Source organism: Streptopelia decaocto (genome assembly GCF_964273445.1).
Source record: "Streptopelia decaocto genome assembly, chromosome: 4".
Taxonomy (NCBI): Eukaryota; Metazoa; Chordata; class Aves; order Columbiformes; family Columbidae; genus Streptopelia; species Streptopelia decaocto.
In genome coordinates this window covers 24,643,871-25,138,156 of record NC_138658.1, presented here as the reverse complement: position 1 = coordinate 25,138,156, position 494,286 = coordinate 24,643,871, and the positions used below count along the sequence as shown (strand labels likewise).

Here is a 494,286-nt window from a genome sequence, read left to right as displayed (position 1 = left end):
TAGACCAAGTATTTTATTTTATACAAGCTACCATGGTTTCTCGCTAGGTTTTAATCTTTTGCCTACAAGATGAACTCTTTTGTGGATTAGTATCAACTCCAACTTTCTGTTTTATGTTTTGATTATTAACTAGCAACTGTATAGATTCTGTATATAGCTTAGTGCACAAGGTTTCTGGCGAAATAGATGTAACCTGAACTTGTCTATGCAGGGCTTCTAGTTAACTGACTGCTCTTTCTTGTGGAGATTTGAGACTCAAAAGAGAAGCTAGAGGCTCTTGGTGGTTCAGTGGAAATATGTGCATCTCTGTGCTCTTTCCCATGTGCAGAGACCCTGGGTTTTTGAGGAGTAAAGCTGTTCAGTCTGGTGAAGCAGTGGGGTGGGTCCCACCTCTAAGCCACTGCCGGGCTGCCTATCTGGAGCCAGCTGGGTGCCTCATAGTTTGGTGATGATGGGTGCACGGAAAAAATTAATTAAATATAACAAGGGAAAGTGTAGAGTATTGCATCTGGGTAGGAACAACCCCAGGTTACAGTATAATTTGGGGAATGACCTATTAGAGACCAGCGTAGGGGAAAAGGACCTGGGGGTCCTGGTAGAGAGCAGGATGACCATGAGCCAGCACTGTGCCCTTGTGGCCAAGAAGGCCAATGGCATCCTGGGGTGTATTAGAAGGGGGGTGGTTAGTAGATCAAGAGAGGTTCTCCTTTCCCTCTACTCTGCCCTGGTGAGACCCCATCTAGAATATTGTGTCCAGTTCTGGGCCTCTCAGTTCAAGAAGGACAGGGAACTGCTGGAGAGGGTCCAGCGCAGGCCAACAAAGATGACTAAGGGAGTGGAGCATCTCCCTTATGAGGAAAGGCTGAGGGAGCTGGGTCTCTTTAGTTTGGAGGAGACTGCCAGTCCCTAACATTCTGTGATTCTGTGTGATTCTGTGATTCTATGGGTCCTGAGCAGTTTGGGCATGGCTGGAGAAAAGCACATGGGATGCAGAAGCAGCCAGGACCAAATGGCACCCAGTTAACTGGAACTTTGAAGACCTCTTGCAACAGCTCTGGTTAGCAGCACGTGACAGGAGATGATATCCCCATGTGTTCACTATAGTCCCCTTGGTACTGATAGCAACACTGATGTCTAATTTTACCAAACAACTGGTGGTCTAGCCAAAACCCAGTGAGATTTAACTGTCTTACTGTGGTCTCATGCTGGAATTTAGTGTTCAAATCAAATGCCAGAAGTTTCTAAAGCTCTCCTATGAACTTTGAGCAAAACATGCATTTCTGTTCAATGGATTGAGGGCTTGTGATCAGTAATGAAAATCCAACATATCAGTTGTCTTGGATATTTTCCTGCATGCTGGTCACGGTTAAGTCCTGTGTTCTAACTGCAGATGGAGACATGCAGCATGTAGGCTTCCAACATCAGAGTAACCTCTCAGCCTCTATAATGGCCGATGGAAATGGTTAGTTTGGGTTAGTAAAGAGCTGAGCAAAGCTAAATGTAAGGACCAGGTGTTAACATCCCAACCAGCACATGATGAATCAAATAGATTTGATAAAATTCATAATGTACTGACTGGAATCCTTGTCTAAAGTACATAGTACATTTACCTGGTGTGAAGTAACCCAACAGCAATGTGAGGCTGTTTTGGTTGCTCTCGTCTTGGAAGATTATTTTGAAGGAAAGGAGATGATTCAAATAAGGGTTGTTATGTGAAAATAAGGATATGATAACCTTTAGTAGAAAGTATTTTAGAGAAAGTGTTACTTCAATAATTTGGCAGCAGGAGTAGAAAAAGGACAATGCAGGCAGGCCAGCTGTCAGAAGTTAGCAAGCACGGATATTGTGCTGCAAGAATGACTACTGGTTTCGTATCTGCTGATGCTCCAGCCTGACCCTCCTTCCTTCTGGGATCTTAAATTCTGGTAGCTTGTTTGATGCCTTAGATAGCTGTAACATACGGGCATTCAGTTTTTGTACTGGAAAGTGATTTTTTTTACATGTGATCAAGTGATGCAAAGCAAGCTGGTATTTGTCAGTGAGCAGTGGAATTTGATTTGTTCACTGAGATTCCTAATGCTAGTTACTTAAGTTACATTTTTGAGTTACTTTTAGGTTATTCCTGTATCAGTACAAAATTGATAAAGATGCAACAAATCTGTCTGAAGAATTATGTAAGTAGAAAGCTAGTTATCCAGTAATAGTAGTCCGTGCTCTCCATAAGCGCTCCCAAAGCATACCGTGCCCATTACTAGTTGTTTGTGATAGAGGATACATACCCACGTGGCACATGCACTCCCCCCCTCCCAGAAAGCAGCAGAAACTTCTAGGCTGATGGGCCACTATAGTCATGCTCACGCCTCTTGCTTGACGGACAGGGACCTTGACCAATGAAATGTCTTGGTTGAGAGAAGTTTCTGGACCACTCCTATAACTGACCACAGCACAGATTCAGTTAGGCTATCCATGAAGCTCACCAGAGGTGCCTGTTGATTTGGTCTTTGTTGGAGCAGTGGGGCTGAAGTGGAAGATTTTCCATCTAAGGGACATTCCCTGGGGACAGAGACACCTTGCTGACCTGGTAAGTGATCTTCTGGGTACCCTGGGAGTCTTCACTTCATGAGAGTGGGAAGATGCTCATTCTGAATAGTCACTCTAGAGTTTGGGGATCTGATTCCGTGAGTTTGAATTGGCTGTGTAGTAACCAAGCTCCTAGCCAGTATCCAAACCTGTGTTTTATAATGATGTCAAAGTGCTGAATAATTTTGGATAGACCCTTTTATTAGTTGGTTTTCTGCTAAACAGTTCTGGTCAGAATAAAGATTTTTTTTTTGGAGCTTATTGCCTGCCTCAAGTGACTTTTGGGGTTCCTCTGTGACAACCCATGACTCTGGTTTCTGTATTAAGTTGGGGAAGAACATTTGGCCCTACTCCCCAAATAGCCTTTTTATTTTATTTTTTTTCCAGACAAATATCACTGTTTTAAAGAAGCTCTATAACCAGCAAAACCGGGTGGAACTCTTAATTCACGAGCTTTAACTAACAGTAAATGCTGCATGTATGGTCTGACCATATTGTAAATATGGCCAGAGCCTTCTCTGGCCAGCCTGGAGGACAGACAGTGCTTGTCTGCTCTACTCCTCGTGTAGTTAGCATGCACTGGCAGCGTTGTGGAGGGCTAGATGAACTGATATATATTGGAAACCAGGCAGTGTCTTCAGTTTTCCTCAGAGTTAGAGCTGCAGTTGATTTTTTATTTTTATTTTTTTAATTTTAAGTTTTAATTACCTTGTCACTTAGATACACTAAACTGGCAAATGTGCTTCAGTGGGTCTGCATATTGCAGCACAGCTGCTGAGTGTAGTACAACATGGATGGTGTGCTTTATCTGGTAGGTCTGTCAAGATGGGTTTTTAATTCTTCGTATTGGTATGAAATTATTCTATCTTTAACCTTAGTAGTGTGCTTCCTATTTTAGTTTTCTGTTACAAAACATCTATTAGGAAAAAGACAAACCTTTAAAGTTCAGAAAGACATTTTAGCACCAAGAAGCAATGGTTTGTTCATTGCCTCTTAGTGTCAGGGTAGTTTCATAATTTTTTTTTGTACTGTTGTGGATGTTTGCAGTCAGAGCCACATGACTAACTGCTGCTCAGGCAAATTAGGGACAGACAGAGAAGGAATGGTTGCACTTCTCAGAAAAGAAGGAAATAGTGGCAGGACAGCTAACTAAAGTGATGATCTTGTCAAGTGGAAGGTGGGGGACAAGGAAAGGCAGTGAAACCTGAAATACAAAAAGGTGGTTGTGGTGAACAGGAGGAGAGAAACAGCTTTGTGCTGTGTTTGCCTTCTGCCTGGTGACTAAAAACGATCTGCAGTTGTCTGTGTAACACTACCCTGGCTGTGGCCTGACAATTACCATTTCTATTTCTTACATGGAATTTGTTCTCCTGAAGTAAATCTGGGGGAATATTTATATAACTATATCTGTCTACAACATGAATTTGTTTTCATGCTGTGAACAAGCATCTAATGCAGACTGTAGAGAGCGTCAAAGCACAAGAGCTGAATGAGAAGTAGAAAGCCATTCTGCAGAAAGAGCCATCGTGTGAAGAAGCAGTTCATTTTCTAGGTTGTAAACACTTCAGCTGTAATTTGCACTTACTTTTTTTGCTTCCTGTGGCTATGCTCACAAGTTTTTCCTGGACATAACTGTGTGCATCAAAAAAAATAGCATAAGGTTTTCACAGCAAATGGCATTACATAACTGAAATTTTTTCAAGTTGTTAAACTTGGAGGCCCATGAAGTTTCTTTGGTTCCCAGCAGAACTAGATCCTCCACAATACACGTCCCAGTTTTGCTCTTCCCTTGAGGCTGGATCTGAGGCAGTAAAGCAGGCAAGAAATGGTTCTGTGCCTCTGGTGACACCTGTGGAGTTGCTGGCATGTGGGAGCTCAGGTGACATGGTCAGATCCAATCCTTCTGGACTTGAAATCAAGGAATCCATACATTGGAGGAGATGGAAATACTTTACCTGCTCATCAAGATCTGTGTTTCAAATGTGCATATTCAAATGTAGCCATTGAAATTCTTAGTTTTGTGGTCATGGTTTTAGAGACGAAAATATTTAACACCCATTAACTCAAGTGCAAATTAAGCATTTGCACTGCACACGTGGGGATCAAGCCACATAAGAAACATGAGTGTAACCTTGAAGAAAAGAAAGCAGATAATCTCCACACTTGGCTGCATGAAAAAAAAATCCAGTTTTCAATACTTGTAGTGTTATGTAGTGCATTTCTAATTAAGTGTTGTTAGGTTGTTGCATGTGTGGCTGTTCCTTGGATCCCTTTATAGATGGATGGATTGTGTGCCACTGAATGCATCTATTAACCTTCATCTGATAGAATAATTAAATAAAGTATTAAAAAAGCCGTATTACAAAGATACCTGTATAGGCTGGTTGCTTCTATTGTTCTGGTTTACGTGAACACTGTTGGATAATATAATAGCGGTGTAGTGTTAGTTGTGGCTTATCTCAATAGGATTATCAGGGTTTGCCAGCAATTGCTTCTGCCTTTTAAAAGATAAGTATGCGAAATTGAGAGTTTTGTAGAGACAAGCTGGCTGCAGGTATGCAAACTCTTCACACCTGTGTGATAAATAATAATGTGCAGGTGTAAACAGTCCTGCTTTGAGGATGTGTAACAAGGATTGTTGGTGCCATGTGGAGAGGTACACTGAGTGTGGACATTGAAAAGATTAATTACTTCATGCAGAAGTAATAACAATATCAGCAAAAATAGTTGTAAGACTTCCTATTAGTGAGATTTCCTGACTACTTGGTAGAGTGACACAGAGCATCCGATTTCTTATCTGCTGTTACATTTCTTGGGGGGGAAAAAAGGTATTAAACTTATTTCTGCAAGTAATGTTTTAATATCTAAATCAACTGTTCGGGCTTAAGAGTCAGCGAGGCCCTGTCGTGAGCCTTGCTGGATGGGAGCCAAGCTATGGATACTACCAGAAGAGAAACTAAGTAGCTCAAAGTGCAGATGAGTACTGCTCATATAGTCAGGCACAATATTTGTTAGGAACTGTTGTGGGGACTCCAAGCACTGGGCAACCTCATTGTTTCTGATGGTCTTTTTTTTATTTAAGAGTCTGAGGCCTGAAGTCCTGTCTCAACTGCTGTTGGGGACCCTGGGGGCAGGAAGGCGTCATCTTGGAGAGCATCTACTGCATAGTTAAAACAGTAAAGGAAAAAGAGCTATCTGTGAATTTGTTGCTTTTTTTATTATTGATTCAGTAGCATCCTGTGCTTTAATACATGCAAAAGGTGACGTGAAACAGGTAAGCACGCGATACCTCCTTTAAAGGCATGCTTTGTTGTCATACCCCCTTTTGCCAGTGGCCAAACTCAGATCGTCCTTGATCCTGTAGCCCCTTCAAAAGCTGGGCAAGTAATTTTCTGGATTTGGTTATGGTCCCAGGAAATTTTCCAGGGCTGTAAGGAATTAAAAGAGCTGAAAGAAGTTAAATCCAAGGATCTGAAGTCTGAGATCAGATGATCTTTAACAGGTGGGTCACAATGATCCCACATTCCATGTGCTTTGTCTTGTATATAATTGTATGTAAACATTCATGTTTTTTTACATTTTACATCTTGGGCATGTAGATTTTTTTTTTTAATTGATAATCAGGGCACCCATTCACCCAGGTTTTTCCAAGGGAGAATCCTAGTTTTGTCTTAATTTTTTTTGCATAAGATTTAAGCCAAATTACTTTGTGTTTTTAATTTCTGGAAAGGGACAGAGAAAAGAACCAAAATGCTTATAGTATGAGTGGCAAACTTCATTTTAAAGGAAATCCATGTTCTACAAAAATGTTTTTCACAATAGGTTTAAAAAAGGTCATAAAAATCAGAATAAATACTTATTATTGATGCCCTAATAGTGAAGTTTGCACCTTCTGTATGCTCATGTGCTAAATTACAAATGTTTTCACAAATAACTCTGCGGTAGAGACCTGGTAAAACACCTCATTCGCAGTCAGTCAAGTTAGTAAAATGCAGTAAGCAGACAAAGTTCTTCCCTAAATTAAAGGAAAAACATTTGGTGTCAGACAGGGGCATGGCTAAGGGTGTGTGCTTCAGATGATTTTTACTGTTTTGTTATGCTTGACTGAGATGTCTGAAGCACAGTTGTGGTTTTCCCACATAGAAAAAGCTTTGAGCAGCCTTTCTAGCAGTGATTTTCTGTGGAATGTTAAGTTATAACAACGAGATGGATGCTGTGGTTCTAATGTACCTTTGGCTGTCAGGCGTATGTTCCCCTGGCTTTAATGACCGTATTCTTGATGAGTCTAGGAAATCCTGATAAGTAGTATTCCATACCCCTTTCCTTACCATAACAAGACACTCAGACAAATACTTACATTTCTCCTCCCTGCCCCCTGAACGCAAGGTTATTTCTAGGAGGTTTAAATGTTGTTTGCATAGGCAGGTGTGAATACATGGATTTTCCATCAGAATGAAGTATCTGCTCCCGTGCAGTCAGCTGTTGTAATCAATTTTCATCTTTACCAAGGGGGAATTGAACGCTGCTGTATCATTGCTTCATTTTAAGCAGCAGCATCAGAACAGCAAATACCACCACAGTGTTTTCATAATGTTTCTTCTAATATGAAGTCCAGAGAATGAAATATAGTTTGGAGTGACAAGTCACAACCCCTGTGGCTAAATCAGTGATTGTTTTCTTTTTTATTTCTGTGCTTTCCTAGGTGGCATTTTCTTTCGGTAACTCCAAGTATGTGTTGAAATAGAATTTAATGTAGTCTAGAAACAATACTTGAAATGGACTTTTTTCAGCTATATAAAGGATCTTATCTCAAAAACTTCTGTATCTGCACTATGAGCGTAGTGTTACTTAAGTTGCATATTTGTTGTGTTTTTGTTGTTAAAAACTATTTCTGAGTAAATGTTGTACTCCTTATTTATGGTTATGTTAAATAATGAAAAATTACTCTGGTTACAATTGTTAAAATATGCTTTTCATTCTAGCTGATCTCTCAAAAGCACATGACATGCACCAGACTAATGTCTAGTGATGTTTAGTGAAGTTAGAATCTTGTAGATAGAGGACCCCCAAGTCACTATTTACCATGTGTTAGTGAGAGATGTTGCAGAGCACAGAAGGTAATATTTTTTCATGATCCCAGGAAGCAAGCTAGAATACATAAAAAATATCAGTCCCATTTCTTTTTAACAATGGTCAAATAGGTAAATGTATGTTTCAACAAATGCAATTGCACCAAAAATTTGCTCTCGGGGGTGGGAATTCAAGAGCAAGGAAACAGTTAAATTTGTGTCAGGTTTCATTCTGTTATTAAGATTTCATTATTGCATATCTTTGAGCTTCACTTCATTAATGCAGGCTTAATGCAGCAAATGTAAGTTAACAAAGGAGTAGCACTTTGATCTATCACTAGCATGTGACAGCAATTGCCCTGTGTTGACAAATGTACAATAATTGACAGAGTGCTCTAGGGTGTCTTTAATATAGCAAGGCTGGAGAAGCTTGAATGGTGGCATTTGTTGTACTCAGATGACACTTCTTCTGCAGAGCTGCATTGCATTCTGTTAAGATGTATGCATTTTATATCCCTTGTCACTGCATGTGACAGAGAAATAATCTATCCAACACATGCATTCTGCTAATTGTGTTGCAAGATGAACTCATTGGCTCATTTTTTTTTCTTGTTATTGGACTTTGCCCTTCAGGCTCTTTAAAGATGGTCTGTATAACTTTGGGCACTGTATTTAAGACCAGGTGCCACAGATGGGCTTGGTGATGGAGGATGTCTGTGGATGGAGGATGTCTTTCCTCTGTCACCTTCCATCTGTGGTGGCACTTGGCAGCTAGGCCATTGCCACCAATGCACAGTCCTAGTGAAGGAAAGCAAGGATTTTGGTAGGTAAGGGTTGGCCAGGACACAGCAGGGTGCAATGCTGTAGATGCCTCTTCAGTGGCTAGACTTGACTGTTCAGGTCCTCAGCCATGGAAGTTGTTCAGTGATTTATGATATTATGTGCAGCATCAGCTTGGGCTTGATTTTGTAGTATGATCATGGGCCAGTGGTTTGTGACAGATGGAAAAGTCTGGATGACTGCTATGGTGAATGAACCTTGCATTCCCTCACTAATTAGCAGTAAGTAATGAATCCCCTCTTCAACCTCTTTGCTCCTGCTTGTGTTTTGGATGCTACATTGGACTTGGGAACAGAGCTCTTCAATAAGGGTATATAGGCAGAGAGAAAAGTGAATCTAAACTGTTCTGTGCTAGATCTAGGAGGAAACCTATAGATACTAAGATCCAAGTAGACTCTTTACCAGCATTGATGGAAATGAATTTGACACATCCTCCTTTATCTGAAGCTGAGGGATTTTAAGCATTTATTAGTTCAGACTAAGCTAGGGTTTTGTTTACTTCTGCTTTATCTGTTTAAAGGTGAGAGTACTTGAACATCAAATGCTGCGTGTTTTTCAGATGTCTCCAAGACTCTGGCTGAGACAAGTACATGACCTGAATCATAGGCCTGGTGAAAGTTGGTGGCTTCCAGGTGGGTTAAAAAAAGTGCTCCTGAACTTCTGAGGAATGCAACAGCTGCTAGGCAGGGTTACCAGCTAGGGCTTTGTGTACTTTTAACTTGTGGGTGTCCCAGTGCATGTGACCTGTTCCAGACATCGTAGCAGGAGAGGGACATGAAGAGTGCAGGACTAAAACTGGACTGAGGCTGACTGGGCAATATGGAAATGTTACGCAGAGCCAGCACAAGGTTTCTGTACTGTTTGAGCAAAGTTTATTGTCTCTGTCCCAAGAATGAGTGTGAAGAGAAAACAGGGAGAGGGAAAGGGTCCTGCCACAGGTACTGCAGTTGCAGTCTCCCAAACCAGAGACCCCCGATCTGAAATGCAAGTTTGAAAAAGCTGTTGGTTTCTGGACAGTAGCAACTGCTTCACAAAAGTTGCACTGACTTTTCTGTAAAATCAGCTTTATTGACCTTACAGGAATTTTCCCAAGAGAAACCACTACATTTGCTTTCAGGTGTGACAGGTAGATGCTTAGATTTCCTTTCCCCACATCTGGCAGTAATGCAGTTTCCCTGCCAAAAAGAAGGTCATGCCAGCACCATACTGCTGAGCACCCTTGTCTGAGCTTTTGTGTAGTAGTGCAGTGAAGTTCATAGGGAGAAGTTGATGGCACTTAAAACTAATGGAGGGAAAAGAAAAACCTAGAAAGAACAGGAGAGGTGAGTTCTTCGGTCAGGTGCACCACTTCAACAAACAGTTGCCTCTGTGCAGAAGAGGTAGGATGAGTGAGAGCTAGAATCTGAAGGTGGGACTGTCTCTTGCTTCAGTACAGGTCTAAAGTGATGATGAAAACACAGCTCAGGTACCGGCCTGTTGTGCCTGGTCTACGCAGATAACTCAAAGGATCTGGATTATGAGAAGTGCCACATGGTTTATTGGCATATGTTTTCCCGTAAGTCTTGCTTTTCACAATGAATAGAATAAGACACATGCTTCTTTTAAAGCTAGGGTTTGAAGCTGCACCTTGAATAGTATTGTAGGTATGGGACATAACAAGGACAGACCTGACACTAACTTGTGTCCATGTGTGGATCAGTGATCTGAGACCCCAAACTTCATCCCTCCGAAACGTATTTGCAAAACTTTGGCAGGTATATCAATTGGCTGACCAGGTCTCATGGCTGTAAGGAATGTCTGACCTGTAGAATCAGATGTTGTGTCCTCATCCTTGTTGTTGCTAGGAAGTGGTGTTGCTCATGCTGAATGCAAGTATGGCGTTCAGGAGAGTAGTGACATTCAGTGATGGATGAAATAAGTGCTAAAGCTGTTCATGTAATGAGGAGTCCCCAAGGATTGCCTGATTTCTCCTGCAGAAGCTGTAGATTCTGTGCTAATGCCTCAGCTGAACGCTGGTCAGAAGCAATTGCAAAATAAGGGGTTATCCAGGGTAATGGCTTGTGTCCTGCTTACTGCTGAAAGGTGGGTCAGATGGTTTTGGCAATTTGAGGTATTTACAAAGAGAACAGGTGAGAAAAGGAGCATATTTGAGAAAGGAACAGTCACACAGTTCATGTTCCTGCTAGGACAAGTTTGTGGTGTTCTGTTAGTGTAAGTAATTTCTTAAAAGGGCTGGGAAAGCAGGCAGACAAAAATGTTGACACCTAAGGATATTTGCCCAGGGTTTTTTCCGAGGAGGTTATATGTTATCATGAGACTGATTGTGATAAAGGAAAATCTTTGTGCATCTTTCCAAGTAGGAAATGGCTTAGCAGTTAAACCCACTTAGACCTTTTTATTTACTCACATCTCTGTTGCAAGGCTTAGTATTTTAGAAAATTGGCTCATCAACTGTGGTATTCATGCAAGGCTTTTTGTCCTGTTTGGCTGTCCTTCTGTTCGGAGAGACTTGTCTTCTCTTGCTAAGTGTTGGCTGGAATACGGTTCAAGGTCTTCGTTCTTCATAAAGGAGTTTACTCAGTTTGGAACAAGACATCTAACAGGAAGAATAGCATAAGGAGCATGTGTCCTGTGCATATTTTCCCAGGAATGCTCTGTGTATGTTAGTTTTGTTGTTGACGTAATTGTGTACAGGATGATAGATCAGGAGGTAAGAGTAAATCTGATACACAGAACTTAGGAGAGGTTACTTTACATGAAAATCAAATGTTTGAAAATGAAGGTTTTTCCTTTTAGCATGATTGGGAAAGAGAGATGCTGTGCTGGGCAATGAATGAAGCAATATGCTGAGATTTTGTGGCTCTTCTGCTGACCAGCTGTGCCACCCAAAACTAATTATGTTCAGGGAGAGTAGCTGCCTGGCTTCTAATGCCTTTGCATCTGTGGGGGGAGAACATGACATAAATACTAGCAAGGGAAATATTTTTCTTTTCAGTCTCACAAATGCTTATAATGCCTAAACACTTGAAAGTTTGCTGTCTGTGGAAATAAGCAGATCTGCACTCAGGTTGTGGTTTCTGGCCTCTGCAGAGCAAAAGTCAGCACTAATCCTGTTTTCTTCTGGGAAGAAACCTTTCCCCTGGAAAATGCACGCTTTTCTGTGCACAAGGTTGTGTTCACTTGTGGAGACAATGAACAAAAATGCCCATGCTATGCTGCCAAAGTGAATATGAAATTTCAAACTATTCCCTTTTGGTGGTATATATTATTTATGAGTGGAGCAATTCTGAAATTGGAGAACTGTTCAGGGAGCACCTGGCTTTGACTTGAGAAACAATAGAGGAGAGGAAGAATAGAAAGAATGGTTTGTACAATATGTGGAGCAATGGCACTTTGAGATGTGTCAGTAGACTTCTGTATCTTGAGGGCAGCCTTTCACATTACCTCTGGCTGCAGTCGCTCAGCTGCAGCCTCTACCTCTTCATATTGTTTGGCTATTCTTCTGGAAGGGATTTATATATATATATATATATACACATCTATATTCTTTATTTATTTATTTTCCCCCTGTATGAATTGGCTGGAATCCAGCTCAGGGGATTATTGATCATGATGGAGTTTACTTGCTTTGGAACAAACCTCAGATGAGGCATGCTTGTAAGGCGCTTCCTCCAGTTTATGGTCTGTAGATCATAACTTCCTTCCTTTCATCTGCTTCCTCTGTAAACTCGCTGTGGCCAGGTTTTCCCCAGCCCCAGCTTGCTCCCACACCTCCAGGGCAGTGTGAGGATGTGGTGACCCCCATCCCTTCTCCAGGGTGACTGGTGAGCCAGGCTTGTTTGGAAAGGAGTTGTGCCAAGTTCCCCAAGGTGTGTGAGTTTTGGAAACTATGCAGAAATGCCTCTTGACTGAATATGTGCCAGTGCTAAGCTCAAATCAGTTCAAGCTTTTTTTTTTTTTTCCCCCTGCTAAAGAACATGAAGAGACAGGTTTATTCTTGTCTTGTTGCCCCTTGCTGAATTTTTGCCATTTCTCTAACTTCACAATGAAGAGAAATATGTTTAATTTATTGAGGATTTAAAGCAACGTGACATGCAGTGGCCGAGCCCAACCTTGGAGTTGTGTAGTTTCTTTGTTCGAAGGACAAAAACTTTTTACAGTGACCAGACCCAAATCTGTGCCTCAGAGCTGCGTTTTGTCACCGGGCCGTGGCGGGGCGACTTCCGGACCGCGTGGGGGCGCTGCTGCTGCCGGGGGGGGCTGAGCTCGCTGGGCGGGCTCGCTGCCCTGAGGGGTACAAGGGCGGTGAGGGTGCCTCGGCGCTTCAGGAGCTGCCGGTGAGGCTGGGAGCGGGGCTCTGCGGGGCCCAGGGGGCTTTTGGGGATCCCTGCTACCGCACAGGCAAGGCAGGGTGAGGTGAGGAGGGTCTCTGACCCATCCATCCTGCACTCGCCCTGCCTGGTGTGAGGCGGCGGTCGAGGCCTGGCGCTGAGGGCCGGGAGAGGTTCCCAGCTGGGTGTCCTGCTCTGGGGGCTCCTGTTGCAAACGAACAGTTGACCTGCAGTAAACATTTGTGTGACCTGTGCTTTTTGGCCCAAAAACTGTGGTCTTGGGTGGAAAAGGTCCACAAAATAGATACAGGTTCCTGGATAACATTTAAACTTAAGCCTTGGTTTTGCATATATTTTTCCCAAGTACTGAGACTAGTGCAGGAGCGAGGAGAGTTGGTGCATATGAATAAACAGCTTAAATTCAGGCAGCCTGTTTGGAAACCTTCTTGGCTGATCTCTTGTACTGAACACTATGTTGTTTTTCCAGTACACATATCAGAGTGTGCTGGTGAGGGCAGTTTTAACTAACCAAATTAATATATCCCTGCCTTCTTAGTGGCTCCTTGATAGGCTCCCTGTCATTCCGGGTGTTTGAAAGTTGCAGGACAATTTCACAGCATCGGTGTGTAGGTGGATGATCCAGAAAGAGTCCTGCGGTTGGTTTGCTTACAATAAGCACACGTTTTATATGTTCAATGTTGTTTGCTATTGAACTTCTAAATGAGGGTATAATTAAAGAATGTAGATGTATGATAAAGGTAGGTGAGTGAGAACTCAATAATAGCATGTCTGTGGCATTGTTACCTCTGGTATTGATAAGCAACTCAGGAAGTCTGCTAAGGTCTGCCCTAATTCCCTTTTTACAATAGAATAAACTGTTACTTGTGGTGGCTTAATTACTCACTGTTTTAGTGACTCAGATAAATGAAATGCTACTGCATGGTAGTGAAAGATGGATGACTGTGGGCATGCTGTCTGATCTTACAACAGTTCTGTCAGTTGAAGGTCCAGCTTAAGCTTTTGTTTTCTGGAAGTAACAAAGTTTGGGTCTCAGAGGTGCAAATAATCAGTTCTTTGATTGTAATTTGCAGCACATGACTCACTGGTGATGAATCAAGAAGGCATGGGTGAATTGTACTCGTATGTTGTGCTGCTGGGACCTTGTCTGACATGCAGAGTGCCTGAGTGACACACTGGATGGAAAATTCTGATGCTATAAAAGATGAGTTCATCCCTTTGTTGCTGTGGCTGTGTTGTTGTGTTGTTGTATTGCTACTGAAATACAATATTCAGTGTTTTGCTCATCACAAATCTACAATTTTCTTTCTTTCAATCACTTTACATATCGAAGAGGACTTAGCTGTTGTCTGAAAAATGGCTTTCAATATTTCTGCTTGTTAAATACTTGAGTTTTTTGCTGTTTATTTTTTTCACTGCTAATAAGCCTGTTCAATGGGACTTTGATACTTTTTGTACCATTCTTGAAATTGATTTTTTGTGGCTAACCAGAACTAAGCTTTGTTGCTGTTCTTAATGTTTGTACATTACCTTGAAGCATCGATACTCTAATGGTTTGGATGAAAGTCACTTCTCCGCCTTGTAGGACCAAAAGGCAGTTGATCTTCATGACCACCACCCAGCAGCTGCTGGTGTTTTATTACTGAGCTTGCTTCTACAGGTTTTTGTTCCCTTGGCTAACAGAATATTTCTTAACTGATTGAACTGTCCCTAAGTTGTGGATTGTCACAGAGGCACCCTCAAGCTAGTTTAGGTGGACAACAGGGTTCAAAACTTTTATTCAGTAAAGAAAGTGCAGCAGATTTACAGGTGGAAAATGGGATTTTAGCTCTCCAAAGTGACTTAAATACAGGTTCAGCTGGCAGTTGAGGTAATTATTGAGGTGTAGCAACTAATAACACTGGAGATCCACAGTGTGCATACACATGGCACATCAAAAACAATGCCAGAGCTGGCCCTGAGATCAGGAAAAGTATACACTTGCCTGAATCTGGCAAGGAGTTATCAAAGAAAATACATGTGCTTATATTGAAGCACAGAGTAAGCACTCGCGAGGCCTACAAGGAATTATTTAAGAAAATACACGTGCTTATATTGAAGCACGGAGGAAGCACTCACCTACACGTGGAGATGAGGCAAATGGCGTCCCTGGCCCGGGAGGGCTCTTGGCAGCATCTGGCTCGTGCTCCAAGAGGTCCACGCAAGGGGCAAAGCCTCAACAAGAATCCCGTTTTATATAGCCTGATCAAATCTGACTGTAGGCATTCCAGAAGCTTCTCTGCACCCCCCACTCCGGCTGTGGGCACCCAGCCACTCCTTGGTGCCTCTGCACCCCCTTCTTCTCTCTCTTAATGACCCTGGCCATGGGCTCTGGAGTCAAACAAAAGAAGCTGTTAACCTCAAGCAGGAGAAGGAGGGAGAGATGTGTCGGCACCTTCCATATTGAAGGAAGGGAGGGGGAGAGAGGGGGGTTGCATCTGCCATTTGGATCTTAGGTTGCAATGCTGGTGCACCCTACTGAGTTATTCATACATTTTCTGGGAGATGATTGAAGACTTATCAGGGTCCCAGAGTAGCTTACAGGTTGCTGACTTCTGAGGGACAAGAAGTGTTCTATGGAGTTCTCATTTGTCTTTTCAAAAAAAGATATTTATGATAATATTGTGAAATAGCATGGTAGCAGTTGCTTGGGAAGCAGGGGTAAGTTCCTTAATGCTCCAGTTTTGGTTCACCACATTTATCTCAAGCTGTACTTGCATGAGTTGGGCCAAATTTATTGCAAAGGTTCTCTGGCCTGGAAGTCTGAAAGCAATTGCTGATTTCAGCGTTGCAGCTCCTGTTATACCTAGTTATCACTGTCTGGGTCTGTAGCTGAAGCAGTCCTATTTCTGATGGTGGATTTGAATTGATCAGCTCTGCTTTTGGTGTCCAGCACTGATTACATTCACCATGCATGCTTCAAGACAGCTCTGGTTTTGCTAACAACGTTTCTGGTGTTTGAGCAAATGGTCTGATGACAGTCCCTGTGTGTTCTCTGAGCTCAGAGGTTGCTGGGGTAATGTACTGCTGCTGCTGTTCAACCAGTGGTTACAGCTGGTGCATAGGAGACCCTCATCTTCCTTGCAGCGTGAATGTACTTGGGGAATCTTACAGAATGACGTACTGTTGCCCTGACTGCTGCTGTTCGTGTGTTTTAACTGTTAGTGCAGCACTAAGGGAGAGCAGAATAATAGAGATGAATAATGTGCACCAGGTATACACAGCATGGCGGAAAAGTAGCAAGAGGGGCTGAAGAACATGAAAAACTCAGGTGAGAAAGGGTGTGTAGCCTGTGGAACTGGGCATATTGTCTTTGGCTTATAGATGTGTTGTAGCTTTCTCTGAATCTAGAAGAAGGAATTTTTTTTAACTTAAAGCACCCTCTCATTCTCAGTATATAGTCCTTGCATGGAAATTTCCTGAAAATGTTGCAGTCATCAGCATTGCACTCTCCCATTACCAACCTGTGAACTTGGAAGTGTCAGTGTACCTCATATACTAAAGAACAAACCTATCAGAAAAGACTCATTAAACTCATATATTTTTGTTACATGCATACTTCACCAATGTCGTAAGTATTGCAAATAGTTGCTCATATTTACCAAGGTAATAGAAGAAGTACTGCAAAGAGTTGCACAGATCTTTGCTTCTTTAATACTGTAATGTTACCTCTGTTCCTGTTATCAGGTTACTTTGAGAGAGGGCAGGCTAGAATGGAGAACTTTCATCTCACGAAGCCCACAACATATTGAGAGTAGAACATACTTATCATGTTTTGGGAATCTATATGGGGCTGTTTATCTTGACTGTAGCTCTGCAGTACTTAACATGCTTTAGGTGGTCTACTTCTGAATATTTTGGGGTTTTTTCCAATATTGTATTAAGAGTTCAAGCTCATTCTTGTAAAAGCTGGACTCCAGTAACTGCTTGAGCCGTAAAGGTATGATAGTCCTGCACAACATTGGGTGTCATTTTTTAGTGGCTGTGTACATTTTCTGGTTGATTTACTCAATTTTTTTTTGGGGAATCTGTAAGATGTGTTGTATTGTTCAGTTGGCTTGGTCACCTAACCAGTATCAAACCCATGTTAGCTTTATCTGTCTGCACTGTGAGTCATATTAGTGTAGTATATTTTAGATATATGTGAAGGACACTTAAGTTAACGTCATAGCCAGCAAAATGTGAGTTATTAATTGTACTTTTTGAGTAAGTACGTGATTGACTTTATAGCTAAATTATAGAAGATTTAATTGGTAAGAAGATGTGGCTATTGTCAGTAGTTCATACAGTGAGGCAACTGTTTAATACCTTTTTTTTTCACACAAAATAATATCAGGTTACAGTGAGAGACTGCAAGTCCCATTGAGCTCTGAAGTGTTTTAGCTGCGCATTTTATGGATGGAGGTGAGAGATCAGGTGTAATCCTACATTACATGTTTCTTGCAGTAGGCACACTGAATGGGGAGGATGGGCTATTTCACTCATAATCAGTTCTTAAGTTCTTACAAATGTATAAAGTATTAGATAAGCATGGATTTAACGTGGTGGTTATTTAGTTACATGTAAGTCTCTTTAATGGCTGTATCAATAGAAGGAAATAGTTCTGCAAAACTCAGTGACATCTAGAACTGTCCTTAAAGCCCCAGCCTGGCTGAAGGTTCTCTGCATATAAAAAGTCTTTCACCTATGTGGAGAATGAGTTACCGAATCACCCATGTAAGGTAAGAGCAGAATCATGACTCTGAACTGTTTTCAGGCAGAATGCAGTTGTGTGTGTCCACTGTAACATTTGTGTGAGAGTTCAGACTTCCCTAATATCAATCCTTAATTTGTCTCTAAAAAACACATCTTCAGGTGAGCATGTGGAATTTAAGGGACCTTTGTGTTAAGGCATCAAAACTGGCCATTTGCTTTGCACATAGTAGCACATGGATTAATGCAGTTTTGAATTCCCACTGTTTTTTGCCTTGTGTTTATATATATTTGGTACTCTTACCAGAAAAGTGGTCAATATGTTTTGTGGGCTGGGACCTTTGTACTTAAACTGGGTCACACAGAATAACAGAGAATGTAGATGGAAAACAAAGTTTTTGTTCTAGAAAATGATACATTAAATAATACCTTAACATTTGTTCTTCATGGAAATGGATTTGTCCTTCAGCTCAAATGTATGGACTGGTGAGAAAAGATTATTACCAAATGAACATTTTTATAGTAGATGAAGAGTCTGAGGTACTTCTAGAATTGCAACAGATCTTCTAAATGGAAATCTCCACATATTAACTGTGACATTTGATTATTTTTGACTGTGAGGTCCACTGAAGTGTAAGAGCCTCATAAAGTTCCAGTGTGGGATGTTCAGTGAAGTCGGAAACCTTTATCTTCATAGTTAGAAAAAGAGCACAAAAAAACCTCCAAAGACTTTAAAGACTAAAATGAAATTTGGAGAATAACTACAGCTGAAAATGCAGCATTTTACATGCCTCACCTTAATATTATTTGTTAGGTGATAGCTTTATTTTCCTTGATGGTTTTGAACATTGTCTTAACATTGTAGTATTATGTGTTTTGCTTGAAGAAACCAGTTTTAATAGGAAAACACCCATCTGTATCCTGCAGATCTTCTCCAAGGTGGAGGATTCACAGCTTGTTCTGTGTGGTGGCAGAGTAATATGTAAAAGTTACTAACCTTTGAGAAATGGAGGTTATGATAATGGACATGATGACAAATTTCATCTTTAGGGCTACAAGGAGTGCTAATTGAATAACACTCTCACTTGTGTGTGAATATTGTGAAAAGAGACCTTCAGATGCTCAGCTCCTTTGAAAGAAACAAATTTATCATGGAAGAAACTTGTGGACTGAGAGCTTTTGAAGTGAAATGTTTGGTTTAATCACAGAAGAGGTATAATGTGGACAGTAGAAGTGTGGGTTTCTTAACACTGTTAACTAGGAGCTGTGAGTTGTTTTTAAGGCTGGTTTGGTCTTCAACTATTATAGAGAATGCTGAAAAAAATTGGGATATCATAAGGACACTGGAAGTTTTGGTAGCCTTGAGGGTGAATGACAGTTCTCCCTTTGGTAAGGAACTTGCAGAACAACTGGGTTAGTGCATGCAAAAGCATCGAGTAAATGAAGAGTTTGTAGAAGTGAGCCTGAATTGGAGTATGTGCCCAAGAGCTAGGCCATGCTTCCAAATTGCTGGGAGTGATACATAAATAAGCTTACAGGGGAGTAGGCAGCGAGGGGCCATGCTGAAGGTGGTGCACCTGTGTTTCTGACTCAGATTTTTACTTTGAGATTGATGTGATGTTAATTATTCACTAACGATGTGATGTATTGGGCAACAAAACCTTGTTTTACCTTGCTTAGTAGCCCATCAGCTTCAGGGACTTGATGTGCAGTAATCCAGCAACTGATGTGTTTGAGTGCTAGGGCTTCCTTTTCTAGCTGTTGGAATATCGTTACTACTTTGAATGAAAGCTTAACAAGATGTTGGAGCGAGCTCTCTTGTTCTTTTGCATGTTCTGTAAAGCACACTATTTTCTGAGGGTGGTGTGATACTGAAAGTTAAAGTGAAAGGTGCTAATTTTCTGAGTGCAGCTGCCTGCAGTTGCGTGGTGTTGGCGATCCCCTGAGAATTCCTAAGTGTTTTGTCTCTCAGGATTTAGTACCTTCCTGAGTACATCTGACATGGTGTTGCTCTTTTGTCTTCCCCTAAAATAATGCTAAACCAGTATGATTCTCTTCTGTTGATGCTAAGAGCATTGTGAGAAAGTACAGTCGAGAAACCCAACCCTTTCTTTTGGATTTTATTGTTTTCCTTATGATTATGAGTGGAACCACTTATCTGAAGTATACTTGTACATTACAAAACCAGTCTGCTGCAGCTAGTGAACAATAAAGAATCATAATCACCTTGACTCTTCCTGATGGTTGACTTGAATTATATACTGTTTTTATAATAATGTTGTAAAATTGTTTAGACAGAATAAAACCATTATTTCTGTAGATTAAATATAACTTTTGTAGTACATACTCAGTTTTATGCCTGAGATTTGACTCAAATACAATTGTTCTTTCACCAGTGCAGCACTGGATTTAATTTATTGTTCTGTGGCTTCCCAGAAGCCTTTTCTCTTTAGTCGTCCAATGCAAGCATGTCTTAAATGATCCTTTGTGTGTGTCTTATAGTAGGAAATTAGAAATGTGAGAACTGCTTTGGATGAAATGACCAAGCTTTAATCCAAAAAATGGGGTTAAACTTCTGTTAGGTTGTGAATCCTGTAACTTCTCTTTGTATGTTGTCTTGTGATGTGCTTTACTTCACCAGTTTTTCTCCTTTTCTACTTGATCTAAAACTGACTGAATGAGTAGTATGACAAAAGGGCTACTTTGGTTATTTTACTGCTCATATATAAATCATGTTTAGGAATTCTGAGAAAAGTGAAGACCAGGATTGGGAACAAGCATCTGGCTGAACAGAATCTCTGAGTCCAAGGATGTGCTCTCAGTGCTCATCCATACAAGTTGGTGGATTCTTCAAAAGTTTGAAAGCTTCAGTAGAACCACAAAATCCTGACCAGAACCTTGCACTGAGAGTTTCCATTTCATGAAGGTGTAGTGTTATGCATCACATTCCAAGAGAGATTTCTGTTAAAATTTCTGCAGAGGTTCCAGCATTCTGCCTGTCAGCTTTCTGAAAAGTCCACATGTGCCATGGTTGTTCAGCAGCATGGAGTTGTATTTGCAGAAACAGTAAAACACATTGAACTCTGTGGTTGCATGACACCATTCGTGAATTTGAGTCCTGTTGCTCCATATTACAAGGGATGTTGCTAGCTTGCATGGAGCCAAACCATGTGGAGGGGTGACATCTGGGCAGCAGAATCTGTGTCCCAGCTCCTGGGTTTCTGGTCTATCCAGTAGCAAGTTTGTCTTGTGCCTGAATTTGGCTGAAAAAGGCAACTGTTTAGAGCCTAAGAATTGGAACATGAAGGGGGATTTCAGATCTTGTGTCATGCCACTGTTAGTGTTGGAGCTGCGATGCCTGTAATCAGGAAGGACGGAAACCCACCAGAACTAACCAGTCTGAGGTGTCGTAAAAACAGTTTGTCCAGCTGATAGCTTGCAGATATTAAATGCTTTCAGAAGTTCTGACTTGTCATCCACGGTATTTGAGTGTACCAGTGGGCTCTCTGGAGTGCAACTTGTGTATTACCCGTATGTTTCCTCTTTGTGAGGAGGAAAAATGTTATTCCGGCTTTACAGATGGGAAGCTGAGAAAGAGTAACTAGTTTCTCAAGAGTCTCATAAGAAGCCAGTGGAGACAACTGATTTCTAAGTGTGCAAAGTGTTAGTTTTACAAGTTGACCATGGGTTGCCTTTCATTTCACAAAGACTAGACATCTAAGTGTCGTGGTTGAGACGGACAAACGACATGGACCAAATTCTTCCAAGATTAAAGTAATAGGTGCCATTTATTGCTACAAGTGCATTTTTATACAATTCTACCAGTTCATGTGCCTTTTCACTATTGGTTACAAGTTACAGCACTAACATCTCATTGGTTAATTTTTCTGTCATCCATGTTATTCTTCTATCCCCTTCTCTCTCACGGGTACATCTCTCCTCTCTCCGGATACTCCTTTACTCCCATCCTTCTCAAGGGTAAATCTTAATATCTCAAGGCTGATCTCTACTCCCATATTTTCTGTCAAGGATTCCACAGACCCGCTGCAGTTTCCCACATCTAAGTCATGCTACAGTACTCATAAAGCTATGTTACCATAGTGTTTGATACACTGCCAAGGGCAGTGGTTTCTAGAAATAGTGTTGGCTGAACTGTCTACCTTTGTCAGACCAGAAGTTTGTGTTTTTTTTTCTTAAAATCCGGTTAGCACTTGAGAAAAAGACACACTCCCCTAAATGAACACGATTTAAAAATGCATTTAAAAAAAAATAACGTGTTACCAAGGATTTAAAAAACAGCACTATTTTCAAGTGGTAAGCTTGACTGTCAGAATCAGTGTTGAGAGCAAGTGTCTTAGGTGTGAAGATGTTGGGTTTTCTAGTAACACCCTTGAGCCTGTCATGTGATCCTTGCACGCAGTGTGACTCCTTGGATTCTTTTAGCAATTTCTGTTACAGGCAACAGTTTTATGTAGAAATTTTTTTTCCCCCTACAGAAACTTGTGAAAAGCGCAGTTAGAGAACAAAGCTGGATCAGTTTCCAAGCTTGAGTTGGGTAACAAACCATCTCTAAGACATTCTTAACTATATTTGAACTGAAGTAGCTATTTGCGTGCTTTCGCAGACGTGTATCTGGTAGCTTGTTCTTACAAACTATTCCTACTTGGAACAATGGACGTGTATATCTTACTGGCAATGTACTACTGTTCAGTTGTATTATTGCCTCTTTTTAAGAACTCTGCTTAAAAAGTTCAGAGGTGATGTGGAGAAAAAGCTTATGATAATTGATTTTTTTTTAATTGAGTCACAGAATAATTACTGTTTTAAAATAAAATCCGTATCTTGGGCTTTTTAACTATTTTTTTTCTTGTTTTTTCCATTTAGCGTGCAGCTTGTCACCAGACATTATGCTTTTGTTGCACTGCTCTAAAATGTAAAGTGAATAGCAAGGAAGATAAATTGGTGCCAAAATAAAATTAGCATAAAGGAAACATAAGTAATAATAGCATAAGGGAGGACTGCAAAAAACAGAGTAGAGCATGATGGTAGAATAAAATGCAGCATAGACAAGTTGAGTTTCACATTTTGCTGACATGGGCACCTTTTTTGAGAACAATGAAGGAATCTTCTTAATTTGTACTTAGCATGAAAATTCTGAGATTGTTTTTAATAACAACATACAAGTTCACATAGATATATAAAACTGTCCGCTGCTAATACCAAGGACACCTTTCCATTTAGTCTAATTTTATTAAGTTACTTTGTCACACAGGTGCAATAAATGCCCTCTATGCCTGAAGAAAGAATTCCTCCTTCCTCCCCTCGCCCCCCCCCCCGAACAAAGGTGGACTGAATGTGTGCTGGCAATACTTTTGAATTTCTCTTTAAAAAAGATGGGATTAGCTGTATACATAAATTTCCCAGGAAATGTGTGTATGTGCTCATGTGAGGAAACCATGTCTTGTGATAGTGCTAGCTGGGATGTCTGTCCATGTTTTAGATGACTAGACTTTCACTGAAATATTCAGTGATGGATGCAGCTTTTCATTGTATCTTGCTTTCCCACCATTGTTTCTGCTTGGTCAAAGGAGATCAAAGTCTGAGGAGAAATAACATGGAAATTTGGGACAGTTGAGCAGGGACCACAAAAAAGAGGCAGAAGTTTCAGGGGAAGTGCCTGGGGGACGATGTCTGGACAGCAAGCTGCAGCAAACGTTTTTGGGCTGGAACTGAATGTGAAGAATGGGAACAATGGTATTTTTGTCTCCCAGCTACTTCAGGGAGCAGTGGGAGAAAAGGCATTTAGGGTGTACATTACAACAACCCCAATTAGCAATCAGACTGGCTCCAGGCAGAAGCAGGACTGGAGAGGAACAAACTGCCTCTCCATGAGCTCTGCTTGTCACTTCAATGGAATCAGGCCTGGGAGATTACTGAGGGGCTTTCGGAGGGAAGGCAGCCTCTCCCCAAACTTGTTTCTGGAGCAGATGCATACTGGTGGGCTGCGTTGTTGGGTCGAGAGCTCTGGGAAGGTGAACCCGCCAACTTCATGGCCCAAAGGATATTTAGCACAGGAAAAGTTGTGTATTCGTGGAACCTGAGACAGCCTGCCCTGTGAACTGTCTGCTAAACTGAGATTTCTGTTGGTGATTAAGTTGGACAAGGAATAGCAAGAGAAGCCAGATTCCTCGAGGGACTGTATGCATGGCAGTCGGTATTTCTCATGAGACAGACCTGAATGGTTGCCCTTGGGGCAAAATGACAGACTACTTCATATGCTCTGTAGCTCATCCTGTGCCATGAATGAGACTCTTAGAAAACTGAGCGCTCTGCTAGACCAGAATAGGAGAGCCTTGCTTATTAAGCTGCTTAAGTCAACTGTACAGTCAAAGCTCTGGCAAATGAGAAGCTTAAAAAGATTTTATGCACCCAAAGGTAGAATATAATTCTCCTAATTGAAGGAGAGAAAAAACAGGCTTGCAAGATTATCAGCAATGAGTTAATTTCTTCAGTTCCCTGCTTTGGGGTACAGGACACTGACAAATGAATGGGAGACATCATCTGTCTGAAGTGCTCAGGCTCTGATTTTGTCTGAAAAACCTTGTCAGTTTAATATTGTATGTGATTGTAATGGATGTCAGACATAAACGTAATGAATTGAGCTGAAAAAAATACCTGCTATTTAAATGTGAGTCCTGGCTTTAGGAAGGTGGCGTTCTGTAAAGTTTAAACATCTTAACATTTGTAACAGAGATGCTAAGGATAAACTGCATTTCAGTCAAGTGCATATAATCATTTTCACCTTTGATCTCTGGTATGCTGTGGACTGAAGGTCCAAAATATGACTCAGTCTGGATTTCATATCCTACATTTCAGGGGCACTGAAGACTGAGATAGCTCTTTAGCAAAGAGTGGACACCAGCTTCTTATTTAATCATTCTTGATGGTACTGAAGTTTCTGTTCAGTTATCTGCACAATTTGATTTGTTGGACCTGATTGCTCTTTCACACTGATGCTTTTGATAGCTCCATTAACTCCAAAAGTCATGTGTGTGCAACCTGAGTTTGAGGACCTAAGGCATTCTGTAAAGAAGTTAGGAGTCTGTTTGGACTGAATAGAGGTTGTAACTTAAAATACATACAGTCTGATTTCAGTCATTCCATGCAACTGTTCACACAGGAAAGCTAGTCTTATTTGCTTCAAAGTAAAGAGGCAGGGTGGGGAAGAGGAAATAAATCTGTTGTCTAAAAAATACCTTGACTTTCCAGTCTTTAAGGTGCTTCAAACTATACTGAGGCAAAGGGAGAATCTCCAGGAATGAATTTCACAAGGACTTGGATTCTCAGTTTCATCAATAGCAATAGAAGTGCTGTTCGTGCATTGCAGTAACGTAAAATTAATGCCTCTTGTCAATTAATCCTTCTCTCTTAGTTACATAATTGGCTTTCATTGCCTTGTTTCCTGAGTACTTGATGGCTTGTTAAAGCTCTGAGATTTATGAAAGTGTTTATTCTTTCCAAGTCAGACACAGGGTAGAAGTTCAGACCAAAGGCAGAACTTTTAAAGAAGATAGGTCATGTAGGCTGAATTTGCTTTGTATTCAAGCAAATGTCCTGTTGATATTCTAGTTTTGACTAAATAAGTATAATAATATTTGGTATTACTGATGTTGCTAATTTAAATGTGAAAAATACTGTATGGTATGACCAGGAGAGCGATTTCTGCCCCCCCCCCATCCTGTCCTGAGTACGTGAAAATAGGTGAAGAAAATAGGCCCCTGCTAATTAGCTGAGAGGGAAGCGGAAACTACTCAGAAGAGCAGAAGAGAAGTAAGTTTGTCAGAACTTGTCAAGAACCTCATGCTTAAGCTTGTTTATCTAGGTAGCTACCTGTCCTACACAATCATGATATCAATGGGAAAAGCCTAACATGATTTGATGGTTAATGGGTTTTGTATCTGATCCTTCCATCCTATCATGTCCTTCCTTCCCAGACCATAAATGAGTATTGCACAATGCTTCCTTTAGCTTACCCAGTCTAGTTTTAAATGCTCAAGTTGTGGGAGTTTGTGGTTATGTTGCAGGTTGCATCTGGCAAGTGCCTGAGAAGACGATGTGGGTGTTTTAGTCTTGCCATTCAACCTGACAGTTTAAAAACAATGCCGCTTATGTTGTCCAGTGCTTTTCTATGTCCCTTATCGTTGCTTATTCATAGTGGTATGGTGGCATTATTTTACTTGCAGAATACAAGCATGTCTTAACCTGTTGGATTATGTCCATTTTATTATTTTTAAAAAACCCTTATTACTCTGTTTTGGGGGAAGGATTTGGGTTTACCAGTAGAGGAGCTGCTCATTGAACACAGTGCATATCAAATTTCCCTGTCTCCAGATGAGAGTGCTGGTTAGTTTCATTAGTGTGTCTAACACCAGGCTATTCAAATGTAAGTCTTTGGTAAATCCTATGGTACTAAACCTAAAGCTTTAGCCACATGATTGAACATTACTAGCAGAGAAATGGGAGCAGGCCTAGTTACCAAAACAAACAAAAAATCTGTCTGGAGTGAGCTTCCAGTGGAAGGAAAGGGCAGAGAAGCAGGTCAAGCCAAAAAAGTGGAAATTACTTTAACTCCAGATACACTTCTGGCAACTTCTTTTTCTCTTATGGCCTTACCTAGGGACAGGACTAAAACATACTATATGAGTATAAAGATATCCTTTGAGGCAGACTGCTCTCCCCTGTGAATTCACTAAGCTCAGGTTTGGTTTAATGCTAAATGGACATTTTAGAGCTTCAAGCTATTCTGTTTTCATGCCTGCAGCTTGGTCTGTGCCTAGCAATTTGTAGATTCCTTTTAGCTTTATATCAAATGAGTCAGTTGTTCTTGAAGCTGGAAGTGCTGCTCACTCACCTGTGCAAAAGTCCCAGCTGAGACTTACAGAGGTTGACTCATTTGCTGCTGACTGATCCTGAATGCCTTGAATACTCTTCACACCTTTGTAGTTTGCTTACAGTTGATCATGGTTAAAAAAGAGCTACACAAACTTTTTCTCAAAGTTAAGGTTCAGGAGTATTTACACTTTTTTTTCATATACCATACACCCAGGTAGGCAGCTGTGCTGTTGGAAAGTGGAAATACTTCCCTCTTTTGTTAACCACTAAGGCAGCGTGGTCTTTAGGAGGGAGCGTTCAGGATCCATTTGCTTGCTGAACTGTAGTCACAGTGCTTCAATACCCTGTGGCACGAGAGCAGCAATGAATCTTCATCAAAGGTGAGGAACAAACGAGCTCATTAGAGATGACTGAAGGTTGGCATCAGCTCTGATTTGCCTTAAGAGGTAAGAGTGTGCTGTGATGCTTTACAGCTGGTTATTCAGCATTGCACTGCTCTGAACATTTTGGGGTACCCTGTCTTCATGTTGCCTTGCAGTGTGGTTCATATTTGTAGGAGCTTGCTATTAGTGTCTGTGGAGGCAGAGTTTGTGTTCATGAGCCTTTTTCGCCTACACAGGAAATGAATGCTTGCTCTTATGGACTCGTTAGCCTTTTAAGAAGGGACTACCTTATAAGAAATAAGTTACATTTCTGTCACTTGGAGCAAAAAGTAAGGTTGCATAAGTAGATCACTATTTTATTCACATGGGTTTTTAATCTACCAGCTTCCTTACTGAGCTTGTGTTCCAATTTCAGAGTTGCTGTTTTTTATTTAGGTAGTTAAACTTAGTTTCTACAGGAACTCTCCTGAGGAAAGAAAACTTGACTATTCACAGGGAGTGAAGATGACAAAGCTAGTTTGCTCTCAGTCTTACACCAGTGAAAGAGCAAAAGGGAATGGCCATAGACAGAAAGACAAGAAAATCTCTTTAACATAAAAAAGGTTTCTCCTGTGAAGGTGGTCAGGTGGGATCAGAGGTTGCTCAGAGAGGCTGTGAAATCTCAGGTTTTTTTTGGATATTCAAAACCCAAATGACCTTGCTTCTGCACGGGCTGTTTTACCTGACCAGTGTGAAATAAGGGCATGGGACCAGATGATCTCCAGAGGTCTTTCCCAACCCAGTACTCTGGTGTTTTGCTCGCAGGCTGCAGTCTTGCCCTCTGTAAGCAGACATGAGGCAGAAAGCCAATCCTTTTACCACAGCAAGATAAAGAAAAACTTTGTTCAGCCATGCAATGAAAAAAAAGACTCAGGAGTGCTGCCCTTTTTGCAGAAACCTGTAATAATGAATTTCCTGTTCTAGCCTATAAAATGTGTTGAAGAATTCTAGGCTTTATGGTATTCCATGTAAAAATAGTCTGACTTGGTTATTTTCTGCACCTGCATAAAAAAGTCATTTAAACACTGTTGTGATCTGCCACAGCCTGACTCACGATGCTTTTATTTGGTCTTCAGTTTTAAACTTGCATGCTTTCAGTAGCTTCACACAGTGACAGTCCTGTTAAAATATGTGGATAAAAGCAGGTGCAACATTTGATTTGATAGACATTTCATATGCATGGCTTTGAAATGGCAGCCTCAGCTAAAACCTGTGGGCTACCATAAGAGAAAGCCAGTACCCTTCAGTATCACATATTTTACCTTTATATAAAGCGTCACATTTATAAAATTCATGTACTTTACAGATGGGAAAGCCAAACTACCTCAGGCCTGCTTTGGGTTACTTGTACAGGCTGTTCATTGTATCCTTTCATGTGTAAAGCCATGTGCCCTATAGTTGGGGAATATAACTGGACACGTTGGAGAGAGAAGGAAGAAAAATATGTAAATAGCTTTCTTGGACATGAAAATCTGACCTTTGCTATTTTGGAACATACTAATGTTTAAAATCAAGTGCTGATTGTCATACCACTGGTAGACTGGGAGACTGCATCACCCCTGAGTCTTTGTGGGAGTGTAAGACCTGTCCTTCAGGCATCCTTCCATGAGAAGATGTGATGAAGTGAACATGGCTTCACCTCCAACATGGAGCAACTTGGAAAAGGGAATGGGGACTTTGCATATGATGCTTTTAAGGGAAAAAAAAGCCCCTACTGCTTGGGAAGTTGTGATAAGTTATAGAAGCTGAGTGGGCAGACTGTAAGCAAGCAGATTACAGTGCATACCGCAGTGTTGTGTTCTGTAAATATAATCTCCTCCTGCAGTGTAATTCACACCTGTGGCAAGAATATAACCAATTCCAGCAAAGCTAGCTGCAGAGTTAATGCCTTTTTACCCGAAAATCCCACTAATGGAGTTAAAATTCCCTCAGTGCTGGTTTGCAACTTGCTTCACTTGATCAATTGCTGGACTTCCGATTCCAAACGTTAAAATTAGCCTCGATAGGTCTTGTGCTTCATTTGCAATGTGTGAAAGTAATAGAGGTACTTAAAATCCATGCTTCTGCATCAGTGCTAGCAGAAGATTGTGTGTTGTCATGGTGGCTTCTTCTGCTGCAGTTGAATTAAGAGGCCTTAGTTCAGAGGTTTACAGAAGCGACAAGTACAGTCTGCATTTCATAGTTTACTCTGGAGTGGAATTTGAAATATATTGGGATACTATTAAGCTCAAAATAGAAAGCCATTTTAATTGTCAGCTGGGATGTACTGCTGTTATTGGACTACTATAACAGTGATATCCCCATATCCTACAGACAGTTTTCCTTCTGTTCTGCGTGGTTTTGAAAACAGTACAGGTAGGGAAGTGGAAGTTTAGAAGAGTTTGCACCTTGTGTGCCTACTACATGAAAGCCTAATACTGCTTGTAATGTCAAGTGCAAGTTAGGGGTCTGTGTATCTTTTAAAGGAAGTGAGAAGAACAAAAGTAATGAAAGGCAATACTTTGATATCTTTAATGCTACTTCAAGTGAGTTGGAATGGAGGTTAAGGTTTGGAGCTGACTATATTTTTAACAAGTTGGGTAAATTAATGCAATAAACAAGTGTAAATAATTAATTTAATATGCTTACTGTTGTGGACTAAGCTGTTCTTAAGAATTTTAGTGTCTGAGGGTTGGAGTTGTTTCTTAGTGTGGATAAAGAAAGCCTTTACCTTTACAGAATGCTGCATGGGGCTGTCCTTTGTATTCATACCTCTTGCTACAAGTTCTGCTTTGGCAGAGAACTTGTAATTAATAAAATGTGCTACAGTACCTGGCAATGGCAAGGTTCCCTTAAGGGTGCTCTGGCAGCACTGGCATACTGGCATCTGCTTCTCTGAGTTGATTTTATAACTTCAAAATGTTACTTTAAGCTTGTTGCCTTTGGGATTAAATTACTATCTTAAATATTTGGGAATATTTTTAGTAGCCAGCTGCAAGATATAGGATGATGTCAAAGCACTCTTAAGCTACTTGGTTTTCAGAAGTCACTAGACAGCTTGTTTGGGAAATGGACAAGCTCTGTTTTTCTTAGGAAAGCAGCAGCAAGATGTCACAAACCTGGCCCTCAGTAGTGGGAGACTTATGTGTGCACAATCAAGTTGTTACGATTTCCAAGGAAAAACCTCATGGAATAGTTTATGAAGTTTTTTCTGAGAGAGAAACTCAGGACACATAGAATCCTGTTTCAAAGCAAGTAGGAGTTAATCTCTTCAGAAAAAATTAAACACCTAATTGTGAATAACTTAGGCAGTGACTTAGAATTATAAATAGAAAGTGTGCTTGCAAGGATGTTGACTTTGACATGAGGCAGGTGGAATAAGATGTGATTTAGGCAGGAGTAAGATGGAGAGAACTGAGATTCTGAGCAGCCAGCTGTGTGCATTACTGGTGTTTCCTTATAGCTAACTCATTCTGTTATGAATTACCTTAAAGGTATCTTGTCCAATGTTTTCAGACCCACAGATACAAGGAGAAAACATGCAGCTCATGAAGACCTAGGCTTGTGCAGAAGTTGCCCACAAAAGCAAGTTGCAGAAAGCAGCATACTGTGTTTCAAAGGGTCTGATCTGGATTTGTGTTCTGAAATTCAACATTAAATATTCATAGTTCTATAAAATAAGAATGAAGGTGAAATTGGATCACAGCTGTTGGAATTATTGTATGTATTCCTAAATCCTGTAGGATACTTTATTTTCAGCTGGATAGCTGTGGCTGTCAAGAATCCTCGCTGCTCTTCCTGCAGAGTAGAAACGTGACTCTGTATGGGGATCATGTTTCACATTTTGGTCTCTACATAAATTGAGTGGTTGTCTTCAGAACTGGGAACACTGAAGCTTCTTTAAATCTGGAGTTCGACACGGTTTCCCTTTAAAATATATTTAGTGTAAGGGTTTTGTACCAGCAAGTGTACAAGCCTCTTCAGTCAGGAATAAGATAATCCACAAGGAAAAAGGTAAAGTGGGGTCTCCTGTATTTTTCCTGAATTTCCATTCAGAAAATGAAGCTGTTGATTTTGAACTGCCTAGCAGTGTACATTTGTAAGCCTGCTGGTACTGGGGAAGTGTTTTTCTGTCAGACGGCTAAAGAGAAAACTTACCGTGTAGGCTGAGTTTTCTAAGTCATTGGGGTTTTTTTAGTGATGGCGTAGATGGTATGTATTAAATCATCTCATTAGGTAAAACATGAAGTGATGCAAAGATGGAAAGAAACCTTGGCAGGCCTTTTTAGATTTGGTGTTACTCGGATCCGTTATAGGTCAGTAATGACTGAGAGGCGTTTTCATCTTGTGTTCTGATGATGTGTTTTACAGCAGCTTGTGCCAGACACAGGTTGAGTCAAAAAAGAGGAGATATCTTTCAGCCTATTATGGGCAAATATATGCAGAGCTTGTCTGAAGGAATAGGTGATGCAAAAAAGAAGGAGAAGGTATTTTGCTCATTCTGTCAAGTAATTCTTCCCAAACTGCTGTCATGGAACTTGTTTGAACTTCCATGCCTTCCTTTGCCTAACAAGACAGGGTTAGTATCTCGCACATAACTTTACCACTCTTCTGGGGTTAAAATGGGACAATTAAGAAAATGGTGAGCTAAGGTTCACTGGTGCAGAGCATGTGGGCAGCTGCCTACTTCCAGAGAAAATAAACACCACTTGCATTTACAAACCAAACACATGCAGGTGCTCCAGAATTCATGTTGTGGCGGATGATGGATTTCAAGGGCATGGAGAAGACTGTTAGCATTAGAAGGAGGCTAAAAATGCTGGAGGAGAGATCAATGTCTGTAAATACACAAGTTGCTCCCTCTGGTATTAAAAATAGTACAATCGTCTCCTTCCTTCCATCCTAAATAAAGATTGGGGCACTTTTTTTTTTTAACGTTACAGCACTTGTGACTTCTTTGAAGTGATCCATCTGACTGATCAGACTGGGATTTTAGACAGATTATTTTTCCAGACTGGGCGCATGATTCACTTGTTTGGTTGCCCTTGGACCACTGTGTTCATGGTTTGGGACTGCTAGCTTTAATCAAGGAGTAAGCTAATGATAAATTATGAAGAGGAGGGCGTGGAAGGGCTGAGAAATGAAATAGAACATTTGCAGTGCTTGACTTCCGTTGCAAAGAGAGTGTTGACGTTTCTGGCTGGAATTTCTTTTTGTGTGTCTTAATAGGCTCTGTTCTCCAGAGGGCTTTCTGTTGGGAAAACTTGTTCATGTTAAGTCACTACCTCTGAGAAAGGAAATTCTATGTTCTTGTTAGTGTTGATGTTTCTCATGTGTGTCTATGTGTTTCTTATGTGTGTCTATGTGTACATAAGAAGCAAGCAAATGTTCCCTTTCTACTGTTGTTTTTTATTGTTGCCCCTTGGTGCTTTTGAATGCTCTAGTTTAGGTAGTTGAATGATGTGATGTTTCTCAAGGTTTGTTAAAGAGCTCTCAAAATATTTCTCCTTCACAACACTTGACCAGTGATCTCGAGATATGTTAAAAAAAAATATTTTGAGATATAAAAAACTGTAATTGAAAAATTAAGCTTTTATACTTAATAATGTGACGTGCTTTCACAAGAACGTATGTCCAGTCTTAGGAAGTTGTACTACACATTTCCAAACTCTTAAATTAGTACTAGAACTATTCTAAGGTTGTAAAATCCAAAAATTCAGGTTAGTCTGGGCCAAGCTCTCTGAGATACTTCAATAATAGGCTGTTATGTCTGCAGATTATTGCTTGCTCACTTGGCTTATATCAAAACTGCTGATTCGCTGACTCAGGTGTTGCAAACTGAACCTGCTCAGAAAATGTTTTGTATGATCTGGCATTACTAGCTCAAATGATGGAGTTGTTAGCAATACAAAAAAGAACTAGTTGTTTGGTTTTTATAGTGGTAGTCCATTTAGTAGTCTTCAGTTTCAAACACTTTGAATTCAATTACAAATAGAAGCTGTTAGGTTTTTGACTGCCTTCATTAGTTAACCACTTTCAGTTATTTTAAGCTTCTTGTGTACTGTACACATCAGGTCTGTCTTAAAGGATGTTTTGACTGTGAACTGAACCAAAATAGTAAAAATCAGGGAAAAGCTTGGTCCAGTAGTTAAAGCACATGACTGTTGTTGGAAGGGCTGCTGAATTCCAGGCTGCAGTGCAGTGGAGTAGTTACCATGGTAACTTTGTAAAATAAAAAAAATCTGCAGGTACACAAATTTCCCCTGTATAGACTCATGAGACAATTAGTTCTGTCCGTGTGACATACAGGCTCGGATACAGGCAACTGGGCTTCTCACTGAAAGCTGGGACAATTAGGGGCTAAATTGTTGATTCATTTATTACTTATTATTTTCAGAGCAGTTACTTCAAATAGGTTGAATAGTATGTATAAAGATGGCATGATCAGTCCTTAACTAAAGTAGCAGTTGGGAAAGAAAGTACTTATGGGCATGATCTGAGGGTTTCCTTGTTCAGTTGCCTCTGTATTCTGAATTATTTCTATTCCAAACATACTTCTTGAGAACTTCCAGCAGTGGTAGCTGTTAAGGGGAGGATGAATACTTCCAAACCTGTACTATGCAAGAGATCCCCATGTTGCTTGGACTGTCTTAGTTACCACTGTGGTCTCAAGCAGGCTTTTGACACAGGATATAACCAGCTGATGGGAAGGGGCAGCACATCTGTCTTCCGCTGACTTTAACCCTTTCAGCTGTTTGTTTTCAATGCAATATGAGACTCCTGGCAGATCAAATCTGTGTTTGCTTTTCCAGTACACGGGAAAGCTGACTCCCTGGCAACTGTTACGGTTTCATTAAGATGTGAGATTTTTATGGGGTAGAACATTTGTACCAGTTTCACTGTTACTTGACACCCTGGTGATGAGACTGATGAAATCCTATTCTGCTTGTATGTGTGTACGTCCTGTCCTAAACTGGGATTGCAAGGATTATTTCCTTCAGTGTGGCAGCTGGCAGTTGAACTCCTTTGAAAGAGACCACTGTTGTGAAGATTCTCACGTGCCTTCTCGTGTTCTCGCCATGCAGCGCTCTCTAAAGCATCTGGTGTTGGAAAAACACCTAGGCTTTTCCCTGGTACTACAAGAGGATTTACTGTGGTCTTCCTCTTAAACAGAGGTCAGAGCAAGTGGCATCCAGAGAGGGATTATTAATGACACTTGCTAGGAGAGAGCAGAAGAGGGGAATAAAGGAGGCAAAACAACACAAAGTCCCCTGACGTGAACTTTGTGTCAGGGCCAATGAATGAAGATGGACAGTGGTGTGTCAGGAGGCTGAGTAACTAATGTTTCTTTTCTGGAGCAGCTGCGTGATATAGCTGCATTAGAGACAACCTCTGAATGCTCAGAGACTGTAAAAAATTACAGTCACAAATCAGAAGTTCCCTGTGCACACCCTGTGGGAGGTGGTTTATAGGCTTTTAGGCTGGTGATCTCATCAGAGCTGGAGGACTGGAGGTGGCTGTCACTCGCTGTGTGCTGGTCTGCTGGTCACCTCTCATATGTACTCTGACTCTTCCCCTTCAAGGCTGCCACATCAAGCATCAAGTGAGGACTTGAAAGCTCAGAGCTTTTGTGTACTGGTCCTGGGATTTGGTTTATTGGCTTGCAAGTCACACAAGCTCTGAAACTAAGAAAATGAAATGATATACAGTGTCCTTCAGGTACTGGTGCCTTTTTGGGGTAGGTGAGAGCAGGTTACAGAAAGCAAGATGGAGATGTAAGGCTAGGGCAGGGTAACTACTGCATTTTTACAGTCATAAAATTACATTGGGCCCTTTGAAGGCAAGGCTGATATGGTTCCTAGTGAATGAGTTTGACACCCTTGGGCTAGGGTATTTCAGGTTAGATATCCAGCTCTAGATTAAGTGTTTTATGCATGTTTTTGTAAATGATTCAAGCATTACTGTTCTTTTATTAATTGGTATCTGAGTTTTCTATACCAGTTATGTGTACTGTATTTCAAGTGCCAGTTCACAGGTAAGATTTGTTTGTTATGTATGTGCTTGAATTGTGAATATTTAGTAACTGGGAAAATTTGGTATTTATTTGTTGGGATGGAAACAATTTTGCCAGGTTAAATTGTTATATGCTAATTTTACTGATGTTAGCACTGTTTTAATGATACCGTAAGTGTGTGTGCTATGACTGTATCTGAATACTTCTAGCATATTATGTTGTTCTCAGTTTGTAAGGTAATACCATTATACTGAAAGGAAAACTGCATTTGGGATCCTGATGTAGTTTTCTTCTCTTTATTTTTGATCTGATGTGTGTAGGAGATTGCTGCAGGTGATGGCTGGGAACGAATGACAGTGTGATAGGACAGAAAACTGCAATGCTGTATCGATCATTTGTTGCTGTAATGCTGAAAGTTTGGCATTCCAGGAGCTGGGATATGGAGTGTTATTTGCTCCTTTCTGCATAATTTCAGAGCCACATAGAGCAGCTGGCAAGGACTGAAGCAGGTTTAACTCTGTAGCAGTTTCCAAGTGGATGCTGCATTTAAAGTTAAATATGCATCAAGAAGCAGTTTTCCCAGCATGATTTCTTTCTCTCTGGTAACTTGTGCTTGACCTGAATACTAAATCCCTTGGTCACCATCTGAATAAGCTACATAGTGTAGGATATGTAAAAACAGAAAATGGTAACCTGCATGGGGATGGGGGGTTGTTTTTGAAACTGAAGTGTTGAGCAGCACTGAGCAAAATATCTGTTTATTGGGAGCTGACATTACAGCATAGCCAGACGTGAACTGCCTTCCGGTGCAAAGAGACATTCTTTTGTCAGTTATCACTGTGCTATCTGACTAGATAACCGAGATTGCCATTTGCCATTCTTCCTACACAAGGTTTACTGCACAACTGGACACTAGCAGCTTTTGATAGCTATTTAGTAGACTGTAGCATTTTCCTTCTTTCATATTTGATCTGAGCTGCTTGGCTGTTTGGTAAAAGAGTTTAGACTCAGTATAGGGAAATAATAGCAGGAGAAAGCATTATTCAAATGTGAAACAAAGCTCCGTTGTAACTTAACATGCCCAGAGAGCATTCAAAACCCACCTGGACACACTCCTGTGTGATCTGCTCTAGTGAACCTGCTTTAGCAGGTGGGTTGGACTAGATGGTCTCCAGAGGTCTCTTCCAACCCCAACCACTCTGTGATTAACACGCTATTACATCTAGCTTGTTCCTCTACAATTCAAATACTGTTGTAGGATTAGGTTTTGAAAACCTACAGTATGAAGTCATGGAGATAAATGAGTAAGTCAAGTGAAATACAAGAAGGAATAGTGAGTGACAGTGTTTTTCTTGGGTTCTTAAGAACTTAAATTTCATAGTATCTTTGAAGCTTGAAATCGAGCACTTCTACAAAATACATTATGGAAATATTAAAGAATACACTCACTGTGTGATCATGCTTTACTGACCTGCATGTAGGCTGAGTTCACCGTCTGCTGGTTCTTGAGCTATCACAAAATAATTTCTTAGTGATGTTAGAAATGTTATTATTGAAGCAGTGAAAAATTGATGGATACCTGTTGATGTGCCTAAGGCTGCTTGCTGTGCTTAACAAGTTGCTTATGGATGTCCTCACTTCGTTGCCCTCTCAGCTGCTGATGTTTAGTGTGCATGCAGTGATCATCAGGCTATAAAAAAAATCTTTACAAGTGAGGAAATAAAGATGTCCAGGTGTGTACTGAGAGTCATGGTATAAAGGAGGTGAGGCACTGTCTTGGGGTGGGTGTTTTTTATCAGTGCTTGTTACACAGCATCTTCTATTGTCTAATTTGGTTTGAGGCACAGTTTCAGTATGGTTTACAAGGAAAAAATGCATGAAAGCCTCTGAGGTAAAGATTATCTTTGATATTTCTCTAAATTTGATGTTAGCTCTTACTTGTGGTCATCTACTAAGTGGGAAGCTGGAAGAAAAACTCTTGCCTCTCCTCCATCTACGCTCTCCATCTCCTCTTTCTGGAAGAGTTCAAGTTTCATCTTTCTTGGCTTTGTTGTGTAATGAAAAACTTTGACTCAACTTTGTGGTGACACAGTATGCTAGTTCAGAACAATTGGAGATAATTACATGAAACAGTTGTAGATATAAACTGAAGCAAAGCATAATCATGCGGAATGCTAATCACATCATATATTCATTCAAGCATTACAGTAGTCAGCCCACAGCTGAATTACCCCTGCCCTTGGCAAGAATGTAGGTAGGAAATACAGGACAAGAAACTGAGTTGCTTTTGTGGAAGAAAGCATATCTGTTACAAAAACTGTGTTGTAGTCTTCAGTTTGTAATAAACTGCTATTTAATTCACTGTACAGAAGTGCTGTTCACACTTTCCATCCTCCAGTCTAATATTCAATACGAACTTAACTTGCAATGTGATTTTTATTTTTAATCCTTAGTTAAGTTTCCTGTCTTCTGATAGTAGCTGCCTGAAATGTTGCTTGAGGGAAGGAATCTTGACTGGTAATTAATCTGTTAGCTGTTGGTCTTGTACATTTTAGACTAATTTCCTCTCTAGATGTTTGATAAACACAGCACTGACCACAGCAGGGCTCAATTCTCCATGACCCGCTTCACTACACTTCTCCTGGAGGCCTTTCAGTATCTGTTGGAAGGGCTTAGATCCTGCTATTCTTCAATTCCCTTGTGTCTCTGAGATTGGTGCTGACCGATAAGCATGAGAATAGCATAGTGTTGCAAATACTTGTACAGCAGCACTCTTGATTTGCACTCCATCTCTAGAAGACTAAGTTCCTCTCAATGCTGTATATGAGTGTCTTATGTTCATTTTATGTTGAGAGTTTATTCTCTCGTAGGTACCTGTGGTTGACTTGCAGGCATGAGGAATCTGAGCCCCCCATGTGAGGAATAAGTTGAAAGTACAAATCAAATCTCCTAGTCCACGCTATGGTTTCTAAAATGAACTGAAGTGTGGTGGTTCTCTGATGGCCTGATGTAAGTTTGTTTGCTGCATGTTTTTGGTTGTTGTTGTTTGTGGTTTGTTTTTTGTGTTTTTTTTTTTTTTTTTTTTTTTTAACTGCTGTATGTTCTGTTTCTCCCTGTTTTCCCTGTTCTGAAACCTTCAAGATTGCTCAATAGTGTCTTTCCATGAAAAAACGAAAGCTTAAGCAGGGGGGGGCGAGGAGAGGGGGAAGATGAAACATAGTTCCTGTTGGTTTTGATCCTGCATCTCCCATAAGGGAAATTTAAGCAAAATATACATTTTCAGGTCACATGGATGTAGAAATTGTCAGCATGTGGTGTCCTGCACTTCCTGTGATGAGCAACTTTGCTGCTTTGGCTTTTCCACAGAGTGTCTCTGATTTCCCTTGCCAGACTGAAACCAATTAGGTACACGTGTGATATGTAAATGTTTTATATTGTTTATATTTCTGTACATTTGGAACTAAAACAAGTGCTGGATTATTGACATGTCTCATAGGAAATTTTGATTTTGATTTAATGCCATGCTTATTGATGCAAGAATTTTTCGAGTGTATCTTCCATGATTTAGAAGTGATACGGAACTCTGTACTTGATTTCTTCCTGTATTAACATGTTATAAAAAGAGACTTTTTGTTGCTAAAGGTCAGATTATGTAAAAAGCTCATAGCATTTTTGGGAGATTCTTCTTGGAGGCGTGCACTTCTTCAGAGTTATATGTGGGTGGCCTACTCTGATGAAATCTAATATCCAGGTAGGCCGCTTGTGGACTGTTCAGTAAACAGCTTAAGTACTGTGTCTAAAAGTGTCTTGAAAGGCAGTCACGTAACATTTTCTGCTTAGTACATTGCCAGAGTTTTGGTAGTTCCTTTTCAGTCATCTGCTTGCACTTACTGTATTGTTACATCTCTGAAGTGTTATTGCAAAAAAGTCTCTCTAGTAACACCTGAAGTATTTATTCTGTTTTGATCAGCTTTTCCTTTCATCAAAAACTTTGATTTTTTTCCTCACCTTAAAGGCTAGCATGAGACAGGTTATGCTGTGTTCCCCTCCACAACAGCCTTTTTATTACTTGCTACACATATTTAATTTTCGGTTCACTGTTCCCTGTGTCCAGACAGAATGTTGCAGGCAGCTGACAGCTGTACTTTGAGACACTGAAAGGCTTTGCTGTTTGCCCATCTTTGGTGATTGACATGATGATAACGTCATGGTTTCAAAATATGTTGAAATACAGGTAAGCTGGTAAGCACCTATTTTAATGAGGGAGGTTCGTACAAAGATGATGTTTTATGAAACTGGATGAGAACACCTGGAATCACTTTTATGTATTGGGTATGTCTCTTTTGTGTTGATACACCTGTGGGCAGGGTTTGTGTAGATGGTGTTTGATTTACCTTTACTAAGGGTTAGCCCAGGTCTCAGGATCTTGGGCACATGGGTTGGGTTTGAACTGTAGATCTCTGAATGTGATGAAGATGAAGAAATTGGGGCCCCTGGCTGATGGGATGCTCTTGGGGAGGGTTGCTAAACCTTTCTCAGATGACTGGGTGTTTGGGGACTCTGCCTTCTGTGGATCTCATAATTTTGTTCATAGGCTGCTTGCTCTCTTTGTGCTTGTGAGGTGATTTGTGTTACATTTTTCTGGCGAAGTTTGCCCTTACCTCCTGTCCTGCATTTCTCTTTTCCAGCCTGATTTTCTTAAGAGGAGCCTTCTAAGAAAGTTATTGTGGAGATGTATGTGATTGTATTTGGTTGGTTTGTTTATTTGTTTTTAAGCTCATAAAACAGGGCTGAAATGTGAGTTTTAGTTTTGTGTATTTGGCAGTTATTCCATAGTGATTTTGACGTGTTGGTGAAGAAAGGAAGCAGAACTTTTCCTCCCTGGTATGTCAGTGCAGTACACTCATAGATGGCTAGAACTTGTTTTTTGTGTGCCACAGTTTGACACCTCACTGGGCTTGAGGGAGAACTTTTGCTTGTTTACTGCATGTTAGCAAGTTAAATATTAAAGGAATTAATGTGATAGATCACCTGTCTTTACTGCACACATACAACTGGGATGTTTGATTATCAAGTATTACCACAAAGCTGAAATAAAATATATAGTCAGCAAAGAAAAATCATTGTGAAATCCCTAGTTGCTGGCACACCTGATGAAGCCTTCCTTGTGTGTGAGAGATACTGTCTTCCAGACTTGGTGTGTGTAGCTTCTGCACCACTCCAGCAATTAAGGTAGGAGGTCTGATGTTTGCAAAGCCATGAGGTGAAAATGATGCTTCTTGCTGGGTCTTTTACTTCATGCTTCCTTGTCATGACTGTTTTTATTTGTACCCTGTCTGTGGCAGGCACATGGAAGACCAAAAGCACGTTTAAAGTTGGATGTGGGGTTTTGAAGCCACTGGCGACAGAGGAAGGGAACTCCCGACCTTTGTTCGGTGCCTCTCCCCTTGGGCCTGATCTCTTTGCTGCCTTGTAGGCACTGCAGTTACTTAACCATGTTCTGGCTGAAGATGAAGTGCTCAATTTTATTTCCTAGTGCAGCTGGAAACAGTGACACAGTGATAGCAGTCAAAAGTTGAGACTGAAAGTTCTGTATTCCAGTAGTGTAAGCCGTGTGACAGCCAGGTGAGAGAAACTGAACACAAAGCAAAAGTTGTCTGGTAACAAAACAAAGTTCTTATCATTTAAATGGTGCTATCTGAAAATTGTTTTAAACCAATGCAGTGTAAGCTGCTTTTAAATGGATTTAAGCATGCTGATTTCAAGTGAGGGTCAAAATGCTCTATGTCACACTGTGGTGAAGTTGGAGCAGTTTACCTAGGTGCTTGTTTGTTTTGTCAGTGTGGTATTTGCAGCTGTTCTTACTTTGCTTTATTTTACAAGAGAACTTGTATCCAGGCAATGGCAAGCTGTGATTGCTTCAGGGTGGTTGCTGTCTTTCACCTTGTCTTCTATTAGCCCCAGTCTCACGATTGCTTCAGAAGCCTGGCTTAACTGGGGCTGTTTTGAAGGAAGGTGCTGTGAGTCGCTAAGCCTGCACAGGTAGGAGGAGCCTCTAAGAAGCAGGGGAAAACCAAAAGTTGACTTTTTTGAATTTAAAAAGCTCATGGGAGGTGAAAGTTTGGGTTGAGCCAGCATGAAGCTCCGTCTGGGTTAGGATCACATCACAAGAGTTGTGGACACATTCAGAACAACTTCTTTCAGAGAGAAAAAGGAAGTTTTGTTAAGTTTTTGTACTAACAAAGTGCAGTGCTTTGGGAGATATACACTGGAGACAGCAGCTACCGTGTATTAAAGATTTAAAACAAAAAAAGCCCAAGACAACTTAAAGGTACCTTTAGAATAAAAGCAATGAAACTAAACCAAACCCATTCTCTTTGAAGTGAAGTTTTCTGAGCCCTAGGTATGGTATGGCTTAGTGTCATCCATGGGAATAAATAGGAAGTACACCTGTTTACATCTTTGGGGAAATAGATACTAAACTCTCTGATTTTTCAGATTTATTACTCATCAAACACTGAGGCAGGAGCCAGGATGAAAATCTAATTTACTGGTTAAAGCAGCAATAAACCTCCCCATAGCTGTAATAACAAAGTTCTTCTCTGATTTAAAAGAACAGCGTGTTGAAACATTAAAGCATATGGAAGGCTTCCAGATGAAGAAAATAAAGGAAACAAACTTAGAAGCCTCTGATTTATAGTACCAGTGGATACAAAGCTTTACAAGATTGTCTCATTCAGAAGCTTATAATTAGAGTATCAGTTTTCTTGTGGGAAACTGTTGCTTTGTATAACTGAAAGGACAAATTCCTTGCTAGTTCTATCATCAATTTTCATTTTTCATGTTATGATTCAGACAAAAGTATTTTTCAAAGGTTAAAAAGTCAACAATTCTTATTTGACAATCTGTAACTCAAATCTATTAAAAGAATCACATTACATAAGTAGCACTCTAGACTGTCTTTATTACATAAAGCTCTTATTTTTTTATGTAGAAGACTTTAACCCTTAAATTAAGTTGTTTGAATATGTCTTAAACTGCTCTAAGTAGTCTAGTGAGGAAAACGAGAGACTGTCGGATAGTTATTTGCCTAATAATATGGTGCTATTTAGTACCTGGATAGGAACCTCTGGCTTCTCCTTTACCCTCTTTGGCATAGTGAATGGGAATAATAACCTAATTAAGAATTACAGGCTCTACAACAATGAATATGTCCACACTCCTTGCTTGAACCTTTTTTAGGTACATCAAGAACAAGTGATTCTTTCTTCACAGCTGAGAGATTACATATCTCCTGTAGCCTTCAGTCATCTCCAGTTTCTAAATGTCTGATTTTCTTTTGCTATTTGTTGAAGGTTTCTTCTTCCTGTGGTCAAAGAAGTTTCCAGCGTGGAAGCTTTCCAAAAAGTAACTGATACTATTAAATACTGCCATACCTCCAAAAATCTAGAGAACCATTCGATAGCCAAAATGAGAAAATGCCAGATAAAGTAGGTAGGTGTTAATAACTTCATGAAAAATAGTTTTATAGGGTGGGTGCCCTCTCTTCCTCCTTGAACTGCAGGATAAGGGAAAAGAGCTTTACATATATAGAGTTGATAGTGTTTTGTGGGTGAGTACGCCATCCTTTCTAAAAGGAATCCTGTTTTCCCTGTCCCTTTATTCATGTGGGTTTGTTACCATAAAAAAAGAGGGCGTGGAGGTTATTTTTGTAACTGGAAAACTTGATACTTGGCAATACAAATTGTAAATGTAGTTGGTGATATCTGAAGTGTCTTTTAGCAGGACTTCTAACAGGATGTTTGAACATTTGGAGTTGCACTAGGTTACTGTAACTCTATTCAGCATTATTTGTATTGTCACTTAGATTTTAGGTCACTTTGAGCGGTAATCAAGTTGACATACCATATTTAGTAATAGTGGTCTGAATCTAGAATTAAATGTAAAGGTATTTGGTATGCTGGATTCACTGGAATGCAAACTTCTGTCTAATGAAAATATGGTTAAATATTTTCTTCAGTAAAGGACAACTGTGTAGTTGCATGTGTTTTACAAACAAATCTGTTCAATTCCATTGGCACAGAGATTACACAACTGTGACATAATTGATTTTCCTGTGTTGAACATTGCTGGAGTTTAGTCTGTTCAACATTGCTGGAGTTCAGAGGTTTAAGTGGGATTTCAGATAGGTTGTGTAACCTTATCAGCATTTTGTGTTCACACTGGAAAGTGTAATTTTGTTTACTTCAAAATAACATGCAATTGTAAGATCTAAAAATGGTAGTTCAGGTGTGAAATACCACTTTCTGATTTTAAAAGGAGTGGCATGTCTGAGCTGTTTTGGTCAGGTCTTATGTACATTTTCTTCAGTTCTATTTGAACACATAAAATTACTGTATTAAAGGTCTAAGGAAAAAAAAGATGGTTTTTTTTGTAAAAGTCTAGTGTCAATTGGAAAAACAGAATATAAATATTCTACCTAGTTTGTGATGAATCAGAATGTACAACTGAAAACAAATATATAGAAGTCAGCATTTTTTGATGACAGGGATGTATACTTGCAAAGTCTGCATACCTATGTGAAATAATGGAGTGTAGAACTCTTGTTGTCCTTTTCAACTTGTTTTAGAAACTGAGAAAGCTCTGGGATCACAGTGTAACTCAGGGTGCAAATTAGTATCTAATTAAGTTACAGTTCAGATATTTCCCTGGATTAAATAGACTGCAAATGTTGTCCCAACTTGGCATACCCAGAGGATGTTCCTGGGAGTTGGGTGCTTCAGTACTTGAGGGTGGATTGGTGAGGAGGTGCAGGAGAAGTTTTTCAGAAGTAGAAATGCCAACTTTGTGCCTCTTGCCAGCTTGACTTGTAACCTTTGTCTTCTGCACTCTCCTCTTTCCCTTCTTACACCTGGAGAGTGCTCTGTTGGTGGTTACCTAGATGTCTGTTTTGGTGCAGGTGCTTCAGGCCTGAAAGTCAGTTTGGTAGAAGAGTTTAACTGAGAAGGGGGTGAAGGAGAAGCTGCTTGCGTTTGTGCCTGAGTTAGGTCAGCTGTCACACATTTGGGGAGTACAAGCACTAGCGAAGGGCAGCCTGCTCTGCATGTAAACAAATTTTTTGCAGCCTTCCAACTCTGATTTAACTGAAGTAGCTCCACTGATCTTAACAGTTAACTCTTGTGTCTTACTTGTATGCCCCCATGAGTTCAGCTAAATCAAGGCTGCTCTTTCTATCATGGCTCATGATCTAAGTTCCTGATACTGCAGTAAAAACAAAAACAACTGAACAAGTGAATGATGGACCCTGAGATGAGATCATTGTGCAAAATAATGAACAGCTCCGTTCAGAGGTGAAATACTACTGTAATTCCAGTGATGTTCTGCTTATCATAATTGAGTTACTATGGCCATGGAGGTTTCGTAATCAGCCAGCTGGAGTGCAGTATCATGTCTGCTAAAACACTCCAGTTAAGTGACCGGACTGATTCAGTTAAACTCATTTATTACATTCTTAGATTGACTGTAGGTGGAGAGATAAGAGTTGGGGCAATCTTCTGTGCAAGGGATAATCACAACAAGACAGGGAAGCTGATACTAATAGAGGAGACCAATAAATAAGGAAGGGCCAAAACTCTTACCAGAGTCTGGCTGAGCAGCTGTGCCGGAGGTGAGATGGAGCTCACTGATGAGGCCTCTGTTTTCTGTGTGCAGAGGCTGTGCCGCCTTATGGTTCTGCACAAACCAAACTCTTTGTAGACCAGACTCTCAAAGCATGCTGTGGTTATTTTGTTTTAATTACTTTTTCTTCTGTGATGACTCATACTTACTACCTGCTGTCAAAAGCAGAGGTTATTCCTGTCAAGTGTATCAAGAAGTTTGGTCAGAAACTAAACTGTGGGCTTCCCAGTTGCTGGGTTCAGCCTTGCTCAGGAGACCACTTTCTGCATTTTGGAAGGAAGAGCAAACAAAGGGCAGAGCTGTTGCAACACTGAAGTTGAAGAGGGTATCGTTTGTACACTTGTGCATGTAGCACAAAGTCTGATTTGTGGGACTGAAGCAACAGCAGCACACTGAGGTGGGTGTAGTTGGCACTGCTCCACGCACTTGTGGGATTGTCAGAGCAGCATCTTGAGAAAAGAAAAAGGTCCTCTGAGGGTAGTGGGTGAATGAAACAGATTGCAGGGCTGAAGTTGACACTGGGACCCCAGTACCATCCCTGATTGCAAAGCTGAGTGGTCTGGCAGATTTGCTCTTGCATGCAGCAGCCAAGGGAATTGTGTTGGTGGGAGCGTGGGTGGTGATGTGTCCCCCTTGGCCTTGCTGGATGGAGCACCTGCCACAATCCCTCTTACTTTCCTAACAGCTGATCTTACGATAGTTCACTTGGATAGGGGCTGTTTCCTAAATACAGCTGTAATTCACACAGATGTCTAAGTTTGGATGCTCACTTCGTGACTGTTTTTCAAGAAATACTGGACACCTCTCTGTTCTGGTGACATCTGATATCACCTTCATACATGTGCCAGCAGCTCAGCTGATGTACCAGGCGTCAGTGGCAGCTCTTAATAGCAGAGCTGTGGAGGTGCTGTGTGACGGTGGTGATGGAGGGAGGCTTTCTTGTTGTAGAAGTAGTGGATCATAATAAAAACACATGTGACAAATAGTATGTAGCTGTCAGCTACTGCAGAGGCTTTGTGCAAGGCTGAGTAATGCCAGATAACATCGGTGAAATATTGCTACTGATAAAAGCAAGAGGCCTGGAGGCTGATCTTGTAGGTACTTGTCTGTATATTCTTTCTAATACAAGAAGCCATTTATCAACAGGAGTAGCTACAAACATAGCTAGAAGAGCTCTGCAGGAAATTACCCAGAATCTCTGTACTGGTGTGAATGTATATGTGTAGTATAATTCAGTTAGCAAACAGATGATGTAGCATGTCCGTGCAGTTATTGCATGTAAAGGAAACCATACCCATTTAAGTTGTTTTTTCATTGGCTGGAAGGTGAGGTCATATCTCAAGGTTTTCTTTGCTAATACCCATGAAAGCTGAGACAAAAAAATATCAGAAGCAAAAAAAGATTTTGTGGGAATCTTCTCAATGATCTCTGGTTTTGGAAAAGGGGAAAGGAGGTGTATATTTACTTTTTTTGGCTAACGGACTTTGGCTGGGAGGAAAATCAGCTGTAATTTTCCATCAAAAATGGCTTGAAATGAAAGAGCAAAGAAAATTGAGAGTCCTCACATCAAGGAATGCTCAGCTCGTGTCCACAAAATGGACAACAAAACTGGACAGTAAAGCCAGAGATGCTTGTATTCTGCATCACCTAGCAATGTTTTGTTCTCATGCAAGCATTTGTTGATGAACTGAAGATGTATCACTCACTTCCACTAAGCTGCTATATTTCTAATGATTTCTGACAAGTGTCAGCATACCTGGTCAGTTAATCAGAAAATGTTTTGCTTGACAAAAGCATCTGAGGAAGAAAAGAAACTTTAGGTATTAATTCTCTTCAGAAGTTTGGAGAGTTATTATAATTACATAAAAATATGTTCTAGGTAAACTCCATGCATCAGCTGTTGGAACAGGCTAATGCTGTTCCCACTGATAGGGTGATTTCCACTTGTAGGCATCCGTATTAATTAAAGCTGAAAGGAGCTCTAACATACTTTGGAGGGGAGCTTAAATGGGATAGATTAGAGATCACTTACAAGAACTCCAAGTAAGATGATACTGATGGATCTGGAAACATGCTGATGAAGAACAGGTGGAAACAAATTTGCAGGGAGTTATTTAATGGATGTCTGAAACCTTAGATTGTAGTTGTACAAAAAATGTACATGTTCAAGAAACCTTTTATGCATCTAACAAAAATTTGTTTGTGTGTACAGAATGTGTAGTGTTAGCTTTTCATCCTAGCTTTAAGTTAGATGAAAGGCTCTTTGTTGCTGTCACACCTATCAGAACTGTGAATTTTTGGCCCATCAGTGGAAGAGTGTATTGAGTGTTCCTGCTGACTAGCACAGAAATACTATGGTGCATGGCAGAGAAGAGTTCACATTTTGCCCCAGTTGCACGTAGCCCTGAGCTCTGGAGAAGGACTAAGATCCAGTTCACATTTTCTTGAAGCAGCATTGCCTGTTCACAGTGAACAAGAGTGATGAACACTTTGTCATTGAGTAAATGGACAACAAAATTATGTCCAAAAATAATCACATTGTTATAAAATATGCTTTTATTTGATGAATGGTGTTTTACCTGTGCTGTTCTTGCCATGATACAAGCAGTAGAGAACCTTATCTGAGAAGTCCAGAAAGTCTGCCTGATGCACTGAATTGTTTAATCCATTTTAGAGTAAGGGCAGAGTTGTTGTGTAGAGTGGTATTTTGGTGTGTTGCACAGAGTTGTATGTATTGTCTTCACAATTTCTGTTGTAAGCATTTTGCTTGTTTGTACATTGTTGTGGGGTGCCATGTGGATAAGAGGGCAATATGTGTGTCTAGGTGATAACTGTTTCCTATTTCCATAAATCCAAAAAGCAGAAAACTGAAGTAGGCTCTACTGAAAAATCATGGTCACATTTGTATTGGGTTTTAAAGCTGACTTTTTTCCGTGCCTCCAGCAAAAAATACATTGCCTGTGTTGATGGAGGTGGCTATAGCATTCAGGAGGAATGCTGAGCCACTGTCTTGGATAAGTGAGTAATGTCTTGTAACAGTTGGCCTTGACAGTCTTACGCTTTCTTAAGCAGATTTATAATCATCTTAGTATTTGCACACCTCCTTTCTACACTTGAAGCGTGAGCTTCTGTTTTGTTGCCATTAGTCTACGGCTGCTCTTTTAGGAAACAGTCTCTATCCAGTATGAGGACAATTTTTGCCCAAATAGTGTCAGTCACCTTGTGAATTCGAAGTGAGATGGATGTAACTTTAATGAGAGGGACAATCTTCAGTTCATTGCTGACTCTGTCATATAAGAGCACATTTGCACTCTTCTTGGCCAACAAGAGGCTCATTATAACAATTTCCAAATAGAAAAGAGCTGAATTTTGCAGCTGAGCTTTAATTAAGAGTGTTATATCTAGCTTAGCTTCTTAAAAAGATTTAGATGATTGAAATATCAAATAATTAAAGGGATAAGGTAGACTAATGACTAGGAGCTCTAACAAATAATCAAGTTGGGTTTCTTTTAATCATAAAATATTTTTTGTGGGCTTGAACATCTCAGTCCTTCTGGCTCGGTTCACCCAGGTGAAGAAATAAATGGTTTTAATGCTTCTGAGCAAGTTGTTAGTGAAAAATAGTAGACAGCACTTTCAGTTATTTTAGATACTGCCACAGAGGAAAACATGGCAGTCTGATGGGTGTGGATAAACTCGCTGGAGAATGAACACTTTGGTTGCTGCAAAAACAATTACAGATACTATGGGTTTGGTCAGACGTAGTAGCTTTGCTTGGTGAGGATGTACTAGTGCTTTTTAAAACAAGCAAAAAACCCCACTAGTACTAGTACAATACCTCAGACAGGTTAGCTGAGTAACCACTGAAGCTTATCTCTTAGGTTGCTACATTGAGGTTATTACTGTGAGCAAAGCATTGCCAGATTTAGAAAATGAGCCTTGATGTTCTGGACGTGTTCTGACGTTATATAAATTTCCTTAGTGATATTTTTGTTCAATTGTGACAAGATTTGAAGGGTATTTTGCCAATATTTTGGGACAGTTACGTTAAGAAGAGTATTCATGATAATTTAAATCCGGAAATTTGTGAAGGTTCTGAGAAAACGCAGAGTTTGGTAATTTGCTATCAGAAGGTGCAGTTAAAATTTAGACATTATAATCTAGAGAGAACTTCTGGAAATGTTTTTCATACTGCAGATTTGGCTCCAATTGAAAGAAACCATCCTATTTGTTATGCTTCATCCAATACCGCATTAGTCACAGTCACTTTTGTCCTTGTTCGTTAACACATATTTGCTCTTCTCTGTATACTCAGGTCCTTAGGTACAGAGTGTAATCACTATTCTCACTTCCCATATTTTTTGCATTTCCAATATACATCTTCCAAACCTAATCAGCTGACAAAAAATATAGCTGTGCATCTTTGAGCAAAAGTTTGAATTTTAAGCAGACCAAGGAGGTGCAAGGGGGAAAAACATTATGATGCGTGTTTTATAATACTAAAACGTGCTCTTTGTGCACACAGATAGCGTTCTATTTGCAGAAAAAGTCAACATGTAAAGTAATAAGATTTTAGAGATGTAGCAGATATAATCAATGGCTTAGGATTATTTTGAGGAGTTCATCAGGTCAAATTATCATGTAGGTGGGTAGGGTTGGAAGAATAGATATTTAATGAAAGGAAGATATTTTAAATAATTTATCTTGTATGATCTCACTGCCATTTCAACATCAGTACGAATGTGACTTAACAGTACTGAATGGTAATGTCCTTATTCTGTCTGATGATGTTCATTGCAGAATAACTCAGTGATTAAGGGTCATTGTTTTACAGAAAAGCCTTGAGTTAAACATCAGGGGTGATGAGCTTCAAATTGATAGTATTTGGAAGCAAGAATTAGGATGTTACCAGGCAAGAAATAATTTAATTGGAATCCAACTTGATGTTCGTGTTGTCAAAGGCCATAGCATAGTAGGTTCCCTTCGTGAGACAATTTCTCCCTTTTTTGTTTTTTTGTTTTTTTTTTTTTTTTTTTAATTGTATGGAATTTTTTCTTCTAACTGGTTGCTAGGAAAACCTCTGAAGGGTGGAAAGACACCTTGCTGATTCTAGAACAGTTTCACAGATGGGTGTTCCTCATCTCCCACAACCACAGCAGATATAATATTCTCCACAAAGATCTTTATGCCTATATTGTCTGCGTTTTTTCACCAATGAAGAAGCTAAAGTCTGTGTTAAGGAAAATGCTGAATGGAAGGTATGGACAGTCCACAGGGGGAAATCTTTCCAGTGTCAGAGCGGGGATGGCTTTTTGGTAGGTAAATAGCCTTTTCCTTTTGTGTCTGAATAGTGAAGTTTCAGGAGACTTTCAGAAGGCAGGGCAGCACCTAAATTTCTGTAAAGGGGAACTTGAGCTTTTTGAAGCCAGCCAAAGCATGCTCAAGGCTTGTTGAAGAGAGCAAGCCTGGAAAACAAAGCCAAGTTTTATTTTGAATGTATATAAAATATGCAGTAAAAATTGTTGTAGCTTGGATGTAACAAATCCCATAGCTGTAGCATGGAAGATGCTCTAGTACTTTTTTCTGTCAAATTCAGTTCTTAAAGGGAACACATCTTCATATTAGTGCTCAGATTGTTACTGTATTCTTAGAAAAAGGTTCCCAAAGGCAAACCACACTTTGAAGAAGCCAGGTGAGGGAAGTGAAATACAGATGCTGTCATTTGACAGGAGTTCATTGGAAAAAGGTGCACGAGCATCAGTAGACGTTCGGTAGTCTGGATTCATCCTTTCTTGCAGTTTTCTGTTCTGGTAGAGAGATAATTGTAGCTATTTAAATCTGTATTTCCCTTGTGCTGAGGAAACTAGAGAGAGGTAGTCCAGAGGAAAATGAACAACAGGATAGGACAGGAGGAAGTCACTGTCTCCTTAATTTCACCCTGCTACAAACTGTTGAGGGCTTTATATTTTGACAGTAATGCCAGAGTTGTCATGAGTCCCCACTGTCAAACTTTAGACTTGTGCTTTAATTATTTCACCTCTGGCAACATGAAGTGGAGGTCGTGGTTGGGTAATGTGTTAAGTCTTGCGGTGAAGCTGAAGTACGCCGATCAGCACTGAAAGAGTGTATGTCTTTCAGAAGAGAGAACAATTCATAATATGTTACAGGCAGAGAATGCTTTGCAAATGTACAAAAAAAATCCTTAAAATATAAAGAAAAGGAACCCAGGTGAAAATGAGGCTGTATGTTTTTATTTGCTTAGAAGCTAATGGCAATCTTGAGTTTTGCATGTGGCTCAATTTAAGTGCCCTTAAACATCAATAATTTTCTCACTTTATGGATCTGTGAAGTTTACCTGTGTGTGGAGTTTGTCACAACCTATTCAGGTTAGGAATAGAAAGGGAAACTCCTGTCTGAGATTTTTCAGTACCTCAGGCTGTGTCTGTCACCAGTATGTATTCTCAGTTAATGAGGCCTTCAGTACTTTATCACAGAAATGGAAAGCTCATGGTTTGCACAATTTAAATAATTCCCTAACATGTTTGTGCTTGACAGCTGAATGTTAACTGGTGGTGAGCTGTCCTGATGAAGTAAACAGCTGGCTTTGCTTGAGATTCTGGAAAAGAATTTGCCTTTTAACAGATTCAGAAGTAAGTGTTAGAAATGTGCTTGAGGCAATGAAATGGTCAGTTCGATTCAGGATTGTTCGGTGTCTGGGCTTGTTCAAATCTTGGAGTTTGGTTTGGCCACTTGTGGGGGTAGCTCAAGTAGAAAGTAACTGTATTTTAGACAAGAATTACTTTTTTCCACAGTGTATCCGATCATCGAAACATAAGGTTTTGCGTAGGTCCATTTTAGTGCTTGTCCTTTTTGCTTGGTCACTGAATTTCTTTCTGGAGGCAGAAATGGTAAAATACTTCTGGAAAGTGATGTTACAAGAAGTTTTGGCAGAAGTGGGAGCATGATTTGTGTGGTAAATATGCAGGTCTGGTTACCGTGAATATTCCAGGTTGGCCTGCGAATGTTTGGCTTGGCAGAGGAAGGGTGATAAGAGTTGGGTAGTCTCAAACCTTGGAAGAAACAGTGTGTGTGTCATTAAGATTTCTGCAGATGGGGGCAAAACTGCATTTTTTTTCCCCTGTGTTTGAAGAATAACATAACCCTACCCTTTGGCTTTTCTTTCTGACTGAAAATACAGGCACAAGCATAGATTGGTAGTGATGCCCCCGCAGGCACTCTTTGTCATCCATTACCACAGGGAGAAATGTTAGTCATGCTTTAATATGTTTATTTTTCAGGGTAGGAACAACACTGTTTCTTTGTTTCTCTAAAAGCACCTATAGCATATGCTGTTCATTCACATGTGGAGTGTGAGTGCGTTCAGTGCCAAAGGAGTTGGCCCCTTTGCATCTGAAGTTAAGGTTTGCTTAAGTTAAGTTTGCTTAAGGTTTGCTGAAATTAAGTTTGGGCCTGAAGGACTTTCATGCAATTAGAGAGATGGTAGGTACATGAGTTCTATCAATGAATTGCATGGTTTTCTGGAATTGCCCCTTCTTTGATGTGGCAAACTTGTAATTTCAGGAGAGAATAATGGTATCTAGAGAGAATGATGAACAGGATCGCAGAGAGCTATGAAGGAAAACAAACAACCAAAACCACAACAACAAAACTAAATAATAATTAAAAAAACAACAACAAACCCAAAACTAAAATGGTTCTGGTGACACTGTAAACCCCAAGAATGTGGTGTAAGTGCTTTATCACGTCACTAAAGACTCCTGCTTTCTGGGTTACTGTTTATATGCTTAATGGAAACAGTGAATTTGTCTTTGAAATCTTTTTGGAAATCTCTCAAATATTTGTCCAATACGTAAGTAATGTTATTTTTCCTGGGCTTGACAAACACCTCCAAAAAACCCCCAAAGCACCAACCCCCAAACCACTGGAGTCTTTCCATCTTGTTCTTGTCCGTGAAATAAAATCCATTTATTTGATGGAAAAGCTGCTAAGTAAAAGCACCCAAGGCATATCAATTATTCCTAAAAATTCTGGAAACAAAATGGGATTGGATATAAAGGCATTGCTTATTATTGAATTGTGGCCATCCTACATGTATTAGAAAATCAATTACAGCTTTTCAGAAACCATTCTATTTAAAAGTGAGTTAAATGGTATACTTTTCTATCCAGGGGATCTCTTTCCTGTCCATTGCATTCCATTGAAGTTATGACTAGTTGTACCTCATTCACCCTGTGCTCATCCCAAAATGTGTTCCATACTTCATCTCATACACAAAATGTTGTTTGGATTTTTGGGTAAAACTGAATAGCCTCTGTGAACTACAGTAAACACTTGCCTTCAGTCTGTAAAGGATATAAACTCTTAACTATTTAACAATAATTTTCACAAAAGCAGCCAGGCAAAATTACTGACTTGTCAGCCTGCATCATCAAGGGGCACCTGCAAAATACCTGTGAAATGAGACTGTGAACAAAAATTCTGTAAAGGTAAAAAGCCTGTAAGCTTATTTTATGGTCTGTTACAGTTTTCCTGTTGACTGGTCTTGGTAACATGAATGCTAATGGCTATTTTTTCACAAAAAAACTTCTTCCCTTCATTATGCTAATGAGATTTTTCTACTCTGTGATGATACTGTGTGGGTGCGTGTTTTGCATGCTTTGTTTTGTGTTGGTGTTTTGTGGTTGGTGTGTGTTCCCCTCCCTCTGCCCCCTTTTTTTCCCCTCCCCAGGAAATGTCCAGTTGATCAATGTAATTACATTTTACTATAACTGACCGTGATGCACTTGTATTAGATTTTGTTTTACTACTTCATATGAAGCCAGTACTTGTCATTCGCCTCCCGAGTTATTCTCTTCGCCAGTCCTGTATTTCTTAGTCCTGGTGATGACACATGTTAATGGTGCAATTCATAGAACATTTCCTGGTACAGAGGAAGTTCTTCATCTGGTGTACAAGAGCATTTAAACTTTGGACTTCATTGAAATTGCATTGATAGATAAAATGATTTTAAATACTTGTAAAACCAGTATTAAAGCAGCAACGGTGAAGTGCAGTTTGGCAGGAGATGCGCAACTCCCGTGAAGCTATGTATTTGTTTACAGTACTGTTCCACGGTAATGGAGTACAGAAATAATGGGCATAATGAGAATAAAGCCCAAGGTGATTAGTATGTGTACTACTATGTGTACTACAGATGGACGAGACTTGAGTGAAATGCCGGAAGAAATCCTCCCCAGTTTCTCATTGACACTCATGGGGACTGTGTAAAAACCCTCCGAGATCTGTCGTAGAGCAGATGTGGTCATCAAGTGTAGCAATGGAGAGGTGAACGGGTAGAAAAGGTGGTATGTGAGGAGGGTGTGTCTGAGCTTTGGGAACAGAAAAGGCACTTCAGTCTGTGTTCTCATTCTCTGTCTTGAAAAATTACCTAAACATCTCAAAGGTACAGATATCAGACAGCAGTCTGTGTAATTAGGCCCATGATCTTCAAAGCTGAGATCCTCTCCGGTATAAAATAGTGGTGTGCATTTCTGCTGTTTTACATGCTAATGTACTTTCATTTCTTCCTTAGGTTATCTTAAAGCTGCTTTTGCCCAACAGATTTATCTTGGGCCCATCCATTTGTGCATTATGAACAATTTGGTACACAGTTAACTTGCATCCTTAACTGCCCCATGTCCTTACTAATTTTATTTAATCTCTTCTTGAGGATGCTTTGGCCACATACAGTGAGTTGGTAGCTGTATGGAAGTCAGCTTACTGAAATGGAAGGTATTCTAGAATTTGTTATGTAGCTAACAATTTCTGGATGTTGCTTGGATTGAGTGACCTAGACTCTGTTATACATGTGTTTTTCCTCTTTGTCTCTCCCAGTGGGGTGTAGTGGGTGGTCAGCTGACCAGAAGAGGTGATGGTTTCGTCAGTGCAGTTTGTAAGTGCAACACAGATGGCTTAGGGGAGGAATTGAGCAGAAGTATTGGAACTTCCATCAAATCATCTGTGAAATTGCATGTTCCTGCCTCTAGCTAAAAGTCTGAAAGGCAGTTAATGCACGTGACTGAGCAGTGGTAAAAAAGGTCCTGTTATCTCCTCTAAACTGTGATCTGTGTTGTCCATACCTGTTTCTCCTTTGGGAGCCCCTTTCCATGTCAGGGGTCAGTATCATTTTAATAAGCAGGATATTGCTGCAAGTAGGTGCCCAGAACAGGTCAGAGAGACAGTGGTGTGTCTGCTTTGCGTTTCCTGCCCTGCTTCAGTCTATAGCTGGCCCTGTGTGTGTCAGCTTTGGAGATGCTGTTACTGAGTCCTATTATTCATATTATTGTGTTATCTCAAAATGAGAGATGTGTTGGAAGGTGGTTTATTTTACTGAAGCAATTTCTAGTCCAGGTTTCATAAGACCAAAATGATGTCCATTTCTTAGTTGCTCTCGTGAGGCTCTACTCCACATAGTGGGACCAATATTGGGCTACTTTTTCCTCCCCCCTTCCAGGACATCTCCATACTACCTAATACGGAAAAAATGATGAGAGCCTGCCCAGAATTTTCTGATGCTGGAAAAAGTCCTCAAATCAGTGAGTTTTCTCTGGTTTTTACGGTCTGTGTAAAAATCGGCAAGGCATTATTTACTTACGATTTATACAGTTTCTTGAAGTGATATTAGATGTGTTTCCTGATCTGTGGAGATGGAATTCACAGCCCAAATTTCTCTATACTTTGCTTCTAGTACTGTTAGTGGGTGACTTCATCCTGTTCCTCTGCAGCAGAAAATACAGAAAAGAAAATCCTGTGCCAGAATCTTTGAGAACTGAGCCTGGTTTTCCAGCAGTTGCCTTAGACATACAAGGTTTTTGTTGCTTCCTAATGGAAGCACAACATGTTGGGCATTGTAGCAACAGAGAGTCATTGTTCTGGAGAGCTTAAGTTGAAACAGATGTGTTAGAATTTGGAGGGGAAGAAGAAAGACACAGCATAGCAGCATGGATTGCCCCGATTCGCTTGGCTGGCAGAAACTTGGACTAGAACTCAAATCTCATGGCTTCTAGCTCATGGCTTTTTTTGGGCTGGATCCTGTTCTCTGTTTATATCACTTGTGACATCTGTCTTATTTCTGAGACTTGCCAGGTAGGTGCAAGAGAAGAAGTTAATGGGACAACAGCCCTGCAGTATGGATATCCAGTAGTTCCCAACAGCATAATTACATTTTTTGGAAGGGGGAAGAAACAGTGATTTTATGTTTTTTTTGTTTGTTTGTTTGTTTTGGTTTGTTTTTTTTAACATCCAGTTTTGCTGAAATATTCCAGTCACAGGAATGACTTGTAGATGACTTCTATGCAAGGATCAGTAGGAATGGCTTTACAGTCTGGGATGTGTTTCCCTACTCTGAATTTGTCAGCTTCATTGTCATGTTGGCAGTATAGCAACTTGCTGCTCTCTGAGGAAGCGCAATGGCTGTGCCAAGCCTTCATGCCATTGTACTTCTGTAGATGGGCCAGGAATGATTGTGGCTTTTTTATTGGGGTTGGGGGGTAAGGGGAGGGGCAGTGGTGGGAAAGCTAATCACAAGAGAATTGCATTTTCTTTTGCATCTGATCCCCAAGGTCTGGCAAGCAGGAAGGCTCAAGTTGCTATAAGGCCCAGGTCTGTGTCTGACAGCTAGGTTCTGGCTGAGAACTCTTGAGGTTTCTGACAGCCTCCCTGAAAGGGATTTTGAGTCCCACTATTGCCTTAATGGTAGATGCAGTGCAGTACGGTTCTACAGAAAGTTTATTTTCCTCATGTAGCTACTTAAGTTATCTTCCTGCTACTGGTCACTTTTGAATGGGTGAGGGGGTCTGGGATGGAGAAGGGGGGCTTGGGTGAAATAGACTTCAGTAAGTATTATCATCAGACAGATACTCTGGTAGTTACAGGAAGAAGGTTGTGTTTTTGCCTGATAGTAAACGCTTTACCTCAAAGGTGATGATAAAATAAATGAATTGGACCATCAAGTTGAGACTCTCTGTATTGCAGTATCAGTTCAAAACCTCTATTTTTCTAGTGTGTTGATAGTGTAAGACTTTCCTTAATTGATGCCTTAGATATCTGTTCAATAGTACATGGATTTGAATAATCTCTTTAATAAGCATATGTTTGGGCACTCTCTTCCAGATAACCTGCTTGGTATTTTAGCTATCCTGGACTAATGAGCTTGGAGGACACACAGGCAAGGGGGAAGGTCCTCTCTAGCCTGTGGCTGGAGCAGGAGAGTCACTTACCAAGAAAAGGAGTTAGAAACAGGAGAAGCTTTTAACCTGTTAGGGCTCGGATCTTGCTGTGAGAGGCTTGGTAGAGATGAGGCAGATGACACTGTTCCTCTGTCGGCTGTTCGCATGGTGAATGCTCCTTGCTGGTTGTCTTATAAGTGAAGAATTTCTGGTTATTTGGTGTTCCCTTGAAGTCCTTCAGGACTGCTTCTCCTTAAATGGAGATAAGCAGTTATCTAGCAGCAAAGATAGAAGATCAGAAAGGACATATCAGATTGTGGAGATGGTCAAGTGCAGAAAGACCTTGAGGGAAACCTGGTATTAAATTCTGGAAAGCCTGTTGAAGCTTTGAAGAGTTCCGATAATGGTGAGTCAAGCACAACTGTTGGAAGGTTATTCTATTGATAGTTACCCGTAAAGGTAAATATGGTTCCTAATTTCAAGTTTGTAGTTTAGTCTCACTTGCTAGCTGTTGAGATTTAGCATATATTTTTATTCACTAGTTTGTTTCCTGGTAGCTGACGCAGTAATGCACAGTTTGAGGCAGATGTGAATCACTGGTAGCTTTTGTCAGATCACTCCCTTGTTTTTCAGCATTTGTTGTAGAACCTGAATGCTGGAATTGTGTGGTGACTTAGAAATGCTCCTGCCTACAGAGAATGAGAGGTGACCCCTTCCCTCATGATGAGGAAAACTGCATGACTGAGGCTTTCCTGGGAGTATCTAGTGAGGTACTTCGTTCCGGGAATAGCAGGTCCAGTCTGAGTTTTTCCTTTTTTGGGTCTGGATGTCTGTCACGGGAGGCCCTGAAGAGGCTGGGGAGCAGAGACTGTTGATTCCTGTGCCTCGTTTGCCTATGAGGAGCAGCAGATAATCTCTCTAAAAATGAGATGAAATTAAAAACCAAGCAAACACCACCACAACCAGTATGCCAAGTCCTTTATACATGCACTTAATACAAATTTCACTAGCTCTAGTTAAATTGCTTGGTTAAATACTGGAGTCAAAGAGTGACAGGTCTCTGTCATCTAGCCTGGACTATGCTGCATAAAGTAGGTAATCCTTACTGTTTTGCCTTGGTGATTTGAAAGCATTGCTCTGAGTACTTGAGGAAGGGAAGCAATTTTTTTATTGAAATAATAGCCTTAATTATCTCATTGGTGCACGAGTGACCCTTTTCATTTCTGTGGCTGCCTGTCTGGAGGAGGAGGTCATTTGCCATGACACCTTGAAAAAAATAGATGGAATTAAAACTTTCTGAGTACACAGGTCACCAGTCATAAATTAGGTTCTGAAATGTAAAACTAAACGAGGCATGTGGAGATGAGTGCAGCAGCCTTTATTTCCATTATTAGACATCCAATTATGTTGCTTCATTTGAATATCTGATCCCATGCAGCCTCTGCTCACAGCATCTCCTCCCCTCACTGCATCTGTTTTGTGTAATGTTGGGGAAACTGCCACAGGGACTTAAGGTAGACCTCTGTGCCAAGCATAATATAGATGCTTTAAAAAATTCAGATGTAAAAATTCTCTTCTTATGGCAAGGGTTCTTCTTGGGTAAAGGGTCTTGATGGAGTGGTATCCATAGAGACCTGTAGAGGGAGGAAGAACAGATGACGGTGTTTCAAGAGAGAAAACTGAGAGCTAGTTGATGTTTTTTCTGTTGAAAGACTTCTGTTAAGCACCTGGAAGGCATAAAATACACAGTGGAAGGACTCTAATTTAACTGAATGGCCTTGCAAACAGCCTGTATGTGGGAGAAGAATGGACAGATGCTGGAGTGGCATTCATTTATGGGATAGCAGGAAGAGGTCCTTATTTATGTTTGATCCAAGGGAAGTAGGCAGATTGGCAAGTGGGGCATTTGCACTATGAAGATAAGAGCCTGATTTTGCCATATGGTTAAAATTAAATGGTTCAAGAGCTCTCTATAGTATTTTGGACTAAGTGTCACTGTTTGAGATGGAGGATTGTCAGTCATGCCTCAGGATGCACCCAAAAGAATGGAAGAGAAAGAACCTTGGACTGCTGTGTTTTCTTTTAATATTGAATCTGCTGTTAGAGCTATCTGTCACTTGAATCCCCTATTGGAATTTGAAGAGCTTAATTGGGAGATCGTGAAAGCTTCCAAAGCAAACAGTGGAGCAGAGTAAATGTTAAGCAGCTGTCAGTTAGTGCTTAAAAACTCAACTGGCTCTCCAGCCAAAGCAGGGAGCTGTAGCTGTATTTGTTGTAGCTCTCAGCTCTGTGCTATTGTACAGGAAGTAGTTTGTGCTCATTTCCAAAATCTCTGGTCATGCTTTGAGAGCTCATAGCTGACTTGCTGCAGAGTGACAGTGAGGGCTGTGTGCTGTCATCTTTACATCCATGTGATTTCACTAGTTGTTCTTGATGCCTTTCTGAATGCTGTTTTCAGAGAAAACAGCGACAAACACAGGGAACATAACTGTAGAAAGTCTTGTGGAAAAATGCCATACTAAAGAGTTTGGGAAGTGATGGATAAACATATTAACTGGCTGCTTTTTAGTGTCCAAAGGCAAGAATGTTTTCTCTCAGAGTTAGGCATAGCTTTACAGTGAGACATCAGCAGCTGGACTGTGCCACTGTTGGGCTGAAGTACAACTCCGGTTTTCCTTATCTTCAGTTGATAAGAAATGTGTAATGGAGAATGGCAAACATTGCTGCAGCTTTGAGTGCTCAGCTTCTTGGTGCTAAAGGTGTAACCAAGGAATATGTGATCAAAGTGGCTGGGACAAGCAATCTGTAAATTTGTGTGGTATTACCTCATCTTTCTTGATTTATTTTTTAGGTTCACTTTGCTAGTTTAAATCTGCGGTAAAGCTGAAGTGCAGCAAGAACTGTTAGTGAGACCTGACAGAAAGCGAACGGTCCACTAGCAAAAGCTGTCTGAGCTTTAAGGGTTTGAACTTTTTATTTCAATTTCATCTAGCCAGGACCAGAGGTGAAGGGAAGCAGAAGATAACCAAGTCCAAGTGAGCCATAATGTTGGTGAGGCACTGAATGTTGCTTAACGATTTTTGACTTGGGTGTCTAAGTAGACTAACTGTGCAGATATATGCCTAAATAAGTTTTTTAAAGAAGCTGAGGCATTTGGTGATACCACCACTAAAATAAAAAGCAAGTGAAATGAAAGAAAGCAACAGCAGCCTTAATAAAAGCATTTTCAGTGCTAGGGTAATAGGAATGCATTCATGACATAAATAAAAATCAGATGAGTCTCCTAGAAGGATTTTGAGGAAATAAACAAATACCGTCTGCTGTGATATAAATCAGTAGTATTAATACACCTTGATATATTGGTCAATGGCACACCAACAGGGTAAGCTTTTCAGACCAGTAGAAAATTGAAATGTATCTGGAAAGACGTTTAAGTAGTAATATGGTGGATGTTATCAGCCCCTGATAATAGCCTGTGGGCATCTCTCCTTGAAAGCAGTAGTGATGAATGTTTTAGGAACACAAATTATTGCCGTATAAATTTCACTGGCAACAGCCAGCAAGCAGATCTTCTGTGGCTTTACTACAGCTCTTTGAAAATGACCAAGGTTCGACCAGCATGAAATGTGTTGGTGATGGTAGGTCCAGATACCTATTTCATGCAAGCATTACATACTCACAGAACCTAATGTGTGACAATTACTATAATGAAGATGTAATGAGAAGGACTAGAAAGGATACTTGCACCTGGAAGAACGTCTGTGAAAAGATGAAATATGCACAACCTGGGAAATAATATGCTCAGTTTGTAAGGCACTGTGCAAGTCTTGATAGTAGCGGTCTTGGCACAGTAACTTGATTGCGTGAATTGAAGGCATTTTAGCCGTCCTCTTTGGTGGTGCATTCCTTAAAATAGTCCTGCGGTAACATGGAACAGAGTTGTTTGTTTCCATAACCCTTGCTTAATTTGCTTACTAATCACACTTGTTCACTAATGACAGCTGACCAAGAAACACTATATGTGGAGTTTTTTACTGCCTTACACAAGTCTTCAAAACTAAAATGTTGAATTCTTTCCTGTTGACTGAGCCTGTTGCTTTGTGCAGGAGACAATTGTGGTAATTTAATTGCTGAGGGTTTTCTCTATGTTTTACCTGTGTTAAATACATAATGTCTGATGTATTTATTCCTGTGTTCAGGTTCACTGTGGGGTGCTGGTTTTTTCCCCTTGTAAGTGTACTACTGCTTTACAGGGTGGATGTTTCTGGTTTTCCATGCACCCTGTTGAAAGGCAGTGTAAACTGGAGCTCCTGTTTACTTTTGATGAATAACATTCGCTTCCAAGTGACTTGAGAGGATGCAAGATTGGCCAGTGGTGAGATACTCTGAGATCTTGTTTTTTTTCTACTGCTTAAGCTGGTACGTTGCTTGTGGAAGTGGATTTGTTCAGAGTCCGCATCTGTAACAAGAAGGTGAGACTATGCATTCAAACACCAGTTAGCAGAAACATAACTATCCTATTAAGTTTTGCTTGCATTCTTGTGTATGTATGTTTCGGGTATATCACAAAAGTAAATCCTGACCTAATATTTTGGAGTTTTACTAGGGGTTATTTTCTGTCTTGTATTCTTGTAGTGCATTTTTTTTTGTATCAGAGTATAGTAACATAATATTTTTGGTGCAACACACATAGTCTGTATTTATGTCTTCCCACAGAAGTTTTGTACAGCAATCTTAATATTTGCAGTGATTCTGTGGGAAGGTTGTTATCCTTTTTTGTACAGGCTCTTCAAAGTTAGAGGCAATATTAAGTCCTCATCTAAAAGGAAAAAGTTACCCTGAGCTTGGACTAAACAGAAATGGTAATTAAAATGTTAAAACAATTTTAATTAATCTTCTGATTTGGTGACGTATAATTTAAATTTCCATTTTTTTTTTTTCAGATTCTAGGTACTGTGTGTGTATTTTACTGAAGGGCATAACTCATGGTACATGTATCTCAGGACTCCAAATGACCAGTTATTTTTGAGTCTGTAATGGAATTGTTGATATTGATGATATGGCTTTTCTGATAAACAAGCTAAACTAACTAAGGAAACTAGATGCAGTGTTATTAAAACTTTTTTCACAATTTCTTGATAAAATCCAACACTAGGTCTAAATTTTAAGCTGTTTGACTAATTTTAACTGTTTCTATTCAAGGCATGTAGTATCTGGACTTGTATAAGGCTGAGAGAGAATATGGGCTGGAGACTTCCGTAATAAACTTGAGCAAAGTGAAAAGTTCAAAGTCAAGTTCATTCGCTGCGCAAACCACCGCATTCTGGTATCTGGAAGTAGTTCTTGGTCTTTTGGCCATTTGCGGAAAAAGTGACTGTCTTTGTTAACGAACCCTTTTCAAGGGTTCACAAAAAAGGCAAAACATGGTAACAGCACTGAGGAAGTAGGCTGAGTTTGGAAAGGCTGAAGCTTTGCTGGTTGAGTTTGAAGTGGAGTGTGGTTTATGGCTTGAAACGTGGATCAGTCACAGGGCAGCTGCTCCTGCCTCCTGACATCTTGGGCCTGCTTGACATGGGGTTTATTTAAACCAAAGCACTTCTTAGGTTTAATTTGCGTGATACCAGTCCCTATAAAAAGAACTGTACAGAGATGATGTACCAAGCTTTTATTGTAGCAGAGGCCATTTTAATACTAATTTCAGCTAGGCTGCTGCAGCTGCTAAATGGACAAGTAAGAGCTTTTTGTAATATATGGCAGAACGTAAGTGCTATGGTGTCAATGTTCATTTTTAAGGGGAAGAATTTTTTTTTTTTTTTTTTTTTTTTTTTTTTTTTTTTTTTTTTTTTTTTTTTTTGCGACATCACTGTTCCCAAGAGGAACAGGCTAAAAAAATATAGGCTTTTTACCACGTGAATTTCAGCTGCTAGGAAGATTCATTTCTTTATTGTGTGGTGGTGTTCTTATTGTTTCTTAGTGTATTTAAAAAACCCCTCATTATTTTTGCATGGCACCAAGGACTCTGCTAAATGTCTATTGTCAAACTGGGAAGAAAACCCATGCTATCCTTAGATTTGAAGGTTTTACTGTATATAGGAAGGAACAGAAGTAACCGTTCTGTTTGAAAGTGTCCTGTGCAAATAGGATCCAGATTTTGCTGGTACGAGCTTTGACTTGGCTACATTAGAAAGGGGATTTCTGTTTTTATTCTTTCCTGCCTGCTGCTGTCCCTTGTAGGGATGCAAACGCTTGTATTTTGTTTTTCTGGCCAAAGACACAAGGTCAGTTACCTTCTGCCTGTCCTGCGTGTCCAAATGAAATTTGCTTTATTGCCTGAAAAGAATATTGTGTTTATGCTACTAAGGACTAATTCCAAAGTGATCTTGGAGAAATATTGGAAGATGTTTAGGAAATCAGAGCCAAATGGTGTAAAATCAGATCTAATCCAATATCCTGGCAACAGCCTTGTGAGAGAGTCAAATGTTGTTACCAAGTGCTTAAACAAAATCATTAGTTTTAAAACTTTCTGTTGGTGTACCTGATCTTGGTCATCTTGTTTCTACGTTTCTGTATTGATTTGTCACCATAAATCATCACCATACATATTGAAGCTCTCTTCTGTGTCTTCTAACACATTTTTAGTTCTAAGGAATGCATTAGTATAATTTGAAACACATATTACGTGGGTGACCATCTTTTTCTCAGTCAGAACTTAGTTGAGTCAGCTTCCAGGATAACCCATTTTGTTATTCATAATGTTTTTAGTACAAGTCTAGACTCAACAATTAGACTTGAAGGAACTAGACCAGATAAGATAGTTTGGGCTTTTATAAGAGGAGGAGAAATTCTCTGCTGAATACCGACATCCACCCTAAACACTCAGTTATTCTGAGCACTTGCACAGAAACAAAGAGGGAAGTGAGGTAATTCACAGAATCACAGAATGTTGGGGATTGTAAGCAACCTCAGAAGATCATCTAGTTCAATCCCCCTGCCGGAGCAGGAACACCTAGATGAGGCTACACAGGAAGGTGTCAAGGCGGGTTTTGAATGTCTCCAGAGGAGGAGATTCCACAGCCTCCCTGGGCAGCCTGTTCCAGTGTTCTGTCACCCTCACTGAGAAGCAGTTTCTTCTCAAATTTAAGTGGAACCTCCTGTGTTCCAGTTTGTATCCATTGACCCTTGTCCTATAATTGGTTGTCACTGAGAAGAGCCTGGCTTCATCCTCATGACACTCACCCTTTACATATTTATAAACATTATGAGGTCACTCCTCAGTCTCCTTTTCTCCAAGCTAAAGAGACCCAGCTCCCTCAGTCTTTCCTCATAAGGAAGGTGCTCCACTCTCTTAATCACCTTTGTTGCCCTGTGCTGGACTCTCTCCAGCAGTTCTCTGTCCTTCTTGAACTGAGGGGCCCAGAACTGGACACAATATTCCAGATGTGGTCTCACCAGGGCAGAGTAGAGGGGGAGGAATTGAAGGTTAAAATTCTCCCATGTGAATTGATGCACATCTTCTGAGTCCTACATTAGACCTAGTTTTCTGGACTGGAAAACAGAATGTGTAGTTAGGAATTAGTATGCTGCATAGTGCAACTAACAATTGCATGTGAGGTTCAGTTGCCAACTGCAGGGCTGGAAGAAGTTGTAAGGCAGAGAAAACAGAAAATCTACAAACTGGTGAGATCTTACTGCTGTTGAGGGAGGCAGATGTGAAAGTGGCTGTGTGCCTGTGGGTTTTTGGGATAAAATAATTCCCAGGTATGCAGCTAGAATTTTGATAGATTTGAAGACGCACAAGTTACCCAAACATTCCTGATGACTATGAGTAGAAGTTCCCTGCATGTGTAAGGAAGATCTTAGCAATTTCCAGTCTGTTTTCAGATATTTTGAGTTTTGGCCCTGTCTCTTGTGCACTTGCATGTCTGTGCTGTAGGTCTGTTAGTATAAGTAGCTTTACTCATTTGTGAAACAACTTGCAGAATCTGCCCCTATGGAAACAGTAAACATATAAGCCTCTTTTCAGTGTGGTGTTGATTAATACTGAGTGTGACTTGTCCTTTTATTGTTGGGGACTAATGATTTCTACAGAAGAATATTTATTCAGCGATGTGTCTTTTTTTTTTTACCCTGGTAGCTTTACATTTCTTTTTTTTCTGAAATGTGTTGTATTAAATTCCAGTTCTTACTGATGGCTGTGATATTGGATAAATAAAATAGTGATGATCCAGCACTCAAAAAGATCCAACAAAAGTTAAAACAGTGGTGTTTAAAAATTCTACATCTTCCAAAATATTCTGGGCACTGGGAAGACAGAGTGCATCTGTGAGTTAAGGATAAGATGAACTGATTTCTATGAAACTGAAAATGGAAAACGACTGCCCAGGCTTTACTATTGTGCAACATAACCAGTGAGAATAGGATGAGAAAGTATTTCCTGAAATGTGTAGTGAATTTAGTACCACCTTCTATATTGGTAGTAGCCAACAGAAACTGCAGGGGCAGCAGGTGCCTTCTAGGTTTAGTTACACAGGATAGAAGTGGTGGGTTTTCCTCCTTGCTTATACACTTCCCCACATTGTTCCCCAGGCTGCAGTGGTACCTGCAGAGAGCCCTGTTGGAATGACCATGTGTGTATATATACGATCACAGAGAAAGAGCGCGTCTCCTATTTGTAATCCATTAAGTTAAGTTGTGCAAACCCACTTTTGCTAGATCAGCAAGCACCTGCAAAGTTTAACTTAATGAATTAAATTATTTTTTTTTTTTTTTCTCTTTGCGTTCCTGTGGGTGAGAACTCTTAAGTGTGTATCTCTGGGTGTTACCAGTTGTGAAGTGACTTTTAGCAGTAGATTTAAAACAAATAACTTGTTATGCCTTCTGCAGTGATCAAGTGAGGTGAGGCTCTGTACAGAGCAACAACGTGAATTTGCTGCTTCCGGAGGTATAAAAGGCTTTAAGGGCAAGAAGCTTAGTAGCGCATTGTAAGCAGTTTGGTGGTGGTAGTAATTACAGATCCATTTTTACATAAGATGAGCATGTAAAAGGGGAGTGGAGTAAGGTATGCTGCCCCCCAACTAAGTGACCTCACTTGCCAAAGGAGCCCATTTGTCTAGAGGGGCAGAATTACCTTTTGAGCTGCCTGTGCTTGGCTATCAGTGTGCCATGGGCTGAGCAAACCCCAGCTGTCCTGTGCAAATATAGATTTCATCCTTCCCATTTGTTTGATTGCTTCGTAAAGTGCTTCTGGTTTGCCCCATTAGACATTTTGGAAAAAAAAAAAAAAAAAGCATTTTTCTTCCTTAGACTCAAAATCTTAGTTCCCTGCCATGCAAAGGTCAAGTCTTTGAAGCATCTCAGTCTGCTCAGGCTTGGTATCCAAGGAGTTGATTGGATAGGAGCAGTCTTGGCATGGAAAACTGCCTGGGTTCCTCCCAGCAGCGAAACAGGCTTCTCTTACCCTTCGTTCTATACTGCTTGGACTGAGATAACATGCTTCCAGTGATAGACCTGTTCCTGCTGGCCTCCTGTAGTTAATGAATGGTTATCGATGATGTACACAGAAAAGATATATCTTAGGCTGAAGGATTTCAGTACATATTAAAAATGAGCTCATAAGGCTGAAAATTTGAATTGCTTTATGGTCTGAAACTCAACTTCAGAAGAGTATCAGCTAGCAAACCATAACTGCTGCAGAAAGAACAGTAGACAAAGCCACCAGTAAGTGGAGCAAGGAACGAAATCTTACTACAAAAGGCCTTCTCATTGTTTTTGTTGTAATAATGTATTAATAGCCAGACTTCAAGCATGCAGTTCTTCAAGGATGAGCAGCTTTGCAGCTCAGAATTTGGCAGCACACGTGTCGTAGGCACAGGGCTGTGTGTGAGCTTTCTTCTGTGTGCGAGCCGGTCTGGCACGGGAGCATGGTCTCTGCGGGTCCTCGCTGCCACAGCCTGTGGTTCCAGTCTGCCCCGCAGCTTCTTTCCTCTCTGTCTCTGGAAGCACGTTGTGCCTCTCTCCTTTCTCTCTGGTAGCTGGAAATTCCCCTGGGGTTACTTCTCTTTTAAGAGAACAGTACAGTAAGAGAACAGTAATTTCCTATAATTTAAACAAGAGGTCTTGTATGTTAATATGGCTGTTGTTCAAATACAGGAAAGGCGCAGAGCGGCAGAGAAGAATGTTACAGAAGTGCCTGAGTTAAGTTTCTATATAACGTCAATTACTGTGATGCATAAAGTGAGGCTCCCATGTGTACAGGCACCTCATCAGAGCAGGCATGGTCCTTGGTAGTGGAAGGCTTCCCAGCCCATTAAAAAATGTTTTTTCTAGTGTGTCATTCTGGCTCTTCTCGCTGTGAGCCTGCATTTGGCAGCAAACCAAACCAAAGGCCAGCACAGGTATCCTGCTGTGTGTGTGTTGAACTCTGTCCTCCTCCTTGCCATCTAAAGTTTGGCATGTTTACTTTCTCTTCCTAAGCAGCCCCGTATCTGTACACCCTGTTTGCTCTTTGAAAAAAAATTATACCGGCTTAGTGTCAGCAAGATTCAGTGGTTTCTTCAAACCGGTGTGGTTGTTGGGACAAGCTGTATTTTGGGGTGCAGCATGCAGTCCCTGATGCTGAGGACTTCTGCTGGCTTCATCTCCGCATTTGGCAGAGAGTTGATGGGAATGGCTTTGCTCTGTCTCCTTGTTGATTTATTTGCGTGGGCTTCTTTCCCAGGGACAGGAGCAGGGGCCAGCCCTTTGTGCTGAGCAGCTTATGTAATTACCTCTTCTGGCTGGCTACCTCATGGCAAGGTGGGAAGGTGAGAAAAGCGTTTTGATTATTCCCTTTCATTCGCACACTGGTGTCTGTGCTGGCTGCTGTGAGGTGTGGTCTCAGTCTTTCTTGCTGCGGTAGTGAGACACAGAATTAAGAGATTTGATTCAGTATGGATAACCAGGCATCCTATTGATTTTGTTTGTTGACAAGTAGAAGCTGCTCCAGTGCAGCAATATCCTATTACCACTGCTGTATGTATCCTATAGTATATTATATGTTAAAAAAAAATGCAAATGCTCTTCAGACCTCATTTATTGAAAACTTCATAATGTGAGGAATTGGCTGGAAAGCTGGTTGCCTTCAAAAGGCTGTAACTGATTCTTGCAGTACACAGGATTTTTTTAGTGCTGTCACATTGTGTGGAGCCAGAATCAGCAAATGTAGAATTGTGAGAAATGGGCTATGGGAGGGAAATCAGGGGGAGTGTGTCTCTCCAGGCTGCACACTCATCAGATGCTGAGCTTCTGGGTCATGCAAAATACTTTTGCAGTTTCTCGTACAGATACTCCAGCTCCATGATAGGACAAGGGGTAATGGGTTTAAACTGGAACGCAAGAGGTTCCACTTAAATTTGAGAAGAAACTTCTAACAGAGCACTGGAACAGGCTGCCAGGCAAGGTTGTGGAGTCTCCTACTCTGGAGACATTCAAAACCTGCCTGGACACCTTCCTATGTAACCTCATCTAGGTGTTCCTGCTCTGGCAGGGGGATTGGACTACATGATCTTTTGAGGTCCCTTCCAATCCCTAACATTCTGTGATTCTGTGATTCCCATCAGCAGAGGAACGCCACATGCCCCGTATGTGTAGCTGAAAATGGGCAGGGTTTTGTCGTTAGCGTGTACAGTACAAAGAGCCCTGCTTGGACTTGCAGGTATAATGTTGTGCTCTTTTCAGGTGTTAGTAATTTTTTCTCATGTTCTTATTGTGGTATAATATTAGAAACTGCTTTTTGTCTTCTGATGGGGATCTGAAAGGAGGGTCTTGTTTAACCTAGACCAGTAACAGAGAGAAATCAGGATTTTCCAAGAGAGGTTGTGTTCCCACCTAAAACCAGTACTGTGGGGACTGGTGTGCTGTTGTGAGATGATGGGGGGGAGGACAGAGGTTAATTGCCCTCTCTGATGATGGGGAAGAGTGTGGCCTCACGGTGACTGAGTCACTGGGGAGCCGAGGGCAGAGTCGTGCCGTTCCGAGGGGGGACGGCAGCTCCTGGAACCCAGTTACAGTTGCTGTTTCCATCATAATTCCCATTATGACTTCTGCTGTGTGACTGAGTCAGCGCCTGGCCTGTGGGGAAGGCACGCAGCCCGCCTGGCACAGACCCCATGGAGACCTCCCTCAGGTACACAGTGGGTAAAGTCCTTTGTCCTTCTTAAAGAGACAGTTGTACTAAATTGCAGACATGCAGGCAAGTGAAAGCAAGTCAAGGTGTGTTTCATTGACTAAAGTGGTATCACAGCCAAAACCAGAGGCGGAGGAGGGAAGGATTTTGCTTAGGGACACAGGGTGTCTCTGTGTCAGCTGGTGATCGTCTACAAGTGCAACAGGAGAGGAGCCCCTTGTCCTGAGGGCACGATGCTGTTGCTGCTGCGTGTGTGTGGGGCAGGGTGTCGGGCAGAGGCACAAGGCAGGGCTGTGAGAAATCCCAGTGTGTACAGCCTGTTATGTCGTACCCCTGAGAGAGTGCAGAGCCCACTCCCCAGCACCGACAGTGGCAAGCGTGGTGAAGTGGTTGACAGAGGGTCTCCCGGTGAGTGCCGTGTTGCTGGGATTTCCAGAGATGTCTGAGAAGGGAGCGGATTCCTCCCCGTCGCAGCAGCAGCGCCGCTGGCGCGCTCCAAAGCTGCCAATGAAATCCGAAACCCAAGGCTGGCCCTGGGAGGCCGTTCCAGCCTCTCGTACTGTGTATTTACACATTCGTACACACAGAGCCACTCTTTCTAACTTCTTGGGCTGCTCTTCGTGTGGCGGCTGGGATTTCTCGAGGACATATGGTGGGAGCGTGGGGCTCCTGCGTGGTGGTGGTCACCCTCTTTGTGCACAGATCATCCGAGCGGTTGAGAGAGGGGGAAGGAAAAGAAACTTCCAAGTGCAGTCAAGCTGAAACAAGCTGTCACTGTTTCTGAATTTGTCTTGAGAAGCCACTGCGTTTATGCGTGAGAGTATCGACCCTGCTTGTGAAAGGTAGGAGTCTTGATCCGGAGCAGTTTTGGAGCTCTCGCTGGACTGAGACAGCACTGCAGCTAACACCAGGGTAGGTTGTGTTGATGTGATTTTTATCTTGGTGACAAAACCGTGTGATGTTTGCAGGACAAGTAATCGCTGCAGACCAGGAAGCAGTGGCAGCAGCTGTCTGTTGTTACGGCTGTTCTTGTCTGCTGTGGGGGGGGAGGGTGGAGGCATCTTCAAGTGTTGTTGTATGCTATTATTTCTTAACAATGTTAAATACTTCATAACAGGATTCCTTTTTGTTGGTTTCAGGGGTACAAACAATGTGTGTCTTCTGGCTACTTGTTGGCTGAAATAAAAGTAAAAGCCCTTTGTGCTTTCTGCAGTCCCCATGGTAGTATTCTTTGGATTTGTGATGGTTCTATTAGTATTTCCTCATTTTGCACAAATGTCTGTAGCAGGCTTTTAGAGATAACACCCTCACTGGGAAAGATTTTACAATAAGCACTTTGATTGTAGTCACAGAAGAGTTGGGGAGTCTTCAGTGGATTTTAGAGCTACTGAGTGCATTTCTTTTTAAGATAAAGAAGTAATTGTCTTCTCTTTTTATTTGGTTGACTTGTACAGAATACTTATCTTTCATCTTTCTTAGCAGTAACATGCGTCTGTGTTGTCAGTTGAGGGATTTTCTTCTTTCAGCAGATTGGAGAGTAGTAAATAATTCATGTTTGATGATGATAGAAACATTTGTACAACAGATGTCTGGAAATAAACAGCAGGGGTTTATTTTAGATAAGTCCTGTCTAGGTAGAAACCAATTTAATTCTCTGTGTAGTGTGGTGACTTCATTACACTACATTTGTCTAATATTAATCTGAACTCTGTTAAGTAGCATGGTTGCTGGGAGAGGGCAATAACTCTTAGTAGATTAGCAGGTAGTAAGATGCTGTTAGGTTAAGTTTTTCTGTTGTGGAGTAGTAAGATGACAGTATCTTCTGTGCACTCACAGGAAAAGGATTTTTTGTGAGGTGAGAATTAAGGGAGGAGGATTTATCAATACAAGGGGCAAAGCATCTTATCCTAGCTAAAAGTCATTTAGGTGGCATCTCATAGTCACAGAAGACGTGCAGAGGTAGACAGAATGAAAGACTGAGAGTCAAGTGCTGGTCCCCAGTCCCATGAAATTCTTGTGTTGTGGGCAGTTTTGTTGTTGCAAAAGGCTTCTTCTAGTACATGATACAGTGATTTGTGTTAAATGTGCTTTGGACTCACATTTCTTTGTGCATGGTGTCTAAGTTATTTGCCACTTCGATTGCTGTGTTGTCTCTTGGCTGCTTTTTTCTTCTCTTTTTCTTTACTTGGCATTCATTCTTCAATAAAATTGGATAGGGTTAGTCTGGAGTAAATAGTGTGCCCACTCAAAAAAAAAAGCCCTGCAGTAAGTAACAAATGTTAAGTCATGTAGAAAGTTCAGCTAACAATATAATTCTGTATGGAAGGCACAACTTCACTGCCCTGTATGGCAACGTGCTTCTGGGTGCAAGTGTGCGGGAGGCTGTCAGTTATTCCTTTGACATCATTCTCCTGTTGTTTGCAGGCTGGGGTGTGAAGATTGCTTTTATTAGTGATCCTAAAGCTAGCTTCAGTTTTCTGAAGATGGAATTTAGAAGCGAGAGATGAAGGTCCCTTAGAGGAAACTGACTCACAAGTATTAGGTTGAACTCTTGATAAAGTTGTGTCTTCAGAAGTAACTAGAACAGAAAACCCCCGTGAGCTCTGTGTGCCGCTATAGCACACAGGCACCTCTCAGGACATTTTAATCTTTTGCTGCTTGATTCAATATCTTATTTTTCCCCCCTTTTTTAAAACACACCAGGTGGAGTTGTAATTCACTGTAGGTAGCTTGAAGTGATTTGCATCCTATTACTTTAAGCTGTCTTCTCTGCAGGCTGTTTGGTGCTTATTGTGACCTGATGGCTTTTGGAAGTATGATTTATTCCTGGAGCTGTTACTTACTGGCTTTATCTATATTGGGCAGAGGGAATGCTTGACATGATTAAAAAAAACCCCAACAACCTCCTAGAGCTAACTGTGGCACTTGAACTATAGTATTGGGGTGGCATTTGTGCTGTAAAGTCTCTTGTTGGTGAATGGCCAGTATGTTAGCTTTCAGCAAGGAAGAAAGGAAAGATTGTCTTCTCTTGACATTCTAAAACAAGAAAAATACTGAAAGGGGAGACTCTCTGGTATAGTTTTATTGGTTCATTGTCTGGAGTTTGGCTTTCTATAATCTTAAGGACTCGAGGTAATGCAAGTGGCTGTTGTTGGACAATAACAAAATGCATCTTTTTATGAAAGTTGCTACTCCATTGCCAGTCTTGAGAGGAATAGAAACTCCAAAAAGAGATGATAGAGGCTAAATTTTTAGCTTAGATTCTCTTCCTACATGTAAGACTGTACAAAGTTCTAGTGGTAAGATTTGGTCTATGTTAGTTTAAATTATGCTGAAAGCAAGGATTTCAAGTTAATTTTTTTTTTTATAGTTGTTGTCTGCTTTCATTTAGAAAAACTTGATTATGTTGCTTTTTCTTTTTTTTTTAATTGGGAAAAAAGGTGACTCAGTTCTTTAGCACTCAAAAGGGTATGAAAACACTAGGCATCTCAAAGATTGATATATTTAGCGTCAGTGGCATAGCAGACATCAACAAACCCCGTGCTGAGACAGATTAAGACTCTTCATCTGCAGAAATGTAATCAAAGGATGCTGAAATGCCAGCCTCAGGGCAGTGGGGCAGGCACACAGCCCTTGGTGGCAGCGGTGCTGTGGGGGCCAGGAGAGGACCTTGTCTGGACACTGGGCCTCAGCTCCCAGGAGCAGCCTGATGGTGTGAGGCAGCAGCTCTCTTTGGTCCCTGTGCTGTCGTGACCCTCAGCAGGACAGCCAGCAGCTGCTGCCTCCCCAAACCTCATGGTTTTGTCATTTTCACCTTCAGTAGTTACCCCCCAGGACGTGCCCTCAAGCCACCTGGGGCACCCAGTCTGTAGGTGAGGAGCTGCAAACTGAGAAACTTGTTCCTGTTCTGCAGCTTCTTGTACCTCTTTTGACTACTTTGCCATTTTGCCAGTTATATTTGGGTGATCCGGGTGTGGCTGGTAAGGACTGAGTGAAGCTGTAAATTTATTTTGTATTGAATTGATTATGAATCCAAGCTGAACCATAAGGGTCCTTAATTAACTCCCATTATGAGCTAAATATTTTTGAAAAATACCCTGTGTTGCTAACACAAAGTCACGTGATAGACTCTCAATGCTCTGCAATATATTCATTTGGTGTAATTATCATTAGTCTAAAATTATGTGCTGTACTACTCAATTTCATGGAATCACAGAAAGGTTTGGTTTGGAAGAGACCTCAAAGACCATCTAGTTCCAGCCCCCCTGCCATGGGGGGCAAGATACCTTCCATGGACCAGGTTGCTCAAAGCCCTGTCCAACCTGTCCTTGAACACTCCCAGGGATGGGGCATCCACAGCTTCTCTGGGCAGCCTGTTCACCACGCTCATGGAGAAGAATTTCTTCCTTATGTCTAATCTGAATCTACCCTCTTTCAGATTAAAGCCACTCCTGCTTGTCCTATCACTACATGCGCTTGTAAAAAGTCCCTGTCTTTGACTATTCCTTGTCCTTTGACTGTCTTTAACGATCAGCTTTGATAGCTCTGGTTCTTAGTAGCTCTTTATGTGTTTAATAGTCTTCTCTATCTAAATTTCTGCTCGCTCTAGAGTTACTGTCTTCCTTTTTATCTTCTATTTGTAAAAGGGGAAATAAGAGTTCCTTCATTATGTTTTCTGGTTCTTTAATTATGCTAACCTTTCTTTAAATGGTTTCCTGTTTCCCAAAATGCTGCTAGATGTTTGAATATAAGTGCTGGAGGTAACGCTTCAGGTACAGTCCTGTGATCTTTATACTGTAATTTTCTTTTTTCTTATTCAATAATCTTGTGATGCGACTAGTGATGGGACTGTTGTGTTGAACAGGGACTTCGGTTTTTCCTTGAGGAGGATGCTCTGTTGGTTCTTCAACTTGTGTGTGTGCTGAGCAAGAACACAGAGGCTGGTGCACAGATGTCTGTCATTCACCTTCCCTCTTTGTAATTAACGGCTTTCTTGCTACTCGTCACCTGCACAGTTCTTCAGTCATTATCTTTTGGTGTTTTTCTTCCAGCTCATTGGCTAAACTACAAAATAAGATGTTCCCCTGGGACTAGAAACCACCTGCACTATGATGCTTTTTTGTTTATAGTCATGGTTTGTGACTTATTTATTAACTGTTTAATTTACTTTTCTCTGCCTGGCTCAGGTCTTGTTTCATTGGGCTTTCCCAAGGAAAATATCATGCTCTACCAAGCCAGAGGGCTTGAAAGAGCATGTGAGCTCAGTGCTTTTAACTTGAACAAACTTGACTTGTTTACTGTAGCACTGGTTAGTTTGGAGGAGTTTTCATGCTCTGTGGCTCAATGAGACAAACTACAGCAACATGTGTTGAATTCCTTTGCAATGTTTATATAGTGTCTGTCATGAAATACTTTTCATTTTCCTACAATTATTTCTGTGCAATTTTGTATAATAGCAATTATGATTAGTAGCTCTGTAGCAAAGAAATGTTTTATGTCTGTTACTTCCAAGAATCAACTGGCCTGTTCCTGTCATCCTTTTCCCACAAATGCCTTGACTTTTAGAGCAGCTTAAACTTTAACTGGACTGGAGTTCTTGGCCTGCCAAATTGAACAATCATGAAGTGTTATAAAAGGTAAAATGCAAAACCCCATCAGTTTTCCTGTATCCGGGAGGCAGTAACATCCCTCTAAATGTCACTGTTTGGGAGAACCAAAGATGCTTTTTTCCTGAGGTAGTGTGGTCTGGGCCAGAATGCTGTGGGCTATTTCCATATTTTGGGCTATTTCTCTGTTTTGCAAGGAGGTGAAGTGCTCCTTCAGTAGGCATAGAAAGCAGCTTTTCAATTAATCATTACCCAGATGACCCAGTCTCAGCTCCAGTGGCAGCATCCTGGGTTTTCTGTAAGCTGCCTTTCGAGCTGTTTCCTTAACCTCCCCCAGCTACCACATCCTCTGCTGGGAGAAGAATAATGTGAAGAAGGGTGGTAGTGACACCAGGGGTGTCCTTTGCTGCCTGGAAGTGCTAGTAGCTTGCAGCTTAGTCAAACTGTACAAGGTTTTAAAAAGGGTGACAAGGATGGTCAAGGACACAGCACAGCTTCTGTCCAAGAAACAGCAAAGCAGGAAAGGGCTTTTCAGCCTGGAGATGAGATGGCTGAGAAATCTGCATTAATGAGTGCCATGGCAAGAGTGAGCAGAGGCCAGTTCTCCCCTCATTTTCCAGTACAGGAATCTTGGGGTGTATCCAAGAGTGATGGTGGCAGGCTCAGAACAAATGAAAGGAGATAGTGTGCAAAAGATGTAAATAAAGTGTGATTAAGATGCACAAGTATTTGCCAGAAAATATTGTGGTTGATAAAGGGAAAATGCTGTTTAAGGTGTAGCTAGTGGAAAGTATCGTTGCATACTTGTCTTAGTTATCCTGCCTGTCCCTGAGTTGGAGATGGATGCTGGGCTGGATGGATTCTTTCAGTCTCATTGTAGTCATCCATTTGTTCAGTTTTGACCCCCATTCTGTTTGGATGTTACTTATGTAGGGGAAAAAACACCACCTGATACCTTGTGGCTAGATGGAAAGGAGCTGAAGGATCCCAGCAGACTGTTGCTCTACACATGAAGGTTTGCATTTCTTCGGCTGGAAATATGTGGGCATAAGGAAGAATATGAGCTTGTGGTGTAAAGCAAGTTGCGATGAATTTTTGTGCTTCTGATTTTTAAAGATCAAAACCTTGTTTCCAGGTATTGCTGTGGGGATGTGTGGGCACAGCCTTACAGGGTGAGTATTTAGGCAGTGAATCAAATGAGTGGGTCACATTAATTCAAGTGGAGCAGACTACCTCAAGCATGTTGGAGCTGCCTCGAGTAGGGAGTCTTGCTCTACACACCCTGCTTGACAGCTGGCACTGCAGAGATGGAAAAAGGTGAAGCTGAAATGCTGCTGTGCTTTGACAATCCCAGCATGCTGAACGACTGCTTAAAAGATGGGAGAGCACTACAGTCAAGAGTGACTTAAAGAGTGCTTAGGACCCCTCTTGAGTTGCTCAAGAAAGAAAAATGATTCAGAGGCTACAGACAATTAGCTTTGTTCCTCATTCTTCACATCCTACTCTGTGGATCAGTTGGATGTGGTGACTGCTCCCCATGGCCAAAATGGTTGATAATTCTTCCAGTGTTTTGGAGGAGTGGAAAAAAAAAGTTTAAATCCCTGAACCTCAAGGAACTTCGCATTCTACAATAACTCTAAGATCTTGTTGCTATCATGCTACATGTGTTTATAAATGGTTACTTTAATTTACTTGATTATTACTGTAATGGAGTGTTAATCGTATTCACCTTACCTACTTGGGCTTGGACTGGGAAATAAGAATTGCATTTATCAATATATAATATAGAGCATGATAGAACTAATTCTTAATGTGTTCTGTTGCCGCATAACAGATTGCTGCAACTGGAAAACAAGTATGTGAATGCAGATGTAAATCAAAGAGATAAAGACAGGCTTGTGGAAATCTAATTTTTTTAATGGTATAATTGCCTTATTATCAAAGTGTATTGTCTTAGAAAGTGTGCTGAGTAGTTTGGGGTGTTAGTATTGTTAAGTGTGAGATAATGGTGACGGAAAAAGCTGTGCTGTACATCTGTTCACAATTGTAAACTACTCTGATATTTTGGTTGTCTACAAGAAATCGGAGCAAGCAGTGTATTTGCTGTATAAGCTTTTAATGGTGCAACCTATGGATACTTCTTGAAGGGTCTGGGTTTCTGGTTGGTTTTTTGTTTTTCTGGGTTTTTTGTGTGTGTGTGTGTGTTTGTGTATGTTTCTATGGTGGGCTTGTGTTTAGCTTTTACCTCTTATCTGTGATGGAGATCAAAATTGCATGTCAGATGCTTGGATAGTCACTGTGGTTATCCACTACTAAGTGGTTTTGCAAAATACAAAACAAGAAATCCTGGATGCTCGAAAGAAATCTTCTCTGTGGCAGTCACAATATTTGTGCAGCTGTTCCCACAGATGTTTCTTTTTTCCTTTTTTTTTTTTTTTTTCCTTTTTTTAAAATTTTTCCTGAGAAGCAAGCAAACCGAGGGAGAAATGTTAAAGGGCCTGCCTGGAGAAAGAGAAAACTTGCAATGCCTTTTAGTTCAGAGATAGTGATGCACCTTGTTTTAAAAGGATGGTGAATTCCTATGTTTGCAAGTACAAAGCCTGCTTAGGCTCTGTTTTCAGTAGAGATAAATGGAAGTGTCCTAAAATGTGAGCTTTGCAAATAGGCTTAGCACACCTTCCCCCCCACCCCCGGTGAATAACTGGTGTCAAAATGGGGGACTAGTTTTGTTAATATGTATTGCAAAATATCATTAGGCATCCATTGTAAGACAGGTTTATTTGTAGTGGTATTCACCATTTTAACAAAGCAAATAACAAGTCTCTTGTATGGCAGTTGGAAGTCTTGAAGGTTCCGTTTAAAAATGGTTCAAGTAAAAATTCTTAAAAGTCAAGAAATTAATTGGAATGTAAAGCATTATTAACATTGGATGCATGATGCCAAAACTACTCCTCTCAGGAGAGAATAACACTCAAACTGGAGTTGGTTAACTTCATCCTCCAGAAATGCATAAGAAATTACATTTAGAAAAACATACACGTGTATAAATAGAGATCTATGTCTCGATGCCAGCAGGCTTTCTTAGGTTGGGTTTTTATCTCATGGGACATAGGTAAGTGTCAAGAAGCTGTAAGAAGGCATGTTGTAAGTAGTGTTTTTGAGTAATGAAAGCTTCTGAAAACCAATATATATCTGTAAGCAAAAGAGACCTGGTTCTTTTTGGTTGTTTAGTTTTCCATGTAACTTGGTACCTGTGGGATGTCTCTTGCCTAGATTTAAGCAGATGTGCTTCAGACCTCTTTCTTGAGAGATCAGACGTGGCTTTGTGTATTCTAGTCAAAATGAGGGAGCAGCCTTCATCTGTGTACATAAATATATCAGGTGGGTAAACACCAGGGAGAGAGCAGAAAAGAACTATTCTAGGTGATGATGCAGGAGTAAATTGGTATAGCATGTCTACAAGTGTGCTGGGATGAAAAAAAGCTTTTAACAGAGCAATGGCTTCCTGGGTAACCTTGGGACTACTGGGCTGGGCGTGAGGGGAAATATTAAAATAACTGTTTTGATGGTGCTTTTTCACTCTTAGAAAGTAACTGCATGGCTGGCTCCTGTGGGGCTTCAGAAGCTGGTCTTAATGAATCGGAGGTCCTTTTCTGTCCTGCCTATCACCTATAGACAGATGCAGGAGAGGAGCCTAGTACCAAAGTGTAGGAATACTTCGCACGTATAATATGATATGCCAGGGCAAAAATAACAATAGACAGCAAATCAGTGTGCTCACGGTAGGACCCTTATTATTTTCACTGTGATGATTCTGTCCTGGGCAAACTCTTAATATGTTTCTGGTAACTTTACTGATGTTGAAGAATTTACCAGGTTTGAGTGTTGATGTTACAAACAATTTTGGTCGCTTGCTGTAACGATTTTTCTCCTGATTTAGTCAGTTGTTACTGGTAGGCTTTACCACATTGAGGGACAGTTATTGAGTCTGCTCTTTGTGGTGGTCTGTGGGTCTCTGAATGGGAGTAGCCACAGAAGTGCCTTCAAACACTGCCTTGTGCTGGGTGTGAGGGGAGCGGGAGGCTTCAGGGAAGGAGCAGGGGAGCAGCTGTGCTGATGACTGTAAATAGGGAAGCTTGACACAGCTTCCAATGTGGTTGCCTGTCTAGTCCTCCCATTTAATATGTGCTGAGTTTCTATGTGTACCTCTAGTACTGCTGTCAGCCTGGGCTCGCAAAGGGCTCTCGGCTGACACCAGGAGAGGACTAAAGCAGCCGGCTGAGTGTGCGCCACGTGGCACGTTCAGTGTCAAGACTATTTATCATGTAACAAGATTAAGCCATTGTGCAGCACTGCTATACAGTGCAGGCTCATGCAGCTCCTGGTACTTTCCCCTGGCAACTGGAAAAGTGCAGAATAGGAGTTTGGCATGGAGGTGATTGTCTGCTAGCATTAGAAATAAAATCCTAAATGCCGAGACTCGCAATGGATATTTGCGTGTTATTTGATGGTATCACTCCTGGGACACTGCTTCGGAGATCTTCCTCTCCCAGCATGAACAAGAAGGCTATGAAACGTGAGTTGTACCATTTCTTACTTCCATAGGGACTATTAGGAAATCATATCTTAGCGAGAAGGACATATTAGTTATTGTTATTCTCTCTATATGACTCTGCAGTAAGTATTTTGTACCTTGCTTAGGCGACCAATAAGTAAGGATAAATTGCTGTACAATACCTAGTGGAAATACCCAGTAAAGGAAATAATTTATAGTCTGTGAGGTATTGCTGTGGACAGGTGTTTATGGCAGGGAATAGATGTGATTTCACCTGCAGACCGTTTGTCTGATAGAACTGTTGGACTGCTAAATTGTAAACAGAGCAATTGGGATGTGTTGATTGATGTGGAAAGGTGGCATGAGGAGCTAATTATTCCTCAAATTACTAGTCAGAAAATATTGGTGGTTTTTGCCTCAGAGTTCATAAAAGCTTTCCCCTGCTGTCTAGCTCTTCCTTAGAAGTATGATTACCTTAAGACAAGGATAACAGAATCACAGAATGTTAGGGATTGGAAGGGACCTCGAAAGATCATCTAGTCCAATCCCACTGCTGGAGCAGGAGCACCTAGATGAGGTTACACAGGAATGTGTCCAGGTGGGTTTTGAATGTCTGCAGAGAAGGAGACTCCACAACCCCCCTGGGCAGCCTGTTCCAGTGCTCTGTCACCCTTACTGAGAAGAAGTTTCTTGTGTTCCTCTTGTGTTCCAGTTTGAACCCATTATCCCTTGTCCTATCATTGGTTGCCACTGAGAAGAGCCTGGCTCCATCCTCCTGACACTCACCCTTTATAAACATTACTGAGGTCACCCCTCAGTCTCCTCCAAACTAAAGAGACCCAGCTCCCTCAGCCTTTCCTCATAAGGCAAATGTTCCACTCCATCATCTTCGTTGCCCTGCGCTGGACTCTCTCCAGCAGTTCCTTGTCCTTCTTGAACTGAAGGGCCAGAACTGGATGCAGTATTCTAGATGTGGTCTCACCAGGGCAGAGTAGAGGGAAAGGAGAACCTCTCTTGACCTACTAACCACCTCCCTTTTAATACACCCCAGGATTCCATTGGCCTTTTTGGCCACAAGGGCACAGTGCTGGCTCATGGTCATCCTGTTGTCCACCAGGACCGCCAGGTCCCTTTCCCCTACACTGCTCTCTAATAAGTCATTCCCCAGCTTATACTGGAACCTGCGGTTACTCCTGTCCAGATGCAAGACTCTACACTTTCCCTTGTTATATTTCATTAATTTTTTCCCTGCCCAACTCTCCAGCCTGTCCAGGTCTCGCTGGATGGCAGCACAGCCTTCTAGTGTGTCTGCCACTCCTCCCAGCTTGGTGTCATCAGCAAACTTGCTGACAGTGCACTCTGTTCCCTCATCCAAGTCATTGATGAATATATTGAATAATAATGGCCCCCGTACTGACCCTTGAGGGACTCCACTAGATACAGGCCTCCAACTAGACTCTGTCCCATTGACCATGACTCTCTGGCTTCTTTCCTTCAGCCAGTTTGCAGTCCACCTCCCTACCCGACCATCCAGACCACACTTCCTCAGTTTATCTGTGAGGATGGGAAACTGTGTCAAATGCTTTACTGAAGTCAAGGTAGACCACATCAAACTGCTCTGCCATCATCTATCCACCTGGTTATGTCCTCATAAAAGGTGATGAAGTTGGTCAAACATGACTTCCCCTTGGTGAAGCCATGTTGACTGCCCCTAACAGCCCTCTTATACTTGAGATGGCACTAAGGATAAGTTGTTCCATCACTTTCCCAGGGATGGAGGTGAGGCTGACTGGTCTATAGTTACCCGAGTCCTCCTTCTTGCCCTTTTTGAAGATTGGAGCGACATTTGCTTTCCTCCAGTTCTCAGGCACCTCTCCTGTTTCCCAAGACTTGACAAAGATTATGGAGAGCAGTCCAGCAATCACCTCAGCCAGCTCTCTCAGCACCCACAGCTGTATCCCATCCAGAACCATGGATTTATGGATGTCCAGATTGCTTAACTGGTCCCTAATCCAGTCTCCATCAACCAAGGCAGACTCCTCCATTGTCCTGACTTCATCTGGGGCCTCAGGGGTACGGGGCTCCTCAGGACAGCCTCCAGCAGTATAGACAGAGACAAAGAAGGCATTCAGTGATTCTGCCTTCTCTATATCTTCTGTCACCAGGGCACACACCTCGTTCATCAGTGGGCCTACATTGCCTCTAGTGTTAGTTTTATCTGCCATGTATTTGAAGAAGCTCTTTCTGTTGTGCTTGACCCCTCTCGCCAGATTTAATTCTAAGGAAGCCTTAGCTTTCCTAGTTGCCTGCCTACAGCCTCTGACAACTGCCTTATATTCTCCCCAAGTGGCCAGCCCCACCTTCCATGATCTGTAAACACTCTCTTCCACTTGAGTTTGCCCAGCAGTTCCCTGTTTAACCCCACAGGTCTCCTGGTTCCTTTACTTGACTTCCTACGTGTCGGGATGCTCTGATCTTGAGCCTGATATAAGCAGTCCCTGAACACTGACCAACTGTCTTGGGACCCTTTACCTTCAAGCAGCCTTGCCCATGGGATTTCCGGTAGCACTTGTTCGAAAAGGCCAAAGTTTGCCCTGCTGAAGTCCAGGGTTGCAATTCTGCATGCTATTCTGTTCCTGAAAGATCCTTCCTTGGGTTTCTGCTTGGAAAATACACAGCTGGTTATGCCTCCTGTGGCCAGGGCAGGTCTGTGTTGTGGGGCTGTGCACAGAGGGGAAAGGATGTTTTGTAGGAGGTGATTCTGCTCAAAATGCACAGCTGGGTTGCACGCCTGTCATGTCCCATGTGCTTAGACTTCGGAGGAAAAGTTACCTTTGGTAAAACTTCGCTCACTATTGTCACACTGTGAGATCCATCGTCAAGGAGCTGAATACCCTCTTTGGCTTTCTAGCTCCAGTGTCTTAGGCTGGTGGGATTGTCTGGGTATAGACAAAACCAAAATGGAGTGTCTGGGGCCTCTGATACCACTCAGTTATGAAGATATGTTAAGTTAGGTCATACTTACTTTCTCATAACTCCATACAGTATGGCTCTTAGGGAAACAGTGTGGTAGCTGTGACAACTTTTTTTCACTCAAGATTTTTGATCTGCAGGAACATTCCTCTCGTTGTACCTCTTTCTTCGATAAAAGGTTTAGCACCTTCTTGTGAGCCTTGGGGGTGACATGTGATGGACTGCTCTGTGAGACAAGTCGGTGGGCTATTCTGTTTCCGCTGTCATGTTCTCTTAAATAGAGAGCTTTAATGTGAGCACAGTGTCACGTACCTTACTGATCCATAGCCTCATTGCTCCTTTCATCTCTAGCTGGGGAACAGAGATCTGTTTTGTGAGAAGTGGTTTGTACACATCTTACTCAAAGTAGTCTTGAAGTAATAAAAAATCACTTGATACTTCCTGTTAATTCGGCACCTTTTTCTCATGGAAGACTTCCCTTTGCATTGCTACTGAGCTTTTTGAAGTCCTGTGCTTTAATATGTGTGGTGTACGACTCCTCTATATCTTTATGTATTGAAAGACAATGTTTTCCAGTTTCAGTTATCTAATGTAAGTCTGGGGTGGAAAAGCAGATGAGAGAAAAAAGAAACCCATTTTACTTGAAATGCTGCCCATTTTTGTTGTTACATTATGCTCACATAAAGGTGGACCATTAGTCAAGTCTTCCACTGAAGGAATATTTAGGCTAGTCAGATGATCAGAAAGGTAAAGCAGTCTGAGATTTCCAGAAAGAACTGCCCTTCTCTTCTACCTGTGTAGAATTTCTGCCATTTTTAAATTGTGACTTGCAGTGGCTACAGCTGAAAGTCTTGCATTTACCTAGCCCCATGCTTTTGAGTATAGATAAATAAGTAAGACAGAGTAGATTTTCATATATATCCCCATGCCTTTGATCCACCCTTTCATGATTGCAAGTAGTAGAGAGGTAATGTTGTCCTCGAGAATAACCAAAGGTATTAGTGAATTGCCTGGAAGGATGGAAACCAAATAGCAAGCATGTCTAAAACCTTTCTGTCTAGATTACTCACGGTTTCAGCCAGTATCTATTGAATGTTGGCTGTGGTATGACAGTACAGCTGAAAGGATGTATGCAGACTTATGGATGCAAACTTGGGAAATATTAAGTTGGAAGTTCTTGGAAGCAAGGTCCTTTTTAGATTAGCATGAAGTTAAAGTCTCTACTTAAAAAACAGCATAAAAGTTTGAGCTCAGAAATGAGCTGAGCGTGCTGCTGGAGGTCTGGAAAAAGTAGGTTTTTGTTTTTGTTTTTTTTTTTTTAAATGTGTGTTTTTAGAAGCATGCAGAAGCACAGCTTTTTGGCATCTGCTGTAGATCATTACTGCTGAAAGGGTTGAAGTCTTATTGCAAAAACAAAAAGATGATTTATTGCAAACGTCAAGAAATAAATCATGAAGCTTAATAGACCTGTTAAACAAGCTTTTTGGTTTGGGTATGTTTAAGAGCAAGGAAGCTTGAATGGTTCTTCTAGTTTATGAACTTGGATGCCTAGACACATTGCTTGGAAACTGATATGAGCAAATAGTTTGTTCAGAGACTCATTGAAAGTGGAACAAAAGGAAACTCTTTTTTTGGCTAGTTCATCGTTTGCAGAATTTTTGAGGCTAAGAAGGTAGGAAAAGTAAAGTACTGTGGAAATCGTGACATGATCCTGCAATTTCTCTGACTTTAACAGGCCTATTAAAATTTTACAGAGCTCTTTAGAGCGTGTCTTTAAGCTGTAACTTGTGATGGTTTTGGTTCTGCTGAAACGCCTCTGCAGAAGGAGTGGGTGTTTTAGCTCAAAGCTTATGTGGAAATATATTAGTTTTGACCAAGTTGTCATCAGAAGGTCACTGAATTCCAAGATGGTGTTGGTGACACAGAAGATACTGATTTGCTGTCCTGGGACAAAAAGTGCACAGGGTAAAACTGCTGTTTGGTTGGAGTGACCTGATTTTTTTTTTTTTTTTTTTTTATTATGGTATTTTTACTGACCCTGTTTAATGTATCTGTGCTACATCATACAGTATAATAAAATTATCAGTTCCATTTTTAAAAATTATGTTTGAATGAAAGACAAATAATGCTTTACTATTAAGTAGCATCTCTCATTAAGGCCTTGGTGCTCCATTGTAATGTGAGAATGGCTGATTGTTTTGGTCATGAATTCTGTGAAGCAGCAAAGGAAGGTGCAGATGTTCAAAAGATTTCACATGGCAGGTGTTTCAGAGATGGGCACAAAATATTCAAGTCTCTGAAGCTGGGACATAGGGAAGAAAGCCTTAGCCTTAACACTTGTGCACTTAGGACAAGATTAAATTGACTTGATAAACTGGTGGTGTTCAGACAAGGAGGCAGTGATTTTCTTGCATGTTTTGCTTTTTTGTGGATATGTCAGAGCTACTTTGCTCCTAGATCCATTGCTGCCAGGTTCTGCTAGTGGCATTTAGGCTTAACTTTGGCCTTGTGAGTGAATTCTAACTTTTTTTTTTTTTGACTTGGCAACATTTCAGCAGCTAACAAATGAAGTTCAGATGTATGTGATTGAGTCAGGATGCTGCATCACTGTATTTTTTTAGCATTAGGTATTATAGACTGTCTGAAAGTGGATAATTTTCTGGTTTTAATGTTTTTCTGTCAGTTTTTATCTTTGTCACTCATTGTTCTGTCATATGTTATACTAGTTTACTTTGAGAAAATCTTGTAGAATTACCCAGATTTCCAGGGAGAAAAGTGAAGGCAGTTCTATGCAAAATGATGTGTAAAGTCAAGTTCTACAAAATTCTCTGCTGAAAATGGGTTGTGGAATCTGGAAAGCATATTACAGGAAAAATAAGGCACTTCAGCCTACCCCCTTGAGAAGTGCTGTTGAATTACTTTAAATGTTAAGTTATTCTCATTGTCCACACAGATGAGAAATTTAAATGGCATTATGCAATTTGCAGAGCTAGGGAAAAAAATAGCTGTGGTAGATAGAAAATCAGTAAGTACCATGGCTCTCCTGCTTCTGCATCCCTTCACTTTACCAAAGCTGACACACACTCAGTGTATCTGCTTCCTCTTAATAATGGTGCTTTGTGTCATTTAGTAGCACAAATGTGCCTTTGCACAGCTCTTAAACTTTCTAAGGCAGTTGTGAAGAGGAAGAGTTAAATGTGAACAGTTTGCAACGAATCATTTGCAAGAAAATAAATTCTTCCTATCAGTCCAAAACCAGATACTATGTTGTGTTATTGATCACAAGCATCAAGCACAACCAAGCAAATTTCTGCATTTTATCTGGCTGTACAATTCAAGAAAACTTTGAATTAAAAGGGCAGAAAAAGTGTTGTTGAGTAAAATGTCACATATAGCAATAAAAGAAGAACCAGGTCAACATAGTATGAGAAACAAATATAAAGCCAGTAGTGAGTTGTAAAATGTGGAACATAGTTTTATGGTTATTCCAGTTGTTAATGTCAATCTAGAAAGGGAAAGAGGAAAGCTTCCTGCAAACTAAGCCATGTAATTCATGGAACAAAAGGTACCTTAATGTGAAGTAAAAATTTTTCATCATTGGTTTTGACCTATATAGGGTAGATGCAGTCTTAGTACGAAACACTAAAAATGATTTTGACTCTGGGATGGTTTCTTCACATATAGTGGAAATAATTAGCAGTGAGGTGTGTTTTCTTGAATGTCGATATTTTCATAAATTCAGAACCACATTTAAAATTTTGAGCTTGATGTGAAATCATGCCAAGCTCAAAACCTGGGAAATCTGAAACAACTGGCTGCAGCAAGACTGTGAAATCTTTGGGCTGAACAGTAAAATAAGCATCTTTTCAGGATATACATTTTGTGTTAGGTAAGTGCTCCTCGTGAACAACTTTGGGTTTCTGGAATTGTAGACATCAGGATGATGATGATGATGTATGAATACTCTTCAGGGCATCTTTTAAATAGGTATTTGGATGAAGGTGTAGAGCGTGGAAAAATTGAACTTGTGCCAAATGCCTTTCATGCATTTCTTGCTCCAAAGAAATAGTTTGATACAGGAATAGTCCTCACTGAACACTTCAGGGCTTCTGCCAAGCAGTGGAAAAGGTGGTGCTCACTTCTGTTTTCTAAACAAGGGATTATTTAGTCACTGAAGCATGCTATGGGAAAGTGCTCTAACTGTGGTTTATATCCAGCCAGTGGATATTGCTGACGTCTTTCCTGAGCCACTGATTTGCTTGCCTTAGTGAACAGATGTTTATCCTCTTCCACTTTAAGTTGTTTTCTCCTTGATGTTTGCACCCTTCAAACGTTTATGGAATGTTTTGTGTTCTTTCCTTGGCTGTCACAGTGTCAGTCCGACAAAATGCTCATCCTCATTCCTCTGCCCTGAATGCCTTCCAAGTTGTCTTTGTTGTTTCCACTTGAGAAAAATCAAGCTCTGTGAACAAGCTGATATGTTGATATGATGTGTTTTCACATTGAATTGGAAAACAAGTTGGCAAATCATGTTTTATATATTACCACTGTTAGGGAACCGTAATGAAGAAAGAGATCTATGTTTACTCTGTATTCCTTTCAGGCTATTTTTATCAGAGAAGGCAAGTTCTACTTTTCAAACGTAATTTTTGCAAGAAATAGGCCAGAGTTACAGTGTCTTCTCTGTTTGTTCTTTGTCCATCAAATGTAATTCTTACAGTTCTCATGAGTATCAAATAACCTTATCTTAAAGGCAAGTTTCTATCCAAGAGAACCACTTCACCATTTTAGGGCAGAAAGGAAAAATCCAGAATAGCTTTAACAAGGCCTGAGTTTTGTAAATTGTTACTTCACTTCCAGATGACCACTGTCCAAGCTTTTTTGGGGGGGGATGTTAGGAAAGCTTGCTGAGGTTTTGCTTTGCAGATTAAAGTTTTAAATACTTCCTTGGGAAAAAGTTTGTTGCAGGGCTGCTTGAATAATTGGTTCCTCTGAAAATCTGGACCATGAGGTGAGTTATACCAGGATGCTCTCCAGGTTCCAGAAGTGAGGTATCTTTTGGGTTACCCCAGATTCCTCAGCAGTGTCTCAGGAGCTGTCACGCTGCTGCCAGAACCGCTTATGTCTTTACTTCCTTAGAGCAAACATGAAGTAAAATTCACCAGCAAACCATGATAAAGCAGCTTTGATCTGGAACAATGTATTGGAATCTGTTCCTCTTAGAACTGGTTTTGATTTTTTCATTGCATTGCGTGCTATGCTGCTTATCAGAGGCATTTTGGTTTTGCCAGCAGACATCTGCCCGTTCTGTGTTTTTTTGTATTTCTAAACTGGAATAGAAATAACCTGGGCTTAGAGTTTAGCACATCTAATGCATATTTGCCAGAGAGAAGAAACTGAAGTCATACTTAAAATATTTTGTTTTCATAATGTCCAGATGTGCCTAGACTTCATTTTGTCTGTCAACTGTGGTGACGACATTTCAGTTTTCTTCTTTACTTCCACTTTGTGTTCTTCACAATTGAGTAATTCAAAGGATAAACTGTGGCTTAGTCCTCCATGTAGGGTGTGACACCAGGACATGACCAGGTTCCCCTCAACATCTGTTCTTAATTGAAGTCACGTTCTATCTGCACAGAAGAGCCATTGGTAAATGTGTGTGTCACCTTTTCACAACGTTGGATTCCCATTTCTAGGAGTTGTGCAACACTCCAGTTGGGTATTACATTGAAGAGGGCTGGGCAACACCTTGCCAAAATGCTTTCCAACCAGAAAGCACTCATGTAATTGTAACCATTGGGAGCGTATCACTTGCATGATTTTTTTTAAATTGAAATACTGCATTGCTTGACTTGAAGAGAGTATTGTAAACTAGTGTCTAATATAGGAAATAATACTGTGTGTTGAATTTAAGGTATTTGGATGTTTCTGAAATTATGAGTTTAAATGAAAAGTAGGACTGGAATTAAAGTTTGAGATGAAAACATATTTGGAAGGGTGTTGGGGGGTTCTTGAGAATGTGAAGTCTAAGCTTCCGTACTGTCTGGTAGGAATGTGGTAATAATTGCACTTTTAACAATCTTAAAATGATGCTATTCATAATCTCAGGAGGTGCTATGTGTACTTGTGTGTGCATAGATCTGGCAGTAAATTACATTGATTACAAAGATTGATTAGTAGGTATCAAAGTGATCATCATGATAAGTGTATTTTCCTTTGCTTATATTGTAGCTCATTTGAAATTGTATCTATATCTTGCCTCTGTAATACCTGTGAAACAGCTGTCAGCTGACAACTGTTTCCCCTACCAGTATCTCTTTACCTTCTAGATCCAAAGAGCTGCTTCCAGTGTTTTCTTCAGACTTTAACTTGTCTCTTGTAATTTGTGTGTGTTGCTACAATAGCTGTGGACCCTGGAAATACAAGGTGAGTGATATATTGGTCGCTAGGTTAATTTGTCCCCCTGACAAAAATAGATTTATCCTTGGTTTATTATGGCTTTGGAATAGAAAAGATCATAATCAGGCCCTAAAGTTACCACTCGTGTTGTGGTTCCCAGTTCTTCCTCTGTCTTCATACTTCGGTTCTGTATTGCAGAATTATTAATCCAGTGCAAATATTGCTAGGAGGTTTAAGTGCTTCTCTTGAATGCCTTATTCAGACTCCCACAAAATAGGTGGTAAAGATTTCAGGGTCAGAAAACCAAATAACATGGAGAGACTGTGGCTGTAGTGTTTTGTGTGATCTCCTCTCCTCCTTCTGTGCATTGTTTTTCAGTGAAAACTCCTTCAGAAAATACTCTGGTATTAGACCTCTGTGCCATCTTATGCCAAGAATTTTGCACCCTTAGCTGTGGCAGATATTGTCGGTCTTGTTACAGGGCCAGCAAATCAAAATGCCTTCTTGGTACAGTAGATAGGTCTTTTTTATTTGCCAGAAGTGTGCATTCTTAGGTCGTTACCCTTTTTGGAAAAAAAAATTATCTAGTGTGGACAGAAACATTTTCTTAGACCACTTTTTCCAGTGTTTAGGTCCTTTAAGGGAGGACAGTGGGAAGAGAGTATTTTCAGCTTCTCAGCTTCCATTTGGGAGGCAAGTGGAGTTGTCCCAGCCTTCTTTTTCTCAACTGTTGAACCAGGTGTAGAGCTGTTAAATGCTCGATGCTGCTGCACAGCTGTGCCCGTGTTGTGCTTGGATCACCTGTATAGGTGTTTGTGCAGGAAAAGCTCTGACTGGGCTGGATCAAAGGAGTAGTAACTAAATCATTGCCTAGTAAATTCCTGGGAAAGTATTTTGCTTGTCCCAAAAATCTACAAAGGGAATGTTCTCTTGCCAATTTTGAGCAGAAGAAAATAAATGGAGGTAAATTTACGAAAGTCACGTTGTGGGAAGGGGTGGGGAGGGCAGGGCAGGACAAGGGGAAAGGAGGTGCTTGTAAAATGCACACTCCTCTTCCATCTACTGTTCTTTGGATCCAGAAGATGAATCCAGGTCTCTTTCCTGTTCATACTAGTTATTCTGAATGAGAAGCTTTATAGGTTGTTCCACAAGCTTTAAAGAACAATGTGAATTGTTAAAAGTGATTTTTTTCAGGGATATGCTTAGTGGGGAACAGTAAAAGACATGTCAGATTTTTTTTGTTCTTTTAAAGTAAAACTGCTTACTTGATCTTGTCCCATTCTGCCAAAAGAAAACATGGATTGGTGTCACCCTTATGGAGAACTTTGGTGCAATCTACAGTGATCCAATAGTAGTGATGAACATTAAGTAGAAGTAGTTCACTTGGAGACGTAGTTTCACGTGTCTTGCACTTAGCTTTAAAACTGGCTGTATTCTCCATCCAGTCACAGTAATTAATAATTTTGAAAAATCTGGGCTCAGCAGAATTTTGGATACTCAGATGCTGAAAAGAATCTTATCTGCTCAGTTCTGGTGAAATATTACCAAGATGCTTCTTAAGTTATTACTGGGAAGGGGGGGATTTCAAAATCAAAGAGGTGGTGTGTCTCAAGAACTGGCTTGTCTTGAAGATTTTGCCAGGAATGGGTCTCAGTATTTCCCTGTCTTGCCTGTTGGTAAAGCAGATTGTACAGTTGGGAGCTAGGTTAACTACAAATACCTCTTTGTAATTCATCGTCTGAGCTATGAATTTGGGAGAGTGGTAAACCTGAGAAAGTGAAATGATTGACCTTGTTTTGCTTAATACTAATTCCTTATGTAAATGAATTTATCTAAAAATGTATGAGTGAAACAAATTGTAGGTTAACTGAGATGTATTTCCTGCATAAACAGTAACGTTATACTGGACCAGTTAAGGAACAGACTGACTTGCTGAATGCATCCTGATGTGCTTAACCTGAAGATGGTACTTGAAAGAAATGCCATATTTAAGGACAGTTTCTGATACCATCTGACACTCCCATCATCCCTGATCAGGGTCTTATTGTTCCTTTTTTATTTTACTTATTGCAAAGTACTTAGGGTCGAGCATTTCTTTATAATGCACCTGTAAGTTGTAGTTTGCACCTTCTTTGTAGGCCAAGGAGTGTTACAAAGTTGTGTCTTTTTAAAACCAGGGTATCCCAGAAACATAGATGGAAAGGATTAACTTTCTGACCGTAAGGGAAAATTTCACCTGTAGTACAACTCATGGTAGTATGAAGCATACTTGTGAAACCCTTCTGTAAAAAAACTCAGAGCAACTTTCTCTCTCAAGCCCAAAAGGCTGAAGCTTACCTGGGTTTAAATTGAATTTAACTTTTCATAGTACCTTGCAGGCTAGTCATCTTATGAGAGTTTGTATTTTTGCTGGTACATGTACAAGCTTGACCATGCGTGAGTTTTCACCGCAGCACTTGTACTGTCATTTGGAGCAGTGACTACTGACATACATACAACCCAAACAGATTCATAGTTGACTTTTTCTGAAGCCAGCCAATGCAGGTTATACTTGCCTTCAGAGCAGATTTATTTCACAACATATTCTTAATAGAAAAGGTTGTAAGAGCCTGCATTACCTGCATAGGCAAAATCTCAAAAAAAAAATCCAGTGGAAATGCTGAGTTCTCATGAAGGTTCCAGCTGAATTTATTCATATCTGTCTTGCAATTGGAATTGCATGAAAAGGAGGAAGAGCTGAGAATGTGAGGGTAAGTTTTCAACAGTATTAGAATTGAAGGATTTCAGAAATAATGCAACTTCTTTAGTAGCTATACAGAATTTCTGTCAATGTGAAGAGGATATCTGTACGGCTAGATCAGTAATACAAGCCATGTGGTGTGTTTTACTCATGTGAAGAATCCTAGTGAAGCACATAGATCTCAGATAAGAAGTATTGGACAGTACTTGAACACCAAAGTGTGTGTGTGCTTGGAAATGCAGTGGTAATGGTTGAACTTGCAGGCTATTAACAAAACTTGTGTGGCAATTAAGCCAGAAATAGCTGCTCTTTCAAAGAAGTTTTGAACATATTCTGTGTAAGGACTAAAGCATCAACTTGTAGCATAGATAGACAATTTTCTGAATAATTTGCAAGTGCTAGGGAAAGATATCACATGAAAAATCCTTCTCCCAAGTATCAGAACTACTTGCTGCTGAGCTTACAGGTCAAACTAATTCCTATCAAACTGGACCAAAGAACGGAGCTTTGGGAGGCGAATTTGTTCACCATTCAGGAACTTCTAGTGTGTAGGAGTATTTTCAGAATGGAAAAAAACAACTTGGGAAGCTGGGATTTAAGTGTATGCTTTTAATATTTTGGATTCATTCAATGTCATGTTAATATCTGAGAACAAACTAAACATTCAGGAAACTAGACATGTACCCTGGTTAAACCTGGGTTTGCTGTCTGCAACACCAATGAAAGGAACCAAGCCACGTACACATGGTGGAGGGAATGGCTTCTTTTCACAGTGATAAGCAGAAGGTCTCTTAGCAATGGGTGTGCAGAAATGGTCTTTCTACACTGTGACTATTCAAATAATGAGCAAGAGTTGTATAGTGGTGGCTGAGAATGAGGACTGCAAGTGCTTGTGCTTTCAGTTTCTGTCTTGGTTAAATATGTTGTAGGCTTTGGTCTGTCTTGAGGGTGTTGGGAAAGTGATGGATTTAGTCCTTTGGCCTTGGGTTTCCTGGGGCTGCCAGTACTCAGAGGTGTACATTCCTTCCCCTTTGGTCTAATTTCCTCTCTTTGAAGTGGAGATCAGGCTTCCATTGAAAGCAGAGGTTGTCCAGACACACAAACATCTGACTTTATTTGAGCATACATGAAAGGCTTTTATTACTTTCTTTTAACATTTCTGTCTAATAATACCATCCTAAATCACACTGTGGAATGATATCACGGTAGTTGCTGCCTGGAGTCCTTGTGTGTTGTAGAAAGCTTAATGCTTCATGTACAGGATCTTTCAAGGCCTAGCTGAGATTTCACTTGTGTTGTCTTCCATATGTTTGTAAAAAAATCCCTTCATCATCTGCATCTAATTTAGCAGAGAGCTGGAATGCCGGAAACATATTTTCATTCCCGATGAAACATAATTGCAAGTACATTGTGAGTGAAAGTATCAAATTGGAGTTGCTCCTCTCTTTGTTTAAAATGGAGAGGATTTCCAAGTTCTGGCTGCATTTATCTTTTTATAGGTTGCGGCCCATCTCTCTTTGGTCTGACCTGAGCCTGCAGGGGTGTGTAATGAGGCAACACCAAAGTCATCAGCTCAGATGTGCTTCACCTGAGCTCTTGGGGGTAGGGTAGAGAAGCCCTGCTGCTGCTAAGCTCTTGCTGCATGTATTTTGTTTGTATGAAGATCTAAAGCCTTTAATGAGCTGTCTGGCCCATAAAGTTTTTGCACGTCCTAACAAAAGACACTTAGGGATGTTTAGTATCTTGATTTCTTGTGCTTTAAGACTCTTTGGCTGGCCTTGGTGCAAAACATCAGTAGACAATACTGCTCTATTACAATACCTAGTCACAAATAGCGACTGAGTTAACAGTTTTTGTTTCATGAAGCACATGGCAAATTTTGTCGTGCTAAGAGGCAAACTTCTCGAAGTACTTTTTAAGATTCAGAAGTGAGTTGGCACCTGTAAGCATCGGTGTGTTTTGTATGTGTTTGGTCCAGATTCCTTTACCAGCTTATTGCCAGGGAATCTGAATGCCTTCTACAAACAAATCTGACATATGTTAGCTGTGCTTGTTTTCTCTGTCAATTCTAAAAATTTTATGTATAAAACTATTTTATATTTCTTTGGAACTTCCAGGGAATTTGACTGTTTTGTTAGGAAATGCGAGGTCAAAGGATAATTTTTGATGAGTTTTGCTGTTCACTTTTAATAGTTTTGAAGCAGTACTAGCAGTCTTATGAAAGATAAAGGCCATAGGTATAATTGAAAACATGTAAGTGAAGAATTAGAAAAGCTTTTCCAGAGCTAATGTAGAAAGAGAACTCAAGTCACAAGACAATAATCAGGGCATATGTTCTGCAAACTCCCTAAGTATGAACTTCTTTGTGTTTTCTTGAAAACCCAATTGTTGCTGCAATGTCATCCATTACTTACACTGGCTAATCCAGTTTTTTAAAAGGTTAATTATATATTTCCATTCCTAAAGGTTGAAATAATTGTCTTGAGAACCATTGTGTCTATTGGAAGATAAGTTGAAAAATCTTAGTCTACATCTGTTCTAATTAAACTTGGTTCTGACATTTAATTAAGTGATGAATCAAGCTCATGTAAAACAGGTAACTTTGAGTAAAAATTACTTTCCTATGAGGTTGATATTTAGAAATTTTACCTTCCAACTTGAAAGAATAGCTGTATGAAAAACTAATATTCAAATATTCACAGGAGCTAAATGATATCTAACAATCTGATATCAGTGTGACTTCTGATCTGTAAAACAGATTTTTTAAAAGGTTTTTTGTTTGTTTGGTTTTTTTTTTTTTTTTGGTTAATGCAGGTTTCTTAATGAAGCACAGAAACATGCAGACCTGGCATTGATTATTTAAATAAAACCACTGCTAGTCTGGAGAGGTTAGAGGACACCCCTCCCACTCAGTGACTTCAAACCTGTTTTTTTATGTGTCCACATGTGTGTAATCAAAACGTGTCATAGTAACTTCCTTCTCTGGAGTTAACTCTCAGATCATTATCAAGAGTACATGAAAGAGTGTAAGAGGTAGGGTTGTAAATGCAGAGAAAAGCGAAGTCAAGTATAAAGATACTAGAAGAGTAGATTAATTGCGTTACACTGGCTTGTCAACACTATCTGTTCTAGAGGTTGGCTGTAAGTATAACTTCTTGGGAAAAATAGTCTATAACTGATAGTTTTAAAATAATAAAAGTTGCGGTTTTAGCTTTTACCCAGCTGTACTGCACCGGCTTGCATACAGAATAAACTGTGGTGCTGATTACTGTATTTCTCTTAGGTGGCTACTGTGTGCAAGTGGCATGAAATGCAAGAAAAGAAATAAGCAGTTCAACTAATAATAAGAGAGTAATAATACGGGTAGGAATTCTTGTAAAAATAACACTTGAGAATCCTGACATCTCTCTTCAAGAGGACAGTAGTGTATAGAAGATATGCTTGATATTTATCAAGTGCAAGAAGCTACAATGCATTATATTTTTGTTACTGTTCTCCCTCCCTTTGTCTATTCAAGTCCTGCATTAGAGTATGAATCAAGTTACTGCAATTCTACTTTCTGACTTTTTAGAATGTGAACCTTGGTTCATACTGTTTGATTTGAGACCAAGCTTTCTTGATTTGTATTGTGTTACGGGCATTGCATTGCAAGTATGTGCCTCCCAGCTTTACAGTGAGTTTATTAGGCAGGAAAAACCTCATTCATTCTGATCTGGAAGTGATGTTCTACATGGAGCAAGGCCTTACTGTTTTATTTCCTCCTCTATTACTCAGTGCTGTTTACTGACTGAACATTGGCTGGCTGTATGTATGACAGAGCTGTTGTGGTTTCTCATTTAATTATGACAATTTTTCAAGGACTGGTGTCAGCCAAGGGCAGGGGTGTGAATCTTAGCCAGAAGAAGAGTCATTGGGAGAGGAATGCCTGTTTGTTGTGTTACATGAAACTGCTTTTCCACTCGAGATGCAAAAAGAAGAGCCATCTGCAGCGAGACCAAGGGTGTATTTTCCTGCAAGTTGAGAAGAAGCCTGGCTTGTGCTACCACAGAGGCAAAGACTTGAGCGAGCAGCATTGCTGGAGCCTTTAGCACAGAAAAATGAGCACATCAGCCTGGGAAGTCTAGTCCTCAGACCGTGCTTACTCACAGGTCAATGACTGGTGTCTGCTTTTAACTTGTATCTGTAATACCCCTTTGAGTGTGGTTACTGTCTCCTACCCTGGAATTTATTACTTCTGATAGTATGCTGCAAATGGGAATGAATTTTAAGCATTAATGAGAGAGGATATGATTTAGAGGGAGTCGGGGTGGGGACAGGGGTGACATAATGTTATTAGGTACCTGAGCAAACTGGTAGGTAATTTACAGAGACTGTCTTAGTGGCACAATATTGTGGAACTCTGTCTCCACACATCTTGATGTGTTAGCGTGGAACTAGTGCCTTGGCAACTCCTGAAGAAAACTAATATCCTTCAGGAGTGTGTACATAATCCTAAGGTGTTTGTTTCCCTGTTGATTTATTACTGTGAGCAAATGTTTGAAACATGAAAAAAAGAGCTGAAATGTGATGAGTAACTTACATTGTCACAAAAACGGAAGTGTATCTTGGAGGTAAGTTGGCTTTATTTTCAGAGATAGTGCTAAAAATGTTTCAGAATTCAGCACCAATTGTTATCAGTATAGGCATGAAGAAAAGGAGGCCTGTGTTTAGTGAGGAAGAAATAGGCTCTGTGTAATTTAGTGCTTTATTTTCATGGTAGTGCTACAGCCATGACCCAGATCCAGGTCCATGCACACTCCTTGTGACTTTATGCTGTAGGGGATGAGCTTAGTAATATGAGTAACACTAAAGTAAATTCTACATGTTCAGGTTTGTACAAAGAGAAGCCCCAACAACAGCCTTTTTTTTCCCTTTCACACACAAACTTAGATCTGTTCATGGGATTTGTGTTGCAAGGTGGACTTGTCCTAGGCAGTAGTTGCAGGCTTGTGAAGTCACAGCCATTTAAATGTAGAAAGAAAATCCAAGAAAAGCAACAGTGCAGAGCAATGGTGTCCAGATAGAGATATGAGCTGTTTTTGGGGGGAGGGCAGGGAGGCTTCCCTGTTGCTTTGACTACAGTAATGTGAAATATAGTAAGTCCCTCTGAATGAAGGTGATAACCTCCTTTACCTTGGGCACACTGCTATTCTGCTCTGCAGATAGTGCTTAAAAAAACCCACAGACTGTTCTTACTGCAAAGGGAGTTGATAAGAAAAGGTAGGTCTTTCTGGTTTATTGTTATCATTACTTTATGCTATTCATGAGCTCTGTTATTTGTAGCAAGAGGAATTTATATTCTCAGGATACCTTGCCTCTCTTGGCTTCTTGGATGCTGAATAATTTGAACTATATGAACTTGAACATCCTTAGGCCACTTTCAAAGTGGCTGCAGATTCAGGACCTGCCATCTTCAAATGGTTTCTCTTCTGCTTTTGTGGCAGTTTCTATGAAGTGTTCGTCCTAGTTACTGCAGCGGTCTCTCTTTTTGTAGCCTACTTAAAACTTGGAGAGTGCCTGATGTTGCTTTGCTGCTAGCTGGTGTTTTTAAGTGAACGAACCAAGAAATGTTTACTTTAAGTTTTATGTAGGTAAGTAACATGTGCCTGTCTCCTCTTTCTGAATCTTTTACTAGGTGAATAACTTAAATAGATTTTACTTCTCTTTCTGTTGGTTTGTTTTTGTTTTTTGGGGTTTTTTTTGTTTTTTTTTTTTTGGTGGAGCAATGCCAGACAAAGATATTTACATGGTTTTAGCTAGCTTTCAGGTCACTGAAGATTACCAGTTACTTGCTAAAGTGCTCTTGACTTTAATTCCGCTTCTCTCTAAATCTGCACACCGGACGTGTGTGAGGAGGAAGCTGCGCTGTACGGCAGCATGCTGCTATGCTCTAGGCTGTGCAGTTCTCAAGTGCATTTTATGTAATGACCAGAAAAGTGGTGAACACAGAATACTTTTAAAGAAGGTGTGATCATCTTTTAACTGTGGGTTATAGTAACAGAACCTGAAGACTGTGGTTGCAATACAGTAGGGAGTGCATCTTTGGCTTTAACGGTTCCTTCAGTATGAGCTGGAAATGTAGGTGTGAGCATCCATGCATAGGTTGACCACATGAATTATTACAGTTCCTAGGTATTAATTTCAGAGTCAAGTGTCTTCATGCTGGCTTAGGAGTTTGGGGAAACTATTAACATACAGCTTTACTGGAAAAAGCAGTGTTACAATGGCTTTATAGTGTAGTACAGTGTAATTTTTCATTTACTTAAACAATTTGGATGGCATAACATTCTACCTACTGCTTTCTAAAATATATAGGAAAGGATTGCAGACTCTTTATGATGCGAACTTGTTTTTAAAAATGTGAAATGTTCATTCCTTAAGTACGAATTAATGCTTTTCCTAGGCAGAAGATGGAAATGTCAACTACAAAGTAACAGTGCTTATTTTGAGTTGGCTCTCTCTGTGGAAAGACACACGTCTGCTTTCAGAAATGTTGACTATATTGTCTCCAGTATTCCAACATAGACATTTATGTCAGTATGGTTAATGTTTTTAAGTGACAGAGCAATTCACAGTTACATTAAACATTTCTGAACAGCATTGAAACTACACTGATTTCTGTTTAAAGTAGGTCTGTTTTAAGTTTAAGTCCTGCTGTGGCTGGCAGGCAGAGAGGACTCAAACCTTGTCTCTGTTGCTGAGTTTACTAGGAATGGAAATGGATACACGCTTGAGTGTGCCACATTTGAGCCTTCGGTTCTGACTTGTCCGTGTTTTATTTGAAATGGTGTCAAGATACTCCCTGCAGCTGGGTGTGTGCTCACTACCTGTGTATAGTGTTCACTATCCATAATCTGGTTTGGATGTGTACAGTATGTGTGTAACATTTACACACATGCCGTTGCAGTTGCCCCCAGGTGCTGCACTGTCTGTGCACCTCCAGAGCGAGTGAGAAATGGTGATTCTGAATTTCAGTGCAGGCAGGTGCAAGTGATTCCATCAGTGGTACAATGCTGTGGTACTTCTGGGGAAGCATGTTTTGGAGCGTGAGATGTCCGCTTCAGAGGAACTTTCAGCAGAATACCAAATACTGCTGTTACTTGAACTTCTTTGAACTGAAAAGGAAACACATTACATTTTATTTAACAACGCAGAAGAAAGTAATTTTGCATTAAATGTTAGTGGTAAATATGTCAAAAATAAGTCCAAAATGTTCTGTTTACCAAATGTGACCTAATGTAAGATTTGAAAGGTCATTTTGGGGTGTATTGAGGTGGGCTGAAGCTCCACTGTGGTGTCTCTGGAGGTACCCAGAAATAAGGTTCTGCCTGCTTTCAACCTCTGTGTATCAGGAGTGATGTTGCTGTGCTGGTGGCCAGAGTTGGGACTTCGCTGGGGCTGTTTGCTCTGAGCAAGAGATGAATTTTGAAGTTCAGTGCAGGCAGCAGATGTTCCTCTTCCTTCCTCCCAGTCTCTAGCAACCACAAACCCTTTCTGCAGAACTTATGTGCTCCTTCAATTTAGAAGAATTGTTTCCTCTGCCCCATCTTCCTTCATGGGTTGTTTCTCCAACTTTGCATTCCATATTTATTTAACCTCTGGCTGTTTGTGGAGGAGCCCTTGGAGTTAAAGGCATTGAGGGAGCGCTGAATTGCATCAGCTGTGGGAGGAGGCTTTTGCTGCTGTTGACAAACTAGAAGGTATTTTCCCCCCTGTCAGCATACTTAGTGAATGTGGCTTGTAACATCTTAGTTCCCTTGGTCAATTTTACAAGGAATGTGGAAGGCCTGAACTGCTGTGAGTACAACATGGAAAGCCTAGTTGTGCTAGATTTCCTAAAAGAACAGGCAGCTGAGTTCCATTCTTAGTGATTCACTGTCAGAGGGCTGCTGACAGCTGTACTCAGATGCCTTTTGCCATCAGTCTTTGAGAACAAAGAGCTGTGCCAGAGATTATTTTTATACTTTGAAAGATCATCTGTTGAGATCATGCTTGGACACAAATCTTAATCAATTCTTTTGTAAGTGGAGTCAGTAAGTGCTGAAGAATTCACCACTCACATGTGAATTAAGTTGTTTTTAAGCTGTCCTTACCATCACTTTCTCCATGTAAAGTATGAAACTGTAAACAGGGTTTGAGGTTTTTCAGTGTCAGATATTCAGAGGCAGTGTAATCCATTGGTTGGAGAGAGACATCTGGGAATTGGACTTTTTTTTTTTTTTGCTTTTCCAGATGCTGCTTTTTGACTTGCTCCTTGACCTTTTCACTGCTCAGTATTTCAGCTTGTGGGACTTGCCAAGTGTTGTGCATTTCTTGGTCCATCTCACATCACTTGACCCTTCAGCTACCAGAGGCTGTTTTCTGTCTTGTCTGTAGTTTTGTATGCTTCTCCAGGTAGTTATAGCTGATTTTCTGCTGTGTGTGATTTCTCTCCAGCATTGCCAGTTTTATGGAATAAGACACCTGAAGTAGCAGTCTGGGCAGAAACCTGGGAGATGAGAGACCGCTCTAGTTTAATCACAACTTCACTTTTCAGTTACATTGGCAGCAGCAACCATGTCTTGCAAGTGTGTGCTACCATGTGAGGAAAAAGCTGAGGACATACATGAGTCACAAGTAACAAGCAAAAGCATAACAGAGATGGTGTTATTTATCATTGTAGGGTGCTCCTTAAGCCTTCAAAACCTTTCTTTGTTTGTGGTGTGACATTTCATAATCACTGCTAAATCAGTGTATATCTGCACTTCAGAAAAGACAGCTGGACAGATGGTATGTAAATGTGTGTCAGTTAAACAAGTATTCTAAAGGTAGAGTCTGTCTCGACTCAGAAATGGCAGTGAGATCAGGAAGTGATGGAGAGAACAGAAAGTGTCATTTGAGGTGTCAGAAGAGTGTGTAATGGGCAAAGTGCTTTTAGCTGTGCCATTTCATGATGCCTCTTGCTGCTACAACGGTAGTGGAAGGACAGGAAGCGGTTTGTCTGAATGTTACTGCTTGGATATATATGGCAGCAAAAGTTAACCTGTGACAATCACCCAAAATACTGACTTGACAGCATGATGCTGTAGTCACAGAACTACAGCACTTGGTTTGCTTTACCTAGCAGCAGCTGACAGATACGGAGGATTCTTTGAATACTGTTACCCAGTGATCTCTACCAAGGAAGCCAATATGATTTTGTTACTTTATGCGGAAGAAATAAGTTCTAGCCCGTAGAGAAATAATGTGTTTAGCACTAACCCTGAGCTCTGTTTATTCCTGAGTGCAGAAAGGACAAAGGAGAGGCAAGAGGTTCTGACTCTGCTGTTCTCCCCATCTGACAGTGTTTTTTTATACCAAAGGCCATGCTAAATACAAAGGTGCTGCTATTGATCATTGCTACTGCAAGAGCAGTTACAGAGCATCTGGCACACTTCAGCTTCCTATCTACAGCCTTGAGCTGAATGCAGCAGGGCAGAAAGTGACAGGAAGAGAACTGGTGTCTAGACCTCATCTATAAGTTTCAGACTGTGCATGTGTGCTAATACTTGTCACAACTGCAGAAGTCAAGTATTCACACACTCTGTGACATTTTCAATGGTACCTAACAGAATTTAACTTGCTTTCATTGTAATTCGCAAGAAGTTGAATACCTTGTAATGTTCTTCATAAATTCCCTAGTGCCGTTTCATTTGGGCTATTTATAGGTGTGCTTGAATTCCTGTAAGCAAACAGTAGGCTTTTAGAAGTCTGACTAGTGTAGGAATATCTGTAGGATGGTTCTGGCATGGAAATGCAAATCATGTACTGAAGCGTCGTATTTGACCAAGACCTAAATGTCTTGGCAAAATTGTTCGGTCTTGGATTTGGGAACTGGTCCCAAAATGAATTTAAAATTAAGAGAAGCCTTTCCGTTAGCTTCACTGGGCTGCGGATCAGACCTTCTAACATCTGACTGCTGATAACACTTTTCACATTTTTTTTTTTCTTGCCTACGTAGTAATTATTTAGGTCTTAAAATTGTAATTCTGTCAAGCAAAATCATTTGAGGCTGTCCCTGATAGGACAAAAAAGGGCATGGGGAATGCAGAACAGCCAGATGTATTTGTGATTAGGAGCGTTAGTGCCAGTGGTACAAAAGGCTTTCAGATGTCTCAGAAAACCTTCTGGATAAAAGTATAATAATATCTGTTCTAAAGGCTGGTGGAGGAAGGCTCCTGGCAAGTGCACTGCTGCAACCTTTGAGAAAGAACAAGACAGGAATGCTTTGAAATAGCTCCTTCCAGTGACATAACTTGAGAGAAACTCCTTGCAATGTACGTCTTGAAAAAATGGTTGCTAAGCACTAGTGGAAAGTTAACTTTCTTCTTAAGTATTTTTTCACCTCTTTGACATGGTCTTTCCTTCCACGTGCAATACACTGGCACAACAGTTGAGTAGCAGCAGATTTGAAGCACTCGGGTGAGAAATAGTCTAGTCTTTACCTCCTGCAATAGTTGCTCACAAATGCATTTCTGCATTGTAGCAGAGATTCAGGTGTTGTGAAACATATTATGAGTAAGATGAAGGCAGACAATGTTTTCAGGTACTAAATGCTTTTATGCAGTTGTTACTCAGCCAGGTTAAAGAAAGAAAAAAAAAAAAAGGAAGCTCACCAGTCAGAGGCAGCACTCCCTACCTGAAAGGTACTGATAACCTTAAACTTAGGCACATAAGCCTATAGTTCATGGGAAATAAGTAGAAAGGAACCCAAAAGTAGACATTACTTGAAAAATGGGTTATATCTCTTCATGTAAGCATTGCAGTATTGAAGTAATCTAATTTTATATAGAACTGTTGAGTCACAGATTTTTATGCATTTTGCACTCAAGCACTTACACACATACATGTGTGTATATATACATGACAGACAGGTTCATCAATGTGCAAATCATTTGTTGCTGCAAAATTGCAGCCTTTTACTAGATCTGTTAATGTGTCTGTTGTGGAAAAGTCATCTCAATGCAGTGCTGCATTGTCTGCTCTTTTGGGATGCTGCGTTGTTTGCTCTTTTGGGAGAACAAGGGGATTAGACGTTGGGACAGGCTGGAGGAGTGCGGGTCTGGGTAGGTGCTTTGGGGGCTTCTCATCTTTATCCTTTCTGTGCCAGGCTGATGTTGGGCTGTAGAGGACCTGATACAGCATCTGAGTGACAGCAAGGATGAGGTAGGGTTGCTGGAAATAAAAGCTGGTGATGGTTTGCATGCTTGAAATGTGCTATCTTGGCCATGGGAAATTCAGTGAGAATAAAAACATACTGCATGCCATCAGGCTGTCTTGCCAAATGGGTCGTCTTGGTGCAGTCCTGTGACTATTCATTGTCGCTAGATTTGCTGTGCTATAATGATTTTTCTGACTGTTTCCTGGCAAAGCACTGGGATCTGAGGGAGCTGCCCAATTGAACAGAAACACTTCCCTGCACAGCACCAGTGTGGCCCTTCCCTGTTGGCGAGGATAACGTTAAGTGTAGTTATTTGCCTTTTAGAGAGACCAGTGAGAGAGGCAGATTCCCTTATGGGAGCAGAAGGAGGTTGGATCTGGGCCAGCGGTGGTAGGTGGTGGTGGGCTCTGTGGACCAGGAGATGTTGGTGCAGAGCTAGTGTGTCAGGGAACGTTTCTCATTCTGTTTACTTTGCACTTCTGATGACCAGACAAGACCAGGAGATTTTGCCCACTGCCAGCCCCAAACACACAGACCATGTGTTCAGTTCTGCTCATTACCTAAACTGGAGGTTGGCCAAGTCAGTAGAGTTGACTCTGGCAGCAAGTACAAGTTGCATTTCCTGTTCAGAAGATGGGTTTGAGTAATATGCTCATTTAGTGCTTGCAAATGCGTGGCTTTCTGCCTTGTCTCATGAGGGTGAGAGGACTTGAAGTATGTTGATACAATTCCACACTTTGTTGTGTGTTATTTACATACTGTTTGCACCTCGCTGTTTTCTGCGTAAGTGCCAGTGCCCTGATATTTCTGCAATTTATTTTTATGACCTTGGTGTTGAAACAGCTGTAAAAATAACTAGTGAAAGAGAACCAGCTGCTGGAATTTGTGATTCCAAGTCTGGTTTGTAGTACGCAGATTCTGAAAGGGAAGGAGAGATGGAAAACAACAAATAAACAGTCTCGTGGCTAAATACAATTCTTCTTAACAAAAACAAGTCAAGTTGCTGAAATTTTAACTGCTGAAAATAATGAAATCACTAATAAGTAAGACAACCTTTTTGTATAGAAAGTGTCCCAGGGTACAATACTGTTTTTATTCAAAGATCTTACACTTGCCTGCGGGAACTTGTGAGCAGTATAATGTCATTTCTCCTATACCTCCTTTATTTAATATTGCAGAAGTAGTTTAAGATAGAAATTTTAGCGAAGAGATGTAGATCAATTAACATTTTGCATGACTAGCTAAAATCACAATACTTAGGCTTTACACTGGTGTCAACACTAGTGAAATGCGACTTTGTGGAACAAAATTTGAAATAGCCTTTCACCCAAGTAGTTAATTGCTTTTGACTTGGGTATTTAGATTCTTGTTTGTGGTCTGAGTGTAACAGGAGTAATACACATAATTACTGTATTTAAACTCCTCCTTTGTTCCTAGCTTGAGGCTGGCCCAAGCAGCAGAGGTAAGCTGGACAGGTTAGCTGGGGAGTTGTTGTGCAGCAAGGAGCTGGGAGTAGCCTATGGGCAGTAACTTTGTTCTTTTTTTTCAGCTGCAATAACTTACCTGTTGTTTACAATGCTTTCCGTAAAATACTTGCTAATACACGTTTTAAGGATGTGAGTTGGGAGCTGCTTCTTGGCATCTACTTGGCCCAGCCAAAAACCAGCAGCATCCAAGGGATTTCTGCTCGGATTCAAAAAATGCCAGTTATGAGTTGGTTGTATTTCCTTTTGGAGAGAATAATCTCATATGGCACAGATAAGTCTGTCCCCGTTCTTGACATGTTTTACCAGACAGGGTGTTAAGCAGAGGTAGGGTACAAGTTTAATAAAGCCTGCTGTGTATGGCTGAAGTTGGTTCTTGGGAGATGATCCTATAGTTTCTTATTGCAAATAATTTCACGTAACGTGTTTTCATCCTCCTAAAAAGCTAAACTAATGAGTAAGAGAGGTTGGGCATCCAGGGATAAAGCTATAGGGGTTTCAGAGGCTGCTTGGCTACTGCTTTTTTTTTTTTTCATTTGTAGTTAGTTATTACAGTGCATAGCGAATGAAAAATTTATTACAAGAGCCCAGACGACCTTGAAGTGTGAGCAGAGATTTATGAACAAGAAACTGAGAAAGACAACTATTAATTTTTCTAGTGGTACTTGAATCCCCCTTTGCAGCACCAGATTGGAAGGAGGCAAGGGCCAGTTCAGGAAGTTGCTGCACATTCTAATACCCTCTGCAGCCCCAGAGCTGGTGTTTTCAGAGCGTGCACTCCGATGGTACATGACCCTCACAGACACCCAGTGTGGTCTGAGGGTTTATCGTCTGGTTGGTTCTTGCTCAGACGTAATTGTAACTCCAGGCCCAAGTTTGCGCTGCTGAGAGCCGGACATCTTTGTATATTTTGCAGGGACACTTTGCTCAAGTAAATGTAACAGTACAAGTGTTCTGGATGAATCTAGGTGAACCCTAAAGGGGCAGGCTAAATATTTTCTTTTCCTTTTTCTGAAAAGAATATCAAGTGATTTAAGTTCTGATCTTGCAATTGGCACTTTGCAATAAAACCTCTGTGCTGGTGTTGAGGCCCATTAACCTCAGTGCCACAGGGCAGTTAAGAGTTTTAGTCACGGAGATCGGATTCCAGGCTACGGCCCAAAGCAGGGATATGACAACAGGCTGTATGTACGTGTTAAAAGCAGAAGGTGTAAGCGCACAGCAGAGGTGGCAGCTGGAGAAGTTGTTCCAAAGAAGGGTAAGTGTGAATGGTAAGAAGAAAGGAGCCGGAGGAAAAACAGGCTGAAAAACGTTCCTTCCTGGAATCTATCGATCTGTTTATTTATTCTTGCTTGATTCTGTTGCAACTTACTTTACAAAAATGTAACGCTATCCAGATAAAGTACTTGGGTTAATTGTCAGAGGGATTGTCTTGTCTATGAAATGAATGTGTATCCATCTTTCTAATCTGCTTTAAAAGCTGAGGACATACCTTTGAAATGCCAATGTCTGTTACTCTGTTCAGGGACAGCGTTGTTGCTGTGTAGGAGGCTGGAGCGGGAGTGCCAGACTGGACTCACCAGTCTACTTTGCCAAAGTCAGAACAGGAAGCTTTGGTCTAGATATTCTCAGTCACAGATGTCTCTTGCTTGCAATGTGTAGAATATTTTGTTCTTTTCCCACCTTGATGTTTCGAAACAATAAATACCCATGAAACAGGCTTTCCCAGGCCCTGACAGCTGGGCAAGTTCCTGATTGGGCAAGAAAGGCTGCCAGTGGTAGTTCAGAAAGAAAAGCAGCATGTCCTTCAAGCGCTTACAGACAGTGAAATTTCATTCACCATTAATTTTGCACAAAGCTGTGTTTGTGGATGTAGTCACATTTTATTCTGCTTAGGTATAAAGGATTTGGCACACAAAGGTCTTGATTTGGTTTGTGTTGTAACTGAAAACATCAGAACTTCTAACTCAGAAAATCCTACATTTGAGCTGTAGACTTGACAGGGGATCAGGAAGAGCTTTTTGACCATGAAGATTAAGCACGTGCCTGCAGGACTGTATATACAAAATCCATCAGGAAGATTCATGACTGTCCAGAGATGGTGAGAAAGTACAGTTTTAACAAGGCTGAAAAAGCCATACGAAGCTGTGACAGTTTAATCGCACACTTCAGCTCTACCTTTGACACACTTCTTGTGCATTGAGCTGATGTACCAGAGTTATGCATGATTTGCAAAATGTCTGTAATAAGTGTAGGACACACACCCACTTCAGTCAAGGGATTGCTTGTATGAGGGGATATGCAGCTATTCTTGTATTTAATGTCAGCATTCCATTAAATTGACTTTATTGAAAAAAAAAAAAAAATATAAGAGGCCTGCTTGTCTGGTGGGGTGTATTAAGCCCCAGGGACGCAAGGGCTTCTTTAATATTGTGTGACAGCACCAAGCCTGTCAGGAAATATGAAATGCAGAGGTCTGTTAGTGTCTGTTAGCATCCCGCCTCCCTTAGTCTGAAGACGTATTATCAGTATATTCCTCATTACTGTCTGTAATCCGGCAGAACTCACCTCAAGAAACAGCTGGTGTCTTCCTCAGTGCTGGTTAGAATATCCCATGCTGTACTTGAACAAATCGTTTGCCTCTTGTTTATATTTTAGCAACTCAGTTCATTATTATTATTATTGTCTTTTACAGGTGAGTAATAGTCCCTCAGCGAATGGGAGTGCTACTATGAGAATAAGCAGGCAGATGAAAAATGCTTTTATAGCACACTTTCATAGTTGGAGCATGTTTTTTTTTTCCCAGCTGTACTGAAAGGAGCAGTTTACTGCCTGGATAATAATCTGATTATTTTACCTTTTCCTCTTATTTTCTCAACAGGAGAGTTGCCTGGTCCCAGTATGGAAGAACACAATGGCTCTGCAGAGACTCCCCTGCCGAGCCACGGGCGGCACAGTGCTGTCAAGTGTGGGTGGCTGCGAAAGCAAGGAGGCTTCGTCAAGACCTGGCACACACGCTGGTTTGTTCTCAAGGGTGATCAGCTTTACTATTTCAAAGATGAAGATGAAACCAAGCCTTTGGTAAGTGAAAGGAGGAAATAGGATGGGAGGTGATGGGGAGAAAGTAAGTAAATACAAGTAGAGTTGTCTGGTGTTGAAAGAACTAAACCTCTCCATCTCTGTCACTGACTTGGTACAGCTTGGGATTTTGTTTACCATGAACACACAACGGAGTCAGGCCTTGGTAATTAATGTGGTTCCCCGTCAGGCTTGTTTCTAAAACTTCTTTTTCCAGGTCAGGTTTTCTCATTTCCGCATTTTAAAGGGTGTGAAGTGTACATGAAGTTCAAGTAGCAAAAGTCAGTGAGATGGACATGATTGATGCAGATGAATAAGCTGTACTTGAAAAGTTACTGCGTATTTTTCTGCTCTTCAAAATGTTGAGTGTCCTCACTTTGTGTTTTCCCAAATAGGAAATCCCTTAAGCCTGGAGCTTGAATGCATTGCCATCTGTAGTGTGGAACAAACTGCTGTCTGCTGCCTACTTCTCTTGTGGTGATTTACTGCTCCTTAATGCTCATCTGTTTTTCGATCTATTTAGCTTTTTCACCAGCATGTTTTAGGGCCGTCAATCTCCAGAGTGCTGTAAGAGTAGAGTAAATAATGCTGCCTCTCAGGTGAGGGCAGGCCTGAACCTCTGTGATAATAAGTTAAGAAGAGAGATCTGGTGCTAGCACTTACAGGAGTATGGTAGTCCTATGTGTTAATAATTTCCTAGATGCTTGTGACTTCAGAAGAAGCTCTGACATCTATGAATTACCCTTTGCAGATATTAAAATATGACTGCACTCATACTTTTTATGCCTACCAAATTTTTGATGGTGTAGCTTTATGTGGAATTTGACAGGGCATTCTCAGAAATATGAAGCCCCTCTAGTCCACCTTCCTGGATGCAACGGCTCATGACACTTTGCCAATCTTTACAGCTTGCATTATGGTGCATGGATTAAGAAAACTGTTCAGTCTTGAGGTAAACGTTCACAAAGAAGGTTCATATGTGAGTTAACTTCTAAGCACCAATTTCACAGCGTTGGTAGCTGTTTGCCCGTAAAATTTTCCCATATAGTTACGGGTTAAATAAATAACACACTGCATATTTACAAACTACATGTTAGTGTGAGTACTTTGAATATGAAATAGCTAATAATTTCTGGGAAACCAAATGTCTTTCACTATATCTATTCTGATATTCAAGAGCAGCCATAAAAATAAAAATGTGTATGAGCCAGAGCCTGGGTTTTGAGAAGTACAACTCTGCTTCCTAGCACTTGACATTTGCTACTATGTTTGCATGGAAGGACTTAATTGGTTTTTGAGAGGTGACACAAAGTTTTATTGCCTGGAGGTTTGTGCAGCACTATAGAGCTCAAATTATCGTCTTGTCTGTCTTCCACTGACCTGTGGGATGGCTTCAGAAGAGACTATTTGCTGTTTCCCTTTTGTGGAGGTAGCGATTCTGATCTTCTGATACCTTTGGTAAGTTAGGTAACAGTTGACTAAATAACTAAAAGTTTGAGTTTTCCACTTGAGCCTCAAGTAACTTCATAAAGACACCTGGAGATATGAGGTGAGGGAGGCAAGTGCCAACAGAAATGTATTTGCCAATGGGTTTGGAAAATGAATGGACCTGTCCAAATTAGGATCAGTCAATATCTCATCTTGGTGTAGCTTTGGAATGTTTCCGAAGTAAACTGCACAAGTGTCCGTTCCTGAAATGTGGCCCAGGTTCAAAGCCACATGCAGAAATGGGTGTTCCCCATTCAACTACACTGAAGGGTTTGATGCATTAACGTTGACAAGAAAATCACTGTGACCTTCTGGGAACCCTGGTATTCTTGCTTTGGAGAGCTAAAGCAAAGAATTACATTGATACCATGGATTTTCAGTGCATAGGGATATCATTAGGAGATGGAGAGCTGTATTTTGTTACGTTAGCAATGTAGTATTGGATCTGTATGTGGGAATAAAAACTTGTTTATTCACTACTGGATTGTACAGTCTGTACGACATACAGTTGTACAGTGATTTGTCTAGACAATAACATAATAGAGTTAATGAATCTTTTTATAGATTGGATTGCAGTTTTATTTTTCTAGTTGGTTATGTTTGGAAGGAAGCAGAGACCTGTGATTACTCATCCTGAGGAATGCTCTAGTTACACACCTTGTGTATATATATTTGTAGGAGGTAGAAGTAGTACAACAGGAGAGGACAAGACAAACCAGTGAGTTGATGTTCATAGCCTTAACGTGAATTAGAGAAAAGCAGAGTCCAGTTTCTGGTGTAAATTCAGCAGGTCTCCTGAGCAGCAATTTTCTTCACATTTTAGGCTTTGGTTCTGTCCAGGCTATACTAGATATTACACACCGAAGTTTGCGTTTTTGAAAGTGATGGAGATGTGACTGGAACTGAACTTCAAAAGCATATTATCTGTTGGACTTTATTCTACAAGTGACTGTGTATAATGGGATTAAAGAAAAAAAAAATATTGTGTCTAGACCATCAGTAAATGCTTAGGAGTTTCTGAAGCATGCTCATTTCCTGCTAGTTGTATAGGTAGCTACCACAAAACGCTTTAGCCAATGTGTGTACATCTCCTTGGTGTCAGGCTATTAAATTTTAAAGTCACTAACTATCAGTGTGAGAGTGGGGAAATGTCCCTGCCAACCTGTGTCAACTGCCTACAGGTGCAGGGAGCAAGTGAAGAACAGCAGAGGGAAAAGCAGTACACATCTGTTTGTCTTAAGCCAAGGTCAGTGAATTGTCATTGATTCTTTATCATCATCAAACACAAGAATATTTCCCTTGTAGGGTTTTATCGGTAAGAATAGCAGCTAGATTTTGCTCTGATATCCTTGAAATGTCTCTGGGGATCTGGCAAAGATGGTGTTGCTGTTTACTGAAGATGCAGGTACAGAAAGCAGTAATATCTGGAAGGCAACCTAGCAAGTAAGTGAGCAAGCCCATATCATGTGAAGAAATAAAATCAGATTTCTGATAATTCTGTGTAATTTTTACCTTGGAAGTGATAGAGCATTCTGCCTTGTTAATTCTTTTTACCTTCTTGGTAAATCACCTTATTCCTGCTAGCCTGTTGTTCTTTAGAAAGCCACTATTACGCCGTATCTGAAGGTCAGCTATCCAAGCTTGAAACGTGGGCAGCTGAAAAATATCAGCATTAGCATTCCTTGTTTCACTGTACAGCTCTTGTTTAGATGCAGCCAATGAAAATCTGTGTCTTGCTTGTTTCTCTGCCAGTGGCTAACTTTTCCAGCTCTGTCTGGGTTGGTATGGCATTAATTGAAGGTAGGAGAAGGAAGTCAGTGTACTCTTGTTGATGAGACAGCTTGCTGCTTCGGTGCTTTTGAGAGCAGCAGGAGGGACCTTCCAAGCATCATCTCCTTGTTGCGGCTTTACTGTCGCATTCTCCTGGTGTTAGTGAGGAAGTGAGTTCATGGGAGCAAAGCCTGTCCTGATGAAGCAGCATTGGTATGAGACTCGAAATGAACACGAATGGCAGGATCCCTCAGTCAGAAGAGTCTTTTAGTATTTATTTGCCACTCAGCTTGGTTTGTGGACTTGAATTCGAGGTATGGATAGTAGAGAGATCTTAAAGAATTGTGAACTAGCCTTCAAGAAATACATGTTGGTGTATACCTGAAATCAGACAATGATATGCTGTTTCAGTTTACATCCCATTGTGAACATTTTGGTGTGTTCAGTTTCTATCCTCTACATCTTGTTAAGCTCATGCATGTTTGGTGTAAATAATGCTACACAGTATTTGATGGCTCACAGGATCTTAGAAAAGCCTTGGGAAGAGACAGCGGATTTCAGTGCTAAGGTGTGAATCTTAAACATTAAATTTGAATGGGTCTTTGACTGAAGCTGAATAAGTGGCAGCTGGAATATTAAGTGCAGGTTACCATTTTTCTGTAAGGGAAAGACTGTCTCTGTACAAACAGAATATTTTATCTACTGCTTTCCACCAAAATACGTGCTTCCCATCTAATTCAATTTGTGTAAAAATTTCACTGGTAGAAAAATCCACTTAATAGCATTAATAGGAAACAGATGACAAATTTCACTTGCATTTTTAAATGAAAATAAAGCTTCTAATGAATGTGTTAAATAGAAATTAATATGATAATTACATAATTTGAAACTTAGCCTTTCAGTATTAGTATTGAATATGATTACAGACTGAGCATTGAGCCTTTTTACAAGTTAAAAGGGAATGGAGGTCAAGGGAGAAAAACCAAATTGTACATGACATGCACTTCAGAACTGTGTCACAAGAAATGGGACTTGATGTGAAAACAGCAAGCAATGTCCAGACCGCTGACAGAGTGTGCTTTGGGTTGTGTGGGTTTGTGGTTTGTGTTTGGTTTGTGGTGGAATTTTTTGTTTGTTTGGTGGTTTGTGGTTTTGTTTTTTATTTTTGTGTTTGTTGTTTTGTATGCGTGTGTGGTGTGTTTTCTGTTTGTTGTTGTTGTTGTTTTCATTTTTAGGCAAAACACTTGCTATTAATCTAGGAAGCAAAAGCAGTCTTGGGATGGACATGTGATGCTGGGTAAAACCCTTACCTGTGTAGGAGCAGTACTCTGAAATACTGAGTTACCCGAGTTACCTACTGCAAACTGTAGGGGAGCAATTAATCAAATACCATTGTGTAGATGTCACAAGAAATGTAGGGGGTTGATAAAGTGTGTTTCTTGGGAATTTCCCTGAAAACTCAATATGCTGGATGAAATTATGTAAGATTTTCTCCATTAGTAGTGATGTTTGCCAGTAATGAAAGGACTTGTTAGGAAGGATTTCTGTTATTGGCTATTTAATACATTTTTTGAGGGTGTGGAATACAGAATTTAGGCACCAAACAAAACAAACTCTCCTACCCTTGAAAATTCCCCCAGAAAACACAGCTTAAACAGTTCACGTGAATGCAGTGGAATGGAAGGATGTCCAGTATGTCTTAAATGAAGATTTTAAAGCAGTCACATGCCACGGTGTTCTGCGAAGGCAGTCAGCCAGCTGAGACACTAACGTGCTCTGGAGCAGTCCTGAGAAAAGGCTTCCAGTTGGTCTTGCTGAACTTCACCTAAAAAAGTACCAAACTGAGAAGAAATAGCAGCTCTGTATTTTGGGTGTCTGAATAGAGCCTGACGCAGTCGTGGCCTGGGTGTCCTTGCTGTCCTGTCAATCCTTTGGCAGTCCCGAGTGTGATGTCGCTCCTGTGTCCTTCCCCTTCATGGCTTTTGACTTTGCACAAGCTCACTGAAGTGAAGTACTGCTTGTTGCAGTTTTGCATACGTTGTGTAAACTAGAAACAGATTTTGGTTTACACGTGTGCTCCTGGAATAACGACATTTCGTGTTTCTTGAAACGCTTAGTTGAAGGAAAAGAAGCCTCTGTGTAACATACCTTTCTATTTATGACAAATGCATTTTTTTCCTTTCTGCTCATTCTTGATCTCCTTCACTGAGCATAAAGTCAAGTTTTAAAATGAAAATGAACTTCTTAACTCTTATCGCTGAGTTTCAGATGAGATGGGAAGAGTTGTATGCTCTGTGACGTAACTAGCAGAATCTCACGCTTGTTGTCTATATGAGAAAGAAACAGATATGACCTGGCATTGCAACAGGCAAAGCCATCCAAAGCCTGATCCCTCTCACAGTGAACTACCCCAATGGTATTACATCTGTTTAGTGCAGAAAGTGAGGTGAAAGCCCCAAAACCACTTCAGGTGTTTCTTATGGGTTTTCAGGGAATGACCCCTCAAATACAGGACTATAAGCAGGCTTTTGCAACTCAAGTGGTGAAATTTCTAGAATACAGAGATGGTTATTAAAGGATAGGTCTTAGCTTCTACAGTTTAGTTCTGCAATTTTTAATACCTGCCTGTCTTTGGTTTTAAGTTGCTTGTTGCTGCAAGTTTTAGCAACTTATTCATAGCAATATGTTTTTTTTAACTGCAATTACTTAAGTCAGTGCTATTAAAGGTATAATATACTTAGGTCAGTAGATACCCATGGGAATTTTGTACAAAACAGGTGAGTGTGATAAGGGTAAGTTTACTTGAAACCAGGGTGTTTCTATTGCCATTATTCTGTTGCTTTGAAAGGATTTCTCAAATTTGCAGGACTGAATTTGCCCTCAATTTGAGACAAATAGCCATAAGGTCAGTCATTGAGGCGCTCAACTTGGAGTGGATCAAATTCCAACTTTAATCTCCTTTTCTGCTTATTTCAGACCAAACAATGTACTCATTTTTTTCAGTAATTGTTGTTTTATTTTATTCCTTTGAAAAACTTTGGAGGCCTTGGGCTTGGCCCAGTAGGAGTCTTAAAAATTTTCCCAGGAAGCAGAAAAGTTTCTCCTTCAGCATTACCTGCCACATTAGTTACAGGAGTGTCACTAAGCACTGTGCAAGATTACAGATTCTGCACCAAAATTAGGCAGTTTTTTTCAGTGCATTGCACCAGCTGATGCTGTTGGAAATTCAGTTCCCCCATGAAGATAGTTTTTAGATTTCGGTGCAGTGCAGGGAGTGTTCAGTGTCACTTTTTGTTGGCTTTGTATGTAGCAGTTGTGTCATTGTCTGTGACTCGACTGGTAACTGTGGGACAGGATTTGGGCGGCAGATAACATCTACAAATCACTATCCTGCTGTTGTACAATTTTCTTTAAATCTGTGCATATTTCATTCCTGAGGGCTTGTAGCTTTTCAGTCACCCTGAACTTGAGTGAATTTTCAAAACAGCTCTCAGGTGCAGTCTTTATCTTTCTTGCATTGCTGCTGTTTTCTCTCTTCAGATCCCGTTCTGAGCCCAACCACTCCCAGGTTTTCCTTTGCCTCTGAATACTTTGTCTGGTGAATTAACTGTCCCCTCCTCTCCCAGTATCTATAGCATTCATAAAGGGCCAGTTGTACAGTTGTTGCTCTCTGACATGGTTCAGTGTCTCCATCCTATTTGATGACTTCAAAAATAGCAGATTATAAATGGTTACCTCTGTGCCTCCAGCAGTTCCCCTATCTGCCTTTCAGTTTAAACTAAAGGTTTGTAAATATTTTCAACAATCAGCTTTTTTGATGCATGTTGACATTCACCTGCCCCCAAACAAAAAAGCTAACAGTGGTCCTAGATGCTGTGCAGATCTGAGAGCATGTCTGTATCCTTTTAGGCTTCATCAAATGAGTCCAGTGACTGAAGTTCAAAATTCCCTGGGTTGAGATGGTTTTGTAGGTAGAAATGCGAACCTTTCATGGTGTTTGGACTTGTGTATTCCTGGGTGACTTACTGCTGTTAAAACTAAATCGGGAAAGTCAGGATGGTAAAGAAGAGATGCCCTGTGAGTCTGCCTGTGTAATGTGGCAGGCAATACAGACCCACCTCCACTTCCAAAGCCATTTGGGAAAAATAGATGCATGCTTCCAGACTTCCGTGTATTTAATCAATCCAAACAGGGAAATTAGCTTTAGTAAATATTTTTGTAATAGAAGAAAGCAAAAGCTCTTATGGCATTGACAGAAAATGCTAACACCGTTGACCCATGTGTTCATTCAGAGCTAAAGCTCTCAAGTGTGCTACCATGTGTTGTGTAAACTATGTGTATAATTGGACTCAGCCAACAGCTGCTGTTAGGTTGGAGAAGATAGGAGATCTAATAAGATGTAAAGCAGCCAACAGCTTAATTTTGGTTCTTGGTGGCCACCGCATCTGCTTAGTCCAAATGTTCAGAGAACTGCCCCCACCTTTTGATATGTGGGACCAGGGAAGTAGCTTGTTGGAGCAGCCTGCTAACTCTGAAGTTAAACCCTTAGTATGCTTCAAAGCATTTTGTGAGAGTGATACTTCCACATGTAGAAAGCCACCACATGGTACAAAACTGCTTTTCCATGGGGAATGGCAGCGGGGGCGGGGGGGGGGGGGGGCTGTCTTCAGTCTTGCATTTGTTCTTATGCTTTTACCATCTTTCCCTCCTGCCTTCCCTCTCCATTTCTGGCTTGTGCCAACTGACGGGAGATTTTAATTTGCTGCCTTGCTTTGTTGCCTGCCAGGTGAAAACTGTGCTTTTGGTGGATGCTAGTGAATGTAGATTTTAATAGGTTAATGAGTTTGTGTGGAGAGGACAAAGGAGGTCATTGGTCTGCTGCTGGTTAAAAAAATACACCTAATATTGTGTTGTGATGGTTATCATTGATTATCTTCTTATACCACCTTATTTTCTGAAAGTCTGTTGAACTAAATTATTAATTGTGCCAGTGGTTTTGTATTGTCAGCTCCTCTGTGCTGCCTTTTGTCATACTCACTAGAACAGCAATGGTCTGCTTTAGATGTTTCTCTCCAGTTTCCCTTGCTGAATTGCTGTTAATACCAGCAGAGTAAAGCAGTTAACATGGATACTGCTACACATCACATGTGAGGGTAAAAGGTGCAATTCTGTGGAAATGCATCTTCAAATTCATCTTTAAGCAAATCTAATGGTTTTTCCTTTCAAGCATATGTGGAGCCTTAACCATTATAAAATTTATGGTTTTTGCACTCCATTAATTTGGACAGGAGAGGCTATGTGCTAGTTTTGTCTTGCCTGAGGTCAAACACTGGAGGTAATGAATAGATAAGGGCGTTGTGTTTTGGAGTCTGACTGATCAAATTCAGTGACATTTGATAACTGGAAGCCGCTGCAGGTAGCTTTTAGCTTAGTGTGTGCTATTCAGGAAATGTTTGACATGTGCGAAAGTTCAATTAGAGCTGCATTACCTTGCATAGGCCATAGGCGAGTGCCTTGGGTATTGCTAAGGGAGTTCTTTAATGTTGCTGTAGTAACTGAGGACAGATTCTAACAATTTTTAGCAGTGTTTATACAAGTCCACTAGTTTTAACTTCATTCAGCTGGGCTGCCTAAACACTCTTCTGTGTGACCTTAGGCTCAGCACATGATAAATGACATGGATTCTATGCAAGTTCAAATACAGCAAAATGGTGAAGATGTGCTACATAACATAAACACTGCGGGGGGGGGGGGTGCGGGAAAACCCAAAACTTGCTCAGTGTCTTGGTTATTAGAGCCTTTGGGTTGCCACGTGTTCCTTAACAAGCTGAGCCAGACCTTGCAAATCCCTTCGTACAGAACAAGTTTATGAGAACGGCCATCACAGATGGTATTTGTATTGGCAGCTTCAGAACAGGGGCCAAGGGTTGAATGGTAACAGAAGCAGCTAAATTAACTTCTAATGCTGGAAGGACATCCTTTTCAGTAGACTTGCAGCACAAAAGTTGAGCTAACAAAAGCTTTCTCTGTTACTGCCTGGTCTGTTGAATAAAACCCATTAAAAGTCTTCATTGTGCAGCTGCCCACAAAGAACTCCTGCTCTGAGCAAGTTATTGCAGCATCTCCAAGAAAAAGCAGACGCTTTTAACTCTTGAATAATGACCACAAGCAATTAAAGAGTACTAAGGACTTTCATAGACACAGGTTTTGGAAGCCTGTTGACGTGAACCAAGCATTAATGCAGGTGATAGGAAACAGGCTGTGATTTAAGTAATGGCCTCATGCTTTAGTAAGCTACTATACGTGCATTTGCTTGAATATGGTGTGGAGCTCACAATAATCTTCTTGTATGATGGCTCAGCAGCATAGACTTTTTCACCTAATCCCCAGGTTTCAGCTGTGTTTTAGGACAACTTTCCTATGCCTTTTCACTCCCTGTTCCCATAATGTCTGTTGCTTCGGACTTAATATTTCATTTCTTCCCATAAGAACAGGTGAAGTGGCAGGTCTCCTTTGCTTTGGATGGATGGCTGCTTTAGCCTTGAAATAGTGCTAGTCACATGAAGCATGGGGAGTGATGAAAAGCCTTCATGCCTTGGGGGCACCCCCAGGCTGCCCACTTGGTTGTTGGTGAGAACCAACTCCTTTTTTGCCTGTTTAATCAGAGCTTTAGTATCTTAAAAATGTATTTTATAACATACAAACACTCTATCAAGGTGCAAGAAAAGTAAACATATTGAAAAAAACATGAGAGTATTTATATGTATTGAAGCCCAGTGAGAAGGAGACACACATGCAGCTTTTTTCTTTTTTCTTTTTTTTTCCCCCTTTTCCTCATTTGAAGAGCAGTAGATAATAAGAAATAAATTATATCTAATAATAGATATAATGCATAATAATAAGTACTGCACCGCATCTGAAGAAAAGGTCTAGTATTTGTGGAGAGAAAGGATATTATTAAAAATGTTGCTCTGTCATTCTTAGAGTTACTATTTGCCACGTACTGCCTAGTGTTAAGGTGCTGGATTTCCGCCCTAGGATAAAAATGGATACCTTTCCTATTGTGTACCAGCAATTACTGACACTGTTTAGCTTTTGTGAGCTGAAAATATATTTAAAAAATTATTTATATGTTGTGTTTCCTCTGGTATGTTTTCTGCAAGTGAGTTGTGCTTAGCGCACTTTATAATAAAACCTTTCGTTTCTAATACGGAATCAGTAACTATGGAGTATCTGGGTGTGAACTTCATGGCTTCGCATGGTATCTTTTCTTAGATGCAGTATTATAGTACCTCTTCACCTACACGCTCTTAAATCCAGTGTGACAATCTAGTTTCATGTAAGTGAGACAGATGCTGTGATATAAACCAACTTTTATGTGTTACAAAAATAATGCCTTTCAAGAGGGGAAAGATTGCATAGAGGAACTTTTGGAAAAAAAAGTTACTAGTTACAACTCCTGTGAGCACTTGGCTGAAAAGGATAAAGAAAAAAGGCAGAGATGGATCTGTTTTCACAATTCCTTACAGAAATATTTAAGAGCAGAGAGGCTGCCTGTGGGCAGAGCTTGGATGAGACATCCAGTGGAAAGCAGAGATGTAGCAATGTGAAGCTTACTGTGCTGTAGCCTTCTGTGTGCCTGTCTTACGAATGCCAGATCCATCTCAAGAGCATCAAACCTGCTTCGTTTCCTTTAAATGAAGGTGTGTTACATTTCATGCAGTACCAAAACTCTTCTGTCCCCAAGTATCTTGCCAAGAGTGAAGAGCTCATGGGGGTTAGGCTTTGCAAAGTAAGTGTAATAGTGGACTCCTGAAGGTATGTTCCTTGGTATGAGAATTCACAGATTAGTCTGGAAGAAGTCCAGTGTTAGATTTCATTCACAGTCTAGCTGGCAACACATTTATGTTGCATTTAACTAGCTTCTGATCAACCACAGATCTTTTTCCTTTGGCTTCCTGGGTTCGATTGTTATTCCAGGTGTTTCTTCATTTTCTTTCTGTGTTTATATAATGTCATTTATATAAGCAATACTATCTGGGAAAAAAAGTATGAGTCACAGCTGAAAAACAGAGTACAAAGTCTCTGTGTCAGCCTTTTCGATGTACTGAAGTGTTTTGGCTTTCAGTCTTCTGGCGTTTGCCTCATTTCTCAATAGTTTAACCTGAGCCGAGGTGGAGGGTTCAGCAAAAAAGAAATCTTCGGAATTTTATAATGTGACAATAAGAACAAATGCATAAAATAAGTTTCTACCCTCTGGCTTGTACCAAGGTGAAGGTAAAATCTACCATTTTATGCGTAATCAAGCTGTTCTCAGCCAGTTGCAGTTGAGGATTCACATATATTGTGTCAAAGAGATGCTAGAGAGGAAATAGTGAGGTGTTTTCCTTAAAATAGTCCCCAGCTTCTAATAAAGCCCTTTTTTCAATAGAAGGAGTAAATTTAGTAGACATCCATGCTATCACTGGCTCTTACTGGTTGTAGAGCAGTATTCACAGGCAAGAAAATGCTGGTCCTTTTCCCTTCTCTTCTGCAAGCAGGAGCTTTTCCTTTACCAAGGCACTTGTGACTCCAGAGTGTGAAAACCCAGCCTTTGTTCAAGTGTAAAATGAGGATTTTAGGGCCAGTGCATGATGACCTTTGGGTTTAGGTGATGTTTCTCACAAGGCATGTGGATGAGTTTCTGATTGCAAGAAACAGATTACATCCACTTTCAAAAACAAGCGTGTGTGATGGCATTTGTTTTAACCTCTTTAGTGTAACAGCTAGTCTAGTAAATAAAGTTATTATTTTGGGGTCCCTTTGCTACACTGGAAAGAATTAACTGTGTGAAGAAACCACACCTAGTGCTCTGAATGCACAAAAGGCTTATTTAATGCATTAGGAAGAGTGTGACCAGCAGTTTGAGGGAGGTTGTCTTTATCTTCTGCTCTGCATCCAGTTCAGGGCTCCCCAGTTTAAGAAGGAAAAGGAATTGCTGGAGGGAGTCCAGTGGAAAGCTACAAAGATGATGAAGGGCCTGAAGCATCTTTCTGATGAGGAGAGCTGGGTCTGTTCAGCCTGGAGAAGGCTGAGAGGAGATCTTATCAATGCTTATAAATATCTCAAGGGTGGGTGTCAAGAGGATGGACCAGACTCCTTCGGTGGTGCCCAACAAGAGGATGAGGGGCAGTGGGCACGGATTGAAGCACTGGAGGATCCATCTAAACATAAGGAGAACATTCTTTCCTTTGAGGGTGTCAGAGCACTGGAACAGGCTGCCCAGAGAGGCTGTGGAGTCTCCTTTTCTGGAGACATTTTAAACCCACCTGGACACATTCCTGTGCCATCTGCTCTGGTGAACCTGCTTTAGCAGGTGGGTTGGACTAGATGATCCCCAGAGGTCCCTTGCAACCTCAGCCACACTCTGATTCTGTGATTAATGTCTAAATGTGAAAACATTTAATGTTGCAAGTAAAACTAATTAAGCTATGAAGCTGAAATGAAGAAAACACAGAGTAAAACCAAGATAACCACTCTTGGCTTGCATTTGCAACACAGCTGTATTCTTGCACTTCTTTGATATCATGAGTCATACTAAGTAGAGTAGTCTAGTATTTCTAAGGAAATGTTTAAACAAAAGGAAGGTCTGCAAGATTAAATTGTTGCTGCTTTTCTTGGTATCCCAGAAGATGACAGCATTGGGACTTCCCATGCTGTGTCCTGCTGAAAATACCAATAGACTGTTCAGAATAGCTGTAGATGTGAGCTGCTGTTCTTTGAATCCAATTGGAACGATTTTGTCCCAACTGGAGCGGTGTTGCGTGTGGAGTCTGTACTGCATACGTGTTTCTCAATGTGATTTCCACTGCTGGGAGCCCTGCTCTATTTGCTGCGTCTCCTTTTTTCTGGGTAACATGGGGTCTCTGTCATAAAACCAGCAGTACTAGTACTGCTGTGAAGACACCAGGTTTCAGAAGTTAGAACGGTTTCATTAGTGGAATAATGCATATTCACTCTATTTAAAAAAGAATAATCCCAAATATTTCTCAAACACTTTCCTTTGTTTAAGTATTAAATGTTTAGTACAGCTTTTAAAAGCAGTGCGTGGTAATTCAGTACTGTGATGTTCTTCATAATAGCAGCCATATGACTTTCATCTAGTGCGGTGATCAACAGTTGTATGTCTCCAGATTGCTGCGGGACCCCAGAAATGAAGGATACTTTCCAGATCCTCTTTTCTTTGAAGGGCTTGAGTTTAATTGTGTACCTAAGCAGGCATTCCTTCACAAGCTTTCGGGTTACCTTATTTGCCAAAAGAAAATATTACCATTAAAGAACAAGCTTGTGTACTTGACTCGGATGGAGTCTGCCAGAAAGTGTCCATTGTTTGCTTTTAAATTATATTGCTTTCTTCACGGTAAATGTCCCCAGTGTGCTCCTGTGCTCTCCCTCCCTGCCCCATTGCACTGTGCTTTGGGAGAGGAGCAGAGCTGGGGAAGGACAAGATGACATGCAGGGGTGAAAGGCCCTCAAGTACCCTTCGCACTTGGCTTCCTCTGGCAACATCTGTGTGCAAGGGCTGAGACCGTCTGCAGGGCATGGATGGTAGATTTCCATCACCCCTGTCCTGCCATCCCTTCCCTGCTGGCATGGGAGTACTGGCAGAAAGAGGGGATGGATGCTGTCCAGTACTGGGATCCCAGTGAGAAACTGCTTTGTGGATTTAGTAGCTCAAACATGCAGTAGTCCCGTCAATGTTGGCAGCTTTCAGAGTGTGATTTGAGCTGGCAGCATTGAGAGGGTGCAAGGAGGGGGCATTTTGGCGAGAGGTGAAATGTGTGCATGCAGAACCGTGCAGTCTTTTTCTCTGTGGGAGTTTGAAGGCGTATTAAGTATTTGACCTTGGGAGGGAGGGTAAAGTGGTCAGAGAGGTCTGGATGAGAAATGTTAGCTGTGTTGTGTAGGCTCAAGGAATGTAACCTGAGATGGAAGGAAGAGCGTGTTGAATGAGTCGCTAGAGAACAGGACCAGCGTTTCACAGCAGGTGTGGGAAGGAAGAGCTGGACTTCCAGGACACAAAGAGCTGGTAAGACTTAAATTAGTCTGTTAACCACATTCTTCACATTCTCTCAGTTTTCTTCAGAGGATAATTATTTGCTTGTGTTGTTCTGCCTGGCTCAGCTTGTGAGACGCAGTGTGCATCTGCAAATGGCATTAGCTCCAGTATTTGGCTTGTAGTGCATTGTCATAAAACACTTGACCCACTATTGTTTTCCAAACCTCCAGCAGCTCACAGTAGTGTTCGGGAAGTTATGCTCTGTAGATGATACAGGGACAAGGGTTTTTTTTTACAGACTGCTCTCGAAGTATTTGTGTAGACACTTTCCAATTAATGTCTGACAATAGAATAACAATGTTAAATGAAGAAGAACATAAAAGGCCAGGGCATTTCTGAGATGTTAGAACAATAAATATGCTTCTCTAAAATTGGTGGTAATGCCAGGAATGGGACAAATGGCTGCTGAAGAAAGAAACCAGCTAAAGGAGAAAAAAAAAAAAGCCTTTTATCCTGTGAATTGTGTCCAGCAGGTCCCCAGTGTGTTGGAAACATTGAGAAAGAGTATAAAGTATTTTTATATAGGGTGGCTGTGATTAATAGTATTTAGAAAAGAATTGCTGAACATTGTGGAGTTTATGAATGTGTGTGTAATCAGTGAGAATGTTGAAGGACAGATTTTTCTATTAACTGCTTACATGGGTGAGAATTTGGCCGCTGAGTGCCCAGCAGGAGTGAGGCAGTAGAGTCCCTCCCAAGAGGAAGGCTGTCATCATCTCCTTTGAGAGATGGGAGGGATGTCAGGTTTGGGTTTTTGGTTTAAGGATGTTTAATTTCGAACAGTGAAGGTAGTGTTATTGAGAAACGCCTTAAGTCCTTTTATAAAAAGTGGATCCTGGCTGTCTACTTTTTATTTTTTTAATAAGAAACCCACTAAGGTTGGTAATAGGCTGGTACACTAAAATGATTACTCTGGATTCCTGACTAGCATAAATTATTTGGAATAGACCTTGATGTTAGCTGCCAAGAAGGAGCACTTGAAGCACTTCCATAGGACTCCTAAATTTAGAAGGTAGCACTGAAATGAGTGCCTGGACAAATTCTCATTGACATGAAAGTAGAGTAAGATCTGAAAATACTCTTCCTTTTGTTTTTGTTATTCTGGGCAATAGTAGTTAAAGTTGGGGGGATGAAAAAACAGATTCTGTAATGGGTGACAGGAGTTCCCCAGCAGCAATGTGTGCCAGGCAGAGTATCAATTATGGCTGCTTTTCTTTGGATTTCTGCAAATGCCTTTCTGAAAAACACAGTCGTAGAAGGGGCATGAGTTCGGTGTAAGTGATGTGGAGATGCAAATCAGGATAGGGGGAATGTCAAAATAGATCACTGCAGCTTCTTTTGTATAGCAGCAGAGGGGCAGGGAGACAATTTGCTGACAACCAGCAGAAGCAGCTTTGGGTGCAGGTGCCAACAATTGCTTGTGGATCAGGAATATCAGGTGTAAGTTGTTATTTGCCTTGCCAGGGATAATTATTTAGACAGCTAATTTTCTTCAGCTTTATGCTGGCAATCTCCTTGCCCCGATGTGGGTGAGTGGTGCAATGCAGCTGCTGTACTATTAAATATTGGGTTGTCTGGTGGCATCTGTGTCACCTAGGACAGCTGAAAAGCATGCTGTGGGCTACACTTCACCCAGCTGCTGGTGGGGCAGGTTTTGCCACAACCTTGATGTGCTCCAGAAGTCTCCAGTGACCAGTGTTCAGGCCTGGGCATTTCTTCTTCCTCTCTTCAGAGCAATTAGGTGTTACACAAGTGTATGGACCTCCTTCTGAACTAGCTTGCTGATCAAGATGGAATAACCACTGGAAAAAGGCTGCTTAGAGTCATTTAGCTTGGAAAAGACCTTGAAGATCAAGTCCAAGAGGTGAGTGTGAGGAGAACTGCGCTCTGGGGCTGCCTGAGCGGCAGCAACTTGAACACTGTTGTCAGTCAGCTGTGGTGGCCAGTCACCTTTTGCATCTTCCACCCTGATGTGAAGTGTGCTCGGGATAAAGTTGTATTTCTACATAGTGTTACTACAGGTAACACTGTCCTTTCACATTCTCCTCAACCTTGTGGTGGTTAAGTGGACTGGAGGGACAAAGTGCCAAAAAAATACTTGGGAAGGGGTGTTAGGAACATTTGGAAAGAACAAAAGCAGGACTGCTGCCTAGGCAGCAGGCCTAAGGGCATAGATCTAGCCACATGTTGATTCCCTTAAATGATTGTCTGCCCTACCTAGTGTGGCAGGTGTCTGAATGAACAGAGAGAATTTCTGAACTGTATTTTCAGAAAGTGTTACATGTTATGTGGCTTGTTAAATATATGAAAGCCTGTGCGATTTTTGGTGGGAAGAACTTCAGTATCCCAAAAGGAAAAGCCTCGGTTTGTGGCTTTTTTTTTTTTTTTTACAATTACTCATAGTTAGTGTATGGATAATGTAATAAACACTTTTTAACTTCAAAATGTTGCAAAATTTGGGTGAAAGCAGGTAAAGATAACAGTTCTAATAGGATTTGAAAATAAGATTCAATTGTAGTTAATATTTTGAAAATACACAGACCTCATTTTATAGGAGGCTTGTAGTGCATTGAAAAAGAATTGGATGGAATTGATCCATTGTTTTGGTTTCGTCTGTGGATTAAGTCCACAATAGGATTCACATTTTTGTGCACTGACTGTAACACAGATTTTTCTCTGAGGCAAAGCCATGGTCTTTTTCAGGGCCGTGGTGTACTAGCACTATCTTGCTTAAGGTAGGACCTCTTCAAAACCTCTAACTGCATACATAGAAAAAAATTAGATAAATTAACAGTCACCAGTGTTACAATAGTTGGGACACTGATTTTTTAACCTATGTTGAGATTCTCAATACAGAAGCAATTGCAAATACTACACACTGCCATCAGCAAGATGGACAAATATGTATCCCCCTTTTTTTCTGCAACATTTTATAAAGAGTTTCAGAAATTAAATTTTTTTGTTGTTGTTTGCCCAAGGCATGCTTGTTAGTGGAACATGGAGAAAACATTCCTTCAGAAGGAGAAATGAAAATTTTGTATTCAGGTCTTGCATGCCCAATCAACCCAACCGATCTTGTGAAAATCAGCAGAGAAATAAGATTTTTCTGCTCACCTGAAAGAACCTGGTGAAACTACGAAGTTGGGTTCCTAAACGGAAAATACCATTTTAAATCCCTGGAGTGTATCTTGTGAGGGACAAAGAGAGCTGAGCTCCCTGTGGCTGCAGAGAAGGGGAGTAGTGTGTCGTGTAAAGACTCCATGAAAATGGCAACTGTTCATTGCAGCCTGTCTCTTATTATGTGGGATCACAGTAGTGGAAAGGGCCTTTTAAAAACTTGCTTAGGAACACACAGCTCTGAATGCGTTTAGATCTTGGATCCACTTTGCTGAATTGCACTGAAGTCTTGATGTTGCCTTCAGCGTGTTCGAAATGCCTGAGCTGGGGAACAGGAATGGGCTGGGGTGGTGCTTTGGGATTATGCTCTTCTCCAGCATGGCCTCTGAAGGCTGTGTTGTGGCTGCTGGTGGTGACATTTGTGTGCCTGTCACCTTTGAGAACAGTTGTAACCATTTTAAGGACAAGTAAAATGCCCTTTGTAGTTCTTCAGTAGGAAAATTTTATTATTGTCGTTTCTTTGGCCCATGTTCCTTATTTCACTTACCTGTGGGTGGGAACCATGAGCTTTGTGTGGGATAAACTGACAAGACTCTTAACTGCACTGTTGTTATTTCTAATTTCTTACAAAAGACAGTAACTACCAGGTCATGAGTAAGGTCTCTCTGCCTTCAGCTGTGAGGAAGTAAACTTTTTCTAATTCCCTGTGGGACTGGAAGTGCATTATTGCTACAGGGTGTAATGATAAAATACACTGAACCTTACACACCCTTTGTGTGTACAGAGTTGGTGGCACAATGCAATAGTATGTGTATCGAGCATTTGCATATGGGCAGTTATGTTAAGTGTTTTCCTAAGAGATCACATCTGTGAGAATTGCATAATAAAACTGGGATTAATGCAGTCACTGAGCATCAGGCAAGGCCTGGGCATCTCTGCTCTGGTTTTGCCTGCTCAGTTTATTGGTGGGTGAGGGACTGACTTGTCTGTATCCATCCTCTTCCAGTGTCTCATAAGCTGAATGGGCAGGGAAAAATCACATATATGTGGTGGAGTGTTGCCAAATCCCTTCCTTTGCCAAATATATCCAGTCATCTCTGGAAATATGCATTCTTCTAGTTTAGGTCATAAATTAAAAATGGGCCTCTTGTCACGTACGTGCTTTTATAGATATTAGCAGTGTGATATTAGAGGCTGGTGGGAATTTAGTTTGTGTAGATATTCCCATCTAGGCAAGTACAGAGAAAAATTAGCACTGTGCAAAGATTTCTTTAGTGTGATCCAAAAGTAAAAGAGCTGTGGCTTTGGGATGTTGAGATGTTTACTGCAGGAGTCTGCTCACTTCTTGTTTTCTTGAGTCTTGTATTGAAATACAAATCCTGTGAAGATACCTCGTATCTTAACTGTGTCATTTTGCTGCTTTCTGCTAATAAGTCTTATTACTTGTTAATTACTTAGTGTAAACACCAGATGTAAAGAAGGACCACTACGCTTTCTTGCTTGATTTGACACCATTTAAAAACAGATAACATGGAAATGCTGGTTTGTACTCTCTTACAGGATGCTAATATCTACCACTTTTTCAAGGAACAGTATTAGTCAGGCACTGTCAAGAGGTTAATTTTATTCTCTGACTGCTGGATTTTGATAGGTTTTTAAGATAACTACAAGGAAGTTTTTAAGCAATACTGTGTTGCACTTAATACTTATAGCCACAGGACTGTTCACTCCTTCTTTGTAGGCAAATATTGCTACTGTGCTGTTCTATCAGGTTATGAAACTGATGGCTGGTTTCTGCTTAGAGGAGTGAACAAGAGGTTAATATTCAAATTTATGAATTGTTTATTCTGACCTTAAAATTCTTCATAACTTCTATGGAAATGTTGTGTATCACTTAAAATGAAAAGGGTGGAACAGAAGTTTCACTGTTGTTTTTTACAGGAGGGTTCTGTGAAATACCGAAATGTTTAATGTCCTCCAACCATTTCTGTAAGGAATTCCACCCCGTTGAATTCTGCAGAATCCTTTTGTTAAACCATAGACCACAATTTTCTAGCTAACTCCTGCATGAGTTTTCCAGAAGTGTCTCTCCTGTCCCATATAATTAAAACACAGGATGTAAGTGAGCAGGGGTGGCAGCTCCCAACAGTTTTGGGTCAGGAGAATAACAATCCCAATGAATCAGAGACAACTGTCACCATTTATCATCTGAAGTATCAAATAGAGCTTGCTGGAGCAGAAGGGATGTCCTTCCATGGGAGTGATGAGGCTGGTGGCAGGACGCTTAAGATCACATAGCAGCAATGGGAAGAAGGTCTGTTAAAATCGAGGGGAGGGTTCTTCTGCACAGATCCAGGGTGGACAGTTCTGCAAGGAGGTCAGACAACTCCTTCGGTGAGGTGGCCTGAGACATGACTGTAGTTTTCAGCTATTGCTCACAGTCTGCAGACCGAGGGGTGACAGCCAGTGTTGTCTTCAGTTGTACGTTTCAGTAGGTAACTGCCATGTTTTGTAAGGCAATTTTGATTTTTGTTTCTATTTCTATTGCACACGAGAAGCTGATGTTCTTTGACCAGCTGTTCTTCATTTCTTACTAGGTTTACAATGACTTGTGAAATCCTTTCTCTCCATAGCTTATGCATTTATAGTGGGAGCTAGATTACCTTTTGCTTACTTAAAATTATGTACCCGAATGTGCAAATCAAACTTGAGATAAAACCAAGGTGTGGAGGCATGATTGATAGGTTTTCAGTGCTCAATTGGTTACACTGACTATATGAAAAATGAGGCTCCTTTTGGGGACAAGTTAAATGCTTAAAACTACAGTTCACTGCTTTATTATCTTAGCCCTGGCACTGCAGTGGATAATTAAACTACATAAATGGAGCATTAATGATGAAAAAAAAAAAGAAAAATGCATTCTTCATTTGAAGAGAGCACTTGACCATATGGAAATTACTCTGTATTTTAGCAAGGTTCTGAGAAACTGAACTAGCAAATTTTCAGTGTCTGTTGAGCTGCCTGCCATGTTGGCTAGCAGACAGCAAAGCTTGAAGTTTCCACGATGGCTTGCATTTGGAGGAGAGCCTTGAATTTGCTGTGTTCCTTTTTCCCAATAAAATACATGTTTCTGAAAATGGTGAAAGTGTTTTAATAGCTTTCAAGTTTGAGGCCTAAGGGCAGGCAATGAATGGAACTTGGTCTCCTTTTCACTCCTCAGTTGCTGTATGGGCAATGGCCTCCTGCAGCATTTCCTGGGGATTTCACTTGTCTTTACTTCCGGCTGTCAACTCCTTCAGCTGGTTGTTAATAAGGCATGAGCCTTATTTATTTAAATATAGGGTTCATTTTGTGGTTAGCTTTTTGTGCTTAAGGTGTTGCTCTTGGATGCTGTTTCTTAGTGAAGCTTCTTTGAGGGTGGTTATTGTGAGTTACACTTGGTTCATAAAGAGTTCACATTTTCTGTTGGATACCTAGCTAAAATATTATAATAGAGTCCTTTATTTTGACTATGTGTTGCAGATTTTAAATAGCAAAGGGGAAATGAGTGGAAAATAGTAGCCATTTCAGACAAAAATGTTTTGTTACAGGTAGCACTAGGAAGTGAACTTTGGATGTTCTCATCTTGGAAAAATTAAACAGCTTTTGAGAAAGATTTTATTAATGTTTGTTTTGCCGGAAAATTAATGGGAGTGGGAATTAAATGAAACAAAATGGGTGGAATAAGGTCTTCAGGAACCTGTAAAGGACTTGAGGTGACATGGAATGGTGGTACATTGCAACCTCTGGCCATCACCTCTTTCCTCATGTCTGTGCAGATGTCCTTATTGGGGATATATGTTGGATGTCAACAGCCATAGGGGAAAACAAAATAGCTGAAGGATTTTGGGTGTTGTGACAGAGATAGCAGAAGACTAAATGAGGAGTAGATGGCCATCTTGCCATGGCAGCAAAGAGGGGGGACCTAAAGAGACACTTTGTGTGGTGTGCTTGGGTAGTGCTGCATGTGAAACAGCCACACGGAACTAGAAGGGCCTAAATCAAATACCAGAGATTGGGGAGATTGTATTTTTGAGGGCAACAGCATGAAGTGAGGCTCTCAATAACAGTGTTTTAGTTTTCTTTTAAATTTTTTACTGTATTTTTGTTTCATGCTTTCAGTGAAGTATTAAGAAACTTTAGCAGGAGCAGAGGCCATATCATCACTACCTAACCTAGCCGAGAAGCATTATATATATTGTTAGGTAGAAGAAATAATACAAATATAGAAGGTGCACTGATGTTGACAAAATAATACGTTTTTTTTTCCCCACACAGTATACAGGCTGTCTTCCACCTTGCTTTCAAACACTCAAAGTAACTTCTTGTCCTTCAGGGGTTAGCAGCCCCCTTACGTGATTTAAGCTTTCATAGGTGTGATGAGAGGCTTGTGACAGTCAGTCTGGGGTGGCCACAGAGGAAGATAGAGTGGATAGTCTCCACAAGGACTCCTTCCTCTAAGTGACAAGCTGGTAACAGTGGTCTGGTTCCTTGTAATCTCAGCTAATCTCTTGATCTTGTCAGGAGGGAGCTCTTGTGCATTAGACTAATCATGATATCAGGTCATCACTTAGAGATGATAAGCAGTTATGTGATAATTGTTTCTGTCTACAGTTTGACCCTTGCATGCTGCTCTGTGTACTGTGGTGGGCTTTTGAATGATCTTTCTCTTTTCCTGTTGAAGGGAATTTCAGCACTGTAGGAGGTCCTTGTCCATTAAAAGGGCCCATCATTATGACTTTTTTTTCTGCTCTTCCTTTTATTTACTTGGATCTGGTACAAGTGCAGCATGGCTCCTGAAGTAACAAAATGAATAGCTCACAAGAGAGCCTCGTTAGTCTTTAAATGAAAATAATTGAGTTCTTTTAGCCTATTAGTGCTTAAGAATAGCCTTCTCTAAGTCCATTACCTCTGGGATAAAAGCCGTATTTGCAGCTGAATAAGCAGCATGTACAACATGACTTGTTGCTAGGGAAAGAGGCTTTCCTAGTTCTTTGCCAAGCGAAGTGGCTTGTGTAGTAGATAAAATCTGAGTGACCTCAAACTGTGTTCTTGAAATCCTCTTTACTCTTCAGTTGGCAGCCTGACTTTGGCTTCCTGGAGCTGCTCTCATTCCCTTTCCAACTCGGACAGTCAGTGATGTGGGAAAAGAAACTTCTACCTATCGACGCTGAATCTGCGAGGGCAACGCTTGCTACTGGTGCTCGTCTCGTCCAAGTGAAATGCCCAGGCCCTGGCAGAATGGTCTGTTAAACTGTCAGCCTCGTCCTTTTCCATCACTGCGGCAAAGGGCCAACTTCTTTACTGTCCAAGTGTGTGGTTAGTCATCAAGAAGTGGCTCTGTGACCAACTGCAGGAGTTGCCAGTGGTGGAGGTGACTGCCAAAACCGCGATATATGTCTTAGGAAGGCAGAATTTAGGTAGCAAGACAAATAATAACAGGCTACAGGGAGTGAAGTAATGTGGAGCACCTTCCTGGCTATTCTAACGTGGGCTTATGTCAGACCTGCAGACCTGGCTCAGTGCTTTCTGGTAAACTGGTGTTTGCTGGAATCCTGAGCTACAGCTGGGAAGTGTGACCATAATTCTGCTTCTGGATTTGTCACCAATGTGGTGGACTAACCCAGGGTCTTGGGTTGTGGTGACATGCTTTTCTTGATTTTAATGGCTGAACCCTGGTTTTGTTGAAGCCATTGATACTGGTTTCCATCAAGAATCATTCCAGGGTTGTTAGAATAGACTGTGGGGTGTAAAAATGTTCTAAGAGAGAAGTTTTGTCAGAGTACATTTAAACAAGGTATGTAACTCTTAATCAGCAATGAGGCATGTCAGAATGCTTTTTTTCTCTTTAACAACTGAAGTTTGTAATAACTGCACAGAACACAGGGCAGTGGAGGACGATCTGAGAGGATGCTGTACTGATTAGCATAAGAAACTTGAATGCTGCAGATCCGTGGCAGTGCCTTTAATCAGACAGGTCCTTCTACCCTGCAGAAATGAGGACCGTTTGATTTTAGAACTCCTTCCTTTTCCTTTAGTGACAGCAAGTTCAAGAGTTGATATTGAGTGGGTGAAAAAGAGTAGTTCTTGATTTTAAAAAGTTTAAATGCCAAAAAGACTTTGTGGTTATTGCTCTGACATCTGCTGTCATATTTGTCACCATCTGTTGGAAAGACATGGCACAGGACAGCATGGACCAGGACAAACTGCAGCTTGCTTGGTGCTGGCATAATGTTAATAATAACAGGTGACCAAAGCCCAGAAATCCTGATGGTGTCTATAATGTGAGGCTGAGTCCTTCTCACCCTTTGGACAGACAGATGCTGTAGTCATCTTAGTTTAATAACAGAAACAAGAATCTGACAAGGCTGCTGATGGTTGTCACTTGTTTGACTGGAACTCATATTTGAAAGGGCTCTTGGCCAGAGATATCTTAAGTTTGGAATATATGTTACAAAACAGCTGTGTATCAGTTAAAATGCTTTTGAAACTCAGTGATGATGACTGTGTACAGAATATCAAACAGAAGTGTTTGCAGGCTTTGGCACTTGCATTAGTTTTTGTATGTGATAAAGCCATTTGTGTTAGAAAATAATTTTCTTTATCTGAAATTCCTCTCAGCACGCAAAGCTTTTTTAAATCTTTACATAAATGGGAACACGGGCCTTTATCTTATTCTTGGGAGGGAGGTCATTAAATTGTAGTACAAATTTGTATTTCAAAATGAAAATCTATCCAGTCCCCTAGAGTGGAGTAATATCTCATCAGCTAATCTTCTCTCTTTTAAGGCAGGGGGAGGGAAGAGCAGGTTTCCTTGGAGGGATTGATACAAGCTCTTGTTATGAGAGGGAAAGGGGGTGCTTTAGAGGTGGGGTTTCTAACTCAGAGCTGTGGAAAATAGCTTTTTGTTCCCTAACACAAACCCTGCTAAAAATAGATACTGTTGCTTCAAATGAACTCGTTGCTGTTTGTGACGATACTGTTTATCATCTTGCAAGTCAAGGGAGATCTCCGGCTGGAGAGCTTTTTTGTTCTGTTTGTGCTAAGTGTATTCCAGGGGGTCCCACTTCTTGACTAGGACTCTCAACAATGGACCGTAGCAGTAGAAAAGATGGTAACTGGTTTCATCCTGTGTAGCTCCAAGCCTCTCTTCAGATATCTTAATGATGCAGGCAGAAAAGGAGTTTGAACCAGAGTCTTCTGATTTAGTGGCTCTCAGTTGGGCTAGTTTTTCATGATATACATACTTAAATGTTTGTCAGGCTAAAGAGCAAGCATGTGTGAATGGCTTCTAGCCAAATGGATGGGACCCGGGTTGTGAGGCCCTGGTGTTCTTCCTCTGCAGTGGGAATGTTTAACCCTTTTGTTCCTAGGGATGTGGTGCACCCAGCCTGCCCTGTCCCACAGGAGGGAACTTTCCTTCGGGTGCTCATTGGGAAAGGTGGGAATTGCTGCTGGCTTTTTTTGTATCCAGGCGTGTACACAAGTAACCAAGTTCCTGAATAAAAATGGGAAATCATAGCAGTATAATCCCTTTTCCTTCGGGTAGATGTTTCCCAGGACAGCTGTTCAGTGAAAAGCCTTGGAATCGCCGAAGTCTTTCTTTGCCTTAAAAGCAGCATTTGTTATCAGCTCCCCCATCCAACATCAAAACATGCCTGTGAGCCTAGGTGTCTCGTCTTGAATTGTCACGAGGCGCGTTCAGAAGTGGCTCACTTGCAAGTGTCTGTTTTGGAAAGGTTACCCGCCTAGGTACATTGAATGAGCTAGCTGGCTTGTTTTCAATATTTCCTTGACAATTGTTGATGAAAAATTATTAGAGTTGGAGTAGGAATCTAATGAAGAGAGCTCCAAACCTATAAATTTGATATGATGATTGTCAAAACTGATGCTAATGTTTTTACAACATCTTTTGATTGATGTAACAGTTAAAACAGCAGCCTTGAACAGGATCCTTTTGTGAACAAGATAATTTATCTCAGCTAATGCATTCACATAAATGTTTGAAAATGAAAGGCGTGATAAATCTGTCTAGAGCCTACACACAGTAGAGCTGCCAAACCTTCCACCTGTTAAAGATTTTAATGAACAGTTCTTTTTTTAGCAGAAGAAATCAAATTAATGCTGCCACTTGGCTTTGCTGAGACTTCCCTTATCTCAGGCACTCTGAGATACCATTTAGCAAATGCTTCAAAGTGGAGCAACTCTGGTGTTTTAATTAGAATTGTAGCAAACTGGCAAAGAAGGCTATTCAGTTTTAAATGTGGCTTTTTTTGCAGCTCAACCATAAAGATAGGATTTTTGTTCAAGCCCACAAGGACAGGGTGTTTTGTCAGGAGCCGAAGGATGCCCAAGCTTATGTTGTGCTATGAGTTTAATGGAAAATTATTTCCTCAGATTTTCTAAATGGAAGATAACGTTTCTCAGAATTAAAAAAAAAAAACAAAAACAAAAACAAAAAACTAGGATGTTTTACTTCCGTGTGCGAGAGAAAGTCTTTGAGTACATTAAGCCTCGTAAGACAGGGCTTAGTGGAGTTTTTTGCAGCAACGCAGGAAGGGTTTACCGAAGTCTCCTCTCTGCAGCCTGTTTTCAGAGGGGAATTAGTAGACGTGGAATATGGCAGACTTGAAACATGTGCATAAGGACAAATGCCATCCTCTGAGAGTCTGCAGAAGACTTACATGCTGGGTTTTACTGCTTGCTTAAGGGCCTGAGATTGGCAAGGGTTTGAAAGGTTACAGCTTGCTAAAATGTGTTTTCCTGTGCTCTGGAGTGAATCATTGCTCTTGTTTTTCATCCAGGAGCATAGCGGATGATCGTTACCTGGTCTCTTGATTCATTTACTGTGGACTGGAAAACATTTCTGACTGAGTGTATGAATACTCAACTTGCGGTTAAGCTATGCCATGACCAGATGGAAGCTCTCTGATGTTGTAGAAGGGATGTAGATGGCAGAAAGGTGCTAGAAAAAGTAGAAGCAGTAGGTAAGGAGGCAGAGCAGTAAGGGAGAAAGCTATTAAGAGATTTGTGAGATATGTAGGCAAAATATTTTTGGAATATACTTAAAGCTTTTTAAAAAATGAAGAGGTGAGCATTAGTTGAGAAGAGGAACTCTTGGAAAGAGGTGGAGCTGTGGGTAGCTGGTGACTACACATATTTAAAGTTGTAAAGGTTTTTGACTGACAGAAGAGAATTGTTCTCTGCTCAGATCAGTGATAGTAGCTAATATAATGGCACTTTGGTGTTTATTTGATGGAACCTGCTTACTTTTCACCTCTCTAACTTAACTTTTCCTTGTGTTTATTTCCTAGGACTCACTTTGCTCAGTGTATGACAATCAGAAGTAGAGCTAACACAGTGAACTTGCTGTTTGTGTGCAATGCCACCAATATGCTACTGCCATTTGTGCAGGTAATGGGCACGATCAATAATAGCCCTTGGTGGCATCACAGGGGTTGTAAAAATCAAACCCTTAAAAAAAAAAAAAAAGAATGAAACCTCATTAATTATCTTCATTATCTATTTTGACTTGAACAGGCTTTGAAGCAGCATTTTCCAATGGCTTAGGTGTAAGATGGGAATTCAGGAGTGTTCCTGTTTTTCTTTTGGCTGAGCTACATTTTGTCTCATGAGACAAAATAATGTGGCAGTTTTCGTGAGCAGCTCTAAATGTGAGACACGCCCTTCCCTTTTCTTGTTGTGTCCTAAGCAATACCTCAGTTACCCATGACCATCCCAGCCTCCAGCTGGAGTCAGGATGCTCAGTAGCTGGTGAGCATGCTGAAAATGGGGTCACTTAGGCTCCAAAGTAAACATTTTTACTTCCAGATTTGGTGCACTAAAAGATCTGACATCTGTGCCCTGTGATATCACTCTGAAGAAAATAAATGTGCAAGAGAAATAAATGCGCATCTAAAAATGCTTCAAACTTCAGGAGCTGTCTCGCTTTCAGAAAAGCAGATCTCAGAGTGCTGGCAGCAGATGACTGCTATGAATTATTTTTTTTCTTGTTAGTTGGAGGTAAGGCCCCTTTTCAACAAGAACTTCAGGCAGGGAACAGTCCGGTGGCCAGAGCACCAGTGTGTTTGCCAGAAAACCTGGAGTTTTGTTTTTGCTTACCTACTGTGTGAACTTTGTCTTGGTTTCTTCTCTCACATAAATTGCAGGTCATCTTCTGTTATTGTAAGGGACACTGCGGTCTTTCCAGCAGACCGTGAAGCCCTTCATGGGCATTTATATTTTGGTAACTTATTAGAATAGCAACATGGAATCTAAACTATTTATATTAATACATAATATGGTGTGGTACAGAGCAGCTGCTACAGTGCAGTTAATAATGTTGGCCTCCAGTCACCCTGAATCCTTTTTTACCCCATACTGTCTGGCACTCTGCAGGATGCACCCCCTGGGGACGTCGGCACAAAACTTGTCACAATGTCTCCTGGAAAAGCATGTGAATGATGGTTTGGTGCTTAAGTGTGAAAACCCACTAGCTGTAACTAGCCCAGGTATACTCAGTTATTCTGGCTTTACCTTTACAGATGATTGCAAGATACCATCAGTGTTACTAGGAGAAATGAGTGAAAGTCCAGATTATGATTGTCTTATTTATTTCTCACAGAAGTAAATGCTATCTTTAAAAACGGCGCTTATTTTTAAAAGACATATTTAATTCAGAAGGTTGTCCCCCCTGCAGTCCCTGGGAAGGCCCAGGAGTGAGTCCTTCTGGGGCCTTTTGGACATGGGAGGAAGGAGCTGTGTAGTTCAGCTTCATCAAGGCTTTGGATATGGCCTCTTATAGTGGCCTTATAACCATACTACTGAGATAAAGGCTGGAAAAATGGACTTCTTTCCATGGTTACTTTTTGAATGTAGCCCCTTCCAGCCTGTGTTAGCTTATGGCTACCTGATTTTCATCATATGCCTTGTGAAGTCCTCCTGGAGTAGCCCTCCTGTCCTGGCTGTCCAAGGAGTTAAATAGAAAAGGGATGTCCAAGGGGGAAACAGTAGGTCAATTAAACTAGTGTGTGACGGTCCTTGAATGGTTTTTGCATTATCCTAGGTTAATTTTGTGATCCAGATCAGTTGAAGGACTTGCTGCAACTTGAAAGAACTCTGAATGCAGGATGCAAGTTGAGGATTGTGAAGAAACTGTGTGTACATAAAAACCCCTTGGCCAAACCTGTGCAAACCAAAGCTGCAGAACTGTGTGTGTGTGTGTGTTCTGCAGAACTGAACTGCTCTGAGGTTTGAGGCTGTTGCGATCCATTAGTACTTAACTTGACACAAACCAGCTCCCATTTAACCCTGCCTTGATTTTGAAATTGTATTAATTCAGGGTTCTCTGGCCTTTTTTCTTTCACAGCTAGTAATTTAAGCATTGTCCTTGAAAAACACATCAAATGATTGTATTCTGAACAGACTAACGTAATTGTAATGGAAAACATTTTTTTGTTTGTGCAGTGAAACCTGCAAGACCTACATATTCTGCAAAGCTCTTCCTTTCTTCCTGGCAAATAGGAATGTGCTAAGGCAAATTCAGTTACAGCACCGTGCAGCAACCTCTGGGTGAAAATGAATTTGATTTATGTTGTCTCTCCAAAATTCCACCTGAAGTTGTAAAAGTATGTTTTAATTCATAGATATATCTATGTAGGTATCTCTTTTGCCCAGGAGTCTAGTTTTTAGAACAATTTGTTGTGTCTTGCCAAAAGCATCAGCTTTCCATGGCAAACTCAGTGTCTTTATAAACCCTGTCAGTGTTTTGTATACTTGCATCCATCAAATATCAAACAGTTCAGCTCCTAAGGCAGATTTTAATCTGCCAAAATTCTCTGCTTAATATTTAGGCTGCCTAATAAAAATATTTACAGAAACTTTTCAACACTTTGCTAATACTTTCAAAAAGAAAGTGTGATTGAGGTGAGTTATAAAGACGAGAAACTAGAGAAGTCCAGCTTTAAATTTGAAGCAGAATAATATGCTGAACTGAAAGTAAAACCTGGAAAAAATACACTGTACATAAGTTGTACTGCTGACGAGTAATTCATAATCGCTGAATCAGAGTTCGCCGGTTGTGTTAATTGTTCAGATAGTGCAGAAGACACGACCCTAGTCTCCCTGAGGTAGGATCACTGCAAATTAATGTCATCCCTTAGACAAGGACCAACAATTTGTCTTGCACTAGATGCCAGAAAGCTAAATGAGATACTTAATTTGTGTCAACGTGGTATTTGTAGTCCAGTAGCACTTATAAGCCATGCTCATAAAACATTTAATACACAGACAAAATATAAACAATGTATAGATGTTAAAACAACAAGCAGTATATGCATTTAAAAAAAACTTGGCAAAGATAACATTTCCCATGAAACTCTAATATTCTTCCATGTGAAACTACATTTGTTTTTCTTTAATGAAAAACTGCAGGATGATGACTTACATAGGACAGGCAAACTCCACTGGAATACCCTTGCTAGCCAAAAGCCAACAAGCAAATTCTTACAGGAAAAGAAGAAACAAGTGGAATCTTATTCCTTTTTTTGTGTCTTTGCCACCTTTCTTATGGTGTAAAAGTTGCATTTTATGTGTAATTTCTGGGGAATCTGCTGCAACTTCAACCTTTACTACATACTGACCTGTAAATGAAATGTTTGCAGGTGGGATGCTTGGCCATATATAGCTTTCCTGGAAAAAAGCTGTGTGTGTTTGGGTTGGAAAGGATTTTACTTCTTAAATTCAACATGAAAGTCATAAAACAAACAAAAAACACATTGGTGAACAAACTGATTTGAATAATCTGTTTTCTCAAGGCAAGAGCAGTTTTATGTTAATAATTCCTGATAAATACTTGTCTTTATCTGTATTTGAAGCACTTCAGGAGCTGAAGACTTCAGCCTCTCAAGCTCTGCAGCTCTTTACTATTTCTTCTCCTGTTCACATTGGACCTAGAGAACCAAAGTAGTTTTTATGTATTTAAAAATAATTTCTCTCATTTGAGAGTAGTATAAGTTGTCACAAGCTAAGCCAAAAAGAAACACTGAAGAAAAGAGCGGGATGGGAGGGAGGGATAGCGATCCTAGATGAGAAACTTTGACAGCAGTAAATTCTATCTCGTGGGCAGAAGCCGTCTGACCTCCCTTGGGATTTACCTGATGGAGGTTTTGGTTCCTACTGTTTTTTTCTGTGTTAGTGTAACTGTATTTCAGGGATAGTGAAAGGAGGTTTCTGGCAGTGGTGGTGTGGCTGCCGGGCTCCTGATGGCAGGTGGAGCAGGGTCCCCTGTCGACCTGCTTGGGACACCCAAGTAAGCTCCCTCCCCTGCAGAGGTGCCTCTGGCAGGATTTCCTTGGATGCAGAAATGGTGAAATCTTAATTATTGATTTCGTTTGCTTATTATTTGTATGGCATGATTTTTTTTTCTTTTAATCCTTGTTTATGATCTTCAGAAAATTAAGCCACTGCACTGAAGCACATAGTTATTTTGTAGCATATTGCTTCAGCTCCCATTGGCCTGTCAACCAGCTTTGAGAGAGAGGTTGTGGGTTTTACTGCTCTGATTGCTTCTGTGCGTTATCTCCACCTTCTATACCTTGGGACTGCACCTACCTTCTAATGCAGGGACCCAGACTGGGCCCAGTGTTCAGGCTGAGGCTGTTCCAGTTTGGAGACGAACAGTCAAGTTATTTGTTGCTCCATCATCTGTGCTCCAGGGTTACATTTGTTCCTTTAAGTGTTGTGATATCAGTCACTTACATTCATCTGTTAACTGTTGCAGTGGGTCAGGTCTTGATGACGAGCTCTGAAAGCAATCACTAATTATCCAACTGTATTTTTTCCAATATGGCTGTAATGTTGTTAGTGTTTCTAGAGACTGTTAAACTGTTTTTCTCCTCAATTAGTCCTCCCGCAATGTGAAAGCATAATTCAGAATGAGACCCAGCAGAGCACTCGATTATCATTAGCAGTTCTGGTAACTGAGTGTTTTCTTTCCACCATGGACTAGACCCTGGTCTTTCCTGTCAACTGTGGAAATTAAGCCAAATAGTGTAATTCTGTCCACTTGTCCCTTGGAGGCAGGGTAACTATCTGCAGTGACACTGGTTGCCCACCTCTTCAAAATTTAAAAAGAAGCTGGGATGGAATAGCAAATTCAATTTTAAGGCCTTTTTTCCCCCCTCTGAATCTTTTATTGAAAAATGTTTAGTTCAGTATTTCATGATTGACTTGATTTAACGTGCTCAATCATGTATGTTACATTCTCTCACAGTGCTGTTTCTGTCAAGGCTGTCTCTGGAGAGCTCTGTATGTAAATGAGAGACTATACTTGAAATTTTCTCCTGTCAAATATTGTCCTTTTGAGGAATAATTGTGTTTGTTTGGCCTAGATATTCTCAGGACTAGAAGTAAGTAAATTCCTTTGCAAAAGAGATCTGTAAAGCAAGACCTTCTGTGTTTTGATGCTTTGTGCTTTATTGGCTTTTTTTCCTTTGGAAAATAGTTTTATCTAATAATAAGCTGAATCTCTGACCAGAGCTACTGGAAGTAAGATTTGCCATAGCTGCCTTTTTCTTCCAAAGTAATTCAGTAATGCCTGCTCCTATTTTTGACTATTGATCAAAATATAATTATCATTATGAAGCAGAATTTTATCAAAACCTACACGTGTGCATCTACTAATGAGCTTAGCTTGTACTCATGAATCCTTAATGCAGTATCTGACTTCATTTGTACATCACCTTTTTCTTTGCCTTCAGGAAATCTCAGGGAGTCCTTTCTGTAGGTGACACAGCGATTGCAGAGCAGGTTCCGCAGGAATGCACCTTGTATGTTAAAGCTCCCACAACACTCCTGACTGCTGGACCCTGTGACCTGTCCTGTTGACTGGGCTCAATCCCTTCACACCTCTCTCCCAATTCACAGTCCTGATGACTTGTGGTAGTGCCTGTGTGGTGCACACCATGTCTTGGGTACCTCCCTCAAGAGTTACTGATGACTTGTCTCGCCCCTGAACTATCTGCCCAGCTCCTTGTAGCCCTGTGTGACAATCTTGGGAAAGAAAAGCAAACTCGTGGCAGGAGGAGCAGTGTTTCTCACAGAAGCTGGTGAGCTGGTGACACATAATTGAATAAGCTCATACATTAGCGAGACACCAGGGGAGGGTGGGTAAACCAGAGGTGTTAAAGCTTTTCTAGATACCACAGAAAATCTGCTTTAGGAAAGCTGTTTCGTACTAATCCAAGTTCTGTCTGAAACTCTTGAAAATAGCAGGCAGAATTTAGAGGTGGGAAGAGAGCATGTAAAGTTTCACTTTCATCAGGAAGGTAGAGGCTGGTGCTGGGCAAGAGATTTAGAAAAAGCTTTTAAACATTTCAGGCATTGTCTCGGATGTGGTCAGGAAATGGTCACTCTTCTGTCTTGCCCTTACTAAAGAAATGAAAACTGTAGGCATGCAGTATGCCTGTATCTAGCCTTTGGTTTTAGGCAAACTTAATTTTCTGTGGTGTTGCAGCTGAGCTTGGTATGAGCTTGCTTTCTTTGGTAGAACAAAAAAGGAGTTTTTTCTTGTGGCTGCTCAAGCCAAGATTGCTTCATTCTTGAGGAAGGAAGTTTCTCTCAAGCAGAAAGAGGCACTCAACCACTTAGTAAAATGTGTGGCAGGAGAGGAAGATGGAAAAATCTTTAAAGCTACTGTAATCACATCCTAGTAAAATTGCAAGCTCTATGTCAGAATAAATATTTTGATGCTCATTGCCCAGTAAACAGTCTATGTGATATTCATCACCATGAGATGAATTTACTTCTTGTTTAGAAAACTAAGCTAATGAGGTAAGTTTGAACCTTTCCTTAGGTAAAGGAAAAGACTCCTTTACACTTCTGTTAGCAGAATTTCTGGGAACTAAACGATAATCCTCCTTCTTCAACAGAAACAGACTGGAGTAGTGTGTTAACATAGTGGGAGGACTAAATGTCAAATGCAATGCATTTCTGCCAGAAAAATGTATGCTGTGTATTGACTGAATTTTACTCAGCCCAACCCTGTTTCTTTTGCAATTTCTTTGTCCTCCTCTGTCTTAATTCCTGGGATGTTGCATACCCTCCAGAACCTGAATAGCCCTCTGGATGCATCAAGTATGACAGTGCTGCTTGTTGTCTCCCTGTGAATACTGCAGAACTGTAAATGGCTGCAATAACTGCAAGACGAAGAATTCATCGTTTCCTGGGGTTATGGTACTATTTCCAGAGCTTTGATGCTTAAGTGCTATAAAAATCCAGCCTTATAATAAAAGTTAAATCTTACTCTCTTATAGAGAGAATCATATGTTTTCTTCATTCTCTTACAGTAATTATACCTTGTATTAACTTTTAAAATTGTTGTCCCACTATTGTCATGTGTGCTAGAAAACCCAACATTACTTGCATATAACAGTGGCAAGTCGGTAAGATTTGTATTTAGTAAAACTGGTTTTCATTATGTAGTGTTTACCAATGAGATTTAAAACGCTTAATGTCTACATGGGGGATAAGGGCTGTCTGGACAAAAATACTAGCTGCTTGTGGTTTTTGTTGTGGTGGGCTTTTTTTGTTTGTTTGTGGGTGGGGTTTTGTTTGTTTTCCAGACTAGGGCTTTAAGGTTGTTTTATAATGCTAGGGGCAGCCAGGCAGTTCTCTGCCTCTGCCACAGCACTGATTGGGGTTTGCAGCCAGCTGGTGAAGTCTCCCAGGTCCCTCTTTGACATACAGACATCTCTGCATGGGTAATTAAATGAAAGGGCTGGCTTTCAGAGCTGCTGTGCCCTTTTGCAGCAAGGAATTTCCAATTCTTGGAAATACGTTGTAATGGTGGAAATCAAGTCAGACTTCTAAGAGGTTACTGTAGTCAAAACTAGGCTTTTAGTGGGGACGGTACAGGTTTTGTTACTGAGCTCAGTATAAGTGGAGTTCTGCCTTTGCTATAAATTTTCCCACTCACCTCATGTGTTGGTTCCTGATAGCGCAAAGGGTTCTCTTAGACTTGAGGTAATCCATTTTTGTGATGGTTTGAAGGCAAAAAAACCCAGTAGCTATGTGAGGAATGAGGGTTTATAGTTAACTGGTATCAGCTTATGCATTTACTTTAACCTTCTTTGCCATGCATTACCTGTTTGTAAATGCACAATACGTATGTGCATGTGTGTCTTTACATGTATAAATATACATATGTATATATACATGTGCATACATACCAGGTGTATTTTTAAGTCTGGGTTTATGAACAGGCATTACTGTGAAATACAGTGGATGGCTTTCAGGCTGCTGCCTTGTGAACACTAGTGATGTTGAGATTATTGTCCAATAAATACAGTATTTTTCAGTGTCAGGTGCCATCCAAGTTGAAGCGCACAGTTGTTCTTATGTGTGACACTCAGGATTTTCTGGAAACAGCAATGCCGACAAACAACACAACAGTGCTGCGTTGTACACAGCTTTGAGTCGTGTGACAGACACACGTAGCCAAAGATCCTTTCTGCCTCTTAATCCTGCCTGTTGCCTGTCTGCTTCCCAGCTGATAGCCCTTCCTGCCTCCATGAAAGCTGATGTTTTTTCTTTACCCCTTGCTTGCTCTCTTGGAAAACCTTTCCCAACCAACCTGTGGAGATGTTTAGTCTGGCACCACCTAGGGAGAGAGCGAGCTTGGCACCTGATTGTGGGCTGCAGACCTTCTTAGCTGGTCTGACGGACACAGTCCAGCTGGAGTAGCAGCCTTCTTGCACAGAGGCATGAGGAGCTGGGCTGTGTTCGTTCAGGAGCTGCACTCTGGCAGTCATAAAACCCTGGAAACCTTTGCCAAACCAAGGCAGCCGCTTCTGTGCCATTGTGGTTAACCAACCTCAGGCAACAGACAAAAAGTGAGAAACTACGTGAAGATTGTCTGAGTTAACCGAAATAATGTAAAGGTGCCAGAAAAAAATTCCTGGGAAGAGTTTCCTGTGAAATAGCAAAAAGAGATACATAAACGTAACACTTGGACTGAAAGCAGAAGTAGGATTCGATGATTTTTGATCTGTTATGAAAGTTGGAAGGGCAGGAGGAGCAGTTGATAGGAATGCTGATGGAGTCAGCTTCACAAGTAGCATTTTTAAGGGGTGTCAGGACAAATTAGAGCATGCAAATAGAGCAGTTAAGCTTTGTAAAACTGCATTAGAATAAATACTGAAGACATTATTTTGGCAAGAAAGCAGTTAATTTCCACATGTCTACATGCTTTCTGAGCATTTTTTAAATGCATCCAGAGGTACCAAAAAAAGTTGTATTTGTTCATAGTTGCCGGTCTGCATCCTAAAGGCATCAGAATTCCTTGTACCATAAGCTTTCCTGGGGAGAATGTGGTATCTCTTGAACACTGGTGATAACTCTGCTTCAGGAAATAAAGCTCAGACAGGGCTGGGGAATCCATACCTAGGGAAGGAGTAGTGGAGGAAAAAAAATAAGGGAGAAGGCGGCAGAGGGTTGCTTTGCTGTTACAGAGTGTTACACAGAGTGTGCAAAACAGAGGCATGCTGCCTGTCAGCTGGTTGTCTTGAAGCCCTTGTGTGGTGAATGTCCTGTTTCCTTTTCCACGCTTCCTTATGTCTTCTGTCTGCTCAATGGTGGTCAAAGTGTTGCAGAGATCCAGGGTGGGATAAAACATCTCTTGACTATGGCTATAATACTATGACTCTAATCCAAAGCCGATTTATCACATTCTTGCTGCGCTGCAGTGTTTCATCAGGTACTTTAACCGAGTAGTAATTTTTATTTAGTTAAAAGCTTTGTATATTCAGATTTTTAACAAAAATGTTGTGCTGCTATTGAGGTGATCTTTGGTTTGAAGCAACAGCGTGGTGTAGGAATATACCATGTGAGTGAGCAGCTCCTTTGAAAGTGTGCTGGGTACTTGGGGAAAAGGCCAGTTGGGCAACCCAGACTTCTCCTGCATCCTGTGAGTCACCCTCGGTGCTCACCTAGAGAAGCACAACTGTCCTGGTAAGGACAGACGTGCTGGAAATTGAAAAAAAGACCCAGTTTTACTGCAGCAGGAGCTCGGCAAAATGCTGCTGACCTGATGGAGGGACAGCCCATGCAGAGAACAGCAATGTGAGTGAGAGATTTAGGTTGGGGCCATATTTTTCTCCCACTCCCCTTTTTTTTGTTTTACTTACTAGAAACTGTATGTCTTGTTCCCCTGTTGGCACCATGTTTCCTTCTTTATTTTTGGGAGCAGAACATAAACCTGATGAAATCTGTAGTCTTAGTCTGAGGTGTTTGTTTTTTTTTTTTTTTTTTTTTTTAAACAGTTTAGAATGATTTGTAGAGTTTGATACAACGCAATGTGAAGTGTTCTAATTATGGAACATTTACATGCACTGATACCCAAGTCAAAAACACGTATTTCCTCTGGAAATCACCTTTATCTTTTATGTGCAAATTACTGTCTTGTTAGGTATCTAAGACTATATAGTTCCTTTTCTCTTCTTTCCCCTTGGAATTAGAGGCTCAGTGGGAAAAACAGAGCTTTTTAAAATGCTGCAACTCGCTGGTAGTCTCTGAATTATCCCAGCTGGAAGGATGGGCCAGGTCTCACACCTTAAGGGCCCAGAAGGACAACTGAGCAAGGGGACAGTGGCACGGGGACTGCAGCTGTGCCATGTGAGGGGACACAGGGATTTCCTTAGGGTGGGGAGGTGTTCCCTGGTTGTCCCTGTGTTCCTGTGAAACACCCTGCCAGCTGCTGTGAAAAGGAGCACAGGGACATCCCAGGTCGCCTGGGTGCAATTCTCTAGGTGGGTGCAATTCTCTAGGTGGCTGCAGCACTTGCTGAAGGGGAAGTGCTGCTGAATGGTGAATGCCCAGCTGGGTGTGAAAGCAGACAGAATGGGAAGTGAAAGAGCTGCTATCAGTCTCTTAGGCTTTTCCTGCTAGTCTGGGCTATCCAGGTGCATGTTGCACAAACAAGGCTATTTTCTCATTAAAAAAAGAATCACACATACATATTTTTAAGTATTTTATGTGTACTCATGTTTCCAATAATACTTCTGAAAGTAGACAGTAAAATAAAATCAGCATTTGTGGACATGTTTTCTTTTTAAACCACAGCAATATTCTGTATGGTTTTCATATCTGGGTTCCCTTCATATTAACTTGGCTGGCCTGTGTGGTTTTAGGCTTCATATTTGAGTAGATGAAATAGATTTAATCTATGAAATGAAGGTGCTAATGTTATAAATACTGTGACAATTTTGTTCTTATGTTCTCAGAAACACATCATTAAGACAACTATCTCTAAGGTGAATAATAAAAGGATTTTACATCAAAGAATCAGTAAGCATCACATTGTAATGAGACTGCAGTGTATGCACTGCTAATGAGTTGACAGCAAAGTTGAATGCAGTTTTCATTTACTGTCTCTTAAATTGATTTTAGTTTACAGTGCTGTAGGCTAGGTTTCCTTAATGTTATATTTTTGTCTAATTGAATAGCAAGACATATAATCAGCTTCAATACACTGCATGCATTCACTGATACAAGCTCCTGAGCCAGTTAAATTTATTCCAAAGTGAAAACTCTAAGACTTTGCTCTGTTTATCCTGTGTGCTGGGTGAAGCTTTTTTTAGGTATTCCTTATATTTGCTGTTTTGTGAACTATCTTTTCCCCCTTTTTTTTGGTAATTGTGTTCTTGCCTAATAACTATCAACAATTGCTGCTTGTAGCAGGAACAAAGGAAAATAACTTCTGGTAAGGCTGTTAGACCAGGGCACTTAATGCATGTGCAGTGAGCAGGAAAGCTGCCCACAACTGCTAATGCCCCCTAGCAGAATCTGTTCTGTTTCATCTGTTTTCAGTAGAAGGTATCATAGTGTTTCATGGAGGTGATTTTGTCTGATCTGATAAAACACCTGTGCACGTTGTCTTTGGCTTCCTGGGGCACGCTGTACCCGCAGGCAGACAACAATACACAGACAAGTCAGTGTAGAGCTCAGTCTTCACCTCAGCTGGTACAAATACTGGTTTTGTGAAACATCTGTTACTTGTTTCTTCAGATGACTTTTTCCTGTTGGTTTCTAAGGTCATCTTTGTGAAAATACTACAGCATTCTGCATGTCTTCCCATCCCAATGATTGTAAATACTTCTTGTAGTGAAGGTTAAAGGCTGTAGAGATAAATGCTGGATTATCAGAATTGACATTTTTCCTGCAAAGGGATATCTTTATTACTGTTTAGATTAGGGGTCTGGCAAATATTTAGAAGCAGAGTTTGGTGAAACTGATGTGGAAAAGGGTGCTTACGTGGCTTAAGCAGCCAGATAAGTTATATAGATTGTTTACTGTGGCGAGAGGGGGACTGTTATGCATTAATTCGGGAATATTGGTAAGTAGGCATTAACTCCCATTAACAGTGACAGAGACCTTGTACCTAACATAATTCCTGGGATGCTTCTCTAAAAACTTGCCCCTGGATAGCCATTCCAAAATAATAAAGGGCTGTCTGCTAACAAAGGAGGAAACAGGAGGAGCTGTAATACTTGAAAATGGAAAAGAGCTCCTGGAGGAAAGGGGTGGTTTAGCCATCCCATGTGGCAGCAGGGCAAAGAGGGAGAAAAAATAAGTAGCTATGTCTTCACTCCACTGCAGCCTCAGAAATGTATTGAGTGTTGCAGTGCCAGATCAGGCATTGTTTTCGGTAACCAGTGTTAACAAATACGCACAGCTAAAATTCCCCATCTGCCTTCTTCAGGTAGTGAAGTTGCAATAAAGGTGTTCAGTGCCTGTCATAGAGGTTACCTGACATCTGGCTGCCTGGGGCAAGTGCAGCTTTGACCAGGGCTCGCTGTGCCCGCTGTGGCTTTGCAGCGTGCCGGGGAGTGCTGTGGGATGTTTCCTCTGTCCTGCTGCTCGGGGAAAGGGCACAGAGCAGGAATGGGGTGCGTGCCCTGCAGATTGAGGCTACTCTGCTGTCCATGTATCCTTTGGCTTTAGCTAAGTAGTCTAGGTGGTAAGTTCATCTGCCTTACGCATGCGACTTCATAGCTTTTTACTGACAGGTTCAAACTGACCCTTTTAGTCTTCAATTTCTCCTGCAGCACAGCAGAATTAGTACGTGTACATTAGTACAAAAATCTGCATGGTATCAAAAACCTGACAGATGAAAAAAAGCTAAAGCCATTACTGAATACCTTGGTTAATGAAGGGGATCTATGATGTTGGCTTTTGGGATAATCTTTCCTCAGTCTTGCTTTGGAAGTCAGCTGCCCAGGCACAACACTACAAATTGATTTATGCTTCAGTCCAAAAAGGAGAAGGGTTAGTCTTTCGAAAGCACGTTAGCAGTTTTGATTCTATGTTGTGTTTTTTTTTTTTTTTTTTTTCTTTAGGGTACCATCTTTCTGCCTGGCAACAGAGTAATTGAGCATCCCTGCAATGAAGAAAGTCCAGGAAAGTTCCTTTTTGAAGTCGTTCCAGGTAGGATATCCTACTCCACAAAATGAGTCTTTGCAGCTTTGTTCTCAGTGACAAATGGACACGTCTGTTCTACCAGAGCAGAAGCTGACGGTGATAAATGATTCAATTTAAGAAAAAAAAAAAAATCAGTTAATTTGTTAATACTTTGATTCATAATTGTTTGTTTGCGTCCAGGCAGTGTGGGAAAATGATGCTTTACATTGACAAATAAAAAATGTCCTTGTTCCACAGCAAGGGGCCACACCACTGAGTGGCATAGTGACAGTGCAAGTGTATTTGATAATTATTTTGGATTATATTGGATGTTATGGAGTAGCGTGACTGGTGGTAATAAAGTAATCTATAATTTAGCATCAACAGCTTATCAGTATAGCACATGGACTTGTTGGTATCACGACCATAAGAATTCTCCCTGGTTGCTGTGGGTGGTTAAACAGCTTGTAACAACAGCAAGTGTTGCTGCTTTGAAAACCTAAACTTGTTTTCAGTGGTGTTTTTTTTGTTTTAGTTTTTTTTGTTGTTGGTGTGGTGTTGGTGTGGTGTTGGTGTGGTGTTGGTGTGGTGTTGGTGTGGTGTTGGTGTGGTGTTGGTGTGGTGTTGGTGTGGTGTTGGTGTGGTGTTGGTGTGGTGTTGGTGTGGTGTTGGTGTGGTGTTGGTGTGGTGTTGGTGTGGTGTTGGTGTGGTGTTGGTGTGTTGTTTTCCTGGGGTAGATTTGTCTAAAGAACATGACATTGTCAACTGAGTGGTACTCCTGACTGTGTTGCCTCAGTCATTTGCTAGACTTGTCAGCATCCAGTTAGCCACTAGGTTTATTGAATATATTCTGTTAATCCCCATATTACCTTTCAATTTACTTTTGCATTATGGCCGTTTAAAAGGGTAAATGTAAGATAATGTTTATTGAAACTATCTCCATGTTCTTGCTCTTAAACCATAATCAGTCTCAAGGCAAAAATGTAGGAGTCTTGAGTGATGCACAGAGATTTTGATATGCTGTAGAAGTGTAAGAAATATGAAGGAGACCACAAAGCGAAGGAGGCCAGTCACTCAGCAGGTAAGGATGAACACAGCAAAGTGGAATTTGCAGACACAGCTCAGCACAGGGAGGCTTTATTTTTCCTTTTATACATAGCATGGAATTTGATTGAAAGCTATGTGCAATAAGAGGTTAGTACGCAAAGAAAGCAAGCATGTTATCTGTTTGTGAGGTTCACTTAACATTCACCTCAGCTTGAATCAGCCACAGTTTAAAAAGTTTCTTACTGAGGTCTGTATCTTTCATCTGTTCAAAATTGGAAGAAACCCATTATTAACATTGCAAGCCTGGGGTTTACTAAAATCTTGTTTCAACTGAAGATTAATGGAGTTTTAAATTAGAAAAAAATGCTTGTTTTTTTTTTTAAATTTTCCTTTTCCACACCAGAGCACACAGATTACTTTCTGACCTAAAATTTCTAGGCAAAGCTGGTATTTATTCTGGATGTTGTAGATGGGAAAGAGAGAAGCCAGCTCCTGCAGTTGTAGCTGTTATTGCAGCAGGGTCTGTGTGCTGTGGAGTGGATGTGCTGAGCAGACAGGAGTAGACTGGCACTGATTTTGGTGATGATGCTTCCTCTCCTGATAAACATGACCCTGGAAGAAGCATCTTTAGTTCCTGCCGCAGGTTAAACTGTGGTCTGTGTGAATTTGGAGTGGAGTGGAGAATAATTATCTATGGCCTGAGATGTGTGTGGTGCAGGCAGGAAAACCTCCCTGTGCAGCCGTGCAGGCAGCTCTGTGGCACCATGGATCCCTGCCTGGGGGGAACCTGCCACCACTGAGCTGCAGAAAGATTCCTCAGATACAGCTTGTGATTCTCCATAACAGGAAGGAATCTGGCTGATAACAGGGTGGTAGAAAATGGTAATGGAATAAGGCTCAAACAGTGAAATGTTTGTTTTGAAGACAGGTCCTTTTGTCCATGTTGAAGCACCTTCCTCAGAGATCACTCATTTTCTATGTATGATGCTGTCCCACAGGCCACTGGTACCTGTGGGAGCTGTACAGCACATTTGGATGTCAGACTGTACCTGATATGCTGCCAAGTTTCAATGTTTATACCACAGTACCTGGCTGTTGCCTAAACTGTAGAGAGATTCCAGCAAATGCCATGTCTCACCTGGTTTTTAAGTTAGCTGTATGCTGTTAAGTCATAACCACCATCTGTTTTGTTTCTGCTCCCATAATGCCATCTACTCTAGGTGACCCTGCTTTAGTAGGTGGGTTGAACTAGATGATCTCCAGAGGTCCCTTCCAACCCTAACCACTCTGTGATTCTGTGATAATTTGGCTGTTTATTGCTGGTTTTCAAGGTGTCAGCTCCCCTCGCTTGATTTCCTTCCAGCCTGAGCCTTTCTGTGCCCAACCTCAGCATCCTTCTTGCCCAAGTTAAACCTGGGGCCGCATAGCTGACAATGGGAGTACTGGCTGCTGCACTGATGGGCAATGCTCTCACGATTTTCTCAAAGTATTTCTTTCTATGCAGTCAAGTCAAAAAGTAATTTGCAGGGACTTCCTACTAGAGCAATTTTCCTGATGAGATACTATGCTAAGAATTCATAACAAAAGTTTTTGGGAGATCAGATGGGACATTTCATGCTGTGGCACTGGTCTCTGGGGGATCAAACTAAAATTGAGACTCAGACTGATTGTGGAGGCATCGCAGTCCCTGTAGAAGTATGGTCAGCTGTGTTTTAAGCAAAGATGAAGTGAGCTTTGGCATCGTTGTGTTACTGCTGCTTTTCAAGGCGAGTATTGTCAGCCTTCTGTAATAGAGCTGATGGTCACCTGTTTCCCCTTAGTGACCCAATATAAAACTCAGTTTTATAGGCTGACAGCTACAAAACTGAGCTCATTGGTTGTAATAGAGAAAAATATCTTGTAGCCAAATTCTGTTTCGCCTTTGTTAGCTTTCACGTGAGAAAAGAGCTACAGAGGAACAGAATCTGTTTGCAGGGTTTTTTGTTTTTTTTAAAATTTTGTCAGCCTAAGTGAACATTGTGTTAAATGTATGGTGGTGAAGCTCACGCTGCTTTTGGCATTTTGCTTTCTCCATAGTAAAAATCGAAGTAATTTCAGCTATGGTCCCAAAGGCAATGGTGACAAGTTCTCTTTTTGTCTGTCACGTCTGTGGGCGGCCTGGAAACTTGTGTGTGTGTTTGTTTATTGGTAATACATGCAAATTATTTTGGGAATGTATGTGGGAGTTGGTTTGTACTATGAAACTAATTCTCTGTGCACACTCATCTCTGAAGATGAATGAAAGAAATGTGTGTGGAGACAAGCATCTTGCAGTTTTCAAACTGTAATTAAAATACAGATGCATTTAATTTGCATTTTCAAAACATTCTGTTCATTCCTTAAGTCATTACATTGTTTAGTAATTTTTTTTTCCCCTTCTATGCTGATGAAGTTACTTTACAGGAATAAAACTGGCTCCTGTATAGCACGAGGCCCACACTGCACTTCTCTGCCAGAGTTTCCTATACCAGAGTCAGGGTGACCACGAGGCGAATAGTGACATTTCTGGTTATTAACAGCCTCTCTTGCACCTGGAGGAATGTTTCGTATCACTTTTGGTGATAGTTCCTGAATAGCAATTAAATAGTGAATGACTGGATGGGACTAAAATGATAAGTGGCTTTTTTTTTTTTTTTTTTTTTTTTTTTTTTTTTTTTTTTTAAATTTGACAGGGGGGAAGAGGTATTTTGTAAGAACCCAAGTCCATCCTGACTCATAAATCATAAGAAACCAGAAGAGACTTTAAATAAATAACTTTTTAAGGGGAAGTTTGCACACATAGGGAAGCTGTGTGATTTGGTTTATCCAAATGATTCTGCTTTATTTGCTGGTTGTTATTAGTTGTGTTTAGAACTTAAAGCCTCATTCTGTGTATTTGCTTCCTTCAAAAGGAGACTTGAGGGTTTTAACTCTATTATGCAGCTGTAGTGGGGGAAGGCATTTGTGTTTGCACAGAAGTGAACCAAGTGACCTGGTGAACTAGATGCTGCCTGTTGGTGGGTGCGTGCAGAGTGTCACTGTGACTTCCATAAAGACATGTGAAAGCACCAGTGTTTGCATGTGCAGTGGTTCGCAGGTGAGGGACTCGATTACTTAGTGGGTCGGAGTTGCTGCACCCCATTTGTTCCAGGAGGAGTTGAATGCAGAGAAGTTGGAACCTGAGTCTCATCCATTGTTTTTCACGCAGGGCTTGAGCCTGAGCATCTCTTTTAGAGTTCCTTGGACTTTGCAAGGATTGATGCCTGAAGGCATTTTGAGCAAGGGCAGTATGGAAAGCCTTGCTATAAGAGCCTGTGGCTTTCCTGAGGATGTTGAGATGCTTGCAGGAGCCCCCAGGATTTGAATCCTGGTCTCCTTGTGCACTTGGGAAGAGCACCACCTTCTCAAAATAATCTGAGACTGGGTAACTGCCAAGTAGAGACGATGGCTATTTAATAGGCAGAGGAATGTGCTTTATGATGGGGCTGTGGTCCTGGAAGTGAAACTGCTCATTCTGCTACATCCCAGTTGCTGTTATCTAAGATCCTTGTGCTGTGCCTAATGTCCTGCTCTGTGAATGTGATAGATCATTTTGTAGCTTGGCCTCAAGTTTAAGAAGCCAGATCACCACTTCATTGGTATTTCACTATTTGAATGTTATCATACCATGTCTTTTTTTGTCCCTGACCTGTATTGTGTTCACATTTCACAAAGAAACAGCACTGAAGACGAGCGTACTTGTAGGGCCATGTTTGCTAGCGTGCGATCTGTTTGCCTGCCGTATTCTAAGGCATGAATTTCCCTACAGATACAAATACCCCAGTGATATCTCTGAGTTGTTCAGTGCAGGAGTGTTAATATTTTATTAGAACTGTTTAAACTGAAACATAAAATTCCAAATGTTGGGTTTGTATATTCCTTGTGGAATGTTTTGCTTTTAAACTTGACATACTTGTGCTGTATCATTCATCATTGCCGAGTTATCATAATCCAGCATTTGTGTCTATGCGAATGAATTGGTACTTCGGCATTACTGAGTTACCGAAGTCTGTTCACCCTTCAAAACTATTCTCAGTACAGCCCCAGTTAGGTGTCTCCAGTTCAAAGCATGGTATCATTATAAGGGGTTATTCAGGCTGTTAGGAAATAGCTGTAATATTTAAGAGAAGTTATTTGTAGTCTTTGCTGTGGCTTTTTTGTGCACTTGTGTGTCTGCTGGTTTCTGGGGTGCCTGGTTCCTGGTCCATCTCCCTTCTCATCAGGGAACACGGGGCCTTTCTTGACGTGCAGATGGTGAAGACTGCCGAAAGCAGGAGTTACCTTCAGCCCTGCACGCTTTTGTTTGCTTAGGGTCAGTTTGTCAGGCCTGAGAGCTGTGGTCAAGAGAACAAGCCCAAACACAGTGCTGAGGAAAATCACACCACTTTGATTCTGGTTTAGATGAGCTCTCTCTGTGCACAGTTTTTCTGTACATACTTCTTTCAGAGAGCAGTTAGTTTCTCTGTGATGTTATGCAGCAGAAGTGTTGGTTCCCTTTTATGGTATGAATTGAAAACAGGCCAAGGGGATTGCTGGAATGAGACAACTCACTATTGCTTTTTCACGTAGAAATATGACATACTTAAAATACTGAAGCTACCTACCCAAATGCTTCAGCTGGACAGTGTGTGAAAGAAAAGCAGTTTCCCTGGTCTGCTGTGTACTTGGTTCTGACACTCAGGCCGTCTGTTCCTCTGCGATACTGTTAAAACATTTGGCTGCTTTTGCATTGCAGCTTCTCTCCTAAGAATTATTTTCAGGTAACTTAGGAGCCTGCAGTAAGTTTTACAAATAGATGTAAGGGAAGTGCTACCAAATGCTGTTGTGGAGAGTGCCCTACAGAGTATTCTTATATTATTTGGAGAACTTGAGTGGCTGCTGTTCACAGCATGCTTCAATTTCTTTTTTTCTGGCATGAAATTCTTATGCTATGCTTTTCAGAACAGTGGGCAGCATTTCATTGGGTTGCTAGACTGACTTTATGGACTTGTGAAGCCTTTGAATACAGAGCAATTCCCAAAAGCCTGTGACTTTATTAGAGAATCTCTGTGAGGGAGTGAAATATTAATTCCCAGAACTTTGAAAATATTAACATGATTTTTTCATCAGTCATGTAAGAAAAGGTGTCCATGGGCCTTTTTCTTTATTTCTTTGTGTCTGTAATTGCATACCATATGGCAAATGAAGTTTCCGGCAGACTAACTCTTCTAGTAGGGAGCATGAAGTAGGTTTGAGTTTCGGGCTTTTTTTCTTTTCTTTTTTTTTTTTTTTTTCTTTTTTAAGCTTCCTTTTACAGAAAAGGTTGGATAATAAAACTGTTTTGCTTCTAGTGCTGCAATAGGCTTTCACTCCTCAAAGCTGAATGCATTTTTTAGTTCCAAAGGATGATGATGTTGAATTGCTGCAGGACAGCTCTCCTGTTCTTTTTAATACCTTCATCACTCCTAAAGGTGAGGCTGCACCTCAAATCCTGTGTGCAGTTTTGGGCCCCTCAGTACAAGAAAGACATTGAGGTACTGGAGTAAGTTCAGAGGAGGGCAACAAAGCTGGTGAGGGGTCTGGAGCACAAGTGTCATGAGGAGCAGTTGAGGGAACTGAGGTGGTTCAGCCTGGAGAAAAGGAGGCTGAGGGGAGACCTTATTGCTCTCTATAAATACCTGAAAGGAGGTTGTAGAATGGAGGGTGTTGGTCTCTTCTCCCAAGTAATAAGTGATAGGATGAGGGGAAATGGCCTCAAGTTGTGCCAGGGGAATTTCACATTGGATATTAGGAAAAACTTCACGGAAAGGGTTGTGAAGCGCTGGAACAGGCTGCCCAGGGAAATGCTTGAGTCACCATTGCCAGAGGTGTTTAAAAGACATGTACTTGTGGCACTTATGGACATGGTTTAGTGGTGGACTTGGCTGTGTTAGGTTAACAGTTAAACTTAGAGGTCTTTTCCAACCTAAATGATTTATTATTCAGATCACCCTAGATTGCTTAGGTCTGTGTACTCATGACTGAGTCAGGAGCAATCTGGTTTTTGTGTGTGTGTGTCTGTGTGTGTCACCCCGGTTTTACTGTCAGTAAATAGGCCCTTTAGCCTCCACAAGTGTGTTGTGAGGTTTAAGATAAATGGCTGCCAGTGTGTTGTAATGTTATTGAAAACTCTCCAGTTCCCTGTTGATATACAGTGCTTAGCAGATGAAGCCGTTCGAGACTTTAGCTGTGAGTTATTAAACATCTGCAATGGAAAGGCCACAGTGGGTGATAATTCGTGCCACATACTGATGGGCAGAATTTTTAATTAAGGGTCCATGAAGGCCTTGAAGATATGGATTTGATAAGTTGACCTGCATTTTTTCCTTAAGGGACACAAGTAACACAAAACAGGAATTACAGATAAATGGGTTTTTTTGCCTAAACGAGCAATTTTATTTGTAGTGCTCCCATGTACCTTAACAGGTTGGATACCAGATAATTACTGTAGCCTCTATTTCAATATTATTGTCTTCTGTTATCAATACTTTGCAGTCCAAGAAGGCATATGACAGCAGGACTTGTGTGGAATGGGGAAGGTTTGACTCTACAGCAAGGCACCAAACAGAGCAGATGACTAGCTGACATGTTTGAGCATGACTGGTATAATTCAATGTGATGTCTCAGGATGGAGATGTTTTAGAAGGTTTTGAACCCTGTTGTTTTGAAGTAGAAGTGTTTTGTTTTCCATAAGGATGTAGCCTTGTGAGAAATAAAGAGCAGGAGTTCCCTGCTTAATCTTCTCAAGGGAAATGGACACATCAAAGGTGAGGATATTCCCACATGTATTGCAAGTAGCTTTCCTGAATGCTTAGCAGAGTGCTTGGAACACAACGCACTAAGCAGATTCCTTTCTCTTGACTTTAGGAGAGAGTTGTTTGTGGTTTCAGAGATTTCCCATCCTGCTGCAAAAAAAGCCTTCCCGCAGTGCGCAGACTCCAGCACTGATGTACTCTCTCTGCCTTTGCTGTTGTGCAGATGCTGTTTATTCCCTTCACCATCAGCATGGCTAGAACAGAATTGATTCCCTTTTCTGCATGATATAAAACCCAAAGACAAACCGTTAAACCAGTCGGCTGCGTTGACTTGTTCCCTGCGCTGAATTCTGATCTCCTCCTAGTGTGACCTCGCTGGATTTAATTGGTGCTGCCACAAAGATGAATGTGTGCCCCTGCCCACGCTGACAGCCAGCAGTGCCTCTTCATTAGCTGTCAGGAGCATGGGACCTCAAGGGCATTGCTGATACTGCTGGCTTGAACTAATTATGCCTCCAATATCTTCTGGAAGGAGCAGGCAGGCTGTTTAATCAAACAGGCACCAGCCTTTCTGCATGTAGATATCTCTGTGTAATGGCATCTCGTGCTAAAGCAGCTTTGAGCGCTGCTCATTTCCTAGTGAAGATCCCCTGAACACATTGCTGCGCTTATTAACAGGGTGATTTCTCAAATATGTAATTGTTAGGGAGCCACTCATTTGCATGTGGACGCATTGGCACGTTCTGTCTTGTTCTTGTCCTTCAAAGGAAGTTGTAACAAATCTGGGTTTTTTTAAGCAACCCCTGGAACTGCAGGAGTCAGTGAGCCAGAGAAATGAAGCCAGCTGAAGCTTTGCTGCTTGTTTCTCACAAGGTTAATGGTGAGGGCTCAGTGGGAATGAACTCCTTCCATCCTGAGCAGCAGTTCTCGTCATGTGCAAATATTTGATGTGCCCATAATAGGGTTGCCTACTTCATTGTGTTTAGGAAAGCAAAACCCAAACCATCCCCAGTCTTATATCCCTGGGAAATGAGATGGTGGGTCATGCCTCCAAGCTGTTTTGCTGGCACGATAAAATCTGCTAATTTCAAACTCTGATCCCTTCAGATCAATTCATGTAACATCCCTTTTAGCCATGTTTTCTGTGCCCTTGTTGTCACAGCTGCTGAACAGCACAGGGGGACGGCACTGAGTTGCAGGTACCTGGAACTTTTTGTTCCAGTTCCAGCAGTGACTCTTCCATAACATTGGACCAAGTACTATCTCTCTGTGTCCGTGTTTTTGTGCACATTTAATGGAGATGATTCCTGCATCCTTGTCAAAATACAAGCCTTGCACATTGATGATGTTAAGGAAATGTAAATCTGAACTAGTGATAGCCAGCAATAAGTTTTTATAACCTTTATACGGGGGGTCTGGGGAAGACCAGGATTGTGACACATAGTTGTGGAGTGATATGAGTAGTTATGCCTCTGCTTCTTCATGCAAAAGATCCCCTTGTGATATCACATCTGTTTAAAGACCAAGACTGGTGGAATTCAGTCTTTGGGCTACTGAAGGACTACCAGAAAAGGTCCTGTTTGTCCTGCAAGGGGAGATGGGGCCCCTTTTCCCCATAAGAAGAAGTGGTCGTCCATTTTCTGGTAGAACTCCGGCACTTGTATCTAGCATAGAACAGCCTGCAATAGCTGATTTAAAACAGCATTTATTTAAATATAGTAATATTCATTCATATTTTTTAGTCAGACAAAACCTAATCTGATAGAAACTATAGCAGTTTAGGCCATCTGCTTTTAAAGCCAAAGGAGTTAAATGTGTTTGCAAGAACAGTTTAAAGAAAAAAATTAAAGAGTCCTTTCTAAATATATTCTCTGAAATTTGCAGTATGCACAGAAAAGACAAATTATCCTCACTCACCTGGCTTAGTTGTGCAACTTTGAAGTTAGTGAAACATGAGCCTTCACAAATTTGCATATATAAACCCTTCTGTCTTGAATCCCTTCTATCTTTGTGAACGAGTACAGATTATAGGTTAAAAGTGTGTATAATAGAAGAATTAGTAATATTGTGTGCTTCTTGAATCCTGTTTCCTAGTTATGGTCTATTTTGAAGATAGATGAAGCACTTCTGAAAACTCCTCAAAACTTGCAGCTTCCATTTGCTTTCCTGTAAAGTAATTCTACTTAACTTTTCAATCATATGTTGTCAGTGGCATTAATTTAATGTAGCAGAAGACTGCACAGACTTAGTAAAAAATTCTGAATGAGGGCGGTTTCTTTGCCATTACTCAACTTCAGCTTTACATACCCTGTTTAGAAGTTATTTTTCACTTGTTTCTTTTCATTTAGAAGCAGACTGCTTTTATTGGCCCTGCTTAACTTGTGATGCATGTGATCTGATATGTGTTTGCTTCATAGATTAAGTTAGCAATATTGTACATTTGGAGGAGCTTCTCTGTGTGACCTGCTGTCACTCTGCAGGTCATCTGCTGCATACGAGAGTCTGGAACATAATGGGGATGGTGTCTTTAAAAACTTACGTGGCGTAAGTGCGACCTTAGAGGTCAAGTTTGTGGTGAATGTTTGCCACTGTCAGTGTCTGTGTACACCAGATTTGCTTTTAAAGAGGATGTAACTCATGTTGTCATGAAAATTACTTTTTGGGGACATGGTTTATTCCCACCCTATTTAAATACCACCAGTTGTAATCACAGCTGTGACGAGTTTTACCGTTTTTTTTCTTCACTTCAGCACTGTAGCTGGCATTTAAGCTTGATTGGCAATACTGAAGTTGGCAGATGGCTCAGGTGGTACCAGATAGGCAGAGGTGGTTTCCATGAAACCTGGTGGCCCATGGAAAGTGAGAAAGGTAACTGGAATGAGAGCTTGTTGCTCTGACAATTTCCGAGAGTGACTTGTTGACCAAATAGGAAAAAAAAAAAGCAATATTGTAATTTTCCATTGTTCTGTTTAGGTGTGTGGAATTTCTTGAACTTCAGTAGTGCACACTCTGTTGGGCTGAAGATAAATGATGACCCAGCTCTATGTCTTGAATGAGTTTGAAGCTTCAGCAGGTCTTCAGCAGTGTCTGTGTTATGTCCATTAACTACGTGCTACAGACCATTTTGTTTGCCAATACGGAATCATGTATGTTGATACTTCTGGGATATTCTGGTGTGTAAATATTATACAAGCCTTGTGTCTCAAAAAAGCCCCAGATGCCTTTTATCTTTCTGGCTATGGTGGCAGTCTGAATACCATATTTAACAGCTACTAGCTTCATTCTTTTTTGTAGCTTCACTTATGTCCCTCTAGTGGTGACATCAAAAAGTCTAGTGAAGTAATAGATTTACTTCTGTGTTGGATACCCTTTTCAGGGCTTCAGTTTCTAACTCATTTCATGACAGCAGTATCCTTGACATATCATGAAGCACAGCTCAAAACTTAGATCACCAAACAAATTCTGTGAAGTGGGAAGACAGTACTGGGAAAAACACAAAGCGGTGGTAAATTGGGCATTTTGAGAAAATATTTTTGTAAAGATCTATATTTTTGTTACTTTGAGGAACTGTGATGGTGATTACTTTGCTGTCTATGTCTGACCACAGAATTGAGGATCCATCAGCTTAAGTGAACAGGCAGAGTTTTAAACCTGTTACAATGGTAATGTTTTCATTGCATTTTCCCTGTGTGCACTTGCTGTATTTCAGCTGTTGAAAGAGGATCTGTACTCGATTACACTAAGTAATGAAAATAGTGGTGTAGGAAGTAGTGAGTAGTGCTTTGGAGGGATGCTCCAAAGTATAGATGTTCAAGATGTGGTTATCTTGTGGGGTGTACTGCTAGTCTTCTGCAATAATACTAATAATAGTGACATTTCTGTGCTTGATGCTGTGTTCAGCAAGAAATTGTGCAGATGCAAAAAGTAAACCAAGAAAATGCGTATACCTTCTCTGGTGGTGTCCCACTTAAAACAGCAGGAAGGGGAGAGCATAGGTGGCTTGCCTGAAGCTGTCCATGAAGCTGGTGATTGGGTCTGAAGGCAGATCTCAGCTCCTTGGGGCATCAAGAGCTGGTGTCCCTGATGTAGGAGGCAAAAGTACTCAGGCAGTGAGCTTGGGAAACCCCCTCATCTCTGAAAGTAGTGGGAAATGCAGACTCCTTTTGAATTAAAGGATGGTTTAGTCAAACATCCTCAAAATCCAGTACTTCCTAGTGCCTAGGTCACCCCAATAGGAATTGAATTATTTTCCTAAAGTTTACAGATCTTAAGGCAAATGTGCTTTGCGTTTTCTCCTGTGCCCGGGTGTTCCTGCCTGATCTAATCATCTGCCCCATGGCTGTGGCAGTGAGAAGCTCACAAATCCTTTTGTCTTCATCTAGTCCTTCTGCAGGCTCTTCTATTTTCCCCCTTTCCCATTACTGGTGCTAGGGGAACACTGATCCACATTGAAAATAACGCATCATCTTTCAGCCTTGTATTAGAGGACTGGTATAAATCTTTTTAAGCCCATGGTGAGTGTGAGGCCCTTGCTTGTCGTTTTTTCTTCAGCACAGGTATCAAATTTAAGGCTGAAAAGCAGAATTTCTACATTGTATGTGCCAGTTTTACAGTTACATATTAGTACATCACATTGATTTGTTATTCGGTGTGGTGAAAGCCAGGTTAGCCTGACCCCTCGGACAGCAAAGGAAAAGCTTTCTGTGGGATGTGAATGTCTTTCTACAGCATGACTTGTATCATCTCTACTCGTGGAGTCATAGCTTGTACTGCTACATCTGGACATAGAAATCTCTGCTAATTAAATTGTATGTCTTTTATAAAGCTAATGGGTGTAGCTGCTTGTGAAATCGTTATCCTCTGTGCTGTATTTCAGATTCCTGCTATATTCATAGCTTCAGTGAATGGTTAGCTTTTATTTTCTGGAAGAAGTAACAAGGAGGAACATGTTGATGTACTTTTGTGAAGATAGCTTAAAACTACAAGCATGAGGTTGACTCGGATCTTAATGAAGCTAGTCTACAACGTAGGTGATGATTAATGAAGGGCTAATGTCAAGGAGCAGAGTTTGATGGTGTTATGGTCACTTCTCCTTCAGACCAAACAGTCTCTCCTGTGGGAGGAGGAGAGGGGCTGCTGCTTCGGGTTGAAACAAGCTGTACCTGGCAGGCGACGTCGGGGCTGTGTGGTGTGTCCGGGGGCAGCCTGCCCTTTCCTCTGTGTGCCACCAAGGCCAGCAGCAGGATCTGCTCTGCAAAGGGCTTCTTTCAGGGGTGACACGGAAAATGTGACAGCCTTGTCAGCTGGTCTGCTGCATGTCTGTGTGGAGGAGGGAGAAGGAAAACACCCGGGGAAGGGTGATCTTTGCAGCTTGCCAAGTGCAGCGATGGCATCTGGGGGGGGAAGACGCCATCTGCTACCATTTGGCACCGCTCGGCAGCCAGAGCACAGAGCGAGTTATTGTCCTTGACCTTGGCTGGAGGAGCTGGCAGTGTGCCCGCCTGGCTGCTGTCTCCAAAAAGAGATAGGATGGGGAGGGTTGTGGTGGTATAACATCAACTGCGTTGATGCCTTGGGTGCTGCAGTGGTGAGAGGGACAGGGGTGCCTCAGACACCGCCAAAGCAAGTGGGTCCTGCTCGCCTGTGGGGCCAGCAAGGGGCTCCCAAAACATGGTGGAATAATGTGTCTGTCAAGAACAGTAACACCATTAAAGCTCTTAGTAATGTTAGAGGGTAATAACAGGAGGTTTACACAGGCTGATGAGAGAATGAGCTGGCTCAGAGGAGACCTTGCTGAACTTGGATAAACATCCCCAAACAAGATTAATTACACTAGGGCCTGGTTTCCTTCAGAAGAACAGGGCGCCTGCCGCCTTGTGCCTCCCAGTTTGTGTTGTGGATTGCTGTCACCTTTAAGGGTGGACCGCGTTTTCTAGGGATGGAGAACAGAGTGTGGGCTTAAGGAAAAACCTCTGATAAACTGCCTAAACCAGGTGTGTCAAACTAATTTTCACCGGGGGCCACATCAGCCTTGTGGTTGCCTTCAGAGGGCTGATTGTAATTTTATAAATACATTTATACAGTCCTAAAATTATACTTGTGAAAATGAGTTTGACACCCCTTGCCTAAACTGTCACGTATATCTTTGCTCAAAGAACAAAACATTAGCACCCCAGCTATGGGAATAAAACGGCACAGAGGTAGGAGAGCAGACTTTTAGCAGCAGGCAATCCAAACAGTAAAGCAAGGTATGAGAAGAAACAGTGATGGTTGGAGATAAGGAGAATGAATAATAGAATTAAATAGTGGGGTACCAAAAAGGTATATAAAGGGAGTGTTCATATTGGGGCAACATGAGGTAATTTGGGCCTTGTTATTTTACCAGTGGAAGGTCAATTTAAGCTAAAGCACAAAAATTATTATAATATAGAACTTGTTCATGCAAGGCATGTGTGCCTCTGTGTGTTGTCTTCACATTTGCAGTCTTGCAGAGGAGCAGTTTGGTAATGGTGAAGGAAGATGCAGGCAGGGAGAGCAGCCTGCAGGCTGTTATGGGCCCGGGATGGATAAAAGCACGTTTACCTTGCATCTGTTCCATTTCAGACAATGCCGATAGAAGAGTCATAGCTTTGACAGTGATGGATATTTGAAACCATTGCCATTTTTAGCTGTTCCAAATTTTTTCCTGATTTGTGTATTGGATGTCTGTTTCTCTGTTTGGGATATATTGACAGATACGCTGCAGGTGGTGATTAGCTGCAAGTGTTGGATAAAGTGATGCTCTCCTTGCTGTCTCTCCCTCTTCCACTGATGCACTTTGTACAGAAATGATGGGGAATATACATAATTAGGGGATATTTCTTTGGCATATTCCAGATAACTCCGATTTTGTTTTTCTGGAACTACAGGGCATAATTTTCTTAGAGTTGATGTTTATTAAGCGTGTGAGTGTAGCTTGAAAATAATAACCTAGATGTTCAAGTGTAGTGCAATATGAGAAATATTGCCAATACTCACCAAATACAGTATTTTCCATGATTATCAAAATGTGACGATCTCATTTTTTTGTACATCTGTGCTGCCTTGTGATTAAAGAAAAAGGCATTGAAGTATGTCATACGTAATTCTACTTAAAAAAAAATATATTGCAAATATGTAAAATGGTGTATGACATAAGATTATAGTACTCAGTAGCTCTTCCTGGAAAGTGGCAAGAGATCAGCAGCACAGGCATGTAGGAGGACCTGAGATGCTACTTCAGAAAATTCTAATTGCTGGTGCTTGGTGGCCTGCGTGACATGTGTGACACCCCCTCAAACTGTGTTAGCCCTTGCTTGAGTCACTTGACTCCACCGAGTCCTTGCATCTGGCAGAGAGGCGGTAGTGCCACATGTTTTTCCTAAGGTGTTTTGTGTTCTTAGTCTGTAAGTGAAATCGAGTCTGGAAGTGAAATCCTTAATGGTTTTTGATTATTGTCTGTTTTCATGTCGATGTCATGTTTATTTTCTGAAGCAGGTAATCCACAGTCCAGAGCTGATTAAAATCTCTCCCAAAAGCTTTTGGACTATTTCAGCCTTGATATAGACGGAGTTCATCCTTGGAGGTCTGCTGGATTTAACCTGTTTCTGAAGAGAACAAGCAAAGATTAAATACTGCACTTAGCTCTTCATCTTGCCCTTTCCTCTTTCAGTGACAAACTTGCTACAAAGAAAAATAGCAAGGTTTTGCACAGCCCTACTGCACAGTAGAGTTCATGTTCCCTTTATCACTAATTTGAAAATCGCTTTTGTGAATTGATGGCAAGATCTGTGCTATGTGGTGTCTGGCAGTTCTTCTAGCAGTCTCTTTGTTGATTTATATACTGAAGTGACTAATCTTGGCCAGCTCTTCAACAAAATGAGGTTTAAATCTAAGATGGATTTTTGAGTGTGTGAGACACCAATGCCTGACCTCTGTCAGGCAATATTTTGATCTCCAGCATGACAGAGAACCCATCTCGATTTTTGCTACTAAACTAGCCTATCTAGTAGTTATGTCTATGCTTAAATTTAATCTAGACACTCAGAGACCAGCTTCTCCAAATGCATTTTATTCCTTCTGCTGAGGTGGGTGACAAAGTAGTATATAAAGACAGATGTAAAGAGCTTGTAAACAGGCTGAACTCTGCCCTGATACAGTGCCAGGCAATTAGCTGAGAGCACCCACTTGTTTGCTGCTGCTTCCAGTTCACTTCAGATTTTGTACCCTGTGGCAGCAAGCACTGGTATAATAGCCAGGCCTTTGGCTGTTCCTGTACTCAGTGTCTTTTTCCAGCTTTCTCTTTGTCCTGCTCAAGGAAAGAATTGCAATCCCCTTTTCATCCCTGACGAGCCTCTGCTTCCCCTCTGCTGCTCTTCCTCCCTCAGAGCTGGCTGTGTTTCTGTCCCTGAGAGCTGGCAGCACCCTGCCCTTGCCACTTCACATCCCAGTTACCCTTTGCAAACCATCCTGCTCTTATTGACCAAACCTTTCACGCAACTTCACAAAAATCTTGCTCCTGAAAGTCTTGTGCCGGCACCACATGGTCAGGACTGAAAAGGATGATGTTGTCCCAGCTTTCATTGTCAAGGGTCAGATAGGGTGATGGCATGTAAAAAGTTTGATATTGTGTAAGAGTCCACTGGTTTTCTGGGAGACCTTGAAATCAAGGGAATTTTATGGTCCGTGCAACCAGGAGGTTAATAAAGTTAATGTTTCATTTTAATTGCTGTGATGTCCTTTGCTGGGTAACACAAGCAGAGTGCTTGGCAGTGCTGCCCTCTGCAGCCTTCTGTTGTGGTGGCCACCATGGTCACTGGGAGTTGGTTTTTAGGGCTGCCCCAGCCACATAAGGCTGGAAAGCTGCTCACCCTCAGCAAAGCCCTCTTAATGCTCACTCCTCCTGTCATCTCCCTGCTCGTGTGCTTTCCGATGGCAGATGCTCTGAGCCCATGTTAATGATGCTCCCAATGTCAGTGTAGACATGTGGCAGAGCTAGTGGGGTGACGTGCCACGCAGTCAGAATGGTGAGGAGGTAGGTACCTCACACACAGTCACAGACGTGTTTTCCTCCATATTAATCTCTGTAACTTTGCGCTTTTGTGCACCTTGTACCAGTTCTGGCATCCCATGGCAAGGAAGACTTACAGATGGTGTTTTTTGTGGAGTACAGTTCTTTGCTCAGGGGGAAAAAAAAAGTTTTGGGAAAAATGGGTATGATGTCCTTAGTGCATTTGGTTTGTTTGTCTGGAATATTCACCAGGGTGATGTTTTGAAGTAGAGGGTTGGATTCGTATGTATTTTTCATGGCAGTAGTTTTGAATGGACTGGATAATTAAAGTGGTTTGATCTGTTGAGATAACTTTGGGGGGAGAAAAAAAAAGGGGAAAATAACATAAAGCAAACAAAATCCTGCTCTCTTTTTGTTTCTGTACTGCATAGTCAAATTTGTTTAATTCATTCAATGTCTCATGTGAGCAAAGAATGTGATATTCTATCGACAGATACACTTGGTTGCCTCACCTGTATTTACTGGTGTATATGGTTACAGTGCAGATTTGTCGTATTTAATCTGCCTCGTTCAATTACAGAGGGTTGTCTTCAAAGTTGGAAGTTTTGTGTTTAGACGTATTTATGGTGTCTAAGCAAACTGAAGTAATCCTGGATTTTCTTCATTGTGAGGAGAGAGTTTGGCCTCAGTCGAATTCATTTTAAACCCCAGCAATGTAGTTACCTTCCTAACAAATTACACCAAGTCCTGTAGTTTTGTGTATGATAACTTGGAAGAATTGAGCCAGGCCTTGACTTTCAATCTGGGGAATTCAGTTTAAATCTATCCAGCGGTTCCTCACTGCATATTTCTCAGCAGAGACCGATTCTTGACTTTATTTTAGTCATTTTTTTTCCTGTGTGACTATTTTATATTCAGAAGTTAAACATGAGCAATAATAATCTTTACGGGAAGCTGGTAGGTAAACTCCAGAGAGATGTTAAATTTAGCAAGTTGAAATGATCCACTTATGAAGCTTGCAGAACCAGCACAGCATGCTGACTACGATTTTGATATTGACTTTGTTGTTCTGCAGTCTGAGTTCGCAGAATCACAGAATGTTGGGGATTGGAAGGGACCTCAAAATATCATCTAGTCCAATCCCCCTGCTGGAGCAGGAGCAGCTAGATGAGGCTACACAGGAATGTGTCCAGGCAGGTTTTGAATGTCTCCAGAGAAGGAGACTCCCCAACCTCCCTGGGCAGCCTGTTCCAGTGCTCTGTCACCCTCACTGAGAATAAGTTACTTCTCAAATTTAAGTGGAATCCCTTGTGTTCCAGTTTGAACCCATTACCCCTTGTCCTATCATTGGTTGTCACCGAGAAGAGCCTGGCTCCATCCTCGTGACACTCACCTTTCATATATTTGTAAACATTAATGAGGTCACCCCTCGGTCTCCTCTTCTCCAAGCTAAAGAGACCCAGCTCCCTCAGCCTTTCCTCCTAAGACAGATGCCCTTGATCATCTTTGTTGCCCTGCACTGGACTCTCTCCAGCAGTTCCCTGTCCTTCTTGAACTGAGGAGCCCAGAACTGGACACAATACTCCAGATGGGGTCTCACCAGGGCAGAGTAGAGGGGAAGGAGAACCTCTCTCTATCTACTAACCATCCCCCTTCTAATACACCCCAGGATGCCATTGGCCTTCCTGGCCACAAGGGCACAGTGCTGGCACATGGTCATCCTGCTGTCCACCAGGACCCCCAGGTCCCTTTCCCCTACACTGCTCTCCAATAGGTCATTCCCCAACTTATAGTGGATCCTGGGGTTTTTCCTACCCAGGTGCAAACTCTACACTTGCCCTTGTTCTATTTCATTAAATTTTTCCCCGCCCAGCTCTCCAGGTCTCACTGGATGGCAGCACAGCCTTCTGGCGTGTCAGCCACTCCTCCCAGCTTGGTGTCACCAGCAAACTTGCTGATAGTGCACTCTATTCCCTCATCCAAGTCATGATGACTATATTGAATAATACAGGCCCCAGTACTGACCCTTGAGGCACTCCACTAGATACAGGCCTCCAACTAGACTCCGCCCCATTGACCACGACTCTCTGGCTTCTTCCCTTCAGCCAGGTCGCAGTCCACCTCACTGCCCGATCATCCAGACCACGCTCCCTCAGTTGAGCTGTGAGGATGCTGTGGGAGACTGTGTCAGATGCTTTACTGAAGTCAAGGCAGACCACGTCAATTACTCTGCCATCATCCATCCACCTCGTTATGTCCTCATAAAAGTCATGAGGTTGGTCAAGCACGACTTCCCCTTGGCAAAGCCATGTTGACTGCCCCTAATGACCCTCTTATCCCTGATACATGCCTTGAGATGGCACCAAGGATAAGTCGTTCCATCAGTTTCCCGGGGATGGAGGTGAGGCTGACCGGTCTGTAGTTACCCAGCTACTCCTTTTTGCCCTTTTTGAAGACTGGAGTGACATTTGCTTTCCTCCAGTCCTCAGGTACCTCTCCCATTTCCCAAGACTTGGCAAAGATGATGGAGAGTGGTCCAGCAATGACCTCAGCCAGCTCCCTCAGCACCTGTTGGTGCATCCCATCTGGACCCATGGATTTATGGAGTTGTCAGTAATGCCCAGCTGACAGAGGCAGAAAAAAAAAAAATCTTTTGGTAGCCAAAATAAAACCATTATACTGTATGCCTGAAAGAAAGAAGGGATTTGATTCTTTGTGTTACCAGCTTTTTAATACTTTGTGTCTCAGCTCTTCCAGCAGTTTACATACAAATAATGGCATTACAAAGTCTCCATTGAGTATGAAGTAGCCTAAAGAGATGGAGGGTTTTTCAGGGGCTTCCTTAGATACTGTGTCAGGTCCTTGAGGGAAAACTGGCAAGAAAGTAAATAAAGGCAATGAATGCTTGACAGAATTTCCCACTGGTATAATCTCAAAGCTGACAAGTTATGACACGCAGCAGGTGAATGTATACTTGAGGCCAGATCATTTTGCCTCTCTTGACAGTCATCTAAAGAATTCTTCAATTTATATATATATATATATATATAAAATATGTTTATAAATGATTTTGAAATTAAAAAAAACCTCACTGATTTGTGCAAGCAAAAAGTTTTCACATATTAATGTGGTATTAAAGTTGTTGCAGGGGACTTCTTACTCTCTGCTCACTTGACTTACATGAAATGCTTTCCAGTTGCTTTCCTGGTAGGCAGTTGTACTCCAGAATGCTCTCTCTGCTATCTTGTAACTAAAAAAACTAGCTTAGTGATACCATGCTAATGGCACTTTAGGCCTCTTGTCGTCCAGGGCTGCGTTAGAACTGGAGAGCATCTGAGGTGGTGTAGGAGCTGCTGTTACCATTTTGTGTGATGAACAGCTAGAATTTTAAAAATAGCTCAGTTCTGGCTACTAGACAGACTTTTCAAGGTGTGTTGGCAGACAACAGATATAAAGACCAATTAATCCCTATGTATAATAAAAAAATCAATGTATTCAGAAAAAGCCTACCTCTGGAAGGTGCCAGTAGTTCAGTCATATAGCAGATTGAAGTAGTTAATGGAATATAAATATAAGAGTTTAAAAAGTACTAAGAAAATGTTATAGAATCATGTGGTATTAAAGTGGATTCTTAAAAAAACGTACATATAAATGTATTAAAGTCTCTAAATTAATTCCTGTTATTTTTCTGTATTTGTATACTTGTATTTATATGCTGAACTAGCCTGTTGAGAGTGTGAACAGTAATCAAATGGATAATTACACATAGTCTTCAAGCTGTGTCTTCAGAAATTGCTGTCATCCCTTGTATCCCCTTGGAAAGTAACTGTTGTTTCTAAAATTGAATAGGCTATATCTCCTCTCTAGGGAACAGTCTTCTCCTGTCCTTGAAGGCTGCCAGAGATTTGAAAATGAGCTTTAAAGCTGTCATATTAGAAGCACTCACCTGAGGTACGCATCAGGTATTGCTTCTGTCTGCCATGTGTCCTGACAAGTCGTCCTTTCTGAAGGGGCTTGTCTTCCGAAATTGCTCTCGGTCTCAACAGGCAGCTCTCCCAGCTCTTCCTCTGCTTTGAGGATGAGTACAGAAGAGTGTGGAGCCTTCCAAACTTTTAACTTAAGTACTACTTTGTAATTGCTATAGAGTTGAGGCTAATGACCAGCAGTGGGAATGAAACCAATGCTGGCTTATGGCACGCAAGCTGGTGTGCCAAAAGAGAATGCCAAAACTGACTTTTCCATTACTTTCTACATCTGTGTCTTGTAGTTTCTACATCTAGGTCTCTCTAGGAGATCTTGGAGATGCCGTTTCTCAGCTCCCAGCCACGTTAGAGCAGCAATTCTGCTAAGTACCTCCAGAAGCGGTGTCTCTGACAAATGCCAGATGGCTGGAGGCTCCTGAGCCCCTGCTCAGCACCAACACATCTTGGTTCTGGAGGTGGCCGTGGCCAGTCGCTCCAGCGAGTCCTGGTGTGCTGCAGGCCAGGAAGCCAAGCTGCAGCCCTGTCTGCAGGCATCACAGTAATCATTCCCAGGCTTTTAAAAAGGTGAAGGGTGAATATGAAATGGTATTTTTGACTGGACTAGAAATACCCATTCTCAGGCCTGAAACACTGCTTATAACCCATTGCCATACTTTCTGTTGGCACTGGGGGAAAAGCTGGGCTTAATGTTTTGTGCAAGTGCAAAGAAATGCTGCAAACTGTGGTTACGGCATTTCTGTGACAGATTGCTCTATGTGAATACATGTTTTTTACCTAGGACATGTTTTGACACACGTGGCTATTCCAGAAAAGCTTTTTTTGCATACTTGGGTGTTGCGTTTTTAATAATGAATAAGAATGAAATGTTCCACCTTGTATTAATACATTTCAAAACTAGCTTATGTTGAAGAGGGATGATTCACTCTTCTTGTCAAAGGGAAGTGCACCCACACGGTTACTGAAGATTGCTGAATGTTACATGTTTGTCATGACATTCGACCTTAATCTCTGTGTAACTCTGGGAATACTTGGAAATCTGGCCCCAAATGGCCTTTGCTCTCCTAGGAAGTTGTTTTGAATTCTTTTCCCATGCCATTATTAAATGTTTAAATATTCAGTAGTTAGGGTAAAATGTTCCAGATAGCATGCCAACTAGTATTTTACCTGTGTGATTTAAGGAAAAGAACCATAATTCTTAAAAAGAGGTTAAAATAATAATCTTTAGCAGATGTTTTACAGGGGACTACTTGTAGTGTTTTTTTTTTTTTTTTTTTTTTCCTTGGTTTAACATTCTGGATAATAAAGGTGTATCAGGAAAATTGGTGAATGCTGTATTCAGGCCTGTTTCTCACTGACCATGGTGCATAGGCAAGCTCAATTTGTAAAAGCTCTGATGAGCAGTCTTGGATCTTGTGTTCAGCAGGGCAGATGGGACTGAGACCTACTGTGAACATATTGCTGAAGGAAAATTAAAAATAAGCAGAGTGGATGGTGTTGCTGGAGGAAGAATGCCAGTTGTCTGGGGCTACCAGACACTGGGGTCAGATTGCAGCCTGTGGTGCCAGGTCCTGCCCCAGCGTCAGCTGGAGCTCTTCTCATTCTCTGATGGATTTGCAACGTAAATAACAGTACCTGTTGTTGTTTTGTTTTTTGATTTTCCTTTTTAAAAAGTGTGCCTTGGTACAGCCTGTGGTAAAGAAATGTACGTGCTCAGGATATAAGGTGAGCTTGACTTGAAATTTCCCAGTTGTCTCCAACTTCAGGCTGTAGAGGAATAGGAAGATGATGTGACTAAAGGAGAGGGGTGCACTGTGACACCTTCCTGGTCTTCAAAGTCTTCAAACCACTTCTCTAGCCTGGAGTTCCATAATATATGGGCAGATTTATAGGGGCTTGTTTTGGAAAGTCAGTATTTCTGATCTGAGAAGCTGCAGCCATGTTGGTCTGTGCTGCTACTCCTTATATTTCAAATATATCAAAATGTTTGGCAAAAATGGCTTTTCAGTGGAGATGAATCTACAATTTTATCAGCACTGCAAAGCTGCTGCATATTATTACTGAAATACATTTGCCCCAGAAAGAAACAGAAATTTGTAACAAATCAGAATCCTGTCACAAAGTAGTTTAGTGCTTTAGCACCCTGTGAGTGTATGGCCTGCTTGTTCTTATTTTTAGCTGACGCTATTGTCATACTTGTGTAAGAGGCAACGTTATAACTAAAACATACATTTCAGTAGTGCAGAAAGGAGAAGACTTGTTTGTTGATCCTGCTTGTGACTGGCTTATTGATTGCAGTGACCATTTGCAAGAAACGGGCTTCTAAATACTTGAAAAATCTTAGGTATTTTCTCTTGTTTTGGATCTGTCAGAAGCATTTAATGACCTCTGCCTTACAAACTATCACTTACTCAGAATTTTGCAGCATTACATCTGACTCCTGATCCCAGTGGCAAAATTCCCAGCAACTTCAGTGTAAACAAGAATGAAGCACTATTGTGACAGGATGTTATGGAAAATACCGTAATACATTGAAATTGCAAAAAGGATTTTAGGTTGAAAACTGGTAAGTTTGGGATCTGAATTTAGCCGCAATAGCTATGTTTAAACATCCTATCTCCCCCGTTCCCTCATGTGGAAGTTCTGGAGGGGGTAAAGTCATCACAAGGACCCAAATAACAGCACGTGGTTAGGAAGTCTGTTCCAGATTGCATCTTTATATATCCAGATTGCATCCTTATATGTAATAAGATATACTGCAGCTTTGAGAGGATGTTCTCAAATGGGAAATCAAGCAACAACATTAAAAGTTAGTAGTTTGTTCTTTGTGGATATTACTGCATTATAGAACTACATGAAAAGAATAAGAAGAAACCCACACAGTCATGCCCTGTCTAAGCTGTTTCTTGCCCATAATTTATTCTAGTAAAAAAAAAAAAAAGAACTGAGGTTGAGTTACTGCTGAAACGCATTGATCTTTAACTAAGAACAGTATCTAAAATTTCACTTTTGCTGGCTAGAACCTGTTTGTCTTAAATTGACTTAGAACAATGTTTGCAAAGATCAGGTCCTATTTCAGTGATAAGGAATGCAATTTAATAATTAAAATGTCTACAGTGTATGTTTACACTCAGCAGAGGAATGTGTGTGTATGAATATAAGTATGTATGTATACTTGGTATTGTTTATTTATATATGTGAGGATATATTTAAAAAACAACTTTATCCTCTGTGAGGTCAGAATTCATGCCTAGTGATGATAAAATCCACCTGCATGTTGACAGTTTTCAGAAACTGGGAAGCTCCTTTTCCTGTAAGGTATCCATACTAACAATGCACAGTTCTGTGCATAGAATAAGATTTTTATCTATACAAGGGAATTTGTTTCCCTAGAAGATGAATTTTTACATACTTAGAAGAGCATGATATTTTGCAATGAGGAAGCAAGTGTAGTTTCATCTTTATAAACCATTTGTCAGTTACAGAAATGCCACTGAAAAGATAACATAAATATATTCCTTGCCTTGCTCATTTGTACCCAGAAATTTGACAACATTCTGACTTCGGGTGTATTTGGATTTTTGGGGGTGCTGGGGAGTGGGGAGATTGCAGGTTTTCCCTTCATGTCTGAGCTGATGAGATTTTTCAAAGAGGGGTTAGTACAGAAATGCCGATATTCTCGTCCTCTATCTAACCAGCTGGTGTGTTTGACAGCGTTCTGCGCATTGCGAAATCGTATCATTAAGTCCCATGAGGCTCAGCCAAAGATGAGCTTAATGGTCCTTTAATGACAGGAAGCAGAAGAAAAAGGAGAACATCCGTGTACAAACACTTCCACTCTGAGCTGACTACTTCTTTTTTTTTCTTTTTAAATGTGATTATTTTATTAATTTCATTTTATTTTTTTCCCAGATGGTTTAGTGATGTAGCTACTTAATGACTTCAAATAGCACTAAAATAAACAGCTGCTCCCAGTATTTCCTAGCTAATATAGCCCATCAGCTCAACAACTCAGGGCAGAGTAATTAGATTCACTTCATTACTGATGGAGTAACTGGGAGACAGTAGGCCAAGATGTTTCCAAGAATAGCAGGCAGATAACATCCGCCTGATGTCTCTGAAATCCTTGACACTTTAAAGCTGATTTGTTTCTGGAGTCAGAGGGAAGAAAACTTAGGAATATTTGTAGGTTCTGAGAAGCACTTGCAATAAATGGTGCGATGCTGCTCTGAGTTTTTACAGTATTCTTTAAATCTTGGTCTTCTTCAGAAGCTTCTTTTCTGGAGGGACCAAGTGAAGAGAATGCTGTTCCAACTGGGAAGGTGCCCTGGTGAATAAGGGCTGGCAACTAAAGGAAAGGAATCAAAATATTTCCTCTCCTGATCTGCGCTGCCTGGGGAAACAAGATTGCCCAAGGTTTGGGAGAAAAATTGTCAAAGAATCTTTAGTAGATGCATGTGCTGCTGTCCTCAGCACTTGTGAATGATGAAGCTGATGCTTAGCTGGTGAAGTATGGATCCTGGAAGCACACATTTTGGCCTTCAAATGATTGCTATCACATACTAAATGAATGAAACATGCAGGTCAATAAACTGGTTGCTCCCTGCAGATGCAAAAGCAGGGAGGCCTTGTTCTGGCTGAGCTTTGGCAGGAGCTGGGGATGCTGATCCTCATGGTGCTGCCTTTTGACTCTTTGTGTCCCCTGCTGCTTGGGATGGTGGCCATGGCCCAGCTGCTCTTGGACTGTCCTTCCCTTGCTCTTAGTTCTTTGCTGGGAAACATCGATGTGGCTGAACCATCACCACTGGTGGTGGTGAGGAGCTCAGCTCTTCTGTGGTGTGTACCATTGCCATGAATCTCATTTAAGTCACCTTCGTGCAGTAGCTGAATCTACTGTCAAGTGTCTACCAACTTGGCAGCCCTTATGAATCTATTAATACCTGCATTTTTCAGGCTTTCTGTGCTAAAGCACCTTTAGGTGCCAAGTAGGGAAAGGGGCAGGTGCCTACAGAGGATGGTTCACCCTGCTGGTGGAGCACTGCTGGAGGCAGCATTAACAACTTCTTACCTTGTGGTGAGGTAACCCTTGCTGATAGCAATAACCAGTTAAAGCTATGGTTTCAGCCACTCACTGTTTTCACTGCTGTGGTGTTAAACAGGAGTAAAAAGCAGAGTTACTGTAGGTGCCTAAGTGCTGATTGCTGTTGACGTGGCTTGCAACCCCAGTGCTCCAGCAGCCGCAGGCAAGGGGGCCTTGGGGCTGCCCAGCTCCCCAGAACCAACTTTTGTTGGCCAAACCCTGCTGTCTTCTGATGCAGAGTGATCTTCCTGCAGCTCTGCTAGGAGCACGTGTCCTGTATCTGGTGACACATACTCATAGGAAACCATTTTTGTCCTTCAGGAGCTGATGTTTGCTGGAGTGAAGTAGTGCTGGCCAGATAAATGTGTGAAAATTCTGTTTCTGCTTCCAGGTTGCTACTGCTAAATGCACTCTCCTATCATCCCTCCGCCCTGCCCCCCCCCTTTTTTTTAATACTCCTCCATGTTGGAATAGTCTTCCAAGTGCTTGGACAATGTCATTGCTTTCTTGATGCTGGTGTTAAGTGTGTGATGGTTGTGGTGAATTCATGGCTTATAAGGGTTATGGTTTGAGTGACACCATTATCTTGGGGTTAGAAAATGCTTGAGGGCTTCGGGAACTTTGTGTTTTAATGTTAAGACTCTAAAATGAAGGGAGAAAATGGTGGATTGAAAGGGAATTCTAAAACCAGAAAGTAAACGTTATTTTAACTCCAGTTATGGTTGTTAGGAAGCCCTTAGCTTTTCTAAACAGAGGGAAAGTGCTGCTTCTGCTTCATATCTATTTTCTGATATGTTTTGTCACCTGAAACTGGATGTAATTCTGCTCAACTTTGGCACTGTAAAGCAGAAAGTGTAACCAAAACATGCTGGAGTCCCTGTGCACTGTGACTGCTTTAAGCATTCCCAGTGTAGCTCGGAGCTATGGGACTCCCAGAAATGTTGCTTCAAACCATCTGCTGGTCGTTTCACGTTGTGGAACTGTTGTGGTCTTAAATCTGGTGGAAGAGGGTAGGCAGAAAGAAACCCTATGTGTGCTTTGTTGACTTGTGACATCTAGGTAGCGCTGCTTGTTTCAGAATTGACATGCAAGCAAAGCACCGGCTCCTGTTTTCCTTGTGGCCACCAAGAACCAATTTGAATGTGGAGCCCCCACTGACAAGCCATGTGAAAGGGGGGTCTCCAGTCTGCGTCTGACCTGGGTGGTTATTCCCTTACTGCAGTGTTGGAAATGGCTTGACCTTTGAAGTAATTATTAGTCCAGTTATTCAGACCTGCAAAAAAATGTATGACAGCAGCTGAAAAACCTCCACCTCCAATAAATTCTTCATATCATATTTGTTCTGGTCCTTATCTGATGTTTAGATCAGTTCAACTGTGTCTGCTTGTTATTTCTGTCGAGGAGACAGATATGAAAGGGTAATTTGTTTCTAGGGGTAAGAATGTAGCCTAAAGATCTAGGAGAGGAGAATTTATTTGTTTCCAGTGCCACGTGAACGGTCTTGATCCCTCCTAAGACAAGTGTTTTTTTGACAAATGAAAGTAGCTATGCTCTAATAGAGGAGATTTTCCTAAGGAAGTTTAGATTTATGAAAAGATACTTCAGTGTCTAGGAGACAAAGTCCGTATCTGCAAACTGTGGTGCTAGACGGACACTTGTATTTCCCCAAAGCTGAAATTTTTGGCGGTCTTTTGAAGGTTTTACATTAACCCAGTAAGTAAATAAAAGAGGAATTCAACTAGCATTGCTAGCTGCAAAGTTAATTACTTTGAAGTTTTATTGTCTGATGACTGAGTCCAGCTGCATTCATGGCATATTTGCACTCAGAACTGTGATACCTGTTTGATATACCTACAGGTAGTAGCTTCATGATACAGTCAGGAACTCGGAGATTTGCATGACTGTTACTGCAGGCACACGAGCAAAACAAGTGTCCTGTGTCTTTCTCCTTCAATTTTTCATGGGTAAAGTAAAAGCACAGTAGTGGAAAGCTTTTATACAGCATAGGTAATCCCAGGTTACGCTGCCTTGAGAACGGGTTTTTATCAGTTAATTTATTAATACTTTTAAGAACTAAATATTCTGATGGATTTTGGCATACCATGTTTATTAATTCTATTCAACAAAAGATTCACATTTGTATTACAAGGAAAACAAGGCACACGGCTCACAGCTGCCTTTCTGTAGTGCTTTGGAATTGTTCCTTTGAGGTCACTGAGGTTTGTATGTGAAGATGCATCCAGTTTTAGAGATTATTTCATAGGGTATTATGCATAGTGTGAGTTTCCTTATCAAAAACACTGAAATACCTGTTAGAGTCATGTGGTATTCATCACACATGAAAAAATAGGTGGACGCAGTGTGTGTGTAATCATGTGTTCCTGATGTAGCCTTGGCAGGGAGGTTGCTACATGCCCACCTCTGCAGAAATGAGCTGTGCCTTCTCCAGTAGCGCTTAAAAACTCAGGTATATTAAACACAAAGATCGTCAGGCCTCGCCAGGCTGAGGCAGGGCTAAAGTGGTAAATAAAAGCACTTTTTTCTGGCTGAGAGTCATACCTATAGCTGTCTCACAGCAGCAGTGTATGCAGTGGCCAGCCACTCGTAGCAGGCATGCAGCACGAGTGCCTTCCTTTCTGGCACAATGCTTTTCCTTCAGCGTAGCTTCAAGCCTGAACTACGCTGTAAGGCCCTAGCACGTGAGCAGTATATGGAAGTCCTTAAGATTTGTGTGTGCCCGTGAGGGCATTAGGTACCCGAACAATAAAGGATTTGCCATAAGGTGTGGAAGAGAGGAAATCACCCTATAAGCTGGGATTTTCCAGTCTGCTGAGCCTTGTACTTCCAGACTTACTCATTAAGAGATTTATTATGAAAGAGCTAAAAAGATTTATTGAAGGTTTATTAAATGAGAGAGAAATACCCTTCAGAGACACATACTTGGGGCCTCTTTTCCCTTCCCTGCGCTGACTTTAGGGCACTGCTGTAAATAGCCAAGTGCATGATTAAGCAGTGGTTTGGAGAAACTCTGTACTGGGCCCAAAACTGTCTAGGTGGGCAACTTTAAGGCTTGGATTATGAAATGTAGGAGGTTTCTGCAAGGAACAAGAAGGTTTGGACTCTGAGTGTGACATTTCCACCCCAGATGGGCCTTGCCCGGCAAAGTATGTGATTGAGCCTAATGTGCATGGCTGGTGGTTGGGCAGGATTATTTACTTCCTAAGCCTTGGGAGGGAGGCATTCTAAATCAGTCATACTCCTCCTGGAAAATAACTTGGATATGCTCACTTTTTTCTTTGGATTGGTGCCAGCATGCAGAGAGAGATTGTTTGTTGAGAAAAATGAATGGTTTTATGTATAAAATATGGGAACCCTCCAAAACATGTTTGCACTGGGAAACTACATAAGTGCGAATCCTAATGTGGTGTTCTAAAGGCAGTTCTTCATGGTATAAACTGTAACGCTTCTCCTTCTTAAATTGCAAGTCTGTGTTGCAGACACTATATACATACTCTTTTTTTTTTTTTTTTTTTTTTTTTTTTTCCATCTGGATAAATTGTAGATGTGGTCTATCTAGACTTCAGCAAAGCCTTTGACACTGTCTCCCATAATATTCCTGCAAAAGCTGGTAGCCCATGACTTGGACAAGTGCACTCTGCTGGGTTAAGAACTGGCTGGAGGGCCAGGCCCAGAGAGTGCTGGTGAATGGGGCTGCATCGAGCTGGCGGCCAGTCACTAGTGGTGTCCCCCAGGGGACAGTATTGGGTCCAGTCCTGTTTAACATCTTTATTGACAATTTAGATGAGGGGATAGAGACCATCATCAGCAAATTTGCTGATGACACCAAGTTGGGAGGGAGTGTCGGACCTGCTGGAAGGCAGGAGGGCTCTGCAGAGGGATCTGGATAGGCTGGAAAAATGGGCTGATTCCAATGGGATGAAGTTCAACAAGGCCAAGTGCCGGGTCCTGCACTTTGGCCACAACAACCCCCTGCAGCGCTCCAGGCTGGGCGCAGAGTGGCTGCAGAGCAGTCAGGCAGAAAGGGACCTGGGGGGACTAATTGACAGGAAGCTCAACATGAGCCAACAGTGTGCCCAGGTGGCCAAGAAGGCCAACGGTATCCTGTCCTGTATCAAAAATAGCGTGGTCAGCAGGACAAGGGAAGTGATCCTTCCCCTGTACTCTGCATTGGTGAGGCCACACCTGGAGTATTGTGTTCAGTTCTGGGCCCCTCAGTTCAGGAAAGATATTGAAGTGCTGGAGCGAGTCCAGAGAAGAGCCACAAGATTGGTGAAGGGACTTGAACACAAGACCTATGGGGAGAGGCTGAGGGAGCTGGGGTTGTTTAGTCTAGAGAAGAGGAGGTGAGCTCATCACTCTCTATAACTACCCAAAGGGAAGTTATAGCCAGGTGGGGATTGGTCTCTTCTCCCAGGCAGTTAGCAATAGGACAAGGGGACATGGCCTTAAACTCTGCCAGGGGAAATTTAGGCTGGATATTAGAAAGAAATTCTTTACAGAGAGAGTGGTCAGGCATTGGAATGGCCTGCCCAGGGAGGTGGTGGACTTGCCGTCCCTGGAGGTTTTTAAACTGAGATTGGACATGGCACTTAGTGCCATGATCTAGTAAACGGACTAGAGTTGGACCAAGGGTTGGACTCGATGATCTCTGGGGTCTTTTCCAACCCAGTCGATTCTGTGATTCTGTGACTGTTTACAGCACAGGAGGCTGAAATTGTCATCCTGACAGCGTGTCACAGGGCCCGGTTTTATGGGTCTGTGTTACAGGATATGTGGATGTCGCGGTTGTGCGCCTACGTCTTTGATGCATTAGAAGCATGCATGCTCTGAAACCAAGTTGCATGCTGGTTACCCCTGCAGAAACCCTCAAATACATGTGCCTGAGAAGAGACACAGTCCAGGCACCAGAAGGAGACTGAAAGACAACTAAAATAGAGTTAATAAATCTGATGGAAAAATCTGTATGAGGAGGGTCAGCACAAAACAGGCACTTGTTCCAAGAAGCAGCTAGGAAATTGTGAAAGCCAGAAAAAAGCTCACTGGAGTAACTGGAGTCCTGGGACCGAAAACCTGGGAGGTAATGTAATGTTTAGCTTGCTGGAGAACTCAAGAGTCAACACAGAGCAAGCCAAGGTGGGAGACTGGATTATCTATAAAGCTGCCTCTGCAAAATTATTTGCTTTCTCCTTCCAAAAATGTCATAAACACATGTTAAAAAATACAATTCTTCTCTTATTCTTGAAGCATCAGTGACTGAAACAAATCACTTAAAAATCCTCAGTAATGAGGAAGACAGTGTGGTCGTGGGTCTGCTATTTCAATTGGTTGAACATGTTCTAGTAGAGAAAACAGTGAAGCCAGCAAGCTTGGGAAAGAAATGCTAAGCCAGAATCCTCTCAGTTCCTGTTTAGAGAAGTGTTTGCTCTTTTATGCTATTAAAAAGGGTCCAGAGCATCAAATGTGTATTTATTGTCTGAGGAGATTGGCAGTTAATAACTTGTGAGATTGAACTTAGAAGAGGTGAAGAGATAAAATTGTCCATCTGTGTTGATAGTGCTATTTCTTCTGATTTCTGTTCAGAGTTTATATTTCCAGTAGTGTATGAGGACAGAAGTAGTTCACATGCATTTCTGAAGACATCAAAATAGTGTGCAATGGAATGCAAAAGATTATTAAAATATTACAGTTTACTACTTACTAAAACTGATCAGTCCTGTCCACGGCAAATTTCTGAATCCTCACTGATATTTATGGATTCCTTCTAATAAAGATTTTAGTGAAAATGCTGAAGTTGAGAGTAAACATTAAATATTTCAGTAATGCACTTGTTTTAAGCAGAAAAAGAATTAAGTACTGCATTTCTTTGAAAGATTGGCAGAGCTTTTTGGTTTTTTAAATACTTCTGTAGTGCCTGATACCCTTGTTCTGCTAGTGCTCTCTGTGGAGCAGGACAAGCAGTTAAACCTGTTCTCTATATATCTGTCCTCTGTTACTTTGCCCACTGAAACCCAAGAAGTGCTGTTGGTCTGCATTTCCTGGGTGAATAATTAAGAAAAATACCATCCATTTGTTGTTTATGAAAAATCCTTGTCGTAGTCATCAGAAGCTGGGTACTCTTTCTGTCTTACATAGTTTTAATTTTCTATCTCCTACTTAAAACATTGGTTTTGCCTACTTGCATTTCTGGAGTGGTGGTAGCAAGCTTGTCTGTACTGATGGTGTGTTTTCTTCACTTGCAGCACTTTGCTTCCCTGCCATTCAATAAAGCGCAGTTATTATTTCTGTTATTTTTAATACTTCCTGTGCTCAGTCCAGGAGTGTGCTACCAAGGACTTTCAAACTCTTACCGTGAAGCTGGAGCTTCATGCCATGACTTGGACAGCAAAAGGTGATTCCCAGTGCCTGTGCTGAGATATTATGAAGTTGTAGGGGAAAGTACTTTGTGTTTTTTAAATTAGAGCCCGCTTTTATTTGTCATTTGTCATTAACTTCTGGAATTTTCTTCCAGTTTTCTGACCACTCTCTCCTTTGCTATTCTGGATGGCCAAGTACTAGAAAACTGGGTCTTCCCAACAGCTGGAAGATGCCAGTGTTCTGAGACTTTATAATCTCCTCTGTATTTGGAATGTTTGTGAAGGCTATGGAGAAGGCTTGGAAGCAGTGCTGATAGTCCAGTTCATGGGCACTAATTTCGAAAACTTAAAATTATTCTGCGCACACAGGCTATTCGTTACGCCTGGCTTGTGCCTGGTGGCATGAGGACGTGGAATTCAATGAGCCCGTTCTGCGAAAAGGTCACAAAATCGGTATGTACCTCCACTGCACACCGAAGAACCAGGAAAACCTGAAGTGCTGCCGAGCTGTTGCCTGCCTGCACCCTCAGTACGTGGTGCTGTTCGTGTTTCCCGTGTTCATTAGATATGGTTCCTACTGGCATTTCTCCAGTGTTTTATCTTAATACATCTGCCTAGGGTTACAGTTGCTCCAGGGCTTCAAGCAAATTTTCTCTGAGCAACTAGAGAACTGAGGTAGCATGGACTTGGCAATCCTTTTGCTCAAGCAGTTTACTTTAAAGGCTCTACCAGTTGTCTCCTTATTTTATGAGGATTGCATTTATGCTTAAAGAAAAAAGGATTTGGATCTATTTGTGGCTTGTTTTGAAGTATTTCAAATGAAATACAGCATCTCCTGTTTTTACATGTACTTGAAGGTGAAAAGCTGAAGTACTCTTCTCAAGAGACAATAGTAATAAATTACAAAAATATATAGCATTTTTAGGTATCAGGAAATAACAGGGCATTATACAGCAAGAAGCAGTGTTATCTGGTTATATGTGTTATCTGGTTTGTCATAACATTGCCCACCTCAGACAAACACTTTGAAATCTTTTACATTAACTCCTCAATGAGCAGCGCACATGAGTGTTTTCCCATTGCTTTCTGAAAGTGGATTGGTATCACTTCAGGCAGTGCTGTTGTCTACTCAACTGAATTTACAGCAAATTTTAGATGGAAATTCTTGCCTTTCCTCTGATGCCAGGGGATTTCAACTGGTCATTTTAGCTTTTAAAATTGTTATTCAATATTACACAACACAAAATCTCTGAAAGATTGGTGCTTCTTAGTGGAACTGTGCAGCCAGCACCTCTTGCTCTGCTGGGCTGCAGCCGGGCTGCTGGGCTTGGGCTGGGTGATGGAGGAGAGACCCTCTGGAAACCATCTCTGGCTCAGACTTGCTGTGGAGCTTTGCATTTCTGATCTGGTGACTGTTGACTGCATAGACAAATCTATGTCTTTTCCCAGACCACATCCCCCTGGCATCCTGACAACTGAAAGTGAACAAAGCAAAATATTACACAGACTACCTGCTTTTCTCCCTGCTCCGAGACTTAGGGATATGTTGCTCTTTATTTTACACAAACTCCCATGCTTATTTCCTGAATTATTATTATTATTATTGCAGTAGAGAAACTTAAGGCTAGGTTTATGTTGGGGAATCCTCACCCCCTGGAAGGAGACCTGGGGGCAGGGTGTGCAAGGAGCTGAGGAGGTGTCAGCCAGAAACTGGGGCTGGGGACGCCAACTGCAGCCTGGCTGCATTAGCAGCAGGGTGAGAGAAGGGTGCCTGCTCCAGTTTGGAATTCCCAGTGCAAGGGAGACCTTGAGGTACTAAGTTGTCAGAGAAAAAAAGGCTCGAGTAGTGACAGAAGAGGAGAAGCTGAGGGAGGTGGCTCTTTTCAGCCTAGCAAAGGTGAAGGGGAGTAAGTGTTGCTGTTGTTCACATCTACATGAGGGAGGAGGGTCAAGAGAAGGGAAGAGATACATTATTCCTCCCTCCCCCCCCCCCCCCCAAGTGACCATTAGCATATTGCTGGCTGGTTTCACAGGGATAAGACGAAGGAGATGCACACACTATTTTTTGCACCAGTATAATTGCTAGAGGTTTCTTTTGCTGTCTTCAAAGCAAGGTGGCCTAAATCCTGCAGCATCACAGCAGCTCAGGACCTTCCTTCTTCTAGTCTGACTCCCCTTGTTGTGTAAAAGAGAAAATTCCCATTTGCATTTGGGGGGACAGCCCCCTTGGCTTCAGTGCTTCCAGGGATCCTTCTGCGTATGTGTTGTGTCTGGGCTGGCTAGCAACAGGCATCCATATGGGAGGAATTTATATTGCCTGAACACTGAAGTACTGTAAATGGTGTTTTCACGCACTGCAGCTAATTCCCACAGTTTCCATTGCTTTAGGCTGTTGCTTCTGATGAAAAACAAACGGAATGGTCTGGGAACTGAGGAATGTCGTCTGAAGCGTAGTCAGTATCCAGCCGCTACTGGAGTGTGTGGTGGGGTCAGAAAGGGAGCTGTGTCCTGCCTGTCCAAAAGAGGGGTGTCCAGGCACAATGCTCAGTGCTCCTCTGTGCCAAGGCTGCACTTTTCAGAAGCTTTTGGAGCTTTAAGGACCCAGTGGGGAAATCCACTTGAGTGGCTGGATGGTTTACCCTATCAGCAAATTGAAGTGATTCCTTAAAGACACACTCTGAGCAAGTTCTAGGACAATCTGTAGATTCAGTAAAGCAGTTTTTCAGTCATGAGTGAGTAAATAGGAATATTCACTACTGGGGAGTGTTTCCCAAACTTCTTTCTGAAGAAGAAGAAAACAGTGGCTTTTTGGAAGTATTTTGAGCAAGTGCAGTGAGTGTATCATGTAGCCATGTGTTCTATTAGTATGAGCATGTACATAAAAATGCTCCAGCTTCTTTATACGGCTGCCTGCCTTTTGCTCAGGCCATTGTGATCCTCTCTACACCAAGTCTTTTCCTCTAGTCTGTTGCTTGACTCCCCCTTGTAATTTGCATGCTGCATTTTCTCGTGAAGTGAAATGTATGCAAAAAAACAAGAATCTGGTTTGGACACTACTTAGTAATTCTTCTAGTGTGCATGATGTGTTTTCCAAATGCTGATATTGATGATTAGCACATGTTTATCACACCCATTCGTAATTCTCTGATTTTCCCACTGGGCAAACTCAGCCCTTCTTGAGGCTGCTCTTGCACAGCAAAATAACTTGCCATGTACAGTATCTAGGAATTTTTCCTTGGCTAATTGTGCCAGACCTGCACAACAAGTGCCTTAGGAATTCTGTATTCTGTCAACCCGACTTAACATGGTTTAGCACAAACACTGGTTGAATGTTGTTTCCATGAGTTGCTGGAGAACAATGACCAAGTCACTCTTTGTGGTATCTGGTCACCTATTGTGAACAAGTAAGTGGAGTTCTTTGTGGTAATCCTTTCATATTTCAAATTAGATGCAAAAATATTGTAGTATACCAATAGCTTATTCACAGTGCTACAAGGACGTTTCCATTCTTCCCTGCTTAAAAATGAAAACAATCAAATGGAACTTTAAAAGAGCAAATTCTAGTGTTGGTGGAAGTTTAAACCATGCACCTCTGCCTTTGGTTGCATGCTGGGAAATACATGTGAACCTGCCTCGTTGCTTAAAATACCACACAAGGACCAGATTTTGTTGGGAAGCTTGTCATCAAATTTCAGCAGTGTTTCCATGATCAAGGTTGAGCAGTACCTGATCATCAGTGGCAACAGCTTTTTGAGTCCCACAGGTGCCCAAAGACCTGCAGAACCTTTACAGTACACATTATTGATGTCCCTACAGAGTCTTGCAGAAGGCTGCTTGTAGGCAAATCTTACAGACTTGTGTGGCTCATGCAGCTCGAGTGGAGGTGCACGAGTCAGTGCTGGCCCTGAGAAGAAAACCAGATTCTGGGTAATAACGTGATGTGTGTTTCTGAGCTCTGGGAATGGCACAGCTGGCGCTCTCCCTTTGCTCCATCTGGGAAATGCTGTAGCTGTGTGCATTTTTGTCTCCCACAGAACAATTTTGAATTATTTTCCGTCCTCTTGACTGCATTTTGGGAAAATGGAATGATATTTTGGCCTTATTATGCAGATGAGACGTCAACAGCTTAGTGTTACCACCAATGCATAGGCTCTGGACTTTGTGAATGCGACATGAGCTCCCAGCAGGACTCCAGGTGTTTATATGACAATGAATCCCTAGGGGCAGAGTATTCTGTGCTCAATATGTTTAGGAGCATTTCCCTTGTGACTTGTAGCACTTCTCATTTTGGTCATGGTATTTGGAAACTTCATTTGAGGTCTCAGAGGTTCCCAAATGTTCTCTCCTTGGGATGGTTGGATTGTTCTGGACCACAGCTGCTACAGCAGTCTCTGTCCTTCTGTAGTGAAAAACAGCAGAACCGAAAACACTCTTAGATGAGGAGAGTTTTGCTTCCTGTTACACTGTGTCTGTATATGCATCTGTTAAATCCTAGTCTAATTAGGATGCGAGTGTAAAAGAGAATTCTGAAGAGGAAGAATGCTTTGATAATAATTATACTAACAAAATTAATTATTTTTTCAGTTGGTAAGTTCCTGAGCTTCCAAGTGTTTGGTCAGTGCTTTCCTTGCCCCTGGCAACAGCTGCTGAGCACTCTGCACATACCTGGCTGCAAGCTTGGGGTTGATACAGGGAAATTGGGGGGGGGGAGTCCACTTTGGAACTCTCTGCTGAGAAGGTAATTGGCTGCACCAGTGCAGCTGCAAATCGCATAAACCTGTGTTTGTGATGGCATCACAAAATATGAGACTGAAAGTCAGTCACCAAAAACCTGAGTATGTCTTCTTGTACATGCAAAAAATAAACTTTGTAGGTTTCCAAAGTTAATGAAGACATTGAACAGATCAGGGATGCTGGCATGGCTGGTCCCAGAACTGCTTCAGCTCAGGAATTGTTGCGATGCTGCAATGGCAGGCCATGCTAAACTGGGCCCAAAAAAAAACCCCCAAAAAACAGGGAAGCTACCCACTCGGAGACACATTTTTCCCATAAGTCCTAGACCTTTAATCCTAATAACTATAAACAAACCCTGACCTGGAAAAAATCTTTTCATTTTTTTTTTTTTTTCCCCTCAAGTGTGGGAATAGAAGTCCTACTCCTTAACCTTTGTGCAACCACACATTAATTTCCTACTCATTGTGACCTAGTGATTTAGAAATTGCAACTGCGCTTAATTCGATTTTTCCTCCTATGTTTTTATATTGGTTTTTGTTGTTTCCCCGATTAGTTTTGGTTCAGTGATGGTTCATTAAACTTCAGTCACAAACACCAGCTGGAGGGCACACAGCTTGCTGTCATTTCAGCTAATCAGGCATTTGTAGATCACAAGGGCTTATTGCATTTGCACATGAAATCTAGGATGCTCTGCTGTTGGCTTCCCTTTCTGGAGAAACTTTGGTCCATCACTGTTTTCTCATTATGCTGCCCCACCAGAATACATACTCCTGAGAGAGCTTAGCGTAATGATATTCTCTTTCCTAGCTGATTCAAAATGCCGCACCGTCCTTTGTTCCCCACTGCTGCTATTGTCCTTGCATGGTATTTTGGAAGTTAGCACGGGCATACGAGTGTGTTAGAGGCACCTTATGTTTTGTTGTGATTTCAGACAGCAGGTAAAATCCAACCACTGCATCCAAGATGTGGGAGAGCTGGTAGAGCTGTGCTTAGTCATATATTTGGTTTTTGTCTTTCCTCACTTAATTGGAAAAAAATAAGATGGAGTTAAAGTGGCATGAGAAGAAAATAGTGTTTTCTCTTTCTGTAAGAAATGCCATAAGTTGCAGTTAAGCTGTCAGGCGAAATGGCGGTAGTTGGAGCGACCAGCAGCTGCTGCTAGCTTTGCTTTAAACCATTGAGAGGAAGCGTTCAGATCTCAAGACATGTTTTAACCTTCCCTTAGCAGAAATGTTCTGGGAAAATCAGCAACTCATGCTACTTTTAAATTAAAAAATAATAATAAAGAAATTGAGTTATGGGTTATGATGAGCAGTTGACACAAATGTGTTTTTAGAAACAAAACCCCCGTGGTGCACACCTCTCCGAAGTGGGGAGGAAGAGGTGACTTTTTTCCTCATGTGTCTTTCAGTTGCTTGAGGCTCAATAAAAAAAAAAAAAAGGTCATTTTAAGCATAATCCTTGCAAGACTTTGATTAGCACAATAGTTTGAACTCCCTGTCACCACATAGCATAACATCTTTTCCCATGCCTGTGTTTAATTGCTGCAAATCCAGCAGTTCCCACGGCTTGTTACAAATTCTTTCCACTAAAATTGCTGAATCTGGGAATTCAAGCTATCAAAAATTGCATCTGTGAAAGTAGTGAATGTCACATCATCATAAATTCTGAGTGATTTGAGATTACCTCCTTAACTCTTTTCCATTTTCTACCTTCCCTTGCAAGTTTTCTGGTTTTATATTTTTTACACCCCACCCCCCCACCCCCTTTTTTTTTTAAAGTAGTAATCTGCTGTCCCATCTGCAAGCAATATTCTTTTTCCGAAGACTTTATCACTTAGTTTGGAAGGACAGTGTCATCACAGACACAGTTGTTTTTTCACTTGGTTTTCAATAGAAGGGTTACACCTTCTTCCAAACTTTGTGTAAGTATTTCTGTAGACCTTTCAAAAGCCACAGTGGAGAAATTCACAGTTAGGAAATTCTCATGACCAGCATTTGCAACCGGAGTGTGCTGACCCTGGCTCTAAGGGGGCAGAGCTGCCTGCACTAAGCTGCTGTGCTTAAGTTTGAAGAAAAGCAAGTGTAAGTGACAATAGAAATTGCGAACAGCTAAATGGATATTTCAGTGTTTTTTGATCATAGTAGACATTATTTTTAATAAAAAAGGTAACTTTGACAGGAGGCTATTTCAGTAATGTGATAGAAGGTAATTTGGATTCTTTCTTCACGTTGACATTGTTGCATATAGATGCATACACTGAAAATTCAGTAGCCTAGTGGCTGCCAAAGGATTTGACTGCATAATTGGATCACTCCACAGCTGAGCAGTCTTTAAAACCCCAAGTTTAATAGATGTATTGCTCTTCCAGAGCACCTGTACAAAAAAGGGAAAAATTTAGGAAAACTGGCCTGCTATCTTTCAGAGAAACGCCATGGTGTGGGGATATGTGTGTTCTTTCTGTGAAGTAAAACAAAACATCCCTGAGAGATTACTGAGTCTTCTATAGATTTTTTTTTTTTTCTTCTGCCTTAAAGTAAACAAGATCAACTTGAGCTTTCTAAAACTGTTATTGGAAATCTTTTTCCCGGAGGTGAAGAAACTGTTTGGATGAGTTTCCAATTAACAAAAAAGCCTCTCACTAATATCAATTAGCTACCCATTAAGTAGTGAAAAAAACAAATGAGTATCAAGCCTGCGAAGGTATTATGTCATTCCCTTGCCCAGCATGAAGCAGCTGGTGATTCAGATGTCTGGATAACCCCAGTCCTGGGTGGGATCTCCAGCAGCGGGTCAGTAACGGTGTCACAGAGGAGAACTGGCTCCGTGGGTCACCCCACAAGTCACAAGTTGCACGAGGTGACAGTGGAGAAGCAGCGTGTGTATTTTGGCTGAGCAGGGACAACACAATGATGATCCAAGTTCACTTCACTTGCAGCTACATGTGAGGAGTACACTGTGATATATGCTTCCCTATACTCACATCCTCCTTTATTACTTTCTGTTGTGTGCTCTATACATTATCCAAATAAATTACTGCTCAGCTATTGCCCAGCAAGCACAGTTCCACTGTTAAGGGATTAATTCTGCTGGTTATCCGTACATCAAAGCTAGGACAACTGGACACATATCTATTTAGAAGAATTATCTTTAACCCCATTATTAAATTAGCAAGCAAATAATAGCTTTAGAATGCTTTTGAAAGGACAGACTATACAGGGAACAAAACTGGGTACCATGCCACTTACTGTAGATGCATAATGTTTCAAGTGATCCATCTGCCCTTAGTGCAAATAGAAATCACATTAAAATGGAGGAAGATTGCATTTGTAATTGTTCAACATTTATCTATTTCTTGGAACATTTATGGTTCATGAAACATTTATACCCATTTATGCTAAGAAGCAAGTAGAAAATAAGTAATTGCATAGGGTTAAAATTTTCTGAGACAGAAGTATACAGTTGCGTTCAGTAAAGCTGAAAATGGAAGAATAATTTGTCAGCAGTCTTAGATGTGGGTATCTCAGCATTACTTCCTATTTTTTCTGCAAAAAGGTACTCTACCTAAGAACTAAGTACAGTTGGATTTTGTCATAAAGTAGCTAAGTATTTAATAAGAAAAGAATTACTGCTGGTGGAATTATGCACAGACAGTAACGCGTCCATAATTCATCAGAGGACTTGGTTCATGTTAATTTCCTGCATACTGGCCTGTAATACATTAGCTTTGAGCAGAAAAAAAACACTGTGCATTTAGGGCACCATGAGGGGATCTACGATGGCAGAGTCACTGGTGGGCTGTGAGTCCCCAGGCCTACGTCTGGAGCCGTGACTTGCTCCCTCACAGCGATGCAGCTGGCCTCCCCCACAGTGATGCAGCTGGCCTTAGGCTGGCCTCTTAGTCCTGCCCTTTTCCATTTTAATCCACCTGCCTGCAAACTGCTCATCTCCAGGTTCACTCAAGATTAAACCCTTACCTGGGCTGAAAAGAAACCTTTCCTAGCTCCTAAAGGCATCCGATATGTGTTTCCTTGTATGAACTGATAGTTCCTTCCCTCTTCTGTTGTGTTGTGGGCATGGCAAACCCTACCTGCTGAAGTTGAAGGGAGGCTGGGGCCAAGCCGAGGCAGCTCTGATGATAAATAATATCTTAAAACCCAAGTGTGAGAGGACCTTCAGGTGGAAGCTGTTTATTTGGCAGTTCTAAGTGCATGCTTAATGTCCAATGACTTGGTATTTGCTGGTCTCCAGCTAAGCCTGAGCAATGGGATGCTCCACAGTGGGCATAAAGGGAAAAAGGGAAGTTGTACAGTGATTACAAATGGGTTTTGCACAATCACTGATGTTAAGTGGTGCTGATGATCCTTGATGTTCTTTAAGGTTTCATTCCTCTGCCTTGTGCACCTTCTCTAGTGCTAAAAAGCATAACTTTACATCTACGGCTTGTGAATCACTTTAGCATGGACCCAGGTTGTTTTTCAGCCTCTTCTTACAATCTAATGTTCACGTGAAATCAAGTGAGCCACTTACTGCCTAATTGCTTTAATTTACATACTGATAAACTGAAGTGGTGGTAACTGAGTTTGAAAAGCTTTCTGAGCAGTTCATATAGAAGACAGGTAGTATCTCCATTAACACTGATTCCACAAAACGGATTTGTTCTCATTGTCTTGGAGCATCTCTGATTCAAACAGCTTTTGCACAGAATCACAAAAATGAGAAAATTTGCCTACTCAGGCTGGAATGGTCTTCGTTCAAAGAGGCAAGTCCTCTAGTAAGGGAGAATTGCGCTTCTATCCGGTGCCTCCTTTGCAACTCAGCACCTCCAACTGTTCCTTTTGAAAGCCTCTTGGCCTTCTTCATCATGCGACTGAACCTGCAGCATTCCTCACGCCTCTGGCCCTTAGAACAGTATTTTGAGATAAAACCATTCACTGTGATGCCTTGCATATTTTAGTCTTTGGAAGTGTAACATCCCTAGCTAGAAAAGAAAATGTTACCCCATCAAAATGTGTAATAGTATTTTCTTACACCAATTCAGATGGCCTGGTCCATAAACAGAGTGTAGGGTCACATTTGCTTTGAACAGGTGTGTCTTCCCTTTGACATTGCTGGCAATTATTTTGCCCTCATTGGTAAATAGGTCATTTTTGAAATGCAGTTGTTTCAAAAGCATTTCATTCGTGTGGTTTAGTCCACGGGGCAGAAGCTTAGTGTCATCCTCTGTCTTCCTTTGCCCAGATCTGCTCTGCAAAGAAGAGGTTGATTGTACATGGGATTCCTTTCTGGTTTGGATGCCAAGGTGCATGGTGAGACTCCCCTGTGTTCCTGCAAATTTCACTTTGCCATGAACACTTTTGTTGCCACTAAATTATGATTTATGAATTACGATACAGACCTCCCTTGTCTTAGCCAAGTCAATCTCCAACTTTTTTCCTCTTGTAACTTATGACTGCCGGTTTTTACAGGAATCCTGAACAGACAGGATGAAAGAAAATGTCGAGAAAGGCCTGTTTAAATTAAGACATGCTTTTCATCATTAAATGTTTTTCTCCTGAAATCTTAAGGCCGCCTATAATCATACGGTGTTTTTTCAAAGCAAACAACTTCTAGCAAGAAACTTGGCTTATTCTCTCCTGTAGAGCAGCCAAAGGAGAGGTAATATTTACCAGGTCTGACATGAGAGATCAGTAGGAATGTAAATAGAGCAGTCCTTCAAAAGACACTGTAGTCAGAGCAATCATCTTACAGCTTTGACGAATTTACTAACATCTGTTCTGGTGCCATTTTTGCTGCACAGATCTGCCATTAATTAACTGTGCAGATTGACATGTGGAACTTTGATAAGATTGTGCCATCTGGGTGGGTTATATTTGCAAGTCTCTGCACAGCTTCTTAGATTTAGACTATACTTAGCGGTGCCCCGGTTAATCTCGGGAAGATACATGGACACTAGAGCACTGAGGTTACTAAACCAAAGTGTCAGGCTCTAAGTATTTGTAACAAGATGTTTGTTGTATCATCCCATTTCTGAACTTCATAATTTTTCTTCTGTGATTCTGGTTTTGCTATTAGGTCTGGGTTTACTAATGCATCGCTACCTAGTGCTAGTCACAACTGCTGTTGGAGCTTGCAGGTAGTACAGGGTATATGAAAATTATTTATTTACCGTAAGCAAACCCTAGTCAATAGACAGTCGGTATGGGCCTCAGATTAAGGAATGTTGAAGATGTGCCTTAACTGAGGCTGCATTGTTGATGTTCCTCAGGGCAGAAGAGTGACTGCTGCATTTTAACTGGTGGTGTCACGGGGGGGGCTGTGCAGGAGCTGCCTCTGCTGCTGTTGGGGCACGGGCAGGAGACCACTGTGCGCTCATTCAGCCACTATTGGTGAGGATTTCAGATAGGCAAGAACAATGATGAAATGGTGATAATAAAAACCCACAAATGTCATCTATTTATTCCTTGCTACAATGTGCCACTGGGTTTGTACAAAATGAGCAGCTCAGGAGAAGATTACTCTTAATTCAGATGGAAATTGAGAAGTAAAATTTTGCAGTGCTATAAATGCATAGTGTGCTGAGTGTATTCAGCTTATGCTTTAGTATTTGTCATCTCTTCAATTTGTAATAGATAAGAGCAGGGTGTTTAATATGGTGAGATGTGCCTACAAATAAAAGACTTTTATAGGTTCAGAGAAAATCTTTATGCAGCTTAATTGTGTAGACAGCTTCAATTTTCAGGAAGGCCAAGAGGGAAATCAATTGATAATTTTAATCCAGAATCAATTTGATTTAAGTTTTCAAAATGTGCTGATCCAACTTTTTCATGCAACAATCTGTGTTTTTGCTGAAGTACCAAGTGCATCATGGCTGGTGTGAATTGGTCTCCCTCTTACACAGAGCTGAAGTAGCTGTTGAAGAGATGAAGCCTTTGGGGAGCTGGTACTGCTATAGTGGTATTGACCTCTTTAAGCTCAGGTAATCAGTCTGCCAACACTTTCATCTGTGACATCTTCTTTCTGCTGTAACATATGAGCAAATACCAAAAAGTGCTGTTGAAAAATGCTGTCTGCAGAATGGCATCTCAAATATGTCAGGATCATGAAGGAAAGTCTTGAAGAGATTTAGGTGTCTGAATGGCTGCATGGGAGGCTGTGGACAAAATAGAGTAGTCTGGATAGAGTGTAGGCAAATGTGTTCAGGCTCGCTCTCTCTTCCCTGATAAAGGCACTTGGTAAAAAAATGTAACTTTTGTTTTTACGTGTCTGGTTTCTTCAAAATAGAAACACTAGGAACTAGGTTGTCTTTAACCAGCTGGGTAGCAAGTCCCTTGTCACAGGCTGTCTTGGCAAATGCCCATGACTCGCACTATTTTTTCTCTCTGTTTTTGTGTAATCGCTGTAATAGAAGAATTTGTTGAGCAGTTTGGGTTTGTTTAAAGAAGGATGTCAACTAAGGTATGTTTGTAAATCCTGATGATGCCGGACGTAGCTCACCTAGTGTATGGAAGGACACTGTGGTTTCCTAAGTGGTGTTGGTCTGGCTGTAACACCATGCCTGTATACACATTTTTTCTAGATAGGCTTTAAAGAGAAAGCAATATGAGAATCAAATGAAGAAGTCATGTGCTACGTGGTGTTGTAGGTATAAAGCCAAGGAAGGGGGTAGAGAAAGATACACAAACCAACAGAAGTATATGCTTCTGATAGTGAATGGACACTTCCACTATGGAACTTGCTGCATTTGTAGTATTAATGAGAAATGAATGTCTACTTTTGAAATACTCTTATTCCCTTGGAAGTTACTGAAGTATTTTTACAGGACACAACATAGCCTGTACATCGTACTGTGTCTGAAGGTTGCCTCTCATTGTACAATGGCACCGGTTGGTTAAGTTTTCATTATTTACCCTTTGGTAAATAGTAATGGCTGTTGCCAAATGTTACTAAACAATTACATCTCCTGGGTGATAGTGTGTAGGGTATAGATACGTATAGAGTACCTGAGCCAAGGCTTTGCGGGTACTTGCACTTGTGGATACTGTGCATGTGTTTATGTGTGTCAGGTGGGGAGAATGAGCCTCCTTAACACAGAGTTGGGTTTGGTTTTGATTATTTCTCAAAGTTGCCAACATGCTTGTAATAAACGCGGATGCACATGGGATATAGCAGACTTCAGGGTGCGCGTCAGGTTTTGGTCACTTCAGACCAGGGATGCGTTTGAACAGGTGACCCAAAATGGAACAGCTTGAAGAGCTGTAGCTGTGGTACTGCAGATTAACTGTGCCATCCCAGGGACACATGTCGATGACCCGATGGAAGAATCGCTGGGAAACAAGTGCTGTGACTTGCAGGATATGCTCTCTGTGTTTCCCAAAGGCAGGGAGTTGGAGAAGTTTTGCTTCCATGTAAGAGAGCAAGTAATTTACTGACTCACCTAAATGGTTATTTTTTCATGGTCAGACCTCATAACCATGTTTGTCTTCAGAACGTCTGCTTATTTTCTGCTTTCCTCTCTGGATTTGAAACAAAGACCGTCCTGTCGCCAGCATTTCCCTGTGATGCAGAGGTAGACACAGGCTGAACAAGCATATGGCTGCTTCTCAGCGTATACATGACTTGATTTTGCTTAATCATATGAGATACCAAAGTCCATACTTGGTTATATCAAACAATAAGTTAATGGAGCATGTAAAGTGCCAAGCTACTTGGAGTATCCACATATACTGAAGTATCCATCTTATTTCATGTGCTCTCTTTGACTCCAAGTTGCTGTGATTGTGTAATTTTAAAATCCACATCTAAGCTTTCTAAATTCCCCATTTCATTAATGAATTTTTGTTTACTTAATTATTTTAAACCAAGCAAATAACAGCTGGTGTTTGTTTATGTCAAGAAGGCAGATGCATCACACAAACACCATACTTTCCCAGCATCAAAACTAAAAGTGAGTTAGTATCCAAAGAGCCATTTGCGTATGAATTTGTATTTATGAACCTCTGTGTTTCAAATGTAACAAACAGATACAAGAGGAAGAATGAAAAGATGTTGTCCTTGTGGATTACAACAGCACTTTAATATTTTTTCTGATGTTTTCTTCCAGACCTGCTATAATATTTCTCATGTCTTCTCTTCCCCTTAGGAGTAAGTTCTTTGAAAAGCAGGATAATTTGGCATTTTTTTCTTGTGACCTAGCTCCTGGGGAGTTTTTTTTTTTTTTTCCTAAGCTGTGAGGCAGAACGGCAGCCAAAAATGTAATTGAGCGAGTTAAATCGTTGTGCAGCTGAGAGCCCTTCATATGGTGCAGCTGAAGGAAGCTTCCATGAGAAGATATTAGTATGTCAAATTCAGAGGTATTTGGGCATCCCTGTGGGCTGCGTGAATATAACCCACTCAAAAACCCAAATGCACAAACATGTGGAGAAAGACTCATTTCTTACACATGGGCTGAATTGGATTTGGACTGCAGCGAAGTTGGAAGGAAATGGAGGAAAGCACTCGGGGAGATCTATTCCTGTGTTAGAATATGCAAAACCAGATGCTGCATCTGTATCTCACAGGAAATAATTTTTGTGCCCGGTTCCCATTTTCTATGATTGCAATCTTGTCTCGTTCTTGGGATGTCCTTTAGTTTGCAGTCACAGCTGTGCGTGTGACTGACTTTTCACCTGCCTGTGGAAGCCTTTAGCACAGTTGTGTCCAGTAGAAGATCAGATCAGCTTCTCATAGGAACATCTAGTGATGCCTGTCATTGTAATGCTGCTTGTAGTAATTTGAGTGCCAAGCTGACAGCTTTGCTTTTAATAGAGATTATTTCATTGACAATGCTGATAATGTAGCAGGTAGACACAATTCTGGACATCTCTGTGTTTTCTAGGAGCTTTTAACAAAGAACCCAAGGTGTTCTTGCCACACTAAATTCCATAAGCATTTGAGGACTGATGGGTATTTACAGATTCTCCTCAGTATTCTTCTAGGAGTACCTAGACTGCTTAGCTGTGTTCATACCTCATTCTTTAATATATATGTGATCATATTATTAAACATATGTCATAAAACACAGGGATATGCTGGACAGCTAAATTTACGTTAGTGTATGATCGTTCCAGTTCACGTTTTTGGGTGTTGCTGTCTTTTCGCATGGGTGTAGCCCAGCTGGCACCTCTGAAAACATTCCTGCCTTAACCTACTTAAACTGAAGGGACAAAAAGGCTTGAGTAACTTTTAAGCACACAATATGAAAAAAAATGCTTTCTGAAGTCATATGAAATATTAAAAATAATCCCACTGTGTTCAGTTATAGTCTCACCAGTAATGACAAAGGATCTTTTCATTGGGATGTTGGAAATGAGAAGCTAATACTTTAAGCAGCAGACTCTGGACCTTAGAGGCAGAGCAGAAATTACTAAGCAGTTTGTTTCATCAGGTGAGAAATGTAATTTATTGCTGGTGAATGGTACTGGGGAAGAAGACAGAATGTCTGGCAAAACAGTCCCCCGCATCTCGGCCAGCTGGCTGGACAGGAAAACCCGTTGGGCAGTCTGGACGCAGGGAGCTGCAGTTGGGATTGTGACATTTGCAGGCAGCAAAGTTGTGAAGTTTCCCATCTCCCTGTCCCTCCCCTTGTTCCCTGCCCACCTACACAAACAGCTGCTCCCTGCCTGGGCGGCCCTGGTGGCAACCAGCGTCCAAAAACGTCAGGAACGCAGCCCTGTGGTGCTGGGGCAGACACAGAAACATGTGCTATTTACAAGAGATTGCTCTAAATATTCTCTGGTGCAACGAAGGGCAGAGGTGTGGAACAACAAAGGGAACAGTGAGAGATCTCTTGCCTTTTCCATTAACTGCAGGAAAGGTGGAAGACTATTTACAGTGTCATCTTTATTGAGGAGATTCAGAAGTTGAGAGCCTGATCTTCAGTGTAGTGCATCTTGTGAGGCTTTTGACTCACTTAGGTGAAATCAATAATTCACCTTTCATATACAGGTATGGTGTTTATCTTCTTGAATTGCTGTGCTTGATCAGGAGCTGTATTTCCTGTGCTTTAGAAACTATGTTTTTAAAAAAAAAAAAAAAAAAAAAGCCCTACCCTCTAAAAAAGCTAAAGTAGCCTACGTGTAGCTCACTCTTTTCTTTTTACACAGTGTGAAGACTGAAGGTTGTGATTTGGACACTGAATAGGTTTTCAGCATTAATTGTACACTTTTTGTTTGTTTGTTTTTTTTTTTTTTTCCTGAGTTACCAGACCAGTCCTTCACAATACAGAATTATGTTCTGTATCACACTTCACACTTTTCACCAGTGATTAATCTTCAGTTTGTGGTGGTGTTATCGTCTGTAAGTCATGCTCCCACAATAACTACCCTGTTCTCTAAGGTGTAAAGACACACACCCAAATAGAAAACTGTTGGGGGACAAAACCTGCATTGCCGAGCTAGCCCCAGCGAATTTCAGACTCCACTTACCTAAGGATTTGAGTAAGATTTTTGCAAAGTTAATGACCCATTCTGTTGCTTTTAATGGTTTTACAGGTGGGCAAATTGAGGCATCATAGCAAATAGAAGTAATAGCTTCTAATTTTGTACTGGGAGCAGTGTTTTATCAAAGGGGTGATCACTTGGATTCAGAGTCTTCACCTTTGAGCCCTGGGCAGAGCCAGTGACTGGGGAGCTCTGCGGGCTCATACACAGCTTTCCTCTGGGATTCTTCCATGCTCTCCCAGACCCAGCTAATTTGCTTTGGTGGGGTAACAGAGAGGATTTCAGGCTAACCCTGACTTGTAATGAGAAATCCTACAGCACGATGCTTTAGAGGTTTTATCTTAAATGGTATCATCTCATTTGAAAAATGACCCCTGTTTTCCAGGGTATTCTTGGGCCCAGGAGATGACAGTCATTCTTGCCTGTATGCTGTTCACCAAACTACGTAGTAGACTTACGGGATGGCTCCCAACCAGATTTATCTCATAGTCTGTCCCATCGCGCTGTGAGACCACTGGACACTGAGGGATTTAGGTGGATGTCCAGAAGGAATTGTCTCAGGGGGACAAGGAGATGTAGCCTTAGCATTTCCAATTACAGATCCCACATAGGTTCTGTGATGTGGTTCAGCTGGCTGCAGGGCAGTGACAGTAGTGATCTCATTGAGAGGTGGTTAGTGAACTTTTCTGAATCTTGGCACACAGGGTCCTGTATTACCACCCTTTCTTCCCTGTGTGGTGTCAGGCGAGGTCAGACCCCTCAGGCAGCGGCTGCCTGTTGAACACTCGCATCACTCCACAGGTGAACGTACTGCAGGAGAAGCAGCTGCAGAAACCCGGGAGACAGATAATGTTTGTAGCTCTCTCATTGCCCTTCTGACTGGGCAGAGAGCTGTGAATTATTAAGAAAAACTACATAGAATGGGATACTTGCTCAAAATGAGTGCAAGAGGCTGTGACCCAGAGCTATGTTGGTATTAATGGCAGCGTTCCCTTTGATTTTGGTAGGGGAAGGAGCTGGTGTTGAGCATCAGGGTATGATGTATAGTGAGGGGAATATTTATCTCTTCTGGTGACTTCACTGGGTGCAGCTGGTCCTGAAATGTGTTTTGAAGTAGTTTCTCATTAGGATCAACTGATGGGAAGTAACAGATGGTGAAGTGAGGCTAAACTGGTGAGAACTTTGTGCTCTGTTAATGTTCTTTCTCTCTATAAATAATAGCTGGGGAGTGCAGCAGGAATGAAGATGCTGTTGTGTTTGTGGCTACCTCTGCTGCTGTGTAGATGTTACACACTGCCTTGCAGCATGTTTTGTCAGCAGCAGAAAGGAGTAGGAGGAATTTGCCAACCCCTTCACAAGACCAAAAACACTGCAGTTCTGCTGGAAAACGAAATAAAACGATGCTCAAAGATTTGTGAGGGGAAACAAACATACAGGAGACAATTTTTACATGTACAACATAGCCACCTTTGTCTTTCTGCTTCAACTTCATATGACAATCAGTGAAACAAAATACAGCGTTTCCTCTTATATTCTCAGTAACTCTCCAACTTTTTAGTCTTTATTTCCATCCTAAAATTTACCTTTAAAATCTGTGTATCTATAGATTTCTCTTTCTGTGTCACATGGATCTACAACCTATGTAAATACACATGTACAGTACTCCTCTAACCTTGAGAACTACTTCTGGAAAGCTTCTCTGGCAGTGGCAGTTTATTTGTTGAGGTGAAGAAATAATTTTCTTGCAAATTGATCCAGACTTACGAAGTCACTAAGCATAGTCATAGGAACTCAGTGTAGCACAGACTGAAGTTGCCACAGATGCCACCTTCTCACTGGTGTATATTAGGTGATAGGGTCTAGATTCCCAGATGCTTTTATGGAGTAATATCCACCAGATAGTAGTAGAACCTAACTCGGCGTGGTTCAGGTGTCCTGGCTTGCTGTCAGATGCACTGCAGTGCCCACTTTGCACCTGAAGCAACTACCAGGAGAATGATTGTGGCTTTACCAGCCTTTTACAATCGCACAAGCAGTTGTTGCCAGCCATCACCTGCACCTTCTTGTTTCTTGTCCTATACGCTACATCCGTGTGCTACGGTGTGAACGCTTATGAGTCTGGTGTGCACTGACTGGCATTTCTGCATCTGAATAGGCATTTGGGATCCCAGCTTGGATATCGGCAGCTGTGTTTTGAATGGCATTTTTTGCAGTCCTTGTCGCCAGTGATTGTTGTCAGGCAACAGTAATGAAAAGCTTTGCAAAAATAATTCCCTCTGAGATTTTTTTTGGTATGTTTTTCCCTTCCCCTGCACTTGTCAACCTGTGCTGTAAACCATCACATGCAGCATCCTTATGGGCTACTTCGTACTCTTTTCCACAGACTTCACTACCAGCCCTGGGGGACAGACACTTGCGTTAGTTGTTCTGTTCCGGTGTTAGCCAGTGTGCAGTCAAGCTGTGTTTCCCATGCCAGCACTAACTCTGCAGTGGAAGCAGGCTTTCAAACTGTTAAAAACAAACAACACAAAACTGAAGGATCCAACAGTGTGAAAGTTTGTTTTTCAGGGAGGCACACAGATCTCTGGACAGCTCGGAGACTACTAAGGAGATACACTTCCTCGAGGGATCTTTTATCATAAAAGCAGCTTAAGTGACTCACTCTTTCCCTGAGGATATTAGTAAAACAACTCCACTCATTTTGTCTTTCAGTGGTCAGAAACAGGATTTGTTTTGTGCTGTCTTTAAAAAAATGAAAAAAATTTGTCTTTTTTAAAAAAGTACCCGTATTTCCAGGAGGTTCTGGGCTATATTTAATATCAAAGGTCTGTACAGCTCACTAAAACGCATGGGCTGACTGGCACTATGTTCACTCAAGCAAGTGCTTCAGTGAAAAATTCAGCACTATTTTTAGTTCTCTTACAACAAACCACTTGATTGTAAGGCCTGGGGAGCTGTGACATTGTGATTGCAAGGGTTCCGCTGGAAAAGGCAGGAGGACGAGACACGGCAGCCTGCTGGCTATGGCAAGGATTCCCAGCTGATGTGGAGAAGCACCCCTGGACAGCAGGTATTTCACAGAAATTATGTTGTAACCCTTCGTCTGCTGACAAAATGAATCAGCTGGTCAGAGACAGGGCATGAAAGTGTTAGCTTGCTGGCTCTATCTGCTCCTGCCGTTAAAGATTTCATTCCATGAATTCCTGTCCTGACCGTCAGCTTTTAAATTGTCTCTTCTCATTTCCTAGCCTTTTCTGGGATTTTACAGGATCTCGGTCAAGTTAGCAAATGACATAGCACAACAGAAATAAGTTTCCCAAAGTGAAGGCAATCTGCTTTTAAAGACATACAGCCTTCGCAGTGCCTGGGTGAGTAGCTTGTAACAAGTACTATGATCCATTCCTCTCTGCTAACTTGTAAAAGAAAACAGCCTGCCTTAGATGGGCCAGCTGGCTGAGGAGGATTTGATCGGGGCAGACTGGGGGGTGGAGTGTCTGCTGGCAGCTCTGCATGTATGTAATTGTGTATGTACATACACGCAGTGCCTGGTGCAATCAGCTCTGCCCCGGTGCTGTGGTCTCCCCACCGGCAGCTCTCCTGACCCCCCTTGTGTCCCCACCGGGCTTCCTGCAGCTTGGACCCAGGCAAAGGACGCTGCTCCCCAGGAGGTTTTGGATCAGCTCCTGGCGTGTCCCCACGTTCCTGGGCCCCCCAGCGGCGCCCGTGCCCTGAGGGGCGAGGTGGTGGTTCCATTCCTGGGCGATGGAGTCACGGGTGATACTGCAGCCAGCCAGCAGATAGCGGAGCGTGGGCAGGGCTGCTGTGGCTCCTGGCAGTCCCGGCGGCACGGGCTGTTGTGACGAAGGTGCCTGCACTGACACTGCTGCCAGCCTGTCCTCGTGCCAGGTGAGAGCTCGAAGCTCCAGGTTTATTTCTGAGCCGGTCACTAGTACGTGTCGTGTCACAACCTGTCGTGATACTGCCAGGGAGATGAGTTGTCAGCTTTCGGCAGCATTCTGCCCGTCTCCTTGTCGATTCACAGGAGTTGATGCTGTGTAACAGGTTCTTAAAGTGTGCTTTGTTTTGAGAGAGAGGATTTCAGGCTGTTGGTCATGCAGGAGCTCCTGGCTTTCACAGGGCACTGGAGCAGAAGCTGGACCTTAGGGAAGGAAGTTTTTGTACATGCAGTATGCCCGGGGCAGCTGGGCAGTGCTTTATTGTCTTGTGTTTTCACCCTTTTGTTTTAACTTGGTTGTACAAGGTTTGTAAATTCCTCGCTTTAGAGTCAGACCTAGACTTCAGGGTGAGCTTTGATGGAGTTTAGCTGTGTTGCTGTGTTTTAAAATAGCTACTTGCATTTTACCCTTAATGACAGCATTATCTTAAAATAGCATGATGTGCTGCCTCTCTTGAGTTGTTTGGTAGAGCACTCAAGGAAGGGGAACTGTTGAGTTCCCAGGAACTCTGTGTTTCAAGATCCTGCTTAGCTCTCAGCACACTGAGCCACTGCGGCCTCTCTGTGTACTAGAAATGTGTGTTACCAAAATGCACTGTTCTTGTACCACTCTGCGCTGCTGTGGTCATGTCCTCTGCCTCAGCTGCACTTTAGGTGCATTTGAAAATACAGGTGAAGTGGCAGTTTCATAATTTTCAGTGTGTTCCTGCTAGATGTGTCCATTTGTACATAAACAGTGCAGATGGCACAAGCAGAGTACAGTTGGCTTACGCCTGTATGAACTGAGTATAGATAATTAGCTAATAATCAGTAAGGTTCATGTCAGATTAGATAATTAATGTTTTTGTGCTTGTTTAAAAAAAAATACTCAAATACTAAAATTTATATACGCTTTTTTGTTCTCCTTCATTCTGGCCAGTCCAGACTTTTATCCTCCAGAAATAGTCATCAATACTGATTTCTGAGTTGCCAGTCTCAACACTGATTACCAAAATGAAGGCAAGTGGAAGCAGTGTTGGTTACTCCATAACCTGTATGCAGTAAACTGAGTCCATGTGGTCTGGAGCTCCTTATACTTCCTGAATAATTGAGATAAATTAGTTGTGTTTTCTTCTGGAAAAAGTAGAAGTGGAAGAGATTTTATTAAAACTTCAATGACGTATGTTTTAGTGCTATGGCAAATAGCGTTCCTCTGGGAGACGCTGTACATGTCTGTGTAGATTGAAACTTTGTCTTCTTACGATGATCAAATACACAAACTTTACCAAACTGCTAGAAAGGCTGACTGAATGTTTCCTAAACAGCGCTGTATTTTCCCCTTTCTCTATTCTTGTTGTCCTGAGTGTTTTGTGAGCAGGTACCAAACAAACCACTTCTGGAAAGTACTCACCAGTTTATCTTCGTACCGTATTTGTGTTTGCACAAGGGATACTTGTGCACAGTACTGTCCTGATGCTTTTTAGGTAAGTGATACAGTTCATGATGTGTGTGTGCTGGAATCAGCCTGGCACAGGAGACAGGCTTTGTGACTAGCTGCATCATCTAATCTTGATATAAAGACAAACTCCATTGCCTCAGAGAAACTAGAGTTATTCTCTGATACCTACAGTTACTTTTAACTACCCTGCTTGAAGACAGTACAGCAGCAGTTGAGTTGGTTTTCGGTTGTGCAATATGAGAGGTAAGAGGAAGGGAGTCATAACACTCCTGAGATTTGTTGCAGAGTGAGCATGTGTTTACACCGTCCTTGGATATAAAATCCTTTTTCTCTTACCCTAGACCCTGAAGCCTTTTCATTAGATTGGTGGGTGAGACACTGTGCCTGCTGGTCACTGGTCGTGCCCTGAGCATACCTGAAGAAGATGCTACAAGATGTGTGTTGGAGCATCTGTGTTCTGGACCTGCTTATGGGTATCACAGAGCTCCCCTCCCCTGCTCTGCAGCTGGCCTGTCTCCTGCCCTCTCTTTCCAAAATGGTGTTATGCCTGTATTTCAACATCTGTGCAGGCTGAGAGATGGGGCCAGAAATTGTAGTTCCAAGGAGATGCAGTTTCCTTCTGGCTTTATTGTTCTGGTTGGGATGGAAAAGTGATGGATTGCACCTAAGCTCTGCACCTAGTATCCAAGTGACGCAACTCAAAAGCAAACTGTGAAGTCCAGACTGAGTTTGTTGTTTAAATGTCAGTTCAAAGAAATAATGTTTTCTTAGCCACGGGTGATGAGCAGTTGTCAAATATATTATCTTTTCATGTCCCATAAATGCAGAGCTCTAAATCACAGTTGTAGTCTGGTTTAAAAACTGTTGTGGTTTTTTTTTTTTCTCTGAATTTCATTATCTAATTTTAACTAGAAGTAGCTTATTAATTAAACTTAATTTTTGAATTAATCCAGCTCATCCTTCTTAAGCCAAGTCTGATACAAACCCAAACTCATTCTAATCCTTTAATCTTTAAATGAAGTCATTGACTTTTCTGTCTCTGAGTGTCAGATGGTAGCAAATTATTGAAGTACTTTACCTGATCATTATCCACAGACCACATCTCCCTCTTATTTGAAGACGTAGTTACGAAGTGCTCTAGTGTAGTGCATGTATGTACAAAGTTGTGGGTTCCCAGTGTTTGTTCTTGTTGGCAGAGAGGCAGTTATAACCTGGTCTTGGGAACAGATCTTGTGAAAAATAAGTTTTTGATTTAAGGGTGGAAGTAAGGGGCAGACTTTCAAAATGATCATGTACATATGGGGTCACTCACGTTGTGACAGGAGCTGCTCTTGTCTCTGATGCTTCTAAGAACCTTCTCCAGGTATGCAGATGGATGTTTAACTCCTGGGGAAAGGGTGAGGGTATGGGGGTGTCTGACTGGGAGAGATTGCTTGGGGAGTTTGTGTGGCATTTCTGAGAATGTAGGTTGGAGAAGACTGCAGGTTGAGGTTATTGGTAGCTTGTAAAGGGAACAGGCCAAACTTGAAGATGTTCATGTTGTAATTTTCTGTTTCCTGCTGCTGCTCTTGGATGACACCATCTTTGCATGGAGCTCATTTCAGTAGTGCATTTGTCAGCCCATTTGGCAGCATGGTAAAGAGGTGGCTTCACTTGTACACAAAAATAAAAAGCACAGCTTTTGTGAATGGGAAAGATGTCAGTGAATACCTGAATTTATATTTTATACTTAACAATGAAGCAAATGAGGCAGCTAGAAGCAGCAAAGAATTATTGTTAAAAACAAGTAGACATATGTTTGGGGATAGGATAGAATAGAATATTTCATTTTAGTAGGAAGGGACATACAATGATTATCTTCCTCCAACCACCCGCCCACTTCAGGGCTGACCAAAAGTTAAAGCCTGTTATTAAGGGCATTGTCCAAATGCCTCTTAGACACTGACAGGCTTGGGGCATTGACAACCTCTCCAGGAAGCCTGTTGCAGTGTTTGACCATCCTCTCGGTAAAGAAATGGTTCCTGATGCCCAGTCTAAACCTCCCCTGACGCAGCTTCGAGCCATTCCTACGTGGGACAATAAAGATAATAGTCATCTGTCTGTCTGTCTGTCTGTCTGTCTATCTATCTATCTATCTATCTATCTATCTATCTATCTATCTATCTATCTATCTATCTATCTATCTACTTTAGAGTGTTTCCTGAAACCGTGTGGAAGAACTAACAACAGTTGTTTCAGCTTCCTTCTGTACATTCTGCTTCAGGCGTCACTTGGTTGGCTTTGTTCTCCCCATGGGATATCTCCATTGCAAGTGAGCTGGATCTGTAATGATCAAGTATTAAGTTCCCAGTATAAGTGGACAAACTCGCCAAATGTTCCCTCTAACAGTAAAAACCCACTGTGCTTGTGTGTGGATTTTGAACATCTGCCGCTTGGGGAGTTGTTAGGTGCTGTGTTACCAGAGGAGAGAGGGAGTCTGTTTTGACACTGTTCATGTCCTCCCGTTGTCTGCCATTGAGATTTTTGTTTCAGTATGGAAGAAAAGGAGGGTTAGTGGCTTTGGAGATCTGTTACTTCACACTCCTAACATGAAAACTTACGAAATGATAGAGCGAAGGTTTAAAACATAGGTCCAGGGTCACTTAAAATGTGGCAGAGATGGCCATGTAGTCAGAGCCTGCAAAAAATAGTCAAAGATAAAATGGAAAAAATCAATCCGTATTGAAAGGGGTGTGTGTGGTAGATTTATTTAGGCACTCAAAATCAGAAGAGCTGTATGGGAAATGTCTCTCCAGAAAATAATTTTTTTCATTTAAACTTAATTTGAGGAGGTTTGAAAATAGAATTCATTCTTGTGGAACTGGATTATGCCTTGATATTTATATTTTCCTTCTGTACATCATCTTTTCTTTCTCAGATCCACAAATAGCTTTTTCATCCTGGTTTCTACTGGCAAAAGCTTGTAAATCGGATTTTTTGACACATACGAGTGCATCAGAAATGCCACAGTTTAAAGTTTTGCAGTCATTAGAAGGAGGCACTGAGCAATGCAAGGTCAATCGGCCAGATTTAAGCAAACTAATTTTTTTTCAGAAACAGCATGGTGATAAGTTAGTGCCAGGAGCCTCGCTGCTGAATCACAGTCTTTGGGACAGAGATGGTGACAGGTTACATAAACCTTAGATAGGTTTAAGGGCACCCAAATGAAATGTCAAGAAGGTTTGCTGGGCCAGCTTTCCAGCAGGAGCAGGTGCTCGCTGTGGTGGCTGTTCACCAAAGGCAGCAGAAGGTTCCCTGGCTCTCCTGAGCAAAAGGGTCCTGAGGCAGCAGTGAGTTCTCGTGGAATGGTGCAGTCACTGCTATGTAATTATTACATCAACGACTGTGAAGTATTTGCCCTGATCCGTGACTTGACTGGCGATGCTCACTGGTCAGGCTGGCAGCTGGCAAGTTTTTATGCAAGTGCGTGGTATCTGGCTTTATTTATAAAGGTATGTATGAAATGCCCTGAGGGCAAAAGCTACCTTGCAGGTTGTTGATGCAGTAGAAGCAGCAGCCTGTCCCCTGCACTTGCACACACCTCCTCCTGTCCCTGTCTGCATGTTCTTTGCTCCCATTACAGCTCAGGAGATCCCATCCTTCAGCCCTGGAAGAGCCCAGTCACTGGTGGCTTTCAGATTCTGAAGTGTTGAAAGGAGCTGATTTCCTCTTTTAACACCAAAACTGTGTTGTAAAACCTCAGTTAAGGTACAGTGGCAAAACACATAGTAATTTAAATTACAACTTTTAAATCCAAACAGGGTATTTATTTGGCACACATCACTTCAGGTCTGACCTTTGTGTCTTTGCTGGGTCATTTTCTTGGTTTATTATATACTTCACATTCCTATAAAGCCCTTCATTGGGTGATCTGAAAGTCATACAAGTGTTAATTAACTGAAGAACTGTGTCTGTCCTGTGAGGTCAGTAAATATTCTTAATTGCTTTTTGTGGAATGAGGAAGACATGACAGACGAATTTTAAAGGAATTCACTAATGCAGGGTGAAAAGCTACTGAGGAGGCAGGAGCAGAGGCAGCAGTTCCTGCACCCCTTTGATGTGCACCATTTCTCTTTATTACATCAGCGTGCACAGGGAAGATGTAACTTCACATAGCGAGGCAAGATGTAGGTCAGGCCTCCTTTGTCCGTATGTCTGCTTTCTGACCTGTAATTGCTGAAAGCAACAAAAGCCTATGGATGAGGGAATCTTTTCAAAACTGTCTAAAAAAGAAACAAACAAACCCTGAAAGCCTCATTGCCCTGGAAAGGGCTATTTTTAGGAAGCTAAAGCAAAGAAGAAAACCCTGGGGGGTATCTGTATGCAAAGTTTCTGTCCGCTGCCTTTGGATAGCTGGAGTTTTAGTGCACTGGTCAGGCTGTCGCTGTCTGTGTGTGTTGAAAAGCTGGGGCCAGAGAGCGTGGACCCTACTGATGGCACAAAGTACCTGCTGTGTGGCAGGTGTGGGACAGTTCCTTCTTTAGGGCTTCTGGTGCAAAGCCTGTTAGAATAACAGGAGGTTTTGTGAAGAGATGGCACACAGTGTTAAGACAGCTCTCATTCCTGTTTTGATCACAGGATATTGTTGACTCTGTCCTGAGCAAAGGGGGAAAAAATATTTCAGCTGTGTTGTTGCTAACTACTTTATTGGAAAAACAGCAGCATGTAGAGCATGAGCAGAAGGTACCGTATTTATCAATAACAATACGTAATACCCAGTCTTAAGGACCACCAAGGAAGGAGGCCTAACAGGGCATCATTGTTGTCTGTCCACAGCTGTGAAAATTGGTTGTGTCTGTCATTTCAACCATGCTCCATCCCATGTGGAAATCCTTTTTTACCCGTAGCTACCTGGTTGTTTACTTTTGCTGAAGGTGGAATGATTCTCATGACAATGTTGTAGGGACTTCAAGGATTTATTCTGTGTATGAATGCCCTAAAAGCAGATGTGGTCCCCTGATTCCAGGAACAAGAGACAACACAAGCTGCTCTGTTGTTTGGGAAAAAAGGGAAAGAAGTGCTCCCGCCGGTGCAGGAGCCGGAGCACAGCAGAAGTGCTGTGGGAAGGCAGTTCCTCGCTGCTGCTGCTCTGAAACACTGCACCGGGAGCTGAGCACCAGCTTTGTACAAACCACGCTCTTGACTGCGAAAGCTGCAAAGAAGCAAAGAGCAGCCTGAACAGAGAATGCAAAACCTTAATTTACTGAAGTCCTTGGTGGTGGTTGTACTATTTTATTTTACCAAGCACATGACAGGTGGATACAATAGTAAGTGTGGTTGCACAACAACAAAATTGGATGACCCGGTGTAGGAGAAATGAGGATCGATGAGTTAAGATTATCATGTCTTTGATGTCTGCAGCTCACATCTTTCCTTCCTTTCTTGTTCTTCAAAAATAAACCCCTTTTCTTTCCTAGAGGGGGACTAGAATGAAAGCTTGGGCACAACTGATTTTTATTTCAGCTCTGACAGATCAGTAGTAAAAGCATGTCCCTCTCATGAGAGTGAAGCTGCTCAACTCCAGTGAGCTGTGTTAACAGTTTCCCCCCAAGAAAGCTTTGTTAAAGTAGGGAAGGCTGGAGACATTACAGCAACAGATTCCTGTAGCCTTGAACTCTGCTGCCACAGGATAGTTGTTCAGATTTGAAACAGCAATTATCATTTTAAAATTGCTTTGAATTTTTGCCCTGAGGCTTTAATCGGGGAGTTGTTAGAGAATTGGGTGACAGAGAGCAACTGTGATATATCATAGGGTGAGTTAAGACAATATAAACTAAACCCAAGAGCAGGTGATAGGCAATACTCATTTAAAACCAGACAAAAATCGTATCAAAATGAAGAGGAGCAGACCTACAATCTGGTGTGTAAACACTGGGAACTGCTTATTAGCAAACAGACCGGCCCAGTCATCCAAAGTGTAGGGCAGCTTGAATGGGGGAGTGTATTACCTAAGTTTGGAAAGATCTTACCTGATGAAGCTTCCATTCCGCCTCCCAACTTGCAGACACCATCACAGGCCATAGGTTTGGCAGGTAATTGTTCTGTATAGCAAACTGGAGGTGTGATTTTGCATTATGGACTATTTGCCTTATCTACTGTGGTTATTACTGTTAAATTTGGAATAGGAGAGTGATTTACTTGGTTAAATGAAACTTAATCCAACACAGCTGAAGTGACTCTCTGTCTGCTGTAAGACTCTGTGTCCTCATTTACCTGATCATAATGTCCATCTAAAAGATGGATTCACAACATGTTTTAGGGACACATTCACATGTGTGTTGGATACTCAGTACTTCTAACTAAAGTCACAGCTGTGGTTGGGTGATCAAACTTCTTAGCAGATTCCTAGTGGTGGAGCACCTATACAGGGAGGAGAAGTCTTTCACTTGTACATTTTCCTCTGACAGGACTAAAGTCACGTAGCAGCCACAGTCTGGACCAGAAGTGCTTCTTTGCCATAAGCAGACAAAATGCAGTACTGCATAGCTGATTAATTACTGCATCTGGAAAGGGAGACGTGAGATGTTGCTGCTGAGAATTTTCTTCGGTGCCCTGTTAGCCTCCAGTTTGGGGAGAACTGACGGGCTTGCGGATAAAAATGTAGCTTTAATCTAGAATATGTAATGCACCAAACACCACCCTGTTGGTGGTAGGTACCTGAGCATTTTCAGTACTGAGATCCGAACACTGCAAAACCAGATGACAGGCATGTGCTTTTTCTGTAATCTGTGGGATCAATGTCACTTGTCATCATTGCAGAATCACTTCTGTGCTGTCCATCACTCTTGTTACTTGCTCCTTTGGGTTTCATAGCTATTGTATCTGCTTCAGCACCTCCCAGCTCAGTATTTTGGCTAATTCTGAGTGAAGTGTATATACATTCAGAGCAGCCAGCATATTTTCCTAGTGCAGCTGAAACTGTGCTTTGATCTGACTTGCATGACTAAACTGAAAGAATCCCTTTAGATTCATTTTGTACACTATCCAATGAGCAAGGTTGTTGTGTTGTACTCATATAGTAGAAAATAAATGAATATATCTGAACCTGTGTAACACTGCGTGTTTAAGTAGCCCACTCTCTTCCCCTTCACTACCTCCTCTTCCCTGCTCCCCCCCCCCTCCCCGCAGGCCATTTCTGCATGGGACAAATCAAAACTGTGTTTTCTGAAGTGAGTTTTTAAAAAGCCTTGAACAGCAGCTTGTTCCCTGGTGCTTGGCAGCAGCTGAGGTTAAGGCAGCCCCATCTCGCTCCTCCTGCTGACTTCAGGTCAGGGGGTTGTGCGGAGCAGCTTCTCACCACTCCAGGCATGACAAGCATTAACCAGAAATGGCTCTTCCATGTAGAAACCGCTGTGGCAGCGTAATCTTTGTCTGGGGCTGCTTAGGCTGAGCTGCCCTGATGGGAACAGCACATTGGAGCAGTGGCGGAGAGCTGCAGCCCGTGAACAGCTGAAGGTAGGACTCTGCCGGGACAGGCTGGAGTGTCTCACCGTCCTGAAAAACTGGGAAAGAGGTTGGGAGTTGAAAGCAGCAGCAGCAGTATGATCAGAGGTACTCTGTGTGCTCTTTGGGTTTGCACTGCATGAGTAAAAGGAGGTTAGAGGGACATGGTGTGTGTGTTAGAGTGGAAAAGTCCCTTTTTCAGAATACTGTACTGGAAGCTGCAGGTTGGTCCTGGGTGAATATCATCAGATGAAGCCTGTGGCATTTCTGGTTGAATGTGTTTGCACTGCAGTCTGTAGTCTTGTAATGACTTCTACATCAATGCAGGATATGCTGGAACCTGTTTGCAAAAGCCTGCATCTGATGAAACTTTCTGTAATGTAGAAATTTCACCTTCTTTCAGTTCCTCAGAGTGAGGGTGTAGGAGCTGTGGCTGTAATGCACCTCCAGCCGGAGGGCAGAGCAGTGCTTCCTCATGAGCATTTCCATTGTGTCCGTACCGGAAAAGCCTGGGTAGATGTCCGTGTGCAAAGACTAATTCCCAGTGCTCCTTACAGAAGAGAAGTCTTGCTTAGGAGTTTCACAATTTTTAGATAGTAGAAATACAATTTTTTTTTTCTTGGAGAGAATAATTTCAGTAAGTCGTACAACAAGGCAGGATTATTTGTGAGTTTATTTTTTTTCCATCAAAAAATGAATCATGAGACTGAGGGGAAAAAAAACCCTGTTCTTCTCAAAATAAGATCAGAATTAGAACAAATCCAGGATGTGTCAAATCTGTGCTGCAGCCATGCCAGCTGTATACTCACAGCTGTTACACGCTGCAGTGGCACAGAATTCTGGTAGTGTGGAAAGTTGTCAGCAAACAGCGACATTAATGTAAGTCTCTCACTGCATTCCCCTGTCACTTCAGCAGCGATTTCCAGTATGAGCAAAGAAATAAGTTTGTCTTGTTGCCTGTGACACAGGTCAGCATTGCAGCATTAATACAGGTCTAGGTGACACTTGCTTTTCCCTTCAGCAGCTCAGCCTTATTCTTGGAGGCTTTTGATTTGAGTTAGGAAGGAAGATGGGTTTATTGGTAGGAGGTAGTACGTAATTGGCCCTGGGGGATGGAGAGGATGAAGTCCAACAGCAAACTCCAATTTCTGATGCTACCATCCAAACTGAGATTAGGGTTGAAGTGAAGGCAGAAGAAATGTTGCAAAAATACCGAGCTTCTTGTGTCAGAGACTTCATAAAAATCGCTACTTCTTTTAATGTAAGCCTGTTATAAGAGATAATGCAGCAGAAATAGAGATGCTCAGATTTAAAATTAATGAAGTGAAAAATAATTATAGGGTAAAGTGTTGTTATTGTAAACATACAGGGGAAATTATGTACTACAATAAATAAGTGCTCAAGGGTATTCTGAAATACAGCTCTGAGGAAAATGCTAGCGATATAATTAAAGAACGAAATTTGGATATATCATGCTTGTCTCTCAGAGCTTGACCTGTGAAGTATTGGAGGGTTTATTTGTGGCACCTCTTCCTTACCGTGGTGTACCTTAGCTGTGAGCCCTTTTATCTGAGTAGAGCAGTTGACGAGCTGGGAGCTCTTAGAGAGGAAGCATGGGAGAAGAACCTGGAAGGAATGGCTGCATCTTTGTCACCTCTTCGCACGGGCTGGACCATTGGCCAGGAGAGCTGAGTTGTGTTGGATGGAGGAGCTGCCCCAAAGCAGAGCTCCTGAGGGGAGCCTGGGCTGAGCTGCGTCAGGTGACTTTGTAGGGATTACAGATGTGGTATTTTGTATCATTTTAGCAAAATTTGCAAGCTGTGGGCAGGATGATATTAAAGGTAATATGCATTCAATGATTGGTGGTAACCGTTTAGATCTGGATAGAAAAAGCCTCTTTACTCTGTATTTAAGTTCCTTCTTTCTCTCCTGATTTTTAGTCTTCCTTCTGCTGACTTTGGTATTGAACTGCATGTAAGCTTTTTTTTCTGTCCTCTTTGCTACTACCAAGCTGGAAGGAACCAGCTTCCTCTGTCTATTCAGCCATCTGTGCTCATAAAGGACTTTGCTTCTAACCCAGATGCTGAGGAAAGCAGTTTTGCTCATGGGTCAGCCCTCTCAACACACTGGGCTCCTGGGACTTGCTGGGGTAACTCCTTTGCTATCTTATGCTTGAGCTGTCTTGTTTTCAGGGGCTGGGCTCCTACCAGCGCATTCGAAGGCAGCAGCATCTTGCACCTGCCCTCTCGTTAGCGCTGTTGCTGTATCTGCATCGAGGTCACACCAAGTATGAGCTCTGCAAGGGGACCTGGATGGGCTGAGGCCAGTTCCTCTGAAGAAAGCAGGATTGAACGGGTGTAAAACAAAACCAAAACAACCCACAAAAACACCAGCTGTGCGAGCACAGCTGACCCAAATGTCTGCCTTGCTGCCAGCGCAGCTTTCTGCTATGTGTTGCAATTGTAATGCAGTTGCAAGGTTTAGCTCACCAGTTCTGTTGGGAGCCAGAGGGATCTCCCTAAGGTAATTCTGTCTTAGGCTACCTAAAGATGTGGCCTAATTAATTTTGTAACTATTGTGAGGTTCAGCTTAAATGTGTGTGGTATGAGGGGCAACGAATGTACTGCTTTGCTCAAGCGTTGCTCACTAAATGTGCTTCCTTTTGCCTTTATTAGGCCTTTAAAGCCTTACCATTATACAAACATGTCCACCAAATCCATTTGTTAATGGCTTAGAAATGTTAATGGCTCATTTTTGTCATAGCTTGATAGCACAATACAGCGAAAACAGAGTCAGGATCATTTAGGTTGGAAAAGACCCGTAGGGGATGCCTGGGACTAGGAAGGTCCTTCATAGCACGTGCATGTTGTATTTTTCTGCTCCTTCTCCAGCACCTGGAGATTTATATTCCTTAGTTCATGTTTGTTTGACTTTGAGCAGAGGTTTGTACTGGTGAACTTGCTGTTCATTGGTGGCTCTCCAGGAGAAACGTGAACTTGATGAGCATCCCTGACCTTTCTGTCCTTGGCCATAAAAGTCTTTGAATTGTATGCGGCCGCATGCACGGCAGCTTGGTGTTTGCCTCTTTGAAACATGTCAGGGATTAACCTTTTGCAAAAGCAAACTGCAGAAAGTGAAGCCTGCCTGCTGGTGCAGGCTGCCTGCAGCCACCTCTCCTTACCGGGGTGGATGTTTGCCTCTGGCCTGGGACTCCATTTGGTTTTCTGCAAATGAAAACATCTGCTTTGCCCCAGTGAAAGAGGCATTTTAATGAGGTTCTTGGAGACCTTCTGTACTTTCCTTTGAAATCTAAATTTACTTGGGGACAGATTATTTTGGAAGAGCAGGAGCAAGAAAATGGTGCCTTTGTTCTGAAGATTGAGAAAGCAGCCTGATGGTTGTGTTACAATGCCTGTGCCTTTAATTAATATTGACTGAGAGTGCTCAGAAGAGAATGGTTATATTATGTGCTGTGGCTTGAGGGGATGTTGAAATATTGGCAGGAGGTACCAGGTAGGTCTCAGTCAGGGCTGTCATCGCTGTTGTGTTTCTCGTTGGCTTTTAAATCCTTTCCCTGTTTGTTAGAAGAGCAATTCACAGCACAGCTTTCCTTGTGGAAGCTTCTTTTATTGTCCTAGGATCTGGCTTTCCGCTTCTAGCTGTAGAGGGAAATACAAGAGATGGATGACTGCAAGAATAACAAAGTGTAAACGAGTTGGAAATAAACATTTTGCAGTATGTTAAATACTGTCTGTGGGCTAGGACACAGGTTCCCTGTGGTGGAGAGTGACAGACCCACTCTTCAGAAAATTAGGGAGCGGATGAGCAAGAGAGAGGAGAAACAAGGCGAGGAGAAGCTGTTACTGCCCAAAGGTGCCTTGGGCAGGCAAGGGAAGAGAACCAAAAAAGGTCTTTGCACTGGGATATTGCTCAGTGGCAGAAGCCAGGTGAAGGACTGGCCCTGCTGACTGGCAATGTGCATGGGAGCGAATGCGGTACAGTATGGGTAACGTTTCAGACCATATATTGCTTGTTTTCTGAATGTTTTTCCTGAATGCAATGATGGAATGTCATGGTTGAAAGGTACATGCAAGTGGGAGAAGCACTACCTCAGAAGTATCCTAGTAGAAGATTTCCAAGTAAAAGTCATCAGTTTGGAATATTAAGCAGTAGTTTGCACTTACTCATTTTCTACCTCTGCTATTCTGCGTTTCTCTTCAGTTTGGCTGTTGAGCATACACTGAGACCAAAGTTGTGAGGGCAGAAACGTTTGTTTGCATTACGAACAAAAGATTTCAAATAATTGTGTGAGAACATTGAGAATTCAGATCAGCTTTCATGCTGACAGTTGGCTCCTTGCCCCAAGTCAAGAAACTGGGCTGTACTTAGGGGTCTCAGCCCAGGCAGGAGCTACTGGCCCGGGGAACCAGCTGCCATCCCCCTTCTTGCTGCTGGGATTTTGTTAAATCCAACAACACCAACACATCTGCCTGGATCTGTGCAGTGACAGACCAAATAAATTGGTCTTTCTCTATATACCTTATATTTAATTCCACATATTATATATTTAATTGCCTAATGGCTTGTTACTCAGAATTACAAAATGCCAGCTTGCTTGCAAAATAAGCAAAATACCGCAGCTGGCAGCCAGATCCCAGGTAACATGTTGCCATGGTATCAAACCGAACTGACAATGATCAGTGTTGCCCACGGACAAGTTATTGGTGTGATAATGAATGTTTGGTGTTGATGCTCATTTACTCCGGTTGGTGAGACGGGTGTATGTGGAGGGGGGCAGTGAGGAGCCGAGCAGATGGCGTCTGGAGATGTTGTTTGGTGCTGTAGGCCATTGTTTGCAACCCCACAGCCGCTGCACGCAGGGTTTTGTTTTTCCAGATTAAATTTCTGAGACTAGAAAGGGAGAAAAGCAGTTACCTGTTAACAAGTGCTTGAGTGCTGTGGTAAAAGAGGGATGGAAAACTTATTTGATATTTTTGGTTGACAGAAACTATGCATGAAGTTGACTTGAATCCACCAAACAGGTCAGGTAAAAAATACAAATAGATTTTGTTTGATGTTTCCAACAAATAATAGGTTTAGACGTTTTGAGGTCTCTTCCAATCCCTATCATTCTGTGATGCTGTGATTCTGTGTGTTTCTTTTTGAAAGAACCTTATTTTTTGCTTTTAAATTTAGCCAAATGGTGATTAAAATAGGGTATGAAATGAACAAAATACTTTCATACCGGATTACCGTATTTTTACATTGATCTGAAATGAGCTTTTTCAGTTTTGTTTTACCAAGGAAGCCAAAAAGCTTGTCATTTTTAGTCAGTGAAATGACTTTTTGGTTTTCTTTGGCCAGCACTCCACAAACTCACTTATTCACATAGCTATAAATAAGGATATCTTAATATTTACATATCTACATGTTTTGATTTATAGCAGCAGCAGCTAAAGAAAATAAATGCTTTCCTGGGCTATGGCAGACTATGAAAAATGTGCTCACATATGTGTCTTTTCCTTTCTTAATTGAGTTAAACCCATGACATAAAAATCCTAATTATATGAAAATGTGTATTGCCTTTGGGCCACAGCCTGAGACAGATATTTAACAAAAAAAAAAAAAAAAAGATGTGGGGATCAAAGGTGTTTGTTGAGAAAGATTTTCATAAGTAACAATAACAAAAGCAGAGGTCTCTCAGACTCCCTGGTGAGACAGAGCAAACTGACTCCCGAGTCGTGGGGTGAGTTAAGGAAATATTGACTTGCCAATCCTCAGTCTCTTCCTCAGGTTCAATTAGAAGCAGACTTGCTTGCTACAGCTGTAGATTTTCCCTGTCTGAACCACTGTTTTCTCGGCCATTCTCTCCTTGCCAGGCAAGTGTGTGTGTGAGACACAGCCTGAGGGACCAGAGACCGTGTCTTCTCCTGAAGGCTTCCTCTTCTGGGAGTTTTTTTCTGTTGCTTTTCTGGGCAGAGTGTTGCAGCAGTCTCTGGCTGTGTTTACCCTTCTGCCTCACAGCCTTGTTGAAGGAACCTGTTGCTTTTTGCTGTCTGGCTGGACTGGGGGGTCATTTTATAAAAATGAAAATGTAATATTCTTGTGCTTCACAGGTCACATCTTTCCTGTGGAGAATTAATTCACAGAGCTTGGGGCAGGAGAGAGGATGGGGGGGGAAGCCACACTTGTGCTGCTAAATGTCAGCAATAGAGCAGGGGGCTTTGCTTGGGATGAAGCCATTTGTTTTCTCTCTGATTCTTTTAGGGAAGCAGAGGTTTGTTTTTGACGGTCTTTCTGAAGCAGCAGCTGATATGATTTGATGAAAATGAAGTGGCAGTGTTTTGAGTACAGCACAGATATGATGTGTTCTTTTAATCTTCACAGCCCTAGGGGGAACGAATTGCAACACGGGTGGGTATAAGTCTGCCTGGGCAGCATCAGGGCTGGGCAAAGGTTTCTGTCGTTCAGAAATGGCTGTAGCTGCTGCTGCTGCTTCTTCCATCCCCTCCTGTTGCTCCAAGAGAGCCAGTGCTGATGGCATCTGCTCCGGTTTCGTCTTTGTGGGGCCATTAGCCACTTGGCATCTGTCAGCAGCTGCAGTCCTCACCTTCTCATAACCGGCTTTTACTGTCCTCCCATAGTTATAATGGCCTTTTGTGAAGGGGAGCACCACGTGGGCATTACAAAATGTTGTAGCTGTGAGCCAGAGCTGTGCTGAGGTACGAGTTATCACCTGGAGTGCTGAGAGTTGAGTCTCGCGTTCCCTTCTCCTCCGCGGTACTTGCAACACCAGCCTCACAGCAAGCGTTACATGAAAAATATCCTGGGCTCAAGGCGCAAAGTGCCGATTCAGATCTTGGTGCCACCAAAGCATTTCTAGGGGAAGGGGCTCAGCTGCCACGTTCTGGTCCAAAGCAATTGCTAATGAAAACGCTTCACTTAGGTAGTTACTGCATTTCTGTTGCTGTGGTTTTTGTCTGCCTTGATGCTTGCTTGTTGTCAGGGTTGCTACAGCTGTGCCAGTGTGAGGCCAGCTCCCCGGCAGCAATCATGAAAAGAAGTGGCTGCTTGTCCGCTCTCTTGTTAAAATATGCCGGGGGTGCCCAGCAACCTGGAAGGCTGGTGTTTTGTAAAAAATCCATAGCTGTAGTAGCCAGTTATTTGGCACCTCTCCATGCCTTTTCACTATAGTAATTGCAGTTGTTAATGTCTTTTGCAGGTGGCAAGAATAGAGCTGCTGTTGTTTAGCAGCTTGTCAGAAGTAATCCCTGCATAAGGCATCCTTGGCTATTGAACCTGCTTTAGGGGTCATTCTTCAGGAAGAAGGTCTCCAGTGAAGGCCCATCAGGCTGCAGGAAAAGGGCACTGCTGATGGCAGCAGCACTCTGCCTGCTCCCCTTGTGACTGGAGGTGTTGCCTTGGGGTGCCACCAAGAACACAAGGTGCCATTACAGCTGCTGGTTTTATGGAGAGATGGGAACAGCTGGTTCCTACAAAAGCTGTTGCCATAGCAGCTCTGTGTTTTAAGAATGGCTTCTTAACAAAATCTAGATATTTAATGTGTGCCATAAGGGTTAAATGCAGTATAAAACAATCGATTTAAGAGCCAGCATAGCTTGGCCTGACCCTAAACCACCAGCATAACTGGAATCAAGCCTTTGGGGCCAACTCTTCTTATCCACGCATCTCCACACACATCAGCAGTATGTAGGTGTGTTGTGTTCAGAATTGCTTGTTGTAAGCTGACTTATCTACCTATGCTAAAACAATGCCACAGGTTACTTTTCCCGCAGCCTAGGAGAGTGTGCGAGTCTGCACAGGTTTTCCATGACTGGGCAGATTTTAGCCATAACAAGAATGACGCAACTAGACCAAGTTAAAGAATGGGCTGCCCGAGTCTGTGGAAATGATGGTACCAGAACTAGGGCTGAGAGAACCAAGGCAGAGGCTGGTTTGCAAGTTTTTGCTTTGCACATGTATGAAAGCACATACACACAAAGGAAGGAGGCTCAAGCTGCAAATGTCAGGCTGCAGCGTGGTTAACTTCTTGACTATTTTTTCTAGTGATATGTCAAGTCTAATATCTAATATCTGCCTAGAGGGAGAAGGAATTTCAGTGTAAACTGTGTTTTCATTCTCTTCTTGCCATATTATCATAGAAAACAGTAAAATGTCATTTGCTTGTATAAATATTTTACATTCTCATTCTCCATGCATACTGTCTAAACAAATAAAATTCCTTAGGATTGTAATAGCCTAATTTTGCAGAGGTCCTTCTGTGAATGTGTAATGAGAGGTTAAATAAGCAGAGAAGAGGGGAAACGAGTTTTGTGACACGCTCACAGCTCTTGACATGAAGCACGAAATATACTCTCAGGACTATAAATCCTGCTGGGACCTGCATTGCATTTGGAGTCCAGGGGCTGACTACAGTGCAGTGTTACATTTATACAGTCCTAAGTTACATTCAGCTCTTTGAAGGCAACTGTGAGGCTGATGTGGCCCTCAGTGATAATGAGTTTGACACCCCTGTCTTTTGAACTGTGTTCTTTCTACCAGAACCTAGTGTGGCAGTCATATAAATTACAACTAAGGTAAAATGTCTATTAGTATAAAGCCTGGAAGACAACTGCACCCAATTTGTGTTGCCATCTCGGTGTGTTTTAACATGTGCTTTAGGTGGACTGAAGAACTGGGACTGGGTCCAAAGGAGTGAGCTCTGAATGAGTGTAAGAGGCAAGCTCCTTTTTAATAAATGATAGCCTGAATTCTGCTTTCTTCCCTTCAGAGCTGTGGATGTTAGTGCTGTCTTCATAGCTGGTTCCCTGCTGCCCTCTAGGAATTTTTGTAATGAAATATTGTCAACAATACCTCTATACCTATATCCCAAGCTGTGGATTCCTTTATTAATGTTCAGTCATAACATTATTGAAAATACTTTGGATTTCTACAGGGACTGCTGAATTATCATATCCTATTTTGTAAGACCTCCAGGAGCTCTGCAAAGCCTGTCTGCTACTGCTGAGTTCTTTAAGGGTATTGGCAAAGAAAGCAGAAAGTTACTTGTAATTTAAATAAAGATAATTAAATCAGCCTTTCATTTGGGCTTACACTTACCTGTCAGCAAAAGAGAAGTTGTAGCATTGAACAACACTCAATTTCAGATTTCCAGTAGAGAAATGGTATGCAGTGAATCTACTAGAAATGTAATTTCTATCATTAGAAAGGTTTTCCACACTAAATAGCCCTTAGTAGGATATTTAGCATACCTGCTCCACATGTTACAATGGGAGGTAGGTTCAAAGCAAATCCCACACTGTGAAGAAAGTTTTACTGAAAACTGGCAATTTGTAACCCTGACAATTGGGATCAATAGTGATGCCTCATTATAATTTCTTTTACATCTCTCCTCATAGCAAAGAATAATACAACATAGTGTGGGATCTGGCCCCTGTTATGAAAATAGTGGATTAAGTGATTGTCTGTGGTTAATGAATGCAGCTTGGTTAGCTAGGCTTAGTTCAGAGATAAAGGCAATGAAAATGTCATACCCTGGACAATGGACTATACTGAAAGGTCCTTTTGAAAGGCTTAAATTTTTTTGTTTGAATGAATAAATGTTTGAGTGTGTTTCAGGATAGATATTCAATTGGTTATTTTTAAAAAAATAAATTCATTAACATTTAGCAACTGGGAGAAATGCCCCCATACACACTTCTGTTGGGTTGACGTGTCATTTAAAAGTGCAGAGCATCCCAGGTAAGAATGACTGCCCTGGCGGATGGAGTTTTTGCAGTGCAGAGCTGAGAGATGGGTCAGTTGCCTGGTTTCCAGTGCACGTTTTCTGGGCTCTTGCACTGGAATAAGCTCAGTGATGGGCAGGTGCTTCATGGGGCTGAGGGTTTCCAGGAGCACCTCCTGAGGCGCTGGGTGCCTGCAGGGTCACTGTGTGCGCTGGCTGCCGGCTTGCTGTGGCTGCCGGCTTTGTCAGTTCTGCAGAGAAATTAAAACAGGATTCTCTGATGGCTGTGGTGAAATGGTGTAACGGAAGAACATCTGTCCTTCTGCACCATCCTTAGCCGTGTCACAGTGTTCAGTGGACTGTTGGGTTTTTTTTTTCAGAATAGTTTCTCTGATAAAGTTTATTTGAAGGCCTAAGTAATTATATAGTAAAATTCATTTTTACAGTTGTGATTAAAAAAAATCGATATTTTATGAAGGCCATATGAGAAAGACTGCAGTGTTTTCTGTAAAACTGAAAGGTTTCTGGAGTAATGTTTCTGACTCAAATATATTCAGTTGTACATTCTTTCATGACGTCATTACCACTGCTATCAACAGGTGTCTGAGAAAAAAAAAAAAGCAGGAGGGAGATTTACATTTTTATTGTTAGTTAAAAGATTAGCTTCCAGAAGCCTGCTGCTAATCTGTCTGGACTAGTTTAACCCTATTGTTCTCAGTGGAAATATTCCCAACTTGCACCGTGTGTTGGGGTTAGAATTGGCTGTTTGCTTTTTTTGTAGTACCATAATACAGCTGTCACAGTATACGATGCAGAAAAATTGTTGATATAGACTCATGTTCTTCGATTTATATGTTATAATCAATGAAACAGTGACGTCTAAGGTGAAAAAGGCAGCTTAAAATCAAGGTTGGTGGAAGCTACTAGAAATCCCTGTGGTGAAATTAGGGATTTAATTTGCTATAGACTGATTTAAACGATGGAAAATATTAGCACCTACCCAGAGTTGGTAAAACACGTGATGGATATATATTTATTGCTGTTAACGGATGTCCCTGGAAGCTGTTATCTTGTATCTGAGTTCTGTCAGCTGCTGCAGTCTGGCACAGAGGTTGTTAGGAGGTCTGTTTGTTTGTTGAGGAGCAGATCAATCCCCAGCACCGTTCTGAGCAGCTGGGCCAAGTTCTGTGCAGGTCTGGGACAGAGGGAGGAGCAGCCTGGGCAGAGTACAGCATGGGGAACTGCTCGGGGCGGGGGGGTCTCTACAGCCACTGACCCCACTGTGCTGCTAAGGTCGGTGCCCCACTGGTTATGGGGATCCTTTCTATAGAATACTTTGGGATTTTCTTTCCTGACTCCCCCCTACTGCAGTCTCTGGTTCCTGCGGCAGTGGATAGGTTTGGATGCATGTCTGCTGTAACTGCAGTTCTGTCTCTTTATTTCCTGAAATAACACCAGCACACAGCATTTCACGCAGCTCAGCAGTTCTCAACACAGAGAGGTTCTCTGGGCCCAGCTTTCTGTTCCACAGGCTCCATGTGCTAACGTTGATTGGCACCCACCCTTTGTGTTTGAGGTGTGTGGATGGTCCTACACGTCTCATACGTGATTGGGGATTTTGCAAACCTCAGGTGCCTGCCCTCTGTGCCCTACCACTGCTGTGTTTGTCATGTTTGTGCTTTCAGGGGGAAGCAAGGACTGTTTTCTAGGTCTGGTTAAGACCAAAGCAGCAAATCTCTGCTCATTGCTGCTAGGCAGGACAGCCTGCCAGAGTCCTCAGGTGTGTCCTTCAGAAAGCACTGGGGTCTAAATGCCATTTATTCCCGGTGCAGAGAAAGGCAAATGCTTATCTTTTTGTGGCTGATACCTGAGGCTTTTGTTCTCACAGAAGCTAATTCTGCTTCCAGTTGTTCTCCTCCTGTGGTGTAGCTGGTGCCAGGGAGGAGATGAGGCAGGAGGCACATAGGGCTTGGGCCCTGGTGATGTGGGAGCATCAGCCTTCCCAGTGAGGCTCGATCCTGAAGCTCAAAGTTAGACAGAAGATCTCAGGGGGTCACTGAGCTTGAAATGCCTCCACTGGCAACAGCAAGCGTTCAGCAGGCTCAGGGAAACACAGAGAACTGCTAAGTCAGTTCTTGGGGTGATTTGCTGTGATTTTTTTTATGACTCTATCTTTACATTTATTTCTATGGTGGAGAAGTTATGCTTTGGGTTTACTTGGGGTTTCTGTTGTTGGTTGGGATTTTTTTTCCAATTTTTATGAATCAAATGCTTAATTTTAATTTCAAGTACTGACTGTGTACTATGTGTTTCCAGTATTTCAAGCAGAGGATTTAGGTTGAGAACAGCTCCATGATGCGTGCAATATACAGTCCATTCAGCGAGCAGATTTTCCAGATCAATAACCATCATATGTGCCTTGAAAACCAGTGTGTCAGTAAATCTCTGTTGTGGTAGGCCAGTGGGAAGTCTGTGCTTACTCAATAGAGCTGAATTCTGCTTGTCCCTGTAACCTCACAGGCAACCGATGGCGCTTACCTCGATCCAGCACTGAGGTAGCCTTTTACTTTCTAAGTCATCACAAGTGCCAAAAAAGTCACAGAAGCCTTTTAATTAAATAGTTCTGATTATCTTTGACCCTTTGCAGACCACATGATAGAAAAAGCTATTGACATTGGGTGCAACAATAGATAAAGGTCTCGCCATCAGCCTGTATTGCAGATCTCCGTGGCAGACTCATTGTTTTTCTAAAACATTGAATTTTTAGTGATGCCAGTGGGGGGAAAGTTGCAGGGTGTGCAGCAGTGTGTTTAGCATGCAGGGTGCAGGAAGGAGAGCGTGTTTCTTGGGTAAATGTACCCAGATGTCATAACCTGGTGTACAGGATGGTGGTATACTTGCTATTCGTTAATTATGGTTTCCAAATAATCTGAAATTTTATTAATATAATTTTCCGTGTTTTGATGAGTCTCATAAATTTCTTGTGAAGTGTAGCTTCCAGGTTCTGGCCTTCACTGATGAACAAATACATTACTGGTTCCCAGAACCTGGCCATGAGACTGAGCAAATTCTCCTGTACCTCTGCCAAAACCAGATTTCTGAATGTTATTTGCTTTGTGGAATCCATGGTTGGGATCAGCAACTCCTTTACCCTTAAATTAACAGCTCAAGGAGTGGATATCAGAGGAAGTGGGTTGGGGTATAGGGAACATGTTTGGCTCATTTGGTTGGTTGTTTATTAAAGAAAGCCTCTCTACATTTGCCCAGGCTGGGAAATGCAAGGTTTTCTTTCAGAACTTGAGCCAGTACACGCATTCTTCCTCCCTTCCTTAAATGCAGCCTGAGAACAGTTTCAGTGTGGTTTGTTCTCAAAGATTTGCTTTTTAAAAATGTTTGGCTACTGCAAATCCCGTGGTCTCCCTCAATATACTCCTTTTTACAATAGGGTTTTCGGCTTCAGAGGAAGTTTGTTACATACCTGATACTGCACACGTTGGGCTACCTTACATGGATAGCATGTCATTCCTTTAAAAAAAGCAAATGCACACACAAACAGAATACCGAGCAAAGGTATTTTAGATTACAGCTGTGTTTCAATTCCCAGACCTGCATCTTAACCCTAAAATGAAGTACCCCATTTCACTCAGCAGAACTACTTCACCTCACCCTCTTAGCACAAAGGAACTGGATTTGACCTGAACAGTTTGTTATACAAATGACATGAACATCCCAGTTTGTTTTCTACCCCTGTATATTAGATAGGATTAGCAGTTTAACACAAGCATAATCTAGCAGTTTATCTCTTTTCTAATGGAGTTACATATTGGTAGCCCAGCACTGGAATCGGTCTCCCCATTTTACCTTCCATTGTGGTTCCTGCACCTCCATGCACACAGGAGAAACCTCATTTCACCCTTGAGAATACTTTCAACCACTCCATCCTTCCTCAGCCTTGTCCAAGTAATAATTAGGTTTTCAGGGTTAATTATAACTTTAGAAATAATCTACACACAAGGACACTGAATTTTAAGGCTGGAATGGCAGGTGACCTAGACCCTAGTGACAGGACGGTGTCCAGGCAGCTGACTCTGAGGACCCAGCCACCTCCTTTCATAAAGACTGTTCTGAATTTATTCTTGTGAATTTACTCCTGTGTTGCTTATTTGTATGCAGGCAGGATTTTCCTCTGCTTAGTGAGGGTACTTCTTTCTCGCCATGTTAAGTGTCCTTTCGGCTAATCAGATACCCGTGCTGGGAATGAGATAAGACGTAATTTTGCTTTGACTGCTTCCAAGGTCAGAGCTGTTGTTTGCACAGCTTTGAGCAGATTTGGTAGGCTGCTGATATCCTTGGCTGTCTTCTTTTGATGGTGAGCCTCCTTCGCCCCTTGCAGGGAGGAGAGGTGGACTATGGAAAAATACATATTTTGCAAGAAACTCCAGGTGAATTCTGTGGATATCAGAGCAAAAAGCTATAGAGCTGACTGGAAGGTTGCTGGTGGCCTGAGCTACAGGCAGCACAGAGTATTAATGCATTTTGAGTGGCATTTCACTGTTGCCACTGCTAAAACAGTCTGGGTCTCTTGTGAGCACCACACAAGTGGATTTGACAAGAGCAAGAGGCAAGGTGTGTACAAAGCTTCTTAAATACTGATAGAGAGCTGTTGCCATCTCTGGGAGAGAATGGACATGCTGTCTGGGAGGCTCAGTTTTGTTTGTTAGTGTCCCAGGGAAATTTAGTTTGTTTTGCAAGCAAACTCTTGTTCTGTAGGTCTTAGTGAGGCAGCTTGAAGCTGCCTCAATAAGCTTGGAGCCTTATTTCAAAGCTTAGCAAAAGAAAATAAATGGATGTGCTCGTCAAACACATCAGTGTCGCAGCTGTCTCACACTAGCAGACACTGAAATGGAAGTTTTCGTGCACTATGCATATGAGTCCAGCCTTTGGATAACTATGTAGGTAGTTGGGGCCCATGCAAGATGGGTAAGGAGTAACGAAACACTGGGACGCCCCGGTTAAAGGGACTGGAGTTGATGCTGTTTGTCCAAAATACAGAGAAAAGAGCAGCTGGAGCAGGGTGTCTTAGATGATGATTATACCCACTGTTTGCTTTCCATCTGTGCCTCATTAGAGTATAACCATTTTCTGCTGCCCTATTTACCAAATTCATCCAACATCTCATTACTTCAGAAAGGGATTACTGTAAAGAGCTCTGCATGGTGCTCCGTCTTAGGACCACTCATAAATGGCATTATACCTTTTGCAGTTAGGGCAGCAGTTACCTGGTGAGTGGATCTCCTCCTGTGCCGGTGTGTTTTATGGAGCCGTACAGGAGGTCTCTGTGCTGCTGCTGAGGAGTGGATTGCCTGAAGGAGACGCCTCTCTCCAGATGCAGCACAGCTGGGCTGTGTGGATCTGTTGTGCAAGGTGTGTGGTTTTTATCATGTGGTGGGAGGATGAGTGAAGCTATTCCATGTGTGCTGCAGTTGGTTGTTAGGTTTCAACATGCCTATTGCAAAAGGTTGGGTTTACAGGGTACATGAATTACAGCAAGTGTTGGGGCAAAGCCAGTTGTTCAGTGTTGGCTGGCTGTTCACGTGAGCACATACATGTAAGCAGAATGCCGATCAGAGTCATCCTGTGGGCCAGGTTTGCTAAATGGGAATCCCGGGTGCTTTAGATGTCTAGAGCCTGAGAAAGAGCCCAGGCACCACTGTCACCCTCCCCTCCCTTGGCTTTTCTGGCATGCGTGTGTCCTTGTCCAGTGGCGACTTCTCAGAGCTGAAACTTGCACCCATTATCCCATCTCCAGAGGTCATTCCTGAGATCCTATCTGAGCACAAACACAGTCCTTTGTGGGCTCTGTCCACAGGTGATAGCCTTGTTGTTTATGGGTTCCTTCTTCAGACTTGTGAGGTCAGGAGCAGTAAACACATTAAAACCAAAAAAGAAGAGTGGCTAGACTTTGTGTGAAGTTACTAAGCACACAGTTGCGTTTACTTAGGGATAAAGCACAAGAGATTAGAAATCCCCTGAAATCAGTAGCATTCCTAAATGTATTGGTTTTGTGTTTGGTCTGTCCTTCCCCTACAAATTCTCTGCACATCAGAGCCTGGGATGACAGGTGGGCAGATGCTCAGGGGGCACCTCTGGCAGAGGTGAGAGCTGCTCGTTGCTGTCTGAGGCCACGTGCCCACAGGCAACACTTTCCCTCTGGCCTGAAGGTTTGTTCCTACATCTCTCTCTGACCACTCCTGAAACCTTCCTTTGTCGCTCCTTTTTGTCATAAGGATGTAGCTTCTCATTCCTCTTTATTTTTGCACGTTCCCTCTTCACAGGGGCGCAAAATACTTTCTTGCTCGAGCAAACATGTAGTCCTAGGAAGTTCCCAAAGAAGCAGCAGCTGCTGAATGTAATGACTCACATAATTAATGTAATGGCTCGTGATCATTTCTGGTCTGATATGGATGGGTTCCAGTCCTGGTAGTCTCAGGTAGATACACAAATAGAGGCATTTGATGAGAAAACAGCTTTCAAACTAGCTATTTGTATTCCCAGACACATTTCAGAAAGTCCACCAACAGATTTCACAGGTCATCACTGTGAGTATATATGGTGTGGAACCTATTCCTGAGAGGTATAACAAGGCAGGAGGATGGATAAAAGAACAGGAATGAAGGATCAGGGCAATGTGGCTTCAGACACTGAAGCACACAGAAAAAGTAGGGATTAAATAAAGAGTTAAAAGGGAGGTGAAATGAGAGCTTGATTACATTTGTCTGCCACTAGATTAACAGTGTTTGATTAGTCGTAGCTGTTTTCTTGGTTCTTTATTGAAGAGTTAATTGGTCAGACTTTTTTTAAACTTCAATTTGCAAATGGAACTGTAGCAAGTTAGTTGGTATTTCATGAACATTTTGTCATCTTTTCTCTCACTGTGTATGTAAATGCTGAATTAAAACAAGTTTGAACACCTGTGCTTTATTTTCTCATGATCCAGCATTCCTTGGCAGCAGCTTAGGACTGATTTTGTGCTGTAAACTGAGTCAGCCGTTTGCTTGCAGCAGAGAATTGCAAACAAGGACAGAGCCATGTGCCAGCCAGTATTAAAACTGAGACTACTGAACTGTGCTGGGGTAGAGGCTTGACAGTTCCAGGGGAGAGCCCCATACTTACTGTTTTTCCGAGCTCTGCATCAGCCCAGCTTGTGTAGCCAGATCACCAAAGGAACCTTCTCATGACTGGTCACTTGATGTCTATGGAAGAAAAAAGTGCCCTTGGTAATATGTATTTTCCATCAGGTTGTTCAGATTCAGAAATAACTATTTTGTGGTTTAGCTGAAAAGCTCTTCTAAACATGGCAATATTGTCCTGCATTTTAGCTCTCTAAGAGTTCAGCTTTTCATGCAGACTTGGGCTTCAAGACCACCATGCAGTAGGAGACGTTTGCTTATCGTCTTTGCTTTGGAAGCCTCAAATTTTGGTGCAGTAGCAGCCTAGATGGGTCTGTTGGAACGTCACCCCACAAACAGGGCTCCATTCCTAACCACCCATTCATGTGTAAATAATACACCTTCTGTTTTATCACCGCCCGGTGGAGCAGAGCTCTTGGACCTCATGCCTGAGTCTCCATGAGAAGTGGTTAATAAAAGAATTAACCTTTTTCAGTGGCCCCACCTCTGTGGCAACAAACCTGTCTCCCAGCCCTAGGGGTTTCATGTATATCTTATTATAGTACAGTCATGGGAGTTGCCCTAGAAGGCTGAGAGCAGAGATCTGTGAGCTTCATTACATGGCTAAGGAAAACGTGTTTTTAGGGAGAAAAGCTAAATCTTTTTAGCAGTCCTGAATGGTAGACTTTGCTGTTAGCTTTTTAAATTGCAATCTTGGTGTGTTTGTGTCCCCAAGAGTTATTTAAGGGAATCTTGTGAGAATTGTGCTTACGTGGTAAGAATGCATAGTGACATTTAGCTTAATAAGTGATTCATTACCTCTAGATTTGTTTACTATTCTAATTGTATCATTATATTTCCACCATTGTTTTGAATTAACCTGTACTCTCCCCTCAGATCCTGCTGCCTTTTTCATTTTCTCTTCCACGGCATGTTTTCTAATTTATAATTATTTTATCAGCATTTAAACAATGTTTCATATCACAGTAATGAGCAGAGTAAGGCACAAGGCATTTGAGTAACTGAAGCTCAGGAAAATGGCACAACTTCTCTGGGATTCCAGGGTAAGTCAGTGGCAAAGAACAGCTCCCGGCTGGCACATGAGCTATGTGGCTTCGGAAAACAAGAGGTCATTCTCCCTCTTCTCCTTGCCCGACTGTCGGAAAACTTATGTGGAGATTCTGGGATATGCAGTATAATTACTGCGGTAACTGGTTAGTAAAGGATCAGCCTAGTGGATGTGTGGGCCTTCAGGACTGTGTTTATCCGTTTATTGATCTGTTAGCGTACTCTCAGCTGGAACAGAAGTTATTTCTGTACTAGTCCAGTCCCTTAAGAAGGAAGGTTTGCATGTTACTGCTTCCAGTTGCCTTTCAAAGCACTAATAGTTAATCCTTCATTAGAGGAGAAATAATCAAGTTCTTTTGTGTAAATGAAGTTCATTGCTGGCTTTGGGTTGGGGAGCACACTTACAGTTTAGTACTATGTGAGCACATCAAACACTGCCAAATTGAATGTTTCTTTTCGGAGAGAAAACTGCAAGGGCAGAAATTGTTTCAAACTGGGGGCTCTTTGGGTTGCATCTCATAGACTGACCACAGTATCCAGTGAAGTCTGAGGCATGTGAGAGAAGCGACTCAGCTTTCATCATGGAGCTTTTCTTTGTCTGGCAGCTGCTGGCTATACCATGAAAGACTGGGAGAAATAATTTTAAAGTGCATTGTTAGCCTTACCTGGTATATCTGCTTAGGTTGCCTTGGGGGTGCAGCTGTGCTCCTAAATTGTTTGTGTCACTTAAAACCAGCCTGCTCTTGAAGGCAGCTTCCCCGTCCCCATGGTGAGTGCTTTGGCACACTGCAGAAGGGCTCAGCACTTTGGTTGGGTGAACATCAGATACTTGATGTCCCTGTGAGAAAACTTAATTTCTAGAAATTATGTGGGAAATCTTACAAGAGCCTGCTCACTCACAAGCCTTCTGATATGTGACAATTCAAGCTGTGCCAATGATGCTGAGAGTCTTTCTGAGATAACCAGAGTCACCTTTCCAAAATATTCCTCAGGTTTTGGCAGCTGTAGTGCACAGCACGGTATGAGATCTTGCAGCTCCCACTATATTTGGATTAAGAGGTTTAGGCGATGAATTCAGTCATCTTACTGGCAAATATTTTTTTTTTTTTTTTTACTGACTTCTACCTTATCATAGAATGTTTATTCCTGTTCTTACAGAAATACCTTCTGCCTTATATGCTGCATGGTTTAGGGACAGTTGCTTGCTGTGTCTGTCCAGAGCACACATCACAAATATTCCATTTCCTCCATATGGAAATAAGATCGTTTGTGAATAGTTACCCTTTTATTGAATTTACAAACTTGGTCTGAGCATATGACAGAATTTTTAAGACTCCATCAAAACATCCATCAGACAGGAAGGGACCTGGGGGTACTAATTGACAGGAAGCTCAACATGAGCCATCAGTGTGCCCAGGTGGCCAAGAAGGCCAATGGTATCCTGTCCTGTATCAAAAATAGCGTGGTCAGGAGGACAAGGGAAGTGATCCTTCCCCTGTACTCTGCATTGGTGAGGCCACACCTGGAGTATTGTGTTCAGTTCTGGGCCCCTCAGTTCAGGAAAGACATTGAAGTGCTGGAGCGAGTCCAGAGAAGAGCAACAAGACTGGTGAAGGGACTTGAGCATAAGACCTATGGGGAGAGGCTGAGGGAGCTGGGGTTGTTTAGTCTAGAGAAGAGGAGGCTTAGAGGTGACCTCATCACTCTCTATAACTACCTGAAGGGAAGTTATAGCCAGGTGGGGATTGGTCTCTTCTCCCAGGCAGTTAGCAATAGGACAAGGGGGCATGGGCTTAAACTCTGCCAGGGGAAATTTAGGCTGGATATTAGAAAGAAATTCTTTACAGAGAGAGTGGTCAGGCATTGGAATGGCCTGCCCAGGGAGGTGGTGGACTCGCCGTCCCTGGAGGTTTTTAAACTGAGATTGGACATGGCACTTAGTGCCATGATCTAATAAACGGACTAGAGTTGGACCAAGGGTTTGACTTGATGATCTCTGAGGTCTTTTCCAACCCAGTCGATTCTGTGATTCTGTGAAAATAACTCATTATTCAATAATTTTGTAGCTTTCAACTTAACTGGAAAATCTTGTAAAACTTCATGGAAATCTTTTTTGCTAACTTCCAACTAACATCAACATACCCTTCTGTTAGTCTTTGAGGGCATCAGAAAGTTGTACCAACTCCTACAGAGAGGATCACAGTGCATGCGGTGTTTATGAAGAATAAATTTTTCAAAGGAATTAATGGCAGTTAAATTCCTGTCACCTATTTTATCAGCAGCAGATATTTGCATGTCATCTTTAGGTCCTTATCTCATGCTTATGACTTTTCTGTGGTTCAGGCTTTGTCATTCTTGAGAGGGTCAGTGACTACCTGAAGGACAGATGCTGTCTCTTCAATATTAGTCAGTGTCTGCTGAGCTGGGTGGCTTTGTTGGTCAATACATTGCTGGTTTGCAGGTTGTCACTGATAGATTTTTGTCACTTTTTCCACTACCAGAGCTTGAATCCTTCCACCAATGTAGAGAAATTTGCCCCAAATCATGTGCTACTGGTTGCCTTGAATGGAAGGACCATTCAGCCAGCCAGCCACAGTCCAGGAGGTTCCTCCAGTGCATTGACGGTAACTTTCTCATGCAAATGGTGGAGGAGCCAACTAGGAGAGGAGTGCTGCTGGATCTCATCCTCACTAACAAGGAGGGTCTGGTAGAAGCAGTAAAGCTTGAGGGCTGCCTGGGTTGCAGTGACCACGAGATGGAGTTCAGCATCTTGTGTGGTAGGACAAGTAGAATTGCAACCCTGGACTTTAGCAGGGCTAACTTTGGCCTTTTCAAGCAATTGCTGGGGGAAATCCCATGGGCAAGGCTGCTTGAAGGTAAAGGACCTGGGGGTCCTGGTGGACAACAGGATGACCATGAGCCATCACTGTGCCCTTGTGGCCAGGAAGGCCAATGGCATCCTGGGGTGTATTAGAAGGGGGGTGGTTAGTAGATAGAGAGAGGTCCTCCTTCCCCTCTACTCCACCCTGGTGAGACCCCATCTGGAGTACTGTGTCCAGTTCTGGGCCCCTCAGTTCAAGAAGGACAGGGAACTGCTGGAGAGGGTCCAGCGTAGGGCAACAAAGATGATGAAGGGAGTGGAGCATCTCCCTTATGAGGAAAGGCTGATGGAGCTGGGTCTCTTTAGTTTGGAGAAGAGGAGGCTAAGGGGGGACCTTACTAATGTCTATAAGTATATAAAAGGTGAGTGCCATGAGGATGGAGCCAGGCTCTTCTTGATGGCAAACAATGATAGGACAAGGGGTAATGGGATCAAGCTGGAACACAAGAGGTTCCACTTAAATTTGAGAAGAAACTTCTTCTCAGTGAGGGTGATGGAGCACTGGAACAGGCTGCCCAGGGGGCTTGTGGAGTCTCCTTCCCTGGAGACATTCAAAACCCACCCGGACATGTTCCTGTGCGACCTCATCTAGGCATTCCTGCGCCTGCAGGGGGATTGGACTAGATGATCTTCTGAGGTCCCTTCCAATCCCAAACATACTGTGATACTGTGAATGTTTGTCATGCACTGTCATGACTTCATATTATAAAGTTCTTCTTTCCTAGTAGGAAAAGCAAGTGTCCTAAATAGCTTTTTCTGCTTAATTACAGGTTATTTACTTTGTACAGTTACTGGTATTTCTTAATAAGTAAATGGCTTGTAGATACTTCAGGGATATGTTTTCAACCACCGTCCATTTAAGAAATGCTGATACTTCTGAGTCCTCACAGTTGTATATACCTGTGCACATCTAGAAGTTGGTATGCAGTTCAGAACAGCCCAGGGAAAGAGGCGCTGACATTGGCATGTATAAATGGACCCTTAAAGCATGTGAGCACACACACAGCAGCATGTCTGTGAACTTGCAAAGAAAGCAATGCAAGCATGTGTGCATGAGCAGCTCAGAAGGGATACAGCCTGATTTGTCTCCCCCTAGAAGAGGCTCCAAAGATAGCTCATATGAATCACCCCCTGGCAGTTCTTCCTTGCCTTAAAAAGAGCGTACGGTGACTAGTTCAGATTTAATGATCTGGCTGCTTTCTTCAAGTGTATCAGAGGAGCACATCCGTGAGTTTTTCTCAGATGGAAGGATTGGGGGACAAAACCACTGGTACTAGGAGCTGAAGCTCCATTGTTCTTTTATGGCCCTGAAAGCACTTAAACCTGTGAGTAGCCAAGCCTAAAATCTTTAAGCTTTCTCTGACTGGCCCAGTGAGGTACTTGTGAGAAGATCTAAGAAACAATAAATTAATCTCCTTTAAGTTAACATTATGTGTAACTGCAAAAATACCTGTTTACAATCCCCTGCCTCCTTGCCATGTCTGCCTGATAGAGGGCATTGATGTCTGCTCTTCCTTCCTTCATACAGCTGGCATCAGTCCTCAAGTGTTGTTTAATTTCTTGGGACTGAAGAATTCCTGGTACTTCTCCTAAGAAGGAGTAGACCTGTGATTATCATTTCCCATGTTGTGCATGTTGCTGCCAGTGTTTGAGTTTGTTACATGTGTCAGGGTTTGTGTGGATTTCCTCTTGTGTGGGAAGTTGAGCAAGTGTTAAGGGGAGGATGTATATTATCCATCTCACATTTTTTCTGTAGTATGAACCAAGTTAGCATTTAGTGCCATATAAATATCCTTTTAAAAGCAGTACTTCAGAACATACTGGGCTTCTCTGTACTTTCTGTTAGCCTGCACTGCCAGAAACGCCAAGTGATCTTAATCTGAAAAAGATGTCCTGTGGCATATAGGCTCCAGCTGTCACAGCAACAGTACAGAGCTACTCAAATTAGAAGTAAATTCACTCTGGGATTGTTCAGTGCTTACAAGTAAGAGGTGGAAATGTGGACCATATTATCAACATGTGGCTGCCTGTGGCATGTGCATAACAGGACAAAGCTGAAATGAGGTTTCTGCTTATTCTTAGCTTAGTGTGCTCTACTGCAAGGTGTGGAGATTTCCAGAACAGTGAGCACTGTTTGTGCTCTGCAGATAACTGGTGTTTGGTGGCTCTTTTTTTCAGGGAAGCTGCACTTGAATGAGCAATCTCAGAGATATTTAAAGGAGTGGAGAGTTGAGCTGATAATTCATTAAGTGACGTGCTTCTGTCTGACTTAATATTGAACTGATATCCCAAAATGGTGCTAAGAGGCACAATGTTCCTGGAGGTGGTTGATTCCAGAAGAGTTTTGTGTAACAAATTCCCAGCACTGATGACTAAAATCCCCTGCTGCTTTACATAAGCAAAATAATCTTATGCTGAGACATAACCATATGAGGTAATTGCCTTCTGCATATGTCAGTTAGCCCATATGTTTTATTGAATAACTTTTTTCATTTATTTTCGAAACTTTTTAAACAAGCGATCTAATCATGTGTATGCATAATATATACTGGCACAGTTAGGTTATTTGCATGCTTTCGGTTTTATATCCATGCCACAAGGAGCTATTATCTGCGATCAAATCTGAAATCGGATATGAGTGGAAATAACTGGTTGCTCTGGAGAAATGAAGTATTTCTATGTTTGGGTGTAATTCAGTGCAGAGTGGAAAGCACCATGCTCCGAAGTTGTGAGAGGGTGGTCAGTTCCTGCTGGAAAAGAGAAACTGCTTTTCTTGGAAGCTCTTGGAAACACAGTATCTTTTCTGCCTGTTATTTACAAAATATTTGTCTTTAAAATTAGAAGAAATACAACATATTCTGTGTTCTTTTGTTACCTGAGAATTAATAACAACAACATTGTCTGCTTGTCTGTGTCCAGCAGTGGCTGTTCATCATTGTATGAGACAGGATTTCAAAAATTGGCTCAAGTTATGGCTTAGCAACAGTTTCACTGTCACGAGATACTGGCTGGTTATCTCTTGATCAAAAAAACCTCTTCATTTTGGCTGGCCTCTTTATAAAGAAATAGCACAACAATTTAGCTGTTTGACTTAGCTTTGTACTGAGTTAAACAAGGTTAGACTGATAAAAGAGTGTCTGGATTTGTACCTGCTGAAGGCTCAGGATATTCCATATTCATGAGGAACACAAAGCTTAATAAGTAGGAGCTGAGAGCTGAAGTGAGAATGTGCTTTGAATGTTGTTAGATTCTGAGGATGACACAGGTCTGGCATCTTGGCGTTCTGGTTTTATAGCTTAAAGTTCACATGCCAACATATATAGGTAAGTCCTCCCAGTCCCTGGGTGAATTTACACTTGAGAACTTCCATTTGGGTATCGATTCTTCCATCCTTAAAATCATCAGAAGTCTTAATTTCCTTCTAGGTCAAGTGTCAGACAAATATGTGCTGAGTACCTTTGAAAATAATCCATTTCAAGTTGGGTCTTTGCAGTTCTGTGCGTTTCGTGATGTGAGGCTGAAAAGCAAAGAAGGCCTTTGCTGGCATAAGGCAGCCATCTCTCCAGGAGCAACAGCTCCAGGATCTTGCTTTTTTGCTAAAACAGAGTCCTTGCAGTCAACTTAGAAAGCATCTTTCTACATTGCTGACTATGTCTAGACCAGCAAATGCAGGGATTTTTTTTCCCCTCTCTCTTAGAAGAGATGAATATGTGTGTGCAGAGGCTTTCTCTGAAATAAAGTTAAACATCAGCCAAATTTCCAGTAACATGGTGGTCATTTTGTGTGTCTAACTTGAGACACTTTAAAGAAGGTTCTTACTGTCAAATGACAGGAGTGCAGTAATTTATATGTGTGTCATGTAGGACAGAAAAAATAAGTTTGCTATAATTATTTGTATTTCTTTTTTTTCTCTTAGAATAAATCCATTATAACAGGTAACTGTGAAATCATCCACTAAGTCTTGCACCACCGCTGATATTTGACATTGTGATCCTTACACCCTGTCCCAAATACACAAATAATTGTTACTGTAAAGTAAAATAGTAAACAGGTTTTTAATAGTAAAACTGCAAGTAAACTAGTAATTTCATGGTGTGAGAACTATTAAATTTGAGAAGTAATCCGTAGACACTGCAGCAATATTCCAACAAATGGCAGCCAGCAGGCAGATGAAGCAGTTAAATGTGGAACCCTTTCTGTAATTCTGCCCTTCCCCATTTCTAACAAATACACATGACAGTGTTTGAAAAAGGTTTCATTTTCATAGTGAAGCCTTTGTATTAAACACAACAGGTCTTCTTGGTGGAACCGTGCCGTGCTGAGGATATTTGATATCTGATTGATTAATGCCTGTTTGCCTGGAGGTGGTCTGCATTCCTCCTTAAAATCACGTACCCTGTGGGTATGGCAGCCAGTGGCTGGGTAAAATGCTGTGCCCCAGAGCTGAGACCTGGCTGCAGCAATCTGCTTCTCTTGGTTATTGCAATTCAGATTTAGAAATGGCATAGCCTGCTATGACAGTAGTAGAAATAAAGCAGTGAAATATATGAGCATCAAAAGTCATTGAAAAAAATCTATGTTGTTTTTTTCTGGGCGTCACAAGTGAGTTCTGCTGTCTCTAACCATCCAAGCTATAGTTCAGAAAGTAAATCTCTCTTGTTTCTATCCTGAGGAAGCTATTAACCGATGTCAGAAAAATGGGAAGAAAACTCAGAAAGATGGACTCAGTCTACTTTCTTTGTCCAAAAAAAATAAGGCCTTGACAGTTGGATGTTCTATGTTCTGTGTGTCCAAGTTTTAACTACAAAAGCCACAGTATGTTTTTAACAGTTTATGTAAGACTGTCTGCTTTATTTTTACTTTATTTATAATTTTTATTTTATTTATAATTTCAGAGGAAAGCTCTTTGCACTTGAAGTTTTGGAAGCAGGGTATTGTGATGGCACTGTACCTCTATGCAGACAAGTATGAGCTGCAATGTTTTTTCTGTAACTGGAGCAGTATTGTGTATGTCTCCAGTTCTGGTAGTAACAAAGGACATGGAGGGAGTAGATTTGTTAAAACCAATCTCTGTTTTTTTGTTTATATTTTCTACATTTTGCTACCAAAAAGACTGTGGGCGATTCCTTGCAAGAGGCAAAGAGTGAGAAGTCTTTCTGAGAAGTGATACTGAGTGTGTCTTTTGTGGATCCACTAAATTGTCTGCTAAGTGTAATAGTTTGTCAAGACCAGGTAACATTATAATACGTGCTTTCTGAGAGTGTTTGCTAAGTTTCATGTTAGTGCCAAAGTGTGTGTTTGGGATATTTGCAATCAACTGCACTGACGCAATTTCTTTTCCATAAAGGTAAGAATTGTGTAGTGTAAATCTGACCTTTTTTCCCCTGATCCATCTGCTTCTGTGAGGTCCTCACCAGCCTTCACTACACAGGCAGAAGTGATTTCATCTCAGTTAGCATGGCTGACAAAATCAAGTTAGAAAAATATTTTTTTTACTATTGTGTGGTTTCACAGAACTTCAACATAAATGAGAAAATGGAATCGTTAATAGATGCAGAAAATGTTACCACCTCTGAAAACAAATGAAAGTCACAACAATAGAACAGCAAATGTGACAGTTCAGACCGCAAGCATGGCTGACAACATAGAGAAATTCTGGAAAGCTGAAGACTATCAAAAGCAATGCAAAACAAGCCTCTGCCTTGCACGTGGCTCTGATAAACTGGGAAGGCAGCAAGGTGTGCTGCTGCTCAGGAGCTAGTGAAATGTAGAGCTGGCATGGGGTCCACTGGGCGTGATGGCCTTTTAATGCAGCCTGGAGACAGTGTGTTCTGGGCAGCATCCCTTGAGCAGGGAGAGAGATGAGATATTTTGAGTGGGAATGGCTCCGGGGAAGGGGAAGATACAAAAATTAACTGTGCTGACACCAGTGTCTTAGTGACTGGGAAGGGTAGGAGGAGGAACAAACTCTGTGAATTAGGTACCACTTGGGATCTGTGTCTGAGCATGAGGAGGGTAACTGTGAAATCTGTTGGAAGTGTAGTGGAAGTTCAAGCTAAGAATAAAGGGCAGCAGAAGTAGGGAAGAGAGGAAGAGTGAGACATGCCTGCAAAGATTAAGTGCTCTGAAAAGATCTGGGCTTTTACATTGTACAGCAGAGGAATTGAATTCACTTCTCTCTCTTCCTCATTAATGACATCATTCTAACATAATTATAACTGCTGATGAGCAAGCATCAGTCTTTTGCTCAGGCATTTAAGCAATAATCACTATGTTAGGAGAAAGACTTGTTAGCTGTGCAATACACAAAATGCTTAAATACATCATGGATTTTACGCTTTCATTGTGCAAGACACTAAACTCTACCAGGCAAATACGCTGCAGTTGTAGCCCTGCAGCACAGCAGTATGCTATCTGTACAGAGTATTCAGAGTGTTACACATGATGAATAAATTTCCTGAGCCTGATTTCAGGTATCCAACAGCATCTGGTTCTGAGCTTCGTGCAAACATCTCTTGCTACTGAAAAAGCCCTGCTGTCTTCCAGGCGTACTGCAGGTGGGAAAATTGTGATTGAGCACAGTTTACACAGGGCATGTACTTGTGCTAGCAATCTTTTGCCATTTAGCACTTAAATTATGCTGCAGCCCTTCAGTTGAAAAACTAATATGCCTAAAAAGCAATTCACCTTTAGTGTAAAAAAATCTGCTGTTCAATGCAAAAGATCAGTTTGGATACTAGCAGCAGAAAATGGTATTTCTACTAAGTATTTTTAAAGCTGTATCTTCATTATTGACTTGTTTGCAGTTACTTTATTCTCCTCTTCAGGAAAACGTGTTAGTTGTTTGTGGAGAGAGAAATTAAATTGTGCAGAGCAGCACTGAGCCAATAAGAATAGAGGAAATAACGGGACAGCCTTGGGTAAAAGAATTGAAATAGTAATTTGTGTATCTTCTTCAACCCAATGTTTACATGTTATCCAAGGCTTTAGAGGTAATGCAACTATATACTGGAACTCCAAATAACAAACTGGATCTCCTACTTGCTCTGGTTTTAACAGAACAGCAGAGGGTATTTGCCAAGTTTTACGTAACACCTTTTGAAAATGTGTAGGAGTTAAATTCTAGTGGTGGCCACTTGTGTTGTAACATCCAGCCATATAGATGGATTTATCTTTCTAAAGATCGGAGGAAAACCAGCCAACATATTGTTTCACCTAATATTGTTAAAACTTGTAAAATACATAAGAGTTTTCTCCTAATAGCTTTTTGATCTTTGAAATGTGGTTTGCCATATATTACATAATAGGGCCAGTGAGAAGTTCCTTGTTTCAATTTTGGTTTGTCTCAATTGGATTTTATTTTCATGTGGAAGTGGAATGTTTCCGCTTCTTTTTCACCATCTCTTCTGGTGGGATACTAAGAAATGCTATAGTAATGGCAATATGTTGATTTATTGCCTTAAGCTTTTTGTCTAGTAACAAGTTCCTGCGCTCAGTTTTATCACAGTCTTAAAAATATGAATCTTAAAATCTCTGGAATCTTCGAATAACACGCTAGGATATATGATTGCCCACATCTCTTTGGTTTTAAGTGGTGGGTGTTTTTTTGTGGATCTGAATGAAATGCTAAGAGTCGATAGGTAGTATGATCAATTGACTATTTGGGGAGCTCAGTGCAAGATGAAACGGGGCATTTTAGGATTTGATTGGTAGTCAGGGAGCCTGTAACTTCACCAGTGTGGCCTGGCTTAGTGCTGGTTTTCTGTTTCCTTTGGTTCTTGGGATTTCCAATATTGATGACTCAGATATCTCTTAAATAGAGACCTTTTCAGGGTGCTCTCTTTTTGTACTTCAAGTTCTTCTCCCCATCTCCACCTTGGTCTTAGCTTCCCTGGTTGGTTTTCAGCTTCACCAAGTCCAACAATCACATCTTCACTCCAAAGACATCTTTCCTCCTTCATGGCATAGATAAGTTTTAGACAAACCGTGCCACGGAAGATAGGCATTTTGTCAGAAAATACAACACTCTTGTGTATTTTCCATGGAGCAGGTCTCTTTTGATGAAAGCATACAGCATACATTCTGTAATAGCCACTTAGGAAGTAATGCTAAAGCTTCTGTAAATACAGAGTATTTGTCACTGATAATTGTACAGCGTAGGTTGTTCTTTTTTATGTGAGCTTTTGCGTGATCATGAAGAACTTTGTCCTCCAGACTACTTCAGTTTTGTGGTGAAGGAAAAAGGTGGCAGTGACTTGAACTTCAGCTGTATATTCCTATTTTCATCCTTGTACTAACAGCATGCTCTAAATTCTTGGTAGAGCTTTACATAGTCAGGAGAAGCAAGAGCCATACCTGGCATATGCAGAATAAAGCTTTTAAGAATTATTTAAAAAAACAACCAAAAAAAAAAGACAACAACAACCACACTACATTTCCACGGCTCTTGTCTGTTGTTTGTTAATTCTGTGTTACACCTGCATCATCAGAACTAGGTCCCCAGCTGATACGCAGAAATTCATTGCCTCTTCTCTCCACCAGCACATCTGTAAGAACATAACGCTTGGCTGCTTAGCAAGCAGAACACACAGTTCAAAAATGTTGCAAATTTCAAGTAGCCTCCTCTCTTTCTGTTGTTTAAATCCATCACCTGAGATGCAGCAGTTGCTAAGCCTTCAACACAGATCCTTACCTGCTGTGAGGAAATGTTTCTCAGCAAATCCCAGAGCCAATAAGACAATAAAATCATGTTAAAATACAATGGCATCCTAGAGCTTTGCTCCTTCACTTTGCTTGTAAAATTTCAGCCTGTGTCCTGACCAAGCTTTTTTTCAGTTAGGTGTTTCCACTAGCCCAGGTGGCATGAAGATAAAATGTTTTAGCGCTCAAACCAGTCTAACAGTTTGAGGGCAGTTTGAAGTGCAAATTGTCCCATATCAGCTCAATGCAGGAACCTGAATCCTTCTTAAAAGACAACTACATGTGATTTCCATCAGCCTCGGGATGCACAGAGTTCATGAGCACAGGCACTGGCCAGTAGAAAAGTTCCTATGTTACATTAAAGTCTGTTTTGACTATAAAATTTAAGAGAAGTTAGTTTTTTGACTCACTTCAGGATAGGTAGATCCTGTATTTGCCAGTGTCAGTATATGGAAGACAAAAATGCATAGATTTGATCTTTCAGTAGCAGCAGCAATTAGTGTCGAGTTAATATCAAGGCTAGGTAATCATAATTTCTGTTTTGTCCTTAGGAAAACAAAGACAATAAGATTGTTCATCTTGGTCTCTGATATTCTACTATCCTCTACAACTTGCAGACATAATTAGGATTAAAATTCTCAATACAAATGCTGTAAAATGAAAGTTGTTAAAGGAAATGCAGATGGGTTTTTCCAGAGAAATAAATTCAATAATAAATAAATTCAATATTTCACTTAAAGTGCAGCTACGTTTGGAAGATTTATGCAAAACACATGTATGCACGTTTCTGAGTTGCAGCCTGGTCATCTGGAATATCAGTTGGATGAGATCAGCTCTTCTGCTGTAGACGCTGGTACAGCCATGAGGCTTTGGCTGCTCCAGGGATGTGTGGGAGGGTGGCCTTGGTCAGTGCATACGTGCAGAAGTGGTGATGGGCAGGAGCGGCTGGAAGAGGATTCCAGCCCATAGCTATGCCAGTGAGAACTATTAAAAAAAACAAGCTACAAAAATGAAGAAAATGAAAGTGAAAGCAGAGTGAAATGGAAAAAAACCAAAGGACTCCTCAGGCAAGTTTTTCAGAAATTGTCTGAATATTGGCTCTTAAATATTTTTGTAAGTTACGTGGCTTGATTTTGTTTTTTTGTTGTTTTTTTTTTTTTTTCCTGAGATGATGAGTAGCCAAAAGTTCCTATTTGAATACGATATGGAGGTGCATTCAGTGTATTCATCCAAAACAGCAGAAGGTTAAATTTTACAATTTAGCGTTTTCCCAAGAAACTAGAAATTTAGAAGACAAGTATGTTGCATCCAAGCAGGAGGGTGTTTCTGAAGAAAACACAGGTTCTGTTACAATGCTGATCTGCCTTTGACTATCTTTTAGTTCCCAAGCCAAGAGCGAAGGGTTCAGAAATTGTGGCAAAGAGAAGTGCACAAGGAAGCAGGGAACTATTTTACTTCAAAATTGGCCCCTAAATTTCTTTTTGTTAGAATGTGAATATCATTCTGAGGTTGGCCATGACATTCTCAGCTCAGAAAAATCAGATTAATCCCTACTTTTTGATGTTCCTCCTGGGAGAAAATTCTCTTTTAAGCAGACGGTATGAATTTAATCCCTTCGCATTCTCAAGAATGCTGCAACTACTGTTCGCAAGAAATTCAAGATGCTTTTAAAAGGACAAGCGAATCTTTCATTCAGAGTTCAGCCTGGGTACGTTCAGGTCAGAGAAAGGTTTTGGGTTAGACAGGAGGAGACTACAAAGGAAAAAAACCCAACTTGCCCAACATGCCTTCCACTTTTGCTCTCCCCCCCCCTCCCCCCACCCCCCTTTAATGCAAAATGTCTGTGTGTTCACATTTAATTGACAGATGATTAAAAGGAGAAGAGCTATAGAGTCTGGTGTTTCAGGAAGCAATCACCCTGAAGAATTCAGTCTCTGCCTCTTTATGCTTTTCTGAGCGTGTGGTGCTGCAAGAGCAAGTGCAGGCTGTTCTCTTCTTTTCCCCTGCGGAGCAGATTCCTGCAGGAATTGGCCTTTCCATATTTTAGTTGATTTTTTTTTTTCCAGTTGCTGGCAGGAGTTCTTAAAGTACCTCGCTTGTACCCAAGCGGCACTGGCGGGGTGCTCAGAACTGCACCCAGCATGGGGCTGAGCGCTCACCGGCTGTGCTGATCAGCTGGCCCAGCAGAATCTGTACGTACTGGTTACTGAGCGCCTGAGGGAGGCGGGACGGGGCCCTGGGGAGCCTGTGCGTCATTCTAGGGGGACAGGAGGAGAAATCTGACCTGTTCACAGTGGAAGATCCATCGTGGCATTGTGCTGTTTCACTGCTTCTGCTCCAAATGGATATTATGAATAGATTTCTTTAATAAATAATGATTCATTTCTGATGCTGCCACAAAACAGATTAGAATCATATAATCATAGAATGTCTTGAGTTGAAAAGAACCCATATGGATTACTGAGTCCAGTTAGAGATCGGTTAAGGATGCAGGAAGAAAAATCTGTGATATTACATTGTAGTTTTGAGAATCGGAATACATGCAATTTCTTTTGGTGCAGTTATCAGAGGAAGGAAGAAATAGGATTACACATCAGTTGTGTCAACAGCAGCTTTTCATCTAGAATATAAAATAGTAGAATAGTTTGGGTTGGAAGGGACCTTCAAAGCTCATCTAGTCCAACCCCCTGCCATCAGCACGGACATCTTCAACCAGATCAGGTTGCTCAGAGCCCTGTCCAGCCTGGCCTGGGATGTCCCCAGGGATGGGGCATCTACCACCTCTCTGGGCAAACTGGGCCAGTGTCCCACCACCCTCGTTGTAAAAAATTGCTTCCTCATGTCTAGCCTGAGTCTCCTCTCCTTCGATTTAAAACTATTGCCCCTTGTCCTATGTGCCAGAGTCAGCTTCTTTTTTCAGGTAGACTGGGTTCTGTTCCTTCCAGGTCCTGTGACACCTGCAAAATAAGGAGAGGAAAAGATGGGGAAAAAAAGTGGAGTTTATATTCTAGCCCCTCAAGTTGGCCAGTCACGAGCCTCAGTCCACATGATGAGCCATTATTCATACTTGGACTGCAAATGCAGGAAAGGAAATTTGAGAAGGCATAGTCTGCAGTACTGCACTACACAACAGTATAGGTAAATCCATTGATTTGCACGCCCACAGGAAAGGAATAAGGATGCATTCACATCTGTAATGGACTTCATGCTGAGCACCATTTTCACGTTGAGGTACTTAATGCCAGTATCTGTGGTATGAATAGATGTCTGATTTTTGGAGACTGCGATCTACTCATGGCTCATTATTATCATAACAAGAATATTATAAGTGGGGGGATGGAAGTAGACTGGAGATTGTAAACAGTGTCTTTTAGATGTGTCCCATGGACTTCCTGAAGATTCAGAAAAGTCCTTCTAAATCTGTTTTTGTTTATCTGATGCTGCTTATCTGAGATGGCTCCTTCCTGAATCCTGGTCATTTCTTCTTATCTGTTTCCCGGTCTTGTTAATTTTCTATTCTAAATATAGTCTAATTAAAAATTAACATTTGCGGTAGAACACAAATCCAACATGAGCTATTGTATCCTCAAAAACCTTTTAGTGAGGCTTCAGTCCTTGAATAGTAACTACATCAATACACAAGTAAAAGAACCCTGCAAAATCTGGTATTGTGGTATGCAAGCAAGTAGTTGCATTACAAAGTAGACAGATATAGAATTGCTATAAAATTGTGAAGCTCCTTCTGTTAAGAAAGCTTTGTTTTCTTATCCCAAAAGAAAATGCAACCAATCTTTGTTTTCCTTCTCTGCAAAATTAAACATAGATTGTGTATTAGCTGAGTGGGTGTTTACCTAAATGAGTTGTTTAGAGTATTGTTCCGGAAACCCCTCTGTAAATTAACTAACTAGACATAAGGGATGAATCCAGTTTATCTGAAGAACACACTTCCATTTGGTACAACATGCTGACTGAGTAAATTTAAATATGCAGGCTATGAAAAGAATATGGAGTGATCTGACAAAGACCTGAGAGGAGGGCCATCACTTGGCTATGGTTGCCATCTTTTTTGTTGTCTCTTTATTAAGAAAAGCAGGTAAACTCTTGTTTTATTCCTGGATCTGATGTGTATTTTGTGTGAATGCATCTTTTTGTTCTTTGTGTACAGCACCTTGCAGGATTGTGGTCCATTAAAACAAAAAGCTACAGTACAATATGGTAGGGTTTTTTTCAACTGCAAAAAGGGCACAACTATGTTGCATGCTTTTTCTCTATACTTACAACTATTATATTTAATAGCTGTGACAGTATATTGAGGCTTTCTGTTTATATCTTTATTTTTGAGTGTTTTCAGGGTGAGAACTCTAGATGATATGTAAAATATGGCATTTTCTGTAGACTGTAGACATTGTCATGTCTCTTTGTGCCTGAGATCTGTCCTCATCTTGATCAAGATGGCTATGGAAAAGGTAGCAACAGGGAGCAACTTTGCGGGACCTGACTGTGTGCTTTCTGCTGGGCAGGGTTGATGTGAAGGGGTATTTGGGATGCCAGTGCTTCCCCCTCCCCATACCCTTATTCTCCATTTCTTGAAAGGTAAAAATGACAGAACATAACATAGAAGCAGGACTTACATTTTGTACCAGTTCTTAGGCTAGTCACTGAACATACTAAAAAAAATAAGTTATTTAGCTCCTGCTGATGCTTCTCTGGTGTTGGTGCTTAAAATACGTTCACCCTCCCTTGAACTGTGTCTTAGAAAAAAAAGTAGTATTCTTCATGCTTTTGAACGGTGTTATAGTCTGAAATGTGTTCTTCAGGTTGTTGGGTTACTTCTTTGGAAGCCTTTTTGGGGAACACATGATACATGGGTGGCTGTATTTTGACTGTAGAAAATGAGAGTCTCTCTACCTCCAAGTTCAAACTTTAGTTTTGAATAACGATGTAAAACTTGTTCTGAAGTCTTCAGTAGAATCTGCCTGTGTATGGAAAAATACGGCTTTTGTGTTTACCAAGTTTTAATTAAGTCTCTTTCACAGTTGTGTGTCCTAATTCGTGAAGTGTGGACTATACGAGTAGGTTCATTCATAATGGTTGTGCCAGGAAGTCATGGTTGGATATTCTAGCCCTGGTGAGATTTCTGTTTAGAAATGTAGCTGTTCCAGTGCCCAGCACTAAGCGTGGCACACTTCAGAAGACCTCCCAGGGGCAGAGTTCTTGCTGTAATGAACAGAGAGATTTACTTCAAATACGACTAGAATCAAAAAGAGGGATGGAGGAAGCTGGAAAGAGATGAACACAGAACTCAGGGGATTTCTAGGTGCATGGGATTTGTGCGTGAAGTATTCTTGTGTGCCCTTGGCTCAGGGAATGGGCTTCACAGTGTCTGGTGCTGTTGTTCTGGAGGGTTTGCTCTTTCTGCAGCGGTGGAAGGGTGGTTTGAATCCCCCCACCTGCTCTTGCATTAACATCATACCTGTTAGGCTGAAGGTGAAGCAGTACAAGAAGTGTGAAAACTGTGGAGCTGTGGCAAGCAGAGTTCTGATTTTGACCGTCCTGACATTAGCCCATTCTTAATAAACAATAATAAGACAATGTGTTCCTTCTTAATCTAATGCTCATCAGACCTATCCAAGGCAGTGAGTTGTACAGTGTCAGCTGCCTTCTCCTTAGAGATTCACAGCAACACTTGAGTGTATCAAATGTTATTGCTGCAAATGTGACACATTGTGTTCCGGAAAATAAGAAGAGAGTTGTCCCCGCTTGTTCAAAGCACACTTATCTCTCTGTGTTCATCCTCTCTGTTGTGGTACAGTAACTGCTGCACAACTTCCAGTGCGTATATCAAGTTACAGATTAGTGAGGGCCCCGTGGTTCTTGGAACAGCATAGGGCTGTTTTTGTTTACCGATGACATTTATCCTCTCATTTCCTTTTGGAAGCATGACAGCTCCTGGCTGTCTGATGAGGACTGTACTTACAGGACCTTCTTTTCATGCCGCGTCTGATGGTAAACACTTCAGTGCATGGTATCTGTTTCTGCTTGTTATAGGGCTGCTATTTCTGCTTTCAGCAGTCGGTCTGGCAGGAAAGCAAAAGAGTTTCTAAGTGTGATTATGTTCTCTTGCAGGAGGAGACCGAGAGCGGATGACAGCTAATCATGAGACGTACCTTCTCATGGCGAGCACGCAAAATGACATGGAGGATTGGGTGAAATCCATTCGCAGGGTTATATGGGCACCATTTGGAGGAGGTGAGTCAGTGAGGGAACATGCAAGGCTCCCGGATATAGCAAGGCACATAAGGGTTCTTCTGCCATCTTCGTCACAGCCAGAGTTTTGGAGTGAAGAGGAAGAGAGAAGAATGGTCTAGGTCTTTCCAAAAAAGTGGAGTAAGCCCTTTGTTTTCACTTGCAACACAGGTATCAGGCATGTTCCCATGGAGGGGTCACAATTAAAAGGCTTTAAACTGTCTGGAACCACTTCCCTTGATGAAGGTAGCACATGATAGCACATTACAGCACATGACCAAGGTGAGGGGAGCCTTCGCAGAAAGTTGGCCTATGAAATAATCTTTCCTGCAGGGAGAAGTGTGGCAGTTCCTTTAGTCACCAGCTAAAGGACCGTCCATGTGTTTCATAAATGCCTGTTACAAGAAGCTGTCAGTGATTCTTCTGCAAGTGATGGCTAAGACCAGCAATAGTATTATATAAAGCTGTGCACTCCAATGTGAGCCTCAGAATAATAGCACTAGCATTACAGCATAGATTCTTTTCCTTTTGATTGGCATATCCAATAATTTCAGTAGTACTGGACCAAAATGTATTGTTGAATGTCTAGTCTTTTTAAAAAGCTCTCTTATGTTGAGTAGGCTGCAATTACTATCATTATTTTCATCATTATTATTCTGGTGATAATATCTATATTATTAATACAAATATGATTCAGATACTTGCATAAAACATTGGAAAATTAATCAGACTGCTCCTTGGACCTCTTAGATCTCCCAAGTTCGGTGACAGAAATATTTTTCCACTCTGAAAGAACACCTGTAATACATGAGCTGTGTTTTGGTCTTGTCTGCAGGTAGTGTTAGACTGGAAAAGTAAGCCAGTTGGGATTGTGTGTGCTGTTTCATGACTGAGAAGAGCAGTTGTCACTGAAAACCACGATTACCGACTGCAAATATCTTTTTTTCAACTGTCAGGTAGACCACAGGAGAGAGGATGGGAGGGACTGAAGGAAGCTGCTGTTTTGAACACACTTTTCTTGTCAGCCACCCATCTTCCTTTGTGTTTTACTCAGGTTATGCTGTTCTTAGGCACGAGTTTTGGCCTCGCTGCTGGGCTGCTCTGACGGGCTTGGGTCAGCTGGGGCTTGCCTGGCACCTCTGCAAACAACTGTCTTCACTGTGGCTGCTCCTGGGGACATGTGCCCTGGAAAGATGGTGCTAAGCAGGCATCTCACTGGGATCCACCCTATATGTTAATGAGCTGGCGAAGTCCTGGATCTGGGCATGCAGGTCTTACGGGAGGATGCTTAAAAAAAGAAAAAAAACCCAACCAAACAAAAAAACAACAAGAACAACAAAACCCAACACCACAAAGTGAAAGATTTCTCCTAAAAGATGCAATCTTCTGCAGGCATATCAAGTGTGTCTGGGAGAAGGGGAGGTAGGAGGAGCACAATCTTCTGCGATTAGGCTAGGTAAGAAATCTGCTTGTTTATATAGCACAAAGATTGCCCATCCCCAGCTTTCTCTTTGTAAAGTAGGCCTTGTGTTGAGCTCCTCAGTGTTCTGTTCCTCCAGTCCAGTAGCAGCATAAGCTTCTGTGGAAATAATCAATTTGGGAGCATAACAGAAGTGGATTTTTCAAAGAGTATCTTTGTGGTTTTTGCACTTGGCTTCCACCACCTCCATATCCTTCTGTGGCAAATAATGAAGAAAGACAACTTTACAGTTCTGCAAGTGAAGTGTTTCTGTTTTACAGGCAGGGAGCTGAGATGAAACTGCATTTCTATCCGAAGTCCATGCACAGAGCTATGAATAGAAAGCAAATCTCCCAGGTACTGACCCTGTGCTTTCTTCACCAGCCCCTCATTTGCTTTTATAGGGCAAGAACTATTTCTGGTTTACAGCTGGGAATCCTTCCAGCCACCATGAAAATTCTCAGGACACCGTCATTGTTGTAGGAGCGTTTAATGCCCATTATTGAGGGAAGCACCTCGCTGAGGACTTTGCATGCTGATTTGAATAGAACAAGAGATGGGTGCAATCCTTGAATTGCTGTTTAAATTCATTTGTAGTTAAAACACTTATAAATATTTTTTTCCCTATTGGATTTCTTCAGAAAATACACTGACTTCAGGGTTATTTGTATTGGGAAGCAAACAGTTAACTTCCTGGAAAATATGAGAATAGATGGAACATGATTTTGGGTTTAATGTTCACAGAGAAGATCTGACTGTGATAACCAGGCAAAAACAGTATCATGGGATGTGCCACCATTAAGAACTGTGTCTCTAGCATATCCCCTATTTTATTAGTTACTTGTTACTTAAGTTGATATTCTGAGCTATCTTAACCAGTCTTAATGAGTCCTATTAATGGTTCTGCAATTACGTATGGGCTGGACACACTCATATTTTTATTATCCTTTACTACAATGGATGTTGCTACAGCTGCTGCAACAGTCTGACCCTTCTAAAGAAGGGCACTTCTGGCTTAAGCTGTGTCAGAGCCTGCCTTGATGAGCTGTAGCCACTGGAGTTAAAAATCCTTTTCTCTGTTACATCAGCTATAAACAAGACATAGAAGAGTTGCAGTCAGATGATGATGCCTAACCAGGAACAAGTAATTACTTGAAACACAAAATTATTTCAGACAGCAAATTAATCAAAACACCAGTTTTATATTGGCTTCCTAAATTTCAGCAGTAGATGGTAAACCACAGTAGTCTGGTGTCATAGAAATCAAGGGCCGCTTTGCGTAACTTATTTGAATTTTCTGGTTCCTTTAAGCATTGTAAGCAAGCTCTGTGTGTGTGTAAGCACACGTGTGCAATGGATGTACCTGACCCTTGGTGAGCCACTAATATTTAAAGTTTGTCTGGCAGTGGGAAAGGACTCCTGGTACCAGAGCAAGCAGCTCTGTAAATTATTAACCACATCATTAAACGGTTATTTGTTAACCTGTGCTAGAAAGAGAAGGCAGGAGGGGGGCAGATGAGAATCTGCTAAGGCGATCAGAAACAGCTTGTTTTTTGCACCAGAAGGTGACTGTGGAAAAAATTCTGAAAGGGAAAAGAAATGTAAATGAGCCAAGGCATGTAATGCCTGTTTGCACATGAAATTCCTTTCCTGATTAGATTAAAAAGGCACTATTTTTACAGGGGGTAAAGGCCTGAGTTTTAATTGCAGAACTTGCAACTAGAGAGGACAGAGGAGGCGAGAAGAAGGAGGGTGAGCATTTTAGCAGGGGCAGGAGCATAAGGTTTGGCACCTCTGGCGGAGCCAAGCGCAGCCTGCCTGCTGTTGGAGCTGCCACACACGACAGCCGCCTGAAGTCACCTCAAAGTCACCCGCAGGAGCAGACAAATCTGCGTCTCGGCGGCTCCCTCCTCTGCATTGCTTCTCTGCACCTGCTGCACACAAGGGGCCGGCAGAGGCAGCGGCAGCAGCCGTGGTTGCCATTGCCAGGCGTGGGACTGGGAGGCAGCGAGCAAGCAGAGCATCCCCGCGTGGAGGCACGTACGTATTCCTCAGCAGCTCCCCGGGATCCTGCCGGCACGGACACGACGCTGCTGCATCTGACGCGCCTCTCCCACGAGAGCTGCTGGTAGTTTGAAGGCAATAAAGCAAGCAAGAAACCCAGGAGAACATCAGACAGGCGGCTGGGTTTATAAAAGGCCTTTTGAAAGGAATCCGTTATGGACAGAGAACCTTTTGGGTGAAGGGGCTGGTGTTTGTGCTCCTCGATCGCAGACACAAGGGGAGCCAGCAAGGAGTGTCGGATCCCGGAGGATTCTTTGGTGTCCTTTTCGGTATTGTTCTCCTCTTTCCCCTTGCACACTGCAAAGTGCTGACCTTTTCCTGTGGAATTGGAGTCTCTGGCGCTTCACCCCCGTTCCAGCTGGAAGAGGTCTTTCTCCCCCTCTGTCTGTGCAAGCACTTCTGTTTGAATGGAAGATATATCTCTTTGCTGAAACTCCTTTGTTGTGACATTGCATAATAGACAGTTGTCTTGCCGCAGGAAATAAAAGGAACGAAAGGAAATAGAGAGACGGAAGGAAATTGTTCCCCAAAGCAAAATTGAAGCAGGGAAGAGAACATTAAAATCACTTCAAGCCCTACCCAAGATCTAGAAGATCACAAATCTCCTACCTCCAGAGGATAATACACTGTTATAAGAACTCCTCAGCAGTCAGTAATGATGAGCAGTCGTGGTGTTTCATCTGGATGCAGCTGGTAAAGGAGAGCTTTGGAGGGACGTGGGGGCTCTGGCCTGTATGATGCCTGAAGACAGAAATGCTGGAGTCCGCAGCCCAGGTGCCTTAGCAGCAGCTCCTTTCATTCCTAAAACTACTTACAGGAGAATTAAGCGGTGTTTTAGTTTCCGTAAAGGTAGGTCTGTTCTGTTGCTGTGTTCTGCTTTGCTAGTGAAGCCATAGTTTCTGAGAAGTCCAGGGGGCTGTGTGTGCAGGGGCAGAGGAGAGTATTAAAAAAAAAAAAAAAAAAAGGCATGAAACAATGCAGATGCCGACATTCCACAGATTATTTATTTACCTCTTTGTTCATTTGTTTATAGTTGGCCAGCTGTTTCTGTCTCTTCTACATAATAGCCCATGAATGGGTTGCCTGAATGAGGTGGCTTGAGACAAGATTACTGCAGAGCCTCCGAGAAAAAAATCAGTGAGGGGAGTTGGGGAATAGAAGCTGTGATGCTCTGAGTCGCCTCTTTGGCTGGCACAACATTAGGGAAGAGTTTGGACTTGCATTTTTTCTGTGTCAGAGGAGGGAGGAGAAGAGAGGGAGCAAAGCAACATGATAAATGTGTATCTGTGCAGAAGACTAAGTCCTTGGATTCAGAGATTCCTGTAGATTGAAGTGCAGCCCGATGACGCACTGTCCTGCTGCAATCGCTGGATTGCCACTTCATCCTGCTGCCCTGCAGCCTGTGTTTGCCTTTCCACCTGCTGCAGAGACGTGTTAAAAGCCAATTTTCTTCTGCGTTGCACATACTCCTATGGAAGCAGAGCATGGCAGTGCTGAGGGGAGAGGGGGCATAGCAGGCTGGCTTTCAAAATATGTCAGCTGGAAGGGAAACACATGTCTGAGAAAGAGATGAGACAAACGATAATAAGGTGCCATGGTGCTTGGGGCGGGGGGGGAAGAAACTACCTACCTCTGTGATGAGGATGAAAACTTTGTGTGGGGCAAGAGGATGGTGCTGCCTTTAAAGCTGTGCTGGACATGGAAACCCAAGTGAAAGGGCTAAATTTGTCACATTGTTCTGTAATGTGAGAAACGATCTTACGCAGGGTTTATGTGAATAGAATCATCCTCATCTCCTACTCCTCCCTAAACTGTTCCTCCGTGCTGGTATTTGTCCTTTTGCGAGACCATGCAGCTCTCTGCTCACAAGACTCAGGGATATGGTGTCGTCATTGCTTTTGAGGGCTGTGTGTGCAGGCAGAGGCAGTGCCCTGGTACGAGGGATGACAACAGTGAGATGCTCCCTGCTGAACCACAGCAGAGATCAGCTCTTGCCTGTGGACGAGATGGCACTGAAAATTGTGTGCACCTGCAGCCCTTCATCCCCAAGGCTAGTGTTTCCCTGGGTTGTGGAGCTCAGTCCTTCTGGAGCCTGGCCAGGAAGATGGGGCTGTGTCTGTATGAAGTGTGTAAGTGCAATTCAAGGTGTCGATGTGAATTAGAAATGTCTGTGCCCCGTTTATACGCTTAACTATTTGAGAAATGTTGGGAAGTTGAATAAAGGATTAACTGATAATTTTGCTGACAGCTGCCTTTGTGCCTGGAGTGCAGCCTTAGTCTCTCCAAGAAGAGTTTCAGCTGTTGATTCTTGTCCTGTATGTTCTCAGACAGAAAGGCTTCATGTCTAAAACCCCAAGTGAAGCTGCAGCACTTGTGGCAAAAGACTGAATAATCAAGGCCATGCTACTAATTTGCTTTCCTCTGCATATTGTTTGTTTTAGTTACTTTCTTATACATGTCAAGAACGTAGTCACGAGGCCCCTAGATCAGAGCTACAAAATGCTGCATGTGCATGTTTAACTAGGTCCCTGTCCCACTGAAGTCAACAGAAAGATGGACATTAACTAGACGTTTAGTCAAGCCTTTACTATGGTTGCACAGGCAGATTAGGCTAACTGCTTCCTAATTGCCGTACTTCTCTGTATGTGAAAACTCTGGCATAAAACTTCATTTGCAGAATGTATGACTAAGTATGAAAAAAAGACAAAACTAGCCTTCTGCAAGCCTAGCTTGGACTTGTGTAAAGCAGATCGATTAGTTCTAAGCTGTGCAGCACAATACAGAAAAGAAAATTAGCAGGGTAAACCATGAAATGGATGAACTGCACAACATTGTATTTTTAGGCAGAGATACATCATCATCTTCACCAGTTACACAAGGTGCAGGACCCTTCCTGGAAATCCAGATCAAAGCTGCATTGTGATAGGCACTGAACAATGAAATGTCAGACCTGGTCTGAAGTCATGCCATAGGAGAGGTCAGGGCTCAGAGGACAGCATTTGAACAGAGACAGAGCCAAGAGTTTTGAAAATCCAATTTAGAGTAGGTGTGCTCTAAGTGCCACCACGGGAAACTCCTCAGAGTATGTGCAAGTTGAGAAGGCAATAACTGAGAGTAACTTTGCTGGGGTGAGAACATGCAATAGCATGGTGTGGGTGAGCAGAGTTTCGGAGCAAGAGGTGGTATGGGCATTGGCCAGGGGAATGGTGCAGGCTCTGATGTGATTGACTGTGCTGAGTTCTCAGTGATGATTTTAAAATTGCCTCCATTCCCTTTCAGCCTGTAGCTAGGTCTGCTCTTATTTCCTAGGGTTTTATTTTCTAAGCAGTAACCTCTGGTCTGCAGGTGTGCTAAACTCCAGGGCAGGCATTAATCTTACTGTATTAATCTTACTGTATCTACTGCTGGCATGGCACTGACTCTGGGGTAGGAGAAGGCTTGACAGAAAGAAAATGAGTCAGGCACGAACATAATTATGCCACTGCTATTTTTGGTGAGTTTTTTTCCTCTCCTGTACACTATAAAATTCTGTAGAGAAGAAGAAAACACTCCCTGCTTTGATCCACTCAAAATAGCAGGGAGTGCTGAGGAACACCGGAGCAGAAAGCCGATAAGAAATAATAATTTAGAACTCCATATTAAGTGCTATGTGGCCATGACAGCCACTTCTTTGTGTTATTCTAGGACCTTTGTTCCCAGCCCTGCTGTTGAAAGCTGTTCACCTGATCTGTTATTTTCGCTGTCAATGAATTACTCATTTAGAATTGAGAGCTGCTTAAAATTCTGATCCAAAGCCGAGATCAATTCTTTTGACCTTAACTCACCCTTTGTGACTAGTATAGCCCATAAATTCAGAATTTGTCATGGAAGGACAGAGGTCCTCTCTGCTGCATGTTGAGAGAACATATGTACAGGTGTGGGTCTTTTTAAAAGCATCAGCCCTCTGTGCTTTCTGCTGTCTGAAAATAACGTCATTTGAATTGCTGAGGGGTGGCTTGGGAAAGGCAGAAATACTCTGCATGTGCTGTGGCAGAGCTGGAGCGGCAGGTGGGCTTTTTCAAGCTGTTCCTCGTGGAGCAAAGAGTCAGAACTGCCACCTGCATCTTTCTCTTCTTTCTTACTGAATCAGAAGCTTGGACTCAGTAGACTTCAGATGTGGCCCCTGCATGCGTTCAGTAGCTAAGGAAATAATTGACTAATAGAATTGTTAGATTTTAAAAACATTAGCATTGAATATGTACCACAGTGAAAATACCACAGTGCTTTCACAACTCCTGAGTAGACATACACAGGGTTTGGATATAGTACTGTAGTGTCTTTCATAAGCTTTATGGGTACCTGTTAAGCTTGGAATGACAGTTTCTCAAAATGTTTACAAAACTTCTGCCACAGGAATGTTCTAGTTAATGAATAACAGCTCAGCATGCCCTTTACTATCATGTGATTTTCCTTTTTGATGTTATGCATGATCTTGGCTTAATTGGATATAACTTTAAAGACCTACAAAAGTCTCTTGGAAAAAGCAGTTTTACTGATTAAATCTAATGACTGGTCAGAACTGGAATCCCGTACATTTCCCTGCCTTTCTCTTGCTGTGGGGAAGCCAAGCTGCTGTCATTCTGAATCTCAAGGTTTCTTGTTGGTTTTGTCTGCCTGCCTTCCCTCTGGCACCCTACCCCAAGGATAAACCAAAGTGCAGGTCAGCATCTGTGCATGTCTGGGTTTTGGAGACTTTGAGGTTTAGGAGGGGAACGTGGGTTTGGATTACATGAGTCATGAGGGCTCTCTTTGATTCCCTTCTCCACAGAGGTGTTCTTGTTTAGTTACTGCAGTGGAAATTTACTTTGTCATGTGAAATTATCTCTCTGGTTTTGGTCATACTATAGTCTCCATGTCTTGGGCTGTCTTTTCCTCACTCTTCTGTAAAAGAGATGCTGGTAGTTACTAGGTACAGCTGATAGTGTTCATTATGGTCTGCCTCTGCAAACCACTAAGGTAACTGTGTTTGCAGCTGCAATTCTTTTACAGCATTGCCTTTGCATCATAATAGTTGACATCTTAGCCTTCATAACCTGTTAATCTGCAGGGTCTCTGTGGTAGTTATTTGCAGCAGAAGAGGGGTTAAAAGCGTTGGAAAGGGATGGTGGAAGAAGGCGCACCTTGCAGGGCAATGGTGATGGCTTTGATTCCAAAACAGTGAAAAAACTCAACAGACACCAGGAAGATAATGAACAAGGTAAAAGTCACAACAACATGATGTGGAAGCAGAGCTGTCATGTTTCTGCCACTTCTGCCCCTGGCAAGAGAATACTTTTTCCACAAGACATCAGCATGTCTGCAACATCAAGGCAATATTTATGCAGGCTTATCATGACTGATTCCTTCCATGGCCAAGTGCTGTCTTCTGCAGTGTCCTCCATTTGTTAGGTGAGGGAAATGCATTAGATGAGGTATCAGGCATGTGTTTAGTTATTTTTAAGATTTTCTTCATTCAGTACCTGTGATTTGCTGCTACAATACAAACCAAGCTTTCATATCCATTTAATAGTCACCTTTTGTATGTGAATTGCTTGTTGCTTTCTATTTGTCTTCAAAAATACTGTTTGACACTAGTTACAGACACCTTAACAGTTTATGGTTGCCACCTGTTTTCAATACAATTTTTGTTGTGATGCATGAGCAATTTATAATAATATAGGAATGGTTTTTGCTCCCACTGCACAGAAACCCCTTATTCTGATTTTATTTATTATCTAGTCAACATGCTTTGAAAGCTAATTCTAAAACGGGGGGGAAGAGGGAAGGCAGCATCCCTCAAAAATGCGTTAGTAGAAAGTGATGTGTTCTGATTACAGTCTCATTAGTAACACGAGTTTCAAAGCACTCTGGTAGGTTTGAGAACTTACTCTTTCCTCTAAAAGTGTAAGGTAGTCTGCAGTATGCACATTATGATTAAAGAATGTTAACATGGAGAGAAGAAAGTGTAGCCTATAGGAAAAAGCTTATTCATACTAATTGTACTGTTAGTGGGCATGAATTGTAGTTGTACATCATATAATTGGAATATCTGTACCTTACACTGATTAATTTTGTTTGAAAAGAGGTAAAAACTCTTTTGTTTAAAACCAAGAGACCTCCTGGGTCTTGAAAGGAAACTCTGACTCTGTATTGGTAGGATAAACTGGAGTCAAGTCCTACACCTGAGAAGGAATAACCTCAGGGGAACAGCTCTGAGGAGGAGGACCTGGGTGCCCTGGAGGACAGTGACCTGGGCTGGCGCCAGCAGCAACCCTTAACTTAGACAAAAACTAGGAACTAATTGATTTAATTCTCCTGCCATCCCCATAGCCAGTTTGCAGGAGGTTAGGAAGGTATGTAAGAAATAAAACTTAGTTTACCTCCTCTGCCAGCCTGAAGAGACTGAGCTTTGTGAACGCCAAATATTCCACATCAGTCAGTATTCTTCTAAGCTTGTCTCACTCTGAAATTTCAATAATTCCTTCTCTAATTGCTAATTGTTGTGATTTGGGCTTTATACAACATGAAAAAAGTGAGCTGATAAAGAGTGACTGTGGGATGTTCAGTCCCCTTACCTACTGCTGGTTTTGGCATCCTCAAATATGGGTACCATGGAAATCACAAAATATGCTGCTTTGTATCTCAGAAGGCTTTCTGGATATCTTAGCTGGTCATCAGTTACTCTCGCCAGTCATTTCCTGTGCTACATTAAATATAATTGCACTTAAATACAAATCCCAGACCTTCAGTATGTGCAACTAACATCTTCCTTCGCGCTGGCCATAACATTCTAGAGCATATGCAAAGCAACTCTTCACTTCTATTGTTGAAGGAAAAATGTGCACATGGAAGGTTACCCTGAGGGATGCTTCAGTTGGAATCCTATCTTAGCTTGTGGTTACTTGTTCGTGTATTTGTAATTTTTGATGTTTTCGGGCCAAAAGCAAAAGCCAACTAGCTCAACTTTGGTCTTTCTTTAGAAAAAGCAAACCAAAACACTTCTGTTCTGCTTGTTGAATATTTTTAAACCAGTAGGAACTGTGTGCTCAGTGAAGGACACAATTTGACTTCCTGCTTTTTTCCCTGCACTTTATAGTGGGGAGCCTTCCAAGTACAGGTAGTTATTTGGTCTTTAGTTTCTCATCATGGCTGCCTTAGAACTACTCATTATCTTGCTATACAGAAATGGAATTGCCTTGCTTCAGCTCCAGTTCTGTTCAACAACTGGTGGTCTCAGGAGAGAGCTTCCATCACACATGACATGTCTGAGCGTTATTGTGATGCTGTCTGTGGTGGCTGTCTCCGCAGCTTCAAAGGGAGAGGCAAAATAAGTTATGAAGTATAGCTGTGTTGCTAGTGCCAGCAGTATCCTCAGGTCAGGGTTGAAGTTAATTCTGTCAGTAAAATTCCATGTTCTTCTGAGATTAAGTATAAATACTGATTTGCTGCGGTTCGTCTGACATATTTCACCTTTTATGTCAGGATCATTTTCGTACAATAAAATCTATTGCTGCTAAAGCAGACAGTGATAGTGCAATCGGTAGTACATTACAGGAGTGGTCGTTATGGGAAAACGTAATAATTTTTTAATAAAACAAATCAATAATTTGGTTTGGTAGGAACAACATCCCAAATTATGATTATAAATCTTCTGCTTTCCACATGTAATGTTTATATGCCATTGAAACTGATACAGGAACTACTTTCATTTATATGTAATTAGGCATGAGCCAAAGAAGTTGGAGATGTGTATCACTTTTGAATCAGAAGTTTTGTGATGGAAAAGCCTATTTGCATTATTTCTGTATTTTCTGTGCTTTTGGTCTGAAAAATCATTTACTATAGTTTATTTTAAATAACGTTTTTGAGTATTGCTGTAGAATACGTCAGCATCGTATTTCCAAGAGAGTATCAAAGGTGAAATTGAGCATTTTTATCCTTAAGAAAGGAGTAGGTTAACTGTCCGTGTATTTAACTGACCTGCAAATTGTGTGAGCTGTAATAGAAGACATGAGCTCCTCAGATGTTTTTATGAATCTCAACCAAGACACATCTCTCTTTTTCATGCAGGTATTTTTGGCCAGAAGCTGGAAGATACTGTCAGATACGAAAAGCGATATGGGAACCGGCTGGCTCCGATGTTGGTGGAGCAGTGTGTGGACTTCATCCGACAGCGGGGGCTGAAGGAAGAAGGCCTTTTTCGACTGCCTGGGCAGGCTAATCTTGTCAAGGAGCTGCAAGATGCATTTGACTGCGGAGAGAAGCCTTCTTTTGACAGGTAAAATCCTCCAGCCTGGCCTTCATACCTGAAGGACATGATCTGCTGTACTGGCTGACCCACGGTGCTGCAAAACCTGTGGCAGCAGCGGATGTTAATACCATTATGTGGTTTTGTAGATTTTTCTGTATGTTTCCTATTATCACTCTAAAATGTCTTTTTTTTCTGACTTTGATGTCTGGTTTCAAAGCATTTCTGGAGAATTTCCATTTGTGAAAAGCTGGTAAGGGAAAGTATTGCTAATGGTTTGGCTTAATCAAAAATATCTGGATTACCTTAATCTTAGTATCATTTGAAATGGCTGATGGCTGGCATTTCGTGAGTTCCACAAAGACAGGATTTCTCTTTTCACCAATCTCAGTATCTTTTGTTAGCTATAAAACTGCCTGGAAGGGAAGTCTGCTTTTCTGTATTTCTTTGGGCCTTTGGTCTTAAAATAAAAGTCACTGTGACCATAGTAACAAACCTACATGGTTTTGAGGCTCCAGGTCCAATTCATATTCCAATATTTATAGGGTTTTGCAAACCTAACGAGTTTACTGAGCCAAGGAAGAACCCAGTCCTGTTCATTCAGCTGTATATGACTTCAGTCCTCTGTAAGATTAATTTTTTTAGTAAGTTTAGCTGTCCTGTAAGCTCTGATAGAAGTAGTCCGTATATTCAGAGTGTGCAATCAGAGAAACAGAACCAGTGGATTATGAGTGCCACCAAGCCTATTTAAATCTGGTCAGAAATAATACGATGGTAATGAAGTTCTGGTTTAAGAGACTGCTGAACAGTGGTTGGCCCCAGTGTGTGCCCTAAGGTGACACCCATAACACATGTCCAAAATGGAATCGGGATCCTTCACTCCCATTGAGGGTCTTATGTGAATTAGGAAGAAGTGGCAGGTTACATTTATTTTGTGGGACCTTTAACTGATAGCAATGCAAGGAAAGTATAGCTTCACCTTTTAGTGCAAAAATATGCCATGACATGAACTTGATTGCTGCAAATCATTTACTTTCCTCCTTTTCCTGTTCCTATGAAGTGAGAAATTTTTATACGCATAGAGCTATGTGTATCACGGATGCACAAAAGACAAATGTCTGTAATACTCATTTAACTCCAGCAGTTTCCTCAGTCCTGACCCTCACTTGAAGTCAATAATTAATAATGTTCTGGAAAAGAAAAGTGAATTGTCTTCTGATGAGATTTGTTTGTTTCTTATTGGAAGGCAAGAGAGACAATGATTGACCGGAATGTTTTAAGGACCCCAAGGCCCGTGGGAAGTGACAGCTAGTGAATGTTTGTGGTGTACTTGCTGACTGTTAAAATACTGTGCAACTTATTTAAAAACAGAAAATTATGGTAAAGAAGCATCCATTTGGGTATGTTTTCCTTACTTGGCAACATTAAATATTACTGGTCATGTCTCTGCCACAGTGTCTACCAAAGAGACATGCAGGTGAATGGCAGAAACCAAAGGTTATTTTTCTGTGTCTGTAAGCCAAATGACTGTGGTGGAAATGCTTAATCAGCTGGCCCCAAACTCCAGGAAGATGATGTGCTGAACAGCCACTGATGGGTACAGCTTGAAAGAGGTACACAAGTCCTGTCTACTCAAAACAAACGAGATCAGGGCTGAGCTGCGTCATTTTGGTGTTTTGCAAGATTATATAGCAACATCTGTAGCATACACTAATGAGCCCCAGGAACAGGCATGCTAGCTGAGCTTTAGCAGATGAAATAGAGAGGAGATTTTACATGCTGCTGCCGTGAAGAAGGCTCGTAATCTCCGCTATAGCAATTAGAAACATCAGCAGGAGTTACCTATAAATCTCGGCTACTGCAGTTCTGATTCTGAAGCTGAGAATTTATACAACACTGACTTCATATGTCCATGTGTCTGGCTGTGAAGTGTACTTCTTCTGTTTGCTTTTTCACATTTGTGTTTGGAGATGTGTGATTTAGCTGTGTCAATGGTTCACAAGTCGGGCAGACTTAAATTCTCTCCCGATCTCTGCTATTGTTTCTGTTGGGCATGTACTTCCTCCAAAGTTTTGTTTCATCTGTAAACTCAGAAGTGAAGTTCATTTCGCAATGTTTATAGAGTGTCTATATGATTACCTTGTTTTGAGGCAACTTTTCATTGTGCTTAACAGTAGCATAGTCTTCAGGTTTGATGCAACCTGTATGGCAAGTTGAGCTCTTGGGAAGTGGCCACAATATGAAAAGTTGCTGTAGGGAAAAGGAAAAAATATATACAAGGAGTCCGTCCATGCTTACTTCGTCTCATAAACTTCAGATCCACTGTGTTTAATGTGTAATTATGTGTTGTTATTATTAGTCAAAATCCCAATACTGGAAAATCTACCTAGCTTCTGTTTATTAATTTACGTTTTGTCCCTTCTCATACATCAATAATCAGATTTTTGCAGTTCGAGCTGAGCTGGTGATTTTGTTGATGGGGCACGAAACACAATGGAATCCAGGTCACACTGCTGCAGCGGTGCCAGGTCACCAGCTCTAGCTGGACAAAGACTCGCTGCTGTCACCGGTGTTGGAACAAGCACAAAGAGCTGATGTTTGAGGAGTATGCCATTTTTCATACTGCCATTTTTTCTTATGCGTGTAAGCACACGTGAATGAAAGAACACAGAATAGGTGAAGATGCTTTGTAATATGTATGTAGGCTTCTGGATATGTTTGTGTGAGAAATTATCATTAATCATTCTTCTCTTTATGCTTTCTTAGCAAATTCAGTAAAACGTATGTATAACTTTTGAAACATAAAACGTGTTTGACAAATGGCAGCTCTCATGAGTTAGCAGCTGGATGTTCTGATACCGAAGTCAGTTATAAACATGCAGAGTGAATCCAGGACAAGTTGGAGAGTGGCAAAAACGTCGACGTATTAATTTGATCCTGATCTTCTAGTTGGATAAGATGTTGCTGAGGAATTGTGAGCTATGTGTATGAGAATGGAGCAAGTGTTTGAAATGTCTCAAACTCACTGAATGAGAAAATGCCATATCTGATCTGAAACATCCAACATCCCAGCCCTCATAACATGAAAACTGGAACATCAGCATTACTTGCAGTCTTGGAAAGGGGAGGTACAACTGATAAATGCTGAGCCCTTTTGTGTGAATTAAAAAAAACATACTGAAAATTGTATGTCAGTTGAAAACCAAAAATCAATATATACTTCATTCCCTCTGCACTTATCTGCACATACTGTGAAATCCGCTTTAAGGAGCTAACAGTGCAATTAGGCAATCACTCACGCTTGGTACTATTTGAAATATCCTTGTTATTTCCAGCACAGCTTCACCTCTGTAAAATTGTCCCCTCCGGGGAATCCATTTTGCTTGCCTTAGGGTAGTTGCTTCTCTTTACTTGTGTGGCTTATATTTTAAATTTAAAGTTCCCTCAGTGGCTTTACACATCATACATTTGTAATGATACTAAGTGGATTATGACTATTTGTTCGGTAAAATTAGCACAGTGAATGTGGTACCACAGAAGGCAAATAACAAAAAGGTTTGTTTTACCATTTTTATGTAGAAAGGTTACAAAATTGGATTTATCTTTTTAGATTGCCTCTTTCCATTTAGTGTCCATTGCAGTAATTACCAGATGACATGAGAGTTAAGATTGCTGAATGAGAAAAAATATCTGACATATCACTGAGACAGATATTAATACTTATGTGATTGATGTACCTGTGTGGTTTGGATTTTCATAACTGCCATCATTGATGTATACTCCAGTAGTTCAGAAGAGTTTAAAATTATCCAGCTCACCTACCTGCATTTGTGTGCATGCACAAGGGAGAAGGAAAGCACATAAATGGATATTTAGTAAAACAAAACTCCTGTTGCAGTCTCTCATGGGTCTGAATTCCTCTAAAGAAGTATGCAGTACCTTATAGCGCAAAATGTTACCTACTGCTTTAGTCACCATTGCAATCAGCTGAGAAAAGCATATTTAAGTGGCAGTATGTGATAGCCAGCAAATGTGAAATATTATATACTAGAGCCAAATAACCCAGAATATAGAACTGGGTGTGTTCATTTAATCACTGGGACTGTCAAAGCAAATAGGACAATGATGAGGATGGTACTAATGTAATATCCTCAAGGTGAGAAGGACCATATGCACAACTCTCATTCTCCTCTAGAGATAAAGAATGTTTTTAAATGTTGGTGAATGCAAGAAAACAGAGCTGTGCGTGGCTATAGTCCACACTGGCACTGTGCAGGCCATAACTAGATATTGACTTGGAATTCACTGGTTATGAAAATCATTGTTTTATTTCCAAATACAAGCCTGTATGTAATATTTTCTTTGTTTAGAAGCAGATAGTTCCCCAAAAGGAAGCATTTTTCTTCCCTTCCTAGCAGGAGAGTGTAATAATCCCTAAACAAAACATTTGTATGCAAAATTAAGTCTTTACTAGAAAGCTGTTTTTTGCTGAACACAAATGGCCTTAGGCCTGAGAAAATTCCGGTTCGTTTCTGACTGTTCCAGGCTTCCTTCCCTGATCCTTACACTCTGCTCCTCAGTTACGCCTCTGGAGCCACTTCCCTGTTATTTCTAATTCCAGCCCTCTTTCTAACCAGCTAGCAGAAATAAACCTACATATGGTACAACTTAAAACATCTAGTTGAACAATTAAATCCACGGTAAGAGATGCATTTCTAGCATGATGCAAGGGTCATTAAATCAGTTTAATTGGTGTCCTGCTGTAGGAGAGCGTGGTTTTAGCTACTGGCAGTGAATGAACATTTGTAGAAGCTTCGCATGAATTTCAGTTTCAGAAATGGAGTTGGTGTGTCAGCTGTGTTTGTTATTTGTGGTTTTTGGTTTTTGGTTGGTTCATTGGGTTTTTTGTTGTTTTGTTTTGTTTTTAAGCAGCCATGTATTTCACTTGCCAGTGACAAATGACTTCTTAGATGGCCATGATAACCTTAAGAAAGGATGACATTTTATTAGTATGTGGAAGGTCTGAGAGCATGTTTTTAAAGCATCCTTCCACAGGACTCGCAGGATTTGAGGCTTCCTCTTCCAGTAAACAAGAACAGGTAGTTTATTTGTGGTGGTTTTCAAGTTTTATATGTACTTGCAATCCCTGCAAAACTTCTGCAGAAACTTAACAGCCTTTCTGTACAACCTATCAAATGATAAAATAGTTTAGCAACATATTCATTGGAGCTGGTTGATTTGTTTCCTGACGGGAACCCGTCTCTCTCTTAGGCCTATGCCCACTTTACCTGAAAGCACTTGGGTCTCTTTTTAATGACCTATATTGCTTAAGTAATTTTTAACGTCTTTCTGTAGAGTTTGTCTTTTCATTTGTCTGTCCTGAATTGCTGTCTTCATTGCTGCTTTTAATGTACCAGTCTCTAACCTGAATTAATTGGCTGCTGTTATAATCACTGAAGTGGACGTCTGACTTGGAAACAGAATCTGTCAATCTTCAGCATTCCTTGTGGTGCTTCCCCCATGAATGGGTTCTTGGAAGGTACCATGGATTCTAAAAACCATGAGCACAAGGATAAAGGAGCATAATATGTGTTTGGGTATTTTCTCTGTCTAAACAGAAAAATGAAATTCGAGATCGGTGTTAACTCAAAGTAGAGCCAGGCTCTTACAGCAGCAGAGGGGGGAAGACAGACAGCTCAGGGCTTAAATTGGTAAAGGCTTTCATACATGTTTCACATGTAGGCAGAATATCAGCTGGTACTCAGATTATGCACAGTACTGCTTGTACTAGATATACGATACATAGGAACATTATGTAGAGAGTAATGATTTGAAGATACCTGCACAGGGCAACAAAAATCACATAGGACATAGAACCAGTTATTTTATGCGTTTGACATGACCTTTGAATTTCTGGACCAAAGCCTCACTCCCAAAATCAGTCAAACCAGTCTTGATTCACTGTAGTGTTAGTGAACACAAGCTCGCCCTCCCAGCCTCTGTGTGCTGGCTTCCCAGCAGTATGAATACTTTGATTCTCTCTATACCTAGTTAGCACATTTGGAATACTCCCTCGATGGTGGTCGCTCAGTGTTTCACCACTGGTTTCTCTCTGGCTCTAGCATCTCACTTAAGCTCTCTGCAGGCTGGCAGCAAAGGTATGTGCTGGGCGGCCAGTTCAGAACTCATTCTCCTGTGTCAGAAAAACATCTTTACTGGTCTGAGTGAGCTGCTCTGGAAGAGGACACAGTCACCAAATGTTGTGGTGGGTACAGGATAAATTGGTGAGGGAGGCTCTGTGTTTCTAGGATTGAGTTGAGGGAGCTGTAATTCTAGTAATTCTGCAAGGTACTGATACACAAACTGTTTGAACTGCATTGTTCTCTTTATTACCAGAACTCCTAAATTGAATTATAGCCGCACAGCTTGTTGTTCCCTACTGTTTGTTCTTTATGCGAACTGTTTGTGTCATCGTGGTCTAGAGCTATTTTTGGCACAGCATTAATCTTTTTGTAATGTGACCTTGCCCTGTTGTATTTCCTCTCTGAGAGCTGATGAGGAGCTGGTTGGCTTTGTGCTCTGAAGCTTTGACTCTCTGAACACACCGTCTGCTTGTCCGAGTGTGAGGGTTATGGTGAGGGTTATGTGTGGATTTCTGGCGACCTGCCAGACTTGCTGGGCATAGTTTTTTTTATGGTAGAGAGGGTGAAAAACTCCAGGCGGTGTAATCGGTCTGACAGCCACTTCCACAGTGGCTGTGGGATCACAAAGGAAAGTGCTGTCAAAACAGCAATGCTGTGAGGGATATTAATGACAAGGCTCAGATGAATGGGGCTTTGAATACTTGTAGTCTGATGACTGAGGAGAGGCTGTGGTGCATTTGCATTTGTAATGCCTTTGTGTGGGGGATGCTCCTTTGGAAACCAAAAGCAGTATTAATGTTTAAGTGAGGTAAGTAGTCTTTCTCAGACTTTCCAGCACAACATACCGGAATAGACTGTTTCTCAGCTTGATGATGCTTCGTGTTGTGTTCAGTTTTCTGTTTCGTGCTTTGTCATTCCTATTTCAAGCTTGTAATTATTCCTTGTGCATTTGGAGAAAGTCCGCCTCAATTAATGAGGGCTGTTCCAATTTAGATAAGAGGATTTTCTCCTGAAATTGAAATACTCTTTTTTTAATGCCTGTTAATGAATACTTTTAATCATGTTAATTATGAATGTGTAATCATGCAACACTTTGATATTACAGTGTCAGACAGCAAAAGAAATATCAAGATAGGTCTAATCATTAAGTTTCTGTAGCTGTAATGGTCCTAGAATATAAGGCTAGGTTTGAACAGCAAAATAACTGTTTATTTATTTTCTTAAGCTGGTAAGTTGTAGCTGGAAAAAGTCCAGGAAAAGATCCTCTATGGGCCCTGAAAAGATGTGTGTATTACAAATTACACAAATACCCTCAAGGCAGATATGTAAATGCCGCTGGTTGACTTAAAATGTGGGTACAGCACTACAGACCGTAAAGGGAAATAAATGTTCCTGATCCTCAAGAGCACTTGCAGTTCAGCACGCCTTTGAAATGCACAGCTCTCCCCTGTGCCTGAAATGGGCTTAATGGTGTCTGTGGATTGAAACGCCTGAAATTCAGATGAGTTAAAACTGGAATCCGCCATTGTAAAGTTTCCCTCTGTAATTTAAAACAAAAGGTGGAAACAAAAATAGTAGACTGCAGAATCTAAACAGGTGTCGGATTACATGAAACTATTCTAATTAGATTATTATAAAAATATTGTTGTATTTTTATACCCGTATTGACACTGAAAGAAGAAAGTTTCTAGCCTTTGTCTAACAGCTAATAATAGAATAAAAAATTCCAGTTGTTCTAAAGAGCTTTGCGCGCAGTATGTGTATGTATGTATGTTTATGCTGCCAAATCACCATGTGTGGTGATTTCTATATAGATAAAGTCCCAAGCAGTGTTCCAGTACAGTTGAGGGGAAAAAAAAGACATCAACCCAAAATTTCCAAAATCTTCTTTTGCAATCACACCATCTTGTGGCAGTCTGCAGTATTTGGCCAGCAGAAAAAAAAAAAAAAAAAAGGAAATTTTAAAAAGTATAAATCTTAGGAATTGCAAATGTGTCCCCGTGTACTAATGGGGAGCTCGGTTTCTAACCCCAGCACAGAAAGCACCTTTCTGTAGACCCGTGTGCAGCACGTACTTCCGGGGGTTAGTCTGAGAATACAAGACTTTTTATTGTTTCCTTGTTCCTCAGCATCCTGCTTTCCTATTTCTCTCTGAGTTCCTCTTTGGCAGAGCCACAGTTTTAGCACGCAAGCCTTCACAGTGCTACTCCTGTCAGTACTTCACATGGAAAGGCTAAAGCTTACAAGTTTGCAACAGTTTTCAGGGCTTTTTTGTCTTCAGCCTTTTTATCCTCCATCTGCTGTGCCCTCAAGGAGCAAGTATTCCACCTCACACCAGGTGACCAGTGTGAAATTATTCTTATGTACTGCAGAAAGCATGATCCTGGCAGTAGAAAGAAAGGGAGGTGATACTGCTTAATCCCTTCACTGGGAGACCTGTGCCCAAGCTTTTAATTGTTCTTCAGTGATTCCTCTCATTCAGCATGTCTGAATCTTGTATTTTGGAAAGGCATCTCTAGTTTTACGCCAGTAGTCTCTGGAATGATGTGCTTCAGTTCTTCAGCAGTGCCTGGGGAGTTTCTGTGTTTAAATAATAATAAGTAATTCACACATTTGAATTTTGGCTGGGAATTATTTATGATGAAAATAGAAATGTTTTCTGGGAATTTATTTTGACAAGCATGGTTGTGGTTAACCTTTCAATATTATATTAAAAATGCTTTATAATTTCTCTTGTTTTGACTTAGATTGCTCATACCAGACCGCATTAAGCTAAGATTGTTCCCATCATTCTTGTTAAGATTTAACTTAGTAAAAGCCATTATTGTTTTAAAAGATCATTCCGAAATAATGATTAACATACCCCTAGCAAAGCTGAAATACCAGTGGTTCCCTTTGAGAGACTGTGCATTTAAAAACTGTTTTAAGTGTGCAGACTTAAGAAGAAAATACACAGTAATGAACATTGTAGGGATGTCTGTGCATTTTCTGTTTCCTGTGAATGAAATGAGCATAATTTAGTATCTGGTTTTTGGATTTTTCAGAAGTCAGAGGGACAGACATCAGCTTGCAGTGCAACTCTGTCAGAACCAGGGAAAGCATGCAAAACATTCCAGTAAGGGAGGATTTGAAGAAATGTCTGATTAGCTAAACCCAGAGATGGTCTCAGAAGTTAACACGAGACAGATTGCTTCATGCCAACTTCCAGTTTTTATCTATTTCTATTCCTTTCTTTTCACAGAAGTACTCCTCAGTTACCGCAGTGTAACTTCACAAACCTCAGAAACATTTAAGCAAGTTTTATTGCATACTTGGAACTTGTGATTTTGTTCTTTCTCCCCATCTTCTTACATGCCTGATAAAAAACCTAGGCTTCTACTAGCTGTATAAAAAAAAGAATCTTAAGTTTCTGCAAATGTAATTATGCAAAAGCATATGTCATATGAGGTCTTTGACTGTCAGCCCTCTGATGCTGCCTGTTGTGCTAGCACTCAGACATTTGCTGAGTTGGGTGACTTGCAGTGCCTCGGCTTACTTCGTACAGGACAGATCTAAATCTCATTTCTCATGGATTTATGGTTCCGCATGTAAAGTACCTCCAGGTTTTTGGTGTAATGCTCCAACTAATCGGCACAGTAGTAATTTTGTGCGAGTCCGCAGGAAAAAGATGCGTGCCAGGGAAAACTAATCCAGTTGGGGAAGTTTCAACTAAATGTGTGGCATATATGGTCTCTGTTAAGACCCGCTTATTTAATACTGATACCAGAGGAGATAGTGATACAGTGGAATTGAGACACGCTGGGATGTTTTGGCAACTGAGACCATCTGGTAGGAGAATAATCCCACTATGTAATTATGATTGCTGGTTTCTGGGTTAGGTGAAAATGAAAAGCATCAGTTAAGATGGATGTTGTATGCCTGATGTGAGATGCCTGTCAGTCAGAGCCAGGATCTTCTCAATACCTGCGCATGCAAATAGGGGCTCTCTGTGTATTTATTTATAGTAATAAATCAGCAGAGTTGACAGACCCTTGCTTGCAGGTATCCCAAGCTCTTTATCAGAAAAACAAAACAACACATACTAGATATTATTAAATTGATTGAATGTATATACTGCTGAAGAGTAAAATCTGGGGTGACAATGAAAAAGTGGCAGTTTTTAGCCTGTCGCACAGTATTATCCTGATTCACAGTAATGACTTTTTGTTTTCCAACCCAACAGCAATACAGATGTGCACACAGTGGCATCACTGCTTAAGCTGTACCTAAGGGAGCTCCCAGAACCAGTCATACCGTATGCAAAATACGACGATTTTCTTTCCTGTGCCAAAATGCTCAGCAAGGAGGAAGAAACGGTGAGTTGGCAACTTGAGTAAGACAAAATAAAAGGCTGTTCTGATTTTGAGGAGGAGAGAAACTGGTAATTAACTATGCTAATTTAAGATGTGCATCTATTAATTGAGGCTGGTTTTACATGAAAATTTTTTCTGCCTAGGTCATTTGGAAGCCTAAATAAAGACATAGCTGCATTTATTGCACATCACTGAATCCAGTTCAAATAAACATTATTGTAGTCAATAGCTTCCATTTTGCATGGAAGAGACTTGCATTTTCATGGATTATCATTCTGCACTGTAAAAGGAAGGGTCTTATTAGTGCTGCCCAGCTCTTGCCATTGTATCAGGGATCATTTTCTTCTAAGTGTCATAGCATGCCAGCTTTTTCTGTTTGAAGGCCAAAGGACTCTCTATTCGTTGCCTGTCATTGATTGAGGTCTCAGAAAGATCTCTGGAAGCAGACCCACCTTCCAGACTCAATCTTAAGTCTGCACAATATAGATCAGCAAAATAAGGGTTTTGACTGCGGTGTGTGCCCTACAGTGAGCATGACCCTACTGTGTATTAGTCAGAAGACACAAGAAACTGAGTGCTTGTTTTTACATTGTTCTGTGTGCTTATGGGTAATGAGGTCAACCCTCATATTTTTCAAAGTAAACACAAATAGGCTCATTCTGTTGATTTCAGTCTACTCTAACTTTCTCATGTGGTTATTTCTGTTTAATTCCTTTTTGACATTTCAAATCCTGCTAGAACTGCAACCTTTCTTACCTAATCTTCTATTTAATTGAGTAGGAAGCGCTCTTTTCTAACAGACTGTCTCTCCTTTCTGAGCCTTCAGTTGATGACTGCCAACCCCAGCGGTGGAAGTTGTTCCCATCTGATGGAATTGCGGGGCAGGGGGGATGGGGGGAGATCTGTGGCAAACTGTCTTTCATAGTCATGATCTCTTGACACCCACTGAGATGAGACTGGTTTCTTTACCAGCTTCGCAAGTCTATGTCAGCTGCTTGCAAAGGTGGGATTTGGCTGTTCAGCTGGTTTAATTTAAGCTGCTCTTTGCCCAAGTTATGGCAGGGGATCCTCAGAGCTGAAGCTGCAGGTATTTGCTTGTGCATGTTGAATATATCCCTAATCATTGACAGCTCCAACATAAAGCCACTTGAGAGCTCTGCAGTTAGTCATCATGCAGCTATACTTGCAGTGATATTTTCAGATTTTTTTTTTTTGTCATTTTATATTGGTGTAGTCCAGAGTGTGTTAATGTAGTTCTTCTGCAACTGTGCCACAAAGCACTTTATTAAATTCATTTTGAAAGCAAGATTGAAATTTCAGTGGTCTTCTGGTGCTGGAATGAGTGCTGGCAGTTTGTGAAAAATTAGTACTATCAATGATGAGTGACTTTAATCCACTTCATGGTGGTTTAGCAGTCCTGCTATAAGGCTCTCTGCCTAGACTTTCAGTTGATCTTTGCCCATGCAGAAATGAAAAGTTCAGTCACTGTTAAGGCAGAGAGCTGTGCATCTTGTTTCCTTTCTGAGCCCACAGCCAGCAAACTTGTGCACTATTTTGATCCACCCAACCAAATTTTCGTTTGTTTTCATAGCATACTGTAATGAAAACGCCACCGATGCTGGCGAAGTACCCAAACCTCATACTGGAAAATAATCTGAAGTTGTTCATTGGTAAGGTGTGTAGCCAGGGGCTGTTTCCACAGGGTACAGAAGATAGTGTGTAGTATCCTGCTTGTCCCATTCCCAGGGTGGGCACAAACTGAAATAACTTTTTATTGATGTGCATCTAGCACGCAGGGTAGCTAAGTAAAGTACCCAAGGAGTGTCTCATATGAAAATTCCAGTTAGTTGAAAGCAGAAATGTTCCTGGAAGCCTCAGCCTTATCAGCAGGAGGAACAGAGCTGCTGGTCAAAAAGAGGGAAAGACAGGATGAAACCAAGTTATTTACTTGTTTTTTATCCAGAGCTAATCCTTGTTAGCTGAATACAACTTTCCCCATCCAAATAGATTCTACAGGTTGTTCCTGATGGTAACTTATACAGAGCATTTAATGCTGCAATTTCAGTGATGTGTTTATTGTCTTGTAATTGGAATTGCTGACAATTTTTGAATCTCTGGTGAAATACTAAGAAATGGTACAATTCCACTCATTATTTTTTTCTTCTTAAACCACTCAAAGGGCCTGAACGAACTGGTGAAACAAGTGAAGAGCCTGCCAGCTGTCAATTATAATCTACTGAAATATATCTGTAGGTAAGTGCTCTTGCAAGGACATCACAATGGTATTTATAATAGTGAGCTGACAGACAAACCTGTGTGTATATGTGCCTTAAAGGAAAAGCATTATTCAAAAAGTCAGAGGATTGGTGAACTTCAGTAAATACACTAAAAATACTGGTTTACTGCATGACTAATGACTAATTTGCTCTATCATGATGCATATTTATGTGTTTCCTTTTAGAAGCAGGCTGCATTCAGCAAGAAATGCAAGAAGGTAGAAGTCAATATATTCTGTCCTTTTTATAAGACTCTGGTTTTCCCATTTCGAACTGTAGTTATTTGCCTTGGTTGCGTACTCCTGAAGTGTGATATCCTTGAAAACTGTGTATGTCTTGCAGTATACAGAATAAGTTTTGTGGACAAATCTAAGATGTTAATAATATGTCATACACAGTTGTAACTTGTGACTTTCTAGGAAGTTCCCAGCATCAAAACCAAACCAAAACAACCAAAAAAAAAAACCCCAAACCAAAACACACACACATATACATACACATAAAACAAACAAAACTAACCTGTTTTTAATTGAAAGTTTGCATTTTGAGGATATTTTATGAGCCAAGTAGTTGATTGATTATGCTGATTAATACTACCATCTTTAACAGAGTTACCTTGTCATTCCAGATTGAGATTTAAATGGTGTTATCAATGTATTAGGTTGGTGCAAAAGTAACTGCAGTTTTGGACTGTAAATTTTGAACAATTATAACTAGGCTCAAACACATATTTATTAATCAAAACAGGAACCATTACAAGCAACACATTTTTACCAATGAGAAGTAGGTTTGTTTACTCCTGTAGCGTAAAAATCTGTGCTTCAGAATCAAAGAACTCTGGGATGACATTTTCTGTAACCTGCTGGTTGTGGAAGCATTTTCCCCACGCAAAGCTGTCAAGACGCTTGAAGAAGTGGTTGTTGGTTGGTGAGAGGTCAGGTGAATATGGCAGATGAGGCAAAACTTCATAGTCCAATTAGTTCAACTTCTGAAGTGTCAGTTGTGCGATGTGTGGTGGGGTGTTGTCATGGAGAAGAATTGTATCCTTTCTGTTGACCAATGCAGTCTGCAGGCATTGCAGTTTTTGGTGCGTCTCATCAATTTGCTGAGCCAACTTCTCAGTTGTGATGGTTTCTCTGGGATTTGGGCAACTGTAGTGGATAAGAGTGGCTGCAGACAACCAAACAGTGACCATGAACCTTTTTGGTGCAAGTTTGGCTTTGGGAAGTGCTTTGGAGGTTCTTCTTGGTCCAGCCACTGAGCTGGTTGTTACCAGCTGTTGTATAAAATCCACTTTTCGTTGCACATCGCAATCTGATCAAGAAATGGTTCATTGTTGTTGTGTAGAATAAGAGAAGACGACACTTCAGAATGATGATTTTTCTTTTTATTTTTGGTCAGTTCATGAGGCACCCACTTATTGAGCTTTTTCACCTTTCTGATTTGTTTCAAATGCTGAATGACCATAGAATGGTCAATATTGAGTTCTTCGGCAACTTCTCGTGTAGTTGTAATAGGATCAGCTTTGATAATTGCCCTCCTTGGTCGTTGTCACCTTCCAATGGCTGGCCACTGCGCTCTTCACCTTCAAGGCTCTCATCTCCTTTGCGAAACTTCTTGAACCACCACTGCACTGTACAGTCATTAGCAGTTCCTGGGCCAAATGTGGTGTTGATGTTGTGAGTTGTGTCTGCTGCTTTGAGACCCGTTTTGAACTTGAATTAAAAAACTGCTCAATTTGCTTTTTGTCTAACACTATTTCCATAGCCTAAAGTAAATATAAAATAAATAGCAGGTAGTAAGTCAGTAAAAAAAAAAACCCATAAAGCGAGAAAAGTGCGTTAAAATTATGTATAACATAACCAAATTTATTTAAGAATGTATTCTAGTACCAAATGGCAAATTTAAGCAATGCAAAAACCACAATTCCTTTTGCACCAGCATAATATAATTTTGAAGACAATCTGAAGAATAATAGAGTGTCCTGAGTTGGAAGGGACCCACAAGGATCGAGTTCAGCTCCTGTCCCTGCATATGACAGCCCCACAGTTCACACCGTGTGTCTGAGAGCGTTGTCCAGTCTCTTCTTGAACACTGTCAGGCTTGGGGCTGTGACACCTCCCTGGGGAGCCTGTTCCATTGTTCCACCACCCTCTGGTTGAAGAACCTTTTCCTAATGTGCAACCTAAACCTCCCCTGGCACATGTTCCTGCCATTCCCTTGGTTTCTGTCGTTGGTCACCAAAGAGAAGAGTTCAGTGCCTGCCCTTCCTCCTCCCGTTGTGAGGAAGCTATAGAACACAATGAGGTCTCTCATCAGTCTCCTCTTCTCCAGGCTGAACAAACCAAGTGACTTTAGCCGCTCCTTATACCACTTCCTCTCCAAACCCTTCACCAAGTTCTTAGCCCTCTTCTGGACACTTTCTAGTAGCTTACTATCTGTTTTATCCTGTAGTGCTCAGAGCTGCACACAGTGCTCCAGGTGAGGCCGCACCAGTGCAGGGCAGAGCGGGACAATCGCCTCCCTCGCCCGGCTGGCAATGCTGTGCTTGATGCACCCTGGGACACAGTTGGCCCTCTTGGGGTCAAGAAGTTCAGAATAGCACCGAGCTTTCAATATGTCCATGAGGATTTGGAATTACATACTTCAAGTATATTAAGAAACATGCTTTGGATTTTTTCTTTTCTTCCCTTTTATATGTTCCTTAAAGGCATTTTTCTTCCCCACAGATTCCTTGATGAAGTCCAGTCTTACTCAGGCGTAAACAAAATGAGTGTGCAAAATCTGGCCACCGTTTTTGGCCCAAACATCCTTCGCCCCAAAGTGGAAGATCCTCTGACTATCATGGAGGGTGAGCTTACTGTATATCACTTGAATAGAAATAAGGAATGTCTTTATATTTATTAGCAGTACGTACAGGTCCATGTAGTATGTGCAGTAAGTTCCATATATCTGTTTGATAGACCCAGAATTCTATAACCTGAGTGATCTGCTGGGTTAAACCGTGCAGGTTACTACATAAGTGACTGGAATGTGCAGCGTTGCCAACAGACTTTGCATGAGATTGTGCAACTTCGGTGAAAATGTACTTTTCTTCTCAATACTTGCTGCAAATATAACATGTTCTGATTCAGCACATGTTGTCTGAGTGCAGTTAATGTTTGACCTGTGGCTGTTAAGGATGAAAAAAGTTTGTAAAGGTTCATACTGCAGTGACCCATGTAAGAATACCCCACAAGGCAGAGGTACGTTATGTACCTTCCTGTGCAACAGTGATCAAATTGTCAGCTGCATTGTAAACAACAACGCAGCAATGCCCAGCTGTAGCAATTTTTCTGTGATTAAGACAAAAATATGGCCATGACAGTTTCCTCCTATATTTCTTTCCTCAGCTTAAGCTTTTTGACTTTAGTTCTCCATAAAGCATGATGCCCTTTCTCCCTCCAAGCACTTTTAATGTGCAGGATTTACTTAACTTTCTCAGAAATTGGAGCTGTACGTAGACCCTGCACTGAAATTATTTCACACCTCTAAAATGCAGTGTTCATATTTCGAGAATGTATGGATTTACTATTTTTCTGTGAGTTTGATGCTTTTTCTCTTCCCTAGATACTACAATTCGCTGTGTACTTTGTTCACTTACTTGCTTTTCTGACATCACGTTTCTTTCTCCTTCTTTTAACTCTCAACACAGTTATTATGGTGTTGTGGACATGGTGTTTCCAGATCATATACGAAAGCAGTAAATACCCAGGGTTAGCTGTCTGAACAGTAGCTCAGACAAGCCAGAAAACCTTCTGAAGTGGAGAGGGTTTTTAATCATCTTCTCCACTTCAGTGTCTGGATTCTCATTGTCACAGAGAACGTTTCAGTCATGCAGGTGACTTGGAAGGGTTTGCAAGGGCAGATGTCCAATTTATGTGCATGTTTTCTGTGACTCTGCATGAGTGTCATCAAACCTGTGCAGCTTCACATACCCATAAATCTGCATGTGTGGCTTCCTCCTGGTTTCTGTACATCTTTGTCTCAAATGCACCATGATTATCTGATATGGGGGTGCTCAGACAAGCTTTACTGTGTCAGTGAAGTCCTAGTTTACGCACTTTACACAACCTCCCCGTGGTATTTTGAGGAACACACACAAGAGTTGTTCTTGTTTTGTTTCCTTCCTCCTCAAGTGTTTTGTCCTGTCTCTCATGGGAGTTAAATTTTTGTGTGTGTGCGTTCATGTTGCCTATCACTTCACTTTACACCTGTCTCTCTGTTTGTACCTACAAACCCTTACCCTGGCACTGCTGCAAGCTTAAGTGCCTGGTGGATAACTGCCGTAAATGTTTCTTTTGTTCAGGCAGCAAACTGGCCCTTTTTTTGCCCCCAACGCTTTTGCATTAAATAGTACAAGAAGTACTTTGCATTGTTCAACAGAATGGAGTTGGAGAGAGGTGTCACAGAGATGATTTATACCACTGAACCCAAAGAGAACATACCTCACAGGATGATGGTTACTGATGGGATCCCATGTATCTTCAGCTCACCTGGTGTGGGGGAGACAAATGGAGATTTGAGATGGGGAGAGGGGAGTTAGCCATTCCTAAATAAAATACTATCTTAAGGGTTTATTTAAAAAAACTAACAACTATATGGAAAGGGGAAAATAATGTTTTTCCAGTTATTGAAAGCAGTCATCTGTCATCTTCTTGGGTGCAGTTACTGTCACAGTAACTTGCAAACAAGTTCCTGTTCTTAGGGATTCTGTGAGTCCTGCTGGCTTGGTTTGATGGAAAGAACAGGTGATGTTGATCCAGCCCAGTAGCCAGAGGTGCTTCAGGCATGTTAAACATTCAGGGTGTTATGCAGATGGATGTATTGCGTAGATGTTTGTGTAAGCTGAATGTTTACTAACATGAGGCATAAAGTATATTTATGCCCTGAACAAAACATACTGTTAATGCCCACATGCTTGGTGTCTTGTTCCAGGTACAGTAGTAGTCCAGCAGCTCATGTCAGTGATGATTAGCAAACATGAAGAGCTGTTTCCCAGGGATGCAGACCCTCAGATGGGACCCGAGGTATGCAACAACAACAATGAAATGCCAAAGAAAGTGGTTGTGGGGCAGCTACAGAACAAAGAAAACAACAACACCAAGGAGGCACCAGTGAGGCGCTGCTCCTGGGACAAACCCGAGTCTCCCCAAAGGGGGAGCATGGACAATGAATCTCCGACTGGTCAGCCAGGCAGCAAGACAAATAGCCCCAGGAACAGCGTCCAGAAACCAGATGTCACCAGAAGCCCACCGCTCATGGTGAAAAAAAATCCTGCTTTTAATAAAGGCAGTGGCATAGTCACCAACGGGTCCTTCAGCAGCTCTGTGGAGGGTGCTGAGAAGAGCCAGACCTTACCAAACTGTGCGCTGCAAACCAGGAGAACGTCATCCCTGAAAGGACCGGTGACTAAGATGGGCACGCACAGCGTGCAGAACGGAGCGGTGCGGATGGGTGTTTCCAGCACAGACGGACACAGCAACACCCTCAACAGCCGCACCCCGGGCTGGGTGCCCAATGGCTACGTCACAATGAGGGACAACAAGCAGAAGGAGCTGGTGAGTGACTCAGGCCAGCACAACAGGCTTTCTACCTATGACAATGTCCACCAGCAGTTCTCTATGGTGAACTCTGATGATAAACAGAGCGTGGACAGTGCCACCTGGTCAACGTCCTCCTGTGAAATATCACTCCCTGAGAACTCCAACTCCTGTCGTTCATCCACCACCACCTGCCCTGAGCAGGACTTTTATGCGGGTAACTTTGAAGACTCTGTGTTGGATGGACCACCGCAGGAAGACCTCTCTAACACGGGTGACTATGAGAACAAAAGTGACAGAAGGAGCATGGGGGGCCACAGCAGCCGAGCCACCAGCAGCAGTGATAACAGTGAAACGTTTGTGGCCAACAGTACTAACAGTCACAGCGCTCTGCACAGCCTTGTGTCCAGCTTGAAGCAAGAGATGGCCAAGCAAAAACTAGAGTATGAGACAAGGATTAAAAGGTAAGATGGTTTAGTTCTGCTGTTTGCCTGCCTTTTGCTGACTAAATCCAGTAATTTTTCCCTCTTGTGACTTGCAGTCTGCACTAACTGCAGTCATTGGGTGCTCATGACTGAGTTTCCAGTCTGCTGGAATTAACATACTCCAGCATCTATCTCACAAAGGTATAATGATCCAAAGGGCTTTGTGTTAGAACAATTGCTTGCCATGTTGGTGACACACTATCCCGTTGGTGACAAAACCAAAGCTACCTTGGAGACGTAACAAATTGAGGAGGCTCTCACTATGTTTTCATTAATTGATGCCTTTTCTCCAGAGACCGAGAAGGACAACTGGGCATCACCTTTAAGTGAAAGCAGTGCCATGATTTATTCTACCTATAATTTTTGAGATCAGGAGACTGCTGGAACTCCTTTCCAGAGTCCTTGTTCCACTTGAGGAAGTGCTGCACCTGGAAGTTACCTGTGCTTACAGTCCTGTCTCTGCACTGCGGCTTTGAGCCTTGCTTTCACAGCTCAGACCTGTTAAAGGCGGCAAGGGAGAGCTCTGTCGTCTATGGATAGTGCAGACTCTTGCACACAACAAGGTAGCTAGGGTGGGTGGCCAGCGGGAGCTGGGTGTCAACACTTCCAGAAGTAAAAGGCTTACTTAAGTTATTCCTGGAGAAATAGGTGGAGCTGTTTGCTGCCGTGCATCTTACCAGTGGCCGTTATTGCGCATTTTCTAAATGAGCTATGGAGGATGTTGCCCTGTGCAAACAGTTCATTGATGAATTTTTGAGAGGTGTGTCTGCAAACCATAGCTTCAGTCTAAGCTTTGTAAATGAAAAGGCACGTGTCTGAGTGAGTCTGTGGTGTGCATTTCTGCTCGAGTGACTGAGGAGTGCTGCTCAGGAGCTGTCTGCTTTTATTTCTTCTTTTTGCAGCTTGGAGCAGAGAAATCTCACCCTGGAGACAGAAATGATGGCCCTACATGAAGAGCTGGACCAAGAGCGGAAGAAATTCACGATGGTAGAAATCAAAATGCGTAATGCAGAACGGGCCAAGGAAGATGCAGAGAAGAGGAATGACATGTTGCAGAAGGAAATGGAGCAGTTTTTCTCCACTTTTGGAGAGCTGACAGTGGAGTCTCGCAGACCAGAAAGAGGCAACACCATCTGGATCCAGTGAGCACTGGAGGCGTAGACTGTGGGACTTTGGGAGGGTTTGGGGGTCTTATACTGTATCAGGTGGCTGGTCACCTGTTTGAGGCTAGTACTCAACATAATGTTATAAACCCTTGCAGGAAAAAATCCTACAGACATTAACCACGCATATATACAGTGTGTACTTAACAAGCTATAGTCTTTGAATGCTTCATGAGACTACTGTCAAGTGTTACAACTGGATACATGTATATAAATTCAAAAAAAATCACCTTAGCAAGAGATGTATCTCAAGAAATATTTTAATGCAAGTCTTGTATTTAAATTGGTAAATTGAAATGTTGTTGCAATCAAGCTTTATATCAAGGCTTTTCTCCCTTGCACTTAACATAATAAGCTATTTTTGGCATTGTGTTACCATCAGCTTATTTTGTATATCAAATGTTTGTTTTGTTTTGTTTTGTTACCCCTCTTGCTGGGGAGTGAAGATAAACAGATATATTAAGGTATGTGTGCCGATGGTTAACCCTGATTTGCGTCGCTCCAAAAAGACAGCAGGATAAGAAACCAGCAGCACACTATGGGGTAGTAAGGGAGGAAGGTACTAGTTAACAGAATTGATAGCCAGGGTAGAAAGTACCAGGGCACCCATATGGTCAACACCAGATGAGGATAATGAAGTCAATGGCAAGAGGGGTAAACAGCCACTTGTTTGGCAGCAAATGTGGACGGCTGTTTAAGAAGTTGGGAGAGGGGAAGAAGGACGTTTAAGAGGCAGTCAGTCACATGACCAGAGCTTTTTGGGTACCCTCAAGAAGTCCCATGCCTGATAGCTGCAGCTCAGAGCAGGGATATAAACCAGCTTTTCTGACCATATTTACGTCTAACTTACCTCTGTACTCTGGGTGAAAGTGAGTCCTTGCAACACTGGTGAAGGGACACACAGAGGGATGAACCAGACATCCCAAGAGCCTCGTTAGTGTGATGGGTGCTTAAAAAAATAACAGAAAAAAAATTATGCCCAGAGTAGAAATTACCAGAGCAATTGTGTAACAAACAGCAAATAAGGAAGAAAACATGTTCATCACCTATATTTACAGTGTATATTTCCAAGTTATCATACTCTCTGAATGTTTCATGGGATTACTGTCAAATGTTAAAACTGCGAAAGCTCCCAGGCTCTCAGCATTGCCGAGGGAACACCCAGAGGGAACAGCCTGGAGCTTAACAGTGTGCAGAGTGCCAATGAAAAAGAAACAGAAAAGCTGTTCTGTAAACTAAGAATTTGTTTGGCATCTTTACATACAGTAAGTATTACTGGTATTTTTTGTGCCACGTGAAGGATTTTTTTTTTTTTTTAAATCTTCGTGTTGAGGATTGCAAGCTGGATTATTAGAGAGAGTTCTTGAGATATCTTGGCTTCCCTCTAGTGTCTCGTAAAGATATTGCAATTAACTTCTAATTCCAATTGAGAACTATGAAGGTAGCCTCAAAGAACCTTCTTGGTTATAACATGTATATTAAACAAGTATTAATTAGATGTGCGAATTTACCGGGAAGCAAACATGAGATTTACATATTTACAGGTTTACATTTCAGAGAAATACTAACTTACAATGCAGCATTACACTTGGTGCTTCTGGTTGCATTATTTGTGTCTGGTGAGGTTCAGAGTCTCCAGTCAGGGCACCTGTTGCACTAATTGCTGTGAACGTGTCTAACGCACGTCCAGTCTGAATGTAAATCAGAAGAAGTCTGAGAGGGAGAGATCAAGGTAATAGGAAGCAGCATGTTTTATATCAGTCAGCAGTAATTACGAGATGTCACCACAATGGTGGGAGAAGCAAAGAGATTACTATATTCTGCTTTTTAAATTGAATGAGAAAGACCTTGATATCTGATGCAGTATGCCTCAAAGTGGACTCAATCTGACATCTTTTGACATGACAGAAATGTCTCTGGGATACGTATTTTCCTAACTGGAATTCATATTTTCACACTAGATGTATACAGCACTCCCTGCAGCAGTATCGTGAGGTGGAGAAAGTCCTGCTTTCTCACTTAGAGTAAGCCAGTTTTCTCATTTTCTTTTACCACTCCTTATGTTGTTCAAGCTCTGTTGCTCTCTTAAAATTTAAAGGAATACACAATTCCTAAGACTAGTTGAAGGTGTAAATGAGGACCTGAAGTTTAGTCACACAGGCATGGCAGAAGGTGGCCAGTGGGGCAGAGGAGAAAGGTGCTGCTTCAAGGTTATCAGCTGATACAGCAGCCAAAATGACAGATCCTTGATAAAATATTATTTCTGATACTTCCTCAAAATTGACAAGGAACAGGAATTTAATTTCACACCCACATCTGCCTCCAATGCCCTTGGCTATACAATACGCATGGAAGAAGGGAAGGTATAGTACATATAGTTAGCATTCTCTGTTATAATCCTCACCGGATCAAACTGGAAGCTTCCAGTGATTTATATGTGCTGTTTTCCTTAGTTGTTTAAATGGACTTCTTTGTACATGTCTGTTTCTGAACCCAGATTATTTGGTCAGTGATTGCTTTCTGAGGGCTGGTTCTTGGTCTGTCCGCAAGCCTACCCACAAGAATGCAGTTCAGAGTGGTTTCTTGGATCTTCAGGTCTTTGCATTAATGATGTCCAAGATGGTTGTTTATAGATCATCTTCATTTTTACGTTGTTCTTTTTGAGGGTTGCCATTAAACACTCTTGACTCAGACTGAATGATGCTACCACAGTGATTTCTTTAGGGCATGATCCTTGAAAATTTTTGTTGTTGTTTTTGCGGGGACTCTGGGAAGGTGGTTCTCCAAATGAATTTTGTGTAGGGCTCAGGCTGAAGTGGACCTGGCTCCTTCTGACTGATGCCAGCCTAAGAAATCAGAATTTCTGTTTTGCATTATGGCTGCATCAGAGGGATCTTGATCTGCTTTGAAATTAAGACTTAGTCTTGGGAACCATCAGTAGCCATAACAGCCACACAACTGTAGTTGCTAAAACTAGCCTAGGACTTTGTAATCTCCTGGACACAGAAGCAAAATTCCGTAGAACATCTCTAGTAAAAGTCTGTCTTACTCTGGGAGCAGAGCAGCAGCTCAGGTTTTGGTCTGTTTGGCCCTGCTTATTTTGGTGGTGATTCCTTGATGGGTTTAAAACTGCTCTTGGTGCTGCTGTCATCTTGCAGCCGTCTGTTCCTGTACGCGGGTTCATAGCATTGTCACTCAGCTCAAGCCATGGAGGTCCATTTCCTGGGGCCGAACCTGCAGAAAGCTGTTCTTTGGGTTAGTCTTCTGGCCCTTGAGGTTTCTGTGCTGCTCAATAAAGTATCAGACAAGTTCACTGTAGCTATGCCATTTGGAATCAGCTTAAACAGTCTAAGTACCTTTGAAGGCTTTTTTGGAAGCTTGTGTTAGGCAGGATTTGTCTGTTTGTCTAGGATTTGTTTAAGTTTAAAGCTTGTCTTTGCATTTTAAAAGGTATTCCGGTACTTTTCAGTCAGTTCCTCAAGAAACATTTAACTTCCAGTTATATGGTAAGTACTGGTATCACAGTAGACTGGAATAGTGGCAGATACTCACTATACCTTTTAGTTGTTAGATTCTGATGTTTGGCTCAGAAAAGCTTCAGTTTTCCTTTCTGTTCATGAGAATCCTGCCACACATTTGGAGTGTTCTCTGGTGCAGCAGAATAATTACACTTACTGCACTTCTTTGATACGTGTTTTTCTTACAGCATCTCATAGAGCAAGTTTCCCAAATGTAAAAATAAATAAATAAAATATGTTAAATTATAACTGGTATTTTAGGTTTTCGTTAAGATTGAGGAGGAAAGGAGCTTGGTAACATTTCCACTATGAGATCTGTAAGCAGTACTTGATCCAGCAGTGAGAGTGAAATTTCAAAAACTGCTGAAAAAGATCAAGTTTGCTAAAAATAATGAATATTTAACAAGTATATGTTGTATAGCGTCCCCAGAGAGAGGGAAGAGAGGTGTGCGTTAAGGAAACACTGAATGCGCAGATACACTTGAATGTTTTGACAACCCAGTCAAAACATAGAGTTGCCTCCAGCTGCTGTTCACTTGAATCCTTCCTGGCTGAGTGAAACTCCTAGTTATTTCCTTTCTTACTTTGAATTCCCTCTGGATTCTGTCCATTGAAGAGAAAGTGTCTGCAGACTCTCTGTGCCCTGGGTAAATCTACCAGGAAGTGGTGAGGGGAGGGAAATGGAAGATGAGAGAAGATACATTAACACATATACTTTTGATGTGGACATGCAAAAATAGAGGAAGCAGATGGGAGAGAGGCAAACAAGCAAGTGAGTATACTTGAAATTGCCATGTGTAGGTGGTAGTAATTTGCCCTCAGTTAAGTGCATTCTTTCTGAAAGCTTTTCTCTACAAAAAGGTTACTGCAGTTAATGCTGTGCTATTATTTCAGAGCTTTTTTGCTCTACATTACTTCATGGGCAGTCACTAATAGCTCTGTCAACTGTTTCAGACTACCTTCCTTGCTGTTACCAGTCCTGTGTGCTAACAGTGAGAATTCCTATGGAGAAACACCTCTCAGAGCTGTTGCTGCAGAGCTGCGTGCCCGGCAGGGAGCCCTGCGGGGTCGGACGGCACTCTCTGCGTTACTGGCACTGCTGCTAATGGCCCCTGAACCATCGCTCAACATCTCTAGAGCAGTGCTTTTCAGCAAATAAAATTATGTATGGCAGATATCCCACTGATAGAAATTGCCATAGGTCTACAAAGGTTTGGGAAGCAGTGACAGAAGTAGACGAGCTTTCTCCTTTAGAAGCTGTAATAATGTGTGTATTTACAATTAGCATTGGTGGTCTGGTTTTGCTGGAGAAATGCTTGTCAGCAATATATCAAGTTTCTTATTATGCCAGTAATAATGGAGAGTACAAACAATTTTGGAGGCCAGAAAAAAGAGTGTGATGCAAATATATTCCTCCCTTTTCCCTCAGGGATCAAGGATAATAAGCTTTATATGCAATACCCATTTCTGAATCTCCTAAGTGCAAGAATGGAAAATCCTTTCTACTTCTGTGTGTATTGCTTTCTTCATGTGAAAGAGGTTTAAAGTGATTCATGTTCAGTGGGGCTTTACTGTGATGCTTAAAATACTATTATGAGCTGTTAAAAGTACTGTTATGAGTATGGCTGTACTTCTTAACTGTATAGTATTTAGGAGGCAACTTGGCTTGAGACCAAAACAGATAGTTTTGAGCACCAACATTTTCTCTGTTGTTCAAGTCACAAAGGCACACTCTTTATTTTCTGACCTTAACAGTTCACCTTAGAAACTGGACAAAAGGCAAAAGAGTGTGTCTTAGTTTGATTTGTCTTTTTTTTTTTTTTTTTTTTAATTTAGGTTTAGATTGCTGAACTGTATCCTGCAGTTCAGCAGAAATGATAGTGATTGTTGCATGTAGGACTACTTGCAAATCAGTTCCACACACTTTGTAACGAAGTGCTTTTCACGTCTTTATCACTGCTAAGTTCTGCCAGTGGCTGGTGTTTGTAATGGCACATTCTTTATATCTGGCTGAACTACAGCACCTGGATTTTGACTGATGTAGCGCTAGCTCCTCTTGTAGCCACATTTTAACCTAGACTGATCATTCTGGTGAGGTTGTGCTTAATTCACTTTTGCAGATGTACACTTTGTATAGCAGTGAGATCTTACTCAGGGAGTTGTGTGTAAAAGCTACAAATTCACACCTACCTAATTCCATGATAGTTCTCGTGTGTGGACATGCCCTAATACTAATAGTGCATATGGATAATGAAAGAGATACTTGTATAATTTAGTGTTAATAGTGTGTGTATCACAGTTAATTGATATTCTTCTGTCTGGCTGAAGGGACCCACATGAAAGGAGGCTGTAATAGAAAGCAAGTACGCTCTGAACCACGACAGAAATGAAGCATCTCTGGAGGCAATTCCAAAAGCCATTAAGAGAACAGTTCATGAACTATTCATCTATTTCTGTGCTGCCAGCCAGGCCTGTTTTTCCCAAGGCCAAAACCTAAGATCAAAAACCCACTAAGCTATTAAAAACCTTGCCTAACAAGGAAAGAGTTGGAGAGCTGCTAATACCAATGCAGGAGAACATGCTGGATAAAGGTGTACGGCTTTCCACGCACTGAAGCCAGTAGGGGCTGGGTGAATTTGCAGTCCTCTGCAGGACCAGGCACACTGACCAGCTTAGGTTCTCAGTCCATTTGGTGTTCCTAAGTGCCGCAGTCCAGGCAAACACTATGTGGCAGAGCAGGCTTTATTGGTGTACAAGTATTGTTGTGCCAGTTCTGGAGGTGGGTTGGTCCATGCAGGACCCACAGGCATCATCAAGCTCCTCAGCATTTGAAGCTGGGGTGTCTTTCATTCAAAGTGTAGACATGCCCCAAACTGTACAGCTATGGCCTGAGTGTTTTTCCTCCTCAATGTCTCTCCTTAGCTTTATAGTCACGGAAGAAATGTGGAGGCAGCTGAAGTTTGGAAGACATCGGGAGCTTGCCACAGGCACAGAGAGGTGAGTTCCTCACAGTTCCCAGCTATAACAGGGCCTGCTCTGCTAATGCAATTGGAAAGGACTACCAGCTCCCAGCCTTGGGATCCCTTAACAGCCACAGCTTCAGGTTTCACTCAGACAAAAATGGAGATAACAGCTAAGGAGCGTGCCTTCCCTATGGCTGTGGGTGGCAGGTGAGAACAGGTTGGTGCTAAGTTGACAGTCCCATTCAGTTCTATGCTGGGAAACATGTAGTGAGAGCTGGTCTTTTGGAAAGTGTGCCTGCAAGCGAGAGTGGGAGCGAGGTGATAGCTGAGGTTTGCTTTTGAGCTCTAATGACACTACGGCCTGTAATACAAGTTGCAGGGGAAGCAGTTGTGAAGTCAGGTATGAGGTGTGTGTGTGTAGAGTGGTAGAAACACAGACCAAACTCCAAACAAGTTTAATAGTGAGAACAGAGCTTTTGCTATTTAAATCTGCATTTTGAGTCTGAATCTTACATTGATGAAAGAAAGTAGGTTGACAGATCTGAAGATGGGTCTTCTGTTTGTTCAGGCAATGAGCACATGGCGCGTGGTAGTCATCAAACTACTCCCTGTGCAGCACAGCAGTGCATGCCAACCTTCTCTGGAACCTCTGCAGATAAAAATATTGACCTATGTTTGCCTATAGTGACTGCGCTCTTTCTCGTCATTCTGTCCACGTGGCCATTATTTAAGTGAAAATCTTAATTCACACAGCTATGCCTGATTCCAAAGTCAGGACTGTGTGGTAGCTGGAGATCACTTTCAGATTTTTTTTTTAGGTGCTGTTGAATTTGAGCCGATGTTCTACAGGTAAAAAGTAAAAGGGATTTGTCAAGATTACCAAGTTACTTGTTCTTTCTGAGACATAACACTTTTAAAATGTGGGGCTTAATCACCTTAATATTGAAGTTGAAGCAATTTTTGCCATAATGCCAGGGAGAAGGACTGGGCTAGGTCAAAATAACTCACATGAGAATTATATTGTTACTGTGGGCCAGAAATGGTGGTTTTCATTAAAATGGGGGAGCTGAGGAGAAATCCTCCTTGATTTTTTTTTACTATATATATTAGGAATTGTTGTTCAGAAGAGCTTAACTCTTGTTTGGTACTGTGGATTTATGGTGTGACAGGCTTTTGTTTCCTGACAAATTTCTATGCCATTTTAAAGAAAATCTAAGCAAATTACTTGTCTCCTGATTCTCTGTTTTTCAAGTTTTGCTGTTAGGCAAACAGGAGAAAAGCAGGATGGGGAGGCAGGGGACAAGGAAAACCAAAAACCTAGCTCCAGTTTTAGTAGCTGTTCCTTTTTTCAAACCTTATCATCTGAGTGGGCCTAGATGTGCTCTGTTCTTTGTAAACTCTTAATTCCAATGCCCTTTCCAATACACTACAGTAATACCATAATTACACCCTGAAGCACAGCTCAGGCAAGCTGTACTTTTTGATACTTTGGTCATGCCTTTTGGTACTTCGATTAACGTAATTGTTGCTGTGGGGAGCCAAATACACGGCAGCTCAGCAAATCAAATAAAAAAATAGCAGGTTGGCAGAAGGTTCATGTCCATGCTGATGAACAGAAATCAAAATACTTGCTGCAAACACTGATTTCCTACTTAAGAATAAAAACATTATGAAATAATCGGTCATGAACATTAGGTATAAATTTTGCATTGATTTTTTTTAAATACCCATTTACGGAAGAGGAACAGATAGTAAATGGGTATGTATTGAACACAGGAAAACAAGTCAGCAGACTGACTTTGATTTGGACTGAGAAGCTGGAGTCAAACCAGAACCTGAGGACAGCAATAACGTATCATGTTAATATGATGGCTGGCACGAAGAGTGGTAATGTTTAACTGGAAGTTTGTGATGCCATAGCGGTACAAATCGGCTGTTGTCTTCCATCCTTGGCTGCAGGGGCTTAAACATAAGTGAATGCCAGGCTTCCCTAGAACGACTTTACATGGACACTTTTGACCTCCTCATTTGAGGTAGGAGACATGCTGCAATAGCAGAGTATTAGCTTTCTTGCTTCAATATGATTAAAAAAAAATAATCCGCTAGTGTTTATCATATGCTACAGTATATTTAATTTTTGTCTAAAATATAGTTCTCAGAGATGAGCAGACATTTTTTTTTCAGGTGGATATCATTGCGTACCTGCACTAATGAAATCATATTTCAGAAAATGACTAATGCTAAAAGAAAAGCAGCTGCAGAATAATCCTTGCAAATATACATAGCTGTGATCCAAGTCCTGGAAGTGTGTGTTCGAATAAAATCTGAAGCCCTGAGCTCCTCGTATGTATACAAATTTTAGCAAGAATTCACCTGCTGTATTGAAATTATGTGAGTGTATTATCAGGCCAAGAAAAAATTAAGAAAAACAAGAAACAAACCCCCAAAGTTGCATCTATCTTTAAATGTCTTCTTACATGCAATTCAAGTGTTTGATTGTGACACTAAACACCATTACTTGGAACATAAAACTTTTAAAATGTGTGAACTGGTCTCACCGTCTTCTGTCTCAGTAAGAATCATGCTTTCTTGGAAACTGTAAAGGACAGAAATGGTTTCAAGCTTCCAAGGTTTTTTTAGAAGGGTAATAGATATATACACAATGATAGGAAAACAGAGAGTACTCCCACTGTAACTGAAAAGGTGAGACTTCCTGAGAGCTGTGTAACAAGACACTGTATTATTTCCTATTTGCCTCCAATAACCACAGTACAGTACTAGAACTATATTCTTGCTGAGTAGCAAAGGTTAGCAGTAGCAGCCACAATAACATAAACTATATTCATCTGAATACTGGTGCAATACAAAGAACTAAACCCTCACAGCCTGCAATGGACATTAGGAAATCGTTTTAGGTAGTAAATGGGAGAATGTATTGTTACATCTCATAAACACAAACAAGAGTGATTATATTGAACAATTTATGCAGACATTTTTCAGGGGTGGAATTTAGCTGTGCAGGCTCAATGCAAAATTGCAACTAACAGTGTCACTTTGCTCACTGATCAGTTGTTCATTTGCTCTGACCATGGAGATTTCCCAACTTAGATGTAGTATTTTCTGTGGTCTGTACAACACAATCCAGTAAAAGGATAGGTGTAGTAAGTAAATTCCAAGCTGTCCAAAAGTGTGAAAATAGTGATTTGTGGGGTAAAGGGGAAGGTGGGGAAGCCAGGGAAATATGCAGAAAAAAAATCTGTAAGCAACTTATTTTTCCTTGCTATGGTGAATTCCTGTTTCTTAGGACTGCTTTGTGCCTGCAGATTACTTCTACCTTTCCTTTAGTTCTCAGTGTAACCTGCAAGGCTTTTGGGTCTTCCAGAGCAAAACCCAACAACCCAGAAAAATAGCTTGCAAGGAGGCTCAAGGGAAGGCATGGGTCTTAACATGGGCTGTGTGCCTCTTACTCAGAGTCTTGAATCAGTGCTTACGTACCTGTTGTTAGAGTGCTTTGTTGATCCTTTAGACTAGTACTGTGTAAATATAGAGTGTTATGTTCATCTGAAGCTACTGCAATCTATAAATATTCAAGTGTCTGCTGCCAGTTTTATGAATGTAAGACTCATGTTGCACTAACAGCAATTACATGTTCAATCATAAATGATGCGGAGTTTCAAGAAACACTTAGAGCATTGAAGTATCTAACAAGCAAGGAGTCTTAGGAAGAAGGAAAATAATTGGTGCTCTTCAGTGGAACTTCACAGACAGCTAGTTCCACAATATCCTGTCTCTGTACTAGAATCTCAGTAAGGATTAGACTTCTCCAAAAAAAAAGGCAAAAATTCTCTATTCTATAATAATACACAAACTTGTTTTGTGAAACTTGATTATTTAGCTCTGCCACCATGTACGTAGCTCTGTGTGTTCAGAAAAAGGGGTATTGCTTACATGATTCCTTCATTCTCTTTGAAAAGGCAGCTTTCCTCTGTGTGCCTCTACTTTGTGCTTCTACTGGGGTGGGGTGGAGCCCTGTGTAAGAGAGGCTGCTGCCTTAGGCCTAATCCGTGCCTCAGCATCATCTCCTGAGAAATGCAGTCTAACGTTCTCAATCTATCTACCCAGTTTTTAATTGCCTGATTACCTTATTCTTAACTTTTTAGGCCTCCTTGTGCCTTCCAGTGATGAAGAGAGGGGGCATTCAGTCATATTACTGCCTTATCATCTGTGCTACGAGGTTTTCTGCACTAGTGCATATGCTTTTGTGGGGGCTGTAGGATTTCTTTCCACTACTTATCAAGAGCGTCGCATTAGATGTTTGTAATGCAATGTATTGCGTAATAGTGTGATTTGCTCATCCTCCTACAGCTTGCCTGACAATTTCCCAAATTATTTTCTGTGGCATCCTCCCCTTTATTCTAGAAAGATTGCAATTACATATTGAGGATTTTTTTTTTCATATTTAAGTAATTAATTGGATCATTGTCAAGAAGCAAGAGAAGTCTCTTATGTGCAGAATAATAGTTGCATTACAGCAGTTCTTCCTGGTAAAATCTGGATATAGAAACTGATGGATGGGCATAGTGATTCAAATTGGAGGACCCTGTGCGTCGAGGACCTAGTGAACCACAAACCAGTGAATGTGAATAGGTGCAGGTCTATGTCGTGCTGTGCTGTGCTGCATGTATAGCTCAGCCTTCGAGCCTGCATTTCAGAGTGCACTGCTCTGTGATTGTCACTTTTACCAAATTCATCAATAATCAGAAAGCATCTGTTAGCATTTTGCATTTAAAAGCATGCCAAATTGTAAACTGCCAGGTTTCCCCATCTAGGGAAAGTCAAGTCATGAGTAAGGCTTGAAATTTCTGGAGGTGACACTCCAAGTGACATGCTATTGTTTTTTTTGACTGCCTCTTTTTAACTTCATATTTTTTCAACTAGAGAAGGTATCAACCCTATTTAGGTATTAAACCATTTCTAGGGGAAAAATAAAACTAAAAAAGAAGTCTTAGGTGATAGTGTCAGAAGAGCTGAAGGTGAGAATGGGTACACTAAGCTACATGATCCGAAGGAGTCTGAATTAGTGTTTATTAACCTGCATCAGGACTCAGACTATACTTTCCATCAGACTCCCATCTTTAAACTACTGTCAGGACCCCAAACCTGCAATTGCCTGATTCCAGTTGAACTACACATCCTCAGGGCGTTCCTACGGTATCGTTTCAAGGGACGTGGCTTACAGCGTCACATTTTTTTTCTCATTTGCTGTAGGACATACTCATTGGGTTACGGTGAAGTGCATACTTCTTCCTGTTTTGACACTTGCCAATCTGATACACTGTTTCTGCACAAAAAAACTTACTGGAGTGGAACAGTATTGCTGCAAGACACCCCCACCTTTGCAGATTCTTTTACTTCTTCTTCACAGGAAGCTTTCCATTAAGTCACTTTACAGCTCCTATCATCAAAAGCATTTTGAGAGCCCTGTACTAGTGCCAACAGTCTCCATATGGTGCTAATAAGAGAAAGGAACAGTGCAGTACAAAATTCCCGCAGAGCACCTTCCCTGCCTCACTGCCTTTCACAATTATTAGGGAAGGTGTTTACTGCTGAGCTCAGAAATTCATCTGCTGGATTGCAAGAAATAATACTACCATGTTTTTATTCAGAAGAAAGGAAATAGTATTTCTTATTACAATGTATAGCAGTAAGTACTATCTGAGCTAAAATTTGGAGCTTCTTGAACAAAAATTAGAACTGTAATGCCATATGGAACCCACATGGCTAAATCTATTTCATATAATCATAATAATCCGTAGCTGAAGATTACAACAGACTTCAAAGCTGGTGAATATACAAACTGCTGTATTAGACAACAAAAATAGCTGTAAAAGTTCTAGGCCAGCTTATTAGAGTCTTGCTTTTTGGAAAAAGTTTCACCGCAGTTCTAGAAAAGCTTTTGTTTCACTAGAGTTCTAGTTTTCGAAAGTGTTGGGGTCTCACATGTATGTGAATTGTGCCATCCAAAATGTGCTAACACAACTAGTTTAGTACACCCTCCAGGAATTTATTTATAGACAGTCTTACTTTTGCAAGGTTGGGGTAGAAAGTCAGAATTGAAGCTTTAGGGAGACTTAAGAGAAGCCCCGGAGCTTGTCTTTCCTTCTGGAGATTTTGGATGTGTAAAGCTGTTATGATGCATCTGACTAAAGTTTGAGAGAAAACATTAAAATGACACTTAAAGTTAATTCTTGCTGCAACCCATACAACCAGCTTCAGGCCCCAAGCTTCTAGCAGAAGCTGGGCTGGTTGTTAGATGGATATTTTATCAATTAACCTGTTTGTACTCTATGTCCCAGAATCACAGAAATGTTGGCTGGAAGATACCTCTGGTCAGCCATGGCTTTTTATAGCAAAGTCTTGACAATCCTCAGTGATTGGGACTTCCTGATGGTGTAGATAACCCTTCAGTGCTGCACTGCCTCCCTAGTAAATCACTGTTTCCTAGTGTCCAACCTGAACATCCTTGTCTATATACTATGCCAGTAACTCTCCTTACAAAGCATCATCTGGACTGAAGGAAAAAGGAATGACAAGGGGAGGATCTGAAGGGTGCCCCCTCGTGGTTCAGGGAAAGACAAAGAAAGCAACTGAAGCAGCTGAACATTGAAAGGATATGAGTGAAGGAACTGAATGAAAGAATCTTGGCTTCACTACCTGTCTCTGAAACATCAAAAAATACAGTCACCACATGAAGTTGTATACCTCAAAACTGGGATGTTAGTAAAAAACTGGCATAGTAGCCATGCAACTATGGAGTCTTAGCTTCCTGGAAGGAGACTATAGGAATCTGGGATGACATTAGAATACAGGCTCAGCTTTGTTTACAGACTACTTAAGATATTAATATTTTCATCTGGGATACAATAATTAACAGTAAGTAACTGCAGGTGAAGCAGAAATAATACAAAGGAAAGATGGATTACAGCAAAAAAACCCAGACAACTCAGCTTTTTCTTATAGTATTTTTATTTTGTCAAAGGAAAAAATATTAAGCAAAGAAAACTGATAGTGAAGTCACAGACAGATACATCATGGCTTTCTTAATTGTGAATGGCTTTAGTCTTCCTGTTCTAGATTAAGAGATAGTAATGAATAGAGGATATGGAAGATCTGTAAAGCACACCTGGAAGCTTGGGCACAGAGCAGTCAGACAACATGATCATGAAAACAAAGGGGTAAATATTTCATTTATTGATACCAGTGATTGGCTCCTGTCAGAGTTCAAACAAAAGAAGTGAATGTAGTTAAATCAGAGTAAATCTGATGGTGAAATGTGAAGCAGGTCAGGTGGGTTCAATTCTGTTAGTAACCACTACTATACAAGGAGTCTAGCACAGCATGCCTGGAGTAACTAAGCTCCAGAGGTCAGATGTCGTGATTCAGCTCCTCTGTCCATGAATAATCACATTGGGTTCCAAATCAGGAGGCTTAAAACAAAACCTCTTAAAATCAGGTTTCATCACTGTGAGATGGGGAGCTAGTTCATTAAGTTGTAGGATTTATTAAAGACGGTCTTCAATGTATGCTTACAATACAGCTTCTACTGGCTTCTACTGATTCAAGCCTCTCTTCTAAATGAAGAGTGTCAGCCCATGTTTGCAATTACTGAATTTACCTTTACCTCAGCTGTGGCATTTCCCAGGCTCCTCTCTCCCTGAGTCTTAATGGTCTGGGGAAGCACATACTAATTCACACCCTGAAGAAAACTAAGGAGATCAAGAAAGGGGGCTGGAGAATAAGTGCAACAGGTAAGTGGTCTTGGTCTGATACAGGGGACTTTTTTTGTCCTTCCGTGTCTTATGTTCTAAGGGGTGGGTCAAAAACATAGAAAGGTGGCACTAAGGAGAAATACATCTCCACTGAGGTAATACTAATTGAAAGCAGATATTAAATCAAAGAGAAAGCCCAGGGCTGCACCTGAGTTAATTTGTCCTTGCAGATAATGGAGTGGACATAAGAAAGCTGAGCTGACTGAGATCTGAATAAAGTTTTTTAAGGACATACATATATATATGGCTTATATATCTTCTGAAGATGTAAGCATCACTCAAGTAACTGATAATATGTATTTCAAAGAACAGAAGTTTGAACTTTGTATGTATTTTTAAGAGCTGTGCATAAAGGTAGAGCATCTGCCTTATGAGGAAAGGCTGAGGGAGCTGGGTCTCTTTAGCTTGGAGGAGACTGAGGGGTGACCTCATTAATGTTTATGAATATGTAAAGGGTGAGTGTCACGAGGAGGAAGCCAGGCTCTTCTTGGTGACAAACAATGATAGGACAAGGGGCAATGGGTACAAACTGGAACACAGGAGGTTCCACTTAAATATGAGAAGAAACTTCTTCACAGTGAGGGTGACAGAGCACTGGAACAGGCTGCCCGGGGGGTTGTGGAGTCTCCTTCTTTGGAGACATTCAAAACCCGCCTGGACACATTCCTGTGTAACCTCATCTGGGTGTTCCTGCTCCAGCAGGGGGATTGGACTAGATGATCTTTTGAGGTCCCTTCCAATCCCCAACATTCTGTGATTCTCTGTAAGAGAGAAAAATTGGTTAGGTACCCATTTTTTTCCTAGCTTTTTCTAACAAAGGTTCTCTGGAGAGTGGAAGTCTGTTTTTACTATTATTACTTGCTATGGAATAATATTTTACAGTAGTTGGAAACTCAATTTAGGATTTTTGAGTGAATGAAGATATAGGAAGGATTTGTTTCTAACTCATATGCACAGATTATTGGTAACACACTGATGGTATTACAAGTAAAATTTATTTTCTCTACATGTCCTGTAATGAAAAAATGGGTTTTGTGTTAGAAGACATATGTACTCCTTGGTACTAATGCATAATATAGTATGAACAACAAATGAAAAACAGCAAGAACTGAGGTTAAAGCATTTAATCAGGTTCAGAGTCAAATCCTCAAGTTCATGTTCTAAAAATCCTGTTGATTTACCTGGAAACTTGCATGACTTACTTGGAGAGTGAGTTTTATGGGATTGTCTACCCTAGTCTTTTAAATGAAGTAATAAATAGATGAAGGAAGTAAAGTGTTCCTGAAATGTACAGTAAATTCAGCAGCTGTGATTTATGGCTGCATTTGGTAGCAATACCACAGGATGAATATGAAGTTTAATATATTTAAAAGTTATGTTCACTGGTTCTTTTGATGGAAATAATCTTAGACTGAGCCCCACTTATGAGCTGCACTGTAATACAGTTGACTCACAAAACAGGTCACAGCCTTCTTTTGAAACTACCTGAATATTAGAAAAAAATAAAAAGGAAGTATTTGTTTTATCTACCCATGAGGTGTTTTGGACATATGCACTGTTTTCCACTTCAGAGAGTATAGAAACCATTAACTTGGGGCATTGATCTACTACAACATCGCTGAAGTGCCACAGGATGGCAGCCTTTTGGAGCAGCGCACTTTGTGCAAAATCCTGTCGTTTATTTTCTGCCTGAGAATTGAAGTGCATGCTATCTTTGTGGTTACTTTTTTTCTACAGAAACCATTGCTCAGTTCAGGAACATCATATTGTACTTTGTCTGAATGGTCATGCAGCTTAAAATGTGGTTCTCTAGGGTGCAGTCTACATTTTAAGACTGAAGCTGGGATTTACGAAACAAACACAATCAAATACAGTTGTGGAGTGCTAGTACTGGCTTTCTGCTTTAATCCACAGTATGCCTGATGGAGTCTGCAGGGTTAACCTCTTTTTCCTCTTGCATGCAGGACTTTGTTGTTTGTTTTTTTTTCCTCAGATCCTTCAAGTAGTTTCAATGACATATTAAGTAGAGATTACTACTTTAAAAATATTTTGAATACGGAAAGGTATTATTTCTGTTGATATATGAAAAGCAATTATTACTGTTTGTTTTTGCAAAAGGGGTCCATAAACATGCAACTGTCTCTAAGATGACTATAGAGAGTGAAGGAATTGTGTTCAAGTGGAGCCAACTGCCTACATATACTGTGTAGAAGGGCTGTTATTAATGTAACCTTAATACCCATAGAAATAATTAATCAGTTCTACAAGAGTTTGCAACTGTGCTTACAGGAAAAAAATACCAACAAACTATTTCAGTAAGATCACAATAAAAAAAAAGATTCCTTAATGTGTGATTGTGATTTAAAACAACAGCTTTGAGGGTACACTGGACTTGATGATTGTGTTCATTGTGAAAACTCGGTCCTTACGAAAACAATCGATACTGCCACAGAAACCAACAGATGATATTTGATTGCTTGCTGCCTGTTCTTGCTTTTCCTAGAATACCTCTGCTGACATAAAGTACTTGTTTTCAGAAAGTATGCAGGCTTACACCTAGCGCAGTCTTGTTAAAGGTGTGTAATTATCAAGCTCCCAACACAAGCCCTGCAGCCAAACAGGCATCGGCAGGGGCTTCCGTCTCAGGCCGGCCAGCAGGTGACAGCTTCCTTCCAAATTTGTTTTGTTCTAAGTTATCTTGAGGAACAACAGAACCAGACCTGTGATGCACAGCACTGGAAGTACTAAATGCAGATGCTATGTCAATCTTTTAATTTAGAAGATGGTTCCTTAAGGTGTAATGTTAATTTCAAGTAGAGTATCTGGAGTGTAGTATTTTTTTAAGATCTCTCAGTCTTATTCACTGTAGCCTGATGTCGCCTATGGGGAGTGAGAGCAGGGTGAATGCTAAGAAATGCCAAAGCCATCAGCAGGGGAAAACATCCCAAATCCTAAAAAGTCTTCAATTAACTAATTAATTAAGATTATAACAACACAAAAGATGAGAGGACTTGGATTCTCTTCTCCTTAAGCTTTGATTCAATCTTTTGCTCACTCTGGCTTCACAAGAATATAGTGCACAACACAACTGATGGTTTAAAAGTAGTTTTTGAGGTCTTGTAACCCTTAGCTGGCTTTGTATACTTGCAGGCAGAAAACCACAGTATTGTTTCTGACATCGTAGTGCCTGAGGCTCTGTCACAGAGCAGGACCACACTGAGGTTAGGCTATGGACAGACACACAGACTGCAAATTAAGCTTATACCTATAGCTTATACCTATTGCTTTTGCAGATTTGGATACAGCTGTATATTAGACATCGAAACTGCCTTAAGATAATTTAATCTTTAAAAAGATTAGTGATATGTTAGCGTTCAGAGACAGATGTAGACAAATTCTCCATTGTGAATTAAAGTGTGGTGGGATATTTTCTTGAACACAAATCTGAACAGGGAAGAAAAAAAAAATCACACAATCTTTGCTAGTTCCATTATTTGAAACCAATTTACTTGGTGCATGCTGGTCAGGCCAATAAAGACAAAGCTTGTGTTTTCATGCAGCTTCAAGAATGTAATTTCACTCCTATATATAAAACTGTGACTTTGCTTATGAAACTGACATTGTTATTTTTGAAAGCTAGATGGGAACATGGGCTATAACATGGGTGAAATAGAAGAGAGGAAGAGAGGTTGTAATGGTGAAGAGGAAGAGAGGAAAGCAGGAAAGAGGAGGCTGTACCATGTCTGAAGCACTGTGGTTACTGACAGTGCAGCTATTGACTGTGTAAGGGCAAGCCCCAGAAGAGACCTGGTCCTCACTTGTTTACACATCTGGCTAAAATCCAACTTAGAAAAAGCAAACAATCTGAAGGTGATCTTCTTGTGCAGAGTACTATTCCTTAACTTAAACTTCAGTTACATGCAAATATACGTCAATGCATTTATTTGTCCTCCAAAATTACTTTTATAAGGCTAATTATATTGCAGACTCAATATGCTTTCTTTTTTATAAATCTAAATTTCTGTCAATATCTATTTATCTGACCCCTTGGGAGACTAAGTCTTCACTTTATTCTTACAATATACATACCAGGATAACCTCAAAGTAATCAAATATCCACTTCATGTTTCTTAAGAGGCTGCAGAGGAATGTACCAAGGTATTATATAATCAGTCATTGTGGGGGGGAAAAAAAACATTCTGTATTCTCTTGCAGGACAGACTGTGTCACCCACCATTACATGGAGATTCTTTAGAAACAGGGTAACAGTGATTCTGACAGCATTTTTCTGGCTTTTCTCATATGCTTTCTTCAAAATCCCTCACATTATGAAACAACCCTGATCACAAAATTATTCTCTCTCTCTTCTTTTTCTTTTGCCTATCTACAGTGCATATCTACAATTAGGACAGCAGAAAGTCTTTAATTTTCTTCCTTTCTTGATCATGTAAGCCAAGGGCAGAACTAGTCCTTCACAAGCTGCTCAAACTTGGAAAGAACCAATTCAGTTATGTTAAGAATGATGCTATTCCTATCCTATAATCAGTGCTGAAAGGGAGTGCATTTTCTGGGTTTATGGGGCAGTACTAGGAATATGGGGGTGGTGGGGCCGGAAACACCTGTCCCTCTCTGCGGAAATATTCCTCTTCTGAGAGAAACCAGCACTTTATTTTCTTAGGAAGTCAGGAAGGTAAGAAATCCTGCCTCTACAGTCAGCTCTCAGTTGACCCATGCGAGCATTCAGAAAGTAGTCAATGCATATTTGGCACTTGTTCCATCATACGCAGAAACCAGGGCACACAGGAGAGACTGGTGCAATCATGCAAGCAGTTAGGAGCATGCCCAGGACATGCACTGGGCCTTGGGAGCTGAGAAAGGCTTGTGGTTTGTTGGTAATTGGGGTGCAACATATGAATTGTGAACCACTTTCCCATGTGGGTGGTAGGTGTGCTGGGGAGCTTGAAAATTGTCAGGATCAAGAAGGCAGAGCAGCTCCCTCACGCTTCAAAAGCTCTTGCTTTTCTGTGCGGCAGAAGGCGTAGGATCACAGGACTGTGCTGAAGCACTCACTGCCTTCATCCCGGTTTGGTTGTGTGCTGAGACTTCTTAGAGTCTTCGGAGTCTTAGAGACTTCTGGGTGGAGCAACTTCTGCCCAGCTGTGGTGATATTCTCTCCTCAAAACTCAAGAAAGAACCCCAAAACAAAAACAAACAAACAAACAAATATGCTGGTATGGCATCTCAGTGCATGCTGTCCCACTTCAAATGCTGCCTGTGTATGTTTCACTGCATTTTCTTCCCAAATTGCAGATCTCTTGAAAATAAATCACACAGTAATGTAGGGAAAGAAACACATTCTAATTAATACAAATAGCAGTCATAACAATAAGAAATTACTTCTAAAATTAGCATAATTGTGTTGGCAGAAAATAAAATCAGTCATCTCATTTTGAGAGTTTCTTCGCAGAAAATGTTAATAGTGGGAGAAATTCTGAGATTATTTATTTTTTTATGTCCTTATTTTAATAAAACTTTATTTGCTGTGAATGTAGACGTTTATTTTATGACTGCAAGTCTAGACTTGTAGAGTGTGCTGGTTGTTAGTATAATTTGCACCCTTTGGAGCACCAAAGCAAAATGAGACTTTGGCTCATAAATGGTGGTTAGACTAGCTCCATCAAAATAATCCTACAAATCCCATGAAAACTTTCTATTTTATGACAGGGCACTTGGCACTATTTCTCCTTTGATCCTTATTAACGTAAACAATTGCCTTATTTTAGAATCCACTGCAAGCAGGTTCTACCACAGAGGAGCTGGCTGTGGGCAATGAGTTCCTTCTGAATATACACACATTAATTATGTTATCCTGTATACTTACGTTGAAGTACTCAAAAGAGGCTTCTGAAGAAAGCTAGACTAAATAGGATGATGCCTTTCTGAAACAAATATGAGCAGCTGACAATATTCTGTTATGGCCTATAACAGGGTGGGGGAGGGGAATCTGGATTTATTTCTAAGATGACTCTCTGCCATTTATTAAGTAGCAGAAGACTTTGAGAGAGAAAGACAAGATTGGAGTGTCTTAATGCCCTGAAGTAAGATGGTATTGGCTTGGGTCCAATGTGAATAACCCACACAATTCTGCAGGAATATTCCAGAGGTGTGGGCAGGCAGTGCAAGTCACAGGGGCTCCTGGCATAGGAAAGGAAGCCTTTTTCCTGTTGAAGCCTTTTTCATTTGTTTCGTTTTGTGCTTGTGTCTTCTACTGTTGTTGTTCAAGGTTACACATCACCAAACATCAGTAGGGGCATGCATGTTCTGGATTTTTTCATACTGGGGAAAAGGGAATGTACAGATTAACATTTTGTCATCATTTGTTTTCAAATCAGTCATACCATCCAATTTTTGTCGTCTTTGAGGCAGAGTTCCCCTGGTTAATACTTGTGAGCAGGCAGCCTGGATTAATGTTCAGCTATCTGGAAGTATCTGGTTCACGTTCAGACATATAATGCTCTTATTAATTCAGTAATTTTGATATTCTAATACCATGTGTGTCCTTGCATAATCTTCCCTTTGGAATCTAAGAAGAGTGCATATCCCTCATGCAACTGCTGCAGTTGTAATGCTTATACCATATTTTAATGGCACTGAATTAACTTAACAGCTGTTTGCCACACTGGATCATGCTGCTGTAGCAACAATTTTGACTTTGTGTTCAGTTGCCATGTTCCTTCTTCAATGTGCTTCTTAGTAGTTTGTAAAATCCTACTGTGCTCCCCTAATTCATTTCCTGTGGCCTCAGGATGTAAATTTTCAGTAACCTTTTCACCATATTAGTGTGTTCATTGAGTGTTTTATATTGGTCTTGCCTACTTAAGGAGGAGTTAATAATAAAACTTTCCTGGTACCTCCTCCCACTTTCTAGCAATATGAAGTTGTAAGTACATGTGATGATTTCCTATAGTATTGAACAAAATTTCTGTCAGCCCTTCAATGAATTCATTTTGAAGGTCTCTTTCTGGCCTCTTGGGTAATCTGTTTTGGGACATGAGATGTGGTATACCTATTTCTTAACATCAACAGGTTTCCAGTCAGTTTCATTTTCTTCACATTAAGAGGGTGGCATTATTCTTTTGTATAAAGAAATTATACAAATTCAGTGAAACATGATCCCATTGAATTCAGGAAGTACTGATTTTTTTGTCACCTACAATGCAATGTAGACATGCAGTTTTAAAATAAACTCTTGTCAAAGGCTTTCGCACCACTGGTGTCGAATATCAACTCCTCCCCATTAGCATTTAGCATTTATTTCTTGAAAAGTATTCACTGCAAAAACTGAACCTCCCTACCACCCCTTTGCTCTTAACCATTGACTTCTGCCTAGTACTTTGCCAGTGATAATGTGTATATTCCTATGGAGTCACAGAATAAGAGAATGTTAGGGATTGGAAGGGACCACTAAAGATCATCTAGTCCAATCCCCCCACTGGAGCAGGAGCACCTAGATGAGGTTACACGGGAATGTGTCCAGGCGGGTTTTGAATGTCTCCAGAGTAGGAGACTCCACAACCCCCCTAGGCAGCCTGTTCCAGTGCTCTGTCACCCTCACTGTGAAGAAGTTTCTTCTCATATTTAAGTGGAACCTCCTGTGTTCCAATTTATACCTACTGCCCCTTGTCTTATCATTGGTTGTCACTGAGAAGAGCCTGGCTCCATCCTCATGACACTCACCCTTTACGTATTTATAAACATTAATGAGGTTGCCCCTCAGTCTCCTCTTCTCCAAGCTAAAGAGACCCTGCTCCTTCAGCCTTTACTCATAAGGGAGATGCTCCAATCTCTTAATCATCTTCCTTGCTCTGTGCTGGACTCTCTCCAGCAGTTCCCTGTCCTTCTTGAACTGAGGGACCCAGAACTGGACAAAATATTCCAGATATGGTCTCACCAGGGCAGAGTAGAGGGAAAGGAGAACCTCTCTTGACCTACTAACCACCCCCCTTCTAATACACCCCAGGATGCCATTGGCCTTCTTGGCCACAAAGGCACAGTGCTGGTTCATGGTCATCCTGCTGTCCACCAGCACCCCCAGGTCCCTTTCCCCTACACTGCTCTCTAATAGGTCATTCCCCAACTTATACTGGAACCTGGGGTTGTTCCTGCCCAGATGCAAGACTCTACACTTGCCCTTGTTATATTTCATTAAGTTTTTCCCCGCCCCAACTCTCCAGCCTGTCCAGGTCTCACTGGATGGCAGCACAGCCTTCTGGCGTGTCAGCCACTCCTCCCAGCTTGGTGTCATCAGCAAACTTGCTGACAGTGCACTCTATTCCCTCATTCGAACCATTGATTAATATATTGAATAGTACTGGTCCCAGTACTGACCCTTGAGGCACTCCACTAGATACAGGCCTCCAACTAGACTCCATCCCATTGACCACAACTCCCTGGCTTATTTCCTTCAGCCAGTTCGCAGTCCACCTCACTACCCGATCATCCAGACCACACTTCCTCAGTTTAGCTGTAAGGATGCTGTGGGAGACTGTATCAAATGCTTTACTGAAATCAAGATAGACCACATCCACTGCTTTACCATCATGTAGCCGTCTGGTTATGTCCTCATAAAAGGCTATGAGGTTGGTCAAGCACGACTGCCCCTTGGTGAAGCCATGTTGACTGCTCCTAATAATCTTCTTATCCTTGATATGCCTTGAGATGGCACCAAGGATAAGTTGTTCCATCACTTTCCCAGGGATGGAGGTGAAGCTGACTGGTCTATACTTACCCGGGTCCTCCTTCTTGCCCTTTTTGAAGACTGGAGTGCCTCCAGTCTTCAGGCACATCTCCCATTTCCCACAACTTAGCAAAGATGATGGAGGGTGGCCTAGCAATGACCTCAGCCAGCTCCCTCAGCACCTGGTGGTGCATCCCATCCAGACACATGGATTTATGGATGTCCTGATTGCTTAATTGCTCCCTAACCCGGTCCTCATCAACCAAGGCAGACTCCTCCATTGTTCTGACTTCCTCTGGGGCCTCAGGGGTACGGGGCTCCTCAGGACAGCATCTGGCAGTGTAGACAGAGACAAAGAAGGCATTTGGTAACTCTGCCTTCTCTGTATCTTCTGTCACCAGGGCACCCACCTTGTTCATCAGTGGGCCTACATTGCCTCTAGTGTTAGTTTTATCTGCCATGTATTTGAAGAAGCTCTTTCTGTTGTCCTTGACCCCTCTCACCAGGTTTAATTCTAAGGAGGCCTTAGCTTTCCTAGTTGCCTCCCTACATCCTCTGACAACAGCCTTATATTCTTCCCAAATGGCCAGCACCTTCTTCCATGATCTGCCAACACTCCTCTTCCACTTGAGTTTGCCCAGCAGTTCCCTGTTTGACCAAGCAGGTCTCCTGGTTCCTTCCTTGACTTCCTGCGTGTCGGGATGCTGTGATCTTGAGCCTGGTATAAGTAGTCCCCGAACACTAATCAACTATCTTGGGCCCCTTTACCTTCAAGTATCCTTGCCCACAGGATTTCCCCTAGCAATTGTTTGAAAAGGCCAAGGTTGGCCCTACTGAAGTCTGGGGTTGTGATTCTGCTTGCTATTCTGTTCCTGCCACATGAGATCCTGAACTCTACCATCTCATGGTCTCTGCAGCCAAGGCAGCCCTCAACCTTTACCACTTCAACCAGACCCTCCTTGTTAGTGAGGATGAGATCCAGCAGCACTCCTCTCCTAGTCGGCTCCTCCACCATTTGCATGAGGAAGTTATCGTCAATGCACTGGAGGAACCTCCTGGACTGTGGCTGGCTGGCTGAGTACTCCTTCCAGCAAACATCAGGGCAGTTAAAATCCCCATGACAACCAGGGCCTGTGACTGTGAGGCTGCTCTCAGCTGCCTGTAGGCCTCATCAACTTCCTCAGCCTGATCTGGTGGCCTGTAAGAGACACCCACAACAGTATCACCCCTGCCAGCCTGCCCCTTAATTCTCACCCACAGACTCTCAGCTCGCTCCTCATCCGTGCCTGGACAGTACTCAATACAGTGTAGTTGTTCTCTCACATAAAGAGCAACTCCACCACCACGCCTGGCCAGCCTGTCTTTCCTGAGAAGGACATAGCCATCCATGACCACATTCCAGTCATGTGAGCTGTCCCACCATTTCTCTGCAATTGCCACCAGATCATAATCTCCTGCCCTAACACAGGTTTCTAACTCCTCCTGCTTATTCCTCATGCTGCATACATTGGTGTACAGGCATTTCAGAGGGCGAGTCATCTACTATTAACGCAACTTAACACCAGCCCAAGGAGAATGTTTCTGCTTCCTTCTACTTTCTGCTTCTCAGCTCCAGTGTTTTGGAAAGTTGATGCTGGCAAATTGGAATGACCGGACTGAAGCCTGAGATGCTTGACAGCTCATTTCTCTCATCCTGTCTATGTTGTTTACTTAGAGCCCCAGGAAAGTCCCTGAAAGCTTTACCAGCCTTTGCCTCCTGGCCTCAGTGGCTTCCAATGCTGCATGTGCTGTCTAATTGGCTGCACCCTTAGGCACCAGGTAAACAAATGCAAGGAGACTGCAGAGACAAATGTTGTGTCCATGATCAGCCCATTTTTCCTTTTAAGAAATGTAGTCTCATGGAATTAAGTTGTTCTTGCCATCTTTCTGGATAATGGTCGATTTTTTGGAATAAGTCTTTTTTTCTGTTTTCCCTTGCTTGCAAGTACACATAGTATGTTTGTGCAACATAAATACTACACTGCACCTACCAAATCAATTTAATGGTTCTTTTGCTTCTGGTATTTACTAGTGACACATATAACCTGCTTTGTGCTTAGGTCTGGGTATGCCGAGTGATGGAAAGAAACACAACTATATCATGTAACATGCACTGAGACAAGGATAACATAAAATACAAATTTGACAAGAAATACAGTAGGAAGACAACATATAAGAGATCATGTCTAACTTTCCTCCAACATATACAAGTTGCACAACTCCGTTGCTACTCATAACCCTTTTGCTTCTTGCAACTTGATGGTATAGATTTACTATTTGGTATTTCCAGAAATTCAAGGAGTAGAAAGCTTAATTACTAATTGTATTTAGTTTTATACAAAAGTGGGGTTTACTATTTTTAATTCCTTAACATTGGATAGTTTGGCACACAGAGAGAGCTCTGCCTTGGCTGTCTCTTTCTGTTTATACCCATCAACACCAAAACCCCTTGCATTGTAACTGCCCTCTTAACCATCCTGATCTCTGCTCACAGATGTTCCAGCTTATTCTTTAAGTCTATTTTTAAGTAACACAACCACTTGGTTACAGTTAGAGCTAGCTTGCTGAGTTGGTGTCATGGGATGGTAACAGAAGCTTCAATTATTAAAACTACCGGTATTAACTTAAAAGTACTTAGTTTCAGTCTATAAAAATGTCACCTGAGATGGAAGTTACTTTAATTCACTTTTTTCTTAAAGATATTTTATTTAACAACTTCATTAACAAGGAAAAATGAAAAATTACAGATCCACAGAAAGTTACGGTCCTCATGCTGGGAATTTTTCAGCTATGATAGGACAGATGAATTATAAGGAAGTTCAATTACTTCCAGTTTCAACACTCATATCTACCCATGTTTGATTCTTTGCCTTGTTTAAAGAATACTCTGGAAATTAGGGCAGGAGAGGGTTTATCAGTCACAAAAAATTTAAAGATTAACGAGTAGTCTCCATAATAGTCACTACAGCTTTCAAAATAGACGTACAAAATAGTTCTAAAGGAGTTGCATGTGCTTTTTTTTTTTTCAAGCTCCTCTTGAAATATGAAGTTACAGCACTAGAAGTGACTTCCCAAGTTAAGAACTAACAAAGGCATAGAACACCCTTATATCTGTGGTGTTTTTCTGGCACTGAAGTATGTAACGTTATTGACAAAAACTGCATTCTCACAGCACCTCAGAATGTAACATTTTCAACTTTGTCAAATATTATGTAATTCACATAATAATTTCAACTCACATGCTCCCTGTTTATTGCTTTGTAGTCTCTCACAAAGCCAGTACCTTCTTGGACAGCATTAAAATTTCTGAATCTGGAAGGAGGTGACAAAATATATTTCAGAATCCCTTTGTAGCACGCTTCATTCTCTGTAGTTTTAGAGGGTAGCATATTTGTAAGTGGCTGCAGTTTGTTTGTACCCCGTTTTCAGGTGGTTGGTTTAATAGTCTGTTTGTACCCCATTTTCAGGTGGTTGGTTTAATATTTGGCTAGATGCTTAGTTTTGAATTTGCCTGAATCAAAAGCCTGTTCCTCTAGGCCTCTGGGAACTTGGTGCAGCTTCTGTGAAAGTTCTTGTAACTATGGCCATAGCAAGTTGTCATCATGCATAATATACTTTCAGCTTCTTCAACTTTTTTTTTTTTCCTTATTTTTTGCATTCAGACCATCTTAGGAAAGGAGAAAGAACATAAAGTGTTACCGACTCTCAAACTTCAGATAAAGGCTTAATGGAAAAGACACTCAGAGGGGTGAAACTGAAGTCTGTGAACAGAGAAGTTGTCAAGGATAACTTGAGGGCTTCTGCACCAAAGTATGTTGCTTTCTGAAGTCATTCAAGGAAATATGTCAGGGGAATGTGCTTTTGAGATTCTGTTCTATCAATCTGTTCCCAAAATCTGCTTGCATGATACTATGTCTCTATATCATACTGGCTTTTCAGGGAAGCACCAGCTTGCTTTTTCTAGGGCATCAAGAGTTTAGGCAAGACATAAAGCATTCCATTTTGCCTTCTCTTACAGATACTTTTTTTTTTTGTACACTTTGTCCATGTGTCAAATCGCATTCCAGAATATATAAAAGATAAATTATTTATTTACTGGTTTTGAAATTTTTAGGCATGATTTTCTCCCCTCCTTCCCGCTGCAAATTGTTCTGTTTTCTGTCTGTGGATTTTATTTTGTTTGTTGCTTTCATAGTCCCAACGCATTCTAATAAAGATGGATATCCATTGCTGTCTGTTTTATGTGGAGAAGACTGTTACAACACAAAATTTTTTGTGTCGCATTTAAACTGTTTGAGTCCTGGACTTTTGCAAAACTATTAAGAATTTTGTCATGAATTATTTCTACTTGGAGTTAGTGAGATTGCTGTTTGATCTATAACAAAAAAATGTTTTCCTAAATCTTGGATATTTATTCTAAATAATCTTTAAAAATAGTTTGTTTACTGAAATATCACTATGTGTTTCGAGGTATTTTGACACCAAAATGCACTAAAACACAGGTCTGATCTCCCACAGTATTTTGGTTTTAAAGTATACTCAGTATATATAGGAAGATCCTTTTGTCTGGAATGTTTCTGGATTATTGTGGGACTTCTAATGGTAGCATCAGTATAATTTGAAAAAAAATATTTTTGGTCTTATACATTGGAGGTAATTTAAATGGTAGTTTAAGTGAAAACCAGACTAAAACCTGTTTTCTTCTTTCTGTTTAACTTTTCTTCTGTGAAATGAGCCAAATGGTTCCAGTTGAAGCCAGAATACCTTCTATGTCTAAGTATACCCTTTTTCAAGCAGATATTCTTGTTTCAAAGTAAGTCCCACCAGGGTAATTAAAAACTGAAGGTAACAGTCGTGAATATCTCATTCCTGTTGAGCAAGATTAGTGTAATTTTTAAAGGCTTTGTTTATGTTCTCATTTTCAAACTGTTAAAGTCAGTAGCTGAATTTCATGCATGTCTCTGAAAATTAAGGCTTGGCATTGGATAAACTCACAGATCCAGAGTTTTGCATTTTAAACAATCTGAACCTCTGTTTTCCATGTGAAGTTGTTGGACATTGACTCTATTCAGTCTCAGCATTTGTTTTTGTAGCAGTCACTGTAAATTCACTTTAGGCCATGATTTCTTTTTCCCAGGCTGGCTTTAATGGTTCATTTTCAAAACAAATGTGTTTTTTGGAGTAACTGTCAGTTATGGATAAGGAAAGCTACTGTCTGCATTTGCTTTGCCTTCAACCAGCTTTTCCAAAGCTATCAAGATGCAAGCTAATATGTGACGGGATGCTTTAAGGTCTAGTCCATGCACCGAAGGGAGACTATGCCTAATAGATACTTTTGACAGTGACTGACAGGTGATGAAATGCAGGTGCATCCTGAATGCAAATGAGTAATCTTCTGACAAAAGTAGACTTACTTCAGGAAAAGAGGGGAATTCAGGTGCCGGAGCTGGAAAGGATTTCCTATTCAGAATTTTGAGGGATTGTCTGGTTTTACTGAGAGACAGGTGTTCATAAAAAAATATTTTCCATGAAATGTTTCTGTTTGTGTGCTGTGGCTTTTTAAATTAATTCTATCTTGTTTTAGAGGTAGTACAGCAAGTAATTTAGGCCACCTTAATAATAGTGTTTTGTTATGCCTGTGTAATACTGTAGTGTTGAAATGCTATACCATTACTATTATTCCGAGAGGTATTTATTTTTAATCCTGTTGCTATTATCCTCAAATTTTCAGTTTTCTAGCCAGCTTACCAGTTTCCTTAGGATGGTTTTGCAGGTATTTAGGTTTTGAAAGAAGGCTCTCTAATCTGCTGTTTTATCCTGCTCAGTAGCAATTAAAACACTTAAGGAGGTGTTTACAGCAAGGCACCACGAAACAATTTAGTATGTAATAGGGACAGAAATAAGCTGTTAATCTGAGAAAACTATGAAAGAAGCATCCTGAAAACATGACTGGGATATTCTGAAGTTTTTCTGCATTATAATTTTCATAGAAGTTTACCCAAGTATACCAATTTTTTGTGGCTTAGGAGTGGAAACCTTTGGCTTAAAGGATGACATTGTGAAACCATGCTTTATATAAGATAGTGTCTGTTCTCTCCTTTGTGACTAGTCCTGCTCTGTGTGAGCCAATGTTCTGTTTTCACTTTAAAAAAATGCTTCCTTGAGGAATAGCTGGGCTTTTAGGTCAAAGATCAGAGAAAAGAACTAGAAAACCATGTACAAGTAAAATCTACCGAGAATCCTGCATCCCTGCTATTTGGGTAGGTCTGTAAACACTACGTTGTTGTTGTTGCTACTCTTCTCAGGATAAATTAAGTTGGATCAAAGAGGTTATCTTTTTGATGTTATGTAATTTTCTCTTATATGATTAGAAAATGAGTGAATACTTAGTATCATATGAGGAGTTACTTGTTTTCAGTGTTACGTTGCAGGTATTATGCACACTTCTCAGACAAAAATGGTGGTGTCTGTAACACCAGGATACTTTGGTTTTCAGGCTGACCTCTGTAAAATGGGGTGTATATGAATGTAGAGTTGGATACTAATTTTCAATGATTTCATGCTTGGCACATTGAGGACAAGTCAGTGAGAGCTTTCCCTGGAGCCTGTCAAATTCTGCAGATATGTGGTAGGGCTGAATGCGGTGATTCCATGTCATCCATCTGTGTTGAGATTTGACAGCAGTACACCTTTTCCCACCTCAGGCCCTGTCATGTGAGGCATTCTGCTGCTGCTCCTGTGAGAATGCTGATTCATATATAGGTGGCTGTAAAGACCTTTGGTAAAAAGGAATTTAAGCAGAGTTGAATAATTGTCCCCTTGTTGATAATGCTTTTAATAAAAGTTTATCTTAATAGTTCATTCAAATAAAGAAATAGTATTGATCATGAAGAGTAGACAAATAAAAAAATGTTTACAGTTCACCCACGAAACAATGAATTTTAATTCAAAGTTCTCGGTAGATCTGATTCTGTTGGCTGTACTCCCTGTTCCCCGTACAAGGCTTTTACACTCAAAAAATGGAAGGGGCAATGTGCCATATCCTACATATTAAAATTGCACTGTTATGAAAGCAAGGTAAAAAGCACTTTGCAGTGCTTTCACTTACCATTCACTTACCATTCAGTGCCAGCTGGCAGTGTGGGATTGGAAAGGCTATTGGTTAGTCCTTCAGATTTGGTCTTTGTTGCTGACTAATAAATAGTGGGTCTGTCTTCCCTGGCACCTTTTACCATGGGATCTTGAACTGCTTCAGCTCTGCTTGTGGATGAGAAGGGCCTTATTAAATAAGCCCATTCCAGGTGTCGTGATGCAGGCTGGTATTACACTGTTTTGTTACATGACTCTGCTGATACACAGACAGAGGTGTTAATGCCAGTGAACCTGTGGAATGCTACTTGCAGTCTGTACCCCATTCTGATAATCATAATAAAGCTGAATAGATAAAGCCTCACTTGCTCTAGAAATGCAGATCCCAGCCTATGAGAAGGGAGGGATATTTTTAAATGGTTCAAATGCTTTAAAACAGATGCATTGATGTTTTCATCACATTAACAAACTGCTTATGCATCATCTTTCCATCTTAATTCTTTGTACTGTTGTAGCTGTAGGCTGTGATCATAATTGGAGTTCTATTGTATTTACACAAACATCAGTAAGTGTTGTTTCTTCTGTGAATGTCCAGTCTAAGAAGACCATTAATTTGAGTCAGGAAGAGAGAACTAATTTAAAAACATCTCCCTCTGCATTTATTTGTTAAAATCTTGTCTTTAACTATTGATTTTGCTATGGTTTTGTATAGTTGCTATGTTGTTAACTGTTCTCCACCTCCCTTGATTAATTTCTTTAGCTATTGTTACTCTTATGTTTCTTCTCTTATAGAAAGACAGCAAGTTCAAAATACTTTGCCTCATCATTTAAGATGTGGTAGCTGTGGAGAGCAATTCTATTTGATAAGGCACAGTATTATTCAATATATTCATCAATGACTTGGATGAGGGAATGGAGTGCACTGTCAGCAAGTTTGCTGATGACACCAAGCTGGGAGGAGTGGCTGACATGCCAGAAGGCTGTGCTGCCATCCAGAGAGACCTCGACAGGCTGGAGAGTTGGGGCGGGGAAAAATTTAATGATATGTAACAAGGGAAAGTATGGAGTCTTGGATCAGGGCAAGAACAACCCCAGGTTCCAGTATAAGTTGGGGAATGACCTGTTAGAGAGCAGCGTAGGGGAAAGGGACCTGGGGGTCCTGGTGGACAGCAGGATGACCATGAGCCAGCACTGTGCCCTTGTGGCCAAGAAGGCCAATGGCATCCTGGGGTGTATTAGAAAGGGGGTGGTTAGTAGGTCGAGAGAGGTTCTCCTGCCCCTCTACTCTGCCCTGGTGAGACCACATCTGGAATATTGTGTCCAGTTCTGGGTCCCTCAGTTCAAGAAGGACAGGAAACTGCTGGAGAGAGTCCAGCACAGGACAATGAGATTATTAATGGAGTGGAGCATCTCCCTTATGAGGAAAGGCTGAAGGAGCTTGGTCTCTTTAGCTTGGAGGAGACTGAGGGGTGACCTCATTAATGTTTATAAGTATGTAAAGGGTGAGTGTCACAAGGATGGAGCCAGGCTCTCCTCGGTGATAACCAGTGACAGGGCAAGGGGTAATGGGTGCAAACTGGAACACAGGAGGTTCCACTTAAATTAGAGAAGGAACTTCTTCACAGTGATGGTTACAGAGCACTGGAACAGGCGGCCCAGGGGGGTTGTGGAGTCTCCTCTGGAGACATTCAAAACCCGCCTGGACACATTCCTGTGTAACCTCCTGTGTTCCTGCTCCAGCAGGAGGGTCGGACTAGATGATCTTTCGAGGTCCCTTCCAATCCCTAATATTCTTTGATTCTGTGAAGTGGTCTGCCTAAGGGCTTGAAGTGTTACTGCTGAATTCAGCGGGAGGCTTTTCATTACTTCCAAGGCATTTCAGAGCAGACCCTAAGTGCCCAGTACAGAAAGCAGTGGGATATGAGGGTTTGCATGGGCTCAATGATCTTGCGTAGCCAAGAGGTATGTTGGAGTACAAAGGTTATGACAGCAGTAGTTGGAAGTCCTCTATCTAGGTGACTCCAGAATGGTGATGCAGAATAATACCAGCAAGAGATTTTGCTTCTGACATTTACAGTTGCCACTGATGCATATGCATGTTTCCAGTTTGTAATCTTGTATATTTATTAATTTACATGCCAAACACTGTTGACTATGGTATAGGTCTAGGAGCTGAGAATGGTGGTTTTCCTGATTTTATGAGTGACAGGATTTTGCTGACATGACACTAGGGAAGATTGTGCTTATTGAAAGGCAATGTGGAAATAACTACCTGGTAGGGAGCACATGCATTCCTGGTCAGTTTCACTAGAAGTGTAGACAAACGTGGAATAAACTTTTTCTGTAAGAGACCACTGGACTGCCAGGATGTGTGCTTACAGTTCCAAGCCATGCATTATTAGTATTTTCTGGCTCTGCTCTTTCATCCTATAGTACATATGTTTGTGTACCTGTATCCGTTCGTGTAACATGTGTGTGTGTATATATGGAAAAAGAGCAGAGAAGTTTGCGTGTTTGTGGTGAAACTGCACTGTATTCCATGCTGCACTAGGATAAAAGGAAGAGGTCAGTGATGCAGGCCAGCTTAGACCCAAGGGAGAACTCCTTTCAATGCTGCGTGTGGCAGTGTGTATTAACATGCTGTGTCAGAAGAAAACTGTTGGCAAGTATCTTAGAGGTCTTTCAGTGCTGCCAGGTGATTGTGGACATCCAGCCCAAAGCTGATGTGCAGTCACAGCCATTCTGGAATACTTGGGAAAACAATGGAAAGCTGAACGCGTGTCTTCCTGTCTACCCGCAACTGGAAGCCAAATTATACTGTATTCAGATGTAAAGAAACTTCTTTCTGAACTATGTAGGGATCAGAAGTTCTAAAGCATGAGTATAATAAGATATTTGGAATATAAATATGGTTTAATAATGACAGTCCATTCCTTGGGGTTATCAACAATTTGGAACCTGAAACAGAAATGATCATGTTGTCAATCTACTTCACAGAAATCTTTGACCTGAGCGCTGGTTTTCCATGTTGAGACTTGTGCAATGTGGGGAAAAAGACTTATCCATAAAGAGTAGCTAAAATAGATTGTGTAATAAATAGTAATGTTGCCTCTTTGTTTACATGTCTGAAAAATGCATGCCTGCAAAGAATGTGAAAATAAAAATATTACATTCCAAAAACTGGTTTCCCAGATTCTGTAGAAATTTATAATAAAAAGTGTATGACATGATCAAGTAAAAAATACAGGGGATTTGCTAGCTTTTGTGTATTATTAGTGTCTGTGTAAAAATGGATGCTATTTATTTGTATATGTAATAAAAAATAGATTATATTAGAAAAGTAGCCATGGTTTTCCATGTATTTTCTGGGAAATCATGAAAAAAACATTATTTCTGATTTTTGTTCAGGTCTTAACTGTCTTTTCAAGAAGAGATACGATTACATAAAGAAGTTTTGGTGGCTGCACTTCACTGTGGTGTCATGTCTTCTGCGAAGATGCAAAAATGGATCAACTCTGACAGACTAGTCCTGTGGTAAGTTATTACTGGCAAAAAAACAAGTGAGAACAGCATTACTGAACAAAAATAACATTTTTGGTTAGAGAAATGTTAAATGTTGCAGAAAGTGACTTCTGGAATCTGTATTCCCAGCACTTGCTTTTAGGCACCAATATTCCAGCCTTTCTGGGTTTTGCACTTTGGGACCCTGAAAAGGACTGAGGAGTTCCACAGGGCTTTTGGTTTACAAAAAATATCTGAAGTCACCAGGATAAGTAATCTCAAACGGCATTCATTCAACTGATCATGTCAGAAGATGTCTGTTCTGATGAACTTTCAAAATACTTTCAAGGGATATAAACCAAGATGTTAACAGTTTAAATACACTAAATGCACAAGTATTTAGCAAAAGCAAAACTAGTCTTTCATTAATAGTAAATAAAAGTAATTGCTGCAGTAAAAGCTTACCTTTTTTTATTTGCTGGTTCTGCTATCCAAGGGTCTGACTGTTCTTCTCTTACATCCAGAAACACTTGAATCATCCTCTTAGCTTGTCTAAGATGAATCGGTTCAATATTGTGGTCAGTGGGCTGATGGAAGCAATCCTGTAGGTGAGCTGTTGTTGGTTTATTCACTATTTGCAATAAACATTTCACTTAAAGGTCTTATGTTCTCTACATAATATTAAAAAAGCCCAATTTGCAATAATTAAATTTCAAAGATTTGTTCTTTCAGTAGTAATGAAGTTACTAAATGAAGGAAGTAAGCAAAAAGCAGAAGAGAGGAAAAAGTGACAATCACTGTAGAAGGGATTTTTTACTTGCAGCCAGACTTACTACAAGACTGTGTCTTCCAAGGCAGGAGGTAAAATAATTGGTAATATCTGCCAGCTGATATAATTCAGTTAAAAACAACCTGAATCAGACAAAAACCCCCTACCACATCACCACATATGCACAGACAAAACAAAACCAATCAAACAAAAAAAACCCCAGCCCAAACCAAACAAACAAAACCCCCACAGCTAGGAAAATGGTATCCAGTGTGCAGCAATTAGAAAGAATAGGATGACTGGCACTCAGTCTGCAAAAAGGTTATACCTGTCTGAATAGGTGGATAGGGAGGCACCCAGGAGGAGATGCATGTGAGGATGAACCAGGGTAAGCCAATTTTCAGCAGTGGGTAGTAGAAATAAGCTTTTGGACCAGACTTGTCTTGACCTCTGAAAAGCTGTGTATAAAGACCAGTGGTGATCTTGGGGAAGAGAGAAGCAGCCTGTTCTGATTGCAGCTGCTTTTGTTGAAGAGCTCCTTAGCCTTACTTAATCTACTGTGAAGACTAAAAATGATCAAAGAACAGCACTGGACTAATGGTATCCAGTATCTAAAATTTGACTAATATGTTTGATAAATGATTCATCTTCAGCATTTAGGAGATGAGCACTAAAAAATGGTTGTTTGAAATTTTGAGACTTGCCTGTGTCTGATCCCCAGTCAGGGTGATCTCTGCTTTGCTGTTAACCGTGGTTGCAACAGGGGTTAGTGTTCACCAGCTGTATTTTTTAATACATAATGTTTTACAGTTTTGTCCTCTTGGCATCTGCAATTCTATGCCTTTCTGAACATATCTGATGAGATAGTCACCTATATCTGTGTTAAGTGTAGGATTCAGAAATAGGGTGGAGCTGTAACTAACTCTTGAGAAGATAAAACCATCAATATTGGTTAAACTGGGCTCTTAATGAAGGCGGCTGTGGCTGCTTTGTTTAGAAAAGGCAGAGAAAGATGTGAAGGGTAGTGCCTGCCATCTTACGGGCTTTGCAGTTTCAGCACAGGCCTGTGATATTTTTGGCGCTCCAAAAACTGCTTCTGCTTGCTTAAATAGTTGTAGGAACAAAACCAAGAATCCACTATTTCTCTTCTTAAGAAACTGGACAAGTGAGTTATTTCTCCCTTTCCATTTCTGACTCTGGATTTTGCATTCTCGTCTGCACAGTGAATTCTAAGCTTGTCACTGCCTGAAAAAGTAGTTAATGCCACTGAGCTGTTACCTAAAAGTGCTGCTGTTTTTCCCATCTATACTACAAAACTAAACAGCGGTCCTTCTCTGGCCGATCACAGAACAGCTTCAGGCACCCGCAGTTGTGAGAGAGGACCTGGAGTCTCCATGTTCTAGACAGGGCAAAGAATTTAGATATACTGCTGTGGTTAAGTATTTCCACTAAGATAACTACCTGGTTGTCATCCTTCATGCCTGCAGCTTTGGATGAGCTGCTTTGAACATCTTTTTCTCCCTAAACAATACATTGGTACACAACTTTGAGACTGGGATTCCATCTGGTGAACCACAGGTGTGAAAGACAGGTGTGCCAGTGTGCCATTCCTAGGCATCTAGCTTCCTTACTGATAGTAAAAGATCTGTGGTAAAGTCTGTTCTTGGTGAAATGATCTGGGGCAGCTTTCAAGAGACTATTTAAGGCAGATATTCTGTTGAGTACAGTCCCCAGTGAAGGCTTCATTTAATATAATTTTGTCCATCTGTTCTGTGATTTTTTTTTTTTTTCTTTAATGATAGGAAAGAAGCTAAAATTACTTTGGAATTTGTTCTTGTTCCTTGCTGCTTGTGTAAGGAGGAAAGTGAAACTTCTTGACTTTAATAGGAATTTCATGGATTGGCATGTTTTCTTTTCCAGTTAAAATCTGGACAGCTGGGTTTTTTCTTTCATGTCTTATTTCCCAACCCTTTCAATGCCAACTGAAAACAAAGGTTTTATTACAAGAGCTTGCTGGGTAACCACAAAAATTAAAGGAATTGCTTTTATTTGGCAACATTTTCCACATGTTGCTGCTGGCAGTTACTATTAAGTAACTCTTTCAACTCACTTTTATTTTTCATGCTTTTTTAGGACAAAACCTTTGAACTTCTCATCTAATTTCCAAGCACCTTCTGTGTTAATGAGAGCATTTCCACAGAAAGCAGGGTAACAATGTAGATTATGAGATGATCTTTGAGATCTGTTAGTTTAAAGATATGGATAAAATATGTTTCTGTCTTAAAAAACAATGCTCTCCAGATGCGAAAGTGGAGCAACTTTGAGGTTTTATAACAAATGTTAAGATTTTACCTATATAAACACTCAAAAGACAGCATGCTTTTTCCTGTGGTCCACTTAATAAATATACTTGCAGTTTAAAATTATTAAAATTTATTTTTCAGAAAAGTAAGTTTTAAAAAAGAAGATATGAAAGTGCTTTAAAATTTCTCTTTGTGTAAACTTGATTTTTTGAATTTGTTTCAGTTTTTTCTTCAATCAGTTATGTATTTTAGTAGTTCCTAATCCTTAACTTTTGAACTTCCTTTTGACTTGACAAGCAGGAATAACACTATTTCCTGAAGTACTTTTTTTTTTTTTTTTAATTAAAATGTAGTATGATGCTGCAGTCCCTCTTCAGTGAAGTAATTAGACCAGTTATAAGAAAGAATTGAAATTGACCTCTGCAAACTCTTCTCAGCCAACAGAAGTGGTTTTCCAAGTATTTATTTCTATTCAGGCAGGTTGCAATCTTGACTTTCCTGTCAGCAGAAATAACGCAATATTCAATTGGTACATGCCACGTGCTTTTGGCATAATGTGCAGAACTTGGTCTTATTCTGGAGCTTTCTGGCTTTGCCTAGATTTATGTTCCAAATGTTGGCTGTAGATTTGTCTGAATTTGCTGGATTATGAGAGTGGTTAGATCAGATAAGCTTTTTCCAGTACAGGTACTAAAAGACATGGATCACACCATCTCTCTATTTTTTCGGTGAGATAAACAGATTGGGATCCTTATGTTTCTCTAGCTTAAGCAGGGTTTTCGTGAGTGTCTTCCCCTCACCCCCTCTGCTGCTTCTTATTGCTGTTTCTATGACATCTTTTGCAATACAACAGGATGAAACAAAAGAGAAGTATACTGAGGCAGTGAAGAGAGGGGAGGGCTAGAAGTATGAAGAGTGTCTAAATTAGTGGAATTAGAGTGCCTGGAGAACGTGATCTCTGTATCTGAGCTATTATGTCAATTCTGAAATCTTTTCACATCACTGTTCTCTGCCTTTGGGGGATTTATGGACCTGTTCAGTTTGGCCAGTTTGCATATTGTCCTCACTTAGCTGTTGTTTCATTCCAGAATCAATATTAAAATATGGTGCTTAAAAATGTTGCTTTGCCAAATGCGCATAATGCTGTATGGTAGAAACAGCTGAGTACATTCACGGGAGTAATACCTCCAGTGGTCTTATGCTATTCATCTTAGACTGTATCTGCTGCTTGTCTCGACAAACTCTGTTTGAGTGTGACGTTAAATTGCAGTTGTGTCCGTTCTGCCTTGCAGTGCTCACTGATAGAGACCTTGGACTGTGTTTGGAGTTGTGGAAGGAAGACGAAATATGGCTTTTCAGGGGCATCTTCTGTTTCTCTGCCCTCTGCCAGTCAGTATGACAGGAAGTGGAGGATGGAGCCCAAGCTGCTCCTGCTGAGAGGAAGCAGTCAAAGCTCACCTGGGTAGCCATGTCTTGGATAGTAAGATTCCATACTGATGTCACACAGGTATGGTGTCACACGTCATAGGCACTCTCTGGCCCTCACCCAGCATTTGAGACCATCGCAACCATTCCTTTAGCCACCAAGTGCAAAAGCAGGTATGGTGAAGAGATTTTTGTGTATGAGAGCATGTATCCCACATATAGCGCACGGGGTAGTCAGCACACCTATCTCGCTGTGTTTTGCTGTGGGTGAATTTTCTGTGAATCAAATGAAAATTTAGCTGTTCTACTTCATTTTAACTTGCAGGCAATACTAGAGTCCTCAGACTTAGTTTCTGTCTTCTGAGGTACTGTCTTCACAACTCTCTAGTTTCAGTTGAACCTTTTTGACCGAAACAGGGTCAGGGCTGAGATAAAATAAAACCTTCAAAAATGCTTATTCATTATGTGTTCATTCTGCTCCCAAAGTGAAACAAGCACACCTTCAAAGTCATGTATTTGGAAGAAATACCTGGGGGAAGCAAATGCATGGAGACAACTCAATTGCATTAAAATAAGTGGATTGTGGGCTGCTACCTCTGCCATTCTGTAAGTCCAGTCTTGGAATCAGGACTTAGTAAATGCACAGCATCACCTTGTGAGCTTCAGGAAAAAAAAGGATGAGTTGTGCAAGCTGTTATCCAAGAATTAAATTTAAGAAAAGGAAAAAACTCCAAAGCAAGTAATCTACCAACAAAGACTTTATAAGAAAAGGTACTATATGGAAAGCCTTTGAAGTTTTCCAGGAACTAGAGAATTTGTTAGCGGAGAAGGTTTGTTTACCTGTTAGCAGGATGCTGGAGTCCATGTAATTCACCCAATCTGGATATTTATTCTTTTTGCGTTTTGGTGAGTCTGAGCAACTTTGAATACAGCAGTGTTTAGCCAAGAGAATTATTTGCCCCATCTCTTCTAAATCCTACATTAGGGAACATATTATTGCCGTGGTAACATAGTCAAAGCTTTTGCTGTCAGTCAAGCTCAATATAGGAAATGATATTCTTTCAAAATGTGTATTTGGAGTACAACTTATTAAAATAATCAATATTTATACAGCAGATAATATCTTCAGACAGGCTGGACACCATCTGTCACAGTCTGATTTAATTTTATGGTTGCAGCAAAGTGAACTGGCAGTGTACAAATACAGAGGTTGGCAGGAAGTGTGTCATAGTTTTCAGGTAAAACTGTGAGATGTTGTAAATGGTTGTGTATTCCTGTTATGTAAATCGAGAAAGTACTCATTTAGAGAAGGGGTTGATTTGTGTTTGTTTGCATCCTGAAACAAGTTTAAATTCTGTTTAGTGCTCTATTGTACTGGAATAATTTATAATTAAATCTTTGATACATGCCTTATGTGTCTCTGCAGGGAAAATTTAGCATGAAATCATTCGCTCTGGAAGAATTATTGAATACAGGAAATGGCAATTTTTAAAATTAGATAAGACTTGAACAGTTCTTAACTACTTGTTTTTACCTTCAGATGGCAATTTTAAATTATGATTGTTTTATTTTCTGTGATAAACATTCAGTTTATGGAACATTTAGCATTTTATGTAATGGTTTGTGACATTAGGATAATAAAGCAGCAGTGATAAGTTTAATAAAAAATATATTAGTGCATTTTAGGGTATATTCATTTTCTAGACTTTTATAGCCCTTGACAGGAGACAGATCAGTGAGGGTGAGTGCTTCTTTCGAAAATACTAACGGTATTGTGTGCTGAAATCTTATTCTTGACATGTGTGTCATTGAATAAGTACTGAAATATTTCTCACTAAAGATGCAGCAATTGAGTTACAGATGAGCTAGTTTCATGTGCTTAAGTTATTCATTAAGTTCATTCCCTTTGAAAGAAGTACTTAGCAATCCTTTTTACAACTAATTCACTGCCCAGCGAGGAATATGTATGTCCTTCTCTTTGATATTTATGGGCTTTGGATCAGGACTTCCTTTTTCTAATTATAATGAGTGTAAAAACTTACTCCTTCTAATGCATGTATTCATAAGCAAGCATGCATACGCACATTTCTTGTGTTAATGCCTATCTTAATGTAACCCTCGTAGCATTTGTTTTATCCTATATAAATTGATTTAGAAATGTATGGGTAATGAATAGTGCTCTTAACTTGAAGAACCTTTTTTTTTTTCTTCCAGAAACTACACTTTTTCTCTACCACATATAAAACAGGTTTTCAGTTTCTGAAATAACTGCGTTTCTGTAAAATACCAGACTAGTTGCCTGATTTTGTAGTTGTTTGTATGTTTTATAAAAAGACGATCGGTGTAACTCCTTGAACAGTTCCTGTTTGTCAGTCTATGTTCTTCACAAATTCTTCTGGTGCATCTATTTACACTGATTCACTGTCTCTTTCACTTAAAACCTTTGGTGTGAAAAAACAAACTTGTCCAACAGCCATGCCTGCCCTGCCATGTTCTTCCTTGTTCTCAGTTACCAGATTTTGTCTCCCGTTACACTTTGTAACTGCAGCAGCTCTGTATTGGTCAGGCTATGGGAAGTTACTGTTAAGATTGTGCTTTTCAACAGCAAAGTTAACCAGAAAGATGTGATGCTGCTCATAGTTATTTCTCCATTTCAATTTAGTTCTATTACATTTATCCGTCTGTGTAACAAAGTCAAAGAAATCTTGAGGTTAAAATATACTCATCATCATGGTATGACGGTGAAGAGGTAGTAGAAGGGATGGGGTGGTGAAAAAGGGGGTGATAGGAGTGTGTGCAGCTTCCTTAACTGTTCCAAGAACCTTCCTACTGTAATGATCATGTGGAAAATGTGATGGCTTTAAAGGCCTTTTGATGGAGATGAGCACAAAATGCAGGATCGTTCTTTTGTCTGAGAGAAAGACCAGGTCAACCTTCATAAGTAATAATTCTTGAGAAAGAGATTGAATGAAATATTGCGAATTTTCAGATTTAATTAAAACTAGCTGGGAAGTTAAGCGCAATGGAAGGTTGTACTGCAGGCAAATGAGAGCTGCACAAAAAGGTTTGTGTATTTGAGTTCTCAAGCTTGAAAAAATAGCTTTGGAACAAAGGAACTAATGGATTTTACGTACACCGGTCATATACCTTGGGAGAACGGCAGTGATGTGGTTAGTCTGGGTTCCAGCATCATATATAGCCTATTGTACCTCTTCAGTGTTTTACTGAACTGTGCAACATTACGTCAGAGTGGAATCAGAGAAACTATGGCTGAAAAGTCATGTTGAGAAATCACTTAGTTGTAGCTTTAGCACTGAATGGGTGGGAAGGATTTGTTTAGAGATTGGTTTGTGGCTTTATGCTTTGAAATATGAAGGCATTTGCTCACCAGGATTTTATTTTAGCTGCCTTAATGTGATCCATGTTGCAAGTGAGAATTATATGACCTCTGTAAGTCATAGAGCCGAATGGGGTGTGTAGCAGCTACTGAAACACCACAGTTTTCAACCCAGTGTGTTAAGCTGTTGCAAGTTCCAGGTAATTTTAACACGCAGAATTGTGAACTGTGACAATTTAGGACTTGGTGCATGCAGCCATCCATGCAGCAGTCTCTGGGAGCTATAGCATAAACTGCTTGAGCATTTCCAGTTTAGTCCTGGACTTCACATAGATTAATAGTGAGTCACTAAGTAGTTCCACAGCAGGCAGAGCTGGTACTTCTGGAGTTACTGGTCTGTTGGTAGTACCACTTCAGAAGATTCATGTAAAACTGTTAAAGGTGAACACGAAGTCATGGCTGCTTTCCTCTGTCTGTTAAACATAATTTTTTCAGAGGGCTTCATTTACCTACACCTATTTTTCATCTTAAAAAAAAAAAAATAAACAACAAAACTAAACAGCATCAGCAAACAAGGAATTGGAAGTACAGATGGACAAGAATCTCAATTTTACATTGTTATTTTTTTTTATTTGAGTACTCTCTTTTTATTTGTGTAAATACAGGATTGAATGTGAACAGCTCCTGACATAATTGTTCTCTGAACCTCAGTGCTCTCAGTCTATCTCAAGAAAATCGATGACAGAGGTACAGTCTAGTGTTCATCTCCTGGGCTACAAATTGTACATACTTCTCTTGCATTCATATTTAAGGTAAAACAAGACGAAATTTTGTACTAAAAAAGACCAACACTAATGAGTGCTTTAGAGGCACCAAGTGGAGGTATAAGAGCTTAATTGAAATGGATTTAATTGGCTCACGGTGACCTTTGTATCTCTCCTCCTGTTGTAAACATATGCTTCAGTCCAGTTGATCTTAAATTAATACTGTGCTCACTTCCACTCTTGCCTGTTATGGAGAGCATTTGTCTGCCTGTTAAGACTGGGACAGCTATTCTGGGAAACAGGTGCCTAAAATGATTATTTTAAATTGACTCAAATTTTCTGCATGGTGTCAGGCCATTACAATGTTTATCTCAGGCCTGACTCCAGGCTGGAATGCATTTTTATGGCATCTTTGTCTATGTTGACCCAGCCAGTGATCCATCTCAGCAGGAAACTGCAAAGAGTGAGCTCTAATCATTCCACACAAGTGTGGAGTAAAATTTTGGTTTATCTATTGAGCTCGAGGAAGCAGCAGCCCTCTATCAGAAAAAAAACAGCATCCTGAAAGATGCTAGTGTCAATTAGATCTGTTGTGCCAAGGGCACATACCCTAATTACTCTTTAAAACCTCTGTCACCTCTGCAAGAGCTTAGGTGCTTTAGTTTCTTTCTTCTCCCTTCTCACAACCACAGTCTCCATAATTGTGTCAGAAGCAAGCACTCCCTACCCCTTCTGCACCAACAAATGGTCAATTAATGCTATTTTCAAAGGTATTCTCCATTCTACTGACTCACACCATAGTTTTTCTTTCAGGGAACCTATTTTTTAATGTATTCTGAACATTTTAGGTATTACAATTAAAATAGATGCATGGGCATATTTTTAAGAAAAAAAAAATCCCCCTCTGTTTCAGATTAGTAATAAATGGATACACATATGTATATATTTCTGTATGGTTGGAGACACTCTGTATAGTGGAGACATTCACCAAATAAGCCAAAATCTTTAATAGGTTTTCATAATAAACAGGCTTTCCACCTTTCCATCAAGAAAGAGGCTACTACATAGGTTTTATTCAAATAAATAATTTCATTCTGGTATTCTGCCTAACAATAGCATAATTCTAGAGTTTCATTGAATAAGACTTATAAGCACAAAAGAAATATTTTTTCAGAATATTCTCTTGTGGTATTCTGTAGTATCTGGAAGGGAAGAAACTGTCCTTGAAGTGTTTTATCAGCCAGCTATGCTGCAAGCAGTACTACTTCTTGTTCAAATATGACGATTAGATGGTAGCAGAAAGTAATGTCTTGGATGCCTTAAGAGAGCAGATGTGGTAACAGTATGGCAGAAAGAAGAACAGGGTTACAGAGACAAAAAAGGGAATGAGGGTTTTGGTGTTTTTAATGACAATGTGAAAACTACCTGTTTATTTTTTGTTTGTTTGTTTGTTTGTTTTGGCAACCTTGTGATGAGGGTTTGGGTTGGGCTTTATTGGTTGCTTCAATATCTTGTAGTTACTGCTAATTGTGGCTTCTGCTATGCATCTTGCAGCTCCATTACTTGCCTCTCGTCCTTTCATCACTCAAAAAAGTGGCATAGTAAACTGTAGATTTCTGAAGCTTACATAGTCAAATATGCGATGGTTACTGAGACCAGTGACTTAACACACTAAAACTATCTGGCTTATTGCTTGTGTCTTCTGTGCAGAGGCTTGCGGACTGCAGTGGAGGGTGTGCCCCACTGCCCTTCATGCCTCCTGAGGACATTTATGACACTGGTGACAATGGCAGGTCATTCCCTGGGCACGTGATGTACCTATGCATGCTTCTTCCTTAAGTCACATCCAGCCTTCTCTTAATCTAAGAGCACATGGAGAACTTTCTGTGGTGATTGCTGGTTTGTGTTAAGTAAATTAAAAACAAAAAAAAAAAGCAACAGTGTCGGAAAGTTGGAACTATAGATTTTTTTTCTCACTGGAAATAAATGTGTTCAGGCTTTCATGCAACTATATATGTACACAGAAATGATACACAGACCAAGATTAAAACCTTCACCTCCCAAAATAAGTGCTGATAGCAGAACATGCAGGACAAACAGGGTAAATGAAGAGAGTGGAGGAACATGGTAGAGCTAAGGCGAGAATAGATAACCTACTTGTCCACAGTAATTGATGTACTGAAAGAAATTATTTTTCAGAGATGATAGCTATTCCAGCAAGATTTAATTTCACCATAGTATTTCTGGCTAGCTCTTATCCCAGCCTGAATTTCATGGAAGTCTGTTCAGTGTAGTGGTCTTATCAGCGTACTTTCATTGATGTTTAATGCCAGAAGAGAACACAAGACACATCCTGCAGTTTGATGTATACAGAAGTGTAACTTTTCAACTTGAGGACATCAGAAGTCATCACCAGCTCTGCTGGTTCTGTGAGCTCAAAATGCAATAGTACCTCTGTGCCATGGGGCCTTATCGAAGTGGCAAGTTTTTATTCTGGGAATTTGGGGCATTCCAGTAGTGGGCACAATATACTGCTAACAGAGATCTTTAGTGGTTCTTTGGGCTTCTAAGGGACTCTGTTCTCAGAGCTGCCTTGCTTCTCCGTGCAAGCAATAGCTGCATGAGTAGCTGCGTTCAATAGCTGTGAAGGCGATGTGTTGTGATTTTTATTTTTGCCCTTTTTTTTTTTTTTTTTTCCCTCCTTGAGTACAAAATTTAAAGGCATTTCAAATATTTGGACATTTTTTTAGGGTGATGGGCATTTATGCCTGTGTATAGCAGCTAATGCAAACAAAAGAGCAGATCTGCACAGAATGAATTCTTGCTGTTACTGTGTCCAGTCTGTACTGGATGCTGCAGATGCCCGAGCTGCTGCTGCTGCTGCTGGTGAGTGCTGCAGAAGACTATTCGGCTTCCTTTTGCAGGCTGCTCTGTCTCCTGATTCTGCTCTATCTCCTGATTCACCAGGAGATACCATATCTGTGGCTGCAGATTAGACTTTTCTCTCCCTCCCCCTATGAGACCTCTGTGTGCTTTGACGTCATATGTGCTCCTTTCAGTTGCCATAGCAGCCCCATTCCCCAAGCTCTCTGCCTGTCTCCTCTGGTAGGTTCCACAATGGTACAGCCAGCATCACGCTGCACAATGGTTTCCAGGCAGTGAAAGAGCGTGATTCAGCAAGCCACTCTTTTTTTTTTTTTTTTTCCCCCCCTCCCGTCTCTTTTATTTCGTTATTATCAGACATTTTACCTCCCCCTTTTTTGTTCTGCTCTTCCCTCTCCCCCAGGCTTTTTGTTCAGTTCTCTAAAGGAAAACCTTGATTTTCCTTGAATCCTACTGCCCATCTTTTTATTTTTTTAAATTATTATTATAAATAGCCCATCTTTTCCTCGGCACTGTTTGGAATGTGATTTAAAAATAACCACCTAAGTCGCAGTTTGGGGGAAAGGTTGCTGGACGAGGAGAATAGCTCGCAAGCACGGAATGGTAGGTGGTTGATGCTAATATTCTATGACTAACCTGCTTTTGCAGGGTGGGGTGATGAATATTGATTGCTGTTTAAAATAAATGGGGGAGAGGGAGAGAGATACAGGTTAATAAACTGCTAACAGAAGCAGGAAGGCTGCAGGCTGTACATTTTGTGGCCAGAAAATAATCATTTTCCTGTGTTCAGGTTTGTACAAGTTTTTCTGTTTGGGCACTTTGGGTGACCGATGGTTTTGAGAGCAGTGCAGAGGCACATCATGGGCAGGAGTGTGATAGTGCTTTACCAGCTGGCTCATGTAAACAGTACTGTTTTACTTGGCCTCGTCACCTCTAACGCTGCTTGGGGGCTTTTGGGGGAAGGAGGTGTCTTGGCTTACATTTCAGTAGATTTGAATACAATGTATGTGGGTTATATAGTCCATACAGAGCCATATAAAATCTGATTTTGTAAAAATAAGAAAGAAGAGGGGATAGTGATAAGCACCTAGAAGAGCCAGAGGACAGAAGTCTTGGTCTTTTGCTAAGTGTTTGAATAAAAGCAAAAAAAGTGTGTGGGGGCAGAAATGAGTTTGAAAAACTGTGCTGAATGAAGGAGCAGGGGGTGTTTTTAATAAAGTGTTTTTTAAGATAATTGTGAGTCTTCTGCATTACTTTAATATGCAAATGAACAAAAAAAACCCTATTGGGGCTTAGAAAACCACCAAGAGCTTTTAGAAGTGTTTGCAGGACACTACAGGCCAGTTATTTTGTGAAAGAGAATTCAACAATCTAGATACTGCAGTGAAATCAATGTTGCTTTGGAGGGAAATCCTCTGGCAGAAAAGCTATTGCTATGGGAAGAAATGCTTGCTTTATTGTTTACTGCAGAGAGGCCTTATTAGAAATAATACAAATTTAACCTGGATAATTAATTGTTACAGCATTTTTTAATAAGCAAGTGGTGCTTCCAGTGAACCACGATGGGCATGTTTCACAGCATTTGTGTCCTGAGTGATTGGGAGCTTGTTTACATGGGTTCTTTTTGCTGCATAGCTTTATGATATCCTCAATGCAGCCTTCCCCCCCCTCTGATATGTTCACTGTGAGTTTTGCCAGAGACCTGCTTAAAGACAAACCAACACTATATGAAAATACACATTTTGAAGAAAATTATTTAGAAATTTTATAGGAGGAAAATGCAAATGAAAATGATCAGCAGAAGCCTGAAATAAGCTTGCTGGAGGACACAGAGCTTGTCATGCAAGGCCATCTTTAGAAAAAGAAGAAGCTTAAGGATGGTGTTCCTGCTGCACAGGGCTGTTTGTCTTTGCACATACCTAACCTTTGTTTGGTTTCTGTGCCTTGGGGAAAGTGTAGGGCACCAAAGCACCAAACCTCTGATCTTTTAACCCTCTTCCAGAATGTTGCTCTGTAGTCAGTAGCCAAGAATACTCTGGAGTAGTATTTCTGTAGTGCTCCTACTTTGTGCTCATCTTTCCTGCTAGGAAAGGTGGCATAGAAATACATTTTCAGTTAGTGCAACTAATGACTTTCTCTTACAGGGACGCAGATGTGAATGACAAATGTGATTTGACCTCAGGCATTAAACAATTTTCCTTCTCCCTGACTCTCAGTAAACTGCACTCTTGTGCACTGTTTTCTACTGAGGTTTCAAGTATGCATAATTTGTCAGGGTCCTGTTGTAATTATGATTTTGTTGAGGAGTATTAGGATTATAGAGATGTTGCTCGATAGGGTAAGGGCAAAAATCATTTAACATGAAAAATTAGTTGCCTTCAGCTGCCTGTCTGCCTGTTAGGTATTAGAAAATGTCCCTTTCGTGATTAGAAATATGTGTGTGCACTGAAGGGGCTTTTTATGAACAGACCTTGGGGATTAGTGTTTTCTTGTAGGTTTTCTTTTTCCGCTGTCAGTGGTTGTCGTGTTTGCAGCCATTATTTAGAGATTTAATAGTACTGGATCAATAATTGTAAGACAAAATACCTTCCAGTATCTGGCTTTAGGAAGCAAAGAGAGAGGGATCAAAATTTCCCTACCATGGTATTGGAGAACATTATAAAGCTCACTTGTAGTTTGCAGTCCATTGCAAAACTCAGGCAATTTAAGGGAGAGCTAAAGCAGGCCCAAAGGAGTAGGGTTTTAGCGTTGTTCTGGCAGGTGACATCCTAGTTTTATTAAGATTTGGAAGGCAGAAAAGCTGCATTTAGAGAAAGGTCCCTAGCTTTAAAATTGGGTATCTCTTTAACTGCTTTTCAGTAGAAGCTACTCCATTCTTTTGACAGTTCCTGAATAACAGAAAATAATCACAACTTGTTAATAATTTTTTTAAATTAAGTAAGTTTTAAATTTCTTATGGCAAGCATTCTATACCCACAGTCCATCCCATTTCGCTGGTTACTTTTTGAGCTTATAACAGCACTACTAGAAATTACGATGTAAAAGCTTGACGATTGCCGTGTTACCACAGTTTCTGTTCTATTACATGATCAGGAGAAAAGGAGAGGCTTCACTGGACCACAATACTGATTGTAAAAATAACCTGGCTTCCAGGGCTTGTATTTGCCACCCTTTTCTATGATTCTTGCATGGCTGCTGTTCTGAAGGCCACCTGCAAGAAAAAATAACCCTCATAAAAAGGCAGCAGTTAAAAAATGCTGCATTTGCTGTGAGTTCTTTTTTCTTTCTTGCAGCACCATCTGTGTAGGCAGACATAAAGAAAAAGTCTTTCACAGAAACAAATCGTTCTTACTCAAGTAAACATCTAAAACCCATGGTTACTGATAGTCTGAAACCTAAAGCAACATATAACTTTAATTAGTGTGAATATCAGGTGTTATGGCTATGTTTCTTTTCTCTTATGCTGTGACAGTGAGATTGAAGTAGAGATCAAAAGCAGTACAGGGAATGGGACGGAATACAATGGTCCCATCTACCATTCTACAAAGTTACACATCTTTCCTTCATTTGCTACACTGTGTTTTATCCTCATAGCCATAGCTTTGTTTGGAAGCTCTAGAAGCACTTTTGGCCTTTTGTTAGAAGAGGAGGACAGGTAGTTCAAATGCCAATACTTCTCAGTCTTGTTTCTTTGTTTTATAGTGAGATTTTTAATAAAGGATTTGGCATGTGATTTCTCTAGTGGCAGTGGAATTAATGTTCTCTGTTTGATCTCTATGGAAGGGACGTGAAGTCTTGAGCTTTTGTGTGTCTTAGGATGTCCCAGATTGTGCCTGGAGCATAGCACAGGGTCAGAGCCCTTGTTACAGCAAGAAAAAGAAAAAGCAGCTCTTGTATTTTTAGGATTCCAGATTTTTCTCTTGACCAAAGAAGAGTGCAGACCCTTGCTCATATCACAGTGGTAACATGTGAAATTTGGGGTATTTTAGTCACCCAGGACTTCTGTGAGATTTTTAGGTTGTAATAAACAGCAAATGCAGGAGGCCCAGAACAGCCTTCCTGTTAAGACAATAGCTGCTTCACCAGGATTCGACAGTAACATATCAGAAAACCCAGGAAATTAGGAACTGCTATTTGAAACGTTTTCAAGGGAGCCTGAGTATGTGTAGCAGGCACTCTTTTGTTAAACAGTTGTTTTCTCTTCAGGATTTTAAATCTTCTATTCTTAGTACAGAGTTTTAGTTCACTTACCTTCTGAGCTATTTGAAAACATATTGTAAAACAATGGTAAGAAAATGTTGCCCAAACCTTCCACATAGTATTAGTCAGCTGTTTTTGTTCGGTCATTAGATACCAGACTGGTACATGCTTGATTGCTCCTTCTCTCATTCACTGTCATAATACCACAGCATTTGCTTTTTACCTTATTTCTGAAGGTTGTCTCTAAGTTTATTGACTGCAAGCTCCTTGTCATTTGAACATATTTGGTCACATTTTTTGTTTGTTTGTTTTAAAAAGGATGCTAACTACCAACAGTAATTGACAGACCTTTTCTTATGTGTATATGTATCCATGTCACACCGTTTATAAAGCCATTCATAGTGTCATAAGTCAAATTTAATTTTAATTCCCAGTTATTAGTGGCAGATGTTTGTGTACAAATTTCAGCTTTAGTGAGAGTTTCTGTTCTTCCTTATTCCAAAGAAAAATGTGAAGATCTAACCAGAAAAAGATAGGATAGAAACAAGAATAACTGTTGTAGAACAGTTTTATGATTTTTACTGCCATCTGTTCCAGTTTGAACAGTCTTGAACTTGAGCTCTTGACCACTAGAGTCTGCCTGCCTTGATTTTTTTTTTTTTTTTAAATTATTTTTTTGTGGGGACAATAACTGTGACACCTCTCTCCCATTTAGACAACACTTCATTCTGCATTATTTCCTATCTTTAGCCTTCCTTCTTTGCATGGAAGAAATGAATGGTACAAATACTGCCTGTAGCTGGATGCATTATGGTATTATCAGAGGAAAATCTTCGTTATATGACGTGCAAATACTGACATTTCAGATTACCTTAGTTTTCTGAGTTTTTTCTTTGTCTATCTGACTTGAAAAATAAAACTAAAATATTTCTTTCTCTGTGTTTTGTCTTTAGGGCTAGTGTTAGAAACCTGTACCAGCAGCAGGCCAGACTCAAATATCAGCTATGGCAACCTGTGCATGAAGTTGATGCCTTTGAACCGTTTCCTATAGATGAGGCCTAGCACGTGCTGTGGTAAGTCAACAATGTATTATTTTATTAAATCATACTCATTTGCAAAACAAATAGTGCGCAATGCCAAAGTGGATGCTGATTTTTTGTTCGTTTGCTTTTAATTGTTGTGAAGGGCAGGGAAGCATTAAATTAGCAACCTCTAGTAGTTTATAGTCCACATAAGCGTAAAGCTGCTGTATCATTTCTGCATTGTACCTGTAGTTATCAGGTGGAGTGCATTGGAAATATGGTTTTGGTGAAACTGTGAAAATAGCAAAATAAATTAAAAAACCCTTTACATATGTGGTGTTCTGGGCTTGATACGTCTACTATTTTACACCAATTTTTGTGTTTAATGTTTTATATCTCTTGACTTTGGCTGAGGGAGAGTAAAGGTTGTTTTATTTCTCAGTCTCAGAGGTGACTGAGGAAGGCTGTGAGGAATTCTTACAGAATTTTTTAGTGTACAAGTCTTTATCCTTGGACAGGAAAATAAATAGTGACAATACTGATAAAAAGCAAATAGTATTTTAAAAACAGTCTGGCTTTAACTGTTTGTGAGTCTGCTAATAATGTCAATGAATACTTCTTACATATTAAGTGATTTTGATCCTCATAATTTCTTTAAGATGACATTGATATACCTTTGGGAGATGATGCATTGGTTTTAGATGTCCTATGTAATTGCACAACAAAATTGTTGTGAAGTCTTGTAACTCTTATAAGTAATGCATTTTCTATTCAAAACAAGATTATATTATTTTTTTTCCTACTAGTAGCTAGATGTTTGTCAGCTGCAGTCACCATAATGAGCAGAAAAGCCAACAGCTTTAAAAAGAAGCCACAACTAGAAGTTGATACACTGGCCTTTACCATCAGGCAAATCTTATTTCTTGTGCTATTACACAAACAGGGTGTAGATCCAAGTCACTAAAATTTTCTGCTCTTCTATTAGGAGGTAGAACTGTGCCATTTGTAGATCAGGCAGAGATGGAAACGCAGTATGTACTGACTGGTGAACAGTAGTGATATGTGGCTAATAGAACAGTGATGAAATGAATGCTCCTATAGCATGTCATTTCCATCCTTTGTAAGTTGCTGAAAAAAATTGAACAGGTGTCAGTTAAATAAATTTGATTCTGCTCTGGAGTGAAATGAGAGAGAAAGTAGTAGAAAGCAGTGCCCACTAGTCCATTGAAAGAATCTGTGTACTGTTAAAACTAAGGGGGTTTCCCAAAGGGAGAAACCATATTTTGGTCATAAATAATAATTTGTGGCCTGAAGAGTCCTGGTCTGGATGCTCATGTCCTTGACTTGTGGACATCTAGTGGAAGCAAAACATTTATGTAGAACTTAAAAACCTCCCTGCATTACTACTATGATATTTTTAACTTATTTTGACCTATGACATTTGTCCTAAGGCAATTCTTGTTAGCAAGACAGGTTTCATCTTGGTTTAATATGTGGACTCTGAAACTGTGAAAACCCTTCTTACGTGAATGGGTCTGGGTGCGTTTTGAATTTATGATGAAGCCTAAGAACATACAACCTTTTTTTACATTTTAATTTCTGTGTTGGACAGCATGTAGGTAAGGTGCTAGTTGTAACTACTGAGAGGTTTTAAATAAACTGGCATCAGCAAGGTATGGATGATTTATGGTAGTTGACAGTGCAGTGCAATATATCATCTCAAATAAAGGATTTTGTCAACATGTCTGTAAAGAAAAGTAGCTAAGGAGAAGTTAAATGGAATTTTTATGGTGTTGTGTACATGTAAATATAATTAGTCTATAGTCATGGCAGTTCAGTTTGTCTCATCATTAACATTTTTAAAGTAGCTATGTAGAAAAATCTTTTTGAAGAAGCTGGGTGAGCATAATACCCACTCCGAGATTTTACTTTTGGTAATATATGTAATGTTCACTGATGGTTTTGTCATTTTGAAATACAATTATACTGCTGTTTACAAGGAGTGTGACTTGATAATTTGCCCCTCAGGTCACCAAGATGCCTTTGTCTTAATTTTGTAGCTATTGATACTGCTGTGTGCTATTTGAAATGTGTGCCAATGGCTCTGTTCAGTGTATTTCCTCTCCGAGTTCAGTGCTTGTCTAAGTCACCTCCTCCAGCTTTGTTCTTCCCAATTTAGATTTTAAGACGAGTAATCAGCACAAATAGACAGCAGGGTTTCATAAACAATATATGATATGAATCAAAAGAACTCAGATATGCCATTGACAGAGAGTTGCCTGAGATATTTCCCTCCTGACATAATTTGAACAGACAAAAATAATTAAATGTTTTTAACAGAAATTAAGGAGTTCAAGGTCTTGTTCTGAAGCTATGGCTCCACAGCAATGTCTGTGGGTGTGTTCAGGAACATAGTACAGTCCTTCAGCCATGTATTTAAAGTTTTTTATGTGTATGAATTGGGATGCAGTCCTGTAATAATGAGGAAAGCAAATACAATTTGAAATCTGGAGCAATGATGTGTAAATGCTTTTGTGCACATTCTCTTTGATCAATATTAGTCATTAAGGTATACGTATAACATTGAACATATAATTGTATTTTACATTTAGCCATTTCTATTTATGAAAATCAAGTTTTATACCTTTGGACCTTGTATGTGAAATTAGAAACTAGGTCTAAACCTGACATATAACTGACAAAGAACTTTTAAAAATGATCAGGAAAAGTATCATTTGGAGAACAAAAATACTTAATATTCACCACACAAAAAAAGAATAGGTAATGAAAAAATATAGGATGTTTTGTTTAACACAAAAATAAGGTTAGTGCTGTGGGTTGTGGTAGTCTTTTAAAGGTGAGTTAGTAATTCTGATAGAAATATGAAAGAGAGGCTTTGATATATCTGTACAGATGAACAAAGTACCTGGGATAAAGTGATTTTTTTTTTTTTTTATGGTAAGCACTTAAACATTTGGGGATCTTTTTGTCTTTCAAAAGTCTTGGCTTAGTATCTTGCAACTAGAGTTGCATGGTTTTATGAGACATTGCATTGGTTTGTCTTATATTCACCACTGTATAAATGTTAAGCAGTCAAAGAGAAATCCTGAACTGCCTGTAGCCAAGTATGTATAAAATACCTCCAGTGACTTTAGTATGGTTATACCAGACTTGTATTAAAGGAACTCAGAGAAAAATTTCCACCAAGAAACCGGTGCTCTGCTCCTTTGCCTTCTTCAATAGCGAAAGCATATTTCTATTAAATTTGCTGCATATGATAAATGTAAAATTTTTTTTCTGTTATTGATGTTGACGATGTAATGAACAGCATTTTTCCCCTCTGCGAACTGTTGCCTTAGCATATTTCCAAAAGCTATTTTTCATGTGATCAACTACATAGAAACAGAGGTCTTCCAGAAGTGACCTGTAATTGTCAACACTCTGACTGTTCTCTTTCCCTGCTCTTCAAAGTGGGTGGCTTTTATTTTTTTTTCTAGAAAGTGCTGACATCTTCACTTCGATTTATAGAATTTCTGTGGAACCACTTGATCACATTTTAATAAGCTTCACTGGAAATGTCCATAAAAAGGAATTGTCCTACCTTTGCATTTTTTCTTATTGATGTATTTTTTTTTTTTGGTCAGGTTCTTGTTTTGCAGGATGTTTTCACTCCCTTTTGAACTCAGATACCATTCTCTTTTATGCTGTTACTTGTCATTCTGATTTATATACCTTCTCCTGCCATCCTTGGGTGTATTCTGATATTACTGATTCCTTCAGCCTGTAAGATTAATATTTTAATTAAATGATAATGAAATGTAGCATTGTCGACTCTTGTGGTACTTGGGTTCTTTAATGCCCTAGGCTCAGTGTCACATATATATGAGAAACTATGAACTTTCTTTTAATGAAAATTAGGCTTTCATCCTTACTCCTGAAAAAAATGAAGCTTGAGTACGAGAAAGCTTGAGGCTTCAAAAATGCATAACCCTCTCACCATGATTATTCCCCAGTGATATATCAGAATTTGGGGAGCACATGACGTGATTCTTAGACATTTGGGACTGATAATGTTAAACCAACATGTTTTAGAGTCAGTTGGAAAGTGAAGATTTGCTATCCTTCTGAATGCTTGTAAAGACAGAAACACCTCTTTTCTGTATCTATGTCTGCACTCCTCTGGTAGCCTGGACTAGCCAAGGAAAAATTGAGCTGTCTGCATATTTAAAAAGTGAAAAAAATTCTGTGCAGCTGTCTGTGTTTGGAGGAGCTCTGGTGATTTAATTTGACATTGAAATACTGATGGATCAAATAGTTCTGTTCTGCCATATGTGAGTCTGTGCTTATTGAAAAGAAGTGAACTTACTTTATGAGCTTAATACTTCCCTGTGCCAGGTGTGACCTGTGAACGCATCAGATTAAATATTTTTGTGTCTGCTGATAGGAAAAAATAACTGTGCAACCTGTCAGGCTAGCTCAGTATTTGGAAGGCTCCCCTCCCAATCTTACAGAAAACATCTAGGGCTGTTGCTGTAGAATGTGAGAGTAGAATGTCAGACAAATATTTTCTGAATCTTTGAATAGTTTTTCAGTGTGATTCTTCATGACTTCTATTAAAGTAATTTGAATAGCCTGCAGAAGAATAGAGGGAAATGCTAAATCAATAACAAAAAACACAGAGAATGGTGCCAGCGGAAGGGTGGAAAAGAGACAGCAGTAGATTAATGTTAATGGGTGTGGCATATGAACCTCTATTTTATAAAGTGGTGGGAAGTATTTTGTAACCACATGGGGAAATATTTTGCCTCCTTCCTCTTCTAGACTTGTGTGGCGTGTTGACTCTGTGCCCATTTCTTTGTGTACTAAGAAAAATAGCCTTTTGTTATCACAGTCTGTCAACAGGAGCAGAAACCTGAACATAACATGTAATACCATAGTTTTTTCCGGTGCTCACCTTACCTGTACTGTTGTGTGTGTTGGAAAGAATGGGAAGCATTGACAGCAAATGGAGAGTATAGCTCTTGTAGACAGAAGCATCCCCGCAGTGCCGGCAGCATTGTGCTCACTTTGTTAGGGTTTTGGTCCAATTTGCTGAAGGCATCAGGTTAGCTGCTTTAAGCTCTTGGAGCAGTCATTTCCCAACCATAAAAAAAGGAGTAAAACAAGCAGAGAGATGCACATGGTTACTGATGCAGCACAGCAAGTATGTTGTTAATATCACGATCCTTCTCTCTTCACTGTAATGTGTTGGGATGGAGTACAAAGGTCAAGTGAAAGAACAAAGGCAAATATGCATGACGGGGGACTACCAGAAGGCTGAGGTTATTCAGAGGTTGCTCAAGCTCATTGGGCATCCACAGCCTCATCTGCAGCACCTGAACCATCCTTGTTGCATTGGATGCAGACTGCTGTGTGGAAGCATATGGGCAAGAAGGAGCATGAACATTGGCAGGAGTGATGCACTACTTGTGCCTTGCTCATACACTCTAAATTCCTGGAAAAATTAATAACAGAAATTCACATGTTTGAGGAGATGTAGCTATTAAATAGGCATTCCTGAGCTGCTGGATGTTAAATAGCTCTGGCTTTGTTTTGTAAAAATCGGAGTTGTTCAGGCTTACAGTTTTTAATTACTTTAAAGAAGATTAAGAATATAAGAACAGCCAAAATTCTCACAGGAAAAATCCATCTAGCTAAGGCTTCTGTCCTCAGTGGCTATTAGCTAAATATTTGGTGAAGAAAAGTGAGAACAAGATAAACAAACCATTAATGTTTCTCTTGCTATATCTTTCTGTATTCCAGAAGTCTGATTTCTTCTTAAGACAGAAATTGGTTCTTTGTGTTAAAAATTCTGTTTCCTAATTGAACATTTTCTGCCCAGTTCATATTTTATGGCCTATTTTCTAGGTGTTCATTACAAAGAACAAGTTCTGGCTACATTGCAAATGCTGTTGTTTGGGTTTTTTTAAAGTGATGTCAGGTGTAGATATTAGTTCTAGCCTGAAAAAAAAGGTCTTCTTGTGTGAACCCACTGGAAGACTGCAGGGGTTTTGAAAGTGCTGTGAAGGTGCAATAGCATCCTGATAAGAAGTTCTGATTCATAGCATATATGAAATAATTGCTGAAGGTAATGTTTATACAGGAGACTTTGGAGTTATTTATCATGCGTGTAGCTTTGTGTTAACATGGCTACTATCCCAAGCTATTTCATCTAGATCAATGCAGCATGTGATACAGAGACTTCCTAATCTGCTTGCTTACTGCCCTTGCTTCTGGAACAATGAATAACTCCAGTTAGGTATCCAGCAAGTAGAGTGTTACTTTCCTTGGAGTCACATGTGGGGGTGGGCTGAGCCGGTGTCTCAACAAGATGGTGTCAGTGCTCTCTGTTCTGCAGCATTTTGCATGAGAGGGGAGAAGGATGGGAGGATTTTCTTGCTTTATAAGCTGTTAGGATGGAAACAGAGTGCACAAGAGAAAGCAGGAAGGAATTAATTAGCCTCTGTTTCATAGCGTGGCCGTGAAGGTTTTTCTTGGTTGCACACCAGAAGCGGATAACATAATGACCTATAATGGTATCCAAATGAATGTTCCTGTCCCTGTACACTCAAATCAAATTGTTCTCTGAATGTAAGTGCTTACTGTTGTTGGCAGGTTTTTGCCATTTAATTTCACTACTTCAATGCCTAGCCCAAATACTGTGTATATAATTTACCTCAGAAAATTCAGAGATAGTATTTGAAGATTAACTCATATCCTTAAGTAGAAACATACAAAACAAAGCAAGAAAAAAAGAAAAATACATTTTAATGCTATTCTTATTGGAAAAAAAAAAAGATCAAAAATGCTTTGAACTGTTCCTGAAAAAGATCTGCATGGCTTAATAGTGAATCATAATGCTACTTAAATGCCTGCATTAATTTTATGTTAGATTTCAGTCATCAGTGTGTAGATAGATGTTTTTATGGCATCATGAATGCTTAATTTGCTGTTGTACTTAAAATTCAGTTATCTGTCAAGCTGCATGTAAAGAATCTGGTGAATGCCTTCCATGACAGAAGAATATCTCAAAAATACCTACATGTCTGTACAAATGTCAATAATCTATAAATTCTTTCATAAAAACAGTGATTTCAACAAGGTGGTGTATGTTCCTTAATCTAACAAACCTGCAGTGCAAGTCTTTATTTTTTGCCTTTTTTTTTTTTTTTTTTTTTTTGGATTTGAAAAAATAAAAGAGGATATGGGCATGGTTTTGGCTTTTTTGGTAGCTGTGGCAATTGTTAGTTGAGATTACCTATGTAGGCTCAAATCCTCAATATAATTACACCGATTTCAGTTAGAATGGGATGATTTATACCAGTAGAGATTTGCGTTCTGTAGATTGGATTTAATGTTTTTTAAGTGGCACTAGGGTTGTTGGAGGAAAATTTATTCCCTGATGTGATGCAGACTGAATTTCTGGACTACAGACTTTTCTTCCGGTTCAGCCAAGCTTCATTTCTGAGCTGGTACGTGTTATTAACATGTGGAAAAAAACCTCTCTGGCTGTCAGCATTACATGCAGCTGAAACTGTCACATGTGAATGAGTATTGTCAAAACTGAAGCGCTCAAAAAACTGGAGTGAAATGTACAAACTCAGAGCCTGTTAGATTTCTGTTTTGTGAGCTTGTAGGCTACCTTTGAATCTCCTTGTTAAGATTTTGTCTGAAAACCAAAAGGGCACAAAAACCTAAGAATAGGCTTCAGGAAACAAACCAACTAATAGGAAAATTAGAGCAAATAGTTGTTGTGTCAGCAGTCTGTTGTGTGGATCAGCTGTCCAGCAGCCTTACCATGTAGAATCTGACCTGGGAATTACTTTTTTTTTTTTTTTTAATAATTGTCAATATCCCCTAAAATGGCTATCAAATGTTAATACTATAAAGTGAAATATAGTTCTTTATATATAGGGAAGCTTTGTGACACATTTTACTGCATCCTGAAAGTCGACACTTGTAAGGAGAATTTGCCCTGGGTTGCATCTCCTGCAATCAGTTTATATGCACGTTGCCCCAAATCTTTTTCCACTGGAAATGGACTTGGCTGGTTGGTGCACGAGTTTGTTTATCTGAATGGTCTGTACACCAGACAGTCCATACCAGTTAACCAATGAAGCAGAACTTGGTGAGGTCATGGAAACAGTGCAGACAGTCTAGATGTATCCCTTGTGATGCGAAGTCTATTTTGGTAGCTCTGAGGCTATCAGGCTATTCTCTCATTAGTTCTTTGTTCTTTTTGTCAATGAATGAAAGAAAAATTAAAACTTGGTTCAAATTTTGAATGGTGTCAAGAATATAAGCTTTCTGACTTCAGGTTCTGGTGGTGTTAATTAAAAGAAAATAAAGCCACACGTTCCACTTTTTTTTTTTTTTCTCTTTCTCAAATCCCTTCGGCAGTAGTGAGGAACATCTCATTACTGTCTTGTGTAAATGTCAGTGATACCATTATCTGAGCTAGTTACGCTGCAGCTTTTCTTCAGGGTCTAGCGAATATGCAGGACCAGATGCTCTGCTTCGTGACTCCAAAGTTCAGTAACTGGAGAGAACTGCAAAGAGGAGAGCTGTGATCAGGTTAGGTTTTAGTGGCCTTGAAAATCATAGCTGAGTCATGAGATGCAAGATTTCAGAGTACATGTATATCAGGTGTACTTGAATTGTTAGTTTTTTACCATTTTTTTTCCCCCAGTGTAAGAGTACTTTTAGACAAATGATTAATTTATGTGTGAGCTCTGTATTACACAACTTATAAGAGAGCAGAATATGTCAGAGTGGACTTTGAGCTGGTTCAAGCTAGAATTGCTTGGATATTTTCAAAGGAGCAGTGTTGAATTGTGTCAGGAGAGAACACAATACACTGGTGAAGGCAGACACTTTAACAGGGTGAAGGTAATAGTGACAATTTTAAACATGAAAAAAAAACCCACACCATAAAATTACTTCCTAGAGATCCTAGGGCACTTAAATCAAACAGTAGCCTATCATTTGGGGTTTTTTTAATAAGAAAGAGATAAAAAGAAATTAAATATTAAATTCTAGATCCTCTGTCAGGACCTGACTGTCAGCAACAAAGTCCAAAATGGGATACGAGTGGTGATGGTGAAAACAAGTTAGACCTCTGACCTCACACCTGGAGATACTGCCAAAAAACTTCCTCGTGCTCAGTGAACTAATTCTACTCATCTGCAAGCATAAATCTATTCAATTAGCAAGTAGTGTTTTTTTAAAGGGATGAGACAATAAAAGCTTGGCTAAGTAGACAAACAAGGTACAAACCAGTACCTTGAAACAGCATGGTAGATGTCTTTGTTGAGAAACCTGACCTAGCAGCTGCATGCTGATTCCCTTCTCCAGTAATGCCTCATACAGAGTTTGGTGTTGTCAAGCCTCGGGTTGTTGTTATCCTTCCTGCTGGGTTACAAAGCCCACTTGAAGCTTCTCCTGATCTTGTGATGTGAGCTACTTCTGTTCCACCACCTACTCCATTTCTTGCTGCTCTAGGTGAACATCGCAGCTTTGCTGACTCTGCAGCTTAAGCACTTGGATTAAATGCATGTTATTCTCATGACTAATGCAGTTCTCTTGCATACAGGGATCTTCTGAAGGGATTCTGCTATATCATCATTTACAGGGAATTCTAGTCTCATGCCCTTCATCTTTTTTTCCAAGATACTCTTTTTACATGCTAATGGTGAAAGTTACTACCTTAGACAACAGTGAATCATAAATGATAGACATTACTGTCTTATCCTTCCATACATTATTTCAGCTATAAACTTTTCTCTGCTTACTTATACATTCTTTTCAACAGAAGTGTCTTCCAAATACATATAAATATACTTATTACATATAAATATACTTACCATACTTAGACAAATATACTTAGGATATATGAAAAACAAACCAACAAAACAAAACAGAGAACATGTGGTCTGGTCTTTCCACTGGTTCCCTAAATTATTCTTCTCTTCTTTCTGCAGATGTTGGCAGAATGCTATTTTTGATCTTGTATTTGAAAAGGAAAAGGAAAGGAGGCTTGCTTTTCTGTTCCAGCCATTAGGTTTACCAGTGTTTTGTCTTAGAATTTGTTTCTGAAACAAAAACAGATTCCAGAAATGAGTTATTCTTGTTGCTATGCCTTCCCCAAAAAACTGTTGTACCTCTTCTGTTGCTGTCTTGAATACATCATCTCTGTTCCTTTTCAGTGTCTGCCATTTCTTCTCAGAATGCATTTTTTTTTAGTTTCATCCTTTCCTGATTTTGTGTTAGAAAATGTTCATGAAAAGGTTTGGTGGATGTTTCCAAAACCAGATGCCCATTGTAATGCTGTGTGGAACACACAGAAGAGTAGCAGCATGATTTTGGGTTAGATCTGCAGGCTGGTTTTGTGTCTAGTGCAGCTCAAGGTGGTAAGTAAACGTGATGTTGAAAACATTAAAGGAAGTTAAATGACTTCTTCCACACTATACCATGAAAATTCACCTCTGTGAGAAAAATTCAGGTTCAAGATGGAGAGCAAGTTCAGACTAGCAAGTCTCTACCTTGAAAAGCTTAGTTGTATGAGACTGTTTCATAGCCATGCTGGAAATGGAGCAGACTTCCTTGCTTAGGATGCTCCTTTATTCACTTAGCAAATCCTTAATTCATTGCATAGCATAATTTGTGAAAGATTCTCAACATTTTCTTGCCACTCTCTAGTCCAGAAATCAGAAACTGTTTCAGTTACTTCACTGTGTGTCATGTTTCTAGCTGGGATAGAATGAACATGAAAAAAACGTGTTTTTTGCAGGGTTTCTTTTGCTGATGCCTCCCAGCTCCCCCATGTAAGGCACTTGCTTTTGGTACTTCAAATTTATGTTGCTATTTATTTTCAATCCATATGTCCTAATGCAAAGCTTCAACTTGGGTTGAGAGTTATCTTAGGGAGAGCATGCTGTGAATGCCTTCTGTTTGTCAGTGAAAGGGAATGTCTCTGTTATCCGGGAGTTTTGTGTTGTAGCACCAAGCTACAATTTGGAAAGACTGTGTATCACCACTCCAAAGGACAAGCATGTGTAAAGATAAGTAGCAGGCTCAGTAACTAGATGGAGGCAGAATGGAGATAGACGTAGGACAGTAGAGGCAGAATTAGTTTTAAAGGAAAGACTTAGATTTAACGGTGCAGTTCTCTTGGATTTATGTCTGTTACATTGCTTGGTATTACAGTTCTTTTTTGGCACTTAGTCCTTATACTCAATTATTTTTGTCATGTTAAATGTCAGCCTTTTAATGATGGTTTCATTATAACTGATATAATGAGGAGTTGGGGTGGGGTGGGAAGCCTATACTGGGTTTTATTGTAATTTCCTTTGTGAGACACAAGATGCAGTAAATTTGTGGAATACAAAACTATTTCCTCAGGGCATAGAACTTGTCCTCTTTGTGCATGTGGTGTTTTGCACTATTTTCCATACTGTAGAATTTTATGGTTTAATTCTCTGGCACGGTGCATCATCAGCATCGCTTATTTGCATTGACTTGTCAATCTTCTTTTTGAAAATAAATAAAATATGTAGTAGATCATAGCTGACTTTTGAGATTTAAAATTAAGTCACTGAACGAATTGATTTGTCCTTGCATATGATAAATTGCTGTTTGTTTGTTTCCAAATTGCTGTGTTTGGTATTGAAATGTAATGTAACCCCAGAATTAAAAACATGAGAGATAGGAAAGATGGTGCAGAGCAAAGAGAAATGGCGGCAGCTTTGACATGGTTGTTCTTGGAGTCCAGGACAAGGTAGTTTTGACGCTGTATGTGAGATAGAATTTTTTTGCAGGAGACTTTCATGTAGTCAGTGAGTGTTTGTTAAACATTCAATAACTCTAGCTGACAAGTCTGCTACGCTTGCAGAACTAGTGGTCTAGAAACATGGAGGACAAAGTAAAGGGTGTTTGTGTAAGACGGCAGATGAAGCCTCCTGCTAATATGATATTCAGCCTTTGTCATTGAAGTTGTTTGGGAGGACAAGCAGCAAAGGCCCAGTGCCATGGGAAAATCTGCCAAGGGAACAAGTACTATTAATTACCAGCATTTTTAATATCAATTTGAATTATGACTTTGATCTGTTTAATGAAGTTTGGAGTAGGAGGGTGAAAGTGACTGATACTGCTGGTAATTCAAAATCAGCAAAGTGTTTGCCTTCAGCTAAGGTGTCTAGAAGATGCAGAAATTGCTCTGAGGGTGTGGTGGTTGCATGCAGGAAGGAAGAGCAAGCAATCCAGTGGGTGACCTTGTGGCTCTCTGTGTTATTTTCTGTTGGAATATCATGGGGGAAGGAGGTGAGATACAGCTGCAGAGAGAACCAGGCACATTCTCGTTCTTAATTGCAAGGTCTCCTGGTCACTTCCGTAGCAGCATTCTGCTATAACTGTGACATTGCACGTAGTCACTGGTCAGTCAGACTCATTAGTACTAAGGCTTTACTGTGGCAACTTTCCTTATTTTCCCTTTGTCTAGAAGGCATCAAGGCCATTCTGTCAGATCATTTTGGCAGATTATCTCCCATCCTTTCATTTTCCCTTCTCCCATCTTGTCCTTATGGAGAGGTGCTGGAGGTGTTGTGTGAGATGATGCTCCAAGAGCACTGCAGAAGGGAGGATACTGCAGAGGGGAGAGTGGGGAGAATCTGCCATGTGTTCCCTTGTTCCAGTCACAGCTGAGTGCCGTTGCATCTCATGACCATAATTAACAGAAATCTCTTAATTTTACTGACAGTTTTCTTACTACTGTTATAGAGAGCTGTGTTTCCTTTTAAGCCTTGACTTTTAAGCTTACAAAATTTAATTTAGCTGAAATATTCATGCTGGCATTCAATGAAGAACATTTCATCCTGCTTGCTGATATGGACATTTAGTTTGGGTTAATTTTGGACAACAATGGTTTATGCATCTCTTCATATCAAGACTGGGGGTTTGCTGGATATCAGTTTTGGCTTTGTTATTTTGTTGCTTCACAGTCACCCCAGCATGAAGTGTTTCTTTTCATCTGACTACTTCTGAAAATCACCATTGCTTTCTCAAATAGATACCAGTTTTGGGCAGGGAGTGGGATGAACACATAAATGTAGAGGAAGCTTTTTAAAGAATAATTGTTTTAGCCTCCAATACGTAACATCTTTTTAAAAAGTTTGTGAGCAGTTCCTCATTTAAACAGATTTTTATAGTTACTTACCTCTTCTGATGAGCTTCTGAAGTACACATAGGTGGTGGGGTGGAGATATTTTGCTTTTCCTTCTGTTTAATGTATGAAGATGAGCCTGGATTTCTGTCTTTATTTGCATACATTCTATAAGTGACAGAGCTTAAGCTCATAGGATGTATTTGCAGAAGATTTGAGTGAGGATTTAAAGTGATACTTGTTTTGACAAATAAACTATGTCATATAAAAGGTTATTTTGCTTAATTCTTTCCTTACAGAAATTATACTGTCTTCAGTATCAAATACCTTTCTATGTCCTAAGTTGTCTTCTAAGCAAGGCATTTAAAGGATTGTATATTTTTGCTTGATTAGAGGAAGATCTGTGCTGTCTAGGATTTGTCTATAACATTGCAAGAGAATCTTATTACAAATTTTAAAGTATCTTGGTAACTTGGTAAGTTGATCTTGGTAAATGAGCCTTTTTTCCACATTAGGAGTTGCACCAGTGATAGTCACATGCATAGCTTAAATTAGTATAGAGCAGACAGAATAGTTTTGTATGGGGGCTATTTTTTTAAAATAGATATGTCAGTGATGGCATGTAACCAAGTAAGGTAGCAGGTGTTCTTTCTTGATTGATTAGACACTAAATTTAATTTGCATTTTGCCATCTCTTAGCTCTAATGTGGAAAACAAACGTAGGATTTAGAAAAATGGGGATTAGACATAGCAAGATGCATATAAAATCATCTTGTACTGTTTTAAGAGTGAGTAACTGCTGGCTTATGATTCAGAGTTCATTTTTCTAATATGCTTATGTTAACAGTTTTATAATTAAGCTTCACTTAAAATTATAATAATAATTTCCTTTTCCATTCAAGCATAACCAAGCACTTAAACAAGCATTAATAAGCCTCATATCAACTTTGAAAAAATAAGTATTATTGCCCCTATTTTACAGTTGGGTAAACATAATTGAGGGTAAGTGATTTGCTCTGAAGTGACAAATAGTGCCAAGGGCAGCTCCTGGTCACTTCTTCAACTGTGTGGACCACAGTGTTGAAGTGCAGATAGCTGGGTAGATCTTTAAAGTTTAATAACAACAAGAGCAAAAAAGCTCAGCAGTGCTTAATGTAGATGAAAAAACTTTGTGTTACTTCACACCTCACCTTTTCAGGCAGGAAGATCCTGAATTTTGGCTGGGATTTAGAACTTTGAGCTAGCCCTTGACAAAATGCCCAGGCTGGGGTGGATTTCAATGAGCTCATGTGTTCTCTCAGCTCTTCAAAGTATTTCTGGTTTCTTCTGAGCAAAGACTTTGTACGTGGACTCTCCAAAATGTTTTTCAGTTCTCAAGGCAGATGTCATGGAGAAGGGTATAAGCAGGAAAACAAAGTTGTGTGTTAATATGGGGAAAATGTTCCTTTCTGTTGGGAAGTAGATAGGTAGAACTCATCAAGATGCATTTAATGATTGAAAAACTAATAGAGTAAAATTGCTAGACTAAGTAAAAACTGGTGCTGGGTGGACTTTTGTGTGTGTTTGTTTGTTTATTTGTTTGGTGTTGGTTTTGGTTGTGGTTTCCCCCTGGTAAATTCACAGGAAACATGTAGCCAGCCATTTTCAGAAATATATCCAAACCTGTACCACAGCAGGAAATACAGAATAAATAATTACAGATGCCTTGATGGAAGGCATACCACAGCAGGCAAAGAATAGGAAACCTTCCTTCCTTCCTTCAGAAGAAAATAATTAAATGACATAGTGAGAAAGTAGAAGGAAAACCAACCAAACAAAACCAACACACCACAACAAAACCAACCACACACAAACCAACCATATACAAACAAAAAAACACAATGAAAAAAAATGGAAGCAAATCATCATGAACAGTGATGAAGCTATCTGGAAATGAAAGCCCATCTCTTGGAGAGAGGGAGAAATTCAGTGTGGCCAAAGACTGCTGACATCTTCTGACTTAAATTACCCTCTGGTATTGCTTACTGATGTTTTTCACAAGTGTCATCACAGTATTTGTGTAGTATGTATAAAGTTCACAAATACAGAAGCCAGTGTCGTTTGCATTGATGAACAGCTTGAATCCCTGTGGCTGAAAAGGCACTTCCCTATATAACAGCAGATATATTGTTGTATATTATATATAAGTCTGTCTATATGTATTGTAAATTCAAGACTACAAATTTATAGGTGAAACAATTTGGCATGACTGAGGAATCTGTTATTTCCTGAGAGATCATTTAGTTGTGTGAACATAAAGGATTTTTGGCAAGTATTTAACCTTTGTGTAAGTACTAGCCATATCTAAGCAGTATTTGGCCTTAAATTAATTAGTTGATAGAATGTGCATTCAAGCATATTAATATTTGACCCACAGATTAAAGGTACAATGAGACAGTGTTTGGTACTTGACTACAATGAAAGGCGAAAGAAATATAAATAGTGCTATCTCTCAGTTCATTTTTAGGACTAAACAACTATGATAATGAATGATTTTTCTGGTAGAAAAGAATGTAATCTTTTTGCTGCATCACCTGTATTAGTAGAGTAGAGGTAACCCTAGTCTGTCTCTAGGATGACTAATAAGAGAACCTCAAAGTGAGGGAAGGAAGATAAGTAAAGTAATCAGAGTACTGGAGTTGGAAGAGAAGAAATTCAAAATTTGGGATGCTCATCTGCTTTATTGGTCTGCAGTTAATTTTTAAATTTTGATTGAAAAATAACAGTATCCATTGGCTATTGAATGATTGTTATGCAGAGAAGTATTCAGCTGCATCCTGTCCTTTCTAGCTGTTTTATTACCTTCAATAGCATTTCTGGATCCAGTACTGCCCATAGGACTGAAAAAGAGAGTGCTCAATTTACCAGGATAATTGTATGCATACTTAATTTTAAGCAACTGAATCATCCTGACAAATCTAACTTTAAGCAGTTGAACAGTGGCTTAATCAGACTCTTCAGGTACTTTAAATTAAGTACAGTGTTCAGAACATTGCTACAGTAGATTCATGTGAAGAAAAACAACTGCAACACAGCAAAAAAAAATTAAGTTTCCACAGGCAGAAATCAGTTTTCTCTCCAGTGTATGTCTTTGACAACCTCCCATGTGCACAGCTGTATTTAAATCCTAGTTTTCTTCAACCCTAGCAATATCAGAATGTTGTTAGTCTACAGTTGCTGAACTTTTTGTAACTGCCACTACTTCCCAATATTAGAGACTATGAGTGAAATAAAAGACCTAAGTTTGGAACAGAGCTCTCATTATTAGATACCAGACAGCTATAATCCCATCTGTGTAGATTTACAGACAGGATCTGGGTCATGTGAAATACTCACTCCCACCAACCAGAAGCCCTCTAATGATTATACATGATTAATTTTAAGGAGAGCACTACAGTATACTGTGAAGTAAGTGTATTCTCATTTATAGAATCCCTCCCACTAAACAGCGTTTCAAGTAGCCATTTTTATAACAGTCCTGACAACTCCCTGATTAATTCTCATCTATGTGTGCCAGGTATTATTAACACTTAACTGGTGTGAGCTCAATCTTTGCTAGTCTCCGAGTGTGTTTCTTCATGCAGTGCCTGAATGAAGCTGTTGTGTGTGTCATACTGTCAAGCTAGAATGTGTAACCCATTTCCACTTGTTAATTTGTTTACTGACACTTCTTATGTAAAGTGCGTCTTTAAAGATGGTGGTGGCAGTTCAGATTGTGGGTGCAAGTGTTGGTGGTTGCTGCTTTGATTAAGTATAAATGTGCTATGTCTATGTTACACAGTATACAGTAGTATGTGCTGTTCATGTTGCCCTGATACTCTGCTGCTGTCTCAATTTGCTGTGACATGTAGTGCTGGGCATGAGTGGTCATTATGTGTAGGCACAGCCTTGGTTGTGGAAGGTGACTTGATTGCCCTGTCAGGAGTGGTTCTCCTGCTATTCCTGGTTGCTAAGCTATTGTCATGTAGCAGTTACCACATTGGTCAAAATAGGTTTCATGTGGTGTGTTCTGCACCTGGATCTTCCAAAACACCCTTTACATTTTCATATTTAGAAGTGGCTTCAACTTCACTGTCTGGGTTCCATTAGATAAGAGTAGGTGTCCTGTGCATTTGTCTTCTTCCATCACAAACTAGATTTTACCTTAAAACTTTCTGCTTTGGCCTTTGCCATCTCTGGGTACAGTCTCCACCTGAACTGATGCTCCTATTGTGCCATCAGCTATTGCACAAACACTGGCAACACCTTCAGGTTTTTCTGTGTTCATTAGCAAAAATACTTTGTCACCTGTTTCTATTGCCAAAATTAAGTAGATGAAAAAATACTCTTTTTGATTCCCACCTTCCCACCCCTTCACAGTATGTGTTTCAGACAGCTGATTATCTGGTCTGATTTGCTAGTATGTTTTTAGCAGTGTGACTGTATTGCATGTCTGGTATGGAGGCTGACGAATGCTGTCTCTGGATAGCCTTGTTAAGGTGCCTGAAACAGAGGTGAGCCCTTTTCTTACTGTGTCTCCCAAGTTTTTGCCAGGCTGTCGTCCTGTAGAATGGGCTTGTTTGCTTCAGCTCTGAGTCCCTCCTTTGACCAGCTCTGTGCATACATCCCCCTACATATATAATTGCAAAGAATGTATTTCTGCATCTACGTATGATGGTGGTGACTCAGCAATTGATGTATTTATTAGACTTGCTCAAGAACTCTTGTGCTTCATAATTTCTGGATATTGTGTAGTCAGCTCTTTTTTGTCTTGTGCATCTTTGTTTACAGTAAGCATATAATGCATACTAGCTTTAAATCTATATATTTATCCAGTTGACATTAAAATAATAAGTGGAGGAAATCTGAAGAATGACATTCTTCATTGTCATTTCTAATGGAGAATTTTACTAGTGACTCTTCCTTGATTTCTATATATTACAAACACAACATCCAGGTGGTTTTAAAATAGTTTAGATACCGTTTTCAAATGTAGGACAATAGGCAGATTGTAGCTGCAGTACCAAACTTGAAATGTGTAGGTATATTGCTTTCATATTGAACAAAATACAGTTGGATTCTGGTCTTCCGTTCCACTAGTAGGTTTCATTCCACAGCTGTGTGATTCAGAAATGAGACCTGATATACAGGAGTGTACCCAAGGAGTCTATCAGCTTTTGTTGCATAGGGGAAGCACATTTGCAGATTTTCCATATAATGAGTGTGTGCCTCTGCTGGTGTGAGGGAGGGTAAGGCAATCTGCAGATGGCTGGTGGTCTGTTTGCCCTCTTAAATCGTAGTTTGGAAACCACTGTATTCTGTAATTACTCTTAATCTTTGAGACCTTATATACAAGAAGATCTTGATCACATCTGAGTTCAGCAAACAATTTGTAGGTCTTGTATGGCTGAATTTTTGCCTACTTGTGGGGAAGCTTTTGTGCAGCTGGCTACATAGGCTGCTCCATAATGAGGCCTTTGGGTTCTTGTGATTTAAGGCAGGCTCTGCAATTGTCCATTGCTTTTTGTACCTTAAAGCGGGCACCCATAACGTCTCTTCTTTTTAATTGAGTTATCCATTGCTCCATAGCTGTAATTCTGAAGAGGTATTCTTATCTCAAATCTGTTAGTATTTGGCTGTTCTTTTCTTACATGTAGGTATAGCCAGAACTAGTTAAAAATGAGTATTAAGTACCTTAGTTTCTTGAAGAAAAGAAGTCTCTCTCTGCCACTATGCCTTTGAACATCGGGTTTCCTCTTGATAACTTGATAATAGCAAAGACAAATGTTGCGAAAGAGAGGAATATTTTGAGTAAATATAAGTATTTCTCTATTGTTTACATCTGGTAATGGTGGGCACTTTAGTTCAAGTACTCACGTGTTGTGATTGTTCTAGCTGATGCTTGACCAGTTCTTCCTCTGCCTTTGTGTTCAGCACGGAAGTCAGTTTTAAGTATAAAGTTACAGTACATCTAGACTAGTTCATGGATAGAAGACATGATCATACCTACCAGTGCCCACAAATGCATGTCCTTCTGTGCAATAGAAACATCTCCTTACCCCTGCTACTCAGGAGTTGCAGTGCAAGCTGTATGTAATAATATGAACTAGCTATATGTAAGTATGCTTAAGTGTGCTTATTTTCTTGATTCTTAGGTGCTCACACTGCTTGTTGGTAGCATAGAAATCGAAACGTCTGTGGAATGAGAAATGATTGATAAATAGATAAATATCAGGACAAAGCAGATAGAAACAATGTGTTTAAGCTTGTGGAGGGGCCTTGATTCTAAAAATGAGTGTTAGGCACAAAGGACAATATCAAGAAAACTGACAAAAATCCTGCAGTAGTAGACTGAATATGTCTTCATGCAGCCTGTGCATTTGTAAATACATAATGACAGCAGCTGCTGGACCAGCCAGTCTCTCTGGTTCTGTCCCTCCCCCTTCCTGTGAGAGGATAAGAGGAAGAAAATTGGAGTTGCATTATGTTTCCTGTTTCTGTTTATCTCAGATCTGGGAAGGGCTCCTGCTTTACTCTGGTAATTGGGTTATATACTGCAGGAGGCCAATGTGTTTGCTTGATTAGTAGTGTATTTTAACAAATGATGTATTTCTGAAAAGTATGCGGAACACGCTTCATTTTAATGTTGGAGTAACCACAGTTCAGTTGGCTCATCTATAAATATGCTTCTCTGGTCTCATATAGAATGTGCATAAATCACATTTCAAACACGAGATGATCATCAGCAGTCAGTAAAAAAGATATTTCCATGGCAACAGTTGCTAAATTAAACGGTACATCAGTACCGCCTACCCTATTATTGTCCAGAAACCTCCCTGACTTTAGCTCAGATAACATGTGCCTTACTGATGACTTATAAAATAATCATACCCTGTTACAAAAGAATAAATTCACCGTTGCCTGATTAGAGCAAAAATTAGTAATAATTAATTACTGCTGACAGTACTGGACATCAGCTTTTTATATCTGCCGTTCTGTAACTTCTGTCAAACACTTAGTATGATCTTTCCACATGTCCAGTGCAGTTGCTGTAATTGTATTTCAAAAGCTCTGGAAAAATCATCTGGTCTGGATGAAACCTCACCAATCTTCCTGGCATCTGCTTGAGAGAAAAGAACAAAATGGGGAACTGATGTCACTTCCTTTGGTTTTATTGTCTTTTTTCCTTTACTTTATACACATCCAGGAAAATTAACTGTTTTAAGGAATAAACTGAAATTGTTCATCAGACATTTGGAGGTTATTACTCCTGTATGCAGGAGGAAAGATGAGAGGAAGCACGAGGATTGCAGGATGACAGACACTGGCATTCTGGGTCGATGCGAGAGCTACTTATTTAATACCATACTGGATGGGAAGTTGTAAAAAAGATGGAGGCAGATCACAGGGGACCTTGATTAGAGCACCCAGATAGCTCACCTGTGATAGAAAGATGATGTGTATTAAGGCCATTATACAAAAAACCTGTGGTGATGCTCCCAAATCAGACAGGTGCTCTGGAGAGTGATCCCCAAAGAGCCTGTATAGGGGGAGCAATTATTATCCCCTTTCAGCACTGCACAGTGTTTCACTTGCTTTTTCAATGTCATCATAACAATTCTGCTAAATTTCTTAAGATCCTACACTAGTTTAATTGCAAAGAGAATGAGGATGGCAAGCAGAATTATACCTGATACTTTTTGGTTTTTAACCATGGTTCGCTCCTTTCAGGCCAACAGAACTTTAAAGGAATGAGACCAGCATTGTGCAAACAGGGAGTCGTGTTGTAAGTCTGCAAGTTCACAGAGCAGAGACAGATTACTTAAAAGTGTTATTTATGCTTTTATCCTTGCTGCATTATTGAATGTGGCTGTTCCAACAAATGTGTAGGTGGATTTATAAACTCTTGGGAAAGTTAAGTGTAAGATAATTCCAGATAGTTCAGTTTGTGTCCCATCTCCATGTGATTTCAGTGTGTTCAGAAGTGGCTTCCTCAGAACTCACTTGCATGGATTTTCACTGCAGTTAAATACAGAGGAAACTTTATAATTTGAGAGGAAGAGGAAATCTTAGAGTTTAGCAGAGGGAGATGGAATTTTTAGGTTCTTGTCCTAAATCTACAGTGACTTCAGGCATAAGATGAATGTTTTCCTCTTTCTGGGTATGTCCGGTTCCACAAATATTCTTCTGAATGTCAGGGAAGTTACTCTTAAATTAGCTGGTGAGAGGAAAAGAGCTTCCAGTCTATATATTCAGAACATTTCTAGTTCCTCCTAGTAGACCAGGAACACATCAGTAGTTCAGTAGCTTATATTAGGATGCCACGAAACATTAAAAAGAAATGTTGGTATTTTCAGCATATGTGCATTATTTTAATAACTTTGGTTTTAGTGGTGGATATTAACGAGAAAGAGAAAATACCAAAGGACAAAAATCTTGAAGTCAGGACAATGGAGGAGTTTGCCTTGGTTGATGAGGACTGGGTTGAGGGCCAATTAAGCAATCTGGATATCCATAAATCCAGGGGTCCTGGTGGGATGCAACCATGGGTGCTGAGGGAGCTGGCTGAGGTCGTTGCTAGGCCACTCTCCATCATCTTTGATAAGTTGTGGGAAACAGGAGAGGTGCCTGAGGGCTGGAAGAAGCAAATGTCACTCCAGTCTTCAAAAAGGGCAAGAAGGAGGATCCAGGTAACTATAGATCAGTCAGCCTCACCTCCATCCCTGGGAAAGTGATGGAACAACTTATCCTTGGTGCCATCTCAAGGCATATCAAGGATAAGAAGTTTATTAGGGGCAGTCAACATGGCTTCACCAAGGGGAAGTCGTGCTTGACCAACCTCGTAGTCTTTTATGAGGACATAACCAGGTGGCTACATGATGGTAAAGCAGTGGATGTGGTCTACCTTGACTTCAGTAAAGCATTTGACACCGTCTCCCACAGCATCCTTACAGCTAAACTGAGGAAGTGTGGTCTAGATGATCGGGTAGTGAGATGGACTGCGAACTGGCTGAAGGAAAGAAGCCAGGGAGTTGTGGTCAATGGGGCGGAGTCTAGTTGGAGGCCTGTATCTAGTGGAGTGCCTCAAGGGTCAGTACTGGGACCAGTACTATTCAATGTATTAATTAATGGTTTGGATGAGGGAATAGAGTGTACTGTCAGCAAGTTTGCTGATGACACCAAGCTGGGAGGAGTGGCTAACACTCCAGAAGGCTGTGCTGCCATCCAGCAAGACCTGGACAGGCTGGAGAGTTGGGGTGGGGAAAAACTTAATGAAATATAACAAGGGCAAGTGTAGAGTCTTGCATCTGGGCAGGAACAACCCCAGGTTCCAGTATAAGTTGGGGAATGACCTATTAGAGAGCAGTGTAGGGGAAAGGGACCTGGGGGTGCTGGTGGACAGCAGGGTGACCATGAACCAGCACTATGCCCTTGTGGCCAGGAAGGCCAATGGCATTCTGGGGTGTATTAGAAGGGGGGTGGTTAGTAGGTCGAGAGAGGTTCTCCTTTCCCTCTACTCTGCCCTGGTGAGACCACATCTGGAATATTGTGTCCAGTTCTGGGCCCCTCAGTTCAAGAAGGACAGGGAACTGCTGCAGAGATTCCAGTGCAGCGCAACAAAGATGATGAAGTGAGTGGAGCATCTCCCTTATGAGGAAAGGCTGAAGGATCAGGGTCTCTTTAGCTTGGAGAAGAGGAGACTGAGGCGTGACTACATTAATGTTTATAAATACGTAAAAGGCCAGTGTCACAAGGATGGAGCCAGGCTCTTCTCAGTGACAACCAATGATAAGACAAGGGGCAGTAGGTATAAATTGGAACACAGGAGGTTCCACTTAAATTTGAGAAGAAACTTCTTTCAGTGAGGGTGGCAGAACACTGGAACAGGCTGTCCGGGGGGGTTGTGGAGTCTCTTTGTCTGGAGATGTTAAAAACCTGACTGGACACCTTCCTGTGTAACCTCATCTAGGCGTTCCTGCTCCAGCAGGGGGATTGAACTAGATGATCTTTCGAGGTCCCTTCCAATCCCCAACATTGTGTGATTCAGACTTGTAGGATAAAGTAGTCTGAAAAAAGTCTGCTTCGATGGGATACTGGACAGTACAAGAAGGATCTTGAGCAATTTTCAAATGGAAGCTACTGATGGATTATTTGAGTCAAAATGTTTCATAACTAGTTACCATATGAGGATAACGTTCCCTTCCTTTTGCTTTGCTTGAATTGTTTGTCCTATCATCCTGATGAATCCAGTTATTTTCTATTTTTCTTTTTACACCGATCTGCATTTCTTCTGGTTCTGAAGATAGTTGTCTTTCTTGTTCCATTAATACTCTCAAAGCAGTGTGTGTTTGTGTTTCTTCCTCACCAGGCACCACCAGACATCTTGTCTTCTGAAAACAAGCAGTCTGTATGAGACATTTAGAGACCTGAACTTGGCTGATTTTGGCCTGTGAGCAGACATGAGACTTGTGTTGTATAGCATAGCAATATTGCTAGTAGGCCTGGTGTTTTATGAGGTGCACCATTAAAGACTAGTAGTTTTGCAGGAAGATATGGAAGATAAGTGGGAACATTTGTGTTTTGGCTGTACAAATTACAAAAGTTTGAGATGAACCCCTCCACAGTTCTGTCTGATAACACTTTTTGTGTGTTTTACTCAGCAAACATTTCTTTTATGCATTTTGGTATTCATGTGTGGTGTGGGGTCTTTTGTTCCGGTTTGTTTGTGGGTTTTTTTGTTGTTGTTTGGTGTTCTTTTTGTTGTGTTGTGTTTGTGTGGGTTTTTTTGTTGTTGTTGTGGGGTGGGCTTTTTGTTTGTTTTTTATTTATTTAATTTAAATATTTGTCGATGGGGATTGGTCTCAGGAGATTCAATAAGAAACTTGGGGTTTGTTTCCATCCATGGTCAACAGCATTTTTCTGCTGTACAGTGTTAAGGGATTATTGTTCTCCAGGAGATGTTTTTAATTTGGTAAATATTAACTGCTGTTGCCGTAATGAAGCAAAATGTCTGAAAGGGAAGAGGCAGCTTCCTTTCAACAAAAGGAAATGTTCTGCTCTTCACTAGTGTGAACTATTTTAAATTTCAAACCAAAGATTTCCAAAGAAGCGACCAATACTTTCTTTCTGTTTTGTGCTTCAGGTATAAGCTATGGGGACATATTTTGGCTGTCTCTGTATTGAAAGAGGAAAATTCTTACTCTTAGGAAATATTTTGGGTAACAGCAATCTACAATGCTTTCCAAACTCTCAACCCTTTCAGTATCTCTTTTTTTGGCTTGTAATGCATAACTTTGCACAATTTTATTCCATCAGCATTCCTTCCATTTCACCTCTTTTGTAGCTTTTCATGTGATCCAGCTCATATTATGCCTCCCTTTGGCCTCTCCTCCCTTCATCCTCAACTGGAAACCTGAGGACAGATGAGTGAACAGCAGAGGTTAACCATACTCATTTCTGCAGCATCAGGGCTCTGGTGGGAAGCTGGAGCTCCCATGTCTGCACTGTTTTCCACATGTCTTTTATCTGTCTTAGGCAACTATTAGACAGGCAAAGGTGAAGAAGATAGACACTAAGGCATTCAGAAATCTTTTGCTTCCTTTTGGGGCAGCTGGAGATGTAGAATGGGACTGCTTTATGGGAGACAAGTGAGGAATGGATCAGTTGCTATAGAAGGACTTGAAAGGAAGAAAACTGTCACATGTTGTGGGTTTTAAGATCCCGTGTGTTCCTGACCAAAATGGGATTGTTACCAGACTGTCTGGCATATAACTTCTGAAACTAGCAGAATGTTAGCAGATCTTAATTGATTTTACAGATGCCAAGAAGTAATACTAAATTTAGTTGTTGTTGCTCTTTATTGAGAAAAATGGAATGAAAAATCTCAGCTGCTTTGAACTGCTTTGAACTGTTCACTGCATCTCTAAACCAGCTAATTTTCCAACTGCATCTGACTCTGTGATCACTTGCACTTAATCTGCTGTGTATGAAGGGAGTTTAATGAAGTTTACCCTGGCAGGAAGGAAGTCTGTTCATATGGATATTCTGAGTTCAGGGGGTTATTTGTTTGTGTTCTTACACATTTCCTCAGAAATCTGAGGAACAACTGCTTACAGCTACTCATTCCCACGGAGACCATTTTTCTTCTACACTGAGAGTCTGTCCATGTTTTCTGGTAGCTGGGTGCTACATTGGATTAAAATTTAAGAGGCTGGTTTTCATTAACAAGCTTGGAGAATCAGGGACACTGATGATAGCTTAACCAGTGTTACAACTAAACACAAATGGCCTGGTCTCTGGGTTCCTAAAAATAATTATATGGAGCTATTTCAGATTTAGAGTTGAGTTTGGGGGTGACTTGACCATTTGTTGATTTTACCAATGTATGAAAAGTTCCTTTATTTTGTGTGCATGTGGTTTTGTTTTATTTGTTTGCTGAGGATGTGTCTGAACTCATGTGCAGAGTTCACTGATGTCTTCAGCGGTATTGGGAATTTCAGGTAGGGTTGTCAAGTAATTTAAAACTTCGATTACCTCTCTCCATGGTAACTTAACCATGGGGCACATCATTGGGAAATCAGTCACTCCCTTCCTAACATTTCTTTGCTTCCAGACCACTGAAAACAGGTCTTTAATTGCCTAACAGACTTGCAGTGGTTGCCAGTCTGCAGGTGGTATAGGTATACAAGGTATACAATTTTATCTTTGGCTTTTGAAAAAATGCCGTTCTGGCTGCTCTGTTGTAAAATAGGGATACTTCTCTTTACCTTACTTAGTCTGCTGTGAATCATTTCCCCTCTTCAATATTCTTTTTATTTTTTTTTTCTAACCACAGTTGAAATGTGGACTCTTGAAGCAAAAGAGCATGCAGGCAAAACAGCAGAAAGAATTGGGGTCTAGCAGTAAGGCTTAGTGATCTCTGAACTACCACAACTAGACATGCAGCATCGATATGGTCTAAGTACTGTTCTTCACTATATTGCTTCTGTTTCATATCTGTCCATTTCACTTTGAGCAGTAATGCCAATAACCTGCCCTCCTGTTTTCATTGATGCCTGAAGGTTATGGCAGAGTTCATACTAAGCATTGCAGCATGGCTTCATCTCGCTACATTCTTTGAGTCTGGAGACTGAAGACAGGAAAAGGAGCAAAGTAACTAATGATATAAGGAAGACTCTTTTTATGATGAAGGTGATGAAACACTGGCCCACGTTTCCCAGAGAGGTGGTAGATGCCCCATCCCTGGAGACATTCAAGGTCAGGATGGACAGGGCTCTAAGCAACCTGATCTGGTTGAAGATGTCCCTGCTTGTGGCATGAAGGTTGGACTAGATGACCTTGAAAGGTCCCTTCCGACCCAAACTATTCTATGATATAGGAAAAGTCACAAAGTGCACCTGAGGGGGAAAAAAAAGAAATGGTAGGAGTGAGAAGGGTGGACTCAGGAAGAGATGTGCTGAATAAAGAAATGAGAAAAGGACATTCTGGGCAGCAGAAAGAAAAAAAAAAAAAGTGAAGTGTTGGCCTTTGAAAAACAGCAGTGGAAAAAATAGAAAAGGAGGAGGCAGCATGGGCAGAAGCAGCAGGAAAGGAAGTTAGAAAAGGTGTCATAAAGATAAAGGAAAAAATAAAGACAAAAGATAGACACAGAGAAGTGATGCATTGAATTGTGAAGGCATCAAGCAAGCTTAAGAGTGGAAGTGGGGAGTGAAATTGTTGAAGAAGGGCATCATCCACAGTCTAAATTGCATGCTTCCCTGTAAGGCCATTTTCTTCAGACATTTTGGAAGGATGATCCCTTTCGTCTCCTCTGCCTTCCTGTGTCATCTTCACCTTAGTTTGTCTTCCATGCACTAATTCCTCACTGTGATTGTTCAAAGTCCCTCTCCAGCTCTGGAAGAATGGAAGATGTTGCCAGTACTTTGAGAGTTAGTGATTGCTTTATGTATCATGGCTGGTAATTTTAGGGTTTTTCTACCTTGCAAGATTTAGATCACTGTTGATTAGGGTAGAAGTGAACTACTGCTGTCTGCTTTTATAACTCCCAAGATACTAATGATTCACTGTTGGAAAAACATGGCTTTATAAGCACAGTCTGCAGCAGTGGGCCAGTGATTTTATCTTTGGCTTTTGTAAACACACTAAAACAGTGCAGTCTAAAACCCTGCTTTATGTCCCTTTTTTCTTTTCACTTTTTCACCCCCTTCTTGGTATTTGTCAAAAGACATGTTTCTTTGAGGCAGTAACTGACAGCACAGGTGACAGAAATGTGTTTTTCCTGTCTCTCTGAAAGTGTTTGTTGCAAAGACCTCATTCATATTCTTGCCACTGGTATAATGTTCAAATGTTGTGAAATGCCTCTGAGTGAGACCTGACCTCTTGGTCTGATGCTGATTTTATGCTTGGTACAGTGCATCTAAGTATTGTTTGCCTCTGCAAGGTTTTGTAATGAGCACAAGATGAACTACCTAGGCATACACCTGTGTTTTATGTAATTAACACCTGCTGTTGTGTGTTTGTTTATTTCTTGGCTCCAGACACAGGAGTCAATGAAACCAAATCGGTAAGTAGTAGAAAAATGGTATGTTTGTTTCTGAATTCAGTGTCTCAAGACCAAAAATATAAACAAGTAAGAGCAACCTTAAGTTGTTATAAAAGGTAAGACCAAAAGATTTGAAGAATTTTGGGTTTGTCTTCTGGACATAAATTAGGCCTTTTCTTGCCATGAAGAATTTAAGACCTTCATTCCAGTGTCTTCTGTAAACTTTTTGCAAGATTTTGTGCCCTTTGTGTGATATGGCTGGTGATGACTGTTACTGAAGGCAGTTGACAGGCTGACCACTAGTGTGACAGACTATAGAAGTTCTCTAATTTTGTAAGAGACTATTTATTGTCCATATCCAGACAGTGTCCTGTTACAGAGTCTGCACAGAGACACTATTTTTGTTCATTAAATTGAGGGAACAGCAGTTTAAACTAAATCTTGCACATCTCTGTCAAAAGCACTGAGGACCTCCATGTAAGCTCCCAAGCATATTTTGAGGTAGAAAATGCAGCTTGCATGCAATTAAAACTGTATGTTTGTGCTTGGTATTTAATTGTCATAGTTTGATGAGTTCTAATGATTTTCCTGATTAAATAAACATAATTATATATTTCATTTGTAACTGATGCATCTTGACATGCTTCAGAGGTGTTCTCTGGTGTGTAAGGCAGAGGTTATCTCTAGTTCTGGTCATTAGAAAATATAGGGCATGTTTCTAAAAAGGTCTTGGAGAGTGATATTCTTCAGCCATTTCTGCAGGAACATTTGCTTTTTCAGTATGTACAGCTTTCCTTCATGTCAGTGATTCTTCTGGCGATCTGTATGCTCAGAACTATTTCCTGCATAGTTCTGTAAAGCAGAACTGAGTTAACAACTATCTGACAAATTAATTGATAAATGTTCAGCATCATGAAAATTGTCAATAGGATACTAACTAAGCTTTTATCCAAAACTGGTTAGGCAGAGCCCCACTTCATTCAAATGAAATACATGAACTGGATGGAATTGGTGGCTTTGAAGGTTCTGCATTTTGCCGAGTGTTGGAAGGGTGCAAATGTAACTAGCCTGTTATTAGACTTACTTGTTTTGAGTCTGAGAATGGAGCTGAATCAGGGATATAGGTGACAATACAGTATTTAAGATGTTTGGACACTTCACCTCTCTCTGCTAATAATTTCAATTCACAGCAGCATTTGTGCAGCACACATACCTAATATTGACTTAATTGCACTATTCTGAGAGGGAAATATACACCATCCCTACTAATAATTTTTTTTTTGCAAAGGGTAGTGCATTAAAGGTTTGCAGTCCTCAGAGTTAGAGCTCGGAGCATGTTGGGCTGTGCATTCTGTTGTGGTTTGGTGATTGATAGATTACCATCTTGGAAACCTGTATTAGCAAATGTAGGAAAACATTTTGAGCAGCCAAACGATTGTTTTGTTGGTTCGTTTGCACTATGAGATATGGAGGCTCTCTACATGTCCTGAAGGAATTACCACTTCTTCTGGGTGGAGAGGACATTGGCATTTCAACATGTGATGTCATTGCATATGAGAAACATCTGGCAAATATGTGAAGCAGAACCAAACTTCTACTTTTACTTGCAGCATGTAAAACGGCCTGCTCAACTGAAACCTAATCACAGACTGCTCAGTCCCTTATCATAGATCAGAACCACAAGTTTAATTGGCAATTTTAGATTGCTCAGGGTCTAAGCTGAGGAAAATTGTCCATATTATGTTGAGGATAAGTGGTTACTTACATGGGAAGTCTTGCCAGTACCATCAAAATGATCAGCAACAGTTGCATTGTCAGCACTGGAAAATATTCAGAGTTAATTTTAAATTGAAATCCCAGAGCTTTCATCTGAACACCTGCTGTTTCCAGTTTGTAAAATACAGGAGATGAGTAAGGTGGCTATTTAATGAAGTACTTTGCCATAAATGAACACAAAATGTTAAGCTGTCATCTTTTGTATTGTATTTTGTATTTTTCTCTTTTTGTAACTTTTAAACTTTTGTGATAACATTGGCTACTTTGTTTCACAGTTGCAGTAGTGAAGGGAAGAAGACATACAGTCCTTATTCTGGCTTCTTAGAACTTTGTATGTTTAGCCTTAATTGTTATGATGAAAGCTGAGACTTTATGGAGTTATTCTTCGAGGAAATGAGATAACAACTAGCCCTGGATTTCCAGTTTTATTTTCCATCAGCTTCAGGTTGCTGGACAGTTTGGATTTTGGGTGGTGAAAAAGTGGAAAAAGAAGGAGGATTTTCTACCTTTATACACAATAGTTAAAGTGCTTTTATATATATATTTTTTTTTTTTAATTATTTTTTTTTTTTTTAGGTAAAACAATATTAATTTTCTCATAAAAGATGCTAGTTGCATGCTGGTGTTTCAGAAGCCTTGCAGCAATTTAATGTAATACATACAAAGTTATCTTTATTTTAAAACAAATATGTAGAGTTTAAAGCAAGATTCTCAAGATTTCCAGTGATTTGGGGGCACTTCCTGCTTCTGAGTTCCCAACAAAAGGGTACTTTGGAACTAATTTTTTGAGGAGCTGCTTGTGCCCAGACTCCTGTGAAAGTTACTGTATTTGTGAGTTTTCTACTAGTCCTAGATTTCTGCTCTTGCAACAGTTTGCATAGTCAGAGCCAGACGTAGGATATTTAAACAGTGTGCTGAAGAGAATTACTGAAATTACCTGCCCCCTGTGAATTGTAACCATTTCTATACTGCCAGGAATGCTGCGGCAATACCACAAATGGTGTTGTTCCCTGGAATTTAAGGTGCTGTGAAACCTCTCAGCCTTGGAAGAGTTGAGCAGTTTGGCATAGGATGGTACCCATGTCAGGCAGCTCTATGAGCAGATATAGTAGTTATCCTGTGCCATTTTCTCTGTGTGCGTCCTGTAGTAGGGTATGGCTTACTGGATTTTATTTTGACCATTTTATCTGATTGTTCTCAATATTCATGTGGATATTGTGATGTATGCTTGATATTTCCAACCTTGTTAACTGTCGGTAGAATAGCCTTGTTGAGAAGTATATGTACAACAATAATCCGAGTACCTCTAGATAACTAGAATTTTTGCATTGCATGTGCAGCTAAAAGCAGTTTCTCCTGGATTCTTAGATCATTTAAACTCTGAACATGTTGAGTTCTGTTAAAAAAGGTACCAGTTGGGTCAGTTGTTTTTCAAGCTGTTTGTCTTACTGCACTTTATTTCCACCAATATGTCATTTTTTAAAAAATGCATCTGTTTGTAGAAGGGTTTTGTCATAGACTGTATTTCACGCATAAGAAGTGTTTGAAGGTGTCATTGCTCTTCGAAGGCCTATTTGTGCTTTCCTTAGCATGGTACAGCATCCCATCTTATATATGGCATATCTACCTCATCTGATTTCTGCTTATTAATATGTTCCTGTGGCGAGAAATAATTGTGAAATTTCCTTTCTCAGTTTTGTAAGCAGCTCGTGAGTATGTTAGCTAATGTTTTTGTAATAATATTTTGCAGGACAGTGCCCATTGTTACCTTAGGTGTCTTAGGGTCTGTATTAATTTCAGTTTATTTCACTTTATTTCACTATCAATGCTTCCTGTTTTTCTGAATACAGTGAAAGTTGCGGGGCATCTTACTAAAATAGAATGGGATTAATCTACTGTAGATTATAATATACCCTTTCATCTGTAATTTGTCCTTTTATTTAGAGATTTTCCTATATTTGCAATGGCTTTGTCTTTCTTTATCCAGGTTAAGGCTATGCTCTGCTGACATTATGCCATCCTGGCAATACAAACATACCATATCCTGGTCAAATAAACACATTCACATCTCCTTTAATGATCAATGACCTTGGTTCAGAATTGGTTTGCTGTAGTGTTTAAAAACTTAAATAAACACTTAACAGTTACTCATGTACAATTCCAAAATTCCATGGAGGATGATTTTGTATTTAGTACCAAGAACTGGCATTTTGCTGTTGTCAACAGCAGAAAGGCAGGGCCACAGGTATTCTAATACAAAATTTTTGGCAGTTGACTGGTTAAATGTTTTCATATAGATAGGTTGAGTTATCCTGGATAATATTCAGATATGCAGTGCTGCTGTTAGATACGAGCATCATCCATATGCTTTTTCCCTTCAGAACAGCTGATGATAAAGACATCGAGAGCTGTGGTTGCCTAGGGCCCTTCCCAATGAAGCTCTGTTGTACCAATGAAATAATGTTATCTGTCGTACAGAAAAAAAATGAAACAAGACCAGTCTGGGATGTTTGTTCCCCATTTGCTTTTGCAAATGCATGATTTGCTTCTAGGGCAAGAAGTACAGCCTGAAGCTAAAGGAGGAAGAAAGTTTTCACTGGCTTTTAAGAAACCACTCCCAAAAGGGAGAACAATTAGTAAAACAAACAAGGTGGTCATGGAGGCATCATTACTGCAAGTAAACCATAGCTTTCCACAAAAAATGTTGGCAAGTTGCCACACAAAGAATACAGATTGGACTCTACTAGCTAAGGTATGCTGTGCCTGTAACTTGACCACACAGCTGAGTTGTTTTCAATGAAGTTGCTCTGGATAGTTGCATGTGCAAAATAGCAGGACTTTGTTCTGAAATCACTGCAGTCTGTCAAATTCAGTTACTTTTTCAGATTATCCAGTGAAGCTCCTCTCCTGTAATATGCTTTCTGCCATTATATTTTAACTAATTGGTTGCAAACTTAAATATTCATAGAAAGTGAGTAATTTCACGTCAGGGATGAAAGCTGTTGCACAGTTTTTAGGGTACTGCTGTACTTCATTACTGCATGCTAGCAAGTTCCTAAGCATATAAGAAATGCCAAAGAAATGAATGTGTAATGCCTGTTACCTTTGAAGCCAGGCCCACATTGTATTATTTTGCTGAATCAGAATGCAGACAGAAGTATCTTTGGAATAAGGAGTATGTTTTCTGTTGTGGGTATTAGTCAGAGGCATTAATAGCAGACAACAGGTACTTAAGATAGTTTTTTTTTTTTTTTTTTTTTTTTTTTTATTGGGGAACAGGAGGGTAGAGTTTCCTTTACTACTAATAGTAGTGTGAATTTTCACTATAGAAACAAATGGCTGGAATAGATATTGGTCTTTTTGTTAAGTACGAAGTAAGTGCAACTTGTGCCAGTGTTGCAATGTTACTTTTTGTATTTTTTTTTTATTTTGGGTAATCTGATGATAAACCTAGTCTTTCAGAAACCTTATAAAACATAGTCTGTCATCTCCTAGAGTTCATTCAAAACCATGTATCATGCAAAGAATTGTCCAACCCTCTTATGAAACTCATAAATTTGTGTCAAACAGGGTCCTTGACATTTTGTTTTGCAAGGGAACGATTCCCCTCTTACTATCCTCATCTCCATTAAATTAAGGCCATAGTATAAAGGACATTATAGACAAAGATATTAATACTTCTGCCTTCACAATAATGTTTTTCATATCAAGCTAATTATCCAGCCCAATAACAGATTTTATTGCTAAAATCCATGAAGAGAAAGAACTCCAGTTAACTCACAGTTAGCTTTAGATGGTAAGCTGAATATGTTGTAGGTGATAGAGTGGAATATTGTAATGAGTCCTGGAAATCGTAACATCAGCAGTGTGAGTGATGAGTGTGTTCTGCAGTAGCACTTTTCTTGCTGTCTCTTCTTAAAATCGGTTAGGACGAGGCAGAGCCTTTGAACTCCACTGGTGGTAAGGTCAGAGCATTGACGACGGATGCTCATATTTTTATCATCGAAGGTTACCCACTGTATATATCATAGGTAGATGACTACCATGTTTGTGACTCTTACTTTGTGTGTTGTCTTTGTTTTTTGCAGAGGATAAAAGTATTCGCCCAAACAGCATTCTGCTGTGAGCAAGTCAGTGCTGTAGTGGTCTGTTCCTTGTAATCCAGATTGGCAACTGTGCCAAACATCTTGGCAGTACTTCAGAATGATGGCGTTTATGTTTAAGGAAGGTGATGCATTGTGAAAGCTGTCACATTATGTTGTACTGATGGAGGAGCCAACTGGAATTACAGAGACAGAACTCTCTTCAGTCACTGTAACCTGTGATTTCTGAACCGAAAACCATTCTTTTTAAAGCTAGCAAAAATGCATCTTTAGATACTTTGAGGCGCAGCATGCTACAACTACTATAAGCATTGCCCATCGAATATTCCATACACAGGGTCTTTGTCTGAATATGTCAACTGCAAGAATGCTTATGAATGAATTTTTGTCCAGGAGGATAATCCCATGAAAAAAAGATGTAAAAAGTGACTGATGTGTAGCTGAGGTGCACGGTATCTAGGTCAACCAGTTAAATTTCTGACTGACCTGCCTTTTCTTACAGAATGCAATCTAAAATAAAATATTTGGCTGAAGAAAACAATCTGATTTTAGCCTTGGAACTTCACTGTTTGCAATTACCACATATCTCAGCAACATTTATTATTTGGTGCTCATTGCTGTGCTATTGTAGTTTCTGTGAAGGAAAGAGTTGGCTTATGGGAAGTCATGGAATGGCATGCAGCAAGGAACTGTTTTGATTTGATCAAGCCATCACGCTGTACATCACCTGCTCAGCGTTATTGTGGGACTTGTTACTAAAGTCAATTTGGAGTTGCAAAATCACAAGTTGGCAGCCTGGTCCTTCAGACCTTTCCTTCATTTGTTCCAATCTGAATTATGTTGGTAGGTGTCAAGTGGCACAGTTGGCTCTGGTGGGATGGGCCTTTGATAATGTTTGAAGTGAAGTAGGTAACTAGTAGTAATTTGATTGGGTCATCTGTCTGCAAGTCCTAGATAGCTGAGAATTAGATGAGAAAATGAGGTCCAGGGCACAATGGGGTTTGTCTGTGACTGTCCACTCTAACATTTCCTATGCAGTTTTAACAAGCTAGTGTGCTATGCAGTTGCAATTAGTAAGAGGTAACAGCAGACATGGCTCTCCCTTGGGAAGTATGAGGTAGCTACATGAGTGTGTGTCAAGGTAAATCTTGTAGCTGAGTCACTGGCTTTACAGAACTCCAGTGCAGTACTAGCTCATTTGCTTGCCTTTTAAACTTTATAGAAAATGTAATGTTGTAACTGTATGGTTTCCCTACTAATAAAATGTCCATAATACATACTTAAACCTTACGAGTTTTCTGAAAACTACCCCAGCTGTAGCAGATGAAAAAGAGCTTAGGTGGTTCTTCCCCTCCCCCCCCCTCAAAAAAATACAGAGAACTTTCACATATATTTGAATTGTGAGTTATTATTTCTCAGGCAGTTAATCTACAGACTTAGTGAGAGACACCCTCAAAAAAAGCAGCTACATGGAAATACAACCTTGTTTTGTAGTGCTTTGCTTCTGATTATCCTTGAAGGCTTACTCATTGTTCCAAATAGTGAGAATCGAGTTTTGTTTAGCATGTAACAGGCCACAGTATACCTGCAAGAGCAGCCCTCAAATCAGTCAGTATTCATGTGTTACCACAGGTCACAAAGAGGTAAAGAGTAACCACAGCAAGAGATGAGAACTGGACAGTGAAATGAACTCAGAGGGGACAGAATTACAGCCCAAGCTAAATAAAATACGACCCAGTAATTTCATTCTGATATCTTAGCTTTCAGATATTCAGCTGCTTTTCTTATGCAAAATAAATTTTCAAAGGGTGGAAGAGGAGACATTCATTGGCACCAACAGGGTGAGCTAGCACTTAACTGTCTGATAGTGTGAGTCCTGCAGCAGCTTCTTATTGCAAAACAACAACAAAAACTTAAGAAAGATTCCTTTGAAATTGTGGAAGTGGCTTGAGATTCCAGGTGAGTGATACAGAGTGAGCTTTGCTTCACATGTCCAGCAGCAAAAAAACTTTCTCAGTGAATTGAATTTAGTGTCTTGTTTTGGAGACAGCAAAGGCAGCCAGATATGATGCTGCTTCTTACATTCTTATCTACATAGATTGGGGCAGCATCTGCTTTCAGTGATTTTTTTAAACTTTTTACACCATTTCATTTTGCATTTTAAACTCTAGAACTCTGCTGACAGAAAAGGCACATATATATAAATGAAAAATAATAATCTGTCTGTGATACAGTTAAAGGTATCTTTCATATAATATGATTATATATTTCATTAAAACATGTTAATTTATTGTATGTATATATATTTAACGAAAGATGAGATTGTGGTCCTGTCGAGGGTTAAGATTGCGGTGACAATAAAACCCTGGCAGATGTATTGTTAACCCCCTCTCCCCCCCCACTTCCCCCTTTTTGCCCCTCCCTTTCCCCTTTTCCCACTCAGCACAGGCGATCGGGAGGAAAAGGAGGTCAGAGAGAAGAGAGTTGGAAAAAATTAAAGATGTTTTACTAATGCTAGTAATAAGAATAGAGAAAATAATACAAAATATACAAAACCAATCTTGAAAGTCTCAGCAACTGCAGAGCCGGCAACCAAAGTCCTGGATTAGACTCTGCAGCCAACCGGAGCTGGATTCAGTCTCTCACTAGGCCTCAGTTCGCAGGGATGACTAGCAAGGTCCTCTCCTAATGTCGGCCATAAGGAAAAAGGGACGAGATCCTAGTGATCTCCCACTTTTATATGAAGTATTCACGTGAATGGAATGTTATACACAGTTGGTCAGTTTCTTGGTCACTCCTTTCTCGTTACCCCTCTCGCGAGATGTCCATCCATGCTTATCAATAAGTTTGCATTCCATTGCTAGGTTTACCAAAACATGTGTCTGATTCTCCAGGAAAATGCAGTTAATATGAAGGCTTTAGCTGACAGGCAAAATTCACTGAAAGAGAAACTTGTTTTTAACAAAACCAGGACAGGTCCTTACATTACTTGAGAGTTAAAGGCTTAAAAAAAAAATTACTAAATAACAAACAGTTCGCCATAAAAATGCATTAGCCACTTGCTTTGGGTGGCAGCGTACAGCCATTGAAGAAGGACAGAGACTCAGTGGGTGGCTTCGCTGTTGTTCTTGCTGCCCAGAGGTGTCTCGGCTGCTCCACAGCAGTAGGACTCAGGCTTCACATCTTCACTGTATCACAAGAGAATCTGTGAGTGCCAGGGTTGAATAACGTCCATTCTTCTGTGGCATCGTTTCTCTGGCCATTAACTAGGACAATGGCCTAGTGCTGCAACTTAGTCAGTAATGTCACACGGATTTATCTTAGGATGTTAATAACTAGAAGTTTCTAATTTCTTTTGCTTTGTATTATACAGCTTTGACTAAAATGCACCCATTTGGTCTTGGATTTTATATAATATCTTAAGTGGCTACACCTTTCTCTTATTATTACAAAATTCTTTTACATGCATAGCACTGATTAAAAGGGAGAAGAGAGCTAGTGAAATAAGGATGCTTTACCTTAAAATTCAGCTTATCTGTTAAGCAGTTTCCAGTTTGATTTTTAGATGTGCTATGCAAAGTCCTTCAGTACATCCATCAGGGAAGCAGAACGCTCTAGGCAAATTTCTTTGCTGAATCTGGACTGTAAAACAAAACTGAAAGGTGTAAGTTTGGTGCTATAAATATGAGGCCTTTATTGCACACCAGAACACCATTTAATGAAATAAACCAAACACTGGTGAAATCAGTAAAAAGATGTATTGAATACACTAGCTCAGTACCAGCCAAAGTGTGCCTTGCAGTAATTTTTTGAGATTGTGAACGTGTTGTGTAATCAGAAATGCAGTTAGTGAACTGACACAAAAAAAACATTCTTAGGGTTGAAATGCCTACATCAGTCATAGAAAGCTTCTCTGTTATGAGATTAAGAAATCTTACGTTTTAGTAGGACCTGTAGCAGTAGGACAAGGGGTACTGTTTTAAACTAAAGGAGGGGAGGTTCGGGCTAGACATGAAGAAGAAACTTTTTATTATGAGGGTGGTAAAACACTAGCCCATGTTGCCCAGGGGGGTGGTGGATGCCCCATCCCTGGAGACATCCCAGGCCAGGCTGGATGGGGCTCTGAACAAGCTGATCTGGTTGATGTCCCTGCTCATGGCAGCAGGGTTGGAGTAGATGAGCTTTGAAGGTCTCTTCCAACTTGAACTATCCTATGATTCTATATAAATAATGTACTCAAAAGACAGAAGATGCCACTGATACTTGGGGAATGGGGGTCAATAGTTGCTGTCAGTATCTAACTGTATGGGAAGGTTTCTCTTGTCTTCGCCCCACTGCCAGCTTACTTCTGCTGAGCTTCAACGCCTTTTGGGAGACACGTGTGTGTGTCTTCTCCAGGCTGAGTCTATGGATGTTAATTTCTTGGCTTTTATTTACTGCATTCTGGCTCTTGTTTGTTTGAAAATTTAGTTTCACAGTAACATATTTTGTACTTTCTTTACTAAGCATGTAAAACTGTAGCCTCTATTAAAACCTGAAGTAATTGTACAGTCTCTTTCTTTGGGCTATCTTGAAATGAGTTGGGACTAGCCTCATACTTCTACTGCTTCCCTTTGAACATTGTTTAGTTGCAGTCTTTTCATTCTGTTGGCCTCAGTTCACTTGGTGATTTTGTTTATAGTAACTTTTGTTTTGATAGAAAACAAACTGAGCCTTATAGATATGTTTGTATTCAAACAGATTCTAACAAGTGCTTTGATCATGCACATATTTGATCTCATCAGGTAATGTTCAATGTTGTAATGTTGCAATGTTACTGTCCACTTCTGTGCACTAGATAACCATTTTTGTATTAAGAGTAAAATATTAAAATACTGCTCTCTCTTTTCCCCCCTAATTTCTTCTTTGTCTAATCATTGAAGATAGCCTTTAATTTTCCAAATTTGTAGGTATATTGCTATTTGTGGATCTTTGCCTATTTTATTTTTTTATTTTATTATTCTTATTCATTAACATCTTAATATTTCTCTTTGCCTATTTTTAACACAGTTACCAGTTATATAAGCTATTTATCCATACATGAAATTTAGGCAAAACCAAATTATTTTGAAGTATCTATATGCCTTAAGTATACTGTGTGATGTATAAAACTGCCATTTTCCTTTATTTAGGTTTTGTTAAATGTATGTCTGTGCTGTAGTCAGTGCAAGGTTATAGCGCACATGCAGCTGGTGTTCAATTAGGTGATGTGAGCGCTGAGAACAGTGGAGCGTCAACAGTGTGGAACTCACTATGAACTAGAGGGAAAAGGGGTTGATGCCCACCTGTTGCTGCTCACCTGTGTGCTGCTGTGGCTATTCAATTAGTTGTGCCCAAGGTGGCTTGTTGAAAGCCTGTGTGCTCTGAGTACCTAAGCTGAAGACACGTCACCTGATTTTACCAATAATTTAATGCGAGATTGCTACACCTATCTTGTAAACTCAGGCTTACTTGCAGTCTTTGAACAGATAGTGTGAAACCTGACTTTAGATGTTGGGTTCCTCATTTGAGTTTACGTTCTTCTGAGATTTGAAGGTAGCTGGATTTAGTGTCTGGGTTTAATTCAAAACAGAGAAAAGATCCAAGCTGTCAAATGCTTTCCTTTTCAAAGGTAGTTGGCTCTCGTGGCCTTATTCATCTGTCCCTAAACTTCACTATGTCCTCCTGTGTGACACATATGATCATAGTAACAGCAGTATGCAAACAGAATTTTAAAGAAGGGGTTTTGTTTTGAGCTTTTCAGTGAGCTCCAATGCATGGGAAACGTGCGTATCTGACAGTACAGAGAGGTGAAGGACAAAGACCCATGCTTGCTCTCTGTCAGAGAGGTTTTTAAACAGCTTGCCGTTTGATGTACTTCATTCCACTGTAGGGGTGGGAAGGCTGTAGATTCATTTCTAGCATTGAATGATCTAGCAGTATGCAGAGAAATCGAGGAAAGGTATTAAAATAGCTATCCCTTTGAATTTGAGAAAAATGTTAACTGAATTCTTCCTGCGTACCTTAATGAATTTGCAAGGATTGCCTTTGTAATAATTTATTTATGGAATGGTCATTGAGCCAATTACAATATTTTACCCTACCTACAGGACTCCTTATGCTTGATTTTGCACAGCATGTAAAGAAATGAGAATGTTTTATAAATATGGATGAATTTTTCAACTCAACGACTTCATGTTGCAAGAGTGATGGTCCTTTCAGAGGTAATGGTGTCCTATACTCCACTTCAGATAACAGTTGCATATGTGTGTAATCTCTGAAGACAGTACTTTTTAACCCTCCTAGTCTCAAACTGGTGTTAACTGGATATCAACGTTTCTTGCAGACATGAGTATCTCTTGGCTGTTAGTTCTGCTAGCTCCTTGAATGTACATTGTCTGAAACCAGTGCTGAACAGCACTTCACAAAAGGTCGATGAAATCAAACATTTGATTTTATACATTTACCTCAGTTACATTAAATTTAAGTGACTACACTGACACATGCTTGCGAGGACTGCTGCATGTTAATATATTCATGGACAATTGCTAATCTGAGCTTGTCTTTAAAGGAGTTATGATAAGGATTTGGGGTGCATAAAGTACAGTAGATAAGCTTATATTTTAAGAAACAATTTTGTGGTTTTGTTGGTTTTTTTTACGTACAACTGCTTTATTAGGTGTATCACTGTACATTCACTCTTACTTTGTAGTGTATGGCACCATGTGCTCTGCTATTTTATTTAATAGGGTTGTTTTCTGTTTCTGTTGTACATTGCTGTTTCTGGCAATGTTGCTTGTGGACAGTTACTCAAGACTGTAATTGTGATTAGCTTTTACTTAATGTTTTATTTCTCTGACGGACAGATAGTGCCTTCTCTTTGTGCAGGCCTGGGGGATCCCAGATGGAACCCTGCTAGCAAGCAGTGCTACTTCATTGTGCCTGTATGGGTCTGAGGAATGATGAGTAATCAACATGTGGACCCATATGAGCTGAAATATTTTCAGATGAAGGATGTAAAGAGTCTCTGGGTGCTGTAAGTAGAGGTAATACATGTCTGTTAGGCAGCAAAATCTAATAACTTATGGGGTGGTGTTTCTGAAAGCGTTCTGTTCATAATAAATTTCGCTTATGAACTTCAAAAAACACGTATAGTCTGAGCTTGATATTTAGGCACTACACAGTGTGAATTAAGTATTCATCCGTGTTTTCCATGGGACAAGTAGGAACATAGAGTAAAACGTGCTGATGTCGGAGTATGAACTTTGTTCTGTCGTAGTATGCAGTTAGCAGTTTTGTTCTCTTTGTGAGTAGAGGCTGGGCCAGTTAGTGAAGTCTATTGTAGACATTGAGCTAGATGTGACATGAAATGAGAAACAGGGTATTAGCATAGTGTTTCTGTGTTCTACTGCCACATTCATGTTTGTGGTTAAATACTGCTCAGCATTAGGTGACTATCTTCCAATTGAGTCATCATTTTTCTTGAAGAAGGTGTTTTCACAGTGTTTTCTAATGTAAACCTGAACAGAGGAATTATTTATCTATTGAGTAGTCATTTGGCATAAACAGAAAAGAAGGAATCTCAGTACAGTCAAGGATATTTAAACTGATATTTTCTCCAAGATAAGACCAGCTTTAGATTTTTTTCATCACAGATTTATTTGGCTATGCATGTCCTCAGAGGAAAATCCTGAAGGAACTGGAAAGAATTGCAAGTTAACTGTATGCTTGCCACTTCTGATGTGTATAGGGTCTGAAAAAATATAAGGTGGGGATGCTCCTGAACTGTACACAGTGGCCAATACTCGATTTGATGTGTCATTAAGAATGTGAATACAGCTGCAAGCCCAAAAGAAGAGGCTCCCTAGTGAAGCTAGCTTAAATGTTGGTACTCAGAATATTCTTTCTGCAGTGGATAATTGCACGCCTTGCAAGCACTAGAGTATAGAAAAGCTTTTCCTTTGCTGATCCATAGGACTTCTGGCAGCTTGATCATTTAAGCTATTTTGCACTTTTTAACTGTGTGTATTTTTTCTGAGAATAAGTCCTTTTAGCTGAAGCAGATAGGGAGTACCAAAAATTTTTTTTTTTTTTTTTCCCTCCTTATTTTTGAGATCCTTCAGTCTGTCAGGCTGTTCTTTTCGAAGGACATGTAGAAATCCAAGATTCATGCTGTTTGGTTGAAGTGTTTTTTTTTGTTTTTTTTTTTTTTAAGTGACAAAATACACTCTTCAAAACTTAAAATAAGGGAGCCTGAGGTGCAAAGATTATCTTCTGGTTATCTTTTTAAAATAAAGACTTGCCTGTCCAAAACCAGACTACATAGTCTCAGCCCAAAACAAGTGTGTGTGATTGCTTTTTGGTGATCAAACCAGATAAAATCTTTTCATGAGCTTTTACAGCTCTATGTTTTACTGCATTCAGATATTTTATTGGTTTATAAACATGACCTATTGATGTTGTAAAGGATGTGTCCTAAATATTTTGTCCAATCTTTAATCTTAATAGCTATTTTATAACCTGCCCTACCAAGTGCTTCACAGTTTCTGTAGGTCAGGGTAATTCAGCATGTTATCTGACACTTAATCACTTTGTAATAATTTTACTGGATTTAATGTCCATGGCAGAAAGGATTCTGTGTTCTTCTGTGAAACAGCCCTCTGCATAGTGATAGCAGTACCTAACTGCTTCAAGGCAGTGTGTTTCAAAATAAGCTGGTTTAATCAATGTAACAGGAAGAAAACAAAGAGTCAGTCTCTGCCTTTCTCTCTCTCTCTCCCTTGCACCCTCCTCCCCTCCCCCACTTTCAGATGCTTAAACTGTTCCAGTCTTCATCTGAGTAACTTTCATTGAGTATTTCTTCAGCAAGCATTCACTTGCAGTAACTGGGATTCATTAGAGAGAACTTTGTGCAGAGGGATTACATTATTGTACAGGTGGAAGAATAGGCTTCAGTATGGCAGCATGGATTCATACCTGTAATGTAATAAGGAAAATAAATCATAATTAAACAATAATACTGTAACAAAATTATTTCCCTCAATGGTGTTAATTTTGTCTACATACATAGTTAAAATCCACGTGGTTGGTCCCTCTGGTTTGTTTTCCACCCACATGCCTTTTCTGATGAGAAAGACATTGGCTAGCAGGCATTCTTTTGTCTCCCTTGGGATTCCAGTTTGAAATAGAACTCCTGTTCCTGTAGACACTGGAATTTATATTCAGTATTACCCATTATACAGAGAAATCTGATGAAATCTCATTATCATGAAAGCTCCTGTGTGGCCTCAGTAGAAGCGGACAGTGTAAAGACGAACTCAACAAACTGTTGAAGCTATCCCTGTGAAAGGCAGTCTGCTTTCACATTTAACCATGGCTTAGATGAAATGTATGTAGGCTACGCTTGGATGGGGCTTTGAGCAACCACATCTAATGAATGATGTCCTTATCCATGGCAGGGGTGGTGGACTAAATGATCTTTAGAGGTACCTTGCAAGCCAAACCATTCTAGGATTCCATAATTTATGCTTAAATATTTAGCATTAATTCTTATTACCAATTTTCACATCATTAGCTACTTGGGTACTTGACTTGGGTCAGCACATGGGAGAAGAATCAGCCACAGAAGTCACAAGTTGTAGTCCTATCAGTTGTTACAACATCAGGTGTTCCAGCAAGAAGTCAGGACTTACGCATGGCCATAGTGTGAGGTCCCTAACGCTGACAACACTGTGATGATGCAGAAACTTCTGTACAAGGCTGTGTGTGCAGGACAGTATTTCTGGCCATTCTTAGGGACATGAATTTACTTACATCATTCAGGCACAATTTGTTTATTATGTTTATAATTCTTGTTAAATACTATTTATCTTTTTATTTAGTTTTGATTTGTAATAGGGGTATTATATGAGACTCAATATGATAATCTTGTAATGATGCTATTATGACAATAGTGTGGTATACAAGATCTTTAAGTTCAGCATGTTGTGCTACTATCAGTCTCCGAAAAGTTGTCTGGAGAAACTGAGGTGATAGTTCTTATTGAAAATATGTTTCACACTTTTCATGCAGGTCTTTTCTTTACACTTTTTCAGTGTTCTACATCATTTTGTCATGTTTACATAAGAATAATAACATTGAAATCTCTTGTTATAGGGTGTCTCTGATACAGTGGGGTAACTTCTGACAAGTAGAATGCTCTGCTATAACAGTGCCTTATGCAGTTTTTTTCAGATTAAGCTAAGAAGATTTTGGTAGCAAACTGAAATAGACATACATGTGCTTTGGTTGTATGCATTCATAAGGGCTGTAGCAGACTTACACAGAGAAGGTTTTTAAAAACATTTACACTGCAGTGTAGATAGGATTTTGTCTGTATTTGGCACTGCGTTAATCCAAACTAACCCTCAGTTAATGTCACAGAATTTTATTTCAGTGGTAATTTTCCTCAGCAAATTGTCTGTCCTGCTCGCATGCCTTTGTTTGGACTCTTACTTACTCTAACCTTTATTTTAAATCTCAACAACCATGGAGAAGAAACTTTTGTTTAGAGGTAAATTTCATTTATCCTTCACTAGCAGTAGTTGAAACCAGTCACCAATGAACCTGCTTTTCCTTCCCTGAAATAACCCATAGAGTTTCCATTGAGTACAGATGTTAAAGGAAGGAATCTTTTTGAGATGAGAAAATGCCTTGAGTTTCTGGCTCCAGGTTGCTTAAATAAGCATATGCCTAGGACTGCCTGTCACTTGCAAAGTGGATTTTTGTCTCTGTGTACTCATCAATCATGAGTTGGAGTCTCAAAAAATTATTGGGTCATTTTGTTTTTAAATGGGGAATCTTTGTGTGTTTTGTTCTTGTTTTCCATCTTTTGAGGCTGTTGAGTGCATTCTGTTGTCTTTCTGCAACTGTGAGGGACAGAAATTTATTTAAAATGACAGTTAAAATTATTAACCTGAAGCTTTGAGAAGAGCAACAAATACCATTGGACTTTGTGATACCATAATAAGAGTTGGCAGCACTAGCAATAATAGTGATAGGAAAAGTGAGCAAAGGGTGGTCATATTGGGCAGTGGCTCATACCCTTTTGAGGATAGCACACACCTGAATTTGAAAGGGCTACACTCTACTATATACTCAGGAAAATGCATAAAACACTTCTGTTGCTGAGGATTACTTAAAACAAAACTGTGGTGTTAGTTTTTAAAATTATCCTTCTATTGCAGCTTTGAAATTGGTCCAGGAAAGACTTGTGGTAAATTTTGTGGACTTGTGATCGTCAGATTCCTTTTCTCCTTTTCCCTTTCTTCCCTTCCTCCTCAAAGCAGACTTCTTGAAAATTCAGTTTCCATCCGGTCAGCAGCAACAGCTGCTTTGTGCTGTGCTTACTCCGCATGTCTTTGAGAAGTTCTGCTTCAGAAATTGTCATCTTCCATTCCCAGGCATGGAATTGCTCCTACTGTGGAGCTGGTGTAGTGCACATGTCATATTTTTATCTTCATTGAAATGCAGCCAAGACTAGGCATGAATCCACTGAAATGTCTTGGAAATGCAAATGTCTTTCTGTGGCTGGTTTAATGTGCCTTTCTGATTGTGAATTGGAGGCATCCATCTTGCTTTGACGAGCTTTTGAAACATCCAGTTCATTATTGCTGATGCTGTGAATTTCATTTGTACAACGTCTCTTTCAACATACGGACTGATAAACCACATCCTGCTTAACAGTAGGATAGAGATTTCTTTTTTTACATCGCAGTTGAATGTTCTTCAGGAGTGATTAGCTATTGAGTAGTACATGCTGGCTTGTCTAGAAGTGCATCTGATGTTCTTCTTTAACCATTCAAGTACTGCAGGTAAATTCTGTCTACCAAAAAATACCACAAACCCTGAACACTACACTATGTGTTTAATGTTTCACCTTCAAATGTCAGTTTGCCAGTGAATGCTTCCTGATTGTTTAAGTATGAAGCAATTGTACTAAATTAAATAGGCTTAATTCATAAACTTCAGTGAAAGAATAAAATTAGTCCACAACTAATGCCCCTTCTGCAATCCAGTAAAATTTTTTCACTGGTAGTAAATGACTGTTAATTTGGGAGGAATAATATTCTACTATAGGACAAATGGATGCATTTGTCATAGCAGAATGGTTGCTTGTCACCCACCCTTCTGTGACTGACTGGGCTGTTCTGCAATCATGTCGGAATAGTATCCCACAAATGGGACTTAATTCTTCCTTCAGTGTATCTTTAAGGTAGGAGCTTCTGCCTAAAAGAAAGCACCAACATTCCTACTGAGCAGAAGTATTTGGATTATACAGAGAAAAAAGGAGCTAAAATTATAATACATATTTTAAATTAGACAGGTGCAAGTGATAAAATAATAATTCATGTTTCAAAAGGCAGTGTCTGCCTTAGAGAGAGCAATCTCCCTTAAAGGAAAACTTCCACAAAGCAAAGGGGAGAGTAATTATTCTGAAACACGTCTCTGAATTAATGAGGCTGCTAAGTAGTGAAATAACAGCAACACATTTTTGATGAAAGCCTTCTGCCTCTGAAGGAGAAGGATGTTGTAAGCTGTTGTTCATTGTGGCCTGTTTCATCGCTACCTACATGGCCATCCTAAAGCCTACAGGATGTTGATGGACGTAGTGATTTCTTTTGCATGCCTGCATCTTTTTTTTGTAAGAGCTGGATCGTGTTGAAATGATTGTATAAGTCAAGAATTGAAGTGCAGAGCCAGGAAGATTATCTCTGTGACCGAGGTTTGCTTGGCTTGTACATCCCTTGTACTAGCTGCAATGTGTTGGAGATCTCCCACAAATAGGACATCATATGTTCTCAAAGGGTGGATAACCTGTCCTGCTTGTATATTGTTGCAACGTCTAAAGCAAAGCTTAAGTTTCTTATATGGTGGATCTGAAATAGTGCTGTGAGTTTTGAGTTTTGTCGAGCTCTCTAGTGTGCATTGGTCGTTTCACTCATCTTGTTCCAGGTCTGTGATTCATCTTTGGTGAACCTAAGCCAAGTAGTGTTCAATTTCCGAATCTTTTGCAGTCCCTCATGAGACTGGTATTGAGCAACCCTGAAGTCACTTTGTGGAAGCTGAACCTTTAAAATGCCATGGGTAATTTTAAGGGCCATCCCCATGCAGAGGGTACATGCTGCAGGCAGATGTGCTCTCAGCTGTGATGTGCCTCTCTTCCAGAGATGCTCCGTGAGCTCTCAGAGTAGGCACCCCTTCCATGGTGAGCAGAAATTGGTGGTTACTGTGATTTACTTTTGAAGTGACACTTATTTAAAAACAGAACAAAACCAACACCCCCTTGCCCTCCCAGTCACAAACCAACTAACCATAAGCAGTTACTGGTTAATGGTTCATATCTGGCAGGCTTTCAAAATCCATGCAAAGGCATTTCCTTCACTGTTGTTAAACTCCATGCAAATGTGGTGGAAAAGTTCATAGGAGGCAGAAGATCAAGTCTTGTTGGCAGTAGTTTTGGTTTGTTGTGAAGTGGATAAGAAAACTCCTTAATGTAAATGAAACCTTGAGGTCTTCTGGTTGGGTTGGTTATACTTATGCAATCCCATGTTTCATGAGATTACAGTAATTCAAATGCAGTGGCTGTTTAAAATTATATTTGGCATGTGCCAAACAACTGACACAAGAGTATGCTAAACATTTTAGCTCTTTCTTAACAAATAAAACTTCCAAACTTCTACATGGCGCATGTGCTGGTTCATCATGGAGGTGGCTGTAACCCTGATTAACCTTTCTACCAGCAGTTAATTTGGCCCAGAGATTATCAATGTCCTGTGAATTTTTTTCTATCTTTGCAAGACTAGCATTATGTCAAGCGCCGTTCTTCTGAAGGTACAGTTTTTATTCTTTGTAAACAGGAATATCTTCACTGGATGTAATGTAAAGTGTAAGGGCATGTTCCATTGTGAAGAACAAGTTATGAAATAGCTGTCAGAAATAATTACAGTTGATCCTGCTGTCAGACGGGAATATAGACTGGATAATTTACTGATGCCTCCTTCAGCAGTATTTTCTATAACTCTGTTGCCAGGAAAATCAGAATTTAACTCAAAATGGTGAGAAAGGCATAAAATCATGTATAAGGGTAAAAAGGGGGAAAGGAAAGGTTATATAATCTTCTGCCCTTGGCTTTGCATAGTGGTTTGTGACATGGGCTTACTGCTCCATGAGTGTGTAGAAGTCAGGAGTATGCTTGTAGACACTGTTTTTTGGAAGATGTGGAGGCTCTTGAATGTACAAGTGCTTCCCTGTATTTCACTGACGCTGAAGGATGTCTTAAAGGCCTCAAACAGCTCTTTGCTCCTTCTAAAGTTTATACCTTAAATCAGATGTAGTATACAGTACAACCCTTTGTGGCAGAGTAAGGGCACATAGAGGTAAGTGCACTGCATGATGGTCTGGAGTGCATATTTTGCCAAGTTGCCTGTAGGAGTGACTTTTAAGCTGCCTGTAGAATAAGTTAATGGGAGAAGAAGCAAAGCTGTTGGTTGCCATTGCCCTCTGCTCTGCCTTTCTCTAGATTCCAAGCCTTGCTGCAGTTGTGCAGCACATCTAGGCAGAAGAGAAAGCTGAAATGTATAGTTGGCAGGACCCAAAAAACACAGTTTGATAAACAGCTATTTTAATTTCATGGGTCTGGTAGAAATCGAAGTGGCAAAACTATTTTTGAAGAGTGGACAATACATCTCATGTACCCTTTAGTCAATGATGTGCAGTTGATAAGATTTCATTGATCACCTCTGTTTAAATTCCTATTCTTGAGTATTTCAACACTGATGTTTTGGGGTTTTAATTTACCTTTTGTCAGAAGGTTTCTCTATTTCTCCAAATAAGGACTTCTCCCTTTTCTGTAAATTTTCAGTACGGAGCAGCAAGAAGATCCAGGATGTGGACTCCTTATTCTTGTATAATGGCATATTTAAGGAATAACATATGGCTTGTTTAGTTGTCCTTTAGGCTGTTCTTTATACTCCAAGATCCACAGCTACAGAAATGTTCTCTACCTGAAGCTGAACAAGATATTGCAGTCATTGATGATTACATTGCACCCATAGGGTGAAAATACTGAACTTAGATCAGGTTTGAAAGAAAACAGCTAGTTTAATGAGAGAAAATTGACCACTTAGTGTGTCCCTTGCTTGTGTTATCTGTGCTGTTTTGAATTGGAGCAAGTAACAAGTGATAGGATAGGACGAAACAACCTCAAGTTGCACCAGGGGAAGTTTAGATTGGGTATTAGGAAAAATGTCTTTACCAAAAAGCCTGTTAAGCACTGGAACAGGGTGCCCAGGGAAGTGGTTGAGTCACCATCCCTGGAGGTATTTAAAAGACATATAGATGAGATTCTTGTGGACATGGTTTAGTGGTGGACTTGACAGTGTTAGGTTAACAGTTGGACTCGATCTTAAATGTCTTTTCCGACTGAAATGATTCAAGTGATTTTCTCTTTCCTCCTTCCATTTTTGGGTGATGACGTTAGATGGAATAGAAAAATTCAGTCCATAAACAGTTGGCTACGAGACTGGTGTTACAGGCAGGGCTTTGGGTTCTTTGATAATGGCTGGTTTTACAAGACACCAGTCCAGACAGTGATACGCGGGAAAGGTTTATCTCATAGAGGCAAAAGGATGCTGGGAAAGGAATTAGCAGGGCTCATTTGGAGAGGTTTAAACTAGACTTGAAGGGGGATGGGGTTGTGGCTGGGCTTGCACCAGTGGGGCAACACTCTAGAGTTGATGAAGGCTGGGAGGCTTCCCATACCCCTGGGGTGAAATCAGTGTGCTCAGCTTGCTCCCTCAAATGCTTGTACACCAATGCACGCAGCATGGGGAATAAGCAGGAGGAGTTAGAAACCTGTGTTAGGGCAGGAGATTATGATCTGGTGGCAATTGCAGAGAAATGGTGGGACAGCTCACATAACTGGAATGTGGTCATGGATAGCTATGTCCTTCTCAGAAAAGACAGGCTGGCCAGGCATGGTGGTGGAGTTGCTCTTTATGTGAGAGAACAACTACACTGTATTGAGTACTGTCCAGGAGTGGATGAGGAGTGAGTTGAGAATCTATGGGTGAGAATTAAGGGGCAGGCTGGCATGGGTGATACTGTTGTGGGTGTCTCTTACAGGCCACCAGATCAGGGTGAGGAAGTTGATGAGGCCTTCTGCAGGCAGCTGAGAGCAGCCTCACAGTCACAGGCCCTGGTTGTCATGAGGGATTTTAGCTTCCCTGATGTTTGCTGGAAGGAGTACTCAGCCAGCCAGCCACAGTCCAGGAGGTTCTCCAGTGCATTGACAATAACTTCCTCATGCAAATGGTGGAGGAGCCAACTAGGAGAGGAGTGCTGCTGGATCTCATCCTCACTAACAAGGAGGGTCTGGTTGAAGTGGTGAAGGTTGAGGGCTGCCTTGGTTGCAGCAACCATGAAATGGTGGAGTTCAGAATCTCGTGTGGGAGAAACAGAATACCAAGCAGAATTGCAACCCTGGACTTCAGCAGGGCCAACCTTGGCCTTTTCAAACAATTGCTAGGGGAAATCCCATGGGCAAGGCTGCCTGAAGGTAAAGGGGCCCAAGATAGTTGGTTAGCGTTCAGGGTCTGCTTATATCAGGCTCAAGATCACAGCATCCCGACGTAGGAAGTCAAGCAAGGGAGCCAGGAGACCTGCGTGGTTAAACAAGGAACTGCGGGGTAAATTCAAGTGGAAGAGGACAGTTTATAGATCCCAAGCTGGCCATTTGGAAAGGATATAAGGCAGTTGTCAGAGGATGTACGGAGGCAACTAGGAAAGCTAAGGCCTCCTTAGGATTAAACCTGGTGAGAGGGGTCAAGGACAACAGAAAGAGCTTCTTCAAATACATGGCAGATAAGACTAACACCAGAAGCAATGTAGGCCCACTGATGAACGAGGTGGGTGCCCTGCTGACAGAAGATACAGAGAAGGCAGAGTTACTGGATGCCTTCTTTGTCTCTGTCTATACTGCTGGAGGCTGTCCTGAGGAGCCCGTACCCCTGAGGCCCCAGAGGAAGTCAGGACAATGGAAGAGTCTGCCTTGGTTGATGAGGACTGGGTTAGGGAGCAATTAAGCAATCTGGACATCCATAAATCCATGGGTCTTGACGGGATGCACCCACGGGTGCTGAGGGAGCTGGCTGAGGTCATTGCTGGACCGCTCTCCATCATCTTTGCCAAGTCTTGGGAAATGGGAGTATGCCTGAGGACTGGAGGAAAGCAAATGTCACTCCAGTCTTCCAAAAGGGTGAAAAGGAGGACCCAGGTAACTATAGACTGGTCAGCCTCACCTCCATCCCTGGGAAAGTGATGGAACAACTTATCCTTGGTGCCATCTCAAGGCATATCAAGGATAAGAAGATTATTAGGAGCAATGGCTCCTAATGGCTTCACCAAGGGGAAATCGTACTTGACCAGCCTCGTAGCCTTTTATGAAGACATAACCAGGTGGATAGATGATGTTAAAGCAGTAGATGTGGTCTATCTTGATTTCAGTAAAGCATTTGACACCGTCTCCCACAGCATCCTCACAACTAAACTGAGGAAGTATGGGCTGGATGATCGGGTAGTGAGGTGGACTGGGAACTGGCTGAAGGAAAGAAGCCAGGGAGTCGTGGTCAATGGGGTGGAGTCTAGCTGGAGGCCTGTTTCTAGTGGAGTCCCTCAAGGGTCAGTACTGGGGCTGGTATTATTCAATATGTTCATCAATTACTTGGATGAGGGAATAGAGCAAGTTTGCTGATGACACCAAGTGGCTGACACGCCAGAAGGCTGTGCTGCCATCCAGCGAGACCTGGACAGGCTGGAGAGTTGGGCAGGAAAAATTTAATGAAATATAACAAGGGCAAGTGTAGAGTCTTGTATCTGGACAGGAACAACCCCAGGTTCCAGTATAAGTTGGGGAGTTACCTGTTGGAGAGCAGTGTAGGGGAAAGGGACCTCGGGGTCCTGGTGGACAATAGGATGACCGTGAGCCAGCACTGTGCCCTTGTGGCCAAGAAGGCCAATGGCATCCTGGGGTGTATTAGAAGGGGGGTGGTTAGTAGGTCGAGAGAGGTTCTCCTTCCCCTCTACTCTTCCCTGGTGAGACCCCATCTAGAATATTGTGTCCAGTTCAAGAAGGACAGGGAACTGCTGCAGAGAGTCCAGTGCAGGGCAACAAAGATGATGAAGGGAGTGGAGCGTCTCCCTTATGAGGAAAGGCTGAGGGAGCTGGATTTCTTTAGCTTGGAGAAGAAGAGACTGAGGGGTGACCTTACTAATGTTTACAAATACATAAAGGGTGAGTGTCATGAGGATGGAGCCAGGCTCTTCTCGGTGACAACCAATGATAGGACAAGGGTCAACGGATACAAACTGGAACACAAGTGGTTCCACTTAAATTTGAGAAGAAACTTCTTCACAGTGAGGGTGACAGAGCACTGGAACAGGCTGCCCAGGGGGGTTGTGGAGTCTCCTTCTCTGAAGACATTCAAAACCCGCCTGGACACCTTCCTGTGTAACCTCATCTAGGTGTTCCTGCTCCAGCAGGGTGATTGGACTAGATTATCTTTTTGATCCCTTCCAAACCCTAACATTCTGTGATTCTGTGATTCTATGATTCCATGAAAATGGAACAAAAGGTCACAAAAATTAGCTATTTGTCCTAACTCATATTGGGCTTCCTTAATCCTGCATATCTTTAACAACTTTGACAGCTGTTTTCCACTGGAACAGTGGTGAAACTTTGCCAGGCCACAGTTGTTGAGCAGTGATCCCCAGATTTGCAGCTTTCCCCAGGAAGACCTCAGAACAATTACTAGTGTGCCACTTGGACAAAATGTAAAACTTCCCTGTCAGACTATCTTATCTCTGGTAAGGCATCTGCAGGAAAATCCCTGCAGAAGAAGGGAACTACTACTGAGATGTTAGATGTTTGTGTGATGTTCATATTGCACTGTGATCAGTATACTGTAAAAATGTGGACGAAGGAATGGGAGGAGAATCAATACAGGAAAAGAAACACTTTCTAAATGTTGTTTGTAGCTCTAGTTTGTAGTCTGCTCCCTGTGAGGGAGAACTTATTGTGATCAAAGCCTTCATTTATGAAGATTACCTGTGAGTGTTATAAACAGAACTGGGTTTGATTTGACCAAGCAATTAACCTTTGAAAAACCATTGAACGCATGTGACATTTTGCATGATAGTTCTGAGCCTGGAGGGCATGTGGGTGAGCTAGGCTGTATTCTGTAGACCTGACCTATTTAGCTTTGTATCTTACTGTAAAGTTTCACCTCTAAGTCTAATTCCAGTATTACTTCCCTTCCATAAGCATGACGTTGCAGCTGTGGATTCTATGCAGTGCCTTTGCACATGTTTACCTCTGAGGTCTAGAGGACATCGCACATGCTGATATTTTAGGCTGCTGTTTAACTTTTGGCAAAATTAAGATCTCAATGCACTTCGGTAATACTCTTCTCTGTGTAGCATGGATGTTTAGTATTATAATATAAATAGCATATAATAGTGGTGTAAACAATAAAAGATGAGTTAGCAGTACCTAGTACAACGTGACTGTTCTTAGTTCATCTTTAAGTGTCTGTACATTAATATGATAATGATGATTAATCATGATAATATGCGAACACACTAGCAAGGACTGAAGATAGTTCTGAATGACATTCTGTGTTGAATTTGTTTGCTAAGCACTGCTGAGAACAGCTGCAGAATATAACAAAGTGTTCTTGTATCTTAGGTAGCCTACTTGTGTGGTATTGTGTGGCGTGTTCTTGTTTGCTTGGGGTTTTTTTGTTGTTGTTTTGTTTGTTTTAATTTTGATTAAAAAAGCCAATTAAGATCATGATATAATGTGACCAGGTAAGCTTAGCTTCCTAGGTGCTGGTCATACTGGAGCTTTAACTGTGGGCTGGATGTTAGGCAAATGCATAGGAAGTAGGAATAAATGAGATATTCAAATTCTTGAGTCCCTAGTATGTAATTTTAAGATGATCTGCCGTTGAGTAAATGCTTAGGTGATGCTACAGAGCAGGTGTTAATGCTGTTCCAGCTGTTCTGCCTGGCATCGCTCCCAGGTCAGCCTGGGAGCACTGGTGCAAAGCCTGTGTCAGGAATTAATTTTGTTGGAAGCAGTATTGTCATAATAATCTTCAGGTCTGTTTGGACCCCTGTACAGGAGGTTAGGGAAGCGGCACAACTTCCCATGAATCTGTCATAGAAGAAGCGATGGCAGCCCAAAAAATAAGACAGACAGAACCTGTGCTTATTGAGAGGTTCCTGTTCTGTTTAGAAGAGTGCAGGCAAAAGCTTTTGTTCCCTTTCACTCCATCTAGTGAAACAGTGCTCAGTATTAGGGTTCTCTAACAGCTCCAGCAACAAACCAACAAGCAACAAGAGTCATTGAAATGGTGGAGCTGTCAGTTTATGGCTAACAGAGTGAGGACCTGGGCTAAAGCATGCAGGCTCCATGCCTCTCCAGAAGGTAATTTCTTGTACATTTTTGGTAGAATACATGTACTTAATATAAAATAAAAATAGTCTGCCTCTCTGAGACCATAGTCTCTATTAGCTAGATGTACAGGGCTTACATTTCCAAGGGAGTCATTATTTTAGGTTCAAGAAAGAATACTGAAGTTCTCACCACATGTCTGTCCCACAATATTTTTAGAAGTGCTGAATGTGTGCAAATTCTCTATGCTTTACCTCTGAGGATAGATGGTACGGTTCAACACGGGAACATATTTGCCGTGTTTGATACTGAAATCATGGCATTCACAAATGCATATGCATTTTATGTATCTAGTATGCCAAGCCCATTCCATTCAAGTAATAATTTTTCAGTGATTCTTGAGGTGTAAAATTATGTGAGCAGAATGTAACACTGTTCCCTGAATATTCTGTTTCTTCAGAGACAGTAGCTTCAGCTTCAAATTCTGAAGACATGCTACCCTTGTTGTAAATTAGAAAGACTGAGAGATTGTGAGAGGGAGGTAAAATTGCCCACAGTTTTTGGGTAGGATTGAGGTAGAATCAGTGTAGTATGTCACAGCTCACAGTAATCTGCTGAAATGAGCATTTATTTAGCATGAGGCTATTCTATAGCACGGGGTACTAGCCCCTATGCAAACAGAAAAGGCAGCTGCCACAAAGGATTATTTCTGATACTACTTTTTGTTGCAGAAATATAGCCCTGTAAGTCAGAGAAACATGCCAGATTCATGAGAAGGAGAACAGGACAACATTTTTCCTGCTATTCTGTTGTGGTGAATATGTGGTATTTCTGATGATTGAGCTTCAGTTTGGGAAAGTGCTTGAATAATTTTACTCATTTGGTGTTACTGCACATATCTCTATATATTTAAGGACAATCAAAAAATGTATAAAAATGCCCATTTTCTGTTTGAACCTCTTTTGTGTGAATGTTTTGATGAAATGTTTTTGTGAATGTGAATGTGAAATGTTTGTGTGAATGTTTTGATGAAATGTTTTTTATAACATTGCACCTTGTGAGTTGTCCTACTGCAGTGACTTTGTTGGGCTCATTAAACATCCTAGAGGACATGATATCTGTAAACTCACATTAATTTATGAACACTTCAACTCCTAAAACTTGGTTTTCTCTGTATTTCTAGCTCCTGATTGATTACACTTTAAATGTTTATTTAAAGCTGAAGGATGAGCAGACAAGCTTTATTCAACAGGAGAGCAAGCTAAAACTTCTAGTCTGCATGGCAATGATTGTCATTCTGCTTGGCAATGCCTGCAAAGATGCCAGAGTTCATCCTGAGATGCTGCAGGACAATAGCTGCTTCAGTCTGTCCATCTTAACGGTGTGTCAGCAGACATGTACAGGTGGCTTTCAGCGGAATTGCAGTGGTTCACTGGGGCATCTTTGAGGTGTTCTCTATTGGAATGCAGGGAGAGTGAAAACAGCACTTGTACAACTGATAGAAGGGTTTGTTAGAACAAATGGAAGGTGAAGACAGAGTTTGGAACAAGAACATTGCCGTGATGATGAGCCAGATTTCAAGCATGCTACGGTAACCAGTGTGACCAGGTCTTATTTGTTGTAAATACCATGAAATAATAGTGTATTGAAGGTCTTGTGATAATGCAGTCGGGCTCTAATAAAAGTAGAATTTTTCTTTGGTATGTGCATTATGGTTTTGAAAACCTGTGGTGTAAAGTTAGAATCGTACTTTTAATCAGAATTGGTGGTGGCTCAGGCTGAAAAAGGCAAAAGGCCTTTTTAGTATTAGTCCCAATTAAAACCAAACCAAAAGCTCCAGAAACAAAACAAACAAGAATAGAGGAAAGAAGACAAACAAAAAAATAACTTGTGAAAATAGCATTCTAGAAATTTTTATTGAAGCTGGTGGGTTATCTAGGTTAAAAATAGAATTAAAAAAGAATAATCCAGTATTGTAAAACATGTGTTGTGACATTGGGATCTGATGTAGGATTTTATCTTTTGTTTGTTTTTAGGGCTACAGGTTGTATATTGGTAGTTGTACATACCTAACATAAAATCTAAGCCTTCCTTTTTGCCATGCCCTGGAGAACAGACTATTGAGGTCAAAGGAGATCAGGGAATACATGAAATGTCTGATAAAAGGTGTTCCTACTGATGCAGAGAGGTAAGGGAAGAAAAAGTTTGCTTTTGTAGACACACTTAGAAGGGCTTTAAAGGCTCATTGTGTTTCAGAAACATCACATTGGATTATCTGTTTCCCACTGTCATTCACAAATTTCTGCCCAGCTCAGCTTAAAACTCCCTGCTGTTCAAAACAATATGGAGTCTGTTATTAACCATACATCCATCTGATTTCATACCAAAACCCAGAAACATGTCCTATTGAAAAAAAAAACCCACAAACATCAGAAAGTCAAAAAAAGAAAAAAAAACCCCACAACAAAAAAGAGAGAGCGCAAAGTACTAGATGTTACAGAGAAATGCATCAGTTGATTCAGCTGCTGACTTCTATACTCAAAATTGTTTGGATTCAAAAATGAAATGGAAAAAAAGCACTTGCATATGCAAGCAAAATCAGATTTTGTTCATTTGTTACTGAGGCAGCTGTGAAAAGAATGGGTTTCAGTGAAACTTGGTCTTCCTTAACTTCTGTTTTGTTTAGGAATTTGCCACATCCTAGTTCTCTTAGCTCTTATAAAAAGTGAAAATTGTATCAAAGGTATAATAGTGGTGCTTTCAGATGGTGGATTAAACCCAGGGATACAGACATTTCTGAGTGGGCTTGTTATTTACTTTACTGGTGCCTGAGTTTTATTTATTGGAAGAGTTCTTGAGGGGTGTTATAAACCTGTTTTGTAGAACATCTACCTGCTGATTTTGCTTAGTACAGTGTACTATTTTTAGAGGGTGGGAAACTCTAGAAGGGTTTTTTTGTCAGCAGGTTTCCCCCCTGTGTAGCATCACTGAACCTGTCTGCTACCGATTTTGCTGAAAAAGCAGTAACCAGTCAATTACATAGGAAATATATGAACTATGCACATTATTGCAAAGGGTTTATGTAATGCAGAGTATGCAAAGTATGCTCTGATCTGTAGTCTACAGGAGGCTGGAAACTAAGTGAAGTAAATTTCTCATCTAAATTCAGGTATTTTTTGTGGACAGTGAGTCATCTCTGCATGGAGCAGCTTTGTGACATGCATTGCATGTTGTAGTAGCTCAAGCTACCACTTTGAAATGGAGAAGAGGAATCAGTCAGCTGTCTCACAGTGGGATAGTTCCTTGCAAGGGATGCCAGGTCAGTTGGATTTAAGTTGATTTGTCTTGTATGCAACTTCTATTGGAAATGGAAATGTTATCAGAAAATACTTAGAGATAGTAATATCTGATTCGCTGTACATCTGCTCTTGTTTAGGAAGCAGGGCTCAAACTTAATACAGGAAATTATTGTCCTTCATTTTTTTCAGCTTGGCCTTGAAAAGTAGACAGCAAAGCTGTCTGCTTATGCTTGTACTCTAGACACATGGCCCTTGTGAGGTTCAAGAGAACAAGAAATCATGGAATTTCTTAATTTTCTGGAAACGGGAACAGAGAAGGACAGGCACCTCAATGTTAGCAGCCTGCTGGCTGGATCATCCCAGTACAGGGTGGAATAGACACAGCGGACAGTAGCTTTGGAGGAATAATACTTTTAATTGACTGTCTGGTTCAAGTTCCCTTTGCAAATTAGGAACAACAGTGTAGAGCTTTGCACAGGCCAACAGACCAGGTATTTATACATTATCTTTTCCCTGAATATTTACAAAAGGTATGAATAGGTTGAACCACTAGCCAATGGTATTTTCTAGGTAGCTACACTTCCTAGCTGGATTGCAGTGTAGAAATAACTCATTATGAAGATAAATGACAAAATAAGGGTAATAGGAGACGGGTGAAATGGCAAGAATATGATAAATAGAAATGAATTAGGGTTGGTGCATAGTATTGGTAATGTAGACAAACATTTCAGCTGTTAAGTCTGTGTAATTAGCAGCAAAAAAAGCAGCTGTCAGTGGATACTCTTACTACACTTACCTGGAACTTTAAGCTTCACTTACTGTTGCATGTATTCACATCCATTATAAATTTGGAACAGTCATTTCTGGAAGTTCTCCTTAGTTTATTTCTTCATTCATGTTTCAGTATTTCCTCAATTAGTCTTCTCTTCAGATAGTTTCTTTTGGAAGTGATTATTGCATTTTATGAAGTGACCTAGAAACTGTTATTCTTCTGACATATCATATGTCTTTCCTTATCGCTAATAGTTTCTGTCTTTTTCTTATTGGCTGGCCGCTTTCTTAAAATTGCTTGAAACATGAGCCTTCTCTTCATAAAAACAGCTATGATATTCATTGCTTTTCTGAGAAGAAAAATAATGGTTTTGTTCATAGACTAGGGGAGTCTGAGAGAATTTATGAACTCACCTATTTTGTTCACCTTGGGACTGAAATAAATTCTCTTAAGTATTCACGTGGACTAGTGTTGTTCTGTGGATAAAATGTTAATACAAATTTCCTCTCCACCTGCCCCAAATTTGGCAAACAGCTTTTGTGTAACTTGAGCAAAAATACTACACTTGACCTTGGGAAGAGGAAGGACACTATAGCATTTCCAAGAAAATGATCAAACCACAGCCTGTCACCCAGTTGGGTTTCTCTTGTCCATTGTGCCATGTTCACATGCTGGAGATGTTCCTATATTCTTTTTCTAATGTACTTCCAATTATCTTGCAAATGACTATGTGTGTGATTTTTTTTGTTTGTGTGATGTTTGCGTTGGTAGAGTGTTTTGGTGGTCTGTGGGGGTTTTGTGTGTGTGTGCATTTTATTTTATTTTATTTTATTTTATTTTATTTTATTTTATTTTATTTTATTTTATTTTATTTTATTTTATTTTATTTTATTTTATTTTATTTTGAGGGATATACACAATAGTATCTAAAATGTGTCTGACAATGTTGATTTAAGGTTTTAGTTTTTGCCACCTTAAGCACTTCCTGCTAGATAGTGTAGCTTTGGGGCAAAAGGCCATGACCAGACTGTCAGTTCTCAGATGCCACAAAGACCTGAGCTCCCCATCACAGCGCCTTTTTTATTTAAAAAAAAAAAAAAGAGAGCTACACATGAGCATGTATTTTTTGAACTTTGAAGATTTAGACATGGACGTACATTTAGGGGATAGTATTGAATACAGCTGATTGAAAAAATGTGGGTAGAAGACTTAATTACAAAAAGTGCCTTTAGTAGAACAGAAATATTTGCGTGGGGGAGAGGAAAATAAAGAAAATTGGTCAAAGACAAAAATGTTTCAGTTCATGTGTGTGTTCCTATGCTCTAAGGAATATCCTTTTTCTTTCTTCTTCTTCTTATCTTTTTTTTTTTTTTTCCCAGGCTTTTTTTTTTTTTTTACTTGCAATTTTGACTGTTTAGTTTTTCTTTATGGCACAGAAATAGTTTTTCAAGTGCAGATTGAAAAGGCAGCTTCAGTGGCCTTGTAAGTAGTGTGGGAACTGGTGCATATTTGTGTGTTTGTCTACTAGTGTTTAAGAAAAGTATTCATGTATTTTCATAATGTTAATACCTGCTGTGAAGTCTAGAAGATAGGAACTGAATTAGAGTAAAATTAGGCAATGTGGTGCTACCTTCTGCATAGTTTAGAAAGATTTACATTTGTAGTTAAAAGTGTAAAAGCACTAGGAAGTGAATCCAGAGACCATTGTGTTTGCTTGTCTTTTGCTCATTCAAATGACAATTGCTTCTTGTGGTGTATGTTCCTTACCTGTTGCAAGAAAAGAGCTAAGTGTAATGGTGACTTTACTGGCTGACAGACATTTCACAAAGGGAAAATAATCCCCTCTTGAGCCCTTGATAAAGCCTTCCACTCAAAAAAACAAGTTTAAACCCTGAAACCTCAATCTAAAACTTCAGAGCCCTGGCATATGACTGAGTTATTCATGCATGCTTATGTTTCTGGTTTAGGAGAGCAAATGTGAGTCCTCCGGTGGAATTGTGTGAGGGATGTGCTAGGCTGCATGAACACTGAGGCTAATGTGGAGCTACACCGTCCCCCTGGCAGTCCTAAGAAGAATTGATGCCTTGGTCACACACTAAACTGCTGAGATTTTCCTGTAACGAAAAGGACATGTGGGTCCTTTCTCTTCTTTAGATGAGCATGGCCAGTATCCATGCATGTAAGGGGGGGGTGATTATTATTGTTGCTGTGTAATAACACTGATCTGATGGCATGCATGCATGAAACTTTACAAAATGTGTAGTGTTTGTACTCTCCAAGCTTGTAGTCTAACTGTAGTAAGTATTAGGCAAATGAGGCAGTGATTTATAGAGAGTAGAATTGACTGTGAAGGTCTGAATGAAATAAGGACTATTATTTACATTGCTATTTTGTTGTGATCTTGAAGAAAGCTTGGTGGTAGGGACATCACAAGGTGTTCAAGCTGTGAGGAAGCTCTGCAAATTGAATCAGAGCTGAAGGAAGAAGCCAAAAACATAATAAGCTGTGGATTGCAGCATTTTTGGAAAAATACACAAGGTGCTAAATGGGAAACCTTGAGAATTACAGTTGCACTTCCATCTAGGGAGCCAAAAGTAGGATAAGGTTGTGTTCTCGTACTTCTTAAATTCTTTATTGAAAATAAGTCAGGGTAAAATACTTGTTTAGCCAAATCATGGCAACATATCACTTTTTGGTACCTATCTCAGATCTTCTAGTCCAAACTCTTTCAAAGTAATACAGAAGTTTGTCATTTAAGTTATTCTTTAGTCTTTTTCTCTCTCTTGCTTTCTGTCATCACTCACCAGAATTCCTGTGGTGGTGAAGGCTTTCTCAAGGATGCTCACCTTGTTCTTCCTAAGATGTACTATACCTTATTAATGTCAATGTTTTGGTGAGAGGAGTCCTCAATCCACCTGGTGTATCCAGGTAAATTAAACTTGTTCCTGTGCTGTCCTTAGCCCCTATGGTTTCCCAGCAGAGTCAAGTATTTCTGAAAATTGTTGACAGCTGCCTGAGAATAAGAGAGGCAGACATTTACCTGTTCGTCTGCAACATCTGCACTGTATCTCTGCTTTAATGCATTTACAGCCTTCCTCCATAATCGTGGGGGTACCCATGCTTTTAAATGGTTCAGCGTGCCTCTGCTTGACGGAACCGACTCCAAATTGCTGTTTACCCATAACAGTCTCTTCCTACAGCTGGAAAGATGTCTCTGTCTTGGTGGAGATGAGGAGGGAGAAATTAGGGAACAACTTGGTTTGCTTTCTATTTTCTCTTTTCCCAAACCATTTGTCTAGAAAATTGTCCAGCTTGCCTCTTTGGCTCCTTTTTTCTTACCAAAGCACTAAGAGAAGCTCCACTTCAGTTAAAAGGAGCATGCTAAGAGGGCACCTCTGCCCTTACACCTTCAGTATAGTTTGCAGTGATGTGAAGAACAGTTCTTACATCATTATTAGAACCTTGATATTCTGTCTTCCATTTCAGTACTGTAGAAACTTTCATGTTGTTGTTTTAGCTTCTCTCCCCTCTTTCTTTTCCCCTCTCTTTGGTTGTTTTAACAGATGGCTTACGAAAAATAACATTTAAAATTTTCCATTTGGAATGAATGACACACTTTTCTGATGTGATTGTGTCTGATGTAAAAGATGAATCCCCAAGTTCCTCAAATCACAGAATCCTTGCCACTCAGCGAAGTAGGACCAAACATATCTTTGTGCTCTCTCCATATTCTGTGTATCTCCAAGGTTAGGATGTGTTGGAATGATGGGGTGGTAACTCAGGGAGAGCGTGCTAGAGAGCTCAATTTCCTTTCAGAAAGTGAGATTGGGAAATGGGAGTAGAAAAACAGCTCTGAAATTACTACTAGAGAACATGATGGCCCATGAAAATGCAATGTGTTTCATGCTGTAATGTTTCTGTTACTTACTATGAAAAGATAACTACAGGAAGTTATTTTGCAGCAGTGACATCTTTTTTCCAATCTTGTTGGTTTAGCTTCCACCCAAGTTGTTTTGTAATGTTGCTATCTTAACTTCACCTAAGTTGTTTTGTGACACTTGGCATGGGAAAGTAGACTAAATTGGGCACATATGATTCCTGCTGGCCATTTCACGCTAGGTTTGTTTTCATGCACAATGCTGCATGTGCTACATTTCAGGTCTCCCAAGTCTCTGCCTGTTGAAATAGACTGCTGGGCCCTCTGGGGTGTGTCAGTATTTCATGTGGTAATATTTGAAGTGAGCCGGCATCCAAGGCTAATGGAGGCTGGCCACAAGATTTTAGAAAGTCCACAGTCCTCCCCATTTTCTCTTGTCACTGTCCCTTTGTTTAATCTGTGACAGCCTATTAAAAATGCAAGAGCCTTGAAACAAAAATTCTAAATAGGTCTCCTGAAATGCAGAGGCTTGAAAAGGCTGCTGTAGTACGTACAACAGAGATGCAAAGTTGCTATTGCAGCAAAGCCAAAACATGGGACTCCTTTTTGTATCTGTCATGGTCTCTCACAGAAGATTCACAGGTCAGTATACAAATCCGTAAATAACCACACAGGACACTACCTGTAAAGTAGGTCTCAAATAGGAGGACCCTAACTGAAGTCCTAAACCATAACATCTTATTTGCTGGAACTATTAGCTATTACAGACCTGGATAGCCTCATTTTTCATGTAAGGCTCAAATTCCTCTATTAAATACCTTGGTCTAAAAATCTAGATGAACAAGTGGTTTTGCTTACTGTCTTGGAAATTCCTGCTTTCTGACTTTATCGAAGTTGCTTTGTTCCAATGTTACAGAAGAAAACAACAATGAGAAAATAATTTACTTTCTTGTGACAGTTTACCTTTGTGTTTTAATGCGCTCTTCTTTGGTTTACTTGCATACAATAACCTAACAGGAACATGGCTTGGTTTTAATCACTCCGTACCTATCCAGTCTGCTAGTTTATGGTCATCTGTATAACAGGTAAGAAACAATAACCTTCACAATTCTGTAAATTAGCATTAATCATGTACTGTATTTCTGATTTTGTTTATGGGAAAACAAATTACACTGACTGTTGCAGCAACACCACTCAGGAGCAGTAGTTATGTTTTCCTTAAATATTTATCCTCTTGTTGTTTTGTAAGAACCCTATCCAGTATTCACTGGATATATCATTATCATTCCCTGTAGTAACAGCTTGCTATATTTAGCAGCTTGACCAAAAATAAAACAAAAATAAGTAAAACTAAGTTTTTTTGCAAATAGTATAACAGGCATGAAGAATTTGGGCATCAGTGAAAGCATAGGTGCTGCACTTCAGTTTTTGTGTATTAAGGGCTTGATTAATCTAAGAACTTCATGCCCAAATCTGACGTAGTACTTCAGGAGAAGTGCCTGTTTGGAGAAGTGAAAGCAAACCCTCCACAGGATGAGTAGCACATAGTAGTTGTACTGTCAGTGTACACATGCTATGTCTAAAGCATGCAGATAGCCAGGGAAGCTAAAGAAGAAAACATTGTGCAGTTGTGTGCATCAGCTTGTAGGCTGAAAAACATTCTGAATTAGTATTTTATTTAGCACAAAGCCAATTATCCTTTAAAAATCTTGTACCCAGCATTAACTAGAGGTAGGTCAGAGCAAGGAAACACCTGCTTTTGCTGGGTTTACACCCTGCCTAACTTGAAGGCAGCCTTGATTTCTTTAGCCTTTCTGCACTAGCAAGACATACGTTCTGAACAGCAACAGTGTATGTAGATGGATAGAGCTCGGCAGCAAACAGGCTGCTCTTTCTGCTCCTGCATTATATTAGATTAAATTATTGATCATCAGAAACACAGAGCCTCTTCTTACTCCGTTAAGGCTTATTTCTCATATACTTGGGGTTTTAATCAACACAACCTGGAAAGGATCAAAATATCTTCTGTTTTTTCTTAAACAAGATGCAACTGCCATTTGATACTAACACCAGTGATTTTGCAATAAATCTTGCTTGTATCCCTGAGATAAGTAGTTCCTGTAGCATTTTTATTATGGAGGTAATTAAAATTTACAAATGTTAAAGCTTAGGAGAGGGAAAAGCTTTTCTGAAGGTAAGGTGTCTGGATTTGAATTGTATGAGAAATAGACTGTTCTGTAGCTGCAGAATTTACAGTGTAATCTGTTCATGGCCACAGGATTGTATTCCAGAACTAAGCATCTTAGATGTTTTTAGAATACTAGTATTTTTAGGCGTGTAGCTGCTGTATTAATATGTAAATACAAACCGAGGCAGGGATTGAGCATCCTGACTTTGCAAACTGAAGCAACTGTCCTTGCTTTGAGCAGAGAGGTTGAGTAAGAGATTTCCTGAGGTCTCTTCCACGGTGAGTGATTCTGTGATGCTCTTCCTGAATAACCATGAGGTGTAAATTGGCCAGCTCAGTTCAGTGGCCAATAGTGCCATTCTTTAAAAGTTATATTACATACTGATGTTTCAGTCAAGCAAGTTCTCCATAGACCTAAACAGCTTTTTGCATCTCCATCATACAATCTTTGATAGAGGAAAGATGGGCATTGGTAGAGTCTAATAAAGTATTTGTCAAATAAGTAAAAGCATGGCTAAATATTATTTTGTTTACATAATCTGTTCCTTTTAAAAATCACCAAAACTTTTCGCTCTAAATTGAATGAAAATGTCACAGAAATTGCTGTTTACCATTGTGCCAAAAATGAAGATACCCTGAAACAGGATTTATATCTGGATCAAAGTACCCTGGTCTTTCATACACTTCTCCCAAAGTTAAACTTCTGCTTTTGACTAGGATATTAATTCTTTTTACACACAGCCTTCGATGATGGGGTGGTTAACTTGCATAACAGAGCAGCATATTAAGAATGAGATCCAGTTGCATATAGTATTAGAAATTCATTCCCGTTAGAGCTCGGTATGTATTTAATAAAATCTATTAATTTTATTGATAGTGCTTGATGTAGACAGTAATTGAGTATTTTTCTCTGTGTATTCTGTAGTATGTATATCACTTGCAAAAGTCATCCAGTGCCAGGGTCCTCTGTGTTGAAGGCAAATTTAACTGAGTTTCCATTAGGTTTGGAGGTTGTTCTCTGGCTTGATAGTGTATTAAGAATAGTTTTGATGTGATCCATTACATACCTTCAGGCAGTTTTACTTTACTGCTGACATTTATCTAAGGAACAGGTTTTTATTGCTTTTTTTTTTTTTTTTTTTTAATAGAGGAAAACAACTTTCTAAGACAGCAGAATTTTTCATTCAACTGTGCTGAGATGGATACCTCAATTTTTTGTCTTTTTTTTTTTCCAGAAAGAGTAAGCAAATTAAAACCAAATGCCAGAATAGGAAAAATATAGCACCCAAAGGAAAAAAAAAAAGCTTTTACTGTTGTGGTAAAGGTTGTTATTATATGGTAGACAAGAAGTAAGTGGTGCTTAGCTCTTTCCAATTATGTTTTCTTCATTTTTTGGTCACAATAGAGCTGTGGTGTTACACATGGCTTCATCCTGTGCAAATTCAGAGGTGCTTCCAATATCAGAGTCTAACTTATAGACTCTAGGAAGTAGCGAGATTTTATTTTGTCTTTGAGTTTGCATCAGAGAATGAAGACATTCAGCTACAAATGAAAAGATAGTATGAGAGATTATGAGAAGATCATCGTAAACGGTGACCGATCTGTTGCTGCACCTCACAGGAGCAGGTCATTCCTCTCGTCGTGCCTGTTTGGGAAAATAAGTATTACTTAGGTATGTGACATCTTGGACTGTTATAATGTGGGTATTTATACCAGGTATTGTTAAGTGTGGGGATCTGGCTTTTAATGATTGACTTGACAACACACAGGAAGCTGGTAGCAAGGCCACACGTGGAGCTCATCCGTTCCTGTCTTCTGCATGTGAGCTGTGGTCATTAGTAAAACCTGCTCATCAGTCCTCTATCTCTTCAGTTTATATTCTGTAATTCCCTTTTACGTGTATTTCCTCCAAAACCTTTTTCAGTGCTATTCCTAAATTCTTTCTTTACCACTCTCTTTTCCAGCAGTTCAGTTTTAGAGATTTTTGCACGATTATTGTGAATTTTTACGTGCTGTTACTTCTCATGTTGGTGGAACATGATCTGTTTCTGCTAGGATTTAACCTTAATAATTACCCTATTCACACCATTGCTTCCTCCAGTTATTCCAAAAATAATTAAAATGAGAGCATAGGCACAACTGAACAACACTGTTTCTCAGTAGAAGCACTCTCCTTGCCTGTTATTAATCTACTTGCAAATTTCAGTTCATATTTATTCTGCCAGGTCTTGAAGCTTCTTGCTAAGCAGTGGGTTTCATTGAAGCTGATACTGAAAATGCCCTTTTACAGTGCTCTAAATTAGATATGGGGGGATAAAGTTCTATAAAAATTGCTGATAAGCATGAAAATCTGTTCTTTAAAGACCAATTTGATAGGATATTTGGACATATATATCCAGTCATAACTGGCAGCAATTATATGATAAAGTCTGTCAAATTGCATCCCTCTTTCTTGATCCAGCGTGTTAAAGAAGACTGAGCCCATGTTGGAAATTCAGTAGGGGTCTGGGGATCAGAAATGACAGTTCTCTCCTGGTGTGCTTTCTCACGCTCTGTGACTTTGATCACGACTTCATTACTTCATACATTCAGGTTACAAAGGTGCTAAATGGGAAGATGCAGTACAGTGACAATACTCTGTAACTTCTTTATTGTTCTTCTGGTTGTTTATACATAGCAGATTAGCCAAATTTCAGTAAAGGAAAAATATAGAAGTGAGAGCATTACTCAAAGCCTCAGAGAACTGATAAATGACAGTGATGACAGCATATACTTTCAGATGGAGTGAGGAATTCCAGTACTGGAAATGCATGAAATGACTCAAATACATTTTCAGAACAGGAAGCATTAACAATTCATAGATTTTAATCATTGAACATTAGTGTTTTTCAAGAAGGTTTTTAAGTGACAGCTGAAATGATAAATTGCCCCCTCTCATTGAAGTGGGACAGGATATTTTTTTTAAAAAAAACAAGTTTAAATGATTGTGCTATTTCATTAATTTCTTTCTTGCTCTGAATGAATCTTTCTGTTCATTAATGAAATATCATTGAGGCAGCAATATATATTTCAGTTAGCCTTTTGCAGCACAAATATAGAACTACATGCCTGTGAAGACAGAGACCGCATGCACTGTACACGTTGAACACATGTGATGTGTTAGGATGGCAATATCAAATAAGCAGAAATGCTTGATTTGGCTCTTGATACCGGTATCTATATTTTCCCCTTATTATTGAGATATCACACTTGATGGGACTGGGAACAGATTATAGCATATTACTGGGATTTGTCCTGTGATTCTGTTAAAACCTTCCAGTTTGCAGCCATACTGTGCCATGTTTAAATCTAGTCCTGTTTTAGATGCAAGCGGATCCGTCTATGATATCTTAAGCTGCTATTTGATTTATGTTTAAATTGCAGCTTGTACGATTTATGTATTTGCACACGGGTTTACTTTTGAAATCAGGATTTCTTTCCAATTCGTTTTGTTGCAGGACATATAAGTGCTTCTGAGTACAGCCTCAGGAGCATGGGACATAGTGGGTGCAGCAGTGGCACTAGATTTGGGACTTAATTTTTTTCAACTGCAGCAACACTGGTTTAAACATATGTCAAACAGCTGCTGCAGCTTCTATCATCCAGAATCTTGCTTCAACCCTGGATTGATGTATTTGGTGTAGAGGATTTTGCTGTGGGGAGAGGTGAAGAGTCCTGCCTGTCTAGACTGTGATGAAGGCAGGATTGCAGCAGGGCAGCTGACTCCTTAGTCTCTCTGAATTAAAAAGTCATGTGGAACTTCCTGAGGCTCCACATTTGTCTTTGAAATTGTCACAAAAAAAGCTTTAAATGTACTTTGACAGGCCAAGGCAATATCCATTGGGCATGAGGGATGTGCCTGTTTATTAGGAGACACAGGGATGAGAAACCATCATGGAGATATTTTCTGAAAAGAAAGAGACTGTGATGCTTTCCCCAGACGAGAGCTGGAGAAGCAGCTTAGAGGCAGCATGGTGGGTGCAAGTGCTGAGGTGTCTCCTCAGACCAGCAGAGCAACAGTTCAGTCACCTTAGGTTCAAAATTTGCATCTCTTGAGCCTAAGGCAAACACATGGTCTTGGTTCATGATCCAGAAGCCAGTTATGTAACTACTGTGCTGTCCAGGAATGAAAACAAAGTTCCCTAGCCCAAAAGACTAGTTGCCAAGTTGCCCAGACGTTCACTGGGTACCAGCATCATGTAGCTTTGAGGGTGAGGAAGGATGAGCAGAAAGGTTTACTGTGGGAGGCTATATTTGGGAACTACAGTTACTGTTGTTTTTCTAGACTGCTTTGTCTACTGTCATGGTGTGGTTTCCTCTCTGCTGTCAGTAATTATAGTAATAGCATTGATTTAATCCTTTCAGTCTTCAAAGAACTATTTGAATAATAATGAGATAATCCTCCCGATCCCTGGAGAAAAACATAAACATTATTAAAAATAACCAGTCTTGCTGCAAAATAGATAGATTTGGCAGCAGCACTGAGGGGAAGGGGAAGTTCATTTCCTGAGATTGGTGCACGTCAGTAGCCCATGTTCCGTTTGGATGAGTAGCTGTTGATAAAGGAGGAGGAGTGTGGAGAAGAGCATGGCGAAGCAGCAGGCCAGGCAGAGGCCAAGCCCTAGCAGGATCTTTACAGTCCCTGGCAGCCGTTCATTTGGGGGTTGTGCCATTGGGCTGCTCAGAGGATTTTGGGGATTTTCTTACTCTTGTCTTCACAGTTGCTTTACTCCTGCTATTTTAGTGCCTCCTAGTTTTGTATTGCCCTGAAACTAGATCATGTATCAGTTGCTGAGATTTGTATGGTTTTCCGGGTTCTAGCATACAGATGCCTCGATCGTGATGAAAATTGGAGATCCTTTTATGATGGTGATGTTTCACAGATGTTTCTCCCTGTGATGCAACTGCAATCTCTGGCTTCCCAGCTGGATGCCAGGCTGGGTTATTACAAGGTGTTTTATTATATCAGTGCTGTTCTGTTCTCTCAGTTCTTCCCACCCTGAGTGATTTTGCTCAAGGTTGAAAAGATAAACTGTCAGAAATAGGGTAAAAAACACTGGGTGCTTTTGCTCTCATCTAAAACTCAGATCCCTAGTGAATGATGCCGTTTGTCCGTAGCTTTTTGTTTTATAACTGCTTCGTGTTGTGACATAATTATCTCAGCATCAGGCCAGTTCTTAATTTGCTTTCCACTGACACGTCTTCTGTGTCTCTAGTGATGGGGTGTCAGCGCCAGAGGAGATGTGATCAAGGGTATTTACGCAGTTGAGCATCAGTGTATTTTCTGAATGAAGAAATTGGAAGCTATATACGTGTGTGATTACTTACAGGTCACTGAAGGAATCTCGTATGAATTCGATATAGAGCACTACGAAAAACATGAACTCAAATCTGGTTTGCCCTGGATATACAGTCTTACAGATCTCTGTGCTACAGAAAGATGGTCTGCCTGGTGTACAACTGGAGTACCTCAGCTCTCTAGTCATCCATTTAATGTATCTCATGTACAGAGGAATATGAGTATTGATCTAGGCCATTAACACATATCACACTTATTTTATAAGCAGTAACTACATACAAGTACAACACAAGATGTTGTAAAATTAATTCCAGTTCATAAAATGTACCAGTCTGTTGCTCTGCCTGTGGTGGCTATTAACAGTTACAGTCACTCCTTTGGAAAGCTGAGGAGCTGTGTTTGCGTAGTTATGCACATATAATATGAAGTGTGTCTTCTCTGTAGACTCTCGTAGCAGATTCAGTGAGGAACCAAATTTCCCCAATTCTATTCCCTTCCTTTCTTCATTTTTTCACTGTTAGACTCTGACTTGAATGTGTTGTGACTAATGACATGTCAGTCATTTATTATTATAGCAAAATTATGCATCCAGACAATAGGATTGCATAGAATAAATATCTCCAGCGTGAGAGTGTAGTTATCTCCTGGCTTTCCAGAAATCACTGGGAATATGACTAATGTTAAAAGCTTTAAAAAAATTCTTTCTTTCTCCTTCTTGTTTTAACATAAAACCTCTGTGGAATGTGAGGCTCCAGTAATAACTCACTAGGCAATGAGGCAGTAACCTCAGACGCTGTAATGTGATTAAGAAAGGGTCATACACTTTCCTAACAGGATTCTTCATTTATTAAAAATTAAACACGTGTGGGAACACATGCTGCATTCAAGTTAGCAAGTATTGGTGAATACTTTCTTGTAGTTTCTTAAGTTCTGGTCAATTTGTGTGAGATGAAGTGACTCCAAATGAAGTCTTGTCTTACTTAATGGCATTGACACTTAAAGGTAGTTCAATTGTTCCTGTTGAAGACAATTATGTATTGCAGGGCTGTAAGGAGGCACACAGTATTTCAGAAACATGCCTGTATCGTAATGGAGAGACGGTTGCATTTCTTCGGGTTTTAAGTCTATAGTGAGTTTACATGTAAAAGAAAAACACGTAGTTCTACATTAATTTTATCTTTATACCTAAAAGTAGCTAGTTTTTAAATTGTACTGTTAAAATATTTTTCTTTTCTTTGACAAGAAAATCTGAGAGATTAATGTACTCTGAAGTCTTGTGACATATTTACCTATTTTGGCTTGATAGCAATACTGTGTTTTTTTTCCCTGATGTCCCATGCTGGAACGCAGCTAGGAAAGGATTGGTTAGTCATAGCTGAATGTGATATTATGGAATTCAGTTAAAACAACTGTAACAGGGTAGACAGGGAGGCCTTACTAGTCTAGTGTATGGCTCCCTTGGCCAGTATCAGATGCCTATGAAAGAATCTGAAATAGAGTAAGCGTATGGTGACAGACTGTGACAGAGTTATCTTGAGTCAGAGGTTAATAGACTTCAGCAGATTCCTTCTTAGTGAATTTGCCTGATAATACTAGGACGTAGGTCGACTTCTGACATGCACAATGACATGAAGCAAGGAGTTTCGCAGTCTGACAGAACAGCAGACACAGAATTGTCTCTTATTGCTGATTCTGAACCTGTTGTTTGATCACTTAATTTGATGCCACATACTTCTTTTACTACCTTCCCCCCCCAAAAAAAAAACAAACACCAAAACAACAACAGAAACCAAACAAAACCACCAAAACAAAACACACACACACACAAAACCAAAACCAAACCAAAACCCACACACACACCAAACCAAACACACAAAAGGAAACCAAAAACCAAAATCAAAAAAACATAAGGGTTTTCCCTTTTCAGTATGCTACTCATTTTATGGATCTCCAGCATATCTCCACTCAAGACAAGTCTTTTCTAGGTTTAAAAAAAAGTCTCAGTCTGTGCAGTTTTTTTGTGTAAGGAATCACCATGTGTTTTGGACCCTTCTTACCACCCTTTTCTATAACTTCTTTAGTTGTAAGATGTAAACTAGAACTACATGTAATATTTGTGAAGTGGTTGTGCCATGAATTTATACAGTGACATAATTAGTCTCAGTTTTCTATAACTGTCCTATTAATTTCCAACTTAGGACTTGGGTTTTTTCCTCTCTATAATATTAACTGTCTCAAATTCCCATATTGTTTAGAACTTTATTGACCTGATGTTTATTTTGTTGATATAGGAATATAAAAGTAACAAGATAAACTTTGAGGTAATGGCATGAGTTACTGTAAAATTTGGCAGATGTAACCAAGTCATATTTGAGACTAAAACCTTGATGAGCATCAGAAAGAATTTAGACCCTACTTACAGTTCGGGGTTCTAACTAATTTCTCTTGTCCACAAGCTAGATAGCAACTCAGGCTGGTTTTATAATCCAAATGTAGGTAGACCTGTGTTGTACTTGGACATCAGCAGACATACAAGATTTCTATGTTTACTTTTCTTTAATTGCAGGTATTTATGAGCCGGCATTTCTTGTATTATTGTGGTGAACCTACCCTGGATGTGAAGATTGCCTTTTGTCAGGTGTGTGTTCCTTACAGGTAAAACAAGGTACAGTATATACTTCATTTTTGCAGTTCATGCCATAATAGTAGAAGAAAAAATATAAGTGAATTTCAGCAACTTACTGCAAGTAACTGGTTTTAAGAATGAGAGTAAATATAAAAAACCAGAATAAAACATAACAGAAAATATTTTTCCATTTATTTTGGTTGTTGTAGTTTTGCTCTTGATCATTTTTACTTTTGTTTCCCTGAAATGTCAGTCCAAGGTAAAAATAATAGCAGGGTTCAAACAGGGAAATATGTTGGCTGTACTTCCAATAAACTCAATGATAAATCAAACAGTACCTACACAGATGCTTTCACAGAATTATGCAAATTAAAGCTATTTTATGTTAGCGTTTGTTTTTGTGAGACAGAGCCTTTTACATTGTAGTGTGTGAGTATAGTTTTCTGTCCCTTAGTCCAGTGAAGGGAGGATAATTGAAATTCTGGGGTTTATATTGTCTATAGTTGAACACAATGTGCTACGCAGGTTCTAATGTCATGAGACTGCACTGTATTTCAGACTGCAATTCTGTATTTCAGAATTACCCTTCAAATTCTTTGGTAACAATGGTTGCAACTCTAGAAGGCTGAAACTAACTTTGTGAGATGAAGAAAAAATGTATTGATTTGTCTGGTTTTTGGTTCCCTTGTGTAGATTATGTTAGTTAACATATATATGAGTATGCTGGTTTGACTGAAAATGAGTTAATTTTCTTTGTGCAGTTAGAAACCTTGCTTTTTCATAGCTACCACTCTCATTATTTGGACTTAGTTTGTGAACAAGAGATAACACCCCAGCACAGAGCTGATGTTTTTAATTGCTCTGGTCTGAGAGCCAAGGACATTCTGAGTGCTCTGCCCACAGGTGTGAGGTACCAAGGAAGAGGAGCATGGATGGGGCAGAGTTTGGCTGACATCCAGACTGATCAATGAGAGTATTCCATCCCATTAGCGTCATGCTCCAGGTATAAGGAGAATTGGGCCTTCCGGTTTCTCTCTTGCTTGCTCTTCCAGGCGTTCTTGCTCTTGCTTGCCCTGGTGCGCAGCCAGGGGAGTTTTGGGTCGGGACATTTAGTCTGGCCTTTTGCCATTTTGCAGAGGCCTCTGGGCTTTTCTGCCTGTTTTTCCTTTTTTCTCTCTTCTGGATCGTCTGTTCAGGACTGGGGTATCACTTGCTGGGACTGGCTGCTTAGTATGGATGGAGTTCATGAGGAATTGCCTGGAGTATCTTTTCTTTCTATTTTATATATATATATATATATATATATATATATATATATATATTAGTAGTGTATTAGTATTTTGTTATTTTATTAAACTGTGTTTATCTCAATCCAAGTTTCTCCCTTCCCTTTTGACTCTCTCACCTATTGGCGGGGGCAGGGAGGGGATGAGTGAGCTGCTGTCGTGGTGGTATTGCTAGCTTGGGTTAAACCATGACAATGAGTCACAAATCTACACACATTTTTCCATTATGAATGAAAAATTACTTTTTTTGCTTACTTCTTCTGAACAGTGCTTTATGTTTTAATTCTGTCTGTTCATAATTTTTTCATAAGATGGGACACTAGCAATCTAACTAGCTAGAGAGACACTAGGGACATTCTTCATTTTTGGAGGGGTAAGAACAATGCCACATTCTTAGAAATGGAAATCCATTAAATGCTGGGTTTTTTTCCCTTTATTTTGCTTCTGGGGTCCAAGAAAGTAAAAGCAGAATTCTAAATAAGAAGAGGGCTATTAGCTATATGTAAACATTTAACACAAAAAAGTGACAGGTGTTGGGAGTTTCGTTTTGTGTGTTTTAACTCAAGAGTACTAAATATCTGTCCTGCTGAGAAGGTTGGCTCTGCACTTAGTAAATTGTCAACTCTAGGATGGTTCTTGGCCATTCAGTTTAATCTCTTTAACTATCTTTAACTATCTTCTCTGTCCTTTTTTCATCTCCTATTCTTTATGTGCATATGTTTATCTAACTTACTTAATTTTTCTTCTGTTTTTGAGAAAATAAAGGATTTTGGCAAACCTAGTATTTTTGTGCTTTTTTTTTTTACAGAGATGGCTTGCAAAAAAAATATTCAGAAATTTGCAAAATTGTAAAAAAAAAAAAGGGGGGGGTTTCCTTAGGCTCTCTGAAAAAGAAGTTATTGATGAAAAGGTTACTTTCACTGTGCAGAATAGTTTTTTGCATAGCTCTGCTTGCCATCTTCCCTCTCCCTTTTCATTGGACCACAGCAGAGATGTACAGAAACATTTCTATTTTACATGTGCACAGGAAAGGTACTCTTAATGCTTTCCTTTTATATTCTGTCCTCCTTTATTCTGGGCATCAATCAGTGTGTGACCATGTATGGCCGATAGAGTGCATCTGTCACTGCCCTTCTGGTTCTTGATTTAGATTCTAGTTGAAACATGCTGCTGTAATTGTTCCCTTGCTGTTCCTGTAACTTAGTAAAAAATGTTCAGAGGAACATACAGAACTCAATGTGTTTGCAATGTTTTTGTTCAAGTATATATGATGAAATGAACAGCATTTTGGTTGATTTTTTTATCATTGAGTGAAACTGTTTCATCTTTAACACTGACAGCAGGTACCCAGAGAGGAGTCATCCAATGAATACATGCAAGATCTACTCTATACAGATGTTGCAGGAAACAGGATTTTAGCCTTCAAACACTTATTGCAGAAATACCTTTTTGAAACTGGCTGGATGGCCAGGCCCAAAGAATTGTGGTGAATGGAGTTAAATGCAATTGGTGGCCGGTCGCAAGTGATGTTCCCCAGGGCTTAATGTTGGAGCCAGTGTTTAAAAGATATATAGAAGAGCTTCTTAGGGACATGATTTAGTGCCAGAGTTAGGTTATGGTTGGACTAAATGATCTTAAGAGTCTCTTCCAACCAAAATGATTCTGTGAAATAATTCAAAGCCTGGTGAAATCAGTAGAAAGATCTATTGAATGCACTAGCTCAGTACCAGACAACATGTGACCTGCAGTCATTTTTTGAAATTGCAAATGTGTTGTATAATCAGAAATGCAGTTACTGAACTGGTACCAAAAAATGATTCCTAGGGTTGAAACATCTATGTATCAATCATAGAAAGCTTCTCTGTTATGAAATTAAGAAATCTTATGTTTTAGTAAGACCTGTAGCAATAGGACAAGTGGTGATGGTTTAAAACTAAAGGAGGGGAGATTCAGGCTGGACGTAAGGAAGAAATTTTGTGACTCATGTCTACCACATAGAAGTTCTGCTCCCATTTGAATCTATGCATCACTGCAGACTGTCTACAAAATATAGAGGTTGTACTGAAGTGTCTTTTAAAGGTACAATATTGAAGAGTACTCCAATGATTGTTAGTACTGTGGGCATATTATTCTTATAATTAATCTTTTGTGGTGATGTCTCTCTCATGGCATAAAAGACATAGGTTTTGGTACTGTGAAAGAACGTGACATATACCTAATTATAGGCTGTTCCTCTTGATGCAGAGCTTATGTTATCGAGTACACTAGTTTTATATGATGAAGTGCTAACTCAGCAGGAAAAGAATCTTAAGTGGAGTAAATATGACATTTTCCCCATTCACAATATGAAAACACCTAAGTCTGGCATTACTGTACATTGCTAGTCAAATGACGTTCTGAAATGGCCATCTTTTTTTAAGGTTGAGGAAAATGACATCTGCTTGTCTATTGTAATAGAAAGATAGGAGAAGATTTCTTTTTTAGGTTTACAGAATCTCATTAGACATCCATAGGTTGATATCACAACACGTTTTATGTGTAGGACCCTACACATTCTTATCGAAGTACAGCATAATGCAGGGTAGTATATTCTGGGCAGAACAGGACATTGAGATGTAAGCGCTCAATAATAATGTCTAAAAGATACTAATTGGGTCATCCATGTTTCCTTCTTTTAGTTGCTTTTATATATATATATATATATATATATATATATATATTCTTTTTAACAACATAACGTCTATAGCCTGTCAGACTTGTCAAGTTTTCTAAATTGCAGCTGCATAGGTTACTTTTATGTAGAATACAATTCTATTATTTTTACTTGGAGCATTAGTTCTGAATTTCCTTGTCTTTGAAAAACACATCTTGATTATTAGTAATTTTATGTCACAGTATTTCTGTACTGCTGCAACAATAATTTTCTTACAGAAAAGCAGGACATGTGCATACTGAGATGTCAGGGATCTGGTCATGCACATTAAGAAAACATATCATGTTAATCAGAAATGTAATTTCACATGCTAATTCCTTGGTATGGCATCATCACTAGTCTTTATTGCCTAGCTTAAACAATTTGATATCTCAGATAGAATACGTCAGCGATTTTCACAGAATCACAGAATGTTAGGGATTGGAAGGGACCTCAAAAGATCATCCAGTCCAATCCCCCTGCTGGAGCAGGAACACCCAGATGAGGCTACATAGGAATGTGTCCAGGTGGGTTTTGAATGTCTGCAGAGAAGGAGACTCCACAACCTCCCTGGGCAGCCTGTTCCAGTGCTCTGTCACCCTCACTGAGAAGAACTTTCTTCTCATATTTAAGTGGAACCTTCTGTGTTCCAGTTTGTACCCATTGCCCCTTGTCCTATCATTGGTTGTCACTGAGAAGAGCCTGGCTCCATCCTCCTGACACTCACCCTTTACATATTTATAAACATTAATGAGGTCACCCCTCAGTCTCCTCCAAGCTAAAGAGACCCAGCTCCCTCAGTCAGCGCTTTTGCTTACTCACATTGGAATTGGTGCTGTATTGATGCCTACTGAAAAATCTTAGAATGAAATTTTAGTTTGCATGTTGAGGGTATTTTTGCAAACTTCTACTAATGTCATGCTTTTAAAAAAACTCAAAATAAGACCATTTAAAAAGCTTTAATTTCTCTCCAGATGTCTTTTTTTCCCTGTGTTCTGCAAACGGATTATTTCCAAATTCATGCTTATCTATCTTGAACAAAATGTGTGTGGACTTCCTAGATGCAATACTTCATCAATAAACATTTAAAAACCACATTATTTTAGAAAACTTCTACACACAGAAAAGACGAGCTTTATTAATTGCTTTGCTCTCCATTGATTGGTTGATTCATCTGGACCATTTTTTAATTATATCCCAACTTTGATCAACTACTTCAATTACAAGTTCAACTAATGCTTTAATCAGATTGGGTGGAATTATTATTAATACTTTAACCATTAAAGAAACTTGTCTTGATGCAGAACGTCCTATAATTATGTCTTCAATTTAAAAGGAGATTAATTAGTATTCCTAAGCAATGAATGAGCAGTGACCTATATCTTAGATTTCTAGGATGAAAATGATACTTTATAGTAATAAGAGCTGTCTGTTTCTAACAAAATGTGCAATTAAATTATTCGTCTCCTCATAGTCTTTACTTGTAAAAGAGAGAATCTTTGTATTAGCTGTTGCCTTCACAGTGAATACTGTAATTATATAATTGTATTGAGGTGGGTTTTTTTTTAATATTTCATATGTAGCATAGTTACATGCCTCTTTACCCTTCTTTTTACAGGAAGCCATGATATGCATTGGGGCGTAGCATTTTGTGCAGTCAGTCTTCTTATTACCCCGCTTGCATACTAGAAGAAAATTTCTTAAAAAATACCCAGTATTTCACTGCAGTTACAGTTTCCTGATAAGTGTAAGCCATTTGAGATATACCTTCTTACCAATACATGCAATAAATACAGGAGCTGTTAATCCCATCTTGGCTCTCACCGTGTGTTTCTACGTTCCCTTCACTACTATTGAGAAGTTGAGTGTACTTTCATTTTTTAGTGTTGCAATGTTTTGGCCAACTTTTAGTGATCCCATTTCTCTTTCCTAATCTTAATTGTATCTTGCTTTTCCCCATGTTGTTGCTTCTCTTTCAAATCTGGGGCCTTGGAACAAACAGATTAATACAAACTGCAGTGTTCCCTCTCTTCTCATTTCTCCTGTGATAAGTGGGTACAGCCATTGCTTTTCTCTGTTTGGACACAGCTTCACAGTGTCTTTGCTGCTTCCTATTTCTGGAGCTGTGCTTGAACAAGATGGTTTCCAAACATCTTTACCTTAGCTTTCACACCTACTCTTAAATCTTTATTTCCTGTATTTTTCGTTACATTTTCTGTTTGGATCACTGATTAAGTTCCTGTCTATAAAGAAACCTCAGTCTCAAGGAATCTTTTCTCTCAGTGTTTCTTCATCAGTCTTCTCATCCTTACCTTCTTTTGTATGATGACCAGGGTTGGATGTTACCTGTGTGTCATTGTTGATTTTTTTTTCCAGGCATCTAGGGAATGAGGAATCATTTTGAACTAGTTATTTTCTTGTGCAGATACATATTGAAAATCTCTTAGAAATCTGACCCAAAATGAAGCAGATACCTTTGGGTCACAGTGACTTCTGAGCAACACAGGATACCACAGATATGAACGAACTACAAAAATCTTGTGCCTGTAATGAAGAAGCAATTAAAAGTAGTTAAAGCTTAGTGAACAGGTGGAGGACAAGTGAAGAATATGTAAACAGTGCTTTGCTTTGTGTTTTGAGAAGGTACTGATGAAAAGGAAACAGAAGGCAGACCTACTAGTTCTTGTATAATCAGAGCTAAGTAAGAGCCAGTTATAAAGCTACTGGGGCTTTGGTATCTCAGAAGAGGTTAAACAATTACAGTGTATTTAAAACAAAACAAACAAAAAAATAGCAACAACAGAAAACAGGAGGAAAAATAGAAAACACAACAACCAACCAACGTTTATGAATAATGTACTCCATTGAATAAGAGTTTTAAATAGAAAAAGGGTACTCCATTGGAAAAGAGTTTTAAATAGTTTTAAAATAGAATGAACAAGCCAATATAGTGAAAAAAATGAATGATCAATCCATTAAAGTTAAGCTGTTTGCAAGAGTCAACTGACTACTTGAAAGGCTGACTTCATAAAGGAGGGTAGATTGTGTCTGGGGGGTAGGGCAAGACTGCTGCAGAGAGATTGAAAGAAGGCAGAGAATTAATCTGTGGGGAGGAAAAAAAAAACTACTCAAAACACACTAAAATCAGGAAGACTGAGTGACTAATATAAACCTTGTGGGATGGGAGTGAGATGGAAGAATGATAAGATAAAACCCTGTAATACTACACCCAAACACACACACTTGATAAAACCCCTATTTTTTGTCTTGATCTCTATCTGTGGACTTTTGAGCTCAGGGAGAGCCAGATTAAGTGAGAAGAAGTCTCACTTTATGGTGAGCAAAACAGACAGTATTTCTGCCATAAATGTGGTATATATGGAATACACAATGAAAAATTATTTAATACGTCTTTCTATGCAAAGATACTTTACATTTCTCAAGTGGGGTTTTTGAGGCTGTCCAGATCTACACAGCAAAACCTATGACCATTACATCCAAAGCAAAGAGGATTCAGTAAATATCTGTTCATCCTGGGATCCTGGCTCTTAAATCTTCTGATAAAATGATGGCTGTGCAAGCAGGAGGCTTGCCATTAAATTAATAGCGTTGTTGACTTAGCAGCTGCACACAGGTAAAGCAGAGCTCGCCTGTAGATACATTTTTGGAGCTGCCAAGAAGATTCTGAGGATTTTGTCATTTTTCAGAGTTTCAATTTGTATAATCTCAGTGTCAGACTTAAGGTCAAATTGTAGTTTTAAAATGTTATCCTTTTGGATCCTGAGGGAGCCAAAGGCATCTGCCTCCAAAACATGCTGTCCTCCAGGCCAGTTTCTCTGTCTGAGATGGGGAGGAGACAGTGAGGGCCCCTGGGGAGTGACTGCAATTGCTGGCTCAGAACAATTCTCTCCTGTTCATCTTTGGGCACTGTGCCAACTGCAGATGAGGAGTCAGCTTTTCAGTCTTCCATCTCATTCTCTTCCTTGCTTGCATTCACACATCTGGAGTCATTTAGTTGGTTTCGGTAGCCTTGAGTCACAGCACCTTTAAAAGTTGACGTGTTCCTGCAAGTAGTTCTGTGTGGAAACATGGAAGGATACTAGTGTTGGAGTAATGTTTCCCCTCAGTTGGTGCCTGGTAACAAACTCTGACAGCACTCAATGTCTTCGGAAGTGTGAAGGAGAGCAATTTAGCTTAAACTGCCATTAGCATGGTTTGTATTTATGAAAGCTTAGATGCATGAGATACTAAGCTGTAAGAAATTGTGATATTTTGGGCTTCTCGAGAATAGGAAGAATGGTGTTCAGAAACAAAGGTCTGTCAGTGAAAAATAGTTAATATAATTATTTTATGGGGTAGAAATAGACAAATGTGAATCTAAGGAAACAATTCACCTCATAATACAGAAAATAACATCCTTTGTTTCTGTTGGGCTTTTTAACCCTCTCTTTTTCTCTCTATGCTGTAAAACAAAACAAAAGTAAAACAACGTGTCTTGTAGCTGTGTGTGAGGCATTATTTGAGTTTCACTGAATTTTTAGGTAGGTGTTCTTTAAAAACAAAATATATGTTCTTGAACTATTTAGTAATGGTATATTTTTCCTTCATCTCAAATGCCTGAGACTTGACAGTTCTGTTCTTCTCCCCAGTTGTTGGGCTATTAAGCAAGCATCATTGCAGGTAAGGCTATGTGTTCAAATGACCCAACAAGGAGAGCTATGTTTTCAGTTCTGAAAAACTTTTTCTTCTCTAAGTTTCTCAGTATAGTGGAAGGAGAACAGCTATTAGATCTGTGTTAGAATTTCTCAGTTAGTTACTGGCAAAAGAAGTTAATGGTGCGTGCATTCTTGTACATGTGAAGTAAAAATTAACTTCCAGTCAGTGTTGGATAATGAAATTGCATTGCCCAAACTTTTATGGAAACCAAAACCAAATGGCACTCAGATACATACTTTGTCTCTGAGGAATAATCTTTCATGTTACACAGAAATCTGTGAAACTAGATGTGTTTTGTTCAAAGTGAAAATAATAGAGAAATTTGCTTTTGTTTCACACCTGCAATGTTTATTATTACACTGGGGCCTCAGTATTGTAGCTTGCCCAAATTCATTTGAAGCTCACCTAAAAATGTATGAACTCAGTGAAATTCACTTTCCTAGAAGACCTGTATGAGACCTTTTGCATCTTCATTGTGATATCCTAAGAAGTAAACCTGATCACCTTGTATATGTATACCCTCCCTTTCCCCAGCTAATTCTTCATGAAATGCTAATTGCTAGTTTCTTAAGATGTCAGTATCAATCAAATTTGGAAGAAGGTTTTGGTTCAGGTATGTATACAGAAGAGCATATACTGGAAATTCATAGCCCTGTGTTCATTTCTGCTCTCAGATAATCAAAGCTTCAACTTAAGCTGTTGGTACAGAACTTGTAAGCATTATATTATAGTAAAACCTCTTCCGAAATAGCTTACGTGGTGTAGATGGGGTGGCAGGTAGCAAAAAGAAAAGGAGGGGGGGATATTAACCACTAAACCAACACCAAGGCTTCCGGTAGGGGCTTGAGTAAGCACTGAAAAAGTAACAGAACAAGACCAAAACGTGGTGTGTAGGTTTCTTAAAGATCAGCAATGTGGATTTGAAGGCTTTGAGAAGAACCTTTTCATCAGAGCTTGAACTAAAGCAGACATTGAGGTGCTCTTATTAAAAGTATGAATTTTTTTGTTAAGGTCAAAGCCTTTTTAGCTGAATTTTAGAGTGAAACAAAACTGTTGTTTCATTGTTTTTATTGAGGAAGTGGCTGTTGTCTCAACTGGGAAATGGTTCATGATTTGATTATATGTCATCTCAGTTTGGAGATCTGATCAGATATGATTAATTCAATAACACTGTTAATTCATTGATTTGGGATTTGATTTAAATTACAAACCTAACGATTATTCATCTCCCGGTTCTTATAAAAATAAGCAGTATTTGGGGCTTATGCAGTAGGGTTATTTTGTTTTAATTTTGCTTATTTAGGCTTTGGTAAAAATAAGCAGAATATAGAGAGTAGGTTTTTTGATATTTTATTAGCAGTAGGATTTTAAAGGGAGGAAGCAAATCAGTAGATGATCTGGAGACTCATTGGCCTGTCCAGAAAGCTGAAGTGTTTGTCACTCAGAGGAGGCATTCTGGCTTGGAGTGAACTTCAAACTAAATCAGCCTATTTTGAATTTTATAAGTAATTCTTGGTGTTGGTCTTTTCTTTCAAAGCTCTTTATGGGTCACAGATTTTTTTTTTTTTTTTAATTAGACAGACTTAAGAGAAAAATATTAATCTAAAAAGAAAAAAAAGAAAAAAAAATCCAGCAAAATAAGATGGTCTTTACCTTTCCTGCTTGTACACAATTAGGAGCGGATTGTTGTAGAACAGTCTGTTTTCCACTGGTCCTAAGGACACTTCTGTGTCTTACTGTTTGTGGTCTTCTGCGCCCCATTGATCAATATCACTTAATTGCTGCTGAAGCGATTGCATACATTAATTATCCACACAACTGAGGTACTACAGAGTGGTTCTCCTGAGCTGCTTTAATTGATTTTTAAGACATTATTGGATTTAAAATAACCACCATCTGGAACTGCGGTAGTTCAGAAATGGCACTGTAAGCTGCATGGGATTCCTGAGGCCAGCAGTTCACAGGCTCAGTCTGACTTTAAAAAAAGCAATTTTTATGTGTACAGGATACTAAAGGCAGAATGACAAAGTGTCTTTTCCTGTGTAGCTCCATATCATATGTTGAACTGTAGAGTAGCTTAGGAGTGAGGGTGCAAACAAGTCATGGCTGGCCTGGCTCACTCAAGACTTAACACACTCATCTGGCTTGTTTAAAAAAGTCACTGTATCTGTATTTCCAGATGAGCTAGCCTGAAGTCAGGATCACTAAGGAATAAAATTATTACGCTGATGCTTCATATAACATTGGTTTCAGAGTATTGCGTGTTAATGCTGAAGATTGTCTGCATTGTTCTGATAATGACATCAGAAAAACACAAGCTGCAAATGTGTTTGTCTAGCCAGATGGAACTGGAATTATTTCCTGTCTGTCAGGAGCGTATTACTAAAATAAAGTCTCTCGGTTCCAGGTCTGTTATGAATAGCCGAGCTGGCCAGATTTATGCATCTCTTCTCATGTAGTGGAAGGAGTTTTAAAACTAAGGCTACGTACTGTGAATCAGATGCAGTCTGGAATGATGTCCCTTTAAATTGAAAAAATAATAGTTGCCAAGTCAACTTTACATTTTTCCCTGTCCCATCAAAATTCAACATAGTATTCTGTAGTCTTATAAGGTGGCTGATTATTCAGATTTTTTGGAGAAAGCAATTATAATAGAGCAAATAAGAAAGTTTAGAAGCTGCATTGTGAGGACTGAAAATTAGTGCACAGGCAGAGAAAGACACATACAGCAGGAAAGTATATTTGAGGTTTGCTTCTGCTTATAGAAGGTATTTGGAAAAGCCTTGACTTCCATAAGTCAATCGGCAAATACTTGAGGATAGATCTGTTGTCACATGTCGAACTTTTGCATCCTGTGCTCAGCATCACATCGTGCAGGATCCAAAATTACAAACACTAAGTTCCGATTTTTAGCTCAAAGTTATTATGTACTTTGCTGAACTGAGCCCACTAGTAGTCATGAAATAGTTCTAATGTAACTTTTTCTATTGTAATTATATGAATTTGGGCAAGGTCACAGCTCTGCAGTGCAAGCATGAAATGTTTACAGTAACTTGTCTTTGTGTCATGAAAATTAGCCTTTGCTTAGGGCTAATGCATTTGTCAGGTCACAAGAGCAACTTTTATGTTGTTAAAACCCCAGAACTTGGGAAGATCTCCTGAGCTAGCGCATAGTCTCCATGATACCGAACCATTTCAGGCCACAGTTCATCTCATAAAGTGCTGTTTCTTCTGCAACTCCTGTTGAAAGGTTCTCAGGGCCTTTATCATATGCTCAGGGAAAGCTTTAGTGCTAATGTGAATGGACTTACTTGCCTTATCTGACCAGTGACAAAGAGCATAATTCCTGTGTCTGTTGTCCCATTTCTTACACTGATCTAAGTATTTTCATTTTAAAATAAGGTATTTATTGCAGTACAAATGAGGGCAGAATCAGCAGGAATACGTAAGCCAGTAGTCATAAAGCAGCAGTGATGAAAGGCAGAGACCAGTAGTCGAGGGTAACTGTCACAAACATTGGCTGGAGAATTTGCTAGCTTTCTTTCTTTGGTGGCTTTTTACTGTAACTTCCTGGGTGAAAGAGGGTTTGATACAGTCTTCAGGAGCATGTGGAGACCCATATGTAGATCTATGAAAATGAGTCTAAAATGACAATAACTTACATTGAAAAATTAGTATTCTGATGTTTTACCAGCCTTGGTTTTTGTGTTTTTCCCCTCCTCCCTTCCCCGTTTTCCTTCTTTTGTACAACAGGGATTTGGGAAACAAGTGGATGTGTCATATATTGCCAAACATTACAACATGAGCAAAAGCAAAGTTGACAACCAGTTCTACAGTGTGGAAGTAGGTGACTCGACCTTCACAGTTCTCAAACGCTACCAGAACTTGAAACCTATTGGCTCTGGGGCTCAGGGAATAGTTTGGTAAGTATCAGCAGTTTTTCTTATGCTTTTAAATAGGATTTGCCTTTTACATTTCTTCACAGTTTGCGAGCCACAGACATTGTCTAAAATTGCAAAAATAGCAGTCAGGCAACAGACATCCTGAGGCAGAAGGAGCCTAGTGATTCTCTAATAAATTCTGCTGGTGAGAATGATAGCACTGGATTTGTTTCTCCACATAGCAAAATGCAACTAGCTAGATAGCAGGAGAAAGATCTTATCATAATTGACAACTGTGGCACTATTTCTAGAGGCAGTGCAAATAATATCCCAAGTAAACCCTGTAATTTTAGTCTTTGTACAGTAAAAGTCACTGAGAGCAATATAGAAACCTGTCATATCCCATAACACTCTCAAGTATTCAGAATGGAAGCCTTTTAAATTGAGGTAACTGCTAATGTTTCCTTTATTCCTTAAAAGAGACATTGCAATGATGTGAATAATGTGAACGAAAGACACAAATGCAGTAGCTCTCCTAAATAATACAACAGGCTTATGGAATGCAAAATTATTATGTTCGAAGGTTGTGATACCCTGTTTGGCTTTTGCAGCTGCATTTTAGAGATGGATTTTAGAGATGGATTTTAGATTGCAGTGGCTTGTATTTAAATGTCTATGTGCAGGCATTGGTTACCTGCTTAATTATGAGGCATTAGGGTAACTAACACCACTTTTTATCTATAACTTAATCAGAGACAAAGTCTAATTCTATCTGTTGATTTTTTCTGACTTTGATGTGGTGTGTGTTAGCTTACAGTTGGAGGCAATGGTAAAGTAACAGGTTCCATTAATCCAGGGGCAAGTGGGCTTCCATGGATCATTGGCACTATAATTAGCAGTGTAACAAAAATTAGCAAGACATCCTTAGGTCTCAGTCTGCCACTTTGAGAATTTAGTATACTTTAAGGCCACACAAGTCCGAAGATTGATCTAAATTATCAAGTGCTTCATTTTGTATTTTAACCACAAAAGGGCTAGAGGTTAGTTTAAAATCAGTTTTGGGAAAAAAAACATACTTTAAGTCCTATTAATGTTCATTTTGCACTGTTTATCCACATTCATACATAGCAACAGATGTTTTTTGTTATTATTTTCGATTTAGGTGAAAATTATTTTATTGAACCTCTCTGCAACTGAGTTGCTGTAGTGATCAATTATGAGCAGCAAAAAAGCATAGAAATTAAGCTAGATAAAATCAGTAACATCCTGTGAATTTGTCTTTCATACTGAGTTGACAGGCAAAAATTAAGAATACCTTAGAAATAAAACCAAGTGAGTAAACAAATTAGTTCAAGTGAAAATTAACGTGAACCTCCTGAAATGTTTGAGCAGCATGGAGAGGCCATAAAAGGCCTTTTGCAGTTTGATTGTACAGATGTAGCAGTATTACATGATAGATGGGGAAGATAATGAACTTTTTTGCTTAGTATGTATTATGTTCTAATCTACCTGTCATGAGCGATAATTTATCAGAAATACATTAACAGACTGAGTGAAGCATGAAGAATCAATTAGTGAAAAATTTTGTGAAAACATGTAGTTTAACTAAAGGAAGACAATACATGATAAAATAATCTTCAGTTGTGTTTCTAATTTCATAATAATTATACAGTAATAACAGTAAATTTACACAGTAACCTTAAATACTGTTTCTACTGTAGAAACTTATAGTATTTAGAAACTATAGGTATTTTGATGCATATAGGATTACATCTAGAAAATCGATTCAAGGGAAAAAATGTACCAAAAACCTGCCTGTTTGTGGAGTGCTGCTGGCTGTGGCGAGGGAGTTGTCTTGCCCTGCTTCTCTTGTTTTTTGTGAAAGAACTGTCATGAGGAGAGCCTCTGTGAAAACAGTGGGAAAAACCTAGGTTGTCATTTCTTTTAGATCCAGTGATTCTGTTCATGCTGAATGACTTGTTTGAGGAGTGTAGCAGATCTGGGATGCCATTCTGTCTCTTAGTGCCAGAACTTGCACAAGTGCAGGAGCTGAATAAAGGAATGCCAGAAGTTGCAGCCAGTGACCTGCTTCTTGACTAGTCTAAATTTTTGCAGCTGGCAAGTGCTGGAAGAGCTGAGCTGCTGCTCCTTTTTCTGCTTTTAGTACTCAGCCACACAACCGTAATTCCCAAAGGGAACTATTTAAGAGTAGCTTTTTCAGTAATTTAACATAAAATCTCTCATTACTAATCATGTGCAAGATATTCCATGCCTCAGCACTAACTTCAGGCCCAAACTCTGCTTGCTCTTCTTAAAAAAAGGAGGCTGGGGGGAGACATTTCTCACTGTCTACAATTACCTCAAAGGAGTTTGTAGGATAGAGGGTGTTGGTCTCTTCTCCCAAGTAGCAAGTGATAGGACAAGAGAAAATGTCCTCAAGTTGCGCCAGGGGAGGTTTAGATTGGATATTAGGAAAATGTTCTTAACAAAAAGGGTTGTCAGGTATTGGAACAGGCTGCCCAGGGAAGTCGTGGAGTCGCCATTCCTGGAGAGGTTTAAAAGATGTTTAGTGCTAGAGTTAGGTTAGGTTATGGTTGGACTCAATGATCCTGAGGGTCTCTTCCAACTGAAACAATTCTATGGTTCTATGATTCTATGCTAGCTCCAGCTTTCCTGTTCGCTTGGATGTGGGACCCCACATGCCCAGCATGCCAGCTGCCTTTGCCCCTTGCCAGGTGCATTTGCCCCGGCAAGCTGCCTGCAGCCCATGGGGTAATTGTGGAGGCAGAGGGAGATGGAGGAGAGACACGATGTTTCTCAGGCTGCTCTTGGAAGCCGGTGTTGCAGGGCTCCTCGGCAAAGCCACAGAGTATTGAAGTCTTTCTCGCACAATTCTATAAATAGATGTCAACATAAGTAAGAGCAATTCAGTGAAAAGTAGTTCTTGTCGTGGGACAGAAACAGGCACAGGAAGCAGGGAATGGGGTTATGAAATAAATGGGGACTTCATTTGACTATTCTAAAAATTACACTGAAGATATAATAATTTTCTTGATACAGAAGCATTAAGGTAAAGATATTAAAGTCTTGAGGGGATGATAATTTATTAAATTATGTGAAGAAGAGCAAGCCATGTGGTGTGAGTGTTACTTATAATTGTCATTGCGCCCATGTGAAATAATTACAGGACTCGTTGATAAAGTGATGTTGGCTGTAGACATACTGCATTCCATATCTTCAGGAATTAATGGTAGGAGCTCTCAATGGGATTTTTGTTAACCGTGTTCACAAAATTATTTTTACCAGCAGGAAGAAAAAAAACTGGTTGGAATCTCTTGAGAAGGGAAGTTCCTCTTCACTCTGCAAAAACTGCTCTTAAAGAAATTGTAGATTGTTTGCTCACTGTACCCACAGTGCTGACATCTGTGAGAAAGACTATGTAGGGTGTGTTTGCATAAGCTTATCACGTTGGTTTAGACATGATGACAATGGGACATAGCTAAAACATAGCTTGAAGTATATTAGACCAAGCTCTGTAGTTGTAAAAACTATGCAGGCTTTTAATGACACACATTGAGTTTCAAGTCTGATAGAAACAGAAAACTTCAAAGGTAAAATGAGTTGAGAACAGTTTTCTGAGTTTAATTAGATACATGCTACTTAAACCACTGAGAGAAGCATTAGTTTGTACCTCTCTGCAGTGTTAGAAGGGAGGTGACAGCTGCCTTATTTTACAAGGGGGAGAGAGAGAGGTCACTTTAAGCCTGCAGGGATGGATGGTTTAGAAGAGGGTGGAGGGAAAGGGATTCTCATGTTCTATAAAATCAACAAAAATATGCTGATGGTGGAGTGAGGGTTTTCTTGTTTTTTAAATTAATACTTTTTGCCTGGAAGCAAAGCAGTTATCTGTAGGTTTTCTGCTGTGGTTTGCAAGCTTTCATTTCTTATATTTGCTGTGATATTTTGATACTGCCTCTGATGTCTAGGAAAATTATGTTGTATAGGAATATTTGAAAAGCAATTTGAAGGGGCTATGATAGTTTTTGAATTTATGATGGAAGCAAGTATGAAGCCCAGTTTTCCATGGCAGGTAGTGAAAAGATCATGTAGAGGCTTGAGGATGCAAGTAATTAAAATCTTAGAAGCAGCTTATGGAAGACATTTGGCCTGGTTTATTGACTGCATTGGTGCCTATACCTGTGTGCATTCTCAGGAGAAAGTGTTGGCTTTGAAGACAGAGTTGTCTGGGTGAGTATCAAATAGATGAGTGATGTCTTTCAGCTGAAATCCTGAGTTTTATCTTGCTATTTTGTGAAGAGTGAAGACAGACTTTCATGCTGTATGATGTTGGGATGTAGTCTAATAACATGTCAACTGGACAGGGGAGTGTAAACTGGGAGGTGGTTTATGCTACCTAGTTTATGCAGAAGGTTTTTGTAATATTTTGGGGGGAGTATGGGAGCAGGAACAATGTTTTGAGGATGTTTTTGGAGAGCCCTGGTAGTTTTTTAGTGAATGCATGATATATTTAGAAAGGTGTCTCATCTGCAAATATAGAGGAGTCTATAAATATATCCTTGAAGAAATAAATTGGACTTTTTTTTTTAATGCTGTTTATGGTTGTGTGGTTTTTCTGCCTTTTTTTTTTTTTTTTCATCTCGGAAATAGTGATTACATTGTATTTTTGAGCCTGCATAGGAAGGAGGTTGCAGTGGTTTTGTCTTCCCTGTAACAAGTAGAGTCAGCAAGACAACTGCTAGCTTGCTGTGTTGTCTAAGGTTCTCCTTTGCTGATTTAAATGTAATTTGGCGATTCAATCCTAAGAAGTGCAGAGTTCTTCCAAACAGGCATTTATGATGGTGGTGCTTGTTGTTGCTATATAACTGCTGATTGTTTTCCCTAGAGAAATCACCAGGAGCAGGAATGCAACAGATTCTGTCCAGTATGTGAAGGGGTTTTTGTTGCTGTTCTTCTGGGAGCTACCATAGAGAAGTGTCCTGTTGTGTCATGATGCTGGTCATGAAAGATTTGTGAAGATGGAACTGGCTAAAACTTCCTCTTACTTTCTGTATATTCATGTATACTAAGAAAATTATTATAGGAATACCTCTTCTATCCTGTAGATCTCTGCTAGATGTCTGTGAAGAATATGAACATAGCCAATCAACAGAACTACATAAAAATAAAGTTTACTTTAGTATGACTGTGTTCTGCATGGAATGTGCCTGCAAATAATGAAGAATATGGGATCCCTGAGTTTGCAAAAACACTTGAGCTCTTTTGTATGTTGGTTATCCTTCAGTTCTGATTTTGTGTAGCACGATTGACTCCTGGTCTTGAGTATGAGGCTCCAAAGAGATACTGCAATGGAAATAACAGTAAAAAACATAGAAAAGAGGAGATGACATCTCTGAGCATAATCAATGCTGAGCCCACACTGATCAAAGAAGAATAGTTTATGTATTTGCTATGGTGCAATGGAAAAGAGAATAGTGACAGTGTCTTGCAGTTAATGCACAACCCTGTTTCTATTGTTTAGCTGGACACTGGCATAATAAAGTTGTCGAGAGATTAAGATATTTCTCCATCATGACCCTGCCATCTCAATCACATTGTTTTGGTTTCTTTGTGCCACTGAACAGAAATACTGTATTCCCTGACAGAGGTCAATGTTTCCTCTTGTATAAACCAGCACAGTTTTGTGCAAGAGTAATGTAGAAAATACCTGTCAGTTTGTACTGTAAACTATTACTGTACTGTTAGTGAAAAAAGCCTGTAAATTTAAACAAATTCTCTGATCCTTCCCAGTGCTAATATCTCCTACAATGACAAAACCTGATGAGATTTACACTTTGTGTTGTCAAGTAGTAACATTTTATAACTGCCTTTGCAGATGACAAGCACCTATCTGCTCCCACCTCATCAAAAACTTCCTTTAGGTCACTGCCAGACTTCCCTTTTTGCACGTTTGTTCTATCTCACTCCTGTGCTTCAACATATCAGATTTTTTTTAATTTCTTTTTTTTTTTTAAGACTGTCCTTGCTTCTCCTGTTGTGTCATGTTGTCTTTGCCTGGAATTCAGTTGCAGACAAATCTCAGTTCAAGGAGGAAATCAGGGTTGAAATTAACTACTGTCAGTGCAGTGCAGGCATTCCTTAACTGAGGTCAGACTTGCTCTTTTCTTTCATTCACTTGAAATCCTGCCACCACTGAAAGGAAGACTGTTGCATCATCATCGCCAATGACCATGTGTTTTTCATGAGAACTATGTCACTAAACGCTTATGTTGTCTCCTAGGAACAAGGGGTTTCACCTGCGATAGGAAAATAGCTGTGACCATATGGAATCAGAGAGATAGGGCTCTAGGACAGGGCATTCAAATAAGAGGGCAGGCATCAAAACAAAGCAGCAGTAGAACCAGAAATAGAAAAATTAGAGACAGTTTGGAAGGAAATACACCTCAGATAATTCTGTTTTCTTTGTTAAGATGTATTGCTGATATTTATTTTCTGATACTAATGTGGTATACCGATTCTCAGTGTTTTACAAAAAGTAAAAGGTTATCCCTTATATGAACACCTGCTGTCCTTAGACAATTGTAAAAAACAGTGACAGTTGAAAAACTGAAATATAACAGAAGTTAGGTGAAATAGAAAGACAACATGAAACAAGGGATTGTTTATGAAGCCCAGGTGAAGTTTGTGAACAATGTAAGACGTGTCTGGCATAACATAAGTGGGAAAACACACCAGAATAGGCAAGAGTTGGCAATAGAGGCAGTTGGGAAGGGAAGCAGAAAGGAGGAAGACTCAAAGGCAGGAATGAAAGCATGTAGCAAACAGGGTGTTCTGGTTTGAGGTTTTTTTTGGGAGGGATGGTGTTTGTGGTTTTATTCCTGCTATTCTTTTCTGGATTTACGGTGTTACACCTCTCAATCCAAAATTGACTGGCTCCCATTTACAAATTGAAAATAAATTTTATATCTCTGAGGTTGCTAATTCACCAGGAGACACAGAAAGGGGTAGTTTTTCTAATTGAAACAAAAATCTTGTTTTAAAAATGTGTCAGAGCATCTACATCTTGAAATTTCTGGTGTAACAGGGAAGCCCGAAAACCCTGAGTAGTTTTTCATTTTGTTCCTGTTGAACACAGGTATTTCGGCTTGTTATACAGCAGATAAAACGTTTTGTACTCTTATAAATGATCAGTTCTACCTGCTCGCGTCTTACCTGTGTCAGACATGTCCCTAGATGTGAGACGCTGTAGATAAAGGAGAGAGCAGAATGAGTCAGAGCAGCCTGGGTTGGTTGTGAGTTAGTGTCAGTGTAGGGGTAGGTTGTGAATTAGCCCTTTGGCTGGGAGGGTAAAGGTGACATTTGTGGCAGGACTGGCTTTCTCCCCTCTGAGAACACCACCAAGTGACATTTCAGCATTTCTGATCTGCTCTTTCTCTTTGGTTAGAACAGCCTTCCAGAGGCTGCAGGGTTAGCTATGGAAAACTAAAGCAGCGAAAGGGTTAACCTTTTTACTTTTACTTTTTTTTTTCCTTCCATGATTATCACATTGCAGATGATGACTTGCTGACAATACATTTTTAGTGCTTGGTTGAATTTTGATTTTTCATCAGTTGAGAAACGCAGCAAGAAAAGTGGTGAAATAATGTTTCTTTTTCTCCAAACTGATAGATATTGTTCTGTCAGGCAAGCCAGCAAGTCTTTTAAACTATGACACTGAGATGGCTATGGAAGATAGTAGCTGTTTTCTATTTCAGTTTGTAGATCCAAAAATAACAGGTTAATCATGTGACTGACAGCTTGAAAGTGCTACGTATTCAACTTCTGCCAGGTGTATGGGCTCTGCCTTGGTGTCTGTTTTTCTGTAGTCTTGTAAATTATTGTTAAATGAGGAAACAGGACTTCTTTTGGCTGCTTTGGTTCTTAACACAACTTGAAAACTGTCCAAAGTTTACATACCATCCTGACAGTTCAGAGCACCGAATGTAAGATCTCATTGCAAGATTCAATGCCTTATATCCATTCTCCAAATGCTGGGCAGATGTTTACCTGCAAATCACATTTTAACTTCCTTTGCCCATGTGTTTTATGCCACTGACTATTGATAAGCACCACCAGCTCTGATCCATTTTTCAGATGTTTACTGCGCTCTGACTTCAGTAAATTCTTGAGCTTACAAAGAGCAAGTAGTGTTGCACACTTTGGAAACCACAAGATTGTCATCTCTAACATGTCACACATGTAAGGGGAAGCATTTGGCCTAGAGACCTTTAAAGCAGAAAGAAAAAAAACCAAAAGAACAACTTGGCTTCTTTCACTGACCAGGTTGAATTTCCTTGACTGACAGTAAGCAAAAGTTATTGTCAGCTAGCAGAATATATAGTAAATTAGGGACACAAGAAATGCAGAAGCAGAAAGTACTGAGTTTCCAGTTCAGTTCAGAAAAGGATTCTACAACTGAATTGCTTCCACAGCCAAATATAAAGAATTAGCAGAGTGTATATATACAGGTGAGAAATATATAAACATACTTTATATTCCATATCCTCATGAACATTTTAGTCACTAGGCAAAGTAAAATGGCATCCATTATGAGAGACATGCCAGGTGATGTGTGAACAGTGTACCTGTTTCCATATTGCTTTTCCTACTGTATCCCTACACAGTCTTTTTGAGTGAGAATAGCTATGGGAAAAGAGTTTGTCTTGCATCAATGTACAGAATGGATCAGTGAATCCCAAACTGGTACTTGTTAGGGTGTGACCAGCTCACGTAATTAGAAAGACAACTAAATTGAAGTTCAAGCTGCAGATGAGAGAGTCATACAGACATTTCTGTACAACCTGAGCCAAAAACGCATAACCCTGTGCACTTGAATTGTCAAGAGATTTTGGTCTGTACAGGTGTGGAGCTTCTCTATACATGGGTTTGGGGGGGTGATGGAGTTGGGGAGGATAGTCACCTTTAAGAACCAATAGAGGTATTGATGGAAGAGCACTATGTTTACATGAACAAATTTGATATTTTCATGTGTGTAACTGTTTTAAAAGAAGATATCAGCAGAGCAGGTTCAGCCTTGTAACAGTAGAATTTGTTATCAAGTAATAGAAGGCAAATTTTACTACAGACTATCCTTTTTCTTAATTGATTCCAGCCCGTGAGTCTTCTTTTTCCCGACAGTTTTCTAAGTGTGTAACTTGTTTTGCCACATGGTGAATTATGTTGTTATTGTTTTACCCAGTAGTATAACGAAATCATGATATAGTACATTTGGAGCCACCAGTGACAGATGTTAAGTGAACTTGTTTTGTTAATATTTTACTAAAAATAAGTGTTCCAGCCTTTTTTTTTTTTCCCTGTGCAGCAGCTTTTACATTGTCATATGTATGATGTATGATAGCATCTTCCTTCAGACCACCCATCTGAAAGTTTAATGGATAAGAGCCATCTCAGCATGACTGAATTGTAAAATAGATTTCACAGCCAAGTTGCAAATCTAGTTGCCTTTAGAAATACAAATTCATTGTGTTTCTCAGTTTATCTTTGCTGGAAAGAGCTGCCTGGTTTTGACATTTCAAGCAATGGGGCTGACTCTAGTACTTTGAACAGAATGACTAATATGAATTCAAAATTGGACTGCAGATATTGTGGATATCAAAATCATACTAGTCTAATCCTTTATGGGTGACAGGAGAGGCATTGAATGAGTTGTGAGCTCAGACTTTGTGGGGTTTTTTTTAAGAATAAGCACAAGTGCATTGGGATCTCTGAAGAAGTTATTTTAAGATCATAAATATCTAGGCCTACATTGTCACAGATGCAACTGGGGAAAGATTCTTGTTGAAGTAGTTTCTTCTAGCTGTGGTGAAGATTCGTCTGTTGGGCTCCCATTTCAATAAGCACATGTACAACTGGTCATGTGAGCAGCTCTTTCTTCTTCTGGTCATTTATGCATATTTTCAGACAGAAACCTGAGGAAACGTGAGGAAACCTGTATTAAAATGCTACAGTAATAATTTCAGTGATACTGTAATACAGGAGACGTGGACAATTTTAGACAAAATGTGCCAAATATACTCTTCTCTGTTCTAAAATATTTAATATCTAAATGTAAAATCCATAATGTGAATTGGTCAGTAAGCTCTTCCATTTTCAGAGGACTTTATTTCAGTATCAGAACCATAACTCTTATAAGCCAAGTTTGAGAACAAGCATTTTGTAGTGCAGTACACTAAATGAAGAGTATAGTGCAAGCAGAGAGCAAGACATATCTTCTCTGGTTTTAGCAGAATTTTACCTGCCATAATGTTTTTAAATATATGAAAGCATGTGCACACTGAATGTTAGCCCTGATTCTCTTAGAGTTTTGGGATTTTTTTAAAAAAAACTGTCTTTACCGATTAAACACTGAAATGTAAGCCACACATTTTGAATGTCTGTCTTAAAATCACTCAATTTTAATGGTACATTTTTGACATTTAAGTGCTACAAAGTTCACAATAGGATCTTGACAGCAATGTTGAACTGTTATTCAAGGACTAGGATGATAATCCCAAATAATTCAAGCATTTCTGCCCTCTCTCATATTACTTCATTCCCAACACAGGATAAGAGGTGGCGTATTAAATATTTGGCAGTGACTTCATGGTGTTTTGGCTGTGACGCTCCCAAAGACCCAGAGAGGGGACCTGCTCCCATGTAAAATGCACTGAGGTGACTGCTTAGTTCAGTCTTTCTATTTCACTGTGCACATCCTTTGTTTCCTCATGTAGTGTGGGAAGGAACATTTTGAGCCCAATGAGTAACCTCTGCTGTGACAAGGAAGCTCACAGAAGGTCTTAGAGGCTGGTTTGTTTTATTTTGTGAAATAGCCATGGTGATAGTGAAAAAGTAAATGATGACTTGTGTTGCATGTGCGGAGGCAGCTTTTTTTAATTTCTTAATCCAACTTGTTACCAACTGATTGCAAGGAACTGAGAGCTGATGGAAACTCAAAACCAATAGTTGGAACCGTATCTGGTAGCAGAAAAAGTGCAGCAATCATTCATTATGAAACTGTACTGGTCTTTTTAAGCATCAGCTCTGAATATTGTCTCAGAGGCAAGTGAATTTCTCTTCATTTTAAGGAGAAATAGACCTTATCTTGGAGTGTAGAATAGCCATTCCTGACTACAGGTTTGCAGCTTTTCATTAGGGTCATACTGGTTATTTTCTGGGTTTTCAGCACACAGGCTTGGTTCCAATCCTTAATAATGACGTTGAAAGCCTCTTGTTCAATACAGCCGCCTTTGAATTATAATGTTTAGAGGGAAACTGTTTGTACGTGTTGGTGCACATATGGAATTATTTTCTTTTACATCATTGTGATGGAAAACATTCACTTCTTTTAAATATAGTTTCTGGATAAAAGTTTTTACTCTAAAAGTAATGTTTTAGTGGGTTTTTTCCTGTTTAAAAGTAATTATTGAAGAAAGGAGTATGCACTGTCTGTAAATATAAATGTATCAATGTCTGCCTCTAAAAACTCATAAGTTACAAGTTGAAAGGAGAGGGGAAAAAAGGTAAGTCTGATTTCATTCTAAAATTTGGACTAATAAGTGAGGTCAATTCAAAAAGCAAACAAAAACCACAAAAAACATACCAGAACACACTTTGAAATCTGCTTAAAGCAAACTAATTTTTCCATTCTTTTTTTTTTTATAAGGGTGCTTGTCTGAAATGAGACCTTGAGTAGAGCAAAGAAAAAGAACTTAAAGTTTTGTAAAGCACTTTTACAGAAATTTTGCTTCATATAGGAGAAAGATAGTTGGTTCTTGTTCCTAAAAATGACTTCTCAGAAATGTAGTAGTGATAGTTATCTAAAATGTAGGGCAGGGAGTTTGAAGTCAGAAAAATTACTGTGAAAGGCATCTATATATACAACCATCTGTGCTTTTCTTCTTATGTGTATGTGCATATTCATGCAGATGTGTATCTATGTGTCTATATCAAATGTGTTCTGTTCCATCTATCAGTGGTGGTTGAGGCTGAGCTGTCATTAGCATTCTTGTTAACTATGGTTTTCAAGGTTGCCAGTTCATTCCACTGATGGAGATCACAGCACCAAATAACCAGGTTATTTAAAATATACAGATCAGTGCTTTGTTTAACAAGATCAGTTTTAGCTTTCTTCCCTCTTACTATGCTGGGATGAAGGAAATAAGGCAAAATGCTAATGTCAGTGGCAAAACTACCTTAGAAGCATCAAGTAATGCAGAAATAAATAGAAGTGATTTGGAACAAAGTTGCAGCTGGAGTCTTTCTGGAGGAAGGCAAAGATGCTACTTTAGAAAGTATATGTACCATTAAGTAGCTTTTCAGAAAGATTTTAATACTATATTTGCTGTGACATATGTATATATGTAGTGGTAGGTAAGAGGACTGTTTAGTGTCCCTTAGATTTCTACATCATTCAGTGAAGAGACTTTCTTAATGTAGAGAGCTGTTTGCTGAGATTGCTTTGAGTCTCTGTTTCACAGCCTGTCCTGGGAGGCTGGGAGCTGCTCTTCTTCTTCCAGGCTTTTGTTCTATCTTCTAAGAGCTCATAATAGTACTTTAAAGGATTAGTGGCTTGAGAAAGGGTAAACATATTGAAAAGGACATGTATGCCCCATCCAAAGAATCTTGAAATTTAAGACTATCAAAAATTGCCATTTGTTGTCCTAGGAGCACTTCCCTAGGAGTCAATTTAAAAAATGTTTTCTGTGATTTTGACAGTCTGTTCTGGGGTAGAATACAATGGTAGTGATAATTGTTTAGTTTCATTGTTGGTTAAAAGATTTATTCCAGTACGAGAAGAATTGTTTTAAGCATTTGCTTGGTGAGTGTCTATTGAAAATAGAATCTTGGATATTAAACTCAAATGCTTCTCTTTGCTTTTCAAAATAAGTATAAAAATGAATGCCTGGTCCTTCAAGTGTATGATAACAGTGCATTGCTCCTTACAGTCTGAACTCAAGCACAATGTTGGTGGTAAATAATGAGATGGGTTCATGTAAATTTGACTAGAATTAGTTTATTTTTTTTTTCTGCTGAAGTCAGCATAGAGTTTTGTTAAATAGCTGTAATTACATATATCACTTGGTAGTTATGAATTTGTATTTGCACACGGCTAAAGTTTTTTATCTCTGCTAAATTGGTTTGTTTCAAATTATTTACAGTTTAGAAAGGCATTTTTAACACTAACATTTACCTTGCCAAACTAGCTGTAAACAGAATTTATAGGGAAGAAGTTTATTTACTGCGCTTTCTGTCTGTACAGCTGCCAGAGATATCGTAAACTTGGAGGATGTTTCTGAGCTCATGTTGCAGTAAAGTATCGTTTTATTGTAAGACAGAGGGTGAATTATAGTCTTTGTTGTAAAAATAGGACAGCTGTATAAATTAAAAAATAAATTCATAGTTGAGCAAGGGGTGTTACAATAGTCTCCAGAGGAAGGAGCACAGATTTTTATTATAGATGCAAGTCCAATCTCTTATTGCCCATCTTGAGATTAACTTTCATGGTCAGCCTTTTCATTAGTGGTTCTCAGACACTCATTACTCTTTCTCTCTTATCTCTGCTCCCCTGAGTCACCTGTTTATACAGCCACTGTTCTGCCACTGATTGAAGTTTGACTTAAGAAGGCTGATATGTCATCAGTACTAACCTTGGTGTTCCAAGGTAAGGATTTTGTGTAGCAAGCACCAGAGAGAGGACCCACATGTGGTATCCATAATTTCATTGTAGTGAAATGCATAGTTGGCTGTCTGTAAACAAAAGCTGCTCTCTGGTGAACAGAAAAAAAAAAAAAAATCAGTGCTATTATTTTTTTCAGTGCAATGAATTCACGTATTGACTTCTTAAAGTAGGTGGACACCTTCCATTTGATAGAAGGCAATGATAAATATCACTGTACAAAGGATTCCTTTAGTTGTTTTATTTTCCTCCATGGTAAGTACAGGACTGAGAAAGGATCATAAAAGCCAAGGGTTAACAAGTCTTTTGTTTTCTTATTTTAGATTTGTGCTCTTTTATCTCCTGCTTTGCTGGAGAAAATTCAGAAAAGCAAACAGAGGACAGAAACTGCAGAAAAGATTGCCCAGATAAACTTTTGGTGTTAGTGTTTTCTAACTCCTAGTAAGTTATTTTATGATGTAACTAATGAGATTAAAATACGAGAAAATATTATTTAAATGATTCAAAGTACTCTTACATAGCTCAGATGAGTCTCATGTAGGCTTTTATTCTTAAAAGATGTTATGTGATCAAGTAATATGGATTAGTTGAGAGATTTGCCTGCTGAAGTATATTTGCAATATATTTCCATGAACCACAGAGACAAAGCATTTAACTGTTGCATTTTATTTGTTCAGTACTTTCCTAGTGTAATAAGGGATATTTTAGTCATGGGCTTTATGATGCTGTGTCATGACTGAACTAAGAGAGAATGGAAAACACAGTTCTGACAGTTGGTACAGAAGGTTTACTTTCTGCTACTAGGCTATAAACCACACACGTTGTTCCTTATAATGTAAGATTTAGTTGAGTGAAATTCTCTGGCCAGAATCAAGTCAAGTCAGACTGGATCTTTGATAGCCTTGTCATCTAAGCTGCTTCATATACACTTTAAATAGTGAGTGTGATATCTTTGTTTATGCATGGGGCTAGCATGGTATTAGCTTGGTCATAGAAGTTCTATGCCTTATCAATGAGAAAGAGAAGAAAGTTGCTACCGAATGACAGAATGGATGATGTTGGAGAGCGTGAAGTCCAGCCTACCTGTTCAAAGCAGAGTTAACTAGAGCAGGTTGCTCAGGGCCACTAGAAGAGTCTGGCTCCATCTTCTTTAGTCCTTCCGTCAGATACTTAAGAACAGAGGTAAGATCCCCATGAGCATTCTCTTCTTCAGGTTGAAAAATCCCAGGTTGCGCACCATCTCCTCGTATGACAGATACTGTGATCCTAATTATTTTCATGTTTCATCAGTGGAAATATGCTGGTATATCCTTATCTTTCTTGTACTGGGGAAGCCTGGAGCTGGACCCATCACTCCAGATGTGGCCTTAGCACTGAGCAGAGTGGAAGGATCACTCCCCTTGACCTGCTAGCAACAGTCTTCCTAAATGCAGCCCAGGGTGCTGTTGTCCTCCTTTGCCATGAGGACACATGCCTGGCTCGCGTTCAGCTTGTTGTCCACTGGGACTCCCGAGTCCTTCTCATCAAAGCTGCTTTCTAGACCATTGGCCCCAGCTGTCTGGTGATGCCTGGGCTTATTCCTCTCCAGGTACATGAGTTGGCATTTCAGAGTATTGATAATTTGGGGAGATTCTTTGTTCAGTATTTATTCTTACTTTTTTCCCTGTAAGTTAACATTCTGATCTGAAATAGTTTCATTTCAAAAATGTTAAAATGGAACTTTGTGACAGTGTCAGAATACCTGCAGGGGCAGTCATAAGAAATTATTTTTTTCCCTCTGAATGTATTCTCAGGGGAAAACCGTCCATCTTGCCGCAAATGTCAACAGTGGACTAAAACATTCTTCACAAAACTCCTCATCACCTTTAGCAACCAGTTATTCCTATTTGTGGGATGTATTTGTTATGTTATCTGTGCAGGAGTAGTGTAATTGAAATATTTATTTTTTTCTTCTCCACTTCTGTGGTTTTGAAGACCTACATTGCCAACACTTTTTAGTTTCTTATTTAGAGCATTTACAGGTTTTTTTGGGCTTTGTGACTAAGCTTCTGATGCTTGCATGCTTTCTGCTCTGTACTTGATCAGTAAGACTCTGTAAGTGAATTTCAGTGAATGTGTATAGTAAGCAGGGATTAATAAGAAAAAAATTACTTTGAATACTTTGTGCTTAAAGCATCATTGTTAGAATAACTAGTGGTTTGGTTGGTTTATATTTTGAGAAATACATTGTTTGTCTTCATGGAGTAACAGAAAACTTGTGTCATGCCTTGCCTTATTCTTGGTAAAGGGGAGAATCAGGAAGAGGGTCCAAGGACTGTCTGTTTGGGAACATTTCTGAGAATTATTGTGCTTTTTGAAACCTAGAAGTCAGAATCTGTGTACTCAGATTTGAACCATCAAATTAAGTGATTCAGATTTGTAGGAACTGAAGATCAAAATAACTGAATGTTCAGCAAAACATTTAAGGAGAATTTTACAAGCCTAGTTTTAAAAGCCTGCTTTGCAAACCAGAGCCTGTATTTCTTCATAGTTTCAAAATTTTTAAGTGTAACTATTATTATCAGAAGGAAATGGTAGAGAAATTTTGTGAAATGGTCCTATTTCTAGGTATGTTATTGGAACTGAGTGACATGGTCTTGAAGAATGATTAAGTAACTTGATTCCATGAGAAATATCATAAGGAAAATACAAACTTTATTCTAGATAGAAATGGGCAATTGTTCATTGAGCCACTTGGTGAAGGTGTCCTTAATAGGGACAGAAAAAACAAAAGCCTCCCCACTGTACCCAATGCACAGAGAGTTGCTTTGTGAAACAACTTTTTGTCTCATCCAGTTTTTATTTTATTCTTATTTGAAGTTACTTAATTTTTTTCAAACCCCTTGAAAATAATTGTTTATTTCCTATGGAACTGGAGTTAGTAGTAGTGGTGCATGCTGCCTTCTGCTGATGTGGTGGTACATGTTTCCTTTTGATGTCTTCTTTTCTCAATAGAAACTCTTTCCTTCTTTCGTCCCAGTAATTTTCTCAGTGGAAAAAAAAAGGCAACAGTAGACTTCAGCCTCAGGAATTTGCTTTGAGAAATGCAGGATATCCTCTGAGATGCCTAACCCCTGTGTTTGTAATTACTGCAGTGCTGCATATGATGCCGTCCTTGACAGAAATGTGGCCATTAAGAAGCTCAGCAGACCATTTCAGAACCAAACTCACGCCAAGCGAGCTTACAGGGAGCTTGTCCTCATGAAGTGTGTGAATCATAAAAATGTAAGTTTTCAGTAGGTAACCAGAGAAATGGTATGTAATTTGATTGTTAGAAACAAAATTGGGTTTCAGGTGACTTTTTAAAACAGAAGTAAAATCAATTACGCTCAAGGACTCTACAGTCTTTCTGGTACTATATGCCCACGTAGGAGAATGAGGATCTTCCGTGTACTTATTTAAAGGCTATGCCAAATAGGAGTGCTGCTGGTAGGGTTGGGGTGATAAACTGGGAGACAGCAGAGTATGTTCTTGTCAACTCCTTTTCCAAAAATGCAGAAGTGGTTGTTGGAATCCCAGCTTCATCTTCTTATCGCTGAGATTTGTGACTGAAAAGCAGTGTCTCGAGTTGGAGTACCTGTGCATGGGTGTCATTCCTCATCTGGACTTCATCTCAAACCTAGTTATACAGATGCATTGTATAGACTGTACAAGGTGAGGGGCTGTCATGGAAAAGGCAGTTGCAAAACCTCTGAAGAAAATTAAGAACGAAAACCACTTTTCCATTCTCGCCTGTTCATGTGTCAGCTAATGTTGTGAAGCCAGGGACTGTGAAGCTTGAAAACGTTGTGCTATTCCTTCTAATCACAGTGCTCTTGTCGAAATAAACCATACTAGCAGGTTCTAGATTCTCCTGCTTCTTACACACACTACCTATTGTATGACATTTAATATCTGTAATGAATTAAAATATTCCTACACTGCAGCAGAAGAGTTATTCCAGGTCTGGGTTATTTGTAACCACCTAGTTTGAGCTATATGCCAGACACTATATAAGCTTTTTATTTGTAGTGCGATGTAGGATTGCCCTATTGCATTGGTTAAGGAATCTCCCAAGGATTTCATTTTCCTTCAATTCCTCCATTTTTTCTGTGGCCTGATGCCATACCTGTATGCCCCTTCCTTTTCATGAGGAGTGACTGTGTGTTTGCTACCTCTTTGCTCTTGCCTCAGATCCTGCAATGGCTCTTTGTCCTTATGCAAAGCATAAATGAGCTAGCAAAGTATGATGTGGGATTTGACGCTAGTTCTCAATCACAAATTCACATGGAAAGAAAAAGGGCTGACCCTAAAATGGCCAAAAGCAGGACTTGTCACCTGTAGTGCCCTCTGCATTGACTTATGCTTACACTTCCCCTGTGTTGATCGGGGCTGTAGTCATCTCTTCCCTCCTGACTTGGACGGAAGCCACCCTCAGTCAGACCAGTGCGTGAGGCTTTGAAAATGCAGTGATGAGGGAGTAGTTCTCCCTGTAGGCAGGAGAATGATGCTTTCTCACTTGGTGTTTTTAATGAACTGGAAAGAGCACCGGTCAGCAGGAGCAGTATTAATTTTAAAGATGCTGCATAAGAGCTGATAATAGCACCACATCAGTTGGGTAAGAGTTTTAATCTATCTGTACAGAGAAGTGCAAAGGAAGGAAAGAACTGTAAAGGCACCTGTGCAGAAGCAAGAATCAGTCAGAATATGTGAGCAGACAGAAAGCATATTGAACCATTCCTGTTAGAAAGCCTAGAGAGGTGATGGGGGTGAAGAAGGGGAAATTCAGATGTTGTCTTTGTGGCAGTTGTGCTGTTATCTTCTGCCTCTGTTGCCCACACAGAAGGAACGCATGAGAAGTTCAGATCCCTGGAGTCACATTTTTCCTCTGTACTGTTTCACACACTCTTACCAGTGTCTTTCAACAGCCCAGCCCATTTAAAAAAAAAAAAAAGTGAAACAGGAGTTGCAGTATGGAAGATGTCTTTGCCCAGAATGTGTCCACTGTTCTAAAGTTCTTCTGCTAAAAAGCTGTACCTCTCAGGATGGGATTTGTGCCAGCGTGTGTGCATACATGCCCTCAAAGGAATTGAAGCCATGTCAGAGAGAAGTGAGAAGGTCTTCTGTTTATGTTTAATAAGGTGGTCCTTGATTGCTTGTCCCCTCAGATGTGCATTCTTCACATATAAGAAACATCTGGCTGTGGCACAAGGACTGCTATGTTGGATTGAGCTGAGGTTGGTCATTGAACCAGTAACTTAGAAGTTCAGCTAACTGTCTTACCATTAACATTTTGGTGTGTCACTGATCATCACTAATCAACGTGGCTTCACCAAGAGGAAGTCATGCTTAACCAACCTCATAGCCTTTTATGAAGACATAACCCGGTGGATAGATGATGGTAAAGCAGTGAATGTGGTCTATCGTGATTTCAGTAAAGCATTTGACACTGTCTCCTACAGCATCCTTACAGCTAAACTGAGGAAGTGTGGTCTGGATGGTTGGGTAGTGAGGTGGACTGGGAACTGGCTGAAGAAAAAAAGCCATAGAGTTGTGGTTAATGGGACAGAGTCTAGTTGGAGGCCTGTATCTAGTGGAGGGCCTCAAGGGTCAGTACTGGGACCAGTACTATTCAATATATTAATCAATGAGTTGGATGAGGGAACAGAGTGCACTGTCAGCAAGTTTGCTGATGACACCAAGCTGGGAGGAGTGACTGACACGCCAGAAGGCTGTGCTGCCATCCAGCGTGACCTGGACAGGCTGGAGAGCTGGGCAGGAAAAATTTAATGAAATATAACAAGGGCAAGTGTAGAATCTTGCATCTAGGCAGGAAAAACCCCAGGTTCCAGTATAAGTTGGGGAATAACCTATTAGAGAGCAGTATAGGGGAAAGGGACCTGGGGGTCCTGGTGGACAGCAGGATGACCATGAGCCAGTACTGTGCCCTTGTGGCCAGGAAGGCCAATGGCATCCTGGGCTGTATTAGAAGCGGGGTGGTTAGTAGTTCGAGAGAGGTTCTCCTTCCCCTCTACTCTGCCCTGGTGAGACCACACCTGGGCCCCTCAGTTCAAGAAGGACAGGGAACTGCTGGAGAGAGTCCAGTGCAGGGCAACAAAGATGATTAAGGGAGTGGAGCATCTCCCTTATGAGGAAAGGCTGAGGGAGCAGGGTCTCTTTAGCTTGGAGAAGAAGAGACTGAGGGGCGACCTCATTAATGTTCATAAACATGTAAAGGCTGAGTGTCAGGAGGATGGAGCCAGGCTCTTCTCAGTGACAAACAATGGCAGGACAAGGGGCAATGGGTGCAAACTGGAACACAGGAGGTTCCACTTAAATATGAGAAGAAACTTCTTCTCAGTAAGGGTGACAGAGCACTGAAACAGGCTGCCCAGGGGGGTTGTGGAGTCTCCTTCTCTAGAGACATTCAAAACCCGCCTGGACACATTCCTGTGTAGCCTCATCTAGGTGTTCCTGCGCCGGCAGGGGGATTGGACTAGATGATCTTTCGAGGTCCCTTCCAATCCCTAACATTCTGTGGTTCTCTAATCCTTCTCTCAGAAACCATTTCAAGTGCAGCTAGAAGAAATCGTAGAGAACTGCAGCATTTTATTTTGAATGTTGACAACTTTTTACTGATCCATAAAGCAAGAAGTGTTAGTATAAAATGAGCACTGAAAATGAGTTTAACATACACTTCAAAATTCTGCCAAAAATGGTTTAACTGCTTACATTTATCACTTCTTTTTATTCTTTTGTCTTACTTTGCTTTTCAGATTATCAGTTTATTAAATGTCTTCACACCACAGAAATCTCTGGAGGAGTTCCAGGATGTGTAAGTAACACAGGCAATAATTAAACTAAAGTGGGGTGTTATAGTCTACCTTGAATATAACTCAGGAAAGTACAAAGGTTATGAGACCCTTTAAATAAGATCATGTGCATTCGACACTGTGGGTAAACAGATATTCTGCATTCCCATATTGAGAGCACTTTTGACACTTAAAAGGTGCTGAATACTGGGTTTCCTAAGTGCTGTAATAGAGTGCAAAACCTGCTGGTGGCTCTTCTTGAGGAGATTGATGTGTCTGCATTTGTTTTCAGGGGGTATGAGTAGTTAAAGGGGCCTGCTTTTGTTTTATGAGTTTGCTTAGGAAATGATGGTTGTTATCTAACTCCCTGAGGTGTGTGAGGTTTTGAAATCTGGCACTTCAAACTGAAATAATTTCCTGTTGAAGAGACTGATGCGAAACATTTCCTCCTTTTGTATTTGTTTTGGTATAACCTTTTACTGTGTAAAATCACTTGCGTGGGGAATTAGTGCTAGGTGTAGAGGATAACTAGCATCTCTGATGAGCGTTGCCCTGTTGCACGAGCACTACTGTGTGTAGTGCGAACCTGGCCTAAATGAAATTTTAGACGTTCAGTGGTTTATATAGCTATACTCTTTTTGTCTTTCAGTCTTTCCCATATTCTACATGCATTGTGTGCAAATATACTCTCATTCTGTACTCTAAATCCGTAGTGATAACAAGCAGATAGCAGTGGCTGGAGTCAGGCGACTATGATTCTGGCTTTGGTATATGGATTTTCCACATAATATTGTCCCTGCAGACTTGTGCAGAGCACATGTGGTAATTAGTGCTGGAGAGAATACAAGGCGTGCAGCTCACATTGAGAGGGAGAGCTGGTGTTTTCGCTGAAATTTGACTGCTTTAATGTAATGTTACAATTTTGAATCAACTGTGATTGTGAGATGTCTCATCAAAAATGAGCTGATGTGTTTAACATTAACTTACCTCTAAAGGGGATTGGGTTAACGTCCTGCTGAGGTTGTTAGTGAAGCTTATTTATCAGAAGCATGAAACCAATTAATCATAATGAGAATAGTGTGAAATCATGCAGTATTAAGAGGAGTTTTGAAGATATTTTGCATGGGGTGCACATTTTAGCCTCTCAGACATCTCTACCGGTCTCCAATTCCTACATGTACTGTGGCAGCCATTCTTCATAATGGCCAAAAGCCAAGCAGTCATGCCATTTGATGCTTGTGCCTCTTTTCTGCGTGTTTTAGTGTCTTGCTGCATGTTTGCCCATGTAGGGTTCAGTCTCTGTGGTGGGGAACGTACCAAGAGCAGGCCAGCAATCTGCCTGTTTTGCTGGGATGCTATAAGAACACAGTCACTGCAGTGAACTGGTGCGGTGAGAAAAAACCACCAAACAGTTGTGGTACAGTTGTGAGTAGGCCCTACAGTAAGCCCGTCTCCATCTGCCTTGCTTCCAGTCAGCAGAAATAAACTGAATTTTGAAGCAAGAAAATGCATTGTTACTTCTTTGAGATGATGCTGTGGTTCCTATTCAATACAGGCCATGACTCTATGACTTTGTTTTTTCATTCAGTTACCTGGTAATGGAGTTAATGGATGCCAACCTGTGCCAGGTCATTCAGATGGAGCTAGACCATGAACGAATGTCTTATCTACTGTACCAAATGCTCTGTGGTATCAAACATCTTCACTCTGCAGGAATTATCCATAGGGTAAGGAGAATTTGGTTTGAAACTTATGGCAGCATGTGATGTCACTATGAAGACATTAGAAGTCACCCAAGTTTCTTGTGTACTGTGGATCAAAGCCGTATCTCCCTCTAAAAATGACTATAAGCTTATAAGTCATTGCCCGGCACTTAGCAGAGTGGCTTTATGCTTGTGTTAGGAATGAGATTACTTGTGAATTTAATAAGACAAAAATAAATAAGAACAAACACCAGATATCATCAAAGTGATCTCTGAAATGTATAGGTGTCTTTTCTCCTGAAAATGCAGCTGGCTACATGTACCACATATGACATTCACACACTTAAACTAGATGTTGCAGTGTGGTCCACATATTGCTTGATCAGGAAATGAAGAGGACAGACAGGGCATATGGAATTGGAATGTTACATGTGCTAAAATGAATTAAAAGACTGCTAAGTCTATGTTAAATGCATCCTCTGATTCTGCTTTTCCCCCTCAAAGTGCTGTGTCTGGTGAGGGTGCAGTGCCCAGCTGTGGATGCCAGAGGTAGTGAGTGCTTTTTGTGGTTGCCAACAAAAGGAACAGTTCCTGTGACTGACAGCAGGAGGCAGTTATGAGTGGCTTGAAAATGCCCTGCATTAACTTTTTTATTTAAATGTGCTTTTACTATTTTGGGATTTCCAGCTGATAAAACCAAATTAAAAAATGTTTCCCTTTTGTTATGAGAGGAAGAGAAGAAGAGCTTATAAAACTGGTTACAAGGTGGATGTTCAGTCCAGGTCACAGCTGTACATAGCTTTATGAAGGATAGTCATATGTTTTTTCACTGTCTTTTGCAGGATTTAAAACCGAGTAATATTGTGGTGAAATCTGACTGCACGCTGAAGATTTTGGATTTTGGACTGGCCAGGACTGCAGGCACCAGCTTCATGATGACTCCATATGTGGTGACACGTTACTACAGAGCACCAGAGGTCATCTTGGGCATGGGCTACAAGGAGAATGGTAGGGCTTCCATTACATAGCAAGTGCAGTGTGCTCTGAAATCTAAGGTCTGCCTTCCACAGAAAAAGAAAATGTCATCTTGAATTCAAAAGGCAGGTCATTTAGAGCAGTTTTTCGCTGTTGCGTACTGAGCTACAGAATGGACTCAGGATGCCATGCTGGTGAATTTATCAGTGTGGGATTGCAGAATAATGAGAAACCTGTTCTTAGCTATAGTTGACCTTAACATACACAATTAGCTCTGTCTGACCAGAATTGTCTTTGGTTCTGTGGCTCTGAAACAGTATTGGGAACCACTGGGATTGCTGGACGAGTGGTATGTTCTAAATTGGAGTCTGTGTCTCTGAATTGTTAGAGTGAAGAAGGGGTACAACCTGAAATAGGGAATCCTAGCCCTTCCAGAATTCCTCCAAATGCAGAGCTAGATCTGAATTTCAGGAATGGTTTCTATCTTGCTGATAGGTTTAACTAAAGTCCTGGGTTTTGCTGACAGGTTTCATGTGGCCAAGAGCTAGATATGAATTTTGCAGCTTGAGTCTTTTCTTTAATGGAAAGTAGAGTTGGAGAGAAGAGGAAAAAGCTTGAAGCTAAAAAAGAGTATATCTAATTTGTATGTAAACTCCCTAGATGTAAATAGGATTTTGCTCTGAACAGCCTATGGGGGATCTGAATAACTCTAGGTCCCTAGAAAGACTGTGAAAAACAGGTAGGGTGTGTGCGCTATAGAGAAGCAGGTAAGGAAGAACTGACATTTTGCAGGGGATGAAAGAAAGATTTATAAGTGGTTCTCATTTTTGTAGTTAAACTGAGAATTGCAACTGAGCGTGAGGTAGACTAGGCAGGAAAGGAGGGGATAGAACCTATAGGGGAGAAAAATCTGCTGTCAAAAGCTACCACTGGTCTGTTTGACAAGCAGACTTTTCCATGACAAATACAACAAATGCCAAAACCAGGTATTTGTTAAAATCTCCAAATTAATTTACATTGGAGAGGCTAGCTAATCTGTTGGAGAACTTTTGCTAACAGCCAAACGCATCCCGTAAAGGGCAGTGAAACTGATTTCGAGAGCTGATTCTGTGACTTAAGCAAGAATAAAGGCATGTTCTTCCAAAACTGGGAAGGCCCTGCATTAATTACTTGTAATCCCTGTAAATTTACAGTACATGTTTTAATATGAATGTCTAAAACATGGAGAATCATTAAACAGAGTCTAAGTGTACAGAATTATTTCTGAAAAAGGAATAAACTTCCTCAAAGTATTTTGACATTGATGGTAAGTATCATTAGAAATTTGAACTAGGCTCAGCATGCTTTAGATAGCTCCTTAGTCAATATCTGGAGTTCCTTCTTTTGTGATGTGAATTATTTTGTGTTTATTTGTTTTTTCTCTCCAGATATTTAGTAGATGATTACCATTGTTGTTATTGTCCCTGAAAGGACAGAGAAAGCACTCGCTTTTCACATTATTAAAATTGCACCAAGAAAAAGTTAGACACGCTTTTGTGATGAAGTACACAGCTGGGAAGGTACTAAGAATGTTTGCCACATCCAAAGGTCCTGATCAAATGCCCATTGAAGTTAACAGAGAGACCTCCTTTGACTTCCCTGGGCAATGAATCCGGTTCAAGATGAATGATCTTGTCTTGTACAAAGTGAAAATGAAATAAACAGATAAAATAAAATATTTGAAAATATTCCTTCCCAAGGAAGTCAACAGAAAGGGCTGTACTTTGCTTCCCTGCTCTGGCCTAATGCTGCCACATTACTGAAAGTCCCCAATTTTTATTTTTTTTTCCCCTGTGTACACTGCCTGTATAAGGACTGGTCACTGCTTTCATTTTCTTTCTGCACTTGGTTGGCTAAAGATGCATAATTATCACCAGTTTGCTGCATTTCTGTGGAAGGTCCTAAAACTGTCACTATGAAGAAAATTCTGCCACTGCCTCAGGCATGCTCTTGCTGTCCCATGCCCCTGGTACCTCTACCCTCCTTTTCCCAAATGAAACATTTCACCTTTATTATGTTTTACCAAGAAATTAGTTGTTTGTTTGTTTGGTTTGGTTTGGATGGCTTTTGAAGGATAAAAAGGGGGAAGAAAAAGAGGAGAAACTGATTGTGTAGGTGAAACATGACCACAAAATGAAGATTCAAAGCTGAGAAACAGCGTAGTCTTTTAAAGCATTTGGAAGCCGTTATTTCCCTTTCACGTTGGATACAGATCTTTCAGTTCTGTGCATACTGTGTCATTACCTATCTAGCCATTTTTCTTGTAAGACCTGAAGGGAAAAAAAAACAAACCCCACCCAAGTCAAGCAGATAATATAACTATGCGTATTGCATCTAAAAGCTGAAGGCGGCATCAGGAAGATAAGATTTAATTATCTTAGTCTTGTTGGTACTTGTTCTGCGAAGCATTTATTTGGTTTAGTGTTTGAGCACCTACACAGAAAAAGTAAAGTCCGCACAGGTCACACTCTCCAGTGCTTTCCAGTTGGTGTGTAGGTCCAGAGAGACACATATAGATAGGTATCTATAGATAGGACATAGGTACAGGTCCTGAAGCAGGAGTTTTAAATAACCCTTAAGGGTGGTATTTGTCCATACGGCCTTTACTCATGTGAGCAGTTCTGTTTGGAACTTTTTGTGTATGGCTGCAAAGACTCAGACCTGCAGGACAGAGCCCAGAAACTGCCTGGCTGCAAGTAGGAGTTATTCCAGATGATCATTGCCTGGATTGTTTGGTTTTACTTTAATTTAAAAAAAAAGCAAGTTGTTTTTTCACCATAAATGCAGTGTAAACCATGGGTCTGTGCAGCTGTTACTTGATGTTTACTTGCTAGCTGTGGGCCTTCTCCCAGAAATGTTGATTTTAAACTTTTTCCACTGTTGATACTCACTATTGTTGAGTTGACTGACACAGCTTTTACTTATTTACTTATTTACTTATGTTAGCTTTTGTTGAAACATGAAAAAAAAAAAACAAAAAACACAAAACAAACTGTGCTGTTCTGATCAACCTACTCTTTTTCCCCTCCTTTAGGAGTGAAATGTCGTAGTTAACTTTGCTTTTTTTCCTCCTTCTTTACTTCCCTGTCTCTGCTGTTCTAGTGGATATATGGTCTGTGGGATGCATTATGGGAGAAATGGTTCGCCACAAAATCCTCTTTCCAGGAAGGGACTGTATCCTTGTGCCATTTGCTGCAGCTTCACCTATTATTTGTTCCTCTCCTCCACCCCATTCCTTTTACCATATAATGACTATACTAGATCTGTAAAGACAGGAGCAAAAGGTTGAATCACAGAGGTATGAGTAAACAAAAATAGTGCACTACTGATATGAACAAAATTGAAAATGAAAAACAGATGCAAAGAATTATTTCAGTCAGACAAGTCACAAGATTTTAAAACCTGTAATCACTCCATTTTATGTAATCTTTATGTCAGACTAATAAGCGATATAGAAAACAAGCATTATGATTGCAAATTGAATAGCTTTTCTTATTATTCTTCAAAGGAAAAAAACAAAAAGCCAAATAATCCTAACTTGGCCAATCTGGTTCTTGTAAATCTGTTTTTTCTGCTTTTATGTTTTGGAAACAGTGACTTCATAACATTTGTGGTGACATCATAATCTTTTGCTTGCTAATGCATCATGGATTTGGATTTGTCTCAATGCTGTATGGGCTCAGAGTTGAGCCAATACACCTTCTTTTTTTTCTTTAAAACAAAATGAAGAATTTGACTCGTCTCATTTAAGGCAGCCATTTATTTGGTGTGGTTTCCAAATTGGCCTGAAATCAGATTCCCTTGATTTTAAAATGGACTTTCCTTTACTTGCATGAGGTCTGTGTCATTAATTAAACTGTATTTCCCTCCTATCTTGTTCTTCCCATCTTGGGTGATATTATTTTTACCACTTCCAAGGTGATGAAAGCAATATTAGAAAATGAAAACAAAAGAGGTGGTGTCTACATTGTCTTCAGTCTATCACAGGCTAAACCAGAAGACCTGCCTACTCATGATGGCTGAGAAGCAGGGTGTGTTTCACCCATCAGAATAAAATGCAGCAACATAACATTTCCCACCTTCAGAATCGAAAAGACGGGTTGGCAGAAACACAACTGCTGGCTTTTATAGACATGTAGTCATGGAAGTAACTTTTTCTTTTTTTTCCTTGCCCTCAAGGACTCCTGTAGCATTTGCCAGAGTTAGGTCTTACCTGTCCTATTTTTCACAGCTCTGTGGACTTTCCATGAAAATGGAGCTCTGCCCTGTAGCCAGGTGAAGATGCACTGTTATTTTACCAACAGGTAGATGGGGAAACCGCAGGTACCTCCTGTTTGCTGAGGAGGAAGCAGCAACATTGTGCTGCCTTCCAGTTTTACAGGAACAGAGACTGGAAACATATCAGATGCAAAACCCAACAATGAAATAAGAATAGTATTTTTTATTATTAGTGGAACAAGAACGGTGGTTTTTATTACCAGCGGAATAAGAATTGTATGGTTTATTATTAGTAGTAGATGGCTTTGAGATGTCAGTGCAGACGTGCTGAGCTTTTCCTGGAACACACGGGGCAGGCTGCAGATCCACCTTCTGCTGTCACCTGTGTGTGCAGAGCCGCTCCCACCGCTCATGAGACATGTAATTCAGTGATAACACCACCTCAGAAACACCATCATAACTCTTCCTCCAAATACCCTGCTCTTTTTTTTATATATTTTTAATGTACAAAAGAAAACTAAACTGTGTTCAGCTGTAAACACTGAGCATAGTTCCATTTAATCTATTTGGAGAGAAGTCAAAGGTTTTAGTTGAATACAGAAAAAAAAAAAAGCTATTTCACTGTAAAGTTATAGCACCATGAATAATGGGTTTGCTCTGCTTGTTTAACAACAAATGATATTTAAGAGTCATGCTCTTCTGCCCATTTCCAGGGGAAAAAAAAAAAAAAAGAAAAAAGAAAAAAAAAAAGAAAAAAAGCTATATAATTTGAACAACGTAACTTAAAAAAAAATAATACTTCAAACTTCCTTTGTTCTTGTCTGGCTGTGACAAAACTCTTTTACAACAGTGTCTTATTCAGCGATAGCGGAGTAGCAGAGTATTTTTAAAATACCTTTTAACATTTCCGTGTCAGTTAAAAAGAATAGCCAAAGTTTTGAACAGATGAAGAGAACATTGTGTAAATTGTGGTATAGTCCTACTTCTTAAATCATTGGAAATCCCATACCCTGAAATGCAGTGTGTGGGGGCTGAGTTACAAGTGCTACCACATTTTAGTGGTGGGTTTGTTCAGGTGATTTGGAAGTTATTTAAAAAACAAATCTGAACATTCATTTCCGAGTCAGTACTCTTTGTTAACCATTTTGACACAGTGAATAAGAGTTTTTGGTGTTAGGAAGACTGGTTTGTGTATGGGTCCATGTGATTTTCCCTCCCTTTGTGGTGGTTGATGGGCAGATGTAGTTTGCCTCCTAGATCTAGGAAGGGCTGGTGAAGTATGTATGCAGCTGCAGGTGAACTTCACAGAATGACATTACAATAAAGCTTCCATTGGGATACTTAAGGCCCTCCAGCAGTGGGTTTTCTAGTTGAAAGAGGCAAGTCTGTTTAGAAACTAAAAATTTCCCTTCTTTTTAATTATTCAGAAGAATGTCTACTGTGTGCACTTGCTATCAACATAAGGAACTTACTCATTTCTATCTTGGAGTAGGAACATTCATGTATGGCACAGTATATATCTAAGAAAAATTTCACAGCTGCTGCCAAGTTCTAAGGAAATAAAAACTTGAGAAAGTTAATCTTAGCTAAATCATTGTACTGAGTTGCTGCTGACTTTAAATGCAATTTCATTTTTAATGTCTTCATGGAAATTAAAACATGGAGACGATTAATTTCAGATCATTCCAGCTACCTAAATAAGGTTGTCTCTCTAAGTTACTGTAGGAAGACTCCAAAATCTGTGTAGACTACAGGCAATAGGACATGATAATTGTACCAGATAGTATACATTCAAGTTATGCATTTTTCAAAAAAAATGTGTTGTTTCTCAACTTTATTAAAATGCTCTCTGAACACATTTGGTTAACTGCTGATTTCATCAGCAAAAAGCCGAACAGTACCTTAGAACGATTGCTCTGAATATTGCTGCAGTGTTGCATCTGACTGACCTGGTAGGAGATGCAGCAGGGCTGGTCCATCCAAGTGCTGTCATTTTTCTGGGACCCAGCTGGTTTTGAGAAAAACAAAACCACCCTCCACCCTCCTGGAGTGTACTGGATAGAAACTGCACCCCAGATACCTTTGTTCCTTGTTGCTCACCTCAGGCAGACATTTCAGCAGACCATCGGGGAGACTTTGTCAGAAGTCAGATAGTCATGAGAAAAAAAAAATCACTTTTCGATCAGGTTCCAGGTAGATTTACAGACCAATGTATTCCTGGCAAATTCTGGTAACTGTAGTCAATTTCTGAGCTTCTCACTCAGCATTTCCTTGATGCTTATTCCACCCTTGTCTCGGTTAAATCAGGAAAAGTATGAACAGCAAAAACTGGCAAATTCTTGGATACCATTGGAAATATTTTGGAAAAACTCCAGGATTTTCCCCAAAGCTCTGTTCAGATCTAGCTAATAATGTCTTCAAAATCTCATAAGATTTCAATTTAAGGATTGGAAATCTATTTCCATGTGTGTTTGTTTTTCAAGAGAAGGGAAAACTTAAGGAAAAGCTTAAAATGGCCTGAAGGTTTCCAAGTGCGAAAGATTTATTAAGATCTGAGCTGCTCAGGTCACAGTGATATCCCACAGGCACATATGACTTAGTAGGGAAATAAAGCAATTTAAGAGCATTTATTTTCAGTAGTGGGGAAGTATGTAAAGGATGGTAGTCTAGCAAATTCACATGTAAATCCTTCAAAAGATCGAAGGGGAGATAGTGATTTGGCCATAGAAATATATCGTGATAACAGCCAAGCATCTTAGGTTTGGCTAGGCATGTATTACAGTGGTGAATATGGAAAATTAAAGTATTCTATTGCAAATATTATAGCGCAGCTAATGGCTTAGACTCTAAGGCCATAAAAACACAAAATGCCATTAAGATAGCAAGAGAGGGAAAAAAAAAATTCTACGTGGCTATGAACATCCAAAATGGGTCATGAAGAGAAGTCAGTATTAGCAGGTGAAGTTAATGTTCTCTGAACAGTTTAGACTTTGTTTGCTACCTGAATACTGTGGCCAGATATTAAAAAATTCCTTTGTCTGACAGCTGTCTTTGAGAATGGTGGGATTAAGAAATGCTCTCTGACATAGGGAATATTGTATTTTTCTCTCCCAGAAATTTATATTAAAAAACCCAACATGCTTGCTGTAGGGGAGAAAACTTTGAATCAAGAAATTCTTTTAGGAAAAGATGTTGCCTTCCACAACTCAATAGCAGATTTTGTCTTTGCATTTGAAATATGACCTGCATTTATTAGTGAGTATAATCCTAGTGTTTTGGGTGCATCTTGGGGGTTTTCTTAAACTTTGGTACAATGAAACATCTGCAGTCAGTTGTTTTTTGTCTCTCCAGGCTGGTTCAGTTGGTGGGCGTCAGCCTGCTGCTTGTCTGTCAGTGATGACTTCGGCTAAGTTTGAACTTTGTTCAGCTGCATGATTCCTCCCTAAGTATATGGTGTTTGGTGTTAGACTCAAGATTTTTCTGAGAATATAGCAAGAGTTTTTGTTGGTTTTTTTTTCCTTTCCCACCCTCTTCCTTTCTCTGCCATTAATCAGCTTTTGCTTAGTGGCAAATGTACTAATTTGAGCTGAGTTTCACTGGTACAGTGGAACAGAGAATTTTAGAGCTTGTAGACAAAACAGATATTACTGAAGCATCTTTTGTCAAGAGCGGATAGGTATTTGGTCAGGATCAAAGTAGAGGACTGGAACACACTCAAAATCACATATAATTTGTCAAATTTGTTAAATGGTATGCTAATCTGTTTGTATTGTAGCAGGAGAGGTTACCTGTGGGATTCCTGCTAGAAAAGGTAAAATAAGCGTACTCGAACACTCTTTGAGACCTGAGGTACTTCCAAGTCAAAATCGAAATTAAGCTAAAAAGAGGGTCTGAAGCTAGTGACTGCAAGATCTGCAAAACACATTTTAAATGTTACTGTCTGTTAGATGTAATGTAGTGTGTTTCACATTTCTTGGCCAGAGTCTCCGTAGGTCTCTCTTACTGCAATTATTTTTTTATATTCAAAAGAAAATGGGGGACAGGGAAGGGCATGAGTCGTGCCTCCACCAATTCCTGAACCTGCATCTCAAGATTCCCATGGCCTTGTCTTACACATGCCTCTCTTAAAATCCTGTGACATCCCTTCTAATCTATCTGCAAGCTCTGCTGTTCTGAAAGGGACAGTGGAGCATGTGTTCCCAAGGAAAAACAATAGCTTTTCAGTGCTTGTTTAGCATTGTGACCAAAGCCAAACTGAGGAAGATCACAGATCTGGATGAGATTCTTAGCTCCTAATGCATTTTTCCAGGTGGACCAGGGTCTGGCACCTGCTTGTCTACTGCAGATCAATTCTGTGTATGATCAATAAGGTGAGCATCTGCTAGTCCGAATCCCAGAGAGCAATGGCTCTTGAATAAGATTTTTGTCCTTCAGCCAGTTGCCCTGCTCATCTGTGTCATAAGAAGGTACAATGTGTATCAGTTTGGAACTCACAGGAAGTTTTGGTGGTTTTAATTTTTTTAAAATATAATAATCATAATCAGACATTCCGGAACACTATTACTGTTACTGAGAAATATTAATTAATGTTTTAATAACATCATGTGGAATGTGGCGTTACAAAATAGAAAGAAAAAGAACTTTCTCAGGAAATCTTAATGGATTGAGGTGACACTGTGCTGAGCACTTGTTAAAACATGTTGAAATCCATGCATGTAATAAATATAAGCACGAAGGGAAGGTAAACTCTGCCAGGGGAAATTTAGGCTGGATATTAGAAAGAAATTCTTTACAGAGAGAGTGGTCAGGCATTGGAATGGCCTGCCCAGGGAGGTGGTGGACTCGCCGTCCCTGGAGGTTTTTAAACTCAGATTGGACATGGCACTTAGTGCCATGATCTAATAAATGGACTAGAGTTGGACCAAGGGTTGGACTCGATGATCTCTGAGGTCTTTTCCAACCCAGTTGATTCTGTGATTCGGTGATTCTGTGATTCTGTTTTTGGTATCTCAGCAAGGTCCTGAGACTGGTATGTCATAAAACTGGGAGCTTGCCGTGGTTTAGACAGAATTGAGGAAGGGAAGGGTTCGATGGGTTTTGGGGTTTTTAAAATTTTTTGAAGTGTTTGAGCTATCTTCACAGTTGCCATTAGGAGTGCTTCGCATCACAAACTTGCCTTGGCATTGGCAGCCTGAAACTTGTACCTGTGCTTTCTGAAAAAAAAAAAAAAAACAAACACAGCTTCATCTGTGTATTACCAAGAATTACCAAGTATTTTTATAAAGCATGTCCCTTTTTTATTGCACAGAAATAACAGGAAAAACCTGTACAAACAAGATACAGTGTCCAATACAGAGTACTGTATTTTTCTTCCTGGAAATTCAAGTAAGGGCCCTAGAAATGGTTCTTCAGAGCAAACCTCAGTGCAGATCTGCAGGAGTACTCAGCAACAGAGCTGGAGGTAACAGGAGAAGCCACCCAGCAAGGTGTCTGTCTGCTTTAGAGGGATTTGGAGAGAGGAGTTGTGTTGTGACAGACGTGCTCAGTCACCTTGAAGTTTTTCTGGAGTTCACACATCACTCATTGGGGAATAGCATTGTGTGCTAAATGTTTTGGCCTACAGTTAGACAAATAAAATCAGGTATCGTGATTTGATTCCTAATTATATCTGTCATAGTCTTCTCAAGTCAGTTTTGAGGACATGGTCATCTCTTTTCAGCTTGCAGAGGGGTGATTTCTGCAGTGCTAAAATAGGAGCTGTTGCAAGCGTGAATATGTGGCATTCCCACTGACGCTCCGGGCAGAGAGAGAGGGTGAAGGAAGTGTGAACTAGCCTATGAGGTTGGGAAAGATGGCAAAGCTCATGATTTTCATTGAATGCAAACTGGACCTGACTGTGTGCAGGTCTGAAGAGCCACCTCAGGAGGTGTTTTAGCCAGGGCAGTTGCAGATTTTCTTTCTGTGCTGCCTGTTATCATGTTTTGTCAGGTCCCAGAGAACCTGCAGTTTGGCAGGAGGAGAATGCAGGGCCATTATGGAGGAATGAGGAAGGAAACATGAACATCTGCGTTTCAGAGCAGCTCTGTGCAGTAATCTCATTTGTAGAGATTTTGAACAAATAAAAACTTACTGACTCTAAATAATCAAGGGCACAGTAGTCTAATGGAGAGGGTGCTTCTCATCAAGTGCCACCCAAATCTCAGCAGTTTCACTTCAGAGAGTCATGAAAAGTGTGGGTTTCATTCATGAACACTCAGTTTCATGTGATCCTAAATCATCAAGGCAAACAGCTGCTAAACTGAGTTTTACATAGAGTCAATGCAGAGGTCTCTGTGTCTCTAAGTCAGCCTGCATTTGATTGAAGCTTAGGAGTGTTCCATGTGTTGGTGGAGCATTGCTGGTCTTTGTGAATATCTAGTATTTGGAAAAAAACTTGAACCAAATGTGAATTTTTCAGTGCTTTGGAGTTGAGTGCAGGTGTTCTGAGATGGTTATTTGTTTGCTATTTCTGATGCTTGTAAGACTGCAATTACTCAGACTACATCTGGATTTATGTTGGACTAAACAAAACTAAGGATTAAGGCTTAGGTCTCTGCACTGCAGTCCCCTGTGGAGCTTGGCACAAGCCTCAGTGCCTTAACTGTGGCTTCTGACAGCTGCTGTATATGTTTGAGACTCCTACCCTCCAACTAACTACTTTTCTTAAACACACAGTGGAACTCAGGGTTCTAATTTGATTTATTCCTAATTGTCCTGGGAGAAGAAAAAGAGGCAGCAGTCAAAAAGGCACAGTTTTTTTTCTCTTTGGATGTTGGTTATTTTTAGGTGTTCATGTTTGCTTCTTCTGATTTGTAAATTTTCAAAGAGCTTCCTTCTCAAAACCTCAGGAGTAGAGAACAATCATCCCTGCTTTACAGGGTTTGAAGTTTAGTAAGTCACTAGTTCAGCTTCTGTGTGTGTGCTCTTGAGCACAGCACAGAGCTGTACTGTCAGAAGGCAGCCTCTGAAAATAAAAAGGGATTAACACATGAACAAACAACTGCTTGCTCTCGCTTTTCCTGTTATCTTGCATGCCATTTAGCTTGTGATGAAAGCAGCAATAATTTGCATCTCTAGGTTTGCTTATTGCTTCCAAACAAGTAGCCATTTATTTATTTGTTTATTGTTTTATTTATTGTGTAGTGATGAAACTTTTCATATGCTAAATAAGGCAACAGGGGACCTTAGACTCGGGCATGTAAAGATTTCCACGGATAGGACATTTGCCTTCAAAGTCAAATCCACTTCAAACTGTTGCTCAGTATGAAATTATGAGAGTAAATTTAACCAAGCAGCATGATGCTTTCATTTTTTTTCCCCCACAGTTTCTGGCCCTGAGAGGCCAGTCTGTCCCTTTTCTTGCTTCCATGCCCTATGGCTTGTCATAGAGCAAGGACAGCAGAGGTAATGTGGTTTCATGGTATTTGTATGGGGGAAAACGCCACCTTAATCCTGTAGTGGATAGAAGGAACCTGACTTTCATCTTGTGTTCCAGTGTAAATTGTGGTTAACTTGACCCAGCTGAATTGCTTTTTCCCTGTACAAGGTAAACAGTCCCCCGGTTTGCTCTGAATTTCAATGCAGAAGGTACAGCTTAGTGCTTTTGCGACTCAACTGTCCTATGGAGAAATCACCATTTGCTATCATGGTGAATGGAAATCTTATGAGATTCTTTAGACCCCTATTATGGATGGGGGGCTTCACTGAGGTTCAATGGAAATGAGCAGGGGGCTCTAAAGCAAGCATTATTGGGGTCAAATGAGCTCAACAAATGCTATTCATACCCCTGAATAAGAGGTGGATATGGCTTCATAAGGACCCACGTTTCTTTTGTGGCTTCTGGCAGTTCAGCTTGTGAAAATATGCATGGATCTCTGGGAGCTGAAGGGATAAAGGAAAAGCAATTTGCATATCCTCATTGAATACAGAGACCAGCGTTCATTTACAGTACAAAGCAGTATAAACCTAGGTAATGAATGCAAATGAAAACTTTAAAAAGATAAAATTAATTGGTAAATTTTAATTACAAAGTTGTATTATGACACAGTAGCCAACTGTGGGTTTCACGGTTTTCTCTGTTTAATAGCATTGTCTTTCATCCACACTTGGGTAAAGAAAACTGTTGGAGTCGTTTTTGCTCAGACCTGCTATGTTGTTGTGAAACTTGTGCACTCAAGCAGAGAAGCACCTGCAGAGAGCAAAAGGCAGAGCTGTGCCTGTGGTGTGGGCTGCAGCCTCTGTGCTATGGCATGATCGGATAAGTCTTCTCATTTATTTGTTGTTCTGTTCCTGTTTTCTTGTTTACCTTCATTTCATTTTTGTTTTCAGTTGACATGTGGTCAGTAGGGTGCATCATGGGAGAAATGATTAAAGGTGCTGTGTTGTTTCCTGGCACTGATCGTATCCTTCCTAGCAGCCGCTTTGGCCTCAGTAGGTATTTCCAACCCTTTTCCCTCCAGCCCTTTCCCACCAGACTAGTGCTGACATACATTTGTACTGTACCTAAACAGCTGGCTTAAATCCCACTGCAAAATCCTTGCAAGCCAAAATGTCTATAAACCATTAGTGCCTCTCAGTAAAAGCCTGCTGGCTTAAAAAAGGTGGAAACTGCAGCGACTGTAGTGTGAGGAGATGGAAAACAATGTCCTGCATGGTTCACTGGAATTGCTTTCTGCAGCCAGTGATCACTTGGTTTAAGTTTCATTGTTATACATGTCTCTTTATTAATTGGTGGGAGGGTGGGGTGTTTCATAAACGATGGTGTTTTTAAGTTCAGGTTGTAGCATGGTGGGCAGAAGTCACTGTGTACCTTAGGATGGCATGTGAGAAGTTCTGTGTTTTAGGAAGAATGTACGATTATTTTTGGAAATGCTTATTTCTTCGCTTGTTTGCTCTGCAAGTGGTATTGAAATAGGGAAGTAGGAAATGGCTTCAGTTCAGGGATGACTTCTGCTTCCCAAGAATAAAATTGTCACTTAGTTTTGTAGCAGCTTGACTCAGAAGGCTGGGAATTTCCTTGGAAACTGTTGTTATGAACTTCAGTTTGTCATTTTTTTTTAAGTACATGTAGCTATTATGTGAAAGCACAATGTATTTTAGACATCAACAGGAAGTGATTTATAGGTAAATGCATTAAATCAGTGGACATGTGGTACAAGCAGACATTTTCCTTAGAGACCAATTTGTACATTTTTGTTAGGGGCAATTTTGTATTCAGGACTGAGGCAACCATAATTTTTACTTTATTTGATGTTTTATTAAAGCTTTGATATATACTCTATTACTTATCAGATTGTGAAAGTAGTTCGTTCTTGTGCACAACAGCAACTAAGCTCCATGAGTGCTTGGTCTAACTCCAGCCATGTCTGGTCCAGAGGATTACACAAATGAGTAATGGAGGTGACCTGTGTACAAGTTTTCCTTCTAATTTAAACCCTGTACTTAGATGACATAGGAGTTTCCAGGCATTATACATTGTATGGAACTTTATCTGAACATACGTGCATGTACATTTAGGGGTGTGTGTACATATTTATTCCGTGCAGCACTTTCTTTTGCCTCATTCACACTTCAAAGGGTTCAATATTTTTATTAGAATGTGGAAAAAGTAATATATGGAGAGCATGAAATAAATTAAAGTAGATCATGGTAGCATTAATATTTTCACAGCCTTGTCTAGTAAGATTTTTATTTGTGTTTTGTCCACAATGTTGGATATGATATATATGCATGCTGAAATGAATACTGAAAGTCTCATGAGTTTTTGTGTGAACTTGAGCACGTTCCATCTGCATGTGTGAAAGTAAATCCCTTCTATGTGCTAATGTAACTCATTAGCACGTACGTGTGCTCTGTGAAGTTTTGGCCCAGGCAGTGCTTATGTTTTCTGCAAATGTGAAGTGAGAAATTTAAGTGTGGGGGTTCACATAGTTCAGTGTTGTAGGCTGAAGTGTTTTGATGTTAATAGACTTCCGTTTTGTAAGATACCGTTTAAAGAAATCCCCAGATAACTACAAAAATAGTTGAATATGTCCTATATAGCGCTGGTTTCTTTGACACAGCTGCATACTTGTTAAAAAGAAATCATGCCAAGCCTCTATAATTAAGCCATTATGTGCTGCTTTCTGCCGCAATAACCCCACAGAAATTGGCATTACCAGCTGCTGATTTGTTCAGGATCGTTCTGTAATTGAGTTCACATTCTTCATTCGTATTTATAATGTGTTGCTAAATTTCCACTAAATTTTATGTACTGCTCTGCTTTGCTTTTCTTCTGCTGCTCCATAAGTGTCTGTTGAATGAACAGAGAGCAATGTCATTGTTTCGTCCTCCTCAACGCCACCTCTGCTCCAAGTCCATTCCCCCACAGTTCCTGTGCTGCTGAGCAGTCGCGCTTCTCGTTCCTGTGCCCGGCTGTGCAGCCAAAAACTGCTCAGAAAGTCGTACGGGCAGCCCCAGGGTGCTGAGATTGATGACCTCGTGCCACCTCCTTCCTTAAATCCAAGGAGGACGTGCTTAGCATTTCTATAAAAAATACTATTTCTTCAGATGTGTGATGGGGTTGGATAGCATACTTTAGGATGTATTCAAGAATAGAAAGAGCAAGAGTGATTAGAAATCTGTTTCCTAAATAAAGTAGAAAGAGTGAAAAATTAGTTAAGACTGGTGGTATACCAGAATTTATCAGCAATTTTTTATCTTCACAGGCAGTGCTTCATTTCACAACCACACTGTGATTTGAAGAGCATTTAGTACTAAATTGTGTCCATTTTAATGCATAAAGAACTGTGAAAACCAGTTTTGAAGCAGAAAGATCGAATATTCATGAGAAATGCGTTGTCATATATATGACTGCAAAATTAACTATTTGCCATTTTCTATCAGTTGAGTATAGATCGTTTACTATTGTTTCTGTTTCCAGGACCAAATGGTCTGTTCAGCTAACTGAAACAACGTCTGTAGCAAAGCACAGCCATCTTACACAGCTGTGGAAAATTCACAAGCAGAAAAATAGGAAATGCCTTTGGGTGAGAGCGGAGTGCGTGGCTGGGCTGCAGCTCTGCTTCACTCCTGTGATCCACTGGAATTCAAAGAAATGGCTTGAGTGGAGCTGAGAACAGAATCCAGCTCTGTTCTTTTTTAAACTCCAATTGCAAGTAAATGCTTTGTAGCATCCAAAGTCCCTTGGGTGTTTACTGATCCTTGAAATTTTAATATTTCTCTCCCATTTTTGATGTATTCACATGATGCAGTTACTTGTGAACTGAAGCTTTTTTTTTTTAATGCTACATGAAACTTCAAGGTTGGCAGCAGTAGTTCTGCTTACAGAGAAACTCTTATCGTGCAGCTTGGATATACTTGTGCCACAAGCAAGGAGGAAATGGCAACGCGGTTTATTGTGTTGTCTCAGGATCAATTTGGGAAGCTGACTATACCTGTGAGTTGACTCTTGTTCCATGGCTTCTCAAAATTTTGAGGGAGACTGTTACTCTCACCACTGCATAAGTGATCTGAAGGAGTTAAGAAGATCCCTTAGTCCTCTGAGCTGTGAAAGTAGTAGTTATACATGGATTTATATTTTTTTTTTCAAACTGCTGAATGCATTTTAGGCAGACAAGGAAGAATGTGCCCTTAAATTCTGTAGCTGGGAACGCTTAGAGGGTGGCAAATATATCAGGTTAGCATGGTGTCAGCTTCTCTTAGTATAAATGACAGATGGCCAAACAAGCTATCATGTATAGAGCCTTATTCTACACTTTCAATCACATTCTGCGTGTTATACACAGGGTTTGGCGTTCCCACTGCAGTTTTACGGTTCCTCTGGAAGGTATTTAAAAATGCTGATATACACAGGCCGCCTTCTAGGCTAGATACATGATCCTTGTGCATCCAGCTGTGCATGTTACAAAGACAGTAGGTCACAAGCGAAGGTTCTAGAAGCCTAGAAACAGCCCAGAGTAGTACCGTAGATACTACAATGATGAGGCAATGTCCACAAGGGAAATGATAAGAGACAGTTGGGCGGGGAAAAATTTCATGACAAGGGCAAGCATGAAGTCTTGCATCTGGGCAGGAACAACCCCAGGTTCCAGTATAAGTTGGGGAACAACCTGTTGGAGAACAGTGTAGGGGAAAGGAATCTGAGGGTCCTGGTGGACAGCAGGATGACCATGAGCCAGCACTGTGCCCTTGTGGCCAAGAAGGCCAATGGCATCCTGGGGTGTATTAGAAGGGGGATGATTAGTAGGTCGAGAGAGGTTCTCCTTCCCCTCTACTCTGCCCTGGTGAGACCACATCTGGAGTATTGTGTCCAGTTCTGGGCCCCTCAGTTCAAGAAGGACAGGGAACTGCTGGAGAGAGTCCAGCGCAGGGCAACAAAGATGATTAAGAGATTGGAGCATCTGCCTTACGAGGAAAGGCTGAGGGAGCTGGATCTCTTTAGATTGGAGAAGAGGAGACCTGAGGGGCAACCTCATTAATGTTTATAAATATGTAAAGGGTGAGTGTCAGGAGGATGGAGCCAGGCTCTTCTCAGTGACAAACAATGATAGGACAAGGGGCAATGAATACAAACTGGAACACAGGAAGTTCCACTTAAATATGAGAAGAAACTTCTTCACAGTGAGGGTGACAGAGCACTGGAACAGGCTTCCCAGGGGGGTTGTGGAGTCTCCTTCTCTGGAGACATTCAAAACCCACCTGGACACATTCCTGTGTAACCTCACCTAGGTGTTCCTGCTCCAGCAGGGGGATTGGACTGGATGATCTTTTGAGGTCCCTTCCAATCCCTAACATTCTGTGATTCGTTGATGGGCAAGACTGCAGTCCTGTTCTGCACTATCTGGACTATTCACTAAACGTTGATTTGCTTGCTGTTGTGTAAGCAAAGGTGCTCAGCAATTGAGTGAAGTGCCAGCTAAAAAAAAGAGGAGTTGAAAATGTTAGTAAAGGTGTCAATATAGACAAGCACCCAAAGAGTCAGCGACAGCTTCATGACCAACACTGCTGTCTCCCAACTTCCAAGTGGTCAATGGTAATCTTTCGAAGTCTTTTTATTTACGTACTACATGTTCGATTATAGTATATAAATAGCAGCTACTGTTCTTAAAGTTGCAGAATAGTTTATATTGCAGTCTATTTTTTACTAAAGTCACATTCTTCTCAAAGTGATCACCTTGGCACAGAAAACACTCTGTACTTGCTGTCTTGTCAGATGCCAGCGTTTTTGATTTCTCTTGCTTATTTGTTGTAACCTGTGTTAACTTCAGTATGTAAATTACGGGAGTGGAAAAAATAGGGGTCTGCCACCAGTGTCTCCAACAGTGAAGTTGGTTGATTTGGTTTTTATTAACAGATTTATTTTTAAAAAAGGTCAAATTTTAAAAAAATGAGAGTGGTTGAGCCATCAACTTTACAACTGGTGTGACAATTTTCTATTGGGGAGGGAAATACAGAGCTGCTTATAGTAATTATTCTAATTCTGACAAGTTAGGAGCATCAAAAATCTGTATACAAAGCAATGCAGTCAGTTTTCATCAGTGGAACATGCACATTTAAGGAGACAATGGTCAGAAAGGTGGTTCCCTTAAGATTTTGAGATGGAAAAGATATGAACTCTCCCTCTGTCTGTTGTGAAGGAAAAGCTTTATGTCCTTTTCACTTTTGTTGTGCCTACCTTAACAAAAGCAAGATCTGACATGTCCTAGTCCTGACCATCTCTGGAAGAAGCACCTTTAGCCAGAAAGAACAAATCCTGTTTGCTGTTAGATTTGCAGGAGATTCCACCCCCTCCGCCCCCCGGCTTTCAGAAAAAGAAACATGAACAACTAAACAATTGCAGAAAGTTATTGCTAAAGGTTAAACAGCTGAGCACCAAGTTTCTGACTACTAGAGATGAATGAAGGGGCTTAAGTATAGCTGCATCATAGTATGTTGATATTTATAGTCCAATAGAACTAAAACATCCTGCTGCAAACAGTATCTCTCCTCCTGCAAAACCTTGTCATTGAACGTAAGAAAATATAATCCTCCACTCAAACTAATAAATCCAGGTTAGATCCTGTCTTCTTTCCTAAGTCATACAATATGCTATTGTGTATAGTTGACACATTTTCCTTGATCCTGTTTGGGGCAAGGGACAGCTGAGGTCATTCAAATAGCATTAAAGCAGACATTTCATCATTTTCGAGAGTTTTGGGTTGTAATTATTTCCAGCTTCCAGTCTGCCCAATATTTGTTTAATTTCAAGGTGCAAAACAGGGTCTTCTGTTAGCAGAAGTTTTTCTTTTAAATTTCTTCACTCAAATACAGGCTATTTTTTTTTTTTTTTGCCTGGGAAATGTCTGATTATGTCAGAGTTATGTGCTCATTAACTGGTAGTACCATTTTTTCAGTTGGTGTGCAAATAACATCTACAGTCACAATCATCCACTGGTTAATGTAACCTGCAGTAGGTTTTGATTCACGTTAGAGCTGTTCTATAGTAACATTTGTTTTCCACAGAATTGCTGAAGTCAATTGACGGCCACCTAGAGAAAGCTGCTTCTCTTTGCTTCAATAAGTAGACTTCAGAATTTTTTCAAATATATATATTTTTTTAAAATCCATACCATGACAGGGACAAACTCTCATCATCAGGTGCACCACAGATGCATTGAAACCAGTGACTATATAAAACATAACAGTGAAATGCAGCTGGACCAGTGTTCAGCAAGAACGCTCTTACATTTTTGCATGTTTGCATGTATTGGACCTCAGGGTAAAATGCAGCACTAGTGAAGCCCGGGTGGGTGGAGAAGCAATACTAGAGAGAAAAATGTGTGTCCATCTGACTGCAAAATGTTCTGTCCACACCTGCCCTTGCTGGAACCAGGCGTGAGTTTGCTGTTGCTGTTAGTAGGACAAAGACAAGTCCCGAGTGCCCCATCCTGCCAATTTGTGTGTGTGTGCGTGTATGTGTACAGATAAAGAGCAAATGAAAGGATTTTATTTAAGGGTTTGGGCCATATTTGAGCAATTTAAGTCAGAATTAATACAGGAAAGAAGGCCAATTATCATGCAGTTATTCAAAACAAGTCCCTGAAGTTGCTGAGACATAAAACCTAACATTTTTGCCCTTGGTAGAAGCCAGAGCTGCGGGAGCTCCAGTGCTGCCCTGCAAATCAAGGCTAGTCAAGGAGAGGAACATGGTGGCCCTGCCAGCTCCCTTGGCTTTGGCTGTCATCTTTGCACTGGTGTCTCATGAAGATTCTTCCATCTCGAAAACCTTCCAGTCATGCATGGCAATTCCCACTACATAGGCCCTGTGCTAGGATCTTTTTTTTTTTACTGTTTTTTCCCTTACCACACACATCCAGAACATTTTGCAACTTCTTTCCTCTCATCATGTCCAAGGCCCACAACTTTCTGTAATCCTAAAGGTCTCTCTCTTTTTGGCCTCCATTCAGTGCCTGAGATGGATAACCTGCTCTGTACAAGCGTAAGCTGCTGACATCTGCTTTGAAGCAAGTCCTGTGTTTGTTCTTCCCTATCAAATGTCTTTCGCTCACTCTGCGCAGGTCAAGCTTCCAGTAATGGTTTCTAACTTGGCTTTCTCATCCATTTGGCTTCTCTTGCTGTAACTAACAGCACCTGTGTTTCTGTGTTCTCTGTGCTTCTCTGCAAAACGTTTCCTTTGTAATTTCAAGTGCCTCAGAAGGATCTGCTTCTGAAAGAGCCCAGCCAGCAAACAATGAGGTGTGTTAACTTGAATACAAATTTTAAATGTCAAAACACTTTCTTCTCTAATAAAATGTTTAATGAAATATACAGTCTACTCTTTGAGCAGCTATAGCCTTGGCTGACTTTGTTGTTGCAGTTCTTTAGTTTTCTGTTAAGAAAAAGATATTTTCATGGACAATACAAGATACACAGAACCTGTAGAGAGTCGGGGGGGGGACTCGTTCTACATAAATCTTTTATTTAGTTTAAAAAAACGGAAGTTGTTCAGAAAAATCTTGACAGACCACTATTTCTAGCAGATTTGCCCAGTTGAAATTAAAACCATTCAAAACATGGTTTCAGCATTCTTAAAGCATACATTTAAATGGTTTTCATAGTGTGATGTAGAGACGGTTCTGATTTTACAGACGTTTGCTTAATATGTTTTTTAGGCACAGTAAGGCTTGTTCTGAACATGACTGGAAGAGCTATGTAACACCTATCAGATGCCTAATTGTTATCTCAAGAAAACTAAAAAGACCAAAAAAAAAAAAAAGGAGCTCAGTACAAATTGCCTGTAATACAATTTCTTTTTAAGCACTAGAGCCTGTTTCTTGTTAGCCAGTAACAGTTTAGCAATACAACTCTCACATTTGCAGTTAAAGAGAAACATCCGTCTATACCTGAGGAATCATTTGTCTATAGAAAATGAGTACCCGTGCATTCTTACAAAACCAAATTGCTCCCTGGGGGTTGCTGGTTGGATGGGTTTAGCAAAATTAGCATCAATTAAGTTATTGGAGAGACTGAACATAGAAGCGTGAAGCAGATGAGTTGAAGGTGACTCCTGTCCCGGGCAGAACTCTGAGCCGCTGGGTCTCGCTCTCCACAGCCTGTACGTAGAACACGTTGTTCCTGCTGTGCCTGTGGAGCCAAGGTGACTGAGGCGATTACCTGTGTGTCAGAAGAAGTGAGCACAAACCACTGGATTGCAGGTTAAAAATAAAAACGATAACAAGTATTTACCCAAAGAGAGGAAGCTGCGTGTCTTCCCGTGGTGGTTTGAGGATTGTACAGTGCCCTCTAATAAGTGTGAAAGAGTTTTGCTCTTTGCAGGCTGTAGAACCCAGAGGCATGAAAAATGATGGTGACTGCAAAGATGTTACAAAGGCAGTTAAACACCTCTGAGGATTCCCAGAGAACACCCAAACAGAAATGTCAGGACACTACAATGGGGTTTGAGTTTTGTTTTCCTTAACTACTGATGTTCAGATATTGATCAGTGGAATAAAGTTATTGAGCAGTTGGGAACACCCTGTCCAGAATTCATGAAGAAGCTGCAGCCGACGGTACGGAACTACGTTGAGAACAGACCCAAGTACGCTGGCCTCACTTTTCCCAAACTTTTTCCAGACTCTCTCTTCCCAGCCGACTCAGAACACAACAAACTCAAAGGTATGTCTGACAACGGGACGTGGTTCACGTGCCAACAGCTACGGTACAATGCTTTTCCCAGTTTTTATTCTCTCTAGTTGCACTCCCTTTTAATGCAAATACTTGCAGAGATGAATGACTGCATGGGTTTTATTCAGCTGAGAAGCAGCTCTTGGAAGTTATTTTTTTGAGAACCTGGTGCTTGGGCAACCAAGGGAACATTTGTTATCATTGATTAATATGTCAGGCATATCCCCATGGCGTTCTGTGTGATGTTTCTGTGCCACAAAGGACTGAGGTGTTCCTTTACTCTCATTTTTAACCTAACAAAGGAACAGTAGAACTTCCATTGGAAGTTCTCAATGCTTGCAATGTTTTGATTTAGGAAAAAAATATGAGTTTAGCCAGACACCTACCTTCACTAGACAGTAGAAGGGCATCAGCAACGTCAACCAAAATGGTCTTGATATAGCTGAGGTTTAATACCTGCTACGAGTGGATTTCTTCTTTTGAAAAATGCTGTGGTTTGGTGTGGATATGTGAAGCAGAGTACTAACTTAACTATGGTGCTACTTGATTATATTAATACCGCTATAAAATATAAAATATATGTTGCAATGATTTTAATCATATATTGAAGTCCTGTTTTACTTCAACAGGGCATAGACTTTCAAATGGAAAGAGTGATTAATGTGTTTAGCATAGAAAGGACTTCTTGTCACAGCTCTGGAACCCCTACAAACTTGCACTGTCTGTCATTCTGCACCACTTGAGTATTTGGGGCCACTTACTGCAGTGGCATGTCAGGGGTTTCATTTGCTTGCAATTTGCATATCATTACATTACCCAGAATGCTCTTTCAATTAACACCTGTTCCATAGCAAGGCTGCTGTTGCAGCTCTGATGACAGAGAAGGGTCTGGTCAGATGCTTTTGGATACACCTGATTTTATACTCCTGCTACAATAAAATTGATAATGGAATTTTCCTGAGTTTGGAACTAATGAACAGAAATGCCTGCCAAACAGTGTTGTTATCTTTTGTATACAGGAAGCGCGTGCATTAGAGTATATTGAACGCCAGTTTTTAAGATATAGTCACAGAAAGAGGAAGAGTATAGTAAAAAAATTCCACTTGTGTATCATCCCATGCCCTGCCTAAATATTTCAATAAGTAATGTTAACAATTTAATTAAATGTTATTTTTATTCAACCCTGTCTGACCAGATACTTAGTAATATTTTTGCACTTTTATCTTATTACGTTATTTTTCCCTTCATTTTCTTTTTCATTTACACAGGAAATAATTTTGATTGTGGATGATACATTGATAACAATACTAGAAATGTATGTTGTTATCATTTTTTACATGGGTTTAGACGGTATATTTATTACAAACTCTAGGCAGTGAAAACAATTTGGATAATAGAAGAATGAATTTGTGGCCTTACAGGCACAATGGGCTATATTATCAGGTAAAATAAATAAATGTTGCAACATAAGCCTCAACATGCACATAAGGCTGTGCATTTTTACAGTGGAGCATGATATGTCCCATGATTTTATACTTCATTATGTGAGCTTTTGTTTCCTGATCCTGGCAATAATACAGATAGCGCAAGCTCATTTTTCCTGGGTATATTATCCAGCCCTCTGCCTGGAATCTGCACACAACATGTAAAATCTCACTGAAGCTTGTCAGGGGACTTAACATATGCAGCCAAAATGTCGATACCTTTCTAATGAATCTGACCTGAAACAACGACTGAAGAATGCTTGCTATGCCAAAGCAACGGGCAGAAGGACAGACAAACACTTTCTAAAGGGTTGTGTCATTGTTACTTTCCGAACCCAATTAACCCTTCCCTGGGTTAATTGTCTTGTACTAATATTGTGTTTATCTGATTTCATTGTTTTAGCCAGCCAAGCCAGGGACCTTTTATCAAAGATGCTAGTCATTGATCCGGCCAAGCGAATATCAGTAGATGAAGCCTTACAGCATCCATACATTAATGTCTGGTATGACCCAGCAGAAGTGGAGGCGGTAAGTGAGGCATGACTCCTGACTTCAGACTGCTAAATGCAGATATGATTCATAGATTCCTGCTGCTTTACAATAGCTTCATAATGAGCATGCATTAAAGAAATAGTGTTGTGACTGCGGTGATCTTTGGATTTATGGGGAACGAAATATGTAGGGACGGGATATCTCTTTGTTAGATTAACTCGCAATAAATAGGAAAAGCAAAAACACTTCCAGCACATGAAGCCATTTTCTGCTTTCTTCTAGACAACCTAAAGAGAGGATTTTTAACCCATTAGCTTACTTATTTCTTCTAGCTATATAAATCACTCTCTCAAAAGATACTGTCTTTCTCTCTAAAGCTTTTCTTGTGGAAAACAAGCAAGTATCACTTCCTGTGTTTGTGTTCAATGATACATCTGGAGAGGAAGAGAATTAACAAAACAATACAAAAACCTTAAGTCAGGATTCAGAAAAATCTGTTCCCTGTAATACTAATCATGAATGAAAACAGAGCTCAATATTTCAACAGGCTTAGAAATCTTACTTCACCACAATAGTAAACTATGATCTGAACCTTGAAAAATTAAATCACTGCTGTTCAGATACGTGCTCCGATTCAGTATGTTCTTGGAAGTGCAGTAAACAATGCACAAAACCCCATCTGACTTCAGGTGTGTAGGGCTTTTGCAGAGTATGTTGCTTAGGAGTGTTTTATGGCTCTGCTATCTAGAGAGGCTTTAGTTTTTGTGTCTGGTTTAGTTTTCTTCAAGACAAATAAGTTTATAAGTCCAAAATGTGAGCATGAAATACCCTGCAAGAGTTTCCCCCAGCATGTACATTTTAGTTTCATGTCCCTCTTGAAGACCTCATTCCGTTGTCAGATACTTCTGTTGTATTTCCATGCAGTTCTTAACTCCGCTTTACGGAACTAATCTGATGTCGAATTCAGATTTGTGTCCCCCATCAGACATGCTTTTCCTGTGAATTTAACCATGGAGAGCCACTTCTGATGCAGAACAAGAAGTTCTGTACAGTGGATATTTCGATGTAATGATTTGCCCAATTGCCAAAGTTTTTTCATACTGAAGTGGAAGTTGAATTTTTGCCATAATGGGTCTGTCCTTTTAGAAGGAAAAACTTGCCACACGCCTAGAGTTACAGCTGATATTGAACCTTGTATTACTGCAGAGACCAGGGTACATCTACAGCTGAAGAGACAACAGTTTAACTTCTGATTATACTATAGTCCTGACGTGATCTAGAACAAAACACATCCTTTCTCTGGATTGTGACTGTAAAACATTAACAATAATTATTCGTTTTGCCTGCCGGGTGAACTGTCTGGATTCTAATGAGCCCACTAGCTCTCCAGAGCCTGCAGTAATTATGTTCTAGGTCATTGAGGCATTTGTCTCTCACATGCACCTCCTGTCACCATAGATACCTGTACAAATGTGGTGCCACATGCTATCAAATAATTTTCTCTGCATTTTCACTGTTGGCTGTGTTTCGTTGTTCAGTAAAATGACTACAGAATGTCTAAAGCAGTGGAAAAGCAAACTGTCATTGCTCCCATAGCACTTCAAAGAACAGAGGACATCCTGTGAGGAAGGAACAGCACCTTTAAATGTTCAACTTCAAATGCTCAATGTTGTCCTCATTATTTGCAGTTTGCATCTTTGTTGGAATTGCATCTTTTTAGATATGCTCTGTGCTCTTCACCCCCCAAAGTTCTTACACATTTATTGTGTAGTTAACATGAGCTGAACTCACATCGGCATCCCCAGCTGCTTTCTCTGTCTCTCTTAACTTGAAAGTTTAATTTTCAAAAACATGCTATACCTTGTCAATAACATACTATAGAATCACACTAATAGTTTTGTCATGAGTACTTTGACAGTGAAGTGTTACTGAATTGCTTTGGTAGCAATCGCTCTGTGGTACAGAGACCTTTCTTCTCTTGGGATTGCAGCAGGTTAAAAACCAGGAAGGTTCAGGTTGTGTGCAGTATGAACTACATAGATGAACACTGGATGAATAAATATTAATTGCATTTTGTCAGAGTGCTAGGAAGTCTAGAAAGAGCCTGGCTTCACTTAACATTCATTAGTTTTCCAATCTCTTTTTCAAAGGGCAAGTTAAGCTGGATAACATTGGTTTCGCAATTAACAGTTTATTCAACTCTAAATTTCCATCTGTTCATGCTGACACACCTTCAGTGGCTAGCTGTGAATAACTTACTAATTATTTTCTGGAGAAAACTTAACTCAGTTGGATTTTCTTTGCCTCTTGATTCAGCTCTTGAGGTGTAGTCAGTCCGTGTTTTTCATCAGCACTGTCTCGATGATGGAATAAGTTTCTCAGATTCATGGGAGATTGGTGTTCTTTCTGAAGAGTGTCCTGAGGTCCTGGGACTTCTAGTAACTGGCAGTGCCTCTAGATGGAGCAGTTGTTGCTACACTGGAGAGAAAGTTTTACTTGTGCCTATGTTACAACTTGCCACTTCTGGCTGAATGCTTGCTGTCTGGTCAGCTCTTCATTCTTTACAAGGCAGCAAGGTACCTGTACGTGATAAACTCATGTGGTAACACGAGTGATTTAGTGCTTCAAGCATGAAGCATTTGTTTTCTCTTGGAAAAAGCCATGTTGGTGTGTAAAACGGGCTGTGAGTCTGTGTGACCTCAGACAGGGATTAGGGCATCCAGTGTAGCGTCCAGAATACCTGTTGGAGTATCTTATAACACTGCACGGACATCTGATGTCCTAAACAGTTACAGGTTTGTGCAGGAGTTTATACTCTGCTGTAAGTCCCAGTTTCTTCATTGTGCTAATTCTCTTGCTCTGGTTGTGCGTTACTTTCTGTTGCAATTTTGTATTATTAAGGATTGCTATCACAAGAGCCTTTGCATCTCCACTGAAATATCCATCTTGTTGCAGTTGCCAGGGTTAGGATCAAATTCAGTAAATGTTTCCTAACGCCACGCGTTCAGCATGTCACAGGCAATGGGGAAATTACTGTGTTACATATTTTTGTTAGATCTTGCCAACTTTGCAGCAGGGATGGAGTTGGTACTCATCTAAAAACATCCAACAAATGAGCTCTTTGAGAGGTATGTTTGCTGATTCACTTAATAATCTGACTCAGTGAATTTGTCTGTATAGAAGTAAACCGCAGAAGTTATAATAGGGTACAAATGCATGGAGAACCAGTATTTGAATGAGATGTAAAAACCTAAAAATGTTTTTCCAGCTCATTAATGTTAGTTTAAAGAAGAAAAAAAAAAAAAATTTCTCATGGGCATCGGTACAAAGAACAGATTGTGGTCTGATTCTTCCAGGTTGCGTATATCTTAAGTTTCCAATTCCAGTTTGAACGGAACAAGTCTTTCTTTCCCTTCTTGGTAAGCTATTTTATTAATGTGTGCTATGAAACAACGGCACCAGCACATTTCATCAGTGTCTTTTCTACTTGGTCTCTGCATCTGGCCCACTGAATTTTGCGAGTGGAAATGGCATTTAAATCTGCCACTGGATCTCAGTTCTGCAGCTGAACCTGTTTCTAGATGTGAACCAGAAGACAATTCTGGGTCTTCTCGTTCTTCACACTGTTGAAGTGTGTTGAAATCCTTATGCTTTACTAGTCTGGGTCCTTTTTGTCCGCAAACTATGCCATAGTTTGTGAAGCTTATAAAAGTGCCTCATGGGAAAGGCAGAGAAATGTGTACTGATTATTAACTGTTCCACTGAATGCAGTTCAGAATTTGTCGCAGCATGGTTTCAACTTCTTGTGCCTCCTTATCTCTAGCTGTGTTTGTGATCCAGCTTTTATAAATGGAGGACAAAAGCAAACGAAACACTACAGTCTAAACAGGTTTTTCAAACAATTTAGCTCCAATTTTCTTCATGATTATTCATGTATGGATTTAAGATCTCTGTTCCTGATGGAAATAGGTTTACACAAATGCGTATGAGCCTAAGGTGAGTCTGCTACTACAATGCTTCTGTTTTAAGTGTGGAATAAGTTCAATGAACATTTTTGTGTTGCCTGACTGGAAGATTTCCAGTTCAAGAAAGAGATGGTGATATTTTCCTCTTTCCATGACAGTCTTGCAAGCTTTAGTAATAGTAAAGCAATGGAAAGAGACTGAGCAATGTGGGGCACAGTAGCCGTTCTTATTCAAACTAATGGGCAAACAAGTGCAACATTTGTTCTACTCTTCTTTGTCTCTTAAAGGTATTCTCTCATATTTTGATTATCGGGAGAGACTGGGCTGTTCAAACTCATTGCTGCTTCAGTTAGCTGATAAACCAGTTAATGGGTTTTCCATTTGTGCTCTCTGAGTATTCAGTTTTACTCATTTTCCATTCTCTTTGCTTATTTCCTGTTGAAATTCAGATTTTTTATTTTTAATCTATTGGCCAGGTTTGAAGCATTTGTCCGCTAGTATCTTTACCTCAAGATGATCTTTTGTTAAAACAGGTTTTAAGTAGGTATTTGTGGTTTGTATTTCACTAGAAATGCCAGTTAGTCAGCATCAGATTTGGTCTTTTTCCTTCCACTCTCTTTTTTGTGGACTACTCGTTTGAAATCACTTGCTCCTACATTTTACTGTTGTGGAGCCTATGAATTTTGGTTTTCTACAGTTGCATTCAGTGAGTCTTCTCTTGTGTCAGAATCTGGCTTCTGTGACTGGTCTCATCCAAGGTGCATAGATTTCTTTTCGCTGTCTGAGAACAAAGCTTTAGAGACAGAAACTTAAGAAAAGCCTGGTCTCCTTTGAGTCCATACAATCTCAGCACTTTGATTCTCTGTTGTCTTGATTCTGACCCAAGCTGAATTACATCCCTCTGGGTGTGATCAACAGGCAGATCAGAACTCCTGTGCCAGGCAGAGAGATAAGGAGCACTTTACAGAAGCTTACTAGGTACTGCAGTGTTATTAATCTTTTCTTCTCTTCCCTTACACAAGGAAGTACATTGTATTTGGGGATGTACCTGTCTATTAGATTTCAAGTAATAGTGCTGTTGTTTCCCGGTGAAGGGAGAAGAAACACCGTAAGCCCAGGTTTTATGTTCTGTCTCTCTGTATCATAGACAGCAGGTACTAACCATGGGTTTTGCTTTGCCTTCCCCAAGTGGGCCTTGCCTCTTCTAGGGGAGCACCTTTCCTTCATTAGCTCATGGCTTCAGAGATGTGCATCCATTTTATGGGCTGGGTGCCAGAGGGTACAAAAGGAGCCTGGGCTATTTACTGTGAGGTGGACAGACAAGGATGGAGTAGAGGGAGGAGTGGGAGAAAGGATGAACGTGGTTTAGTGCTAGAGTTAGGCTACGGTTGGGCTCAATGATCCTGAGGGTCTCTTCCAACTGGAATGATTCTATGACTAGCAAAGATGAATGTTCTGCAGCCTTCTCAAGGAAAGTTTGCAGTGGACCAGCGAGCACCTTAATGAATTCTCCTTTAGGATTTGCAGCATGATGAGGCTCTATGAAGGAACAGCCCTGCTTTTCACAGGCTTTTTCACAGGGAACCGGAAAAGAGAGTGATAGAGATGCTTTTCATCACTTGCATTGTGCTTAACCTCCCACTATTTAATCCGATGACCCCACTGGGACTTCCAGGCCTGTGCTGTGGTGCATTCACCCATGTTCACTGCACTCTCTTTTAGCAGTTTTCCATAGAATGAGGTCTTTCATCATGTGGCTAAAGGTTTGGTGGTGGAGTGGGTTTTTTTGAGAGTCCTCCTCCCATACCATGTAACATGAGGCAGGATTCCTCCCACTGTCAATAACCCTGTATAGTAGAGATAACACAGTAAAAAACAATACAGAGGTATTAAAGAAGATGGCCTTTTCAAGCAGGGTAGCATTAGATTTAATCCACTTAGGTGTCTAGTTAGATTTCTCCCTATCTCCAGTAATTGGCTACATCAACAGGAGTTGGGCATCTGTTGTACAACATTCATTTGGTTTGGGGGCTTAGGAAGACAGGCAACTGAAAGCTTTTATTGTGGCAGAAATGTTGAAGTGAGCTTTTGCAGTGCCACGGAGTGTCACTGAGTGCTGGAGTAGACCATGAAGAGCACTGAAGACAGTTCAGCGAATGAGCAGAGAATTCATTGTCAAGGTTTAACTCAGAGGTAACGACCTTCCATGTCTTCCCAGATTTACAGCGCTACAAATGTGAGAGGAACAGATAAAACAGCCCTGTCCAGTTAGGAAAGCAGAATAGTGAGACAGTTACAGTCCCTTTTTATAAGTCTATTAAAAGTTTATGGTCTTTCACAGGCTGTATGGGAGCCATAAAGATATTATGTCTCATTCTAATGGGTGAAGACTGTGACAGAAATGGAAAATGGTAGGAATGCAATACTCCTTTCCCTCTCAAGGTATAACAGCAATAAACTCTTCTGGTTGGCCTTAAGTGCCAGGTAGCAATTCCCTGATACAAGGAGCAAGAGGATCTGTTAAGAGATGTGGTAATTGCTATTCACTAACACCAGGAGGTTACACAAACTTCTGCATAAACTTCTATATAGACTTCTGTGTAAAAACAAACCACATCCCAAGCCTTCAACAGCTCTTAAACAATCGTCATATTTACATTTAGAAACCGGCCCTGCACAGTTTTTGAGCTTACCTGTGGAGTGAGCGGGTAAGCCAGATTTTGAATTTAGAGGTAGTTCTTTCGTCTAACATACTAACGTCATTAGCCAGCTTCTTTTGAGCCCACCTCGCTCGCTGCAGTATCTTTTACAATAAAGTCAGAGCATTAGGTTCTCCAGAATGTACATCATCGCTCTGAAATTCATTTGTATAGTGTTATTCCCAGGTAAGATAATTTCTATATTCAACCAATTATAAGTGAAATACGTGTTTCTAAAAAACATGAAAACATAGTAGACAATGTGTGTTTAAGATTGTATGGAATTCTCAGGATTTCAGGAACTGCTGAAATTTGTTACCAATCTTCACACCTAATTCATATGTAGGGAAACCAGCATTCCAAGAGGAAAAGTATTATTTACTAATGTTACACAGGAAATCCGTTGTAAAATCAGAATAGGAAGCCATAGACCTTACTTCTCTGTTTTATATTTCAGTTAAAGGTTCCTTCTTCCTGTATATTATATGCAGAAACTGTCTTGATTCTACTTTTAAACGAATACAGATGTTTATTACTCTTGTGTTACAATATTTACTTTACCTTACAGTATTTGGGCTATTATTATGAATAAATGAGACACTCCATACATTTTCTTCCTCAAAGTGCGCTGGTCTTTTTTAGTGAAGAAGACATTTCCACCATCTCTTGCCTCCCCGTGTAGGCTACCCTGTTTATTGTAGATCATCTCAATATCTCCCTGGTGACATACTAACTTCTCTATTTTCTTGTCTGAAAATGCTGTGCCTGAAACTTTGTTTTCATTTGCACAGCTGCCTTTTTTGATGTTGCTATATGTTCTTAATCCTTCATTGAGATGAGCTGTGAATAAATCCCAGATCAGATAGTTAGTTTTTCATATCTCCTGTAATGTTTATGCGACGCTGCCTATATGCATGTTACTGGTTTTATCGTAAAATGTTTAAATCATTCGTGAACAGGATGGATTCCTAGGCATATGCTTCAGATTAGCTTTAGTGTTGCCACCTGGGTGGCTCTGCTGCCAAATTTCAGAACATTCATGCTGGTTGCTCTCTAGGATGGCATTGGCTTGAGCTGCCTGGTCTCCAGTCTAATTCCTTCCATGTTGTTGGCATGAGAAATAATTTCAAATGGGAGAGATATCTACTTACTGGTATCAAAGTAACATTCTTATGCAAGACTGTGGCTGCTTTCAATTCCTTTCCTTAATTTTTCAGTTACTATGTTTTTTTGTAAAATATTAACCAAGTGGTTTTCAGCCAAAAATATTTGCATGCATATTTCTGGAAGATGCTGTTTTAGAAGAATTTCTGCTGTTTAAGGGCAATTGTTTAGGACTTAATGTTGCCCATTTTTTTCTTCAGCTATAAATGATTTAGGAATCACTTCTTTTTGGAACCTCTTGAATTATCTGTGTGATCTTATAAGTGGTTCCTACTTGGGAACAGTATTGTTCTGTAGCAAAATTTACCATAGATTATTACCTGGTGTTTTCTATTAAATGGTTTCAAAATTCATCTTAGATTTTACTTACCTGTAATTATTGCTTGCTCTCTGACATTGCCACTCATTAGAGGAGAGATTTCTTAGAAGAGGGAAAGATCAGATGTTAACAAAGTACCTTTTAAGCATTTCTCAATGTTAACAGATTTTTACAATAGTGATAGATCATGTGGGGTTTTATTTGCTGTAACTAACACTGCTTTCGATATTGGTTTTGTTTTCATAGGATTTCACTGGCATGTCTCTGCATCTAGGACTACCCATGAGGGGCTGGGCTGTAAATTATAATTCATTTTTCTGTGCTTGACAGCCCGTGTGTTGCCTTTTATTATTGTGATGCTGTTTCCTACAATGCTTATGAAGGAGATCTCGTTTGCATTTCTCAGTCTGATGTCCTCTCCAGGATGGAAACTGCCTCTGTACTGTTTTAGCCCTTTCTGTATAAACTATCTGTGACCAGCTGTTAAATAAAATCTACTCAAATAAATTTTAAGTTTTGAAGTTTGTTATAAGAAAACAAACAAACAAAAAAAGCCATCTCTTTTGCCTGTGAGTGCTGAGCATTCATGATGATGGAGAAGCATTTCTGGAGACCTCTGTGAGCCTGGAAAACAACACTTGAATGAAGGTGTCACCTTCACTACATGTGACACTTCATGGCAGAATCAAGGCTGTCAGGTTGTACATCTTTTCTGGTATTCTTTTCTCTTGCTCAGCTCTGTGCATATTTGGATGTTGTATCTAAACTCTGTGGTGATCTGCCACAGGGGTTTTCTAGCAATCAGTTCCAGGGTTTGTTTTTTTGCTTAGGGGCTGATGGTGCACATCTGTTGTCTCACAAAAGAAGTTTGCAGCTCTGCTTTGTACACAAGCATGGATATTTTGTCTAGTCAGCAGCATCTGTCCATTTATAGCTGATAAGTTATGGAAGCCGAACACACCCTCTGCAGCAATCTGTGTTAATGTGAGTGAGAAGTAGTGGTTAGAGACAAAAGAGGCATTTATCTTCTTTTTTCTCCTCCAAACAAAGCTCAAGATTTTTCCAGCTTGCTGTTGTACTTATCCGTAATCTACTCAGTCATCTGTGCGCGGCCAAGTAATCCTGCCTCCTGCTGCCTGCCATCCTTGCAGTCCAGCTGTTCAGAAACACCTCAGGCCACAGTTTCTTCGATGGTGAAGTTTTCCTAAAGGCTCTGCAAAGGTTCCAAGGAACGGCTGGGCACAGAAGCATCTCTTTTTCCATCTCCACAGCCCACTGTGGAGTCCCTGCGCAATACAGGGTGAAATCTGAGGCCATTGACACTTTCATCTCTAGCTGAAGAGAGTTCAGGCCACTGGTGACAGCACACCAGTGTGCTTCTGCTTGCACTGCAAAAATAAAATATAAATAGTAGCAGTAACATCATCTAGGTTGTGGCAAAATACAAATGAATTTTTATATTCACCTGTTATGAGGATCTAAGGCATTTAACAAATTATCGAACCTTACGCTATTGATTTTTACAGCCTCCCATTGCCTCTGGTATTTGTATATCACTAATTCTCTCATTGCCTTGTATGCTGCTCCACAACTGCTGCTCCAGACCCTGCAATTCTGGGAAGAGATGCAGAATCAAGCCTTGCTCCTGCCAAGCTTTCTAAAAACAGCTCATCCCGAGGTCTTCGCTGTGCTGGCACTCGCTCTGCAGAGGCAGAGACAAAGACTGCAGGATTTATTCAAGTGGGAGGTTCAGCCCACTCCCTTTACATTCTAGCAGCAGCACACAAACCAATCTGTGTTCTTTGGGAAAGTTAGAATACATCAGCCTCAACGTATGTTTTGCTTTTTTCTCTAGTGAAAAGCTTTTTCTCCCTGGATGTTAGAAAGGTATTTAACAAATCCATCTAACCCCATGAAAAACATTGCCTTTCATGGGTTTTGGTGTGAGGTTTTTTTTTAGGGTATGTTCTTGTTAGTTTTCTTGGTTTTTTTGTTTTGTTTTGTTTTGTTTTTTTTTTTTTTTAGAAAAAGGTCAGTGTGGATATTTTGGGGGTTTTTCTGTAGTTGTTATTATATTCAATTAATATCAAATGTAATGCATAAATATTTTAAAAATCCATTTATAAAATGTAAAAGCCAAGAACCACTGAAACAACAAGGGATTATTTTAACGTATACTAGAAAAATATAACTAATTCCTTCTCTTCCGCATCTAAAAATAGATTCTATTCTTTGTTGCCACTGCAGTCACTTGCAAATCAATCTGATCTGGGAAGAAAATGGCTGCCTTAAACTGAAGCTAGATGCTGCCACCCATAGGCTTGATCCACACTCTGTATTGATTTAAGGCTACTTTAACTATACTTTTTCTGAAAAACGTACAAACTAAACCATATAACTCTCAGCTGGGACATGATGTATGAAGGATTTAGAAGAATGTCTATAATACTGCAGCTGCATCCACATAGAAGATTAATAATTGTGAGCTCAGTCATTTTCTAAGGCATTTGAGTTAGGCAGCAAAGTCATTTTCAGGCCAGCCTTTGGACCAAGACTGAAATCAGGTGCCCAGGAGGACACAGGTATGGCAGCTGCTCTGTGAGGTCCATTGCTGTGACAATACTTGCATTAAAGACCTCTCTTTCAAGTTAGCAGAAATTGGGTGGTCAGCCTGGAGGGGATTATCTAGTTTGATAACAATGCAATAAGCTCTCTTGTTGTCGTTAGGGTTAATGAGGACCATGGGAAAATAAATTCATTCTTGAAACTGTTAGAGGATTCTGAGCTCTGTCCCTTGAATCAACACAAATAAATAAAATAAAATAAAATAAAATAAAATAAAATAAAATAAAATAAAATAAAATAAAATAAAATAAAATAAAATAAAGAAATAAAAAAAAGATTCCTGGTGCCAGTGTGAGAGTGCTGGCCTGGCCTCACAGCAGAGCTCCACTGTCCCATGTCCTGCACAGCCTTTAGATGTTACAGAGCCTGCCTGTGAGAAGAGCAGGGATTTATTCTTGTCATCATCACACTGAATATTTGTTACCCTTGGCTCTTGTGTTCCTGCCGAGAGCTGTGTATCCCACTAGCTCACAAATCAGCTCTGCAGCATCCACACTGGTGCAGCAGTAGAACACACAGTGCAGGAGCAGTTTCTGGCATCCTCCGGTGGGTGAAATGCAGAGTTTGGTTGCTCTCCGTTGGTTGTCTTCATAGCAAAATAGGAGTTTGGTAAAAAAATTAGATTATTCTAGGCTCTCTCCCTGGAAAATGTCTTCATTTCCAGGATGTGTTAATCGAGGAAATAATTAGTGCTGCTTTTCTTGTTACTTATTAGCTAATTATGCCTGCTGAAGACATAACTGAAATAAATGTGTAGAGGCATAAGCCAGAGGTTTTGTGGTTGTGTGAACTGAGGACAGGAATGTGCATCTGATCACTTGTTCCCTTTGATTCTGTAAATTGTGTGTTTGGGAAATGAAGCAGTAAAAGAATAAAGCCTTTTATTTCTGGCTGGGGGAGAAATATCCTAGTTTTTCCGTGGAAGGTGTAAAAAGAGTGTTTACATTTGATAGGAGCAATTTTACTCACAGCCTGTGCATTTTGTAAGCTTTAAGAAGGAAAAGTTGCTTGCAGGATGTTCTTGTCTTGGCCAAATGCCTCCCCTGCTGCTACCACTAAAAGTGGAGATGGCTTTGATTTTGGGTGAACCTGTCTTAAGCTTCGGGACAGACTGAAAGGGACAGAGGAGGGTTGTTAATGCTGAATAAGCGAGCAGCTGCATTGGTTTTGGACTCAGACTTTTAATGTGGTTTTATCTTACCTTGCTGATGTGGCAAAACCTCAGGTACCCCTGCTGAGGCCTGGGACTCACTTTAACTCATGGTATGTGTTCTACGTTCCCTCTAGGCATCCTCTCATGTGTGAGAGTTGGCAATCCAGGACTTCACCTGCTCCCTTTGTCTTTAGCCCTGATACAACTGTCAGCCTGTAGGAACTTCTCTTGTTTTCAGTGGACTTGTCTGGTCCAGCTATCATATATGTGATTATTTTCTCACTTTTATTTATAGTATGCACATAGCTTAATAGACTGACGGTGTTACTCCTGAGAGCAAATCCTCAACTTCTCAGTGAATCAGAAAACAGCTTGGCAAACATGCATTTAATAGTAGGATGTATTCAAAGGGACGCAGTGGCCAAGTGCCCAAGATGAAAGTTAGAGGAAATACTTATGCATGACAAAATCAAAATAGATCTTGTTTTCATCTTCATTTGATACTCTTAGCTCAGATGCTGAAGCTTCTGGATAGAAGGAAGGGGCAGAGTCCTCTGCCTTGCTCGGCTGCTGGATTTGGCAGCTGACATCAGGAGACACAATGAACATGTGGCTTATTTGCTCAAGGAAGGCAGGTGTTCAGGCTCTCAGAAACTCTAGTTGCCTCTGTCTCAATAAATTTCAGGATCTGCTACTTCTGTGACACTCTCAGCAACTAAAACATACAGTAAAAAACACCCAACACCTTTCTGGTTAGAGCAAAGTTACTTAAAAATATGTATACTAGCAATCTTGGGAATTTGGAACATAGATCGGAAATTCTGGCTGGGAGATTTGCATTAAATTAGTTACTCTTAGAAGTTTGTATAGCAGTGAGTATGATGTCTGAAGGACAACTTGAAACTTCATATTGTAATATGACTCCTAATTAATCAGGATTGGTATTTGTCTGGTATTCTGACAGTACTTTCTCTGCCAGTGCAAACAGTCTGTTTGTGGAATTTCTGGGCTCAGGATAAGAACAGTGGCACTGCTGACAAGGGTTCTGTTTCATCTGCAATTATGGCTCTTGTTTAAAAGAGGAAAGGGAGAAATACATTGATTACTCCTACATAAAGACTTGAATTCCCAAAGTGTTAATTCATTTAATACTCAAATGTGTTTCATGTGCTTTTGCATGTACAGCAGGGGTGTCAAACTTATTTTCAGCAGGAGCCACATCAGCCTTGTGGTTGCCTTCAAAGGGCCAAATGTAATATTAGGACTGTGTAAATGTAACTACTCCTACATTTATACAGTCCTAAAATTACATTCAGCCCGTTGAAGGTAATCATGAGGCTGATGTGGCCCCCGGTGAAAATGAGTTTGACACCCCTGATGTACAGGATAGATAACAAAGAGGGAGAAGGGCATTTATCTATACTTAAATAGTTACTCCTAATTATTTACAATGTAATGAACAGTTGAATAAATAACTTTGTTTCTCTCCTGCAGCCACCGCCTCAGATATATGATAAACAGCTGGATGAAAGGGAACATACAATCGAGGAATGGAAAGGTAATAGCAGTTTAGAATTAAATGGGAAGGGGTATTTCAATGGCGAAACAGCCATGTCCCACCACCAGGTGCATTTGTGTAAACCCAAAGGAATTCCTTTGACAGGAAGAAACTAGCACTTTGGTAGCTAAAATATAAGAAATATCCTCAGTACTATCATTGTTTACATAGGTTAATGTTAACACGGGGAGATGCAGATTCCAATGCTTCATAGAAATCTAGGGATATCATCTGGAGAACAGGACAATGCATCAGAATTTTACCCATAGTAAAAAGCACTGTATTACTGTGCTACTTCATTTCTGGGTAGTGCAGCGTTAAACAATTCACGTTTCCTAGTTTCTGTCTCAATTCAGCTCCAAAAAGAGATGATAGGAGAGGAAGGGAATGGAAGAGAGAGGTCGTAGGTGAGCAGGGCTGTCAAACTTGTGAAGACAAGGTAGGGCAGAGCAAGGCAGCCTAAGGAAGGCTACAGTGCTGCGTTTTGTGGTAGTTGCTTTCTTCCTGATGGCAGGTGCTGGTTCTCATTTGTAACTGTTGCAATTTTCTCTTCCAGAACTCATTTACAAAGAAGTAATGAATTCTGAAGAAAAGACGAAAAATGGTGTAGTAAAAGGACAGCCTTCTCCTTCAGGTACTCAACCCCATTAAATGACTTTGACGTGTGTTCTGTACGGACAAAAAGAGAAAGAATGGAGATGGCTGAAGCACTGGGGCTGCACTTACAGTTCGGTAAACCAAGTTAGGAAGTTTTCATTAAATCCAGTGCTACTAATAGGCTGACCTCGATAGTCGATGTCATATTAATACTTAAAAATTGGTCTTCTTGCTATTTGAGATATACTTGTCCTGGTATTTTCTACGGAAAGATCTGTGGTTACAGGATTATATTCCTGCAGGTGGGGAGAATTATCTCACGCTGTCATTACTATCCCGCTATGCTGATGGATAAATGAATTAATACTCTGCTAATTGATATATGCAAAATTGGTGAGGTTGGCACATATCCACCCATTAGACATGTAACATTGCACCCCCCCCATGTAAGCAACTGGTACCTACACTGGTAGTTTATCCTTCCAGAAGTCTGATAACATTAGAACATCTTGCTGACGAGCTTGGTTGACACTTTGATGAGAAGGGAAATTTGTCTTCAAACACAGATTCTTAAAATCCTGTCACAAAAAAAATCTCAACTACATTTTACCTGAGGAGAATTCACATCAGCAGTCTTTTCACAGAAATGCCAAGTGTGACTGCCAATACATAGAAAGACACATTTGGGAAGGTACGCTTTCACTGGCAGACTGGAAGTGCCCAGATTTTGAGCACAGTGTCCCAGTAGTGTTTGTGGGTAAACCTACCTACCTTCTGCAGAGCCTTTTCTCAAAGTAAAATAACTTAATTCAGTGTCCACTGCATATTTTCAGAGAGATTTGTGTGTGTGTGTGTGTGTGTGTGTGTGTGTGTGTGTGTGTTGTGATTTTTTTACTTCATGCTAACTTAACATTAGAATAAGAATGTGCCATTAGTAACTGAGAGGACAAGGGAAAATATAGCAACAATGGCAGAAGTTAATAGAGTGCTGGATGGTAATAAGATACTGAAAACCATCCATTGCATTCTTGCTAAGTAGTAAATAAAGTATAGGACTTGCAGACTTAATTTACCAAATTACTGCACCACCACTGAAAATAAATCTGGGGCTCTGACAGGTATGTGACAAATCCTTGCTCTGTAATCATTTTCCCCTACAGAATGGTGGTTGCAGTATGATTTATGAGCTAGAAACGTTGTTCCTGTTTTCAGGAATTAACTACCCAGGGATTTCTTTTATGTATTCATATTCTGTTTTTTTCTATGTAAAAGGTTTTTATTGTTTATGTAAAATTTCTGACCATTTCTGGCCATATAAAATTCCCATTTCTCATCTGTCTTTTGCTGTTCCCCTTAGACTCATTTTGGTTGCCAGACGCCAACAAGTATAGTAACTATTTAAAAATCGCTCTGAGATGAAACTGGTTTATGAAACAGTAGATTTCTCAGTTTTATGCACCTGACATAATTTAGATTAGCTGAATGAAATACTGAAAGAATGAGGTAAAACAGGTGACCAGTTCTGAGCAAAATGGAAATGAGGGAGACTATACACACACATTGCTTGTGCTTGTTAGCCTTCTTGGCAAGAATTCAGAAGGCTGAGATTTGGGGCTTTACTAGTAATCACAGCAAGCAAGCTGGAGACAAATTTCTGAGATCACTTGATCAGAACTTTTGGGGAGACGACTCAAGTTGACAGCACCAAGGATAATAGTTGCCCATTGATACTGCAGACTGGTTGGAGTGCCTGTGTATCAGGGTGTCGGTCACTTGGTGCTTCATCTCGTCCTGTGAAGAATTAGCCAATACAACATATAATCTTGAAATGTGGGGTCTTGGAGAAACCTCAAGTGCCCCTTATGCTCATGTCCAATGAACAAAATCAGCTGTGTCCAAAACTGTTCCCAGCATGTACTTCTGCTGCCTGTTCCAGAAAACCTCTGTAAGCGATCTTGTTTACTTTCAAAAATATGTTTGCATAAATATTTGCCTAAATATTTTATTTTTTTTAATGCAGTTTACCTCTTACTTCTTGTCCTGTCTCCAGAGGACATGGAGAACAGTTACCTACATTTTTCTTTCTGGTAGCATTTAGCTCACTTAAATTCCATTACTGCATCTCTAATCAGTCTTCCTTCCTTTGAACTTCACTACCTGCATCTTTGAAACTTCTGAGCTTACTGCTTTTCTCTATGCTTTCTCTAGTTGACTTCTGTCTCTCATAAATGACAGTATTGAAACCCATCTGCTTAAGGCACTTGTAGCGCTGAATAGAGTGGAAAGATCTGTGTATAGGCTTATATGTACGTGTCACATAAATATATAAGCAACATGTGCAAAAAACATACGCCCGTCCACATAAACATTTAATTGAATCTTAGATCGTAGGTTTGGGGTTTCTGTTCTTTTTCTGTTACAGAATTGCCAAATTGTTCAGTTCTGTTAAATTCAGCTGATGTACCCCTTACCAATACACTCACTATTGAAGGAGTCTGTGCCATATAATTACTCCGCTGGGAGAATAAAAGTGCTTAGAAAAAAATGTTTTCTCAGTGGAACTCGGTCACAACAATGTATGTGAGAAATAGCCACTAAATTTAATCAACCTTCAGGATTGTTGACTAATTCACTCCCTTAAGCATGAAGATATATACAGTTTGTACACCTATATTCTCCCCAGAATACACACAGACATACGCATGTATGTGGCTAACACACACACACATATGTGCATCTTCTGTGGAGGTGTCCTTCTGGGTTCCACAGAAGATGTATTATTTATTTCTAATTACTCAGTTTACCAAGACGTGCTGTAGACCTTTTCACTAGCAGTCTCAGGTCTCCTGCTCTGTCACTTCTGAAACAGATAAGGAAAGGGTATAAACATCATGCAGTGATATGGGAGTACTTTACCAATACAAATTTCTGTTTGGTTAATGCTTTTTAAAAAAGTGTATCTGACTGGTGTTAGCAAGCAGCAAGTATTTCCACCAAAGAAAGAAAGAAAGAAAAAAAAAAAAAGAAGAGGCTGTAGATTACTTAGAATTAAACTTAAGTTCTGTTCAAAGTAAATAACCTGGCTGCCATTTGCAGATTTCCTCTGCTCTGACACTGCATAACTGTCCAACCACGTCTCTCAAGCTCTCCCCTAGTCTTCACTACCCAGCTGTAATTTCATACCTAACATTTCCAACTGTCCCCTGACTTCTGCATACTGAATACAGTAAATAGTGCTGATCCCAGTGCAGCTTATTCTTAGCAGTCCCCTTTCATGCTGAAATTCACTCTTTTATTCTTCCCTTCCTGCCTTTTAGCTGTTGTCTGATTTGGTCATTTTGCTGTCACCCAAGAACTACTGGATACCTTTAGCAGCCTTTTCTTGGTTCTGTGCAGAGCCTAAAATAAGCAGCTGATGGACTTGCCTAGCCCTGTGACATAAGAGTTAATACTTACATGATTTATAAGAAGCTGAGCAAATCCCCAAGGCAGACACAAGGCTTTTTTTGGAAACAGCAAAAGCTGCAGTTCTATTTTTTAATTTTTTTTCCTCTGCATCTGTGTCACTTCACAGCAGAAGTCTTAAAGGCACTTCCATAGGTGCTAATTAAACTGGGCTTCACAGGAGCTCTCTAAGGAAGGAATCCCAGCTTTACAGCAGGAAAGCTGATGTGTGGCTTAAAAGACTGGCTGTCAAGTCAGTGGCAGAGCTGGTAACAGGTCCCAGGAGCTGTTTCTCACCTGCTCTCAACTTTTGCTCTTTTCCTTGACCCTCCAGCCAGTGAGAAGCTTCCTGCCAAACAGCAAATTTACAAACGGGGATCTATTTCTCTTTTGAATGCACCTCTGTCATTTCTGCAGCATTTCACGTGGCACCCATCCGTTGCAGAACAAGCTGTTGTAGCAGCAGGCAGATACTGAGTGCAGCAAATGAAGCGTTACTGATTCATCAGGACAGCTTTCGGATGGGTTCCTGGCTGTTGCTGCTTCGTGCTGCTGAATTGTTTAGTTCTGTCATTTAGGTTTGGTGTGGTTTCGTTTGGTTTTGTGGGTATTTTGTGAGTCTGGGTGCTCTGGGGCTGCAACAGTAACTCTCAGGTGTGCATGGTGTCACGTACAATTGTGCTGAAAACTCGGAATAGCTGTTATAAAAATGCACCTTCCAGAAACTTATGGGCTGAGTTGTTACTTGCTGAAGCAAACATAGCAGGTTTTGTTGAATTCGGTGGTGCTGAATCTGACAGCATAACAAAATCTTCACCTAAACAATTTCTGCAGCTATTTCTTAGTTATTTTGCCAAGAAAATTTGATCACACATCTATCAAAGCAAGCTGCACAGCAACAGTTTGATCCAAAGTCAATTGAATCTACTGGAATTCTTTCCATTTGATTCCTGGGACAGTATCCACAACATACTGGCAGGCTTCTGTCCAGGATTGTAAACATTTAGAAAGGTAATACATTGGTTAGTCATATAATTCAGTCATATTTTGACTGTATCTAAATGCATTCATTTTCACTGATTTTCATAAAATGCCACATGATTTAATAACATGTAAACATTAAGTAACAGTGTTGTCCTGGGTGATTAGTTATCAATAGGAATGAGATAGGTGTAAATCAGTCATAGAAAAACAAACCTCCTATCAGAAAATATATATGGCTGCTGTCTGCAGTCCCCAATGAGACGTCATTGAGATTACTCTGTCTTTTTGCAGCATTTACAACATCAACTGTTTTCTGAATGTATCAGGAGAGTAAGCTAATCCAAGGGTTCTTCTGATGCTGGAATAACTTTGTACCACTGCAACAGCAGAAAGCAGTTCCCATCTAGAGCTCTGAATGGGAGTGTATCTGCCTCTGTTTTGTGCATATTTATAGAGAATATGTATAAAGGGAAGAAAAAGTTGAGGAAAATAGAAGAGGGTTTGGAGTTATGGTGGCTTCTTTCTCCAAGTAATGTTTTTATTGCAAAAGGGTTAACAGAAATCCTCTCCTGTGAGGGTGAAAGCTCATGGACTCCGCACAATCCAATATGATTTCAAGCGAAGCCATTTATTACAGAAACAAGCCTCCTTATATATGCAGTTATTTCCTGATCACGTGTCCATGCGCCAAGCATGCATTAGCTGATTGGATATTGTCCATGTTCATGAGCTGTCCATGCGCCCAAGTCTCACTGCTAATAGGTCTGTTGATTTACGTCGTGTTTTCAGCTTTCCGAGGTGGCCTTGAAATTCTTTGGGCCTGGCTAGTTTAATAACAAATCTCCATCTAATAGAAACCCATCCACACATTAACTTCAAGAAAATCCCTCAAATCTCCCACACTCTCCATTGTCCCACAGGACCATATATTTTGACTAGTATAGATGACTATTAATTTCTACAATAAGACTATAAAAGTCTTGTAATTTTATTAGGTGTGTTTTATTAGGTGTGTTGTCTCACTTTTCAAGGCAATAGATGTTCATTTCTGTCCATTTCAAGGAAATGAAAATCTTTAAATGTGAGCCAAGAAAACTTTTCAGTCGTAAGAATGAAATGCCATCTATCTGCAGAACAAAGGACCGTGTGTCACAGTGACTGGCTACGATTTCCAGCCGTGCAATATCATGCAAAACGACATCATGAATATTTAATGAAAAGTAATGTTTCCCTCCCAAACTGCAGACAGTGTTAATTTTGGTGGAAAGTGAATGGCAAAATGCTGCTTGAAAGTTTAGTGGGAAAAAAATACCAATCCAATTGTTGCTTGCTACTCTGAGAATTGAAGTATGAGTTGAGGTTAACAGGCAGAGTGGCTCTGTATTTATCAGACGGTTATCTGTATTTATAGGACACATAATGCCTGATAATATTCAGGGATGTGATACATGTTCAGTCATGTTAACGATAATGTCATGAAGGTTCAGATTTTGTTTCACAAAGTCAAAGTGATTTTTTTTTTAATAATATCTGGTACTACCATCATTCTACAGAGGACAGGTAAACTTGGATGCACAAAAATACTGTCACAACTGAAATCCTGGGCTTAGTCACCTAGTCCTTGACTAAGAGGAAGAAACTGGCCTTGTCTCGCCCACAGATGCCATCTCTGCATTGCCACTGGGTGAATTGGTACAACACATTCTACTAAACTACCTACAAGAAAACAACCAGGGTTTTATGAGAGACTATGGAGGACTGGGTTGGCCTTTTTTTAATCTTCTTGTCACCTGTGTGATCCTAGCAGACCTCTGATTGCTGGGTGGTTTTTAACTCTAAGAAGGCTAGGAAGAATTGAAATGATAGACACAACATGAGCTATATCTCTTCAAAACAGACTGTTGAGGGAGAGAAAGAATTCCCCAGTAAAATATTTAATATTATCCAATGCCTAAAGTTTGTATAGCCACTTATGTTTGCCATTGTTTAAAATGGTCTGTGTACTTAAATGCCTGTTGCCGCAGGGTAAGTACCCTTTGCTTTTTAAACTGCGAGAAGTTCTGGGGTTTCAGGTTTAATCACGTTGGTGTTCATTTTCGTAGCACAGGTGCAGCAGTGAACAGCAGTGAGAGCCTCCCTCCATCCTCATCTGTCAACGACATCTCATCCATGTCCACGGATCAAACCCTGGCGTCTGACACGGACAGCAGCCTGGAAGCTTCTGCGGGACCCCTCGGTTGTTGCAGGTGACTAGCCGCCTGCCTGCGAAACCCAGCGTTCTTCAGAGGATGATGTAATTTAGGGGGAAAAATTAACAGGAGTTAAGAGATGAAAAGGAAGAGAAATAAAATACAAAGATTTAAATGAAACAAACAAAAAAAAAATAAAGCTTTTCAACCTGCTTCTCCTACAGAGTTATGTAATGCAGCTAAGCGCAAGTGTATATTTAACTTATAGTTGCTCTGCTTTGGTCTTCTTCCAACGACGCTTACTGGGGAGGGGGTGTGGAAAGGAACTGAAAAATCCTTTTTTTTACCCCCTCCCCATAAGATGTAAAATCAATGGCTGCAAAACCAGCAACCTGCAACTCTCCTTTTCTCACTGGCATGACAAGGTGCGCAGTAGCCACTCTCCAACATACAAATGTGTATCTGCCTTCACTCTCTGTTCTGTCATCTTCTGCCCAGTGAGGCAAATAGGGATATACATCCATTTTTCTTCATATGTGAATAGCACATACACACACGTGCCGATAGAATTATGGCAGTGTATGCAACTGTGTGCCTATAGGACATGCACATCTGCGTACATTCTTAGTGTGCACTCCACAACTAAATGGCCCATTTCAGGTGAACTACATACAGGATATTACCACTATATATTCTCTCTGCTTGTTCATACGTTCTTGTATGAGGATTTGTGGAAGTGTAAATAACCACATTAAACTGCGGCTCCCTCAGACACTTGAAGATGTAGCACCAAAATTTCTGCTGAGAGTTGTATATATTTTGAAATAATAACCACTTTGTATTGAAAGAAGATGCCACAGAGCTTCATAGAAAAATGTTTGTTTGTAAATGTTAAGACTTGTTGTTCTGATTTTTAGAGCAGATATGCCAAGCTAAGGCCAGGTTAGAAGGAAGCACATGTATCTTTGCAAGCTACAGGGAACAAGAATGAAGGTTTTTTTAAAGTGTGTCTAAACCCAGAAGATTTATCTCAGTAAGCAACTTTTCTTGTTACTGTTAAGCGAGTTATCATCTTAGTTCATAGATAGGCTCACTATTATGAATTACGTGTATGTTTGTATGGTAGGGTGTATGACAGGGCTGGGCAACAGGCAGATTATGGTCAAAAGGACATGCACAACTAGTCTTTATTTTACATCTAGATCTTTACTAGGTTAAATACAGAAAGGATATTTGTGGCTCACTCCCTCTTAGTGTATGTTTGCAGCTTAGAGGTTGTTTTCCCTTTAAATCATTCCCTTGCAGGGATCTCTGCTACTAAGAGAGTCTGCATTCTCTAGGGACTTTAGCTCTTCATTTGCTTGCGCCAAATTATGTGATTCCCCAGGAAGTTTTATCAGCTGTGTTACATGGAAAAGAGCCAGAGTGTATTTTAAGTAATAGCGGAGGATGCCAATCAACTAGTGCACTGGGCTGAAAGGGTCATCTTAGGCAGTTTTAACAAGTTCCAAAGAACCCAACAGTGACTGAATATTAAATTGATTTTGCCAGATAGTAACACGTACTAGTATTCCCAATGGTAAGTAAAAGCAAGTGTTTTTACCAGAATATGGCAAATCTCCACACAATTTCAGAAGAACTGTACATTTTTTCAAGCCAAAACAACAATTAGCATTTTCCACTGCAAGGGCATCATTACTTGAGTCGGAAATGAACTAAAATCTGAGTCATCTCACTTCTTACCAAAATGTGCCAGGTAAACTGAAATTAGCTAAATCATGCTCTGATGCTTTCCCAAATGTCAAAGAGAGAGGTGGTTTAGAATATATTATTGGATATTTTAAATTCACTAATTCTTAGGTATTAATAATTGTGCTTAAATAGGACTGTACTATTAGCTGTCTTACAGGCCTGCCTTTCTAATCAAGTATCAAGTCAGATCTTGTTCAAAGGGAAGAAAGCAAAGAAAGAAACTTTTCTCCAGGGTGAGGTGGTGAGGGGAGATAAAAATTAAGTGGATATAAAGTAATTTCAGAATTGGTAAGTCTGAGGTGTCTAAAAATTGCCATAGAAAAAATGTTGGTTGTTTTGGTGTGTGTTTGTGTTCAGCGTTTTTTGTTTTGGTTTGGTTTTCCCCCCTACGTATATTTTTGGTATATTTCTCTGGAAAGCTCTTTTCATAATGAGAAGTAATTGTAAAAGCAATAATTTACTACTGCTAAAAATATTTAGCAATATTCTCTCTCAAGCCATGAAACATCAAATCATTGTTGAGTGATGTAACTCCTACTTCAAAGGCAATGATCATGAAAGTATTGAAAGGTAAACAGCAATGCTTTCTAGGTATGAAGGCAATAACACCAAGGGTGACTTCTTAGCAATAATGAAATGTATCACCTCCAGATATAATTCGTCATAGATATATATTAAAAATATTCAGATAACTACTATGATCTCTTTTACATTCCTCAGTGTGCAGCATTTGGGTGTGTTATTTCAACAAGTGTGTCAAAGAGGCAAAGATGTTATGTAAGAAAAACTGCAAAGAAACCCACAGATGTTGAACGTAGAAACTAAGAATAATCACTGTTCATAATCATATTATGGAGATGTGGCATGAGCAATAGCAGAGAAGCCATTTATAGTAGACTGATGCTTACAGATCTCCCATGTTTCATCAACTGAAGCAAAAAAAACCTGCTCTTAGTCCCACAGTATAGTTCAGTCCTGTTTGGGTTCCTGAGTGCTGGCTGGAGAATTGGTCACCATAGTAGGTGTCCTAGTGATCGGCACTAACTGAACCCACAGCAGGGAAGCGATACAGCTTTATTCCCAGAAGCCCTGATTCCACTAAGCACCAGTGCTTGTACAAATGTTTCATAGACTATAGGTATACTGACATAATTTTAACCAGGATGTGCTCTTGTCCTTTGCTCAGCAGCGATCGACATCAGCATGTGCTTAAGTGCCTTGCTGAAATGGGACCTATAAGAATTACTGCATCTCTTTTTTTGTCCTCAAATTAGTCTCCTTTATGAGAAGCTCTATCTGGGGGAGGAGACTTGGGGCTGTCCACATTGGACACTAGAAAAAAGCCATCAGTGAAGAAAAGCAATAGTTCTTTGTATGTCCAAACTGATGTAGTGGTCATCAAACAGGAATATCATTCTTTGTTTTGCTTTGTGCCAGGAAGTCAGCACTGTCAGCTGACACTTTAGAAAAATCAGTGTACTCTTGCATAAAAGATTGCAGTGATGATGTTCTGTAACTGTCTTACAGTAAACAAAATTTTCCTTTCAGATTCGAGAAGTTTTGATACCCTTCACTTCAAGTCTGTTCCCTTTAATTCCAATATACTGTGTTCAGTCTGGTAATGATAGATGCTTTTCTTATTTTCCTTGCCAGTGGTATTTCAAATCTACCTCTGTTTAAAATGTTACTAAATAGTACTCGAGTAACAATTTTCACCTCACTCTCTGAGGTTTGCAGCTGTAAACGTAATTGCCACCGCTGAAGAGGTATAGGAAATTGGGAAACAAGAGATGTATGACAGATGCTCCAAGGTATTTAGGCACTAAAGGGGCAATCAGAAGCCTATGCCAGAAGTGGCACATCTTCCATCAGCATGAATGGCAGCTGGACACCTTTGTATTTTTGAAAATATGCCGAAGAGCCTATTGGTATCTTAAGTGCCTGAATACCATAAGAAATTCTGTCCCATGTGGCTTGTCATGTAAATGGCCATTAGCAGGTTAACTCTCAGTGATTGCTCAGAGCTCTAGCTGCAAAAAAACAGCATTGAGGAGGTAGAGAGGAAAGTTGCTGCAAAATATTTCTGCTTTGTTTTCAGATGGCATGCTTCTGGAGAGTGCGAGAAACTAAAAAAGAAAAAAAATAAGGTCAGAATTCCTCTTAAAAGACCCACCCTCCATTTTCCTTCTCCCTAATGAATTTAAATGAGGACGAGGTATTGATTTGCTTCAAGTTGATGCACGGTTATGCATGTTTTCAGTCAAAAATTTTCTGTAATTTTTGAAATCAGTTTTCAGATACTGGCTTGATAGCTGGAATAGTGAGGTTTGACTATATTCCATTTAAATGTAATAGATCTTTAGAGAGTTCAAATGTTTGAGTTGGTCACACACCGATTTATGCAAATCGCATTGTGATTGGGAATCCTCCCATACTATCTAGGATTACATGGTACAGATAGATTCAGAAATCTTAGCAAGCTTGCATTATGTAAAGTGGAGCTTAAATTGGAGTACAAGTATGGTAACTTGTCCAAAAAAAACCAAACCAAAACCAGAAAACCACCACCACAACAACAACAAAGAAACTACATCAAACCCACAGAAAGCCTGATCAGTTACTTCCCTGATGCACTGATGGTTTTTCTCTGGAAATCACCAGTTCCTGCATGATATTGGCTTCTGGAGATTACACAAGACAGATAAACATGTCACTGCATCACTTTTCTAAACTTATAACCAATACATACATATGGGTTTATCTCCATATATATTGCTTTACCTTCCAGCTTTGGGCTAATGATACTGAAGAAATTAGACTTGCTGGAGTGCCTTTAGGAAATTTTCCAAAGTAGTGCGACTTAACTGATTTGGATTGTATTCTAAAGTTTGTCAGTGAGCACCAGTGATTTGATTTCCACCAATGTATTTTCTCATTAAAAATATGCTAATGTTCAAGATTAGAACTGCCTGAGAGAATCCATTTCAGCAAATCTCCCAAATGTGTTTTGAGTGTCCCAAAATCCTTAGAAAAGGTAATTGAAATATTTTAATTCAAAATAAGTTTTAATAGCCAACGTTAGCTTATTTATATTAAACACTTGGCAGTATTTCAAAGGATCAAAAATTATTTTAGTTTCAGATCTATCTATATTTTTTTCCTCATGCTTATTGAGATTTTAAAATTTTGTGGGAATTTGAACATGAAAAATAATGAAAATCTTTTTAAAAAGGCATTTTGCAACAATCTCTTTCAGCTTGCAGGGAGAACAATATGAAAGCAAACCTGCAGGGAAGGATTAGACTTTTAATTGTCTGGCAAAATAGTCTGAGTTAGTGTTTAATTTTAAGTATAGGCTTTTGTTTTTCTTTGTATCCATATGTGTGCGTAGGAAAGAGAGGGGGTACATATGGATGTGATTTTTAGAACCTGTGTTGTATTTGTATTTGTTCCAAGTTCTCAGTGTGGATAAAGAGCGTAATTGTAACATAATCAGACATCTTCAAGAATCTGACGGCTGTGCTTATTTGAACTTCCACCACTTTACAAAGGACACAGTTCACTAATTGCAAGCTCAAGGTGATCTTTTTCAGACACACAATAAGAAAATCACGTTTGAATATTCCACAAATACGTAATTTCTTAATTAGTAAAATGCTTGGAAGAGGCGTGGGGAAAAGGTGAATGTGTCCTTTTCACCCATGAGCTGGAAAACAGACCTGTCAGTAGAATCTGCTTAGTGTATTAAGAACTTGCCAGAGTGGCCTATTTTTTTTTTTTTTTTCTTTTTAAAAATTAACTACTGATTGCAAGAGGTGAACTGCTTTAACTTGGTTTCTGTTCAGGCTCATTGACCTATGGCAAGTTTGAGTTATAAAGAGGGTTTGATTTGACAAAAGAATGTTGAAAAACTTCAACTGAGGCTAATGGTGCCTTTTTAACTGAGTGTGAAAAGCTGAAAAGCACATATTGAAGGAAGACACAGTCAGTTTGGAAAATAAATGTATCCCTACCATGCTTATCGTTTCAGACAGGTAAGCCTGTCTCTTTTGCTATTTTTCCCTGAACAGGGCCATTCTTGTCTTCTGGAAAGCAAGGTATTTATAATGTAAATAGCTGTATTGAATTTTTTCCTTCCTCTGTAACTAATATGTAATAATCCAACACACTATTTCTGGTAAATCTTTTACAATAAGGCTGCTGTATGCCTAAATATGGTTGACCTCTGACCTTTTCCTAAGTCACATGCTGAACAGGAGGGTACTGGAGGTTTCAGTGTACATATAGAATCATGTATATTTAGTAAATTGAGTAAGTGGGACTTATGGCCAGTATACATTAAAGCCACAACAGTAACAAAGCTCCAGATCTTAACTAGCGAAAACAACTGTTCACCTTGCCATGTCCATCCTGTGATAAGATCTAAGTTGCACCTGCCTGTAGTTCTGCATGATCAGACTTCAAAGTATAACTAACAAGATCTGTAATGTATCAGTGTTGATAAACATGGCGGGGAGGGTAGGGAGGGGGGGAAGAAAAACAAACAAACAAACAAACAAGAAAAAACTTGACCAACAAAAGAAAATCAGCAGCAGCAACAGTTCGGTATCAAGACTGGAAGACCTGTCCGTTTTTGTTGCACAGTTATAGCTGAAAAGGATCACCAGTGTCAGCATAATGGACTGCAGTAGTGACATTTGTTATGGAACCAACCTTATTTCCATATTGTTCTGTTTTTACCCTGTTTTTCTTTGACCATCTGCTGTTCCCTCTGTGTAGTACAGGGGAGAACAGGGTCCCAGTCATCAGTGTTTTTATGGATCAATGTTGCATCGATGATTTCTGTTCATTTAGTGATTACTGAACTAAGAAAGGAATCTCATGTCCTCCCATGTGTCAGGAGGAATCCTGTCAGAGCTTCCTCATGAGGATACTCTTCTCACTGCTGTCTTGACTCCTGTCAGTTGAATGACTTTGTTCCCGATAAACAGCACAACGGAGCAAACCATATTGATCGAGGGCTTCATCACGCGTGTGTTGTGCATTTGTACTTTCACTGGGGCTCAAAGTCATGCGGGGACAGGACTCAGCTGAAACATGGTATGTACTCTATGCATGACGCCTATATTACACCTTTATGACCTTATAGTGAGGAAAACTGCTGATATTTACAGATGTGGATTTGGACCATCTTTTTGTGGGGGGAGGAAAGTTGTAGTGAACTTCGGTCCTTATCCCACGTACCACTCGCTCCTACCCAGAGCAGCTAAGTGGAAGGTAAAGCGGTGCGGGGGCCTGCTGGAAGGCTGTGCACAGAGGTGAATTTTAATGCTGTTTGACTGTGATCTTGCCAAAAAAAACCTGTATGTCTAGCAGGGGAGCCTGTGACTGTTCTATAAGGAGTGTTTGTGTTGTTTACTTTAAAACAAGCTTTGCTAATTAAAATAGTGTATTCTGGAGTCCTGTTTTGAATGGCATGAAGGGTATCAATGAAGAAGATGCAAAGTATGCTTGTACAGTTCTCCTGGCTTCTTATTCCTTTTCCTTCAGCCTCTGCTAGAGGACAAAGATTCAGCTGTAAACACGTGGAAGTTGGCAGGATTACAAAATCCAGTTAGTCTGATATGCTTCATAGGTTTAATCATGTCTACCACCATTCATTTAAGAAGCATTTACAGCACTACAGAAATATAAAGGGATCTTACTGCCCATGACACTCAAACTTTTTGTCTTCAAGTAGCTTTAGAGCTTATTCCTCTGGTTGACTGCCTAAAAATATTGGGGGGAAAAATGACCACATGACAGGGCAGAATGAAGAAAAAACACCAAGTAAAAGCTATCACACTCTCCCATCTCTTGCTCCCTTTAAAAAAAGTGTGAAACAAAACCAAACCAGCAAAAACAAAACAGGGTGAGGATAGAAAAACACTAAAACTCCAAACCCAACACACAAACTGCAGTTACTATTTGGAGACTGATTTTTCACAAAGTTGAACACCCCAAGTGAAAAAGAATAAAAGGGAGACAAGTGCTGCCTTCTAGAAAACATTGCTGTTTTTCTTGGACAAGCTATCTGTGCCTGTTGTATTGCCAAACAAGTCAAGCCGTAATACACAAAGGACACTTTTATGTTTGGATTTACCATGTATAGAGATGAAAAATCACTAATAGCTTTCTATTGAAACAATTTGAAGAGTGGAGAAGCTATAGAATGACTTGTAAGTACTGTAAAGGAAGAAATTCTTATGGTTGGTCGTACTTAAATGCCATTTCAAACATACTATGCAGAGCTGGTGCTCTTGCTATGACTTGTTAAAACAGGAAATTTTCAAGGTTTATTCTTCTCCCAGTTTGTATATGCAGAGACTGGATAAGCTACAACATAGAATACAAACCTCTGGATTCACAGTGGCTAGGGAATTTTGGCTTTGTGATTCTTACTGCAAAATGGGAAGGATAGGAACCAGCTTTTTTGTTTTACTGGGTACCTTTTGAGACAATGGAAGATTATCTTTTTTGAGAGTTCTGCCCTTTTCAGGACTCAGTTTTTATGACCATATTTCAGTGATTTTATACATCACTGAATCTAGATATGAAGCTGTAACTGCAATTTACCTTCACATAACCCAGAGTTCTAAATTTCAGAAAATCTGAAGTTGTATTTGAACCGGACAAGACCCATCTCTCCTATAACGCTCCTTGGTATTCAACGGAAGTACTTTGTGTAGCAACAGAACGGCCTTAGAATTTTTCTTCAGTTGGTTTGTGTGACAGCTTAAACACCTCTTGTTTGGTAAGGGGGAGAATGTGTTCCACAGTGAGAAGCTGTAGTGGATCAATGGAATTGTCATGTGTTGAAGCAGAGCTGAAGAAAGGACATGAAGCACTTCTGCAAACTTCCCTCTGCGGCTGGGGCAAACGAACGGGATGAAGGTCGGTGAACAACCTTGATGCTCCAACGAATGAACGTTCGCTATGGTCACATGGGGTTCTGGGGTTCTTCTAAACACACTGGGACAAGGTCACAGTCCCCTCGCAGTATGTATGGCTGTTGTCACCTGTATGTAGGGCTCACTTTCTAGTTCGATGGCAGAGGCGAAGTTTCCCTTCTCCTGTGGAAGCCTCTGCTGGAGGCTGTTTGGTTTTGGCTCTGTGTGTGTGCTGGTGCTTGGAAAGCACCAGTTCTGCCGACTCCATTCACTCCTCTGTGGCTGGGACTCTTGAAGTACATGCAGATAAAGACCAAGATTATCTTGCTTTTCAACATGCTCTCCCAAACCTTCTGCTAATTGCATAGCTGGGAGCCTGAATTGCAAATCTGCTGTGCTTCCGAGAAAACATGATTATCAGCAGAGTGTGAGGAGTCAGGGAGGAAGCTCAGCTTGTTAAATTAATACTGATTTCCTAATGTATTTGTCTTATTTTGAAATTGACTGCTAGGAAGGAGTAACTGTTGTTTGTCTCCTGATGTTTCTGGATGACGTTCTGTCCACATTCCAGGAGCACTTACATATGGAATGATAATTAGGGTGCTGAAGAAAATAGAGTTCTCTCTGAATATTTCTACTTAATGGAGAGACTGGGGCTTTTATTAAGTCAGTCCCATTATGGGGAGCAGCTGACTGTTGTTATCTGGAAGATTTTAGCCTTTCTAGCATCATAAGCCTGGAACTAACAATGGGGGCTTTTAATGTTTCCCTAGTCTGAATCTGCAATGTGTGAAATTCTTCCTATCTCTACTTCACATCTAACATCAGAGAATTATCTTTTATTCTTACAGACTCAGGAAGCCGAAATTACAAAGTAGCCACTGCAACAAAATACCCCTTCAATTTTCCAGAAGAATTAATGTTTAACATGTTGATGAGGTAAAAAGCCATAAAATGTCTCCTTCTTGCTGTTAACCTTAGCTAGGTAAAGACTTGTTTGATGTTACTAGATTAAGCTGTGTTAGTGATTAAGAAATTGATGGCAGATACTATGAAAACTTCTTTAAGTCTTTATTTGTCATCAACAAATGTTCAGAAAGATTAACCCTGGAATTTTTTGTCTCAGAAGACATGTTTATGCCCATGCTTTACCAGATTAGTCTTCAGTATTCTCTAGAATATATTTCCTGGTCTTGGAGTAGTCTTAGCTTCAGTTCAGTTGTGCCATCTTAGATGGGAAAGCATTTGTTTTAAGCATTCTCATTAGAATGCCAAATCATAGATAGAATAAATGGTCACTTTTTTTTTTTAATATAAATAATTACCCTAAGTACTTTAATAGCAAAATTCTGGAGGTATGTCACCACAGGGTGCTGTTAAATGCACCCACCCAAATCTGTTTCCCAGGAAGCAATCTGCCTTTCAAGGGAAGATTTGTGAAAGGCATTCAGGTGGGAACCGAGATTCTTAACATCAATCTCAATCCAGAATTAACAGGGTTTGTACACAGATATATTCAGAGTATGCACAAAAGCTCTCTTCAGTAAAACTGGCCGTACTCTAGGGCCCAGGTTATAACTGAGTGGACTGAAGAGTGAAGCTCTGGTTTTAAAATCAGTGAACATTTTGAGAAATAGTCTAGGAATCAAACATCAGGACTAAATACCACTGAATTTCAGAGTTTGAACCAGCCAGAACATTGTCCAAATTGTTCTTCAAAAGCCTCAAGCCATTTAACAGATGAGAATGCATAGCTGTGTTCCCCGAGCAGGAGTCCTGAGATTTTTAGTGTATGTCTTTCTGTAATGTCAGTTAGTTGGAGAATTATCATGATTCTCTTGCCTAAAGGGCAGCACTTGTTTTTGGCAGTGTGTAGTCCTTTCCTCTTTGTTTCACCAGAAAGGAGAAAAGTAACAGCTCCTTGAACAACACAGCAATACAACACTGTGCTCCTGGCTACAGGGGTGTCAGTGGGAGAATGCTGGCCAAGTTTCAGCACAACTGTACTCATCAGTTTTAGTTTTCTGACTCTGCTTTGTCACAAGCAGAAGACAGTGGACATGGCAATAAAATTACAGCATGTATTGCTAAAATAATTGCCAACAGTGACGTGTGATTTCTGAAATACATGAAGGAAGTTTTAATTTCCCTTTTTGACCATAATTACTAGCATGAGCAAGCTGATGGGATAACCAAGCTGCCCATCAGTTTTAGCATTGGATTTTTAAGCAATTAGCACAGAGACAAACATAAACACTCACATGCACTGCAAAAAAATCACTGTTGTTGTTGTGTAATGCCGAATCCAGAGGGATAGCAAATCCAGGCAGACTGTGACTCCACACCAGATTTCCATTGCATTGCAACCATTTCACTGGAACATTCTTTATCTGGGGGGGGGGTGAGAAAACAAACAAAAAACAAAAACCAGAAGTGTGCAGTGAAAAGAGTTTTGTGTTTTTTTTGTTTTGTGTTTTTTTTTTTTTTTTTAAACCGATGGAGGAAGGCAACCATGGTTATTCCACATTCTACTTGGTGTCAGATAAGATCTCTTATCTCAGTTGAATGTTGCGCTCCCGTTTCTCCTCTGAACGTCGTATTGCAGAGCTGCTCTCCTGAGGAAGGAAGATGCACGGTGCAGACAGAGAGTGCCACCTAAGGGCAAAAGTGTGCTGAGGGTTCCAGCAAGAGCAGAACTGAGTGCACCCTCCAGCCTCTAAATCATCCACTTGTTGCATTTCTTCTCCAGCCAGGCTGACCCTGGACAGTTCATCATGTACTTGGTGGTCTGGAGCACTTCTTGGACAAAGCATAATTCTACATTTTCAGTAAGTTTTAATTAATTTTTCTTTGTTTTCCAATAACTTTTGTGTGTAAATGTGTGCAAATCGCTCCCTGTAGTGCAGGAGATGACTGTGGTGTTAAACCAGTCAGAGGTATGGGTAGATTTGGACACCATCAATCTCTTCAAAACTGTTTGGAGTCCTGAAGTAAAAGGCCACAAAGAGTTTAGGCAATTACCTTTTATAAATTTCCAACTGTCTGGTCTGTGTCCAAGTTGAAATTACACAGTGAAAACTTCTTCCAACACAGCACAGGAAGATATGCCCAAGCAGATGTGCTACATAAGCAGATTTCTCTTCCCTTCAGATAGCTCAACCATCAGACAGCAGTACAAATGGACAAAACTATCATGCTGGGAAATTGCCTTGTTCTTTTCTCCAGAAACCTCTGCTCTAGTTTTTGGGTAGTGTGTTCATTTGGTGTTTTGTTTGTTTGTTTTTTGGGTTTTGTTTTGTTTGTTTGAGGGGCTGTTTTGTTTTGTTTGTTGGGTTTTGTTTTGTTTGTTTGAGGGGGTGTTTTGGTTTGTTTGTTTGTTTCTTTTTGGGAGTGGGGGGATGCTTTGTCTGGGTTTCTTTGTTTTGTTTTGTTGGTTTTGTTTTGTTTTTCCCCTCTCCTGTTTTTGTCCACTTTAACACTTCTTTGGGCCATACCTTAAATATGCCTTCCTTCATTTTCTGTTAACTTTAAGAGCAAGACTTAGCACACTAGCTTGTGAGCAGAACCTTTTTCTGGTTAAACTACTGTATTTAACACAAGCAATTCCAAATGGGAAGATGTTGTCAGTCTCTGTTTCCTGTTCTCTGAGGTCTCCTCTTCCTTGGACTCTGCCCTGATGGTATATGGGCTCTCCCCAGCCACTCCACCTATACTTACTGAGGTAGTATAGATTAAAAAAAAGGCAGGTGGTGAAACTGGAGAAAAAGTAATTAAGTAATTACACATCTGTAATGGTAACTGCCTCCTAATATATATATATATATATATATATATATATATATATATATATATCCATGGTACCGGAATCTGTTGTTGACTCAGTGTTCCCTGTGTTACTGACTTGGGAGAGTGAGGAGTATTATGTCCAGTGTGGTGTGTAAGGTAGAAGCAATATCTGCCTTGTTACCCAGGAACAATGTATGCTATTCCTCATACCACCAAACTAGAGAGATATTAACCTTATCATAATATTAATTAGTCCTTCTGCCTATAACAATTTATTTAGCAGTGGAAACAGTCAAGAGTCACTGGAGTAGAAAGAAATCACATATGACTACTGTGAGTAATACCGATTCAGGCTAAACTTTTCTTTAGATCTGCACAATTAAACTTGATGTGCCCCCACAGAGCAAACATTGAAACATTTTAGAAAACTTGAATCTTGTCAAGTGATACAGTTTATATCTTCTGTTTTTAAATGCTAGTGCATTTATTTATTAGAGGCTACTCCATCAGCTCAGGAAACGAGCTCTCTTAAAGACAATAGCATTCAGTAATTACCACATCTCTCATTTAATCGTGTCAGGGAAGCCTCTTAAAATTATGATTACATCCAAACTCCTGCTACATTGCCCGTAAGAAGTGTATTACAAGTAAATGAAAAAATGTTACTGCATCAACATTGCAATCATGCTGTGGGACCTGTCATGGTTTAACCCCAGCTAGCAGTACAACTACAATAGCTGCTCACTCAACCTCTTCCCCATTCCCCCAACAGGGGAGAGAATCAAAAGGGAAGGGAGAAACTTGGATTGAGATAAACACAGTTTAATAAAATAATAAAATACTAATACGCTACTAGTAAATATATACATAAAATAGAAATAAAAGATACTCAAGGCAATTCCTTACAAACTCTGTCCACTACTGAGTAGTCAGTCCTAGCAAGCAGCACCTGGTCACCAACAGAGGAAAAAGGCAGAAAGGCCCAGTGGCCTCTGCAAAACAGCTAAAGCTGGACTAAACGTCCGGCACCAAAGACTCCCCCGGCTCCTGCAAAAAAAAGCGAAGAGAAGACTAAAAAAAACCACCACGTGCCCAGGATGTGCCCAAGATGTGCCCAAGAAGCCAGAGAGCCAAAGCAGAAGAGATTGACTCCTTAAAAATGGTGCATGATGCCAAAGGGATGGAATACTCTTATTGATCAATCTGGATGTCAGTCAAGCTCTGCTCCGCCCATCTTGATGCAGAGGGCAGAGCCCTCAGAATGTCCTTGGCTCTCAGACCAGAGCAATTAAAAACATTAGCCCTGTGCTGGGGTGTTATCTCTTGTTCTCAAAATAAGTCCAAATAATGAGCATGCTAGGTATGAAAAAGAAAGATTTCTAACTGCAAGAAGAAAACTAACTAATTTTCAGTCAAACCAGCAGAGGAGCTAATGAATTTGCACTCATGGTGAAGTGCATGAATTGAATTAGTATTTTCATTGATCTGACATTACATTCAGCCCTTTGAAGGCAACTGTGAGGCTGATGTGGCCCCCGATGAAAATGAGTTTGACACCCCTGCTGTAGGTGATGTACAGTTAATATACAGGGAACAGCTACATAATATAGCAAGTGCACACGAGCATTTTTTCTTCACAGAAGAGCATTAAGTGGGAAAGCATTCAGAGCAATAACAATTTACTGCAATGGCAACTAACTGAAATTGCAATTAATTCACCAAGCTAAATGGAAAATATTTCCTTAGCTATTTTTTTTGTAAAAGAAAATCTAGTAAGTCACGTTTCAGGCAGTGAGTTTCTATCAGATGTTTCTTCAGGTATGAATTACCTACTATGTGCATGTTAGTCATATCACAATGCTTAATGTTTTCAAAGGCTAGTTAGGGAAGTAAATTACATTTTAGATGGGCAGCAGTTGCTTTAAATTAGTGTGGTGTTTTGGGGAAATAGCCCTGGAAACATTTTGGCAAAATAGCTTGTCTTTTTTTTGTTACAACACTGAAATATGGCCACAGACTTGCCTCCAGGTCACTGCAATGCAGAGGATATTTTATGTTCTCTTCCTTTTGTTCTTTTAACTAGTGAAGAGTACAGTTGTCTCAGTAGTAGTAACAAATTAATCTACCGTAGTGATTTTTTTTTGTTTTGCAATTACTCAAGTCTTTATGTGAGAATGTGATGGATGTTTTTAGAAGATTTTATGTTGAAAGAAAATAAAGCAGGTTGTTAAGAATGTGGGACAATTGTTTCAGCCAAGCTACGTGAATAACTAACACTAATGAACTGATACACTAGTGGACTGCTGAGCAGCCGCTTACAACAGCTGTGATCCTGTAAGTAATTCAGTTGCTGACACTGCGTCCAGTGTTTTGAACTGAGGAATGAACGCCTGACAGCCACGCTGCTCACAGTCATCGCTCTCTTAGGAAATACCCAGTTTAATGAGTACAATAGAACAAAGCAACACCTGCCAATTGGAAACAATCTTCCTGTAGGCAAATGGTCGTAAATAATACCGAATCAGAACATCACCTTTGGCCCTGGTCAGAAGTCTGTTCAATGTCACGTGTGCATTTGTAACCCTGTGTAAGTTACCCCTGAAACACACACACACACACACACACACACACACACACACACACACACACACAAACACGTGTGCACATCGGTTTGGGAAAACCAGAGAGCTGGGGATGGTCAGCACATCGGCCCACTGCGTGAACACAGGCATGCTGGTTTGGCACTGCAGAGAAGCATTGGACTCCCCACCGTTCCTCTCCATGCCAGGAGGACTTCTCTGTTCCTGCTTGCTGTTCTGAGAGCAGCTGCTGGTTTGTTTTTTGAGCCCTTTGATGTCAAATAATTCCACTCATAGGTTTTGCTTCAGTTGGCACATGATGTTTTCCCTGAGGTTCAGTTATGTGAACTGGAATGTTTATTGTCACACAGGCTAAGAACTGGTCTTTGGTTTGCCTGTGGGAGGCCTCTGCTAACTAACTCACATGGCTCTGACCTACCCAGACAGGTAGTTCAAACTTAAAAGGCTAAGGCAGGCAGCTCCTAAGGCTGGGAAAGAAAATTACTGTTCTTCAACTGAGCAGGACTTAAAATAGCAATTAAAAGAACTCAGGTGAAAGACTGTGAAAGAAAAGCTGTCGGGGGTGGAAAGGGAGCTGCTCGGTCTTTGCAGAGCAGAACAGATGCGCATCAGACTGCAGTCCCCTGTGTACAGAGTACATTTCAGTTCTGCAGCAT

General features: G+C 40.4%; 2 protein-coding genes across 9 annotated transcripts; both read left to right on the top strand.

Annotated features, from left to right (window-relative positions):
* Positions 1–34,461: 34,461 nt before the first annotated feature.
* Positions 34,462–278,689, top strand: ARHGAP24 (Rho GTPase activating protein 24). Of its 7 annotated transcripts, none has more exons than XM_082050916.1 (10): positions 34,462–34,581; positions 106,801–107,000; positions 146,904–146,991; positions 244,082–244,204; positions 255,813–256,020; positions 266,356–266,488; positions 268,665–268,738; positions 271,491–271,612; positions 273,739–274,807; positions 275,731–278,689. In XM_082050916.1, exons 2-10 carry the CDS (start codon positions 106,821–106,823, stop codon positions 275,972–275,974), a joined length of 2,241 nt encoding a protein of 746 aa, XP_081907042.1. In that variant the 5' UTR covers positions 34,462–34,581; positions 106,801–106,820; the 3' UTR covers positions 275,975–278,689. The 7 variants fall into 7 exon arrangements, with proteins under 7 accessions (XP_081907042.1, XP_081907043.1, XP_081907041.1 ...); XM_082050917.1 differs by lacking the exon at positions 34,462–34,581 and adding an exon at positions 69,569–69,786; XM_082050915.1 differs by lacking the exon at positions 34,462–34,581 and adding an exon at positions 69,569–69,856.
* Positions 278,690–398,561: 119,872 nt separating this feature from the next.
* MAPK10 (mitogen-activated protein kinase 10) lies at positions 398,562–478,688 on the top strand. Of its 2 annotated transcripts, none has more exons than XM_082051142.1 (12): positions 398,562–398,628; positions 411,064–411,233; positions 428,058–428,187; positions 431,718–431,776; positions 433,342–433,480; positions 434,299–434,464; positions 447,056–447,127; positions 455,699–455,881; positions 457,778–457,902; positions 471,286–471,349; positions 471,906–471,983; positions 478,482–478,688. In XM_082051142.1, the coding sequence occupies exons 1-12, from the start codon at positions 398,563–398,565 to the stop codon at positions 478,622–478,624; spliced, it is 1,395 nt and encodes a 464-aa protein (XP_081907268.1). In that variant the 5' UTR covers position 398,562; the 3' UTR covers positions 478,625–478,688. The 2 variants fall into 2 exon arrangements, with proteins under 2 accessions (XP_081907268.1, XP_081907267.1); XM_082051141.1 differs by lacking the exon at positions 447,056–447,127 and adding an exon at positions 437,573–437,644.
* The last annotated feature ends 15,598 nt before the right edge of the window (positions 478,689–494,286 follow it).

What these genes read in the sequence shown, in the direction of transcription:
- MAPK10 (XM_082051142.1), top strand. Translation starts at nt 398,563, where the DNA reads ATGAGCCGGCATTTCTTGTATTATTGTGGTGAACCTACCCTGGATGTG. An exon ending in GGGGCTCAGGGAATAGTTTG is followed by an intron (nt 411,234 to 428,057) that starts GTAAGTATCAGC and finishes TAATTACTGCAG; the next exon opens with TGCTGCATATGATGCCGTCC. An exon ending in AGTGTGTGAATCATAAAAAT is followed by an intron (nt 428,188 to 431,717) that starts GTAAGTTTTCAG and finishes TTTGCTTTTCAG; the next exon opens with ATTATCAGTTTATTAAATGT.
- ARHGAP24 (XM_082050916.1), top strand. Translation starts at nt 106,821, where the DNA reads ATGGAAGAACACAATGGCTCTGCAGAGACTCCCCTGCCGAGCCACGGG. An exon ending in CCTTTTTGAAGTCGTTCCAG is followed by an intron (nt 146,992 to 244,081) that starts GTAGGATATCCT and finishes GTTCTCTTGCAG; the next exon opens with GAGGAGACCGAGAGCGGATG. An exon ending in CTACTGAAATATATCTGTAG is followed by an intron (nt 268,739 to 271,490) that starts GTAAGTGCTCTT and finishes TCTTCCCCACAG; the next exon opens with ATTCCTTGATGAAGTCCAGT.